General features: G+C 44.6%; 5 protein-coding genes across 6 annotated transcripts; 3 read left to right on the top strand and 2 right to left on the bottom strand.

The window, feature by feature from the left end:
* Nucleotides 1–105,252: 105,252 nt before the first annotated feature.
* On the top strand, nt 105,253–396,898 carry SSBP3 (single stranded DNA binding protein 3). 2 transcript variants are annotated; one of them, XM_030206353.1, is made up of 18 exons: nt 105,253–105,579; nt 106,237–106,309; nt 106,516–106,577; nt 115,922–116,006; nt 320,586–320,675; nt 345,966–346,046; nt 347,948–348,007; nt 361,925–361,991; nt 372,569–372,645; nt 378,276–378,340; nt 378,429–378,477; nt 381,748–381,787; nt 382,409–382,462; nt 384,258–384,346; nt 385,977–386,055; nt 389,531–389,559; nt 390,401–390,502; nt 396,386–396,898. In XM_030206353.1, the coding sequence occupies exons 1-18, from the start codon at nt 105,524–105,526 to the stop codon at nt 396,413–396,415; spliced, it is 1,188 nt and encodes a 395-aa protein (XP_030062213.1). In that variant the 5' UTR covers nt 105,253–105,523; the 3' UTR covers nt 396,416–396,898. The 2 variants fall into 2 exon arrangements, with proteins under 2 accessions (XP_030062213.1, XP_030062211.1); XM_030206351.1 differs by having other exon boundaries at nt 378,252–378,340; nt 381,748–381,808.
* A 32,017-nt stretch (nt 396,899–428,915) lies between these two features.
* Nucleotides 428,916–452,883, bottom strand: MRPL37 (mitochondrial ribosomal protein L37). Its single transcript, XM_030205625.1, has 7 exons — nt 452,435–452,883; nt 448,596–448,779; nt 442,596–442,711; nt 436,623–436,808; nt 435,980–436,134; nt 433,857–434,060; nt 428,916–431,046 (listed from the first exon to the last, which is right to left on the bottom strand). Exons 1-7 carry the CDS (start codon nt 452,754–452,756, stop codon nt 430,969–430,971), a joined length of 1,245 nt encoding a protein of 414 aa, XP_030061485.1. The 5' UTR covers nt 452,757–452,883; the 3' UTR covers nt 428,916–430,968.
* Nucleotides 452,884–453,044: 161 nt separating this feature from the next.
* Nucleotides 453,045–483,197, top strand: LOC115471792 (NADH-cytochrome b5 reductase-like). The gene is given in 8 exon segments (XM_030205626.1): nt 453,045–453,320; nt 454,838–455,022; nt 465,313–465,400; nt 472,622–472,726; nt 477,416–477,542; nt 477,545–477,618; nt 481,437–481,642; nt 482,378–483,197. Coding segments are annotated over 5 exon segments (594 nt in total). The 5' UTR covers nt 453,045–453,320; nt 454,838–455,022; nt 465,313–465,316; the 3' UTR covers nt 481,641–481,642; nt 482,378–483,197.
* A 3,495-nt stretch (nt 483,198–486,692) lies between these two features.
* On the bottom strand, nt 486,693–525,040 carry LOC115472420. Its single transcript, XM_030206700.1, has 5 exons — nt 524,930–525,040; nt 518,682–518,910; nt 514,226–514,390; nt 507,235–507,309; nt 486,693–487,993 (listed from the first exon to the last, which is right to left on the bottom strand). The coding sequence occupies exons 2-5, from the start codon at nt 518,796–518,798 to the stop codon at nt 487,646–487,648; spliced, it is 705 nt and encodes a 234-aa protein (XP_030062560.1). The 5' UTR covers nt 518,799–518,910; nt 524,930–525,040; the 3' UTR covers nt 486,693–487,645.
* Nucleotides 525,041–534,101: 9,061 nt separating this feature from the next.
* Nucleotides 534,102–569,883, top strand: CDCP2 (CUB domain containing protein 2). The gene is made up of 6 exons (XM_030205633.1): nt 534,102–534,108; nt 541,271–541,618; nt 553,683–554,024; nt 560,199–560,552; nt 562,618–562,796; nt 569,563–569,883. The coding sequence occupies exons 1-6, from the start codon at nt 534,102–534,104 to the stop codon at nt 569,881–569,883; spliced, it is 1,551 nt and encodes a 516-aa protein (XP_030061493.1).
* Nucleotides 569,884–576,716: the final 6,833 nt, after the last annotated feature.

Raw genomic sequence — 576,716 nt, 5'->3', positions numbered from 1 at the left:
CTCATGGTTTCCAGTATCATCTTTATGCTGATGACACTCAGCTATACCTCTCCACACCTGACATCACCGCGGTGACCCAGGCCAAGGTATCGGCCTGTTTATCCGACATCGCGGCATGGATGTCCAACCGCCACCTGAAGCTGAACATGTCCAAGACCGAGCTCCTCGTCTTTCCTCCCAAACCCACTTCTCCTCTTCCTCCACTCTCTATCTCTGTTGATAACACCCTCATCCTCCCCGTCCCATCTGCCCGCAACCTCGGAGTCATCTTCGACTCCTCCCTCTCCTTCTCTGCGCATATCCAACAGACTGCCAAGACCTGTCGCTTCTTCCTCTTCAACATCAGCAAAATTCGCCCTTTCCTCTCTGAGCACACCACCAGAACTCTCGTCCACGCTCTCATTACCACTCGCCTTGATTACTGCAACTTACTCCTCACCGGCCTCCCACTCAGCCATCTATTCCCCCTTCAATCAGTTCAGTACGCTGCTGCACGTCTTATATTCCGCCAAAACCGATATACTCATATCACCCCTCTCCTCAAATCACTTCATTGGCTTCCAATCAGATATCGCATACAATTCAAGCTCCTCCTCCTCACCTACAAGTGCACTCAGTCTGCGGCTCCTCACTACCTCTCCACCCTCATCTCCCCCTATGTTCCCGCCCGTAACCTCCGCTCACAGGACAAAGCCCTTCTCTCAGTACCCTTCTCCACCACAGCCAACTCCAGGCTCCGCTCATTCTGCCTTGCTTCACCCTATGCCTGGAACAATCTTCCTTTACCCATACGCCATGCCCCCTCCCTACCCATCTTCAAATCTCTGCTTAAAACTCACCTCTTCTATGCTGCCTTCGGCGCCTAACCGCTCTAGATAGACAGAATGCCCCAATCTATCCCCTCTATTAGATTAACTGCTCACTCGTCCTCTAGATTGTTCACTTGTCTTTAGATTGTTCTCTTGTCTTTTAGATTGTAAGCTCTTTGAGCAGGGACCGTCCTTCTATGTTTAAATTGTACAGCGCTGCGTAACCCTAGTAGCGCTTTAGAAATGCTAGTTAGTAGTAGTAGTAGTAGTAGTAGACTAGTAAAAAAGGCCCGTTTCTGATGCAAATGAAACGGGGGGCTAGCAATGTTTTCTTCTGTGTGCATGTGGGAGTGTGTGTGTCCCTGCCCTCTGGCCTCTCTCCCCTCCCCCCTCTGAGTCCTTCACTGTTACAGAGCCAGCGATTTGATTTCGTGCTCTGCTGTTTTCCTTCACTGACTGTGTTACAGAGAGGGCGGGGCAGACACTCATAGGGAAACCGGATATCTTGCCCCCTTCACACTTCCGGCTGGAGGCTTCATAGAACGTTGGTGTTGCTTTTTATATAGAGAGATAGGCTAAGATAAGGATTAAAGCAAAGAGAGGTACCTATCTACCCCCCCTCCCCTCCAAGAAACTCAGGCTGAATTCACACAGAAAAATACAGGTGGATAAAGTATTCAGCATACTTAGGCTAGAGGTTACTAGAAAGACCTTCAATAGAAATCAAACAAAATAAAACATGGAAAAGAAAATAAGATGATCACCCCACCCCTCACCTATCCACACCTATCCTGTTAGAATATCAATGATATGCTTTGATGTCCCCATGCATACTTCCTACCCACCCCCCTCCTCCCACCCTGTCAGACTGTCATAGTAATGCTTGAATGTTTTCACTTATATACACTGTCAGCTAGCACATTTGCTTATTTCCGATCTGACGAAGAAGGGCAACCTTCGAAAGCTAATCAAGAAATGTATTAAGTTATGTCCAATAAAAAAGGTATCATCTTATTTTCTTTTCCATGTTTTATTTTGTTTGATTTCTATTGATAATAGAAAGACCTTTAAACTCCTTTCTCACCAAAGCCCGTCCACCTGTGGAAAGATCTTGGTAAGGGGGGGGGGGGGGGGGTAGAAGAATAGTGAAAAGTTTGGCTAGGGCTCAAGAAGGGGAAAAGAATTAGCAGAGAAAGAAAAAGAGATGACAAGCCCTGGAGACTGATCCCTGCCAGGCTGTCTGTGTGGGCACTGCTGCTTCTCCTCCCTAACACTGTAACGTGTCCCCCCCCCCAGCCTCCTCCAGATGGCAATGTTGATCTTGTCATTCCCAGAGCAATGATACTTTCGCTTTATGAATACAAAAGTTAGCAAGCTGTCTCAGCAGAACGTGGAGTCCTCTTTTCGTGCCAAGTTTAAATCGGAAGGCTGCAGCAAGAAGCCCAAGCCAGACTGGAGAACGGGGAGGGCAAGGGGGGAGGGGGAGGAGGAAAGCAGCCTCACTGCTTCCTTCTGCAAGGACCACATTACATTCACTCTGCTTTTGTTTTCAAGAATTTCACCACCTGCAGTTCCTCGTCTGGATCTGTGAAGAAATCCCATCAATACAACCGACATACTGTAAAGTGTCAGGCGCGTTGCAAATTATTAAGGAGGCCTTTTTTTTTTCACTTTTCATTTGGAGAAAGCTGGGGAAATAGTTTTAGCACATGACTAGACATATCATAAGGTCAGTCACCTGGGTATCTTTAGGGCGACTTAAAAAAAAATCACTAATCACTTGTAAACATCGACTGCAAAGCCTTGTCCCATGGTGGACTATGAAGTCATAAGAGTGATATGCAAGCTCAAAAAAAAGAAAAAGAGAATGCAGGGGGAATAAATCCAGCAGCCTCCTCAACTTTGATACTGTGGCTACGCGATCCCACCAAAAAAATACTGAGCGGTGACAGTAACAATAGGAGCGGCGGCGCGGCAGCAGCGGCTGGGTAAATTCCTTCCGGGATGGACAGAACGGAGGGGGGCGGTCCGTGCCTGGAATGCTGAAAGTCGGGCCCCAGCCAATAAGAAGGCAGCGGCGGCCGGTTTCAAGCTGCCCCTTTCTCCTGCTCCTACACAGGAATTGCTGAGACGTTTAGATATACACACACGCGCGTCTGAGTAACCCTTACGGTGCCGGGCTGCCCTGCTTTTGCTACATTTTAAGCACCGCTGCCGGTTTAAAGCCGATTTGTTTGTTTTGCAGTTTCAAGGAGCATTGTTGTATTTTTTTTCCCAGTTCTGTCTGTCTACCTCAGGCTGTTTAATGACGCTGTAGCAAGCCCTTTGCAAGGTGTTGCCCGATATTGTTTACCGGAGTTAATAGATCCCAGATGAAGTATATCATACTCAAGTATATTTTAGGTGGTCCCCCGTCCCCCCCCCCCCCCCCGGTGAGAAAAAAAAACATGCAGATACGCCTCAGAACGTGAAATAGATCTAAGGTCTGTGAAATATTCGATTCAGTCAAATTAGTCTGCTCTTCTGAATCAGGCACCTATGAGTGGGCACAACGTTGATGAATCATATAACCTTCAACTGGGCAGGCTTCCTGACTTACATAATGTCAAAATAGCTGGAGACGTTTTTGCCTCGCTGTAATGTATTTTTCTCATGCTGTTCAGTAGTTCACTCAACCCGGACTAGGGATATTCCACAGTGTCCTGTGGAAATTTACTCTTGGTATTAGTCCAATGAAAGGATCACGAACATGTCTGTGTACCTTAACTTGCACATATTTTCTACATTTTGCAGAATAAAGAGTACTGCAGGCTAAAAGCAATGGTGTTAATTTTTCCTAAATAGCCTGTGCTGTGCAGGAGAACCCAAGGAAGGGGGATCACTTGCAGTCACTCTGGCATCTTCTGAACTGGACCTTCACTTCTAGGAGCCCTTATCTTCAACTTCTGCCACGGGTTGAAATACCATTGAACCAACAAGATTACAGGGAAATGGGACTTAATATACCGCCTTTCTGAGGTTTTTGCAACTACATTCAAAGCAGTTTACATATATTCAGGTATTATTTTGTACCAGGGGCAATGGAGGGTTTAGTGACTTGCCCAGAGTCACAAGGAGCTGCAGTGGGAATTGAACTCAGTCTCCCAGGATCAAAGTCCACAGGCACTAACCACTAGGCTACTGCTCCACAGACAGAGACAATGGGAAAACTGGGTTGAATTCCCAGACCAGCTCCTGATTCTCGACTTGGTAAGGGACCAAGTCGAGAATCAGGAGCTGGTCTGGGAATTCAACCCAATTTTCCCATTGTCTCTGTCTGCGGTAGGGCAGTGATGGTGAACCTATGGCACGCGTGCCAGAGAGGGCATGCAGAGCCCTCTCTGTTGGCACATGCGCCGTCGCCATGGGCTTTACCACGGACGGGCCTGGATGGGCCCAGGCCCAGCCACTTTCCCTCCAGGCCCGCCCACCCAACATCCCCTCGCATGTCCTCCCCACTGGCGCCGATTACCTCTGTCGTAGCGACCGCGTCTTTGAAAGCCCTGCCCGTCTCTAGCCTTCCCTTCTTGAGTTCGTTCCCTTAGAGTCAGTCCCGCCTTCTGACATCATTTCCGCGAGGGCGGGACTGACTCTGAGGGAACGAACTCACGAAGGGAGGGCTAGAGACAGGCAGGGCTTTCAAAGACGCAGCCGCTTCGACGGAGGTAATAAAAAAGATTTACATGCAGGGCATGGATGGGAGCGGGAGCAGGAGGAGAGGGCAGGGGAGAGAAGAGAATTGCTGGGTATGGATGGATGGATGGAGGGCAGGGGAGAGGAGAGGAGAGTTGCTGGACATAGGTGGATGGAGGGCAGGGGAGACAGGAGGGTTGCTGGACATGAGGGGATGGAGGGGAGGGCAGGGGAGAGAGGAGAGTTGCTGGACATGGGTGGATGGAGGGGAGGGGAGAGGAGGGTTGCTGGACATAGGTGGATGGAGAGGAGGGTTGCTGGACATGGATGGATGGAGGGGAGGGGAGGGAAGACAGGAAGGAGATGCACATGGATGGAGGGGAAGGGAGTTATCAGCATGCATGCAACAGCAAAAATCACATTAATTATTCAAAAACATGCCAAATGCTTTTAAAGTTCTGTTATTCAGGTTGAATTGCCCTGTTGGCACTTTGTGATAAATAATGAGATTTTGGGTTGCTGTTTGGGCACTCAGTCTCTGAAAGGTTTGCCATCACTGGCCTAGGGGTTAGTGCAGTGGACTTTGATCCTGAGTTCAATTCCCACTGCAGTTCCTTGTGACTCTGGGCAAGTCACTTAACCCTCCACTGCCCATTGTACAAATAAGTACCTGAATATATGTAAACTGCTTTGAATGTAGTTGCAAAAACCTCAGAAAGGCAGTATATCAAGTCCCAAAGACAGAGTTCACAGTCTTTTAAGGGGGGTGGGAAGGAAAAGAAACTAGTCCCAGCCAAAGCAGATTTACCCATTGGTGGGCCTCCATCACAATGTAAATACATTTTAAAACTCCCACACAAATCATGTAACCCCAAATGAATCTGACTGCAAATGAAGCAGCAGGTGAAATGAACTGATGGCCAGTTCCTCCCAGACAGCCCTCTGCAGTGGTGATGGCTCTGGTCCCCTCCCCCCCCCCCCTCCTGTTAGCACCTGACTTACTGTGACACAGCTGAAAGAAGCCCAGGCACATGCCTAGTTTACCCCAGTCTTGATTTTACCCTGGTCCCGGCTTCTCACGCACCAAGCAGAAGGTGCACACCTAGCAGGTTCTGGACCCCCACACACACACACACCCCTCTTGTCCCTGGCTAAGGGATAAAACTGCAATGACTGCTCCAGATGGCAGAGTTAACAGGCAGGAAGGGGAGCAATCCAAGCAGTTTATTTAAATGAGGGAAAAACGATGGCACTGATTGAGTTGGAAGTCCAAAGAAGCAAAAGGAAACTGTGAGGAAAATAGATGGAGGAAATTCAAAGACTGAGGAGAAGCGGGACAAGGAACTTGCTGAAGAAATTAGGCAACTGGAGGGGGAGGGGATCACATCCCTGACTCTTCTCAGTCTACCCAGCTGAGGTACACTGCCAGTTTTATGCTCACATTGTTCTCCCTCTCAGCAGGACAGATGACATTTCAAGAGCAAAACATATTATATAACCCTATGCAGATTACAGGCAGCATTTACACTCCGTGTGGAATCCTGTTAAACCACTGGCAAGCCAAGCTGCAAAATCTTGTATCTTCACAAGACATTCAGGAAATTATAGCACTAAATGCATGTTTATTTGTCAGAGAACTTTGTTTCATTGCAAGTCCCACCAGTATTCTAGAGTATTCTATTCATCCTTCCTTCTAGTTGATTCCTTAGCTATATCCAGTTGTGACCGCTAGTTTTAGAAAGCTTTCATTTTCATTCACCCATCAGAAACCATGTGTTAGTTTATTTATTCTTTAATTCAAAATATAATTAATAATATGTGGAGGAGTGGCCTGGTGGTTAGGGTGGTGGACTTTGGTCCTGGGGAACTGAGTTCGATTCCCACTTCAGGCACAGGCAGCTCCTTGTGACTCTGGGCAAGTCACTTAACCCTCCATTGCCCCATGTAAGCCGCATTGAGCCTGCCATGAGTGGGAAAGCGCGGGGTACAAATGTAATAAAAATAAAATAGATACTACTGGAGATTCTACATGGAATGTTGCTACACTAGCAACATTCCATGTAGAAGGCTGCGCAGGCTTCTGTTTCTGTGAGTCTGACGTCCTGCACGTATGTGCAGGACGTCAGACTCACAGAAGCAGAAGCCTGCGCGGCCACATTGGTGATCTGCAAGGGCCGACTTCTAGTGGAATAGCAACATTCCATGTAGAATCTCAAATAGTAGCAACAGTGGAGGAGTGGCCTAGTGGTTAGGATGGTGGACTTTGGTCCTGGGGAACTGAGTTCGATTCCCACTTCAGGCACAGGCAGCTCCTTGTGACTCTGGGCAAGTCACTTAACCCTCCATTGCCCCATGTAAGCTGCATTGAGCCTGCCATGAGTGGGAAAGCGCAGGGTACAAATGTAACAAAAATAAAATAGATACTATTGGAGATTCTACATGGAATGTTGCTATTCCACTAGCAACATTCCATGTAGAAGGCTGCGCAGGCTTCTGTTTCTGTGAGTCTGACGTCCTGCACATATAGGACGTCAGACTCACAGAAGCCTGCACGGCTGCATTGCTGATCTGCAAGGGCAGGCTTCTAGATGGAATGTTGCTAGTGGAGGAGTAGCCTATTTATTGCATTTGTATCCCACATTTTCCCACCTCGTTGCAGGCTCAATGTGGCTTACAATGTGTCGTTATTGGTAGATAGTAGATTAATAGATAACAGTTAATATTACATACAGAATAGCATAATCGAAATTTAAACAAGTAAATATAAGTAGAAACCCCCTAGTGGTTAGTGCAGTGGAACATCGAACGTTGCTACTATTTGAGATTCCGTTGCTACTATTTGAGATTCTACATGGAATGTTGCTATCATTGGTGATTCTAGATGGAATGTTGCCGAGTGGAGGAGTGGCCTAGTGGTTAGAGCATCAGTCGTGCTATCCAGAGGTGGCCGGTTTAAATCCCGCTGCTGCTCCTTGTGATCTTGGGCAAGTCACTTAACACCCTCCATTGCCTCAGGTACAAACTTAGATTGTGAGCCCTCCTGGGACAGAGAAATATCCAGTGTACCTGAATGTAACTCACCTTGAGCTACTACTGAAAAAGGTGTGAGCAAAAATCTAAAATAAAAAAAATGATAATAATAAAATACATTACTTGTTAGTGCATACAAGTAATACTGATTAGTAACATAACTCTTGTTAACTGCCCCTCACTAAGGAGTGACGCCCTTTAGCACTACCTATTTTGGTAGAAGATGCATAAAATGATACAGTCCAGACATACATATTTAGCAAAACGTCAGTCAAGAGGTAGCTTGAAGAGGTCAATGTCTGACCTCTCTCATGTCTTCATACACCTTTGAGGAAAACAAATTCTGCCCAAAGCTAGTTTGTACCTGTATGATAGGGCTATACTGTGTGTCAGGTATATTACATGAGACACATCCACGTTATTTACATAACTTGTACATGCTCATTTCATTTCTGAGTAGACCCCTCCCCCCTTCTGTATACTTGCCACAACCTTCAGCGTATATCACTGAATACTTGCTACCGAACTCCCCCGCATTCTTTCACTGACTGACTGTACAATTCATAATAGCAGAAAACATAAGCGAATGATTTCCATCAGTATTCACCGGCTTTCTGAATTCAAGACAACACACTTTTTGCAGAAAAATAATAGTTTTCAGCTCTTCCCTACCACCAGGACAGGATTAAGGCATAGGTAAATTAGGCATGTGCCTAGGGCAGAAAAGTTTAGGATGGACTATAAGATTGTTTTCAGGATTCTACAAATCTTTACATTAGCTGTCTTGAAGCCAGAAGGATGGCTAAAGCATCTGGATATTTTACAAGTTTAGTCCTCTATAAGTAACTCTACCAGAGATACCAAGTTATCCAATTTCAGGCTACAGATTTTGGGATAATCCTGGATTTCTGACCTGGGAGCAGCTCTGAAAAGAGCAGCTTGAAAAGGTAAGGGCCTCAGAGTGGCTCTGAGAAAAGCTTTTGGGGGCAGGCCAGACCAGGTCATAGCCTGGGAGTAGCTCTGAAAAGAGCTCTTGGAGGCAGGCCTGACTAGGTTAGGGCCTGGTAGTAGCCGGAGGCCCAGCTGGAAGCAGGGCGGGAAACAAGGCTGGATGCAGGGCAGGAGGAAGCAAGGCTGGAAGCAGGACAGGAGCGTGGCAAGAAGCAAGGTAGGAACAGGCTGGGCAAGACTGTAGGCAAGGCTGGAACAGGCTGGTTAAGGCAGTAGGCAAGGCTGGAGACAACCATTGTGAAGGCAGTGGGAGAAAGAGCGCAGGCTCCTTAAAAAGGCCGCAGATGCTGGGATGAACAGAGGGAGCCCCATAGCCCTTCCCCTGACGTGCACATGCGCCTAGGAGACCCTGTTCCAGCAGGGTTCAGGCGAGCACAGACTGCACCAATAACATGGTGTCCCGGAGCACCGAAGGCAGTGGCGCAGACAGCCCGCCACCCAAAGGAGAACACCTGAAACCTTGGAGAACACCACGGACCCAAACCCTGATGCCTCCCCACACCTCCGAAGTCAGTGCACAAACTGGGGCCCAGGGCACAGCCACAGCCGTGACACCCTCTCTGTGATTTTGATAATTAAACTCAGCAATTATGATCAGCTCAATAGCCTAAAAATATCCTGTAAAAATGCAAAAAAAAGTGTGCACGGAGTGTGCTTTCAGCTCTCTAGCTGTCAGAACCTATAGTTCTGCTTCTACTGCCTTACAACAGCTGCTGTCCTAGGCAATTGTCTGATTTATGTATTTATTTACATCATTTATTAACCCACACAATCCAAAATGTTCTTAGTGGCTTACAAAAATAACATACAGAATTTTAAAATGTACACCATACATTAAAACACATAGTTCTAGCAAAAGACTGGACCAAATCAAATCCAAGATGTATGAAGAGAGGCTTGCTGACCTGAACATGTACACCCTGGAGGAAAGGAGGAACAGGGGTGATATGATACAGACGTTCAAATATTTGAAAGGTATTAATCCGCAAACAAACCTTTTCCGGAGATGGGAAGGCGGTAGAACGAGAGGACATGAAATGAGATTGAAGGGGGGCAGACTCAGGAAAGATGTCAGGAAGTATTTTTTCACGGAGAGGGTGGTGGACGCTTGGAATGCCCTCCCGCGGGAGGTGGTGGAGATGAAAACGGTAACGGAGTTCAAACATGCATGGGATATGCATAGAGGAATCCTGTGCAGAAGGAATGGATCCTCAGAAGCTTAGCTGAAATTGGGTGGCGGAGCAGGTGGGGGGAAGAGGGGGTGGTGATTGGGAGGAGAGGATAGGGGAGGGCAGACTTATACGGTCTGTACCAGAGCCGGTGATGGGAGACGGGACTGGTGGTTGGGAGGCGGGAAATACTGCTGGGTAGACTTATATGGTCTGTGCCCTGAAAAGGACAGGTACAAATTCAAGGTAAGGTATACACATATGAGTTTGTCTTGGGCAGACTGGATGGACCATGCAGGTCTTTTTCTGCCGTCATCTACTATGTTACTATGTTAATGCATATCAGGCAATCTCCCCTTCAAAGAAGAAGCAATAAACAGTGACTAAAATAGGAATGTCTGTACTGCTATGGATTTACAGCCTGTCTCACTGACACAGACTACTCAGTAATTACTGTGGATTCTTTTGGATTCGTATTAGGTAAATGAGACCTTTATTAGAGGTTCTAAAATCTACATTGATTAAGATATATACAATGATTAAATCATCTAACTAAAAGAAAGCTATAAGACAGATATATACATATTATACATACAACATCACTGGTCAGGAATTTCAGGCCCTTCTCTCATCAGCCGGGAGGCCAGTTGCAGCGAAAGCCCGAAGTCTCCTTATGACCAGGAACAAGTCTCTTCTGCACGATGCATCCATCCACAGATGAGCCTCAAAGCTCTGCTGCAACAAGCCCCCCTTTTTATTAAGCTAAAGCTTATTTTCATAGCTAAGGAAAATTACAGAATGCTTGAGAATAGGTAAACAAGCCATACTGTGGGAATGTGGTCACATGTTTCCAAGTCCAGGTGGCCAGTCTGAACTTCGAAAACAAGCACCATCCTCCTCTTCACATACCAAATTAATTAGAGCTGTGTCTTATCTTCTGCATTCCAACTTATTTTCACACAAAGTTAAACAATCATTTTTAAACAGAATTACTTCTAATCAACAATACAGACCCCAAGTGCACTTGTTAGTCAAGGCAGATAGAGTTGAAAAGCAATCTCTAGAATCCTTTTTATTACAATGTCTTAAGTCCTTTCTTTAATAAAAAAAACAGTGCTCTGAACCAACGTTAAGGAGCAGACAGGGAGTTCCACCAAATTAGACCCATTACTCAAAGAGTTCTTTTGCAAAATTCGTCCAACCTTATCTTATTTCATATACAGTGGTAACATCCAATAAAAGTTGGGAGGAAGATCTTAAACTCCTCATCGGATTATGAATTTGCCTAATGGTTAGGCCAGCTCGCTATTGAAGTAGGGTTGCTTTGCTACTAGTATCTGTTTCATAGCTAGGTTTGGTCACCCTGCTTGCATCTTAGAACATCATACCTGGCAACCCACCCATATTCAGTGGATGACTCCCAATTTCACAAGTCATCTCCCACACTCTGACTGAAGGATCATAAATTCCCACCCGGTGGGTCTGATATAGCACAGCAGCCTCACTCTCCATTGGCAGCAGGAGACACATTAGTACTACTACTACTACTTGACATTTCTAAAGCACTACTAGGGTTACGCAGCGCTGTACAATTTAACATAGAAGGACAGTCCCTGCTCAAAGGAGCTTACAATCTAAAGGACAAATGTACAGTCAGTCAAATAGGGGCAGTCTAGATTTCCTGAAAGGTATAAAGGTTAGGTGCCGAAAGCGACATTGAAGAGGTGGGCTTTGAGCAAGGATTTGAAGATGGGTAGGGAGGGGGCTTGGCGTAAGGGCTCAGGAAGTTGATTCCAAGCATAGGGTGAGGCGAGGCAGAATGAGCGGAGCCTGGAGTTGGCGGTGGTGGAGAAGGGTACTGAGAGGAGGGATTTGTCCTGTGAGCGGAGTAAGACTTCATCCCTTGCTGCCACAAGACCATTCTCATAATATGAGCTGTAATTCTTACAGCTCTTATCACAAGACTGGTCCCACAGGAGGTGATGTCTTTATTTTTTTGCAACTCTCTTTATTAGCAAATAAAACACATCATAGTAGTATACAATACAATAGCATAACATTATTATTATTATTATTACATTTGTACCCCGCGCTTTCCCACTCAAAGCAGGTTCAATGCGGCTTACATAGTAATAGGGATTACAGGATATTGATGAGAAAATAAAGTTAAATATAACAGAATAACAAAAGTGAAAGGTAGGTAAAGAGGGAGAGGGGTGAAGGAGTAGGAGAGGTGTGAGCACGGGTTGAAGAGGCAGGAGGGGGATGCGTACAGGATAAGCAAATGGAATCCAAACAGCAGTCTAATAACCCAAACACCTCTTACATATGGATTCTATTCATTTTGCATGTGTCACACCCGAGGTAGGTGAGCCCTTAGGCCGCAGTCGCTACCCACCCAACCCGGAGGCTAAGCAGGTCCCAACCGGCAGCAGGCGAGTCTCACCCCAGCAGAGATGAGACCAGAGGGTGGCCCTTAGAAGAGCCCTGCGTAGGCTGGCCAGACAGAGCCAGGTCCAGAAGATAGCTGGAACGGAGCTGAGCAAAGTCTGGAACAAGACTGGAGCAGCATATGGAACGGGAATAGGGTGAAATTGCAGGTGAATACTGAAGCTAAAGTCTGGCACGTGCTGGAACTGAAGGCAGAAGGATATGTTGGAACTGAAGGCTGGAAGATGTACTGGAACTGAAGGCTGGAAGCAGGGCCAGTCTTAGGCCGAGGTGGCCGCATAGGGCCTCGCGCTTAAGGGGGCCCCGTGCGGCGCACCTCAACTCTGCCTCCTCCGCTCCATCCCGCTCCCACACCGGTGCTCACAGTCCGCTGCCAACCACCCGCAACTCAGACCCAGCCAGACTGCTGCGCGTGAGCCGGCTGCCTGCCAGAGACTTGCAGCAGCAAGGCTGCAGCGCTCCCTGGCCCTGATCGCCCAGTTGCTGCTCCGGACCGTACCTCTCCTCCTGAGTGAGTCCGCACCTCTGACCCCCCGGGCCGCGTGGCGTGATGGTCACGACACGTGCTGCGTGTGTGAGTGCCACAGACTGTCTACAGCAGAGCAGTGGATCCGTCTTGATCGGTCCTCCTGAGTCACAGACAGTCCTGGTCTGCCACTGATGATGTGGCCCACCCCCGCGACAACTTCCTTCTTCAAGGGCGGGCCACGCGGGACGGGCAGAGAGAGTTGAGTGAGTTCCAGCTCCAGCTTGAGCTTCCAGCCACAGCCAGTCAGAGACAGAGTGACAGACAGAGTCGGAGTCCTCTTGAGTCAGAGAGTTTAATGCCTTGGTGGTCTATATGTTTTTATATTGTACATTATATTTTACACATCACTTTATTTTATTGTATATCATTTCATTTTTATTTTATTGCATATATCTATATTATCTTTGCTTAGCCATGGGGTGGAGCTAGGGTGGGGGCGGGGCTAGGGCAGAGACAGGGCTAGGATGGGGCCCCACCAAATTGGTCTGCACAGGGCCCCGCACTTGCTAAGAACGGCCCTGACTGGAAGGTATGATGGAGCTGAAGACAGGAGGATGGGCTGGAACTGAAGAATGGAAGGAACTCAAGGACATCGGAGCTCAGGAACTGAACAAGGAGGAACACCAAAGTAATGTGCACCAAGCAAGGGAAAGAGACCCGTTGTGAAGGCACTGGTAGGGAAGCAAGAACTTCCTAAAATACTTAGACAGGAAGTGATGTTCTCCAAGGCGTCCCAGCATACTGCTACTGGCCCTTTAAGAATCTCTCTGTGTGCACGTGCACATAGAGGGACCTGCGCTGGCCAGCTTCAGTAACCCCAGTGTAGGCGTGGCCTGTATCTTTGGCAGGGCTCCTGGGGCATTGGGAAGTGCAGTGCGGGCAACCCGCCACTACTGAGGGGCAGTCCAGGAAATCCAGAGGAGCTGTGGAGACCGACTCCGACCTTCCCCCAGGGAACAGGAGCTGAGTCGAGGTATGGGGGTACATCTGTGGCAGCCGTGACTGTACCCCTTCTCCAAATGCCCCCTCCTTTCAGTTCAGGTTTGGGTCTATGGGGAAATATTCGATGAAACTCTGGTTCCCAGGTGTACTTTTCAGGACTATAGTCCTCCCATGCAATCAGGTAGTGGAGTCTGCCTCACACTCTCTTAGGCTCCCCGAAGATCCAACTTAATAAAGATGCAGGCCCTTTGAAGATGGTCGAACAGCTCAGCTATCAAAGGAAGCGGGTATTTATTCTTAACAGTAATGGCATTGAATCCTCGGTAACCAATGCAGGGTGATAAGAGTACCATCTCTTTTTCCCCACAAAGAAAAAAATGGCCCCTGCCTGATGTAAATTTTTGACCTTTACAGCTGCTCCTCTAAGTTTTTTTTACACTGTTCTTCTCATTTTATCATAGTCTCCTTTTTGAAAGTTAAATGCTAACGTATTAAATTTCCTGTGTGCACTTACTCCAGAGCCGATATTAAATCTGATCATATTATGATCACTGTTATCAAACAGCACCAGCACCATTACCTCCTGTAGCAGATCATGTGCTCCACTAAAGACTAGGTCTCGAATTTTTCCTCCTTTTGTTGGCTCCTGTACCAGCTGCTCCGTAAAGCAGTCCTTGATTTCGTCAAGGAATTTTACCTCCCTGGCATGCACTGATGTTACATTTACCCAGTCAATACTGGGGTAATTTCAATCACCTATTATTATTGTGTTCCCCAGTTTGTTAGTACTACTACTACTTAACATTTCTAGAGCGCTACAAGGGTTACGCAGCGCTGTACAAGTTAACGAATAAGGACGGTCCCTGCTCAGAAGAGCTGACACTCTAAAAGACGAAATGTCAAGTTGTGGTAGATGAGATTTCCTGAGAAGAGATGAAGTGATTAGGTGCCGAAGGCGACATTGAAGAGGTGGGCTTTGAGCAATGATTTGAAGATGGGTATGGAGGGGGCCCGGCGTATGGGCTCAGGGAGTTTGTTCCAAGCATGGGGTGAGGCGAGGCAGAAAGGGCGAAGCCTAGAGTTGGCGGTGGTGGAGAAGGGTACTGAAAGGAGGGATTTGTCTTGAGAGCGGAGGTTACGGGTAGGAATGTAAGGGGAGATGAGGGTAGAGAGGTAAGGAGGGGCTGCAGATCGAGTGCATTTGTAGGTGAGTAGGAGAAGCTTGAACTGTATTCGGTATCTGATCGGAAGCCAGTGAAGTGACTTGAGGAGAGGGGTGATATGAGTATATTGGTTAAGGCGGAAGATAAGACGTGCAGCAGAGTTCTGAATGGACTGAAGAGGGGATAGATGGCTAAGTGGGAGGCCGGTGAGGAGTAGGTTGCAGTAGTCAAGGCGAGAGGTAATGAGAGAGTGGATGAGAGTTCGGGTGGTGTGCTCGGAGAGGAAGGGGTGAATTTTGCTAATGTTATAGAGGAAGAAGCGACAGGTCTTGGCTATCTGCTGGATATGCGCAGAGAAGGAGAGGGAGGAGTCGAAGATGACACCGAGGTTGCGGGCAGATGAGACGGGGACGATGAGGGTGTTATCAACTGAGATAGAGAATGAAGGGAGAGGAGAAGTGGGTTTGGGTGGGAAAACAATAAGTTCAGTCTTGGCCATGTTCAGTTTCAGGTGGCGGTTGGACATCCAGGCAGCAATGTCGGATAAGCAGGCTGATACCTTGGCCTGGGTTTCCTTTCTTCACTTAGAAAATTGACCAGTTATCCCAATTCTCTGGCTTCTATCTTCAACCAGCTTCCATTTCACAATAAAACAGTGCCTCCTATCCCTAACATTTTTTTATTTCCTCAGGAGCCTCTAAGAACATAATCATTGCCATCCTGGAACAAACCAAAAGTCCATCAACCCCAGTATCCAGTGGCCAATCCACATCACAAGATCCCAAAATAGTTAAAACAGATTTTATGCTACTTATCACAGGAATAATCAGTGGTTTTCCCATCCATCTTAATAATGACTTGTGGACTTTTCTTGTAAGAACTTGTCCAAACCTTTTTAGAATCCTGCAGAGCTAATTGTTTTTGCCATATTCTCTGCCAACTAGTTCCAGGGTTTAATTACACGTTGAGTGAAGAAATATTTTCTCTGATTTGTTTTAAATTTACTACTTTGAAGCTTCACTGCGAGCCCCCTAGTCCTGTATTTTTGGAAAGAGTAAACAAGCAATTTATGTCTATCTTTCCACTTCACTCAGTATTTTATACATCTCTATCATATCCCCACTCAGCCGTCTCTTCTCTAACCTGAAGAGCCCTAGCCGCTTCAGCCTTTCCCCATAGGGAAGTCATCCCATCCCCTTTATCATTTTTGCCACCCTTCTCTGTACCTTTTCAAATTCCACTATATCTTTTTTTTTTTTTTTTGAGATGCGGTGACCAGACTTGCACACAGTATTCAAGGTGATCAATGCCAGAACTGCTTTTCCCCACTTAATCAGTTTTTTTCTACAGTGGGCATTTCCCCAACTCTCCAGTTCCACTCGTATATTAATAATTAATGCTGTTTAATTAATTATCCATGTGCAGAATCTGCAGACAGATTGTTCCTTGCTTGTGGTATCTCTGGTTGCTTCATGAAACCGCAGGCTGTAAAGTGCTCTTCTGCAAGCCTTGAACCATCCAGGACCATGTGTCTCTCTACAAGGATAATTAGCGCAAGGAGCTGCAGGTCTACCAAAATGTTCAAAGAGATGAAAGCACTCGGATCTGAATTCATTTTGAGATGATGTTTAGGAGGCAAAAAAAAGATTTCCCTTTGCTTCCTGAGACTGCCAACTAATGGGCCGATGATCAGAAGCAAACTCAGATGTTAGAGGCTGTTAGCGCCATACTATCATCTGCGTTTGCTAATGCCCCATGATCAGAGCCCCCAAGCGCGTGAAACAACATGCTCGCAGGCTCTAAAACAGGGTTCTTAGCACAAGTAGAATGTAAATACATGCTAAACCTATTCCTCCCCAATGATCAGTGACCAGCACGCCAATCACTGACGCACTGTCCGCTGCAAACCCTACACCAGCTCGGAGCTAGCGTTAGGGTATGCAGACCATTGGAGAGGAATGGTGAGCTCTGTCCAGCATGCATTTGCATGCTAACAGGCCCCCCATTCCCCCACAATGCAGCAGCCCATGTCCCCCCCCCCCAGGAGCAGGAACCCTGATTTGACCCCCCCCCCCCCCAGCAACACATGGCTTGGGGTGGAGGTACTTGGGGTCTGGTGGTCCCATGGACCTCCAACCCCTGTGTTTGACAGGTTTGGGCACTTTTATGCTATGATCATGCTATTATCTCTGACCATATGGGGCGGTAAAGCCCTGCGCTGTTCCAGCGCTATTTTTAGAATGCTGTTTGGAACAGCAAGGGGCTTTCGATCATCTGCCCATAGATGAGAGCTAGCTTCTGTTTCTGCATCCCTCTTCCATCTTAGTCCTGTGGTGATGGTCTTCTGCCAGGGGCCATGGGTGGTAATTTATGTATTCATTCATTCTTACATCCCAAAATTATCCCAAAACAGGTTTCGGTTCCTTGTGGCTTACAATTTTCATTTACTAGATGTTACATTCTTTTGTATTTAGCATTGCATTATAGTCATTGTAATTAACATCATTACATTACATTCAGTGTCAGACATTTGTTTCATAAGTGGTTAACCATAATAGTTCTTGAAGAGGTAGGTTTTGAGGCCTTTCCTGAACTGAAGGTACTCAGTGATGCTTCTTAACATCTTGGGAATCGAGTTCTACCAGTTGTGTAGATGGATTTGTAGGTTATGTTTCTACGGTTGGGCAGATAATAAAAGATGGAATAATAGATGATATTTAATAGATATATGCACGTAAAACCGAAGTTGAACAGCCTACTGGAGTCAAACCACACACAAAAGAAAAATGTCTCCTCAATCCACCAGGACTGAGCCTTCTGGTGCTGGCGGCCATCGGGACCTCTGCGTACCTCTGAGGCCTGGGGTGAGGAGCACAATCTGATCCGAGTTTGGTCGGTAGATGTCTCTCTCAAGCAATTACTGGAACTCCTTTCTTCCCTTGCCCTAAGGCTGTATGTTTAACTATTGTTTTTTTTTTTAATGCTCTTTTTAAATTTTGTTAGAATTTCTGCCCTGACGCAGGCACATTCTGTGCCAAAACATCTAAACATCTGTGAGGACCGCCCCTGGACAGGAGTGTAGGTAGACCAGCTAGGCCCAAGGTAGGGTGTTGCAGTACAGGTATGGTTGCAGGAACTAGGTGTGGAGCAAAAACCAGGTGTGAAGCAGGAACTGGGGGTGGGGTCTAGCCCCGTCTTTGGCCATTTTCAAATCCAGGCTTTAATTCTGCTTTTGACTCCTAACCACTACTCACTTGCCCTGTACCCTTTTATCCCCACCTCTTTTAAATTCCATTACCTTAGTTGTTCTATCTGTGTGTTTGTCCTATTTAGATTGTGAGCTCTTTGAGCAGGGACTGTCTTTTCGTGTATGATGTACAGCGCTGCGTATGCCTTGTAGTGTTATAGAAGTGATAAGTAGTAGTAGTAATGTAGAAGCCTGCCCTTGCAGAACAGCAATGCGGCTGTGCAGGACTTGCAGGACGTACGTGCAGGACTTCAGACTCACAGAAACAGAAGCCTGCACAGCCGCATTGCTGATCTGCAAGGGCAGACTTCTACATGGAATGTTGCTAGAGGAGGAGTAGCCTAGTGGTTAGTGCAGTGGAACATGGAATGTTGTTACTATTTGAGATTCTGGAATGTTGCTATTACTTGAGATTCTACATGGAATGTTGCTACTATTTGAGATTCTACATGGAATGTTGCTATTCCACTAGCAACATTCCATATTAAGATTGTGAGCTCTTTGAGCAGGGACTGTCTTTTCATGTATGGTGTACAGTGCTGCGTATGCCTTGTAGTGCTATAGAAGTGATAAGTAGTAGTCAGTGGCGTAGCGAGGGGGGCTGCCACCCGGGGCGGGGCGGGGCGGTTCGCCGTTGCACCCCCCCCCCCGGGTGCAGCACGATAACATACCCCCCCCCCCCGGCGCATCGACACCCCCCCAAACCAGTGCCCACCCTCTTCCGTCCAACCAGCTCCCTACCTTTAAAAAAATATCGGAATCCGAAGCGAGGCGCAGCGCCTCGCGCCTGCACGTAAAAGAAATGTGCACCGTCTCATCGGGCCTTCCCTCGCTCTGTTTGTCCCGCCCTCCGCTGACGCAACTTCCTATTTCCGCAAGGGCGGGACAGACAGAGCGAGAGAAGGCCTGATGAGACGGTGCACATTTCTTTTACGTACAGGCGCGAGACGCTGCGCCTCGCTTCGGAGTCAATATTTTTTTAAAGGTAGGGAGCTGGTTGGACGGAGGAGGGTGGGCACTGGGGGGGGTGTCGATGCGCCGAGGGGGGAGGAGCTGGCAGGGAGCACCCCCCCCCCCCGAGCTGACACCCGGGGCAGACTGCACCTCCCCCCCCCCTTGCTACGCCACTGGTAGTAGTAGTAGTAGAGTACAGCAAGGTAGAATGCTCTACTAAGCATTAAAGAGGAGCTGGGTAGCAATAGATTCAGGGCAAACCTGCTAAGAACTGATGTGCCAGCAAGGAGGTGATCGCTGATTAGACACACCTCTTACGGGCCAATGGGCTCCTGGTGTGGGGGGGGGCAATTTTTTTCTACCCCTAGAGCTCATGTTTCCTTTGAATCCCAGAAAGCCTCACAATATTGGGTGTTTGTGTAAGCAAAGATATATATATATTTTTAATTTACTTTAATTTTGCTCACACCCTTTTTCAGTAGTAGCTCCAAGTGATGGAAGAGGATCGTTGTCTGTAAAGCAGCATGAATTATGCTTAACAGCGGACACTTGATAAATGCAATACGATTTGTCAAGTGAGATTTGCATTCTGGCTGCAGTATCAGCGTGTCCTTTGTACGCCTGTTGGGGGACGAAATGATGAATGTACTATTTTGGTTATTGTTATTTCACTTTATGATGTTTTGAATCATTGTTACACAAATGCGTATGAAGGTTTATGATTATAAGATTACTGCTGCCAGAGCGTTGGTTCACTGGAAGAGTGGCCTAATGATTTGTGCAGTGGGCTGAGTTTAATACCCACTGCAGCTCTTTGTGACTCTGGGCAAATCATTTAACCCTCCAGGTACAAAATTTAGATTGTGAGCCCACTAGGGACAAAGAAAGTAAACTGCTTTGGTTATACCACAGAAAAGCAGGTCAAATCCATGACTTTACATCAGGGGCGTAGCCAGACACCCAATTTTGGGTGGGCCTGGGCCCAAGATGGGTGGGCAGAAGAACCTCGCCCCGTCCCACAGGTGATTTGGTCTCTCCTTCTCTCACCTGCATGCCATATGGTCTCTCAAACATCCCCCCTCTTCCGTATACCTTTTAAATAGCATATTTTCACCAGCAGCGAGCAGCAACTAATACACATTGCTCACGTTGGCCCCACAGCCTTCCCTCTGATGCAACTTCCTGTTTCTGCCTGGCAGAAATACATCAGAGGGAAGGCTGTGGGGCCGTTGCAAGCAGTATGTATGTCACTGCTCACTGCAGGCGAAGATCTGCTACTTACAAGGTATGCAGGAGGGAGTTTTCGGCTGGTGGGGCTTGGGGATCCCTGCCAGCCACATCATAGGTGTGCTGCTACTGGGTGGGCCTGAACCCAAAGTGGGTAGGCCTGGGCCCACCCAAGCCCACCCTTGGCTACGCCACTGCTTTACATTAACCTCATCGAGATCATTTTGAGTGCTAGAACAGCCTCAAAAATAGTAAAAAAGTCGTTTTTGTTTAATAGTGCTCTCCTTTTTAAAAGCCCTCGTGATTTGCTCCCTTTATCTTTCAATTATCTAGTTTTCTAACATTCGTGAACTTGTAATTTGAATTTATAATTGTAATTTGAGATTATCGTATTTGCAATTAAAACTTTGGAAGATGAAAGAAAGAAAGAAAGAAAGAAAGAAAGAAAGAAAGATGTATGCAGGGGTGTGCTGGTAAATTTTTAACAACAGGCTCTTTCTCCGGACGTAGCCAGCTCTGCAGTAGGAAGGGCCAGGGGCGGCCGGGGGGGGGGGGGGGGGGGAGCAACACTTGCCTCTCTCTCCTCCCTCCCTTCGTACGGGTACGCTAGGCATACCTTTGCTGGCAGCCAATAAATGGACTGCCACCACTCCCAACGTCTTGCTCTGAGCAGCATGCTGGAACTTCTCTCACATGCTCGAGAAGTCCCAGCCTGCTGCTCAGAGCTGGAAACAAGGAGCTGGGAGCAGCAGCAGTCTATTTACTTGGCTGGCAGGGCTCAGCATCCCCACCAGCAAAGTAAAAGATAATTCAGCAGGGGGCCCAAGCCCACATTTTGGGAGCCAGCTGTTAAAGTAGCCATGGAGGGCCCTACTTTAACAACCGGCTCCCAAAATTCTTAAAAACTTAACAACCGGCTCTTGCGAGCCTTTGAGAGCCTGCTTCAGCACACCACTGCATGTATGTACCTTTTATTAATGGGATCTTTTTACATTTTGAAGGGGAGGGTGTGAAAAGTTAACTTGAGATCTCCAGACCAGGAAAAATGGGGGAGAGAGGGTGTTACAAACTCTCGATGTCTAGGTGACTGAAGATTACATTTTTCCCTCTACCTGTTGAGAGACAGCAGGGAAAAATAAGGGGGGTGTTTGTTTTAGGGGAGGGGATTTGCAATTTTTAAAAAAATTATAGTAGAACCAGTGATTTGCTTTCTGCAGGCCTGAGAAATCCCCAGTAATCTCAGAACAAATCTGAAAGTTTAGTTTAAGATAGGGAGAGCTATAGTACGGTGAGGGCTGCAGGAGACTGTGCTAACCTAAATTTACTGAGAGTGACTGTATAATGAGGTGATCTGAAGAGCTGTGTAGAGAGAAGGGGAGGGTCAACAGGAGGCTGTAAGGATCCCTGAGGGAGATCCAAGAAAACAGCTGAGAGCCCCTGAATGGACAAAGCCAGAACAGGACAGAGGAAGTGATGTCATCAGAGGGTGATGGCAGCCTAGGCTTAGAGCTCCGTAGGGGCTCTTCTTATATTGCCATTTTCTACCCTCCTATAACAGTGGGAGTTTTTTGTCTTCCTGTGGGACAGACCACTATGAGTACCCAGAAAAAGTCAGAGAAGTTCCAATTCACTCCAGCTTGGGAAGAAACAGCTCAACCTTCTCAGGTACTCAAGCAGCAGGATGATCTAAGATGGCACTGGACCCCGCGGACTCAGAGGATGACGACTCGGTTTTCAGCATCTCAGGTGATGGTGAAATCACTAACGAGGATCTTCAGCACTTGTTCAAACCTTTTAAGAGTGAGCTGCATGCAGTTCGAGAGGACGTTCAGTTGGCGGTGGCAAAGCTCCAACGGGATGTAAAAGATATTGGGAGCCGTAGGGAGCAGGTGGATGAGCTGGATGGAGAAGTGTGAGCTTTGCAGGCGCCACATACCCTTATACAACGACAGCGACAGGAAGCTCTTGAATTAATGGAAGATTGCAATTTGCGGTTTAAGGTTGTTCCCGAGGGTGATGCAGCTATGAATTGTAAGCAAGTTGTGATTATATAATCTTTTAAAGGGGAAAGGGAAATGGGACTTGATATACCGCCTTTCTGAGGTTTTTGCAACTACATTCAAAGCGGTTTATATATATTCAGGTACTTATTTTGTACCAGGGGCAATGGAGGGTTAAGTGACTCGCCCAGAGTCACAAGGAGCTGCAGTGGGAATCAAACTCAGTTCCGCAGGATCAAAGTCCACTGCACTAACCACTAAGCTACTCCTCCACTCATTCCACCAATAAGAACCAACCTCATCAGTGATGTCACAATGGCTTGATTGCCCGATACTTGGCTCTGATATTGTGATGTCATAAGGGAAACAGGGAAAGGGAAATGGGACTTGATATACCGCCTTTCTGAGGTTTTTGCAACTACATTCAAAGTGGTTTACATATATTCAGGTACTTATTTTGTACCAGGGGCAATGGAGGGTTAAGTGACTCGCCCAGAGTCACAAGGAGCTGAAGTGGGAATCAAACTCAGTTCCGCAGGATCAAAGTCCACTGCACTAACCACTAGGCTACTCCTACACTCTTTTGTTATAAGAGCCTAATGTTGTGACAAATACAGAGCCGGGGGGACTGAGTTAAGCTAGAGAGGGCCCATCACAGCCTTGGGCCGCGAAGGGATATAGTCCCTCAGGAGATAATATTTATTTATTTATTATTTATTTATTGCATTTGTATCCCACCTCTTTGCAGGCTCAATGTGGCTTACAATATATCATGGATACTGGAAATGAGAGAAGAATTGACATTAGTGTTACAGAAGTATTTTGGTTGCATGGTAATGGAATACATGGTAGTGAAATGACAATGACATAAGGCATTCTTAACATTACTAGATATATGTGGGGATTTCACATGGTTTGGTCTTTGTGGTATATCTTGTCGAAGAGATGGGTCTTCAGCAGTTTGCGGAAGTTGGTCAGTTCATAGGTCGCTTTTAGGTTACATGGCAGTGCGTTCCAGAATTGCGTGCTCATGTAGGAAAAGGTTGATGCGTGCATTAGTTTATATTTTAGGCCTTTGCAATTGGGGAAATGAAGATTAAGGAGTGTGCGAGATGATCTTTTAGCATTCCTGGGTGGTAGGTCTATCAGGTCTGACATGTAGGCTGGGGCCTCACCGTGGATGATTTTATGTACTAGGGTACATACTTTAAACGTGATGCGTTCTTTGAGTGGTAACCAGTGTAGTTTTTCTCGTAGGGGCTTTGCACTTTCGTATTTTGGTTTTCCAAATATGAGTCTGGCTGCTGTGTTCTGGGCTGTCTGGAGTTTTTTGCGTATTTGCTCTTTGCAGCCAGCGTAGAGCGAGTTGCAATAGTCTAGGTGACTGAGTACTAATGATTGTACCAGATTCCGGAAAACAGTTCTTGGGAAGAATGGTTTTACTCTTTTTAATTTCCACATTGAGTGGAACATCTTTTTGGTTGTGATTTTCGCGTGATTCTCAAGTGCTTCCACAACTTTGTAGTCGAAGAAGTTTCAAGTTTATTAAGAATTTACTATCCTGCCCATCATACCATGATTTCTGGGCAGCATACATTCTAAGTGATGCGAAGAAAAAGAAGAAAGGAGGGGAAGACAAGACTGAACATATATGGGTAAGAAGAGGATGAACTATCGCCTTTGATAATAACAATGTCGCCTTCGGCACCTAATCACTACACCTTTTCTCAGGAAATCTAAACTACCTCAACTTGACATTTCGTCCTTTAGATTGTAAGCTCTTCTGAGCAGGGACTGTCCTTATTTGTTAATTTGTACAGCGCTGCGTAACCCTAGTAGCGCTCTAGAAATGTTAAGTAGTAGTAGTAACTACAATGATGATAGGACAGAATAGGATTGTACATAAGGAAGGGATAAATTGTTCATTTGTTCAGGCTCATCTCAGGATTGAACAGCTCTCAGGTGTTAAAGACATAAGCATCTATAAACAAGAAAGTTTTGAGTTCTTCTTTAAAGTTCCCTAACAATGTCTGGTGCATAGTGACTGAGGTAATTTATTGCAATGAAGTGGACCTTGGACAGAGAAGATTGCATGCCTAGTGTATTTGTGGAAGATGGCTCGGAATGAAGGTAAACTGATTTTTGAGTTTCTATGGAACTTTGGAAGGCTAAGTGCTTTGAAAATGAGCCCCATAGTAACATAGCAGATGACGGCAGAAAAAAGATCTGCACAGTCCATCCAGTCTGCCCAACAAGATGAACTCATGTGTATACCTTACCTTGATTTGTACCTGTCTTTTTCAGGGCACAGACCGTATAAGTCTGCCCAGCACTATTCCCTGCCTCCCAACCACCAACCCCTCTTCATAATCCCTCACCTGAAGAAATGCAAAAAAACTGGGAATTCGGGACATTCCATGTGCGCCTGACTTGTTCAAATGAGGGGAACCGTTCTCTGCCCAGCTGCCTGAAACAACCTATATACCTACACCCGTTTCCTCTCCACCTTCTGAAAGCGGATGCCCCCATTCCCGCCGGGAAGTCTATATTACCTGTCAGGGTTAAGAAGGGCCCTGCCCCCTTTTGAACGCCACCTAACTCTCTCCGCCATCTCCAGGCCCTCCTCAGCGCCATCAGGTAGGGGTTCAAAAGTACAAAGACCAGGAGATGCTCAATGAAATGCAAGGAAATAATTTTAAAACAAATAGGAGGTTTAGGCGGTTGGCAGGCCTGGAGAGCACAGTGACCGAGAGGAGCCGATTACATCACTTCCAGGAGGTTTGGGCAGTCAGCAAGCCTGCATAGTACTGTGACCGAGAGGAGCCTGAAAGACAGCAGCATAACAGCAATCAGTAACAAACAGCAGCGTCGGGCACGCCTCCAGAAAGACCATACTTGAAATAATACTCGCATTTCAGTGTTTCAGGATCTGGCTGTTACTACACTACATAAGCGTAACGATCTGCAGAACGTCACCAAGTATTTGCAGGACTCAGGTCTCAGCTGTAGACGGTTGTTCCCATTTGGGTATCTTCTTATCATAGGTGGAAAAAGCAAAAAAGTGAAAACAGGTGAAGAGGCCTGGAGAGCATTGTTGGAGTTGGGCTGTACTAACTTGCCACAGGTGGCTGAGTCTTCTGGGTCCTTGCAGGCAGCGCCCGTAAGTGACAGATGGCAGATTTCCAGAACGCAGGCCAAAGGGGTTACCACCACTTCTTTTGTGTCGTCGTCCCCCCCTCCCCACTTTTGTGTGTGTGTGGGGGGGGGGTTAAGTTTTTTTTCTTCTTCCTCTGTTTTCTCTCGATGTTTAGTTTTGGTTGGTTCTTAATTTTACTTTCTGTTTTTATTTTAGAGGTGGAGGTGATTAATGTTGCAGTGGAGGGTAAGAAAATATTTGGGGTCATCGCCCTTCTGGTGAGCGCTTTTCTCACAACACTGAGCTGGCGCGGGTGTAGAGGTTATGCATTTTATAACCTCTCACAACTGGCTGCAAGAGGATCCTGAGGAATTGGGAAAATCTTGAAAATTTGAGGATAGCTCTGGGCAAGGTGAAGGGGCCAATTTCATTGTTATATAGATTTCTGATGGGCAAAGGGTTTGAAAAATATAAATTTATGTTGGACTGGAAGAGGGGTTTTTTTTTTGGAGGTTAAAAAAAGCTTCTATTTGTGTTTTGTTAAAGGAAAATGCTTATAAGACACGTTGGTATTATACACCTGACTGTTTGAAAAATCGTTTCCTGCCATTGTTATGGATATATGTTGGTGCTGTGGGAGTGAGTGGGGTACTTTTTGTTTTCCATATTTGGTAGACTTGTACACTCTTGCAGCCTTTTTGGAGGGATGTGACACATCTGCTTGTGCAGGCGTTGGGTACTTCCTTTTCTTGTACCCCCAAGTTTTGCCTGCTGGGGCTGGGCAATTTGAGAGGTTGCATGTGGCAGGCTCATCATGTCAAGTGTATCTGTCTTTTACAGCAGCGAAGTGTGAATTGCATCACATTGGAAGCATCCATTAGTTCTACGCTGGCGGATTGGATGAGCCCGTCTTCAAGTCTTTGCTTAAAGCCCACCTCTTCAATGCTGCGTTCGGCACCTAACCCTTATCGTTCAGTGAATCCAGACTGCCCCAATTTGACTGCCCCTATCGGATCGACCGTTCACTTGTCTATTAGATTGTAAGCTCTTTGAGCAGGGACTGTCTCTCTTTGTTAAATTGTACAGCGCTGCGTAACCCTAGTAGCGCTCTAGAAATGTTAAGTAGTAGTAGTAGATTGTGATTTGCTGCTTTCTTCTGTTTCAGACGGTTTCGTTTTAGGTGCCGAAACAGGGGGTGGGAGGGTTCTTTTTTTGTGTGCATAGTTTCCACTGAGGAGTTCCTGCAGGGGACATTGGGAGGGGGGAGGGGATATGGAAGGTCCTGCCCCCCCCTGAACTTCCTATTTAGAGGGGGCAGAAACTGGCAGGGCTTAAGCATGTGCAGATGCTCATGGCCCTGCACAAACCATAATGAGTCTTTTGTAGACATTGCAACCATGACATCGGTGCTAACCCCCCCCCCCCCCCCAAAAAAAAAAAAACTGTTCCTCCCTTGGTAGAGGCCTAGGGCTAAATGCACTAAAGTCCTCGGAAGAGACGTTCCCTTACCGATTCCATAGCGAACTGGTAGGGAACGGCCATGCATCAAGGAAATGGAATGCAAATGAGCTGCTCGTTGTAGCTCACTTGCATTCTCTATTTCCTCGGAAAACAGTCAGCCAGTTGGCCGGTCGAGCATGCGCAGAGCAGCCAAGCGTTACGCTGGCTGCTCTGCGCATGCCAAAGACATCCAAAAAGGACGTCCCTGACGAGCACTCGTTAGAGCCACGGGCCGGAGCGCAAGCTGCAGCCGCCGGTACAGCCGGTGATCCCTGCTGCTCCACTCTCGGAAGAAGGGGGTGGATTGCGGCTGACTGTGCAGACCCTCCTCCCCAGGAACGCGCAGCTCTGGGGGCGATGGGGGGTGAGAGTTGCACCAAAATACCACCGCCAGCATCGGGACGTACGAGGACGCCTAACATGGACGTCTTTCACTGAAACATTAAAAAAAAAAGGACGGCCCTGACGAGCAATTGGACGTTTTCCCCAGATTTTATTTGATAGGTGTTCTTCTGCGAGGACGTCCAAATAAAAAAACTATTTGGACATCCCTTTCGATTATGCCCCCCTCCAGGTCTCTCTCCGCCAATCACAGCGCGTTTAGCTGACACTGGTGACAGCTAAACGTGCTGTGATTGGTGGAGAGAGACCTGGAGGGGGGCATAATCGAAAGGGACGTCCAAATAGTTTTTTTATTTGGACGTCCTTGCAGAAGAACACCCATCACAAAAAAATCTGGGGAAAAACGTCCAATTGCTCGTCAGGGCCGTCCTTTTTTTTTTTTTTTAATGTTTCAGTGAAGGACGTCCATGTTAGGCGCTTTAGAAGGACAGCCCTGACGAGCACTTGGACATTTTTTTTCCCCAATTTTTTTTTTTTTTTATACATTTACAGAAGTTTTTAGAGTCTGCGCAGCCCCAACGTGAGGTACAGACCTCCCATTAGATTTTCCACGGTTAGGTAATCGGGAAAACGGTAGTGCATCTCATTACAATACGATTTATACACGTTGGGGTACTAATTTGCTCATCTGCACTCCGTTTTCTTTAGCTGCTACCGTGATTGGAAAATGGCTCGGAGAAGCATTTAGTGCATGCCACGGTTTACTACTTGCTCGTTAATGGCTTGTTAAGTTTAGTGCATCTGGCCCCTAGTCCGCCTAGGGGTCGGGCTAGCGCCAGCCCTGAACTCACTTCACGCACAAGCCATAGGATGAAACTGTAGCCATGTGAGACAGCAGAGTAGAAGGATCTAACCAAAGCTTGGTTTAAAAAGCTAGTTGGCTAAGAAGTATTAGACTGATAATGACCAGTAAGCTGTTTAAACGGCACTTTATTAATCTTTTAAAGACCTTTTCCTGCTTTCTAACAGAGCTGTTGGTGAATCCCACTGAAAGGTCTGCAAATAAACACAGGTACTGAGAGCTAGAAGTAACTTTTAAAATTCAGGTTTTTAAAGGAAGAATAAGAAAAGTTACATATATATTTTTAGCAATTATAGCCACTGTACTTGTCTTTTGTTTGGTTTTTTTTGGCAAGAAATGATTAAATTGGAGGTTTAGTGAGTAGCAGTGGCAGGCTGTCACATTAACTCATTGCTGAAATACAGCCCGTAATGAGTCGGCCTTTTTTTTTTTCCACTAAAAATTTTGTTCTGTTTGTTAAAATTGGTTCTATTTGTCCTATTGATAGTTTTGTTCAGTCTGGGCTATTTATTATTGAGTTACGTTTAAGGAATAAAAATGGCTTTTGTCCACATTACAAGCAATTTAACAGATCAAAGAACGTCAATGTTACTAAATGAACAGATGAGTTGTTCCGACCCCCTTATTGTCAGGTGGTTGGCAAAAGGCCAGTATGAGCAGAGCAAGGAATATCTCTTTTAGTAATTCATCCTTCCGGAGTAGTGACTTTAGGTCTTTTATGCTTTTTCTCACTTTTCCCAGCTCTGGTTTCTTTGTACTATACAAGGCTTTCCCTGGGTGTTTTAAGTGGAGAAGCAGGCAGGGCCAGTTCAACCATTAGGCCAGGGGCGTAGCTATGTGGGGCCACGGGGGTGTAGCTACGTGGGGCCACGGGGGCATGGGCCCCCACAGATTACGCCCTGGCCCCCTCTACATTTGACCTCCCCCACCGTCGCCGCCTACCCCCCCGCCGCAGCATCAGGTAGCCACATGCAGGACGTAAGGCGTCAGAAACAGATGATTCCACAATGAAGGCGCCGGAGTCGACCAGCGCTGAAGAAGACTCTTCGGCTGGCGGGGATTGGGGACCCCCGCCAGCAAACAAGTTACCTGATGCGGTGGCGGGGTGGGGGTGGGTTTGTGGTTGCGGCGGCGGTCCAAAGTGGCGGCGGGGGGTCCAAGGTGGCGGGGAGGGTCGGCGGCAGGGGGAGGTGGCTAAACAGTGCCCCCCCACCTCGGGCTCTGGCCCCCCCTCCCGCCGAGGTTTGGCTACGCCCCTGCATTAGACATGACTAGATAATCACCTAGAGGGCCTTTTACTTAGGCGAGCTGGTGTTTTTAGGGCCTTTGAACTGTAAAGTGTTACTAAGAACATCAGAATAGCCATACTAGATCAGACCAATTGTTCATCTGGCCCAATATCCTGCTTCCAACAGTGACCAATCCAGGTCACAAGGATCCGGCAGAAACCAAATTAGTAGCAACATTTCATGCTACCAATCCCGGGGCAAGCAGTGGCTTCCTCCATGTCCATCTCAATAACAGACTGTAGACTTTTCCTCCAGGAACTTGTCCAAACCTTTTTAAACCCAAATACGCTGACTGCTGTTATCACATCCTCTGGCAGCAAGTTCCAGAGCTTAATTATCCTTTGAGTGAAAAAAATATTGCCTCCTATTTGTTTTAGAAGTATTTCCATGTAATTTCATTGAGTATCCCCTGGTCTTTGTGTCACGACTCACCATCTGCTGGCCAGGGCTGGGGTCCAGTTTGGTGGCATGGACAGCCGCCGCGGTGCATGGCTCCTCCCCCCTCATGACAGCATCCATGTCCCAGGGTCCCATGCGGCGGAGCTGACGGCCACCGGGGCTTTATTGTCGCCAGCTCCTCCGTCTGCTTCTTCCAGGTGAGGTCGTTCCTCTGACGTCAGACACCCTCACCTTTTAAGGAGGAGCCAGACTGGGACTTGGGGTCTCAGCTACTGATTGCTCTCAGAGCTGGTGCAGTTCTTCTTTGTTTTTCCTGCCCTTCTATTAGCTGCCTTGACCAGAAGCCTTGGACCTGACGCCACCTGCCTCGACCAGAAGCCTTGGACCTGACGCTGCCTGCCTTGACCAGAAACCTTGGACCTGACACTGCCTGCCTGCTAGCCGCCCACCTTGACCAGAAGTCTTGGACCTGACACCACCTGCCTTGACCAGAAGCTTTGGACCTGACGCTGCCTGCCTGCTAGCCACCCACCTTGACCAGAAGCCTTGGATCTGACGCGGCCTGCCTGCTACTCGCCTACCTTGACCAGAAGCCTTGGACCTGACACCGCCTGCCTGCTAGCCACCCACCTTGACCAGAAGCCTTGGACCTGACACCGCCTGCCTGCTAGCCGCCCACCTTGACCAGAAACCTTCGATCTGACGCCACCGGCCTGCTACTCACCTGCGTTGACCAGAAGCCTTGGACCTGATGCCGCCTGCCTGCTGGCTGCCCACCTTGACCAGAAGCCTTGGACCTGACGTCACTTGCCTGCCAGCAGCCTGAATCTGTGCCAGTTAAGCAAAGTCTGTTCTTGGGATCTGCTTCTTTCGAGCTAGTCTGTTCCTGGTGTCTGGGTCTGCCTAACTGCTCTGCTCCTGTTCCCTGTCATCACTACCGGACCTCCTCCAGCTTTCTGCCCTGGATATCCCAAGTCCTGTCGGTCGCCTGCACCCAGGGCCTCAACCGCTGGGGAACGGCGGTCATCAGAGGTGAAGACCTGGGCTGGCTGACTGCCTCTCCTGGAACAGAGACCCACATCTGCTCCTGGAACGGCAAAACAGTTCACCACACTTGAGTCCATGACAGACCGTGACACTTTGTACTTTTTGAAAGAGTGAAAAATTGTTTCACTTTTACCTGTTCTACGCCACTCAGGATTTTATAGACCTCAATCATTTATTTGTTTATTATTGATTGATTGCATTTGTGCCCCATATTTTCCTACCTAATGGTAGGTTCAATGTGGCTTACAGTTTACTGAAGGAAAGAGATTATATGTTCTAGGGGGGAAAGGTTATATGTCCAGAGTCCACAAAAGGAATGGGAACCAAGTATTCATTATTGCCAGCATCAATTATATGACCCGGCATAGCTGTGTTTCAACATAGACATATGTCTGCATCAGGGGTCTGAAGACAATCTTCAAAACAGATGCCAGAAATCTGCAAACAGCTCCTGGTTCACAAATACTGATCGCTCCAGTCTTCTTTTCCAAACATACACAGATAGTGGAGTTATACATTCACTGGCTGCTCTAGCATACCAAGGGTGGGGCGGTCCTCCCCAGGTGCAGCCATCAAGGGGGTGCACTGAGCAGTCGTGTGGCTGTCAGCTTTGCCGGTTCCCTGTCCCCTCTGATGTCAATTTCCTAGTCCAGAGCCAACAGCCGCACGATTGCTCAGCACACCCCCTTGCTCAGGACAGGGTGCTCCGCCCCGGGTAGCAACCAAGGTAGGTGCGCCACTGAACGGCTGTTCATGAGCGCGTTCATAAGACGGCTGTGGCCCTGTTATGCTGCCTAATAAAAAGTGTGCCTTGTAGTGTTTGAAAGGAGAAAAGGGAGAGAGATGGGGAAGCGTCGGCTGCTTGAGTTAGCGTCATTCCCTTAGGTGAAAAAGGCTTTGGCAGAGACTGTCTGCAGGGAGAAAGCAGAGTATGTTTGTCAGAGGCACCTGAGGGAAGGTGTGATTCTCTGCAAATGCTCTGTAAAATGGGAGGGTTACTAAATCATGTTCCTCTAAAAAGCATTAAAAAGGTACTTTATTACTTTGCTTTCGAGATGGATAGAAATGCAGTATTAGAACTTTCCTTGAGACGTTTAGACTCTATATTTTTGGGATCTTAAAATAAGAATTTATCCGGACTTATCTAGAGAAACGCAGAAAAGACATAAAGCTTTTTTTTAGCTTTGCGCCCGAGGACTTTGGCAATAGGTGCAAGTCTTGTACTAAAATTTCCATGCATTTGTCGCTTAGTATTTCAATCTAAGCAGTTTCAATTCTTTGATCCCAAACGATTAAAAGAATTCTTATTCCGTAAGAAAGAGGTGAATGTGATAGTCTAGTCACAGATGAAACACTGTAAGACTGCTTGGAGTAAGTTACTGGGATCAGCTGTGTCATTAATATTAGTTAATTTTAAGATGTATAAGGATGGGGAGGAAGTGACGTCACCGCTAAAGATGGCTGCCTAGAGCTCTAACTCCCACTCCTCGATAATAAAAATAAGCAATAAGAAGCAATCACCAGCCCTTTTGGAGCTGCCTGCACTGTTCCACATTGTTCCTCATCGCCAGCAGGATGAGCAAAGCGTCCTCGGCGCGAGCTAAAGACTCAGAGAAGTCCGCCGGCGGCGGGACGAGCAAAACCGCGAAACGCCACGAGGTAATGGCGCCGGTTTCCCCTTCGGACTCTGATTCTGCGCTGTCGTTGGCGGAATCGCGAAAACCGCCTGCAAAAAAAGGAATCTCAGGCGAACTTCGCCAGATACTGTCCGGTATACAAGCGGATATCAAAAAGTCGAAGGACGAGATTCTGGACCGGATGGAGACCCTAAGCTCTGACCTCCGCGAGTTGGGGAACAGAGTAGAAGAAGCGGAAACAAAGCTGGAAGAACAATCTGAATCCTTGCTAACGCACGAGACCCACCTTCAAGCGTTAGACCAAAAGAATATAGAACTTACATATAAACTTGATGACCTAGAAAATAGGGGGAGGAGGAATAATCTCAGATTTCGTGGAGTCCCCGAGGGAGGTGAGACCGAGGATGTCCTGATGATTGTACAAACACTGTGTACCACCCTGCTGGGGACTGAGGCCGCAGCGGCGAAGATCGAGATAGACAGAGCACATAGAACTCTGGGCCAGCGGCAGGACAATAGAATACGGGACATCATCACCCGGTTCCACCGATATGAAGTGAAGGAACAATTGCTTAACTGTGCCAGGAAAAAGCCCAATTTGGAATATGGCGGGGCCAAAATAACAGTGTACCAGGATCTCTCGCAGTTCACCTTACAACAGAGACGCCTCATGAAACCGGCTCTGGACATCCTAACTAAGGAGCAGATAACATACAGATGGGGCTTTCCTTTCTCCCTGAATTATACATTGCAGGGTGCTAAAATGAGAGTTACATCGCTGACCGAAGCCTGGACATCCCTGCTTGAAGCGGGAATGGTGCAAAAGAGCAAACCTCCAGGTGAATTAGCGTCAGCTACAAAGGCCAGGCTTCAAAAATGGCAACGGGTCCCTGCAACACCTAAAAGGAATAACACAAAAAGAAAAGCGGCCGTGGAAGAAACCTGATCGGATAGAGCAGCCCGGACATTATATTTTATTCAAGGTTCTCTCTAAGGAGCAGGCCAGAGGGTCACTGGCTGATATTGACCTCAGGATTGGTAAATATGCAGACAGTACCTAAAATCAAGCTCTGTTTCAGGTTTAATTGTTATCTTCTTTTTTTTTACAAAGGAACTTATGTCTCTTAATTAACAGAGGATATGATATCTACAGCAGTGTGGAATATTGTTTATGATGTTATAAAGTTATATGCGATGTATGAAGGGGTAGTTTAAGGAGATGGAGGGTGGGGGGGGCTAAGTTATTAGTTGTGCAAATGTGGAAAGTTTATTAGGGAAAAGGCTCCTGGTGATGCTGTGAAGCAATCCGGGGGTGGGGGGGTGGGGCGGGCTGGGCTGCCTACGTGCTAGTGTGTTACTTTCTCACATCCCACTACTGGGACATGTGCCCGGTGGTTGGTGTTAGACAGGGGGGGCTGCAGTGGGTAAGAGAGAGAGGGGGGGGGTTAACAATAGGGGGGAGGGGGGAATGTGTGGGTTGGGGGCACCTCTGGTATAGGGGAGCACAAATATGTGTATTAGATGGACCCTGTATAATGGGGGAGAGAGCTGTTATATTGTCCCAGGCATGACTACAGACTTAAAAATTTTATCATATAATGTGAAGGGCCTGAACATGCCTCAAAAGCGGCAGAAGTTGTTCAGGGAGTTACAACAGATAAGGCCGCATATTGTCCTCCTACAGGAGACCCATCTCCGCAGGGTACATGAGCGACTCCTCTCCCATCCAGATTACCCTAGTGCTTTTTTTGCCTCTTCCGCTGATGGCTCCAAAAAGCGTGGTGTGGCAGTGCTGTTCCATAAGTCTATAACAGCCCAAATATTGAGTGTCAAACGGGACCCGGGAGGGCGGTTTTTGTTCCTGCAAATTGTCCTAGACCACACAGAACTCACTCTTGCAACTTTATATGCACCTAATGAACAACAGGGGGCATTCTACACTAAAGTGAAGAACATACTAGCTACATTTACCCGGGGCTCCCTGATCATGGGGGGTGATTTTAATGAAGTTATGGATCATGTGATGGATAGGTCCGGGAGACCTCAACATCCGATCTCTAAGGATTCTTTGGCACTGAACTCCCTGGTCAACTCACTGGGGACTTTGGACGTCTGGAGGCTGGGTCATACGACAACTAGAGATTATACTTTTTTTTCTCCTGTACATAAGTCGTACTCACGCATCGACTATCTTTTTCTTGACGTTACACTAGTTGAGAGAGGCCCGACAGCAGGAATCGGTAGTGCCACAATCTCTGATCATGCCCCAGTTTGGGTCACTTTGCCGACCATTAGAGCAGAGGTCAAAGATAAAAAATGGATGCTTAACACAGAATTATTACAGGAGAAGGAGGTGGTGGAGGGTTGTAGGAGGGTCCTGAAGGAATACCTGGAGCTTAATATAGAATCGGGCCCACCCCTCAGTGTAGTATGGGATGCCATGAAGGCTGTCTCTAGAGGTTACTTTATACAGATAGCTAGTAGGCGTGCGAGGGTTCGTAGGGCCCAGCTGGCGCAGTGCATGGAAAAGATTCGGATTTTGGAGGCGCAGCACAAATCAGGCGGCTCCTCTGCAATTTTGGAGGAGCTGCGCGGGCAGAGGCTCCAGCTGGACTCTATCTACTCCGAACAATTAACCTGGTTACAATCTAGAAATAAAGTTCGAACATACGAATTTACCAATAAAGCAGGACGCCTCCTGGCCATAAAGTTACGCAGGCGAAAAGTAGATCGAACAGTCACCCACATTAGGGACACGAGGGGCAACCTGCTGAATACCTCTGAGTCCATACGGAGGCGTTTTAGCGAATTTTACCAGGAGCTCTATGCACAGGAGATTAATCCTTCTGAGGACACTATATTAGACTACTTAGCTGAGAGTGACTTAGCATCCCTAACCCAACAGAGGACTGCCCTTGATGCACCAGTTACCCCAATTGAGATACAAAAAGCTATACAACACTTGCCCTCATGTAAATCACCAGGGTTAGATGGCTTACCTAATGAATTCTATAAGAAATTCGCCCCCGAACTGGCCCCGTTGTTCGCGGATTTGTTTAACATGATTGGGAAGGGGGAGTCGTTGCCTAGTTCCATGTTGGAAGCCTGGATTGCGGTATTGCCTAAACCGAATAAAGATCATACAGAATGTGGGTCCTTCCGTCCAATATCCGTCTTGAACGCCGATGTTAAAATCTTAGCTAAAGTTCTGGCCAATCGTCTGGCACCGTTGCTCCCAGCTGTTATCCACCCAGACCAAGTGGGTTTTGTTCCATATAGAAAAGCAACAGACAATACCAGGCGAGTGGTCGATTTAATATATTTGGCCAAAAAAATGAAGAGGCCTCTCTGTCTCCTTAGTCTGGACGCTGAAAAGGCCTTCGACAGGGTTCACTGGCCCTTTATGTATAAAGTGATGGAGGCCTTTGGGATAGGACCGCAGTTTAGTGGGTGGATCCAGGCGTTCTACAGCTCTCCTAAAGCCTGTGTTCGAGTAAATGGGGGTAACTCAGCAATGATCCCTTTACACAGGGGCACTAGACAGGGCTGCCCCTTGTCCCCCCTGCTCTTTGCCATGGTTATGGAGCCCTTTGCAACCAGGCTTAGAACCAATCCAGGTATCTCAGGACTTTCTATTGGTGGGAGAAATCATAAACTATCCCTTTTTGCGGATGATGTATTATTGTTTGTCACTAATCCCTTGACCACCTTCCCTGGGCTTTTGAAAGAGATAGAGGAATACTCTAATGTGTCGGGATTTAAAGTCAACATGTCCAAATCTGAAGTTCTGAACGTGACCCTTCCAGAGGAGCTCGTGGGAACGCTGGGGTCCTCCTATGCCTTTAGGTGGACCAGTGGGAGTCTTCGCTACCTGGGAGTAAACTTGTCGGCAGACCTCTCAAATCTTTTCTCAATTAATTATAGGGGCTTGGCAGGGGCGCTCATCGAGGACTTGGGAAAATGGGGTGATCTTGATCTTTCCTGGTTCGGCCGAATAGCGGCAGTAAAGATGAATGTTCTGCCGCGCCTGCTCTACCTCTTTCAGGCTCTCCCAATCAAAATGCCCCGTAAATTCTTATCATCATTACAGGACCGTATCATGCGTTTTATTTGGGCGGGAAAACGACCGCGTCTGGCACGCTCGGTCCTATACCAGGACAGAACGAGAGGAGGGTTGGGAGTACCCAACCTGGCTTGGTACTATAGAGCGGTTCAGGCACGCGCGGCAGTGGAATGGTTTCAGGACTATCCGGATCGGCAATGGGTGCAGCTTGAACAATACACCCTGGGTGAGAGGCCGCTGGAGGCCCTTATGTGGATCCCTGGCTCGCATAGATCTTTGGAGGCAGGACTTTGTCCTTCTATATATGTCACTCTCTTAAATTGGGACAGTCTGTTTCCCCATCGACGTACTACATTATCTCGTCTGTCTCCCATAGCTTACAACCCATTGTTTTACCCCGGAATGATAAAAGGAGTGTTCACAAGATGGTACACTGGAGGCTTACGAACATGGGGTCAACTGTTTGATGGGGAGCATTTACTGTCGTACACTGAGGCCCTTGAGAAGTTCCCGATAGTGGGGTCAGACCAATATGCCTATCTTCAATTAGCCTCTTTTCTTAAGACAAGGGCAGTTCGGGAGGTAGTGGCCAGGGAACAAATAGCACTAGAAACCATCTGTGAAGGCCCACCTAAGACAAGTGGGTTGGTATCGCGCCTCTACCACATTATAAATAGGCAATCCCCGACATATATACTTCACAGGAAGAGTTGGCAGAGGGAACTGGGCATGGAGTTGGAGGAGGCAGGGTGGGAAAAATTGGAGCGGGCTGTGATGGGGGTGTCGTCTCATGTGCCCTTTAAGGAGAATGCGGTAAAGGTATTGTACCGTTGGTACCTGACGCCCGAACGTCTTCAGCGTATTTACCCCACATTGACGGGGCTGTGCTGGAGGGGATGTGGGGTGCGGGGCACAGCGGGACACATTTGGTGGACATGCAGGAAGGTTAAGGCCTACTGGAGAGCGGTTCGTAGCAGGTTGCAGAGGTGGACGGGGAGCCTAATACCTTGGAGCCCGACTCTTTTCCTATTTTCTGCCCTAGCTGCAGGTCTCTCCCGTACCCAGCAAACTTTCTTGAGACAGGCCATAAGTGCAGCGAGAGTTACAATTGCTGCTCATTGGAAGCAGCCCATAGCTCCACCGATTAATAGGTGGATTCAAAAATTGAGGCACATCTGCGAGATGGAGAGACTCCTAGCGGAACGGCACAATCAAATGGGTAGATGGCACTTGACCTGGGATCCCTTTCTCCTTCATGTATAATTTGTCTGATGACCTATGTTACGGTGGTGCCCGAAGGGGGGGAGGGGGGAGGGAGGGGTGGGGTGGGTTGGGGTTCTGAGTGACAAGAGTGATATGGAAGTGGGATTTCATTAAAAAAAAAAAAAAATTTATTTAAAAAGTTGAAGTTCTGAAATGGTTATTCTGAATAATTTTCTAGGTATTTTACCACAGTTAAAAGTTTTCTTTTGGTATAGCATGAGACTCTTACTACTCTTTGTATTACTTATGTGCTATGCTTCTGGAGACCTATGTTCTGCACAAGTGACATGTAATACTATACTCATGTTGTAATATGTTTCAGATTTTATGTACTAATAATCAATAAAGACTTCATGGAAATTAAAAATAAAAAAAGATGTATAAGGATATATATCTAGTTTTCTTTGTTAATTCCATCTTGGATCATTTACCTAAATAATATTTTTTTAATTTTTGTTACATTTGTACCCCGCGCTTTCCCACTCATGGCAAGCTCAATGCGGCTTACATGGGGCAATGGAGGGTTAAGTGATTTGCCCAGAGTCACAAGGAGCTGCCTGTGCCTGAAGTGGGAATCAAACTCAGTTCCTCAGGACCAAAGTCCACCACCCTAACCACTAGGCCACTCCTCCACTGTTGCTACTATTTGAGATTCTACATGGAATGTTGCTATTCCACTAGCAACATTCCATGTAGAAGTTGGCCCTTGCAGATCACCAATGTGGCTGCGCAGGCTTCTGCGAGTCTGACGTCCTGCACATACCCAGACTCGCAGAAACAGAAGCCTGCGCAGCCTTCTAAATGGAATGTTGTTAGTGGAATATACCAGCATTTCATGTAGAATCTCCAATAGTAGCAACATTCCAAGTAGAATCTCCAATAGTATCTATTTTATTTTTGTTACATTTGTACCCTGCGCTTTCCCACTCATGGCAGGCTCAATGCGGCTTACATGGGGGCAATGGAGGGTTAAGTGACTTTGCCCAGAGTCACAAGGAGCTGCCTGTGCCTGAAGTGGGAATTGAACTCAGTTCCCCAGGACCAAAGTCCACCACCCTAACCACTAGGCCACTCCTCCACTTGTGGTCAATATTAACAAAATCTCAGATAATTGATTATTATTTCTTCAGGCTATTTCTAAATTTCTGTATTTTCATTCATAAGACGTATATTATGATTGTTAAAAAATTAATAAATAAAAGATTTTTTCTTTTAAAGGTACTTTATGTTTAGATCAAAGAAAGAATTACTATTTTATAACATGAAGAATGCTCCCTCAGCTTCACTAAATTCATTGGGTGCTGCTTACAATTTTCAAACTAAAAATAACTGAAGTGAACTAGTTTAGGGGAAAACTCATAAACAAAATACCTCGGACCAAAAGAAAAGGAACACGAAAGCCAAGAAACAGGCAAGCTGCTGTTTTGAAATACTTCTGCTCTGAGCTGAGGCCTTTCCGTAGGAGTTTGGCTTCTCTTGGCTCATGACTTCTGCCCTTAAAACACATCTACAGCCCAGAAAAGCTTATTCATCCGAAACCTTTAGAAATTCCACAAAATTTCCCTTCTGCATAACAATCCATGTGAACTGCCTCACAGCCAGATGCACTAACTCCACGGAAAGAGCCCTTCCCTTACCGATCCCTTAGCGAATTGGTAAAAAACGGGCCTGCATGAAGGAAATCGCATGCAAACGAGCTGCTCGCTGTTAGCTCATTTGCATGCGATTTCCTTCCTAAGGAGGGGAAGCCAGTCGGCCAGCCGAGCATGCGCAGAGCAGCCAATCGTTATGCTGGCTGCTCTCCGTATGCCAAAGACGGCTTCATACACGTCACTCTCAAAAAAAAAAAAAAAAAAAAGGACGTCCCTGACAAGCACTTGGACATTTTTTTTCTTCAGATTTTGTGATGGGCGTCATTTTTGGACGTGTTTTTCTTACGTGTCCGAAATGACCACCAGTGACAGCTAAGCACGCTGTGATTGGCTGAGAGAGACCTGGAGGGGCATAATCGAAAGGGACATCCAAGTAGTTTTGATTTGGACGTCCTCGCACGTCCCGATCCCCTCTCTCCGGCGGTGGTCATTTTGGGCACATAGGAAAAACACGTCCAAAAGGACGCCCATCACAAAATCTGAAGAAAAAAAACGTCCAAGTGTTCGTCAGGGACGTCCTTTTTTTTTTTGAGTGAAGTACGCCCAAGTGTTAGCACTTGAAAGGACGTCCCTGATGAGCACTTGGATGTTTTTTTTTTTCTTCCAAGTTTTGCGATGGGCGTCCTCCTCTGCACGGGTCCCGCTCACAGCAGCCCCGAGAGGTGCAGACCTCCCATTAGGTTTTCCATGGTGCATGGGGTCGTAAACAATAGTGCATCGCATTCATATTATAATAGTAATTAGCTCATTTGCATTCCGTTTTCGTTAGCTGCTACCGTGACAGGAAAATGGCTCGGAGAACCCTTTTGTGCATGTCCTGGTTTACTACTTGCACGCTAAATTGGCAAGAACCAGTTTAAAAACCACGTTTCTAGCTCATTAAGTTTAGTGCATCTGGCCCTCAGTCATTGAAGTTTTGTGGTAAACGCAGCTCTTGTGCATTTGCCCAGGCAAGACCGGAAGTGCAAGCACAGATCAGCGCCATTCTTCTGCGCCTTTAAATATAAGCTTTCCAAATATTGTTTTCACTTGAAAGGCTCATATTTAAGCACAAAAAAAGAGGCACCGATGCGTGCTTGAAACTTCTGATTAGCTCGGACTCATTGTCCCTCTAGCAAGTTAACATCCGGAAGCTGCTAAGCACGAGTTATGAGCGTAGGCAGAAGACATCTTGATTCTTCATTAACACCTTGAGACAGGGTAGATCTGCAGGGTCTGTAGTGGTGAGGAAAGGAAATACATCTGAGAACTGACATTTGGTAGAACTTTACCTACTGCCAGAGGAAGCTGCTGGATGTGTCTGTCCACACACTTTACCTGCACTTTCGGTACACATGCAGAGACCATAGCAACCTACTCCTCACTGGCCTTCCACTTTGCCATCTATCCCCCCTTCAGTCCATTCAGAACTCTGCTGCACGTCTTATCTTCCGCCTGGACCGATATACTTATATCACCCCTCTCCTCAAGGCACTTCACTGGCTTCCGATCAGGTACCGCATACAGTTCAAGCTTCTCCTATTAACCTACAAATGCACTCGATCTGCAGCCCCTCCTTACCTCTCTACCCTCATCTCCCCCTACGTTCCTACCCGTAACCTCCACTCTCAAGACAGATCCCTCCTTTCAGTACCCTTCTCCACCACCGCCAACTCCAGGCTCCGCCCTTTCTGCCTCGCCTCACCCCATGCCTGGAATAAACTCCCTGAGCCCATACGTCAGGCCCCCTCCCTGCCCATCTTCAAAGCCCTGCTCAAAGCCCACCTCTTCAATGTCACCTTCAGCACCTAACCACCATACCTCTATTCAGAAATCTAGACTGCCCCCACTTGACACTTGACATTTCGCATTTTAGATTGTAAGCTCTTTTGAGCAGGGACTGTCCTTTGTTAAACTGTACAGCGCTGCGTAACCCGAGTAGCGCTCTAGAAATGTTAAGTAGTAGTAGTAGTAACCCACGTCAATCTTTTATTGTCATCTAAAACACAAAGGCAGGGTCCCTCATCACAAGCCACTTCCTAAGGTCGTTCCTAACATCAGGGTAGCAAGAGAAGTAATCAAATGGTCTACCTACATTCTTCGACAAGTCTGGAACATACAGATGTGAGTTAGCAAACCATCATTTTTGCTGCGTGCGTTTGGACAACTGTTCCAGAAGTCCACTGCCAGGGCACCACCATTTGTGAAAGAAAGGAAAGGCTACAGGTAGTAGACCAGGCAAAGACTCAAGGATTATTATCTAACTCAATGATTCCCAAACCCGTCAGGTTTTCAGGATATCTGCAATGAATAGTCACCCGTTAGATTTGCGTACAATGGAGGCAGCGCTAGCAGATCTAACTCATGAATATTTATTGCAGATATCCTGAAATTCTGACTGGTGTGGGTCCCTCCAGGACAGGCTTGGGAGCCATTGGCTAAGAAGGAGACAGTGAGAAATCTAACCTGAGTGACCTCCAGATTACTTGAGGCCCAAAGAAGTTTGGGTGAGTTAAGCAATAAGTGACTGAGGTGAACACTATACAATGATTTTAGAGCCTGAAAAGTAGACTATATCTGTTCTGTTGAGATGGACAGTGAGTACATGGTAGAATTATTATAAGGTGGAATTACAATACTCGGCTGGGCATGGATAGAATTGTCAAACCTGAGGGGAAAAGAACTGGCCATGTGCTCATTTTCCCACATCACCCCACCCCAGCTTGCAACCCTTCCTCACTTCCCCCAGCCAGCATTCCCTTCCTCATACTTCCCTCCCTCAAGAGTTCCCCCTCTTCTTCACATTGCCCCAGCTAGTATTTATCCCTCCTCACCATTCCCTAGAATTTACCCGCTCATCACCTCCCTCTCTCCCCTTCCCCAGCATTCAGACGTTCCTCATACTCCCCCAAAGGTATGCCATAGTACAATGGCATTCACTTCCAGTCCTTGAGGACCACAACAGGTCAGGTTTACAGGATATCATTCATCAATATGCAGATAGATTTGCATACAAGAGAGGTAATATGAATGCAAACATGTCTGATGCATATTTATTTCCTGTCTGACCTAAATCTCTTCTGGGATTGGGGATAGAACACAAAATATTTGAACACCTTAGAAACGGGTTCTGGTTGGCAGGGGAAAGCCCCAATCTCAAGGCCTTGGCTGCCTGATCACACCGGGAAACTTTACACTGCATCCAGACTTCAAAGAAACTTGCCCAGTCCAGGGGAGCATCAGAAAGGAAAATCAGAAGAATCAAGCTGACAGAGTTCAACAAGATGGTTTATCAGGTATTTTCATACCTGTTACATGTGCTGAGCTGTTCTGCCCTGGGCATCTTATAGAAAGTACAAAAAGGCTTTCTCAAAAAGGGGAAAGTCTGAACCAGGGAAAAGTGCGTCCCTCTCCCTAAAGGCAAAAACATACAAAAAGCTCAAAACTCACAGTGGGGATGAAATGGGGTTTGTGTGGGATGTACTTTCCAGGTCCCTCCAACTTTCTGAGATACACAAAAATCACTCAGCTGTAATCCTTAAGGAAAATTAGTTTAGTCTCTTCAGACCTTGGCTGCTTTCAGTAGCTGCTCACAGCTGGCACCCCAGATCTCATTAGAGCTGTACTCCTCTCCAATCTTTTCATCTATACAGGGGCGGACTGACAGTGATCTGGGCCCCCGGGCACTAAGGGTCATTGAGTCCCCTGGCCGCTGCATGCCGTGCTGCCGCCACCCCCTCCCACACATTACAGCCTCCCCTTCTGCCGCAGCTTCCGCCCCCTCCCACACACTACAGTCTCTCTGAGCCTCCGTGGGCCCTGGTGGTTTCTTCAGGGGCAGGAAAGAACCCCAACTCATTCCTGCCCACTACCGCTATTCTGCCCAGCACAGTCATATTTTCAAAATGGGTGCATAGTCTTCCCGCTGTAGTCTCATGAGACTGCTGCAGGGAATATGCATGAGATAAATTTGCATACCATGGAGGTAGGGCATGCAAATCTATCTCATGCATATTCATGCATGAGATAGATTTGCTCTGTCCTTTCCTGGTTCTCTTCCTACCTCTCCCTCCGCACCTTTAGTGTTCACTCTGGTGGATCCTCTTCTACTTCTATCCCTCTGCCTGTCGGCGTACCCCAGGGTTCTGTTCTTGGTCCCCTCCTCTTTTCTATCTACACTTCTTCCCTTGGTTCATTAATCTCATCCCATGGCTTTTCCTACCACCTCTATGCTGATGACTCCCAAATCTACCTTTCTACCCCTGATATCTCACCTTGCATCCAAACCAAAGTTTCAGCGTGCTTGTCTGACATTGCTGCCTGGATGTCTCAACGCCACCTGAAATTAAATATGACCAAAACCGAGCTTCTCATTTTCCCCCCCAAACCCACCTCCCCGCTCCCCCCATTTTCTATTTCTGTTGATGGCTCTCTCATTCTCCCTGTCTCCTCAGCTCGAAACCTTGGGGTCATCTTTGACTCTTCTCTCTCCTTCTCTGCTCATATCCAGCAGACCGCCCTAACCTGTCGTTTCTTTCTTTACAACATCCGTAAAATCCGCCCCTTTCTTTCCGAGCACTCTACCAAAACCCTCATCCACACCCTTGTCACCTCTCGTTTAGACTACTGCAATCTGCTTCTTGCTGGCCTCCCACTTAGTCACCTCTCCCCTCTCCAGTCAGTTCAAAACTCTGCTGCCCGTCTCATCTTCCGCCAGGGTCGCTTTACTCATACTACCCCTCTCCTCAAGACCCTTCACTGGCTCCCTATCCGTTTTCGCATCCTGTTCAAACTTCTTCTACTAACCTATAAATGTACTCACTCTGCTGCTCCCCAGTATCTCTCCACACTCGTCCTTCCCTACACCCCTTCCCGTGCACTCCGCTCCATGGATAAATCCTTCTTATCTGTTCCCTTCTCCACTACTGCCAACTCCAGACTTCGCGCCTTCTGTCTCGCTGCACCCTACGCCTGGAATAAACTTCCTGAGCCCCTACGTCTTGCCCCATCCTTGGCCACCTTTAAATCTAGACTGAAAACCCACCTCTTTGACATTGCTTTTGACTCGTAACCACTTGTAACCACTCGCCTCCACCTACCCCCTCCTCTCTTCCTTCCCGTTCACATTAATTGATTTGATTTGCTTACTTTATTTATTTTTTGTATATTAGATTGTAAGCTCTTTGAGCAGGGACTGTCTTTCTTCTATGTTTGTACAGCGCTGCGTATGCCTTGTAGCGCTATAGAAATGCTAAATAGTAGTAGTAGTAGTAGTAGTCATTGTGGGTATCCTGAAAACCTGTCCGGCTAGGTGTGTCCCGAGGACCGAGTTGAGAATCCCTGGTCTAAAACAATCAGTGGAAGAAATTAGCATGTAATTTGGAAAACTAGTTGCCAAACTTGATTCTTCAAAATAGGTTCTTCTATTCCTATAAGATCCTGGGCAGCAAGAATGCAAGAAAACGGACTGTGAACTCCAATGTGGAGGAGTGGCCTAGTGGTTAGAGTGGTGGACTTTGGTCCTGGGGAACTGGGTTCGATTCCCACTACAGGCACAGGCAGCTCCTTGTGACTCTGGGCAAGTCACTTAACCCTCCATTGCCCCCATGTAAGCCGCATTGAGCCTGCCATGAGTGGGAAAGCGCGGGATACAAATGTAACAAAAATAAAATAGATACTATTGGAGATTCTACATGGAATGTTGCTACTATTGGAGATTCTACATGGAATGTTGCTATTCCACTAGCAACATTCCATGTAGAAGGCTGCGCAGGCTTCTGTTTCTGTCAGTCTGACGTGCAGGACGTCAGACTCACAGAAGCAGAAGCCTGCGCGGCCACATTGGTGATCTGCAAGGGCCGACTTCTACATGGAATGTTGCTAGTGGAATAGCAGCAACATTCCATGTAGAATCTCAAATAGTAGCAACAGTGGAGGAGTGACCTAGTGGTTAGGGTGGTGGACTTTGGTCCTGAGGAACTGAGTTTGATTCCCACTGCAGCTCCTTGTGACTCTGGGCAAGTCACTTAACCCTCCATTGCCCCAGGTACAAATAAGTACCTGTATATAATATGTAAGCCGCATTGAACCTTCTATGAGTGGGAAAGCGCGGGGTACAAATGTAAGAAAAATAAAATAAATGTCTATACATGTCCCCCAATCAAAAGAGTGGACTTTGCTGCAAAAGAATTGAGCAAAACTAAATACTTCAGTGGAAAATCTACAGAGGAGGTATAAGAAGAATCACGACATTCTCATGTCAGGTGATATGTGCGCAGCATTTTCAGGGGAACATCAGGTGACTGCAGGTGGTCAAGAACAAACTGGACCAGTCTTGGTTTTGCCCTTTTATATGCATGAACTTGTGCTGATGCTTTCCTTAAGAAAACTTCATATAAAAGCAGGACCGTCTCAGTTTGCGCCCGATGAACTAAAATCACCTGGTAGCTCTGTATCAGAGATGAATGCACTTCCATTTCTGTGCAATCCCCAGTTATCGTATCGTTCAGTGCAATTTATTTTTGCAGCTATTATTTTGAAAGTACACGAAATGATCAGAGGTTAGAAACAGTCTTATTGTTCTAGCCAGAAGACTACAGGGACTTGGGCACTGCAGTTGTGTCTGAGTAATGAAATGTGATATCTCAGGAGCTGTTATGCATTCTCCTACCCAAGGGATGGTGAACTCTGATCTGCCAGGGCAGTAGACGAGTCTGCTTGGCAGCGTACACATAATGAATATTTATGAGCAATATATATTTTTGGCTCTGTGTCATGGTTAATCTACATATTTCCCCCTCAGAAAACTAAGACTATTTGATATTTGGATATATTTTTTTCTAATTATTTTCGATTTATTTTGTAATACTTCAGCAGTGGAGTTTGCCTTCCCTGCCCTGTTCCCCCCTCCAGGCTCCTTAACCAACAGAATAACTTCACTGTGTTTTTAGCTGAACAAAATTAAGACACTTTTATTACCCAGGGATCATAAGAGGATGTTTACATCTATGAGCTTTTCTTCAACAAAGATACACAAATACATGGTCTCTGCACAGGGCTGGCTTAAATATTAGGACTAACTAGGCAGGTTCCCAGATCAGCGGCGTCTGGAAGTGTAGCAAAGGCAGCTACGCTCACAGGCTGATGCTCAGAACCAAGCGCAGGTGCTAGAGGCAATTAGACACCTGTATTAGCGAGCGCAGAATGCTCAAAGGCTTCAACGCGGGAGACAACAAACGTGCCAAAGATTAGCACATGTACTCCCCGGTTTACTAAGCTGCGCTAGCAGCTACCGGTGTGCTAATGCTGACAAAGCCCATTCAGTTAGAATGGGCTGTGTTGGCATTGCCGCACGGCTTAGTAAACAGGGGGGGTTAGCATGCTAATAGAAACATAGAAACATGACGGCAGATAAAGGCCACATGACCCATCCAGTCTACCCATCCTCTGTAACCCCTAATTCTTCCTGTTCCTAAGCGATCCCACATGCTTATCCCATGCCTTTTTAAATTCTGGAACAGTCCTCGACTCCACCACCTCCACCGGGAGGCCATTCCACGCCTCCACCACCCTTTCTGAGAAATAGTACTTCCTTAGGTTACTCCTAAGCCTATTCCCTCTTAACTTTGTCATATGCCCCCTCATTCCAGAGCTCTCCTTCATTTGAAAAAGGCTCTCTTCCTGTACATAAATGCCCTTGAGGTATTTAAACGTTTCTATCATGTCTCCTCTCTCCCTCCTCTCTTCCAGCGTATACATGTTGAGGTTCATAAGCCTGTCCCTATAATTTTTGCATTCAAAACCGCTTACTAATTTCGTAGCCACCCTCTGGACCGACTCCATCCTGTTTATGTCTTTCCGTAGGTGCGGTCTCCAGAACTGCACGCAGAACTCCAAATGGGGCCTCATCAGAGACTTATACAACGGCACTATCACCTCCTTTTTCCTGCTGGCCATGCCTCTCTTTATGCACCCAAGCATCATTCTGGCTTTGGCCATCGCTTTTTCTACCTGTTTGAAAGCTTTAATGTCGTCCGACACAATCACCCCCAAGTCCCGCTCTTCCTTCGCACACTGAAGCTCTACACCCCCTATACTGTACCGTTCCCTCAGATTTTTGCGACCCAAGTGCACGACCCTGCGTTTTATGGGATTAAACCTTAGTTGCTAATGCAGTCAAATGGAAGTTAATGAGGTCATTTTCCTATTCCCTCCCTCAGAGAACAGCGCACAAGACAACCTTACTGCTGAAAAAAATAACATCAGCTCAGAGCAAGTGTTAGATTGAATTTCTCATGATTGTTTAAAATCCAGTGGCGTAGCAAGGGCGGGGCGGTGGTGGCGGTCCACCCCGGGTGTCAACGGGTGGGGGGGGTGCTCCGTCCACCCCTCCCCCCCCGGCGCAGCGCCTCTCACTCCCCCCGACAGTCCCCACCTGCCTACCAGCTGAGCTCCGGCCGGCACCTCCAATCTGCAGCGCTGCTGACTTTAAATGAATAAAACTTGTCTCGTCGTTGGCCCTTCACTCACTGAGTCCCGCCCTCGAGGAAATAGGAAGTTATATCAGAGGGCGGGACTCAGTAGTGAAGGGCCAACGACGAGGTGCCGGCCGGAGCTCAGCTGGTAGGCAGGTGGGGACTGTCGGGGGGAGTGAGAGGCGCTGCGCTGGGGGGGGGGTGTCCACGCCGGGGGGGCACCATGTTGAACTGCACCCGGGGGGGTGCGCACAGCCGCGATCTGCCCCGGGTGTCAGCCAAGCACAGAACGCCACTGTTAAAATCTGCTGCTTTTTTTAATATAATTTGGAAGCAGAAGGAAGCCCGTACAAGCCCCTAAGTACTGGTAGTGACAGACAAATATGTGCGACTCAGAGTAAATCCAAAAGTGAAAGCACACATTGGCACCAGTTTCCTCCATTTAAATATAAGCTTTCCAAGTTAAAAATAAATAAATAAATTGAAACACTTATATTTAAAGGCAGAGAAAACAGACACCAATGTGAGCTTCACTTTCGAGTTTGCCTGGTGCACGCACACAGGAGCTGAGCTTACCGCGAAACTCTTCTGAGCGTGCACCAAGCACGTCCTCCCCCTTGCTTTCACTTTTACAGCATGCGTATAACTTGAATATCATTTCCTTTGAGCACTGGCGAGCTAGGTTTCAGCACTGTACCAGCGGTATGGTTTTCTACGCGGTTGGCTTATCGTGGCAGTTCTGAGCATCGTCCTCTCAAAACAAAGCCGCACACACTCCAAGAATCATGAGAGCCCATTTCCATCCACAGAGAGAGCTGATAATTTGCAAAGAACTCATGTAAATGGCTTTTTTGAATTTTACTCTCATTGTGGGTAATTTTGTAAGTGACTTGAGTGCATAGGACAGCATTTTGCATGCTCAAACTGGCACCTGGGTAATTACACCCTTGTAGAGATATAAAAATAGGTGTTCAGAGAGGAGTAGCCTAATGGTTAGAACACCAAGCTGATAACCAGAAAAATCAGGGTACAAGTTCCACTGCTGTTACATGTAATCTTGGGTAAGTCACTTAGGGGTCCTTTTACTAAGGTATGCTAACAGATAGCATGTGCTAAATTTATTTATTTATTGGTATTTATTAACCGCCTTTTTGAAGAGATTCACCCAAGGTGGTGTACAGCGGGTACTGTTTAACATAAAACTTACAATTTGTTAACAGCATAACAATTGTAAAATAACCAAGAATAAACTAAATACAATAACAGAAAGATAATCAAAAGCCCCGCACTGTTCCAAACAGCGCTCTAAAATAGCCCTGGAACAGCGCGGGGCTTTACTGCACCGATGATCAGAGATAATTGCATGCAAATTTAAGCACGCAATTATCTCTGATCAAGGGGTAGAAGTGCGGGAGAATGGTACCTGAGCATACGCTCAGCACAATCCTCCTGCACTTGTTTGACAGGTCTGGGTTGTCAAAAGCCCAAACCTGTCAAACACAGGGGCTGGAGGTCCAAGGGACCACCAGACCCCAACTACCTCTGCCCCGAGCAACGAGGTCTGGAGGTCCGGCGGACCTCTGGTCCCCCTGACGATCCCCCCCCCCCCCCCAGGTTCAGGGAGGGCTGGAGATCTGGTGGGTCTCTAGCCCCCCCCCCAACTCCCCTCAACATGTGCACCCAGTCCCTGGTGGCCCAGTGGGCAACCAAGCCCCCCCCACAACGACAGGGGGGCTGGAGGTCCCCCCCCCCATCGATTCCCTCCCCCCAGGTTCAGGGAGGGCTGAAGATCCGGTGGGTCTCCAGCCCCCCCAACCCCCCAGCAAAGGGTCTCTGGTGGTCCAGTGATCGATCTGCCCCCCCTCCCTAGGTCAGAGCTGGCGTAGGGTTTGCAGCAGCCAGTGACCCAATCTTTGGCGCGCTGGTTGCTGATCATTGGGGATGAATATGTTTAGCCCTGTTTGCATGCTAGTTGCGTTCAGAGCCCTCGAGCGCATTGTTTCACACGCTCGAGGGCTCTGATCATGGAGCGGTAGCAAACGCTGGTGCTAGTATTGCACTAAAAGCCTCTAGCGCCGGTGTTTGCTTCTGATCATCCCCTTGTAAATGAGGTAAACTTGAAAACAGTAAATTGAAACCTAATAATACAACTACCATGAAACAGTATCAAAAATATACACATTTAACAGCACTGGAATTCAAATACCAGAGATATAATACTAACAAAACACCTAATAAGCATGCATTAGAACATTCAACTAACATAGATATGATGCTAAAGATTTTCTATTATCTAGTGTAGCATGTAGCTGAGGGGTCAAGTGCAGATATATAGATGCGGATTAAAAATGGCTTGCCACCCCAGTTTCATGGGGTATGCAGTTTGGCATCTTCTACCTGTCTTCCCCCTGAAGTCCGGCATACCTCTCTGTTCCCCTGGCACAGACCAGAACCTGATCTCGATCCACTTCCCCCACTGTAATCTGGTATCTCAAGTTCCTTCCTCCTCCTTTCCCTCCCCCCCCCCCCCCCCCCCCCAGTCTTCCAAGCTTCGCTGACAACAGTGCCAGTGATTAAGACAGAGCCTCACCGACTGGCTCCAGCAGCTCTCGTGCTAGTGCGTCCCGCCTCATCTGATGTAACTTCCTGTTCCTGCATAGGCAGGACGCACTAGCAAGAGAGCTGCTGGAGCCCTGCCTCATCTGATGTAACTTCCTGCATAGGCAGAACACACTAGCATCACTGCTGCTCCTTGTGATCTTGGGCAAGTCACTTAACCCTCCATTGCCTCAGGTACAAACTTAGATTGTGAGCCCTCCAGGGACATGGACATACTCAGTGTACCTGAATGTAAATCACATTGAGCTACTACTGAAAAGGTGTAAGCAAAATCTAAAATAAATAAATAAGGAATGAGAGGCATTGAAAGAGGGTGGAAATGGGCTTAAAAGATGGTGAGAGGCAGTAGGAGCTGGGGTAGAAGGTAAGAGATAGAAGAATGGCCTGGAGGCAAAGGAAGGAAAGAGAGAGAGGAATGGAGCTCGGGTTGGTGAGGGGATGAGAGGCAGTGGAGGGTAGGTGAAGACTGAGAGGATGAGTACAGAGGATGGAAATGAAGGACTAGGGAGTGGGTGAAAATGGGATTGGGACTAGGAGATTGGGAAGGAGAGAGACAGAGAGGGCAATGGGAGAACTGGAGAGGGGATGAGAAGAAGATGGGAAAAAGCCTGTAGATAGTCTCTTCATTTTCACCTCTCATCTAAAAAGAGGGTGGGATAAAGACAGAATTAGGGTAAAATCAAATGGGTAGGTAGAAACGCAGAGAATAGAAAAATGGAGAGAAAAAACCCCCATAAAGCGACAGATACAGAGAAGATACAGACTAGATGGACCATGCAGGTCTTTTTCTGCCGTCATCTACTATGTTACTATGTTACTATGTAGACAAGAGGAGAGAGAAGAAATTGAAAGACTAACCTGGAAAATAATTTAGGAGGATGACACAAAAAGCAGAACAGACAGATTGACACAATTAGAAAAATAAAATGCCCAGACAACAAAGGCAGAAAAGAAAAATATTATTTAATACTTTTTAAAGATTGGGAAGTGTCTGCTTTAGGAAATGTACATTTTTTTCTAATTTTATGTTTTGCAGAGTACAGGAGACAATGAATTTCAGTTTCTCTTTCACCAGTATTATTGCACTGCTTATAGAGTCTGGTTTTCGTGGACAGAGGAGGAGGGGCTTGTCCACTTCAGTTTTTGTGGTCCTCTATTTTACATCAGGTGAAAGCAGGGACGGACTCACAGTGATCTGATCACTGTAAGTTAACAATAAGATTTAATGTATTTCTTGAATGCATTTAAGTTGTCACCAATTAAGTGGTATAAAATCAGCCCAGATTAATCTTCACTTTTAATTAATATTCCTTCACCTGCAGGTTTCACCGGTTCTAACAAGGTCACTGGGCAGTGGAGGTTCATGCAGGAAGCCTGTATTACCCTTCTCTGCTCTTGACAGCCAGCATACTCCCTCCTCCTGCTATCCCTTAGGAGTTCCAGGTCCAGGGGAACCATTGCACTTCCTGTAGCCATCGAGCATTCACCCATAGTAACATCCAGTGGGCTTACCATCATAGATGTGTTCTCTCCCTGGTGAGGAGGTAGTTCCTAGCTATTGGGCCTTAATGTTGCCTTAAGATGAGAATGTAAGAGCATAAGAGTAGCCATACTGGGTCACACCAGTGGTCCATTTAGCCCAATATCCTGTTCTCCAAACAGTGGCCAAGCAGGTCACAAGTACCTAGTAGAAACCCAAATTGTGGCAACACTCCATACTACAAATCCCAGGGCAAGCAGTTGCTTCCCATAGCTGTCTCAATAACAGACTATGGACTTTTCCTCCAGGAATTTGTCCAAACCATTTTTTAAACCCAGATAAACTAACCACTGTTACCACATCCTCCGGCAAAGAGTTTCAGAGCTTAACTATTTGTTGAGTGAAAAAATATTTCCTCCTATTTGTTTTAAACGTATTCCCATGTAACTTCCTTGAGTGTCCCCTAACAGACCTAGGGATTACATTAGACAGAAACCTGTCATTCGAGCAATAGAATTTAAATGTTGTAACAAAAATGTTCTGAACAATGTGGAAACTAAGGCAAATAAACTGCATCCTAGTGCAAACACTAACCTTAGCACACCAACCAGCTTATAATCGAAAGAGAAAAACGCCTATATTGTGACCCAAATCGGGAGATGGGCATCTTTCTCCCGTGGGCGCCCAAATTGGTTTAATCGAAAGCCGATTTTGGGCATTTCCAACTGCAATCCGTCGCAGAAACGGGTAAAGTTGACAGGGGCGTGTTGGAGGTGTGGTGAAGGTGGAACTGGGGCGTGGTTATCGGCCGAGGAGAGATGGGTGTCTTTAGCTGATAATCGAAAAAAAAAGGCGTTTTTACCGCGATTTTGGGTCACGTTTTTTGGACCCTTTTTTTTCACGAACAGGTCCCAAAAAAGTGCCCCAACAGACCAGATGACCACTGGAGGGAATTGGGGATGACCTCCCCAGACTCCCCCAGTGGTCACTAACCCCCTCCCACCAAAAAACCCCACTTTAATAACTTTTTTTCCAGCCTGTATGCCAGCCTCAAATGCCGTACCCACCTCCATGACAGCAGAATGTGTTCTATCCTGTGACATCCTTTCCCTGGTTCTGATGTGGCTCTTGGGTGAGTGGGACACCTTTTCTGTTATGCGCACTGCAGAGTCACATCAGCAATGCAATGTGGTGGGTGTAGGGTATTGTGCTCCGTGATTCCACTAGCTTGTGGCAAATGCTCATGATGTTGGTAGTTGGTAGGCTCTTATCCCATGGTGCTTTCCCCCCTGCTTACTGGGTCAGAGTATGCCCTGTTTTGTTTCCAGTAGTCCATGAGGTAGTGGCCATTTTTGTAAGCCAGTTTTAGATCCCTTTCACGTGTTAGCCACGTTACAGAACTTAGTTCTTACCTTGAATGTGGCTGAAAGAGGGCATTGTACAGCATTCTGCCAGCTCTGACCTACTGCTCATCTCAGTACCAAGGAGACTCGTTGCCAGTGGGGCACAACCTCTGATCTGCAGTTAACTGTGAGTAAGCGTGCTTATTCCAATAAAGGACGTTTTCGGAGAGATTAGTCTTCAGGTGTCAACTGGTGTGCCAATGTTATATAGCAGCAACAAGTCCTAGAGGCCTGCGTGTATGCAGGTCCCTGGAGCACTTTTAGTGGGTACCGCAGTGCACTCTAGCCAGGTGGACCCAGGCCCATCCCCCCCCTCCTACCTGTAACACTTGTGCTGGTAAATGGGAGGTCTGCAAAACCCACTGTACCCACATGTAGGTGCCCCCTTCACCCCTAAGAGCTATGGTAGTGTTGTACATTTGTGGGTAGTGGGTTTTAGGGGAGGGGGGTTGGGGGCTCAGCACCCGTGGTAAGGGAGCTATGCATGTGGGAGCGTTGTCTGAAGTCCACCGCACTGACCTCTAGGGTGCCCAGTTGGTGTCCTGGCATGTCAGAGGGGCGAGTGTACTATGAATCATGGCCCCTCCCACTACCAAATGGCTCGGATTAGGATGTTTTTGAGCTGGACGTTTTTAGTTTCCATTATCGCTAAAAAAAAACAAACGCCCAGCTGAAAAACGTCCATTTTTTCAAAAATACGGTCTGTCCCACCTCTTCACGTACCCGTTTTTGGACATAGACGCCCATGGAGATAGGCGTTCGCGTTCGATTATGCCCCTCCAAGCCTACTATAATGGGATATATGCAGTGTGCAAAGATCAAGTCCAAAAAAAATTACAAACAGCATAAAACACCACAGCAAGTCCAATTCACGGAAAATCACGCTACGACAGAGTCACACCAATATCCAGGCTTTACACTGGCTCCCTGTCAAGGCGAGAATGGCCTTCAAACTATGCACACTAGCATACAAAATCATATTTGGTCTAGCTCCAAGCTACATGGCAGACCTAATAACCCTACTGATAACGCAACATAAGCACAAAATCAAGAAACTCTCACACTCCCTTCCCCAACTGCAAGGGACTACAATACATGTCAATTTACTCATTGAGTTCCACGTACCTATGCACTATGAATTGGAACGCACTACCGAAATCCTTAAGAAGCATAATTACTTGATATTCCGAAAACAACTTAAAAGCTTTCTTCTTCAAGAAGTTCTTCTATGGCGAAACAGAGGAACATCTTAGCGAAGATTGGGTGGCAACACCAGTAATTGGGAAGCAAAACCAGTGCTGGGCAGACTTCTACAGTCTACGCCCCATCATGACTGAATAGATAGGGATGGGCTTGAGTGTAAATTTTAAAGGGCTTCGACGTTAGCTTCAGAACTTTTAGTACAAGAAGAGTGCTGGGCAGACTTCTACGGTCTGTGCCCTGAGAATGACAAGAACAAATCAAACTCGGGTATACATATAAGAGTATCACATACCATGTAAAATGAGTTTATCTTGTTGGGCAGACTGGATGGACCGTACAGGTCTTTATCTGCTGTCATTTACTATGTTACTATATAATGATGATGTCATTCAAAACATCCTTCACAAAAAATACAATTCATTCATAAAGTCACAAAAAAACCAAAAACTATAAGGTCTTCAAACATATAGGATAACAACCCGGACTTAATTAAAAAAAAAAGGTGTTGTCCAAAACGGACCCAATTGGAGACCATACAAAATGGACATCTAAATGCCAGTTTATGAACGTCAAAGACATGACTAGTGTGCTTATAAAATAAGTACCTAATTAACAAGGCCTATTTTGTAAAATCTTTAAGGGGCCCTTTTACTAAGCTATGTTAGGCGCATGTTAGGGGTGGAGAATGGGTGTGGCTATGTTAATGAGCTACTGCCTCACTTCCTGGTTAGCATGTCCATAACACAGGAACCCTTGGCGCCTTCTAAATATGAGGCAGTAAATGTTACCGCAGTAATTTTTTTAAAATAGCCACATGCTAATACTAATGTTAGCACACAGAAAAGGCCATTTTTGATAGCCACGCTAAAAATGGAATTAGTTATTGATTATATTTTTCAGCCTTCCAGAAACTGCGTTTACAATTTATAATGTTTATTATTGTTGTATTTTGGATCTGCTGCATTATTAATGTTCTGATCATTATGACAATAAATACAAATTATTTGAAAAAAAATGGACTTAGCATGCCAGAAAGTCCTACATAAGAATGCACTAAGCCCATTTCCTAGCAGCTTAGTAAAAGGGCCCCTAAATTATTTGTAAGCTGCCTAGAATTGGAGATAGTGCAGGGTATAAGATTTGTAAATAAATAAAATAAGCTGTTTTACCAAAGTATAAATCTGCTTTTACAAAAAAATTCTCAACAATATATTTTTAACACATATTTGTTTCCTTTTGCAGATATCTGCCACAAAACTCAGGAACAGATTTTTTAATTTTGCAAGAATTGTATTAAAATCTGTTTTTCTAAAAAAAAAAAAAAAAGTTAGACTCTTCCAACAGGATTTGCCCAAGAATTGTATTAATTTTTTTTTTTTTTTTTTTTAGAAAAACAGATTTTAATAAATTCTTGGGCAAATCCTGTTGGAAGAGTCTAACTTTTTTTTTTTTTTTTAGAAAAACAGAAGTTTGACTCTTCCAACAAGATTTGCCCCTGAAGACAATCACAAAGACAATAGATTTAAGCAGGCAAGCATGAATGAACTTTCTTTCAGTATTTTGTGGAGCTAGCATGGGCAGGAGTGATTTGGATCACTCCTGCCTATGATGGCTCCAATCTCAAAATGGCTGCTGCAGGAAGTCACAGCGGCCATATTGACTGCAGAGCTGTCATGGGCAGGAGCAACTGGGGATCACTCCTGCCCTGATGAGGTCACTAGACCACCAGGGTTTGTAAGGTACGCCAAGGGAAACCAATGGGTGGGGGCCCATTTATATTTGGGAGGTCACACTGGGGCCCATTTTTGGTTGGAGGAGCAGAGTGTGGCCTGTTTTTTGAGTTCCTGAAGAAGTCTACACGAAACCCTGCAGAGTCGGACTCTTTCTGATACATTGAGAATGTTGGAGCGCTTCAGCGCAAGGACATAATAAGGGCAGCTTGTGGATTTGATTTCTTATCATCAGCACTGTAGAGAACGTTTAAGTGCTATTGTGGAGGTTTGAAATATTCCAGAAGAGAAGCTGTGGAATTAAAATGTTAAGGTGATAAGTTCCCTGAACGGCGGAAGATATTGAACAATGATGGGGGAATTAATCTATCACATCACGATAAGTGTCCTGTGATTTACATTGTTTTATTTTTGAGGATAAAGGAACAATGTATGGGACTGATTAAATCAGACACTTTATTATGTTAGAATTGTTTGTTATATCACTTATTATTTGATTAAAAGCACAGGTGTTATGATTGGGGTCAGAACCCCTCTCAAACTTACCTCTTTCCTGGGGGTCAGCTTCTTAGCTGGCTTCTGTTTCTTTTGTCTGTCCTTTCTGAGCTGGCTCTGTCTCTCTGTGCTGGCAGCTTCCAGCAGCATGGGGTTAATTGTTTCACTTTACTACAGCTGTGTGGGTGGACTGAATTAGCTCTAACTCTCTTTGAGTGTACTGGCTTCAAGTGCTTCACGGTGTTGCATTGGTGTGGGTTGGGCCTCTCTGGGTCAGTGTGCTTTTGCCTAGGTCTAGGGAGTGTGACATCATCAGGGAGGGCCTTGATAAGGAAGTGGTGTTGTTTCCTTCAGAGGTGGTGTTGGCTTTAGGTAGGGTGGTGCAGTGTGCACTTCTGACTTTGTGTCTAGTTTCCCTGCTTGCTTTTGCTAAGGGCCAGGTTAGTGTTAGAGCAGTGTGCACTGGTGACTGTGTTTAGCTTTCCTGCTTTTCCCTTATGGTTCCCCTGCTTTTCCCTCTTGGTTTTGGAAGCATTGCTGTGTGTAGGGCTTTGGAAGCTCTGTTGCTGATAGAAGTACTTCAGAGTTTGCTGTTAGAAGTACTTCTGGTGTTTGTGCTATTGGGAGCATTGCAGTCTTTGCTGTTGGTGTTTGGTGCTTTAGAAGCACTTTTGGCTTATGTGTTAGCTTCCCTGCTTTTTCCTTGTGGCTCCCCTGTCTTCCCTTTTAGTGCTAGGAGCTCTTCTGGTTGCTTGCCAGAGTAGTGCTTAGGAAGCACCTTGTTAGTTTTGTATCTAGCTTGCTAGAGCAGTGCTTAGGTAGCTTGTTAGTTTTGTGTTTAGCTTGTTAGTGTAGAGCTCTGCTTGTAGCTTGGTGCTTAGTAGCACCTGTGTTAGCTTTGTGTTTAGTTCCCTGCTCTGTTAGTTTAGGGCTTAGGAAGTCCCTTTCTTGAGCAGGGCTTAGGAGCTCCTGTTTAGTATAGGGCTTAGGAAGTCCTTTTTGTCAGTTTACTGTTAGGAACACTCCTGCTGGTTTAGGGCTTGGGAGCACGTAGATCAGTTTAGGTTTAGGAGCACTTCTGTTTCCAGTCCTGGTCTTTGTGTCATCCGGTATCCGGTAAGTCCTGCCGGCCACTTGAACCCAAGGGCTCAACCCTTGGGGGGGGGGGGATAGTGGCCAAGTGCAGGTGAAGCTGTACAGACAAGTCCAGTGTGCTCCAGTCCAGTGTGTTCTTGTCCAGTGTGTGTTCCAGTCCTGTGTCCTTCAGTCCGGGGGATTGCAGTCCAGTGTTCCAGTCCTGTGTCCTCCAGTCCAGGGAATTCCAGTCCAGTGTTCCAGTCCATGTGTTCCGGCTCGCTGGGCGGTGCCTGCAGTCCCTGCCGGTGTCGGTGTGCTTGCCCAGCGTTGGTGGGTGGGCTTTGCCTGCTGCTGTCGCTCCTCGTCAGCAGCCCAAGGGCTCACGTTTGCTCCAGAGCCCAGCCCCACGAGCTCTGAACCTGAGAACCTGACAACAGGGGTGCAGTTGATACACACAATAATAAGCACGGAGAAGTTCTATGATTGAGAAGCTTATCCACCCTTAGAGACATAAATCACTTCGGTGTTGTCTCACTTGGGTGAGTTTATACTCTGAGAATCCTCCATTATCACAAAGAATTTTTCTTTTACAAAGATTTCAGTGTCTGATATATCTCTCCCATATATTTGGTATCCTTTGTTGTGCTCTGGTTATTGGATACTTGGCTGTTTTTGGGGGGGGGGAGGGGGCATGCTGGTACCATTTTTTGGTTTAGGTTTTGGCCAAAACTACGTGCTGAATTTTGCCCACAGATTTGGTTTCGGACAAAACTGAAAAGAAAAAATAAAAACAGTTTTGATCGCCCTCTAACTCTCATTCTTCTTTCTCTTCTTGCTCGACTGCCTGCTTTACCGCCATGATGTCCAACCTAGCTTGACAATTGTGCCAGAGCAAGTTGTGGACTTACTACTACTACTACTTAACATTTCTAGAGCGCAACTAGGGTTACGCAGCGCTGTACAATTTAACAAAGAGAGACAGTCCCTGCTCAAAGAGCTTACAATCTAATACTGTTTAGACATGTGTGGCACCCACTCCTGTGCTCCTCTCTACCTGATCTTTCCCACCTATACAATTGCTCCTCTCTCTCCCTGCCTGCCATGATAGTCTGACCTGGCTTGAAGTACTTTGTAGTCTTTCTCTGTCTCTGCCAAGTTTCCTTCACGACTTGATATAATGCCCTGGAGAGACCTTTTAGAGCAGTTTATATACAAAACAACTTTAATGAGTTAAGTGTGAAACAAAATACAGTCATGATAAGACAGGGCAAAAATAGTCCTCAGTAGAATGCTCCCCTGAGAACCCCCCCCCCCCCCCCCCACCACCACCACCACCTCCAGAACACAAAAAATGGCAACAGGAGATCAGTAACTAAAGGCATATTGAAACAGAAATATCATAAGAGCAGATTTAAATCTATCCAGGGAGTTTTCAAGACGCAGGTGAGAAGGGAGAGCATTCCAACGAGAGGGACTGACCAAAGTGAAGATTCTCAATTGAACAAAATTGAAGGAAGGGACCTACATCATGGTAGTTCTGCCAAGAAGATCACAAGGCTCTAGGTGGGGATATGGTATTAAGGAATAGTGGGTTTTGTGGACCTGGGAGAGGATTTCGTATGTGATCCGATGGGTGACTGGGAGCCAGTGTTTCTCGAAGAGTAGGGGGTGACTGCTGTGCTTTGCACTATCTGAAGTCGTCAAATATCGCTAACTCTGATGCCACGTAGAACAGAGTTACAATAGTCTATACTGCAAATAATAATTGAATGGGTGAAGATGCAGAGGGCAATCTTTAAAAAAAAAAAATTTTTCCCAACATTATAGAATTCTGGCTGAAAAGTGAAGGATTAATGAATAGAGGTACTCTGAGAACCGAAATGGAGTTTGAGCTTAATTTGCCTGCCCTCAGAAGGAGAGGACTGATTGGTAATGACAATGCTTGCTTCTGCCATTTGTAACTTGTTACATTCTTTCACCTCTAAATTACAGGATTCTGCTGCCAGCTTCATTGTACTGGTTTGTCTATGATTTTCCTCTCAGTGTCTCTGATCTGCCAATCTGCCTGCGTGTTCCTGTTAACCTTTATGTTGGCCATAGCTGTTGCCATCGTTTGCTACCATCTGCCCGAGTTTCTGTAGTAGCTCTGTTGGTACAGTCTCAGCTCCAGAATAAAAGGACTTTGCTTCTAGTTTCAGCTCCCTAATTCTACTGAGCTCTACTGTCGTACACACCCTGGAGAAACTTCTGTATGGTCAGTGGTTGCAGAGAATGTCACAACATGCTGTCAGAGGTAAAAACAAAGGTACAGTGCAATAGCCTTCAACCTATGTGGGTCTAATCCAGACTGCTCCTCTGCCAGGCCGGTGTTAGCAGGGTGCAAGCAAAGCAGTTGCCCTGGGCATCATGCTACAGGGGGACATCAAACCTGCCTACGTCTGGAGACTTATTTTTTTTCACACAGACCACTCAATCTGCGGTTTGCCTACCTCCCCATTGGTCACAACTTATTCATTGTAACATAGTAACATAGTAGATGACGGCAGAAAAAGACCTGCACGGTCCATCCAGTCTGCCCAACAAGATAACTCATATTTGCTGCTTTTTGTGTATACCCTACTTTGATTTGTACCTGTGCTCTTCAGGGCACAGACCGTATAAGTCTGCCCAGCACTATCCCCGCCTCCCAACCACCAGCTCTGGCACAGACCGTATAAGTCTGCCCAGCACTATCTCCGCCTCCCAACCACCAGCCCCTCCTCCCAACCACCGGCTCCGGCACAGACCGCACAAGTCTGCCCAGCACCATCCCCACCTCCCAACCACCAGCCCCGCCTCCCAACCCCGGCTCCGGCACAGACCGTACAAGTCTGTCCAGCACTATCCCGCCTCCCAACCAAATTACATTTGTACCCCGCGCTTTCCCACACATAGCAGGTTCAGTGCGGCTTACATAGTAAATAGAATTACAAAGTCTTGAAGGAGAATGTTACAAGTTGTAGTAAACATAGTAGTAGTGGGGTTTTGAGGATATGTAAATTGAGCATGGAGAGGTAAACAAAGATAGGATGAGCAAAAGGAGGGGTAAGGAGTAGGAAGGATGGAGAGGAAGAGATTGAGGAATGAGCATAAGGAGATTGTGAGACATGGTCAAAAGTATAATAATCGTCGGGGCCAGGAATCATGTGGGTGGGCTTAAAAAGTTAAGTTGGGTCATTAGGGTAAGCTTTCTTGAACATTATAACCCCTTCATTATCAATATCAAATCTTCGTTTTATACCAAAAACAAATTTGAGAGATTTGATATTAATAATGAAGGGGTTAAACCATGGAGTGAGTGGTCTGTGTGAAAAAAAAGATTGCCACTGAGGTCTAAAAAAGTAGTATACAATATGTTGATTTGATCATTTTTGATTAGTGTTGGGTGCTATATGGTACATGTATGAATGACCCCCCACTACTGAATGTATTTAAAGCTGGACTGGTGCATTGATAAATCTGAAGGAGATACAGTTTGTGGTGGACTTTGGAGCCCTCTTCTAAATTTCTGCCCAGGGCCCCGTTGTGTTTAACACTGGCCTTGCTCCTCTGATATATTATCATCATGCATGAGCAATATGCAAACTACTGTTTTTCAGAGACGGGGAAGTGGTAGAACTGGAGGTCATTGGGTGAGGATGCAGGGTAGGAGACTTAGGAGCAATGTCAGGATGACTGGAATGCTCTCCCACAGGAGCAGGGCCACCGAGGGAGGGGGGCGGGGGGCAAGAGTCCCCGGGCCCAGCCTCCAAGGAGGGCCTGGCGCTGGTGATCAAAAGAGACTGCTTTGTCGGCCACAGGTCCTTCTTCCTGCTGCATCCTGCCTATGCGGAAACAGGATGTTACTTCACAGGAGGCGGGACACGACAGGAAGAAGGACCTATAGCCGGCAGAGCACTCTCTCGTTCACTGCTGAAGGAGGGGGGCAGTGGTGTGGCGGTGGTGGGACACAGAAAATTGTTTGCCCTGGGCCTAGCTTTGTCTCTCGGAGGCCCTGCGCAGGAGGCTGTGACGACAAAAACGGTGATGGAATTCAAGAATGTGTGGGACAAACACAGAGGAACACTATATGGAAAAAGGATGGATGGAATCCAATTAATCAAAACTTTGACAGCAGCTTCAGAGATCAGTAAGACAGACCAATTCCAGGCAGACTTCTATAGTCTGGGTCCCGTAAATGGCAAAAACAGATCAGGACCAAAGCTGGAATGGGCTTTGCTAACAACCCCAGTTGTTAGGAATTAGGACTGGTGCCAGGCAGACTTCTATGGTCTGTGCCCCAAAATTGGCAAGGAGAGACAGAGATTAGTAATGATGGGGAACCTGAGCAGAGTGCCAGATTGAACTCTGGTCACCTTGTTGGACAGACTGGATGGACTGTACCGGTCTTTCATCTGCTGACTTTTACAATGTGGCCAATATTCAGACTGCGGGAGAGGCAGCCTGACTAATTCCCACAGTCGACAGCGAACACTGAAATTCAATGCCGGGCCGTATACAGCAACCAGCATTGAATTTCCAGGGTTTTTTTTTTTTAATTATTATTATTTTTATTTTGGCTGCTATGAACATAGCTGGTTAAGCTGATATTCATCAGCTGACCAGCTAAGTTATGGCAGCTAAAGATAAACCTGCTAGTTATGCCGATCTATCTAGCCAATAAACGTAACCAGTCAGCCAATGAATATTGGTGCTAACCACCTATGTCACACGACATAGCTGGGGACCGGGCTAGCCACTAACACTAATATTCAACCAAGATAGCCAGCTATCTCACACTGAATATTAGTGCTTAAGGAACTGGCTAGGAGCTCTGATTGTCAGGGGGTGGGGGGGGGAGGAGGATGTTATTATTTATTTATTGTCAGGGGGTGGGGGGGAGGAGGATGTTATTATTTATTTATTGTCAGGGGGTGGGGGGGGGGAGGAGGATGTTATTATTTATTTATTTATTTGTAAAATTTGTATCCCACATTTTCCCACCCATTAGCAGGCTCAATGTGGCTTACATTATACCGTAAAGGCGATCGCCAAGTCCGGTAGGTGTTAAACAAATACAGTTTAAAATAAGGGTCAGGTAAGGTTAGAGTAAACAGGTACAAAAAGGGACAAGGAAATAAAGGAATATATAATGTCCTATGCGATGTAAGGTATTGATGCATTGCAGAGTTGAGGCATTTAAGTAGGGCCGGTAGGGTAGGCCTTGCAAAACAGATAGGTCTTTAATGATCGCCTGAAATTTTGATGGTCGTGAATCGTTTTCACACTCTTTGGTACTGCATTCCACATTTGTGTACTTAAGTAAGAAAAATTTGATGCATATGTTGATTTGTATCTGAGTCCAATGCAGCTTGGATAGTGGAGGTTCAAATAGGTACATGACGCTCTGGTTCTGGTTGGAAGATCTATCGAGTCAATCATATATCCTGGGGCATCACCGTAGACAATCTTGTGGGCCAAAGGGCAGATTTTGAAGGTAATGCGATCCTTGATTGGGAGCCAGTGCAATTTTAATCGGAGAGGTTTAGCGCTATCGAATCGTGTTTTATCGAATATCAAAGTATTATGGGATTCCAGTGGCGTAGCAGGGGGGGCTGCCACCCAGGGCGGGGCGGTTTGCCATTGCACCCCCCCCCCCGGTGCAGCACGATGACATCCCCCCCCCTCGGCGCATCGACACCCCCGACCAGCTCCCGCACCCTACCTTTAAAAAGAATGTCGGAATCTGAGGCGAGGCGCAGCCCCTCGCGCCTGCCCTGCACGTAAAAGAAATGTGGACCGTCGGGCCTTCTCTCGCTCTGTCTGTCCCGCCCTTACAGAAATAGGAAGTTGCGTCAGCGGAGGGCGGGACAGATAGAGCAAGGGAAGGCCCGACGGTCCACATTTCTTTTACGTGCAGGGCAGGCGCGAGGCGCTGCGCCTCGCCTCAGATTCCGATATTCTTTTTAAAGGTAGGGTGCGGGAGCTGGTCGGGGGTGTCGATGCACCGAGGGGGGGAGCTGGCAGGGAGCACCCCCCCCCAGAGCTGACACCCGGGGCGGACCACCCCTCCCGCCCCCCCCCCCCCCTTGCTACGCCACTGTGGGATTCCTTGTAGCATGGAATAGTTTTTGGTACAAGTAGAGAGTGTGGCTAGCAAGATGAACTTTGATGTCATGGATAGTTCCTTAATTTTGAATTTGTAATTACAACCACTGCTGTACTGGACTGTTTTCATCTGTCAACACTGAATTGTTTAAGCTACTAGGGCTTCGTATTGGTGTCTAACTCACCTGCTATAGAGTTCCTCTTCCTGTGTACGTTCACGTTGCCTGCAACTTTCTTTATCTTGTAAATAAAACCAGCATTACTTTACAGTTCTTACAAAAATGAACAATTCCTAGCTTGTTTGTTTGTCTTCAGAGGGCATTTCCTTATCTGAATAAAACTTGCGTGTTCCAGGTCTCTAATAATAGGCTATGAGCTCAAGCAGTTCAAAAGAAGAAACCAGAAAAAAAAAAAAAAAAAACAGGGAGCTGAGTGAGATAAATCCCCAAACAAGAAAAGGAAAAACAAAAAGTGATAAAGCCAGGAAAGAACCTTACAGAAGGAAATTTAGACAGAAAACTTTGCAAGCCAGTAGGTTACTGCTGCAGTGTTACACATTTATTTATTAGGAAGTATTTACCGCCTTTTTGAAGGAATTCACTCAAGGCGCTGTACAGTAAGAATAGATCAAACATGAGCAGGAGGCAATTAGAGCAGTAAAAACATTCAAATAACAATACAAAGTATGGCGTGGAGGGGCATAATCGAACGTCGCCGGTGATCTATTTTGGCGGCGGCGCTACAGCTGGCCGGAACCGTATTATCAAAAAAGATGGCCGGCCATGTTTTTTTTTTCGATAATACGGTTTAGCCCGGCCAAATGCCAGAGTTCGCCGGGTTTGAGATGGCCGGTTTTCTTTTTCAGCGATAATGGAAAAAAAATGCCAGCCATCTCAAACCCGGCGAAATCCAAGGCATTTGCTCGTGGGAGGAGCCAGCATTTGTAGTGCACTGGTCCCCCTGACATGCCAGGACAGCAACCGGGCACCCTAGGGGGCACTTCTAAAAATGTTTAAAAAATACACAAAGATCTCCCAGGTGCATAGCTCCCTTCCCTTGGTTGTTTAGCCCCCCAAATCCCACTCCCCACACCTCTACACCATTACCATAGCCCTACGGGGTGAAGAGGGGCACCTACTTGTGGATACAGTGGGTTTTGGTTGGGATTTGGAGGGCTCCCATTTATCAGCACAAGTGTAACAGGTAGGGGGGGGATGGGCCTGGGTCTGCCTGCCTGAAGTGCACTGCACCCATTAAAAACTGTTCCACGGACTTGCATACTGCTGTCAGGGAGCTGGGTATGACATTTGAGGCTGGACTACGGGGAGGTCATCCCCCATTCCCTCCGGTGGTCATCTGGTCAGTTGGGGCACCTTTTTGAGGCTTGGTCGTGAAAATAAAAGGACCAAGTAAACCCGGCAAAATACTGATTAACGCCGCTTTTTTTTTTCCATTATCTGCGAATGCCGGCCATCTGGTAGCCACGCCCATGCCCCGCCTTCACTACGCTGCCGACACGCCCCCTTGAACTTTCGCCGGCGTGGCAACAGGAAAGCAGCGATGGTGTCAAAAAAGTCGCTTTCAATTAACGGATTTCGCCGCTTTTGAGAGATCGCCGGCCATCTCCCGATTTATGTCAGAAGATCGCCAGCGATCACTTTCGAAAATAAGCCTGATAGTATACTACTTACAATGTCAACACATTTTAATTGACAGTGAAGGGTATAAGCAAAGATGGAACATATAGACAGGGCCACCAAGAGACTGAACCGGGCCCAGGGCAGGGTCGCTGCCCCCCCCCCCAATCGCTGCCACTGCTGAAATACCTTGGCTGGCAGGGATCCGAGTTCCAAGCCAGCAGAAGACATCTTCTTCCTCCAGCGCTGACTGGCTGGCCCTGTGGCTGCTTTTCCTCGTAGGGCATGCTCGGTTTCAAAACCGAACATGCGCGCCTGAGAGGAAAAGCAGCACTGAAGGAAGCTCTGGGTCCTTCCCAGCCTCCAAGGGGGAGCCCGGAGCTGTAGTTTTCTCTCTCCTGCTCCTGTCGGGACGTGATCACTCAGGTCCCATCAGGAGCAGGAGAGAGAGAGAGACTCCTGCCAAGCCCCCCTTGGATGCCAGGAGCCCTGGGAATTTTGCCCCCCTGCCCCCCCCCCCTCAGCGGCCCTGCATATAGATGCGTAAGAGTGTAAGAGGAGTTAGAAAGTAAGGCGACCAACTTAAAGAAAGGTGCACATGAGATCAGAGAAATGGTTAAATATTATCTCAGCTAGGGTAGGAGTGGATAAACATGTCCAGCTGCAGAATGTGGAGCCCAAGTCACTGCTTATGTGTGTGAGTGAGACTAACAAGTTAGTTACTTCTTCCATTAAAGGCCTGGTTGAAGTGCCAAGCCATTCTTCTCACTCCATACTAAGCATCATGGAAGATGCCGCTGCTAAAATAGCAAACAGCTGTTAGCAGTGATTGGCTGATTAGATAAACATAATAATTATAGGCTGAAACCAGACAGCCCCAGCCAATCAGGTTAGCAAATAGCTGATAGACAGACACAGCAGCCATAGGCTGAAATAGCAGCCAGCTGATTAGGCAAACACAGCAGTGATTGGCTGGAACCAAACAGCCTCAGCCCAATCAAATGAGCATCTCTAGCATTTAGTGTGCACTAATCATTAGTGCACACAAAAAAGACTATCGTGCCTTTGTAAAAGACTCCCTAAGTTACATGAGTAAATGTGAGTCCCACCCATGTGGAAGCCTGGCTTTTTTATACACATATATATCATTATTCTAATCATTTATGCATGTAATTGGCGCATGATCGGCATGTCAATTTTAGTGTCTACTTTCTAGAATTATCTCTTCGCCCAACTGGGATTCTCAGACGGGCAAGGGGCTCAGGAAAACCATAAACCCACCTCTTACTGTGATGGTTTTTGACTCGGCTCTTTGCTCCTGCTGCTTTGTAGTTTCAGTTCAGCTGGAAGCAGGAATTGGATTGTGATATCAAGAGCCTTCATTGGCAGCCACCTGGGGATTTTGTTGTTCATCAGCTTCCTTATAATATGCTGTTACTTTCCTGTTCTGGCCAACATCTGGAACTGAGCAAAGAAAGTGCATGAGCATGCTCAAACCAAGAACAGCAAGCAAAAAATGCTTATGCCCTCATTTAAGTACGCTATTTATTTATTAGGATTTATTTACCGCCTTTTTGAAGGAATTCACTCAAGGCGGTGTACAGTAAGAATAGATCAAACATGAACAATAGGCAATTACAGCAGTAAAAATATTCAAATAACAATACAAAGTATGGCATGGTATACTACTTACAATATCAACCCAATACGTACCTCCTACCAACTTTCTTATCCTCCATTGGGTGGCGGAGCAGGTGGGGGAAGAGAGGTTGGTGGTTGGGAGGCGAGGATAGTGGAGGGCAGACTTATACGGTCTGTGCCAGAGCCGGTGATGGGAGGCGGGACAGGTGGTTGGGAGGCGGGAAGTACTGCTGGGCAGACTTGTACGGTCTGTGCCCTGATAAAGGCAGGTACATATCAAGGTAAGGTATACACATATGAGTTTATCTTGTTGGGCAGACTGGATGGACCATGCAGGTCTTTTTCTGCCGTCATCTACTATGTTACTATGCTCTTCCCTTACCTCTTCTTTCTCGCTCCACTTCCTTACCTATCCCTATCCTTTCTCTCATACCTCTTTCATCCCATTTACCCCTTGTTCATTTGTCCTACCACATACCTCCTTTGTTGATTTTGATACTACATATTGTATTCTCTTGTTACTATGTAAGCCGCATTGAGCCTGCGATGAGCGGGAAAGCGCGGGGTACAAATGTGATAAATAATAAATAAATAGTGACGGGTAAAGTAAAGATGGAACATATAGATAGGTAGGAGAGTAAGAAGAGTTAGAAAGTAAGTTGACTGATTTATAGTAAATTGTACAAGAGGTCAGAGAGATGGTTAAATATTATCTCAGCTAGGGTAGGAGTGGATAAACATGTCCTGCTGCAGTATGTGGAGCCAATCTCACTCCTGGCGTGCATGAGTGAGTGAGACTAACAAGTTAGTTACTTCTTCCATTAAAGGCCTGGTTGAAGAGCCAAACTTTCACCTGCTTCCTGAAGACTTAACTATGGGCCTAGTGGTTATTGTACTAGGTTTGACATCTAGGGGAACCTAGTTCAAATCCCACTGTTGTTTCTTGTGATCTTGGGCAAGTCAATCAACCCTCAATTGACTCAGGTCCAAACTGAGGTCAGGGAAATACCTAGGTGTTCATTTTCAAAGCAGATGGACATCTCAAAATACCTTCAAAAAACCCCAGTCTAAATCCTGACGTTGTAAGATCAGAATTTGGATGTTTCACACTGAAGTTCATCCAGATAGCAAGGGGGTGGGGGGGGGGGGGGGGGTTGGGTGGGACTAGAGAGGGCCTAAAAGTAAGACTTTCAAACAGGAAGAAATGTCCATGTCTAATATATATATATATATATATATAACTTTTTATCTAGACCTGTTTCAGTTACAAAAAAGTGCTGGGATTGAGCACCTGACCACTGGAGGGATTAAGGCATGACCCCCCCCCCCCCTAATCCCCCAGTGGTTGCTGTCTCCCTCCCCTGAACCAAAAACAGAAAAACAGGCTCTGTGTATTATGACCATTCTGAACAAAGTAGAAAGCAGGACAGAGGACTAGGTTAGTGGTTAGTGCAGTGAAGGGCCACCCAGAGACTCAACCGGGCCCAGGGCAGAGCCTCCACTGGGCTTGGGGCAGAGCCCCCCCACCCCCACACACAATCCAATTACCTTTGCTGGCGGGAATCCCGAGGTCTCACCAGTAGACCATGTGTTCCTCCAGCACTGCTCTTCCACCAATTGCCTGCCCCTGTGGCTGCTTCTCCTCTCAGGCACATGCACGCCCGAGAGGAACAGCAGCCACTCAGCTAGGCAGAAGAGCAGCGCTGGAGGTGCTCCTCCGGGTCCTCCCCAGCCTCCAAGGGGGGCTTGGCCGTAGCGCTGGAGTTTTCTCTCTCCTGCTCCTGTCGGGACGCAATCACTCGGGTCCGGTCAGGAGCAGAAGAGAGAGAGACCCCTGCGCCCTTGGAGGTCCGGGGAATTTTGCCCCACCCCTCTCGGCGTCTGTGGTGCAGTGGACTGTAAATCAAGGGACACAGATTCAAATCCCACTGTATCTGTAGTAACAGGAACAGAAAAATACTTACTGTACCTAGAGATTTAGGACACCTGCAAGCCTGAAAGCTACTGAAGTGGTGCACATCCAGGTATGGTAGGCATTTTTTTTGTTCAAGGGAGGAATCACATTTATAAGCTACAGTGGAACTTGAACTCTGTGTCCCTTGGTTTACAGTTCACTGCAAGAACATCTGTGAGGCCATTTTCATAAGAATGATGCCAGACAGATGTCCTTGTGCCTTGTTTCCCCCTGTTAATAGCTTAACCGTTTCAGTATGTAACGTGATTGTCCTTCTCGCTCACGTATTTTCAAACAGGAAACCCCAATGTTTTTCCTGTTCAATAATAGCTGTGAGATGGATGGGGTTTTTTTGGACATTTAGGGGGTCCTTTTACTAAGCCATGTAGGCGCCTATGTGCGCCCAACATGCGTCAGTTTTAAGTTACAGCCTGGCTACCGCCTGGCCCTTGTGGTAAATTCATTTTTTACGCACATCCACTACGTGCGCTGGAAAATACAGTGCAATCCGCTTAAGTGCAAGGGTCTGGGCCAAAAAAATACATGCAGTTAACCTTGAGAATTGTGTTCAATTCTGGTCGCCGCATCTCAAGAAAGATATAGTGGAACTGGAAAAGGTGCAGCGAAGGGCGACTAAAATGATAGCGGGGATGGGACGACTTCCCTATGAAGAAAGACTAAGGAGGCTAGGGCTTTTCAGCTTGGAGAAGAGACGACTGAGGGGAGACATGATAGAGGTATATAAAATATTGAGTGGAGTGGAACAGGTGGACATGAAGCGTCTGTTCACGCTTTCCAAAAATACTAGGACTAGGGGGCATGCGATGAAACTACAGTGTAGTAAATTTAAAACAAATCGGAGAAAATGTTTCTTCACCCAACGCATAATTAAACTCTGGAATTCGTTGCCGGAGAACGTGGTGAAGGCAGTTAGCTTGGCAGAGTTTGAAAAGGGGTTAGACAGTTTCCTAAAGGACAAGTCCATAAACCACTACTAAATGGACTTGGGAAAAATCAAAAATTCCAGGAATAACATGTACAGAATGTTTGTACATTTGGGAAGCTTGCCAGGTGTCCTTAGCCTGGATTGGCCGCTGTCGTGGAAAGGATGCTGGGCTCGATGGACCCTTGGTCTTTTCCCAGTGTGGCATTACTTATGTACTTATGTACTAACCAGAGTGTGCACTTAACCGTTGTGACCCAAAGAAGCTTGACATCTGATAAACATATGTACAGTACTGTTTATTATACATACAGTATACAGTCTCCATTAACTGACATTAAGCTTACTTGAAGTAATCAGTCATAGTCCTCTGTGCACTCTTGTGTCTGTGAGTTCTACAGACTATGTCTGCCAGACGGTAAAAACTGTCATAGCACTGACATCCAGTGGCCTCCAGATAGGCCCACACGGTGTTGAGACTCTCCAGCGCTCTTGCAAAAGTGACAGGAGGTTGTTGAATTTTGTCAACATGTGCCTCGCTGCTCATTTCATCATCTGTTTCATCATCAGCTGTTGCCTGCGTGTAGGCACATATCTGGACATCAGTGCTGTCGTCAGCTGTTTATAGATCGTAATCAACAGCTACGTAGTGATGAAACTCCTCTTCAGTAACACCGGCTGGGATGTCAATAGCCTGTTCATCTGACGCGTTTGCAACAGCTGCATCTGTTTCGTCCCTCTCCACATCCTTAACGAAGCTTGCCCGCTTGTAGCAGTTCACAATGGTTGCCTGTGTAACATGATTCCAGGCTTCTTTCTGCATATGTAGGAAATCCAGCAGTGATAGATTATGAGCCAGTTCAACAGCACGTTTATCCTTGCCAGTCTGGTCATCCATAACGCTCATCAGACAACGTAGCACAAGAGCCCGATAATGTTGTTTGAAATTGGTTATTAGGCCCTGATCCATAGGTTGGATCAGAGAGGTAGTGTTTGGTGGCAGGAAGACCACCTTGACGTTAGACAGCCTGACATCATCACTGTGTGCAGCACAATTATCACAAAGCAACAAAATCTGACGCTTTTGTGCCCACATTCTAGTGTCTAACTTCTTTAGCCACTGCTTCCAAATTTCCCCAATCATCCATGAATTTGCGTTAGCCTCGTATGACACAGGAAGTCGCTGAACATTTTTGAAGCAACGGGGCTGTTTGCGCTTTCCAATGACGAGTGGTTCCAACTTCTCACTCCCATCCATATTGCAGCAAAGGAGGATCATCAGTCGGTCCTTCGACATTTTATTTTCTGTAGTTTCAGCTTGTTTGAATGTAAGTGTTCCATCAGGAATTGCTCGCCAGTAGAGACTGTTTTCATCAGCATTGAAAATGTCACAAGGTGCAAACTCGTTCAAGATGCTAGGAAGAACTGAAACAATGCCATTTTCAGCACCAAAGTCATCAGCGTCTTGTTTTTCACCATGCTGTTTCTTGAATTTTATGTTGTTCCTCTCTTTCCATCTTTCCGACCATCCAACAGTGGCTTTGAATTCAGTTAGTCCAAGACTTTCAACTAGCTGATTAGCTTTCTCCATAAGCAGTGGACCACTGACAGGAAACTGTCTGCTCCTGACTTGAGAAAACTACCGAAGAAGAGCATCTTCTACCTCCTCAGCTTTTCCCGCCCGTTTTTGTTTCTGGTGTGGATTTGTATTGTTTTGCCAGTCTTCCAGAAGCTGGTCTTTCTGCTTCAAGATACGTGAAATTTGACTGGGATTGACACCATATTTTTTATCAATAGATGCTTGACTTTGTTTGTTTTCTAATTTTTTAAGAGCTTCTATTCATTCAGCCAGTGTTAAAGTCTTACAATTGCGTGACGACGACGACACCAGTGTACACTCTAACAACATTCTTTTGCTTCTTCTGCCTGTGGCAGTTAACCAACGAGATTTCAAATTTACCGCCCCTTTGTCACGCGCCAATCGGCTTCCATATTCTGCACGTGCGCTTATGCAGAGTCTTTCCTGCAGAGGAGCGGTCTTAAACCGTGCATATAAGCGAATCTTGCACTTATCAGTGGTGCACTAAACCAAAGTTTGTCCCCATAGAAATTGATGGCGCCAAAAACGGGACCGAAGTACAGCATGCAGTTAAACAGAGCATGCGCTTATCCGATGTACACTTAAATGGAGTGCACTGTATTTTTATTTTCTGGCGTGTGGGCGGTAATCAGTATTTTACGCACATAGATCATTACTGCCTGGACACTCAGCAATTTTCATTTTGCTGCACATCCATTTTCGGCAAAAATTTTTAAAAAGCATTTTTTGCAGGTGCTCTGAAAAATTATTCTGCGCATGCCCAAAACACACATCTACACTACTGCAGGCCATTTTTCAGCATGCCTTTGTAAAAGGGCCCCCTTGTGCTGGGTTTGTTTGGGGGGGGGGGGGGGGGGTTGGCATTTAGACATGCTTTTGAAAATACTCCTCCATGTGTACCTGAATGCAACTCACCTCAAGCTACTGCTGAAAAAGTCATGAGTAAAATTTAATTTTTTGTTACATTTGTACCCCGCGCTTTCCCACTCATGGCAGGCTCAATGCAGCTTACATATTGTATACAGGTACATATTTGTACCTGGGGCAATGGAGGGTTAAGTGACTTACCCAGAGTCACAAGGAGCTGCCTGTGCCTGAAGTGGGAATTGAATTCAGTTCCTCAGGACCAAAGTCCACCACCCTAACCACTAGGCCACTCCTCCACTGTTGCTACTATTTGAGATTCTACATGGAATGTTGCTATTCCACTAGCAACATTCCATGTAGAAGTCGGCCCTTGTGGATCACCAATGTGGCCGCGCAGGCTTCTACATGGAATGTTGCTAGTGGAATAGCAACATTCCATGTAGAATCTCCAATAGTAGCAACATTCCATGTAGAATCTCCAATAGTATCTATTTTATTTTAGTTACATTTGTACCCCGCACTTTCCCACTCATGACAGACTCAATGCGGCTTACATGGGGCAATGGAGGGTTAAGTGACTTGCCCAGAGTCACAAGGAGCTGCCTGTGCCTGCAGTGGGAATTGAACCCAGTTCCCCAGGACCAAAGTCCACCACCCTAACCACTAGGCCACTCCTCCACTCCAAATAAATATACCAAATACCAGTCATACGTTTAAATACAAAGCTTTCAGGGGGTCTGGGGACCAGTGGTGATATGGATGGATAAATACCTTTACCTCCAGGACCCTGAAAACTGCAAAAATAAATATTCCTCAGACATATTATTAAGTGGTCAGAAATTTTGATGTGTGCAACATGTTTCAACTAACTAAAAAAAAAAGTCTATCATAGATTACTACAAGAAGAATAGGATTTGCCATACACTGAATCAAAACATAGTGCCTGCAGAATCTGGAGGAACTTCAGAGAAAATGACAGAAAGAAAATAAAATGGTATCATTACCACATTTCTCAATGGATTGCTATTTTGCCCCTAAGGGAAATAAAATTCCTCAAAAAAAATGCAAAAGGGACCAAATAATTTTGAACAATAAAAGGAAGCAACTGAACCTGTGGCTCCCAAACCTGGTCTTGGAGGCGCGCCAGCCCAGGGGCGTAGCCAGACACTCAATTTTGGGTGGGCCTGGGCCCTAAATGGGAGGGCAGCACTCCGCCTTGTCCCACCAGCGATATGGTCTCTCCCTCTCTCACCTGCATACCATATGGTCTCTCAAACATTCCCCCCTCCCTTGCATACCTTTTTAATAGCAGATTTTCACCGGCAGTGAGCAGCAACTTATGCACACTGCTCATGTGGGCCCCACAACCTTCCCTCTGATGCAACTTCCTGTTTCCGCATAGGCGGGAATACATCAGCAGGGCCGTGCCAAGGGTCTCTGGCGCCCCCCTGCAGACTACCAGTTGGCGGCACCCTCCTCCCCCCTCCCCCCCACCCCCGCACCTGCCTGGCTCCAAGGCAGCGATTCCCCTCTCTCCCCTGCCCTCCCGCTCCCATGTAGGAACTGCCCGCCCTCTTCTCCCCCCCAAGATCCCGTTCCTTTTTTTTTTTCTTTTAAATTTACCTTCCTCCGGCAGCGCAGCGTCATTGAAGGAGGCGGCGCTCCCAGTCCCGACGTCTCTAGCCTTCCCTTGTTCGCTGCTCACTGCCACTCCTCCACTCCAAATAAATATACCAAATACCAGTGAGCAGCGAACAAGGGAAGGCTAGAGACGTCGGGACTGGGAGCGCCGCCTCCTTCAATGACGCTGCGCTGCCGGAGGAAGGTAAATTTAAAAGAAAAAAAAAAGGAACGGGATCTTGGGGGGGAGAAGAGGGCGGGCAGTTCCTACATGGGAGCGGGAGGGCAGGGTAAGCACGCAGTGGCGGCGCCCCACAGAGGATAGCGCCCCCCTGCGGCGCTTACCCCGCTTACCGCATCGGCACGGCCCTGTACATCAGAAGGAAGGCTGTGGGGCCGGTTCAAGCAGTATGTATCAGTCGCTGCTCGCTGCAGATGAAGATCTGCTATTTAAAAGGTATGCAGGAAGCAGTGGCATACCAAGGGGGGGGGGCGGTGGAGGCGGTCCGCCCCGGGTGCACGCCGCTGGGGGGTGCTGCGGCGCGCGCCTGTCAGCTGAGTTCGCTAACTTCGCTGCAGCTCCCTCTGCCCCAGAACAGGTTACTTCTTGTTCCGGCCGGGGCAGAGGGAGCTGCAGCGAAGTTAGCGAAGTCTGCGAACTCAGCTGACAGGCGCGCGCCGCGGCACCCCCCCCAGCGGCGTGCACCCAGGGGGGGTGTCATTTCACCACGGGGGGCCGCGCTGCACCCAGGGGGAGGGTCGCATTGGCGATCCACCCCGGGTGTCATGCAGGCTAGGATCGCCACTGGCAGGAGGGACAGTTGTTGGGAGTTTTCGGCTGGTGGGGCTTGGGGATCCCTGCCAGCCACATCATAGATGTGCTGCTATTGGGTGGGCCTGAGCCCAAAGAGGGTGGACGTGGGCCAACCCTTGGCTACACCACTGCGCCAGCCAGTCAGGGTTTCAGGATATCCACAATGAATATTTACAAGAGAGATTTGCATGCACTGCCTCCGCTGCATGCAAATCTCTCTCATGAATATTCATTGTGGATATCCTGAAACCCTGACTGGCTGGGCTGCCTCCAGGACCAGGTTTGGGAACCACTGAACTAAACAATAAATCAGAGAGCAAAAAACAGGAAGAGTCATGATGAGAATGACACTGGAATCACCAAGTTCTACCTGTTCCATGTGAATACAAGTAATATAGATCAAGGGGCAATTGAGATCCTAAAAATAAATAAATACATGCCTCAAGCCATGAAATACTTGACAACTATGCTATGATATAGGACAGTAAGGAAACAATGGCAGATGGCCCATGCACGAAGGTACCGAGAGTAGGAAGTATTCAATTCAAGCCATATGGAGACAGCAGCTATGAAAGTCTGACAGCTGAAGCTGTACTGCATGTACCCGGATTAGCCGACAGCCTCCTATCACTTTCAAAATTAGCAGACGCTGGATTGAAAGTCACTTTCCACAAAGACAGTTGCAAAGTAAAGAAGGGCAAGGCAGTTTTGTTTACCGCATTTACTGGATGAACACCAAGGGTCTGGGAGTGAATATGATCACGCAGACTTTGCAGGACTGACTGATGCACAAGCACCTTGAATGTTTAACGTAGGACAAGAAAATCTGAGTGAAGGTAGGAAAATCCAAGGGATTCAGGGCCGGTACAAGGACATTAAGCACCCTAGGGGTGAACCTTCAGCTTTGCCCCCATTCCATTGCCTTTCAGGCTTCTACCCCACCCCCCAAACACACACACACACAAACCTGATTTTAGTTTGGTTTATTTGAACACATTAGACCACTTTATATCCTTTGTTAGAGTAAAACAAAGCAGTTGACAATCATTTATTAATAAAAAACAAAGAATGTTAAGTTACAAAATATCCAGAAAAAAAATCCAGAAGAAAGAGGAGATAAAAATAAAATAGTAACCTGGTAACATAGTAGATGACAGCAGAAAAAGACCTGCATGGTCCATCCAGTCTGCCCAACAAGATAAACTCATATGTGCTACTTTTTGTGTATACCTTACCTTGATTTGTATCTGCCATGGTTAAGATACACAATAAATACTACAAACAGCAAAACAAACTAAAATAGACAAAATGTAACTACAATAAACACAAAAACAGCTTATAAAGAAAAAAAAATCATTTGCACAGAATTAAAACACACCACAAGCCAAAATAATGCCTAACTGCAATAAACCAAACTAAATAATAATTTTCTAAAACGTAAAACAGAATCAATGCTATGAAGCTCAAACAGCAGCAAATTCCATAAACAGGCTCCTTCAACACGGACCATAGTGGACCACAAAATACTGTATGTTTATTTGAAGTCTGAACACAGAACCTGAACAAAAAGTAAGTATAAAATAATACATTTAATAATAATAAATAAATAATAATACATTTATCATATATTATCATGTTTTATTTTCATTTTGAAGCTGGTGTCTGAGTCAGAACATTTTTACAGACTCCAGCTCCACCCAACGTTGCTTACATAGTAACATAGTAGATGACGGCAGAAAAAGACCTGCATGGTCCATCCAGTCTGCCCAAGACAAACTCATATGTGTATACCTTACCTTGAATTTGTACCTGTCCTTTTCAGGGCACAGACCATATAAGTCTGCCCAGCAGTATTTCCCGCCTCCCAACCACCAGTCCCGCCTCCCATCACCGGCTCTGGTACAGACCGTATAAGTCTGCCCTCCCCTATCCTCGCCTCCCAACCACCACCCCCTCTTCCCCCCAACTGCTCCGCCACCCAATTTCAGCTTCTGACTTCACAGCCCTGTTCACTGCAACATACAATGCCAGTGAGAAACCATCCTGCCACTGTCTGCTGGCTCTGTTTTTCCTCCAGTCCAGCATTGTTGGTGTGGCTCAGTCACTCAAGCCCACACTCCTGCGCATGCTCATGTCGGCACAGAGGTGCGGGCTATGCAAAATACTTTGCCTGGTTCCTTCCTTTTCTGTGGGATATACGTGGGTGTAGGTTAAATACGCAAATGGCATGGGAAACGTCAATTTCCCATGTCGTTCTATATCATTAATGAATGAAAACAAGAAAAATAAAATAAAAATAAAAATCTATTCTAACCAATGCTGGTTATAAAATATCTCTTATTTTCCCCAAAACAGCAGAACAGGCTGCTTTGAATGGACTCGGTTTCCATCTGCAGAGAGTGGGGCTAGTGAGTTTTTTTCCGCTGGGCCCAAACAGGAGACGGTTGATTGTCTCACTGTATCGAAGCATTATCATCCCTCCCCGAATGACCCAGTGAAAACACATAGGGGATCTTTTACTAAAGTGCTTTAAGCTCTTAGGGCTACATTCTGTCTATAGTATTTGAAAATTCTGCGCAGAAAATCTATGCCTAGGTGTACTCTCTAAAGTACGCCTATATTTTATAGAATAGGCTTATATTTCCACACGGTATTTAGGATATGTCGAGCGCCTCTCCACACAACCAAATTTAGTCATGGCCAGTTACGCCACGTTTTACTTGGCATAAATCCTGACACCTACATTAGACACACAGAGAAAGATGTTCTTTATATGGCGCTTAAAAAAAATTTGGCGCTGAAATCACTGCCGACTAAGCGTATTCTATAATCGGCACCTAGATTTAGGTGCCGATTATAGAATGTGTTTACTTGATATTTCAGCGCCGATATCTTTGCGCATCCATTTACACCAATGAAAACCTGGTATAAATCTCAACACATAGATATACAACAAAATATCAGCTATTGTTGAATATCCTACAATATAAATGAACAGTGACCGACGTGCCGCACATGCATAGACATAGACATTTTATTTTATCGGTGTTAAGTTTTAATTTATGAGCAAGCATCCATTTATCTATCAGATCAATGCAAAGTTGAATTTGAATGAGGTCAATATTAGATAATGATAATGGAATTAATCCAGAGGTGTCATATATAGTGAATAAAACCATTTCTATCCAACAATGAACCAAGTGATTGAAGGAAGACATTAAAAAATATTGTAGACATGGATAGGGGAGAACCTTGTGGGACACCACATGAATTATGCCATTGGGAAGATAAATCAGAGTGTAATTTAACCCCTCTCCTATGTAAAAAAAAAAAAAAATTCTCCACAGCTGCAAACACTCCACGTCCTGCTTTGCTCCTTAGTGTCTTTCCAACCTCTTTCAAAACACACTAGTGATGATAACTCCCAGCAGAGTATGGGAAATAGATCTCTTTAATAGAAATCCCATATAGATTCTTACCTAGAGCCCCTCGTGGCTACACCAGCTACATTCCCTCTCTTGAGAGCCAGGGGTCTGTGATCTTAAGCCCTGCCAATGCCAGCTTAACTGTTACGCATTCTAGGTGTCACCTAAGGGGGCAGCAAAGAGCTGCTGCTGCCAAAGCAAAACAATAGGAGAGCTATTGTGTATTCTTTTACCCAAAAGGAGAGTGGGTGATTTTCAAAAAGCCCATTTACCTGGATAAATGATTTTTGGCCATTTTTCTTATTATTTATTTACTAGTAAAAAAAGGCCCGTTTCTTAACGCAATGTAATGAGTTCCTGCCATTAATGTTTCCACGGTTGTATTCTGAATATAATTGTTGTTTACATGTGTAAGATTTCTTTATATACAATAGTTTTTGTGTAAACTGTGTTACAATGTGGTAAAAGTTTTCCTTGTTCAGGCCCTTCAATCAGTTTAACAATCACATACTCGTGAGAATGCAACATTCAGTTGCCCATGTGAGAGACTGAGAGTGACAGTGTGTTTTACAGACAGTGTAAGAGAGAGATACACAGAGTGATTGTCTGTGTGTGTGTGTGTGTGATTTGTGTGAGGGACTAAGTGATTAAATGTTTGTCTTCCCTTCCGTTCTGTGCACTTGCCTCCACTGATGTTCGTACCTCCCTGTATATGATTGTTTGTTAGAGATTCAATTCACTCCACTTCCCTCCTCCAAGTTCCGTTCTGTCTGATTGGTGAGGGCGGGGACAGTGAGAGCCAATGAAACGCTGAACTACAGACTTACGAACCCTACACTGCCACAGTGCCACGGAGCCAGCTTCAGAATGTTGGAGGTGCTTTTTATTATATAGGATTCTGGACTTGCTATACCACTTCAACTGTCAGGCAGGGCAAAGCGGTTTACAAACTAATAAAAAGAAAAGGAAAGTTACTACAATAAATTATAGAAAATAAATCCACACAAACAAGAACAAACATACATAGGTTATATGCTCGCATTCAGACACCACAGTCACATCATGCCAACCATCACTCACTATTATAGGCCTGTTGAAAAACCAGGCCTTCAGCACAGATTTAAAATTTCTTTAAGGCAGGTTCGCTGCATAAAGTTAAAGGCATAGAATTCCACAGGTATGGAGCAGCAAGGAAAAAGGCACCATGACAGGTGTACATATTTTAAAAGATAAAAGTATGCATACAGTATTATTCTTGGAGAGATTATATTGGAATCATGATAATTGCTGAATTAATTATCTAACTTCCAGGACAGCTATAGGGGCCTGAAAATGAATTGGGAGAGTACAAAGCTGAAGATTTTACCTAGGATATCTAATGTACTTACACTAGCTTTGAGCCCTGCATCTATTGCAGAGAAGATCCAGAATGTTCTGTGCTCTTGCTTTATAACTACACCACAACCCAGACTCTATTAATTGAATTTGTCTGTATTACATTACTCTGCGCCTACACCTCAGTCAAATGACCTCCTTGGTAGAGACATATGATTCTTACTAAAAATGAGAGAGAGAAATAAAATGTTCTTCAAATGTGCCAAAGGGTTGCTAGGCCTAGATGCACCCTGGAGCCTATATCAAAGACCTACACCTTTACTATAGTGGTAGTTTTGGGGAGGGAACATTACTCTCTTGTGTCTTCAAATATTTGTGGTCTACTGCTTGCTTGCTCCCTCCCCCCCCCCCCCCCCACAATAGACAGCCCCTGTTGCAGCTCCCTAATCAATCCGAACAGTGATTCCCAAACAGGGACCCCCCCCCCCCAAAAAAAAAGTGTGTCCTCCCTATCTGGATGCCCCACCTCCAAGTGTAGACTGGCACCCCAAGTCCCCCCACTCTCCTTAAGGCCCCCCTTACCTTAAATTTTGCCTGGTATCTAGTGGGCAGAGAGGAACAATCCCCAGTTGCTCTTACCCTCGCTGGTGCCAGGATCCAAAATGGCGCCGGTGACCCTCAGTCTCGAAGGGTGGGGATGAGGCCTTGTGAGGGGCCTGGTTCTGGAGTTCACTGTTGGGAGGACCGAAACTGGGATTTTCTGTTGGGGGTGTGGGAGAGACTACTAAGTTTTTAAGTTGCTGGCCCTTTACGAGACAGCCCAGAAGCATTGGCAGACTGATACTCCCAGGTCAATGGACTAACGCTGCTTGCAATGTGGCTCACAAGCGGCATCAGTCCTTTGGGTCATTCCATGCCAAGTGGTCTAAAATTAAAAAAAGTTCCCACCATCATGTTCTCCAATTTTGTTCAAATGTTATCTGTTGCGCGAGTCAGGTGTTAAATGAAGTTTCCCAAAATTTGAGGTCTCTAACTGCAATAGTTGCAGATCTAGACCTCCTTTTCTGAGAGGTTGTCAGTCTATGAGTGCGCGACATTTACCAAAATGCCATTTTTGGGGTCTAATAAAATCCAAACACATTTATAAGAATGGCTAAAAAATTCAAATCCTGTACAGTTTTTGATGCTAATTCCGATGAAATACATTTTAACATTATGGATGCAAAATCCAGTCAAACAAGTTGACTCAAAGTGTGCATCAAAATTGGTCACGACTCATCGAAACATATTTGGACCAATATTCAGACCGCAACAACTTCCATGCAAACAAAGATACGCGCTTGAAATTTTGAACAAGCATTATGCTTGTGCTGGACATAATACTGCCAGATTTGCAGCTAACCAGCATCTATAACCGCCCTGCAGGATCTCTTCAAAGTTGGCACTGTCAGCGCAAATGGTAAAATGTACCAAAGTTCAAAGCCAATTATTAAAAAAGAGTCTGCCTGAATCAGCTTGTGAACAGTATCTTCTGAAAGAGAAAATTGTGCTCTACAACACTGATATGTTTTTGTTTTGCAATTCCACCATTAAGTAGCCATTTACTCAGGTCAAAGTATGTTATATTTAGTACGCTTGATGTGCTAATTTTTCTTCATTTCTAGGAAATTGAGTCTTAATAGTCACTTAAAAGTATTGATATAATTATTTATTCATTCGTATTTTATTCGTTGATTGTCCAATCGTTTATTGTGCGCTGTTATGGTGGATTGGAAACGTTTGTGAAACGTCAGTTGAACAGAAAGATCTATATATATAAAACTCACCCTCAACGTTCTATTGTCTGACATCACTGAAGCCAAGGTTCGTAAGTTCAAAGCACTGAAGCCACGAAAATCACAGTCTCGTGGCCCCGCCCTCACGTCAAACGTTATGACGTTGAGGGCGGAGCAATTCACTCACATCGACGAGGGCCAGGGCGGCACAATGGCGTCACTGATGACGTAGGTGCGTTGGGTGGTGGGGCCAGTCACACATCGATGGCAGCCACGGCGGCGCAATGGCGTCACTAACAAAGAAGGTGCATTGGGTGGGGGGGCCAGAGGAAAGCCTTGCTAGCGCCTGTTTCATTGGCTCCAGAAACGGGCCTTTTTTTACTAGTGCTTTCATAAGCTTTATGTATCCTGATGGTCCCGGCTACTTCATTTTATTGGCCGGTAAGACGCGATACTTGCTGGATCCCAGAACAACTTATCATTGCTGTTATTCCAGCTCCATCAGTGACATCATCTGGTCGGCAATATAGTTTCCCTGAAACCGTTCTCTTGCAGATCAATGATGCTTTCAGAATGATGAAGTAACTGAAGAAGGCAGGCTTGGGAACCTGCAGTAAAGAAACACACAATCAGGTTTGGATCCTGCAGTAACGATACCCACCCAAATAATCAGCACCTAGTACAGGACAGAGAAGATTAAATTAGACTCCTTCAGATCTTTTAGAGGATATGAATGATGACAAATGTGAAGGGTCCATGAAAACATATTTAAATGAATTGTATCGTATGATACACTTACAAGGAAACCTTAAATAAAATACTCCTCCAAGCTGGAGGACGGCAGGTTTTAACAATAAGAATTGCTTGCGCCTTTTCTGGGTCTCTTTCGAAATATCAGGAAACAAATTTATTTTTAGGCCCAGGAATAATTTATCCCGGTTCCTAAAAAAAAACAAGCGAAAAAGCCATTGCTTATCAGGAATTAGAGCTACAGTAGCTACCAAAGTAGCCGCCTGGGTTTGCTCGGTTTCGGATGTTTCCAGAAAGGCAGGTGCGCTAGCGTTTTTAGCGCGCGCACAAAATTAGCGTGTGCTGTGTAGGCGCCCATAGGAATATTGTGGGCGCCTACACAGTGCACACTAAAAGCACTAATGCGCCTCTAGCTCGGCTTCGTCAACGGGGTCCTAAATGGCGAATGCCCAATTTATGTAATGGATCATATGGAATTTATTTCCAATAATAGGGATCGAAGATCATTTCACAATTCACTTTTTGTCCTTCCATCTATTAAGAGAGTAAAGAGATTTAAAATGTTTGATAGATTTCTTGCAGTTCAAACATCAAGGTCCTGGAGTGATTTTGATATTTGTTTTACTGCTCAGTTATCTTTTTTTTCTTATTCAGGAAAAATGTAAAATTAGTTCTCGAATAAGATTCTCCGGGGGGGGGGGGGGGGGGGTTTCTTCCCAAAAGACTCTTTTGGTTTTTTAATTATTCTAATGTAATGTCGCTGGGGTTTAATTCTCAGTGTTCATGTTTATGATAATATATGATAAATGTATTATTTATTTATTATTTTATACTTATTTTTTGTTCAGGTTCTGTGTTCAGACTTCAAATAAACATACAGTATTTTGTGGTCCACTATGGTCCGTGTTGAAGGACCCTGTTTATAGAATGTGCTGCAGTTTGAGCTTCATAGCATTGATTCTGTTTTACGTTTTAGAAAATTATTATTTAGTGTGGTTTGTTGTAGTTAGGCATTATTTTGGCTTGTGGTGTGTTTTAAATTCTGAGCAAATGATTTTTTTTTTCTTTATAAGCTGTTTTTGTGTTTATTGTAGTTGAATTTTGTCTATTTTAGTTTGTTTTGATGTTTGTAGTATTTATTGTGTTTCTTAACCATGGCAGGTACAAACCAAGGTAAGGTAAGGCCTGGATTGGCCGCTGTCGTGGACAGGATGCTGGGCTCCATGGACCCTTTTGTCTTTTCCCAGTGTGGCATTACTTATGTACTTACCTACTTATGTATACACAAAAAGTAGCACATATGAGTTTATCTTGTTGGGCAGACTGGATGGACCATGCAGGTCTTTTTCTGCCGTCATCTACTATGTTACTATGTGCAGTTTGTTTATGCGATTTATTAGTAAGTGGCAGTCTTTTTGATAGTTGCTTTTTTTCACTATGTATTGTTAACAAAAATAAAGATTTACAAAAAAAAAAAAAAGTATACTGTCATTGCACTAGCTGTATGGGAAGATACTGGACATGCCCCCAACAGTTAAATATAAGGTTTTGCCATTACTACATGTTGATTTCAGCTGCTAAGGTACAAAGTTTTAACACATTTTAGTAAAAGGCCCCCTCAGTTTTGGTGCATACATGTGTTTGTTCATCCACTCTCTAATGTGTATTTTTTTCCCTCTTGTTTGCTAATGCTGTGGAGTGCTCACACGATGGCAAAGCTGTCCTGGTTTCCTGTCTCAGAAATGTTAGAAAAATAAAACCTCTTTTCAGAGTTGCTTACACAGATGCCACTGGAGATATTTTCCTAAATCCGTAGGAGTATTACAAAAGAAAAAAAAATGTTACAGTGCTATCTCCATCTCTCACCGCATCCTACAGGTGTGCAGACTAACACCAATGCACAACCCGCAGGGACCACACTGCTGCGGGGAAATGTCAGCCTTTCAGCTTACTTGCAAGTGGGTGAGAATTAGAAGTGGGTTTGAAAACTGCACACAAGTCCCACTTTCCAGCAGTGCTAATAATGTTGGGGGATCTCTGTAATTCACCTGGTGGGCAGAACAAATACACGGAAGGTTTTGTTAATACATACTTTTTTCCCAAGTGCACAGAATGGGTAAAAATCCTTTTTTGAATAGGCCGGAATGCCATGACTCTACTTCTGCCTTGTTATTCTGTCCTCGAAATTAATACATTTTCCAAAATTAACAGAATCACTGCTAAAGCAAACATTAGTGCAATTTATTTATTTTTTGTTACATTTGTATTCCACATTTCCCCACCTATTTGCAGGCTCAATGTGGCTTACATAGTACCGTAGGGGCGTTCACCAATTCCGGTATGAATACAGTAACGTTGTAGTAGAATAAGGTTCGTGTGTACAAACACATTAGGGAATCGTAGAGAGGAAGAGTTATTATATGTCCATTACGAGCTTTGGTTTCGTTGTGTTGCAGGGTTCAGGCATTTAATTTGGGTCGGTAGGGTATGCCTTTTTGAACAGGTTAGTTTTTAATGATTTCCAGAAGTTTAGGCGATCATAAGTTGTTTTCATAGCTCTTGGTAATGCGTTCCATAGTTGTGTGCTTATGTAGGAAAAGCTGGACGCATAGGTTGATTTGAATTTGAGTCCCTTGCAGCTTGGGTAGTGCAGATTTAGGTATGATCATGTTGATCCTGTTGTGTTTCTGGTTGGTAGGTCTATGAGGTCTGTCATGTATCCCAGGGCTTCGCCGTAGATAATTTTATAAACCAGGGTGCAAATTTTGAAAGCAATACGTTCTTTGATTGGGAGCCAGTGCAGTTTTTCTCAGAGGGGGTTGGCATTTTCGAATCGCGTTTTTCCAAATATAAGCCTGGCTACCGTGTTTTGAGCAGTCTGAAGTTTCTTTATAATTTGTTCTTTGCATCCCGCATAAATTCCGTTGCAGTAGTCTACATGGCTTACTACCATTGATTGTATCAGATTGTGAAATGTTTCCCTCGGGAAGAATGGTTTCACGCGTTTGAGTTTCCACATTGAATGGAACATTTTCTTTTTTTGTAGATTTCACTTGGTTCTCTAGTGTGAGATTACGGTCGATTGTAACACCAAGAATTTTCAGGCTGTCAGAGATAGGGAGGGTATAATCTGGGGTGTTTATATTTGTGGGTTTGTTCATGTTGTATTGGGAGAGGATGAGACAGTGTGTTTTTTTCTGTGTTGAGTTTTAGTTGAAATGTGTTTGCCCATGAGTCCATGATATTCAAGCTGAGCTTGATTTATTTGGTGATTTCTGTCAGATCACGTTTGTAAGAAATGTAAATTGTGGCATCGTCTGCATAGATGAAAGGGTTAAGGCCTTACCTGGATAAGGATTTGGCTAATGGGGTCATCATCTGGACTCCAGTTGATTACAGGATTCAAGGTAGTACGGTTTCACTGGGGATAGGTCTCGTCAGACCAATGCGATCAGTTCCTTTGACTGGGTGACCAGAGAGTTGGATTAGAGGAAGCACTAAGGGGTCCTTTTACCAAGACACAGTAAAAGGTGGCCCATGCTACCTGTAAGAGTGTGCGTTTCCCATATGCTGCGGCCACCCTTAGCACGCCAGTATAATGGCTGCATTTGTTTTTTGTAATGGCCACGGGCTAATTTCTCCAAAAGTGCATGACCATTACCGCTCATGGCCATCACCACAGGAGCCCTTACAGCCACCTATTTAGGAAGCAGTACGGGCTCCTGCAGTACTCCCATACTAACTGGATTACTGCAAGCACACCTACTCTCAAGCCCATGGGCACGCCTCCGACACTAAAAATACATATTTTTTTTCAGTGCGAGATTAGCGAGTGCTACTGCAGGATGCCACAGTGAATCCTGTCGCAGTACTCTTTTAGCGCGCAGTAGGCCCCTGTTAGGCCTACTGTGTCTTAGAATTTATTTTCAGTACTTGATATACTGCAAGTGATCCCTGAGGTGAATATCCAGCTTATTTTCGAAGGAGATCGCGGGCCATCTTCCGACACAAATCGGGAGATGGCTGGCGATCTCCTGAACCCGGCCATATCGGTATAATCAAAAGCCGATTTTGGCCGGCACCAACTGCTTTCGGTCACGGAGCCGGCCAAACTTCAAGGGGGCGTGTCGGTAGGGTAGTGAAGGCGGGATGGGGGTGTGGTTTGAGATGAACGGCGTCGCCCGATAATGGAAAAAAGAAAGCCGGCCCTGATGAGCATTTCGCCGGCTTCACTTGGTCCCTTTTTTTTCAGGACCAAGCTTCAAAAAGGTGCCACAACTGACCAAATGACCACCGGAGGGAATTGGGGATGACCTCCCCTTACTCCCCCAGTGGTCACCAACCCCCTCCCACCCTAAAAAAAAAATATACATTTTTTGCCAGCCTCTATGCCAGCCTGAAATGTCATACCAAGCTCCCTGACAGTAGTATGCAGGTCCATGGAGCAGTTTTTTGTGGGTGCAGTGCACTTCAGGCAGATGGACCCAGGCCCATCCCCCCCTACCTGTTACACTTGTGGTGGTAAATGTTAAGCCCTCCAAATCCCACTGTACTCACATGTAGGTGCTCCCCTTCATCCCTAAGGGCTATGGTAGTGGTGTACAGTTGTGGGGAGTGGGTTTTGGGGGGGGGGGTATTTGGGAGGCTCAGCACCCAAGGTAAGGGAGCTATGCACCTGGGAGCTATTTTTGAAGTCCACTGCAGTGACCCCTAGGGTGCCCGGATGGTGTCCTGGCATGTCAGGGGGACCAGTGCACTACAAATGCTGACCCCTCCCACGACCAAATGCCTTGGATTTGGCCGGGTTTGAGGTGGCCGGCATCGGTTTCCATTATCGACAAAAACCGATGCCGGGCATCTCTGACATTTGGCCGGCCCCAACCATATTATCAAAACGAAAGATGGCCGGCCATCTTTTTCGATAATACGGTTCGGAACTGCTCTTTGTGGCGCCAGCCAAATAGATGGCCGGCGCCGTTCGATTATGCCCCTCTATGCGGTTTACAATTTCTATTACAGGTACTTAGCACTGTCCCTAAGGGGCTCACAATCTAAATTATATATTGTACCTGGGACAATATATAACTTGCCCAGGGTCACACAGAGCTGCAGAAGGAACTGAACCTGGTTCCCCAGGATCTCAACCCACCGCCAACTGTCAGGCAGCAGCAGGAATTGAACCCTGTTCCCCAGGTCCGCAACCTGGTGCGCTAACCATGCTCCTCCGTTCCAATAAAAAGGCCCCTATATGCAGTGTACTAAAATTTCAGCAAAGCAACTGATAAAGGTTCAGCATTGGCAAAGGAACTGACTGGGTTAAGCACTAGATGAGTGGAAGGCAACAAACGGTAGTGGTAGATGGAGTTTGAGGGCCTTACCGGTGGTGTGCCACAAGGACTGGTCTTCAGTCCACTACTTTTCAATTTTTGTAAGCAATATTGTAGAAGGGAAAAGGAAATAGGACTTGATATACTGCCTTTCTGTGGTATTTTGCAACTACATTCAAAGTTGTTTACATATATACAGGTACTTATCTTGTATCTGGGGCAATGGAGGGTTAAGTGACTTGCCCAGAGTCACAAGGAACCCAGTTGCCCAGAATCAAAGTCTGCTGCACTAACCACTAGGCTACTCCTCCACTAGCAACATTCCATGTAGAATCCTGCCCTTGCCGCGCAGGCTTCTGTTTCTGTGAGTCTGACGTCCTGCACATACAGTGGGGGAAATAAGTATTTGATCCCTTGCTGATTTTGTAAGTTTGCCCACTGACAAAGACATGAGCAGCCCATAATTGAAGGGTAGGTTATTGGTAACAGTGAGAGATAGCACATCACAAATTAAATCCGGAAAATCACATTGTGGAAAGTATATGAATTTATTTGCATTCTGCAGAGGGAAATAAGTATTTAATCCCTCTGGCAAACAAGACCTAATACTTGGTGGCAAAACCCTTGTTGGCAAGCACAGCGGTCAGACGTCTTCTGTAGTTGATGATGAGGTTTGCACACATGTCAGGAGGAATTTTGGTCCACTCCTCTTTGCAGATCATCTCTAAATCAGAGTTCTGGGCTGTCGCTTGGCAACTCGCATCTTCAGCTCCCTCCATAAGTTTTCAATGGGATTAAGGTCTGGTGACTGGCTAGGCCACTCCATGACCCTAATGTGCTTCTTCCTGAGCCACTCCTTTGTTGCCTTGGCTGTATGTTTTGGGTCATTGTCGTGCTGGAAGACCCAGCCACGACCCATTTTTAAGGCCCTGGCGGAGGGAAGGAGGTTGTCACTCAGAATTGTACGGTACATGGCCCCATCCATTCTCCCATTGATGCGGTGAAGTAGTCCTGTGCCCTTAGCAGAGAAACACCCCCAAAACATAACATTTCCACCTCCATGCTTGACAGTGGGGACGGTGTTCTTTGGGTCATAGGCAGCATTTCTCTTCCTCCAAACACGGCGAGTTGAGTTCATGCCAAAGAGCTCAATTTTTGTCTCATCTGACCACAGCACCTTCTCCCAATCACTCTCGGCATCATCCAGGTGTTCACTGGCAAACTTCAGACGGGCCGTCACATGTGCCTTCCGGAGCAGGGGGACCTTGCGGGCACTGCAGGATTGCAATCCGTTATGTCGTAATGTGTTACCAATGGTTTTCGTGGTGACAGTGGTCCCAGCTGCCTTGAGATCATTGACAAGTTCCCCCCTTGTAGTTGTAGGCTGATTTCTAACCTTCCTCATGATCAAGGATACCCCACGAGGTGAGATTTTGCGTGGAGCCCCAGATCTTTGTCGATTGACAGTCATTTTGTACTTCTTCCATTTTCTTACTATGGCACCAACAGTTGTCTCCTTCTCGCCCAGCGTCTTACTGATGGTTTTGTAGCCCATTCCAGCCTTGTGCAGGTGTATGATCTTGTCCCTGACATCCTTAGACAGCTCCTTGCTCTTGGCCATTTTGTAGAGGTTAGAGTCTGACTGATTCACTGAGTCTGTGGACAGGTGTCTTTCATACAGGTGACCATTGCCGACAGCTGTCTGTCATGCAGGTAACGAGTTGATTTGGAGCATCTACCTGGTCTGTAGGGGCCAGATCTCTTACTGGTTGGTGGGGGATCAAATACTTATTTCCCTCTGCAGAATGCAAATAAATTCATATACTTTCCACAATGTGATTTTCCGGATTTAATTTGTGATGTGCTATCTCTCACTGTTACCAATAACCTACCCTTCAATTATGGGCTGCTCATGTCTTTGTCAGTGGGCAAACTTACAAAATCAGCAAGGGATCAAATACTTATTTCCCCCACTGTACGTGCAGGACGTCAGACTCACAGAAACAGAAGCCTGCGCAGCCGCGTTGCTGATCTGCAAGGGCAGGCTTCTACATGGAATGTTGCTAGTGGAATAGCAACATTAACATTCCATGTACAATCTCAAATAGGAGCAACAGAATCTCAATAGTAGCAACATTCCATCTAGAATCTCCAATAGTAGCAACATTCCATGTAGAATCTCAAATAGGGAAAGGGAAATGGGACTTGATGTACTGCCTTTCTGTGGTATTTTGCAACTACATTCAAAGTGGTTTACATATATACAGGTACTTATCTTGTACCTGGGGCAATGGAGGGTTAAGAGACTTGCCCCCAGTCACAAGGAGCTGCAGTGGGAATTGAACCCAGTTCCCTAGGATCAAAGTCCAATGCACTACTAACCACTAGGCTACTCCTCCGCTATCAGGAAAGGTTTGCCTTTTTGCTGATGATGCTGAAATTGGGTAGCACCCCTGAAAGGAAAGCGAAACACGAGGAAAGATCTGGTGCACTTGAAGAATTGTCTAGAGCAGCTAAGATTTAATGCTACAAAATGTAGGGTCATGCATATTATTTATTATTTTTATTTATTGCATTTGTATCCCACATTTTCCCACCTCTTTGCAGGCTCAATGTGGCTTACAATACAGCATGGATAGTGGAACCATAATAGAGAATAGACATTTAGTATTACAGAAGTATCTTGGGTAACATGATAATGATAAAGCATGATAGTAGTATAACAATCAAATATTAAAGACAATTCTGGATGTAAGTGGAGGAGATCACATTTGTTGATCTTCGTGGTATGCCTTGCTAAAGAGATGGGTCTTCAGTAGTTTGCGGAAGTTAAGTTAGTTGACTAGGGGGTAGGATTTAAGTGTCAAAATTCTATGCGCGAAAGAAGAGCAGGATCTGAGGGTGATGATATCTGGTGATGCTCCGGACTCCGTTCCTTCTACTGTGCTGTGCTATATGTCTGAAATAAATGTCCCAAGTTGACACATCAAGTTCCATCTCAGGCCCTATTCAAATCCAGGCTCACAGGCCAACTTTTTTTAGGCTGCTTTTAAATCTTAATCTGGCCAAAGAGGTAAATAAGACAAAGGCAATAGGGAGAGGACTGGCCAGCAGGAAAAAGGAGGCGATACTGTCTCTGTATAATTGATGAGAAGGGTTCCTGCTAAGCAGCTTTGAGCTGTGTGGGTGTCCTCTCCCAGCGTGCCTGCCGGTGGGGGGAGGTAGGATGATATCATGGACAAGCAAGGAATCTGCCTATCCCTTGTGATTGAAAGCATATCATCTCACCTCCCCTCACCAGCAGGAATGCCAGCGGAGGACTCCCACGGAGCTCAAAGCTGCTTAGCAGGAACCCTGGAGATGAGACCTAAGTTGGCATAGCTGGAGACTGCATCTTTTATAAGATATAAAAAAAGATGGAGTAGGTCCAGAGAGCGACTACTAAAATGATCAGTGGTCTGTCTTTCTTTATTGCATTTGTATCCCACATTTTCCCACCTATTGGTAGGTACAATGTGGCGTACATAGAACAAAGGGGGTGGTTACAAGGTATCACGCGAGGTTAACAGGCCAGTAGAGACAGTGAGAGTCTGTAGAGCTTTTCTCATTGATAGAAGTGAGCCAGGAGCTTCTAAGAGTATGACATCATGTAAAATGAGTTTATCTTGTTGGACAGACTGGATGGACAGGTCTTTATCTGCGTCACTTACTATGTTACATGACCATAAATTAGAAAATTATTTAAAAAAAATAAAAGAGTTGAAAAAGAACACTGTAAAGTCGAAAAGAGTTGCATATTATATGACTATAGTTAGGAAGTTATGGTTCAGTAATTTTATTGATGAACAGCAGAGTAAACAAAACTAACATCATTGATACATCCATTTTCTCATCTTTCACTTTATACACTTCAGTAAATCTCTTCTACTGTATCACCAAAATTTTTAATTTTTTCCCTCCCACCCCCCCATCCCTCAACTTCAACAGGTGTTTGTGATTCACTGTCTTGTCACTATGAATAGTAAGCTAGCTATACAGATAGCTAGAGAGACCGGTTTACCGAGCATATAAATATTTGACATCATTAAAGAATCAGAGCTCTATACTCTAATCAGCAAAATGAAGATACATTATAGCTCAATCAAGTAACCCCCAACCCAGGCTACCACTCCCTCAGTCAATGTGCATTCCAACATCGCATCTCCATGACATATATGTGTTATCTTAATAGACCTGAGCCTACCCCCCATCCCATCCCCTTCTCTCCTCTCCCTCCCACCTCCCTTAATTGTTCCCTATGATTCCCAGAGTCAAGAGGAGCCTCATCTCATGTAGTTTTATGCAATAACAATGAAATTTATCTATGCGTCCCGTAGACCCTAATTCTGTGTCATAGCTGGTCACTTCTCAATCTGCTTCCCCCCTTACAGCCTGTGTCCTATCGAAGCAACAGTGCCCAATCTCTACATTTTTTTTTTTTTTAGAAATTCAACAGGAGACTTCTCCTTCTGGGGTTCAGAATACCCCATAAAGGTTCCCATTGGGCCTGGAACTTCCTGCCCGGCAAACTATCAAGATCATGAATCCTACACCTGTCCACTCGCATTTGCTTTATCATCTGAGATCTCCAGACCTGCTGAGGCGGTTCTTCATTCTTTCTCCAATATTGTAAAATAGTTTGATTCCAAAATAAATTGCTAGCCTAGTAAAGGCTTTAAAGCTTTCCGGGGGATCCCGCGATAGTTAGGAAGTTATATATATATATTTTATTTTTATTTTGTTACATTTGTATCCCGCGCATTTAAAAAAAAGAGAGTCAAAAAACAATGTTATATATTTGGGTAGGGATGCATCATTGGTCAAGCAGGTTCCAGAACTGGTGGGTAGTGGGAGTGGGTACATGTATGTTGATAGTATGGGTTGAGAGTCTTGGACGGGTGCATTAGATGTTTGGCTCAGGTTGATCTTTGTAAGCTTGTGTCTTTTCCATATGGACTGTCGATTTTATGGGTGGGATTTTATTGGTCCACTGGATGTTTAGGTTGATTGTAAAGCTTATGGGGATAGACTTAAAGATCTCAATATGTATGATAGGGAATGTATGATGGAGACATTTAGCTATCTTAATGATATAAATAGACAGAAGGTAGGCCTCTTTCAATTTGGAAGGTAAACTCTGGAATGAGGGGTTATAGGATGGGGGTGGAAGGGGGAAGAGTTGGAATAACCTACGGAAATAAGTTTTTACAGAAAGGATGGTTGATGTGGGTCAGCCTTCCAGTGGAGGTGGTGGAGATGAGGACAGTATAAGAGGGAAGCTTTAGAGGTTGCCCAAAGTTAGGTGCTCAATTTTGAGCACAGATCTCACAAAGTAATTGGTGATAATCATTGGCAAGCACGTAATTAGCAGACATTAGGAGTCATGTGAGGATTTGCCCTATAACATACACACCTAATTTTCATAGCACAGGGAGTGTAGCCATGGAAGGGGCATAGGTGGGTCAGGGGCAGTCTCAGAATTTCAGTGCAGTATTTGTGCACCTAACGACAAGCCCAAAGTTAGGTGTAAATGGTGCATTAAGCTGCTATTCTGTAAAGCTTCCAAGCGGAACAGTCTTTATAGAATTTGTGCTTTGCGCAGAACACCCAACCCCTAACTTTGGCCAACCAACAGAGAATTCCCATAAATATGAATTCAAGAAAGCAAGGGACCAGACCGGAGGATGTCAGAGAGGAAGGGTCTTTAGAGCTTAATAGTTGGGGCGGATGTGCAGCTTGGAGGTCCCTACAGTCTTTAGCCACTGCCATTTCTCTTTGTATTCCAAAACGTTTCTGAATTTACTGCCCTTACCATTAGAAAGAAGAATATGAGGGAAAATTTAATGATACATAGTTTTATTCTTTGGCACAGAAAGACATTACACTATGTGATACCCACAAGCGAGCCTTCTCCGGAGTAACCCCGCACTGTGGAATGCACCGACTGCAAGGCTTCGCTTAACACAAGACTACCTCCACTTCAGGATGCAGGTGAAAGTTTGGCTCTTCAACCAGGCCTTTAATGGAAGTAGTAACTAACGTGTTAATCTCACTCACACACAAGGAATGAGACAGGCTACGCATACTGCAGCAGGACATATTTATTCACTCCTACCCTAGCTGACATAACATTTAATCATCTCTCTGACCTGATATGCAACTTCCTTTAAATTAGTCACCTTATTTTCTAAATCCTCTTACCTATTTATATGTTCCGTCTTTGCTTATACCCTATGCTGTCTATTAAAATGTTCTATTACGTATTGTGTTGACACTGAAGGTAGTATACTATGCCATATTTTGTATTGTTATTTGAATATTTTTTACTGACGTCTATTGCTTATGTTTCATTTATTCGTACTGTGCAGTAAACAGGCAGTAAATAACCCCCCCCCCCCCAAAAAAAAATATATAGTTATGACTATTGTCACAGCTGCTTCCTCCAGCGTAGCTTTCTGGATTAGGACTCAGCACTATTTTCTCTGTTCAATACAGGAGGCACTATTTACAAATTTTCTTTAGGAATTTCCAGTGATGTCACGAGTGTAACCCAGATCTCATCACCCTTTTTTGCTCAGCTCAGTTCCTTCTCTCAGTCCTGATCCGGGTTACAGGGATACTATTACTGTTACCACACCATTCTCTCGCTCACTCTGCACTCTGCATTCAACATAGACCTTCTAGTTTGAGCTTGGGAGTGGGTACATGGTCCGGAACAGCGATCCGGGGGATTGGGAATTTAAGTGGGGCTTCTTTACAGTACTTCACCAATCCTGGGAACAAGTGTCCTCACTCCCGCTTCCAAGAAATCACACCTTACTCCAATAGGGTCTTCTTGATGCAAACTCAACTTTACTGAACTTTCTGCAAACGGCGGTCAAATCAATTTTTATAACTTCACCTGTACAGCAGAACTCCTCCTGCTCATTCAAGATTGTGTATTACAACCTCAACCCTCTTTTCCAAACTTGATCTTCTTGGTAGTTTCAGTATTTGCACATTTACATCCCAGAAGCTAATAATAATCCAAGGCTGCTCCTGAATTTCTCTGATCACAATACCCTTCCTTCAGGCACAGACAATTTGGGCTGTCCTTCTTCCAGCGATGCACTTCTGGAACTGCAACCTGGCCTTGGACAGGCTTCCCCTGTTCTGGTTCCTGCCAGGGGCGGCCTGACCATTAGGCCACCTGAGGCGGGGGCCTCAGGTGGTACTCATCAGGAGTGGCATCTCAGGGAGCGGCTTTGCGGCATTTTACCTTCTCACAGTGACGTTCCAAACCCGGCAGCGATTCCCATATGCTGCCCTGTTGCCACTGGAACCCGCCTCTTCCCCTTACTGCGGCCGCCTCTCTGAAGTAACTTCCTGTTTCATCAGAGGCTCAGGAAGCAGTAAAAGGAAGAGGCGGGTGCCAGCAGCGTATGGGAATTACTGCCAAGTTTGGAATGACACCATGACAGGGTAAAACGCCCTGGGGGGCATTTTGCTTTGGACCAGCCATGGTTCCTGCTTTCGGGCCAGGTTCCCCTTAAACACCCTAAGCTCTCACACCACCAGAGTTGCCACTGTTAAGGGCAGCAACTAACTCCTCCTCACTTCAGCCTGAGTTTATTTAGCCACTTTGGGATAACCTTCTTCCTCAAGGGTCTCAGTAGGGGTACAGGCAACCAAAAGACCACTTTTGCCCACAAATCAGAACCTTAATTACCTCCAGCTCCACCTCCCGCTCCCTCAACAATCCAAATAACAAACCCACTTTTTGTCTGTAGTTTATTCCAGCAACACACCCCTTGGGCTGGGATTCCCTCCCACCTAGAGCAATCCCACGCTCTCCCCCCAGTGACTCCAGGGAAAGCTGTCATCATTCAGTAATCCCCATATAACGGGGGATTACACAAGGATAAAATAACACACATCACATACAATGTATGGAATCCACGTGAACATTCATGTTCACAAACAATTAACATAAAAACAACATACTATCTGCAAAGAAGTTTCATACAATCAATTCAAATCATAAGAACTAAATACAACTTAAGACAACAAGAGGGGTATTTTCAAAGCATTTAGGGCTCCTCTTACCAAGCTGTGGTAAAAGGGTCCATTTGGTAGTGTCGGCGAGTGGATTTGCCAAGAACCAAGGTCCCTTTTACCGCAGCAGGTAAAAGGCAAAAAAACCCAAATGGCTATGCAGTACGTACATACTTGGCACATGGCCATTACCGGGGGGGGGGGGGGGGCTTACTGCTATCTATTTAGGAGGCGGTACTGGCTCCTGCGCTAACCCAGTAGTAACTGGGAAGTGCACGGTGCTGCCCGATTACTGCCAGCTAAGCCCCTGGTGAAAAAATAAATAAATACATAATTCCATCATGCTGGAAACGGCACGCGGTGGGGACGTCACTACAACTGGCTCCCATGGTGGGCCGGCGGTAGTCACAGATTGGCATTGTAAAAGGGTCCCTTAGACTTACAAAGGTACATTTTCAAAGAACTTAGACTTAGAAAGTTCCATAGGTTACTATGGGGCTCATTTTTGAAAGAGAAAAATGTCTAAAAGGTGGTATAGACTTGTAATAGACCTGAAATAGACTTCCTGAGCCAGTACGTCAAGTTCCACTCTGGCCGTCTTCAAATCTAAGCTAAAAGCCCACCTTTTTGATGCTGCTTTTAACTCCTAACCCTTATTCACTTGTTCAGAACCCTTATTTTATCATCCTCACTTTAATATTCCCGTATGTCTTGTTTGTCCTGTTTGTCTGTCCTAATTAGATTGTAAGTTCTGTGGAGCAGGGACTGTCTGTTCATGTTCAAGTGTACTGTGCTGCTTACGTCTAGTAGCACTTTAGAAATGATAAGTAGTAGAAGCGTTTGGGATTCCGGAATCTTGCTACTCTTTCTGCACAGAATCTTGCTACACTTTGGGATTCCGGAATCTTGTTATTCTTTGTCATCCCTTATTTGTCCTGTTTGTCTGTCCTAATTAGATTGTAAGCTCTGTCGAGCAGGGACTGTCTCTTTATGTTCGAGTGTACAGCGCTGCGTACATCTAGTAGCGCTATAGAAATGATAAGTAGTAGTCTTGGGATTCCGGAATCTTGCTACTCTTTAGGATTCTGCACAGAATCTTGCTACTATGGGATTCCGGAATCTTGCTACTCTTTAGGATTCTGCACGGAATCTTGCTACTCTTTGTCCTTATCCCTTATTTGTTCTGTTTGTCTGTCCTAATTAGATTGTAAGCTCTGTCGAGCAGGGACTGTCTCTTCATGTTCAAGTGTACAGCGCTGCATACATCTAGTAGCACTTTAGAAATGATAAATAGTAGTAGTAGGTATAAAGCAGCATTTGGACATTTTTCTTACCAAAATGTCTAAATTGGTATTTTCAAAACTCATTTTCCAGATGTTTTTCTATGCAATTCATCTGCAGTGCATCCAGATCTCAAGGGGGCATGTCAGGGGCATGTTAAAGGTGGGATTTTGGGCACTCCTAAGACCTGGACATTTTTCAGCCATAATGGAAAAAAATTAAAACGTCCAGAACTAAAACTAAGACATTTTGAGCTAGACCTGTTTCAACAACTACTAAGCCACAAGAGTGCCCTAAATGACCACTGGAGAAATAAAGGAATGACCCCCTCCCCATTAGTCCCCCAGTGGTCACCGACCCCTCTCGCCCCCCCCCCCAAAGATGTAAAAGAAACAGTACATACTAGCCTCTACGACAACTTCATATCTTATAGCCAGTCCTATTAGAGCAGCAAGCAGGTCCCTGGAGTAGCCTAGTGGGCGGTTCAGTGCACTATGGAAAAGGGAACCCAGGCCCATATCCCACTCTACCTGTGGAAAACGTGAGCCCTCCCACACTCCCCCAAAACCTACTGGGCTTCTTGAGACGCTTGGGTCCATTTCTTCATACGAAGACACAGACTACAAGCGGCTGGGCTATGGTAGGCCCAAGGCACTGCATACACCAGACGTGGGTATCGGTACCTGAGATGGTCCGGTTGCACCGAGTACAACGTTTGAAGCTGCTGGGAGTCTTCAATGACATGGAAGGAAAACCAGCTACGGCGAAATCAAAAGACGAGATTGTGCCTGTTAAAAGAAAAAGGCAAAAAAAATAAGGGAAAAAAGCCGGCCGCGTCGAAAAAGGAAACTTTAAAAGGGAGAAAAAACTAACAAAAGTAAAAAGGTACTCTCTCTTTTTTTTTTTAAACAATAATAAAAGAAGAAAAAAAAAATCGAAGAAAACAAAGACTCTCTCCTGGGCCTGAGAGGAGCAGCGAAAGCAAACACCACAACTCACTGCGGAGAAAAAACAACTGAGGAAACGTACTCACGCGACGGGCGAGAAATCAGTCTGCACACGTGCCAGAAGACTCTGGCAAAACTTCTGTATATTTTGCTTGCAAAATGCCGATTTCTGGGCCGACGTGGACGTCGACCCACATGCGAGAACAAGCAGCCTGCTTGTCCTCGGAGAAAGCCATCTACAACACTGGAGTTGCCGAAGCTTCACCTGTCTTTTGCCATTTGCGAGACATGGACTGTAGAAGTCTGTCCAGAATTGGCCTTGGGTCCCTCATGCTGGATTTGACAAATCTTCTTTAGCCTTTGCTATTTGCAGGACACAAGACCGTAGAAATCTGACTGGCATTGGCCTCAGTTCCTCCAATGCTGGAGTTGTTGAATCTTTTTCTGTCTTTTGCCATTTGCGAGACACAGACCGTAGAAGTCTGTCTGGCATTGGCCTTAGTTCCCCCAATGATGGAGTTGTCAAATCTTCTTCTGTCTTTTGCCATTTGCGAGACACGGACCGTAGAAGTCTGTCTGGCATTGGCCTTAGTTCCCCCAATGATGGAGTTGTTGAATATTCTTCTGTCTTTTGCCATTTGCGAGACACGGACCATAGAAGTCTGTCTGGCATTGGCCTTAGTTCCCCCAATGATGGAGTTGTTGAATCTTCTTCAGTCTTTTGCCATTTGTGGGACACAGACTGCAGAAGTCTATCCAGCATTGGCCTCGGGTCCCTCATGCTGGATTTGACAAATCTTCTTTAGCCTTTGCTATTTGTGGGACACAAGACCGCAGAAGTCTGACTGGCTTTGACCTGTTTCCACTACTCCTGCCCAACATAATACCTCAATACTTATGTTGTGTTTCCATTCTCTTCCTATTTAGGCATCCCCCGTGTCTATGCAAACATTTACCATTTTTGACTCTACCACCGCATCTGGATGGAACTCTATGGACTGTTTCGTAAAGTGTTAAAATCCTATTTCGGAAATTTCTGACTTTATGATATTGTGATTTTGTCGACTTATAATAATTCTTGTGTTATATTTTGTTCTTTAGTTTGATTCCCTTATGATTTGTAAGATACATTGAATTTTACAGTTAATTGGAATTATAAAACGCCTTGATATTAACATTTATCTAATGCGGTATATTAAGTTTAATAAAACCTGTTAAAAAATGTGAGATAGAAATGGCAGATAATGTAATGTTCCAGGTGTCCACTACTCTGATGTTACTCTTACGTCTACCTTCCTGCAACTTCAATTCATGTCCTCTAGTTCTACTGCCCCTATATCTCTGGAAGAGATTTGTTTGCATAATAGTACCTTTCAAGTACTTAAATAACTGTATAACATCACCGCTCTCTCTCTCTCCTTTTCTCTAGCATATACATGTAATACCCCATGATTTAGGTATTACTAGAAAATGCAGTCTTCTGAGGGCCCTGGGGGGAGGGAAGTCCCTGCCAGTGGGTTGGAGAGTTGAGATGCCCCTGGGTGGGAGGAAGCCCAGCCCAAGGGGAGTGATATTGGAATAAGTTGCAGAAAGAAAATGTTTCCCTGTGGATAATGACTACAGGGATGGAGTTTTGAGTTTAATAAAAGAGTCTGGAGTGAGCTACACGAGGTCTTTGGTTGCCCGTACCCCCGCCAGGATCCTTGGAAGATCCATCATCAGCACTCTTCATGGCTGAGGAACGTGGTATGGTCGCTCCATGGTCAAATTGGATCCAATCGTCCACCACTGAAGAGAGTTCCGAAATAAATACAGGCTGGATATAAAAGAGTTGTTACTGCCCCAATAAGTGGCAACGGAGGAGGAGATTGGGTTTCAGATGGACAAGGAGAGTCTAGCCTGGAAGCGGGATTAGGACAGGGGGAGCCTGTCTATGGCTGAAGTGTAGCCCTGCGAGTTGCACAACTGGAAGAAGGACAGCCGGAAGGGTCTGTGCTTGAAAGAGTTTGATGTCAAGAGCAACACAAGAGAAATAAGCTTTCCCTGTGATCCAGGTCGGACTGCAGCTAGCCTAAAAGGGGGCGAGACCCGGGTTACATACATATTCAAGTCCTCCAGTCTCTACTCATATTTCTTATGACACAAACCCTGTACCACTTTTGTCACCTTCACCTAACCCTCCTCAAGTCTTATGTCCTTTGAAGAGATACAGACTCCAAAACTGGACACAATACTCCAAGTGGGACCTCACTACTACTACTACTTAACGTTTCTAGAGTGCTACTAGGGTTACGCAGCGCTGTACAGTTTAACAAAGAAGGACAGTCCCTGCTCAAAGGAGCTTACAATCTAAAGGACGAAATGTCAAGTTGGGGCAGTCTAGGTTTCCTGAATAGAGGTATAGTGGTTAGGCGACATTGAAGAGGTGGGCTTTGAGCAAGGATTTGAAGATGGGTAGGGAGGGGGCCTGGCGTATGGGCTCAGGGAGTTTATTCCAAACATGGGGTGAGGCGAGGCAGAAAGGGCGGAGCCTGGAGTTGGCGGTGGTGGAGAAGGGTACTGAGAGGAGGGATTTGTCTTGAGAGTGGAGGTTACGGGTAGGAACGTAAGGGGAGATGAGGGTAGAGAGGTAAGGAGGGGCTGCAGAACGAGTGCATTTGAAGGTTAGTAGGAGAAACTTGAACTGTATGCGGTACCTGATCGGGAGCCAGTGAAGTGACTTGTGCAACTTGTACAGGGGCATGAGCACCTCCTTTCTTCTGCTGGTTATATCTCTGTCTATGCAGCCTAGCATTCTTTGGGCAACAGCGCATGGCCCTTAAAAAAAAAAATGACTGACACCTATTTCATAGATGGCATGGTCTCACGTACTAATCCTGCACTGCTTGGGTACATAAAGAGAGGTATGACCAGCAGGAAAAAGGAGGTGATAGTGCTGTTGTAAAGCTCCATTTGGAGTACTGCATGCAGTTCTGGAGACCGCACCTATGGAAAGATATAAACAGGATGGAGTCGGTCCAGAGGGCGGCTACGAAATTAGTAAGTGGTCTTGAATGCAAAAGTTATAGGGACAGGCTTATGAACCTCAACATGTATACGCTGGGAGAGAGGAGACATGATAGAAACGTTTAAATACCTCAAGGGCATTTATGTACAGGAAGAGAGCCTTTTTCAAATGAAGGACAGCTCTGGAATCAGGGGGCATATGACAAAGTTAAGAGGGAACAGGCTTAGGAGTAACCTAACGAAGTACTATTTCACAGAAAGGGAATGGCCTCCTGGTGGAGGTGGTGGAGTCGAGGACTGTTCCAGAATTTAAAAAGGCATGGGATAAGCATGTGGGATCGCTTAGGAACAGGATGAATTAGGGTTTACAGAGGATGGACAGACTGGATGGGTCATATGGCCTGCCGTCATGTTTCTATGTTTCTAACTGGTTAACACAGGAATGCCCAATCTGTGCACCGGCACTCCTCCTCAAATGAAAAATGATAATTTTGCAGCTAGCGTGTGCATATTTTTGAGTTACCGCAGGACGCTTGAGCACGCCCATTGGTACTCTGGTTTAAGTTATGGCAACTGCATACTAGTGCTTACCGCAGATTAGTCACAGGACCCCAAAGTTAGGAGTATGTTCTCTACTTCTACATGGAATGTTGCTAGTAGAATAGCAACATTCCATGTAGAATCTCAAATAGTAGCAACAGTGGAGGAGTGGCCTAGTGGTTAGGGTGGTGGACTTTGATCCTGGGGAACTGAGGAACTGAGTTCGATTCCAACTTCAGGCATGGGCAGCTCCTTGTGACTCTGGGCAAGTCACTTAACCCTCCATTGCCCCATGTAAGCCGCATTGAGCCTGCCATGAGTGGGAAAGCGCGGGGTACAAATGTAACAAAAAAGAAACCCAAGATACTAGGGGCTAGATGCACTAAAATAAACAAGCCAGCAACGTGGTTTTTAAACTGGTTCTAGACATTTTAACACGCAAGCAGTAAACCAGGACATGCACAAAAGGGCATTGTCCTGTCACGGTAGCAGCTAACAAAAATGGAATGCGGATGAGCGAGACTGGGAGATTGGGCGTGCAAGTGGCAGATGAAGTTCAATGTTGACAAGTGCAAAGTGATGCATGTGGGTAAGAGGAACCCGAATTATAGCTACGTCTTGCAAGGTTCCGCGTTAGGAGTTACGGATCAAGAAAGGGATCTGGGTGTCGTCGTCGATGATACGCTGAAACCTTCTGCTCAGTGTGCTGCTGCGGCTAGGAAAGCGAATAGAATGTTGGGTGTTATTAGGAAGGGTATGGAGTCCAGGTGTGCGGATGTTATAATGCCGTTGTATCGCTCCATGGTGCGACCGCACCTGGAGTATTGTGTTCAGTACTGGTCTCCGTATCTCAAAAAAGATATAGTAGAATTAGAAAAGGTACAGCGAAGGGCGACGAAAATGATAGTGGGGATGGGACGACTTTCCTATGAAGAGAGGCTGAGAAGGCTAGGGCTTTTCAGCTTGGAGAAGAGACGGCTGAGGGGAGATATGATAGAAGTGTATAAAATAATGAGTGGAATGGATCGGGTGGATGTGAAGCGACTGTTCACGCTATCCAAAAATACTAGGACTAGAGGGCATGAGTTGAAGCTACAGTGTGGTAAATTTAAAACGAATCGGAGAAAATTTTTCTTCACCCAACGTGTAATTAGACTCTGGAATTCGTTGCCGGAGAACGTGGTACGGGCGGTTAGCTTGACGGAGTTTAAAAAGGGGTTAGATAGATTCCTAAAGGACAAGTCCATAGACCGCTATTAAATGGACTTGGAAAAATTCCGCATTTTTAGGTATAACTTGTCTGGAATGTTTTTACGTTTGGGGAGCGTGCCAGGTGCCCTTGACCTGGATTGGCCACTGTCGGTGACAGGATGCTGGGCTAGATGGACCTTTGGTCTTTCCCAGTATGGCACTACTTATGTACTTATGTTATGTAGTATTATAGTGTGTATAATTCGTATCACAATGAGATGCACTACCGTTTTCCGATCCCCTCACCGTGGAAAACCTAATGGGAGGTCTGCACCTCTCGTTGGGGCTGCTGTGAGGGAATCGGAAGGGGGGGGGGAACGTCCAAGTGCTCATCAGGGACATCCTTCTAAAGTGCCTAACATGGACGTCCTTCACTCAAAACCAAATAAGGACATCCCTTATGAGCACGTGGATGTTTTTTTCCCCCAGATTTTATTTTGTGATGGGTGTCCTTCTCAGTGCCCGAAATGACCACCGCCAGAGAGAATCGGGACGTGCGAGGACGTTCAAATCAAAAAAACTATTTGGACGTCCCTTTCAATTACGCCCCTCCTCCAGGTCTCTCTCAATCACAGCGCGTTTAGCTGTCAGCGGTGTCAGCTAAACGCGCTGTGATTGGCCGACAAATGCAATAAAATAAAAAATATATTTGTGCCATTAAATAAACGCTTCATTAAGTGAAAATAGGTAATAAAAAAAAACGACTTTCAAGGGGAGGCGCAAAATAAACTAAAATACTTTCAAGACATTATGTAGTTGCAACAAAGTCCGGGACTGTAACACCGATCACTCTGCCACTTCCCCCACCCCAGGAAAGATAGACAATTTAACGACTTGTTTGACATTTTGTTGCGTTTTGAATCACTACGTGGAGATATTTTCTAACAAGCACGCTTAAGAGAAGGAACATAAAATATAGATACATTTAAATCAACATGTTTACAATCCTTCAAGAATCGAGTTGTAGCCAGAGACATAAACAGTACCAAAGTAACAAGTGTTCCAAACCTCTGTTTCCCTCGCATATTCTCAACATCTCCCCCCCCCCCCCCGTGCCTTTCTGCAGTCTACCTTTAACCCTAATACACAGCCTTGTGCTCCATAAAAGCCAAAAGTAACGTTTACTTTCATAATTTCAATTCCTACAGGTCTGTTAAATATATTTGCCTTTCTGCTTAAAACAGCAGGCGCTACAGAGCACAGTTTACCTACTTAAGACGTTTTTTTTTCTATCACAGAACCCTGACCTCTTCCTTAATTGTTTAGCTATCGGCATGTAGAAGAGGGAGGCACACTTGTTTATTGGAACAGCGAAGCTACAGGAAAAAAAAAAAAGGCAACCCAGGCTAACCGTTTCAAGGTGCCCCTAAACTGTAGCCAAAGGAGCAACCAATCAGCACTTACAGCGCATTTTCTGTTTGTCTCTTTTAAAGGAGCAAGAACCAGTTTGGTAGAGTCACTTTTAAAGGGGAAGGAACTTGTAATGGGAACGTTTGCAAAGAAATGAATTTCTGATCTGTCATAGTGTAGGATATCGTTTCTGTAGAAAGCATATTAGTTTGCCTCAGTTGCGGTGCTTTTATTTCTAAGATAGATGTATGTTTCCATATTTTTTAGCAGCTAAAATCCGATTATTTTCCTTTATTCATGCGGGTTTTTTTTTTTACTTGTATAAATCAGTCTGTTACTTTATACGCAGATATTTTTTTTAAGTCAGACAATTAAAATATTTCGGAACTTCTGTATATTGCTACACTTGATATTGTTACTCCGGATCCATTGATGATCTGTAGTCTTATCCTGATTTCATGCTGCGTGTTATTACAAATAAACATTTTAAAGAAGCCTAAAAAAGGATCAAGCTCCTGCGGATGTCATATGTCAATACAATGTCATAAAATTGGTAGTATTTCTAGGGAATGAGATCTTCCAGAGTTAAGCCCCTAGAAATGTTCTTGTTTTGCCTATGGAGGGTTGGACTTTAATTTGTATGAATTGTAACCCAGAAAGATACTGTACCAGTCCCCTGTAGCTTAGTGTTGAACGTACCGATAACACTATTGAGCCTGCAAAGAGGTGGGAAAATGTGGGATACAAATGCAATAAATAATAATAATAATTACAAACTGGCTGGGGACATTTTTGACTGACAATACTCTGTGCACATGCTCTCAATCGCAATACAGAAGGTGACTAAAAAAAAAGTATTTAAAAATGTTTCCTATGTCAGGCCACTTACACAGGAACTCAGGTTCGCTCTTATCTAGTTCTTCCTTTAAAAAAAAAAAGAAAATAAAAAAAACCCCTGCAAGCTCACCTTAACTTGCTATTAAAAAAAAAAAAAAAAAGGTTGCTAGCGGCGCGGCCGCCGGTGATTGACAGGCAGTTTCCGCGTGCTCGCGAGCGCTCCTCCGCCAGCCCATTGGCCGAAGGGTTGTATCCCACTTAGAACGTTGCCGCCCCGTTCTTTCCGCGCTAGCCACGTTCGGTTGAGAGGAGCCCAGCAGCAGCAGAGTGTACGCCGTGCGATGGGGTCGCGGCCGGGGCTGACGGCGCCTTGACAGCTGTGCACAGAGACAGACAGAAAGACGGGCGGACGCACGTAGGGAGAAGGAAGGCAGAGCGCGCGCGCGTGCGCGCGAAAACGAACGGACGGACGGAAAGTAGCGCGAGCGGCCGCGCCGAGAGCCAGGCGGGAAGGACCCCCGGGCCAGCCGGCCAGCGAGCGGCGGGCTTCCCACCGCCACCACCACCACCATGTTCGCCAAAGGCAAAGGCTCGGCGGTGCCCTCGGATGGACAGGCTCGCGAGAAGTAAGTGCCGGCGCGTGTGTCCGCTGCTCTCCCAGGCTGTGAATGGAGGCTCCGCAGCCTTCCAGTCGTCCCATTGTCTGGCCCAAGGAGGAGGTTTGATAATGCTGCTGCTTCTTCCTCCTTTTTCTCCGGGGGGCTTTGTTCCCGGTAGTAGCGCATCAGGTCTGAGCGTGAATAAACCCTCCCCCCCCGGCTTCCCTGCTGTTAGTGCGCGCTGGATCATGGCTATGCCTGCCTTGCGCTTTGTAAGGCATCCGGTGCCCGGAAGTCTCGAGCGCTGCTGATCGAGAGCAATTACAAATCTTTATTTTTTTTTAGTCGTCTATCTTGAGCACCTCTGGATTTTGTACGTGCAAAGTTAACTGATAACGCCGTATGAGCTTAAGGTTTCTTTTGTGTGCCGAGAACGGATTTTCTGAAATAAGTTCTGAAGCAGTCACCTTCCTTCCAGGGCGATCCTAGCTCCTCGGTTCCTGCATTAGGCAGAGGAGGAAACAGGGCCTAGAATTTAAAATTCAAGATTTGACCCCCCCCCCCCCAAAAAAAAAACCCCTTTTCCACCACATTGTGGAAGTCATATGTTTGGGGACTGCATGACTAGTTGGAAACGTGTGGGTTACACACAAGGTGTTAATTTCTCCTATTTTTCTGTTACAGATTAGCTTTATACGTCTATGAGTACTTACTTCACGTAGGAGCACAGAAATCAGCACAGACTTTTTTATCAGAGGTGAGTCGTCCCAGCTCCTGCATCCATCCCCAATTGCCTTTTTATTACATTGGTAGCCTTTGTTTTCAGAGGCAAGTACCATGGCCTCCATTTTGAATTGTTATCACCTTTTGCCATTTATTGCTGTTTGGTCTGAGAAGCTCTAAGCTGCTTTGGTGAAGCCTTATTTTCTGGCCTAATTCTTTGCCTTCTTATTTTCCTTGTAGATCCGATGGGAAAAGAATATAACATTAGGGGAGCCTCCTGGGTTTTTACATTCTTGGTGGTGGTAAGTGGTTATATTCCTTTTGAACTCTTTTCTGGCCCTCTTATGTTTGTGTAAAACAGGTCAGTTTACCAAAGTGGAGGACTTTGTCATTAGCCTCAGCAGAACTTTCCATGATTGTGGAGTTTTTGGATGTTCAAGTTTTCAGCTGACAATACAGTTTTCATGTGCCCAAGTGTATAGGAAACAAAAAAAAAAAACAAATTGAAAAAAATGATATGGTAAAACAGCTGCTAAATTTTCCACTTGAGAAATTGGTCTTTTCTGCCCATCTTCTGAAGATAGAACTTCATTGTCTGGTTGATCTGTGCTGGTAAAATAGTCAGAAGGTTTTACTTTTGTTGGAACTGGCTTCCACAAGCTCTTGTTTTGCAACTACCTAAACTTTTCACCATGTAAGAAGTGTTGCTCCACAGTAGGGTATGGGCTTGTCTAGTGTTGGCTATTCTGCAGTGCCACTGTAACTTCTCATTGAGCTAGGACCCTGGGCGATTTCCCTGCTTATCCTTGTCTCTCAACCCAGCTATTGCACCAACAGCTCTTGGGCAGGTACGGCACGCAAGTGGTTCATTCGCTTGCCCCCTGAGGTGCTGATGCAGCAAGCTTGGGTTAGAGCCATGTGCTGATGGCTTAGTGCACAGCTTCATAACACAAGCATAATGCCAAATTTCTGTGTCCTGATGTAGTAAACAATTGTGTGTAAATAAGATTAAAAAAAAATTGTGTGCAAATCGGAGCGCACACTGGATGCTTACACAGTTGTGTGCTGAGGGCAGCTAGTGCTGTGTACATGTCTTTAGCAGAGAATTATTTGTGTGTGTGTTGGAATGTTATACTGCACATAAAATGTTTGCAAAGTTGATTTATATGCTGGTACAGTTTTTTTTTTTTTTTTTTGGTTTCTGCTCAAATCTGCGCGTAGCTATTGATGCTTTGAGTACAGAACCAGCTCTTCTCCTGTTCAGTCTTTTTACCCAGTGCGCTAGAAAAAAGTTGCAGATGCGGTTATGCTCACAATAACAAGAAGAAACAGACATTGAGGGTCCCCGATGCTCAAAACTCTAGCACTGTACTGAAAAATGCCGGAGAAATGGCACAGGAACAGCGGGTCGGAACAACTCCCTAATGCTCAAGGCTAATGAGACACAGATATGGGTGCGCTCTTAGCCTTCAGCATTATGGAGTTTGGCTGGAGGATAGTGCCTGCGCATGCGCTCAAGAGTTGCGCGTCCCCAATCAAACTGTCCTTTCTTTCACCGGTCGCTGGAGCTGCCTTTCCTTCTCCTATACAGACCCTTCTCCTCTGGTGCCTTTCAGCCACCTCCCTGGGGCTCCGTACAGAACTCTACAAATGGGGTCAGTAGGTGCTATTTCAGATGACGGTGTGTCGGAATTGTATTAAATAAAATTGAAGCAACCATACTTTTAAGAAGTGCAGCATAAAGTGGCGAAAGAGGAGATTTAGGGCAGACGGGGAAGCTGCAGTATGGGTTCTGGTGTTTACAGTAGGTCTGCGGAACTAACTTCTTGACTGCTCAACACCACTGCCTCTCTGCTTCTTCAGAAACCCTAAGGCCAGCTCCGAGTTGCCGTAGGGTTTCCCAGGTTAGGGTGCCCTAGTTAACTTTGCCGTTCTCGGAGCATGGGGAGCATAGGAAATGACCTTCTCTACATCTTATTAACATGTGATTTGTGCTAGTTCTTTGCAAGCTCACTGTTCCCCCCTCGCTAAGAGCCCTCTGAGCAATTCTGCGCTAGTCCAAAAGCTCTAAAGGCTTCTAGCGTCCGCATTTGTTTCCGAACATCGGGCCCTGAATCCTCAGGGATGCTTCCACAGACTTGGCGTTACAGCCTCTGCCTTTCAGTCTCTCACACTTTTCTGATGGCCTCATTGCCATTGGTTTTGATACGCTTTGTGCTGGTGTCTAATGCAAGGCTGTGCAGCAGAGATTTTGCACAGAAGCTAACTGTGTGCTCACAAAACTGTGCTCTGAAGCTGCGCTTGTCCCCTTATCCCAGTTCCACTTCTGGGATAAGGATAAGTGTACTGCATTGGCCCCTGAGTTTGACCACTAGGCACCAGTATTGTTGATGCCCTTCCATTCCTCTGCCAGCGCTCCATCTGCATTTGGCCATCCTGATGGCTGACATCTATTTTTTTTTTTTTACATTTTGACCAGCAAATTGTGCCACAAAATACATGTTGCCATACAAATGTATTCAGATAAAACTAAGACCAGCTGTACACTGTTGTCCCTTGATTCCTCCCTTCCTTCCCACTGAACTGGGGTCTTCAGGCTGTTCTTTTTATGTATGTCCAAACATAGTCACGTCTGCCCTTTGCTAATGTGGCCGGTCATCTTTTGCTTATATATATATACGTAAGTCTCTGGTGAGGCCCCATTTAGATTACTGTGTGCCGTTCTGGAGACCGCACCTACGAAAATGTATAAACAGGATGGAGTCGTTCCAGAGGGCGGCTACAAAGTTAGTAAGCAGTCTTGAACACAAAAAGTATAGGGACAGGCTTATGAACCTCAACATGTATACGCTGGGAGAGAGGAGACATGATAGAAACGTTTAAATACCTCAAGGGTATTAATGTACAGGAAGTGAGCCTTTTTCAACTGAAGGAAAACTTTGGAACGAGGGGGCATACGATGAAGTTAAGAGGGAATAGGTTTAGCAGTAATCTAAGAAAGTATTATTTCACAGAAAGGGTGGTGGAAGCGTGGAATGGCCTCACGGTGGAGGTCGTGGAGTCGAGGACGCTCAGAATTTAAAAAGGCATGGGATAAGCATGTGGGATCACTTAGGAAAAGGAGGAGTTAGGAATTACAGAGGATGGGCAGACTTGATGGGCCATTTGGCCTTTATCTGCCATCATGTTTCTGTATTTCTAGTGGCTACAAATTTTAGTGGATCTTAGGAAAAGGCTCTTCCGGTAAGGGAGATGTGGTAAAGGCAGTTAGCTTAGCGGTGTTTTAAAAAGGTTTGGACGGCTTCCTAAAGGAAAAGTCCATAGACCATTATTAAATGGACTTGGGGCAAAATCCACTATTTCTGGAATAAGCAGTATAGAATGTTTTGTACTTTTTGGGGATCTTGCCACCAGGTATTTGTGACCTGGATCGGCCACTGTTGGAAACAGGATGCTGGGCTTGATGGACCTTTGGCCTTTCCCAGTATGGCAATACTTATGTACTTTATTTGGATTTTAGTTTGCACTTGTTCAGTGATAGCAGGCATTATGAGCTGCTGGTTAAAGGAATCATTCTTGGTGGCAGCTGGAGTGGCTGTGGACTCCAGCACCCAAGAACAGCATAAGGCAGCAGCATCAGTGGAGGGCAGTTCTACAGGCAAACTGTTGCAATATACATTAGCACCTGTTAACTGTTAGTGCTTGAGTGTGGTAATTATCCCATTGGCATAACTACGTGCGCTAAGTTTTGGTATTAAGTGTGTGCTGTGTCGGGGTGGGAATTGGTGGAGAATGAGCATGGACCTGCATATTGCAGTTAGCACGTGGTACTTACTGAATGGCTCTTTCAGGAGGTGCTGCATGCATCTGCGGTAATTGCAGAGGACATGCTGGGCACACCCTCTCAAAAGTTAGTGTACAGCCTTTGTAATTAGTGTCTTAGTTTGCTGTTACAGTATGTGTAGCAAGAAATTTTCACAGTATAGTAAAAGGTGGTCCACTAGATGGGTGGTTAAATCTCCCTTCCCCCCCACCCCCCTCTTAACACGTTTGCAGTGTGTTAAGGTCTTGCCTGGGTCTGATTTTGTTTATAGGGTCCATCAGTGTGGAAGAATATTATGAGTAAGGCTGGAAGCTTGGTGGAGTGAATAATTGTTATGAGAGCGTGTTGCATGTTCTCAGTGTGATCGGTACAAAGTATCATTTAAACTGTCTATATTGGAATAAAATATTTGTTCATATGTTGTAGTTTCACTTGGGATTTTCCTTCATAACGAGGGCAGTGAAGTCCCCCCCTAACCTCGTGTGTGTCAATACTCTGGACTTATCTGCTGCATTTTCCCCCATTCAGGGATGTTAGGAAATAATCTGTGTTCTGTTCAGGGATGGTTTTAAACATCATTTAGGGCCAGTGGTGTCAGTCGTCGTCCCCCCCCCCCCCCCCCCCCGGTCAAATTTAGGGATTGTTTTTCTTGTTTATAATCCTATGTTTTTACAGATAATCGGCTCACTTGTGATTTGCTCTATATTTTGTCTAGTATAATCAAGGGCTTGGTTATTACTGAAATAGATTTCTCTCTGAATAGTTTGCTTTGACTGATTCATGGGTTAGACAGGTGGAGGTGTGGCCTAGTGGTTAGGGTGGTGGACTCTGGGCCTGGGGAACTGAGGAACTGAGTTCGATTCCCACTTCAGGAACAGGCAGCTCCTTGTGACTCTGGGCAAGTCACTTAACCCTCCATTGCCCCATGTAAGCCGCATTGAGCCTGCCATGAGTGGGAAAGCGCGGGGTACAAATGTAACAAAAATAAAATAGATACTATTTGGAGATTCTACATGGAATGTTGCTACTATTTGGAGATTCTACATGGAATGTTGCTACTATTGGAGATTCTACATGTAATGTTGCTACTATTTGGAGATTCTACATGGAATGTTGCTACTATTGGAGATTCTACATGGAATGTTGCTACTATTGGAGATTCTACATGGAATGTTGCTACTATTGGAGATTCTACATGGAATGTTGCTATTCCACTAGCAACATTCCATGTAGAAGGCTGTGCAGGCTTCTGTTTCTGTGAGTCTGACGTCCTGCACGCACGTGCAGGACGTCAGACTCGCAGAAGCAGAAGCCTGCGCGGCCACATTGGTGATCTGCAAGGGCCGACTTCTACATGGAATGTTGCTAATGGAATAGCAACATTCCATGTAGAATCTCAAATAGTAGCAACAGTGGAGGAGTGACCTAGTGGTTAGGGTGGGATTAGGGTGGTGGACTTTGGTCCTGAGGAACTGAGTTCGATTCCCACTTCAGGCACAGGCAGCTCCTTGTGACTCTGGGCAAGTCACTTAACCCTCCATTGCCCCATGTAAGCCGCATTGAGCCTGCCATGAGTGGGAAAGCGCGGGGTACAAATGTAACAAAAATAAAATAGATACTATTGGAGATTCTACATGGAATGTTGCTACTGTTGGAGATTCTACATGGAATGTTGCTATTCCACTAGCAACATTCCATGTAGAAGGCTGCGCAGGCTTCTGTTTCTGTGAGTCTGACGTCCTGCACGTACATGCAGGACGTCAGACTCACAGAAGCAGAAGCCTGCGCGGCCACATTGGTGATCTGCAAGGGCCGACTTCTACATGGAATGTTGCTAGTGGGACTCAGGGCAAGTCACTTAACCCTCCATTGCCCCATGTAAGCCGCATTGAGCCTGCCATGAGTGGGAAAGCGCAGGGTACAAATGTAACAAAAATAAAATAGATGCTATTGGAGATTCTACTGGAATGTTGCTACTATTGGAGATTCTACATGGAATGTTGCTACTATTGGAGGTTCTACATGGAATGTTGCTATTCCACTAGCAACATTCCATGTAGAAGGCTGCGCAGGCTTCTGTTTCTGTGAGTCTGACGTCCTGCACATACGTGCAGGACGTCAGACTCACAGAAGCAGAAGCCTGCGCAGCCACATTGGTGATCTGCAAGGGCCGACTTCTACATGGAATGTTGCTAGTGGAATAGCAACATTCCATGTAGAATCTCAAATAGTAGCAACAGTGGAGGAGTGGCCTAGTGGTTAGGGTGGTGGACTTTGGTCCTGGGGAACTGAGTTCGATTCCCACTTGAGGCACAGGCAGCTCCTTGTGACTCTGGGCAAGTCACTTAACCCTCCGTTGCCCCATGTAAGCCGCATTGAGCCTGCCATGAGTGGGAAAGCGCAGGGTACAAATGTAACAAAAAAATAAAAAATAAATTGCATGGATGACATTGTCCTGAATAGGACTTTTTTGTTTGTTTTCTTATTTGCTTGTGTCTTTAAAAACAAGCAATAAAATAGCAGAGTGTTTGATTTATCTTTTAATGTACAGAGCTGCTCATGGGTTGGGTCTTGCATGTATGTGATCTTTGGGCATTTGATTTTTTTTTTTTTCACTTAAAAAATTGTTCTTTCCCTCTACTTTCCATCCCACAAGTTTGGGTCACAAAACCAGGTGAAAGCTATTGGGGGATTAGTTTTTTTAGGTCCAAAGTTTGTGCCAGTTTTAAAAAAAATGGAACTTCTGGTTGAATGAGGTGCCGTGTGACTTGCTAAGCTCTGCTCTAGCACATTTGTAGAGATCATGAATGAATGAAAACTGTTTTCCATAGAAGGGGAACCGTGTTTCAGTAGAAGCAGAGCTAGGCAGTCAGCTTCTTTATGCTGTCTTTCCCTCCTCCCTTTGCCTGTTTGAGAAAGAATTGTTGGCCTTTGAGAATTTGAAGTTTGCTCCTTGACAGGTTTTGCAGCAGATGTAGGACTGTATGTGACGGTCTCTGGGAAAAGGCGACTAAAGTAACGGATCCAAAATTTTGAGATTGGCTGACTTTTTCACGTCATGGGTCTATTAAACAGTCTGAAAAAGTTATGTTTGAACTTCTGTAACTTTTTTTTTTCCACATAAAATGATGGAGTTTGGACTGCTTGCTGTAAAAAGAATTTATTATCGAGATCGAGTATTCATATGTAATATTGCATCATACTTTATACTATGAGTTCATCTTGTGGGGCAGACTGGATGGCCTGCACAGAAAGCAAATAGAATGTTGGGTATTATTAGAAAAGGAATGGAAAACAAAAATGAGGATGTTATAATGCATTTGAATTGCTCCATAGTGCGACCACATCTCGAATAGTGGGTTCAATTCTGGTCGCCGCATCTCAAAAAAGATATAGTGGAATTAGAAAAGGTGCAGAGAAGGGCCACGAAAATGATAAAAGGGATGGGACGACCTCCCTATGAGGAAAGACTGAAGCAGCTAGGGCTCTTCAGCTTGGAGAAAAGACGGCTGAAGGGAGATATGATAGAGATCTATTAAATAATGAGTGGAGTGGAAGGGGTAGACGTGAATTGTTTGTTTACTCTTTCCAAAAATACTAGGACTAGGGGGCATGCGATAAAGCTACAATGTAGTAAATTTAAAACAAAGCAGAGAAAGTGTTTCTTCACTCAACATGTAAATCTGGAAATCGTTGCCAGAGAATGCGGTAAAGGCAGTTAGCTTAGTACAGTTTAAAACAGGTTTGGATGGCTTCCTAAAGGAAATGTCCATAGACCATTATTAAATTGGACCTGGACAAAATCCACTATTTCTGGGATAAGCGGTATAAAATATTTGTATTTTTTTGGGGATTTTGCCAGGTATTTGTGACCTGGATTGGCCACTTTTGGAAACAGGATGCTGGGCTTGATGGACCTTTGGTCTTTCCCAGTATGGCAATGCTTATGTACTTATGTACTTGGATTCTGAATGGAATCTTGCTACTCTTTGAAAGTCTGCATGGAATCTTGTTATTCTTTAGAATTCTAGAATCTTGCTATTCTTTGCAGTTGTACATGGAATGTTGCTACTCTTTGGGTTTCTGCAAGGTACTTGTGATCTGGATTGGCCACTGTTGGAAACAGGATGCTGGGCTTGATGGACCTTTGGTCTTTCCCAGTATGGTAATACTTATGTACTTTATCTGCTGTTATTTATTTATTGCATTTGTATCCCGCATTTTCCTACATATTTGCCTGCTCAATGTGGCTTACATTTCTCCGTCATGGTATCATCATGACTGAATAAACATATACAATTAGTAATTACATAGGAAATAAGGGAAATATAGTGTATAAAAGTAACATGTATAGAGAGAACATTAATGGAATAGCAGATGAGACGGTGCTTTACTAAAGTTCAAATGATGGATCATTATGGTATGTTCTGCTAAAGAGGTGGGTCTTCAAGGATTTCCGAAAGTTGATTAGGTCATGTATTTTTTCATGGCAGTTGCATTCCATAGCTGCGTGCCTATATAAGAAAAACCGGATGCATGTGTCAGTTTATATTTCAGTCCTTTGCAGCTTGGGAAGTGGAGATTCAGGAGTGTGCGAGATGATTTTTTTTGGAGTTCCTGAGTGGTAGATCTATGAGGTCTGACATATAGACCGGAGCATCTCCATGAATGATTTTGTGACTCAAGGTACAAATCTTGAACATAATGTGTTCCTTGACTGGGAGCCAGTGCAGCTTCTCTCTGAGGGGTGTGGCACTTTCGTATTTTGCTTTACCAAATATGAGTCTGGCTGCAGTATTCTGGGCGGTCTGAAGTCTTTTGATGACATGGTCTTTACAGCCAGCGTATAGAGCATTGCAATAGTCCAAGTGACTTAATACCATTGACTGCACCAGGCTGCGAAATACATCTCTTGGGAATAAAGGTTTTACTCTCGTAAGTTTCCACATTGAGTGGAACATTTTCTTTGTGGTATTCTTCACATGACTTTCCAATGTGAGATTTCGGTCAATGGTAAAGGCTTATCTACTGTGTTTCATTAAAATCTCATTTTGTTTTTTTTTCTGATGGCTTGGTCACCTTTTCCCAGAGATGGTCACACATGATCCTGACCTAAAGGTTGCAGGATATGAAAATCTTGATAGGCTGTTTTCCTTCAGAGATCTGTAGGCTTCTTTTGCAGTGTTCTGCCATGGTATTTGTTTCTTTTTTACATTCTTAAGTCTTGCCTTTGGTCTTCCAGGCTTCTGAATTGTAATCTTGTGTTTATGTGGAATTCAGTTCTATTGTCACATGTCCAGTTGTGGTTAGTATGTAAGAATGGCCTCCCTTCCCTGTCACTGTCACACCCCATTCTGCAGTATAGAGGATTGATGGATTCTTAGCAGTTTGATAACCTTTCTTTCTTTATTTGTTTTTTTAATAAATTGGACAATCATAAGTCTACTCCAGACATGACATACTGGAGCAATATTGTGGTGGATCTTTTGAATGAACACATGTGCAGGTCTTGATTAAACTGACCAAGAATGGTAGAAATTGATCCTGAATGTTAAATATCAGTTACATCATTTTATTTTTTTGTAAATAATTAATGGTATGCAATGCTTTTTATTTCAGGGATGGAGCTGAATTCTGTTAATACCTTCTCTTACCTGACTTGATGTTGCTGTGGCCTTTTGAAACAGGATTTTTTTTGGGGGGGTTCTGGAGCAGCTGGATTAGTTGATTGAGTCTACTTGCATCATTGTAGGTTTTGCTGTTTGGCACCAAAGTAACAATTAGTAACCTGACCCTTCTTTTTCCTCTTTCTCTTTAATGCAGTGTGTTTTGGGATCTGTACTGTGCAGCCCCAGAAAGGCGAGATACCTGTGAGCATTCGAGTGAAGCTAAAGCCTTCCATGATTACGTGAGTAGCCAGTTTTTAATCCTTGCAGTAATTACAGGGTTGGTTAGCTCAGACTTGTTCTGAACATACACCAAATGCAAACAGCAAGCCAACTGGCAAACGGCGTTTCTTTCTAATTATTTTTGGCAGAAGGAGCATATAGAATGTGTTAATTTATGCTCCGACTTGGTGGAAGTGTGTATCTCTTTGTAAGTTTTCTATTTAGGTTTTACTCTGGATTCTTACCAGTGATTTAAAGCCTCTCTGATTTCAGATTGTTGGTGAAACCGTTACATTGTAATAAAGGTTTAGGGAAAGGCTGGTGATGGTAGTTTGTGGGGATCAGTGATAATCTTCTTAAAGAAGGAGAGGTCTTTGGCTTCCTTTGTATTTTCAGATGTGATTACAATAATAGTTTTAATATAAACATTACATATCAACATTACATCAGCTTTTATCTTTTGTCGTAAAGTAGAGTAAGGTCTTGATTATCTGACCTTTGCTCATGCAACCATTCAGCATATCTGACAGACCCCCCGGTGACGTTCAATGTGCTTCTCTTTACGTTTTCCGAGCCTGGGACACTACTTTTTACCACCGTTGTGAGCCGGGACCCTGTCTTGACTGTCTTTGTTTCTGCTTTGTTTGAGGGGTTACCTTTTGTTTTTCGTATTATTCGACTTTTCATCCGACAGCGGGTCGGTTCCGTTTAGGTTGGATGCCCGAGGCTTTACTGTAGTGTGTTTTTATCAAATACTCAGTGTTTCCCCTTGCAGCCTCTGGTTCTTTGAAACCTTGGTTCTCATCTATCCCTGTGTCATTCAGTATTTCACGGAACTGCCTCTGATCTGGTGCCAGTTAAAGTGCTGACAGCAGCCCCAGAGAGTGACTTTGTAGCTTCTGTGTGTGGAAGCTATTGATGTGATTAAGCCCATTCACCTGGGACAGAGAAGCAGTTCATTTGTGCCTAGGATGCCACTTGCCAATGAGCTGTTACTCTTTGCTAGTTGGCGGGCTTTAATTTTTTTTAAAAGCATCTTTGCAAAATTCTGTATCTTCCCCCCACCCCCTCTCCTGCCTTCCATAGTAATGTTTTATAAAGTCTGCCTGAAAATCACAGTAAGATTTAAGGCTTTTTTTTTGGGGGGGGGCAGGTATTTTCTGAGTTATATGCAGGTGGAATCAACTCTCGTTGCTCTTTATCCTCCGTCTCTATTAAGCCACTGACATGTATTTTGAATGCAAATAGGAATGTCAATAACACTGGGAGCCGTTGTCCGTCTAGCTTGTTCCTGTGTTGGGAATGTAGCTGTTGCTGTTTTATCTTAAGATTTCCTGGTTGAGGATAATATAAGGTTAACTGGGCTCCTGCACTCTGGATTCCTCTAGTGAAACTAGCTTCTGACACCTTTGCACTGCTCTGCTTGGCTTTCTCCCTCTCTGTGGGACGGGCAGGGGCACACCCTTGATTTCGATACTGACTCCCTTGAGAAGAAAGGTGATTTTGTTCAGCACTATGGATGGCGGTGATACTATAGAAATAAACCTTTCCTTTTTCTCCGATTTTTGGCGTGTGGACTGAGGAAGCCCAATGTGAAAGGTTGCTTACCTGTGCTTTCCTCTGTAGTTCAATTGTGATGCAATTCTTATTACCCGCCAACTCCCAACTAGTGGCTCAAAGCGGGATAGAAACTAATAAATGAAAAAAAAAAAAAAAAGAAACTAGAATAAAACTAATAAATGAAAATTGAATTAAACAAAATTAGCTGTAGAATTTCTGAAACAAGTTTTCAAATGTTTACAAAAGCTTAAATATGTTGCTGACATTCTAAGAGAAATGGTAAAGAACACCGAAACTTATAACCACCTGATAAAGAAAAGAAAGTTCTAATTTCAACTTATATTTAACATCAACTAACGAAGGAAAATAGAGAAGACAGGGTCATTCCAGATCTAGAGGAAAATGAAGCAGATGGAAAAGCAGATGGAGAATCAAAGAATCTTACTAAACAGTTGGGACTGCAGCCATCAAATATTTTATAGACCAGGCAAGCCGGCGTAAAAAATACTCTGGCCTTTACTGGAAGCTAATATAGTTGAACCTGGCAAGGAGTCACGTGATCGTTTGTCCATGGATGGCATCTTTGTGTTATAGTAACATAGTAGATGACGGCAGAAAAAGACCTGCACGGTCCATCCAGTCTGCCCAAGAAGATAAATTCATATGTGCTACTTTTTTATTTGTACTGTCCTCTTCAGTGCACAGACCGTATAAGTCTGGCCAGCCCTATCCCCGCCTCCCAACCACCAACCCCGCCTCCCAACCACCAGCTCTGGCACAGACCCTATAAGTCTGCCCAGCACTATCCCTGCCTCCCACCACCAGCTCTGGCACAGACCGTATAAGTCTGCCTAGCACTATCCCTGCCTCCCAACCACCAACCCCGCCTCCCAACCACCAGCTCTGGCACAGACCCTATAAGTCTACCCAGCACTATCCCCGCCTCCCAACCACCAACCCCGCCTCCCAACCACCAGCTCTGGCACAGACCCTATAAGTCTGCCCAGAACTATCCCTGCCTCCCACCACCAGCTGTGGCACAGACCGTATAAGTCTGCCCAGCACTATCCCCGCCTCCCAACCACCAACCCCGCCTCCCAACCACCAGCTCTGGCACAGACCCTATAAGTCTGACCAGCACTATCCCTGCCTCCCACCACCGGCTCTGGCACAGACCGTACAAGTCTGCCCAGCACTATCCCCGCCGCCCAACCACCAGCCCCGGCACAGACCGTATAAGTCTGCCCAGCACTAGTCCCGCCTCCCACCACCAGCCCTAGCACAGACCGTATAAGTCTGCCCAGCACTATCCCCGCCTCCCAACCACCAACCCCGCCTCCCAACCACCAGCTCTGGCACAGACCCTATAAGTCTGCCCAGAACTATCCCTGCCTCCCACCACCAGCTCTGGCACAGACCGTATAAGTCTGCCCAGCACTATCCCTGCCGCACAACCACCAGCCCCAGCACAGACCGTATATGTCTGCCCAGCACTAGCCCTGCCTCCCAACCACCAGCTCTGCCACCCATTCTAGGCTAAGCTCCTGAGGATCCCTTCCTTCTGCACAGGATTCCTTTATGTTTATCCCACGCATGTTTGAATTCCGTTACCGTTTTCATCTCCACCTTCTCCCGCGGGAGGGCATTCCAAGCATCCACCACCCTCTCCGTGAAAAAATACTTCCTGACATTTTTCTTGAGTCTGCCCCCCTTCAATCTCATTTCATGCCCTCTCGTTCTACCACCTTCACATCTCCGGAAAAGGTTTGTTTGCGGATTAATACCTTTCAAATATTTGAACGTCTGTATCATATCACCCCTATTCCTCCTTTCCTCCAGGGTATACATGTTCAGGTCCGCAAGTCTCTCCTCATACGTCTTGGAACGCAAATCCCATACCATCCCCGTAGCTTTTCTTTGCACCGCTTCAATTCTTTTTACATCCTTAGCAAGATACGGCCTCCAAAACTGAACACAATACTCCAGGTGGGGCCTCACCAACGACTTGTACAGGGGCATCAACACCTCTTTTCTTCTGCTGGTCACACCTATCTCTATACAGCCTAGTAACCTTCTAGCTACGGCCACCGCCTTGTCACACTGTTTCATCGCCTTCAGATCCTCAGATACTATCACCCCAAGATCCCTCTCCCCATTCGTACCTAGCAGACTCTCACCGCCTAACACATACGCCTCTCTTGGATTTCTACTCCCTAAGTGCATCACTTTGCATTTCTTCGCATTGAATTTTAATTGCCAAACCTTAGACCATTCTTCTAGCTTTTTCAGATCAAGTCCTTGGATAGCTGGCCGTATGGCTGGACAGGCTTCCAGCACAAATAGCAGTACTTGGGCCTTGCTTTCTTCAGTTTGGAGAAGGGGCGTGGAGCACCTCATTTAAATGTGATTTGTGACGACATTGCTGTCTCTTTTTAGTTTCAGTAGCTGATCCTGTGTTCAAAAGGAAGAACAGGGTAGGCACAGTGTATTTCCTGCTGCAGCTGTGAACAGCATTTTTAGCCGGTGTGGTGCGGTATGAGCAGCCTTGGGACTGACAGGGTAAATTGCTGTGTTGAAGCAGCACATGTATGTACAAGAGGGTTCTAGTGGACTGTACGGAGGAGGGGAAGATCTCTTCTGGTTTCTTTTGCTGATTGTAGGGGAGTAATGTAGCTTTGCATGGCCTGGTGTCCAGTTTGCCTGTGATCTTTTGGTTCCTATGGAGCTTCTATCCTTGAACAACAAGGAATGTCTGTGTTTACTGTTACTTGCAGTATGTGGGCTGTTTGTTTTTTTTGGGTGTGTGTATGTATATATAACCGTGAACCTTATTTGCACTAACTTTTAAGGTCATGTGGACTATGTGATAGAGGTCTATAAAATAATGAGTGGAGTGGAATGGGTGGACTTGAATCATTTGTTTACTCTTTCCAAAAATACTAGGACTAGGGGGCACACAATGAAACTACAGTGTAGTAAATTTTAAAACAAATCAAAGTATTTCTTCACTCAACATGTCATTAAACTCTGGAATTCATTGCCAAAGGATTTGGTAAAAGCAGTTAGCTTAGCAGGGTTTAAAAAAAAGGTTTGGATACCTTCCTAAAAGAAAAGTCCATAAGGCATTATTAAGATGGACTTGGGGAAAATCCACTTCTTATTTCTAGGATAAGCAGTATAAAATGTGGTGTTTTGGGATCTTGCCAGGTACTTGTAACCTGGATTGGCCACTGTTGGAAACAGGATGCTGGGCTTGATGGACCTTTGGTCTGTCCCAGTATGCCAACGCTTATGTTCTTATGTTAGGTGTCGGTGTTGGTGGTTAACTGCTAGAATTGCATGTTGGCCTCTCCCTTTGTTCTTGCCATCTCTGCTGGGGTTTTCAGTAACTCTAGCTTTTCGCTGTGTGAGTTGTCTCCCGTGTCCTTACTTCCTGCTTCCCAGAGGTTTGTGTCAAATAACATATTGAAAATGTAGGCATGCTTGGGATTGAAAAGGTTGGGAAATGCTGTCGTCGCTCCTCCTCCTCACCAGTTTACCACTAGTACTGTAAGTAGCACGTCTGATCTGTTGCTGCCCTGCTCAGAAATACTGCTAAGCTTAATTTTCTGATGGACTTGAGTATACTGGGGGATGTAAATAACTGATATTGCTCCTCTTCTCTTGTGCATACTTATTGTGGAAATCTGAAAACCCAACTGGGTTGGTTCCCTCAAAGACTGCGGTTGAGCAACCCTTGGTTTATATTCACCGTTGTCTCAAGTAGCATCAGGTTGCAGTAAGCAGTTGGATCTGTGTGTGTATGCACATACGTTTATAGTCTTCTGCCAAATCTGGCTTCTCCCGTGGTGTGGGGGAATTCCTCAGAAGCAGTTTAAAGCCATATGAGCAAAACAGCTTAGCAACAGGTCTTCTGGTTGATACTGGTACTACTGCACTTTTGAACGGGGACAGGATTCTTTTAAATGCAGTGTTTCAGATTTTTTTTTTTCCTCGCCATAGTTTTACTGCATCAGTGGATGTTTCATGGAATACCACACGCTTACCGCTATTCCCGTTCTTGGCAGTGGTAGATTAGTTTCAGGCTTCCTGATGCACAGTCAGTATTTGGGAGCGGTTGAAGGGGTTGACAAGAGTTTCAGCCCCTGCACTATCTCGGGATTGACTTCTGCTTGGCTGCATGTCAGCAAGATGAAAGCCAATACGATTTGAGTTAGCTGTGATGATTACCAGTTAAGTACCACAGAGAATTTCTGTCAAGATGTTTGATAACATGGAAAGGGGAATTACAGAGAACCGGGCCATGAGAACAACTTACTGTTTTCTATGAGCTGCTGAAAATTTAACTTGGCTGTTGATGTATAGGTTTCTGATATGACTTGGGTTTTTCAGGGGACATGGCTTTCTAACTAAGAGGTTAATCGGTAATGCTTTAACCAGCTTTGTGAGCATGCGAGGTAGCCAGGTCCTATAGCAGAAGGATTATTTAGGAAGTGTATATAAATTAAGCTGTATCTATACCACACCTGCACAAATGTGTGTGTGTGTGTGATCTGAGTGTATATTATGTAGGGTCCTCCCTTCCCCACCCTTTGCACATGAATTCCTGTGGCAGGATGGTTTCTCACTGGCATTGTATGTTGCAGTGAACAGGGCTGTGAAGTCAGAAGCAACTTTGGGTGGAGCTGGAGTCTGTAAAAATGTTCTGACTCAGACACCAGCTTCAAAATGAAAATAAAACATGATAATATATGATAAATGTATTATTATTTATTTATTATTATTAAATGTATTATTTTATACTTACTTTTTGTTCAGGTTCTGTGTTCAGACTTCAAATAAACATACAGTATTTTGTGGTCCACTATGGTCCGTGTTGAAGGAGCCTGTTTATGGAATTTGCTGCTGTTTGAGCTTCATAGCATTGATTCCATTTTACGTTTTAGAAAATTATTATTTAGTTTGGTTTATTGCAGTTAGGCATTATTTTGGCTTGTGGTGTGTTTTAATTCTGTGCAAATGATTTTTTTTCTTTATAAGCTGTTTTTGTGTTTATTGTAGTTACATTTTGTCTATTTTAGTTTGTTTTGCTGTTTGTAGTATTTATTGTGTATCTTAACCATGGCAGATACAAATCAAGGTAAGGTATACACAAAAAGTAGCACATGTGAGTTTATCTTGTTGGGCAGACTGGATGGACTGTGCAGATCTTTTTCTGCCATCATCTACTATGTTACTATGAGGCATATTTTCAAAGCACTTTGGGAGGCTAAGTTCCATAGGTTTCTATGGAACTTTGGGAGGCTAAGTGCTTTGAAAATATGCCTATGTGTATGTTACTGCCTAGACTGGGGATTGAGCAGTCAATAAATGTTTTAAATAAATATCATATGTTTCTGCAATTAGTCACATTTTTCTTAGATTTATATAGTAGGATTGAGTTGAAGATTTGGTGTACTGACGCCCCCCACAGCCCTGGCAGCGAAGCAGGACTTCTGGGTGCTGGCCATTTGGGCGCTTGAGTTTTGGGTACCCTTGAGGGCGGCATCTAAAAATCCTTTCTCTGCTTCTTACCCACCTTGACCTCTGGTACTTGTTGGCACAGGCTGCTCACTGCTTGGAGCAGAAGGGAAATGTGGACTGCCCTATACGATGACTGTGAGGGAGGATGGTTCTTCAGGAAGCCTGTTCTGTCCTTCCTCCCAGACTCCACCTGGGCAGCCCACATTTCTTTCCTGCTCCAAGGACCTCTGGCCAAAATATCGAGCAGCCACAGGCCCTGCTCTCTGCCGACCAGTACCAAAGGTCAGTGCAGGGGAGAAGTAGACAGAGGACTTTTGGATGCCCAAAAGTCACGGGTGCTCCACTGGTGGCTTCCATATGGTGGTGCCAAAATGACAGCTCCAAAACTCATGTACCCAAGTTGCAGAATTTGGAGGCATTCACATGTATAAATATCAGCAGGGTGCAGCTAGAATAACCCTCTGAACTGACCAAACGTTGGCCTTTAGGCATTCCCAGTTCTCGGAAATGTTACAGAATTGAGGTTGGACAGGAGGAGTCGGTGTATCTATGTGGCGTGAATGGAGAGGGTTCGAATATAGCGTCCATAAGGGGACATGGATAGCACTAAGAGGCCGATCGGTAACACTTTAAACTGAATTTGACGAGCAAGCAAGGTATCCAGGGCCTGTAGCGGAAGGAAGCACTCTGTTTTAGGTAGTGTGTATGAACAAAGGTTAACCCACTGGCTTCTACATTAGTGTTAGATATGGACATTTCTGCAAATCACAGAAAGTATTAACAGGAGTCATTCTAAAAATTACGCGTAGTCGTAGCCTCCCCTTGCTCTGCATTAACAGGATGTGAAAACCTTTGTGTTAAAACTTGAGTGTTCATCAGCTTGGGTCTTGAAAGTAGAAAGTTGCTTCTCGTCCCTCATTGTGAAGGTGAAATTGATGCTCTTAAGACAGGCTCATTCAAGTTCAGTCCTCAAAGGCTGCAAGCAAATCAGGTTTTCAGGAAATCCCTAATGAATATCTGCATACAATGGATGTAATGGGCGTGCAGGTCTTTTTCACGCATGTTCATTAGGGATACCTTGAAAACCTGGCCTGTGTGCAGCACTCAAGGACTGAACTTGGAGAAGCCTGCTCTGACAAGTGGACATACTTGAGGGTTCGGGTGACCCATTCACTGAGCTGAGATTTATAGAATTGGAGGTGTAAGATTTTTTTTTTCTTTGGGTGGGGGGGGGCAGGGAGGGAGGGAGGAGGAGGTGGTCAGCATATACATGATTCAGCATTGTGAGCCTTAAGTGTTTATCATATGCCATCCCTAATGAAAATAAATTGTCAACAGTTGTTCCGTAACTGGCTAAATTAAAATCTGTAATTAGTCAATTAGATTAGAGTTGGCACAACCTACTAACTGTGTCATGCTGGTTAGGTTATGAAGAGAGAGGGTGTGATTTTTAATTACCGAATGCTAATTCTGACAGTTTCAAATAGAAACATACGTTTTTCTAAATCTTTTTTTCTTTTTACGAGGGGGATGTTTTTTAAAATTAATTTGTTTGTCTAATTAGTGGGGGAGGGAGCTTGGCCAATTAATGCTTACACATTGCATTGGTTTATCATCATCTGAAATAAGTGTTTCCCAACTTTGCTGTTTTCATTCACCTATTGAGTGGTGGTCTGCCAAAATGACGCTCTGTAGAGATGGTATTTATTGAATTTCTTTGGTTGATAGTTCTGCAAACCGGTGTAAGTGCTGCATCCATTACGGAACTGAGCTAGGGCTCTCCAGAGGCAGATGAAAGCCTCTCTGCAAGCGAAAAGTGTACCCCATTTGAAAAGGCAAGGAGCGTTTCTGGTCAAGCAGTGGATGAACATCTGTTAGGAAGGGCAAAGGTCTTGCATTTGATATATACAGCCTTTCTGTGGTACAGTGGAGGGTTAAGTGACTTTCCCAGGGCTGTTGCCTCTGAAGCTTAGTTAAACTTGCAATCTAATTCCAACTTTTAGTTGTCTTCGTATAGCAAGGACTTGATTGCCTTACCCTGCTAGGGACTGAAAGCTGATTCCATAGCATGCTTAACCTTTATACCTTTCAGGAAATGTAGACTGCCCCTATTTGACTGACTGTACATTTGTCCTTTAGATTGTAAGCTCCTTTGAGCAGGGACTGTCCTTCTATGTTAAATTGTACAGCGCTGCGTAACCCTAGTAGCGCTTTAGAAATGTCAAGTAGTAGTAGTAACCCTGGTTGGCCTGGTGAATAGAAGCCAAGCCTAGGATTTCAACCTGAGCCTTCTATACTAATATGCTTACCCACCATGCTGGCTCTAGTGGTGAGCCCTCTGCAGGATCTACGCATAGGTTCTCAAAGAACATACAAGTTAGATCACACCTAGTAGCAGACACGAACAGGTGAGCTTTTTATCTTGACAGTAGGGAATCGGGTAAGTAGGCTCAGTCCAGCTGTAAGGCAAGTATGGTTGCAGGCAAAGCTCAAGCCTAGAGTGAGAAAGCAGGACTGGAAGTTTTGGCAAGAAGCTGGGCATCTCTCAAGTTGCTGGAATGCCTCAGTTTCCATTAACCAGTGCGATTCCTCAGGTGCATAGTTTTTAGTCTGCCGTATTATTATTATTACTTATTGCATTTGTATCCCACATTTTCCCACCTCTTTGCAGGCTCAATGTGGCTTACAATATATCATGAATAGTGGAAATATATAAGAAAATAGATATTTAGTATTGCAGAAATATCTTGGGTGACATGATAATGATAAAGCATGATAGTAATATAACAAGCAAAAATCATTAGGCAGTACTGGATATATGTGTAGGAGTTCACATTTGCATAGGCCAGTGCTTCTCGGGCCAGTCCTTGGAGCACATCCAGCCAGTCAGGTTTTCAGGATATCCACAGTGGATGTCTCAGGGGCATAGTTTTTAGTCTTCCCTGTAGGCCAGTGCTTCCTGAAAACCTGACTGGCTTGGTGTGTCCCAAGGACTGGCCTGAGGAACCCTGCTGTAGTCATCCTCTTGTGCTCAGAACATAAGAACAGCCATACTGGGTCAGACCAATGGTCCATCTAGCCCAATATCCTGTTCCCAATAGTAGCCAATCCAGGTCATAAGTACCTAGCAGAAACCCAATTAGTAGCAACATTTCAATGCTACCAGTCCCAGGGCAAGCAGAGTCTTCCTCAATGTCCATCTCAATATCAGACTATGGACTTTTCCTCCAGGAACTTGTCCAAACCTTTTTTAAACCCAGAAACACTAACCACCAGTGCCACATCTTCTGGCAGCGAGTTCCAGAGCTTAACTGTTTGTTGAGTGAAAAAGTATTTCCTCCATTTGTTTTAAAAGTATTTCCATATAATTTCAAGTTAGCCCATTGGTCAGTGTATCCATCTTTTGTTCTGACTCATCTAGTTCAAACTTTGCAATAATCAGGCCTCCCACCCAGTTGAGTTATGCTGGGCTTGGGGGGTGGGTGACAAGAAGGGCAGTTTTTTTTTTTTGTTACATTTGTACACCGCGCTTTCCCACTCATGGCAGGCTCAATGCGGCTTACATGGGGCAATGGAGGGTTAAGTGACTTGCCCAGAGTCACAAGGAGCTGCCTGTGCCGGGAATCAAACTCAGTTCCTCAGGACCAAAGTCCACCACCCTAACCACTAGGCCACTCTTCCACTGTTGCTACTATTTGAGATTCTACATGGAATGTTGCTATTCCACTAGCAACATTCCATGTAGAAGTCGGCCCTTGCAGATCACCAATGTGGCCGCGCAGGCTTCTGCTTCTGTGAGTCTGACGTCAGACTCACAGAAGCAGAAGCCTGCGCAGCCTTCTACATGGAATGTTGCTAGTGGAATAGCAACATTCCATGTAGAATCTCCAATAGTATCTATTTTATTTTTGTTACATTTGTACCCTGTGCTTTCCCACTCATGGCAGGCTCAATGCAGCTTACATGGGGCAATGGAGGGTTAAGTGACTTGCCCAGAGTCACAAGGAGCTGCCTGTGCCTAAAGTGGGAATTGAACTCAGTTCCCCAGGACCAAAGTCCACCACCCTCACCACTAGGCCAATCCTCCACTCCTAGGGTTGGAAAAGGCTTTTCAGCATAAAGAAGCCTAATTAGAGCAGATGAGGACCAGGTCAAGATTTTGCTGTTAGTTTTGTAGGTGAAGCCACAAACGTTCTTCTTTTCTTGACATTTTCTTTTTGAAAGAGCTCCTTTTTAATAATTAAAACATAGCAAAATAACCAGTAATATGATTTTTTTGTTTCCCCAGTCTGAGCAATGATGATCATTGGAACCAATATTTGCAAAAAAAAAAAAAAAATCTCAAGGAGAGAGACATTTTATGCAGCAGCTTAGCTAAACTAAATGCTTCAGGCTGGCATGAAATCCCATTGACTCTTTAAAAACATCACATGACAGTACAGAAGCCTCTGAAAAATCCAACATAGGTTTGCAAGGCATTGTGGAGCCCGAGGAAGAGCAAAATGTCAGATGCTCAAATTCATACCATCAGCTGGAGTCTTAAAGTACTGTATTGGTGTTGCCCTACAGCCAAGGTAACATGGCATAGAGCTCCTATCGGGTAGCTGGCTGGTGCATCTTTGGCTGCCCTGAGAATTGTGTGCGTTTTGAGATTTTATCTTTAGGTGGTGTGTATATGTAGTCGTGGAAGCCAAGAACTGTGGGCTGTAATCTTATAGAGAAAGGGAAATGGGACTTGATATACCGGCTTCTACATGGAATGTTGCTAGTGGAATAGCAACATTAACATTCCATGTAGAATCTCAAATAGTAGCAACAGAATCTCAATAGTAGCAGCATTCCATGTAGAATCTTCAAATAGCAACATTCCAGAATCTGAAATAGTAGCAACAGCAACATTCCATGTAGAATCTCAAATAGGGAAAGGGAAATGGGACTTGATATACCACCTTTCTGAGGTTTTTGCAACTACATTCAAAGCGGTTTACATAGTATATACAGGTACTTGTTTGTACCTGGGGCAATGGAGGGTTAAGTGACTTGCCCAGAGCAACCAGGAGCTACAGTGGGAATTGAACTCAGTTCCCCAAGATCAAAGTCCACTGCACTAACCACTAGGCTACTCCTCCACTCCTGAAATGTCTGGTGGCAGAACTAGCCCAGTACGTTGTAACTAGGTAAATATCAGAGCATGTAAACTCTCTTCTCCTTCCTGGGGAGTGCTGGCACCAAAAGTGGCTCACCAGGTTCTGGGTAAATTAAACTCAGAGTTAAGATTACCTCTGACAGGCTCTCATATCTGTCTGCTCGGCACTGGTGCTGCAGTTGGAAGTGGGCTGCCAATTCAGATCCAGAAACCCATCTCTCACTGGGCATTATTTGGTAGGAATGGGCAGCCAGAAAATGTTTGTTTTTGTGTCGTTTCTGGGAATGTTCGTTGGCCAAGTTTTGTGTCACAGAAGCAAATTTGTGGAGTAAAGGCTTTCTGAAGTGTATGTACTCTTTTTGGAAAATGGGTGCACTCTTTTGGAAGGAGAGTGCACATTTTTGGAAAGATTATGTTCTCTTTTTTCTTAGTAGTTGCGTGCATGTTTTGTGGTTCTTATGCGCGTGATAGTTCTTTCAAGTATAATGGCAGCAGTTTTAGGTAGGAAAGGGAAATGGTACTTGATATACCGCCTTTCTGAGTTTTTTTCAACTACATTCAAAGCAGTTTACATATATTCAGGTACGTATTTTGTACCAGGGGCAATGGAGGGCTAAGTGACTTGTCCAGAGTCACAAGGAGCTGCAGTGGGAGTTGAACTCAGTTCCCCAGGATCAAAGCCCACTGCACTAACCACTAGGCTACTCCTCCACACCTTGTTTCCAAATATTGCGCATACTTTTGAAAGAGTGCACAAATTATTGTGTTCTTTTCCCCACCTTGTTTTCATTCATTAATGATATGCAACGACATGGGAAATTATTGACGTTTCCTAGGCCATTTGCGTATTTAACATACACCCATGTATATCCCACAGAAAAGGAAGTATGTGTTAGGCGGTGAGAGTCTGATAGGTACGGACGGGGAGAGGGATCTTGGGGTGATAGTATCTGAGGACCTGAAGGCGACGAAACAGTGTGACAAGGCGGTGGCCGTAGCTAGAAGATTGCTGGGCTGTATAGAGAGAGGTGTGACCAGCAGAAGAAAAGAGGTTTTAATATCCCTGTATAAGACGTTGGTGAGGCCCCACCTGGAGTATTGTGTTCAGTTTTGGAGGCCGTATCTTGTGAAGGATGTGAAAAAAATGGAAGGGGTGCAAAGAAAAGCTACGAGAATGGTATGGGATTTGCGTTGCAAGACGTATGAGGAGAGACTTGCTGACCTGAACATGTATACCCTGGAGGAAAGGAGAAATGGGTGATATGATACAGACGTTCAAATATTTGAAAGGTATTAATCCGCAAACGAACCTTTTCCGGAGATGGGAAGGCGGTAGAACGAGAGGACATGAAAAGAGATTGCAGGGGGGGAAGACTCAAGAAAAAATGTCAGGAAGTATTTTTTCACGGAGAGAGTGGTGAATGCTTGGAATGCCCTCCCATGGGAGGTGATGGAGAGGAAAATGGTAACGGAATTCAAACATGCGTGGGATAAACATAATGGAATCCTGCTCAGAAGGAAGGGATCCCCAGAAGCTTAGCCGGTGGTGGGAGGCAGGGCTGGTGGTTGGGAGGCGGGGATAGTGCTGGGCAGACTTATACGGTCTGTGCCCTGAAAAAGACAGGTACAAATCAAGGTAAGGTATACACAAAAAATGGCACATGTGAGTTTATCTTGTTGGGCAGACTGGGTGGACTGTGCAGGTCTTTTTCTGCCGTCATCTATTATGTTACTATGTATGTTACTATTTTGCATAGCCCGCACCTCTGTGCCGACATGAGCATGCGCAGGAGTGTTTGCGTGGGTGACTGAGCTACACCAACAGTGCTGGACTGGAGGAAAAACAGAGCCAGCAGACAATGTCCATTTACAGTGCCAAAAAGAAAGTCGTATACGCTAAAGAACATGGGAATCATGAAACTGGGCATATGTTTTCCATCCATGAGTAGTACAAAGCTAAGAAAAAACTGAAAGAAATCCAGCCTAGAAAATCTGCATGGCATGGAAAATCTGCCAAATGGCCCAATCTGAAGGTAAATCTGTGGGTACTAGATAAATGGATGCATCAGGACACATGCTCATTTACCCCTTCAGGGAAACAGAAACATGCTACCTATACAGATGTCTGCTGCTGAATTGACACTGCATGGCAGGCATTGAAACCACATTCGATCATCAATGGATTTAAAAAAGCAGGTTTAATTGGAGAACAGATGTATGATTCTACTGATGAGGAGGAATACGAATTTAATGACGACGAAGCGGAGGCATTCGCTGCAGAACATTTTAACAACATTGATGATAGTTTGAAGGTTTTCCTTTTAGCGATGAACAAGATAATGTTTGAGAAACTGAAGTATTGATGCCATAAACTTCTATCTCTTAATAGGAACTGTTTTATGCAGACCATTTGGGAGGGTTTTTTTATTTATTTATTTATTTTTTGCTACAGATCTACATAAGTACATAAATATTGCCATACTGGGACAGACCAAAGGTCCATCAAGCCCAGCATCCTGTTTCCAACAGTGGCCAATCCAGATCACAAATACCTGGCAAGATCCCAAAAAAGTACAAGGAGGAGTGGCCTAGTGGTTAGGGTGGTGGACTTTGGTCCTGGGGAACTGAGGAACTGAGTTGGATTCCCACTTCAGGCACAGGCAGCTCCTTGTGACTCTGGGCAAGTCACTTAACCCTCTATTGCCCCATGTAAGCCGCATTGAGCCTGCCATGAGTGGGAAAGCGCGGGGTACAAATGTAACAAAATAAATACTGCTTATCCCAGAAATGGTGGATTTTCCCCAAGTTGGTTGTCTCCTTATATTACCAAAAGTACCTATGGGAACTTTACTAAATGTTTCTTGTAATAAAAGTATTTTATGCAAATACTAGTAAAAAAGGCCCGTTTCCGAAACCAATGAAACGGGCGCTAGCATGTGGTTTTTTTTATGCGTGTGTATGTGTCACAGAGTTATTTTGTGTGTGAGTGTGTGAGGGTGCGGTGTGTGTGCAGGTTATTGATGGCTGCAGGGGAATGCTGGAACATTTATGTGCTGCAGGAATCAGCGCCGTCTTTTTCCGGGTGCTCGGGGAATCCCCGAGGTGGGAGACAGCTTGCCTGAGGCTGGGGATGGTTGGGCACGTCCTTGGCCGCTTCGGCGGAAGAGGAAGGGGGTGGGGAGTTACCTGCAGCCGCCTGAGAAACCATGTATTCTTTGTTTGTTTTGTATTATTAGTTTGCATTTCTGTTGAAGAAAGAGTGGATGCCTTTCGAATGATGGAGGTGGTGCGTCGGTGTGTGGTTGTTTCGTTAGTTTGGCAGCCAGTCTCCAGCGATTCCTAGGCAGGGAAGGAGTACTCCTCCCCCTTCCTTGGTCGCTGTTTGCTGCTGGCTGGGTCGCGGGTAATCCTTCCAGCTGGGCCGCAGCTTGTCCTGTTCGCCCATGTTCCAGATGGTGATGGGCACGTTGTTTTCCGGCTCCTCTGACTCCATGTCAAGCGATCCCAAATATAGTCTGTGCTATAGGCCCTCTGGCACTCTTCAGTACTGGCATTAGGCATTTAAAAATTTCTCCCCCCCCCCCCCCCCCCCCCCCCCGGTCTATTTTTGCACATACCCACAGCAGGAATATTCTTCTCTCGTTCCAGCGGTGGTTCTGTGATCTCCGTGCTGCCCAGATAATGAGCCATTCTGCTGGGGAATGCTCCTCCCTTATTGTCACGTAGTTTCCTCTGATTGGTCCGTCTTACGTTGCCTAGTGTTGCCTGGGAACAGTGTTGTGATGGTCCTTTGTGTTTCAGAATGTTGTGTGTTTTTTCTGATTGGTCCGTCATGCGAGGGCGGGCAGAGAGACATGGTCAGTGTTGTGGCTTCACCACTATGAATCCATGAACCCTTCAGGGAGTGACTGAGTGACTTCAGATCGTTGTCTTCAGAACGTTGAGGGTGAGTTTTATTATAGTAGATTTTGGGAGTTGTGCTTTTTTGTTGGATTATTTGTAGTAAATAATTAGCAGATTTTAGTACACACAGCTTCAGCTTTAGAAATGTTAATTTCTTTCTTCATCTCTCTCTCATTCACCCCTGAATAAATCACTGCTGAGTCACTTTAAAGTTGAAGTAACAAAACATCTGTTTACTCACAGTTTGTAGTTAGATTATAATCAGACAGGCTTATATATACATATTACTATACATTTGTATTATCAGCTCCTTCCATGTGCTTAGATGGTAATGGATGCTCACACCATAGATCCTCTCAGGTTAGGAGAGATCATGAGCTCCATGTGCTCCATGTGCTGTGTCTAACCTCCAACAGGAAGTTGCATAGCTGTGTGACCTCTCTAAGTAATTCACATCAGAGGTCACAGAGTAATCACAGAGAAAAGATTGCTGACAGGCAATGCATGTTAAAATACAATACATTCCAACAAACCCCTTCTCATGCATAACTGTCATGCAATTATTTATTCATACAAAGTCCAAGCTTTATACGCAGATTCACAAAATGTTCTCTGGGTAACGGTTTGGTCATGATGTCAGCTGTCATCTCACTGGTGTGACAATAGTGTAGACTGATGACCCCTTCTTTCGCCAACTCTCGCACGTTGTGGTATTTCGTTGCGATGTGCTTGGTGCGTGACTGAACCTTGTCATTCTGTGACAGTCGGATGCAGCTCTGATTATCTTCCATTATCTGGATTGGTCTCTTTTCAGCTATTCCGAAATCCAGCATAAGTTTTTCAATCCACATCAGTTCTCTGCACGCTTCCGATACGGCCACGTATTCAGCTTCTGTAGAAGACAGACTCACAATACTTTGTTTATGACTGGCCCATGAAATTTGTACATTTCCATACATAAACACATATCCACTTGTGGATTTATAATTAGAATGATCCCCTGCCCAATCTGAATCACAGTAACATATTAGTTTTGGATTACTATTGGCTGAAATCTTTAATTTACAATCAATGGTACCCTTTAAATACCTTACCATCCTTTTAACTGCAGTCCAATCTGATTTGGTAGGTGAGCTGACCCTTCTGCTCAAAATTCCTACTGCATTTGCTATATCAGCCCTGTATGTGGTAGCTAGATATAAAAGCTTACCTATGGCTGATCTATATTGGATGTTATCTGGTAAAGGTTCTCTTACTGTTTCATCCTTCAGAAAATCAGTGATCATGGGAGTGCTTACAACTTGGGCATCTTGCATACCTAAACTTTCAATAAGCTCATTTATTTTCTGCTTCTGGCTTAGAAGATAAGAACCATCATTTTGTTTCTCAATTTCTATACCAAGATAGTATGACACATTACCCAGTTCTTTTATCTCAACATTGAGGTTTAAACACTTTACAATGTCCTTGTACTCTTGCTCACTTTTGCTTGCAATGAGCAGATCATCAACAAAAGCTAAAATGTATGCATATTGTCCATTTGTGCACCTAGTGTACAAGCATTTATCTGCTTCACCTTGCTTAAATCCTAAATTTGTCAATATTTCATGCAATTTTTCATTCCAACATTTTGCACTTTGCTTTAATCCATAAAGACCTTTGTTTAATTTACATACTAGCTGTCTTTGTTTTGTATTTATGAAACCTGTTGGTTGTTCCATGTACAAGTCTTCAGTTATATCTCCGTGAAGAAATGCTGTTTTCACATCAATGTGGTTGACTTGCATGCCTTTTGAGACTGCAATGCTCAGAAGTGTTCTGATTGTCGTGTGTTTCACTACAGGTGCAAACACTTCATCAAAATCTTCTCCATATTTTTGAAGATATCCCTTTGCCACTAATCTGGCTTTATACCTTTCCACTTTTCCTTGTGCATTCCTTTTTAACTTGAATACCCATTTGCATCCTATAGCTTTCTTGCCAGGAGGTAATTTTGTAAGAATCCAAGTATTATTTTTATCCAATGCATCAATTTCTTCTTGTGCAGCTTTATGCCATTCAGCAGCTTCTTCTGCTGGCATTTTCTCAATCTCATCCCATGTTAAGGGCTCTTGAGCTTCTGCTGACTTTGTTAGGTAAGACAGTCTTGGGGGTGGAACACCTTTGTTTTCCCTGGATGAGCGTCTGACAACAGGTTGGTCTGACCTTTCCGCATCCTCTAAATCTGAGAGTTCTTCTCCAATTGATTCCCCTTCTCCAACTGTACTGTCTTCTTCAATGATCCTTTCTGTGTCTGCTTCCTCTGCCTGTTCCTCGTTAGATACAGGTGAGTTGCTTTCAGACATCTGCCTTGGTATGGCATTTATATACACTGGCATGTCTATTATGGTTCTAGTTTCATATTCTGGATGATAAGGCTCATCTGGGATAATCCAGCCTTTATCAACCCTTTTGTTTTCATCAAAATATGTAACATGTCTTATGCCAACAATGCCAGTTTTCAGATTCAAAATTCTATATCCTTTGTGTCCTGGAGCATAGCCAACTAAAATGCCCCTTTCTGTTGTGGAATCCAGCTTATGCCTTCTTTGCTTTGGTATATGAGCATATGCTGTACTTCCAAATGTTCTTATGTGTGACAGGTTTGGCTTCCTACCATGCCATGTCTCATGTGGTGTGCGCTCAGCGCCTTTAGTTGGCATTCTGTTTTGTAGGTACACTGCTGTGAGAATGGCTTCCCCCCATAGTCTTTTAGGGAGATTGCTATCTGACAGCATACATCTGGTCATTTCCACAAGTGACCTAAATTTTCTCTCTGCTACAGAATTTTGCTCTGGTGTATAAGCTACTGTTGTGATATGCTGAATGCCTTCTTGTTCTAGAAATGTGCGCATGCTTTGTGAAGTGAACTCACCACCATTGTCGGTCTGAAGAACCTTTGGTTTTCTTTCAAATTTATTGCTCACCATGGCTACGTATTTCTTCAGCATGTCTGTGACTTGACTTTTTTCTTTCAGCAAATAGGCCACACAATATCTAGAGAAATCATCCAAGAATATTAGCACAAATCTGTTATTTCCCAATGATGGGATATTAAACGGTCCACATAAGTCACTGTGTATTAAGTCCAGCACTTTATTACTCCTATTTCCTGTGTATGCAGGAAATGAGGGTCTCACACCTTTTTGAGTAACACAGTCTATGCATTTCTCCATTTTACCAGCATCTGCACTTATCTGAATGCCGGTGGCCAGTTGCTTACTGTAAAGATCCTGGATCACCTTAGAATCACGATGTCCCAGGCGGCGGTGCCAGATTTCCAGACTACATTTACCATCATTCTTCCTTACTTGCGCCATATGTGAGGCTTCACCTGAAATGCTCAGTTTATAAACATCATTATGCATAAAAGCTTCAGCATACACTTCATCATTTTTAGAGATTGTGCACTTACTGTTTTCAAAATGAATCACAAATCCCTTCTTATCTAATGTAGATACACTAAGCATATTGCAAACTGCTTGGGGAATATACAAGACATCACTTACAGGAATTTCTTTAACTTCATTAGACACTTTGCATTTTAAGAATCCAATACCTTTTGCTTGGATCTTAGCAGTCCCTGCGTTTGCAGTTTTAAGAATACCTTCCTCTGGACACATTTCCTGAAAGAAATCCTTACAATTGGTTAAATGGCATGTGCTCCCTGAATCCAAAATCCAAGTACTTTCATTTGAATTATTATTTACCATAGTCAAAGATTTTTCTGCCATTAGAAAGCCCTTGTGTTTATCTTTGTCCTTCATACATTTCCTGGTTTGAAAATTCTTTAGTTCCATTGGCTTAGGTGAGCTAGAGGGAGTGTTTTGTGTTTCCTTACACCATTTAGATACATGTCCCTCCTTTCCACATGAGTAGCAAATCAGCTTGCCCTTGGGTGGAGTTTTCCCATAGCTCCGCCTTCCTCTGTTCTTTGCCAAGAAATTTGTTTCATTTCTCTCTGACTGACTTTGAGAACACATCTCCTCAGAATCATTTATTATGCATTCCTGCCTTAGTTTTGATGTTGCCTGTTCAAAAGATTGCCCTTCAATGGCCTCATTTACAGACCTAAAAACATCAAACTTCTTTGATAGTGAGGTAAAAAGAAATGCTCTTTTCAATGCATCACACATGGGAATTCCAGAAAGTTCTAGCTTTTGAAATGAAGACATAAGATGCATAATGTGATCATTACATTTACTTTTATCCCTTAATTTGGTTTCATTCAACTCTGCTAACCAAATTGGTTGCTGCTTTGCATATGTAGTTGCATACATAGTTCTCAGTTTATGTAAAATGTCCTTTGGTGTATCTTTTCCCTCCACTAATATGGCTTGTTTCTCTGAGAGAGCTTCCAAAAGCATGCACTTCACATAATAGTTTGCACTGTCCCATTCAGCCATATTTTCAGCTGTTCTGTCTTGGTCTAAGCATATATCTAATCTTTTTGCTCGAAGGAGACATATGAATCTTAGTTCCCACTGCTGATAATTAAACTCAGTTAATCTAGGCACCTTGAGAGAATAGAAAAATGGTGAATTTCTTCCCTCAGCCATTTTCTTAGCCTTCTGTCTGCTGTGTGGGGGGAGAGAGAGACAGACTGAATCTTTCCTTTAAAACTTAAGAGAAAAAATGTGGCCTTTTTTTCTGCCTGGTAATATTTCTCTTCTTTTTCAATTCCTGGCCCTGGGCCCATAACCCTTTTGTTGGATTATTTGTAGTAAATAATTAGCAGATTTTAGTACACACAGCTTCAGCTTTAGAAATGTTAATTTCTTTCTTCATCTCTCTCTCATTCACCCCTGAATAAATCACTGCTGAGTCACTTTAAAGTTGAAGTAACAAAACATCTGTTTACTCACAGTTTGTAGTTAGATTATAATCAGACAGGCTTATATATACATATTACTATACATTTGTATTATCAGCTCCTTCCATGTGCTTAGATGGTAATGGATGCTCACACCATAGATCCTCTCAGGTTAGGAGAGATCATGAGCTCCATGTGCTCCATGTGCTGTGTCTAACCTCCAACAGGAAGTTGCATAGCTGTGTGACCTCTCTAAGTAATTCACATCAGAGGTCACAGAGTAATCACAGAGAAAAGATTGCTGACAGGCAATGCATGTTAAAATACAATACATTCCAACATTTTTTTGCAAGAGTTTTGTGTTTTATGCAATATGACCTCAGAATGTTAAGATTTGTATAATCTGCACCCTTGTTTATTCCACAAAGGGTCAGTAAAAGCTTGTATACCCTATGGATGATGTTGGTATTTGGATGCTCATTTTTGCCTTCTTCCTCCCTTACTGAACTGGACTTTAGATTGTACATGAAGCCCTCAGAGTTTATGAATGTTGGTTGGGCTTCTCTCTGAGTTTGGTGGAATGGTGTTGGTCGGGGTGGCGGGTGAGAGATTCTTCATTCTGGTGGTTGTGAGCGGTGCAGGAGAAGTGTCTCCGTTCCACCTTGTTTGAACAAGGTGGTGCAGTTTTTAAGGTTTAATTGGCTTTTCCAGGATGCTTGGTCTGCAGGGCATGGTATGAGAGAGAACAGTGATCATAACATGATTAAATTTGAGCTGATATCTGGAGTCAAATCACTAAAGAAATCTACTGTAGCAAAATTTAATTTTCGAAAGGGTGACTGTGACAGAATGAGGAAAATGGTTAAAAAGAAGCTGAAAGGGTCGGCCGCAAAGGTTAGGACTTTAAATCAGGTGTGGGCATTGTTTAAAAATACCATCATGGAAGATCAGATGTATTCCATGTATTAACAAAGATGGAAAGAAGAGCAAACGACAGCCAGCATGGTTAAAATATGACGTGAAAGAGGCTATTAGAGCCCAAAAGAGCATCCATCAAAGAATGGAAAAAGGATCCAAATGAAGAAAATAAGAAGCAACATAAGCAGTGTCATGCTAGTGTTAAGTTAGGCCAATAAAAAAAGGTATCATCTTATTTTCCTTTCTATGTTTTATTTTATTCTGTTTCTATTGATTAGGAATTATTAGGAAAGGAATGGGCAACAAAAGTGAGAATGTTATGCCTTTTGATTGCTCTATGTATTACACTTCGAATACTGTATGCAATTCTGGTCACCACATCTCAAAAAAGATATACTGGAATAAAAAAAGGTACAGAAAAGGGCGACAAAAATGATAAAGGGGAAGGGATGACTTTCCAAGAGGAAAGGCTGAAGTGGCTAGAGCTCTTCAACATTAGAGAAGCGGTTGCTGAGAGGGAGATATGATAGAAGTCCGTGAAATATTGAGTGGACTGGGGGCACACGATGAAGCTACTAAATAGTACATTTAAAACTGGAGAAAATATTTATTCACTCAATGTGTTATTAAACTTTGGAATTGGTTGGCAGAGAATGTAGTAAAAGCAGTTGGCTTAGCAGGGTTTAAAAAAGGTTTGGACTATTTCCTAAAAGAAAAATCCATAAGCCATTATGGGAAAATTCACTGCCAGATACATGTGACTTGGATTGGCCACCTGTTGGAGACAGGATACTGGGCTTGATGGACCTTTTGGTCTGTCCCAATATGGCAATACTTGTGTACTCACTCATGTTCTTATGAGCTGAGGAAAAGGCTGAAAGGGGAGACCTATGTTGCATTTTCCTGGAATAGGGACAAGTTAAGGGATTGTAAGGCTGAATTGTCTGCAGAGTTTCATTGAAATGTGCAGTGTGAAAATGATTGTCCTTCTTCACCCTGGCTTTTACTCTGTGCTGTTGGCCTGAAACTTTTGCAGAGATTTTGAGAAGAAAATCTGATTAGCATTTCAATTTCAGTTTATTTTAATGGAGTGGAGGAGTAGCCTGCTGATTAGAGCACCAGTTCTTGACATCCAGAGGTTCCCGGTTCAAATCCCACTCAGCTTCTTGTGATTTTGGGCAAGTCGCTTAACCCTCCATTTCCTCAAGTACAAAATTAGATTGTGAGCCCTCCAGGGACAGGGAAATAGCCAGTGTACCTGAATGTAACTCACCTTGAGCTACTACTAAACAAGGTGTGAGCAAAATCCAAATAAATAAATAAATACTGATAGCATAAGATTCTACCTCTGTGAAAATCAGTGCAGAGAGATCAAAAGATTTTGTGAGGGGTTTTTGGACAGTATTTGTTGATAAAAGGGTTGGACTTCACATTGATGAAGGGTGTTCCCTCATTTTTGTGCAAGAGTTTAACTAAAGTTGACCAGGGATTGTGGTGGTTACTCACTGCCAAGAAACCTTTCCAGGTCCAGTGTGGTGGTGAAATCTCAAATTTTCCATGTGTGTGTTTGATTACTCTCACTGCTGTAATTTCTGCCTGTGGGTGTGATCTTGCCTCCTTTTCTAACCACAGGCATGTGGTAGGGGCCTGCTAGCTGGAAAAGCGAAGCATTCACAGAACTTTTTACAGTTGACCCTGTGTATTTTGCTTGTTGTACAGAAGGAAACAACAAGTCAAGCGGAAGATATTCAGAAGGACCAGACTGAAGTCACAGATGTTAACAGTCAAAAATGATGATTTATTAAGACCCTACACGGTCCGTGTTTCGACTTGTTGTACAGAAGCAGAATGTACATATCCCCAAACCATACTTTCCTTCCTTGCCCAATTGCATAACATTTTTTTAAAAAATGTATTTTAACTCTTCTTCCAGTATGGCAACGCTGATGTTCTTGTATCTTGAGTATATTGCAAGCTCCAAAGAGCAGAGACTGTGCATTACACGTGCTTGTAAAGTCTACATAATCCGGTTGACGAAACAGATTGTAACGCTGATGCTTGGGAGAGGCTAATAGGAAGCGTTGGAGGAAAACCTGCACAGAACTGTGTAGTGCACAGTGCTCAGGTTTACACAGGTGTAGTGGTGAATGGGATTATACAACTCTTCTTCCCAGAGTTGGAGGTCTAGGCAGCCTCTTTAGACTGACCCCTGTGGCTCAGGTGGCAAATGCTGTTCACTACTGTATAGAATTTTCCCTGGCCTACATTGTGCCTTCCACTTCTCTGACAGAAGACCATTTCACAGTTCCATGAAGGGACCTAACAGTTGCTTTGTCTCCCTGCTCTGGTACACTGCTGCTGGTGTAGTTTCTGCCCTGGCCTGTATCCAGTATATCTGATATTTCCTCCCTCACTCTTGTGACTCAGTATTTTGAGTTTATTGATTGTAACTTAGGACTGTGTTCTATCTTATTTGGCTTTGTTGTCTGTTCCCCCCCTCCACCTTGTCTTTTATTGACTGTTGTAAGCTGCCTCGGTTCTTTGGGATACGCAGTATATCAAATAAAAATGAAAAATGGAATGGATAGAAAGGGGTGGTGCAGGAACCAGAGGCCTAATTCAGGGCCTGTGATTTCAAGGTTCTAGAACGGGCTTGTCCAGGTTCAGTCCTCGAGGGCTACAAGCAGGCCAGGTTTTCAGGATATCCCTAATGAATATGCATAAGAGAAATTTGCATGCCTGCTAGATTCACTGTATTCCCTTGCATATCCCCTGAAAACCTGGCCTGTTTGCAGCTCTTGGTGACTGAACTTGGACGAGCTTGTCCAGCCCAGCACCATCACCACACAGTGATTATATTGGGTGGGGTTAAGGAATATGAAAAGAATCTATGGGTTAGTTGCAAATGAAGGCTCATATTGTCAGGTTCTAGCTCTAGTTTTATCTGAACTGGAAGTACAATGGAGCAGGAAGACTACTGGCAGGGCCTACCTAATCTTTAGGCAGACTAGGCAGCCACCTAGGGTGACAGCTTCTTGACGTGGCAAAGAGCATCTGGAGTCAAAGCAAAATAGTAGGTCTTAAGAGTCACATTAACTGAAATGGCAGAGCATACTTAAACCTGCATTATTTTCAAATAACTCACTTAACCAGGTAAATAACTTTTGTAAATTGCCTTCCTGATTTGTGTGTGTGTATATCTATATGTCTTATGTCTATAGTATATATATATTCTTTATGTATTTATATGTGTATGTCTGTGTTCATATACTTGTTCTTGGTGCGGTCACTTTGGGAGTGATCATCGTTATGTTTAATTATCAAAATTTTAGGGATCAGGGGAATGAAGGGCCAGAAAACTGCTTGAGAAAAGTACAAGGATGAAGGATTACATATGCACTAACAAGACAATAGAAATATCCAGTCTATTTGGGAAAAATACTTTTCCTCCCAAACTTATGCAGTTTTGGCTACATTTCCACCTGCCGCTCATGTACAGTTAGGTTTTTCTGTTAAAGAAAAATAGCACAGCTTTAACCAAATAAGGCACAGGTACTGGTTTTCATTCTTTGGATGCTGGAAATAACTGGGTGAAATTTTAAAAGTGGGATAAATTTATTTGCAAATAATAGCAAATCAATACAAATTCTTTTGATGTGAGATCTTCATTGGCATTTTCTTGATCTCTCAAGAACCAGCCATTCGTAGCTTGGTGACAAGCAGGGAATGTGTGTGAGATTTTAGTTAGGCGTGTTATGGAGATCATTAGTATGGTGCTAACATGTTGACAGAGAAGCTTTGGTAATATGAGTTTTGAGGGGGAAGGGGAGACAGTGCACAGCAGTGTGACTTCACGATATCAACTTTTATATTTTGTTCTGTTTAAGGGCCCTGGGAATTTACAGGTCCTTTTACAAAGGTGCAGGAAAAAGTGGCCTTATTTATTTGTTACATTTGTATCTCACATTTTCCCACCTATTTGTAGGCTCAATGTGGCTTACATAGTACCGGAGAGGCGTTTGCAGACTCTGGTGTAAACAAATACAAAGTGATATTGTGGTAAGATAAAGTTCATGTGGCACAGCCACATTAGGGAATCATACAACAGAAGAGTTGTGTTATGTCCATGATGTATTTTAGTTTTGTTGTGTTGCGGAGATCAGGCATTTATGTTGGATTGGTAGGGTATGCCTTTTTAAACAGGTTAGTTTTTAGTTTTTTTTCCGGAAGTTAAGTGGTCGTACGTAGTTTTCAAGGCTTTTGGTAATGCGTTCCACAGTTGTGTGCTTATGTAGGAGAAACTGGATGCGTAAGGTGATTTGTATCGTGTTGATTCGGATGTGTTTCTAGTTGGTTGGTCGATCAGGTCTGTCATGTATCCCGGGGCTTCACTGTAGATAATTTTGTGAACCAGAGTGCAGATTTTGAAAGCAATGTGTTCTTTGATTGGGAGCCAGTGTAGTCTTTCACGGAGGGATTTTGCACTTTCAAATTGCGTTTTTCCAAAGATAAGTCTAGCTGCTGTGTTTTGAGCAGTCTGAAGTTTCTTTAATGTTTGTTCTTTGCATCCCGCATAAATTCCATTGCAGTATGGAATTTATATGCCCTTGTTCCACATGCTAAGTTCTTCTCTTCCTACTGCAGCAGTAAAATGGCTGATTTTAATGGCCTCACATTATGTTGTCAGTGTGTACTTCAAGACCAAAGAGCAACACTGCACAAAACACATTGAAAAATCTTTCAAAAGACATATATTGTGGTTTAAGAACCCTGTTACAACTATTCAATATACAAAAAATGAAGAAAGAATGGCGGAAAAAGGCCTCTGTAAGTCTGCGGTACTCACTTTTTCATCAATAAACACAGTAGTAACCAGCAGAACCCCGTTTCCTTATTTCTTCCTTGTGTATTCTTTATTTCAAATATTGTAAATATATTTATCATTTTTGTAAAACATCCACTTCACAGACAATACAGCTGAGCGCAATCTGTAAAATGGATGTTTACAAAAATTATAAATTTATTTTCAGTATTTGAAGAAAATAAAGAAGAAAACAGTATACAAGAAAGACATATGAAGAGATGGTTTTTTTTTTGGTCAGTGATGAATTGAGGTTCTGCTGGTTACTACTGTGTTTACTGATGAAAGAGTGAGTACCGTAGACTTACAGAGGCCTTTATTCCTCCATTCTTTCTTCATTTTTTTGCATATTGAGTAGTTGTAACATAGGGTGTTTAAACCGTAATATGTCGTTAGTGTGCAGCCATTAAAACAAATTAGCATGTGAGCACTTACTGAAACCTATTTTGTAGGCAGTAAGGGCTCACTTGGTAGTCTTGTGCTAAGTGATCAGTGCTGGCTTGCCCACTCTCTGCCCCCTCCCTCCCCCAACATGCCACCTCTGCTGTTAAAATGAAATAAATAAATATATATGTATATGTGTACGTGGTGGAGATGAAAACTAACAGAATTCAAAAATGTGTGGGATAAACATAAAGGAATCCTGTTCAGAAGAAATGGATCCTCAGAAGCTTAGCAAAGATTGGGTTGTAGCACTGGTGCTTGGGAGGCGGGGCTAGTGCTGGACAGACTTCTACGGTTTGAAAATGGCAGATACAAATCAAGGTCAGGTATACCTATAAAGTAGCACATATGAGTTTATCTTGTTGGGCAGACTGGATGGACCGTACAGGTCTTTTTCTGCCATCACCTACTATGTTACTATGTATGTGTGTTTGTGTGTGTGTGTATATATATATATATATATATATATATATATATTTATTTTAGCATGTAGGTTGCATGCGCTAATCTCCACTTACCATCAGACCTCTCGTGTTAACCCTTTGAAGGTTAATCCAAGGACCCCTTAATGCTGAGATTGGGTAGGGAACGACCCATGTTAGCGCTTTTGACCTTGTGCACATCTAGGACCTTTCTGATTGGTGTGTCTTAACCTAGCTGTTCAGGGCACAGCCACAACTGTGCAGGGTTGGAAAAAAACTTTCTCTGGATTCTTCTTTAAAATACATGTAGTTCTTTTGCTATTTGTACATTGCTATTTTCTTAAAATTTAACACAGATCTCCTCCCAAACATGGTAAATGTAGCCATTAGTTCACTTTGAGCCCTTCACACTTGTGCGTATTGTGTTACATAGCCTTCGTCTGCAGGCAGAAAAAACATTTCCATTCTGGTAGTGTTTACTCAGAAGCGAAGAAGTCAACAAGCAGTTCAAATAGCAGAAAAACTTTCTTTGTTGTTGTTTAAGTAAAAATGATTATGGAAGATGAGATCTCATTGAAGTTTTAAGGAGACCTCATGTTTTGTGTTATATGACTTGTCTTTTTAGCAGTGTATTTATCCTGTACAACAACTTGGAACTGCTGCAGTTGCAAATGTGAAACACTGATGCAGTCTGTTAACATTTACTTTAATAAAATAGGTTGTCGTGATGGTTGTGTGTATGAGGTTTACCATTTCTGACATACTGTGGCAGCCCCTGCAAAATGATGGAAGTAGTAAGAGTTATGAAGTGTTTTCTAAATTAATAAAAAATCAAGTTAGCTAACTTCTGCTCAGTTTGTGTTGAGGCACCTTGGAATACAGTTAGATTCAACACTTACTCTGATTCCCCAAATCCAAGCAACCTTCAAGAGCTGCTTCTACTATTTGCTTGCCATGGTAACATCAAGACTGGATTACTGCAATGCACTATACAATGGTCTGACTACAAAGGGCCTTGCTCTAGCTCCAATTGATTCAGAATGCAGCAGCAAGACTCATAGAAGGTTGCAAGCAATGTGACCACATCACACCATTTTTGCAAAAACTTTATTGGCTACCAGTACAATACAGGGCTAAATTTAAAACTCTGATCTTCAAGGCCCTGAAAGGAAATGGCCCCGAGTATCTGAAGAATATGTCTGTGTTCGTGTACTTGTTCTTGGTGAGGTGACTTTGGGAGTGATCATCGTTATGTTTAATTATCAAAATTTCAGGGTTCAGGGGAATGAAGGCCCTAAAAACTACTTGAGAAAAGTACAAGGATGAAGGATTACATATGCACTAACAAGAATAGGATGATCCTCCACACACCGCCAAGGACACTAAAGTCCTCCCAAGGACTTTCACTAACTACACCCTCTCCAAAACACATTACACGATGTGATACCCACAAGCGAGCCTTCTCCAGAGTAGCCCCCACACTCTGGAATGCATTGCCTGAAAGGCTCCGCTTAACACAAGACTATCTCTACTTCAGGAAGCAGGTGAAAGTTTGGCTCTTCAACCAAGTATTTAATGGAAGAAGTAACTAACTTGTTAGTCTCACTCACACACACAAGGATTTACTTGGGCTGCACATACTGCAGCGGGACATGTTTATCCGTCTCTCTGACCTCATGTGCAACTTTCTTCAAATCAGTCACCTTACTTTCAAATTCTTCCTACTTTCTTGCTCATCTACAGTGGTGGAAATAAGTATTTGATCCCTTGCTGATTTTGTAAGTTTGCCCACTGACAAAGACATGAGCAGCCCATAATTGAAGGGTAGGTTATTGGTAACAGTGAGAGATAGCACATCACAAATTAAATCCGGAAAATCACATTGTGGAAAGTATATGAATTTATTTGCATTCTGCAGAGGGAAATAAGTATTTAATCCCTCTGGCAAACAAGACCTAATACTTGGTGGCAAAACCCTTGTTGGCAAGCACAGCGGTCAGACGTCTTCTGTAGTTGATGATGAGGTTTGCACACATGTCAGGAGGAATTTTGGTCCACTCCTCTTTGCAGATCATCTCTAAATCATTAAGAGTTCTGGGCTGCCGCTTGGCAACTCGCAGCTTCAGCTCCCTCCATAAGTTTTCAATGGGATTAAGGTCTGGTGACTGGCTAGGCCACTCCATGACCCTAATGTGCTTCTTCCTGAGCCACTCCTTTGTTGCCTTGGCTGTATGTTTTGGGTCATTGTCGTGCTGGAAGACCCAGCCACGACCCATTTTTAAGGCCCTGGCGGAGGGAAGGAGGTTGTCACTCAGAATTGTACGGTACATGGCCCCATCCATTCTCCCATTGATGCGGTGAAGTAGTCCTGTGCCCTTAGCAGAGAAACACCCCCAAAACATAACATTTCCACCTCCATGCTTGACAGTGGGGACGGTGTTCTTTGGGTCATAGGCAGCATTTCTCTTCCTCCAAACACGGCGAGTTGAGTTCATGCCAAAAAGCTCAATTTTTGTCTCATCTGACCACAGCACCTTCTCCCAATCACTCTCGGCATCATCCAGGTGTTCACTGGCAAACTTCAGACGGGCCGTCACATGTGCCTTCCGGAGCAGGGGGACCTTGCGGGCACTGCAGGATTGCAATCCGTTATGTCGTAATGTGTTACCAATGGTTTTCGTGGTGACAGTGGTCCCAGCTGCCTTGAGATCATTGACAAGTTCCCCCCTTGTAGTTGTAGGCTGATTTCTAACCTTCCTCATGATCAAGGATACCCCATGAGGTGAGATTTTGCGTGGAGCCCCAGATCTTTGTCGATTGACAGTCATTTTGTACTTCTTCCATTTTCTTACTATGGCACCAACAGTTGTCTCCTTCTCGCCCAGCGTCTTACTGATGGTTTTGTAGCCCATTCCAGCCTTGTGCAGGTGTATGATCTTGTCCCTGACATCCTTAGACAGCTCCTTGCTCTTGGCCATTTTGTAGAGGTTAGAGTCTGACTGATTCACTGAGTCTGTGGACAGGTGTCTTTCATACAGGTGACCATTGCCGACAGCTGTCTGTCATGCAGGTAACGAGTTGATTTGGAGCATCTACCTGGTCTGTAGGGGCCAGATCTCTTACTGGTTGGTGGGGGATCAAATACTTATTTCCCTCTGCAGAATGCAAATAAATTCATATACTTTCCACAATGTGATTTTCCGGATTTAATTTGTGATGTGCTATCTCTCACTGTTACCAATAACCTACCCTTCAATTATGGGCTGCTCATGTCTTTGTCAGTGGGCAAACTTACAAAATCAGCAAGGGATCAAATACTTATTTCCACCACTGTATATGTTACAACTTTGCCTCACCCTTCACTACCAATTATAATGTTCTATTACGTATTGTGTTGTCATTGCAAGTAGTATACCATGCCATATTTTGTGTTGTTACTTGAATATTTTCACTGCTCTAATTGCCTGTTGCTCATGTTTGTTCTATTCTTACTGTACACCGCCTTGAGTGAATTTCTTCAAAAAAGCGGTAAATAAATCCTAATAAATAAAATTAACTCTGACCCCCCTCTTCGCTCTTGCTGGATGTTTTAAACTGCCAATTGTAAATCATCATGTTCTGGTGATCAGATTTGCTTTGCTTGTTTTTAAGGAGTGTCAGTGAGAAATGTATTTAAATTTATCTTGGTGATTTATATCAAACCACACTTCATTTGGGAGTATAACAAGAAGGTTTTCTTACCTCTCTCGGATGATATGAGGGTGCTTGACTTTGTGCTTATAGTGAAATGTCTTGCTGAATGTTTGGGCGTTGCTTAGATGAAGCAGGTTATGTAAGCAGTTGCACTGAGGATGGACAGCCTGCAAAGAACTCTTTTCTCAATAATGCATATTTCCCCCACCCCCACCCCTTGTCCAAAGGCTGATGGCTCTATTTTCCTTCAGCACTGTGCAGCTCTCAGCGAGTTTGAGTTATATAACATACAGATTCTCGCACTGTTATTGTGAGAGAGACTGTGTGAATAGTGGAGGAGTTTGGACTCTGCAGATCAAGCTTACCGAGAACCATATGATGCTGGATAAAATCAGTACGAGCCAGCAGCGTTGTTTTTACACTGGTTCTAGCTGGTTTAGTGCGCACAGAGTACAGGAAGATATGCACAGAAGGGTTCACTGAGCTCTTTCCTTGTCATCGTAGCACCTAATGAAAATTGTATGCAAGGTTATTACAGTGAGCAAATTACTATACAAATGTGCATGCAAAGAGGTGCACAGCTGTTTCTCGAGCAATGCACACAAGTAGCCCCTGTCTTTACCATGGAAAATTTAAAAGGAGGTCTGGAGCTGTCGGTCCTGACAGTTTTTTTCATTGTCGTAAGTAGGGGAAGGGGAGAAACAATACACGCCAGAGCAGCTGACTGCGGCAGTGAAGTGTGGGCTGGAGCCCAGGCTTTCTCCTTCAACACTCCTCTTTCTTTGCGGTGAGAGGGGGGCCAGTGTCCAGCATAGCAACAAGCCAAGTGAAAGAGACCAATTGGCAAACATTTCCGCCCAAGACTAGGAGTAGCCTAGCGGTTAGTGCAGCGGACTCTGATCCTGGGGAACTAGGTTCGATTCCCACTTCAGCTCCTTGTGACTCTGGCAAGTCACTTAACCTTCCATTGCCTCAGGTACCAAAACTTAGATTGTGAGCCCTCTAGGGACAGAGAAAGTACCTGCATATAATGTGTACAGCGCTGCGTATGTCTAGTAGCGCTATAGAAATGATTAGTAGTAGTAGTAGTAGTAGTAATAATGCAATTAATGTATTAAATGTTTTAATGTGCGTTAACAATTTTAACGCACATTAAAGGGCAGCTCTCTTTCACTCACCCACAAACATCCAGCCTTACTCACCTGAGCTGCATGGCCTGATTTATTTTTAGGTATATTAAAAGCAGGAAGCCGGCAAAAGAATCTGTTGGACCGCTAGATGACTGAGGGGTAAAAGGGGCGATCAGGGAAGACAAAGCCATAGCAGAGAGAGTAAATGAATTCTTTGCTTCGGTCTTCACCAAGGAAGTTTTGGGAGAGATACCGGTGCCAGAAATGGTATTCAAAGCTGACGAGTTGGAGAAACTGAATGAAATCTCTATAGACCTAGAGGATGTCATGGGGCAACTTGACAAATTGAGCCGGATGGTATTCATCCCAGAATACTGATAGAACTGAAAAATGAACTTGCGGAACTATTGTTAGTAATATGTAATTTATCCTTAAAATCGAGCGTGATACTGGAAGATTGGAGGGTGGCCAATGTAATGCCGATTTTTTTTTTTTTAAAGTTTCCAGGGGAGATCCGGGAAATTATAGACTGGTGAGTCTTACGTTGGTGCCTGGAAAAATGGTAGAGACTATTATAAAGAATAAAATTACAGAGCATATTCAAAAGCATGGATTAATGAGACAAAGCCAACATGGATTTAGTGAAGGGAAATCTTGCCACACCAATCTATTACATTTCTTTGAAGGGGTGAACAAACATGTGGATAAAGGTGAGCCAGTTGATATTGTGTATCTGGATTTCCAGAAGGCGTTTGACAAAGTACATCATGGATTAGGAGGTAGTGTCCTATTGTGAATTAAAAACTGGTTAAAAGAAAACAGAGAATAGGGTTAAATGGTCAGTATTCTCAATGGAGAAAGGTAGTTAGTGGGGTTCTCCAGTGGTCTGTGTTGGGACCGCTGCTTTTTAACATATTTATAAATGACCTAGAGATGGGAGTAACTAGTGAGGTAATTAAATTTGCTGACCATACAAAGTTATTCAAAGCCGTTAAATCGCGGGAGGATTGTGAAAAACTACAAGTGGACTGTACGAGATTGGGAGAGTGGGTGTCTAAATGGCAGATGACGTTTAATGTGAGCAAGTGCAAAGTGATGCATGTGGGAAAGAGGAACCCGAATTATAGCTACGTCATGCAAGGTTCCACGTTGGGAGTCACGGACCAAGAAAGGGATCTAGGTGTCGTCGTTGATGATACGTTGAAACCGTCTGCTCAGTGTGTTGCGGCGGCTAAGAAAGCAAATAGAATGTTAGGTATTATTAGGAAAGGAATGGAAAAAAAAATGAGGACATTATAATGCCTTTGTATTGTTCCATGGTGCGACCGCACCTCGAATATTGTGTTCAGTTCTGGTTGCCGCATCTCAAAAAAGATATAGTGGAATAAGAAAAGGTGCAGAGAAGGGGCACAAAAATGATAAAGGGGATGGGACGACTTCCCTATGAGGAAAGGCTAAAGCGGCTGGGGCTCTTTAGTTTGGAGAAAAGAAAGCTGAAGGGAGATATGATAGAGGTCTATAAAATAATGAGTGGAGTGGAACGGGTAGATGTGAAGCGTCTGTTTATGCTTTCCAAAAATACTAGGACTAGGGGGCATGCAATGAAGCTACAAAGTAGTAAATTTAAAACGAATCAGAGAAATTTTTTCTTCGCTCAACGTGTAGTTAAACTCTGGAATTCGTTGCCAGAAAATTTGATAAAGTCGGTTAGCTTAGCAGAGTTTAAAAAACGTTTGGATGGCTTCCTAAAGGAAAAGTCCATAGACCATTATTAAATTGAACTTGGGGAAAATGCTATGGATGTGCACGTTGTTTGGTGAATCAAGCCTGTATTCTCTATCTGCTTTAATAAAGAGATTTAGAGCATAAGAGTTTTGATAATCTGTATTTGAAAGTTCAAATCCGCCTTGTTTTTATTACATTCAGTTTAAATGATAGTGTAGTTAGGACGATTCTCTGCAGGTTCAATTGAAATTGTGTTTTTATTAGGTCTGTGTGCATCAAACTGTACTGCCTTTTGTTGAAAGTCAGTCTGTTTGTCCATCTGTGCATGCAATTTGTATATGAATAGTTTAAACCTAGTGTATTGCAGTGGCATGAGGGTGTCAGAAGCTGGTGGTGCCAGAAGCAGCATGGTGGCAGTGAGCTTCCCACCTGCGTGTGCAAGGGTGATGGTGAAGGGCTAGGGGATGGCCGTCTTTTTACGCTTCAGTCTTCTTGAATCGGATCCATTGTTTATGGTTCCTTAGGACATGGAAGGCTCTGGGTTAACTCAGTGCAAATGTTGCTGGAGTAGTGCAGCAGTGCTATTTTATTTATTGCATTTGTATCCCACATTTTCCCACCTCTTTGCAGGCTCAATGTGGCTTACAATACATCATGAATAACATAGTAACATAGTAGATGATGGCAGAAAAAGACCTGCACGGTCCACCCAGTCTGCCCAACAAGATAAACTCACATGTGCCATTTTTTGTGTATACCTTACCTTGATTTGTACCTGTCCTTTTCAGGGCACAGACCGTATAAGTCTGCCCAGCACTATCCCCGCCTCCCAACCACCAGCCCCGCCTCCCACCACCGGCTCTGGCACAGACCGTATAAGTCTGCCCAGCACTATCCCCGCCTCCCAACCACCAGCCCTGCCTCCCACCACCGGCTAAGCTTCTGGGGATCCCTTCCTTCTGAGCAGGATTCCTTTATGTTTATCCCACGCATGTTTGAATTCCGTTACCATTTTCCTCTCCATCACCTCCCACGGGAGGGCATTCCAAGCATCCACCACTCTCTCCGTGAAAAAATACTTCCTGACATTTTTCTTGAGTCTTCCCCCCTTCAATATAATTTCATGTCCTCTAGTTCTACCGCCTTCCCATCTCCGGAAAAGGTTCGAATAGTAGAAACGTATAAGAAAATAGATATTTAGTATTACAGAAGGATTTTGGGTACATGATAATGATAAAGCATGATGATAGTATAACAAGCAAGTTTTATAAGTCAATTCTGGGTATATTTGTAGGAGTTCACATTTGTTGATCTTTGTGGTATACCTTGTTAAACAGATGGACCTTCGTAGTCTGCGGAAGTTAGTTCATATATCGTTTTCAAGTTGCATGGCAGTGCGTTCCAAAATTGTGTGCTCAAGTAGGAGAAGGTTGACGCATGCATTAGTTTGTATTTTAGACCTTTGCAGTTAGGGAAGTGAAGATTGAGGAATGTGCGGGATGATTTTTTAGCATTCCTGGGTGGTAGGTCTATCAGGTCTGACATGTAGGCTGGGGCATCTCCGTGAATGATTTTGTGAACTAGGGTACATATTTTGAACTATGACTTGTTTGGAATAGTTCCTTGATACACAGATCTGCCATCATACACAGCTCATAGCAAGTCTAAACTTAACTGCAGCGTTTCAGAGCTCACAACAAACCCAAGAGCTGCTGTTTTTTTTTTTTTTTTTTTTACTGCAGGACTTGGCCAGTTCTGCTTATTGCTGCCTTTTGCACCATGCAAGGTTGCAAGCGAATGGGATAGTGCCTTTCCCTCTCCAGCTGCTTGCTTACCAGTCCTCTGAGACTGGATAGACAGCTGCCACCACCTTGTAACCCACTGAATATGATGAAAGAAGCTGCCCTGCTCCCACGGGCTTTCTTCTTCCCTCCACAGTGATCCTGGTTCACACAGAGTCTTGATCCCAGTCTTGGGAAAGGAAGCCCTTTGGCTGCCTCAACTTTTTGTCTGTCCCAGGCAGAGAAGCATGTTGTGCCTTGTAGCAGGTGCTTTGCCATGCTTGGCTGCTTCAGCCTTTTTGGGAGGGGGTGGGGTCAGAAGAGACCAAGCTGGGGAAAAGGCTCAGAACTTGTGGGTCACCGGTTTTCATGTTGGTGTCTGATGTCTCAGGACGTCAGGTGCTTCTAGTCAGTATATTATCAGAGAGGATTTCTCCAACGCTTTGTTGGTTCTTCAGGGCTGATGCAAGGGTATTAAGTGCCCTAGGTGAAATTTAGCCTTAGCACTCCCACCCCAATTAACGTTTTGGTAATTTAAACTCCGCAGTTGTCATCCTGCTACCCTCTCCCCCTCCCCCGAACAGAACAGTCTTACAAAAATACACAAGTGGACATCATGCTTTTAAGTTTTAAATTTTGATTTTTATTGGAGGAGTTCTTTGCTGCCCTATGACTCCAAGAAGATGCCGCCCTAGGTATTTACTTAGTCTTCCTAATGATTAAGCTGACTCTGTGGTTCTCTGCTCATTCTACCGAAGATACAAGGTATTGACCTGGACACAAAAGTAGTTGGGTCAAAATCTGATTTCACAGGACATCTATAAATATGAAACTGCATGATCCCACCGCAGACTCTACTTGTGATAGCCAGGGGCTTCCCACTCTCACCAGCACAACAGGAAGAAGGCTACCTGGGTCCTGGTGAGGTGAGAGAAGATGGGAGGAAAATGGAAAGGGTTAGAGAGAGGGATAGGGCTGACTGAAATCCCTTAATACGCAAATCTTCTCTCTTGCCATTTCAAATTGCATCCCGCCACATTCAATTGCCCCTTTTCTCAGAGCTCATGTTGCTTTTCCTGCACTTGCTCATTTTCCTGATCTGCTCACACAAACACACACAAAAAATGTATATGTTAGTTGAATTAGACTATTTTTATGATTCCAAGATTTTTGCATTGTAGCTCAGGCAGTGACAATCTTGCATCTAGATTAATGCAACTCTTATTTTGGTTTGCAAATAAAATCTTCGGACATATTATCTAGAACACTGTGGGGCCCTTTTACTAAGCTGCGTAAGCGTCTACGTGCACCAAAAAAGGAGTTACCTCTCGGTTACCGCGTGGCTCTTGCAGTAATTTCATTTGTGGCGCGTGCCGAAAACGAGCAGCCGAAAAATAATTTTTATTTTCAGATGCGCGTATTGGATGCACGCCAAGTGGCGTTTGACACAAGTAGGTCATTATCGCCCGGTTACCATGTGAGTTTACCGTTAGGTCAATGGCTGGCGGTAAGGTCGTAGACCCAAAATGGACACGCGGCAATTTTGATTTTGCTGCACGTCCATTTTCAGCAAAAATTGTAAAAAAAAAAAAAAAAGGCCTTTTTTACAGGCATGCTGAAAAATAGATTGGCACGAGCCCAAAACCAGCGCCTACACTACCGCACACCTTAGTAAAAGGACCCTTGTATGTTGCCAGGATAATCGCATACAATGCTAGATGGGAAAGGGTTTGTCCACAGCTGAAGTCCTTCATGGGCCACTTTTAATAAAGCACATTTAGTTAATTTTTTGAGTAATTTAATAACCAAAAGCCAAAATATTTGTGGAGTAAAATTGTGGAATACAAACCGGATTGCCCTCTATGTTTTGAAGTCAAGATTGTAATCTCTTCTTTCCTTCTGCTTGTCAGTTTTGTTTTGTAAGCAAGAGAGAGAGAGAAAAAAGGAACAAAGGAATCATGCAGTGTCTCCAGATATACAAATAAAACACAGCAGGTAACAAGATAAACCTTTCAGTTAGCCACACTGGAGAGAAAGAGAGAGTATAAAACTTACACATGCACACCGAATTATAGTGGTAATGAGAAAATTTACTTTTAATAGCACAAGTGCAGACATCTTCTCTTACATATGAAATCAGGGATGAGGGGAGTCCCTCAGCCAGGAGTGTATGTGTGGCCCCTCGAACTGATAATCACTTTGGTTCCGACACTCTTGGCAAGTCTGAGGCGAAGATCAGCACCCCTGCGTGTGGACTCTGATTTTTAGATCTCTTCTTTTTGTTTTTCTGTGAACTATTAGTTTGTGAGATGCTTTCATCCTTAAAGAAAGTTAGCTCTGTAAGGGTCCCTTTTACTAAGCCACAGTAGGGCTACTGTATGTCAAATCGACCCTACCGCCGGGGTAGTACGGGCGCCCGGCGGTAGTTCCGAAGTTAGCACACGAAGTTTCCCACGGAAGAAAATAATTTTCTGTTTTCTACCATGGGTGTGTGGGGGTGGGGGGGGGGGCGTTCAAATAAGAGAAAATGTTTCTTCACCCAACACATAATTAAACTCTGGAATTCGTTGCTGGAGAACATGGTGAAGGCGGTTAGTTTGGCAGAGTTTAAAAAGGGTTTGGACGGTTTCCTAAAGGACAAGTCCATAGACCGCTACTAAATGGACTTGGGAAAAATCCACAATTTTGGGAATAATATGTATAGAATGTTTGTACGTTTGGGAAGCTTGCCAGGTGCCCTTGGCCTGGATTGGCTGCTGTCGTGGACAGGATGCTGGGCTTGATGGGCCTTTGGTCTTTTCCCAGTATGGCATTACTTATGTACTTATGTAAGTTTGCTGCCTGATTACTGCATGAGTAGCGCATGAGCCGTTACTGGCTTCTAAATAATTGGTGGTAAGGGCCCAGGCAGTAAATAGCCATGCACTAATTTTAATATTAGTTCTCGGCCATTTACTGCCTCATTTAAAACAAACAAACAAACAAAAAAAAAGGCCTTTTCCTGCTGCAGTAGAAAATGGCCCAGTGCACACGAATTTCACAAACCAAAATTAGTGTAGGCCACTTTTTACCACAGCTTAGTAAAACAGCCCCTAAATCATTACTTGATCCTTTCTGCAAATGTCTTTCCTTATATGTTTGATTTTTACTGCAAAAAAATAGTCTTTCCCAGGAATGGTTCCCAAATTAGGGGAACCTTCAGCATGAAGCTTTTTGTAAACAGCTTAAAACTTGGCTGTTTTGTGTGTAGATTTTCTCCCCTTTAAGCCTGCTAGATATGTTTTTTTTAGGATTTTATGGGAGGGATTTAATTTTGTTTTGTGAGAATGTGTTTTTTTTAGGATTTTATGGGAGGGATTTAATTTTGTTTTGTGAGAATGTGTTTATTGGGAGAGGACATTTTCTGTTTGCCATTTTATTTTGTTATTGATGTAAGATTTAGTTTTAGTTGGTTGCATTAGAACTGTATTTTCATATTTTGCTGAATATGAATAATGAAAAATGTTATTTGGCCGAATACAAATACCAAATATGAATAATGGGCATTCAGCTTTAACATAAATAATAATAAAAGAAGCGATTTGAGTTTGGAGATCAAATGTTTATTTCAGTACGATTTAGCACATTAGAGCCCCAAATTTTGAATTTAACTCTTCTTTTGGCCGAATACGAATAATGTATTCGGAAACTATTCTGGGCCGAATTAAATACGAATATTTGGTACAGTCCTAGTTTGTATTTCATCTTATACGGAAAAATATTGTAGTAAATTACAGCTGCAGAAACAATGACTGTACTATAATGTGGAAGTTTTTTGTTGTTTTTGTTTTTTCCAAATCCCACTGTAGAGCTATGGCTGGGGAAGATAGGTGGTCTTAAAAAAAAGTCATGAATCTAATGCTAACCTAATGCTCCTTCATGTTCAGACACGTTCCCTACATCTTCAAAGCAGAAGCAATTCTCATATTTTATTTGAGCAGTCATAAATAGGATTTCTTTGTTGCACTGTTGGCATTTTCCACATATACCTCAGAAACTTCATTCAGATATTCCCAAATAGCATCTCTTATGGCCTGCTTCCAAGATTTTCCCTTCTACAGTTTCTTCGGTAGATTCCACAAATCGGTGAAGGATACATTCAGAATAGGAAACGTATTCCTCAGGACTTAAGAAACATGTTTTTGCACACTTTGTTTTTTTTTTTTTGTTGTTTTTAAAAAATATATATTCTCCCCCCAACCCTCACATTTATACTTATACAACTCCTTAAACCAGAGCGTCTTTTCTGCAGATCCTCTGTTCATTAATATTCTCTTTGTGCTTTTACAGAGGGAGTAAGGGTTGAATCTTAGCCCTCTCCTTAAGTCACTTCACTGGCTCCCTATCCGTTTCCGCATTCAATTCAAACTTCTCTTACTGACCTATAAGTGCATTCACTCTACCGCTCCCCAGTACCTCTCCACTCTTGTCTCTCCCTACGCCCCCCCCCCCCTCAGGTACTCCGTTCTGTGGATAAATCTCTTTTGTCTGTCCCCTTCTCCTCTACTGCTAATTCCAGACTTCGTTCCTTTTATCTTGCTGCACCTCACGCCTGGAATAGACTACCCGAGCCTGTACGTCTAGCCCGTCTCTGGCTGTTTTCAAGTCCAAACTTAAAGCCCACTTCTTTACCACTGCTTTTGACTCCTAACCACTACTCACTTGCCCTGTCCTTTTATCCTCACCTCTTTATTACCTTACCCTTATTGTTCTGTCTGTTTACCTGTCTTATCTAGATTGTAAGCTCTTTGAGCAGGGACTGGATTTTTGTGTATGGTGTACAGTGCTGCGTATGCCTTGTAGTGCTATAGAAATAAGTAGCAGTAGTAGTAGAATCTACTTGCATATAGCACCTGCAAGGGCTGATGGGGTCTGTTATCCAAATATCCTGCTATGAACAAGCAAAGAAGTTTGCTACTGTTCCATTTCTTTTGAACTGCACCATTCACCGCACACACAAAAACAATGAAAACATATAATAACATAAATTAACATATACAAACACTGGTACCAATCTAAATTCACAACATTGACTACAGTCATACTAAATCAGACAATACACATTTCCCAGGGGTGCCCCATTATCTGCTCTGAGTTTGTATTCTAGTCACATGATCTGAGCTGCATCTTGAGTCCTGTTCTATTCTCTTCACTCAGTTACCTGTGACCATTACAATAATGCCTGATGAAACATCTGCACTTTTAATCTTTTTTCTAAAATCAGTGACACTCCAGTCTTCCTCGGTTAATGTTGCAGCATTTCTATTCTACTGGCCAGCTATCGAAAAGCACAAGTGTGCATTTTTTGCTATCTGACATAGCTTAATTGATGAGATATGCAGTTGATGATAACCTTCTGATCACTGGGGATTTACATTTTGTATTTGCTACCTCTGTTTTACTACTAGCCTGTATTATGCTTACATAGTCAATAAAATGTATTAAAAAAAAAAAAAAGGAACCTTCTGACCTTAATGATTGTGCTGGTTTATAAGTCTTCAGCACAGAGAATCCTTAACACTCAATACCTGATGTATCAAAACTTGATTTTAAATTTCACCCTCTAAATTATTGGGAGCCAATACAGCACGGTCATATGTGGAGAAATGCGATCATTTAGATGCCCCCAACAATAGACATGCCCACCGTGTTCTAAATTGTCTGTAGTGTATTCAACTTTGTTTTTGGTAGCCCTTAAGTATATGGAATTGCAGTAGTCTAACTGCAAAATAACCGAAGCTTGCAAAATGGTTCCAAAATCATCTATGGGCATTCAGTCCCATGTCTTCGAAACAAATGCAATTTGAAAAAGGGAGAGTGGACGACATCCTGTATTTTGGGGTTCACTGAAAGCAAGGAATTGAGGATCACCTGCAAGTTAAATACCTAAGATGCCATTGCAGTCTGATGTGTTCCGAGTAACAGTACATCTAAACTAGGGGCTCATAAACCAGACATTGGGACATACGAAGCCAGTCTGTTTTTTCAAGACCTCCACAGTGAAAATGCATGAGAAATTTACATTCACTGTCTTCATTGTGTACAAATCTATCTTCTACATATTCATTATGGGTATCTACTACTACTACTATTAAACATTTCTATAGCGCTACTAGACTTACGCAGCGCTGTACAAATCAACATGGAAAAGACAGTCCCTGCTCAACAGAGCTTACAATCTAAATTGGACAGACGAACAGACAGCTAGGGGTGGGGAAATTGCAGTGGTAGGGGTGACAAGTGAGGGTGTTGAGTAAGAGAGTCATGGTTAGGAATCGAAAGCAGTAGCAAAGAGGTGGGCTTTAAGCCTAGACTTGAAGACAGCCAGAGACTGAGCCTGACGTACTGGCTCAGGGAGTCTATTCCAGGCATAGGGAGCAGCGAGATAGAAAGAACGGAGCCGGGAGTTAGCAGTGGGGGAGAAGGGGGACGACAGGAGACATTTACCCAGCGAACGGAGTTCACGGGGAGGAGTGTAGAGAGAGATGAGAGCGGAAAGGTACTGAGGAGCTGCGGTGATTTAACCAGAGCTGACATTGTGATGTCATAATGCCTAAGAGCCAACCTCATCAGTGATGTCACAATGGCTTGACTGTCCTATACTTGGCTCATACTACTACTACTAAACATTTCTATAGCGCTACTAGACTTACGCAGCGCTGTACAAATTAACATGAAAAGACAGTCCCTGCTCAACAGAGCTTACAATCTAAATTGGACAGACGAACAGACAGCTAGGGGTGGGGAAATTGCAGTGGTAGGGGTGATAAGTGAGGGTGTTGAGTAAGAGAGTCATGGTTAGGAGTCGAAAGCAGTAGCAAAGAGGTGGGCTTTAGCCTAGACTTGAAGACAGCCAGAGACTGAGCCTGACGTACTGGCTCAGGGAGTCTATTCCAGGCATAGGGAGCAGCGAGATAGAAGGATCGGAGCCGGGAGTTAGCAGTGGGTATCCTAAAAACTTGACTGGCTGGGTGTGTCCTGAGGACATAAACCGTACAGTCCAGAGCTAGAAAAACTGAGAAGAATCGTAAAAGATCTACAACCACTACTCCAGGTGAATGAATTACTGAAAGAGATATTCCAAGCCCCACCTATGCTGGCCTTCCGACAACCACCCAATCTGAAACAAAAGTTAGTGAAGAAAAAACTCCCAGTACACACACACACATCACAGGACACAACAGTCACTCACATGAGAAAAACATTCAGCATACAGGGATCCTACACATTCTCTTCTTCAAATGTAGTGTATATTATTCAGTGCAAAAAGTGTCATAAAGGATGTTATGCTAGACAGACAGTCCAGGTGCCGAAGACAAGATTGAATCTATGTAGATACCACATCAGACACTATAGTGCTAACCAGGGTGACACTTCTGTAGAGACAGCATTTTGTCAGACCAGAGCACTGCATTAATGACTATGATGAGAATACTAAAAGGAAACCACTCAGGAACGTAAAACCTTTGAAGTTAAAATGATGACATATTTTGGCACCCACCGGACAGAACTTAACTAAATTTGGGTTTCCTATCACATTATAAACAGTAAAATTATACTGCTTTGTCACCCTCGGATCACCCATCCATCTCATCCCACCTCCTCACCCACCCCTACCTTCCCCATGACACTGTCATTGGAATGCTTTTATGTTTCACAGACACATTCTGATAGGTCGTCATTTGCTCATTTCTGATCTGAAGAAGGGTTACCTTTGAAAGCTCATCAAAAAATGTATTGTTAGTCCAATAAAAAAAAAAATGGTATCATCTTATTTTCTTCTCTTTGCTTTATTTCTATTTATTACCAGGACATAACCAAAATCTGGACACATTTTTAACAATTGCCCCAATGCTCAGTGTATATTTACAATCCAAACCCTCTCCTCTCACTAGAACAGCCAGAACATGCTTAAAATAATTTATTTTATTTTTATTTTTTGTTACATTTGTACCCCGCGCTTTCCCACTCATGGCAGGCTCAATGCGGCTTACATGGGGCAATGGAGGGTTAAGTGACTTGCCCAGAGTCACAAGGAGCTGCCTGTGCCGGGAATCGAACTCAGTTCCTCAGTTCCCCAGGACCAAAGTCCACCACCCTAACCACTAGGCCACTCCTCCATAATGTTCACTGCACTATATATTCTGTTCTTTAAAGACATTAAAATGTGCTCCCACGCCTTATTTGTTTACCCTGAATAGCTCCAGTTATTACAGATGTTTTCCTATCCTTAACCATGCATCTGGTTTCTCCACAGAACCAGGTATGGTTGATTTTTAGTTACCCCTTGGAACAATGTGCACTTTTTAACAACTTGACTGGACTTCCATATAAATTAAAAAAAAACCCCAGATGAGCCCATTGAAAACTCATCTTATCATATCCAGTAGGCATATGCTTCTTAACATTTTAAAATCCTTTCTGTCTAGTAGAGTGGACAAGTTTGCATGTACTTCCTCCCAGAATTGGGCAGTAAGAGGGCATCCCCATACTCACCGAAGAAAGACCTTTTCGTACTATCTCTCTATATAAAAGGCAAAACCAACGTTCTATGAAGCCTCCAGCCGGAAGTGTGAAGGGGGCGAGATATCCGGTTTCCCTATGAGTGTCTGCCCCGCCCTCTCTGTAACACAGTCAGTGAAGGAAAACAGCAGAGCACGAAATCAAATCGCTGGCTCTGTAACAGTGAAGGACTCAGAGGGGGGAGGGGAGAGAGGCCAGAGGGCAGGGACACACACACTCCCACATGCACACAAAAGAAAACATTGCTAGCCCCCCGTTTCATTTGCATCAGAAACGGGGCTTTTTTACTCTCTCTCTATATAAAAGGCAAAACCAACGTTCTATGAAGCCTCCAGCCGGAAGTGTGAAGGGGGCGAGATATCCGGTTTCCCTATGAGTGTCTGCCCCGCCCTCTCTGTAACACAGTCAGTGAAGGAAAACAGCAGAGCAGGAAATCAAATCGCTGGCTCTGTAACAGTGAAGGACTCAGAGGGGGGAGGGGAGAGAGGCCAGAGGGCAGGGACACACATACTCCCACATGCACACAGAAGAAAACATTGCTAGCCCCCGTTTCATTTGCATCAGAAACGGGGCTTTTTTACTAGTCTTTGTATATGGCACAAGTTTGATAGCAACCCTCCAGGTTTATTTTGAATGAGTACCAATCATAAACCTCTGCCTCAAGCTGTAGATTATTATTTGAAAAGATGGGTGACCCACTTCTGAACATTACCCCTGAAGAAGGACACTATATAAATCTTGTATAATACTTGCATAATATCTGGGACCAGATTTAATCAAATTTTAGTGACCTTAAAATCTGATTTAAATGAAATATCAATTTTTTGGCGGCTGTTTAAATAAAAGTCACAATTTTTATTCTTCTTGAAATTAAGTGAGGTTGGATGTGGGTGATGTGAAGAAGAAATATCCCTCAGTATTCCTGTGACAGCTATGTAGGACTTCAGTTGCTGGTTCTCCAGGAGCTTGGGAAGAAGCCTTCTCTTACTGAATGGAGTAGCAGCCTACTAGAGTAGTGGGATGAGAGCCAGGGTTCAAAGTCTCTTCATCCCACTGATGCTTCTTGTGATCTTGGACAAGTCTCTTCACCCGCTGTTGGAGGAGCACCCTGAGCTCTTCACCCTCTGTTGGAGGGTTCTTACTCCATCCACTGCATCGTGGCCAAGCAAAGGAGGCAACGGACAGGGTACAATTTTGGTACTGCCTCTTCCCTTGCACCCTGTGTGGCTGCACCAACTATGCATACCTTGCTACGACCCGCTCTGTTGGCCTCAGGTATAAACGTAGATTGCTAGCCCTCTGGGAACTGGAAAATATATTGACTCAGTACTTAACGCTCATTGTGCTACGAATGAAATGTTTTGAATCCTTCAAACAAAACATCTTCAGGAAGATCACTTCTCCAACACCCAAGGCAAACCTACTCATGTAAAAGAAAAGAAAACCTGAGCGGGGCCGTTGTCTGTGTGTTAAGGCTCTATGTGAAAGCTCAGCATAGTTACTGAATGTATGTATTAAAAAAATAATAATTAAAAAGTGCTTCCCAATGCAGTAAGCAAACTGTATGGTAATACGGTATGTGGAAAAGTGTGATTTAGTGTGGGGGAGCGTGCCAGATGCATGTGCACATGGGTCTGCTACTTGCAGCTATGTCTTGTGCACAAAAATTGTATCCACATCTGGATTTGCATTGCGTACATCCACACATGTGCTAGAATTGTCACGGTCGTGCCTTGGTTTCAGGCTGTCAGTCATCTCGCTCCCTGGTGGCTAGACCTGGTGGCTGCATTGGATTGTCAGTGTTCTGTTTCCCGTTCCAGACTTCAGCGCAGTCCAGTCCGGATCTTCCGGCCTGCCAGACTTGCTTGTCTTGTTTGAGCCTGCACAGCACCCGTAGCTGCCTGGTGATTGCTGCAGCTAAATCTCAGCTGCTGCTGAGCTTATTAGCCATTTGGAAACTCTATGCTGGGCCTTTGCATCGCCTAAGGCCCTGGTTTGTTGGTGCTTGTTGCACTTCTGCCTAGCTTGGTTTTTATTCTAGTTCCTTGTCTGATTTCTAGTTAGTCTGTGTGCAGTTTAGCTTAGGGTTATTGTTTGTTTCCTAGACTTGTTCCTTGTTTGTCTTTGTGTTTAGTTTCTGTTTGTCTGTGTTTCTTGTTCAGTGGCTGCCTGGCAGCTTTCAGTTCTGTCTCATGTTTGTCAGTGTTTGTTCCCTGTTTTAGTGGCTGCTTGCAGCTTCCAGTTCCTGCCCTGTCCTGTAAGTCCTGTCGGCTGCCTGCAGCCAGGGGCTCAACTCCTGGGGAAGGGCGGCTAGTGCAGGTGAAGTCTTGCTGTTCCTTTCTGAGTTCTGTCTTGTTCCTGGTATGGGGTGGTTTTGCCTGCCACTGCCGCTCCTCGGCAGTGGCCCAAGGGCTCACAAACCTAGTTCCTGCTTTTGGGAAAACGTGACAAATTTATGATTTTTGTAAAGTACTATTTAAGCACGGAATTGCGTTCCAGCATTTGCACAGATGTATGTTCATGCAGCTGCTAGTGCTAGTAACACAGTTTTTGCAATACAGATATTTGAGAACAATCCAGCATATCCTTTGTTCCAGTCCACCTTTCCCTTAGTTGCTCTTTTTCAAGGAAGCTAGAAAGTTGTGCATCCTGTATGTTTATGTTTAAAGTGTTATGTAACTCTCTATGACCTACTAAAGCCAAGTAGTATGGCAAGTTTTAGAATGTTTTAATAAGCATAAAGAGAAGAAAGTTGCCAAGGTTGTTATATATTTGATATACCGCCCATTGGTAAGAAACATCTAAGCAGTTTACATGCATATAAAATAGAATAAGCAGGGAATGGAACGACAATACTTAACAGGAAAGAGTCTCGAGTGCTGTGAGGTTGCAACAGCCTCCATTGCGGCAACCAGGATCAAGTGCAAAGATGGCAGAACTGTTACTTATCATAGCATTCAAAGGAAAAGTGTGTATTTAAATCTGCTTTAAATGTAGAAAAGGATTATTCAGTTCCTAGGCCGTGGAAAGAAAGATTATTCCACAAGGTTGGGACAACGACAGAGGATATATTATCAAAGTAGATTTGACAGAAGGATAGAACTGTTAATAGAGCTTGATGAGAGGACCAGAGTATGTGCGAGGGTATGAGCAATTGAAACAGGAACAGAGGTGCACCTGAAATGCATTTTTTTTGTACTGTCAAGATTTTATAGGGGATTTGTGCATATTTTGGCAACCAGTGGTGTCGTAACAACGGCGTAACAAGGTCCCAGTAATTGGCTCCTGTAATTAATTTGACAGTGGTGTTTTGTGTGAGTTGTAATTGTTTTATATCTTTCAGTTGAAAACTCATGAAAAGTGCATTACAGCAATCCAGGTGCCCTAGAATCAGAGCGGGAGTACCTTCCTCAAGGCTTCTTGGTCAAAAGACCAAACAGAACGAATATGCTTTCATTTGAAGGAGCATTTTAGGACAGTAGATGAGAAGTGTGACTGAATTTTAATTGGCTATTGATAACTACCCCAAGAATTCGTAGGGATCAAACAATGTCAATCTGGATCTTGTCCAAAATGAGGGGTGTGCAGGTAAAGAATATGAAAGGATAGTACTGAAGAGCAAAGCCTTTTCTTGTTCACGTTCAACTTTAGTTTATGTAAAGTTAACCATGCAGCAGTCAGATTTATTATTTAATTCTAAGCAGATGATAGAAACAAATCAGTCACACTTAATATTTGTATTTCATCTGCATACATGAGAGGTCAGATTTAGTGATTGAATCAGCATCAGTAACAGTGCCAAAAATATGTTGAATAATGTTGGCGATAATATGGAATGTTGTGGATTCCCGCAGAGAGTAGGGAGATGAAGTGAGTTTCTTCCATAGGACTATGTTAGAGCATAGAAGAAATAAGAACGAAACCGTGACAATGCAGTGTCTGCTAGTCCTATAGCTCAGTCCGTCTAGTAGGATCTTGTTATCCGCTACATTGAATGTACTGGATAGATCTAAGGAAATGAGGATTACTGTTTTGCCTTGATCTAGGTGGGTTTTGATAACAGTTGTAACTCTTGTAGTTTCGGTGGAGTAATCTGTATGGAATACAATCTGGTATGGGTGTAAAACAGGCACACAATCCTCACTAGTGCTGACCATAGAAGGAGCCTAACCCTTTACTCCTCAGTCTTTGCATGCAAGCCTGAGTATTAGAAAAAAAAATCCTATGCTCAGCCTTCTGGTCTTTTGCACGCTTTTCTGTATCCGTGCAGGATAGCTATGCACAAAACCTTGAGCAGATCAGCTCACATGCAAAACTAGGTTGTTTTTTTTGTGACCACAGAATTGTGCGCAAAACCTAGCACACTTTATTACATTGGCCCCAGAGAGCCCCTTGTAGTGACATACAGTCCAGAGCTGGAAAAACTGAGGAAAATTGCTGAAATTGTATGAAATTGCTGATCTGCTGTTAGTAATATGTAACCTCTCATTAAAATCGTCCATAGTACCTGAAGATTGGAGGGTGGCCAATGTGGTGCAGATTTTTTTTTTTTTGAAAGGGTTCCAATTACAGACCGGTAAGCCCGATGTTTGTGCCGGGCAAAATAGTAGAAATTATTATAAAGAATAAAATTATGGAATACATAGACAAACATGGTTTAATGGGACATAGTCAGCATGGGTTTGGCCTCACCAAGTTGCTTCATTTTATTTTTTAATTTATAAAGGTCTTTATTAAGCATTGAAGAAACAATACAACAGCCCATGGTACAAAACAATAAGGGCAAAATACACTACAGTGTACATCCAACCTTGATCCATAAGGCATATTATTTAAGAACGTATAAAGAAACAATGCTGCAATGAGTATCAATTAAACCTCAAAATTTTTTACTGTATTTTCAATCAAAACCCCCCACTGCCCTTTCAAACCTCCATCCTTAGCCAAACAAATAGACTTACAAACAACCCCAATCACACTGAACAAGCTGACACAAAAGGGTCCCCATCTCCCACTTATTTTATTTTTTTATTTTTGTTACATTTGTACCCCGCGCTTTCCCACTCATGGCAGGCGCAATGCGGCTTACATGGGGCAATGGAGGGTTAAGTGACTTGCCCAGAGTCACAAGGAGCTGCCTGTGCCTGAGGTGGGAATTGAACTCAGTTCCTCAGTTCCCTAGGACCAAAGTCCACCACCCTAACTACTAGGCCACTCCTCCACTAAGCTGCACTTAGACAATGTTTTCTTTTTCACTGCAGTCAAGCGCTCCATCTCAAATATATACCAAACGTCGATATCCAACTCACAACCGAAGGAACCTTAGACGATTTCCAACTCTTCGCCAGATTAATGCGGGCAGCATGTAAGGCTCCCCGTACCAACATAAATTGAATAGATGTAAGTCCCACAGGTCTCTGCCCAAGCAAAAAAACTGCAGGATGCCACTGCACCGATCTACCCACCCAGATTTGGATACGGAACTGCACCCCTTTCCAGTAAGCCCTTGCCTTAGGACACAGCCACCAAATATGGCCCATGGTTCCCAACTTCCCACATCCTCTCCAGCACCTATCCGATTCCGTGCCAAACATATGGTGTAATCTTACCGTAAGATACCACCTATAAAACACCTTAATGGCATTTTCCTTCAGAGCAACCGACAAAGAAGATTTCAAAAGGCCTTTTTCTAAGTGCATCCAAGAATCATCTGACAAAGTCTCAAGTCCAACCAACTCCTTTTCCCAATTCCTCCTATGCAAAAGACAAGGCTTGAGACGCAACCCCAAATACCCATATAAAGTAGTTATTATGCCCCTAGTGCTCCTATTTTCCACACACATCTCTTCCAAAAGAGTAACCTCTCGAGTCAGTGAAACTTTGTAACTTGGGAGCTTCAAAAAATGTTTCAGTTGTAAATAAGCATAGCGGTCACTCGGCCTAAGCCTGTAAGATGCCACTAAAGTCTCAAAGGAGACAAACGCCTCCCCCTCATAAAGCTGTCCCCACAAGTCCAATCCTAAGGACGCCCAACGCTGAAAAGCTGTATTCCCAATACCTGGCTCAAAGAAGGGATTATCTCCAATGGGCGCAAGCCTAGACTAAAAAGGCTGTCGAGCCGGAAACAAAAGATCCCAATAATAAAATGTGGCCTATACTGTAGGTGGAAACCTCTCAACCCGACCCCTATACTTACAAGGAAGCCACATCAAGTGCCCCCGTGGGCGAGTATCAATCAAATCCTGCTCAATATGTACCCACAATTTATGATCTTCCTTCCGAAACCACTCTATTGCCGATCTCAATCTCGACTGCGCCGCACAGTAGTACCAGAAAAAATTTGGTACCCCCCCATCTCGCTTACTCTTATACAAAAAGGTTCGCGGCAAACGCGGACGCTTTTGATTCCAGATAAAGGGAATTAAACTATCTTGCAAGCTGGAAAGAAAAGACCGCAACAAACGCAATGGAAGCACTTGAAACAAATACAATAAACATGTGGATAAAGGTGAGCCAGTTGACGAGTAGTGTATCAAGATTTTCAGAAAACTTTTGATAAAGTTCCTCATCAGAGACTTCTGAAAAAATTAAAGGGTCATGAGATAGGAGGTAAGGGTTAAATGGTCATTTCTCTCAATGGAGGAGGGTAAACAGTACTGGAACTGGTGCTATTTAACATATTTATAAATGATATTGAAGATTCAAGATGATCAAATGCTCTGAAACAAATACGAAAGAACTTCATCAGGACATCAGCTTTCTCAACCACTGTCGGATACAAGGGCCTCTTGAAATTGTTACCTGTGTCCCCCTTTACGCCTTCTCCTTACTGAACTTGTGATGTAAAGGGTCCTGCAGCTTTCTAAACATATGCAGGCAATCCTATACCTAACTTTGGTATACTTTTATTAGGCTGCGGTAAAAAGTGACCTTACTGTGTCCTTACGCAGGTTTTCCCCACGCACTATGGCCGTTTTTACCACATTGTAAAAGGCTGATTTTTCTGTTAATGGCCATTCTCTAATGTTGTCATTAGTGTATGGCCATGACAAAAAAAACCACCACCACGGGAACACTTACTGATACCTACTTTGTAGGCAGTAAGGGCTCACACAGTGATGGTATGCTAACCAGTTAGTGCATAGTAATGTGGACATGCTAATTTATTTAGCACAGGAATGCCTACTCTCCACCCCCTCAACTAAAAAAAAAATTAACGCCCCAATTAGCTCACTCAGATTTAGAACCTACTGTAGGATGCCTGAGTGCATCCCACAGCTTAGTAAAAGAGTCTCTTATTCTGTTCTGTTTGCAGTTCATTCAACAAGCTGCTTAATGTCTCTCTGAAGCTGGCAGATATAATCATGTTACCCCTTTGCTTGTTAAGGAGCACTGGCTACTAGTTTCTTTCAGGATACAGCTCAAAATACTTCTTTTAATATATAGAGCCCTTCACTCTGGTCTGCAACTCTGTTTAGTTTTTCTTAACACCACAAAGCTCATTACACTTGCTCAGGGTCTTGCAACTGAAACCAGCTGTTGGCTCACTTCCGCTGCCACCATCAGGTTTGGGGTGACCTGTCATTCTTCTGTCTGGTTATTTTCAAAGCACTTAGCCTTCCAAAGTTCCATAGAAACCTATGGAACTTTGGAAGGCTAAGTGTTTTGAAAATGAGCCCCTATATAGTAACATAGTAAATGACGGCAGATAAAAGACCTGTACAGTCCATCCAGTCTGCCCAACAAGATAAACTCATTTTACATGGTATGTGATACTTTATATGTATACCCAGGTCTGGGGTGACCTGTCATTCCTCCTTTATAATCTGTACTCGCTTTGCAAGAAACTCGCTTTGGACCTCAGAGGAGAGCTGTTATCCAAATTCAAAGCTGGATAGTTTGCTTGTCATTTTCTCCCTTTAACTAGACCTTTATCGCTGTTTTGAAGATGCCTGTCCTTTGTGAGGGGGTTTTGGGGTTGGTGTTTTTTGGTGTGTCCTCATCTCAGATTTTGCCACTTAGCTGCCTCTTTCAAGTCTCTTGCTCTTGGATGCGTCATTCTCTTCTGTGCCCCTTCCAATTACTCTCTGCCTCCCATTAGTCCTTAACTTTTCTTTATTATTACTAAATACTTGCCCTCCTGTTCCCCTGTGGACTAAGCTGCTCATTCTCTTATCTTTGAAGTGTTCTTGAGTTGATTATCACTTTTTTCCCCTCTGTTATTCTGTATTGTAAATTGATGAGCTGCCGATTAAGCTGTCCCTCAATGTGTCTTGCTACAGTACATAGTGCATTTGTTTCCTGATATAATTAAAAAAAAAAAAACAAAAGAAAACTTTTTGCACAGTGCTTTGCTGTGTCCTTGATAAGACATAAGTACATAAGTAATGCCATACTGGGAAAAGACCAAGGGTCCATCGAGCCCAGCATCCTGTCCACGACAGCGGCCAATCCAGGCGGTCAATCAAATCAATAAACATATTTAAATCCTCCAAAACTATGCTGTTTTCCCCACTGACCTGAAGAGAGCAGAGCTCCTAAAAGCTAATCACAGCTGTCTTGAATTAGCCATGGTATGGGATTTGATATACCGCTTTTCTGTGGTTACAATCAAAGTGGTTTATATACTATATACAGGTACTTATTTTGTTTCTGGGGCAATGGAGAGTTTGTAATTTGCCCAGAGTCACTAGGAGCTACAATATTGAGTTTAGCTGAGTTGACATGCCTTTTAAAATGTTTTAGGCAGGCTTCTGTTTTTTGGAGACGTAGTTGTACTTGCCTCATGTACCAAATAATAAGATAGGTGGCCTTTGGAACATTTTCTTGGTCAGAGGGCTAGTGAAGACAATTTTGGTGAGCAGTGGAAGGAAGAAAGCAGCCCGCATTATTTATATCAGTTTTAATATACTGCCTACATGTTAATGAAATCACCGTTCAAAACCTTTCCTGCCCTCCTTAATAAAACTTTTAATACTTCCTGCTTACAGGTTTCCCTAATTCCTCACCTAGCTCAACTTAACCCCTTATCACAATCAAACTGAATAAAAATCCATGTACCTACCCAGTATACCCACTGCTCTGACTTTATGGGTAAAGCCAAATTTTTAGTGCTTTGTGGAAAGACCTGTAGTCATCCAACAGGTGTCATTCAGGAGGCATTTTGTTCCACATCATGGGCACCACTGTTGAGAGTTCTCTAGACCTTCATTGAGTGCAGTGCAAAAGTTGCAATGATGGGACTTTCAGACCCCTTGGCTAGATCTAGTGCAGATTGTTTCAGAATGTATACCACTAACTTCTTCCTAACCAGGACATATCCTGTCTGTGTAGCTGCTTCCTTGTTGCCTCCTCTCCACCCTTGGCATCCATACTAGTGACATGATAATCATTACTGCGGTAATACCATGGCAGTGAGAGATTTTTTTAAATTATGCGGCATTAACGCAGTAACAGTAAGACGTTATGAGGTAGTGCCGCAGAAGCGGGGACTGCCGTTACTTGATCCCCACGGTAATGGGGATAAAGATTTGGCCATCCAGCTCCGCCCTGTCCTGCCCCCCCCCCCCAACCTACCTTAACTTGCACTGGTGGTCTAGTAACTTCTTTGGGGCAGGAAAGAAGCCCATTTTTTTCTGCCCACTGCCACTGCTCTGCCCAATATGGACCCCATCTTCAAAATGGCCGCCATATCGGGACGTTGACATTTCTTTAAAAACTTATAAAAAAGAATGCTATTTCCTGACCACTGATATTTTCCCTGGGATAGCCTTTTTTTCTGTGCTGCTATTTGTATGTGGTATTGGCTTTACTTTCAAGGCAGACTGAGGGCTTTTCTCCACTTTTTTTGTGCCTCTTTTATATGTACAGTGGTGGAAATAAGTATTTGATCCCTTGCTGATTTTGTAAGTTTGCCCACTGACAAAGACATGAGCAGCCCATAATTGAAGGGTAGGTTATTGGTAACAGTGAGAGATAGCACATCACAAATTAAATCCGGAAAATCACATTGTGGAAAGTATATGAATTTATTTGCATTCTGCAGAGGGAAATAAGTATTTAATCCCTCTGGCAAACAAGACCTAATACTTGGTGGCAAAACCCTTGTTGGCAAGCACAGCGGTCAGACGTCTTCTGTAGTTGATGATGAGGTTTGCACACATGTCAGGAGGAATTTTGGTCCACTCCTCTTTGCAGATCATCTCTAAATCATTAAGAGTTCTGGGCTGTCGCTTGGCAACTCGCAGCTTCAGCTCCCTCCATAAGTTTTCAATGGGATTAAGGTCTGGTGACTGGCTAGGCCACTCCATGACCCTAATGTGCTTCTTCCTGAGCCACTCCTTTGTTGCCTTGGCTGTATGTTTTGGGTCATTGTCGTGCTGGAAGACCCAGCCACGACCCATTTTTAAGGCCCTGGCGGAGGGAAGGAGGTTGTCACTCAGAATTGTACGGTACATGGCCCCATCCATTCTCCCATTGATGCGGTGAAGTAGTCCTGTGCCCTTAGCAGAGAAACACCCCCAAAACATAACATTTCCACCTCCATGCTTGACAGTGGGGACGGTGTTCTTTGGGTCATAGGCAGCATTTCTCTTCCTCCAAACACGGCGAGTTGAGTTCATGCCAAAGAGCTCAATTTTTGTCTCATCTGACCACAGCACCTTCTCCCAATCACTCTCGGCATCATCCAGGTGTTCACTGGCAAACTTCAGACGGGCCGTCACATGTGCCTTCCGGAGCAGGGGGACCTTGCGGGCACTGCAGGATTGCAATCCGTTATGTCGTAATGTGTTACCAATGGTTTTCGTGGTGACAGTGGTCCCAGCTGCCTTGAGATCATTGACAAGTTCCCCCCTTGTAGTTGTAGGCTGATTTCTAACCTTTCTCATGATCAAGGATACCCCACGAGGTGAGATTTTGCGTGGAGCCCCAGATCTTTGTCGATTGACAGTCATTTTGTACTTCTTCCATTTTCTTACTATGGCACCAACAGTTGTCTCCTTCTCGCCCAGCGTCTTACTGATGGTTTTGTAGCCCATTCCAGCCTTGTGCAGGTGTATGATCTTGTCCCTGACATCCTTAGACAGCTCCTTGCTCTTGGCCATTTTGTAGAGGTTAGAGTCTGACTGATTCACTGAGTCTGTGGACAGGTGTCTTTCATACAGGTGACCATTGCCGACAGCTGTCTGTCATGCAGGTAACGAGTTGATTTGGAGCATCTACCTGGTCTGTAGGGGCCAGATCTCTTACTGGTTGGTGGGGGATCAAATACTTATTTCCCTCTGCAGAATGCAAATAAATTCATATACTTTCCACAATGTGATTTTCCGGATTTAATTTGTGATGTGCTATCTCTCACTGTTACCAATAACCTACCCTTCAATTATGGGCTGCTCATGTCTTTGTCAGTGGGCAAACTTACAAAATCAGCAAGGGATCAAATACTTATTTCCACCACTGTATCTTTAGTAGAATAACTGAATGTATTTTTGGTGATTTTTATTTTAATTTTTTAAATTTTTTTATTTATAGATTTTAATTATACATTCACATAATAAACATAAATGCTCAGCAATTTCTGCATTACAAAAAGAAAGGAAAATAGAATTACCCATTTAGAAATTATCCTTCAACTTTGTCCACAAATATTTGGATCCAAGATACAAGGAAAAAGAAAAAAAAAATCAGGAAAACTACTTTAATCAATGAAGCAGTGGAGAACATCCAACACTCACAAACCAATATACAGCATTGTTTTAACTAATGGGGGCAACCAAGGGAACATCTTTTCCACCTTCTTTAGAATTAATAAATTCCTGTAATTTCTTTGGATCAAAGAAAACATAATTAATCATATTTAGACACTAAGCATCATGGTAACATAGTAACATAGCAGATGACGGCAGAAAAAGACCTGCACGGTCCATCCAGTTTGCCCAACAAGATAAACTCATATGTGCTACTCTTTGTGTGTACTTTACCTTGATTTGTACCTGTCCTTTTCAGGGCACAGACCGTATAAGTCTGCCCAGCACTAGCCCCGCCTCCCACCACCAGCTCTGGCACTGACTGTATAAGTCTGCCCAGCACTATCCCCGCCACCGGCTGTGCCACCCAATCTCGGCTAAGCTCCTTAGGATCCATTCCTTCTGAACCGGATTCCTTTATGTTTATCCCACGCGTGCTTGATTTCTGTTACCGTTTTCATTTCCACCACCTCCCATGGGGAGGGCATTCCAAGCATCCACTACTCTCTCCTGACATTTTTCATGAGTCTGCCCCCCTTCAATCTCATTTCATGTCCTCTCGTTCTACCTCCTTCGCATCTCCGGAAAAGGTTCGTTTGCGGATTAATACTTTTTTGGTCCATCTACAGGGAAATTTTAATACAAATAATCCACCTAGGTGTAGAGCTTTCGGTTTTAAAACCAAAAATTCTCTCCTCCTTTTTTGTGTGTCCCTTGCCAAGTCTGGAAAAACTTGAACTTTAGATCCTAGAAAAACAGCATTTATATGACGAAAATAAGAGCGAAAAATATTATTTCTGTCTGGCTCTAAGGCAAAAATCACCAGAAGGGTAGTCCGCTCCGTTATAACTTCTAAAGAACTTTCCAAAAATTCAGTCTGATTTAAATCAGGTTGAGGTTCCACAGAAGAAGGTTTTGAGAAGCCCGTTATGTACTGGGATCTGACTATGGGTGGATAGCAAGGCACACCAAAAAGATCAACAAATGTGAATATACACAACTCCTCCACATATATTCAGAACTATCTTATAATATCTGCTTGTTATACCACTACTATGTTTTTTTTCTTTTTCATTATCATGTTACCCAAGACCCTTCTGTAACACTAAATGTCTATTTTCTAATTCATTTCCACTATTCATGATGTATTGTAAGCCACATTGAGCCTGCAAAGAGGTGGGAAAATGTGGGATACAAATGCAATAAATAATAAAATAATAATTAATAATAATAGGCCTCAGCCGGAATGCCCAATATTTCACGAAAGTATTTTTTTCAGCATATCCATTGCTGAAATAAGCGGTGATCTAGGAAAATTTATAAATCTTAAACTGTTCCTTCTTCCATGGTTTTCTAAATATTCAAGCTTACGAGTTTGAATATCTCTATCCCTGTAGTTGTTTAATTTCACCTTCTAGAGAAGCAGTCTTATTTTCTTGCAATTCCAATTTACCCGATAGAAGCTGATAATGTTGTTTTAACTCCAAAACCTCGCCCCTAAAGGACTTGAAGGAGGGAAGAGTTCAAACCTTGGATTGCGTCCCATAGAGACTCCATTGTCACCACAGCTGGTCTCTTCAATCCACCATTCCCTCTGGAAGCAGGTCCCTGTTTGAAGAAAGAGGAAGGCTGAACGACTTGGCTATCCTCCAGTGTTCGAATCCCAGGAGACGACGTGGTGACGGGTCCTCCTCTTGCAGGGGAAACCTGTCCCACTTCGGGTGTTTCACCTTGCTGCATCTCCGTCAGCATGGAGCTGCTTCCGGGTCATGGGGGAGCTGCGACTGGGGGGAGGACTGAGTGAAACTCCCTCGATGCTGCAGTCCGCTTCAATACCCGCGGATCCCATTGAAGCGGGTATCGGATTCCGAAACTCTCAAGAGTGGCTTGATGTGAGGTAGGATTTTCTACCAGGCTCGAGGAGGAAAGAGCCTTAGTTTTCCCTTTTTCTTTTCCCCATTTTCAGCATGGGGAAAGGCTTAAAACGTTTGGCCCACTCGCGAAGGTTCAGGAGCTCACCGAACACCTGTCTGCTTCAGATGCCATCTTGGACCCATCCATGCTGACTCATGCTTTAGAACAGTCTTTCCGTATTTTTGGTGATTTATCTGTTGTTCAACATTCAATTCCTTATTGTATGGCATATTTATGCTTAGAGAAATCTAACTAAGATGGCTTAGCTCTGGAAAAATTATCTAAGACTTCCATCCTTTGCAAAATTTAAAAAACAGGCTCAAAACATTTTTCTTTCAGAAAGCTGTTGACCGATAGAATGAGTTTTAGGGTTTGGGTGTGGGACACTGGTCGATTCTGGAGCAACTGGCAGAGAGCACCTCCCGTTTCTCTCCTCTTTTATTTTTAGGATGATGTAACTTTTGTTTCTCTCTTCTTGGCTTCCTTATGAGTTATGGATATTGTGTAAATTGTTCAGATGTACTATAATGGTCAGTAGATCAAACTCAACTATTAAAAAAAAAACAAAACTAAAACTTACATTATGCTAAAATATTTGAGAAATGGGCTCTCTGCAGCCTGACTGTAGCCAAAGCCATACACAGCGGGAGCTAATTTAGTAAAGTGCACTAGGGCTTTGCTCACAGTTTTCTGTGCTAGTGTATAAGGAAAAATCCAAACGCTAAAAAGCATGGAGCTGAGGAGGTGGTGTGCTAGAATATAGTGCTGGACTATGTACTGCAAAAATTGTACTGGCAGTCGGAGTTGCATGCATTGGAATGCTGTTCTGCACATAGAATTCTGGTATTGCAAACACTGTATGCACAGAATAGCAATCCAAAAACTGAGTATTAGGGCAAATTAATAGTTTTTCAGCTGAATCCTCACTGGATCCTCACAACTATAGAATTTCAAATTCTTGATATCCAGTCCAAATTCAATTAACACTTAATAGAACTTCTTTTCACACCAGATCAGAATTTTCACGACTTTATATTCTCAGATCGTATCATGTAGATTTCCCAAGAACCTCAGTGATGTTGATCGCTACCAATTTCAATCTTTAGTGATACGTGTAACATCAGCATCTTCACAGGTTTATTATATATAGCCTCCTCTGTAATTGAAACAATATTTTAGACTTATCTTTTTCAAGCTTGTTTTGTCGGACCCAGGGGTTCAACTGCCCGACATGCATGTTTCACCCAAACACGGGCTGTCTCAAGGACATTCCCCTGCAATACATAAACCATATTATTACTAGCTTCCCCAGACTTCAGCATTAAATCTATGTCCAGGAAACAACCTACTTTAAACATATAAAAGACTGAAAAGACTACAGGGTGAGTTGGATAAATTTATATGTTTAAAGGTGTCCTGCTCAAGGCAATAGTGAGATGTGGATGTTTTACTGAAGACCATGTTGCAGCCTTGCAAATCTCTTCTATAGAGGCTGACCTCAAGTGGGCTACCGATGCAGCCATGGCTCTGACATTCAGCCTTGACATGACCCTCAAAAGTCCGCCCGGCTTGGGCGTAAGTGAAAGAAATGCAGTCTGCCAGCCAATTGGAGATTGTGTGTTTCCAGATGACGACCCCCATCCTGTTGTGATCAAAAGAAACAAAAAAGCTAAGTGGACTGCCTATAAGGCTTAGTCCGCTCCAAATAGAAAGGCAATGCTCACTTGCAGTCTGAGGTGTGCACTGCACTTTCGCCAGGATGGGCATGAGGTTTAGGAAAGGAAATGGGACTTGTATACCACCTTTCTGTGGTTTTTACAACTACATTCAAAGTGGTTTACATATTATATACAGGTACTTATTTGTACCTGGGACAATGGAGGGTTAAGTGGCTTGCCCAGAGTCACAAGGAGCTGCAGTGGGAATCAAACCCAGTTCCCCAGGATCAGAGTCCTCTCCACTAACCACTAGGTTAGGAAAGAATGTTGGAAGAACAATTGACTGGTTTAGATGGATCTCCGACACAATCTTAGGTAGGAACTTAGGGTGCATGTGGAGAACTACTCTGTTATGATGAAATTTAATGTCAGGGCCTGAACTCATCGACCCTGTGAGCCGAAGTAACAGCCACCAAAAACAAGACCACCTCGGTCAAGTACTTCAGATGACAGGAATCCAGTGGCTCAAAAGGAGCTTTCATCAGCTGGGTGAGGATGGTGTTAAGGTCCCACGATTCCGGCTGAGGTTTGACAGGGGGCTTTGTCAAAAGCAAAATTCTCATGAACAACTGGAGGCTGTCCAGGGATGCGCTTACTTTCTACATGGTGATGGTAAGCACTAATTGCACTGAGGTGACCCCTCACAGAGTTGGTTTTGAGTCCAGACTCAGAAAAGTGTAGAAGGTATTCAAGCAGGTTCTGTGTAGGGCAAGAAATAAGATCTAGGGCCCTGCTTTCATACTAGATGGCAAACCTCCTCCACTTGAAAGAGTAATGCCTCTTAGTGGAATCTTTTCTGGAAGTCAGGAAGATGAAGGAAGGAAATTCTATGCTTTCAACATCCAGGCTGTGAGGGCCAGGGACTGGAGGTTGGGATGCAGAAGAGATCCCTCGTTCTGCATAATGAGTTGGAAAACACTTCAATGTCCACGGTTCTTCGGGGGATAACTCCAGAAGAAGAGGGATCCAGATTTGCTTGGGCTAGTAAAGGGCGATCAGATTCATGGTTCCTTGGTCTTGAGTTTCAATAAAGTCTTCCTCATGAGAGGGATGGGAGAATATGCATAAAGAGGACCGTTCCTCCCCAATGGAGGAAGGAGGCATCCAGTGCCAATCTGTCATGTGCCCTGATCCTGGAACAGTACTGATGGACTTTGTGGTTGAATGGAGTGGCAAAGAGATCCACCAAGGGGAGGGGTGCCTTACTCTTGGAAGATCTTGTGGGTAACACTCATGCCAGGGTGTTGGATTTGCCTGCCTAGTATGTGGCCCTGAGAACTATCCCATTCTGGACAGTCCAGCACCACATCTGGATGGCCTCCTGACACAGAGGATATGATCCAGTACCCCCGTGCTTGTTGGTGTAATACATTGCAATCTGATTGTCCATTTAAATGAGTATAATTTGATTGAACATCTGATCTGTGAAAGCCTTTAGAACGTTCCAGATTGCCCACAGCTCCAGGAGGTTGATCTAAAGATCCATCTCCTGAACCGACCAAGCATCTTGAGTGTGAAGGCTATCCAGATGAGCCTCCCACCCTAGGCAAATGTATCCATTGTCAGTGTCATGACTGTGACTTTATTCCATGCCTACACTGACCTTGCCTCCAGGTGACCGGGTCCTGTGGTTGCTGTGGACTGCTTTTTCCTGTTTCCCAGATGTCTTCCAGGTTCTATTCCAGTCCTGATGTTCCAGCTTTCCAGACTTGCCCCAGTGGTTCTGCTGTCAAGCCTCACCGGTGACATCATCTGTAATTGCCTTATTAAGCACCTGGGAACTTTCAGGCTTTGCCTTTGCAACAGAGGTCTTCAGATGTGTTTTTGTCTGAGAGTGTTTGTTGCTGCTCTAGCTCTGCTAGTATGTGCTTTGTGTGTCCTTAGCTTTAGTTTCTTCTGTTTGTTTTTGCCTGGTGTGTCTTTAACTTTAGTTCCTTGCTGCTGTATCTGGTCTGCCTAGCTTCAGTTCCTTACTGTTTGTTGCTGTTTTGCTCATGGTCAGTTCTAGTTTCCCTCCTGCTGTTTCAGCCCTGTGTGTCTTTAACTTTAGTTCCCTGCTGCTGTATCTGCTCTGCCTAGCTCCAGTTCCTTATTGTTTCCCTGATCTGTCTGTTTTCTGCTATAGTTCCCTGCCTGCTTGTTCCACCCTGGTTGTCCTTAGCTTTAGCCCTTCCCCGTTCGTGTCTGCCTTGCCTGAGAACTCCAGCTTGTGGTTCCAGTCCAGTCAAGCCAAGTCCGCTCCAGCTTGTGGTTCCAGTCCAGCCAAGCCAAGTCCGCTTCAGCTTGTGGTTCCAGTCCAGCCAAGCCAAGTCCCAACCACCAGTAGGTCATCCAGAATGATCACTGGTATGGCAGCTATGCTCTGCTGGAGCCAGTCAAAAACTCACCCACTGATTTGACTGGGGAGCTGCTTGGGCCTTAGGTGCACATTGCTGATGAGAATGAATGCACTGGGGCTGAGCCTTTTGAGGCTGGCATGAAGAAGGAGCATACCTACTCCTCAGAGTAGTAGGGAGTTCTCTTCACCTTGCCTGAAAACCTTTTGGATGAGGAGGGTGCAGAAGGTGTCCAGCGGAAGAGATTTATCAGTGGTACCAGTGTATGTATGTATATATATATATATATATATATATATATATTTTTTTTTTTTAATGAGGTCAGGACCACCTCTACCTTCTCTCCAAAAAGCTTATTCCCCCCCCCCCCCCCCAGCATGTGGCATCCGCAAATCTCTGCTGAACCGCAGGGTCCAAGTCAGAGACATGCAGCCATGAGAGCCTATGCATCACTATACTCTGAGCAGAGATCCTGGATATCACATCAAAGGTATTGTTAAGTGCTCCCGGCCAAAACATGCCTTCTGCTGCTTGGCCAGCACACGAGAAGAGACTGCTGGTCCTACGGCTTGGCCAGCACATGAGAAGAGACTGTGGTCCTACGCTGTCGTAGAGGGTGGGAAGGCACGTTAGCACGGGACTCTTAGTTATACACTATTGTAACGTTCCGCACCAGGCAACCCACATGTGAGTATTAATTGCCTGCTTGTCTTCAGAGAACGTGTCTCCCTATTTGCCTAGGTGCAAATTCTACTCTCGGAGAGACGGCCATAGCAGCTCGCTGTTACTACACCATCCAGCATCCTGGGAGAATAAATACCTCAGATCAAATATTTGAAGGCTTATACAGAAAAAACAGTAAAATACAGATGTGTGTGTGCTTTAGCTTAAGCAAGAGCACCCGGGGGATCTTTCACTGGACTTTAATCCTGACCGAGTCACTGCCTTTACATTTAAAAAATAAAAAAAGAGAGAAAAAACCCACACACAACATTAATCCAGAGTTGTTTAGGTCTTGTACCTAGGGCATTTCCCTGTGTACCTCTTCCTGCCCTCCCAGGAAAAACAGAAGCCAGAAAGCAGCACTGTAGGGGGGAGGGGAGGGGGGAAGTAATGCTTGCATACACATCCTTAACAGTTGGTGAAAGCACACACTGGAGGCCACATCTTTCAGGAAAAGCAGCTCCCTACCCCCACCATTCTTGTTTCCCTCCCCCACTAAGGTAATAATCAGTTATGCAAACATTGCCTGACCCTCCCCCTCTCCAGCCTACATCTGCTCTCAGGGGCTGCCTGCAAAGGCCAGGCTGCATACATTTTTCTATTGTTAGCCAAGCAGCAGACTCCCTGCCACCTCCTCATCTTTTACAGACGTTTCCAGCTCCCAGTTTTCCAAAGTTGGGGATCCTTGTGCTTTGGGGGGTGGGGGGGGGGGGGGGTTTGGAACAACACCCACAGTTCTTAGTGCAAACCCATCACAAAGTGTATTTTGAAATATTAAGTATAGTGTGAACACCAACCAGTTCACTTTACTGTATGAACAAATACTCCATTCTTACTCAAAGGTTTCAAGTTGCAACAAGAGACTCTCATGGCTTCAGAAATACAGATACACCAGAAGGATTTAAACAAAGACAGAATAGCTTCCTCACTTTCTGGTTTCTGGGCTTCTCCCCTTTCTATTTGTTAACAGTAGACTTCAGGTCGCTATGAAATAGAGCTTTACCAAATAGCACATTTTTTTTTATTCGGCCTACAGCATCTTGCATCAACTGCCCTGTCTCTTTGCCTTTAACATAACATAAGAATAGCCATACTGGGTCAGGCCAATGGTCTGTTTAGCCCAGTATCCTGCTTCCAGCAGTGGCCACAAGTACCTGGCAGAAACTCAGTATCACCATTCCATGCTACCAATTCCAGGGCAAGCAGTGGCTTCCCCCATGTCCATCTCAATAACAGACTGTGGACTTTTCCTCCAGGAACTTGTCCAAACCTTTTTTTTAAAACTCAGATACGCTAACTGCTGTTACCATATCCTCCGGCAACGAGTTCCAGAACTTAACTGTCCTTTGAGTGAAAAATTATTTCCTCCTATTTATTTATTGGGATTTATTAACCACCTTTATGAAGAGATTCCCCCTTTTTGTTTCCCCCTTTTTGTTTTAAAAGTATTCCCATGCAGTTTCATTGAGTGTTCCCTGTGTACTTTTTTGAATGAGTGAAAAATCTATTCATCTCCGCCTGCTCCACACCACTCAGGATTTTGTAGACCTCAATCATATCCTCCCCCCCCTCCCCCAGCCATCTCTTTTCCAAGGTGAAGAACCCTAACCTCTTTAGCCTTTCCTGATACGGGAGCAGTTCCATCCCCTCTATCATTTTGGTCGCTCGTCATTTCTCTGTCTAGAAGATCTTTCTAGATCATATTTTGTCAGACACTTCTTAAAAAACGATTTGAACAAAGGAAGGGTTGTTCATTATGCTTGCTTGCTCCCCCTCCCCTTCCAAAAAAAATCTGTCTTCCTGGAGATCCCTGTTTTAACTAAGATTTGGTGAAAGTGTTGACATAAGCTCTTGACAAATGTAGCTGCACCCCAGTGTGTTACTTAGATAGTGTTTGAGGTGAGTGGCTAAGTAGGTGAAACTTTTACAGACTTTGAGGCAGATGCAGCAACCAAACGTAAAAAAATCTAAATCGTTAAAGTCCCTAACGATTTTAAAATAACGAAAAATGCACCAAAAAAAAAAGTCACACATGCTGGAATCGGTATTGAAACGTAGAATGTATCAAAGAATCACAATACACATCGTTAATCGGCCCCCAAATCATGCGCAGAGCAGCCAAGCGTTATGTTAGGTGCTCTGCGCATGCCACAAACAGTCAAATCACAAGCACATGGCAAATTGAATTGACACATAAAAAAATAAAACTAAAAAAAGGATCGGGAGGGGGCAAGGACGCTCATCAGGAGCGTCCTGTACGGACGGCCTTGCCCCCCCCCCCTGCTCCCCACTTTCCGCCGCTCCCCCCACCCCGAAAAAGCAAAATTGTAGCAGCCCCTGCCCCCCTCCCTTCCTCACTACTCTCAGCTCCGCCTCCCGACATCCTCCGTCTGTGCCCCGCCCCCTTTGGGGGTCGTCGCCGCCATTCCCCTTCTCCATCGGGCCCCCCTCCCTCTTACCGGGCCCGTGCAGCGCCTCTCTCCTCTGTCCGAAGGCGCTGCACGGGCAAGAAGAACGCTGAATCAGCTGATGCCTGCCTTCGCGATAGAGCGTCTTTCTCCTCCTGGGCCCGCCCCTGTCTGACGTCAGTAACCTACGTCAGACAGGGGCGGGCCCAGGAGGAGAAAGACGCTCTATCGCGAAGGCAGGCATCAGCTGATTCAGCGTTCTTCTTGCCCGTGCAGCGCCTTCGGACAGAGGAGAGAGGCGCTGCACGGGCCCGGTAAGAGGGAGGGGGGCCCGATGGAGAAGGGGAATGGCGGCGACGACCCCCAAAGGGGGCGGGGCACAGACGGAGGATGTCGGGAGGCGGAGCTGAGAGTAGTGAGGAAGGGAGGGGGGCAGGGGCTGCTACAATTTTGCTTTTTCGGGGTGGGGGGAGCGGCGGAAAGTGGGGAGCAGGGGGGGGGGGCAAGGCCGTCCGTACAGGACGCTCCTGATGAGCGCCCTTGCCCCCTCCCGATCCTTTTTTAGTTTTATTTTTTATGTGTTTTCTGAGGTCCTTTGGACCAATCACAGCGCTTTTAGCTCTGCTAATGCGCTGGGATTGGCTCAAAGTTTGTTTATTTTTTCACTTAACACTTTTTCCTGCCACGGAGCTGTCCTAACGAGAGGTCCAGACCTCTCGTTAGTTTTCCTGCCTTTTTCCTGCGTAAAGGCAATCGGAAAAGGTTAGTGCATGTCGTTTCAATGGGGTTTTCACACTAATTGCTCATCTCCATTCCGTTTTCGTTAGCTGCTACTGTCGTCGGAAAATAGGCTTAAGTGCATGGAAAGGATCGGAAATTCTTCCCCGAGGGCTCATTTAACGATGAAAAACGTTTAGTGCATCTGCCTCTAATTGATCTGTCTGCAGGGAGTGGGAGAATATTTAGAATGGGGCATAATTATACCACCATAAACCAGAGATATTTTATGGTGGGGCAGGTTACATCCTGAGAAATCGGATCCCTGAAAGGTAATAGAAGATGTAACAACTTCTCTAAGGGCATAAATATCCATTGCAGAGTTAGCAGGGTTTGAACCTAGACCTCTTGTCCCTGGTATGTTCAAACTGCTAGGATACCTCTCTCTCCTGTAATTGTATTATGCCAACAGTGTTTCCTTTTTAAAATGTTTGAAAATGCGAAGTAGAGAGAGGAGAGTTAACTGAGCTATTACAGGCAAAGATGATATGGCTTGGTGCAAAGCCTTTGTTTGCTCTTGAGTCTCAAATCAAATACTGCAAGTAAATAAGCTCCTGGAAACTGAAGTTCTGCTTGCAGCGCAGAGTTCATTCATGGTGTATATGTGTGGGGTTTGGTTTTTGTGTGTGTGTTCTTTAATGGGACCATATTATTATAGGTTAACTCAGTTTGTAGGGGCTTTTTTTTTGGTTCACTGAAGAGTTAGCGTTTCTGAGAGAGCGGAAGTGGGTAGTAATGGCCAGCAAATCAGTTTGCTTGCATATCTGTAAAATTGGCACAATCTCTGCAATATGATTCCACCTGGCACAGCTTGACGTTGAATCTGTGCAGAAAGGCATTCTTCCTCTTGTCTCCAGTTCTCTGTCTGGTGGCCCTTGTATGTTAGTGCCAGCTCCCACAAACTGCAGCCTACTAGAGCCCATTTCTTCTTCTGCCTGAACGTGTGAGCATATTTCAAATGATGGGTATTGTACCAAACAGGGTCAGCCCAGGGTATCTGATGCCCTAGGTGATCCTTCAGATGAAATAAATAAACTTATGCTCCCCCACCCCCATTCCGGGGGGCTGCTGAAGTCAGTCAACCTGAGGCAAGGAATTGTATACCGCCTTGGGTGAATTTCTTCAAAAAGGCAGTACATAAATCCTAATAAATAAATAAGTAGGTGCCCTGCTCAAGCCACCCAAAAGTGAGATTCCCCTCGCTCAGAACACTGGCCGGGAAGTTAATGCAAGAAAATGTATTCATCTTACATTCTCTGTAGAGGGTGACCACAACTGAATCATCAGCTGAAACTTGCTTCTTGGTTTTGGCCAAAAGCAAAACCAAAACTGAAAACGGTGCCCCCTCCCCCCAGCAGAGAGAGCGGGTCCCACTGGTCTGGCCCTCCCCAGGCTTACCGTGTTTCACCGAAAATAAGACAGTGTCTTATATTAATTTTTGCTCCCAAAGATGCGCTAGGTCTTATTTTAAGGGGATGTCTTATTCGAGAGTAGTAGAGGGACTGTGGCAGTCGGGAACAGTATTGAAGTGGGGGGCGGTATCCTGCAGGAGTAGGCCGTGGCTCGCCTATCTGCCCACAGTGACCGCAGGACTCGAGCGGAGCAGAGCCGCCCTGGCCGGGCTGGGAATGGAGGAGGGCTATGAACTAGGGAAGGTAATGGAATGTGGGGCCGGGCTGCTCTGGCTGGAGGTCTCAGGAGGTTGTGAGAGGGCTTAGGGCACAGGATCATCCCTACCGTATTACAAACGTTAAAAAAATACGGTAGCTCCGTTTCCCGTTGGTGGCGCTTTATGCGCTCCTCCTGTACATTCGCAACACTTTCCATCCTTCTAGTCTGACTTAGCCCTTGGGCGATGGAGCAGTGCCGAAAGGGCTCAGTTACTCATTTTCTTTTCTTTTATTATTTCTGCAAGGGGGATGTTTCTTTTCTTTCCGGGCTCACTTACCGGTAGTTGATCTTCACAAAAGCGTGAAGGAGGATGGTAGGAGTCCGCTGGACGATAGATTTTCCATCTCAGTCTTGTTTCTTGCATTTCTTTTATGTTATTTCGTCTTTGGGTTGCAGCGAAAAAAAATTAAGGTTTCTGTGTCCATGTCCCATCGGGGCCAAACAAAAACTTTGCTAGGTCTTACTTTCGGGGGAGGCCTTATATTTAGCAATTCAGCAAAACCTCTACTAGGTCTTATTTTCAGGGAAACAGGGTACCTTTAAATGCCCTGGTGGTCTAGTGGCCTCTTCTGGGCAGGAGGATCCCTAGTTGCTGCTGCCCTGCGAACTGCTGTAGGAAGTTCTGGCAGCCATTTTAAGATTGGAACCAACATGGGCAGGAGTAACGGGATTGCTCCTGCCCATGTTGTTTCCAATCTCAAAATGGCTGCCGGAACCTCCCACTGCTGTCTTGGCAACTTGGAAACCAGCAGGGGCAGGAGCGACTGGGGATCCTCCTTCTGGAAGAGGCCACTAGACCAGCAAGGCATATAAAGGTAGGCCCAGAGAGGTCCTTGAAGGGGTGTTTGGGTGAAGAAGTTGTGGTTAGGGTGGCCGGCCCAGCCCACCAGGACACGCTTTCTGGTGCTTATCGTGGTGGTCACAGAGGTAGGTTCGGTTTCAGCCAGAAATGTGCTGGCATTTTCAGCCAAAAACAAATAATGACAGAACCCGGATTTCAGGCTGGTTTCAGTACTGAAGTCAAAACAAACTGAAATATGGTTGTCCTCTAATTCTCAGGCTATATAATAAAGAAATGAAAAAAAGATTGTAATAACTGGTTATGCAACAATTGTAGTAATTAAATGTATGAAGCCTAGCAGTCTAATATAATAGATACTGGCCCCTGACCCTGCATGCAGGACTTGTTATGGTGTTAAATGTAAATATATCTTACATCCATAGAAGTGCCCCTGGACCCTTTCCCCTCAGTGGGTGCAGAGCAGAACTAAGGTATTTCCCTATAGAATACACCAGGGGTTCCTAAACCTTTTTGCTTCATGGTGCCCTTAGTGTCCAAGCAATTTTTCACAGCGTCCCCTAGGCCACACAGATCTCTCCCCCCCTCCCCCGGTCCACACAGTGTTACTCCTTCCACGACCACACATTTCCTCTCGGGTTCTCAGGTGTTACCTCCCTATCTAAGCCCTCAGCCACACATTTCCCCTCTCTCTCTCTTCCCCCCCCCCCCCTCCCCTGAAGCAGCATGGAGTCCTATCTTTTCTGGCTTCTTACTTGCCTGAGCTGGAGTCACCGAGAGCCAAAGATCCTGTGCTGGGGACAGAGCATCTCTCTTTCCCTGTGGCTTCCCTGACAGTCAAGTCTCCTTCAAGGAGTCTGGCCTTTAGCCTGGGCCAGGCCCCTCAGCTCCTCGCACACTCCTCAAGCCCTCCCCAAGTGGGGAGCCGCAGCTGCTCCGTTTGTGGCCTTCAGCGCCCCTCACCCTACTACAGCAGGGCCTGGGATTTGCTGCCACAAGAGGGGTTAGCGCTCACGGTCGACTCCTTCCCCTGCCAGAGACTGCATGTCAAGGACAGATAGGAAACATAGTGGTGGTGCGCGCAGGCCGTTAATGTGCATCTCCTTCTGCGGCACCCCTGTGAGTTCATCATGGTGCTTTAGGGTGCCGTGGCACACATTTTGGGAAACAGTGGAATACAACATTAAAAAAAAAAAAATCTGGTTTCATCTCATTAACAGCAAAATAATTATGATTTGTTTTAGTTGATATACCACCAATCATTAGTATGTCTGGGCGGTTTGCAAAGTTAAAATATAAAATTCATAAAAAACAATTTAGAAGGGGGATAAGTAGGGGTTAAGATACATTAGGAGGCCTAGGTTATATGATGTAATGTATAAATGGTGGGGAAAGAATTTAGGCTCAAGGAAGGGGGGCTGCTAAACAGGGGCGTAGCTACCTCAGGCCCACCCAGAAACACACATCCATTTCTTTCTCACCTTCTTCCCCCCCCTGCAGCGGCGCTTGCACTTTACTATCAGCGCTGGCAGCAACTCACAGACGCAGCGTCCTTCTCCGGGGCCTTCTCTCTGCCGTGTCTCTGTGTAAACAGGAAGTTGCATCAGTGCGGCGGCGGGAGGACTCTGGAGCAGGATGCTGCATCTACAAAGTACAAGGCAGGCGCTGCGGCAGGGGTGGGAGAGAGGATTGCTGCAAAAGGAAGGTATGTTGCTGCTCGAGGGCCCGCCACGGCAATGATGTAGTCCGTGGAACTGGAAGAAGGCAGCGCGGGACCTCCCAGCCACATCACGCTGATGGCTCTGTGGCGCCCAACACGAACTTCCTGTTTCTGAGAGGGCGGGAGCCCCACCCTCACAGAAACAGGAAATCTGTGTCTTAGGGGTGAGACACCGCAGAGTCATCAGCGTGATGTGGCTGGGAGGTCCCGCGCCGCCTTCCAAGGAAGGGCAGGACTGCTTCGTTACTTGGTTTAATAATCATGGGTAAGGACTGTTGGCACTTGGCGGTTTAAGGGGAGAGAGCTGCTTTGGGGGACAGGAAGACTTCAGAGTGCCAGAGAACAAGAAGGGGAAAATTGGGCATAAGGAAGGACACCGAGGAGGACTGAAAAATAGAAGACATGCTGGATAGGGGGGGGGGGGGGGGGGGGGGGGGGAAGGACACAGGGGAGGACAGAAAATAGAGGAGATGCTGAATTGGGGGTCGGGGATATAGGGAAGGAATGCTGCTCACAAGGGAAGGAATGGGGGGGGGGTGGACACAGGGAGAAACAGGACATAGAGAGGGCATGCTGGTTATGAAGGAAGAATGGTGGAAGATTTTGGATACCCAGCATGAATTTTCACAAGGGTTGCTGGATAAGTGAAGGAATGAGGGATGTTTTGTCCGATACTGAATATGAGCGCTCGTGGGAGGAAGAGGAGGATCCCAGGTACTTTTCTACTGACGAGTCCTATGGGATTCCCTCTGAACCTTCCCCTCTACCAGAAAGGAGACTTTTTCCTGTGGAGAGTCTATCCTTTACCTCCTTTGTCAGGGAAATGGCTGCGGCTATTCCCTTCCCCTGTGGAGGTTGAGGATGAACCTAGGGCTGAGATGCTCAAGGTCCTGGGTTATCCTTTTCCACCTAGAGAGGCTGCAACGGCTCCTTTGCATAATGTACTGAAGGAAGTCCTTATGCAAAACTGGTCGTTCCCTCTGTCTAATCCCGTGATCCCCAAAAAAGCTGAATCCCAATATCTGATCCACGGTGAATCTGGATTAATGAGATGTCAGCTACCTCACAATTCCATGGTGGTGAACTCCGCCCTCAAAAGAGCCAAGAGCACTAGGGACTATTCCTCGGCGCCCCCAGACAGAGAATCTAGAACCTTGGACTCTTTTTGGAGGAAGATGTATCAGGTCGCTATGCTCACTGCCAAGACAGACATACCAGCTCTTCACGAGCGTCCACTTGTGGAACTCGGTGAGGCAACTGTCCAGCTTGGTCGATGCACTCCCTCCGGAGCAGGCCAAGCCTTTTCGCCAGGTGGTCAGGCAGCAGAAGGCGTGTCAAAAATTCCTGGCCAGGGGTACATTAGACACTTTTGATTTAGCATCCAGGATCGCTGCCAAAGGTATAGTGATGCGCAGACTGTCATGGCTGCGTGTTTCTCACCTGGATCATTCAGTCCAGCAGCAGATGGTGGATATTCCTTGCCGGGGGGATAACCTTTTTGGTGAGAAAGTAGAGGATCTTGTTGACCACATCAAGAAGCACAATGATGCTATAGATTCTCTCTCCCACTGGACGTCTTCTGCTACTGCCTCATCTAGGAGGTTTTTTGGAGGAAAGAGGAGTGCTCCCTATTCCTAAGCTAGGCAGGTACACTCCTGCTTCTCGGCAGCCTGCCCAGGCTCAGTCCCAGTCCCAGTGCGCTCATTATCATCAACAGCGTGCTCATTATCATCAACAGCGTGCGCCTAAGGCTACTGCGGCTCCCAAGCAAAAGCAAGGGATTGGCTTTTGACTGGCTCCAGTTCAGCATAGCCTCAGTAAACGTGTCCGTACTGGACGACTTGCCGGTTGGGGGGAGGTTAATGTTTTTTCACCAAAGGTGTCCTCTTATAACCTCCAACCGGTGGGTTCTTCAAATTGTCCGGTTAGGATACACCCTCAGTCTGGAATCCAAGCCTCCAAATTGCCCACCGGGAGCTCAGTCCTACAGCTCCCAGCACAAGCAGGTACTTGCAGAGGAACTCTCCGCCCTTCAATTCAGGCCCAAGCAGTCAAATCCGTTCCACCAGGGGAAGAAGGGCTGGGATTCTATTCCAGGTACTTCCTTGTGCAAAAGAAAACAGGGGGGATGCGTCCCATCCTAGACCTAAGGGCCCTGCACAAATTTCTTATCCGAGAAAAGTTCAGGATGGTTTCTAAGCACCCTTCTTCCCATGATTCAGGAAAATGATTGGCTATGTTCTCTAGACTTAAAGGATGCTTACACACGCATCTCAATACTTCCAGCTCACAGGAAGTATCTTTGATTTCAGCTGGGAACACAGCACTTTCAGTACCGTGTACTGCCTTTTGGCCTGGCGTCTGTGCCCAGAGTGTTTACAAAATGCGTAGCTGTAGTCTCAGACTGGGAATGCATGTGTTTCCTTATCTCTACAATTGGCTGGTGAAGAGCACCTCGAAGGAAGGTGCTCCTGGAGTCCATGCGAATGACTATTCAGGTGCTGGAGCTACTGGGGTTCATCATAAATTATCCCAAGTCTCATCTCACCCCAGTCCAAAAATTGGAATTCATTGGAGCTCTGCTGAACACTCAGACAGCTTGAGCTTATCTCCCCGAGGCAAGGGCAGACAACCTTTTGTCCCTGGTGTCCATGGTTCGAGCTTCTCAGCAAGTCACAGCTCGGCAGATGTTGAGACTTCTGGGGCACATGGCCTCCACAGTTCATGTAACGCCCATGGTACGCCTACATATGAGATCAGCAATCTTCTCTGCAGCCAAAATGTGAAATACAAAAACATTTTGCATTTTTGTATTTTTCATTTTGGCTGCAGAGGAGCTTCATTTTGGATTACCAGTGCCTCATTTGCATTATATCATCTGGTTTGGTTCAAATTAGGAAAACCAGCATCATAAAGGATTGGACTCTTGACACAACCTGTATCGAATCATGCCTCCAGTTGAACTGCATGTTTGTTGAATTTTAATAAATTAATAATAGACTGTTAAGAAATATTCTCCTTGGATTCCTTCCCCCACCCCCCCCCACCCCCACTCCCCTCACTCATCGCTTGTTGTTGGCTTCTTACTTGTGAGGATTTTTTTTCTCCTTTTTCTTGTTGACCGTTAAATCATGCCAGTAGCTTGGTCTGTTCATCCTTATTAGGAATTTGATTTGACTTGAGGGTTACAACATTCTGTGCTGAAGTTTGGATCAAAGAGAAGTATAATAAGTAGAGAGATAATTAAGGAAGAAAATGTTTTGCAGGCAATACAGCTTCCTCAAGACAGTGAGATAGCTTGTCCTTAGAAGACTGGATGGAGTCTTAGAATTTAGCCTTAGCAGCAGCTCTTGTCTATTGGAGTCTATTAATTCCTTGTCATCAAGCAGATGAAGCCATTACGTCCATCAACCAGCAGGGGGAGATAGAGAGCACTCAACTTTTCACAGTGCCTCATGGCCAGCTAGCTCCACTGCCTCTTCAGTATTCTCTATCTCCCCAAGCAGGGTGGCTGTAGCTTCTTCGAGCTCCATCAAAAATCTGCCTGGGGGTGGCTCCTGGCTTGCCAGTTGTTAGCTGGGGTGTTAGAGGCTATAGCAGCTTCACTTTGAAGGCACATAGGGTCAGCCCTTTCTCTGCCTTGCCCATGCCCCCGTGGATGTGGACATATTAGCTTGCTTTTCCCTGTCCTTTCCCACTCAGTGGATGCAGGCATATTGGTTTGCCTTTCCCTGCCTTTCCCACTTATCTGAATATTGGAGTCTATTAAATAACTTTGGCTTAGTAAATATCTGAGGAATGTTGGAAAGGGTTTGGAGAAAGATGACGTCTATTGGGATACTTTGGAAGCAGCAGTTTAAAAGTTGTGAGATGGCGATTACTCAGTCTAAAGAATTGGTTTTTTTTTCAAAATGGATTCTGGATGGTGATAGTAGCTCTTGAGTTTCATTCCAGTTAGTTAAAGAACTGACAACTATTCTTTTACCTGCTTCAAACTCCACTACACTGCTTTCTGCTTAGGACTAGTCAGATTTTTTTCCAATCTAAAGTTATTGAGTGGTTTGATAAAACAATCTGGTGATTAGATTGAGAATGAGAAACGTAAGGATGTGAAGCACTTTTAACATACTGGTTGAGGAGATGAAGAATGATGGTTGTGGTGGAAGTGATACAGATAACGGAACAGTCTACAGTACAGACTGAGTAAACAGTGAGTTAGGTTTTGGTAACACTTGTTCAGATTGATGGGAAGGAGGAGGAGGATGGTAGCAGTGGAACAGTTAGTATTGCTTTCCTAATTCCTCCAGTTGCTTCAGGTCCGATCAGCATCATTGAACAACTTTTTGGAAGTTAAAATAAACTGTAAATAACTGATCAGGTTTGTAAAAAGGTTTTTGTGCTCTTGATCTTCTCCTTGCCTTACTTATCTTCTGAGAAATATTCCAGCTTATGTGGTGATCTGGTTGACTAAATTAATATGTTGGCAATGGGATGTTATCTTCTGCAGTTACGTTCAATAATTTTGAAGCCAATTTTGAAACACCCTTCTGGGTGATTCTTCATATTCTAATTTTAGGAATATTACAAATATGTTGTTAATAAAACAGCAATTAAGTGATTTGTTGGGAATCATCTGATTTGTCATGATTTCCAGAAAAGGTAGAGAAACTAAACTGTGCTGGTGCTTTGGTGGAACAGTTGGGATTATGGCTGGATAGAGGTTGGGGAAGTCTATTTGTACAATAGGCCTTAGCTGCTTTTAATTTGGTAGTTTACACCATTTTACTTTCAAACCTACAAGGGTTAGTATTTGCGGCCAGGTTCTGACTTGGTTTGTGCATTGTTAAAAAGGACCACAAAGGTTTATTTCAACAGTAAAGAATCACGGACATAGATATCTCAATCTGAAGACCTACATGGTTCTCCTTTCTCCCTTTTGCTGTTCATTGAGTTAAAGTCTCAGATACTCTCCCATATGTTTAGCTGAAGTACTTTCCCAAGCTTCAAAACAACTTGTGGAGTACAAAAAAATCCTGAAAGGGGAAAAAAAGCCTCAGTTCCCTCACCTCCACCCACTGCAAAAAGCTTACAGGGTGAAAAGGATTTTAACAAGGGTAAACACTCATTTTAGGCATAAAATCCCTTTCAATAGGATTATTTAAAACCCCACTTGTATGCAATTTCTGGATCAACAAACTTAAATATGACAAAAGGAAAACAGCCTAATGACTTAGCTTTCAAGGAACAGAGTGCTCTTCAACTTTAATTAATTACAGAGTTTCGCTGTAAAGCTGTCTCAAGGCATGACTAAACTTTTAAAAAGAAAAACATATAAATATATAAAGGGGTGAACATTGAAAAATCTCACATAGAATAAACCAGTGATTTAGTGAGAAAACATATCAATAGAAATCAAACAAAATAAAACATGGAAAAGAAAATAAGATGATACCTTTTTTTATTGGACATAACTTAATACATTTCTTGATTAGCTTTCGAAGGTTGCCCTTCTTCGTCAGATCGGAAATAAGCAAATGTGCTAGCTGACAGTGTACATAAGTTTCCAAAGGTTTGTTCATTTGCTTTTTCATGCGGCTGTTTGCGGTATCTTCCATCTTAAGTAGAGGAGTGTGGTAGCCGTGTTAGTCCACTCTTAAGGTTATCAATAGAAATCAAACAAAATAAAACATGGAAAAGAAAATAAGATGATACCTTTTTTATTGGACATAACTTAATACATTTCTTGATTAGCTTTCGAAGGTTGCCCTTCGTCAGATCGGAAATAAGCAAATGTGCTAGCTGACAGTGTATATAAGTGAAAACATTCAAGCATTACTATGACAGTCTGACAGGGTGGGAGGATGGGGGTGGGTCGGAGGTATGCATGGGGACATCAAAGCATATCATTGATATTCTAACAGGATGGGTGTGGATAGGTGAGGGGTGGGGTGATCAACAGAGACATACAGCTTTATGGTTTATAATGGGCTAGGAACCCCAGGTCCTTGTTAAGTCCTTTCTGTTGGGTGTTAAAATATTCAATCATTCTGACTTCAAAGGTCTTACGTTCTTGTATGGTTTTAAAGTTACCTTTCAGTATTCTCACTATGAAATCACTGGTACAGTGTCCTGGTTCTGTGAAGTGCTGTCCCACCGGGGTGGGGGCCCTACTGGCTGTATTGTTCATGTGATGTCTATGTAAATTGAATCTTGTCTTAAGCATCTGGCCTGTTTCTCCAATATAGCATCCTTCGTTACATTTTTTACACTGAATAATATATACCACATTGGAAGATGAGCAAGTGAAAGATCCCTTTATGCTGAATATCTTTCCTTTGTGAGTAACTGTGGGGTCCTGTGAAATATTTTGGCATAGTTTGCAACTGGATAAATTACAGGAATGTGTGCCCTTCTGTTCCTTTTAAGTCTGTGATGGAAGTTTACTTATGATTAGCTTGTGTTTTAAGTTGGGTGGTTGTCGGAAGGCCAGTACTGGTGGGGATGGGAATATCTCTTTCAGTAATTCATCCTCCTGGAGTATAGGTTGTAGATCTCTTATGATTTTCCTCAGTTTTTCCAGCTCTGGATTGTATGTCACTACAAGGGGAATTCTGTCTGTGGATTTTTTCTCCTTGTACTGTAGCAGATTCTCCCTGGGTGTTTTGAGGGAGGAGGCAATATTCTTGGAGATTATTTTGGGGTTGTAGCCTTTCTGTTTGAAGGATGCAGTCAGGCTTTTAAGGTGTCTGTCTCTGTCCCCTGGGTCAGAGCAGATACGGTGGTATCTTGTGGCTTGGCTGTAAATGATGGATCTTTTTGTATGTGAAGGATGGATAACCTTGAGTGGACTAACACGGCTACCACACTCCTCTACTTAAGATGGTGAGAAAACATGAGATCCAATAATTAAATTTAATATTTAAAAATAATGAATGTCTCCAAATCATAAACATATCCAGAGTTTTTATATAGTTCATTTTTCCTATGCTGATGATTTGTAACTAATCTCTTCAAATTATGAACCCCAAGGGAGAGAGATACCAATCGATGCCCAACAAACAAATCAATCCTGAACAAATATGTATATTACTATTATAAGTCACTTAACAGCTGTCTCAGAAATTGTCCAAACATCACAACGCTTATATTGAGGTGAAGGAATAATGAGGAACTTTCAGTATAGGCCGTTTCTTACAGCCGAGCCAAATTTTTAGTGAGAAAACTCCGAACTTCGGCTCACTTAAATGCTCTATACATCATAATGCTTCTCAATGTTTTCCAACAGCATTTGTTTTACTAAGTGACTTTTAAACACACAATACTTCAATGTTAATAAATGTTTCTTCAACTAAATCAGTTCCCAAGAAGCTGACCAAGTACATGCAATTTAGTCTGCTGATAAAAACTCTCCGATTAAAGAGCGAATTCCAAATCAATTGAAGTAAGTAGCACCATACTTTCAAAGCAGAAAGGCAAAACACTTATTCTAGGATTTCTGTACGTTTCATTGGACCGTCCAGAAAGCAGTGGCATGAAACATCTTCAGTGAAGACCAAAGCAAAGAATTCATTTAATCTCTTCACGATGGCCTTGTCTTCCCTTTTACCCCTCTGTCATCTAGTGGTCCAACTGATTCTTGTGCTGGCTTCTTGCTTCTAATATATCCCAAAGTCTTACTATGTATGTTTGCCTCCAACACAATCTTTTTTTTTTTTTTTTTTGTTACATTTGTACCTCACGCTTTCCCACTCATGGCAGGCTCAATGCGGCTTACATGGGGCAATGGAGGGTTAAGTGACTTGCCCAGAGTCACAAGGAGCTGCCTGTGCCTGAAGTGGGAATCCAACTCAGTTCCTCAGTCTAAAGTCCACCACCCTAACCACTAGGCCACTCCTTCACTGTTGCTACTATTTGAGATTCTACATGGAATGTTGCTATTCCACTAGCAACATTCCATGTAGAAGTTGGCCCTTGCAGATCACCAATGTGGCCGCACAGGCTTCTGCTTCTGTGAGTCTGACGTCCTGCACGTATGTGCAGGATGTCAGACTCACAGAAACAGAAGCCTTGCACGGCCTTCTACATGGAATGTTGCTAGTGGAATAGCAACATTTCATGTAGAATCTCAAATAGTGGCAACATTCCATGTAGAATCTCCAATAATAGCAACATTCCATGTAGAATCTCCAATAGTATCTATTTTATTTTTGTTACATTTGTACCCTGCGCTTTCCCACTCATGGCAGGCTCAATGCGGCTTACATGGGGCAATGGAGGGTTAAGTGACTTGCCCAGAGTCACAAGGAGCTGCCTGTGCCTGAAGTGGGAATCGAACTCAGTTCCTCAGTTCCCCAAGCAGCTAATCCCATTTAAATATTAGGATCTTCAGAGGAACTAGAGAGTGGACATGGGGGAAGTGACTGTTAACTGCATGGGAAAGGACCTGGATTTGATTTCCAGCTCAGAGTGTTCTAATCCCCTGTTTGGTGGGGAAGAGGGGAAAGTCCATTTGTGTGCAGTGCTGACACCTAGTTGCATGTTTTGCTGGCTTAGGTGAGTAGGGATGGGAGTAGAAATTCACCTTCCAGGTGGAGGTATGCTTACATTTACAGATCAAGTTCTCTGTGTTTAGGTTATTGTTTATTATAAAAACTCTTATAGCCCGCATATCTCATAAATTCTATGTGGATAACAAAAAAAAAACCATACATAATATTCAACAACATACAATAAACATATGCAAAATATAATCAATAAAATAACATATTATTGTGGGCCAGGAACTCAATTTGCATGCCCCTCAAATGGTCACTGGGTACCCCCTACTTTAAAACGTTTATGGCCTTGGGCTACAGGTATTTTTCTGGTGCTCCTGAAGCTAAGGCATGAAGAATTGGGTTTCAGGTGGGTGAGGGCAGCCCCTTTCCCCAGGCTAATCACAGTGAGCTCTGCAGTGGGTTTGACCCCTTGCTATTAACTGCTTCTTCTGTGTTAGCTGAAAGGACATCCTTGCTTCACCTCCTCTCTGTTACAAATTGCTTACACCCACTTCCTAACCACTTTAGGAAGTCACTTTCTGAACTTGTGGCTCCCTTATGTTTAAGGCTGATGTTCGGTAATTAAGATGCCAGTCTCTGCATGCACTGCATCACAAGATAAATGGAAACAGTGGTGTATTTGCCCCTGTACTATACAAAATGTAAGGATGGCAGATGTAAATGGCAAAAACTGGCTCATTCCAGTCACTAGGTTAAAAGAAAACATTTTTCTACCTTTGGACTTATTTTTCTTTTCTTTTTTTTTAACTTTATTTTATTGAGTTTTGAAAGTAATAATTCAAATATCCACTTGTACAGCAAAGTTAAAGTAAAAAGAGTTAAAAAGGCTATAAAGACTAATCCTTTGAGGAAACAAAAGTAGTATACTACAGTCCTCAGTGAACAGGGGATTGAAGTACTACATTTAAAGGCAATATTGTTAAACTAGTAAAAAAGCCCCGTTTCTGATGCAAATGAAACGGGGGCTAGCAATGTTTTCTTTTGTGTGCATGTGGGAGTGTGTGTGTCCCTGCCCTCTGGCCTCTCTCCCCTCCCCCCTCTGAGTCCTTCACTGTTACAGAGCCAGCGATTTGATTTCGTGCTCTGCTGTTTTCCTTCACTGACTGCGTTACAGAGAGGGCGGGGCAGACACTCATAGGGAAACCGGATATCTCGCCCCCTTCACACTTCCGGCTGGAGGCTTCATAGAACGTTGGTGTTGCCTTTTATATAGAGAGATTATCTTTATCAATCAAATAAAACAGAGTTTGTTTATTTATTTATTGCATTTGTATCCCACATTTTCCCCACCTATTTGCAGGCTCAATGTGGCTTACATAGTTTAATGGCATTGTCATTCCAGGATATCAGATACAATTAGTGATGTGCAGAGATTAAGTAAGGGGAAGAAAGAAGGGGGTGATTAGGGTTGAGTATAGAAGGTGGACTTTCAAACTGGGTGGGTTGGTGAAGTGGATCAGTGAGGTTATAGGTTCTCTTTGTAGGCCTTGTTGAAGAAATATGTCTTCAGAGATTTGCGAAAGTTAGTTATTTCGTTGATTGTTTTCAGGTCTGTAGGTAGTGCGTTCCTAAAGTGCATGCTCGTGTATGAGAAGGTAGTGGCATGCATCAGCTTGTATTTTAGTCCAGTTTAAAAAACAAATATGGAGATCTTCACTGGGGATCAATGTCCACTAGAATTGGCAAAGAGGCTCTTTGTTGCCCCTCTGTTTCCTCCTTAGTAGTTATAAAAGTAGACAGTTGTGTAGTATCAAAAAGTACATATTTTAAGGCTCTACACTATACATTTGCATGGAAATTTCAAAAAGAACAGAGCCCTCATTTGCAGAACAGCTGGTCTAAGCAAAATAAATTCTCTTCTTCCTTTGGGTTTCTCTTCATATTCAGAAAGAGCTGTTCTCGATTTTTAAAATAGAGCCACCTCACCCATTCTTTAGCAGAAACCAAAGGAAATGTAACCAACAAGGTAGCAGATTAGGCTACTTCTGAATCAGTTGTATTCAACAGAGTAAAATGATGTGGTTGGCTGTTTTACTCCACTTTTAAAGGTAATAAATAGAAATAAAACAAAAACATAGAAAATAAAATAAAATGATACCTTTTTTATTGGACTAACTTAATACATTTTTTGATTAGCTTTGGATGGTAGTCCTTAAGCAAATGTTGATATATAACAGTATATGTAAGTGAAACACCAATGCATTCCAATGACAGTTTCACAGGAAGAGGGTGGGGTGGGTTAGGTGAGAAACAGGGGTAGCTGGGTGGATGAGAGACAGGGAGAGATGAATTGTAGATAAGAGGGTGACAGAGCAGTAGAATTTTATGGTTTATAATGGACTTGGTGACCAGAATTTCACACAATACTTGGGGTTGCAGTCACACCACGGAACAATACAGAGGCATTATCTTCTTTGTAACATAGTAACATACATAGTAACATAGTAGATGACGGCAGAAAAAGACCTGCATGGTCCATCCAGTCTGCCCAAGACAAACTCATATGTGTATACCTTACCTTGAATTGAATTTGTACCTGTCCTTTTCAGGGCACAGACCATATAAGTCTGCCCAGCAGTATTTCCCGCCTCCCAACCACCAGTCCCGCCTCCCATCACCGGCTCTGGTACAGACCGTATAAGTCTGCCCTCCCCTATCCTCGCCTCCCAACCACCACCCCCTCTTTCCCCCAACTGCTCCGCCACCCAATTTCAGCTAAGCTTCTGAGGATCCATTCCTTCTGCACAGGATTCCTCTATGCATATCCCATGCATGTTTGAACTCCGTTACCGTTTTCATCTCCACCACCTCCCGTGGGAGGGCATTCCAAGCGTTCACCACCCTCTCCGTGAAAAAATACTTCCTGACATCTTTCCTGAGTCTGCCCCCCTTCAATCTCATTTCATGTCCTCTCATTCTACCGCCTTCCCATCTCCGGAAAAGATTCGTTTGCGGATTAATACCTTTCAAATATTTGAACGTCTGTATCATATCATCCCTGTTCCTCCTTTCCTCCAGGGTGTACATGTTCAGGTCAGCAAGCCTCTCTTAATACGTCTTGGAACGTAAATCCCATACCATCCTCGTAGCTTTTCTTTGCACCGCTTCCATTTTTTTAACATCCTTCGCAAGATACGGCCTCCAAAACTGAACACAATACTCCAGGTGGGGCCTCACCAATGTCTTATACAGGGGCATTAAAACCTCCTTTCTTCTGCTGGTCACTCCTCTCTCTATACAGCCTAGCAATCTTCTAGCTACGGCCACCGCCTTGTCGCACTGTTTTGTCGCCTTCAGGTCCTCAGATACTATCAGCCCAAGATCCCTCTCCCCGTCCGTGCCTATCAGACTCTCCCTGCCTAACACATACGTCTCCCTTGGATTTCTACTCCCTAAGTGCATCACTTTGCATTTCTTCGCATTGAATTTTAATTGCCAAACGTTAGACCATTCTTCTAGCTTCCTCAGATCTTTTTTCATGTTTTCCACTCCCTCTGGGGTGTCCACTCTGTTGGAAATCTTGGTGTCATCCGCAAAAAGGCAAACTTTACTTTGTAACCCTTCGGCTATGTCACTCACAAATATATTGAACAGAATCGGCCCCAGCACCAATCCCTGAGGCACTCCACTTTGTTTTAATCTCTCTTCATTGCCTTATAATTCTTACTGTGTTTTGATTTTTTCCACCACCACCACACACCAAGCAGAAGATTTCAAAGTATTGGTTATACTTTCACAAATTAAAACTCAGTCCAGAATGTCCAAAATCAAGCTTTTTCTGTTGTTCAGTTTTACCTACACTTGCAGGCCCCATCATGATGTCTGATGTACTGATTGACAGGGCTGATACACTCAAGGTTTTAGACAGCAAACCTTTTCACTACACGTCTCAAATGTTGTAAGGTCATGTTATAACCCACTCATCACTTAGAATTAATCATTCATTCGCTAGTTTATCTCTAGGTTAGATTATTGCAATGCCCTTCTTTAAGGAGTAACAGTCCAAGATTCTGCTCACCTTCAGCTTGTACAAAATTCCTCCGTATGTTTACTGACAAAATCATAGAAATTTGACCAAGTTATGCACCTTAGTAGGAATGGGTACTGGTTGCTAGTCACTCACTGTATCGAACTCTGGACAGTCGCCCCATTTATCAAGGTTAATAATACTGTGTACACAGACTAGAAGCCTTCGTTCTTCTGCTCATAATGTATTACTTGTTCCATCATTTAGGCAGATTTGTTTTGATACCACTCAATAAAAGCTATTTAGTATCAATGGCCCCAAACTTTGGAATTCGCTACTGCTTTATCTGATTAGAATGTAACCTTGACAGGTTTAAATTGGATTTAAAGATGTTCCTTTTAAAGGATGCCTGTGGCCCTGAGGCTGTATAATTTTACTTTCCCTCATACTCGGGCAATATTGGTGCATGCTTCAGCGTTCAGTTGCTGCAGGGCAGCAATCCTTCTCCCCTCCTACCTACCAAATTGAAATGTTACTTCTCTCTCTTTCGCTGTCTTGTCCATATTGTTCTTTTCCTTCTCCAGTTTGGTTGTATTGTGAACTGCTCAGATGGTATATGCCTATGGTGTGGTATATTAAGTGAAAATAAACTTGAAACATATTGTCTACAATGATGCCTGGATCCTTTTTTTTTTTTTTTTTTGAATACTACAACTACTGCTTATCATTTTTATAGCACTACTAGATGAATAGTGACTAATAATGTGGATGCTAGGCATTGTGATGCTTTGGTTTGGGTTATTCTTTCATAAGAACATAACATAAACGTTGCCATGCTGTGACAGTTCGAAGGTTCATCAAGCCCAGTATCCTGTTTCCAGTAATAGCCAATCCAGGTCACAAAAGAGTAAAACGGATTTTATGCTGCTTATCCTAGAAATAAGCATTTTCTTGTCCATCTTAGTAATGGTTTATGAACTTTTCTTTCGGGAAATTATCCAAACTTTTTAAAAACCCTGCTATGCTCTCTGATTTTTACCACGTTGTCTAGCGGTGAGTTCAGGAGTTTAATTACACATTGAGTGAAGAAATATTTTCTTCAGTTTGTTTTAAATTTACTACTTAGTAGCTTCATTGCTTGCCCCCTAATCCTAGTATTTTTGGAGAGAGAAAACAAGTGATTCACGTCTGCCCATTTCACTCCACTTTGCACTTGTCTATGTTAAATTTCATCTGCTATTTGAGTACTTAGGTTCTTGATCTCACAAGGTCATCTTGCAGTTTCTCACATTCTGCATGTGATTTAACAACTTTGAATAATTTTCTCTCACCTGAAAATTTTGATCACTCCACTCATTCTTGTTTCTAAATCATTTATACATATGCTGAATAGCACTGATCCTGGTGCAGATCCCTGGGATACTCCAACATTCACCTTTTTCCATTGAGAGAATTGACTTTACCCCTACTCTTGTTTTCTGTCTTTCAACTGGGTCCCACGCCTCAGTAGGGTGTTTCCTCCTATCTCATGACTCTTTAATTTCTTCAGGAGTTGTCATGCTTTCTGAAACTCCTGATAACACTGTATCAGCTGCCTCACCTTTATCCACATATTCATTCACACCTTCAGAAAAAAATGTAACAGATGGGTTAGAGAAGACTTCTCTTGGCTAAATCCATGTTGGCTTTGTTCATTTAAACCATAACCATCCACGTGTTCAGTAAATTGTCTTATAATTTCTCCACGTTGCCGAGCACTGACATTGGACTCACTGGTCTCTAGTTTTTCCTGGTTCACACCTGGAGCTCTTATTTAAGAACTGCCATTACATTAGTCATCTTCCAACCTTCAGGTACTGTAGACGATTTAAGGCCATGTCAAGGCCTTTGTGCATGCCATGGTTGACTGATGGAAATGCAGTATCCCTCTGCAGAGCTGGGGGGTGGGGGGGGGGGGGAAGAAGAGCTTTTCATTGCATAGTTTTCTCAGTGTGGGCATTGAATGTGTTGTGCAGGGTCCCATGATTGTGCCACCTGGGATATGTACAAAGATAACGCGCCCCCCTCCCCCCAGGTATGATGAACTTGGCATGCCTTTTATGGATTCCTGCAGGCCTGGTCCACTCTCTTATCCAGTCCATGCTTCTGATTCTAAAGTGGTAGGGGCAGATGCTTCCTCATTGCTCCTATCCCCTTGGTGATATGCTCAATATTTATTATGAGGTATCATGTGTGAGTTCATTGGGGGGGGGAATTAGTATTGAGTGTTTAGAGTAAGGGAAAGTTATATTGTTATTCTGAGGAAGCTGCCATTCTTTATACGGACACTGGAGCAGCTCAGTGGTGATGGAAAAGATAGGGAGGTTTTTCTTCTGGGAGTTTGGAATGCATACATTACGATTTTCATGCTGTGTACCACCTTGTCTGACTGACTGATAGGTCACCCTATGGCTGCTTTTATTCCTCATTGTTCCTACGGAACTGGGCCATATAAGGGTGTGAGAATCTCTCTATATAAAACGCACTTCCAACATTCTAATGAAGCCTCACTTTCCCAACATTCTAAAGTGAGGCGGCAGAGACCACTTTTCGTCCATGAGTGTTTGCCCCGCCCATGCGTCAAACGTGATGACGTTGAGAGCGGAGCAAAGACACACACCGACTGTGTCGCGCTCCTGATTGGCTGTGCCTCAGGTGATGCACACACAGTTTGGTTCCCACTCCCAAACACTCACACGGACTTCTAAACCACCTTGACTTTTAATCGGTGACGCAGAGGAGCAGGAGGGGGACAGCGAGGAAAATGCAGCGGCATTCAGGGGAAAAAAAAAAAGAGTCCCGCCCCTTCCTGAGGAGGGGGTAGCTACCAGCACGGGGACCAACCGCGAGGAAAACGCAGCCGAAGACCGCCACTAAACCACCTCTACATCGCGGCCCTTACTCCGCAAGCTCTTCATGCAGTGATTCTCCAAGCCGGCGTTATTGCGAAACAGGCAGGGGTAGGAGTAGGGAAACACGCAGAGTGTGTTTCCTTACTCCTCCCCCTGCCTACGAATCAGCTGTCAATGATTCCTGTGGACTTCAAAACCACCTTGCCTTAATCGGAACCGCAGAGGAGGAGGACAGCGAAGAAAGGGCAGCGGCGTTCACTTAAAAAAACAAACACACAAATCCCGCCCCTTCCTCAGGGGGTAGCTGTCTTTCTAAACAAGCTCCGCCCCTTTCCAGAAGTGGTGCCGTTCCGTGCCAAAAAACCACCACCCGCAGGGGGAACAAATGAACTCCTTAATCCACCAGTTCACAGACAAGACACATTTAGCATGCTATGCAGGAGTGACATAAGTCCCCTTCACTGGCAGGCAGGCAGGCAAGGAAGGAGGGGGGAGGGCCAACACCCAGGCACACACTCTCATTCACATACACACACACACACACACACTGGCACACAATCACTCTCTCTCAGTCACAAACACACACTTGCATCTGACAGGGAAGGAGGGGAGGGGGGCCACCCTGGCACACACTGCCACACACTCTCTCTCTGTCACAAACACACACTTGCACCTGGGAGGGAGGGGGCCCACCCTAGCACACACTCTCATTCTCACACACACTCTCATTCTCACACACACTCACATTCCCACAGAGACACTCGCACACAGTTTTACTCTCTCAACATCACAAACACACACTTCCACCTGGCGGGGGGGCCCATCCTGCAAAACACTCTCATTCCCACAAACACACACTCTCTCACAAACAAATTCACACACATTCACTCTCTCTGTCACAAACACACACTCGCACATGACAGGTTGGGGGGCCACTGGCAGCGATGGAGGGGGGGCCACAGAAACACACACATTTCCCGCAAACACCCTGACCACCACACCCTCTACACAAACGCTATCTGTGACACACACACAGATACACTCTCTGTGTCACACACACAGTGAAGCACAGTTACAGATCGCAAAACAAACCCCCTCCCCAACATTCTTACACAATAATCACCCCCGCACTACTACTTTGCCACACCCTCTTTCACTTCCAAACACACACTCACAATCTATCTTGGTGACACATCATCACTGTCTCTCACACTCACACACACAACCACCGCCCCCAACCCCCCCCCCCCAAAAAAAAAAAAAAACAACACAAACACTGATCCACAACATGGACAGATGGCCACTCACTCTCTCCCCCACTACACCCTCACACTTCAACAACCCCGCCATCCCCCACCCCCCACAAAACCAACATTTACAACAACAACAAAAAATAAAAGACAACACTACACTAATACAAGCCAACAACAACACGCCCAACCCCCCGTTACAAAATCATATTGCACATAATACTACAATGTCAATTATTCATTACTAACACAACAAAATTATCCACAAAATCCCTTTCAAAACATTCATTGCAGAAAACAAATACCTTGCTAGCGCCCGTTTCATTGCTCTCAGAAACGGGCCTTTTTTGCTAGTGTTTAAATGAGGCAGTAAGGCAAGTGGGTAAGTGATTTAGGCTTTTGCAGCAAGAATGGTCTGTTCTATCCTTGCCAAAGGTGATTTTTCAAATTTGAAAGGACTAGTGAACCTTATGGGTATATTGTATTGAATCTGGTAATGTAATACAGATCAGACGTAGCATGCCTAAAACCCATGAAGGGAGAGGGATTTTCCTAGCAACCTTGCTTCAAATAAAGTATAAGGAATATGTATGCCTTAGGCAAGGAACACTTTCTCTTTTTTCTTTAATGTTTTTTTTTCCTAATGCCTGAGGTGGCCTAGGAAGTAGGTTGTAAAGTCTCCTCCCCCAAGTGGGTTACATAAGGCTCTGGAAGTTAGTGACATATCCAAGGTCATGGTGGCAGAAATAAGGCTTGCATACACCATCTCTTATTTGTCAGTTCATTCCTGTGGAGACAGAAAAAAAAAAGCAGTAAGATAGCTGAATAGGCGCAAAGTTTTGTTTTTAAAATATCTCAAAATTAAAAAAGCAGTTCTGGGTGCATATAACTCCAGCTTTCAGTAGCTAAATTTCACATGGGTCGGTGGGGGTGTAGTGGAATCCTACTATTGAGGTATTCTAATTATAAACCTGCAGTCCTGTATGTATGCCTGTTGCATGTTCAGGTTTGCTACTGACAGGCCCAGCATAGGATGCCCTCTTTGTTCAGTCGGTCCTGCTTTCAAGTTTGCAGAGGATTGATGTTGGCAGTCAGCTGAGAAAAATCAGGAAAATTAATTGTGATCCTAAAAATCTGTTTGCTCAGGTGGATTACTTTCCCAAACAGCAGTTGTACTGTAATATATGAATCTGATAAAAGGTTAATTTTGTAACTGATCCCTGTAATAGCGCTGGCAGTTTGGCAAGTGAGTTGGGTGTAGGCTGATGATGCTTCCTAGCATGATCTGGTGTGCATTGTGTTAGCAGAGATGTCCCTTTAAGTCTCTGTGTTTTGATGTGCCACTGCTGGATTTTTAGCGTTTGTGTACTGGGATCTGCAGTTGAGGGATGTAGGGTAGCTCAGGCAAAGAGAACCTGTTGGCTTCTGTATTTGTCTCTGTTGATGTGATACATGCAAGGTTTTTGTAGTGTCTGACAGGGATATGCTGTGTAGTTTGCAGGATTTGGCAGGAGGGCTGCATGTGTTTCTGTTCAGACCAGTTGTAAACGAGGCAATATATTATCAGTTCAGTACTGCAGAGACACTGTTCTCCCGCCATGTGTGGCTTCCGGCTGCTTGTTTCTGAAAAACAATCAATCAGAATTTTATGTATGGCTTCTAAGCTGTTTAGAAAGAAAAGACAAGTTTTATTTATTTAAAAACTAGCCGTTGAGCCCGTAAAAACGGGCTGGTATTGGGGTTTTCCTTCCTGTGACGTAACGTCAGCAAGGGTGGGACACAGGCAGGGAAGGAAGGCCGACGGCAGCTCAGCTGATGTGCGTGCTGCGTTCCGGCGAATGGATGTGTAAGTTTAGTAGCGGAGAGAGGGCCCGGGCCGGGTGTGTGTGTGTGTGGGGTAACGGTAGCGGCGACCTCGGGTGGGGGGGAGCGGTATCAACCTCGGCGGCGCAGTTTCCCTCTCTGTCCCGCCCTCGTCATCACGTATTGACGCGGGGGCGGGACAGAGAGGGAAGTCTCTACTGCGCATTTGCGAGTGAGTCGGTCACTCGCTGTTTATATGTTTGATATCTATATTGCACATGATCTGAATAATTCTCGGCAGATTATGCTATCAATTTATACAATAAAAATCGAGATGAACAATACAAAATCAAAAATAATCATAATAAAACAAAATAATAGTAATCAATATAGGAAAACCTCTGCTGATTCTAACAAAATGATGATAAAAATTATTCTCAAACCTGGCTCACACTCAAGGGACTCTCTTATGGTTACACAAGAGGAAAAAAAAAAAACCAACTCTATTTTTATTTGATTTTCCTGCCTTTATTTAACCTTAAAGCTGGAATGCTTTTAAAATTTCACAATAAATCATTCATATATATGATTATTTAAAAAAATACATGTGCACCCCATGTGCATCTAGCCGAACACTGCCATGTAGCACTGGAACAGCCATATCTATGATGATACTTGCCCAAAACCCACAATATGCTGCTGTGCGATGATCGGAGTAATGCTTTGAGAGTTGTTGTGCAGCACCCAGTTGCACAGTAACTGGGAAATGGGCTTCTAATGTTGGGTGTGTTCTCTTGTGTAGTATAGTGTCTGACAAAAACTGGTCCTGGAATGTCCTCTAAAGTTCCCGTGTGCTCTAAGGCAGTGTTGCTCAAATCTTTTTCCAGCCACAACTCCATGTTCGTGACCACAGAGATGCCATGACCTCACCGAGGTGCATCATAATGATGCACCAACGTAGCATCTGCAGTTTGGGAAGTGCTACTCTAGGGCAACCTTCAGCTCACAGCTGCCGCAGCCAGTGGAAATATGCTGGTCTCCCTCTTTACCTGTCCCTTGTGTTTTCTCTGGCCAGCAGGGGGAGCCAGCAGGTAGTATGTCTTAACCTGCTGCTGATGGAACTAGGTGAGGCCAGTGGATCTCATGAGATTAAAGGATCCTTGTGGTTCTGATTTCTGAGAGACTAGCTGAGGAAATGGCAGCAAGGTACTGTTACTCACCTGATTAATTTTGATGGCTGCTGGTGATCCCCTGTCATTGCACTTCCACCTCAGGGACAGGGAGGCCAATGAAGGGAGGGGGGAGAAGGTAGGGAGAGGTGCTGTCTGATGGAGTGGGGGAGGACTGGTGGGATCGGAGGGGAAGGAAAGTGGGGATTCTAGAGAGAGAAGTGGAAAAGGGGAGATGGTGGTCTGCTGTGACCAAGTGAACCCAGTGCTAGGTATTCTGCTATGCATAATAAAGGTAAGAAACCACTGTGCAAGTCGATATATACAATGACACTACATGATAATTATATACACTGCCTCTTGTATGCAAATATCTTGTGCATCTTTACTGAAAACCAGACTGGCTAGGTGTGCTCCAGGTTTGGTTGCAGAAGCCCAGATATAGGGGTGCTGAGACATTCAGATGGCAAGAGTCAAAAGGCCTGTCCTAGGGAGACTCCATAGCATTTGAACAAGGCTCTTCTGGAAAAGAACTCTTACAGTCTAGCAACAGGAAATGTAAATAGGCAGACAACATGATTGCAAATCTCTGGCTGAGAGGGAGCTGGGATATTAGTTGAGAACTGGGATATTAGTGTAGCAAAAGGTGTGTGTGTGTGTGTTTTTAACATATTCCTTAAAACTGGGCACATGAATGCATACAAAATTGATTCCCCTTACCCAATACACTGGCATCTTTTTGAAAGCATCTCCTTTCTTGGCTGCCCCTATTACTTTGAATCTTAAGACATAAATGGGAACACTGCTATATTAAGCTACCTCGTGTAACCCCATGCAGGCATCATGCTGAGAGACAAAGGAGAAGCATAACCTTGGATCCTGAAGAGCAAACTCCAGGAAGGAGTCTGTTAAAAACACTGGCTATGGCCAGAAAATGATTCACACAGATTACTACTTGTTTCTATAATACTATCAGACTTATGTAGCGTTGTACAGAAATATATAAGAGATTACAATCTACTCAAGGTAGACAAATAGGACAAATAAGAAATTAGGGCGTTAGCTTTATTATGGGAATGATTACAGCAAGGGTATTAAACAGGCAAATAAGGGGTTAAGATGAAAAAGCAGCTTCAGAAAGGTGATATTTTTGCCTGGATTTGAATAGAGCAAGAGACAAAGCATGAAGTTACCAACCCAGGAAGTCTATTTCAGGTGTATGGCATGGCAAGATGGAAGGAACAAAGTCTGAAGTTGATGGAGGAGAAGGGCACATATCAGAGCACTTTGAATGGAGATTCCAAGGAGGGGTGTAGGGTGAGGGAATAGAGATACTGAAGAGCTGTAGAATGAATGAACTTGTAGATCAGTAACAGATATTTGAACTCTGGCGATCGATAGGGAGCCAGTTAAGTGGCTTGTAAAGACGGGTTATATAAGTACAGTGACACTGGTGGAAGATTTAAAAATATACAGCAGAATTTTGAACAGATTGAAGGGGAGAAAGATGGTTCATTGGAAGACCTGTGAGGATCCGATTACAGTAACCTAAGCAGTAGGTGATGATAGTGTGAATAAGGGTTTTGGTTTAAATTGTACAGTGCTGGGTAACCCTAGTAGCGCTTTAGAAATGTTTAGTAGTATTCAGAAAGGAAGGGACAAATTTGGTTGGTGGTTAGACAAAGAGGAATCGAAGACAAGCCAAGGTTATGAGCCGAGGATGACTGTCCTCCAGAGAATCAGATAATGGGAGGAGAGAGGGGTTTGGGGGAGAAATAGAAGCTCAGTCTGGGCATGTTTTAACATCAGATGGCAATGAGACATCTAAGCAGCAATGTCGAGACAAGCAGTCTGAAATATGGGTGTAGATTCCAGGTGATATTTTGGTGTAGAGAGATAGATCTGGGAGTGGTCTGTGTAAAGATGGAAGGAGCTCAGAGCACCAAGGGAACCAGTATAGAGAGAATGGAGAAGAGAGAAGAGGCCTTAATGGAGCCCTGAGGGTACAAGGACTGATAGTGGGATAACTGTGGAAGAGGATCCCCCAGAAGCATACACTAAAAGTGTGATGGGAGAGATAAGAAGGAAAACCAAGACAGAACAGAGTCCTAAAATCCAAATGAGTATGTGGTGATCCAACAGTGTATAAAGCAGCATAGAGGTGAAACTTAGAAACAGAGAAAAATGAAGGCAGATAAAGACAATATGGCCTATGCAGTCTGTCCGTCCATACCAACTGCTCTCTCTTGCACTCCCTTAGAGATCCTATTTACTTGTCCAAAGCTTTCTTGAATTCAGGTTTTCATCTCCACTACCTCCACCTGAAGGCTGTGCCACAAATTCACCACCATTTCCATGAAGTATTTCCTAAAACTACTTGAGGATGAGGATGGAATAAAGGCCCTCGGATCTGACCAGGAATGGAGACTTTGGCAGGGCCCGATTCTGTTGAATTTTGAGAGCAAAAGCCAGATTGGAATGGATCAAGGATAGCTTAAGATGAAAAAGTCAACTGTGTTTGAATACAGGTGATATTTTTATTTGGTTCCTGTTCAGAAATTTTCGATCAACAGTCAGTTTAGTAAATGATTGTATACATATTATTGAACAATGGGCTATTAAAAATTATTGGAAGTTGAATACTCACAAAAACTAAGATTATTTTGTTTAGTATTATTTCAGATGCAATACCTGAGCCAGTACGTCAAGCTCCATCTCTGGCCGCCTTCAAATTTAGGCTAAAAGCCCACCTTTTTGATGCTGCTTTTAACTCCTAACCCCTGTTCACTTGTTCAGTACCCATGTCTTTTTTATATTCCCACCATAATATTTCCTTTATCCCTTATTTGTCCTGTGTGTCTGTCCTGAGTAGATTGTAAGCTCTGTTGTACAGGGACTGTCTCTTTATGTTCAAGTGTACAGCACTACGTACGTCTAGTAGCTCTATAGAAATGATAAGTAGTAGTTGTAGTTTTTGGGATTCTGGAATCTTGCTACTCTTTAGGATTCTGCACGGAATCTTGCTACTCTTTGTCCTTATCCCTTATTTGTTCTGTTTGTCTGTCCTAATTAGATTGTAAGCTCTTGTCGAGCAGGGACTGTCTCTTCATGTTCAAGTGTACAGCACTACGTATAGTGCTATAAAAATAATTAGTATAGTAGTAATACCTGCTGAGTTCTCTTTCTCTCAAGAATAAGAATTGCAGTTGATAGAACATCTAGGGTTTTAGGAGTCATTTTAGACTCCGCTCTAAATTGACCAACGAGTGAAAAAAATATTTAGGACTGTATTTCTTAAACTGAGGTTTTTTTTGTTGTTACATTTGTACCCCGCGCTTTCCCACTCATGGCAGGCTCAGTGCGGCTTACATGGGGCAATGGAGGGTTAAGTGACTTGCCCAGAGTCACAAGGAGCTGCCTGTGCCTGAAGTGGGAATCGAACTCAGTTCCTCAGGACCAAAGTCCACCACCCTAACCACTAGGCCACTCCTCCACTTTTAGATCTTTTTTTCTTTGGAGGATCATTTCAGGCTATTGGTTTAATTACCGACTTTAGCTCACATTGATTACTGTAACACTTTGTACTTGGGAGTTTTTGTAAGGGTGATGCATTGGCTACATCTACTGTAGAATCCTACAGTTACATTGATTTTAAGAGCAAAGAAATATGATGGAATTACATAGTAACATAGTAACATAGTAGATGACGGCAGAAAAAGACCTGCACGGTCCATCTAGTCTGCCCACGATAAACTCATGTGTATACCTTACCTTGATTTGTACCTGTCTTTTTCAGGGCACAGACCATATAAGTCTGTGCAGCAGTATTTCCCGCCTCCCAACCACCAGTCCCGCCTCCCATCACCGGCTCCGGCACAGACCCCGTATAAGTCTGCCCTCCCCCATCCTAGCCTCTCAACCACCAACCCCTCTTCCCCCCGCCACCCAATTTCAGCTAAGCTTCTGTGGATCCATTCCTTCTGCACAGGATTCCTTTATGCCTGTCCCATGCATGCTTGAATTCCGTTACCGTTTTCATCTCCACCACCTCCCGCGGGAGGGCATTCCAAGCGTTCACCACCCTCTCCGTGAAGAAATACTTCCTGACATCTTTCCTGAGTCTGCCCCCCTTCAATCTCATTTCATGTCCTCTCGTACTACCGCCTTCCCCTCTCCGGAAAAGATTCGTTTGCGGATTAATACCTTTCAAATATTTGAACGTCTGTATCATATCACCCCTGTTCCTCCTTTCCTCCAGAGTATACATGTTCAGGTCAGCAAGTCTCTCTTCATACGTCTTGGAACGCAACTCCCATACCATCCTTGTAGCTTTTCTTTGTACCGCTTCCATTTTTTTAACATCCTTCGCAAGGTATGGCCTCCAAAACTGAACACAATACTCCAGGTGGGGCCTCACCAACGTCTTATACAGGGGCATTAAAACCTCCTTTTTTCTGCTGGTCACACCTCTCTCTATACAGCCTAGCAACTTTCTCGCTACGGCCACCGCCTTGTTGCACTGTTTCATAGGCTTTAGGTCCTCAGATACTATCACCCCAAGATCCCTCTCCCCGTCCATGACTATCAGGCTCTCCCCACCTAACACATACGCCTCCCTTGGATTTCTACTCCCTAAGTGCATCACTTTGCATTTCTTCGCATTTGCATTTCTTCGCATTGAATTTTAATTGCCAAACGTTAGACCATTGTTCCAGCTACTCCATTATTGACGAGTTTGCATTGGTTACTAATTTTGGTCCAGGTTGCTCCTGCTTCCTGGTTCCAGTCGCAGAATGGCTGCCGAGACCTGTGGTAGTCTGCAGCCATTTTGACAGAGCATTGGCATGAGGCAGGAACGAGCGGGAATATGTTCCTGCCCGTGAAGAGGCTGCTAGATTACCAGGGCTTGCTGCTTAAGGTAGCCCCATATGGGATGAGTGAGTGGACCTGCCAGCAGGGCTTGAGCTTGGGAAGGGGGCTTTTCGGTTGGGTGGGGGAGGGAGGGGAGACAGTTTTAGTTTCTACTGAAACCAAGCAGCCAATTTTGGCTGCAGATTTGATTTTGGCATAAACCAAAGATCCTGGTTTCGGTCAGGCTGTAATCCATACTGCTGCCTATTTTGTTTAATATCTACTTTAGGCATTTAGTTGAGCTTTTTTGGTTATAGACACAGAATTCTATTTCTGTGTCAGATGTGCAGCTACTCATACCCATTGAACCAGATCTAGCCACAGCTTTGAGTAAGGTGACTGCCTGTCTAACAGCAACGCAGGAAGTGGCAAAGCCAACAAAGTCTGCCTGAATCCAAGTAAAACAGATTCAGTTGGTTCTTAATCCTGGGATTTAGCTAGACCAGGGGGTCCCTCAACCCAATCCTCGAGATACAACCAACCAGTTGGGCCTTCAGGCCACCCACAGTGAATATGCATGAGATAGATTTTGCATACAGTAGAGGTAATGCTTTCCCAAAGTCTGCCTTAAAAGTTTTTCCTCCAGAGTTGCCAAAACGTTTTAAACCCAGCTCTGCTAACTGCTTTGACCACTTTCTCCAGCAATGAATTCTAGAGCTTAATTATGCATTGAGTGAAAATATTTTCTCCTATTTTTTTTTAAGTGCTATTTAGTAACTTATAGCATGTACCCTAGGGTTTGTACTTTCGACAGAGTAAACAACCAGTTCGTATATACAGTGGTGGAAATAAGTATTTGATCCCTTGCTGATTTTGTAAGTTTGCCCACTGACAAAGACATGAGCAGCCCATAATTGAAGGGTAGGTTATTGGTAACAGTGAGAGATAGCACATCACAAATTAAATCCGGAAAATCACATTGTGGAAAGTATATGAATTTATTTGCATTCTGCAGAGGGAAATAAGTATTTAATCCCTCTGGCAAACAAGACCTAATACTTGGTGGCAAAACCCTTGTTGGCAAGCACAGCGGTCAGACGTCTTCTGTAGTTGATGATGAGGTTTGCACACGTCAGGAGGAATTTTGGTCCACTCCTCTTTGCAGATCATCTCTAAATCATTAAGAGTTCTGGGCTGTCGCTTGGCAACTCGCATCTTCAGCTCCCTCCATAAGTTTTCAATGGGATTAAGGTCTGGTGACTGGCTAGGCCACTCCATGACCCTAATGTGCTTCTTCCTGAGCCACTCCTTTGTTGCCTTGGCTGTATGTTTTGGGTCATTGTCGTGCTGGAAGACCCAGCCACGACCCATTTTTAAGGCCCTGGCGGAGGGAAGGAGGTTGTCACTCAGAATTGTACGGTACATGGCCCCATCCATTCTCCCATTGATGCGGTGAAGTAGTCCTGTGCCCTTAGCAGAGAAACACCCCCAAAACATAACATTTCCACCTCCATGCTTGACAGTGGGGACGGTGTTCTTTGGGTCATAGGCAGCATTTCTCTTCCTCCAAACACGGCGAGTTGAGTTCATGCCAAAGAGCTCAATTTTTGTCTCATCTGACCACAGCACCTTCTCCCAATCACTCTCGGCATCATCCAGGTGTTCACTGGCAAACTTCAGACGGGCCGTCACATGTGCCTTCCGGAGCAGGGGGACCTTGCGGGCACTGCAGGATTGCAATCCGTTATGTCGTAATGTGTTACCAATGGTTTTCGTGGTGACAGTGGTCCCAGCTGCCTTGAGATCATTGACAAGTTCCCCCCTTGTAGTTGTAGGCTGATTTCTAACCTTCCTCATGATCAAGGATACCCCACGAGGTGAGATTTTGCGTGGAGCCCCAGATCTTTGTCGATTGACAGTCATTTTGTACTTCTTCCATTTTCTTACTATGGCACCAACAGTTGTCTCCTTCTCGCCCAGCGTCTTACTGATGGTTTTGTAGCCCATTCCAGCCTTGTGCAGGTGTATGATCTTGTCCCTGACATCCTTAGACAGCTCCTTGTTCTTGGCCATTTTGTAGAGGTTAGAGTCTGACTGATTCACTGAGTCTGTGGACAGGTGTCTTTCATACAGGTGACCATTGCCGACAGCTGTCTGTCATGCAGGTAACGAGTTGATTTGGAGCATCTACCTGGTCTGTAGGGGCCAGATCTCTTACTGGTTGGTGGGGGATCAAATACTTATTTCCCTCTGCAGAATGCAAATAAATTCATATACTTTCCACAATGTGATTTTCCGGATTTAATTTGTGGTGTGCTATCTCTCACTGTTACCAATAACCTACCCTTCAATTATGGGCTGCTCATGTCTTTGTCAGTGGGCAAATTTACAAAATCAGCAAGGGATCAAATACTTATTTCCACCACTGTACACATTCCACTCCACTCCTCTTGTAGCCCTCTGATATAATTCCTTTCAGTTGAAGAGCCCTAACCTCTCGTCTTTCTCCATGGGGAAGTCATTCTATCCCCCTATATGTTGGGTTAGCCTAGTGGTTGCAGCACCTGGCTGACAACCAAGGAAGCCCAGTTCTGATCCTACTGCTGCTCCTTGTGATCTTGGGCAAGTCGCTTAACCATCCATTGCCTCCGGTAGAAATTTAGATGGATAAGGCCTTTAGGGACACGAAAATACCTATTGTACCTGAATGTAACTCACTTTGAGCTACAATTGAGAAGGGACTTAAGCCAAATAAAATAATAAACCTTGTACCTTACTTGCATAGTCTAGACCAGTGGTTCCCAGACTCTTTCGGTTCACGGCACCCTTCATGTCCAAGCAGTTTTTTTGCAACACCTCCCTTCTGGCCACACCGATCTCTGCTCTCCACCCCCTCAGTCACACAGGTCTCTGGCCCCATCAGCTACACCGATCTCCGGTCCCCCTGGCCACACAAGTCTCCGTCTTTTTCTGTGCACAAATATTACAGTGCTAGGGTTGTCCCTATAACCAGCCCCTCCAAATGACACACTGATTACAATTTATAACAAGTTACTACTGTACCTATGAAAAGTTATTCCGTTATTATACTTACTCTGTGTACATCTGTATGCTACACAAGCTGGCATGTTTGAAACTACAAGTGAGATTAAATAAAAATCCTACCATCAGTAAAGAATGACAGCGTGGATGCAGCGGCTCACAGGTTGATTTGCTAGGTTTTCTTGCTTTGTTTTGAATGGAAAGGGGAAACAGATACTGATCTATTGCTTCAACTTTTTGATTTCATCCCATTTCTTGTTTTCATCCTTGGCAGCAAAAACGAGTCTCGAAGGCCGTCTGCTCTCTGTCCCCAGTGGCCGCGACAAAAAGCGCGGGGCCACAGCAGCCTATAGGCATGCGCTATTGACTCTGCTGGTCCTCTGCCCCCGCTGATGTCAACTTCCAGTTCCGGGGGCAGAGGACCGGCAGAACTTACTTCACATGTTTTAAGACTGCTGCAGCTCTGTGTTTGCTTTTTTGTTGTTGTTGTTTTGCCGCCACCGCCGCTGCTGTCTGCAGTAATAGTTCGGTTGGTGGCGACAAGGAGGTCGGGATTTGCCACGGCACCTCAGTGAGTTTGCTGCTGCGCACCAGGGTGCCGCCGCGCACAGTTTGGGAACTGCTGGTCTAGACCCAGCATTAAGTGAAGTTTCATTTTTCAAACCCGCCTTACGGAAAATCTTCAAGGCAGCGTACAATCTTAATGTAGAAATGGTAAAAGTAGTAAATTAGACAAACAGTGAGTGGAGTGGGAAGGGTGGAAGAACTTACAATCATGATAGGAGAGAGGGAGAAGGCAAACACAATGGGTAGGTTTTAAAATCTTCTCATTTGGAGATATTCTGTCTCCTCCAGATCTCTGAGCGAGCCCAGCACTAATAAGTCAACAGAAGACACCCTTAAGCAGAAATGTTTTTAAGTTCAGTTTTACATTGGTTAACAGTACTGAGTAAATGAAGAGAGGTCGGTACTGCATTCCACAGCTGGGGTCCTTGCACAGAAAAAAAATAGCAGCACGGTTATGTTCGTGAACTATGACCTTGTAGGAAGGGACATTTAGATGGTTCTGAGCGAGAAGCACCTATGGGGCTGTGAGGGCTGGTACTGTATTACATAACATGAGAGGTAAGATGGTTCTCTGGAAATTCGTATTTTGAATACTAAAAGAAGTTTGTAAGTAACACGGTGAGTAAAAGGGACCCAATGGGTGGCTTTCAGGAAGGGGCATCACTCATTGAGGAGTTGTCCCCCCAATTGTCCATGATGTGAGGATGAATGGTTTAGTGATAAGGGTGATTAATATTTTATGCAAATTAATTTTCATTGATATAATTTCATGCAGCAGTTTCTTCACCAGTCAAAACACTTGTATCGGACTAAGGCATATGTGTGTGTAGATTAGATAGAAAGCATGAAAAAATTATGCAGACGTCTTTCAAAGGAGGATTGGTAGCGCTATAGAAATGATTTGTAGTAGTAGTACCTAGTTTATTTTTACCTTGATAGGTAGTAAAAATCAGTTTATATTCTGAAAAAGGTGGGATTTTTTAGTCTCCTGAGGCCTGAGAAAGATCCCTTAATGCTTGCAGCCAGTAAGACAGTTGGTCTGAGAATTTTGTCTAAAACCTTTGTACTGCTCATCCCCTTTGCTGGATGGATTCCTTGTCAGCACGCCAGCTAATTAAATTGCACTTCTAATGCTGGTGCATCCTGTCCATGCTATCCATTTTAAGTATTTCCGAGCTTGTGTTTGGCATCTTATACTGGGTGGGATTTCTCTGCTTGATGGGGAAAGCAACTTGTTAACCAGGGGTGACCTCACTGGTGGGCATCTAACTAGCTTGGCAAAATTTTGGGGCAGCAGCATAGTTCTGGCATGAGGGGAGAGCTTGCCCCTGCATCCAGTATCTCCCCTTCCCCTACTGAGCATGCTGCTGCCACCTTACTACCGCCCTGTCCGAAGCTGTAAGAGGGCTGAGCACTGCCTTGGGGGGGGGGGGGGGGGGGGGGGAGACTGTTAAGCACAGGACCATAATTAAGCATTGTCATCTCTCATCCCCTTCCTTTCCCCTGGACGTAACTTCCTGATAAGGGTGGTGGGATGCAGCAGTACTTAAATGCAGGCTTGAGCAGGGCCAGCAGGGGGGAAGATGCTGAATGTAGATTTGGCGGTAAGGAAGGGTAGATGAAATGCTAGCCATCTGGTGAGATGGGTAGGGAGGGGAAGGGCAGTTGCAAGACTGTGGGGGGAAGGGCGGGTGTAACAGCTAGTTTGTCTAGGGTGTCAGTTGCCCTTCCCAACAGGTTATTCCACAGTGCTAGTTCCTCCCCTTAATATGCTGAACTGGTGCTTTTAGTAACTGATTTAAAAACACACAAAATCCCCGTAGACTGTAATGAAAGGTCTTTTATGGGACACTACCCTAATGATTGTTTGAAAAAACAAACCACTACAATGCCTTTTCCCAGACAAAATGCCATTGTCCGAATGCCTGGTGGATTTCTCTTACAAGAACTCCTTTCCCAGCCCTAGCATATGCTGCCTCTTAAAAGCAATTTTGGTTTCGAGAACCTTCTTCTGCTGTGCATTTTTTTAGCTGGTCCCATGAGGGGTTCATGAGAGGAAACCTCCACAATTATAACTAAGTTGAGGCTATTAATACATAGGAGAGAGGCTGTTCTTTATGCTTCTGTTGCGTTATATCTCTGAGTTTTGTGTACAGGTGAGAGAGAAGACAAAACTGTATATAGTGTTCTAGCTCAGTGGTTCCTAACTTTTATTGTATTGAATCCTATCCAACAGTAAATTCACTTTGTCATGCCAGGATCATCTTCAGTGGGCAAGGGGAATTGTGAGCAGGTACATTGCCACCTCTGCTGACTTCTGTCTCAAATTGGAACTGCGAGGGTCCAGTAGTCTTATGAGACACTGGCTGGTAGTGATTTTGGCTTGAGAAGAAAGCAGCAAGAGGCAGCAGGGTAAAATATGTTGCTAACTGACCCCTTTCCCAGTCAAGAGGGGATAGTGCGGTGGGTGGGGAAAGAGAGATCAGTGCTTTACCACTAGCAGCAGTGGTTGTGTGAATTATGCAGCACATAATTTCGAAAACTTTTGTCGTAGCATAAAGACAGGTAAGGAATCTCACGTCTGCGGTCACCTGTTTAAATAGCTGCTTCTGGTGCTGGGAAAATACCAAGGAAGGAAGGTCTAATTTTAAGAGTTCCCCCTCTGGCATTGCTGTTTGAGGGGAGAGGGGCGGTGCATGCAGAAAATGACGCGATGTATACGTGTAAAATGGTGCACAACAACCTGATGGCTTCTTTTGTGGTATATATGTGTAACATGGGCATTCTTATGTGAATGTACACACTCATGTGGAGCATATATAAATTTTTGTGAGATCATTTGTGACCATCTCTGGGAAAAGGTGACTAAAATAGAGAATCCAAAATGTTGAGTGTGGCTGATTTTTTTTTTTTGTGTGTGTCATGGATCCATAAGCAGTCTGCAAAAGTTACATGTCTGAACTTCCGTAACTTTTTTATTTTTTCACTTAAGAGGATAGGGTTGGACTGTTGTATTACAAATTATTTGCTCTACCAGAATTCATTAAAACCTCTTTTTTTTTTGTTTTGTTTTGTTTCTGGTGACTGTCACCTTTTCTGAGATAACGTCAACATTTGTTCACTACTGGGGATAGTTCTGGCAAATTTTTAGAGGCAGTCAGGTACCAACATTGCCTGCATAAAAAAAGGTTGTTATAGGAAGCTTTTAAAAGTGGCCTGTAATAAAATTGCCCTCGGTATGAACAGTATGTAGTCTCTCTGAATCGACCGGAGGTTGAGCAAAGCAAAATTTGTGTTCATATGTAATAACAGTATCTAGGCAGTATTTGTAACATACGGTGGTGCCTTGCACAAGTCTTCACACCTGTGTACATTTCTCACATTCTGCTATCTAAAAAAACATACATTTCAAAATGCAATTTATGGTATGAGTTTATTCTCTTTTGCCGAGATCAGTGAATCAATTATACCTGGTGGATGCTCCTTTTCAATTAGTCATGAGTCTTTTTTAAGGTGTCTGCCAACTTGGCACATCATGACAGTACAGTTTCCCCCCCACCCCCATTCTTCATGGCAAAATAGTTCAGGCTCTTTCAGATTGGCTGGGGATTTATGATTTAGTGATGCTTCATCACCTGACAAACTTTATCATATAATCAAGCTAAATGTATTAAAATAATGTGCATGGAAAACTTGTAGCAAATGGGGGGAGGGGGGAGGGGGGGGAAGCACCTAAATAAGTTATCCAGCATATGCAAACAATTCAGAACATTGCAATAAGATTGATTTTTTTTTTCTTTACAGAACTAGGAGAAAATCTCTATATACCTCGTGGAATTGCACTGGTTGTCTGTACAGGAGAGGATTAGGTTCAAATTCTTCTGGATTTTATACAAAATTCTGAATGGTGAATGTCCAAGCTAGATTGTGTAGATTTTATCTCTAAAACTAGAGACAGAAGAAAGTGCTTTTCCATCTATTAAGGGTGTAAAGAGATTTACAATATTTGATAGACTTTTAGCAGTTCAAACGTTTAGGCTTTGGAGCGATTTTTATATTTGTTTTACTGTACAGTCGACCACTCAGGTTAATTTTTAAAAAATGTGAAAACCCATCTTTTTAAGAGATTTGTTTAGAATTAGTTCAATGTCAGTTATTTGGGTTTGTATTATTCTTCCCAAGATATCGCCTTGGGTTTGTTTGTTTTTTTACTTATTGTAAACCGCTAAAGAAACTGGCGGTTTTAGCAGTATAGAAACACATTGTAATTGCCAGCACACGTCTGCTCCTGTTCTTTTGCACGTAAATATGAGCCTTGCTACAACTCTTACACACATACACTTTTTATGAGTCTCGTATTCGGGCACAGAAAGGTGCAGAAAGCTTATGTACGGAAAACTTGTGCGGTAAACTGAGCTAAAGATATTTACATTTAAATTAGCACATTACATAATACACATAAATATGTGTGGAAAACTTGCAGTCAACTGATGTAGACGAAAAAAGATATAGTGGAATTAAAAAAGGTACAGAGAAGGGCGATGAAAATCATAAAGGGAATGGGACAACTTCCCTATGAGGAAAGGCTGAAGCAGCTAGCGCTCTTCAGCTTGAAGAAAAGACGGTGAGGGGAGATATGATAGATGTCTATGAAATAATGAGTGGAGTGGAATGGATAGTCTTGAATCGCTTGTTTACTGTTTCCAAAAATACTAGGACTAGGGGGCACGCAATGAACCTAAAAACAATTAAAAAAAAAAACAAAAAAAAAACGGAGGAAATATTTTTTCACTCAACATGTATTTAAACTCTGGAATTCGTTGCCAGAGAATGTGGTAAAAGCAGTTAGCTTAGCGGGGTTTAAAAAAGGTTTGGATAACTTCCTAAAAGAAAATTATTAAGATGGACTTGGGGAAAATCCACTGCTTATTTCTAGGATAAGCAGCATAAAATGTATTGTACTGTTTTGAGATCTTGCCAGGTACTTGTAACCTGGATTGGCTACTGTTGGAAACAGGATGCTGTCCAAAGGAAACTGGAAGTGCCAGTACAAGGCACTAATTCTTTTGTGTCAAAATATGAGCCTTGCTAAACCCATGATGAAGCCAGGCACCCCAGATTCTCTGTTTTATCTACATAGGTATCCAAGATGCTTCCTTCTCACCTCATTCCCATCCTATCAAAACCAACCATGATATGTGCTACGTAATTGCCTAAAGAACAACAAAGAGAGTCCAATTCTCCCGCAAAAACACACAAAGAAACAACAAGTCAAGCGGAAGATATTCAGAAGGACCAGACTGAAGTCACAGATGTTGACAGTCAAAAATGATGGTTTATTAAGACCCTACACGGTCCGTGTTTCGGCCAAGAGGCCTTCTTCAGGGGTCTAAAACAAAAATATAAATACAAATAAAAATAAAAATGAAACACTTGTTCCATATATGGTGCGATGTGTAAAGTTAAAAAATGACATAAATGTAAAAGACAAAAGTTACATATGATAGCAAGCAGATTATGCAAATGAATAATAAACATATATGTATAACATCAATAGTTGCAAAATACATATTAAAGGCAAAGAACTTAAAAGCAACAACAATTTATTATAAACCAAACAAACATTAATTAAAATGAAAATAAAACATATATGTAATTGCCTGCCAGTGATGAACTGTTACAGTTTTGACCTTTACATAAGGACATAAGTGTTGCCATATTGGGACAGACTGAAGGTCCATCAAGCTATACGCACAAAGAAGCTGAGATTACTGGCAAACCCCCACATTTGCTTCAAGTTTTCCATGCTTATAATTTGAATACATTTAGCTTGAATTTGTGATGAACACAAATACATAGTAAATGACGGCAGATAAAGACCTGAATGGTCCATCCAGTCTACCCAACAGTCACACTCCTTATCAATTCATGATTAAATCAACAATGAATGTGATGATATATACTTTTTCACAAGTCTTTCTTTGGAAATTCTGGGACATACACCGTAGAAGTCCGCCTGGCTCTGTCCTTATGTTCCACCTACTGAAATTTCACGTGATGAAATGTTTGCAGTGAGGAATCACATGATGCTGTGACAAATTAAGGTGATGAAAACTCTGTTCTTCTTTATCTAAATACGAGCCTTGCAAAAATTGTGTAAGAAGGTTTAGCGAAGCTCATATTTAGGTGCTAAAGAACAGGCACAGATGTGTGCTGACATGCCCCCATTTCTTGCAAGTTTTCTGTGCATATGCTTTGAATACATGACGAATTGTCCATACACTGGGGATTACGTCTGGACTGCAGTCTTCAAGTCTTGCCACAGATTTACTGTCCAATTCGTGTCTGGGCTTTGGAGCTTCTTGGAAATTCATTGTCTTTTTCCTGGGCCACTCCATTGTTGTGCTTGCTTTTGAGCTTAGCATCGCTGTCCTGCTGAAAGATGTGCATCCTGTCCCCAGCCCTAGGTCTATAAGAACATAAGAATAGCCATACTGGGTCAGACCAATGGCTCATCTATCCCAGTATCCTGCTTCCAACAGTGGCCAAACTAGGTCACAAGTACCTGACAGAAACTCAAATAGCAGCAACATTCCATGCTACGAATTCCAGGGCAAGGAGTGGCTTCCCCCATGTCTGTCTCAAAAGCAGACTATGGACTTTGGACTTTACTTCCAGGAACTTGTCCAAACCTTTTTTTTTTTTTAAACCCAGATACGAGAACGCTGTTACCACATCCTCCTATTTGTTTTAAAAGTAATGCCATATAACTTCAATGAGTGCCCCCTAGTCTTTGTACTTTTTGAAAGAGTAAAAAAAAAATCTATTCACTTCTACTCATTCTACACCACTCAGGATTTTGTAGACCTCAATCATCTCTCCCCTCAGCCATCTCTTTTCCAAGCTGAAGAGCCCTAACCTCTTTAACCTTTCCTCATATGAGAGACGATCCATCCCCTTTATTATTTTGGTTGCTCTTCTTTGAACCTTTTCTAATTCTTCTGTATCTTTTTTTGAGATATAGTAACCGGAATTGAACGCAGTCCTCAAGGTGAGGTCGCACCATGGAGCGATACAGAGGCACTATTGTATTTTTGGTCTTATTTACCATCCCTTTCCTAATAATTCCTAGCATCCTGTTTACTTTTTTGGCCCCCCGCCGCTCACTGAGCAGAAGATTGCAGCATATTGTCTACAATGACACCTAGATCTTTTTCTTGGGTGCCGACTCCCAAGGTGGACCCTAGCATCAGGTAACTATGATTTGGATTATTCTTCCCAATGTGCATCACTTTACATTTGTCTACACTAAATTTCATCTGCCATTTGGAGACCCAGTCTTCTAATTTCCTAAGGTCTTCCTTCAGTTTTTCACAGTCCGCATGTGTTAGCAACCTTACGTAGTTTTGTGTCACCTAGAAATTTAATCATCTCACTTGTTGTTCCGATTTCCAGATCATTTATAAATATGTTGAATAACACCAGCCCAGTACAGATCCCTTTGGCACTCCACTAATCACCCTCCTCCATTGAGAGAAATGACTGTTTAGTGTTACCCACTTTTTTCTATCCATTAACCAGCTCCTAATCCACAAGAGAACATTGCCTCCTATCTCATGACTCTTTAATTTTCTCAGGAGTCTCTCATGAGGAACTTTGTCAGAAGCTTTCTGAAAATCTAGATACAGACCAGAACTGGGTTTTTTTTCTGGGATCTGCCTGTAATTTGCATTACTTTTCTTTCTCTTTTTAAAAGCCTTTGTCTTCACTGATGCAAAACATCCTCTTAACAGAGTCACCAAGATACTTTGCTGTACAGGTGATAGTACCAGGGTCGAATGTCTTTTTCTTTTTGTTAAAGCCACATATCATTTAACATTTAAGACAAAAAAAATTTCTACTTTGGTCTCATCAGACCACAAAATCTTCTCTCGCATGCATTCAGTGTCACCTGTGTTTCTTGCAAATTCAGGACTATATTCCTTCTTTTCCACCCTCCCATGCAACTGCTGTTTGTGGAGTAATCATGAAATTATTGATCAGTTTTAACGTTTTCCCCAGTCTGTCAGATCAGTCTTAGGCCTCACCCTGACTTTCCTAAAACTATGGCTTCTGATTGTGGAGGGACAGTCTGATCTGAGGCAGTATCTTGGTGGTGCCAAACTGTTTCCAGAGTTTACCCTGGTGGACATGTCAGTTCCATGAGGGGGTATTCAATACATTGGTGAAAGGCTGTAAGAACATGTCTATATGTATAGATAGAATACATTTATCCTGGAGTTTATCAGCAGCTCCATGTTTGGCATATTTTAGATCTTATTTTAAAATTCATGTTATACAACAGAAACAACCTGATCTTTTGATCTGGAGTATTTGAATCATTTCAATTACTGATTGAACACAGGTGGGCTTTGTTTAACTTGTGTGCCACAGCTTTGGAATGCTCTAGTGAATTGCAGCTGGAGCTTGATTTGCCTAAATTAAAAAAGGTCTGAAGACCTATTTGTTTCAGGTTGCTTTTAGTAATATGTAATTTATTTATTTTGTGCTGTATTTTATGACTTAGGGTTGGGATTTTGTTATGTATTGTATGTATTTCACCTTAAGGGAGTATTCCCAGATCTGAGGTATAAAAATATGAATGAATGCATTTAGGAAACAGCTAATTTAGGTTTGCTGTAGTAAAATGTTTGAAGACTTATGCAATCAAGACTTATTTTTTTGACTTAATCACTTTTTGAATATTTCTGTAGCTTTTCCATGTTGAAAGTGAAATAACTCCCAACATTTTTATGCATTTTGAATTGTAGATTTTAGACAGCAAAATGTCAAATTTACAAATGTGTGATTAAACTCTGGAATTTGTTGCCAGAGAATGTGGTAGATAAAGTTAGCTTAGCAGGGTTTAAAAAAAGGTTTGGCGGCTTCCTAAAGGAAAAGTCCATAGACCATTATTAAAATGGGCTTGGGGAAAATCCACTGCATATTTCTGGGATAAGCAGCATAAAATGTGTTGTACTTTTTGGGGATCTTGCCAGGTATTTGTGACCTGGATTGGCCATGATTGGAAACAGGATGCTGGTCTTGATGGACCTTTGGTCTGTCCCAGTGTAGCAATACGTAAGTAAATCTGTACCTAAAGGAACTTAAATTAGGGCAGTGGAGATGGTCAACGCTATAGTTTTGGGGTGAGGCAAAAGGAAATGTGTATTTGTATAACCTCTTGATCATGAACTTGGTTTAATATCTCGACATTTCTGGATTAACAAGACTTAATGGACATAGAATCCCTTTATCAGTTGTAAAAATTCATGCACTTCTCAAGTTCTGCAGAATCAGTGTGATTTTTCAAGCAAAAAAGATGCTGGTATTCAAAGGCTGGGCCATGCTTCAGGAGTGGGGTTATCACTGAGGGACCCCACCCCATAAGAGCCATGCCCCCTGCAACCAGTCACAGAATCTATGACAAGACAGAATTGGTACATAGAGTAAAACTTGGGTTCCATGGGTCAATTTTAGCAGACAATGGAAAAGGTGCCGGCACTCAGTACCTCCAAGTACTACTTACTACTACTACTACTTAACATTTCTAAAGCGCTACTAGGGTTACGCAGCGCTGTACAATTTAACATGGAAGGACAGTCCCTGCTCAAGGAGCTTACAATCTAAAAAGACAGGTGTACAATCTAAAGACAAGTGTAGAGTCCGTCTGGTAGGTAATACTATATTTCATGAGAGGTTAGGTGCCGAACGCGGTACCCCCTCAAAAAAAGCCCTGTGCAGAATCATCAGACGTTTCAGCTTTGCCTTGCAGCAAAATCTAATGCACAGACTGAGATATGATCAATCATCAGGAAATAAAGCCCCCCCCCCTCCCCGAGGGAAGTTTGTTTCCTGTTGCAGCTTGTGTTCACCTTAAAGAGTATAAGCTGTTCTGTGCACTTGCGCTTTATTAGACATTTATTGAACAATCTCTCTTCAGATTTAAAGTCAAGAGTAACATGAGTGGAGGAGTAGCCTAGTGGTTAGAGAAGCGGAATAAGAACCAGGAAAGTTATGGATAAAGGATTTGGATTAAGCTCATGCCTTTCTAAGTAACTGCTCAAAGCAAGTTACATTCATGGACGATAGGTCAGGGTTCAGGCCCCACTAATACGCCTTATGACCTTGGGCAGGTCACTTAATCCTCCATTGCCTCATGTAAAAACTTAGGTCATTGAGTCTTCTGGGGTCAGGGAAATACCTACTACTGAAAAGATGTGAGCTAAACCCAAATAAAGTAGATGTTCTTTACATTTTGGAGCATAAGACGCTGAACTCTCCCATCTCCAAAGGGTATTTTTATTTTATTTTTTTATTTTTATTACATTTGTACCCCGCGCTTCCCCACTCATGGCAGGCTCAATGCGGCGAGCAATAGAGGGTTAAGTGACTTGACCAGAGTCACAAGGAGCTGCCTGTGCCGGGAATCGAACTCAGTTCCTCAGTTCCCCAGGACCAAAGTCCACCACCCTAACCACTAGGCCACTCCTCCACTGTTGCTACTATTTGAGATTCTACATGGAATGTTGCTGCTATTCCACTAGCAACATTCCATGTAGAAGTCGGCCCTTGCAGATCACCAATGTGGCCGCGCAGGCTTCTGCTTCTGTGAGTGTACGTGCAGGACGTCAGACTCACAGAAGCCTGCGCAGCCTTCCACATGGAATGTTGCTAGTGGAATAGCAACATTCCATGTAGAATCTCAAAGAGTAGCAACATTCCATGTAGAATTTCCAATAGTATCTATTTTATTTTTGTTACATTTGTACCCTGCGCTTTCCCACTCATGGCAGGCTCAATGCGGCTTACATGGGGCAATGGAGGGTTAAGTGACTTGCCCAGAGTCACAAGGAGCTGCCTGTGCCTGAAGTGGGAATCAAACTCAGTTCCTCAGTTCCCCAGGACCAGAGTCCAGCACCCTAACCACTAGGCCACTCCTCCTAATTTTGACTCATCTATGAACATTTTGTTTTGCTCCCTTTTGTAAATCCAGTAGGATGGCAGGTTTTTCAAGAAGAAGGGAAAATGTGCAGACTAAAAGGCCTTTATCTGCCGTTGTTTTTCTTTCTGATTTTGGTTTAGCTTAACCACAGAGTTATATCCTTTTTTCATTGAGCTTCAGGGTCTTTTTTAGCATTTAATTCCTAAGAAAAGGGCTATTAATAATTGTGCAATGTGGAGCTGAAGACAAAATGGTTCTTATCTTTTTGAATAGAGTAGCAAATTAATCTCGCTCCATAATTTTTTATATATTAAAATGAAGGAAAAAGACCTCAAATGTCCTGACTATGGCAGCAAGTTAATAACCTTTGTGCCCACATTCATCAGACTCCTATTTTTCTCATCATTCTTAAAAAGACCTCCTTCCAGTTTTTATTATTTTTACTTCTTTAATGTGCACATGAAAAATATTTAGTAATTCTTCTCATAGATCATTTTTACTATTTCAAATTGGGCGCGTGAATTACTACTACTATTACTATTTAGCATTTCTATAGCGCTACAAGGCGTACGCAGCGCTGCACAAACATAGAAGAAAGACATTCCCTGCTCAAAGAGCTTACAATCTAATAGACAAAAAATAAATAAAGTAAGCAAAACAAATCAATTAATGTGAACGGGAAGGAAGAGAGGAGGGTAGGTGGAGGCGAGTGGTTACAAGTGGTTACGAGTCAAAAGCAATGTTAAAGAGGTGGGCTTTCAGTCTAGATTTAAAGGTGGCCAAGGATGGGGCAAGACGTAGGGGCTCAGGAAGTTTATTCCAGGTGTAGGGTGCAGCGAGACAGAAGGCGCGAAGTCTGGAGTTGGCAGTAGTGGAGAAGGGAACAGATAAGAAGGATTTATCCATGGAGCGGAGTGCACGGGAAGGGGTGTAGGGAAGGACGAGTGTGGAGAGATACTGGGGAGCAGCAGAGTGAGTACATTTATAGGTTAGTAGAAGAAGTTTGAACAGGATGCGAAAATGGATAGGGAGCCAGTGAAGCAACTTGAGGAGAGGGGTAGTATGAGTAAAGCGACCCAGGCAGAAGACGAGATGGGTAGCAGAGTTTTGAACCGATTGGAGAGGGGAGAGGTGACTAAGTGGGAGGCCAGCAAGAAGCAGATTGCAGTAGTCTAAACGAGAGGTGACAAGGGTGTGGATGAGGGTTTTGGTAGAGTGCTCGGAAAGAAAGGGGCGGATTTTACAGATGTTGTAAAGAAAGAAACGACAGGTCTTGGCGATCTGCTGGATATGAGCAGAGAAGGAGAGAGAAGAGTCAAAGATGACCCCAAGGTTTCGAGCTGAGGAGACAGGGAGAATGAGAGAGCCATCAACAGAAATAGAAAACGGGGGGGGGGGGGGGGGGGGGGGGGAGGGGGGAGGTGGGTTTGGGGGGAAAAATGAGAAGCTCGGTTTTAGTCATGGCACTCAGTGGCTACATAACGCTGTTACCTTTACTGACATTATGTAGCCTGAGCGCCATACTGGAAGTCTTGCGCCGAATTTGAAATAGTAAAAATCACCTATGGCAGTTAATCCCCTCAAGAAGCTTAAGTGAAGTGGAACAGAGTTTGAAAGCTAATTGCTTGCTATATGCTGTATTTCACATATTGGATCATTGATGACAAGAATTACTAAATATTTTTCATGTGCATATTAAAGAAGTAAAAATAATAAAAATTGGAAGGAGGATTTTTTTAAGACCGATGAGAAAAATGGGAGTCTGATGAACGTGGGCACAAAGATTATTAATTTGCTGCGACAGTTGGGACATTACATAAGCGCATAAGTATTGCCATACTGGGAGAGACTGAAGGTCCATCAAGCCCAGCATCCTGTTTCTAACAATGACCAATCCAGGTCACAAGTACTTGGCAAGATCCCAAAACAGTGCTTATTTTATTCTGCTTATTCTAGAAATAAGCAGTGGATTTTCCCCAAGTCCATTTTAATAATGGCCTTTGAACTTTTCATTTAGGAAGCCATCCAAACCTTTTTTAAACCCTGCAAAGCTAACTACTTTTACTACATTCTCTGGCAATGAATTCCAGAGTTTAATTACACATTGAGTGAAGAAATATTTTCTCTGATTCATTTTAAGTTTACTACTTTGTTGCTTCATTGCATGCCCCCCCTAGTCCAAATATTTTTGGAAAGAGTAACCAAGAGATTCATGTCTTCCCATTCCACTCCACTCATTATTTTATAGACCTCTATCATATACGTAGTAACATAGTAGATGATGGCAGAAAAGGACCTGCATGGTCCATCCAGTCTGCCCAACAAGACAACTCATATGTGCTACTTTTTGTGTATACTCTACTTTGATTTGTACCTAGGCTCTTCAGGGCACAGACTGTATAAGTCTGCCCAGCACTATCCCCGCCTCCCAACCACCAGCCCCGCCTTCCGATCTCGACTAAGCTCCTGAGGATCCATTCCTTCTGCACAGGATTCCTTTATGCTTATCCCACGCATGTTTGTTCGTTACCGTTTTCATTTCCACCACCTCCCGCAGGAGGGCATTCCAAGCATCCACTACTCCCTCCCTGAAAAAATACTTCCTGACATTTTTCTTGAGTCTGCCCCCCTTCAATCTCCCCTCAGCTGTCTTTTCTTCAAGCTCTAGCTGCTTTAGCCTTTCCTCATCCCATCCCCTTCTCTGTACCCTTTCTAATTCCACTATATCTTTTTTGAGATGCGGCGACCAGAGATTAGTTTGCTACTCTATTCAAAAAGATAAGATCAATTTTGTCCTGTATTCTAATAGCTGCTCCTAAAACATCTGGGCCCGGTATTCTGTCAAGGATGAAGTCTCTCTCGCTATGTTTCTGCTCAGAAGCATATTGTCTTGTGTGGGTTATGCAATGCAACATTGTTTCCAGCTGTCGTGTTAAAGACTGTGTGATGTTACTTCATGACACATCAATCCCACATCACATCTTGTGAAACCTGAGTTTGGGCACAAGACAACCCGAGGAAAGAGGAGTTCATGTTTGTAACATACAAGTTATTAGCCACTGTGATGGTTATACATTTTGCTGTGGTAGGAATTGGTGAAAGATCTTTTAAAGGCGCTCTTTGTAAACAAACAAACAAACATGTGGTTTGAACCTCTTAATTTAAAAATGAACACAAGTTTTAAAAAAAATCTTCAGCACAATCAGCCTAAAGCAGTGGCGTAGCTACGCGGGGGCCGGGGCCACCGTAGATTTGGCCCTGGACTCCCCTGCCGACGACCCTCTCGACCCCCCCCCTCCCGCTGTGGGCTACCTTTGCTGGCGGGGGCCCCAATTCCTGCCAGCTGAGGTCCTCCTGTTCCCGCGAAGGCTTCGTTCTGTTTTTGACGTCCAGGACATCAGACTCAAAGAAACAGAATGAAGCCTTCGCGGGAAGAAGAGGACCTCGGCTGGCAGGGATTGAGGTCCCCCACCAGCAAAAGTAGCCCACTGCGACGTTGGCGGTGTGAGGGGGAGGGTCAAGAGGGTCATTGGCAGGGGTCATCAAAGTTGGTGGCTGCAGCGTGGGGGGAGGTGTTGGCGGGGCTGAGGGGGATAAAATGTGCCCCCTCACCTCGGGCTCTGGACCCCCCCCTCCTACCAAAGTCTGGCTACGCCCCTGGCCTAAAGTCTGTCCCTTCTAGGTTATTTAACTCCTAACCCTTACTCACTTGTTCAGCACCCATTTTTATCATTCCCAACTTATTTGTAATTCCCGTATCCCTTATTTATCTTGTTTGTCCTAGTTAAATTGAAAGCTCTGTCGAGCAAGGACTGTCTCTTCATGTCCAGTGTACAGCGCTTCGTACGACTAGTAGCGCTTTAGAAATAAGTAGTAGTTATTCTCTGCTCATAGTGTTGAAGTGTACAATAAACCACCAATAAACATGCATAGTTTTATTGTACAGAGAATATTTAAATGTGTCCAACAGTTTGGAGGTCCATACGCAGGGATGGAATTTATATAACGCCTTATTTGTGGTTACAGTCGAAGCAGTTTACATATTATATACAGATACTTTGTACCTGTGGCAGTGGAGGATCAAGGAGCTGCAGTGGGCATTGAACCTGGTTCCCTTCGTTCTCAGGCCACTGCACTAACCATTAGGCGGCTACTCCACATTTTAAAAGGCTTTGGAGTGTCCATTGCAGTTTGTGAAAGACCAAAAATAGGATGAAATTACAGCATGGTATAAACCCTGGTTTACTAAAGTGTGTTTTCCTGTTCTGGGGGTAATTTTATAAGCCTTTCTGTTTGATAAAACTTGAACCTTAAAGACTCATCTGTTCTCCACTTCTTTCTCCAAGACTAACTAGGCCTCGTTCTGTTCCTTTCCTCTAGTTTATTTCAAATTTTGTAAACCGCTTTGGTGCCTATATGTAGGCCTTGGGCGGTATATCATATCTACTGAAATAAATCCCCAATTCTGTTTTGTACCTTTTGTGCATTCACAACTCAGTTACAGAAATGTATATATTTGATTCAACAGCCATGAAAATATTGATAAACACAGATTTTTAAAAATCCTTAGACACTAATTAGCTTGAAAAGAAACTCCCTAATTTACTACTAATACTTATCATTTCTATAGCACTACTAGACGTACGTAGCGCAGTACACTTGAACATGAAGAGACAGTCCCTGCTCGACAGAGCTTACAATCTAATTAGGACAGACAAACAGAACAAATAAGAGATAAGGACAAAGAGTAGCAAGATTCTGTGCAGAATCCTAAACAGTAGCAAGATTCCGGAATCCCAAGACGACTACTACTACTTAGCATTTCTATTGCACTACTGGACGTACGCAGCGCTGTACACTTGAATATGAAGAGACAGTCCCTACTCGACAGAGCTTACAATCTAATTAGGACAGACAGGACAAATAAGAGTGCAGACCCTTGGAGCAAACCACTACTGACCATTTTCCATTTGGAAAACTGATGCTCTTTCTTGTCTTTTACCAGTTTCCTCTTTACAATAGAACATTGCTTCTATACCATAATTCCTTAATTTCTTGAAATTTCGTGTAAAAGACTCAAAATCCAAATAACACTATATCAACCTGCTCACCTTCAGCCACATGTTTTCATCTTAGAAAAATTCTAGTACGTTGGTAAGGGAAGATTTTCCTTTGCTAAATCCACCCTGATTCATTCCCATTCAGCCATATATAGTGTATATGGTCACTAATTTCATTTTTGTTTTGTTTATATAATTTAATAGTGAATAGATGGTCTATAGTTTCCCTTATTACCATTAGAGCCCTTCCTAAAAACTGGTGTTCTGCTTACCACCCTTCAGGCCTTGGTTAGTAATAGCTGTTTAGGTTACATTGCCAGTAAAACATCTTTGGAGTCAGGAAAAAAATTATAAATTGAAGATCATTGATTATTATTGATTCATATTTGTCATTTGAATTACAATTAGAGTGGAGGAGTGGCCTAGTGTTTAGAGCACTAGTCTTGACATTCAGAGGTGACCGGTTCAGTTTCCACTGCTGCTGCTTGTGATCTTGCGCAAGTCACTTAACCCTCCATTGCCTCAGGTACAAACTTAGATTATGCCCCCCCCCCCCCAGGGACAGAGAAATACCCAGTGTACCTGAATGTAACTTTCCTTGAGCTACTACTGAAAAGGTGTGAGCAAACTTTAAATAAATACAATTAAAAGCATTAACAAAAAATTATTTTTACACTATGACCATTGACAGCAATACGCTCTGTTACATCTCTATAATTTTAGAAGTGTGGCACAAGCCATTTTTCTCTCTTGCTTGGATTATTGTAGTTCACGATTAAGTTAGAAGAATGCAGTTTTTACAGAATACAGTGGTGAGATTGATTTATAGGTTGGGTAGAAATGAGAGAGCTCCTCCTTAGTTGAATGATATTGCATTGGCTTCCTGTTGATTCTAGGATTTTTTTTAAATTGGCTTGTTTAATTCATAAATCTTTATATGGAGATAATTTCAGCCGTTTAGTCCGTTATGTTGATTTCTTCTCATCTTTTTGTTCAGCTTGTAAGGAACGTTGTTTGAAATTACATTATCTGTTAGAAAGATTTGGGAGAAATCTTATTTACATTTTCTTTTTATTAAATTTTACAACTATACAAAACAAACAAACATTTACATAAATGCATTATACTGCAATTAACACTGAGTCCTGTATACAACCAACACTATATAACTAAGCACTACAAGATAAATAAAAATCCAGAGTTTTCCACTTAAGACCAGCAAAATATGTCCCACTGAAGAATAAGAAACAGATTGTTCATATTTCTTGTTCAATAAAATCTTATTTAGTCATCCTTTTTTGTGCCAGGGAATGAAAACTTGGAACAACATACCTCTGAAGATCCGGAAAATACAGTGTTATTTTGTCTTCAAAGCTTTAGAGTCTTACCTGTTTTCTGAAAGTATGATTTTTTTTTTGCTTAATGAGATGATGAAGATATAATGTAATTCTCCTAATGCATGGGATCTCTTTCTGTGTTACCTGCTTTGAAACTAATTGGAATTTAGCAGCCAATAAGAACTGTATACATAGTGTATACCTTACCTTGATTTATACCTGCCTTTTTCAGGGCACAGACCCTAAAAGTCTGCCCAGCAGTATTTCCCGCCTCCCAACCAGCAGTCCCGCCTCCCATCACTGGCTCTGGCACATATAGCATAGAAGATAAGTAGTAACAAGTTCATGTTTATCTCTTTCAAGATTGGATAAATGAAATCTGGTCAATTTGATCTATAACATCTTCAGATTTATAGTGAGCTGTTCAATTTGATCTAAATTAATAACATTCACTTCTGGTGTGAGTATGACTCCCAAGTCCTTATCGGTAAAGACCAAAACAGAAAATACATTTTAGTTTTTCTGCTGTTAATTTTGTTCTTCTTAAGTGCTTATTTTACCCGTTGGTTGTCTAGTGTTTCCAACCAACTCCCTCATAGGCTTTGTTTCAAATGTACTTGAGTAGAGTGAAGGGCAACCTTCGAAAGCTAATCAAGAAATGTATTAAGTTATGTCCAATAAAAAAGGTATCATCTTATTTTCTTTTCCATGTTTTATTTTGTTTGATTTCTATTGATAACAAATGTACTTGAAAAAGCTGTTAGCCATAGTTACTGCCTCTTTGCCAAACTTTTTGTTAAAGTTGCCTTGGGCTTTTTATTACACATCCCTGTTTTCCTTATTAGGGTCTGCTTTCTATTTATTGAGAAATGCCCTTTTAGCTTTCATTGCCTTTGCCACTTCATCATCATTATTTTTTTTATGAATAGAAGATATTTTATCTGGGCTACTAAAATGATCTTTTTAAATACTGACTCTGCAAATTTTTGACTCTGGCAACAACTTACTTTTTTCCCCTTATTTTTCTCATTTTATTGTAGTTTTCCTTTATAAAGTTAAATGCTGTAATAGTAGTTTAGTGTCACCACCATTAACCCTCATATCAGGCTTTCCAACATGAACTGTATCTGAGGTAGTTTCCCCTGTTCTCAGTTTCAGCACCAGCTGCTCCATCATGCAGGTATTTAGAGCATCTAGAAACTACCTCCTTTGCAGGTCCCTGATGAGACGTTTACCCCAATTCTTAGGGTAATTGAAATCTCTTGTTGTATTACTGCATTTCGTTACCAATAGTAAATCCTCACCACTATACTCTTTTCCTTATACGGTCTGTGCCAGAGCCGGTGGTTGGGAGGCGGGGATAGTGCTGGGCAGACTTTTACGGTCTGTGCCAGAGCCGGTGGATGGGAGGCGGGGTTACTGCTGGGCAGACTTATACGGTCTGAGCCAGAGCCGGTGGTTGGGAGGCGGGGCTGGTGGTTGGGAGGCGGGGTTAGTGCTGGGCAGACTTATACGGTCTGTGCCAGAGCCGGTGGTGGGAGGCGGGGCTGGTGGTTGGGAGGCAGGGATAGTGCTGGGCAGACTTTTACGGTCTGTGCCAGAGCCGGTGGTTGGGAGGCGGGGATACTACTGGGCAGACTTTTACGGTCTGTGCCAGAGCCGGTGGTTGGGAGGCGGGGATAGTGCTGGGCAGACTTTTACGGTCTGTGCCAGAGCCGGTGGTTGGGAGGCGGGGATAGTGCTGGGCAGACTTTTACGGTCTGTGCCAGAGCCGGTGGTTGGGAGGCGGGGATAGTGCTGGGCAGACTTATACGGTCTGTACCCTGAAGAGCACAGGTACAAATCAAAGTAGGGTATACACAAAAAGTAGCACACATGAGTTGTCTTGTTGGGCAGACTGGATGGACCGTGCAGGTCTTTTTCTGCCGTCATCTACTATGTTACTATGTTCCTATTACATATAGAATTTCTTTCCATAAAGATTCTGCATTAGATTTTTGCTTCCTATAGAAAATCTATCCTGTTCGACTCTATTCCATTCTTAACACACAGCGCTATCCCTCCTCTGGTTTCAGTATGATTTGTACTGTGGTGTTTGTGTCCTGTTGGTTGCCCTCTTTCCACTAGGTCTTTGAGATGAATATTATGTCTTTCATTTAGTACCACAAATTCTCTAGTTGCATATCATTTAAAGTGTATTCACAACGTGGCTAGCAGTTGATGGGTGTAATTTGGAATCATTTCTCTCTGTCCTTTTATGTAAATGCACCTTGGCTATTTCAGCCTTCACCACAACCTCTCGATCAGGATGCTCCTTTAGCATTTTGCCAATATCTGTTTTTTGTTTTTTTTTTGAAGGTACCTTACTTTGAACCATGCACTCGTGAATGACTGCAGATTTAGGGTTTAAAGCCATTCTGTCTCCTTTTAAATATAATGTGAGTCACAATATCCTGGTTCCAGCCTGGGTAATGTTGAGCCTGTTCTTTCTGAAATGTTGGCCCAGTTCCTAACAAATCTCTCTCTCGCTCTCGCTCTCATGCATTGAGGCTCCAAATCTCTTCCTTCTTCTGGGCCCTGTGTGTCAATCAGGGGAACACTTCTGCGAATCCATCCCTAGAGGTTTTGGATTTCTCCTAAAGACTTGACTTTCAGCGCTTCCCTTTTGTGTGTTTCCTGGGTCATTGGTAGTCATGCTGGTATCTTTACATGGCATATGCTTAGTTGTTCAGTGAACAGAGGTCGTATGCAGCTGGGGCAGTGTGTGAAATAAATGTATGCACACAAGCTCAGGTGAAAAAGTTTATGCTTGCTTTGGACCTGGTATAACTTTAGTGTGGGATTTTTTTTCAAGGGGGTGGGTGGAGGAAACAATTCTATAAGGTCACATTGGTGCATTTGTTGCTTTTTTTTTTGTTTTATAGGTCATCAACATACTTCCCATTCATGTCTATAAAGAATTATGTATTATCGGACCATCGGTGATGTTATCCTGCTTAAACTAGTATCAGCAGTGGGCAGTTTACACCAGTCCTATATAACCTTTCCTTAAGAATTTCCAAAAACTTGTCAATCTGTCAAACTTACTCTGTGCAAAAATATTTTTAGAAATATATAAATACGTGTTCAAACCCTTAGCTTCCTTCTGCTGTGAAGCTGTGTAGTAACAATTATACGGAAGATAAAGCTTCTAATAAAGTAAGCACAACCTGTATGCCCAGGTTCCCTTTTAAAAAAGGTGCCTTCCTTTCCTCTGTTAGGGGTGGAGAAGCTTAGGCCGATAACTGCTTCTTTACTTGTTTTGGCAATTGACCTGTGCATCAGGAGTTGGAAGCCTGATAGGAGGTCTTTAAAGAAGCACGTTTTAGATTTCAACTTTTTTATTGATGGTAGAACTTAACAAACAGATACTTTTCCCAAGAGGAAAATGATACAGCATAAGAAAATACAGTATCGTTCCTCATCAACCAATTTTTAACATTGAACACCCCACCCTTATCTTCCCCCTACCCTTGAGAACCCTCCCCCCTTCAACCTTCTCTACCCCCTTCTCTCCAAGCCCCCCCCTTGTCCCCCTGGACCTGAGCTCTGATAGTCCAGGCGGGACCCACCCCCACCCAAGGAGCCCACTACTATGCAGAGAACACAAAGGAAAACCTGCCCGATCTCCTGGGGATCATAACAAGTTGAGGAGTGTGCCGCGTCCGTGAGGGCTCAATCCGTGAACAAACATTTGCTTCCTTTCCAAGGATCCCCTCGCCTCTCTGGCTTCCCACATCGCCAACACATGTATCTGATTTTTCCATTGCCAATAGGCTGCTGGCTCTGGGGCTATCCAGCTCTGTAATGTGTTTGTTCAAGCCACCAGACACAGCTTTCGGCACCACAGCCCTGCTCCCCTAGTCCGTGGGCGGGAAAAGAAGCACGTTTTATGTGAGCAGGTTCCTACCTCCTTCCAGGTACTGGGGTTTCCAGCGACTTTGCTAACTGAGAATTGGTGTCCAATGGCCAAGCCTCTATTTGGCTGTTAGTTGTGCATTGATTACTATAGGATGGGATCATACAGTCCATTCTGAGAGAGAAGCCCGGATTTTGCCCTAGGCAGCAAATACGTGGCTAAACAGTAGCCTTGCTGTGCTTTAGGACCATGCTCTAGGGCACTGTTTCCCAAGTCAGTCCTGAAGTACCTTCTTGCCATTCAGGTTTTCAGCATATCCAGAGTGAAAATGCATGAAAGAAATTTGCATGTAATGGAGGCAGTGTATGCAAATCAATTACATGCATATTCATTGTGGATATCCTGAAAACCTGACTGGCAAAGAGGTATTCTAGGATTCACTTGGGAAACACTGCTTTAGGGTTCCTCCCCTCCTTTTATTCTCCTGCTTTACATATGGGCACTAAAATCTTATACCCTGATAATATACATATAGGGTGTGTGTGGATGTGGCTGAAGCTAGTTGCCCCTGAAATTAGCTACCAAGGTGGAAATAGCGAGCGATTTCCAAAGGAAATCACATGTAAATGAGCTGCTCGCATAAACAGCGAGCAGCTCGGTAGGGAAATACCCACACGTGTGCAGGACATCCAATCGCTAAGTGTGGCTGCTCTGTGCATGCTCAGAACAGCATGTAGCTTTATTTATTTATTTTTTATTTTTTTTGCAAATTTCAGTACTATAGAAATGACAGTGTAACACAAGCATCACTGCAACCCACAGCAGCCAGAGAAGTGCTGAAGAGCAAAAGAAAATAATAATAAAAGAAAAAGCCATCAGGCTCACTATGGGAAATACCTCTGGCCTTTCCTGAGAGTCCCAGAGATCTTGTGCTGCTGTACTCACCAGCGGGCTGGAGATGTGCAGGGAAGCCACACGTCTCGATCAGCTGGTTGCACTGGGGCCACTGTGTTTATATATTTCTTTTGAACTGCGGATACAGTGGGCACATTTCTGAACGTGCTGCAGCCTATTTTTTTTTTTGTTCCATAGCTTGCTGTTGCGTGTGGGGCACACGCATAGCACATGCATTCAAACACTGCAGACTTCTCCGACGGCAAGCTACGGCTGCTCCAGACCTCCCGTAACATTTCTCTCCCTTAAAGGTAGATGGCTTTTCTCTGCATCGTTTGGAAGCAACTGTACATCCCTCAGAATGCACATTTACATACTATTGAACTCGTATGTTGGCTGGTACGGTGAACGGAAAAGGGCTCGCGGAACCCCTTTGTGCATTACTTGCTGACTACTGTGCAAACTAAACAGGCTAGAACCAGTCAAAATCGCACGTTGCCCTGGTCAGTTTTGTGCATCCAGACCTGAGAGTCAGATATTTCAGGTCTCATGCTGGGGGCGCTGCAGAGGTGGAAGGAGTCCTCATTGTACAATGGCGACACCTAGTTGCTGGATTTATTATTTACAAGTTGCAGAGTACTGGAAAGGGACACTAGTGCAAGGACTGTCACTGCAATGACTGGATTATAGGAGTGGGTGAGTGTCCTCATAAAAGTGGTTAATAAATCTAAATAATTTAAAATGGGGGAATGTTTTCCTGGATGTTGCTCTGGTTTCAAAGGAGCGGGAAGAAACTCTCCTATGTGTGCATCTCCTACCAAAGCTCTGCCCTCCCCACCCCACCCCCCAAAAATGCTAGACTTAAACTCTGAAAGCAAAGTAGGTTGAAATGTATCCACCCCTGACATCTTTCAGATGTTTCTCTGTCCTTCTAATTGGGGAGCATCAACAGGAAGGGTGTTTCTGCCACATATGGAGCCCAAATTGCAGAAGGGAGAAGGAAGTGTTCTGAGGCAAATGTGTGTTTTCAGATTGCTCTGTGCTATGTTTTAGCACTGTATTCACTTCTTAACCCTAGTACCGCTGTAAAACTTCTCTGTGGTTGGAAGAAGCACTATCATGTCACTTTTCTTCTTGCCACAGAGCAGCAGATTCAATCCTTAGGTCTTCCTTCCTTTTTTCTTAGTCTTTTAGGCCCTCATGATCAAAAGCAAACTCTGGCGCTAGAGGCTGTTAACGCCATACTAGCGCCAGAGTTTGCAGCCGATCCATGATCAGAGCCCTCGAGCGCCTGAAACAGCGCACTCGAGGGCTCTCAGCGCAAGTAGCATGCAAATGCATGCTAAACAGTGCTTCTAGCGCAATTAGCTTGCAAATGCATGCTAATTGGCGCTTAACGCATTCATCCCCAATGATCAGCGACCAGCACGCCAAAGATTGGATCGCTGGCCGCAGCAAAATCAACGCCAGCTCCGAGCTGGTGTTAGATTTTGCGGATCATTGGGGAGGAATGGTGAGCCCTGTCCAGCATGCAGTTGCATGCTGGCAGGCCCCCCTTCCCCCCCAAGGCAAATTCTCCCCCCCAGCGTTGTCCTTCGATTCCCTGGTAGTCCGTGGTGTGCTGTGACGTCATGCCGGCCCCCTCCCGGCCCCCCTACCTTTTGTTGGAGGAGGCACGCAGCCTGCCTGCCTCCCTCCTCTTCCAGTCAGTCGAGGCCCAAAATGGCGGCGCCCAGCACCGTCCACTGCATCCTGGGATGCACTGGGCGGGGCTACAGCGATGCCCTTACATGGTCTAGCCCCGCCCAGCGCATCCCAGGATGCAATTGTCGGGACTGGGCGCTGCCATTTTGGGCCTCGACTGACTAGAAGAGGAGGGAGGCAGGCAGGCTGTGTCCCTCCTCCAACAAAAGGTAGGGGGGCCGGGAGGGGGCCGGCACGACGTCACAGCACACCACAGACCACCAGGGAATCGAAGGACAATGCTGGGGGGAGGATTTGGGGTGGGCTGGAGGTCCACCGGACCTCCAGCCCCCACCCCCCCCCCTCGTCGATGGATCACAGTAGGAGATCCTTTGGCCGGAGGCAGCCAATCAACGATTTCTGGGGGTTTCGGGGGCTGGAGACCCACCGATCCTCCAGCCCCCCCCCCCCCCCCCCCCCGTCAGAGGGTGGGAGAAGGTTTGGCCGGCGGCGGCCATGACGGTTTGGGGGGAGGGGCCTCGTTCGGGCCTCGGAGCAGGCTGTTTGACAGGTTTGGGCTTTTGACAGCCCAGACCTGTCAAACAAGTGCGGGAGGATTCTCCCGCACTTTAAACATGATAATCAAAGATAATAGCGCTGCTTAGATTTGCATGCATTATCTTTGATCATCGATGCAGAAAAGCCCTGCGCTGTCCCGGCGCTATTTTTAGGGCGCTGTTTGGAACAGCGCAGGGCTTTTGATCATCTGCCCCTTAGTTCCTTTACCCCCCCCTGTCTGATCTCTTCGATGTGCTAAGCAGGGCCTCTTATCTATTACATCCTTTCACCAGGTTTTCCTAGACTTTTCCAGAAATTCCTGCAGTAGCATAGTAGCACCAACTTTATGGCATGCCCTTCCGTTGTATTTGTGATTGGAAGGCTTTTTTAAATAATTTTAAAACCAAGTTGAAAACTTATACTACTCACTAGTTTCCCCACCAGACGTCCTTTATTTTTGTGGCTGAGATAGTCTGAAGCTTCCTGATTTTATCTTCCTTTCTCTTGTTATCCTTTGTTTTAATTTATAAACTTTCTTTTCTCCATTATCCTTATGTGTTTTGTTCTGTTTTCCCTTCCCTGGTATATTTTGTAGATTGTAAACCTGCGTAGATTTCTCTTGGAACATTTTGACATATCAAATAAATTCAACCTTGAAACAACAGTGCAGCCATGGCTTACCTATACAAAAGCACATTTATTTATTAGGATTTATTTACCGCCTTTTTAAAGGAATTCACTTAAGGCAGCGTACAGCAAGATCCTTCTGTTTCCCTGTCTCTCCCCATAAGAGAGAGAATCTGTGTGACTGGCTTTTTTTGGATAAACACGCGCACATACGCTGCTGCCTGATGTGGGATGCAAAATAGAATTCAAGTGCGAGGTGACTTGTTAGCTGAGTGGTGGCTTTCCCCCCCCCCCCCCCCCCCCCTTGCTCCCAGTCTACAAAGGGTTAAAATTTGTGGGAAGTTCAAGCTAGCATTTGCAAGATGCAGTTGCTGTAGCAACCAGGCTTTGGAGTCTGGCAGGTGACCTACCAGACTGGAGAAGCTGCAGCAGTGGCTGGGATGGCATTTTGTTGCAGCAGGCTGCAGCTCTCTAGCTTGGATAGTCCTGCTGCCACCGCTGCTTCTGCTGTTTGGATGATTCATATTACAAAAGAAAAACAGCATAGACTAGCTGGGACAGTGGCGATGGCCTGCCCAGTGCTCCCCACACCACCCCTGCTCTTGTGGGTTAAGGCTCTGATGCCATGTTTACTGCTGTAATTGTCTATTGCTTATGTTTAATTTATTCTTGCTGTACACCGCCTTGAGAGAACTCCTTCAAAAAGGCGGCAAATAAATCCAAATAAATGAATAAAATAGACAATCTGCTGTCTGACCAAAGAGGAAGGATTGGTAGCCACTAGGGCTTGCTTAAAGAGTACAGTGGGGAGTACCAGATGCTTGGTTAAATGGCTGCCTTGATAGTAATTTGTGATAATATTTTTGGGAAGAATTGAAGGAACGTGTGAAGGGCAACCGCAGAAGAACTTGTTCATCAGTGCAGTTAGGTTCCTTGGTCACTGAAAAGCTAGTGCTATTTTGTCCGACTGGCACAAAAGTTACTGACAGGGAAAGTAGGATTAGCGAGTGAGCACACTCCCGCTGAATGGAAGGGGCTGAGGGTGTTACTGCTGTTCCCGCCGCAGACTCCCCGTGGGTGGCCTCCCCATTACAGCTAATACCAAGGGAGCAGGGGTTGTGTTGCGAAATTTTTTTTTTTTTTTTATATAAATCATCTTTGTTGAGGTTCTCATCGGTACAAATAAGAAAATAAGAGTAAACATCAACCACACCCCACTGGCGGCATAGACAGGCAACATATGATAGTATATACAGAAACACGCTTAGATGCAGCACAGTGTGTACATAGTTTGTTCGCATATTTGAGACCCTCAACCACAATTTTCAATTTTTGTCCCCTCCCAGCCCCCTTCCCTCCCCTTCATGAAACCCTCCTTGCCGGAACAACCTCTCCCTCTTCAACCTCCACTTTCCAGAACCTCAATTTCAATAACAGATCACGGCAGTGTGTCATTCTGATATCACTCTATAGCTCAGTAAGCATAATAATACAGTCAATCCCGTAGCCCAGCCTAGTCACTAAAGAGGATATCCCCAATTGTGAAAATTTTACCACTACTTTTGTGTCCCAGTGTAAAATGCCACATGTTCCCAAGGAGATCTGAAGGGAGGTCCCATTTCTGTGCGACAGCTCAGCAGGATGTCGCCAAAGGACAGTAGCCTACCAGGAATAAGGTACTGAAAAGATACAATGGCTATTGAAAGTCTACATCCTATTTTGCATCAACCCTGAATGCATATAAATGAGTCCCTTTGCACTCAACATTACCACATCCCACAACTGTCAAGGGAAAATACATTATGGGGGGATGGGATGGGACGGGACAACACCAGCAAATAAGACCCCATCATAGATATTGTTTTCCATAGTCTAGTGTATTTTATGTATCCTCACATTTAAAAAAAAAAAAGGGGGGGGGAGGGAGTTTTTTTTGGTGGGGTTATAGTATTTATTTATTTAATTGGATTTATTTACTGCCTTTTTGAAGGAATTCACTCAAGGCGGTATACAGTAAGAATAGATCAAACATGAGCAGTAGGCAATTACAGCAGTAAACATATTCAAGTAACAATATGTAACGCGTGAACCGATACTCTCATATCACCCCTCTCCTCAAGTCGCTTCACTGGCTCCCGATTCGCTACCGTATTCAGTTCAAGCTTCTCCTAATGACCTTCAAATGCACTCAATCTGCAGCCCCCCATTACCTCTCTACCCTCCTCTCCCCCTATGTGCCCACCCGTAACCTCCGCTCTCAGGACAAATCACTTCTATCTGTACCCTTCTCCACCACCGCTAACTCCAGACTCCGTCCCTTCTGCCTCGCATCACCTTATGCCTGGAACAGACTCCCCGAGCCCATACGCCATGCGCCCTCCCTGCCCATCTTTAAGTCCTTACTTAAAACCCATCTCTTCTCCCTTGCTTTTGGCGCCTAACCACCTTCCCCATTCATGATACACTGACTACATAGTTTGTTACCTTTAGATTGTAAGCTCTCTTGAGCAGGGACTGTCCTTCCCCTTGTTTTAACTTGTACAGTGCTGCGTAACCCTAGTAGCGCTATAGAAATGCTAAGTAGTAGTAGTAGTAGTAATACAAAATACGGCATGGTATACTACTTTGTGTTAAACCACAATATGCTCAAAATAGGGACCACTGGTTTTCTATTCTAATCCTTGTAATGTGTACCACGTGGTATTCAAAATATTCTGCTCCAAACATCCACAGCTGATTGTTGATCACAATTCTTAATTTTATTAAGCGGACCTCAAGACTTCCCAGCTTGATTGTTCTATTCAGAACAAATTTGCACAATATCTTCTGTTCTGAATAGAGCAATCAAGCTGGGAAGTCTTCAGGTCCGCTTAATAAAATTAAGAATTATGGTCAACAATCAGCTGTGGATGTTTGGAGCAGAATATTTTGAATACTACGTGGTACACATTACAAGGATTAGAATGGTATACTACTTGCAATGACAACACAATATGTAATAGAACATTATAATTGGTATTGTATGCTATTCCATACTTTGTACTGTTGTTTGAATATTTTTACTGCTATAATTGTCTATTGCTTATGTTTGATTTATTCTTACTGTACACCGCGTTCAGTGAATTCTGTCAAAAAGACGGTAAATAAATCCTAATAAATAAGTAGATAAGGAAGTGTGGTTATAGATGACAGTCACTTTCATGCCAAGATAGCCCATGGTCACCTGTGCAGTATCTTCCAAGTATTACTTTGCATACTCGAAATGGTATTCAAGGTAGACTTGAATAATCGGTGATTCTTGTTGGTCTCCTATGCTGAGCAGTACATTTGGAAGCGAAGACCCAACCATGAGTATCGAGGACCTGGTCAAAGTATTTCAGAATGAAAGTACTGAAAGATGCCTACATCAGGAGATGGCTTAAGAATTGCAAAGTCCTTTTCAACAGCCCTCAGAGCACTGTCAGAACCATTAAATGGAAGGTGTGTAGCATTACTGAGATTTCTGCCTAGATCAGGTCATACCTCCAATGTGAATATGAGGAGACTGATCACAGAAGCAGCCAAGACTGGGCTAGTGGAAATGTTGAAAGTTTTACAGGCTTCCATGGTCAGGAGTGGTCAAAGTATGCATGTGACAACAACTCCACAAATCAAGCCTTTATGGCAGGGTGACAAGCAGGAAACCAGTTGATCTGTTGTCATGCAAATTAGTCTAGTGTTACACAGGTGGGGGCAAGTTCACTTGATCTGTGCTTTGCAAGGTCAAACTGGAACTTCAAAGTGTTTAGGACTGCCATTTCAGTACAAAAGGAGAGTATACTTACCTAACCAAGCTATTCCATTATTATTTTTTTTCTTAGGATTTCAGGACTGTATATTTCACTTGGCAATTAAAGGGTAGGGTGTGTGGATGCATGGGACAAACATTTTTAATGGATTCTGAAGTAGAGGAGTGTGGTAGCCGTGTTAGTCCACTCTTAAGGTTATCAATAGAATTCAAACAAAATAAAACATGGAAAAGAAAATAAGATGATACCTTTTTTATTGGACATAACTTAATACATTTCTTGATTAGCTTTCGAAGGTTGCCCTTCTTCCTCAGATCGAAAGCTAATCAAGAAATGTATTAAGTTATGTCCAATAAAAAAGGTATCATCTTATTTTCTTTTCCATGTTTTATTTTGTTTGATTTCTATTGATAATGGATTCTGCAATTTCTTTCCAGGTGAAAAAGCAACAAAAGGTGAACATTTTTGGAAAGGTGTGTAGACCTTTTGTAAAGCTGCTGTATACACAGCTGAACTTGGCGCAGTTTGAAACTGCAGAGGAATGGGCGCGTGTAGGTGGATGAGTTGTCACAGTTCTCCTTTTAGGCAATGTACGCTTCTGTAGGTTCACGGAAAAGACTTGTTTTGACCTGGCAGTTTCCATATACTGCTCTGTACTTTCACCTGATTCAGAGCAGGGCTGGGATCTGGCCTTATGAACCTTTGTTAGCAACTGTACACCAATTTTTTTTCCTACTGTTTTTTTTATCCTCCCTGCTCCTGGTATATCCAATATGGTCATCTTGACAGTTTTTGACCAGGGCTCCTTCCAAAACTCTGCAAACATGGCCACAAAACTTTTGCCACCCTTAACTAATATCCATGTCTGTCTCCATCTTGCCCTCTACCCCGGCTATAACTGCCTTCACAACATCCCCAGTGACTTAAGGACCTCTGACAGGGCAGTACAGTGTGCAGTCACCTGATCCACTGGGCTAGTCTGCAGAGAATTTTTTTTTGACCTGTCTTAGCATAGCTTTGTCAATGCACAGGTTTGTTCTGTCTAAAGCAGCCTAGAAAGGTGAGGTGAAGCGTTAGGGGGGGGGGGGGGGGAAGAGTCCTCTGTATTTCACAGAGAACAGTGCTGGATGGTTGCATCTCATTCTGTGAGGCAGAGGCAGCATGCCTTCTACACAGTACAGTGTGTTAAAGATGAAGGGATAGCATCTTTGGAACCAGTAACCAAAGGACATGTCTTCATTTACATTTTTTGTAAGGGGGGGGAAGAGGTGGAAGGTGATGATTTTCTTGAAGAGGACTTTTGATATTTCCTTGTTAAATTACTTTATAGCATTTCATCACATGGATTGGAGGTGGTGAGAGCAACCTAGAAACTGGCACGATATTGTGTGGAATGTAGCAAAATCTGTAGGCAGCTGAGAGAGAATTTTTTTTCTTTTTTTGGGTTGTTTTTTTTTTATGCTGTGACAGATGAAATATGTTTCTTTTTTTTTCCATAGTAGGGGATTTGGATTTAGCTTATCTCTCTTAAATAGTAACTCAGGGTGACTTACATTCAGGTACAGTAGACTGTGTAAGAACAAAGCATCAACCGTTACTGGCCTTTGCTTATTTTCCCTACCCTTTTGTGGTGTTTTCACATAAAATATTCCCTATTTATTTACTGAAACTTGCCGAAAAGCATTAGTATCATAGCAATGTTATTTGAATGTTATAATTCTGTGCTTATTAGATATTCTATCTCTGTTATGCTGACATCCTATAATATAATTCTCACCTCCAACGTTCTGTGCCTGGGACCGTGGTTCCGTGGTCTGCGAGGCACCATCAGTGACGTTCCCCCTCACGCCCCTCCCACACTCCGCCCCTCTCCGCGTAACCTAACTGCCCTCACGCCCCTCCCACCCACTTCAACACTCCGCCCTAAAAAAAAACGCTGCCGCCCTCCCTCCCCAAGATTCGGACTGTTGGAGAGGACGAAGAGGGAGGGCGGCGAGACGTCGAGTGAATGGATGCGGCGACTGGCGAATCGGAATACAGGGGGGAGGGAAAAAGCAGTGGGTCCGACCGTCGGAGACGACGAAAAGGGAGGGCGGTGAGACGGCGAGCGGCGAGGTAAGCAGTGAAGCACATTGGTTGATCTCTGTTTCCACCCCCCTACGCAGCCGTCATTCCTATACACAAAAAAAAAAAAACAACCAAAACTAGGAGCTGCTGCTTCACACTGTCGTTTTTAAATTGAGGGAGGGAGGGACAGATGCGGGGAGGGGGAACCCTGCAGCTGGGACGGAGGGGGGACCCTGCAACTGGGAGACAGACCCGGGGGGAGGCCAGCTACTCTGGAACTGGGAGGGAGGGGGGACCCTGGCACATACTCTCATTCTCACACACACACACTTGCACCCAGTCTCACTCTCTCTCTGTCACACACACACTCGCACATTCACTCTCTCTCACACAGTCACTCTCACAACACTCTCTCAAACATACACACTCCGAGGAAAACCTTGCTAGTGCCCGTTTCCTTTAAAACAGAAACAGGCCTTTTTTACTAGTTGTATTATATCTCTGAATTTCAGTGCTGTTAAATGTGTTTTTTGTTAACAGCATAACAAACTAAAAATGTACAAGTATAAACATAAATACAATGAAAGAGAGAAACTTGAAAACAGCAAATTGACCCAAGGTGATGTACAGTAGGTACAGTTTAATATCAAACTTACAATATGTTTGATCCTGTTTCATGGTAGTCTTATTAGGTGTCAGTTTGCTGTTTTCAAATTTTCCTCTTTCATTGTACAGTTTCACTTTTATGGTGTTAACAAAATTGTAAGTTTGATGCTAAACTGTACCTACAGTACACCGTTTTGGGTGAATCTCTTTATAAAGGTGGTTAATAAATCCAAATAAATAAATATCCCATTTTTGTAGTTCGCTTTCTCCAGAATTTGTCAAGGTCTTAAAAAAAAAAGTTGAGGATTACTGCAGCCTTTGAGATCAAGTTCCAAGTTGCTGTAGGTAAATGTTTTTCATGGCCAGGTGAAAAGGAAAATAGAGCACACTGATGGGAATCATGAGACCTACATCATTGGGAAATGTGCAGTGTAAGAAGGTGTGAGGAAATATTTCATGACATGCATGGTTAATATTTAAATACAAATTATATATACCCTTGTTTCAGTCACAAAAGAAACTTCTTGGCACATCCAGTATTAGTTGTGCCTACTATTTTTACCTGCTTTCCTCATATATCATAGAGTGGAGGAGTGGCCTAGTGGTTAGGGTGGTGGACTGAGGAACTGAGTTCGATTCCCACTTCAGGCACAGGCAGCTCCTTGTGACTCTGGGCAAGTCACTTAACCCTCTATTGCCCCATGTAAGCCGCATTGAGCCTGCCATGAGTGGGAAAGCGCGGGATACAAATGTAACAAAAATAAAATAGATACTATTGGAGATTCTACATGGAATGTTGCTACTATTGGACATTCTACATGGAATGTTGCTATTCCACTAGCAACATTCCATGTAGAAGGCTGCGCAGGCTTCTGTTTCTTTGAGTCTGACGTCCTGCACGTACGTGCAGGACGTCATACTCGCAGAAGCCTGCGCGGCCGCATTGGTGATCTGCAAGGGCCGACTTCTACATGGAATGTTGGAATAGCAACATTCCATGTAGAATCTCCAATAGTAGCAACAGTGGAGAAGTGGCCTAGTGGTTAGGGTGGTGGACTTTGGTCCTGGGGAACTGAGGAACTGAGTTCGATTCCCACTTCAGGCACAGGCAGCTCCTTGTGACTCTGGGCAAGTCACTTAACCCTCCATTGCCCCATTTAAGCCGCATTGAGCCTGCCATGAGAGGGAAAGCGCGGGGTACAAATGTAACAAAAATAAAATAGATACTATTGGAGATTCTACATGGAATGTTGCTACTATTGGACATTCTACATGGAATGTTGCTATTCCACTAGCAACATTCCATGTAGAAGGCTGCGCAGGCTTCTGTTTCTTTGAGTCTGACGTCCTGCACGTACGTGCAGGACGTCATACTCGCAGAAGCCTGCGCGGCCGCATTGGTGATCTGCAAGGGCCGACTTCTACATGGAATGTTGGAATAGCAACATTCCATGTAGAATCTCCAATAGTAGCAACAGTGGAGAAGTGGCCTAGTGGTTAGGGTGGTGGACTTTGGTCCTGGGGAACTGAGGAACTGAGTTCGATTCCCACTTCAGGCACAGGCAGCTCCTTGTGACTCTGGGCAAGTCACTTAACCCTCCATTGCCCCATTTAAGCCGCATTGAGCCTGCCATGAGAGGGAAAGCGCGGGGTACAAATGTAACAAAAATAAAATAAAATATCTGATATTGGAAGCATTCTCTTGACTTTAAGCAACATTGGAAACTTTACCTACACCCCAGTATTTTGGAGTGGAGGAGTGGCCTAATGGTTAGAGCAGAGCTCTGACAAGCAAGGAAGCTAGATTTCACTGCCCTTCCTTCTAATCTTCCGGCAATTTGCTTAATCCTCCACTGCCTCGGGTACAAACTAGATTATAATCTCTCTGGTGCAGGGCAGTAATCTAGCGTACATCAATGTAACTTGCTGTGAGGTAAATCCAAAGAAATTGTAAAATCTCCCTTTCTGAGACTGAACCACTTTATACTCTTTTTAGGGAAAGTTGATAAAAGTGAAATAATTTTGTGCTTGGGCCAAAAGGACAAACCTGCAAGTCCTTCCATCAACAGAAAGCTTGATCAGTATCTTTAGAGCCATACTTGGTGGATAATTGTCAGCTCTCATGATCTCAGAAGGCTTGTTCTTGCTGCAGGGCAGTAGCTGTCCTGGTAGTTAATGTATTTATTTATTTATTTATTTATTTATTTTTACTCTTTAGCCTGTACACACAAAAACTTTGTAGGATGTGACTCTTTGGATGGATTGTTCTTTAGGTCATGGTCATCCCTTCCTAGACGGGAATTGACGTATTAGTGGGCATCTGGTACAGTCTGGGGTGAGACCCAATGGTGACTTCTGATCTGTACAGGGCTTTTTTTGAGGGGGTACTGAGTACTGGCACCTTTTCCATTGTCTGCTAAAATTGACCCATGGACCCCAGGTTTTAATGAAAGAGCTCAAGCCCTACACGACAATTCTGCCTTGTCATAGGTTCTGTGACTAGTTGCAGGGGGCCTGGCTATTGTGGGGTGGGTCCCTCAGTGATCACCCCACCACTGAAGGGTGGCCTGGCATTTGAGTACCGCACCTTTTTCACTAGAAAAAATGCACTGGATCTGTTTAACTTTATTGCAAAAGTTAATGAAAAACAACCCAAGGTGGGAAAAACAATACACAGTATAACAGCATGGAATCAATGAATTGTGGTTTTTGTATGATGGTCCTTTAAAAACAACAAAAAATTGCCCTGTGATTTGGATACATTTTTTAGTGGGTTGCTGTCAGCGCTATCTAACTTTTTTGCCTTTTTATTTTTTAAATAGTGGGTTAATACTGTAGATTTAGTTCTCCTGGACAGATGCTTTAGTTTAATGTTTAGAGCCCAAACAAAATGCAGTGGCCGCCGTATCTCAAAAAAGATATAGTGGAATTAGAAAAGGTTCACAGAAGAGTGACCAAAATGATAAAGGGGATGGACCTCCTCTCGTATGAGGAAAGGCTAAAGAGGTTAGGGCTGATGAGGGGAGGACGGATGAGGGGAGATATGATTGAGTTACAAAATCCTGATTGGGGTAGAACAAGTAGAAGTAAATCGATTTTTTACTTGTTCTAAAAGTACAAAGACTAGGGGACACTCGAGGAAGTTACACGGAAATACTTTTAAAATAAATGGGAGCAAATATTTTTTTACTCAACGAATAGTTAAAAGCTCTGGAACTCTTTGCCAGAGGATGTGGTAACAGCGGTTAGCGCCAAAGCCTGTCGCTTTTTTATCTTCAACATTAGCAAAATTCGCCCCTTCCTTTCTGAACACGCCACCAAAACCCTTATTCACACCCTTGTTACTTCTCGCTTGGACTACTGCAATTTACTTCTCACTGGTCTTCCGCTCAATCATCTTTCTCCTCTCCAATCTGTCCAGAATTCTGCAGCTCGACTTATTTTCCGCCAGAATCGTTATGCCCACACTAGCCCACTCTTCAAGTCACTTCACTGGCTCCCTGTCCGCTTCCGTATACAGTTCAAACTCCTCTTACTGACCTTTAAATGCATCCATTCTGCAGCCCCCTCATTACCTCTCCTCTCTCATATCTCCCTACATTCCTCCCCGTGAACTCCGCTCTCTGAACAAATCTCTCTTTTCGTCCCCCTTCTCCTCCACCGCTAACTCCAGTCTTCTTTCCGCAAAAGGCTTCCTTCTGTTTCTGAAGTCCTGAACGGTCCATCCAGTCTGCCAAACAAGGTAAACTCATTTTACATGGTATGTGATACTTTATATGTATACCTGAGTTTGATTTGTCCCTGCCTTTCTCAGGGCACAGACCGTAAAAGTCTGCCCAGCACTGTTCTTCTACTAAGTTCTGGAGCTAACGTCGAAGCCCTTTAAAATTTACACTCCAGCCCATCCATATCTATTCAGTTATGATCAGGGCATAGACAGTAAAATAGATTCAACTTATACTTTCTCAGTAATAGCTCAAGGTGAGTTACATTCAGGTACAGTAGGTATACTAATACAATTCTTATCTTGGGCCATATGGGTCAAATGTGTTAGAATTTCATGAAATCACATAAATTAAGAATCTTGTGGTTGATGAAAATCTTTCAATGCAGATTCTGAAATGTCAGTAAAATCAGCAGGTAACAATGTCTTAACTGTGTGGACTGGTGAGCATTATCTAATACCTAGTGTACCTGAGTGCAACTCACCTTGAGCCTACTACTGAAAAAGGTGTGAGCAAAATCCAAATATTTATAGGTTTCAATACAGCTGACATTACAAAGATCTTACTCTACTGTGTGGCAAAGCAAGTCCTGGATATTGTGGGAAGACCTCATGTTAGGTTGTGCCCTTATGTCAGGGGGAGGGAGATGTCAGCGGGCTAGAGGTCCGCTGGACCTCCTGCCCCCATGTCGCTGTCTTGGGGAAGGCGCTAGGCCACTAGGGCCTTGCTGTTGGAGGGAAGTCCAGGGATCCCACGGATCTCCAGCCCCTATGTTTGACAGGTCCAGGCTTTTCACAACCCGGATCTGTCAAACAAGTGTGGGAGGATTGTGCATAGTCGTCTCCCCCTCCCCCCCCCCCCCCCCCCCCCCGCACAGTACCCCTATGATCAGAGTTAATAGTGTGCTTAAATTTGCATCCTATTAGGTCTGATCATAGGGGCGGTATAGCTTCCTGCTGTTCCGGTGTGAATTTTAGAACGCTATTTGGAACAGTGCAGGGCTTCTGATCATCAGCACCCCTTGTTTCCAGCACTGGCACGAAATACGAAAGCGCCAAACCCCTAAGAGAAAAGCTACACTGGCTCCCACTAAGGGGTCCCACTAAAGGAACGAATTACGCTCAAAGTTTGCACCTTGGTCCATAAAATCGTTCATGGTGAAGCCCCGATCTATATGTCGGACCTCATAGACCTACCAACCCGGAACACAAAAAGGTCAGCACGCACATTCTTGAACCTACACTACCCCAGTTGCAAAGCACTTAAATGCAAATCAACATATGCATCCAGTTTCTCCTACATAAGCACGCAACTATGGAACGCACTACCTAATGTTATAAAAACAATGCATGACCTAACAATCTTCCGAAAACTACTGAAACCAACTTGTTCAAAAAAGCATCCCACAATGATCCATCCTAAATACTAGAAAACGAAACCTCACCAAAACTAGACAAAACGGAACTCTCTACACTTAACTGCTTCATCTGTTCAGCCACTAATGAACGTTTCGCATTACTCACTACCACTCTACTTCTCATGCAGGATATGAACTTTCTGTATTTGATTATCTAACTATAATTTACTCTATCATTTATGAACTTTAATGCAAAACTACTTTATAATCTATCTTATCATTTATGAACCCTATTGCAATATCACTTTGTATTTCTCAACTCCGGCACAATGTAAGCCACATTGAGCCTGCAAATAGGTGGGGAAAATGTGGGGTACAAATGCAACAAATAAATAAGTCCTGTTTTACATCCTTACACGCTTTTTCCCTTCAGGAATTTACATAAAAAATATGAAGGGAACCAGAATTTGTTTTCTAATTGACAGCTAAATCCTTAGAGGGAGAACCAAATGCTGACAATTGTTCCTTTTTTTTTTATATCCGTCTTCCTCCCTCCTCCAACTCACGAGTGTCATTTCTGGAAGGGAAGTAGGTTGTGTGGTAGGAGACAAATTAGTAGTAACTTGCGCTTGTCAGGTCAGCTCCTTCCCACCACCTTCTTTTCAGGCAGATACTAAGCCTTCACCAGTGGCGTTCCTGTCCTGGATGGCACCCGGGGCGGAGCGCCGATGCGCCCCCTCCCTCCCCGGGTGCAGCGTGCCCCCCCCCCTGCTAGATGACACCTCCCCCCCCTCCGGCGAAATGACACCCCCCTGGGTGCACGCCGCTGGGGGGGGGGGTGCCGCAGCACGCGCCTGCTCCTCCGAGTTCGCTAAACTTCGTTCGTTCGCTGCAGCTCCCTCTGCCCCGGAACAGGAAGTAACCTGTTCTGGGGCAGAGGGAGCTGCAGCGAACGAACGAAGTTTAGCGAACTCGGAGGAGCAGGCGCAAGCCGCGGCATCCCCCAGTGGCGTGCACCCGGGGTGGACCGCCCCCCCCCCCTTGGTACGCCACTGGCCTTCACTGGTTGTTCATTTGCATCCATTTGGTTCCTGGTAGGACAAGCAGATCCGCTAAAAGTAACCAGCTTGGCAGTCAGACTTACAGTAAACCCGTACTTGATTTAAGAGTTCTTTCTGTATGTCTAAGGTGTCAGCAGGATAAGCACACAGATGTGTTAATGCATTTGTTTGGTTTCACGTAGCCCAGCATTATTGATTGTTGATATTTCTTGACCCAAATGTACCATATTTCTGCAGGATTTGAGGCATCTGTGCAATTTATGGGAGCACTGAGAAGGCAGATACTGTGGTGCTGCTGCTCTGTAGATGTCTTCAATCTAACTGTAGCAGTTGGAGAGTTATGGGCTGGGAGATGGCATTGGTGGCTGTGCAGACTGCTAATTTGCTTTAATAAATGACGGGCGCACAGTTAGCTGAGTGCTTGTGTTTTCGCTAATTTAATGTGAGCCCTGCCATGGAAGGGGGGGGTTGGGATGGGTTGTTTTCTTCAGCGCTTTTATCATCCCAGATTCAGGGGCTGCTTGCACTCACCCTACCTATATTTGATGTTGCAACGGTGCTAAATTAGGAGGAGGGGGGAAGTTGTGCTTACCACTGACTGGCCTGTTAAAGAAAATGGCCAAGTTGCTTTGCTTTCTTTATGAAATTATTGCTGTGTTATCAGGTTCCCTCAAACAGTGTAGATGGTGGTGATTCTGACCCATGTGATGCAGATGATGATGATGATACCAAGAGCTTAGGAAGACGCCATCTGAAGTCAGCACAGTTTTGAAGCGTGAGTGGAGGGGGGGGGGGGGGGTGAGCACTGCAGAGTTATGAAAGGGAAATGGGACTTGATATACCGCCTTTCTGAGGTTTTTGCAACTACAGTCAAAGCGGTTTACATATATTCAGGTACTTATTTTGTACCAGGGGCAATGGAGGGTTAAGTGACTTGCCCAGAGTCACAAGGAACCCAGTTCCCCAGAATCAAAGTCTGCTGCACTAACCACTAGGCTACTCCTCCACTAGCAACATTCCATCTAAAAGCCTGCCCTTGCCGCGCAGGCTTCTGTTTCTGTGAGTCTGACGTCCTGCACGTACGTGCAGGACGTCAGACTCACAGAAACAGAAGCCTGCGCAGCCGCGTTGCTGATCTGCAAGGGCAGGCTTCTACATGGAATGTTGCTAGTGGAATAGCACCATTAACATTCCATGTAGAATCTCAAATAGGAGCAACAGAATCTCAATAGTAGCAACATTCCATCTAGAATCTCCAATAGTAGCAACATTCCATGTAGAATCTCAAATAGGGAAAGGGAAATGGGACTTGATGGTACTGCCTTTCTGTGGTATTTTGCAACTACATTCAAAGTGGTTTACATATATACAGGTATTTATCTTGTACCTGGGGCAATGGAGGGTTAAGTGACTTGCCCAGAGTCACAAGGAACCCAGTTCCCCAGAATCAAAGTCTGCTGCACTAACCACTAGGCTACTCCTCCACTAGCAACATTCCATGTAAAAGCCTGCCCTTGCCGCGCAGGCTTCTGTTTCTGTGAGTCTGACGTCCTGCACGTACGTGCAGGACGTCAGACTCACAGAAACAGAAGCCTGCGCAGCCGCGTTGCTGATCTGCAAGGGCAGGCTTCTACATGGAATGTTGCTAGTGGAATAGCACCATTAACATTCCATGTAGAATCTCAAATAGGAGCAACAGAATCTCAATAGTAGCAACATTCCATCTAGAATCTCCAATAGTAGCAACATTCCATGTAGAATCTCAAATAGGGAAAGGGCAATGGGACTTGATGGTACTGCCTTTCTGTGGTATTTTGCAACTACATTCAAAGTGGTTTACATATATACAGGTATTTATCTTGTACCTGGGGCAATGGAGGGTTAAGTGACTTGCCCAGAGTCACAAGGAACCCAGTTCCCCAGAATCAAAGTCTGCTGCACTAACCACTAGGCTACTCCTCCACTAGCAACATTCCATGTAAAAGCCTGCCCTTGCCGCGCAGGCTTCTGTTTCTGTGAGTCTGACGTCCTGCACGTACGTGCAGGACGTCAGACTCACAGAAACAGAAGCCTGCGCAGCCGCGTTGCTGATCTGCAAGGGCAGGCTTCTACATGGAATGTTGCTAGTGGAATAGCAACATTAACATTCCATGTAGAATCTCAAATAGGAGCAACAGAATCTCAATAGTAGCAACATTCCATCTAGAATCTCCAATAGTAGCAACATTCCATGTAGAATCTCAAATAGGGAAAGGGAAATGGGACTTGATGTACTGCCTTTCTGTGGTATTTTGCAACTACATTCAAAGCGGTTTACATATATTCAGGTACTTATTTTGTACCAGGGGCAATGGAGGGTTAAGTGACATGCCCAGAGTCACAAGGAGCTGCAGTGGGAATTGTACCCAGTTCCCCAGGATCAAAGTCCACTGCACTGAAAGGGTGAAATGTGTGTGAGAATTTCAAAATCAGGTTAGACCAGGGGTTTTCAACCCAGTTCTTGGGGAAACACTTAGCCAGCCAGGTTTTCAGGATACGTACAATCAATATGCATGAGAGGGATTTGCATACAATGGAGGTAGGGCCAACATATTTATGTCATGCATATTCGTTGTGGCTGAGTGATCACCTAAGACCCAGTCTACGAAGAGTATACTTGATAGATGTGTAACGATTTTGCTTTGTTGCACCAGTACACTGTGTGTAAGACTTTCCAAACTCATTGATATTGTGTTTCAAATCAGTCTGTAATTTATATGTGGGTATTCTGAAGTTTCCTGTCCATTATTCATTTGCTACTTTGTAAGACACAGCAACATAGTTAATAACTGAAGACTTGAAGCAACAATGTTTTAAAATGCTTTGAAAAAAATACTTTATTCAGGTTGCAAATTCCTGTAACATTCAAGTCCATATAATTATGGGAGGGGGAGTGGAGGGTACCATGTAAATCTTTAGTCAGCTTGGCTTCTACACTGGAAATCTGAGAGGATTTGTTTTTCCAGTGCTGAGAAAGAGGCAGAGGTTACTAGGAAAGGGTTGAAACCCAGTGATTTTACAATAAGTGTGTGTGTGAGGGGGGGGGGGGGGGGGGTTGGTGGTGGGGCTACAGAGACAGCATTGAGAACTCCAGGCTCCGCTCATTCTGCCTCACCTCGCCCTATGCTTGGAACAACCTTCCTGAACCCTTACGCCAAACCCCCTCCCTGCCCGTCTTCAAGTCTTTGCTTAAAGCCCACCTCTTCAATTCTGCGTTCGGCACCTAACCCTTACCGTTCGGTGAATCCAGACTGCCCCAATTTGACTGCCCCTATCGGACCGACCGTTCACTTGTCTATTAGATTGTAAGCTCTTTGAGCAGGGACTGTCTCTCTTTGTTAAATTGTACAGCGCTGCGTAACCCTAGTAGCGCTTTAGAAATGTTAAGTAGTAGTAGGGGGGAAAGGCCGAAGAGGTGAAGGTTGGTTGTATCTCTGGTAACCTGCATTTCTATCTTGTTATTCTCAGAGGTAGTAGCGGCAGAACAGAATTCCTGGAGCCTAAGCACTTCATAGAAACCACTATTTCTCTTTGTGCCATGATTGTTCTCATTTAGAAATTGCGCCACCAGCCCAATCTCCCGTTGCACATGAGTTCCTCGCAACAGCTATACTGTACAATGCTATGAGAAGGTGTTAGGGATGAGGGGACCATGCTCATTGATCAGCATATCTCTCTATATAAAGGCAGCACCAACGTTCTAATGAAGCCTCCAGCCAGAAGTGTGAAGGGGGAGAGATATCCGGTTTCCCCATGAGTGTCTGCCCCGCCCTCGCTCTCTCTGTAACACAGTGAAGGAAAACACAGCACAGCACGAAATCGCTCTCTTTGTAACAGTGAAGGACTGGAGGAGGGATGGGAGAGAGGGCAGATGCCTTCACTCTCTCTGTAACACAAACAAACACAGCACAGCAGGAAACTTAACACTGAAGGACTGGGGGGGGGGGGGGGACAGAGAGCAGAGGGGACAGAGAGCAGAGGGGAAGGGAGAAAGGGCAGAAGGCAGGGACACACACACTCCCACATGCACACTCTGAAGAAAACCTTGCTAGCCCCCGTTTCATTTGCATCAGAAACGGGGCTTTTTTACTAGTTACCATATGATAGCGTCAGGATACCAGGTTTTTATTTGACAGATTGTGCTGCATACAGGGGGAGCAGATGCTACTGGAAGTTTCAGGGTTTAGCTGATGAGGTGGGGAGCAGTAGAGTTGTGGTTAATCTGATTGTCCTCTTGCCTACTGAAGGATGGGTGTATAGTGATGCCATACCACAAGAGAGAGCACTCCATGTTGGCTGTAATTCTTTTTATTGAACCAACATATTAAATCGTGTAAAGATAGAGGTACTTCCTTTTAGACCGTTACTTATCAAGATTTGGGAGGCTCAGTTTGTGTACTTGTACCATTGCTCTCAGCCTGTTTTCATGAAAATGTATGTGAACTTAAAAAAAATATTTTGCTTTCTTAGGTGGTACTTATGAGGTTCTTCCTCAGTGACTCCCTTCTCCCCTCTGTGTACATAATGAAATCTGATTGTAGCTTAGAAAGAACAATTCCGGGTGGGTGGTGTAAAGGAGAAGGTCCAGCTATGGGAGGTCTGGGATTCACAGGTCAGCCAAATGATTCCAAAGTATTTCCTTTGTGATTTTAGATTTCCCCACCTCCAACCTTGCAAAGAAAACCTAATAACTAGGGGTGTGCAGATATCAAGGGAATTATCTAATGGTTAGAATGCACTGATGATTATCTCTTATTGCATGCTAATTAGTAGTATATTTTTTGTTACATTTGTACCCTGCGCTTTCCCACTCATTGCAGGCTCAATGTGGCTTACATGGGGCAATGGAGGGTTAAGTGGCTTGCCCAGAGTCACAAGGAGCTGCCTGTGCCTGAAGTGGGAATCGAACTCAGTTCCTCAGTTCCCCAGGACCAAAGTCCACCACCCTAACCACTAGGCCACTCCTCCACTGTTGCTACTATTTGAGATTCTACATGGAATGTTGCTATTCCACTAGCAACATTCCATGTAGAAGTCGGCCCTTGCAGATCACCAATGTGGCCGCGCAGGCTTCTGCTTCTGTGAGTCTGACGTCCTGCACGTACGTGCAGGACGTCAGACTCACAGAAACAGAAGCCTGCGCAGCCTTCTACATGGAATGTTGCTAGTGGAATAGCAACATTCCATGTAGAATCTCCAATAGTAGCAACATTCCATGTAGAATCTCCAATAGTAGCAACATTCCAGTAGAATCTCCAATAGTGTCTATTTTATTTTTGTTACATTTGTACCCTGCGCTTTCCCACTCATGGCAGGCTCAATGTGGCTTACATGGGGCAATGGAGGGTTAAGTGACTTGCCCAGAGTCACAAGGAGCTGCCTGTGCCTGAAGTGGGAATCGAACTCAGTTCCTCAGTTCCCCAGGACCAAAGTCTACCACCCTAACCACTAGGCCACTCCTCCACTCCATATATGGCCCCCTAAACTACTTACTCTTGGGTTTTTAACATGTATTTCCCCTACCCTTTCCCTTCTGAACTGCAACTTGCTAGATTTGCTTTTTGGGGGAATGGAAGTGGGGTGGAGGTTTAATGAGATGCCTCTGGGATTCAGAGCTAAGTTGTAAGGAGAAGCAATAGTGAAACAGTTTGAGGAGGGGGCAGCAAACAAAGTGCTTGTGTCAATCGAGGAAAAAAAAATCCGATTTTTACAAATGTCTTTTTGGTAAGGATGAAGGAGTAGGAAAGTGTGCGGGGGAAAGCATGATTACCAGGGAGCATCTGTCTTGTGCAGCATTGCTCAATGTCCATAAAGGACTTGGAAGTAAATTGAATCCTGCAAGTGTTTTACAAGGTCTTATGTATTTCACAGTGCAGAGGATCTATTGCAGCAAATGGTAACTTTCACATTTGGCTGCCATGTACTTTTAGTTCTGAACCTAGATGATCCCTTCACCCCAGGGAGCTGCCACGTTTTGAGCTGTCAGTCACTTGTCATGGAACCGGGTCTGATTGATTCATTCAGCATATCTGTGTGGTGTCATTTGTGACATCATAGCCAAAATGTGGAAGAGGGGGGTAAAGAGAAGCACACAACTCTGGAATACACTACCACGCAATCTGAAAACGAGCTATAAACTGACCGACTTCCGCAAACTACTGAAAACTTATCTCTTTGAGAAAATCTACGGCAAGGATCAAAACACATGAAGTCCATACAAACTAATAGATACGCACCAAAACACTCTATCCTGAAGTCTCTTCTCCCGTATCCTCACCACCCTTAAAACCCTACCCACAAATAAAAATATTAGACCTTTATGTTCCCTCGATATTGTTTGTCCCCCTCTCAACTCACCACTGTTATCTTCTGATGTTCTGTTCCCAAATGATATCCTGTATTTACTCTGTCTTCTATAACTCATCATAATGTAATCCATAATCGTACTGTAACCAATTGTACTTCCATCATTCTCAAAGTATTGTAAGCCACACTGAGCCCGCAAATAGGTGGGAAAATGTGGGATACAAACGCAAATAAATAAACAAACGAAGGCTAAAACCCAAATTGATTAAAATCTCCAGTGTTGTCAGTAGATGTTACTCTACATTAAGACAAATGCGCTCTGACCACTGTATCCTTGAACTCCCCTTCCTTTGCATTCTCCTTGCCCTGGATTACACAGCTGAGAAGACTGCAGCTAGTGCAAAATAAGGCTGGCAGATTACTTTTTGGCATGAAAAAATATGACCACATCTCTCCACTGTTTTTCTGCGTGATCGCTCCCTGGGGGCCTGTAGGGTTCCCTTCCAGGTCTGGTGGTTTCCCACCAGGTCCTCTCCACCCTGCTCACCCTTATTTCTTTCTAGTCTCCGCATCCCATATTCCCCACAGAGAACACTGCTCTGAGAGGAGCAAAATCTAGATCAGGAATTCTCAACCCAGCCCTTGGACCACACCCAGCCAGTCAGTTTTTCAGGATATCCACAATGAATATGCATGACAAATTTGCATAAAATAGAGGTAAGACATGCAATTGTATTCCCTTGGGTGAGTGAGATCTTCTGTAACAGGCTTCCCCAGGTTCAGTCCTCAAGGGCTGCAAACAGGATATGTCTAATGCAATGCTGCTGAAACCAAGTCCTTGTGTCACACCTAGACCCATCAGATTCTCAGGATGTCCACAGTGAATGTGCATATGAGAGATTTGCATGCACTGCCTCCATGGTATGTAAATCTATTTCATGTGGATATCCAGAAAACCTTATGGGAGTAGGTATGCTACAAGAACTGGGTTGAGAAGCTGTGCTCTAATGAATATGCATGAGAGAGATTTGCATGCCCACTGCGTCCACTGTATGCAGATCTCCCTCATCCATATTCATTAGGGATGATATGAAAACCTAGTCTGTTTGCAGCCCTCGAGGACTGAACTTGGACAACCTGCTCTGGAACCTTTCAGTCACAGGCTCTGAATCAGGCCCTGTAGTTCAGTGGTTCCCAAACCTGGTCCTGGAGACACCCCAGCCAGTCAGGTTTTTACGATATCCACAATGAATATTCATGAGAGATTTGCATATACTTCCTCCATTGCATGCAGATCTCTCTTATGAATATTCATTGTGGATATTCTGAAAACCTGACTGTCTGGGGTGCCTTCAAGACCAGGTTTGGGAACCACTGCTCTAGTTCCTGCACCATCCCCATCTATTGATACCCTGCATATCGCAAAGAACCTAGGCAGTTTACAATCTATATATATAAAAGGCAACCCCAACGTTCTGAAGCCTCCACGGAAGTTGAGGCGCCCGAGATATCCGGTGTGCCCTGGAGTGTGTGCACCGCCCTCGCATCAAAACGTCATGATGTCGAGGGCGGAGCTATTGACACTCGAGGGCCGGAACGGCCCACAGGCAGCGAACAAGGCAAGTAGCTTCGAGGGACGGAGGGAGGGGGGCCCCTTGCTAGCGCCCGTTTCATTCCGCTCAGAAACGGGCATTTTTTCCTAGTAGTTAATAAAATACAAGGTAGGTGGGGGAACAGACAATAACAAAGCCAAATGAGTAAAGATAGATCAAGGTCCTAAGTTATAGGGGTCACAGGAGTGAGGGAGGAAGCACTCGGATATATATAGGCCAGGGCACATCAAGCTATACCATAGCACCTTCACAAGGTGGCCCGAGTTGTGTTGCTGTACAGCCCATTAGCATCTGCTGCTGTTTGGCAGTAAAATGCCTGCCCTGTTCATTCTCAAGGCGTGCTCCATGTGGCAAACATTGCTAGATTATGTGCTGGTTTTGCAGTGATCCTATACTGGTGCGAATCTGACATACGGTTCTGCGATACGTGCAACAGATCTAGTTACGCTGTGGACTATGAGGTGAGATTTAGGAGCAGAGATGCAAGCCAGATATTCCGAGTGAGGGAATTGTCACAGTTGGTGGTGGAGCTCGTTTCTTTTTCTGCAGCGCTAGAAATGATTCATTGAGCTGGCAATCCTTCCCCCATTGCTCCAGTGGGCTGTAGTTTGATACAGCAAGACAGGGGGAGGGGGTTGGTGGGGGAGGGGGGGAAGCAGTTGTACATTACATATGTTTATTGTTTTCAGACAGGATTCGCAGGAATGATGCTTTTTAAAATTGTTCCAGATCTCAAAAACATTCAGATGCTCTAAATTGTGACTGGGGTTGAGGGGGACAGGGAGGGAGACACCATGCCCTTCATGCTGGTCATTAGATTTTACACCCATGTTCATGTGTGTGCTTGCTGAGACTGGACAGATCCATTTTATTTAATTCAATCAACCACTTTTCTGGAAAGGCTGGAGGTGGATTCAGGACTGGTGCTGTCTGTGGGCAGGTATCTTTGGTGCATGTGTGTGTTCCATCCCTGTGATTTTGCATTTGTAATTGTGATCCTGTTAGAACACAGCCTTGGCCCTCCCCTCTCTTCCTAAGTTTTGGCAGGCTCCTGATTAGGGTATGCACTACCATCATCCTGCTGAGTCTGTCTCTCTGGCTGTCAAAGCAAGATCATTTTCTCCAAATATTGCACTTGATGGCTGATATTAGCATTTTGTGTAAATGCTCTTTAAACCTCAGAAATGTATTTCTTCATTGAAAGGCTGCTGGATGTATGGGGGAGTAGCTTTCCCAGGGGGAACAGTAGGATGCATAAAACAGTTACAGAATTTAAGGAAACTTGGGGAATCCCTGTTGAAAAGAAGCGAGGGGAGATGGAACTAAAGAATGAAAATGGACGTACAAGGATGGCTCTCTCTTTCTGTTGCTAGGTGTGTTGATAAATGCCAGCATCCCTTTTTTTGGCTAGTGTATCTTCAGCTTTGTGCTTGTTTTTCCATGGAGCTGCAGTCAGATGCTCTGCCCTCCTCCCTCACCTGTGCAGCACTGCGGAGTGTCAGGACCAGCACAGGTTGGGGCAGTGTCTGGGCTGAGGCGGGTGCTGCTCAGTTGCTGGGTAAGCAGTTTCTGGTGCCTGCAAGTCTCCTGTTCTACCACCTCTTCTGTTGTGTATACAGACACACACACACACTCTTTGAAAAATAAAAAGTGATGTCATGTTCTGTTGCAAACACATTCTGTAGCTGTATAGAAAGTCCTCACACATGGGTGTCTGTGCCCTGGGGGTTTCTGGAGCTGGTGTTTCTCAGTGTCTGCAAATTTTTTTTTTTCTTCTTTGCACTTCCCACTGTATACATGTGCCATTGTGTGAATTTCTCACCTCTCTCCATCAGAGGTGCATGGGAAGGAAGAATATATTACACACTGCAGAATATTAATCCATTTTACAGTTGCTCTTGGAACTGTTGATGACTGCAGGTGAAGTGGACAGACACATGTTTCTGTTCTTATGGGAAGAGCTGGTGGGGTTGGGTGGCCAGGGCATATTGAATTCTTTCTGGAGCCCATCTTCATTAGCTTAAATGGGAAGTCACATTCAAGTTATGATGGCTCATCCATATCCATATGTAAAGAATAGCCATACTGGGTCAGACCGATGGTCCATCTAGCCCAGTATCCTGCTTCCAGCAGTGGCCAATCCAGGTCACAAATACCTGACATAAACCCAGTTAGTAGCAACATTCCATGCTACTAATCCCAGGGCAAGAAGGAGCGTTCCCATGGCTGTCTCAATAACAGACTTTGGACTTTTCCTCCAGTAACTTGTCCAAGCCTTTTTTTTTTTTTTTTTTTTTTTAACTCGGATACACTAACCACTGCTACCACATCCTCTGGCAATGAGTTCCAGAGCCTAACTATTCGCTTAGTGAAAAAAAAAATCAGCGCTCAGCGTTATTCTATAAAGAGTGCCCTGGGATGAGGTGCCTAAAGGGGGTTCCTGCACCCAACTTTGGGCACGACGACTTATGCCAGCTGAAACCTGAGGTTAAGTACTGGCACACAACTTGAGCGCGGATCCCTAGAATTCTATAACATTGCACGTATCTTTTGAGACCTCCCCTGACCCACCCATGCCCCTCTCATGACCATGCCCCCCCTTTCCTTTTGGGTTGCTTGCAGTTGTAGCTCAAGGCCAGTTACATTCAGCTACAGTAGGTATTCTTTTGTCCCCAGGGGGCTTTGTGCTTAAGGCAGTGGAGAGTGGCAGTGGACTTGAGACCATGACTCTTCTATTAAACATAGAACCACGCAGAACTGAAATGTGTACTGTAAAACTAAGGAGAATAGGGTTTAACCATCTTGCCTATGAAGAGGGATGAAATAATTCTGCCAGTGGAAACTGCCTTGGCTGCAGCACGAAGCCTTGGAGAAGGTTTTGAAGGGAAATGTAATCGGTGGGTGGTGATGTAGTTAGAGCCTTAGGGGAAAGTGCTGAGCCATGGATGTAAGCTGATAATCATTTCAGGTTGGAGAATGAATGTGTTTATGCTGTGTTTGAGTGGGCTTTCCTCTGGGTTGCCTCATAAGTATAGCTGTTTGGCGATTAGACTTGGATTGGACCAGGGGGGGCCTCTGATCTTTCCCACCTAAGCAACTATATACCACCGACTGTAGCACTTTGTGTGTAATTTACCATCTTCTCTGCCTTGTGAGTGGTACTAATAAGTACACCATGTGTTAGTGACAGGGCTCTTAAATACATGTGCTTCCCAGCATACCCAGCTCTTTGTTTTCCTCCGCAGTACGTGAGAAAGATCCTGTCTTTCTTATTTCTAACAGTTCGCCACCAAGTGCTCATTTGAAGTAATTTGATGTGCAGTAATTACTTGGTAGCAGTAAAAAGATCTTTCCCCCGTAAGGCAGATTTTAATAGAAAAACACCCACTTTAACCCCCCCCCCCCCAAGAAACAGCACACCGGGAAGTAGTCATAAGTACATGAGTACATAAGTAATGCCATACTGGGAAAAGACCAAGGGTCCATCGAGCCCAGCATCTTGTCCACGACAGCGGCCAATCCAGGCCAAGGGCACCTGGCAAGCTTCCCAAACGTACAAACATTCTATACATGTTATTCCTGGGATTTTGGATTTTTCCAAGTCCGTTTAGTAGCGGTTTATGGACTTGTCCTTTAGGAAACCGTCCAACCCTTTTTTAAACTCTACTAAGCTAACCGCCTTCACCACATTTTCCGGCAATGAATTCCAGAGTTTAATTACACGTTGGGTGAAGAAAGATTTTCTCCGATTTGTTTTAAATTTACTACACTGTAGTTTAATCGCATGCCCCCTAGTCCTAGTATTTTTGGAAAGCGTGAACAGACGCTTCACATCCACCTGTTCCACTCCACTCATTATTTTATATACCTCTATCATGTCTCCCCTCAGCCGTCTCTTCTCCAAGCTGAATAGCCCTAGCCTCCTTAGTCTTTCTTCATAGGGAAGTCGTCCCATCCCCGCTATCATTTTAGTCGCCCTTCGCTGCACCTTTTCCAATTCTACTATATCTTTCTTGAGATGCGGCGACCAGAATTGAACACTGCATTTGCTCTTGATGTTCACATAAAGTCTGCACGTGGGTCAGAATCAGAATGGATTCTACATCCTTTAAACATATGACTTTGACATTGTACACGTTTTGAATCTCAAAGAAAAATGTTGTGTTTTTGAAGGTCCAATTTCCTATTCGTCCTCAGGGGCGTAGCCAGACTTCGGCGGGAGGGGGGTCCAGAGCTCAAGGTGAGGGGCACATTTTAGCCCCCCAGGCGCCGCCAACCCGCCGCCACAACCACCAACAACTTTGACCCCCCCAGCCGACGACCCTTTTGACTCCCCCCTCCCGCCGCCAACCCGCCACCGCCGTTGGCTACCTTTGCTGGCTGGGGACCCCAACCCCCGCCAGCCGAGGTTCTCTTCTTCCGGCGCAAGGCTTCGTTCTGTTTCTGTGAGTCTGGCTGATCTGCAAGGCTTCGTTCTGGTTCTGTGAGTCTGACGTCCTGCGGACCAGAATGATTTCACATTGTTGCTTGGAAGGTATTGCCCATATTGTATGTGCCATTTGAAATGGGTATCTTTTCAGGGCTGGGCAGATGGTCACCTGCTTTTAGCCAGTTTTTTTTTTTTTTTTTTTAAATAGTCATTGGTGTTGCAGAATAATAACAGACAGCTGCTCACTGTGAAATAGGCTTAAGCAAATGTGATGTTTTGGCTTTCAGTTACTTGGCAACATCAAACTGGTGTATGAAACAAAAGGCCACAGAATTTGCATGCATTACTTTTTGTCCCTCTTTTAAATTAAAAAAAAAAAAGATTTGTAGTTTGTTTTCTTTTTGAGTTTTAACTGTTTTGGTTGAAATACCTGGGAATGGGGGGGGGGGGGGATTCACTTTACACTTTTGTTATTCTCCCTGATTGGCTTTCCCTGTGCAAGGTCTGGTACAGATGCAAATTGGAGTCTGCTGTCTCACATTGGACAGGTAGAACTGTAACTTAGAAACTTTCAAGTGCCCTCTGCTGTTTCCTGCCCATTGCAAGATTGCTTTTGGTCTGGGTTTGAAGGTTCCTTGCATAGTGTCCATCTGTGCTGTAGAAGACCAAATGACAAGGCTTAAGGAGAGTACTTAAAATTTTCTTGAACTACTGCTGAAAACGTGTGAGCTAATACAAAAATGGAACTTAGCCTCCCAAAGTGCTTTGAAAATATGCCTCTATATCTTGATATAATATGACCCTTATCCTTAGGGTCACCACGTGAGTCAATGAAATTCTGTATCTGCTAAATTAATATATTTAAATTGTAAACCTTTCATAAGTTAATAAGTATTGCCATACTGGGAAAGACCAAAGGTCCATCGAGCCCAGCATCCTGTTTCCAACAGTGGCCAATCCAGGTCACAGATACCCGGCAAGATCCCAAAAATGTACAAAATATTTTATACTGCTTATCCCAGAAATAGTGGATTTTCCCCAAGTCCATTTAATAACGGTCTCTGGACTTTTCCTTTAGGAAGCTGTCCAAACCTTTTTTTAAACTTCGCTAAGCTAACCACCTTTACCACATTCTCTGGCAAGGAATTCCAGAGTTTAATTACACGTTGAGTGAAGAAAAATTTTCTCTCGTTTTAAATTTACTACATTGTAGCTTTATCGCATGCCCCCTAGTCCTAGTATTTTTGGAAAGCGTGAACAGACGCTTCACATCTACCCGTTCAACTCCACTCATTATTTTATAGACCTCTATCATATCTCCCCTCAGCCGCCTTTTCTCCGAGGTGAAGAGTCCTAGCCGCTTTAGCCTTTCCTCATAGGGAAGTTGTCCCATCCCCTTTATCATTTTTGTGGCCCTTCTCTGCACCTTTTCTAATTCCACTATATCTTTTTTGAGATGCGGCGAACAGAATTGAACACAATATTCGAGGTGCGGTCTTGTATTTCCAAGCCTAGTGTCATGGTAAAATGCTCCTGTCAACCTTTTCAGGCGTAAGTGAGTAAACTCATATTTTGATGGGGCTGAGGGCTTTTTTCCATCACCTGATGTTGTGGAGAATGTCTTTGTACACAGAGGCTTGCTTGGATTGTAGGAGCCGTGATAAACTGTAAGAGCTTAAGCTGTGAGATTTTGTCTAAGAACTCTGGTGATGAGGCAGAATTCGCCTTGTATGCCGACCCTGGAGACTGTGACAATCCTCAATACAATACAAAGAGTTCAGGCTAAAGTTTGAGTTCAGGCTGTGCAATTTTGTGTGCTGCTGGTTTGGAGTATCATTGTTTACGCTGCCCTGTGCTTAGTGTTCAGTTTTGGGTTTCCAACTCTGTTTTGGATAACATTGTGAGTAAGGTGGCATAAAAAGTGAATGAAATGCATGCAATTAGGGTAGTAAATGGGTTCTGAAAGGCAGCCCATCTACCCTAATTGCACAACACCTAGATTCTTTTCTCTTATGCCACTTTTTTCCTTGTGTATGCATTTTTGCAGAGAATCCATTTCTACACCTTACAATACTTAGCCTTTCTACTAAAGGAGCTTCCATTACATTACTTCCCACTATTCCAGTACGTGTGTGGCAGTCATGTCCATCGACCAGCAGGTGGGGATAGAGAATACTGAACTGAGCACCACTGCATAACGTCTTGCTAGCAGCCCAGTTCCTCAGTATCTTCTATCTCCAGCAGGTGGATGGACAGACTTCCTCTGTCTCTGGTTCTGAGGCCGTGGCTTCTGATCCAGTTGGTCAACTGATTCCCAGTGAGCATAGTGAACAGTTGCACTGACATACTTAGTGGTACTGGGTCCGTGTTGTGCTTTCTGCCTGGGGTGTTCTGCGCTTTAGGGAGGTGGCCGTGGCCCTTGGAGCGTGGACCCAGCGCAGTGAGTCTTCCCTGGTGTTCGTTGGGCCTCTGGACGTCATTGGGAGCACTGCGCATCAGTGCTGCAAAAAAAAAAAAAAAAAAAAAAAGAGTTTAACTTTTCACTCTTTGTTGTTGCTACTGCTACTCTTTTAAATATTGTGTACTTGGCTTGGAACATCATTCCACAAACTTCTGACAGGAGGACCCACAACCAACATGAGTCATGTATCACCCACGGCTGCTTCAGGGTATGGCCCTCTGATTTTCAAACTTACTACATTTAGACATTCAATTTCTTTCCTGTTGAGCTGCAGCCTGGCAGTGATTAACTTGGTGTAGAATTCTTAACCTGCTGAAGGTTTGCTTGTGAGGCTTTTCAGAATTGTCCATTGAATTGCATTGCTGCTCCTTTCTTGCATTTTATACTTAAGCCAGGAAGGAGTTTGCCTGTGATGGAGATAGACTGGGGGATGGAATGGTTTAGTGATTTGTTTTTTTACTAGTTTGCCTTTTTTGTTTTTGTTTTGTTTGTTTATTTTGTGTGTGTGTGTGTTTTGTTGTTTGTTTTTAATATACTGCCTGCAAGCTCAAAAGCCACCTACTTTGAGAAGCTCAGATAGGGGAGGTTATCACTGTGTGCTCTTCAATACGGCTACAGGATGGCGCAGGACAGGAGCAACATTTTATTTTTAGACTGTTTTTTGGTTTACCTTTCTTTTATTGACTTAATTGTATCTGGAATACCTTGGTATAGTTGACTGTTTTACTGATGGTTGTAACTTGTCTTAACGGGAAGGCATGAAACACAAATTATTAATATCCTCTGTGAACTGATTCTACTTTTCCCAATTAAGGTATGGGTATATGTTAATGCCAGCAGTGCTGTGGATCGTAAAATACATAAGACAAGATAAGCTTTGTGGTATAGTAGGGATGTGCGTGTGTAGTCCTTCCTTTTTGTTTTGAAACCTTGTTCTTGAATGTGGTGGAGCAGTTTGGTGGGGTAGGAAGTGGGCTGAAGTTATTTGTGCAGCACTAGCCAGAAAAAGTGTATTTGGATTATTGTTCTTCTGGTTCACTTTCAATATTTGCTGTATTTCTGTCTTGCAATTGCATGGATATAAATTGTAGCGTCAGTAACCAGGGAAGGTAATTCTGCTGCCACCGGACAAGTGATATTAGTGGAAAGCTTACCCAGCAGCACAGTGAAAAAAAATTTCAGCAGGGACCATGATTGTGACACCAAAGAGGTTCCGAAAGGGAAATATGGAATGCTCTACCCACAGACCTGAAATCAGTTGTCGAAACAAATAACTTTCGCAAATCTCTGAAGACATATTCCTTCAACAAGGCCTACAACGAGAACCAACAGCTCCACTAATTCACTCTCCCAACCCAACCAGTTAGGAAAATCCACTTCTACTATCACCCGCCCAATCACTTCCTCTTTCTTCTCTACTTAATCTCTTCACACTACTAACTGTATCTGATATTCTGGAATGACAATGTCATAACAAAAGTATGTAAGCCACATTGAGCCTGCAAATAGGTGGGATAATGTGGGATACAAATGCAATAAATAATAATAATAATAATAACTGAGGCCAGTCATTGGATTTCATTATTACATCTTCATAGTGCATGGCAGAATGTGCATTTAGGACGAGCATGAGAAACTGGCCCATGCTTCCACGGGCCCTGTGCTGCTTCAGATGTTGAAACCTTCTGGTACATGAGAGGAGCACATCTCAGGACAGCAGCAGTTTGCCTTTGGGAAAGTCCTGGAAATTAAAACTCTGGTCAGGCCCAGTTATTCCACGTGGCTGGGTCGTGTAATCTCTCTGCACAAAATGCTATGGTATAGTCTACAGATAGGAACTAATTCTGATTTGTTTCAGGGGCCCTCCTCCAAGCATCTAATGCAGAGTCTTAAACATTTATCCGGTTAGGACGCTATTTTAACACTTGACGAGGCTGCACAGTGTCAGATAAAATAAAACAGATCCCTACTCCCCTTTCTCGCCTTCATTTGATTTCCATTTCCCCATCCAACTAGCTTGAACCAGGAAAGCAGCAGCTAAAAGGAAGGCAGTGGAAGTCACAACAGGAGAGAACAGCAGAGTCTGAAGGAAGAGGGCAAGCCTTTTTCTTTGGCACCTCCCATTAGAGAGTGACTGATCTAGCAGTACCTGGAGCATAGGCTCTCCACACTCTCTTTGGGAATCTCCCACCCAGTCAGATTTTCAGGATATCCACAATGAATATGCATGATGCAGATTGTATACAATGAAAGGAGTGCATTCAAATGTATCTCATGCATATTCATTGTGGGTGTTCTGAAAACCTCACTGGCTGAGTGTGTCCCAAAGACTGGGTTGAGAACCCTTACCTTGAAGGCAGGTGGAAGGTCCTTTTACTGTCTGAATGCTGATACCTGTTGGAAGGGGAGAGTTTATCTGTTTGTGGTGTGTGGTCTCCTTGGCTACCTCCCTTTGTTACAGATGTTTAAAGATATCCCTATTAAGAAAGCATAATACATTTGCATGTATTGTCTCCAATGTATGCATATTAGGGATATTTTGGGAACCTGCCTGACTGGGGAGGGTGGATGTACTGGAGGAGCAGTTTGAGGACCTCTGATGTAGCTGAAGGAATGTTGTACCTGTCACCCCTTGCCTTGGGTGTTTTGATTTGCAGTTGGTCAGGATCATTCCTTTTCCGAGCAGGGCTCTGTTACTGGTAAAGTTCCCATGTTTACTCCTGAGGAAATTCTGTGCAGTGCGGAGTTTGCATGGAACTTCCCACCTCTTCAGATTGCACAGAATTCGGCACAGTCTGTTTCCCCCTCTGCTGCCTTGGTCCCTGGTGGTTCCTTTAAGCTGTGCAGCTGTACAGAGGCCCAGGGCACAGGACAGCAGAGAAGGAGGAGGCAGCCCCATGTGTGGCTGGGCAGCTCCTCCTCCTTGTTGCGGTGGACTGGTAAGTGTGCTGGAAGGAAGGGAGGGAGCTGGAGTCCTGGAAAAACATGTAGATGGAGCAGGGGGAGGGGTGTTTAGTTGAAAAGATGTGGCGTGGGGCAGGCTTGATAAAGGTAGATGGTGTGTGTATGTGGGAGGAGGGTTGTGGATGGGGAGGGGTATGACATACGCCATGTGGAGGGGGGCTGGGGCTGGAGCAAGGTGGTTGGGGTGGTCTGGTGTGTGCCATGTGGGGGGCTGGAGCAAGGTGGGTGGGATGGTGTGTGCCATGGGGGGGGGGGGGGCTGGAGAAAAGTGGATAGAGTGTGTGTGCTATGGTGATTGGGTCAGAGAAAAGTAAAGTGGGGGTTTGCCTGAGAGAGGGGGAAGATACCTTGGGGATGGAAAGAACAGGGATCTTGCTGGGAGTTAGGAAGAAAGCATAGGGAAGGCAGTGAAGACTGAGGGATGGAGAGAGAGAACCCTAGAAGGCAGAGTTCTGCAAGAGGGTAGAGAATAGAAGAACAAAAAAGGGAGTGGAGGAGAGGGAGAAAACTTGGAGGTGGTATGCCACCAGAAAATACCCTGGAGAAAAGGCAGAGAAAGCTGGGGACTGAACTTATTAGGGGAAGGGATGCACGCTAAGAGAAATGGAGAAGATAGAACCTGAGGAGGGAAACAGCTTTTTATTTTGTGCAGGGGGGGGGGGGGGAGGGAGGGGGTATTTCATGCCTTAGGGGAGAAGCCAGCCCTTATAATGGGGGAATTCTGCACAAGTAAATTATAGTGTGCAAACTTTTCAATTTTTTTTGTGCAGAATTCCTCCAGGGGTGCATGTTAGTATATCAGAGCTGCCATTTGGCTCCAGTTTACCTTCCAAGATGATCTGCTCCTAGTTTTACACCACTGCCGGCCTGGAGTTTGGTCTTTTGTGGGGTATGGTAATGGTAGGTTTTTTTTTTTTTTTTTTAAATCCTTCTAATGTGTTGATTTGCATCTCCACTTGGTCCAGTCTTTACACTGGACCATTTGCGTTGACATATTTGTAGTTTGACAAACACACACATCCCATGTGTAACAGAAGCTGTTTCTTTAGCATTTTGATCTCAGTTCTGAAAATTGAAAAATATTAATTTAATTAAAGGTTTTAAAATCGTAGTTCTCTGAGAGTGATGTTCTTCCTGCCTTACATTTGGGTGGCCTCCTATTACATACACCTGGAAACTATTGCTGGCCAAACTTGTGGTACTGTTGGCTTCCTTTTGTAGAGAAGTTTTCTCCAGCCCTGTTAGAGCTAGTCTCTATTGAAATTATGGCACCATGAACTTTAATTTGCATCCACTATGTGGGGGTGGGGATTGAATGCAGAGGAAATACAGCCCTCAAATTTTAAATGCTTCTTCTTCTACATATTTAACTGAGCAATTGGAGTAATATCTTGGTCCTCGACCACAAGAAATCTTCCACTGGTAGTTAGTAAACATGTTAGTGGAATTAGAAAATGTACAGAGAAGGGTGACAAAAATGATGAAGGATGGGACGCCTTCCCTATGAGGAAAGGCTAAAGCGGCTAGGGCTCTTCAGCTTGGAGAAAAGACGGCTGAGGGGAGATATGATAGAGGTCTATAAAATTAGTGGAGTGCAGTGGGTAGATGTGAATCGCTTATTTACTCTTTCCAAAAATACTAGGACTAGGGGGCATGCAACGAAAATACAAAGTAGTAAATTTAAGACAATCGGAGAAAATATTCCTTCACTCAACTTGTAATTGAATGCTGGAATTTGTTGCCAAAGAATTTGGTAAAAGCAGTTAACTTAGTGGGGGTTTAAAAAAGGTTTGAGTCAGGGGCGTAGCCAGACAACAGATTTTAGGTGGGCCTAGGCAAGAATTGGGTGGGCACCAAGTGTTATCTCCCCCCCCCCCCCCAAAAAAAAAAAAAATCTCAGCTGGTGGGAAAACGCTTCTTTCCACCTTGGCAGCAGGCATGCACTGAAAACTGAGCATGCGCAGGTGCCGGTGTTGTGCAGAGTAGCACTTTTGTTACCATCAGTGGGAAATCTTCAGCTGGCAGAGCTCGGGATTCCCACCAGTTACCACTAAACATGTTCTACTGTTGGGTGAGCCTGAGCCACGTAGGTTACCGACGTCAGACAGGGGCGGGCCCAGGAGGAGAGAGACGCGCGACAGAAGCTGGGCGAAGGCAGGCATCAGCTTTCTTCTTGCCCGTGCAGCGCCTTCGGACAGAGGAGAGAGGCGCTGCACGGGCCCGGTAAGAGGGAGGGGGGCCCGATGGAGGAGGGGAATGGTGGCGAAGACACCAAGAGGGGGCGGGGCACAGGGCGGAGGATGTCGGGAGGCGGAGCTGAGGTGAGATAGAGTAGTGAGGAAGGGAGGGGGGCAGGGGCGGCTAGAATTTTGCTTTTTCGGGGTGGGGGGAGCGGCGGAAAGTGGGGAGCACCGGGGGGGGGGGCAAGGCCGTCCGTACAGGACGCTCCTGATGAGCGCCCTTGCCCCCTCCCGATCCTTTTTTTATTTTTGTTTTGATTTGGGAGCCATGTGCTTGTGATTTGACTGTGTTTTGACTGTTTGTGGCATGCGCAGAGCAGCTAACATAACGCTTGGCTGCTCTGCGCATGATTTGGGGGCCGATTAACGATGTGTATTGTGATTCTTTGATACATTGTACGTTTCAATACCGATCTCAGCATGTGTGACTTTTTTTTTTTGGTGCATTTTTCGTTATTTTAAAATCGTTAGGGACTTTAACGATTTAGATTTTTTTACGTTTGGTTGCTGCATCTGCCTCATGTTCTTATGTTTTTACTCTTAGTTTGGTTAGTAAGCATTACTGGAGCAGGGACATCAATACATAGGATTATGGCACTTGTCTGTGCAGCACTTCAGGTAGCCTTGCTTTTCATACAGAAACCAGTACTGCAGCTGACCGCCCCTGGATTTTTACTTTCATGTTCAGACTTCCACTGGGGTCCCCTCTTCCCCACCCCCACCTTTGGTTCCTCCACTGTCGTGCATAATCATTTTTTCTACATCAATCTAAGTAAATGGGGGTGCTATTGCGCTGGTCCCCATCAGAACTCTGAAATTAGGGGTGGGCAGCCAAAACTTTTTAATGCTTGTTTCCTGTTTTTATTTTGTTCTGGAATGAATGTTGTCTGTGCACACTGTGTGTAAAAAGGGTGTGCACTCTCTTGCTTTTCTTGATAGTATGCCCATATGCAAACCATCACATGTGTGTCCTGTCAGAAACAAGTGTGCTCCCTCTTGTTGGGAGGGGGTTGGCGGAACCAGCTGATAAGCCTTTACCATTGAACTGGGGCTGTCGGCAGCCTTGAATTCTGAAAGAGGCAAGAGGAAATATGTTGAACTGAATCCTAGTGTCCCAGCATGTCATCCTGGTTGTCTTCTCAGTATCTGACGTGTGTCATGAGACAGTGTCGGGTTGTTGACTGGTTAGGAAGCCAAAGTTTGTCACTGGGCCAATCATCGGTACCAAGCGTGCCTGTGCACCTAGCACACCAGAGACTGGGAAGACATGTTGCAGCGTGTTCACAGAAAAGCCTCACCCCCTTGGTACACAGGCTTATTAAAGTCCGTAATAGGTAAGGCGGTCTCCTAGGAATGCCTGAGGACAGCAGCAAAGCTCTACTGCAGAGAGAATAAATTTAGCACAATGCAGCTTTGATATTTAAAGTTTTATTGAAACTGTAAATTTAGCAGTTGGTGCTTTTTATGGCTATGGTTTATTGTTAATGGGACTTGATATACCGTTCTTCATGAAAGCACAATAGAGCGGTTTACATCATTAAAACTAGAAACATTTAGAAGGAAAGGAGAGCTATTTTGCTAAGAGAGAAGAGGAGTAAATAAAGGAGTAAGAATTACCATGCTGCTTCAAGCCGTCTTCCCCAGCTTTACTGGGCAATATAAACTTTCAGGACCCACAGATAGTCCCATCAAAACTCTTATCAGCTACTGAGGAGAACACTCCCTCCTCATCACCATGCGTAACCATCTGGGACTCATTCAACCAGGTCACGGAGGAAGCTGGTGAAAAAATTCTGAAAGGTTGTGCGGCTGACAACCTGCCCTTTTGACCCCCTATCCAGCCAAGATGGGGCAAGCGTAGGCCTCTTTGGGGGGGGGGGGGCGCAAAAATTAACTCCTCTCTTGTGGGAAGGGCAGCTGCCAACAACACTAAAAAGAGCTCCCTTGACCAGGACAAGCTTCTAATATTCCTTTCTTGGCAAAACTTGCAGAACAGACAGTCTACGTTCAACTCAACGATTAACTAAATGAAAGTAATTGGTTAGACCCATGTCAGTCTTGCTTGTCTCTGTACCCAGGTCTGTTCTTGTGTCCCTTCTCGATGATCTGCACAGAAACCGTGACATGGGATCTGCCTCGATAACTAGTGTTGCTGGATTTCTCAGCAGCCTTCAACGCTGTGGATCATAATATCATGCTTACGAGGCTGGCAGAAACAGGTATCAGTGGCACGGAATTTACACAATTCAAATCCTATTTGTCAGACAGCAATCGGTTCTCTTCAAAACCAGCACATCATTACCTTGGGTACTGAACTGTGGGGTGCCACAAGGATCCATACTGTCTTCCATTTTATTTAATCTCTACCTCAAGCCTCTGACTGACGTATTTCCGTCGATTGGCACAAAATTCTATATCTATACTGATGTGCAACTATTCATGCTCATTGAACCAGATCTGCACGGTAACCCTACTAATAATAGGAAAATCCGCGATCATATATTGCTAAATTTCCCAACAGTCCGTTCTATAAGATCCAAGAAGTTGTTCAATTCTCTTCACTAACAGACTGTTTCATTATGAAACTCTCCCCCTTTAGAGATGCGTATGCTTAAGAATTATCAAGTATCTCGTAGAGCCCTCAAAATGTTCTTGTTTCATGAACATCTGGGATAATTAAGTACATTTAAGACTCGTTTCTCATAATTGTTCATGATAGTATGTACTTTCTATGAGGTTTGTGTCTCAGTGTTTTTGATTTGTGATCTGCAATGAACTGAATATTGGTATTTGCAGACAGTAAGCTCTGCATAGTATAATATAACATCTACCCACATCTTTGAATAAACTGACTGCCTATCTAACCATAACTCAGGAATGGGCAAAACAAACAACAAACCCTGCCTGAACCCAAACAAAACAGATATTCTTTGGCTACCTAACACAAGTGGACATATATCTGATTTCAAAATACCTTTTGGGAAGTATGAACTTCCCCCTAAAATCATAGGTCATGAATCTCGGGATACTGCTGGACTCATCACTCGCTCTGATCCTGCAAATTCAAACAACTTTTAAAAAGTGTCTCTCTCACCTATGACAGCTATGAAATCTCTCTCCATATATTGAAAAGATGAGCCTGACCACAGTGGTCCATGCCATGATAATGTCACGACCGGACTACTGTAATGCCCTGTGCACTGGTCAAACCAGAAAAAGCTTGCATCAGCTCCAACTAATTCAGAATGCTGCAGCACGACTACTAGAAGGCTGCAAACGGTATGACCACATCACACTTCCTGCAAAAGCTACACTGGCTACCAGTACCTTACAGGGCTAAATTTAAAACTTGGATTTTCAAGGCCCTCAGACAAATTGAGCCAGAGTACTTAAAGAATGTTATATATATATATAACTCTGTCTCATTCATATCCATTGTGGTGATCCTAAAAACATGACTGGCAAGATTGCATCCAGGAGAGGATTGAGAAGCATTGTTGTAGGCAAAAAGTGCAAAAATGATGTTGAAGACCCATTTATATATTTTATTTATTGGGATTTATTAACCAAATTTATGAACAGATTTACAGTGTACAGCAAATGCAGATTAACATAAAACTTACAATTTTGTTACCATATTAGTAACAATGATCAAATAAATAAATTCAATAAATCAGGTAAACTTGGAAGTATGTCAGTACAGTAGAAATCCTAAAATCCTGACTGCTCGGGGATCTGGTCAGTCCACTGGCAGCCTTTCCGCATCAATCTCCCAGGCCCCCACCCCTTCCTTCCCCTCCCTGCACAATCCATCATCTTTCCCCCCTCTCCTGTCCCTGACTGCTTGCTCCCTCTCTAACCTCAAGTCCTGAAGTCTATATATATATATATATATATATATATATATATATATATATATATATATATATATATGCTATAGAAATATTTATCTTATGCATATTCATTTTTATAATCCTGAGCATTTAACTGGGAAGTCATTCCTCCAAGAGAGGGTTGAGAAGCAATTTATCCCATTGCTTCACCTTTTTTTTTTTTTTTTTTTTTTGGCGCCCACCCCATCCCAAACATGTCATCGGTGACCCAACTCATATCAGGTAGGGATAGGACCCCAGGTAGTGGGAGGTGAAGTAACCAGTCCAAGGTCATAGGCTGTGTTGATGGGAGAAAAGTAGGATTGGAACCCTGATCTCCTAGTTTTCAGCACATGACTAACCACTAGGGAATACTCCCTCCTTTTTATTGTTAAATTGCTATTTTAACATTTTCAAGACTGCGGATTGGCAGTTTCTTGTATTCCAGCTTTATTTGAGGACTGGAAAAGAGTGGAAGGTATTCACCCAAGGGAGGAGGTGGAAAGAAGGTAGGTCCTGGCAGGCATGTATGTATGTTTAGGGAGAGGACTGCAAATACAGCCGGACTTAACCCTGAGCGGTTGCCACTGTCTTGGATTACTTCAGTCTCTGAAGGGCAGGACCCTTAGTCCTGATTGGTATTCAAGGCTGTGGCAGAATAACAATCCATGATAAATGAATCATTGATTAATTGTTCTCAGCAATTGCATTTGTCTAATGAAGATTTATTTAATTTCATGTTGTTTTGGGGGGACTGGTTGCTCTCTTAATGGATGGTATTGATTGCTGGGCGAGAGCCTGGTATTTTTGTTGCTTGAATTATTAGATGAGAGATTGATAGCAATTAATTCTTAGGCTTTTATCTCATTTTCTTAAAAGTGCTAATTTTTGTATTTTTATAAATCATTTTTCTTGATAGCTTGGAAAGATTAGTTTCCTTAATGGTGATGTGTTACACTCCTCAGCAATGAGTATACTTTTTTGGGGGCGTGTAACTGAGATGTGAAGGTTCATACTGAGTGACATATACATAGTAACATAGTAGATGACGGCAGAAAAAGACCTGCACGGTCCATCCAGTCTGCCCAAGAAGATAAATTCATATGTGCTACTTTTTTATTTGTCCTGACCTCTTCAGGGCACAGACCGTATAAGTCTGGCCAGCCCTAACCCCGCCTCCCGCCTCCCAACCACCAACCCCGCCTCCCACCACCTGCTCTGGCACAGACTATATAAGTCTGCCCAGCACTATCCTCGCCTCCCAACTACTAGTCCCGCCTCCCACCGCCAGCTCTGGCACAGACCGTATAAGTCTGCCCAGCACTATCCCTGCCTCCCACCGCCGGCTCTGGCACAGACCGTATAAGTCTGGCCAGCCCTAACCCCGCCTCCCAACCACCAGCTCGGGCACAGACCCTATAAGTCTGCCCAGCACTATCCCTGCCTCCCATCCCTGCCTCCCACAGACCGTATAAGTCTGCCCAGCACTATCCCTGCCTCCCACCACCAGCGCTGGCACAGACCGTATAAGTCTGCCCAGCACTATCCCCGCCGCCCAACCACCAGCCCTGGCACAGACCGTATAAGTCTGCCCAGCACTAGCCCTGCCTCCCAACCACCAGCTCTGCCACCCATTCTAGGCTAAGCTCCTGAGGATCCCTTCCTTCTGAACAGGATTCCTTTATGTTTATCCCACGCATGTTTGAATTCCGTTACCGTTTTCCTCTCCACCACCTCCCGCGGGAGGGCATTCCAAGCATCCACCACCCTCTCCGTGAAAAAATACTTCCTGACATTTTTCTTGAGTCTGCCCCCCTTCAATCTCATTTCATGCCCTCTCGTTCTACCGCCTTCCCATCTCCGGAAAAGGTTCGTTTGCGGATTAATACCTTTCAAATATTTGAACATCTGTATCATATCACCCCTGTTCCTCCTTTCCTCCAGGGTATACATGTTTACATCCTAGCATTTCTCGCCTCAAGACACTTGTGGCAATCTTTCTTTCCCCGCCCAGGTTTTCACTGTTGTGTGAGGAAGGACTGTGGTGGCAGCAGCAGCTTCCAAAGGTCACTCTCTTCATGGGAGATTGGGGGGGGGGGAAGGGGTTGGATGGATTGCGTTGGGTATACTGTTTGTTTTCTGGGGAGAGGAGGAATAAGGGAGTTCTTGCCTTATTTTTTTATTTTTTATTTTTATTACATTTGTACCCCACGCTTTCCCACTCATGGCAGGCTCAATGCGGCTTACATGGGACAATGGAGGGTTAAGTGACTTGCCCAGAGTCACAAGGAGCTGCAATGGGAATCGAACTCAATTCCCCAGGATCAAAGTCCACTGCACTAACCACTAGGCTGCTCCTCCACTAGCGACATTCCATGTAGAAGCCTGCCCTTGCCGCTCAGGCTTCTGTTTCTGTGAGTCTGACGTCCTGCGTCAGACTCACAGAAACAGAAGCCTGCACGGCAAGGGCAGGTTTCTACATGGAATGTTGCTAGTGGAATAGCAACACTCCATGTAGAATCTCCAATAGTATCTATTTTATTTTTGTTACATTTGTACCCCACGCTTTCCCACTCATGGCAGGCTCAATGCGGCTTACATGGGGCAATGGAAGGTTAAGTGACTTGCCCAGAGTCACAAGGAGCTGCCTGTGCCTGAAGTGGGAATTGAACTCAGTTCCTCAGTTCCCTAGGACCAAAGTCCACCACCCTAACCACTAGGTCACTCCTCCACTGTTGCTATTTGAGATTCTACATGGAATGTTGCTATTCCACTAGCAACATTCCATGTAGAAGTCGGCCCTTGCAGATCACCAATGTGGCCGCGCAGGCTTCTACATGGAATGTTGCTAGTGGAATAGCAACATTCCATGTAGAATCTCCAATAGTAGCAACATTCCATCTAGAATGTCAAATAGTAGCAACAAAATCTCAGTAGTAGCAACCTTCCATCTAGAATCTCCAATATTTATTTTATTTTTGTTACATTTGTACCCCACACTTTCCCACTCATGGCAGGCTCAATGCGGCTTACATAATGTATACAGGTACTTATTCGTACCTGGGGCAATGGAGGGTTAAGTGACTTGCCCAGAGTCACAAGGAGCTGCCTGTGCCTGCAGTGGGAATTGAACCTAGTTCCCCAGGACCAAAGGCCACCACTCTAACCACTAGGCCACTCCTCCACGCTATGATTATCTATGATTAGGTCAGTAACAAACTGTCTTAGTCATACAATTGGCAATGGCAAAGCAAGGGGGGTGGGTGGGGGGAGGGTTTCCTCTTGCAGTACTCTGTGTACAGTTCTGGAGACCACACCTTCAAGAAGATATAAACAGGATGGAGTCAGTCTGGATAGTGGCTGTTAAAAGCAGTCGGTAGCCTTTCTCATAAAGCAAGTGGGACAGAGTTAATGATCTCAATATGTATATTTTGGAAGAAAGGCTAGAATCTTTCAAATACTTCCATGGAACCACTTCAGGCACAGGCAGCTCCTTGTGACTCTGGGCAAGTCACTTAACCCTCCATTGCCCCAGGTACAAATGAGTACCTATATACAATATGTAAGCCGCATTGAGCATGCCGTGAGTGGAAAAGCGTGGGGTACAAATGTGACAAAAAAAATGGCCTATACGAGATTAGGAAATATGGCCATTTTCAAAAAAACCCCACAAAACATCATTTTAAAAGTAGCACATATGAGTATCTTGTTGGGCAGACTGGATGGACCGTGCAGGTCTTTTTCTGCCGTCATCTACTATGTTACTATCCTGCTTATAATCGAACGAGAATAACGCCCAAGTTCCGACCTAAATCGGGAGATGGGCGTTCCTCTCACAAAAACAAATAAAGCGGCATAATCGAAAGCCGAACTTTGGACGCTTTCAACTGCACTCCGTCGCGGATGCGGACAAAGTTGACGGGGGAGTGTCGGAGGCGTGGTGAAGGCGGAACTGGGGCGTGGTTATCACCCGAACAGAGATGGGCGCCCTTCGCCGATAATGGATGCGTTTGTAGCTAGAATTTAGGGCACTTTTCCTGGACCCTGTTTTTTGATGAATAAGGCCCCAAAAAGTGCCCTAAATGACCAGATGACCCCCAGAGGGAGTCGGGGATGACCTCCCCTGACTCCCCCAGTGGTCACTAACCCCTCCCACCACAACAAATGATGTTTCACAACTTTTACTTTCACCCTCAAATGTCATACCCTCCTCCCAAGCAGCAGTATGCAGGTCCCTGGAACAGTTGTTAGGGGGTGCAGTGGACGTCAGGCAGGTGGACCCAGGCCCATCCCCCCCTACCTGTTACAATTGTGCTGCTTAATGCTACTAGTCGTCCAACCCCCCCCAAACCCCCTGTACCCACATGTAGGTGCCCCCCTTCACCGCTTAGGGCTATAGTACTGGTGTAGACTTGTGGGCAGTGGGTTTTGAGGGGGATTTGGGGGGCTCAACACCCAAGGGAAGGGTGCTATGCACCTGGGAGCTCTTTTACCTTTTTTTTTGTTTTTGTAAAAGTGCCCCCTAGGGTGCCCGGTTGGTGTCCTGGCATGTGAGGGGGACCAGTGCACTATGAATCCTGGCCCCTCCCACGAACAAATGCCTTGGATTTATTCGTTTTTGAGCTGGGCGCTTTCATTTTCCATTATCGGTGAAAAGCAAAAACGCCCAGCTCACACCTTGGCGAATAAAGCATGGGCGTCTATTTTTTTTAAAAAATACGGTTCACTCCGCCCCTTCACGGACCCGTTCTCGGAGATTAACGCCCATGGAGATAGGCGTTTCTGGTCGATTATGCCCCTCTATGTCTTTATCTATCATCATTTCTATGTTTCTAAGCTTTTAAATTCTTATTTTGCCTCTGGCATGAAATGAGAAGTAAAAATCCAGGAGGATTCCCAGTGCAAACTTCCAATCTTGTTGAGAGAAGTGGTGATGCCACTATCATGCTACAGGCTCTGTGGTGTGGATTCTGCCTGAAGGGGTAGAGGGGTTGGACCTGGTGAGATTCCCTTTGGCCCTAGTCAGAGTTTCCAGATCTCCACGGGTAAGATGCGTTGTACCTCTGGGAGTCTGATCTAGCCAGTGCATTTTTTCTAGCAAAAAAGGTGCTGGTACTCAAATGCCAGGCCACCCTTCAGGGGTGAGGTGATCACTGAGGGGACGCACCCCATAATAGCCAGGTCCCCTGCAAACAGTCACAGAATCTGACAAGGCAGAATTGGTGTGTAGAGCCTGAGCTCTTTCATTAAAACTTGGGGTCCATGGGTCAATTTAGCAGACAGTGAAAAAGGTGCTGATACTCAGTACCTCCAAGAAGCCTCTCAAAAAAAGCTCTGAATCTATTGCATTTTATTAATTTATTTATTTATTGCATTTGTATCCCACATTTTCCCACCTTATTTGCAGGCTCAATGTGGCTTACAGAGTTTTGTTATGACATTGTAATTCCAGGATATCAGATACAATGTTAAACTATTACCTGGCCTATTGGGGGGGAAACAAAAGTTAGCATGGCTGCTAATAAGTAGAAGCAAATTATTTTGATATATATAAAGATCAAAGAATATTTATTTAGAATAACCTTTCCTGACTCTTTATATTAGCATGTTACATTCTGAATTATTTATTTATTTATTTATTGCATTTGTATGTTAAACTGGTTACTCAGGATAAATGTATGTTTTGGATTTGTAGGAAATAACTGTTGAATAAATTGCCCGCATTTCATTACCTGTCCCTCTTCAATGAACCTCAACATGTATACGCTGGAAGAGAGGAGGGAGAGAGGAGACATGATAGAAACGTTTAAATATCTCAAGGGCATTTATATACAGGAAGAGAGCCTTTTTCAAATGAAGGAGAGCTCTGGAATGAGGGGGCATATGACAAAGATAAGAGGGAATAGGTTTAGGAGTAACATAAAGAAATATTATTTCACAGAAAGGGTGGTGGAGGCGTGGAATGGCCTCCTGTGGAGGTGGTGGAGTCGAGGACTGTTCCAGAATTTAAAAAGGCATGGGATAAGCATGTGGGATCACTTAGGAACAGGAAGAATTAGGGGTTACAGAGGATGGACAGACTGTATGGGTCACATGGCCTTTATCTGCCGTCATGTTTCTATGTTTCTATTCCACCAATGCCTAAGAGCCAACCTCATCAGTGATGTCACAATGGCTCTGTTGTCCCATTCTTGGCTTACTTTCCCCCCTTAGTGTGAAGAGTTTCAGTCTCTGGTAACCAGAGCTCATATTGTGATGTCATAATGGGAATAGGCTTAGGAGTAACCTAAGGAAGTATTATTTCACAGAAAGGGTGGTGGAGGCGTGGAATGGCCTCCCGGTGGAGGTGGTGGAGTCGAGGACTGTTCCAGAATTTAAAAAGGCGTGGGATCACTTAGGAACAGGTAGAATTGGGGGTTACAGAGGATGGGCAGACTGTATGGGTCACATGGCCTTTATCTGCCGTCATGTTTCTATCCTTGTAGGAGGTATGTGTTTGAATAATATCCGCAGTGTACACACAAGGCCTTAAAACTGGACTTTATACTGAATTTTCTTGTACCATTATCTGCACATGCTTTCCTTTTCATTTCCTCCCACCTCCTGCCATAGTTGCTGTGAAATTTACAGAGGTGCCAACTAACTTCCATGTGGTATGTCTAACTGCAGTAAGGATGGCACAGACTCAGACTAGTGTGTTTACATGAGGGGTGGGTAACCTTTATGCACAGAGAGCCACATGAATGTGGTGAGTGGAGGAGAAGCCTAGTGGTTAGTGCAGCGGACTTTGATCCTGGGGAACTGGGTTCAATTCCCTCTGTAGCTCCTTGTGACCTTGGGCAATTCACTTAATCCTCCATTGCCCCAGGTACAAATAAGTACCTGTATATATACTGTGTAAATTGCTTTGAATGTAGTTGCAAAAACCACAGAAAGGCGGTATATTAAGTCCCATACCCTTACCCTGGGCTACAACATTTATTTAATGCCAGAACTGGAAATACACAGAGCTCCTTAGACCATGTTATGATTGGGGTCTGAACCCCTCTCAAACTTACCTCTTTCCTTGGAGTCAGCTTCTTAGCTGGCTTCTGTTTCTTTCTCTGTCCTTTCTGAGCTGGCTCTGTCTCTCTGTGCTTGCAGCTTCCAGCAGCAGGGCTCTAATTGTTTCACTATACTGCACCTGTGTGGGTAGTCTGAGTTGCTCTAACTCTCTTTGGGTGTACTGGCTTCAAGTGTTTCACGGTTTTGCATTGGTGTGGGTTGGCCCTCTCTGGGTCAGTGTGCTTTTGCCTAGGTCTAGGGAGGGCCTTGATAAGGAAGTGGTGTTGTTTCCTTCAGGGCCTTTGCAACAGTGGTGTTTGCTTTAGGTAGGGTGGTGCAGTGTGCACTTCTGACTTTGTGTCTAGTTTCCCTGTTTGCTTTTGCTAAGGGCCAGGTTAGTGTTAGTGCAGTGTGCACTGGTGACTGTGTGTTTAGCTTTCCTGCTTTTCCCTCTTGGTTTTGGAAGCATTGCTGTGTGTAGGGCTTTGGAAGCTCTGTTGTTGATAGAAGTACTTCAGGGTTTGGTGTTGTTAGGAACACTGCAGAGTTTGCTGTTAGAAGTACTTCTGGGTTTGTGCTATTGGGAGCATTGCAGTCTTTGCTGTTGGTGTTTGGTGATTTAGAATCATTTTTGGCTTATGTGTTAGCTTCCCTTCTTTTTCCTTGTGGCTCCCCTGTCTTCCCTTTTAGTGCTAGGAGCTCTTCTGGTTGCTTGCCAGAGTAGTGCTTGGGAAGCACCTTGTTAGTTGTATCTAGCTTGCTATAGCAGTGCTTAGGTAGCTGGTTAGTTCTGTGTTTAGCTTATTAGTGTAAAGCTCTGCTTGTAGCTTGGTGCTTAGTAGCACCTGTGTTAGCTTTGTGTTTAGTTCCCTGCTCTGTTAGTTTAGGGCTTAGGAAGTCCCTTTCTTGAGCAGGGCTTAGGAGCTCCTGTTTAGTATAGGTCTTAGGAAGTCCTTTTGTCAGTTTACTGTTAGGAACACTCCTGCTGGTTTAGGGCTTGGGAGCACGTAGATCAGTTTAGGTTTAGGAGCACTTCTGTTTCCAGTCCTGGTCCCTATGTCATCCAGTATCCAGTAAGTCCTGTCGGCTACTCGAACCCAGGAGCTCAACTCCTGGGGGGCTTAGTAGCTCCAGTCCCGTGTTCCAGTCCTGTGTCCTCCAGTCCGGGGGACCAGTCCAGTGTGCTCCAGTCCAGTGTGTTCCGGTCCGGTGTGTGTCCAAGTCCGGAGGATTGCAGTCCAGTGTTCCAGTCCTGTGTCCTCCAGTCCGGGGGATTCCAGTCCATGTGTTCCGGTTCGCTGGGCAGTGCCTGCAGTCCCTGCCGGTGTGCTTACCCAGTGTTGGTTGGTGGGTTTTGCCTGCTGCTGTCGCTCCTCGTCAGCAGCCCAAGGGCTCACGTTTGCTCCAGAGCCCAGCCCCGCGGGCTCTGAACCTGAGAACCTGACAGACCACCTGTAATAAATAAATACAAATGTAACTAAAAACAATGAAAACAAACTCATTGAATGGCTATTCTGAAAATATTTGCTAAATACAGTATTTAAAATCAAAACTCTGGTTAATGATGATTTCTGTATATACTTCCCATGGTCTCGGGGGCCGCATAAAATTCAATAGCGTGCCGCAGGTTGCCCACCTCTAGTTTATAACAAAAATGCTTATGAATTTAACAGTTGAGCAGTCAGGACTGCTGAGCATATGGCCCCAAAGCACCATCGGTCTGTGTTTGCATACGTGGAGTGGAGGATTAGCCTAATGGTTAGTTTAGTGGCCTCAGAACCTGGGGAACTGGGTTCAGTTCTCACAGCAACTCCTTGTGATTCTGGGCAAGTCACTTAACCCACCACTGCCCCAGGTACAAAACAAGTACCTGTATATAATATGTAAATCGCTTTGACTGTAACCACAGAAAGTCAATAAATCAAATTCCATTCTCTTTCCCCTCACCTTTAAACCAAGTGACAGGAGGAAAGGATTCACTTTCTTGGTGTTAACACATGTTGGAATCCATAGCTAGATTGTAGTTACTTCCACAGGCTGTATTTGAAGTCCTGCAGAAGATGCAATGTTTGTCTGTTCTCTTTTTAAATAAAACAGGGTATAAGTTTTGGTATTATCCTTGTAATTTTTGTCCTGACTGCCAAGACACACTTTTTTGTTAGATGAGACAAAGTAGCTATGGTACTCCGGCCCTTGTCTGGGAGCAGAAATACACAGATGTGAGAGCAATATTGGAATGTAGAGAGCAGCGTTCTGCCCACAGAGAGCAGGCCCCTAAGCATGCAGACACATGCAGTTTCCTTCCTGGATGGTTTTCTGTTTTAAAAACAATAACAACAAAAAAAATACCAGTTTGCCTTGTGTGGCTGTGGTACTGCCCTCCGCAGTCACAGGGTGTGGCTGTTGTGTGCCCAATGGGAATGGTACACATCATTGGCATGTCCCTTGTATACACTACTGCTGCTGGCCAGGTAATGCACACAGATGGGAGGAGAGGAGGTGAAGAGATGTGTGCATATTCCCTGTTTTTTTAAAGACAGCAGCATGCTATTAATCCACTCAGATTCTCTTTTCAGGAGGCCATTTTTATTTTACCTACATCTTTGGGAGCCAGAAACCTTGAGGAGAGACTGTTCTTGGGGGAAATCCTGTATTCTGGGGGAAAAATGTATACTTAACCATTGGTTACTACCTCACCCTCAGTCCTTTTGGTAGTGGTGAAACAAGCTTCATGTATTAATGTTGTGGGAATCATACAAAGGCTCAGGTCTCCCTTAGATCGCAAAGATTCCTATCTACATGGGATGTATGTTTACAAAGGGTATCTCTCAAGACTTCTATTCATGTTCTGAATCATTTTCAGAACCAGTTTCTTCTGGTTGTATCAGCTCTACATGAGCTCTCGGGGAAGGAGGGAGGGACATAGGGGTTGGTGTTAACTAAATAAGCATTAGGGTTGGGGTCATAAAAACCATAGGCCCCAGACCATTGTTGTGCTTGTCTTTGTACTGGTTACTGTAATCTGATACTCAGAAATTATTTGTTGAGGGGGGGGATTGGGTTAGTATTTGATATTGTTGTTCAGCTTTCTGTAACCCAATAAAAAGATTTTCATAAATAGAGCACACTATATTATCTCTAAAGTGCTGTCAGTGGGCACAAGGCAGGTTTTTGCTCTGTATTTCAACTTTTTCCTCCTTTCCCTTTTCTTGTATCTCAAGACAGTTGATATGATTATATCTGTGCCGGGGCTGGTGGTTGGGTGGCGGGGATAGTGCTGGGCAGACTTATACGGTCTGTGCCAGAGCCGGTGGTGGGTGGCAGGGATAGTGCTGGCCAGACTTATACGGTCTGTGCCAGAGCTGGTGGTTGGGAGGCGGGGTTGGTGGTTGGGAGGCGGGGATAGGGCTGGCCAGACTTATACGGTCTGTGCCAGAGCTGGTGGTTGGGAGGCGGGGATAGGGCTGGCCAGACATACGGTCTGTGCTAGGGCTGGTGGTGGGAGGCGGGACTAGTGCTGGGCAGACTTATACGGTCTGTGCCGGGGCTGGTGGTTGGGCGGTGGGGATAGTGCTGGACAGACTTATACGGTCTGTGCCAGAGCCGGTGGTGGGTGGCAGGGATAGTGCTGGGCAGACTTATACAGTCTGTGCCAGAGCCGGTGGTGGGAGGCGGGGATAGTGCTGGGCAGACTTATACGGTCTGTGCCAGAGCTGGTGGTGGGAGGCGGGACTGGTAGTTGGGAGGCAAGGATAGTGCTGGGCAGACTTATACAGTCTGTGCCAGAGCCGGTGGTGGGTGGCAGGGATAGTGCTGGGCAGACTTATACGGTCTGTGCCAGAGCTGGTGGTGGGAGGCGGGACTGGTAGTTGGGAGGCAAGGATAGTGCTGGGCAGACTTATACAGTCTGTGCCAGAGCCGGTGGTGGGTGGCAGGGATAGTGCTGGGCAGACTTATACGGTCTGTGCCAGAGCTGGTGGTTGGGAGGCGGGGTTGGTGGTTGGGAGGCGGGGATAGGGCTGGCCAGACTTATACGGTCTGTGCACGGAAGAGGACAGTACAAATAAAAAAAAGTAGCACATATGAATTTATCTTCTTGGGCAGACTGGATGGACCGTGCAGGTCTTTTTCTGCCGTCATCTACTATGTCACTATGTTAACGAGTCTTTGAAGCAGCCTTGTCAAAGAAGATATGTAGTCTGCATGCTCCTTCCCAAGGACAGAGAGTCACATACCTTGCTGTACCTGTGCCTGATGAGCAAGCAGGTCTAAGTAGATACCCATCTATTTTTCCTGCGTACCATTATCCTGAAAACCTATTTCATGCATATTTTGTGGGTATCCTGAGAAGCTGAGTGGCTGGGGCTCCCCCAGGAGAAGTTTGAGAACCCCTGGTCTAAGCTAAAGAAAAACAGTCTTGTGCCTGGAGTGGGGACAGCTTTCACCAGTTGGAACCCGGTGAGGCTTTGGGTCCTTTCTGCAAACCTGCTTTGGGCATCCATGAGTCAGATACCATAAATATGCATGCAATCTGGGGGAGATATTCCATGGTATTGCTGCTCCCAAGCATAATCAGAATATGCAAATTAAGGTGGCTCTTAAATTTGCTTGGCTATCCTTGATTTTAGGCTTTATTCAGGAAACCCCAGGGAGAGTTGCAAAGCAGATATGCATGAATTTTAAAATTGTATTCCGATCTGGTGAAATTGATTCAGGCATTGATAGTTCCATGTATTACTCTATACTTTGAAGCCAGCGTTGGCCGGCACTTTTGGAGTAATGCTAATTTTAAGTTACTTTTGCTAGCTTTTAAGTCTATCTATGAGTTGAGTATAGAATATCTGCAGATGCTGTTGAGATCCTGTGTCCTGATCTGTCAGTTGCACTTGTTCCAAGAAGAGTTAAAGGTCATTCCTCCCAGTTTCCCACCTGCAACTTGCAATAACCTGTAACAGGGCATTTTGATAATATCCCTGATACTTTTGGATCTCGCTGTCTTCATTTGGATTCAGGTCGCATCTTTCAGCAATAGCTCAAAACAAGTTTAAATTCAGGCGCAGTAGGTATTTTCTTGTCCCCAGAGAGTTTACAAATCTGTATGTACCTGAGACAATGGAAAGTTAAATGACTTGAACAATGCCACAAGGTGAGTTGGCGAGTTTTGAATTGTGGTTCTCTGGCTCTTGGTCCACAGCTTTAACTGTTAGGTTACTCTGCAACTCCTTTGGAGTCCGGCTTAAGAGGTTTGAAGGTTGACTATTTTTGCAAGGCACTCAGCAGTAATTGTTGGGAAGGGAATTTTGCTTATCTTGCTGATTGCTTTGGCTAACGTTTAGTAGGCTACCATATTTTTATGTAGTATGATTGTATCATTTGTTCTGTATTTTGAGATGTGTGTTGTATGTTTCCTTATGCTGCTAGACCAGTCTAGACCTATGGTTATATCCCCCTATCAGCAGATAGAAACAGAGACATGAAGATTGTGATGACATTGGTATAAGAGGTGCTGCAGCCAGGAATATTTCAGTATTTCTCTGCCTCCAGTAGATGGTGTGGGTGGACTAATGCAGCAGTTTCTCTTTTGTTGTTTTTGGGCTAGAATCCCCGAGCCTCAGTCTGTGGCCTTTGGCTCTGTGGTTGGTTTCACGTATGGGACTCCCTCCCCAGATCTAAGGTAGAGGGAGAGCTGTTAGACCCTGCTCAGTGGCCTGGAGCCTCAACCTACAGGCGTTTGCTCCATGTGCTGGACTGTGTTGAGGCCTGCAGAAGCAAGTACACCCCTCCCTCCACCTGAGGCTCGGAAAATTTTAAAAAGGCATCTAGGGCTAATGCTGGTTTTTTCCCTGACAGAGAAATGAGATCAGAATGGCAAACTGAGGCACACCAGTGCTAGCAGACCTGTTGTAGTTGCACGTGAGGCTGCCGATTCTTTCATTTTAGGGACTGGAAGAGGGCTACTTGTCTGCAACTGGACAGGAGTGGTGCTGTGGGTCCTGTTGTTAAAACACTGCAGCTGTTCCTATTTGTTTAAAAGATACCTGCCGGAGATTTAGAAGGTCACTTCAGATAAAATGCCACCTGTTACTATGATACATTATTGCTCTGATATAGGGAATATGGTACCTGTTGCATGGATTGTGGCTTACTTTGGTTGCTGATTGTAACTGGCTGCTGTGGATGTATTTTAGACATTGTGAATTGATGATGTTTGAGTTGCATTGTTCAGATTTAACCGGTTGTTACTAAGGAGACTCAGAAGAGGAGGAAACAGTTTTTGTTCCTTAGGCTGCGATACCTCGGCTAGGGTCTTTATTTTATTTAAAGTTTCCTTGTAGATGTTAGTTTATTCTTTTTGTGGGGGCAACGCAACTAACTTCTTTTATTAACAGTAAAAGGTCGCTAGTTGTCTCTCCACATGTTCCTCAGGTATGAGTTGCAGCTCATCTTAATTGTATTCTTGTGACTAGGTGTGGATGCATGCTTTTCTATTGGTGTAAAATTGCATCGGTGGAGTCTGGCTTCATTGGTTGAAAGAGGCAGGAGGGTCATCAAATGAAGTGTGCTCCATTTGCTATTTGAACACACAGGCTCGGGAGATGAAGAAAGTCGTAAGGCCAGTCCAGAATCATTTGTAATTGGATTCAGCTGAAAGGTGGGCAAGAATGGGGGTTCTAGCGTTAAGGGGCAATGAAGAAAAACATAACGAAGAAAAACATGCAGGGGAAGCAGGAGGGAGATGTAAAACATTAACATGTCAACATTGTTGAAGAAGAAGTGGGATTAAATGACAGGTAAAATAGAAGTAGTAAGGTAGACTAGCCAAAAAAAAAAAAAAGAGAAAGTCTTGTGGTCTAAAAGTTGAATCTTTAACTCGGAGCAGAAGCCAGTGTCCTGGGAAGAGAAGGAGAGGGTTACTATGCACACTCTCCACAAAAACAGCTTGAGTACCTCCTGCATCTCTCTGAGTCTGATTTGAAAACCAGTTCTGTAAGGGTTAATATTACTGCAATTGGTGCTTATCAGTGTGTAGGAGGTGAGTCCATCTCTGATTCCAAACCAGTGACCTGGCAGCTCAATGACTGGCACACCAGCATCTTTTCCGAGGAGGGGGGAACACTCCTATCGATGCCAGCACATCTCGGGTATCAGGGAGAGCGATGCCCCAGTGCTCCTGGAACTGTGCATCGAGGAGGACCAAAGCTTATGCTTCCTGGGCTTTCCCCGATGCATAGAGCCTTGATCCCCTGGTGCAGACGAGAAGGTTGCCGAATCCGAGCTTCTCCCTGGTGTTGGGTCCAATGTTGCAAGGTTCCGCGTTAGGAGTTACGGATCAAGAAAGGGATCTGGGTGTCGTCGTCGATGATACGCTGAAACCTTCTGCTCAGTGTGCTGCTGCGGCTAGGAAAGCGAATAGAATGTTGGGTGTTATTAGGAAGGGTATGGAGTCCAGGTGTGCGGATGTTATAATGCCGTTGTATCGCTCCATGGTGCGACCGCACCTGGAGTATTGTGTTCAGTACTGGTCTCCGTATCTCAAAAAAGATATAGTAGAATTGGAAAAGGTACAGCGAAGGGCGACGAAAATGATAGTGGGGATGGGACGACTTTCCTATGAAGAGAGGCTGAGAAGGCTAGGGCTTTTCAGCTTGGAGAAGAGACGGCTGAGGGGAGATATGATAGAAGTGTATAAAATAATGAGTGGAATGGATCGGGTGGATGTGAAGCGACTGTTCACGCTATCCAAAAATACTAGGACTAGAGGGCATGAGTTGAAGCTACAGTGTGGTAAATTTAAAACGAATCGGAGAAAATTTTTCTTCACCCAACGTGTAATTAGACTCTGGAATTCGTTGCCGGAGAACGTGGTACGGGCGGTTAGCTTGACGGAGTTTAAAAAGGGGTTAGATAGATTCCTAAAGGACAAGTCCATAGACCGCTATTAAATGGACTTGGAAAAATTCCGCATTTTTAGGTATAACTTGTCTGGAATGTTTTTACGTTTGGGGAGCGTGCCAGGTGCCCTTGACCTGGATTGGCCACTGTCGGTGACAGGATGCTGGGCTAGATGGACCTTTGGTCTTTCCCAGTATGGCACTACTTATGTACTTATGTACTTATGTTGACCGGTCCTGGGGCTTGCTAATAGCTCACGATGTTGAGGCAGGTGGAGACCCACTTCATGCTGGTGTACTCCCAGTGGTTACCAGTGTCGGAGCAGCCGTGGAGGTTGATGCCGCCTGTGCCGAAGACAATGGTCTAGCCTTCAAAAAGTCATAAAGCTTCTCCTGTTGAGCCAATCATATTCTCTGTGTCCTGGCCTGCATATGAAGGCAAAGATCACAAACAGAGTTGTGTGGGTCCGTGAGTGAAATAATGCGGCTACATTTAGCACACCGCTTGAAGTCTTCTGGGACATCCAAAAAAAATAATTTTGGCTAAATTGAACGCCTCAATATTAAAATAATTTAAAAAGGGGAAGCGTTCAAATTGAGGGACTGTCCTTCTATGTTAAATTATACAGCACTGCGTAACCCTAGTAGCGCTTTAGAAATGTCAAGTAGTAGTAGTAGATTAGGGCTGCAGCCTAACCATGCAGCCACTCACGAAAAATAAAGGAAACAAACAAAAAAAAACCCTGAAAAACTAGAGAAAAGATACAAGGAAGGGAAAGCAGGAGAAATAAAAAAGATAGTTACTGACAGGGGAAGGCACTTGCGATAGCAAAAATTTTTTTGAAAAGTGCAATGTGAGGAGAACACTACATGAATGCGTTCTCTTAGCTCCACAGAAAAAGAGACTGACAGTCCCGTGCTCAAGTGTCAGGCGAGAAGCCACCAATACATGTGCAGTGGAGTGCTGCTAGAACTTTCTCTAGTGCTAGTGATTCAGTCTGCATTGGAGTTCCGTAGGATGATGTCACCCACATGTGAGAATAAGTGGCCTGCTGCCCTCTGAGAACACCAGTTACTATCTTTGCTATATCTGGGATTCAAAGATAAAAAAGGGGTTAAAATGACCTCTCAAGATCCAGAGCAAACTAACCAGAGCTACTGGAGTATTAGCATGAGTAGGAGAAGTGTTGGGTGAAAGAATGACCGGTTGATAATCTATATTGCCTGGGATTTGGAAGTGCTGAGCAGAAGTCTGTTGTGAGTGATGCATGCAGAAATGGTACTCAAGTGAGAACTGAGTAGGGAGAAGTATTATCTGTACAGAAAAAAGGAGCTGGATATCCTCTGCAAAATAATAAACATGGATGCCAAAACACTCTGTGAGCAGGGCACGAAGACTCAGGAAGGAATTGAAACCCTGAGGCATGCCACAATGAAGTAAAGATGGAAGAATTAAAGGAAACAGAGAAAGATCTGTCCTGAAGAAAGTGAACCAGTAAAGAACAGTGCCTTGAATATAAGGTGGTTCTTGGCTGCTGCTGTTGCTGCTCTTGGCCCTTCCCCCAACCCCCAGAGGTTGCACCAATCAGGCAGCAAAGGGAAAATCAGCAGAGTCATGGGAGGGGAGGAGGTGAGCTCTGGGATTAGGGGAGGGGCCAAGAGCAGCAGCAATGATAAGGCAGGGAAGAGGAAACTAGCAAAGCCAGGCAGAGACAAGAGCTGAAAAGAAACAGAGAGAGGTAAATTGAAAACCCGCAGAGCAACATGGAAAGGTCACTTTTTTTTTTTTTGTCTGGGTCACTGTAAGCAAACTTTTTTTTTGTGTATGTGCAAAATATTTCCAGGTACATTTCCCTGTGGGTGCTACTCAATGTTATGCAGTATTGATAATTCATAAAAGATGTATTCAAACATGTATTTCTTGAAATGCACAGAAATGGGAATGAATGAATAAATATTTCCATTTACAGATGTTATCTGCCACTTCATTAAACATGCAGCATACAGTTTTGGATCATATTCTTTGCTGTGTCTTAAGTTTATCTCAGTAGATGTTCAGGCAGGTGGTAATCCACCACCAGTGCTATGAGGGGCTGGATTTCAATTTGCAGAGATAGACGGTCAGTCACTGAAAAAACCTGTAAGATATACAGGGCTGCCAAGGGGGGCAGGGGGGGCAAAATTCCCAGGCCTCGGCCTCCAAGGGTGGTCTTGGCGCCAGCAAGCTTCTTCCTGCTTCCAGGTCTGTCTCCTGCTGCTCCTGTGTGCCAGGACCCGGATGATTGCATTAACGAGACAACCTAGGTGACCTGGGCTATCGTGTTAATACAGTCTTCCGGGTCCCAGCACACAGGAGCAGGAGACGACAGGCCAAGGAAGGTAAGGGGGTGGGGGTGGCAGTCTGAATGTGGGGGGCGGGTGGTCTTGCCCCAAGCCCGGCTGTGTGTCTCGGTGGCTCTGAAGACATATCAGTGATTTGATTGACAGTGTAGCTGAAAATATATACAGAAGAAACTGGGTACTTATAAATTACTGGGTGGAAGCTTTCTCTTCTTCCTTTCTGTTTTCTGCATTCTATAAACACTGACCAGATTAACACTGTTTCCAGTAATTATATTTTAATACTTATTAAATTGTCAGTGTTCAACCTCTAGCCACTTTCCCATCTTTGTGTAATGGCGTTCATCAAGCTGATTCTCCTTTTGTAGTCTGCATTTGAAGTTTGAAAAGAGCCACAAAGATCCAGTAGAAGCTATAGTTCAGCAAACTATCCCTACTGTTGTGTGAAAATTTAGTATTTCCTCAAATGTTTTTACTAGTCCACTTTTCATTTTCTCACCTATAAGTAACAAATTCTAAATATTGCGAGGTTTCATCTTTGTTTTAATAAAGTCCACTATGCTGTGCTATTAGAATCTTGTATCCCGCAAAACCCATGAAACTTGAAGTTCAGAGCTGATCACAATATAGTACAAAAGGACAATGAAAAGCGTACATGACATGTTTAACTGGCATAATCTAATTAAAAATATCTTTAAAAAAAAAACATCTTTTCAAACTCTTCCTGAAAACACCGTAAGATGGACTTTGACTAATGCACAAGGGTAAAGCATTCTATAGCGGGTCCGCAGAATAGTAATATGATCCTAAAGGAACTTTCTTCTATCGTATACCCTTGGCGAGCAGAAAAGACAGCAACGAGCGCTCATAACTACGAGTTCTGGACTGACCTCCCAACAAGCTAACAAAAAAAAGGAAAGTTATCAGGAATATCACCATTCAACATTTTTAAAATTAAGCAAGAAACTTTAAATTTAATCCGTGCCCCAACTGGCAGCCAGTTCAAATCCAGGAGCAGAGGAGACGTACGATCAAACCTAGATTTACAGCAAATTACTCTTGCTGCCGTATTCTGAACTAAACACAGCTTCCTCAGAAGCTTAGATAGTAGCCCGTTATACTGGGCATTGCAGTATTCCAACATTGATAAGATCATAGATTGAACTAATACTCTGAAATGTTCTTGATAAACATTTGATCGAATAAGCCATAACTGTTTCAGTTTGAAGAAAGATGTCTTAACTAGGTTAACTGTGGTTCAGAGGTCAAAGATGAATCCAAAAGAACACTCAGTACTCTAGAAATAGTCTCTATCTTGAAGTTAGTTCCATCTATTAATTGAATAGACCCTGCAATACTATCTGGCCTCATGAACCATAGAAACTTCGTATTTTCCGTATTTAATTTTGACCTGTATTTTACCGACTGTCATGGAATCTGTTCCAATATTTCTGGTACCCTCTTAACAAAATTATGTAAATCTACATGTAACCCGGGTCTCGGTCCTTACTAGCTTAGATCCACAGCAATCCAGACCTGGATTACAGGGAAAACTTATTTCCTGCGCTCTCTCAGCATTCATTCAGTCACAGGTTCCACCATTTGAGCTTCGGAGTGGGTCAGTGGTCCAGAACAGAGATGCGGGATGTTGGAAGGAGTTAGTGGGAATGTCAAGGATTGTTTCTCTCAATCCAAGCACCTTCTCACTGCTGTTCCAAGCACCACATGGTTCTCCAGAGGTGTAATTTTGGCAAACAGTTTGACAATGAATCAACTTTCAGATATTTACAGTTCCATGACATCCTTTTGGTGGGATGAAATAATCCAACTCGCTTCCCTTTTTCTTTAGATTCAGGCTGTACATATTTACAGAACCACCTGTACAATTACCCATCCCTTCGTGACAGGAAGAAATCCCAGGCTGTGACCTCTACTCCTTTTCGCTACATGATAGTTTGCAGGCACAGTCCCTTGTCGACTGTCCTCTCCACCAGTAGTGCACCTCTTCAGGGCTACACTCTGGCCACCCGGGCAAATTCTTTCCTGTCCCGCTTCAGCTTCCAGACCGGACTTCCTCTGTCCACCTGAAGCTTAACTCCTCTTTCCAGTTGTTACTTACAGGGGCAGCATCTACTCTTGTAGCCAGCCTGTATCTGTTTCCTTCACTCCAGGAATCCCTCCCCCCCCCCCCCCCCAATACTCCCAATGGTCCTGGTGGCGGTGCAGGCCACCAAAGACCTGCAGGCTTAACCAAAGACTTTGCGTCCCTCTTTATTTTATTAAACACAAACTCCACCCCTGTGGTCACTGTTCACACAGACACCACTGTCTCTCTGCATTTTATTCCAATACTACTACTATTACTACTACTATTTAGCATTTCTATAGCGCTACAAGGCATACGCAGCGCTACACAAACATAGAAGAAAGACAATCCCTGCTCAAAGAGCTTACAATCAGTACGCCTCCCTTAGGCTAGGCTTCCTCCCACTCGGGGACATCCCACACTCCAGCCAAGTGGCAGGGACCTCCCCCCTCCCCCCAGGGCTCTGGAAAACCCCCCACCAACTCTAGTAATAGCCATTTTGTGAGGTATTACCTACATGCACAGGAATTGATACCTTACCTGCTAGCTAATCTGGTAAAATGTTGATGTCCAAAAGTACAATCCAGATTGGATAGAGTAGCAAAGCAGTCTTTACCAAACACAGACCATTCTTGCAATTCATGATCAGGAAGTCTTTTAGAAGGCCCAAAGAGCAGAGATGGCCAAGAAATGAGATTTGAGCCCAGGTTAAAAACTCGGACCTTTATGGACAAACTGACCCGGCACAACCAAGTTTCAGCATTATGCCTGGATCAGAGGTCTGTTTCTTGGCCCTCTCCACTCTTTGGGTCGTCTTTGAATTTTTTTTGCAGGGATTTCCTCCTCTTGTTTTTGTTGCAGGAAATCTTTTATCTGTATGATCACATATCTGCTTAATAAACTGAAGAATGGAAGCTGTGTTAACAGGAGCACTGAAAGGTTTGAGAGCAATTCTAGGGCAGCTTCACTGAAATTATCCTTCTTATCCAAGGCAGCATCCTTAGCTTCATGGTTTCACTTTTGCAAACTGAAATGCTTCCACAGTTTGCAAAACTCTTAAAAGAAGTTCCTTGATAAGTTCTACTAGATCATTAGAACATCATTAGGGAGACGGGAAGCCGGTAGAATGAGAGGACATGAAATGAGATTGAAGGGAGGGCAGACTCAAGAAAAATGTCAGGAAGTATTTCTTCACAGGAGAGAGTAGTGGATGCTTGGAATGCCCTCCCGTGGGAGGTGGTGGAAACGAAAACTGGTAACGGAATTCAAACATGCGTGGGATAAACATAAAGGAATCCTGTGCAGAAAGAATGGATCCTAAGGAGCTTAGCCGAGATTGGGTGGCAGAGCCGGTGGCGGGGGGCGGGGATGGTGCTGGGCAGACTTATACGGTCTGTGCCAGAGCCGGTGGTGGGAGGCGGGACTGGTGGTTGGGAGGCAGGGATAGTGCTGGGCAGACTTATACGGTCTGTGCCAGAACCGGTGGTGGGAGACGGGGCAGACTTATACAAGTCTGTGCCCTGAAGAGCATAGGTACAAATCAAAGTAGAGTATACACAAAAAGTAGCACATATGAGTTGTCTTGTTGGGCAGACTGGATGGACCGCGCAGGTCTTCTTCTGCTGTCATCTACTATGTTACTATGTAACCAGTGTTATACAGTATTCTGCTTTATGTAATTTGTCAAGGCGATACTTACACACTGAATCATTGTCGTCGTCAATCTGTTCTTTGCAATATTCTACCAATAAGTCATAGCTCTTGACTAAAGCACTTACAGTAAAATTCCTAGATAGCCATCTGACCTCATTTAGAGGTTTAAAAGAATTAGCTTCGCACATTCTGCCGCCTTCACAGTTTCATCAGACTTCACCTTTCTCACACAAGATCTGGAATAATTGTACAGATGGTGTGTATAAACATTTCTATAGCTCATAAACAGAATTTGTTTCCCGCTATCATCAATACCTAAATCCTCACAGTGTGCAGAAGCGTTCCATGAGATGAGGAATGGATTGATGGAAAATTGCCACTCCATTTGTGTCTTCCAAGCATCGCTGATACAATACCTAATGTAACCATCATCAGTCACTTTACTTCATATCAAAATCATCGCATTAAAACTGCTTAATTGCTGAAACTATTGCAGTACTGACATAAACTACTAACTTAATTCAGCAAACACAGTGGTATATGTAGGATTGTCAGCTTTTCTACATTTAACGTGCAAAATCAACATTTTGGAAACATATATTTGTACGTCATCTGCTATGAGTGTGTGGAAAACTGATTGCCAGATTACGTTGAACAGATTTTAAAATTGCCACTTGTGCATTACTGCTGGAGGAATTCTGCGCAAAAAATGTTTAAAGTTCTGCAAAATTCTACGTAGTTTATTTGTAGAGTTTTTCCACAGAATTCTCCCATCATAAGGCTTGAAATCTTTTCTGCCTTTTTCCTTCTCAAGCTTCAGCCTCCCCTGTTCCCCCTCTCATTCCAACTGCAGTTCTCCTTCCCTCTAACTCCCAGCATGACCCTTAATTCTCTTCCCCCAAAGTCTTCTCCCACAGACAATACCCACCTCTCATTCCTCCCCCTCTCTCACTCTTTCTACTCCCCTCCCCCCCTATTACGCACCCTCAGACTTGATACTCCCAGTCGCACACTTACAGCTCCCTTCCCCATGGCATATTCACCTTGCTCTGCCCCCTCCTCCTCCCTACCATGGTACAATCACCTTGCTTTGCCCCTTCCTTACTCCCCCCCTTCCCCAAATCCCCATGGATTGGAGTGGAAGAGTAGCCTAGTGGTTATTGCAGTGGACTTTGATCCTGGAGAATTGAGTTCTGATTCCCACTGCAGCTCCTTGTAACTCTGGGCAAGTCACTTAACCCTCCATTGCCCCTGATACAAAATAAGTACCTGAATATATGTAAACCACTTTGAATGTAGTTGCAAAAACCTCAGAAAGGCAGTATATCAAGTCCCTTTAACAAGATTCCATGCACAAGCTCAAAGAGTAGCAACATTCCATGTAGAACCCCAAAGAATAGCAAGATTCCGGAATCCCAAGGAGTGGAAGAGTAGCCTAGTGGTTGCTACTATTTGAGGTTCTACATGGAATGTTGCTAGTGGAGGAGAGTAGCCTAGTGGTTAGTGCAGCAGACATTGATCCTGGGGAACTGAGTTTGATTCCCACTGCAGCTCCTTGTGACTCTGGGCAAGTCACTAAACCCTCCTTTGCCCCTGGTACATAATAAGTACCTGAATATATGTAAACCGCTTTGAATGTAGTTGCAAAAACCTCAGAAAGGCGGTATATCAAGTCCCATTTCCCTTTCCCCTGTCCCTTCCCCATGGCACACTCGCTTTGCTCTGGCCCCTTTTCATTCTCATTCACTCTGTATCTGTTCCCCTACTGAGCTTGCATAGCAAGAAGAATATAATTTTTATTTTTCCAGCTGTTCAGAAGTTTTTGTATATTTCTTTTAAGTGATCACGTATTTCCTGCCCAGACAACATGGACAAATTTAGCTAGCAAGACATTATCAGTTTAAACTTTTACCTTATCAGCGGTTGATTTCCTTTGTAGAACACCTTTTCTTGTTCAGATTTCAGATGGTTCAGTTGGTGGATTTTTCAGAAGTCCTTAATTCAGATTTCTCAACTTTGCCAGAGCTTCCTCTTGGGTTTTTTGGCTGACATGACATTTTAGATATGTTTCCATTCACTCCGTTTTTTTGCCCGAACTCCACTCCTGAATAATTCCTGCTTTCAAGCATATTCCACCCCTGTGGTCACTGTTCACACAGACACCACTGTCTCTCTGCATTTTATTCCAATACTACTAATAATATTTAGCATTTCTATAGCGCTACAAGGCATACGCAGCGCTGCACAAACATAGAAGAAAGACAATCCCTACTCAAAGAGCTTACAATCAGTACTCCTCCCTTAGGCTAGGCTTCCTCCCACTCGGGGACATCCCACACTCCAGCCAACTGGCAGGGACCTCCCCCCATCCCCCCTCCAGGGCTCTGGAAAACCCCCCACCAACTCTAGTAATAGCCATTTTGTGAGGTATTACCTACATGCACAGGTAGTTATAGCCATTCTGTGAGGTATTACCTACATGCACAGGAATTGATACTTTACCTGCTAGCTAATCTGGTAAAATGTTGATGTCCAAAAGTACAATCCAGATTGGATGGAGTAGCAAAGCAGTCTTTACCAAACACAGACCATTCTTGCAATTCATGATCAGGAAGTCTTTTAGAAGGCCCAAAGAGCAGAGATGGCCAAGAAATGAGATTTGAGCCCAGGTTAAACACTTGGACCTTTATGGACAAACTGACCCGACACAACCAAGTTTCAGCATTATGCCTGGATCAGAGGTCTGTTTCTTGGCCCTCTCCACTCTTTGGGTCGTCTTTGAATTTTTTTTGCAGGGATTTCCTCCTCTTGTTTTTGTTGCAGGAAATCTTTTATCTGTATGATCACATATCTGCTTAATAAACTGAAGAATGGAAGCTGTGTTAACAGGAGCACTGAAAGGTTTGAGAGCAATTCTAGGGCAGCTTCACTGAAATTATCCTTCTTATCCAAGGCAGCATCCTTAGCTTCATGGTTTCACTTTTGCAAACTGAAATGCTTCCACAGTTTGCAAAACTCTTAAAAGAAGTTCCTTGATAAGTTCTACTAGATCATTAGAACATCATTAGGGAGACGGGAAGCCGGTAGAACGAGAGGACATGAAATGAGATTGAAGGGGGGGGCAGACTCAAGAAAAATGTCAGGAAGTATTTCTTCACAGAGAGAGTAGTGGATGCTTGGAATGCCCTCCCGCGGGAGGTGGTGGAATCAAAAATGGTAACGGAATTCAAACATGCGTGGGATAAACATAAAGGAATCCTGTGCAGAAAGAATGGATCCTAAGGAGCTTAGCCGAGATTGGGTGGCAGAGCCGGTGGCGGGGGGCGGGGATGGTGCTGGGCAGACTTATACGGTCTGTGCCAGAGCCGGTGGTGGGAGGCGGGACTGGTGGTTGGGAGGCAGGGATAGTGCTGGGCAGACTTATACGGTCTGTGCCAGAACCGGTGGTGGGAGACGGGGCAGACTTATACAGTCTGTGCCCTGAAGAGCATAGGTACAAATCAAAGTAGAGTATACACAAAAAGTAGCACATATGAGTTGTCTTGTTGGGCAGACTGGATGGACCGCGCAGGTCTTCTTCTGCTGTCATCTACTATGTTACTATGTAACCAGTGTTATACAGTATTCTGCTTTATGTAATTTGTCAAGGCGATACTTACACACTGAATCATTGTCGTCGTCAATCTGTTCTTTGCAATATTCTACCAATAAGTCATAGCTCTTGACTAAAGCACTTACAGTAAAATTCCTAGATAGCCATCTGACCTCATTTAGAGGTTTAAAAGAATTAGCTTCGCACATTCTGCCGCCTTCACAGTTTCATCAGACTTCACCTTTCTCACACAAGATCTGGAATAATTGTACAGATGGTGTGTATAAACATTTCTATAGCTCATAAACAGAATTTGTTTCCCGCTATCATCAATACCTAAATCCTCACAGTGTGCAGAAGCGTTCCATGAGATGAGGAATGGATTGATGGAAAATTGCCACTCCATTTGTGTCTTCCAAGCATCGCTGATACAATACCTAATGTAACCATCATCAGTCACTTTACTTCATATCAAAATCATCGCATTAAACTGCTTAATTGCTGAAACTATTGCAGTACTGACATAAACTACTAACTTAATTCAGCAAACACAGTGGTATATGTAGGATTGTCAGCTTTTCTACATTTAACGTGCAAAATCAACATTTTGGAAACATATATTTGTACGTCATCTGCTATGAGTGTGTGGAAAACTGATTGCCAGATTACGTTGAACAGATTTTAAAATTGCCACTTGTGCATTACTGCTGGAGGAATTCTGCGCAAAAAATGTTTAAAGTTCTGCAAAATTCTACGTAGTTTATTTGTAGAGTTTTTCCACAGAATTCTCCCATCATAAGGCTTGAAATCTTTTCTGCCTTTTTCCTTCTCAAGCTTCAGCCTCCCCGTTCCCCCTCTCATTCCAACTGCAGTTCTCCTTCCCTCTAACTCCCAGCATGACCCTTAATTCTCTTCCCCCAAAGTCTTCTCCCACAGACAATACCCACCTCTCATTCCTCCCCCTCTCTCACTCTTTCTACTCCCCTCCCCTATTACGCACCCTCAGACTTGATACTCCCAGTCGCACACTTACAGCTCCCTTCCCCATGGCATATTCACCTTGCTCTGCCCCCTCCTCCTCCCTACCATGGTACAATCACCTTGCTTTGCCCCTTCCTTACTCCCCCCCTTCCCCAAATCCCCATGGATTGGAGTGGAAGAGTAGCCTAGTGGTTATTGCAGTGGACTTTGATCCTGGAGAATTGAGTTCTGATTCCCACTGCAGCTCCTTGTAACTCTGGGCAAGTCACTTAACCCTCCATTGCCCCTGATACAAAATAAGTACCTGAATATATGTAAACCACTTTGAATGTAGTTGCAAAAACCTCAGAAAGGCAGTATATCAAGTCCCTTTAACAAGATTCCATGCACAAGCTCAAAGAGTAGCAACATTCCATGTAGAACCCCAAAGAATAGCAAGATTCCGGAATCCCAAGGAGTGGAAGAGTAGCCTAGTGGTTGCTACTATTTGAGGTTCTACATGGAATGTTGCTAGTGGAGGAGAGTAGCCTAGTGGTTAGTGCAGCAGACATTGATCCTGGGGAACTGAGTTTGATTCCCACTGCAGCTCCTTGTGACTCTGGGCAAGTCACTTAACCCTCCTTTGCCCCTGGTACAAAATAAGTACCTGAATATATGTAAACCGCTTTGAATGTAGTTGCAAAAACCTCAGAAAGGCGGTATATCAAGTCCCATTTCCCTTTCCCCTGTCCCTTCCCCATGGCACACTCGCTTTGCTCTGGCCCCTTTTCATTCTCATTCACTCTGTATCTGTTCCCTACTGAGCTTGCATAGCAAGAAGAATATAATTTTTATTTTTCCAGCTGTTCAGAAGTTTTTGTATATTTCTTTTAAGTGATCACGTATTTCCTGCCCAGACAACATGGACAAATTTAGCTAGCAAGACATTATCAGTTTAAACTTTTACCTTATCAGCGGTTGATTTCCTTTGTAGAACACCTTTTCTTGTTCAGATTTCAGATGGTTCAGTTGGTGGATTTTTCAGAAGTCCTTAATTCAGATTTCTCAACTTTGCCAGAGCTTCCTCTTGGGTTTTTTGGCTGACATGACATTTTAGATATGTTTCCATTCACTCCGTTTTTTTGCCCGAACTCCACTCCTGAATAATTCCTGCTTTCAAGCATATTCCACAAATGACATCACCTATTTAAAGGTATTAGAAAAGGTACAGAGAAGGGCGACGAAAATGATAAAGGGGATGGGTCGACTTCCCTATGAGGAAAGGCTAAAGCGGCTAGGGCTCTTCAGCTTGGAGAAAAGGCGGCTGAGGGGAGATATGATAGAGGTCTATAAAATGAGTGGAGTTGGACGGGTAGATGTGAAATGTCTGTTTACACTTTCCAAAATTACTAGGACTAGGGGGCATGCGATGAAGCTACAATGTAGTAAATTTAAAACGAATCGGAGAAAAGTTCTCTTTACTCAATGTGTAATTAAACTCTGGAATTCGTTGCCATAGAATGTGGTAAAGGCGGTTAGCGGAGTTTTAAAAAAAGGTTTGGACGGCTTCCTAAAGGAAATGTCCATAGACCATTATTAAATAGACTTGGGGAAAATGCACTATTTCTGGGATAAGCAGTATAAAATGATTTGTACATTTTTGGGATCTTGCCGGATATCTGTGACCTGGATTGGCCACTGTTGGAAACAGGATGCTGGGCTCGATGGACCTTTGGTCTTTCCCAGTATGGCAATACTTATGTACTTATGTTTCTGACATTATAAAGACCTGCAGTTGGGTCTGGCAACCTTTCTAGAAGGCTAAACATTTTTTTTTCTTTTGTGAGAGTGCCAAATCTATCATCCTGTGGTTTGCATTTTAAAATTTATATTTGTGCCCAGTAGCAAGCCAAACATATGCTCCCAAAAGGATTCAGAGGTATACAGCAAGTTGCCACAGAACTGTCTGGACCTTTGGCGCAATGTGAATGGCCTCCCTTGTGTGATTTAACCTTGCAGCAAGCTAAACGTGTGTTGTCCACTTTGTTCTGGGCCTGATGATCACTCCTCTTTGTGCTGGTTCCAGTTTCAAAATGGCTGCCGTGACCTCCAGTGGCGGTCTCGCAAGACTGGCACTGGAAGTCCCAGAAGCCATTTTGAGGCAGGAGCAGGGTGGTCAGCAGCCAGCAGGGGTCATTCTTGCCACCACTAGCCACCGACAAGTCTGGCAAGGTAGGCCAAGGAGGGCGCTGCTGCTGGGGTAGGATTTGAGAGGGGAATACCACCAATGGGTGGGTTGGGGGGTGTCTTTTTGATCTGATGGAGGCTGTTCGGGGGGGGGCCAGTATTATTTTCGGGTTTGGTTTCTGCTGAAACCGAATAGCCAATTTCAGTAGTCGATTCGGTATCAGCAGAAACTGAAGATCCTGGTTTCAGTTGGGCTCTACTTTATAATGGTTTCTACCATTTTGCCCAACACTGATTCCAGGCTTACTGGTCTGTAGTTTCCTGGACCAACCTGGAATAGTTTTGAATGACTGGCATTACATTGGCCACCCTGTATTCTACAGGTACTGTAGACACATTTTTAATAATAGGTTACATGTTTCCAGTAGGCTTGAAACTGAGTTATTTCGGTACTTTGAGATATATAGTATCCTATATAGGTTATCTTGTTACTCCTTAGTTTGTTAAATATACCTTATTACATCTCCCAAGTTTGTTACAAAGTAAGTCTGCAGGACTGAGCTTGGGCATCTGTCAACTGTAGTAGCCTAGTGGTTAGTGCTGTGGACTTTGATCCTGGGGAACTGAGTTCGATTCCCACTGCAGCTCCTTGTGACTCTGGGCAAGTCACTTAACCCTCCATTGCCCCAGGTACAAAATAAGTACCTGAATATATGTAAACCGCTTTGAATGTAGTTGCAAAAACCTCAGAAAGGCGATATGTCAAGTCCCATTTCTCTTTCCCCTTTCCCTTATTACATCTCCCAAGTTTGTTACAAAGTAAATCTGCAGGACTGAGCTTGGGCATCTGTCAACTGTAAAGGTCCAAAAAGTTTTAGGTTTGGTCTTTACCTTAAAAGTTAGTAGAAACTCATCATATAACAGTGGAAAGACTGGGAACTGCTCCTGCCATTCACGGTCTATTCTCAAAATGGCTGCTACTACCTCCCATGGTAATCTCGCAAGCCTGCCGCAGGAAGCCGGGGTAGCCATTTTGACTGCGAAGCCAGCATGTACAGGAATGACTCAGGATCACTCCTGCCCCAAAAATTCCACCAGAACATCTAAAGGTAGGCCTGAGGATGGCTTTTGGGTGGTGGGAGGGTGGAGTTTGTGGTTGGGGAGGGGATGGGTGGCCTAGGGGACGGTTTGTTTTGACCAAAACCAAGCTGTGAAGTTCAGCCATAGATTCAGTTTCAATCGAAACAAAAACCCTGGGTTCAGTCCCTCTAAGGCCATTAGCTACTGCCAAGTTGAAAGTGGTGCTTCCTGCATATCTCTTGTTCTCTACAAGTTGTCCAGAGATGAATGAAGTCCAAACGTTTGCTCGTCTGGTTAGTGTTAGGTGAGCAAGTTGTTTAAGGTTGTTGTATTTATTATGAGTTTCTCTTTACTGCTTGTCTGCATAAATACTGAGGAGCTGGACTGGGTGCCAAGAAAGAGATGTCTTGGCTCGGTTTTCAGTTCTTACCACCTGCTTATTGATGGACACAACTATTCCACAGGTTCTGGAATAGTGTAAAGGACTAATGTCTCCTAATGTCTCCTTATACGGATCTTAAATTCCATGACATCAAATGCTCCAATTCATACAGTCAATCTTCTTCATTGGGCCAGCCGCTTTGACCACGTCATCCCCCTTCTACTAACTGAACGTTGGCTCCCTGTTTCCTTTCGCATCCGGTTCAGAATCCTTGTTCTTATCTTCAAGGGTTGTCTTCCCTCTGCTCTTACCTATATTCACAGTCTCCTTATTCCTTATGTCCCCACTCAGACGCACCACTCTTCCTGTGACAACCTCCTTGTGGTTATATAAGAACATAAGAATAGCCAAACTAGGTCAGATTAATGGTCCATCTAGCCCAGTATCCTGTTTCCGACAGTGGCCAATCAAGGTCACAAATACTGGCAGAAACCTAAATCGTAGCAACATTCTATGCTATCAGTCTTAGGGCAAGCAGCGGCTTCCCCATCTATCTCAATGGACTTTTCCTCCAGGAACCTGTCCAAACCTTTTTTAAAGCCAGTTATGCTAACCACTGGGCATATCCTCTGGCAACGAGTTTCAGAGCTTAACTATTCCTGGAGTGAAAAAATATTTCCTTCTATATTTATTTTAAAAGTATTTCCATGTAACTTCATTGAGTGTCCCGTAGTCTTTGTACTTTCTGAAAGATTTTTAAAAAATCAGTTCGCTTTTACCCATTCTACACCACTCAGGATTTTGTAGAGCACAGTTATATCCCTTCTCAGCCACCTGTCTTCCAAGTTGAAGAGCCCTAACCTCGTTAGCCTTTCTTCATATCAGAGAAGTTCCATCCCCTTTATCATTTTGTTTGCTCTTCTTTGAACCTTTTCTAATTCTCTATCTTTTTTGAGGTAAAGCAACCAGAAGTGAACGCAGTATTCAAGGTGAGGTTCCACCATGCAGTGATAGAGACTTTATGATATCCTTTGTCTTATTTACCATCCCTTTCCTAATAATTCCTAGCATCCTGTTTGCTTTTTTTGGCCGCCACCGCACACTGAGCAGAAGATTTCAGCTGCTGTCTTCAATGACACCTAGATCTTTTTCTTGAGTGCTGACTCCCAAGGTGGGCCCTAGCATCAGGTAACTGATTTGGATTATTCTTCCTAATGTGCATTACTTTGCATTTTTCCACATTAAATTTCATCTGCCATTGGGACTGCCCAAAGTGGCTTACATAATATTTTGTGGGATTACGTAATGCAAATTACACTTCAGATAAGTTTTTGCTTTTAAATGACGTTTTGCTTCTTAATGAAGGGATCACATGCTTTCACAAAGAAGGTTTTGTCTGAATTATTTATTCATATAGGGAGGTTATTCTCTTATCAGAGTTTAGATGGAGTGGAGGAGTGGCCTAGGGGTTAGGGTGGTGGACTTTGGTCCTGGGGAACTGAGGAGCTGACTTTGGTCCTGGGGAACTGAGGAGCTGAGCAGGACTTCAGGCACAGGCAGCTCCTTGTGACTCTGGGCAAAGTCACTTAACCCTCCATTGCCCCATGTAAGCCGTATTGAGCCTGCCATGAGTGGGAAAGCGCAGGGTACAAATGTAACAAAAATAAAATAGATACTATTGGAGATTCTACATGGAATGTTGCTACTATTGGAGATTCTACATGGAATGTTGCTACTATTGGAGATTCTACATGGAATGTTGCTACTATTGGAGATACTACATGGAATGTTGCTATTCCACTAGCAACATTCCATGTAGAAGGCTGCGCAGGCTTCTGTTTCTGTGAGTCTGACGTCCTGCACATACGTGCAGGACGTCAGACTAACAGAAGCAGAAGCCTGCGCGGCCACATTGGTCATCTGCAAGGGCCGACTTCTACATGGAATGTTGCTAGTGGATTAGCAACATTCCATGTAGAATCTCAAATAGTAGCAACAGTGGAGGAGTGGCCTAGTGGTTAGGGTGGTGGACTTTGGTCCTGAGGAACTGAGTTTGATTCCCACTTCAGGCACAGGCAGCTCCTTGTGACTCTGGGCAAGTCACTTAACCCTCCATTGCCCCATGTAAGCCGCATTGAGCCTGCCATGAGTGGGAAAGCGCGGGGTACAAATGTAACAAAAATAAAATAGATACTATTGGAGATTCTAGATGGAATGTTGCTACTATTGGAGATTCTACATGGAATGTTGCTATTCCACTAGCAACATTCCATGTAGAAGGCTGCGCAGGCTTCTGTTTCTGTGAGTCTGACGTCCTGCACGTACGTGCAGGACGTCAGACTCACAGAAGCAGAAGCCTGCGCGGCCACATTGGTGATCTGCAAGGGCCGACTTCTACAGTACATGGAATGTTGCTAGTGGAATAACAACATTCCATGTAGAATCTCAAATAGTAGCAACAGTGGAGGAGTGGCCTAGTGGTTAGGGTGGTGGACTTTGGTCCTGGGGAACTGAGGAACTGAGTTTGATTCCCACTTCAGGCACAGGCAGCTCCTTGTGACTCTGGGCAAGTTCACTTAACCCTCCATTGCCCCATGTAAGCCGCATTGAGCCTGCCATGAGTGGGAAAGCGCGGGGTACAAATGTAACTAAAATAAAATAGATTACAATCATATCATTTACTTCAGCGCTCATAAACGTCTTAGCATTGTATTCTGCAAGGTTGCTTCTTGGTGGGATAGCTTCTCCTGCTGCTGAACCGTGTTGCTGCATCAGGTGCATCATTTTTATCAGTCCTGAAGTATCGTGGAGCTTGCATGAGTGAACTCAACAAGTAATTTAAGTCTACAGCTCCAAGCTCTGCTATTTTGTCCCATTTCCATCGCATTTTGACCTACATCATTCCTGATTGGCAAAAGTCATCCTTAACAGGCAGTGGTAATAAATCAGTTAATGACTTTCATGAATCTGTTTAATAGCTGACAATATAACACAGAAGCCAGCAGCTTGGAGCTCTCCGCCCATGCACCAGAGGCTGCTGGTTGACTCTGGGTAGAGGGATGAAACAGAGGCTTAGCATAATTAATGCAATTAGTATGTGATTTAAAGGCTTAGCTAGCATCTGCCAGCTATTCAAGCCAGACTCGGGGAAAACTAAAACTTGTGTTTCTGGACCCAGCCTCCTGTTTGTGGCATTGAGAACATTTAAGGTTGTCAGATGACGAGTGTTCGGCCTGCTACGCTATCCTAACTCAAAGCTGCTCAGTCTGAGAGAATGAAACATTTGCCAGGCCATGACTTTCTTCTTGAATGCGCATACCAGCATAGGCACGGCTGTTCCGGATGATGGATGCACAGAGACGTACTGAGACCTTGAAACCACTTTTAGTTTTGTTTCTTGCTCTAGGAGTCTATTATTGCTAGTACTGTAACCCCAGAGTATTTGTGACCTGGATTGGCCACTGTTGGAAACAGGATGCTGGGCTCGATGGACCTTTGGTCTTTCACAGCACGGCAATACTTATGTACTTACTAGTAAAAAAGGCCCGTTTCTGTTTGAAAGGAAACGGGCGCTAGCAAGGTTTTCCTCTGAGTGTGTGTGTTTGAGAGAGTGACTGTGTGAGAGAGGCTTCTGTTCCTGCTGCTGTGCATTCCCCGTGTTGTGCTGATTCGCTGCTCCCTGTATCGTGGCTCCGCCCCTCTCCCTTCTACTGGCCAATCTGGTGTGGGTTGTGTGACATCACTATTGTCTACTCCAACATGATCCACGGTTCCAGGCAGCCTCAGAATGTTGGAGGTGAGAATTATTATATAGGATGAGTTACTAGGTGTATCTGAACTCAGGTGTAAAACTTGTGCTGAAGCTTATCTGATGAAAATAAAGACTGCATGTATTTATTGTATTATTTTTAAAAAATATTTCTTTGAAGTGATAAGAGCTCTGGAGCTGATGCTAGAACTGAAACGTTCCGGGAAGAAATGGGGGGAGGGTTTTTGTTCAGTACATGCAGCATAATACAAGGTGATTAGAGCTGTGCAATTTAATAGCATCTTGGGTATTTTCTTCAAAATACCCAAGAAGACCTCCTTGCCGGTAGCTTAGTGGTTAGAGCAGCAGCCCGAGAAATAGGGAAACCAAGTTCAAATCCCACTGCAGCTGCCTGTGATCTTGGGGATCTTAGGTACAAATGGAGACTGTGAGGCCACCAGGGACAGAGATACTTACTTTGTGCCTGTATATAATTCACCTTGAACTACTACTGGTGTTGTTGGGAGGCGGGGCTGGTGGTTGGGAAGCGGGGATACTGCTGGGCAGACTTATACGGTCTCTGCCCTGAAGAGCACAGGTACAAATCAAAGAAGGGTATACACAACAAGTAACACATATGAGTTGTCTTGTTGGGCAGACTGGATGGACCGTGCAGGTCTTTTTCTGCCGTTGTCTACTATGTTACTGCTAAAGGTGTGAGCTAAATCCAAAATCCTATCCTTTTCATTTTCCTTTCATTAGTTTTATTTGAGAATAGCTTTACCAATTTTTAAAATAAAGTTCATATTTCTTTTTACTGCTTTTGAGATGAAGCAAATTGTGAAACCCATTTGAATTGGATTGGGGAGAGATTGTATGGTCTTTAATCAAAACAGTGCTTGCTGACAGCTTTTATGCCTGGAGTGGACAGGGAGTTTATATGTCCATGAGCAGCATAATGGTGCCTCCAAGGTTGCGCAGAGACTTCTGCCGTAGGCGACAGAAGGAAGAGCGCCTCCTGCAGGTTCAGCTGCAGCACACAATTTTCCTGAGAGGCCTTCACTCACGTTTGACTGAACCTGACCCTGCCTTCATAGACCTCAGTGGGGGCTAAGAAGGAAAGGCAATACAATTACCAGTGGCATATCTTGGATGAGTCTTAGGTGCTGCAGTGAAAACACATTTCTGGTGGTAGAAAGCCTATTTCCTGCAGACCTGTTTTTAAAGAGAGAGGAACTCTGTTGCTTTAAAGCTTCTTGGTCTCTGCTTTGGATTTCAGGATCTCTACTGGGATATAGTTGCAGGAGCTGGGTATCTGTATGTAATGATATTGTACTGTCAAGAGACTTTGTGGTCGCCTGTAATTCCGGGCACAAACTCTTTCATTAGAGACAGACATAACTGTGTGAAACATCTGATTTCACTTTCTTTCTATTATCCAAGTTCCTCTACCATTTCAAAGTTGCCTCTGCTGCCTCCCAAGAAGTCATACAGTTGTGGTCATCTTGCTCTTGTCTGTTTCCGTGTATGAATATTTAGGCTTTGTTATTTAGAGGTGTTTGTTGCAGGGGTATTTTCGGGATCCTTTCAAAGCACCGTACCTGAGATGGGGAGACTACCGTTTGCTTGAGTCACCGTTGTTGGTGCAGGGCAAAGCAGTAATTTTGTTTTTGGGGGTGGAGGGGGAGACAGGCCTGGGTGTGTTGGGATTTCAGGGTGAGCAGGGTGGAAGGGAGAGTGTAATGAGAGGTGCCTGGGGCAATGTAGGGAATGTAATGAATAGCGTCTATGGGGAAGGATGTTAGTCAGTAGTGTCTGGAGGTTGAGGCAGTGTATATTGAATGGAGTCTCGGTGGATATTTGTTTTTAGTCTGGATCCATTGAGGCTTTAATGGAGCATAGAGCCTTTATAGTCTATAAAATTGTATATGTTTATGTTTATGGCCAAGCCAATATCTTAAAGCAGTAAACACTCTTTATTCAGAAAACATTTCTGGCTACTTGCCTTGACATAAGGTCATTTTTAATCAGTTTAATGTACAGTAGTACCTCGGTTTTCGTTGACGTCGGTTTTCATCGGTTTCAGATTTCGCCGATTGTTTTCGGACGGATTATCGACGAAAACCGAGGTTTCACTGTATCACCATATCCCAGTGCAGGATATCCCATTAAGTGCATGAAACTCTGTGCAGGAAGTCGTGTTACTGGAATGTGCTGCTTTCTGCTTTTATTTGTTTGCTACATTTGTATCCAATAATAGCTCGAAAATAGCGGAAAAAGAACACACAATAAATTGTGGGATATGAATATTAATCACGGAGGGGGAGAGGACCTCAGACTCGTGACAGTTTCTGATCAATAAGATCCTGTCAATATAGTCACGTTAATATAATCACTGGTCCTCTAACACCAACCTCCTCCTAGATGTTCCATTCACGCGCTTCTAACATCTAATATCTCTGAATGCCATATATCACAATTAAACAACAGAAACCACAGCTACTTAGCTTGTTTGCTGCTTTGAATTACGGGCCTCCCCAACGGTCCCATTTCGCCAACTGGGGCTTCATTTGTATCCCACATTTTCCCACCTATTTGTAGGCTCAATGTGGCTTACATAGTACCGGAGAGGCCTTTCCAGGCTCCGGTGTGAACAAATACACAGTGGTGATGTGGTAATAGCAGAAACTGTCTTTAAATGTAGGCTACTAGAGGGAGGAGCATTATCACTAGAAAAAGATTAGTTTTGCTGTGTGTAAATGATTGAACCAATTAAGGAGCACAGAGGTATAGAGAAAAACACATTTATTTTTATTTTTTTTTATTTTTTTGTGATATTTCTTTTGATATTAAACGCTATGGTTGTGACTTCTATTTTTTTTTTTGTTTACAGTTTTTGTCCATGTATGTGTGTGTGTATATAAATGAATATACATGTGTGTGTATAAAACACTTCTATCTTTCAAGATTGTTTTAGAAAACTTTTTTCCCCTGAAAGATTATAACTTTTCACAGATATCCCTGTGATGTCCATGGTTGCAGGTGGCTCTGATCCATGTTTTGAGGGTACCTTATGTAGACTCCTTTGACTTCAAACATACTTTATTAGGAATATAAATGGGGCGAACATGGATCATAAAATGTTCTCCACTCCTCTATAGAAACATAGAACAACAGAACAAAATGAAGGCAGATAAAGATAATATGGTCTAACTAGTCAACTCATCCATGTCATCAACAATCTCTCTCTCCCTTAGAGATTCTATGTACTTGTCCCAAGCTTTCTTGAATTCAGATAGTTTTCATCTCAACCACCTCCACTTGGACACTGTTCCACGATTTCACCACACTTTCCACAGGTTACTCCTTAGTCTATCACCTTTCACCTTCATCCTAAATTCATTCCAGAGCTTCTTTTCAATTGAAATAGACTCTCCTCCTGTGTATTTATGCCATAGAGGTATTTAAACATCTCTATCATATCTCCCCTCTCTTGTCCTTCTTCCAAAGTATACATATTGAGATCATTGTCTGTCCCCATACGCTTTATGATGACCACTTACCATTTTAGTAGCTGCCCTCTGGGCTGACTCCATCCTGTTTATATCCTTTTGAAGGTGTGGTCTCCAGAATTGTACACAATATTCTAAATGAGGTCTCACCAGAGTCTTATAGAGGGGTATCATCACCTCTTTCTTTTTTTTTTTGTACTGGCCATTCCTCTCCCTATGTACCCAGTGGCCTAGTATATGTAGGAGTGGCCTAGTGGTTAGGGTGGTGGACTTTGGTCCTGGGGAACTGAGGAACTGAGTTCGATTCCTGGCACAGGCAGCTCCTTGTGACTCTGGGCAAGTCACTTAACCCTCCATTGCCTGCCGCATTGAGCCTGCCATGAGTGGGAAAGCGCGGGGTACAAATGTAATAAAAAAAAATAAAATAAAATAAAAAAATAAGCATCCTTCTAACTCATGCCATCATCTTTTCTACTCGTCCCACTCCTCTTTCATGCACGAAAGTTCTTCATCGTTAAACTGTACCGCTCCCTCAGATTTTTGCAGTCCAAATGTATAACTGTGCATTTTTTAGCATTTTAAATCTTAGCTGCCAATTTCTGGACCATTTATTCACTAGGTCTGTCTTCTTGTTACCACATTATCACAAGTATCTACCCTATTGCAGAGTTTGGTATCATATACAAAAAAAACAAACCTTACCAGACAGCCCTTCAGCAATATCATTTACCAAAATGTTAAAAAGAACTGGCCCAAGAGCCAAACCTTGCAGCAGTCCACTGATAAATTCCTTTCCCCAGAGTGAGTTCCATTTGCCATTACCGTCTGTTGCCTTCCACTCAACCAGTTTCTACCCTAGTCAGTCACTTTAGAGCTCATAGTGAGGGCACGCAATTTATTTTGGAGGCTGGCTAAAACTTTTTTCCCCCCTAATTTTGGCCAAAACTGAACTACGACCGAAACTGAGTAGTACGCCCCTATTTTGATGAGGTGGTGTGGCATATTTTCCTACATTCGTTATTACCTCTAAACTGGATTATGGGAATGTTACCTATATTGGGGTGTCCCATCATGTACTGAGGTGGTTACGCACAGTTCAAAATGCAGGAATTAGATTACTTGGGGGACTGATGAAGAAGGGATCATGTGACCCTCTCATATATTAACTCCCGGTAGAGTTTAGACCCATATAATTTTATACAGGGAAGCCTGGTTATCTGGCCGATTTTGTTACATTCTTATGCCCCACCTAGAGTCCACAGATCCCAAGAAAAGGGTTTGTTTTTCCTCTTTTAGTTCAGGCACAGCTTTTCTCCACTAGAGAAGGAGGTTTTTTTTCTGGTTTGCCCCCTTATTTGTGGAACCAGCTTCCACAAAGTATTCGAGGAGAGCAGTCTTTTAAATTGTTTAAAATCAGATTGAAATCTTTAAGTTTGTTTCAGGCTGAGCTAGATTGTCTCTTGGCTAGGTGACCTGCAAGGATGGATATATGGTGATCTTTTTTTTTTTTTGTGTGAAGGTTGGGCTTTGAAAAGTGTGTATATTCTTGGGGTTTTTGCAGGATGATTGTGTTGTATATTGCGTTCCTATTTTAACCTGGCGTTCTGTTCTTTTTCTTTTTATAATTTTGTAGACCACTTTAACTTGTCTGACAAATAGGGCAGTATATCAAATGTTTTAAACTATTAAACTAGCATTTTAAAGGTATTTCCATGCAACCTCACTGAGCCGTCCCCTAGGCTTTGTACTTTTTGAAAGAGTGAAAAATCGATTCACTTTTACCCATTCTACACCACTCAGGATTTTGTAGACCTCAATCATATCTCCCCCTCAACCATCTCTTTTCCAAGCTGAGGAGCCCTAACCTTTTCATCCTTTCCTCGTATGAGAGGAGTGCCATCCCCTTTATCATTTTGGTCGCTCTTCTTTGAACCTTTTCTAATTCTTTTATATCTTTTTTGAGATGCAGTGATCAGAATTGAACGCAATACACAAGGTTAGGTTGCACCATGGATCAATACAGAGGCATAATGTTCTTGGTCTTATTTTGCATCACTTTCTAATAATTCCTAGCATCGTGTTTGCTTTTTTGGCTGCCACTACACACTGGACAGAAGATTTCAAGTGTGTTGTCTACAACAGCACCTAGATCATATTCTTTTGTGTGTGTGTGCGCGTGCTGACTCCCAAGGTGGACCCTAGCATCAGGTAACTTTGATATGGATTGTTCTTCCCAATGTTCATCACTTTGCATTTGTCCATATTAAATTTCATTTGCCAATTGGATGCTCAATCTTCCAGCTTCCTAAGGTCTTCCTGCAATTTATTTTACAGCCTGCATATGTTTTAACAAGTTTGAATAATTTTGTCATCTCCAAATGTAATCACCTCATGTGTTTTTATTTATTTATTTTTTAGGATTTATTTACTGCCTTTTTGAAGGAATTCACTCAAGGTGGTGTACAGTAAGAACAGATCAAACATGAGCAGTAGGCAATTGCAGCAGTAAAAAATATTCAAATTATACAGAGTATGGCATGGTACACTACTTAAAAATTCAAAAATCTGCTCAAGAGCAATTTGACAAGAAACTAATCACACTACTTGCTGTAAACCATCGATATTAGCCTCACACCTCTAAGGACAGTGTTTCACTATTTAAATTAAACAATTGAAGCCTCATAAGCCCAGGGTACCATATATTTGGACAACCCCTTAATAGGCTCTCATCACCGGCTCCAGCCTCCTCCGAAAACCCCCTGCAGGCCAAAACAACTCCCTTCGGAGAAAAAAGTTCTGCAGCAAAAAAACCCAGAGGATCCTAGAGGCATAGAGTTAATATCGCGAACACTCTAACTTTCAAAAATTGGACGAAATAATCCAAATATAAAACGTGTGCACAGCAAAAGAAATCAGGGTGGTAACGACTTCTCTCTCACATCCAGGGAGGGCACCCCTTAACTCTGCTCCAACAACCATGTCAGATGTATTTTCTCATTTCTTTCGACAAAGGAATCCTTCTGTTTCGCTACTTCATCAGGAGAAATAAAGATTAATAAAGTCTTTCAGGGATTTGCGTTGCAAGACGTATGAGGAGAGACTTGCTGACCTGAACATGTATACCCTGGAGGAAAGGAGAAACGGGTGATATGATACAGACGTTCAAATATTTGAAAGGTATTAATCCGCAAACTAACCTTTTCCGGAGATGGGAAGGCGGTAGAACGAGAGGACACGAAATGAGATTGAAGGGGGGGAAGACTCAAGAAAAAATGTCAGGAAGTATTTTTTCACGGAGAGAGTGGTGGATGCTTGGAATGCCCTCCTGTGGGAGGTGATGGAGAGGAAAATGGTAACGGAATTCAAACATGCGTGGGATAAACATAAAGGAATCCTGCTCAGAAGGAAGGGATCCCCAGAAGCTTAGCCGGTGGTGGGAGGCAGGGCTGGTGGTTGGGAGGCGGGGATAGTGCTGGGCAGACTTATACGGTCTGTGCCCTGAAAAAGATAGGTACAAATCAAGGTAAGGTAAACACAAAAAATGGCACATGTGAGTTTATCTTGTTGGGCAGACTGGGTGGACCGTGCAGGTCTTTTTCTGCCGTCATCTATTATGTTATTATGTATGTTACTTCAAAAAACAAAGATCAACACAATACGTAATAGAACTTGTTTGGGGGGGGGGGAGGCTGTGAATGGGAGCGATGGAGAGAGACTTTTGAGGGGATAGTGAGGATCTGGCATAATTTGTAAGAGTTGAGGGTATGTTGATGGGTTGGGAGAATTGAGTGAGTGTTTGAAATGAGAGGGGGGGGGGGGGGTAAGAGAGGGGATGAACTGTGGGGGGAAGGCTGAGATATAATGTAAATGAACTGGTAGACACTAGAGAGAACATGAGAGACATTGAAAAGAGATGGTGGTCCAGAGGAAGGGGATGATGGATCTCTGAATGGGTTGAGCAGGAGTAGAAAAGGGGTTAAAAAGCTGGTGAAAGAGAGGCAATATGAGTGGGGTAGAGAGTAAGAAATTAAAAGCATGGCGTGGAGGCACGAAAAAGGAGAGACAGGGATTGAGCTGGGACTGATGAGATCAGTGCAGGGTAGGTAGCGTTCTGAATCAGTCGGAGCTGGTGCAGACCCTTTGTAGTCAGACCAGTGTGGAGTGCATTACAGTAATCCACTCTTGATGTTGTTACGGTTATATCATAAGCTTCTGACCCCTCTTGTCCCCTTCATAACTATTTTTGAGATTTGGCATTCTGGTCATAAATACCATTTTTGTAACATTTCTTTCCCTTTTGCTCTGGCATTTGCTAAGTGGACCTTACGTAAAGAGGAGGAGGGAGTGTGCTGAATCTGCGAATGGCAGGTCCGAGCAGCAGTGGCAGATGGCTGCTCCTGAATTGCCTCCCAACTGTCACAAGCGATGTGCTGCACAACTGGAGTTTGTCACATCTGCCACCAGTCCATGGAAATGGAGGGAGGAGGGGTGAAAAGGAAATTGAGATACAGGGGGTAAAAACGAAACTGATAGTTTACATAGAACCAGGTGTTCAGTCACAGGTTTGCAAACCATGAACAGAGAGGTTTGTGAGATTCTTGGTGTGCGTTTAGCTGTACAGTCTTTTCTAGAAATGAACATGAATGAGAAGTACAGTTGCATCTGATCTTGTCTTGAGGTTGCCTTTTTGAGTGGCTTGTCCTCTTACATTTTTTTTGATTGTGAATTTTCAAGCAGGTTCAGCCTGCTTTTAAGTCCTGTGAAGTTTGCTATGCATTTGAATGTGGGCTTTGTAAGAAGTGGAAGGGGAGGGATTTGGGATTTAGCTCATTCCTTTTTCAGTTACAGCACAAGGTGAGTTACATTCGGGTGCAGCAGGTCTTTTCCTGTCCCAGGAGGACTTATGATCTAAGCTTGTATCTGAGGCAGTGGAAAAGGTTTAGGTGCCACAAGTGTAGCCAAACCAAAAACAACAAAGGGATCTGTCACACACCCTTCTGAAAAGAGAAAGTGATTATTGTAATGCTTAAGAGTAAATACACTACAAAGGGCCTGCACCAGGTCCAATTGATTCAGAAGGTTGCAAGGGACGTGACCACATAACACCATTTTTGCAAAAACAGTCATTGGCTTCCAGTACAATGCCCTTAAAAGAAATGGCCCAGAGTACCTGAACAATAGGATGATCCTGTGCACACCACCAAGGATGTCACTAGCCACACTCTCTCCAAAAGACCCTCTAAACACCGCCAAGGACACGGAGGCAGGGGCGTAGCCAGACACCCAAGTTTGGGTGGGCCTGGACCCAAGGTGGGTGGGCAGAACTCCGCCTTGTCCTACAAGTGATTTGGTTTCTCCCTCTCTCGCCTGCATGCCATATGGTCTCTCCCCCGTATACCTTTTAAATAGCAGATTTTCACTGGCAGCAAACAGTTGTCGGGAATTTTTGGCTGGTGGGGCTTGGGATCCCTGCCAGCCACATTATAGGTGTGCTGCTACTTGGTGGGCCTGAACCTAAAGTGGGTGGGCCTGGGCCCACCCCAGCCCACCCTTGGCTACGCCACTGCACGGAGGCACTATCAAGGAGTATCATTAACCAAACCCTCTCCAAAAGACATTTTGGAACTCGAAGGGGAGAGAGGGGGTCCTGGAACACGAAGGGGAGGGAGGGGGTGGGTGCCTGGAACTCGGAGGAGAGGGAGGTAGGGGCATGGAACTCGGAGGAGAGGGGGCGTGGAACTTGGAGGAGAGGGGGAGTGGAACTCGGAGGGGAGGGAAGGGCGTCCTGGAACTCAAAGGGGAGAGGGGTGCCTGGAACTCGGAGGAGAGGGAGGGAGGTAGGGGGGCATGGAACTCGGAGGGGAGGGAGGGAGGTAGGGAGGGGGGCATGGAACCTTGCTAGCGCCTGTTTAATTTCTTTCGGAAACGGGCCTCTTTTACTAGTATATATATGTGTATATATAAATGTGAGCACACTTTCATGGCATGGGTATATAGTAAGTTGCTGGTAAGGAGGGAGAGAGCGAGCTGGGATTTGGAGAAAGAGAAAAGAGTGCTGCTATCGGGCCTAGGGAGGGGGAGAGGGAAAATGCACTCTCATTTCAAATTCGTGTAACTGTGAGAGGAGGCATAATGAGAGAAATTTCTCTTGGTGCTGGTTCATTTCAGTTAAAGATATATCTTCACCGTTTTGATATACTGGCTTCATATTCAGTGTTTTATTCTAGTGTGTGTGTTTTGAATAACCATAATGAATATGTGTGTATGCAAATGAATATGCTAATGTGCCTAGCCCCACCTTGAATCAGTCAAGCTACGCCCATGCATAAAATAATTTAAAGAAAAGCCCACATACTTCATACTGCAATGTTCTTTTGAGGCAACAATACCTGATAAGGTCCTTTCTTAAGCAATGGTACTATCACTAGTACCTATTTTGCATCAGAAACCAGAGGAGGAGGGGTGTACAGAGTTAGTCTCACTTGCAGATCAGTTTGGAGCTAGTGGAGAGTCTACTGGTGGGACTGTGCCATGGGAATAGCATGTCCCCAGTGGTAAACAGGCAGTAGAATTTCACATCTTTTGCAACTGTGAAAGATGTGATTTGGGGCAGAATTATAGGAATGGAGTCTGTCCATAGCTAAGTCTCTCTTTTCTACCACAGAAGTGTAAATTGATGCAGTAATTTTAGGAGGGATAATAAATCTGAGTCCTTTTCAGCATGCATGCAGCCATTCTTTTATACCTGAAGTCTTCACCCCAGAGTGTGTATTTCCTGGGTTCAGAAAGAGCTGTAAAGGGCGTTGATGGATTTTTTTTTTCTTTTTTAACTTGGTTGCTGGCCTTTAGTCCTTCTCTGGTTCCAGCTGTCCTGTAGTGCTAGCCTGAATGATATCTGGGTGCTTAGTTGGACAGGAAGGCTCCCAAGGCTGAGCCTTTCAGGAACTTCTGCTAGTTCTACCAGTTGTCCCTCCCCCTTACCCCCCCCCCCCCAACACCACCATCATCAGGGCCGGCCCTAGGGTTTCTAGCGCCCTCCTGCAGTCTATTAGTCGGCGCCCCTACCCATCCAGAGGCGGGATCACTATGGCTCCGCCCCCACAGTAGACACACCCCTTTTACCAGCCATGGCATCATTGAAAATATTACACCAGTATAGAAGAAAAATAACTTAGCACACAGACCAGGAATTAGGAGAACAGACAGTCTTGCCAACTCTGAAAAACAATGTGTTATCAAAATTTCAGAATCTAACAAACAGATCCCTATTCAGACACTTGGCCTTGCAGTCACACGTGTAGAATAGAGATAGCCCCTCTTCAAATTCTTCAAAAATTAACCTGAAATCCTAAGAAGTTAGACTCTGCATGCAGCACAATAGCCTTCCCATCCAGCACAGCTTAGGATCTAGCTAGGACAGACTTAATCAGCATAAACTAACATATTCTACAGTCTGAGTTGGACAGACTAACAGGAGTTACTGAAGTGGGAATGAGAGATAGGTGATGGTTAGGAATTGAAAGCAGGTATCTAGCCCTCCTGTCCTGTGAGTTGCTGTGTTGGGGGTGGGGGTAGAAAAGGGTGGGTCAGGTGCAGCACTAAACAGCAGTCTCTGACAAAACAAGGCTCCAGGCTCTGCTGTGCTGTCTCTGTCAGAGCCCTCTCTGGGCAGAGGTTAGCTGAGCTCCAACAAGTTATTTCAGAGCCAGATTCAGCTGGAGCAGTGACATCCTCTGACAAACACAAGGAGGATATTTCTCTGCTTGGGAGGGGGGAGGGGACCGGACAGAGAGCTGACAGCTTTGGAGCTAGACTGAGATGAACAGCAGAGGTTAGATTGAAAAACAAAAGCCTCAGCAGAGCTTGATTGCTTGCAAAGTAAGTGAGGCCCCTGAAAAGCAAGCGCCCTCCTGCACTGCATAGCCTGCTTACTGCGTTTGACAGGCCCTGACCATCATTCATAGTAGCATACTCCAAACTTGCAAAAGTACAGCATCTGTAACATAATCAGGGTCCATGATCACTGCTGGGTCTTGATTTCTTGTGAAGGATGGTAACATTGCACATTGAATGTTTACAGGAAAGTAGCTAAGCCGCTGTGTTTTTCTTTTGTGTGTTTGCAGAGTGCAGCTGCTGCCCCGAGTCCTGTACTTGGAAACATTCCTGCCAGCGATGGGATGCCCGGAGGTCCCATTCCTCCCGGCTTCTTCCAGGTAAGTGTGGACTCCTGGGATCTTGGGTTTTAGCAGGATGTCTCATATGCCTTGCTGTATTGTGGGATGGTGCTGCAGGGGTAGAGGGGCTTGCTTGTGAATGTGGGGCTTTGAAGATCCTTTAGCACAGTGGTGCTGTAGGGAGCTGAAAATGCACCCTCTCTGGGTCTTGGAAGGTCGCTTAGCATTTTAGTAGAGACCTTTCTTTTCTTTGTTGATGATCTTTGTGTTTACATTTATCTAGTGATCTGGTTGTAGCCTCATATAGTTATTTTTTTGTTTTGTTTGTTTTTTGTAAAATTTGTACCCCACGCTTTCCCACTCATGGCAGGCTCAATGCGGCTTACGTACTGTATACAGGTACTTATTTGTACCTGGGGCAATGGAGGGTTAAATGACTTGCCCAGAGTCACAAGGAACTGCCTGTGCCTGAAGTGGGAATCGAACTCAGTTCCTCAGGACCAAAGTCCACCACCCTAACCACTAGGCCACTCCTCCACTGTTGCTACTATTGGAGATTCTACATGGAATGTTGCTATTCCACTAGCAACATTCCATGTAGAAGTCGGCCCTTGCAGATCACCAATGTGGCCGCGCAGGCTTCTGCTTCTGTGAGTCTGACGTCCTCCAATGTGGCCGCGCAGGCTTCTGCTTCTGTGAGTCTGACGTCCTGCATGTACGTGCAGGACGTCAGACTCACAGAAACAGAAGCCTGCTCAGCCTTCTACTTGGAATGTTGCTAGTGGAATAGCAACATTCCATGTAGAATCTCCAATAGTAGCAACATTCCATGTAGAATCTCCAATAGTATCTATTTTATTTTTGTTACATTTGTACCCCGCGCTTTCCCACTCATGGCAGGCTCAATGCGGCTTACACGGGGCAATGGAGGGTTAAGTGACTTGCCCAGAGTCACAAGGAGCTGCCTGTGCCTGAAGTGGGAATCGAACTCAGTTCCTCAGGACCAAAGTCCACCACCCTAACCACTAGGCCACTCCTCCACTGTTGCTACTATTGGAGATTCTACATGGAATGTTGCTATTCCACTAGCAACATTCCATGTAGAAGTCGGCCCTTGCAGATCACCAATGTGGCCGCGCAGGCTTCTGCTTCTGTGAGTCTGACGTCCTCCAATGTGGCCGCGCAGGCTTCTGCTTCTGTGAGTCTGACGTCCTGCATGTACGTGCAGGACGTCAGACTCACAGAAACAGAAGCCTGCTCAGCCTTCTACTTGGAATGTTGCTAGTGGAATAGCAACATTCCATGTAGAATCTCCAATAGTAGCAACATTCCATGTAGAATCTCCAATAGTATCTATTTTATTTTTGTTACATTTGTACCCCGCGCTTTCCCACTCATGGCAGGCTCAATGCGGCTTACATGGGGCAATGGAGGGTTAAGTGACTTGCCCACAGTCACAAGGAGCTGCCTGTGCCTGAAGTGGGAATCGAACTCAGTTCCTCAGGACCAAAGTCCACCACCCTAACCACTAGGCCACTCCTCCACTTATGACAGTAAGTTTTTTAGTACTATGATTTCCCGGTGTTTCATTGTGAAGCGGGCAGTGCATGATGTACATTGTATTTTGTCTTATCCCAAGCACTTTGCAGAGTGTGTGTTTTATGCTGCTCTTACTTGCAGTTGAGGTTCTCGTTTTCTGCTCTGGAGGGGTGGAAGGGCTGAGTTCACCACATTGATGTGGACTTTGGTATTTTAGTTATAGGCCCGTGGCAGAGTTCCCGTAAAGACCACGGCTTGTTCTCAGCCTGACCTTGTGGTTTCTGTGTTGGCTCTCCTCAGTGTTTTTGCTCTATGGGGCTACTGCTCTGTGGTTTGAGAATAGTGTTGGGGGTTCAGAACCTCTCCTGTCCTTTTTTTTTTTTTTTTCTTCTTCTTCTTCTTGAGGTTACTTGGGTAGAGAGTTGAAGTGGAGTTTAGTTTTACTGAAACACCATTTCACATAGTAATATCAAAATGATATATATATATATATGTACTTGCTGTGCAGGGTAGGCTGCTTTTCCTGTTATTTCTTAGAAGTGTAAAAGTCGTTACACAGGGGTTTTGAGGTGTTGTGCTCTATTATTGGTTTGTCACTTCTTGCCTTGTAGGGGGATCCACTGTACATATATCATTCCTTTTCGAACTATACCAACTCCTTTTGGAAGGGTATTCCAACAAGAGTGTAGCCAGAACATTTTTGCAGGGGGTGCGTCTCCCCTGCTCCCTGTGCCACCCCCTGTTTCCCGCATCACTATGCCACCCCCCCCCCCCCCCCCCAATACCTAAAATCCTCTCTGCAGCTTTCACCCGGGCAGCGGCACTCATGGGCTGCCTGCAGCCTGCACAGGAACTTCTTCCCGAAGGGGCAGGACAGTTCAGGGTGGAAGCCCCGGCGCAGGCCGCTGCCCAGATGAAGACTGCAGAGAGGATGAAGGTGGGGGCAGGGGGGGCCAGGACTGATGGGGTGTGTATGCCACTGACATACTTAGTTTAAATACGCCCTTGTATTCCAAGAATCCATTGCTGTTTCTGTGAGAAAAAATTTCCTGAGGTTATTTTTGACTGTGTCTCCCTGTAGCTTCAGATCATGTCCTCTCATTCTAAAGCTTCTCATTTGGAAAAGGTTAGTTTCTTTGCTAATTGTTTTCAAGTATCATGTCGTATCACTTCTGTTATTCTTCACCTCTAGCGTATATATTTAGGACTTCCAGTCTCCTATATTATCTAATGTCATCTTTCACAGAAAGGATGGTGGATGGGTGGCATGTCAGAATTTAAGAAAGCGTGGGACAGGCATGTGGCATCCTTAGGAAAGGAAGAGTTAGTGCTTACTGAAGATGGGCAGACTGGATGGGCCTTTTGGCTGTTATCTGCCGTCATGTTTCTAATGGAGGCATCTTACCATTTTGTTCACTTTCCTCTGTACTGACTCCAACTTCTTTATTAGAGGATGACCGAAACCATTTTTTTTCTCAGTTTCAGTCGAAACTGAACCTGCTTACAAATTTAGTTGCTCAAACCCAGCCTCTCCCATTATTGGTTTGACCTCTTCCCCCCCCCCCCACCCCCCCTCCACTCCAATCTCAAAATGGCTGCTGTCTCATGAGACTGCCGCTTAGAGTCACGGCAGCTATTTTGACAACAGAACAGGTAAGGGGCAAGAGCAAATGAGGATCGCTACTGCACCACTGGACCTCCAACACTTTTGTAAGAAAGGTCCGGGGTGGGGGCTATGAGTAGAGGTGGGGGCTGCTCTGGGGAGAGAGGGAGCAGGGGCTGCACCAATTTCAGGGTCACCACAAGGTTTCGGTTTCAGCAAAAAACATACTTGCATTTTCGACTGAAACAAAACAATTTGGATTTTGGGTCGGTTTGGGGAATTCAGTTGGCCTATTTATGGCCTCCAAAACTGAACCCAGAACTCCCAAATACAGCTTTTGTCATCATCCTGTATAGGGGCATTATGATTTCCCTTTCTGCTTATGCATCTTTCTGGTTTTGGCCAGTGCCTTCTTGCATTGTTTTGCTGTCTTGATATCCTCAAATACTACTATCCCCAAGGTCTCTCTTCTGGTCTATGCTCATCAATCTCTGGTCTCTATCACGTGTCCTTTGGGTCTTTGTACTGCAAATATATCACTCTGTACTTCTAGCATTAAAAAAAAACCTCTTAATCTTTATAGATCATTTCTCAATTTGCCTACTCCCTCTGTGGTGGTCCACTCTTGCACATCTTCATGTCATCTGTGAAAAGGCAAACTTTTCTCTTCTAATCCTTCAGATACATCACTCTCAAAGATGTTGAACAAAATTTGCCCCAGGACTGATCCTTGAGGCACTCTACTACTCACATTTTCTGAATGAATGTCATTTACCACCACTTTATTTTATTTATTTACTAGTAAAAAAAGACCCGTTTCTGGCTGAAATGAAACGGGTGCTAGCAAGGTTTTGCACGGAGTGTGTATGTTTGAGAGAGTGTCTGTGAGAGTGACTGTGTGAGAGTGAGAATGTGCAAGTGTGTGTGTGTGACAGAGAGTGGATGTATGTGAGAATGAGTGTGTGTGAGTGCGTATGTGAGACAGTGAGTGTCCTTCCCTGTCCCCCCTGTCAGGTGTCAGGACTGGGGGGACTGTGGACAGTCATGAAGGCAGCCCCTACCAAAATAATGAAAGCAAGACCATTTGTATAATAATCACTGCAATCCAGAGAACAAAATGGAGCAAGTTCCCACATGCTATCTTTTGCTTTCTGTATTCAGAAGCTGACAGGCTTGCTAGACTTACCTAAGTGGCTGCAGCTGCAATACACTGAAAAGAAAGCAAGGAAACCTATGAGACGTAGATACGGCCATCCCTTTGGCCTCTGACGCTCCTCCCTTCTTCTATTTGACTTCCCTCTGATAAGTCCGTCATTCGGTGTGACGCTCCTCCCTTTTCCTGTTTCAGTTCCCTTTGATAGGTCAGAGCGGTGCAGCTGTGACACTCCTCCCTTCTCTGATAGGTCAGGGCGGGGCAGAGATGTAGTGTGCTTAAAAATGGTTACAGAGCTTCAAACATACGAACTGTTGAAGCCTCAGTGTGCTTTACAACGTTGAGGGTGCTTTTTATGTGCAGATGGGGCGTGGCTGAGACTGAGGGTGAGTAGTCCGAATAGCCTAGCCTACCAGGAGGACAGGAGTTCAAGACAGATGGAGTGAGCTTCAGAACGTCTGAGGGGGGATTTTATTTATATAGATTTGTATTTTGCTCTCACCTTTTTCAGCAGTAGCTTAAGGTGAGTTACGTTCAGGTACGCTGGGTATTTCTGTGTCCCTGGAGGGGTCTCACAGTCCAATTTTGTACCTGAGGCAATGGAGGGTTAAGTGACTTGCCCAAGATCACAAGGAGTAGCAGGGGGATTTGACCGGCCACCTCTGGATATCAAGACAGGTGCTCTAACCACTAGGCCTCTCCTCCTCTTTATATGAATACTTGTTTTGCATGCTAGCTGACTTGAAGACATTCAAAAGAGCTTGATCCTGTAAACACAATCTACAAGCAAGACAATAGAAAGTAAAGAGTATTAAGCAGTGAAGGAACTGAAAGGTGGATTACCTTAAACACCAGTATCAAAATCTTAAGCCTGCAGCCAATTAAGCAAATGCAGATGATCCAATATTTTTCACCTCAGATACTAGTTTACAGACTTGAAAGAGGATGCTGAGAGCCTCAGATGTATAGAATTACAATAGTCTAATGACGAGCGTCAACTGCTGGCAAATAGTTCTACAATCATTCTGATTCAAAAGAATATAAAAGGCTTTAATCGGTGCAGGAGATGCAATTTGTAAAATGACTTTTGTACCAATCTTACAATCTGAGGTGTAAAACTCAGACCAGAATTTATAACTATGCCTAAATAGGGCACCTCAGATTTTTTATTTAATTTTATTATTATTTGCTCCTTATTTACTCTTCAGGCTGATTCAGTAGCAGATTTAATTTTGCTCTGTTCATATCCTGCAAGCTGTTAGTGTTTCTTCATGCTTATTTTGAATACCGTATTTTTCGGACTATAAGACGCACTTTTTTCCCCCAAAATTTGGGAGGAAAATGGGGGGTGCGTCTTATAGTCCGAAGGTAGTGTTTTTGGACCGCCGTCCCGTACTTACACGATTCCATGTTCCCTGGTGGTCTAGTGACGTCGGGGCAGGAAAGAGCCCCCTCTTTCCTGCCCATCGCGCTGCTCTCCGTGCTCCTCACTGCTTTCTGACGGTCTCGGCGGCCATTTTGAATCTCGCCGAGACCGTCAGAAAGCAGTGAGGAGCACGGAGAGCAGCGCGATGGGCAGGAAAGAGGGGGCTCTTTCCTGCCCCGACGTCACTAGACCACCAGGGAACATGGAATTGTGTAAGTACGGGACGGCGGTCCAAAACTCGGACAAGACGCACCGGAGCACCTAGGTTTTAGAGGAGGGAAAAAGGAAAATTTTTTTTTCCTATTTCCCTCCTCTAAAACCTAGGTGCGTCTTATGGTCCGGTGCGTGTTATAGTCCGAAAAATACGGTATATATTAAAATAGAAGTTCTTTCGATTACAGTTTTTATTGCTATTTCCAGATGTTGTGCATACATGTGAAGTGTCTCCTTGTCTTGGAAAGGAACAAGAGTTTGGAGCAGGCTATAGATTTTTACCATTGACACAAACCTTTTTCTTGTGGCATTTTGGGGTTCACTGGCCTCCCAGCAGAACTGGATCTGTCTTGCAAGTGCCTGGTGGCAGGGTCTGTGTCTTTATATCTTTAGCTAAGCACCAAAGCTGGTAGGCTGGTTTTCATGGATTTTTTTTTTTTTTTTTAATTGGATTGAAGTGAACATTGGTAGTAAAAATTAAAGCATCCCCAGCAAAGGGCGGTATTTTACAGGTAACTTACTTGACCAGCTGTTGAAAACAGATTTTAAAAACAAAGTATTTCCCTAAATGTGAGCTTGGTGTATAATTGTGAAGCTCTCTTTGAGATGAAATGGAAAGTTGGCCATAAATCAGTGTCCTCTGCTGCGTTAGCCATGCATCAGCAGTTAGTGTGAGAGCACCTTACTAACAAAGGCCCCTGACTGTGCCATGATCCCACGCTGCCCCCTAGTGTTCAGTTGCTTAATTTTACTGTTACTATTGTAAATCATTTCTTTGTCTTTTTAACTTAACCACTTTAATGCATGCTTTTCGGTAATACATGTAATGCCAATACAGTTATCCAGATTTGCTGCCTGGAGCTGGGTTGGCAGCCTGAGTCTTCCCAAGGATCCACCACTAGAGAGAATGAAGGGCTGGATAGAGTGTAAAACTGGTACCCATACTGGAGGAGTAGCCTAATGGTTAGTGCAGTGGACTTTGATCCTAGGGAACTGAGTTTGATTCCCACTGCAGCTCCTTGTGACTCTGGGCAAGTCACTTATCCCTCCATTGCCCCTGGTACAAAATAAGTACCTGAATATATGTAAACCGCTTTGAATGTAGTTGCAAAAACCTCAGAAAGGCGGTATATCAAGTCCCATTTCCCTTCCCCCCTTTCCCTTATGACATCACAATATCAGAGCCAAGTATCGGGCAATCAAGCCATTGTGACATCACTGATGAGGTTGGTTCTTATTGGTGGAATGAGTGGAGGAGTAGCCTAGTGGTTAGTGCAGTGGACTTTGATCCTAAGGAACTGAGTTTGATTCCCACTGCAGCTCCTTGTGACTCTGGGCAAGTCACTTAACTCTCCATTGCCCCAGGTACAAATAAGTGCCTGTGTATACTATGTAAACCACTTTGAATGTAGTTGCAAAAACCACAGAAAGGCGGTATATCAAGTCCCATTTCCCTTTCCCCTCACAGAGAAACCTAGGTTCTCTGTAGTATGCAATAATTTGTCTCCGTGTTATCCAAAGAAATATCCTACAGATGAGGTCCATTGGATTGCAGGACCAGGTCCCTCCGTGAGACAGAGGGCAAAGAGTATGAATGTCCTTGGAGATTCTCTGGAGAATGTCCCAGGTTCTTAAGAACAAGTCAGACCAAGGTCTGTAAAGCTCAGATCCTGTTTGACGGTGGACTGTCTGAATCACAAGTGTCTGGTAGATCCCAAAAAGTAGAACTGATTCTCATTGTTCATTTCCAAGACTAAACATTGGCTGTCCCAGGTCTACTTGACTTAATAATTTTTTTTTTATGGAACTTTCCTTTAGAAGCTTGTCCAAACCTCTTTGAAAATCCAGTATATTGCTCATTTAATAATATGCTACATGAAAAAAAAGTCTTCTCAATGATTTGGGGGTGGTTTTCATTTTTTTTTCTAAACTCCAAATTAGTGTTGGAAGGGAAACAGTTTTATATTGTAGGAATTATAAATTTGTGGGGTAGTTTTAGATTTTTGCCCCCCATTCTGTGTTGGATAGGGGAAGTTTGTATTGATTATCATGTATTGTTGATACTTACTAGGTTAGTGGCTCTGAGCCATTGTCAGACAATCAAGTTGAGACTTTTTTTCCAGCTGTTTGATTGTTTGACAATGGCAGCTTAATTTTTCTTCAGTTGTGAGAGCAACAGATTTTTCATCGTGTATGGGACCGAGCTTCACTCTGCTAATACAAGATTTTTATTTGGCGCGATTGGACAAGGAATTTATGTAATCTGAGATGCGCATTATAGAAAGAGAAGAATTTTCCAGCATATAAGTTCAAGATGAGTACTCATCTACCTTCTAGATTTAAGGAGAAAATAATGCTGTGAAAGTGGTAACATTCATCAGAATCAAACATATAAACGGCAAGTGACCGACTCGCCTGCAAATGCGCAGTACAGACTTCCCTCTCTGTCCCGCCCTCGCGTCAAGACGTCAGAGGGTGGAACACAGAGGGAAACGGACTGAGTCGGACTGCCGGACGCCTGAAAACGAACATAACACGAACCAACCCCCCCCATCCCCGCCGCTGCTCCCGCCCCCCCCCCCCCTCTGTGCTGGGCCCCCTGCACTGACCTGATAGCACCTCTCACCTCCGTGTGGAAGTGCTGCAGGCAGCAGCAGAGCAATCTGCTGCTGCCTGTAGCGCTTTCACACGGAGGTGAGAAGCGCTGTCAGGTTAGTGCAGGGGGCCCGCTACGGAGGGGGGAGGGAGTGGCGGCGAGGAGGGTAGCTGGACATGGGGGAGAGGGCATGGTTGTAGGACATGGGGGGGGGAGGATCGGTGGACGGGGTGAGGCCAGGGGAGAGAGGTGGGCTGCAATACTCGCCCATTTTTACGGGCTTAACAGCTAGTTACATTATAAAGTCCCAGGATGAATTTTGGGGATTTGCATTGTGTTTAATGGTTTCTGATATTCAGGGGGATATGTCGAGCAATTTATGATTGTGATAGTAAAATACATGTTTTTTAATATTCTATTCTTATGTTGACTGAGTTTGAAATAATTTTATAATGCATATTCATTAGGGATATCCTGAAAACCTGACTGACTGGGTATTCCCCGGAAGTCTGGGTTGAGAAGCAGTGCTTTAGAGAATCAATCTGCTGGTTTTTTTATAGCATGCCCTGGGACCTGCTGTGAAAGAGGGGGAGGGGACCTGGCTGATTTCCTGTCAAAAGTGTTGTCCACAGGATTACTCAGCCTTCTTGTACAGCTGTCCTGGGACTTTCTCTTATTTTATCACCCCCTTTCACCCCAAATCACTTAGCCTGGTCATTGCAGTGACAATGGCCTCAGGGTAGCAGACAGGAAACCCAGAACGTTCTCAAATACTTGTTACAGTCGTTGAAAAGCAGTTAACTCCTCCCAGGCTACACAGCAAGTGGCCAGGCAGGAAATGCAAACACCAGTGCCAAAGATGTTTACACAAATTTCACATCTGCAACTCTGGTAGCCAGACCTAGCTCTTAAGAGAAGCAGGGGAAGGGTTTGATTTACTACCGGCTGCTACTTGCCAACAAAATGCTTCACAAAGTCTTGAATTTCTTAGGAGCATGTTACAATTTCTCATATGCCTGCTGCTTGCAGCATGCTTGGAGGAGCTGGAATTACTTAGGTGGGGTTTCAGCAAGATTTGCCAGTCTTTGCACTGTGGTTTTGTGTGTGTGTTGGATGCAGGGCACTGTGCAGAGTTATAGTGAGCAGTGTCTTGGGGTGGGATAAGAATGAGAATTGGGAGTTGATTTGGAAAAAGGTATCCCAAATCATTTTGAGAGCACATGCCCATACCAGCAAGCCAGTTCTCAAAACCCACCATTGGCGGTAAGACCAGTTAGCGCAGGAATAGCGTGCATATAATATGCGCAGTACACTCAGATCGCTTTAGCTCGGGAAACAGCGTGTGCAGTAGAGATGGCCATGAATTGTATTTAAATGTAGTCAAACATATGCTAATGACATTTGCTATGACTTCCCAATGCTTAGAGAACAGCACACAAACAAACCCTGCTCGCAGTGCTAACACCAGCACAGAGCTGGCGGTAGAAGGTTTGAAGAGAGGATTTCTTTTGATTTCCAGTTTAAAATCTGCCAGTTTTGATTTCTTTTGGAAGTGGAAGAAAGGCCATTCAAGCCTATAAGTGCCAGTACTGAGAGAGAAATGTGCGCAAGTCCAAATCTGAAAGTGAAAGCACACATTGACCGTTGACACCTGTTTTCTGTGCTTCCAAATAAAAATTTAACAAATTTGAAAAGCTTATATTTAAGGGCGCAGAAGAGTGACGCTGATGTGTGCTGCACAGTTGGGCGAAACTTCTGCACAAGCGCCAAGCACATTCCTCCCCCTTGTTCTGCTTTTACAGTGCGCATATAATTTGAATATTTCCTTTCAGCATTGGAGAGCTATTTTTCTGTGCCGTTTCAGTGGTAAGGGGTATGTGCTGGTGGCTCTACCTTGGGAGTTCTGAGAATCGGCCTGCAGGAAGGGTGTGAGATGCGAATTTTGATCTGGTGCTGCATGTAATGAAAGCATGTACCCCCGTACTTCAGTTTGGAGTGTGCTAGAACACACCCTGTTTCCGCAGCTGTGCCCCAAACCTATTTCCAGGGTGCTGGTGAGGTGTTGCGCTAGAGATGACATAGGAATTCTTAGCCCAAGTTTGTGAATTATTATTATTTTTTTTTTATTACATTTGTACCCCGCGCATTCCCACTCTTGGCAGGCTCAATGCGGGGCAATGGAGGGTTAAGTGACTTGCCCAGAGTCACAAGGAGCTGCTTGTGCCGGGAATCGAACTCAGTTCCTCAGTTCCCCAGGACCAAAGTCCACCACCCTAACCACTAGGCCACTCTTCCACTCCCATAATAGTGGTCAGAGAAATCAGGCATGGAATCAACATACACCCTCTTCACTGTGGGTTCTGATGGAATTTTGGGTGCCCACACTGGGGCACATATCCATAAGGTTAGCACCGCTGCACCGCCCATTTACCCAGGAAAATAACAAGGGCAGTTTCTTAGTCATTTACTTGGGTGAAGCGGCTATTTGAAAATGACCCTCCCCCCCATTCTTGCAGGTATGCAGATGGTTCTTTGAGTTTTTGTGACTGTCACATCCCAGCAAAACAGGTTCTATCTGCCCAGTGCTGCCCCCTTAAGTGACTCTCTAGTCTTGCATAATGGTTAAGCTGACCCTGCTTTAGTGACCTATCGGAAGATGGGGCCAATATTGTCTTAGACACATACTACTACTTGGATCACACACTGGTCCATAAAAGGTATTAGAAACCACACAGGATCTGGAGCTTTATAATGAAGAGGCATGAAGATTGAAAGCACACACAGCTTTTTGAAAAGTATGATATCCAGTTTTACATTTTTGTAGGATTTATTTATTTTTATTTATTATTTAGATTTTGCTCACGCCTTTTTCAGTAGTAGCTCAAGGTGACTTACATTCAGGTACACTGGATATTTCTCTGTCCCAGGAGGGCTCACAATCTAAGTTTGTACCTGAAGCAATGGAGGGTTAAGTGACTTGCCCAAGATCACAAGGAGCAGTGGTGGGATTTGAACTGGCCACCTCTGGATTGCAAGACCGGTGCTCTAACCATTAGGCCACTCCTCCACTATTGTGGGGATAATCATGATGGCTGAGTTTATCAAAGTCTTGGGGGAGGGGGGTGTCTTTAATTGGGTGATTTTTTATAATGTAGTCTTTAATTGCTTGTAGAGAGCAATTCCTGTATCGCAATCGCATGCTCGTGTGTGTATGTATGTATCTGTGTATGTATAGAGGGAGAGAGAGAGAGAGATGTTGTCTGTATAAGGAGTCATTAGCAAAGAGCCCTGGAACAGACATTTATGGTTTCTCTTTCGGAGCATTGTTCCAGGAATAGCACACACATGTGTCTTCTGTATGAGATGTTTTGACCTTCCAGAGTTCATGCCCTGACCTCTCACCATTTTTTTTTCTCTAGGTTAAATCCATACGCTTCTGTCATTCTCAAAAGCCTTACACTCCATTCCAGTTTACCCTTCCTCAGAAAGGCGTTGCAGCCTCTTTTGATTTTTGTTTCCTTTCATATCCTTTACCCTTCATACGTTTGGAAATCCCTCCCTCTCTCTGTCGTTATTCTGGTCACCTTCAGACCACCTTCCACTTCTCTGGTGTTTCTTCTTCACTGCATGTCTTACAAGAGTGTGGGAGGAAAGGATGGGTGTCCGTTTATGCACTCTTGCTTTATTCACCTACTTGTAAGATAAGCTCTTTATGTTAAGAACCTAGAGTCTTGGTCTGCTCTGTTCATTCTGCTTTGTTTCTTCTTTGTGTCCTTTCTCCATGTGTTCATATGCTTGTGCAACCATTACATGCATACAGCTAAAAACTCTTGGTAAGCATTGCATATGTATGAAACGGACAGGCATGGGAGTGTTGCAAGTCCCATGAATGAAGCCATCCAGCTGCTGTAATAAATTTCCCTTACTGGGTGTATCTTGGATACAGATGCTAGCCTGTTGTCATGATTAGCAGGGATCTGCATCTCCCCTCCCCCCCCCCCCCCCCACTCCCTTCCCCTGCCCTGACTTTGCCTGCCTCCATCAGACTAGGGGTGAGGGGGGGGGATAGCATAAGGTAGTTTTCTGTCTTGCTGTCAACATTCTGTACTGTATAAAGTTTAACACCATCTTCTGACTACACAGACTAACCCCATCTTCCAGGAAAGCACTGTATTCTTCCTTCAAAGATCACACCTTGCTCTGTTTTCTCTCCCAGGGGGTCAGTATCTCCAAATGGGTTAGTATAGCGCACAAGACAACGAAGGTAGGGACGGACCAATAAAAATGGATAGTGGAACCTTGCAGTAAGAACTCATAAAACATAAAGTTTGTTATGATAAAACGAGACAGGTCTACATCAAACAAATCCCCAAAAGATGGTGGAAATTCCTACTTTCCTTGTCTTTTGGCATTCCTTTCATAAGGGATCTTTCTCCTTTTTTTTTTTTTTGTTTCCTCTTGACAGCAGTGAATTTCACTCCTAAACCAGATTATGTAGAGTATGATCTCAGTTTCTCAAATTTACTGCTAACGTTCACTTGCATCATACCAAAGGCTTCTGGAGCCCGTTTGGTATAATATGTATAGACAACCTATCTAGGTGTGCTTCAAAAATCTTCTTAAGCCCTTTGGCTCCCAATGCAGTGGAAAATATCTTTGTATCTTTCTGCCATACTTGGTTTCCAATTGCTTTTTTGGTTGTTTAAGAATCGTCTCCCTCACCACATGATTCACAGAATAATCATTTTATCATCAATGCTGTTACGATGTTTTTCTTTTTTTTACCACTATCTCTGTTTTTCATGCATCCAGCTTTTTGTTGGCCAGAATAGGAATGTTCCAGATGATTAGAACCTCTTCATTCTCCATAGTTCTCTTAGGATTGTCATCCCAGTGCTTTTTTATTTGCAAAGTCTTTAATGTACAAGACATGACTGGTTGGGGCAGGAGTGATCCCCAGTCACTTCCTGCCCATACTGTCTCTGCAGTAAAAATGTCTGCCATGACTTCCAGACTGGTTAGGTGCAAACTAAAAGGCAGTTAACAGATAAGAGAAATGTCTCTTTCCTGAGCTGTGCCATTAAGAGTAACATACATAGTAACAGAGTAGGTGACAGCAGAAAAAGACCTGTACGGCCCATCCCGTCTGGCTAACAAGATAAACTCATATGTGCTACTTTAATATCACAACAAATCTGACCGATGATTCGCAGGGCCAGCCCTACTATTGAGCAATTGCAATTGTTTTTAAGTTAACAACTTTTAATATTTTGTTACTTAATAGATAAAACAGCACAGCAACCTTCGCATGACAGTGCCATCTGGCACAACCCTCCCCCACCCCAAGTTGACCCAAACTTCACCTGTTTTACATACACAGTCCCACTTTTCGCCCTTACTTTTCATGTCCCCACATCCCTCTGCATCCTGATTAAAGTTGCAGCTGCAAGAGATCTTATGCAAAGGCTCTCTTGAAATAGGATGATTATTAAGTGTAGCCTTATAGCTGACCCTGTGGGTGTCCTGGTCGCCCATGTGTCCATGAGGCACTCCTGCAGCTTGTGTAAGAGTTCTGGCTGATCAGAGAATTCAATCCATCAGCAGGGTTGCCAGGTTTAAAAAATGTTCCCTGCCCAAAACCAGCCCCCAAACCACACAAAATCAAACCCCGGCCCCAACATCATTAACCCCGCCTCAGACGACGTCATTAACCCTCCGACGACGCCTCCGCGCCGATCATGGTGGACCTGCGTCAATTTAAATCTTCGGGTGGGTATTCTAGATCACATGGAGAACAGAAACACGGGTGCTGGGACACAAAGCGGTGGCAGGGGAACGGTGGGATGAGGCAGGCTGCCGGGATGGAAACAGGTTCTAGTGGCAATTGTGAGGGCAAGTGAGCCAGTCCAAGTGCTGCCCGCGCACAGCCTCCCACCCCCGTATCGTCAGTGCAATCGACAGCACTTCTGCCCAGTCCTACCGCCTTCCACTCCATGTCCTCCACCGCCCCATAGTTTTTGGCAGCTTTTTCCGTCTCCATGCTGGCCGAGAGGGATTTCTTTAGCTCCATGGCGCTCTCGGCTCCTGACCAGACTGGGGGAGCCATTCACTCCATCCCCCGCTGCGCACACCTTTCTCGGCTCAGCCTCAGACCAGGCCTTAGCTGCCAGCGCACCACCAAGGAAGAAGGGGCAGGAGAGACTCGAGAGGAGAGTGACTCGTGACGTTGTGGCTGCAGGCATTTAAGAGAAGCCTGCAGCCCGCCTCTGCGGGGCTTCTATTGGTCGAAATTGGACCAGTAGAAGCCCCGCAGAGGTGGGCTGCAGGCTGAAGAGAGGAGGAAAATTTAGGGAATGCATTGCTGGGCTTCTGGACCAATAAAAAACCCTGCTGCCCGGTGGCCGGGAAAAGTGCCCAAACCCGCACAGCAGCCGCAAAAATGCCGCCCAATTTCCCGCAACCCGCAGCCATCAAAAATTGCCCGCAACCGGTCGCAGGAAGCCGCCCAATTGTGCGTGAAACCCGCAGCCCTGGCAACACCGTCCATCAGTTGCCTTTGTGGGGCTTGGCAAATTTTAACCCTCTGTAGGCTTCGGGACAACTGGCTGCTGCTACCTACTCTTCCTGTTGGTAAATCTGGCCCTGCTGGAGCGGGGAGTTCAGACATGTTGTCGTTAAGTCCTTCGATTTGTAGCTAGCTAACTTGGTGCAATCCTGTAGTGCAGGTCAGAATAGAACGAAGGAACAGCCGGCGACTTACGTGAACCAGGGTTTGCAGGTATAACTAGTCTTGCAGTGCATTCCTTGTGAAAGAATCCTCTTAATCGAAAATGTGAGAGCCCATAGGTTGTGGATGAAAGTTCCTAATAAAACTTTGATGTTTTTAAAGGTGGAATCTGGTATATATCCAAACTAGAGCATGCATACTGTGTTTCCCCGGAAATAGGACATCCCCCGAAAATAAGACCTAGTAGAGGTCTTGCTGCAATTGGAAAATATAAGGCCTCCCCCGAAAATAAGACCTAGCAAAGTTTTTCTTTTAATGCAGGGCCGCCGAGAGCCGGAAAAGGCCGCCCTCGGGCCCCCCCCCACCCGAGATCGCCGGCCCCCCCTCCACCCGCCCTCCTTCGCTCCCGGAACTAACCTGAAGCGCCTCCTTTCACCTTCGCACTCGCAGCAAGCAGCAGCAGGGCAGACCTCTCCTTCCTTCCATGCCCCGCCCTTGCAGACGTTATGTCAGGTGAGGGAGGGACATGGAAGGAAGGAGTGGCTTGCCCTGCTGCTGCTTGCTGCTAGTGCGAAGGTGAAAGGAAGCGTTTAAGAGGTTAGTTCCAGGAGCGACTGAGGGCGGGTGGGGGGGGGGGGCAATCCTGATGTGAAAAATAAGACATCCCCTGAAAATAAGACCTAGTGCGTCTTGGGAAGTAAAAATTAATATAAGACAGTGTCTTATTTTCGGGGAAACACGGTATTTACTTACCCCTTTTAGCTTGGTTTACATGTACTAGGTATCAAATGATTATCCAGATTTGTTTTGTGTGTGAATATATATAAATTAGTGCACAGTTTGTTATTCTCCTTTAAATCTGTTTGCTGATATCTGTGCTTGTAAGCCTTGGTTTTATTTCTTCTCTTCCTTTGCAAGGGTATCCGAGTCTCAGCAGTACAAAAGAAATGCAGGTGCAAATGTGTCCTGCCTGCATTAGCCCTCTTCCCCCCTCCCCCCCATGTGATTTCAATTTTCCTTCCCTGTACTGTTAATTAGGGGACCCTCTAATCATTACCATTATCACACTGGTATTCATGTTTAGAAAAGCTGCTAAACAAATGCTTGCAAAATTGCTAAATGGCTAATTAATGCCTGTTAATTAAGAAAATTGCTTGTGGTAACAAACCATGCCTCCTCTGGCAGCAGTTAGAAGGCAAACACTTGTTGAAATTAGAAACGTGCCAGGTATGGAACATCTGCTCCTGTGCTTAACGTATACAATGTCTGCATGCTACACGTGGATGGGACTGGTTTTTAGTTATTTATTTATTTATTTATGGCATTTGTATCCCACGTTATCCCACCTCTTTGCAGGCTGAATGTGGCTTACAATTCATCATGGATACTGGGATTAGCAGTGAATATACATTTGGTTTACAGAGGGTTTTATGTTACATGGTGGTGAAGTACGTGAAGGCGTTAAAGCAGAAAGACATTATAAGACAGTCTGGAAGTTTTAAGATTATACAGTTACACATGTTGATCTCTGTGATATATCTTGTCGAGGAGATAGGTTTTCAATAGTTTGCGGAAATTGGTCAATTCATAGACCGTTTTCAGGTTACGTGGCAGCGCGTTCCAGAGTTGCGTGCTCGTATAGGAAAAGGTAGATGCATGCATTGATTTGTATTTCAGACCCTTGCACTTGGGAGGATGGAGATTAAGGAATGTGCGAGAGGATCTTTTTGCGTTCCTGGGTGGTAGATCAATCAGGTCTGACATGTAGGCTGGGGCATTACCATGGATGATTTTATGGACTAGGGTACAAAGTTTGAACGTGATGCGTTCCTTTAGTGGGAGCCAGTGTAGTTTTTCCCGCAGGGGTTTCGCGCTTTCGTAAATGGCTAATTAATGCCTGTTAATTAAGAAAATTGCTTGTGGTAACAAACCATGCCTCCTCTGGCAGCAGTTAGAAGGCAAACACTTGTTGAAATTAGAAACGTGCCAGGTATGGAACATCTGCTTCTGTGCTTAACGTATACAATGTCTGCATGCTACACGTGGATGGGTCTGGTTTTTTGCTGTAGTGGTACACTTTATTCTTCTCTCAGGCTATGGCATTGGCACCCATTTGTTTAAGAAAATAGGAATAGCCATACTGGGTCAGATCAGAGGCATTCTAGCCCAGTATCCTGCTTCCAACTGTGGCCAGTCTAGATCACAAGTACCTGGCAGAAATCCAGTTCGTAGCAACATTCCATGCTACCAATCCCAGCGACAGCAATGGCTTCCCCCTCAATAGCAGACTATGGATTTTTCCTCCAGGAACTTGCCAAACGTGTTTTAAACCCAGATACTCTAACCGCTGTTACCACATCCTCCTACAGCGAGTTCCAAAGCTTAACCATTGAGTGAAAAAATATTTTCTCCTGCTCATTTTATAAGTAGTACCATGTAACTTCCTTAAGGGTCCCCTAGTCTTTTGTAGTTTTTGAAAGAGTGAATAATCGATTTACTTTTACTCATTCTACTGCACTCAGGATTTTGTAGACCTTGATCATATCCCCCCTCAGCCATCTCACTTTCAAGCTGAAGAGCCCTAACCTCTTCAGCCTTTCCTCATATGGGAGGAGTTCCATCCCCTTTTGTCATTTTGGTCTCTCTTCTTTGAACCTTTTCTAATTCCACTATAACTTTTTTGAGATACATAAACCAGAATTGAACGCAGCACTCAAGGTGTGGTCGCACCACGGAGTGATATGGAGGCATTATAATAATCTTGCTCTTATTTTGCATCCCTTTCCTAATAATTCCTAGCATCCTGTTTGTTTTTTTGGCCACCACTTCACACTGTGCAGAAGATTTCAGCATATTGTCTACAATGACACTTAGGTCTTTTTCTTGAGTTCTGACTCCTAAGGTGGAACCCAGCATCAGGTAACTATGATTCAGATATTCTTCCCAATGTGCATCAGTTTGCAGACCCTCTGTGTCAGGGGTGCACGATTTGTGTTTGAGGGCTGAAACAGGATATCTCAAATTCATCTGCAGGATTTTGCATATGATATATCTACATGTATACTTCTTCTCTCTTATGCATATTTATTAATGATACCAACTTGAGCTGTTTGTGGTCCTCAGTGACTGAGCTTCTGCACCCTTAATCTGTGTGCTACCAAACAAATAGCAAGTGCCAGATTTCCTTCCCTGCCAGAAGACTACCTTTTAGATCTCTCTGACCGTGTTCCTTCTGTTGCTCATGCTTCTCTGAATCAGAGCTGCCAGGTCATTAAATCTCCAGATGGGAAACCTTAGGCCTATGTGGGTTTCTGACCCTCTCTTTTTGGTGTGTGTTTTGGTACCATATTGCCGATTTCAGATGGTAAACGTAAACTATAAACATTGCAGGACAGGAGAGGAGTAAAATGGCAGATTGCATCATGCGAGTGCTACATCTAAGCACAGATCTTACTGTTGCCAAATATGGGTAAAAGAGTGTTCAAGCCAAGGGGACAGAAGGCAGTCTGCAGCCTCTCCTCTTTCTGGTCCGATGGATCTGTATATGCAACGTCTGATTGAAGCAGCGCTGAGATCTGGGGCTCAGCTGCTGGGGAGAGCCGAAGGAACCAGAGATCATGGCATCTCCCTTGGTATCAGATATATCTTTGAGCCCAAATAACAGACAGCCCCTGCCAAACTCTGCTCTGGATAGAGCAAGTGGTGCCCAGGAGAGGTGTCCCTGAACTGATGACATCCAAGAGGCGGCCAACTCTGCATGTGTGAGTGGGACAGTGGTAGAGAGGATCCATCTCTGGAGAGATTCTTTGGTGGGCTATGAAGTTAGAATTCCCCCAAGCAATGGAATTTAAGTTGTAAAGTCTTTCGGCAATATCTTTGTTCTAAATTTAGACTGCAATTGAGAGCTTAGGTAAAATGCTGTCTGCTCAATTTACTATTTTTCAAGCACAATTACAAGGGTTCTCTATTGGAACAAAGAAGCAGGAATATGACTTAAAGTCCCTTGTAGGACACTTGAAAACAGTGGAAGCCAAAGCAGATTGTATTTTTCTGCATAATTCTGCTTTGATGAAAGATAAATTGCTCTCCATAATAAGGTTGAGAATATGGAAAAGGAATTTGCACCTGATAAATTTTCCTCAAGTCTTTAATATATCCCCAAAGGAAACGTTTAGGAAATACCTGTTGGATATTCTGAAAATTCCTGAATCATCAGTTCCACCAGTGTTTATCTTCCTACTACGAAAGTTGAATAAGCAGGAAACCTGATGTCTTTAGTGACTCGTTAGCACCTGTGTTTGAAGAAGAAGAAATGGGGCTTACTGTCTTTCTGGAACATCTTTGGAGTTACAAGCTGTTCCTTCATCCATAGTTGCCACTTTAGTTTTCGATACTGATAGAGATTGAATATTAAGATCGTTCTTCAAGTTCAAAGATTCCTTGTTCTTTGGACTTAAAATTTGTTTTTTGGTTTTTTTTTTTGTTTTTTTGGTGTGGCTGTACTACTCAAAAAGAAAGCAGTTTTTACTTTTCCAGTCGAGAGTTATAGATTGGGTCAACTTTTATCCTTAAATATCCTTGTAAATCCATGTGGAATATAAGGACTCTGTTTTCTTTGAAGCATCTCATTGTCCTTTTTTACTTAGTGATTTACTACCTCTTGGGGTTTCAACCCCTCTTCAGTCTCCACCAGTAGAATAGGAATATGTTCTCTAGAAGAATTAGGCTGTTTGACAGTGGCAATCTTTAACTTTCCTATATACATATGTAAATGATTATAGCTCCTTGTTTTCTAACACTCTTTACCCTTGTATTTGAAAGTTCTATAAAAGAAATATTGCAGTACAGTTAGATGTAACTTAAGAAACCAAGAATGGCCTAATAAATATTGAGGATTATTGGAACAGAGAAACATAATGGCAGATAAAGGCCAAATGGCCCATCCAGTCTGCCCATCCTCTGTAACCCCTAACTCTTCCTTTTCCTAAGGGATCCCATATGCTTATCCCACACTTCCTTAAATTCTGACACAATCCTCAACTCCACGACATCCACCGGGAGACCACTCTACACTGCCACCACCCTTTCCGTGAAATAATACTTTCTTAGATTCCTCCTAAACCTATTCCCTCATAACTTCATCGTATGCCCCCTCGTTACAGAGTTTTCCTTCAGAAGGAAAAGGCTCACTTCCTGTACATTAATGCCCTTGAAATATTTATACATCTCTATCATATCTTCTCTCTCCCTCCTCTCTTTCAGTGTATACATGTTGAGGTTCATAAGCCTGTCCCTATATTTCTTGTGTTCAATACTTACCAATTTTGTAGCCGCCCTCTGGACTGACTCCATCCTGTTTATATCTTTCTGTAGGTGCGGTCTCCAGAACTGCACACAGTACTCTAAATGGGGCCTCACCAGAGACTTATACAAGGGCACTATCACCTCTATTTTGTCCTGCTGGTCATCCCTCTCTTTATGCACCCAAGCATCCATCTGGCTTTGACCGTCACTTTTTCTACATGTTTGGAAGCTTTAAGATCATCGGATACAATCGCCCCCAAGTCCCTCTCTTCCTTCATAAACAGAAGCACTTCACCCCCTATATGGTACCATTCCCTTGGATGCTTGTGACCCAAGTGCATGAGCTATAAAGGTTCTCCATCCAGGTACTGGGTCACTTGGAATCTGTGGGCGGAGTAGGCCTTTCTGAGCTGTTACTTCATCCTTAAGGATACAGGAGGGAAACCTGTAAATGATAGGCCAGATTATCAGTGAGACCTTGAGGGCAGGAGGAGACCTTGGAGATAAAGTTCTCAGAACAGTCAATGTCACCTCTGCCCTAACTTCAGGTGGTGATGCACCACACTTCCCTAAAGACTCTAAAAGGGTGGAGGAAGCAGAGAATTTGTCTCCAACAATTGTGCTTCATGGGCTCTTTTAAAGGACAGTGACCTGGCTCTCTCAACAAAATGTCACTGTAAGGAGAGGCTTTTACCATGTGCATTTAAAGGAAGAAAAAACAAGGGACCCATTCCCTCTTCACCCCATTTGCTCACCATGTATCTGTCCTTTATGAAACTCCATTGTGCACCCATTTGAGATGGCTGATGCTCCTCCAGCCTGGCTGCTGTTCTTCTCCTTTCTTGTCATCTGTGTATTGCCCAGGAGCAAGCTTCTAATGAGTTATTTGACTTCTGTTGCTGGTTGGTCCACTTCCATTTCCAGGAAAGTGGTGGGGAACTGAACCTGTACTTGACTCACTATTCAGATGGAAAAGCACTTAGAATGGCAATTTTTTTTTTAAATATGGCATTTGCTTCCATGAAGAAAGGGAAAAGTGAAGCAGTAGCTTCTTTTATGAAGGAGGAGGGAGTACAGTAGCAGTAGTGAGAATGCATTTACCTATGTGCTAAAAATGCTTCTTTTTTTAAATTATTTATAATTTTTATTAGTTTTATAAACTTAACACAGACATAAACTGTTCAAGTGAAATACAGCCAGGTATAACAATAAAGTTATTACAGAAGTATTATCTTTTCATAACATAGTTTAAACATTGGCTTCATTAGACCTCAATTGTTAAGGAGAAAGAAGGGGGGGCAGGAATTAAGTGAAGATTATTTTAATGCAAACAATAATAAAGAAACTATGGCGTCGTTTTCTCATATTTTTGTCTCTAATGTTGTCTAACTTCTAGGAAGGTCTTAAGCTGGTCAGGTATATAGTAAACATATTTTATCTGATTTAACCTTATGACACATTTACACGGATATGCAAGAAGGAAAGAACCTCCTAAATCCAAAATTTTAGACCTCATAGAAAAACTTTTTCCTCTTTTCTTGAGTAGTCTTGGTCACATCAGGATATAGCCAGATTTTTTGGCCCCCAAACATATGGTTAGCTGATCTAAAATAAAGTCTCATTATTGAGTTTGTCTTGTTGGAAAACAAAGGAAACTATCAGCGTCCCCCTTTCTGACACATCTTCAAGTAATTGTTCCAATTGTTCCAATGTGGGTAAGAGGAACCCGAATTATAGCTACGTCTTGCAAGGTTCCGCGTTAGGAGTTACGGATCAAGAAAGGGATCTGGGTGTCGTCGTCGATGATACGCTGAAACCTTCTTCTCAGTGTGCTGCTGCGGCTAGGAAAGCGAATAGAATGTTGGGTGTTATTAGGAAGGGTATGGAGTCCAGGTGTGCGGATGTTATAATGCCGTTGTATCGCTCCATGGTGCGACTGCACCTGGAGTATTGTGTTCAGTACTGGTCTCCGTATCTCAAAAAAGATATAGTAGAATTGGAAAAGGTACAGCGAAGGGCGACGAAAATGATAGTGGGGATGGGACGACTTTCCTATGAAGAGAGGCTGAGAAGGCTAGGGCTTTTTAGCTTGGAGAAGAGACGGCTGAGGGGAGATATGATAGAAGTGTATAAAATAATGAGTGGAATGGATCGGGTGGATGTGAAGCGACTGTTCACGCTATCCAAAAATACTAGGACTAGAGGGCATGAGTTGAAGCTACAGTGTGGTAAATTTAAAACGAATCGGAGAAAATTTTTCTTCACCCAACGTGTAATTAGACTCTGGAATTCGTTGCCGGAGAACGTGGTACGGGCGGTTAGCTTGACGGAGTTTAAAAGGGGTTAGATAGATTCCTAAAGGACAAGTCCATAGACCGCTATTAAATGGACTTGGAAAAATTCCGCATTTTTAGGTATAACTTGTCTGGAATGTTTTTACGTTTGGGGAGCGTGCCAGGTGCCCTTGACCTGGATTGGCCACTGTCGGTGACAGGATGCTGGGCTAGATGGACCTTTGGTCTTTCCCAGTATGGCACTACTTATGTACTTATGTAATATGGCTGTAACATTTTGCAAATCAATAGATTTTTCTCCCTCTGTTTTTTTCATAGTAGTTGGAACATAATAAATTTTGTTCAATGGGGGAATAACTTCTTGAAAGAAAATTTGAACTTTCCTCAAAAATGCTTGTGCTTGTGAAAATTTCCTTGATGTCTTTTCCTTCCAAAAGGTTCCCCCTTTTGCCCTTAAGAGAAAGCAAAAGTGTGCTGGAATGTACTTTACAGCATTGAAAAAGTTTTATTTATGTTCTTTTTCTTATAATGTGGCCCTGTGGTTTTGAAAGAAACCCCTAAGTGTACTATGGTGCATAGCCCAGGGCCTTTTTACTGACCTACAGGAGGAAAAGGAAATGCATCACTTACTAACTTGTGATGTTCATTTATATCAACCAGAAAATTGTATCTGTAATTAGAAACATTTGAAATGCCCTGCCTTTTCTTCCTAAATACTCCAACTGTGGCTGAGGTTAGTCTGTATGGAAAATAAGTAGTGATGTCCAGTGCCTTCTGAAAGGAGATTTCCTTCTGCTACACATTTAAGGTACTATGAGCAGGTGTTTAGCCAGTAATAAAACTTTATTATATTTGACTGGATATTGATAAGACTGATTTAGTGGATGTTAGGTAGTAGTTATTATTACTTTCACATTTTGATGCTTTTTTTGTACTATTTGTATGTACAGTTGTACAATGTTTTATTTACTGATATTTATTTTTGTGTTTGGTGAGTTTTCATTTAAACTTTGAACATAAGAACATTACATTTGCTGTGCTGGGTCAGGCCAAAAGTCCATCTTTCTGTTTCCAAAGGTGCCAGTCCAGGTCACAAGTAGAATGCCAAAGAGTAGCAAGATTCCATGCTACTGACCTCCCCCCCCTCCCAGGGATAAGCAGTGGCTTTTCCCCAGGCCTACTACCTTAATGGTTTTAGACTAGAGAGTTGCACAGGGACAGAAATCTAACCCGTCCCCGCCTCAAGTAATATCCATCCAAGCCCCCGGCCCACCCTGCCCTTGCCATGCCGCAGTCACCTTGACCCCCTCCCAAGAAAGCCAGATTCTATAAGCAGTAAAAATACTAATAAAAGTAACATAAATCATTTTCTTCTGTACTCTGCTAAATACAGAATTAAGATACACATACCCATGAGCAGCATGTCCCCCTCTCTTCATCGCCTTCTATCCCATGTGCTCTATTTCCCACTTTTCCTTCCCCACTCCTCCATGTATGTCCCCCTTACCAATCTTTTTTCCCTCTTCCCTGTACCCATACTCTCTCCACCCTTTTTTAGCAAGGAGGTTATGTACAACAGGAGACAGGGTGAGCCTATCTAGCCCGTTACAAGGGCCGAAGCCAGTAGGCGGAGATTGCTGCCACACTGGTTCACCCAAAATAATAGCAAACATTATTGAAAACAATAGCAAAAAGATTATTAGAAATAAGGGCCTTTTTTTTTTTTTACATTTATATTGCACATTATCCCAAGCAAACTCGGATTCAATGCAGCTTACGTTTGAAAATACAGCGAGACACAATGATAGAATTCAGTTATATCATGGGAGCAAGTTGATGGATATGTCTGAAACATTTAACAAATTTGAGATTAGCATATGTACTCAACTGGGCATTTAAATTAAAAAAAGGCAAGTGTGTTTTTATAATATACCACTAAAATCCACAAAACAAAAGGAGCGAGTTCCCACATGCCATCTTTTTCTTTGGATGTAGGCACGAACATCTGCATGGCGGCAAGACTGAGGAGGATATTTCAAGCACACGAGTGGTCTCTCAACATGGGCTTAGCCCTGAAGATCTGAGAGTGGAAACAGGATACTGGGCTAGGTGGACCATTGGTCTGACCCAGTATGGCTACTCTTATGTTCTAAGTGTGTCTTCCCTGCATAATGGTACCACCTCAATAAGTTGTAGTTAAGAGTTCATGTGGCCAGGTTGGTCCTGGTGAAACCTGGATCCTTTTTTCTGGTTGTGATGCCTTATTAGAGCAACAGTCCTATTTTGAGATGGTGTTTAGATACCACCTCCGGGAGGGACCTATGGCACCTCAAATGCTTGTGTTTTGGAGTTATTTAGGCCTAGTTCATTCTTCGGTGCAGCTATGAGCCATAAAATCATTCAGCTTTTTCTTGGTTGACCGTGTTTTGTTCTGTTTTTCTTCCTGTCTTTTGTTATCTTTTCTGTTCTCTCAGGGACCACCTGGTTCTCAGCCCTCACCACATGCACAGCCTCCACCTCACAACCCTAGCAGCATGATGGGACCCCACAGTCAGGTAAGATTCACTGTGCCCATTGGGTGCTCCCGTATGCTGCCATGCTTGGCTGAAAGTGAATGTCAGATTACGTTTTAAGAATTATAGTTTGACTGCTCACATTAGCCTGGTTTCCCAAGGAAAAGGTGTATGAGATTGCTGTGTATGTATGTAGTTGTCAACCCCCCCCCCCTCGCATTTCCTAAATGATTTGTGTATCACATTGACAGCAATAGCAAATTTCTAAGACATGGTATATGAGGTGGGGGTGGGGCTGCTGACCTTGCGTTAAACAATAGTAGCTATTACATAGGATCTATTTTTTTGCCTGACAATGTATATGCACATGTGCAATCAAACCTTATAAGTAAACAATAATAGGAGAAGTAAGGAAGTGGCAAGGAAACTATGCGCCATTCTGAAGGTAAGTCAGGGCTGCAGCAGAAAAATTGGTGTCTCAGGGATCCCAAAGACCTCAGTACAAGAAAAGGATCTGGTTGGCTGTTGATAGATGAAAGTTTAAAAACTTTTGAGGGAGGGGGAGAAAAGAGGTATGCACAAACAAAACCAAAATTGGTTCATTTTGAGAAAATTTGGCCTTTTCCTCCGTTTTTTCCCCCTAGTTTGTAAGACATTTTAATAAAAATTCAATGCGGGTTTTTAAAGGGCACAAATCAGCTGTACATGTGTGTTTATTCACGGGTTAGTGTTTGTTAAATGTGTGCACTAAATTTAAAATGTGCTAATGGGGTGAGTGCAAGGGAGAATGGGGGTGAGAGAAAGTACAAGGGAACAGGGACAGATGCATCCCTTCACCAGTGTATACTTTTTTTCACTAGATTTGTCATCAAATTACCAACCAGAGTACTTACGTCATGTGGTTATCCATTCATAAAGAGGCTGAGTGTGCCTGGCCAATATATTTAGTATCTTATATTCTGCCTGCAAGCCCAAAAGCTGTCAAAGTGGTGTACATTCAAGTACTGTAGGCATTTTTCTGTTCCTGAAGTTGTCACAGTCTGAGTTTGTACCTGAGGCAATGCAGAGAATTAAGTAATATTTAGCCAAGGTCACAAGGAGCTGCAGTGAGATTTGAACCTTTGCTCCCCTAGATCTCAGCCAGGTGCTGTAACCAGTAGAGCCTCTTCCACACCAATGCATATTCAATACTTGCATCAAAGGTTGTAGTTGATCTAGTAGTGACCATTTAGTTGTGTTAGCTTTGCTCTTATTCATTCCGGCCGCCAACCAGTTAAATTGCTTGTTCGCGGCTAACTGGTCATTTTCAGGGGCACTTAACCGGTTACCTCCGCTGAAAATGACCTGGTTTTGCTACATTCAAAAGCAGCTAACTCGTGAGCATTCCAGGGGCAGAGACAGGTTAAGTGCTGATTTTCATTCCCTCAACGCATAAGTAAACTGCTTGAATCGGGCCGCGTAATTATCAGTCCTATCTTTAAGTGGTTTAGCTTAAGCAGTGAGGGGCTGAATATTGACTTAGTTGGCTTTAAAAATAATGGATATTTAATGCCGAAGCCCAGACAGGGCCCAGTATCGAATATCTGGGGAAAACGCTGGCAGCGGGCTGCAAAATGCTCACCACTGCCAGCTGAATATTGGGGGGGGGGGGGGGGGGGGGGGGGAGAGGGGAATGTGTCTTAGCTTTGCTTTTCTACGATTGCAAAGTGTTTGTTCTCAGCACTCTTTTGAATTGCCGTGTCCATCTGCTGTGTGCCGCCAGAGTGAATGGGGTGAAGAGTCTTGTGTAAAATGAATTTAAAAGCAATTGTGTGTTGTTTTGAATGCATGTACTTTGAAGGAGTATTGTGCGCAGGAGAGGTTTTACAGTCGAAGAAGGCTTGTTTTTTTTACTTTGTGGCATGCGCATGGGCTCGTCAATGAATTCATTCTTGTATTTACAGCCCTTTATGTCGCCGCGATATGCAGGAGGTCCCCGGCCCCCCATCAGAATGGGAACTCAGGTATTATTCTCTCTTGTTTCTGTTTTGCTGTTCTTCTGGCTGCACTCAGTTCTCTGTGAACTAAATCAGGGCAGGAGTGAAAAGAAAAACTACCAAGACAGCCTGAAATGTGCAAGATTTACTAGCCAGGCTTAATTGAATTTGTGGAGGAAGAGTGGGAAAGGCTCCATTAACAATATTAAAATAAGAACTTGCCCATATAAGCAAGAGGAGTAGTGTCACACTTATCTAATTGCTTGCATTTCCCCCACCTCACTCCCCTGTTGAGGTTTTAAGTCTCCTCTTGTGTGTGTGACTTTAAGTGCAATTTCAGCACTGTATTTTCTAATTATGTACAGGGAAGCAACCACCATTACAGTTTACAGAAATGTTATTTAGGAATAGTATTTGCTGAAGTGGTGATGAAGTACTGAAACCCTCCCTACGCCTCTAAAGAGAGCTTAAAAGAATGCACTACTGTATTTGGATCCCTAATATATGATGATTTGCCATGGGTTATCCTGAACAATTTAGCTGTCTTTCGTGCATGACATTTTTGGACAAAGCTGGGTTTACAGTGTAAACTTTTCTTGGAAGTTTTGTAGCTTGGGGAGCGGGAGGCAGAGAAAATGGAATGCTTGCAAGGGAGGTGTGGGGTCAACTGGAACAGGGCACGTCTGCATTTTCAGTTGTTCTACCTTCATTCTTCGCAAAACTTAAAAACAATAAGGGCTTGTTCACATCGTTCTGTGATGTGCGTAATGCTTCTAAAGATTCCGGCATTTGTGCCTAACCCCTGCCTGTAAGGTAAAATAATGGGTGGGCTGCAAAAATTAAATGAATGTCTGTTTAAACTTATTTTTCAGGGTAACCTTTTGAGGTAAAGGGTCCGTGGCATTCAGTAGTGTCTGTTTTCTTCAGGTCATCTGCGTTCTATCGGAGGTCAAGATAAGGCTGCAAAGGAAGGGTAGACGGGCAATATCAACAAACATGCCCACACACAAAGAGCAGGGAGGGCATGGAACAGCTTGCCAGGGGAGGCAAAAAGGGTAACATGATTTGAGAAAGTATGGGATGGGTGCTTGAAATCCTTAGCTGCAGGGAAGAGAAAGCTAGGATAACATAGCGGGAAGAAAGGATGGACCTTCTAGTCATCTAAATCGAAAAATAACAGGGTCTATGGAGTCAGTTACATACAAACCTCACTAATACCAGATATAGTGAGCATTTATTTTAGATAGTGACTAATCATTACGTATGGGAAGGAAAAAAACCTCAGAGACTGATCAGCAAACAGCTTCAAAAGTGCTACATAAGTACATAAGTAATGTCACACTGTGAAAAGACCAAGGGTTCATCGAGCCCAGCATCCAGTCCACGACAGCGGCCAAGGGCACCTGGCAAGCTTCCCAAACGTACAAACATTCTATACATGTTATTCCTAGAATTCTGGATTTTTCCCAAGTCCATTTAGTAGTGGTTTATGGATTTGTCCTTTAGGAAACAGTCTAACCCCTTTTTAAACTCTGCCAAGCTAACTGCCTTCACCACGTTCTCTGGCAACGAATTCCAGAGTTTAATTACACGTGGGGTGAAGAAAATTTGTTTTAAATTTACTACATTATAGTTTCATCACATGCCCCCCTAGTCCTAGTATTTTCGGAAAGTGTGAACAGACGCTTCACATCCACCTGTTCCACTCAACTCATTATTTTATATACCTCTATCCTGTCTCCCCTCAGCCGTCTCTTCTCCAAGCTGAAAAGCCCTAGCCTCCTTAATCTTTCTTCTGTTGTTAGATCCAGTCATCGGCTAGAAAAACCTGTATGAATATATCCAGTTTTTGCAATTGCAAAAAAGCAGCACATAGCTCTTTCAAAAATGTATCTGTGACTGCTGAATGTGATGGTTTGATTCCGATTATAGCCAGTATTTTGCTGAGCAGCTTCAGGGAATCTTTGCTCGTAAAGGTAACTGCAAACACGAAAAAAATGAAGAGCTTAAAGGCCCTTGTACGGAACTGCATTAAGCGCTATGCGCACTTAAGGAGGGGAAAATGGTCTAGCGCAGGACACAGTAAAGCGTTTTGCATTAGTTTTCCATTTGTGTGCGCTGTGTGGTATTTTTTCGGAGGGGGTGTGTTACATAAGTACATAAGTAATGCCATACTGGGAAAGACCAAGGGTCCATCAAGCCCAGCATCCTGTCCATGACAGCGGCCAATCCAGGCCAAGGGCACCTGGCGAGCTTCCCAAATGTACAAACATTCTATACATGTTATTCCTGGAATTGTGGATTTTTCCCAAGTCCATTTAGTAGTGGTTTATGGACTTGTTCTTTAGGAAACCGTCTAACCCCTTTTTAAACTCTGCTAAGCTAACCGTCTTCACCACGTTCTCTGGCAACGAATTCCAGAATTTAATTATGCGTTGGGTGAAGAAATATTTTCTCTGATTTGTTTTAAATTTACTACACTGTAGTTTCATCGCATGCCCCCTAGTCCTAGTATTTTTGGAAAGCGTGAACAGACGCTCCACATCGACCTGTTCCATTCCACTCATTATCTTATAGACCTCTATCATGTCTCCCCTCAGCCGTCTCTTCTCCAAGCTGAATAGCCCCAGCCTTCAGCTAGTTTACCGACATTAGTAAATGCTAATTGAATAACGCTGATATGGGAGTCTGTAGCTCAGTGGTTCCCAAACTTTATCAGTTCACGGCAACCTTCATGTCCGAGCAATTTTTCGTGTCACACACCCCCTCCCCCGGCCACACAGGTCTCTGTCTTTTTCTCTGCACAGATATAACAGTGCTAGGGTGTCCCTATCACCAGCCAAATGACACACTGATTATTATTTATAACAAATTACTACTCTACCTATGAAAAGTTATTCTGTTATTATACTACTACTTTGTACATCTGTATGCTGCTCAAGCCAGCATGTTTAAAAATATGTGAGATTAAATTTAAAAAATGCTACCGTCAAAGAATGACAACTTTGCAGCAGCTCATAGGTTTGCTTGCTTTGTTGTGAATGGGAAGGGGAAACAGAGAGTGACCTATTGGCTTCAACTTTTTGACTTCATCCCGTCTCCTGTTTTCATCCATCCTCCTCGGCAGTCTCTTCTGCAAGTCCCGAAAGCCGTCTGCTCCGTGTCCCCAGTGGCCGCGACAAAAAAAAAAAAGCAAGCGCGAGGCCGCAGCAGTCTTCAGGCATTGGCTGTTGGCTCTGGTCGTCCTCTGCCCCCTCTGACGTCAACTTCCAGTTCTGGGGGCAGAACTGACGGCGCGTTCTTGAAGACTGCTGCAGCCCTACACTTGCTTACATAAGTACATAAGCATCGCCATGCTGGGACAGACCAAGGGTCCATCGAGCCCAGCACCCTGTCACCGACAGCGGCCAAAAGAACAAGCAATTTGTCCCGCCCATCCTAGAAATGCTGTATTATTCCCTAGTCCATTCAGTAACATTTTATGGCTTTTTCCTCCAGGAAGCCGTCCAACCCTTTTTTGAAGTCCGCTAAGTTAACCGCCTTAACTACCTTTTCCGGCAGCGAATTCCAGAGTTTAACTACGCAGTGAGTGAAGAAAAGTTTCCTCCGATTTGTTTTAAATTTACCACACTGCAGCTTCATCGCATGCCCCCTTGTCCTAGTATTTTTGGAAAGCATAAACAGATGCTCCACATCGACCCGTTCCATTCCACTCATTATCTTATAGACCTCTATCATATCTCCCCTCAACCGCCTTTTCTCCAAGTGAAGAGCCCCAGCCTCTTCAGCCTACCCTGATAGGGAAGTCGTCCCATCCCCTGTATCATCTTTGTTGCCCTTCTCTGCATCTTTTCCAATTCCGCTATGTCTTTTTTTGAGGTGCGTCGACCAGAATTGAATACAATATTCGAAGTGCGGTCGCACCATGGAGCGATACAACAGCAGAATAATATCCTTATTTTTGTTTTCAATCCCTTTCCTAATGACACCCAACATTCTATTCGCTTTCCTAGCCGCAGCAGCACATTGCGCAGAAGTTTTCAACGTATCATCAACGATGACACCTAGATCCCTTTCTACATCATACCTTGCATGATGTAGTTATAGTTTGGGTTCCTCTTTCCCACATGCATCACTTTGCACTTGTTCACATTAAACGTCATCTGCCATTTAGACGCCCAGTCTCCAGTCTCGTAAGGTCCTCTTGTAGTTTTTCACAATCTTCCCGCGATTCGAGTACTTTGAATAACTTTCTGTCATCTGCAAATTTGATTACCTCACTAGTTACCCCCATTTCTAGGTCATTTATGAATATGTTAAAAAGCTTTTTTTATTGTTTTTTCTGCTGCTGCTGTCTGCAGTAGCGGTTTGGGTGGGAGGTTGGGATTTGCCGCGGCGCACAGTTTGGAAAACGCTGCCCTAGCTCCTCCTAAATAGGAGGCAGTAAGCGCACATGTGGTAAATTTAGTTTTTTTAGTGATTGCACAATAATAACATTAATGCAGAGCCAGAAAAAGATAAAATTGAAAAAGGCCAAATTTACAGCCATGCTAGAAATGGGGTTAGCACAGGAAAGACCCGTATTAGGACATTCTCAGCCCATTTACTAGCACAAATTAGTGAAAGAACCCCTTAATGTACATACTAAAGAGGCATTTAAAAAAAAACATTCATATACTCTCTACATTAATTATTTTGGTGCTCTACTCGTAGGCAACACCCAAAAAACATGTTCCCTCTATTATACATCCTTTCTTCTGTAGATAATAAAAATAGATATGTAGAAACAGAAGCACAAGAGTGTATAAATGTGTATATTTGCATGCATAATATATCAATGCACTCTAGAATAGCTTGTACATATGACCCATTTTTAAAAAATGTCCAGCATTTACTATCAGACCCAGCTGTAATTAACTAGGAACATCCCACAATTAATTCACTTTCCCTCTTTTCAATTAAACCTGAGAAACCACACAGGCTGCTGACAGGGAAAATAACATTCATCAGAGATACAGATGAGCATATTTCAGTGTCATTAGTTTTCCTCATGTTCACCCAAGTTGTTTTTTTTTTTTTCATCATCTTTAAAATCAAGAACTTTTACACAGGCTGTCTGCCACTGACTCCGAGAGCTCTACTGCGTTTGAACTTTTTAGACTTAACCTTCGCGTTCTCTTTTCCTGCTTTGTGATGGTGAATAAAGGGAGAAATCCAAAGTTTTGCGAAGGGCTCCTCCAGTCAACACAGCCAACAGTTCCACAGTTGGTGAGGTCTTCAAAGGCGACAGTAACTCTGTCGGGTACAGTCCCCCGTGCCGAGTCACTGGGAGAAGAGGTAACTCATCTTAAGGCAACATTAAGCCCCGATAGCTAGAACCTACCTCCTTAAGCGGAGAGACAATACATCTAGGAGGTAAGCCCACTGGATGTTACTATTGGTGAATGCTTGATGGCTACAAGGAATGCAATGGTTTCCCCGGACCTGGAACTGCTTCCAGTTCCCTGGTGATTGAGGGCTAGCAGGAGGAGGAAGTGTGCTTGCTGTCAGGAGCAGAGAGGGGTAATACAGGCTTCTTGCATGAACCTCCGCTGCCCAGTCCTTGTTAGAACCGGCAAAACCTGCAGTTGAAGGATTATTAATTAAAAGTGAAGCAATCCCAACAGATTAATCTGGTCTGATTTTATACCACTTAATTGGTGTCAACTTAATTGCATTCAAATTGTCTTGTTGTTAACTTGATCTTTGTCCATCTTATATGATTAAATCTGCATCTATAGAGTTTAGAAGTGGACTAATATGTGGTTACAATATTTTTCCTACTAATTTGGGTGATACTATAATAACTTCTATATTGAAGAACCAAAAATAATGCAGTTACTCTGTTTCAAATTACAGGGCTATGGTGTCAATACTCCTATTTGCTAAATTAATGGAGGGATTGGTTACACTTCAGCAAACATAATATACTACTCTCTTCCCAATCGGATTTTCTTTCTACACATAGTATTGAAACAGTATTAAGATCCTTAATATATACTGCTAGGTTAGCAATTAGTGAAAGGAGGAAAATGCTGTACTTCAGTTTGATCTCTCAAGTGCCTTTGACCTGATAGATCATGCTACCATACTACAGATTCTAGAAGAAATAAGGATATTGGGACGGGTTCTTACCTGATTCCATGGCTTTTTAGTTCAGAGATCTTATAAAGTTAAAATGCTGAGAAAACAGATTTTTTTTCTTTTGATTGAGAATAAACCATATCTCAACTTGACATCTTTCACAATCAATATAAGTATGAACCTATAATTATGATTTTGGGAATATTCTTAGATCAAAATTTATCTCTTGATCCCTAGGTTAACTGCTTGATTAATTACAATCTATTCCGAATACTGCTGTTCGATTCCCTCCCCCCCCCCCCTCTTCCTTTGAAGAAATATGATGGTTATTTCACAATTTTATGCAATACTGAACTGGCTTCCAGAAGCAAAAATAGTTTAAGTTCTTTTGTATTCTTTATAAAGTATTGTTTATTCTTTTAAACTCACTAGCTCTACTGGATCTCACAGAGAAAGTACTTTTAATCCATTTGGTTTCCCTTCTGTAAAAGGTTTAAAAAAAATGAATGAAAAGTTCTGAAATTTTATTCGCTCTTCAGGCTGCTAGATTGGGGAAAGATATAGTCAATACTTTATAGATTTCATTTAATTATACAGAGTTCAGGAGGAATATTAAGACTATTCTTTTTCAAAGCTACATTTTGAATAATAAACAGTATCAATGATTATCATAGTTTTATGTTTTCAATATCGTAGAAGATTATTGTATTTCCTGGTGGTTTTATCAAGTAAAACCTAGAGATTGTTCTGGTTTCTTTTAGTCTTTGATCTGCTTAGAACTGCTAAGGTGTTAGCAGAATTCAAATTTTGATATTTTGTGTTACCTTGGATGCTATATGATCTGCTCAGTGGCGTTCCTAGGGGGGCTGACACCCGGGGCGGATCGCCAATGCACCCCCCCCCCCCGGGTGCAACGCGACCCCCCCCTCCCCTTACTCTGCTATCCCAATCCCTGGTGGTCTAGAGGTACCTCTTCGGGGCAGGAAAGAGCCCCCTCTTTCCTGCCCGGAGCTGCTAGCTGCCCTGCATCCTCCTGTCCTGGTGAGTCCGGCTCTCGGCGTTTCAAAATGGCCGCTGAGAGTTGAAGTCTCGCAAGGCTGCTTCAGCTCTCAGTGGCCATTTTGAAACACTGAGAGCCGGACTCACCAGGACAGGAGGATGCAGGGCAGCTAGCAGCTCCGGGCAGGAAAGAGGGGGCTCTTTCCTGCCCCGAAGAGGTATCTCTAGACCACCAGGGAATGGGAGAGCAGAGTAAGGGGAGGAGAGATGACAGGGGGGAGGTGAGGGTGTGGAAGGGGCGGGACAGGGGACGAGAAAGGGGCAGCTCCCCCCCAGCGAAACAACACCCCTCCCCCGGTGCATCTTTACCTGCTGCTGGGGGGGGGGGGGGGTTGGCGGCGCGCACGTCTGCCAGCAACGCTCGTTCCTTGCTCCCTCTGCCCAGTTACAGGAAATAACCCGTTCCGGGGCCAGAGGGAGCAGAGAACGAGAGTTGCCGACAGACGCGCAGCACCCCCCCAGCGGCGTGCCCCCGGGGCGGGCCGCCCCCCCCCCCCCCTTAGTATGCCACTGGATCTGCTTTGAAAGACTGTAAGAGGCAAGTGACTAATATGGAGGTGGTCCTATGGTGGCTTGAAGACTACTTCAATACCCTAGAAGGAAATGTTACGAGCTACAATCATCATTTGAAGGAGATATAACAACAGTTAACATCTATTCAAGAGACTTAAAGGAGCAATAATTAAAAATGAGTTGCTGCGGAATAGGCTGGAAATTTTGGAGAATAAGACAAGGAATTTAAACTTAAGCGTTCTTAATTCTCCACGGATTCCCTCTATATCCCCTAAAGAACTTTTCAAGAGCTTCCTATGAAAAAACCTTGGATTGCTAAAAGGGACAATTCCTCCTTTTCAAAAAGTCTTTTATCTTCTTTATAAGTGGAAGACGGAAGACCAAGGAGCAAGAGAAGCCCAGGAAGGGACTTAAGCTGACAGTTTAAATCTGATAAACCTTTTGGAAACATCTATGGAAGATATTCAAGATTGAGCATCTTTGTTGGTATCATGTGTGTTTGAGACCAATAAGGACTCAGTATTACATCTTTACTTTTCACAACAATAAACTGTGTTTTTGAGTCATCGTGTTTGGCTTTTGCTTGATGTCTCAAAGCAGACTCAGGTCAAACGGAAATCATGAGTAACGGAAGTACTGTTCATGGATAGGCAGTTCTTTCTACGTTTTCCTGTCAAGTGTTTGTAAAAAAAAAAAAAAAAAGTGTTGGAGGTCATAATTATATTTTTTGGGACCCAATTTTGGATTTGAAGAAAAATGTTGCTCGGTAACTAAGTAGCTAATTATATCATCTAGGTTTAGCTTGGCTTTAATAAAACCTTTTATTTTTTAATTACATCTGTGGTTAATAGTCAACTCCTTTTCAGTTTCAAACCTGAGAACATATCTTTTTAGGAAATTCTTTAAGATTGAATTTTAAAATTAGAGAATTGTTTATTTGACTGATTCTTGTTAATTGTAACTTTATTCAGTATATTGTTAATGTAATTGATTTTCGTTAAATGTAAGCCACATTGAACCGAAATTAATTTTCAGATAATGTGGAATATAGGAACAAATAAATAAATAAATGACCTTCCTTACTATATTGGGGGCTTGAGTAGTGTCATGAATATTTAACTATTTTATTTTGATTTTCCCTTATTAAGGGTTTGTTTGTTTGTTTATATCACTTCCTATTGCTGGGCAAAGATATTTTCTTTGGTTTTGTAAAATCTGCTTAAATATATTTTTTTTAAATAAAGAACTTTTAAAATATCAAAGGATAAACTTTTCTCCTCACAACTCCTAAGGTGGCTTCGGAATGCAGTGAATAAAGCTGATTGCTTTTTCTTTCTAAAAGTGCTGAAAAGCAAGAGGCTGAGACCTTGTGCTAAAATAGCACAAATTGTAGTAAATAATCGATCTTTTGATGGTAGCCCACGTTGATAATCCCCCCCTTCATAAATTGTTTAGTTGTGATTTTCATTTGATAAGTTTAATAAATATTAAGTTGGAGAAAAAAAACCCTCAAGCCCAACCCAGTGTGAAATGGGAGTAAGTAACACAGATAAACAATTACCAGCTCTAAAATACTTTTTTACAGAAAGGGTGGGGTGGGTATCTGGAATGCACTCCCATGGGAGATTGTGAAGACAAAAATGGTGACAGAATTCAAGCGTGCGTAGCATAAACACAGAGCAACACTATATAGAAAAAGAATGATATCCAGTTAAAACAAAAATTAATGACCTCATAACTGGAGTGAGCTTTGTCAGCAGCTTAAGTACGTAGGTATTGCCAAGCTGGGACAGACCAAAGGTCCATCAAGCCCAGTATCCTGTTTCCAACTGTGGCCAATCCAGGTCACAGATACCTAACAAGATCCCAGAAAAGCTCAATACATTTTATGATGCTTATCCCAGAAGTAAGCAGTGGGTTTTCCCAAGTCAATTTAATAATGGTCTTTGGACTTTTCCTTTAGGAAGCCGTCCAGACCCGTTTTAAACCCCGCTAATCTAATCGCCTTTACCACATTCTCTGGCAACGGATTCCAGAGTTTAATTACATGTTGAGTGAAAAAAAAGTTTTTTCCAATTCGTATTACATTTACTACTTTGTAGCTTTACCGCATGCCCCCCTAATCCTAGTATTTTTGGAAAGAGTAAACAAACGATTCACATCTACCCATTCCACTCCACTCATTATTTTATAGACCTCTAGCATATCTCCCCTCAGCCGTCTCGTCTCCAAGCTGAAGAACCCTAGACGCTTCAGCCTTTCCTCATAGGGAAGTCATCCCATCCCCTTTATCATTTTCATTACCCTTCTCTGTACCTTTTCTAATTCCACTATATCTTTTTTTGAGATGCGGCAACCAGAATGGAACACAATATTCGAGGTGCGGTTGCACCATGGACCGATACAAAGGCATTATAACGTCCTCACTTTTGTTTTCCATTCCTTTCCTAATAATACCTAACATTCTATTTGCTTTCTTAGCTGCCGGAGCACACTGAGCAGAGCATTTCAACGTATCATCAGCAACGAGGCCAAGATCCCTTTCTTGGTCGGTGACTCCTAATGTTGAACCTTGCATTACGTAGCTGTAGTTCAGGTTCCTCTTTCCCACATGCATCACTTTGCACTTACTCACATTAAACATCATCTGCCATTTAGACGCCCAGTCTTGTAAGGTCCTCTTGTAATTTTTCACAATCCTCTCGCGATTTAACAACTTTGAATAAGGATGTGGGGAAGTATGACCAATACCGGGAAGACTTCTATGGTATGGATCATGCAAATGGCAAAAATAGATCAGGATCAAGGCTCGAATGTGCTTCGGCAAATCCAATATTTGGGAAGTTGGACCAGTGCCAGGCAGACTTTACGGTCTGTGACCGAAAATTGTCAGGGAGATACAAAGATTAAGTGTACTAGTGTTTAATCATGAAGACTGTACAGACCTTTATCTGCAAACATTTACTATGTTACTATGAAAGAACGTGCAATGATACCAGATAATCCCACTGCTGGATCCCAGTTGGGATAGATCTGTGTACAAGTGAAATCTAAAATCATCTTACACTCGGCATTGCACTTTGGAAGAGTAATTTGCTTTAATTTTGATTTACAGGCAAGGCAGTTTCTTTGCCTCCTTTGGAAAGAGGAAAAGAAAGCATGCCGTGGACACAAGTTAAGCCTTAAAATACATGTGGAGTTTCTCTTAGAGACCATTTTTATAATTGTTGGTATTTATTTATTTATTTCATTTATATCCCACATTATCCCAAAAGATCAGGTTCAATGTGGCTAACAACTTATTGTAATTAACAGTACAAAAAGTGATGATAGTATACATTATGTAGTAATAACTTGCTCATAACAATGCAAATTTTGGTGGTTTGTTGGCAGTCCTCTGGGCATGATCTTTAATTTGATTCCTGTGTAGGATCTTCATCTGTTTTTGCTACAGGTACTGTGAAGGGCATGTTCACAGGACCTGGATCCAGGGTGATAGTGACAGTCTACCTTCAAGCATTGGTGACAGCTAGTGATCAGTCAGCCTTTGACTGCAGGGTTTTGATAGCTCTGCTACATGGCCGTAACCAAGGGCTATGGCAGCAATAACTGGACTGAATGAATGGGGTATAAAATAATGGAAAAATCTTCTGGATAGTTGCAGTTCCTTTACCAATTGCAACAAAAATTAAAGTCTGAAGGAGCAGAAGAAAATTGCTAGGCCCTTCAAAAAAAGTAGAAATGTAGCAGAACAGGTAACTCGCCTACTCCTTTTTGGAGGTAGAATCTTCTTTCCTGTATCAGTTGAGTGATTCAGCATAGATAATGCTACGCAGTGGCGTTCCTAGGGGGGCTGACACCCGGGGCAGATCACCGATGCGCCCCGCCCCCCGGGTGCAGCGCAACCCCCCCCCCCCCTCCAGGTGCACGCCTGTCCGCTTCATTTCCATGCTCCCTCTGCCCTGGAACAGGAAGTAACCTGTTCCGGGGCAGAGGGAGCACAGAACGAACGTAGCGGACAGGCGCGCGGCGTGCACCCGGGGAGGACCGCACCCACCGCCCCCCCCCCCCTTGGTACGCCACTGATGCTACGTGTTGTTTTGTTGTTGTTTTTTTTTTTATTTCACATTTCAATAACACAATCATGGTAAATTCTCACTACAGAAAAACAATATAGCAATACAAGAAAAAAAAAAAAAAAGAAACAAAAAAGAAAAAAAATTCAATGTTCAAATACACATCAAGAAAAGGAAAGTACCAGTGTGTCAGCAAAGGTAATATTACAAGAATAATATTTTATACAGACCTGAGAAAGTTCCAATACAGGCCAATAAATCTAGAACCCTAAATTACTACCTCACCTATAGATAAATACTATGAGATAGGGAAAACTGTTGTATTTATTTAATACCTTCTTTAACTACTAAAATTTCTCCAGCTGATAAGGATCCCTAAAAGTATAATCATTCCCTCCAAACTAATTAAACACAGGGAAATTGAAGGAAGAAAGTTCCCCCCCTCCGGTTCCAACACTCGTGGCTTATACGGTAGGAAACTCCTCCTCCTCGGTAGGAAACTCCTCCTCCTCGGTAGGAAACTCCTCCTCCTCTTTTGTGTAACTTTAGCTACACCGCGGAGGATAGTAACAGGCAGCTCACAAAAAGGAGCATTCTTTTTAAGGAAATAAGACTTCATAATTTTTGATCTTCGGAATAAAAGGTAACTAACATTGTGGCTCTTTTACAAATTTCTTCTTCAGAAGTCTCCAAACACACTGATATATCAAAACTATCTGGAGACGCCACATTGTCAGTTTCTCCTTCCTCATTTGCTATTTTAATATTGTGTGGAAATAATACACATTATTAATAGTCAGATTCAATCTGTGGAAATCGCAACACAGGTACATTTTGGATAATCCATTGGCAATAAATAAATAATGAGTAACAGGAAAATTTAATATACACAAGTTCATAATTTTGGATCTGTTCTCCACAGCTTCTAATTGTCTATGCAAAGAAAGATTATCCTTAGAAGACACTGCTGCTAAAGAGTTCAAAGTGGTGACCTGAGTCTCTAACTTATTCTGTTCCACTGTTGTCAATCTAGTCTCCTGTTTTGCTACCTTCAACGAGGAAACCTCAGTAAAAGTGCAGAGCTGATTTAGAATACCATTTAAACATTGTTCTGTTCTATTGACAACAGCCATCACATCGCTTAAGGATGGCTCAGTGTCTATTTGTGTTAAAGGAGATGGGCCTTTAACCGTTTTTGTTGAGAAGGGAAAGAGCGTGAACTAGAGAGTTGGATAGGAATGGGGATTGTGGGATTCCCGTGGGTGTGGAAGAAGTTGCCATGGGATTCCCACAGGTATAGAAGAAGTTGCTATGGAATTCCCGCCGTTATGAGAGTGCCTTGGGATTCCCGTGGGAGTGTAGTCAGAATTTCTGGTGACTCTGGAACATCAGAATGAGGCTTGGAACATAGGAGAGAAGGCAGTTGGAGTGCCAGAGTGAGGCTTGGAACGTATGGAGCGAAGCAGCTGCCACACCAGACTGAGGCTTGGAACACTCACTGGTTGAATAGTAAATACCATCCAGAAAAACCACAGGATGATATTGGAGTTGGGAGGAAATAGAGGGCTGAGAGCAAGTAAATAATGTCAGCTCCTACAGGTGGAAATGGAATGACTCTTAGCAGGTATGGGTTAGATTCCACTGAGAATGGGCGGGAACGGGTGAAATTTCTGTCTCCGTGCAACTCTCTAGCATGAACTATGCAGCAGTTGGCAGGGGTCTGTTTAAATGAGGCATTTTCAATCCATTCCTTTAAATATCTCCATCCATCAGGGTTTTCAGGGTATCCACAATGAATATACTTAGAAGTTCTGCATGCACCATGTGCATTAGATACAGATCCATCTTGTGCATATTAATTATGGATATTGTAAAAATTTGACTAGGTGGAGGTGTCCTGAGTGTGTTAAGGTAGTCTGAAAATGGTACATACTGAGGCATATTTTCAAAGCACTTAGCCTTCCAAAGTTCCTTAGGTTTTTATGGAACTTTGGAAGGCTAAGTGCTTTGAAAATATGCATAACTGTGGACTAAATAATGTAAACAGAACTCTTTCACTGCCATTATGACATCTGAAGGAAAATTGCTAGTTTCTTGGGAAATATAGCTGATTTATGTTGCTCAAAATAGTATTCTTCCATGTGTACCACTTATTCCACCTTTTTCCTCTCAGCCCCCAGGTGCTGTTCCTGGCGCACAGCCATTACTATCCAACTCGCTGGACCCCACACGGCAGCAAGGTGAGAGACATCAGACCCTAGATGAAATTGCTTTTCCTTAACGCATGCAGCAGATGAATCCAGAAACTGGTGGGTTTTGTCTATCTACCAGCAGGTGGAGATACTGATACTGGATGACCTGCCCCTTTAGTAGCCAGTATATTTCTATCTGCAGCAGGTGGTAGATGACTTCTCCTGGATTCTTCGTCTGGGGTTTCTCCTGGGCTGTTGGCCAGTTGAAAGTTGGGGGTGTTTGACCACTTAAGGTCCTCTATGGAGGCTTCAGGTCCCTGTTTCATCCCATGAACCCTATCTCTCATTTTGTGTACTGGCTATTCCTCACAAAAAAAAAAAAAAAAAGACAGCCTGGGGGGGGGGGGGGGGGGGGGGGGGGAGAGACAACTGCTGACAGGATCTTAACTCCGGTGTCTTTCTGTGGCCTGTGGTGCCTCTTTGACTGCGAGCCTGCGCTGGGTAGTGCTACTTTGCTGTTGACCACGTTGCAGTGAGTACTTTGCTTCCCCCCCCCCCCCCCCGGTGGTTCTGCAACGCAGACGGCGGCAGCATGGCAGCAGAAGTTGTTAAGTGGTGCTCCCGCTTTGAGAAAAGGAGATCCGCAGTGGGTATCTGTTTGGTGGGCTGCTTGGAGCCCGTGGTAGAGGAGAGTTCATTTGCTTCGGGGCCACCCATTTCCTGCGCTGAGCCTTCGGGCATGCGCACCATTTGTCTGCTAGCGCTGATTCTGCTCCCACCGATCAGCTGATGGTAGTGTTGGAACCTTTGTGAAGTTCTGCATTTTGGCCTGTTCCTGTGCAGGAGTTCCCTCTTCATCTTTGGAGGCTGCTCCGGGTCCTTCTGGTGGGGCTGGGGAGAGATTTTCCACAGAATTTCTTCATCAACCATATTTATTGAAGAGGCCCTTCCTCAGTCTCAGCACTTTGTGGACCCCCCCCCCCCCCCCCCTTTTAGGGGTCCTCTTTGCAAGATTTGAGAATCCCCTCCCTGGAACCCATTAAGAATCCTCCTCAGAAGAGGAGATGGGTGGACTTGGTGTCTGAGGCGGGGTCTGTGCCCCCCCCCCTTTTCCCATCTGCCTTCTTGCTGCTCTGTGTGGGGAAAACTCTCTCATCTAGAGGAGCTGGAGGAGGGAGAATTGTTCCAGGAGGAACCAGATGATCCCTCTGCTGTTTGCGTTTTTCATAGACAAGTTACCTTCTCTGATCTCCAATGCTTTAGAGACCTTAAACGTGGCTGACCCTGAGGTGGCTACGGCCGCTGCTGTCAACCCTAAGATGGCCAGCACGAGGAAGCCTTCTAAAGCATTCCCAGTGCATGAAGCCATTCAAGAGTTCATTTTGGGTCAGTAGTCAGACCCAGATGGGGCTCTCGGGTTCTAAGGCTATGGCCCGTCTTTACCCAGTGGTCGCTGACCAGACAAACAAGTTTGGCTTCCCTACCGTGAATGTGCTGGTAACAGTGGTTACCAAGAAGTCTATTCTTCCCATGGAGGGTGGTGTCATGCTTAAGGACATGTAAGACAAGCAACTGGAAGCTTCCTTGAAGCGGATTTTTGAGGTATCTGCGTTAGCCCTTCAGGCCTCAATTTGTAGTTTGTACGCAGCCAGGCCGTGTCTCAGCTGGCACCAGCAAGCAATGGAGTAAAACTTGGAGGCAGCTTCGGCCTTGGGATCGTTTGGATCCCACTTAGAATCTGGACTGGTCTATTTGACTGATTCCCTGTATGATCTTGTCTGCACTTCAGCCAAACAGATGGCTCTGGCGGATTCCTGTCAACGGCAGTTGTGACTCTGCTACTGGGGGCAGACTTGGCCTCAAAACAGCTTCACACTAGGTTACCCTTTCAGGGGAAGCTTCTGTTTGGTGAGGACCTGGAGAAAATTGTGAAGGATCTGGGGGACTCCAAGAATCAATGTCTTTCGGAGGATAGATCCAGGTCCACTTCTTGGATCGGGGCCTCCTAACCTCATCTTCGGGAGGCTCGACAGTACCATCCAGGCTGATCCTCAGCAGCTTTTCAGTGCCCCAGATTTCAGCAGTGGTCTTTCTTTGGAGAGGACTGGAAACCTGTAGCTGCCGCGTCTTGTCCAGGAGCCCCTGGACGTTCCTCCCAATGATGGGGCACCAGTCCAGTCTTCGATACTAAGGATAGGGGGGTCAGCTGACCCTTTTTTACAAAGAGTGGGCCAAGATTCCGTTAGACCAATGGGTATGGGATATTGTCAGAGATGGTTACAAGCTTGAATTTGCTGTGCCCATAGGTGAGACATTTTTGGAGTCTCGGTGCGCAACAGTCACCAAATGTGCATTGGTCAAGGCCACTCCGTGATTGGATCTAGGGGTAGTGATTCCAGTTTCTTCTTCTGAGACCCGCATGGGGTGTTGTTTCATTTATTTCGTGGTGCCTCAAAAAGCGGGATCCTATCGGCCAATCCTCGAACTCCGCAAGGTCAATCAGTTCTTGAGGTTAGACATTTTTGCATGGAAATGCTACGATAGATGGCAGCGGCAGTGCAGCCAGGAGAATTTCTGACTGCTTTGGACGTCAAGGAAGTCTGTCTGCATATCCCCATTTGGGCTTCACACCAGCGTTTCCTCCATTTTGCTGTTCTGGGACACCATTTTCAATTCTGGGTCCTACCCTTTGGCCTAGCAATGGCTCCATGTACCTTCACAAAAGTCATGATGGTGGCGTTCTTCAGGAATCCAAGTTTATACCTACTTGGTCAACTGGTTCATTCGGCTGCTTTCTCACCAGGAGAGTCAGTGGACAACTGATCGAGTCATAGCACTGTTACGGTCCTTAGGTTGGGTTATCAACATTCCCAAGAGTCATCTGATCCCGTCTCAAACCTTGGACTATATCTGAGTTTGCTTCGACACAGCATAGGGCTGATTGTTCTTGCCGGAGGACAGGAGGGTCACAATATCCTATGGTCGTTGAGCCCTCGAGCCTGGAATAACATGCAGGTGTTGGGCTCCATGGTGGGCATGGGCTCACACGCAGCCTTTACAGATTTCACTCCTGAACAGGTCGCCTCCTAGATTGGCCAGAAGCCTGCCTTCAGTGTCTCTTGGTGGCTCACATTGCAGGGCAATGCAATGTGCAGGCGGATTTTCTCAGCTGTTATGTTCTGGATCCGGCAGAGTGGGAACTATCCGACGAGGCATTTTGCTTGATTTGCCAAAAATGGGGCACACCAGAGATGGATCTGATGATGGCGACCTGGGACAATGCCAAGGTGCCCATCTTCAGTAGAAGGAACGAATCCAGGTCCGCCATGCTTGACGTGCTGCTCCTGCCGTGACTCGAGTGAGCTCTGCTATACGTCTTCCCTCCATGGCCGTTGTTAGGCAGAGTCCTGTACAGGATCGGGCAACACTGAGGTAGAGTCCTGGTGGCTCTGGATTGGCCGTGGTGCCCTTGGTATGCGGACTTGGTTTGTCTCCTTGTAGAGCTGCCTCTCTAATTTCCAGTTAGCCCCAGTCTCCTACACCAGGGGCCAATTTAGATAGAGGATCCTTACCGCTGTGGTCTTACGGCCCTGGCTCTTGAGCAGTCACGTTTGAGGAAAAAGGGCTATTCGAATGAGATGAGAGCTACCTTATTGCAAGCTCTGAAAAGATCTACTTCAACGGCCTATGCCCGAGTGTGGCGTCTTTTTGTAGCGTGGTGTGAGGATCTCGCTTGGTCTCCTTTCAAGGTGTCTGTGGCTCAGCTTTTGGCCTTTTTGCAGAAGGAACTGGCTTATAATTTGCAGTGGGTGCAGGTGGTGGCTCTGGCCTATTTCCAAGGGTGAATGTCGGGTTCATCCCTGGTTGCTCACCTAGATGTAGTCCGCTTCTTACAGGGTGTTCTATGGCTTCATCCTCCACTGCGCCGGCCTTGTCCAACATGGAACTTGAATTTGGTCTTCAAAATATTACAAGAGGTGCCCTTTGAGTCCTTGCATAGGGCTTTTGACAAAATCTCACCTTAAAAGCAGTGTTTTTGGTGGCTATGGCATTGGCGCAGAAGATCTCGGAATTACAGGCACTGTCATGTCAAGATCCCTTTTTGCAATTTTCAGAGTCTGGCATCCTGCGAAATTACAGGCGTTGTCATGTGGAGGAGTGGCCTAGTGGTTAGGGTGGTGGACTTTGATCCTGGGGAACTGAGGAACTGAGTTCGATTCCCGGCACAGGCAGCTCCTTGTGACTCTGGGCAAGTCACTTAACCCTCCATTGCCTGCCGCATTGAGCCTGCCATGAGTGGGAAAGCGCGGGGTACAAATGTAACAAAAATAAAAAAATGTTGATATCTCTTTTTGTAATTTTTGATGTTTGGCATCACCCTGCGGACGGTGCCTTCCTTTTTACCGAAGATTGTCTCGGCGTTTCATATCAATCAGCCTTTGTTTCTTCATTTCGAGAAGAGGACTATCTTGCAGGTTTCCAGATGCTTCTGCACTTGGATGTTCGACAAATTCTTCGTTACCTGCAGATATTCAGTGAGTTTCAGCAGTCAGATCATTTGTTCTCCTATCTGATTCTTGATGGAGTGATGCCGCTTCCAAGGCTATCATCACCAGATGGATCAAGGACGTGGTTTCCTCTGTTTATATCTTGTCTAGCCAGGTGCCGTTGGAGGCATTGCGAGCTCACTCCACTAGGGTGCAGTCTGCTTCTTGGGCAGAAGCATCAGTGCTGTCCCTGGATGAAATCTGTCGGGCGGCTACTTGGGCGTCTGTACTCTTTTTCTCGGCACTATAGAGTGGATGTGACTGCTAGGTCTGATGCTGCCTTTGGAGCAGCTGTGTTAGCATGGGGGGATTGCTTTGGTACATCCCACCAGTTGCTGGATTCATCTGCATGCGCTAAGGAAGGTAAAATTATATCTTGATAATTTTCTTTCGTTTAGCTGCAGCAGATGAATTCAGGATCCCTCCCTTCTTTCTCCGTCGTGCAACCTGTCTACAGTGTTGTGTTCCTTTCCTGTCTAGGTTGTTCAAAAGGAAATTTAACAAAAAGAAAAAGGAGTGTAACAGACGGAAGTTACGGTGTGGCTGTTTGCCCAGCCTGCCATGAGTTGCAGTTTTTCTTGCGCCTGTTGTTGGTGCACAGTTGGTGAGGAAGGTTTTGGTTTTGTATTTGACTTCTGCTTTGTGATGAGTCATATATACTGGCTACTGAAGGGGCTGGTCTTCCAGTATCACTCACTCCAGTTTAAGTAATCTCTATCTCCACCTGCTGGTAGATGGACACAACCCACCAGTTGCTGGATTCATCTGCTGCAGCTAAAGGAAAGAAAATTATTTTGTTTCATTGTAAACCACTCTGATCTGGTGGAAGTGCTGTATAGCAATATAAATATAATAAATAGCCAGCAATATTTAGTTAGCTACTGCCAAAACATATAGCTGCCTAATTTTCCGAGGACAAGCAGGCCATATTCTCACATGTGGGTAACATCATCCATGTCGCCTGGTACGGAGCTTAAATGAGTTAATATATCTTTAAGAGCACATGCAGCGTACCCACTGCGCATGCACAAGTGCCTTCCCACCTGCTGCGAGAGCGTGGGACTGTCATTCTCTTCTCATCTTCAGTGAAGAGAGAACACAATTGTCCCACGCTCCTCACAGGGTCTAGTGCATGAGCATTGTTTTTTCAATTTTTGTGCCTTCCCTACTAGGTTTTTTAACCCAGCTTTTTAAATTTCTTTTCTTGAAAAGTTTTTCTCCCTTATAGAGTTTTAGGCTGATTTTATTTTTTTCCAATTTTTCCTTTATTTTTGGCATGCTCCGTAGGCCCTCTTAGGGTGTTTGGCTCTTGATTTTTTTTTTTCTGGCATTTGCCCCTTTTTTTAGGCACCATTGAGCCGCTTGATTTGACCATGTTTCAGAGAAGGCAACATTTGGCTGTCAATCTTGCACAGCTTTTTTTCTTTGAGCATTGTGCGATACAGTTTGGCGTTTTTTTATTTTCCTGCCAAAGGAGAGGGTTTCACATTGGGGCTACATTATACATGCTTTACAGTTTGGTATTATATTGACAGATACATGTTCTTTTTATAGACATCCTTGAGAGACTGCAAAGATTCCTGAGGCAGTCCAGTTGGCCGAAACACGGCCGTATCGCTTCTTTTAAGCTACACAATAAATTTGGACTATTTAAGCATTATCTAGAGACCGTATTTTTGTGTCATCTTCGCTGTGTCCTGTGTGATTTTGAGTGTTCAAAGACTAGTGTTCTTCTGTGTCTACATCGGTTGTTATTCTCATTCATTTGGAGATGGAGGGCGAGCCCAGGGCTGAGATGTTTATGGCCCTTGACTACGAATCTCCTCCTAGAGAGGCTGTGATGGTCCCCCTTCATTGGATCCTGAAAGATGTTCAGGTGAAGAATTGGGAGTCCCCTCTGTCGGTTCCTGTCATGCCCAAGAAGATACACCATGTATCGGTTCCAGAGTTCCCCAGGATATGACAGGCCTCAGTTGCCTCATCATTCTTTGGTAGTGGAATCCGCGCTCAAGAGCCAGGAGTTCTATGGACTATGCTTCAGTGCCCCCTGGCAGAGAAGTTAGAATCCTTCTATGCTCATCTCCCATATTCAATCTTGCCAGCTCTACACGAGCCTATACTTGTGGAACTTGATGTGCAGTATGTCCTATTTTGGTGGATTCTCTCTCACAGGAGCAGGCCAAATCTCTTCAATAGGTGGTCAAGCAGCAGAAGGCATGTAGAAAATTCTTGGCCAGGGCACCTATGACACCTTTGATTTGGCATCCAAGATCTCTGCCCAGAGTATAGCGATGCACAGACTCTCATGGCTGTGTGGCTCTGATTTGGACCTGGTGGATTACACTTGCCGGGAGATAACTTTTTTTGGAGATAAGGTGGAGGAGGTCCCTGACCTCACCAAGAAGCATACTGACACCATTGGTACTCTATACCGCTGGACGTCTTCTGCACCTTTCTCCCTTATCTAGGAGGTTTTTGGGCAAGTCGAAGAGGAGTCCCTACTACTCTGAGACATAGATATGCTCATCCTTCTCAGCAAGCTCAGTCCCAGCACATTCGCTGTCGTCAACAGTATGTGCCCAAGGCCCAGCCATCTCCCCAGTCAAAGCCGGGACGAGTTTTTGACTGGCTCCAGCAGAAAATAGCTGCAATGAAGGTAACCGTTGCAGATAATCTACCAGTCGGGGGGAGGCTGAATTTTTTCCAAGAAAGTGGCCCCTTGTAACCTCATACCAGTGGGTTCTCCAAATAGTCTGTCCTGGTTATGCCCTGCATTGGAATCAAAGACCACCAAATTGCCCACCGAAAGCATCTCACTTCAGCACTCAGCACAAGCAGAGGAACTCTCCACCCTTCTAAAGGCCCATGCAGTCGATTCAATTCCACCGGGGAAGATGGGCAGGGATTCTATTCCAGGTACTTCCTTGTGATGAAGAAAACGGGGGGGGAGGGGGGGTGGAATGCATCGCATCCTAGACCTAAGGACCCTGATCAAATTCCTGGTCAAAGAAAAGTTCAGGATGGCTTCCGTGGACGCGCTTCTCCATGATTCAGGAATACGATTGGTTATGCTCTCTGGACTTTAAGGATACTTACACTCACATCCCAATACTTCCAGGTCACAAGAAGTATCTTCGGTTTTGGCTGCAGTATTTCATGCAGCCTTTTAGCCTCGCGTTGGCTCCCAGGGTTTTCACTGTGTCTTGCAATAGTGGCAGCACCGCTACGCAGACTGGGAGTCCATGTGTTTCTTTACCTGGATGATTGGCTGGTGAAGAGCACTTAAGGACAGTGCTTAATAGTCCATGCAGAGAACTATTCGGGTGTTGGAGCTACTAGGGTTCATTTTAAACTACTCCAAGTCCCATCTCCATCCAGTTCAGCAATTGGAGTTCATCAGAACCCTGCTAGACACACAGCTGGCATGGGCTTTTCTCCGTGTGCCGAGGGCAGACACATTTGTCGCTCTTGCCACTCAGTTTTGAGCCAGCCAGCAGGTCACAGCTCGGAAGATTTTCAGATTGTTAGGCCAGGTGGCCTCCACTTTCTATGTCATACCCATTTCATGTCTTCACATAAGATCTGCCCAGTGGACCCTAGCTTCCCAGTGGTGCCAAGTCTCGGGGAACCTAGCAGATGTCATCCAAGTAACATCAGATTTGATTCCGTCTCTCCTTTGATGGACAATTCTGTCCAATTAGACTGTGGGACTTCCATTCCAAATTCCTTATCCTCAAAAGGAGTTGATGAAGGATGCATCCCACCTGGGGCGGGGGGCTCATGTAAATGGGCTTCATGCCAGGGTGCTTGGTCAACTCAGGAATCAGATCTTCAGATCAACCTCCTGGAGCTACGGGCAATCTGGAACACTAAAGGCTTTCAGAGATTGGCTGTCCAACCAAATTGTACTCATTTAGACAGACAATCAGGTGGCAGTGTAATACACCCAACAAGTGGGGATACCGGATCACACCCACTATGTCAGGAGGCCATCCGGTCGTGGCAGTTGCCAGCCCAGCATGTGATGCCTCTCAAGGCTGCTTATCTGGCCGGCAGACTGAGCAGAGTTGTGTAACCGCACGAGTGGTCACTCAACATGGGCATTGCCCATAAGATCTTCCGAGTGTGGGGCATCCCCTTGATGGATCTTTTTGCCACTCAATCACAAAGTCCCTCAATTCTGTTTTAGTTTCCAGGCCCACAGCAGACTAACTTTGGATGCTTTCCTCCATTGGGGGATGGGTCTTCTGTATTTGTATCCTCCTATCCCTCTTGTGGGAAGACTTTGCTGAAACTCAGGCAAGACTGAGGAACCATGATCCTGATTGCTCCATATTGGCCCAGGCAGATCTGTTTCCCTCTTCTGGCGTTGTCCTCCCAAGAACCTTGGAGATTGGTGTGTTTTCCAGACCTCATCGCGCAGAATGGAGGGATCTCTTCTGCATCCTAGTCTCTGGCCTTCACAGCCTGGATGTTGAGAGCTTAGAAATTTTCTTCTTACATCTTCCTGAGGGTGTCTCCTGGGTCTTGTTGGCTTCCAGGAAAGATTCCCCAAAGAGGTGTTACTCTTTCAAGTGGAAGAGGTTTGTCGTCTGGTGTGAGGACAAAGCCATAGATCCCTTTCTTGCCCTACACAGACCCTGCTTGAATACCTTCTACACCTTTCTGAATCTGGTCTTAAGACCAACTTAGTGCTGTTAGTGCTTACCATTGCCCTGTAGAGGGTAGATCTATCTTTGGACAGCCTCTAGTTATTTGCTTCATGAGAGGTTTGCTTTTGACAAAGCCTCTTGTCAAATCTCTGCCTGTGTCATGGGACCTCAAAGATGAACTCACCCAGCTGATGAAAGCTCCTTTCGAGCCGCTGGAGTTTTGTGTTCCTCAAGTACTTGACCTTGGAAGGTCCAGTTTTTGGTGGCTGTTACTTCAGCTCACAGGGTCAGTGAACTTCGAGCCCTAGTGGTGGATCCACTTTACATTAAATTTCATCATCATAACAGAGTCGTTCTCTGCATGCACCGTAATTTCCTAAGGTTGTGTCAGAGTTCCATCTGAACCAGTTGATCATTCTTCCAATGTTTTCCCAAACCTCACACCCATCCTGGTAAAAGCGCACTGCACAACTTGGACTGCAAGCGAGCATTTCCTTTCACTTGGTACACACTTGGCCCTACAGACAGTCCACCCAGCTTTTTGTTTCTTTTGATCCCAGCAGGATGGGGGATGCCATTGGGGAAACGCACAATCTGCAATTGGCTGGAAGATTGCATTTCATTCACTTATGCCCAGGCTGAGCTGACTGAGGATCATGTCAAGGCTCACAGTGTCAGAGCCATGGCTGCATTGGTAGCTCACTTGAGGTTAGCCTTCATTGAAGAAATTTGGAAGGCTGCAACATGGTCTTCAGTCTACACACTCGCATCACACTACTGCCTTGAGCAGGATACCCGATGCGATAGTCAATTTGAACAGAGAGTTCTTCAGAACTTGTGTGAGGTCTGGAATCCAGCTCCATCCTCCTAGGCCCGTTTTATTCCAGGCTGCACTCTCACAGTGTTGTATATAGTTTCAGGTAAATTACTATTTTGCCCTCGCCATTGCGAGGTCCAGTTATAACCAATGGTGGTGGTTTTCGGTGAGCCTGGTAGCTAGGAATTCCTACATGTGAGAATATGGCTGCTTGTCCTCAGGGAAAGTGAAGGTATTTACCTGTTGCAGGTATTCTCTGAGAACAACAGGCCATTCATTCTCTCTCCTCCCCTTGGAGTTGTTTTCCATGCTATTGGGAAGGCACTTGCACATACGCAGTGGGGACGCTGTGCATGTTCTTAAAGCTATTGTATCTTGTTTAAGTTCTACACCGAGTGATGTAGATGACATCACCCGCATGTGAGAATGAATGGTCTGCTGTCCTCGTAGAATACCTGCTACTGATAAGTATCTTCGCTATCCCCTTGCATAGCCTGCCAGACAGAACTGGTTACATAAGTGCCTGTGTTTGCACCAGAGCATAATAATCACATCTGTGTTTTACCCGAGCTGTTGCTCTAACAGCTGCTGTTTTTTTGTCTTACCCAGGACACCCTAACATGGGGGGACCGATGCAGAGAATGAATCCTCCACGAGGGATGGGCCCAATGGGTCCTGGGCCTCAGGTAAACCTTCTGCTACTGCTTATTCACAAAATATTTCAATAAGGTGTTACAGTTACTGCAGGTTAATGGTTAGATTTAATGGGTGGTAGCGACAAAACTTTAAGTTAACAACTGAAGATGTTCTTAGCATTTAGCCATCTGTGTATTAACTGCATATTACCTGCTATTCATTTAAAGTGCAGTAAAGATGTTTTTCTCTGTATTAAAAAACATCTTTACTGCACTTTAAATGAATAGCAGGTAATATGCAGTTAATACCTTCTGAATAGGTAACAGCTCACTGTTCCGTGTAATCTTCCACATGTCTGTGTCGTGGTAGTTACCATGCATTAACTGTAAGGCACATTCTATGCACTTTTTTGTCAACTGTTTAATGCAGGGATTGCCATGTACTGGCAAGGCGCGGTGTTTAGCGCTTGGGAATTCCTGCATGAAACAGCTGACAGTAAATAGGCTCCAAAATGTTTGTTTAAAAACAATATATATTTTTACACTGTGTTTCAAGTAAAGCTATGCAAGCTTGTTTTCTCCATATCTCTGTCAAAACTTGACCAAGTTCAATAAAATTTGGGATATATCATCCTGAATATATTTGCAATAAGCCTACATGATACACGCAGATGCCATTTAGTTAACATGGTTTTCCATCAGGAGGATCTGATCCTTATTAAAAATTGATATCTGGAGAAAGTTTATGGTTCTCATAGATTGAGAGAGTTTCTAGAAAAGAAGTAGGAGAGGGTAAGTATAGAATATGGTTTGAAGAAATAGCGAGATAGGAGCTCAACTGATCACCAGTCAGGATGCAGCTGGGTTACTTCGTACCGAAGAAAATATCACAACAGTTGGAGAACCAGGTAATGAAGTGATGTCGTTTAGGTGAGGTGGCAGACTTGAGTGTAGGCTTATTGCAAATTTATTCAGGATGATATGTCCCAAACATTATTAAAATTGGTCAGGTTTTGACAAAGTTATGCAGAAAACAAGCTTGTACAGTTTTATTTGAAACAGTGTAGAAATATATATTTTTAAATAAAAAAACAAAAATGCTGTATTTTAATTTTTGTGATAGTACACTACTTTGAAGGCCTTCACCTTCAGTGGTATATTAAATACTTAAATAAACTTTTGAAACTTGAAAACACGTTTTGTGTAGGTGGTGGGGTTTTTTTTAAACAAAATTTATAATATGCCCCTGTGGCATAGCCGGGGTGGGGGGGGGGGGGGCTTGGGGGCCTGGGCCCCCATAAATTGGATTTGGGCCCCCTGAGGTCTGCTGGTTTGGTTGGCAGGGGTCCCCAAGCCCCTCAAGCTCAATTTCATTAAAACCGAGCATACGCGCAGGGTGGGGGGGGGGGGCAGGTTGAGCAGCGCTGGAGGAAGACTTCTGCTGGCAGGACTTGGGAACCCCCGCCTGCCCAGGGGATAGTATTTCCTACACTGCGGCCTGTTCTAGGCAAACTTCACAGGGCATTATTCATTTGGAAAAGCAGTATGCTAAGGCTAAGCATGCTTATCTAGCACAGCCTTCATCGGCCACTAAAGACGTCCTCTTATCTACTCAGCCCTAAACTCTCTGCTCCATGAACGTATGCTGTTTTTCTATAAATATACATTTTTTAGATATGGAGATTGAGTGGGGAAATTACTACATTACTAGAACTTGGCAAGGACCCCGTTACGTCTCCACCCTCAAGACCGTGCAAAGCCTTCCAGTCCACTGTACACAAGACATAGCAAAAATCTTTTATGATTACTTCAGTCACATAGTAAACATTATTAACCTGGGAGAGGGTCCCAATCTTATTCACTACTTGGAGGATTCAGGGATGTCTAGATTTAATTCAGAGATAATTACACATCTTAACTCCCCTATACTGGCCAGTGATACTACTACTACTTAACATTTCTAGAGCGCTACTAGGGTTACGCAGCGCTGTACAAATTAACAATAAGGACGGTCCCTGCTCGGAAGAGCTTACAATCTAAATGATACCAAAAAGCTGTTAAAACCCTGAAGAATTGAACAGCTCCCAGACCGGATGGCTACACATCTGAATAACTCATGATGGCACTGTTACGCTCTGCTACACTTCTCCAGGATGGGTTGGTTTCTGTTTCCTAACCCGGCAGCCGTCATCTGGCTTGGAGCAAGGACAGCAGCCATCTTGGCTAGCTCAGGAGGGGGCAGCCATCTTGTATACAAGAACAGGAAGGAAGCCCATATTTGGGTGTTGTGCTACTCTGCTGATGGGGGCAGCCATCTTGGAACAGCTGCACATGGTTGAGCCTAATTCCTGCACTATTTAAAGCCCTTTTTCCAGTCCTTCCATGCTTCGGCTTCTATTCGCGTAGAGGTTGTGGTCTTCACCTGTTCCAGTGTTTTCCTGTGTTCCTGACCTTGGATTGCTTACTGACCACGCGTTGTGTTGCTGCCTGCCTTGACCTTGGACTGTTTACTGACTATTCTTTGCTCTGCCATTTACGGGCTCTGGACTGTGTTTGTTTGCCCTCCTGTCTGGTCAGTGGTCGTGCAACCCCGCTGGTTCCGGAAGTCCTGCCGGACACTCGAACCCAGGGGCTCAACTCCTGGGGGGCAGTGGCCAAGTGCAGGTGAAGCTAGGGGTTGTCTGGCTGCCTGACCGAGAGCGGTGTCACTCCATCTTCACCGTGCTCAGTCGGGGCACAAGGGCACACACATCTCCCGTCATAACAGGCACAAACCTGTGGTCCCTTGCTTTCGTATTATAATACCTCCATCTCAGTAGGTGCTCTACTGTTATATGCCAACACAGCATTTATAACATTGATACCCAAGCTTGGTAAACCCGATAATATTCCAGAATCCTATTATCCTATATCTCTAATGAATGTTGATATCAAAATATTGTCTCAGTTACTAGAGGATCACCTAGCCACTCGTCTTCCTAAGATTGTCTGCCCAGAATAGGTAGGATTTGTCTCGAGGTTTGTCCGCAGAACCTTATTGGCCATGCCCCGTAGTATATCTATACAAATCTTAACAGGTGTAGTGAGCTTAGATGTCGAAAAGGCCTTTGACAAGATCCACTGGCCCTAGGGAAGCTTCATTGGGACACATGTTCTGGCACTGCCTGAAAATACGCACATTTTGGAACCTGATGTTTACTCTTATCTCCACAACATCTGTGGCCCTGAAAGTCTATAAAGGACTTTTGCAAAGGGCTGTTCTTATGGCTTAAAGACAGTATTGTACTGCTGGTTGTCTGAGGAGTCTCCAACACTACCACATTGGCATTCTTATATGATATCTTTACTCGTGATGGAATGCTAGTCGATAGAATCGCTAGACTCTAAAAAAAAAAAAAAAAAAAAAAAAAGGGAAAGTCTTTCACTGCCTTTGGGAACCTTTTTGGACCTCATTACCATATGTGGCGTGTAGCCATCTACTTAATATCTGACCTTTGCATTGCAGGTCGGCAGAGACATCTCCATGCTGTGCTTTACTTATCCTGTGTTGGGGGAGGGTAGGGCGGATGGGGAGGGGTGTGGGACGTTTTTGAAAACTGTCATTTGTGTATTTCTATATGTGTGTGTGATGTATCTGTTTCTACTAATTTGACCAATAAACATAATTAAACATAGTTTGTGTTCCTGGAGCACTGCAGGATTTGCTAGTCCAGTGACTTCAATTTGCATATGTTTGCTACTGCTGCAGCAGTGAGGAGGTGATACAAGCACCAGAATTCCTACTGAGCTCTGGTGGAGACTCCCATCTTTTCAATTTGCAGATCCTCTCTGCTACTCGGTTTGCCAACCTTGACATTGGGCCTCTAATAATTACCATCAAGCAAGACATGTACACAGTGAATTTATCCAAACAGCACTGTGTTCTGTTGTGTATAGCCACCCCTGGGGGAGAGGGATGATCTGAGTATCATTGCTAACACGTTGCTGGTGCATGGATTGTGTAGTTTCAGAAGGGGAGAGAAATATAGTATGACCCAGATACAGTTGAGTAAACTAGTGGAAGAACTTAACCTGCCCATTTGTGCAACATGGTGGCGTGAGTTGATATCCTAGAATTCTGCTAATTTTCACTTGGGGTCCTCACACTTCCCACCCATTTTCTGTTACAAAGCTGGTTTCACAACCGGATATTAATAGAAAATACTTAGGTTTCTATCTGTATATAGAAATCAAACAAAATAAGACATGGAAAAGAAAATAAGATGATACCTTTTTTATTGGACATAACTTAATACGTTTCTTGATTAGCTTTCGAAGGTTGCCCTTCTTCGTCAGATCGGAAATAAGCAAATGTGCTAGCTGACAGTGTATATAAGTGAAAACATTCAAGCATTACTATGACAGTAAAATAGATACCATTGGAGATTCTACATGGAATGTTGCTACTATTGGAGATTCTACATGGAATGTTGCTATTCCACTAACAACATTCCATGTAGAAGGCTGCGCAGGCTTCTGTTTCTGTGAGTCTGACGTCCTGCACGTACGTGCAGGACGTCAGACTCACAGAAGCAGAAGCCTGCGCGGCCACATTGGTGATCCGCAAGGGCCGACTTCTACATGGAATAGCAACATTCCATGTAGAATCTATAGAAATCAAACAAAATAAAACATGGAAAAGAAAATAAGATGATACCTTTTTTATTGGACATAACTTAATACATTTCTTGATTAGCTTTCGAAGGTTGCCCTTCTTCGTCAGATCGGAAATAAGCAAATGTGCTAGCTGACAGTGTATATAAGTGAAAACATTCAAGCATTACTATGACAGTAAAATAGATACCATTGGAGATTCTACATGGAATGTTGCTACTATTGGAGATTCTACATGGAATGTTGCTATTCCACTAACAACATTCCATGTAGAAGGCTGCGCAGGCTTCTGTTTCTGTGTACGTGCAGGACGTCAGACTCACAGAAGCAGAAGCCTGCGCGGCCACATTGGTGATCCGCAAGGGCCGACTTCTACATGGAATAGCAACATTCCATGTAGAATCTATAGAAATCAAACAAAATAAAACATGGAAAAGAAAATATGATACCTTTTTTTATTGGACATAACTTAATACATTTCTTGATTAGCTTTCGAAGGTTGCCCTTCTTCCTCAGATCGGAAATAAGCAAATGTGGTAGCAGATAGTTTATATAAGAGAAACATCAAAGCATTACTTTGACAGTCTGACAGAGTGGGAGGGTGGGGGCATGCATGTTTTATTTTGTTTGATTTCTATTGATAACCTTTAAGAGTGGACTAACACGGCTACCACACCTCTCTACTTATCTGTATATAAGAAGTGCTTTCAGCCATTGAAAGGCAAAAAACAGCTTTCTGAGGCGCTGTAATCCAGTTGCCCACTGCTTGTGTGTGCTGAAAGATGGCGGGAGACGGTAGCAGAGCAGATTTATAGGTGTTTTGCTGTTGTAGTTGGTGGTGGTGGCTGTCCCCCATCATAACATAACGTTGTATGAACTCTGCTGTTTCATTGTTACTTAATTGCTGTGTGTTTTATCTTTTATTCTCAGATTACATTTTTTTTTTTCCTGCTACTAACCCTTTGGTGTTTTGTTTGTGTTTTTTTCCCTTCTCGTTATGGTAGACTGATCCTTGGTTATCATTGCAGAACTACGGCGGCGGAATGAGGCCCCCTCCAAACTCCTTAGGGCCTGGCATGCCTGGAATCAACATGTAAGACCAAGAATGGCCTCATGCTGTGAAATTGGCTTTATGGTAATGCAGGTTAAAAGACTGAGGTTGGGGTATTTGTATCTTGCAGGGGTCCAGGTGCTGGCAGACCGTGGCCCAACCCAAACAGTGGAAATTCAGTAAGTAATTTAGACTTGGTGCATTTCATACCCTCGCAGCTTGTGTTAATTTATTTACTACTACTACTACTATTTAGCATTTCTATAGCGCTACAAGGCGTACGCAGCGCTGCACAAACATAGAAGAAAGACAGTCCCTCCTCAAAGAGCTTACAATCTAATAGACAAAAAATAAATAAAGTAAGCAAATCAAATCAATTAATGTGAACGGGAAGGAAGAGAGGAGGGTAGGTGGAGGCAAGTGGTTACGAGTCAAAAGCAATGTTAAAGAGGTGGGTTTTCAGTCTAGATTTAAAGGTGGCCAAGGATGGGGCAAGACGTAGGGGCTCAGGAAGTTTATTCCAGGCGTAGGGTGCAGCGAGACAGAAGGCGCAAAGTCTGGAGTTGGCAGTAGTGGAGAAGGGAACAGATAAGAAGGATTTATCCATGGAGCGGAGTGCACGGGAAGGGGTGTAGGGAAGGACGAGTGTGGAGAGATACTGGGGAGCAGCAGAGTGAGTACATTTATAGGTTAGTAGAAGGGTTCTGTGGATTCTACTCCCTACCTGACGAATGCAGTTAAAGAAACTGGAAGAGACGGGCAGAGGTCAGGTGTCTTTGAATGAAGTGACCATTGGAATGTTGGATGGTTCATTCCAGGGGCGTATCTGAGGTTCGGCGGTAGGGGTCCCCCGCCAGCTGAAGCAATAGTTTAAAAAGCCGGCAGGAGGAAGCGGACCTCGGGGGGGGGGGGGGGGGGGGGGGGGGGTAGGTGACGGCGGTAGGGGGGTCCGGGGCGAAATCTGCGGGGGCCCAGGCCCCTGTGGCCCCAGGCCCCTGTGGCCCCATGCAGATACGCCCCTGGTTCATTCTCCATCATTCCAGTCAATATGGCAAAACAAATGGACCCACTGGTAGAACACAGGCTCCAGCAGTGTGTCATTCAGAGCAGAAGCGTCTACCTCCCAGCAGCTCTGGGAGTGCACTTGTCCTATTAAGACCTCTTGTTTTCTAAGCGCCCATGTTTATTTTCTTACATGGTAAGTACAACCAGAATCATTGGGCACTTAGTAGTCATCAGGCAACCCTTAATCAAACACTAGGGTTTCATTCCTCTGCAAAATGTGGCTTGACTTTTATTAGCATTGCTGTGTTAGCCATGAATATTTCTACCATGCCAGGAAACATGTGCTTAAAAAGACAGTTCTTTGGCGATCCTCAGTCTTGAATTTTTCAGTGGGTTTTAATATAAGTACAAGTACCAGTAGCAGATCAGTAGTTCTGAAATGTGTTCCCTGGGGAACACTATAAGAAGTTCAGCTTTTAAGATACCTGCAAGTCTTTTGCATCTGTTCTGAGAGCCAGTCTAATTTGTGTTGGTAGCCAGACTTGTATGGCGATATGAAGGACCAGATTGGGGAGCCGCTGTGGCAGAGTGCTCATGTTTAAACTATTTCAAGGAGCTTCCTTGACCCTCTGAACTTTGGTTTGTGATACCGCATAGATAATATACCCTGCTCAGTGGTATAGGTTTATTTTACAACTTATTTCAAAATATTTTTATTGTCAATGAAAAAAACATTATACAGTGTAAACTTCAACTAGATGCAGAATTTATACTAAAAGCCAATACAGTGTAACGGAGAAATTTTGTCATAGTATTTTAACCCCCACCACAACTCTTTGGTATCACTTGCAGAAATAAATAAATACATTTTTTATATAGGTAGATTAATTTCCTGCATGGGTGGTAGGTTTTTTTTATACCCTACAGGACTTTGAAAGCACAGGGAAGAAAAGGGTCTAGATCAGAGCTTCCCAAACTGTGAGTCAAGACCCCTGAGGTCATAAAACCTGCTTTTGGGGTCACGACCTAGGTGGGTACTCCATAGGTACATCATTATTCTGCACTGCCAGGGAGTCGCACAGTTTTATTTGGCCACATTCATGGGGGTCACAGGCCCAGAAAGATTGGGAAGCACTGGTCTAGACCTAACCTTCTCACCCCAACCTCCATTGGATGACCAGCTCCCCCATGACCCCTTCAATCTTCTATCCTTGCCTTTCTATTTACAAAAAAATATTTTGCAAGTTAAATTAGTTATCTGTTGTATTCTCAAATACAGGGAACCCCTTAAAGAAGCAGCCAGATTTGTGTGTAGTTAAGAAGGTAGCAGTATTGTGCAGTACTGGGATGACACTCAGAGGGTGTGTGTTTAGTCCTGCTCCCCTTCTCAGTCAGATAAGTTGAGCTGGCCTGGTATGTAGCATTTTTTGTTCTAAGCCATCACAATCAGATACCGCATTCAGTTCAAGCTCCTCCTTCTTACCTACAAATGCACTCAGTCTGCTGCCCCTCGCTACCTCTCTACCCTCATCTCCCCTTACGTTCCCACCCGAAACCTCCGCTCACAAGACAAATCCCTCCTCTCAGTGCCCTTCTCCACCACCGCCAACTCCAGGCTCCGCTCATTCTGCCTTGCCTCACCCTATGCTTGGAACAACCTTCCTGAGCCCTTACGCCAAGCCCCCTCCCTACCCATATTCAAGTCTTTGCTGAAAGCCCACCTCTTCAGTGCTGCTTTCAGCACCTAACTCTTACCTTTCAGGAAATCCAGACTGCCCAATTTGACGGCCCCTATCGGACTGACTGTTCATTTGTCCTTTAGATTGTAAGCTCTTTGAGCAGGGATTGTCTTTCTATGTTAAATTGTACAGCGCTGCGTAACCCTAGCAGCGCTTTAGAAATGTCAAGTAGTAGTAGTAGGAATGCATGGGAAGCCAGTATATTCATCTATCTGGAGAGTTCCTCACCAGTAGAGCACTCTTTAATTATATGGGTTGGCTCACAGACTGAGAAGAGCAGACCCTCATGTGGCCATCTGCATATGAAGAGAACAAAGGAGCATCTGCTGTCAAGCAGAGGCCCTGGCCTAACTGAAACAAATATTTCCCCCTTTCTTCTATCTATCTCTAAGTCCCATGGCAGTTATAGCCAAATTTTTGAATACACGTCTTTTATTGTAGTAAATATACAGGTATCATGTGTCGCACTGTTCAGTTGAGATGGGCTAATGTCAGCCGGGGTAGGTCATGCCATGGTTTTGTAACGGTGCTGGCCCATGTCCCAGGAGGCATTAACTTGTTGGGGGGGTTTTCTTTCTCCACCACCACCACCCCTCCCCCCTCTCCAAGGGTGCAACAGTGCCTTTAACAATTGAAGTGGCAACTAGTTAAGGCTGGGTATGTTGAAAGTGGTTCTCTAACTTTCTTGTAATGTTCTGTTCATAGATTCCGTACTCCTCTTCATCACCCGGCACATATGTGGTAAGTTGGGGGGGAGGGGTTTTGTGTGTGTGTGACGCTTATATCTTGCCATTTCAGTTCGAAGAATTGCCCAAAGCAGCTTACAACACAAAGCACAATACTTAGCCATTTTAAGTATGGTTAACTTTATACGTTTTTTTATAGTGTTTCAAAGATTTTAATTGTCTGGTGGTGGTGAATAGTGAAGTGGCTTTTACCTGGCTTTGAAACAGCAAGTTAAAAAAGGTCCCTCCCCCCCCCCCCCCCACCCCCCCCCCCCCCCCATTTATTTTTATTATAACCTAATGGAAAAGCATAATCCAATAAATTTTCTGACCTATATACAAACTGTGTGCAGGTCTGAAAATTGTTGGGTTTTTTTTTTTTTTTTTGCTCTTTTAACTTCCAGTTTAATTATAGAAGTAAACACAAAACCCTCTCTTTCCCTCCTACAGTACTTGCTAACAAAGATTGCCTTTGTCTTCCCCCAAGTTTGGCTAAAAGGGAGCATCCTAGGTTAGAGATTTAAGCCTGACTGAGTGCCATTCTGCTGACTGCAGCAAGATCTTGCTGACCTTTTGCAGGCTATGTTATCCTATGGGTTATGATGTATCCCTTCTTTATTTTTTTTTAATCTGATCTACAGGGGCCCCTGGTGGTGGAGGTCCTCCAGGAACACCAATCATGCCCAGTCCTGCAGGTAAAGAGGAATCAGCAATAATTTTGTACTGACTTTTCATTGTTCAAGAAATGTTTCTGAAGCCTTCATTGCTCAAGCAAATATGACTTTGACTTCTGATTTTTACAAAGTGAAGCAGAAACGCCACGTAGAGATCATGTCCATTGAATTATCAGCCCATTCTGTGTGGGAGTCTGAGATTACACTGAGATACAAAACTTAGTGTTAACATCGCAAAGTTCACTAGGAATGTTGTGGCTTTGCATTTTGCTGAGTTTTGCTGTGGTAGTGAGAAGATGTTCATGATAGCATCATATTGTGGAAACTTGGGCTCCCTGAACCCCCTCCTCCCTCCCCCCATCCAGTTGATTCCACAGGAGGCTGGATTTATTCAGAACGATTATGCATTAGATGTATTTGGATATACTGAAGACCCGGCATATGCAGATAAATGTCATGCAAATTAATTGTGATTATCTTGAGAACCTGAGTGGCTCCAGTCTCTGAGGCAGATTTGGGAAGCCCTGTTACATAAAGAGTTTGGAGCAGAGTGGAGGAATAGCTTAATGGTTAGTGCAGGGCCTGAGAACCAGGGGAACTAGGTTCAATTCCCACTGCAGCTCCTTCTGACCCAGGGCAAGTCACCCAATCCTTCAATGCCTAAGGTTAAAAAAAAAACCCTTAGATTGTGAGCCTACTAGGGAAAAAGAGTCCCTGCATGTAATAAATGTGAACCACTTTGGTTGTACCACAGAAAGGCAGCAGTATATCATATTCATGACCCTTTACTTTGACAAGGGAGTGGAGAATTGGGAAGCTAGGTGGCAGTGTTCAGCTGTTTTAAGGTTAGTTTCTTTTGATAGTCATGGAGAGAATCAGTGCTATAGAGCTGTACCTCTGTCCTGTTATAAAGGACTCTGCTTGCCGCTGGGTGAATCGTTGCCAGGGTTGCGGTCTTCCTGCAACACTGGGCGGGTTTTCTACCAGCAGCTGCGGGCAAATTCCGGCGGGATGCGGGTTTGGGCTTTTTTTTCCTGTGGTGCTGTGCTGCTTTTTTTCAGGGGCTTCTATGGTCCAATTTGGTCCAATAGAAGCTTTTACAGGGCTTCTATTGGTCCAATTTGGTCCAATAGAAGCTTTTCAGGGGCCGTGATTGACGTCAGGGGCGGGGTTAACGACGTCAGGCGTGATGTCAGGGGGCGGGGTTGGTGACGTGAGAGGCGGAGTCGGTGACGTGGGAGGCGGGGTTGGTGACGTAGGAGGCGGGGTTGGTGCAGTGGGAGGTTGGGGTCGGTGACGTGGGAGGCGGGGTTTGAATTTGGGCGTTTTTTTGGGCTGGGAAAATTTTTCCCATCTGGCAACCTTGGGCTGAATGGAGAACAGATCTGAGATTCTAAGCTTGTTTGTGGAATGGATTGCAGGCAAGACTGTTCTACATTAGCTGCATTTCTTACAGAAAGAGCCTGTGCTTTCTGACACACGCAGCTCGGTACATTTGCCGCTTCTGACACCACAGTTCTTGTACAGGAGAATTTTTTTGAGCCAGTAGATTGATCCTTTTACTTCCAGCCCAGCTGACAAGTCCCATTCGGGTGACTGAATTGTTTTCACACTTGAATTCCTGAGCTTATAAACCTTGTGAATCTTCATCAAGTGTAGAATGACCTCTGAAATGGCAGCACTCAGGGAGAATTTGGTGGTGACAAATAGAAACTGAAAGGATTGAAGTGGTGTGAGATTGCTATAATTAAGAAAAGGAGTTAATCAATTATCCATCTCCCCATCAGCAGCTTAATGTGTTTTACTGTTTTCACAGATTCAACAAATTCAAGTGAAAATATTTACACAATGATTAACCCCGTGCCGTCCGGAGGTAGTCGGCCCGAATGTGAGTCTTTTTTTTCTGTTTGCAGACGCTGTCACAAATCACAATTAACTTCAGCAGCTGCTGAGGGAATGCATGTTGATTGTTCTGAGCTACACCGTCATGGTACGATATTGGAAATGCAGAGGCAAAGGACAACGAACTTGTGTGCGTTTCTGAATGTTACAGGAATGGCCTGAGCACTTGTGTTTGCTGTGACCGGCTTAGTTTAGAAAATCTGTGTGGGTGGCACCAGTACCTAAAAGCCCAAGCCTTTGAATCTATGGATTGGGTTTTTGTCATTACCTGTATAAAAGAATGTGGTTTTCTTGGTATGAAAGGCTTGACTATACTTGCCTACTAGGAACGCAAAAAGATCAGCACGCACATTCCTTAATCTCCACTACCCTAACTGCAAAGGTTTTAAAATATAAATCCACATACGCGACCAGTTTCTCATACATCTGCACCCAGCTATGGAACGCACTACCGAAGGCCATAAAAACAATGCAAGACCTAACTATCTTCCGAAGACTACTGAAAACAGATCTGTTCAAGAAGGCGTACCATAAACATCCAACTTAAATACTATATAATAAGACTATACACAACCGAAACCTTATCACTTGACTGACTAACCTCTTTGCCATTAGTAAACAAATACTATCACTACAATCCTTCTATAAAATATGGTCTCTCCATAGTCGATGACCTAATAATGTATGTTATAATCCAATTATCACCCAGGAACCTTCATGCAATACCATAATGTGTTCTTCTTTACCATGTATGTATGCACAAGGTGTGTGCATATATATATATACCATGAACTGTTCCACGTATGTGATGTTCCATCTAGGTTACCATGTATGTATGCACCTTAACGCAACACCATTTGTAATTTTGTTACCCGGAAATGGCAACCACCACTACGGCAGATGTAAGCCACATTGAGCCTGCAAATTGGTGGGAAAATGTGGGATACAAATGCTACAAATAAATACTTAGTATTATAAAACTGGCAGCAAACATGGTGTATGGCAGACAATTTGAACAATCTGCACCCGTCTTGTATGTGATGCATGTGCTGTTACCTAGAGCTTCATGCCAGCAAGACTGAAGTGGTGCTCCCCCCCCCCAAAAAAAACAAAAACAAACCATGTACCCTGACTTGAAGTTGGTTAACTGCAAGCATAAAAGTATGGAATCTGAGAGCAGGTAGACTGTAAGTCCATCTCTTCATTTTAATTTCCTGTTGCAGTCCTTTCTACTCTGGCATCTTCTCTGCGTATTCCACGCTTTCTTGAGCTTTGTCACTTGTTTTTGCCACATCCACCATTTTTTTAAAGAAACATTTCCTCCTGAGTCCTGGCCCTGACCTCTCATTGTGGACCACCTTCCCTTTGGAATGACACACATCCCAAAGCCTCATTTTTTTCAGTGGGTGCCAACCCGACAGACAGATCCTAGAGCTAAAGCAGTGTGGTTAAATCTGAATCCGATCTATTTAAAGTTAAGTGGTGGGGGGAAGGGGGTTTGATTTACGGTATTTATTTATATACTTGGCCTGGAATAATGATCTTCCACTCCAGAGGTCAAGTACAGAGTACTGGGCATGGTGGAGCTGGCTGCCTTCTGGGGGTGACCTTCTTTTTATGCTTTTATCTGCAGTTCCCAATGGGACCTGGCTCGGATGGTCCTATGGGAAGCATGGGTGGAATGGAGCCCCATCACATGAATGGATCCCTAGGTAAGCCAAGTGAGGTCTATATCTTGCCAGCAGTGCATAGGCGGTAATCAGTAGCTTTCAAACCTAGCAGGGCTGTCGACTAGGCGACTGAGAGACTGAACCGGGCCTGGGGCAGGGCCGCTGCCCCTCCCCCCCCAAGCTGCCGATTGCTGCCGCTGCTGAAATACCTTGGCTGGCGGGGATCCCAGGCCCGCCAGCAGAAGATGTCTTTTTTTGTCCAGCACTGACTGCCTGCCCCTGTGGTTGCTTGTCCTCTCAGGGCATACTCGGTTTCCAAACTGAGCAAGTGTGCCTGAGAGGAAAAGCAGCTACTCAGCAATGGGCAGAAGAGCAGCACTGGAGGAAGCTCCGGGTCCTCCCCAGCCTCCAAGGGGGGCCTGGCGCCCGGAGTTTTCTGTCTCCTGCTCGGGTCCCATCAGGGGCAAGAGAGAGAGACCCTGGCGCCGGGCCCCCCTTGGAGGCCCTGGCCTGAGGAATTTTGCCCTCCTGCCCCCCCCTCCCGGCTTGGCTGTCGACTTTCTGCAGCAGGAGACCATATGATTTTCAGGGAAGTCCAGAGGCTGCTAGGGACAATGAACTGGTGACTAGTTATTTTCCTCTCAGTAGGTGACCAAATGACTGCCAGGTTCGGAAAAGTTTCTGCTGCTCTGGATGGTTATTGAAAACGGACACCAAGGACCTGATTAATTAAGGGCTTTCTTCTATTCTGTGCCTGAGGGAAAGACTTTGAGGAATCAGGCCCCAAATGATTAATTTGAAACTTAGTGCTTAGCCATTAAGCCCTGGAGGCAGGGTTGGGAGAGGTATTAATAGTATTATGAGGACTCTGTAGCTGAACTAAACCAACAGTTGGTGGTGTGGAGGACACAACAATATCTAAATGTTCAAACATCCACTCACGTCCAAATAACAATGTTAATGGGGAAAAGCCTCAAAGAGCTCCTAGATTATACATCATCTATCGGAGCTAAAACAGACCAACTGGTCTTTCTCTTCATCATAGGCAAAAACCCCAATAAGCAGTTCTAAATAATCTTAATAGACTGCAATCAAATACTCTATAGTTGCTAATTTGGTTTTGCTTTTTTTGGTAAATTAACTAAAATATTATTAAAGTTGCGTGATAATTAGTGGAACATGCCAAACTATCTAGTGTATTGCACTTAGCTTATTGCATGGCGTTCCCTTTAATGCTGCTCCACGCTGTGTTGTTCCCCTCTTTATTGCCCTGAGCCGACGATGGCCAGCATTTCGCTGCTTCTTCAGGGTCTCAGGCTGTAATGAGATTGCAGTCGATTAAGATTATTTAGAACTGCTTTATTGGGGTTTTTGCCTATGATGAAGAGACGACCAGTTGGTCTGTTTTAGCTCCGATAGATGAATGTATAATCTAGGAGCTCTTTGAGGCTTTTCCTCATTAACATTGTTATTTTGGACATGAGTGGATGTTTGAACATTTAGACTCTGTAGCTTAGCCAGTTGTTTCTGAGATACTGTGTGTGAAAAGATGTGCATGGTGAACATTTAAAAGAACAAAGATTGTGTTGCTATCAAAATGTTCCTGTGAATTTCACTCGTGGAGAATGTTTTAGTACAGTTTGGTCCTGTTGTGTCACCTCCTTTTTACCAAACTGGCTGAGGAGAAGAGTTAATATAATTGTCAACAAAGTGTGCATTAAAGAAAGGGATTCTAGATTTTGTTTAAGTTCAAGCAGTGAACCATTAACATTCTGAAAGTAATTTATAGCTCTTGTTCTGCACTGTTTGTGACATTGACTATCAAAGGAAGACTAGTTAAGGAAAGTGAGAGGTTTTGAAGTTAAATATACAAACACTGAAGGTTTTGGACATGCTTCAGGCTTATTTTGCAGCAATATAGCTCAGTTCTGGACAGCAGATTTTTTTTTTTTTCTTTTCTCCTTCAGTTTTTCTGCATCTTCAAAGTTCCATATCAGTCAGATTGGGCTTTGAGTGCAATGATGGTGCACGAACCTTTATTTGCAAGTACCTATATTTCCCTCCCCAAATCTAGCCCAGCCATTGCAGTGACAGTCCTTGGGCAGGGATGACAGACTACAGCTTTTTAAAAACGTTATTACATGTATACCGTGAACTTGGCCAGTAGGTGTCACTATTGAGTGATGAAAGATACTCCCTCTTCTTTGGGGCTGGGAACATTGCTTTCTGCAGCTAGAGGAATGGAGGACTGAACTTGAGCATACGGCACTGCCCTGGAGCCTGTTTCTCTTTTGCATCGTTTGTCATCCCTCTACTCAGGAACACTGTTTCTCTTTTGGTAGAATGTGAACTTCCATGATAATGCATTGAAGGTGCTACTAAAAGTTCTCATAGTAACAGAAACCCACTGGCAAAACAATAATTACAACCCAAAAACCCAAGTGGGTGGAAAAGTGGGAAAAACACATTCACCGTGGCTGCCACTGCAAATATATCAGTTGCTGAAAAAATTGGGAAAAGACCTCAGACGCCGTGCTTCATTCACGCTGAAATATCCTACAAGCATTTAATATAGCGCAGTGCTGGCTTCAATCATAGGTCAAAAACCCAACAATGCAATTTTTATTTATAATTACGCAGTGATGCAAAAAAAACATTTTTCAATTCTTCCCAAAGCATGAAAAAGTGAAAAGCAACTTATCTTGTAAGCGATGATCTGTGGCAGTAGCGAAACGTCCCTACGGGGACCCGTTCACCAGATGGCTTCCTCAGGGGACTCTATGCTGCCATGCTGTTTAAATGCTTCCTGTATGTGGCTATGCATGGCAGCATAGAGTCCCCTGAGGAAGCCATCTGGTGAAACGGGTCCCCGTAGGGACGTTTCGCTACTGCCACAGATCATCACTTATAAGATAAGTTGCTTTTCACTTTTTTCATTCTTTGGAAGAATTGAAAAAAAAAATTATTTTTTTTTGCATCACTGCATAATTATAAATAAAAATTGCATTGTTGGGTTTTTGACCTATGATTGAAGCCAGCACTGCGCTATAAATGCTGTACGCTATTTCAGCGTCAATGAAGCACGGGTGTCTGAGGTCTTTTCCCAATTTTTTCAGCAACTGATATTTGCAGTGGCAGCCACGGTGAATGTGTTTTTCCCACTTTTCCCCCCACTTGTGTTTTTGGGTTGGTATTAAAAGTTCTGCAATAAACACCCTCCTGACTCATTCTGCAGGGAACTGTGACATGTAAAGCCCTCAGAGACCTTGGGTTATGAAGTGCTCAAAATCAGTATGTGTTTTATTTCCAGTCAGATCAGTGGTTTCAAGGCACCTTGTTGATTGACATGCAGTGCCACCTGCCTCTTACGTATGTGACAGTGCCCTTATCCAGTGAGAGGCGTTGTAATAGAAAATGGTGGGTACAGCTGCAGAATAGAGAAGTTTGTGGCTGGATAGAGGAAAGTAAAAGGCAGCTGCAGGTTTGACTTTGATATTGACTCTCATTTCTCTTCCAGGGTCAGGAGATCTCGATGGACTATCTAAAGTAAGTAGGTGTGCCCCTGCCTGGGTGGTGCATGTGCGTAACATTAGGTGTACGCTGGGTGTTGGTATTGGCAGTGGGACTGTAATTATGTACCAGATAATGTCTGATTATTCATAACATGGCTCAGCAAGAGGGGAGAGGACCTGCTGCTTGCTCAATGCTGGTTTATTTTGTCCTCCATTTTGACCTGGAAATCATGGTTACCAGCATAGGTCCCAAACTACGGCCCATGGTGCTAATTTTTCCGCCTATGGTAGAATCCAGCCTACAGAGGAAGCTTTCCTTTTTAACGCACAATAGCGTCAAAGACAAGGCTGGTGGAGATCCTAGGCTCCATCAGCCAAAGAAAAAACCATGTTAGGATGGATGGTGACAAATTCCTGCCCCTACCCTCTCTCTCCCCCCCCCCCCCCCCCCCCAAAAAAAAATCACCTTTTGTGATTTGAAGTAGCCTAATCCTTCTTTTGAAAAGTTTGGGGACACCTTCTTTAAAGCCACCCATAGAATTCTCTGGTTTCTATTTGTGCCTTTTGTCCTCTGAGCACAAGATGGACCTTCCTACTGGGCCATATGATACCGAAGACTCTAGCCAGGTGCTCCACTGATGATTATTCCGCTCTCAGGTGTTCACCCTGATTGTGTGCTTTACACAGGCAACAGCAGGCTTCAGTTTGGCTGGAGAAAAGGAACCTACAGCCAGGACATAGAAATGCACATCAATACAGAGCAGCTGCTTTAGAGCTAAAACTCAACAGCCATGCCCAAATGTGAGACATGAATGTATAGACATGCATGCTTCCTGTCTGCTACGCACACTAACACCAACACTTTTCATTCATAGAATTCCCCAAGCAACATAAGTGGTATTAGCAATCCACCAGGCACTCCACGGGACGACGGTGAGCTGGCAGGCAGCTTCCTCCATTCATTCCAGAATGACAATGTGAGTCCTTTTTTTTTTTTGCCAGTCATTAGCAGATGACTCCTTATGAAAGAGCTGATGAAAAACCTGATGGTGCACACATCCTTGTGGAAGCTTATGAGGACTGGGGTGAAGATGAAATTGACTCTGAATTTCAATTGCAGAGAAAGTGTGTAGGAGAATTTTTCACACTTTTGTAATTTGGTTCCCTCTCTAATGAGAACATAGCATAAGATATGACTGGTCAGACCAAGGGTCCGTCCAGCCAGCATTCTGTCCTGACTGTGGCCAATACAGGATATAAATAATTAGGGAAAGCATTCAGAACATGGCTTATGATATTCTTTCCAATCCCTGTGTGTGCACTGCGTGTTTCTATGGGGTAGCTGAGGGTGGTGATACAGTTGGCAGGGGGCATTTTTGAAGGGTTTGAGTAGTTTGTGGAGTAGTGAGGCAATTGCAGGGACAATTTTGGGGGAGGGGACAGTTGCATGAAAGTATTTCTGGGAGGTGGGATAGTTTGGGGGACTAGTTTTTAGGGTGGGACAGTTTACATTGTAAGGCAAGGAGGGGAAGTTTTTTGAAGTGGGGGCAGTTGGAGGATAATTTTTCTGGTGGGGCAGTTTGCAAAATGATATAGTATTAGATGATTTTTAGGGGTGGAGCAGTTTACATGATATTGGTAAAGTTGCAGGCAGCAGTTTCCAGGTTTGGGGCAAGTTCCATGGGATAGGTTTTTTTTTTTTTTTTTTTTTTTTTAAGGGGGTGGGGTGTTTTTTATTTTATCTGTATTAGAACCACATACTGGCAAGAACAATAATATTCATAAAAGGAGATATAACAATACAGTATGGAATTTTTCAAGTTTCATTTCCCCCCCCCCCCCCCCCCCAATACATTCACTTCAAGAGATCAGACCGCACATGTTTTTATTTCATGGCAGTCTAATCCACAAATAGTAACAAAACAGAACCTTAGCATCCCCTCCCTTCCCAAAAGTCATACTTCAAGTTATAGATTCAATAGATAGCTACAAGCATGGTGTGGCAAACGATCCACACTGGGGACCAAATTTGTTGAAAAGAATTCCAGGCTCTCCATCTTCGTTAAACTGAAAGTTCATTCCTCCAAGCAGTAACCGATGGCATTGCAACCTGTCTCCAACACATCGTCTTTCTGGCTAAAAAAAAAAAAATCCTTATGCAGCAGATTAGGCCCCGATCTCAGACCCAAGGAAACAAAGTTCGAGAACAATTCAATGTCCACCTGGAGAGGCAGGCGTCTACCTCGTATTGCTGGAAGGTGGGTCTGCACCCGCATCCAGAAAGGTCTTAATGAACAGGTCCAGCATAAGACGCGTCAAGTGTTCCATGAGCAACCGTATCTGATCACTCATATCTCGTAAGTACATAAGTGTTGCCATACTGGGACAGACTGACAGTCAATCAAGCCCAAGTATCCTTTTTCCAACAGGGCCAATCCAGGTCACAAGTACCCGGCAAGATCCATCAATAAAGTCCTGTTGCAAACATCAGCCATAATCAAAGGCAGGAGCCAGGCTGCGTAAGCTGATATGATAAAGGAATAAACTTAAAGTTCAGGATAAGAGGCAAAGTTTCAGAAAGTAATTCTACAGCATCATTCAAGGTGGAAGCATCCAGTGAGCCAGTCTCCAGGTTGCAGACCCCCCCTCCCCCCCCTGAAGCTGCTCAAAGGACTTCATAGATCTGGCATCAGGTCGCGAACTTAAGTTAAACCTTGACGGTGACCACATTTTAAATATAACTTGGTCCCATCAGGATCCAAGTCTTCATACCCGAGGAGAGGGAGCAACACAGTGGAGGAAGAGCCTGCTTAGAAATCTATTTCCAACCTTGGCACATAGTTATTAGAATAGGGTGTGCTGCAGTAGTCCATCAGTCACGTAGGGTGTGCAGTATGAAGATAGTACAATAGGTGTGTTGGTGCAAGCAGCTGTTGTTCCAATTCAATTAGGGATAAGTGAGCTGTGCCTTTTATCCAGTCCACTAGTGTCTCACAATGCAAGCTACATTATAACGTCTCAAAATCAGGCAGTTTTCAAGCCCCCCTTCTCAAAAGGGAGAGAGAGTTGAGATAGATTCTCTAGCCTTTTATTTTGCCATCAAAATTTGTTAAGACTCTTCTGAAAGAGAGCCACATCACGGTTAGTGAGGTACATGGGAAAGGTCGTAAGACATAGAGCCATTGCGGAATAACACCATTTTATATAAGGCCTATTTGGCCCGTGAGGGACAGTGGCAATGGTGCCCATAGGGCAAAAACATCCAAAGTCTTTTTGAGCAATACAGTGTAGTTTTCCCGATAGGCCTCTCTCATCTTACTGGTCAATAAACTCCCAAATATTTCATCTTCTGCTGTACTTTCATCAATGTAAATTGGTCACCCCACTCAGTATATTGATACCCTCCCAAGGCCATGGCCTCAGATCTACTAAGATTGAGAGACAATCCAGACACCATGCCTTGAGAGTGTACCAGGTGCAAAAGCCACCTCAGTGATCGGGCTGGATGAGTAGGAACACACAGCACGTCATCCACAATTGCCATACACTTCACAACTTCCCTCCCTATAGTAAGGCTTCTGACCTCTGAGTCTGCCCACAGTGCAATCAACAGGTTCTCCAAAGCTAACACAAAGAGCAAAGGTGATAGAGGGCACCCCTGATGGGTACCCCGCATCAAAGTGAATTAATCCGAGAGTCCCTCATTGACTAGCACCACCAACAGGATTAGTATACAAAAGTTTTTATCATGTCAAAAAAAGGGACCCCCAAATCCATATTTATCCAATAAAAGACCAATTTACACAGTCAAATGCCTTTTGGTTGTCAAAGCTGATAAAGAGGAGCAGGTACATTTTCAGTAGCCACCATAACCTTACTGACATTCCAAACTCTTGTCAAGATTGTACAAAGCCCACCTGATCCTGATGGATAAGATCTAGCAGCAGGCCCAGCACCCGAATCGCTAAGATCTTAGACATCAGCTTCACCTCAAAATTGAGCAAAGAGATAGATCTATACGATTCCAACTGAGTAGAGGCGCGACCAGGCTTTGGAATACAACTATTATAGAATGATTTTCATGAGCCGGAAAAGCAGCGGTATCACAAACTCGTCCCAAGATATGACTCCAGTGGTAATGAAACATGATCCTGGAGAAGCTTATAAAATTTGGCACTTAGTCCATCAGGGCCTGGAGCTTTCGTCAATGGGGCCTGTTTTATGGCCTGAAGGATCTCCAAAGCTGAAATCGGCTCATGCAAACATCCAGCTACCAGTGGGTCAATCGTAGGCAAAGTCAGGATATATGACTGAACCATTTCAAGTGGGACAAAAGATTGCTGATAGAAGTGAGCAAAATATTGGGAAAACAAATATATCAGCTGGTCCTTATTAGACTCAGGTTTACCCTGATGACGTATACCTTTACAAAACCAGGGACCCTCCGAGCCTGATTTCCATGTCGATATAGCTTGTGCTTATAATATACAAGGGTCTTAATGGTCATAAACTAGAGAATTGAAGGCCACCCTAGCTGCTTGTAAATGTTTTTGGTTGTCGTAGAAAGACACAATAATACTCCCTCTTACATCAGTCAACCTGACGTTCCAAATACAAACAGTTCTTTGGCCTGTTTCCATCTCCTAGCAGCCACATAGGCAATGGTTTCCCCTCTCAAAACAGCCTTTCGTTGTTAACCAGAATAATATGGGATCGAAGCATGGCACTCATTATCAGCCAATAATGTTGCCACTTCTGGACAAGATAAGATCTAAAGGAAGATCCCAGTACAAATATGATGGAAAACGCCAAAGTCTGGGAACCCTGCAGATCAACTCGGATAAGGGAATGATCTGAGAGCGTAGGGAATCTATATTTGCTTCAGTAACCTTATGAATGTGAGACATGACCGAATGTGCCCTAGCAATATGGGTAAAATCTTTGTCTAAAAGACGAAAAAATCCACCAGGGATCCACCAAATGTAGGATTTGCAAAAACATTCAAGGCCCCAACCGGGTCTAAGGTCAGCATGCCCCTTCCACCCTTCCATGGGGTAGTTTTAAGGTTGGAGGTAGTTGGAGTGATCGCCGCAGTTGCACAGTATTTTTGGAGGGTGGGCAGTTAGGAGGGGTAATACTTGGGAGTGGGGCCAGTTTATGGAAGATTAGAACATTTATGGGGAGATAATTTAGGGGGTGGGACAGCTTGCTGGGTGGTACAGTAGTTGTGGTAGTTTGGGGGAATGGCAGCAGTTTCTGAAGTTGTGGGGCTGTTTCACTCTAAATTCTATGCTAGGGGCAGTTTTGGGGGGGGGGGGATGGGAGGAAGGCTTGTTTCTTTGGAATTCCTGGTCTAATTTTGCCCATGTTTAAACTTGTTTTTCTGAGGTACCCAGTCTACATTTTGGACTGGAATCGGTACACCAAACCTTTGACTCCAACTCCTCTATTTTCTTACTGTCTAACTCAGACTCTTACTATGAATAGTAAATGTACAGTAAGATAAAGTTGATTAATTACAGAAACATAGGATATTTCTTTATATACAAAATTAGGACTAACAGGCCAGACAATATATTTATTTGAAGTTTGTTTATTGTAAAAAAAATTGTTATAGCCCGCATATCTCATAAATTCTATACAGCTAACTAAAATTTGAACAAAGAGCCTGAATAAAAAGAAGTATAAGTATGAAATGATAAGTTTACCATATATTATAATGTTATAAATTTTTATTTTGTGAAACTGGAGTCATACTGGAGCTTTTTTACCAACTCCACCCAACAAACTTGCTTCTGACCCGACAGCCCTGGTTGCCACTTATAGATATTCTCAACCCTTTTTGTATAATTCTGACTTCCGGTTGGGTTGGAAAAAAAAAACAAAAAGATTTATATGGAACCCCCCCCCCCCCCCCCACAAAAAAAAAAAAAAATTCTGTTGAAATGAGCTTGCTAAGTCTTATCAGGTAGTGTTACTGAAAAAAAAAAAGCCAAAGTGACTAGAATCACTGAAAATAGGATTTTGCTTCCCCACGCAGTGGCGTAGCCACAGGTGGGCCTGGGTGGGCCGGGGCCCACCCACTTAGGGTTCAGGCCCACCCAACAGCAGCACACATTTAGCAGTGGTGGGGATCCCAAGCTCCGCCAGCTGATGACTTCCCCTGATGGTAACGAAAACGCTACTTCCACGATACCGGCACCTGCCACATGCTAGTTTTCAGCACATGCCTGCTGCAGACTGCCAAGATGGAAAAGAAGCATTTTCCCACCAGCTGAGATATTTTTTTTGGCAGTGGAGGGGGTGGGGGCAGAAGAACACTTGTGGCCCACCCACTTCTTGCCCGTGGCCCACCCAAAATCTGTTGTCTGGCTACGCCCCACCCCATGTGGCATTTATCCTAAACACAATGACGTCAAAAGTAGCTGTGTGCACCACACGTTCATGGTTTCCATTGTTACTTCTGGTCTGTGCTGTCTTGGGGGGGGGGGGGGGGGTGGGTTGGGGAGGGTGATGTGCATCAGTGGTGTAAATCATCTGGGTGTCATCCCAGACAGGACCAGAATTTCAGTTTAGACAGGAAGCCAGTTCTAGGGATGGATGCAGGAAAAGTTTTACAAGGCAAAGGAAGAGGTGAGTTCCAAAACTATAAAAAAAAAAAAAAATGAATTCATACCAGAAACAGACTGCCAGATAGCCATAGGATGTATACAGTTTGCACTAAAAGGCATTATCCATAAGTTATATGATATTCAGGTTTTGGAACTCACTCTTCAATTTTAAATCCTTTTAGTATGAGCCTTCATGTCCTGATTTTTGCCTTCTCCTCCTGATCACCTCTCCTCTGGCTCTCTTAACAGTATTCCCCCAGCATGACCATGAGCGTCTGATCCTCTGCACTCCCTCCTCCCCAGGACTACCCATAGCCCGCTGCTGCCTGCAAGACTAAAGACTTTATGCAAGGAGAAGCTGAGTGTACTGGCAAGGAAGCTGGGGGCAGCGCCCTAGGTTTTGTTTCATGCAATAGAAAGGCTGAACTTTTTATTTCATAAAACATGAAGAACAACAATGAAAGGATTTAATAAACAACAAACAATTTCAAGTCCCTGACAAGTCCTTCTTCTGGGAGGATTATAAATGTCGACATGACACTTTTTTCAATTTTCTTTTTTTTTTTTTTTTTTTTTTTTGCCTATTTGGAAAGACATGGAAGCCTCTAGCACCCAACTCCACCTCTCTGCTGTGCGTTTGTGCTGTGCTAAGCAAGGAACCTAGTCTGCATTTGAAATCTCATGTCTCCATTGTAGCCTTTTTTTTTTGTATTTTATTTAAATAAACTGGACCGTTTACATGTGAGTTTTTTTTTTCTTTTTAAAGGCTTTGTTTTTTTCTTCCCCCCCCCCCCCCCCCCCCCCCCCCCGCCCCATGGAACATGTCCTCCAGCTACAAGGCACCTGTTTGTACAGTGATCTGCAGCTTTCCTCGTCACCCCACTCCCCCACAGGGTCACATCGTGGAGATTACTCTTGAGCTGCTTAGCTGTGACTCTTGATATGCGCAGACTGGGCTTCTCCCATCCAGTGTACACAGAGATGATAGCACTGTCCAGTGACGCACTCCAAAACTGATGGTCCACCGCACCCCCTCAAAAAAAAAAAAATGGAAGAACAGGGTGGTTGGGCTAAATGATCTGTTGCTGTGATCTCACAATCCAGAATTTTTTTTTTTTAACTGAACATGTGATTGCATCGAAGGTAGCATGTTTTTGGAACTGGATACATTATGATCTTATTTTTAAGAGACCACATACTTGCTAACCTGTAGGTTGGCTATGAATTCCCCTTGGAGAGGGAGCCAAGGAGGCGTACAGGAGAGTGGAGGTTTACAGACAGGACTACATACGCCTTGTAGCTGGTATTTCATTTTTTGTTAAATTTCCATCATGTTATGTACCATAGTATCTGCCTGGACAAATGTTTGTGCGGATTCTTGAGAACATTGTAACCGTTTCTGTGTTTTCTTACCTTGTAGTCTGACTCTAAGAGGAAAACCAATGAGCAATTCTGTTGTAGTTTGTGTTCGATATTTGTGATAATGTTTTATTAAAGGGATGTCATTTTCTGCACCCCTTCATGAGATGTTTTGGGAACATAGGGATTTTTTATTTTTTTTTTTTTTTGTTTGGGTTTTGATTTTTAAGTACTGATTGCAAACCGTGAGAGGCTGATCATTTTTCCCTCTGAAAGGGTGTAATAGAAACTTTTAAATTATCATTTGCCATCTTTTCTTAGATATTTTTACTTGTGCTTATCTGTAGGGAGTTACGTGGGGGGGAGGGAGGGAAAGGAATTAGGGGAGAGCAGGGGGAAAAATGTCCATCTCAGAATTGCATTCATTTCAATATGTAAAAAGGTAACCTTGAAAAAATTTTAAAAAGGCAGGAAGCAAACCAAGATTTGTTGTATTGTTAATACAGGCCTGGTTTCCAGGACAGGCCATTAACATGAGAAACAAGAGGCTGGTTATGTATTTTTAAGATGGTAGCTAAGTTATTGTCTGTGTGGGGATGGTTTGGTATGAATTGTTCTTACCCCACCTCCCCCTTCATACTGTAATAAACATAAACCTGAATATTTTGTTGCTGGTGTCCTTGTTTATTCCTGTTGGACAGGGGTGGGAACTGGTCAAGTATGCATGGTGAGTGCAGGAAGTATTGGGTGGGGGGAGGGGTGGCTGATCTAGAAACCTGAGGGTGCAAGTTTGGTTCTTCTCTTGCTCCAGACTCTGCAGCTTGCCCATTGCTTTACCTTCACTTGTCTGTCGGTAATCATTGTGACGCTGCTGCATATGGTTCATTTGGCAAGATGTTTTGCTGAGCCTTCAGCTATAGAGGCCTCTGTCTGCAAGTTGCCATTAAGCATCGGCATCCTTTTTGGAGAAGACTTTGCATAAGTCTGAAGGCCTACTCCTGTGTTATGCAGTATTTCAGAACTACTCGCGACAAATGTGGATCCTCCAATATCAGCTACAATTTATTTATTTGCAGGATTGTCACAGACGATCACTATTGCTTAGCAAAGATATCAGGTCATTAGTAACTTTCCCTGTTTACTCGTTCTACCCCACTTATGATTTTATAGACCTCTGCCGTATCTCCACTCAGCTGTCTCTTCTCCCCAGCTGAAGAACCCTAATCTGTTTAGCCTTTCTTTATAGGAAAGTTGTTCCATCCTCTTTATCATTTTGTTCCTTTTCTCTATACCTGTTGAGTTCTGCTACGTATTTTGAGATGGAACAACCTAAACTTGCACACAGCTGAAGGTGCGGTTTCACCAGGGATTGATACAAATATCTGTAAGGTCAGTTTTTCTATATCCCCTTTCTCTGTCAACAAACAAGGACATGCAGGCCTACTTGCTGATGTGCTCCCGACTGCTGTACGTGTGGTGCTGTCCCTAGCTCGGGGAACCTTTTTGCTTAGAGCTCCCTGAGCATGCATGGGGCTTCTCACCTTCCTCATAGCTGTCTCCCCCCCCCCCCCCCCCCCGCCCTGCGGTTTGTACAAATGCTCCTGCTGTCGGCGGTACAAATTTTGGGAAAAAACAGACAGAAATAGAACTTTACCACAGATTTTGATGATGTTGGCACTGAGTTCAAGTTCTAACACCGGTGGCTTGATTTGTTGTCTGTGAGCAAATGTTCCCCTTTGGGGCAGGTGAAAACGTCTTTGTAAGGCACTTCTCGTAAGCAGCAGAAATTGCTTATTCATTCAGGTGCTAACACACACACCAGTGGGCTACCTAGACAAAGGGAGCCGTTGGCTTATCTGTAAAAAAAAAAAAAAAAAATCGTGCTTCCACTCCATCTCCTCGATGGCAGAGATGCACTGGTAGAGTGAATACTTCACAGGAAGAACACATACCCATGTAATTCTGTTCTGAAAACTCAGACTGAGTCGCACTCGGCACAGCAGGCAGCTGTCCTGTTAAAAAGCATTCTTCTCTGTGCCTAAATTGCATAACTCGGTCTCTAAGTCATTAGGTAAGAGACAAGCTTCCTGCGTGAAATCTGCCCCCCATTTAAGCTGTCTGTTTTTGGCAAGCCTTTTTCTGTCCCAGAAATTCCTGAATTGCCTAATATCTGCTGCTCCACAGCATAATGTGGAAAACCAGAATACAGCTATTCTCCTAATATTAGACATTTCTTAAGAATAGCTCAACTTTGCTTATGTTCTCTTGAGCGAGCAAGGGTATTCCTCACACTACTAACTCACATCAGCAGGATGAATGTTCAATTAATTGTTCATCTGTCTGTACAAAAGGATCAACCAGATTTAGTTAGCGCATTGAGAGACTAGACGATAAGGACCCCATAGATAATTTTTTTTATTGCTGCTGCCCAGCTTTATGCATGGCCTCCATGAACACCATATATAGAGAAGCAATCCCTTAAAAATCAAAAATAGGGGAATATAAAAATTATGGGCTATATAATATGAAACTGCCAGTGTCGGCTATTCATATAAACTCCATTGCCATCATTTATCCTCGCCTTAAAATGTGTGTACTGAGAAATTTGTGTTTACTGTTTATTATTAGCTCCCCTATACATAGGTAATAGTGTCCAAAACTTATTGTGAGAGGAAGACCCAATAAATAAATCTACCAAACAAAATGTCAGTCGGTTTTAAACCAGCAAGGTCACTTATTTGCTTAAATCGGCCATTGTGGGTTGTCTGACCAAGAATACCTTGTTTTGGTATTTCCTTCTTCAGGGACAGCGAAACCCGTCAGTAACCAAGAAAGATTCCTCTAGTTTTTCCAAACTGATGGTGTCTTCTCAATCCTTGTTGGACATGGAGAACTTGCTGGAATGGATGCCCAGCTTCTCAGAGATTTTCCATCTGCTTCCAGCAAAAATCCTTGTAACCAGACAAAACAGGAATATTGGGGGGGGGGGGGGGTTGGGGGTAGTTTGAAGCAAAGTTCCTGCACTACCTTTTCCATAAGGTTCAGCTTCTTTTCCAGGCTGCCTGCTGAGCCTCTCTCTCACATCCTGTTTCCATCTACCTCCCCCAAGTTTCCAAGTTTTATTAATATTTACTACCCCATTCTATGGAGGCCTTCTGGTCGGTTTACAATCTAATACAGATTTAAAAGAGGAGGTACAACTAATAGGACAAGCCATGACATAGAGGGATAAAGGGTGAACTACAATAATGATAGTAAAGTGGGTAGGGTAAATCAAATAGGAAAGGTTCTGCAAAATCAGGCTTGCTCTGGACTGTACACTTGAAAATGAACAATATTAATTGAAACTATCGGCAAATAGGTAAGTTTTAAGTTCAGCCTTCAATTTAGATAGGGAAGATCGTAGTCTAAGCGAGCTTGGAAGGGCATTCCATAGCTGGGGTCCTTCTATAAAAATAGATGGTGTGTCTTGTATGCTCATGGGAGTATACGATAACTAGGGACATTAAGCTGATTCTGTTGAGCAGATCTAAGTGATCTAGTTGGGCAGTACAGAATTAAACGGCTGAAGGGATTTTTTTGCTGGAAGCAGATGGAACATCTCTGAGATGGTAGGCGCCTTTATTGGGTTAGAGTGTGTCCCTGAAGAAGGAAATAAAGAAAAGGTATTCTGTCAGACAACCCCCAACAACTGATTTAAGCAGATAAGTGATCTTGCTGGTTTAAAGCTAACTGTAACGTTTTGTTTGGCAGACTTATTTGTCAGGTCTTATTCTCAAGAATACATTTTGGACATTTACCTACATGGGAGCTGTTTATAAATGGTAAACACATTGAATTTCATGCTGCACACATATTTTAAGGAGAAGATAAATAATGACAATGGAACTTATATGAGTAGCCAACCACATCATTTGATATACAGTCCATAGGTTCACGGTGGTGGCCTAGATCACTGAATATCCTCTCCTTCACATTTAATAATTTACATACTCCACTATGTTTTATTTTTGTTAAGCGATTGATTCTCTGTGTGTGATATTTAATTATACCTTCCCAGGTTTTGGGTTCTTTTGTATTTGGTCCCCATGAACAGCATTCTGCTTTTCAGCAACCATCAAAGGACCCCTCTTCACGGGAGGATCAACTGTTACAAGTTCTTTCTTTGGGTCCTGCTCAAAGTCAAAAGCCCAGTGGAGCTATGAGAGAGCCTAAAGAATCTCTTCTGTTCCCCAGTCCATCAAGTTCTTCAAGAATTGCAGTTGGATATTTGGAAAATGCCTCTGTCTATTAAAACACTTTCCAAGAGGCTAAAGATGAAAATAAGTTTGACCCTGCACAGGGCAGGACCAAGCACAAGTCCGTCATCAGTCTGTGGTTTCTGAAGCCAAGCTGAATACCAGTGCGTCACCTGGTAAAAATCATAAAATTCTAGATTATATAGGGCATAAGATTTATCAGAACTCAATATTAACGTAAGATTCTTGCTCATCAGTTCCCAATGTTTACATTACAATCGCTGAAGCATCAAAAACCATAGAGGACTTTCTCCAGAAACACTTCTCTTAACTCTTCTTGAAACGAGTAGTTTTTTTCACTTAATTAAAATTACCTATAATGCATTCAATATAAGATTGGGGATGATAGTTATAGCTATAAGAGCTAGGAGAACAGTGTAGCTACATACATCATGTCTTTGAGAGGATCTGCATGATCATCTGATGATGCTCCATGTCTTGGAGACAATTTGGTGACAAGTTCAAAGATAGTATCTCAAATTAAGGATAATTTCTCTAAAGTCAGATTTGCCTTCTTCTGACTCTTCCACCTTGTACCGTAGAGTTTTACAACCTCTTTACAGAACATCTTATCTACAACAGTTCTTTTTGAAAATGGCTACAAGACAACGCTGTTCACATTTCTACAGACAATCGGGTTGCCATGATTAAAACAATAGAGAAGCACAAGTTCCTTTCACTTTTGCCAAAGAGATTGGAATCTAGCTCTTTCCCGTCAGACATCTTGTCTTCTATGGCAGAAAAACATTCTAGTGGACTCCCTCAGTCATGCCCTAGAACCTCACAAACGGTTCCTCAATCACAGAGTGATGATCATTCTTTTTTACATTGATGGGGTTTCCAAAGATAGATCTTTGTCTTGCAGGACTAAAGAAATGACATGTTTTTTTTTGTTTTTTTTTTTTTTTGGGGGGGGGGGGGTTCCATAAGGCCAGCCAAAGATTGTATTGCTCACAATGTTATTTTAACATTACATCTTCTGGGTGTTTTCCTCTCTTGAGTTCTACCGAAGATGGTCAGAGACAGGACCATGATCATCCTCATTGCTCCAAACTGGCCAAGGCTAACCTGGTTCCCTCTTCTGCTGTCATTAATGGTACAACTTCAAGATACCTGAGAACACAGTCATCTCTTTTAACAGAAATTTTAATGTTTATATGTTTATACTAATGTTTATATACCAATATGCAATCCCCCCATCTAAACATGGCTGTTGAAAGCCAGTTGATGTCTTGCATCTCATCTCAAAGGTAGTAGAAGAGATCATTTTAGCTGTATGTAAGCCTTCAACAAAGAAATCTTACAATGCTAAATGGAAACACTTTTCTTACTGATCTACGAATATGGAATTAACCTGATTTTCTGCCCAATTTCTGCTATTCTCACCTTTTACATCTATTCAATTTTGGGCCTTAAGACTACTTCAGTCAGATTCCATCCTCACTGTACTTTGATTACCATAACAAAGCTGTGGATAATAGACAATTCACAACATCCACATGTCTGGTTTCATGAAGGGCCTTTTTAACCTGTCAGATCCTCCCAGGGCCATCTTGGGATCTCAATATTAGTTTTGCTAAGCATGTTCAAGGCACCGTTTAAGTCATTATCAGAAGCTACACTCAAGCATCTTATGTGGAAAACTGTTTCTTGTTGCCATATCTTCAGCAAGAGAGTGAGCAAGCTAAGGTTCCAGTTCACATATTCTCTAGTCACTCAAGTTATTCTGTGTACACATCCCAGATTCCTTCACAAAGTAATTTTTAATCTGAATCAATCCATTGTACTTCCTACATTCTTCCCAAGCCTGCGTTCTACTAAAGAGAGCAAATTGCTGCATGGACTGGACCGTCAAAGATCTCCTGCTATACCTACCTACTGTGAACAACGGCGTTCTGTCAAAGTCTCTCTACTTTGTTGCATTTACCCCAAATCTAGGCGTCTTAGTTTCATCACATACACCTTCTTTCCAGATTTCAGATTGTATCCTGTTCTGTACTTGGAGGCTGAGCTGCAACATCCTGACAGAATAAAGGCTCATTCCTTTCGGGCCAAGGCAGCCACTATAGCATATCTCTGGTCTGTCCCCATTGGCTGAACAGCAGTTGGTCTTCAGTGCATACATTCACAAATATTGTTAAGACTGGGCATCTCAACCAGACTTGGCATTTGGTCAGTCTCATCCCCTCTTTGTAGACTGCTTGGATTGCAACTTAAATTTACTTAATATTGTCTTGTGATTCTTAGTTTTGGAGGTCACTAGTAAGCTGCCTGCATATCTCCTGCTGGTTGACAGAGAAAGCATACTTGCTTACATGTAACAGGTATTTTTCATGGGCAGCAGAAGAATGCCATATTTTCCCCACCCACCTTCCATCTTTCAGTTTACACCTATGATGAGAGAGGGAGGGGCCAACAAGGAAGGGTGAGATGCCTCAGTCATGCTCAGGGGACTCTAACCAAACTGTTTCTGTGAGCTGGGGGAGAGCACCAGGTATGGAGCTGTCATGAGGTCCATCTTAATAATGGCTTATGGACTTTTCTTTTAGAAAGTGGTCCAAACCTTTCTTAAACCCTGCTAAGCTAACTGCTTTTACCCACATTATCTGGCAACAAATTCCAGAGTTAATTACATATTTTGTGAAGAAATATTTTCTCATATTTGTTTTAAATTTACTACTAATAGCTTCGCTGCCGTCCCCATGGAATGTTACTACTATTTTGGGGGTTTCTGACAACCAAAAAGCAGCAGCGATCCAAGGAAACACAGCAAGAATATATTCAAATGTCAACTTAATGGAAACAGGAACCCAACCTGGCCAAGTTTGGAAAAATCTTCGTCGGGGGTCACATAGGTTTCCACAATACATTCATAGATTCAAAACACGTTACTGCAATGCCTGCATAGAAAAAGCTCAGGTTCAAGTTTCCCAAGTCAGTAACCTCTTGGTGGTTACTGACTTTTGGAACTGGACCAGAGCATGTACCTGTTTTGAACCTAATGACTTTATTGTGGAACCCTAGTGACCCCTGACAAAGGTTTTTCTGAAACTTGGCCAGGTTGGGTCCTGTTTCCAATAAGCTGGACATTTGGATAAACTCTTGCTGTGTTTGTCCTTCCTTGGATCACTGCTACTGTACCACTGGGGGAGACGAGACAGCTCAGGAACCTGATCTATAAGTACCAGGACCTCTTTTGGTGTTGACTCGTATGATTGTGGGCTAACAGACTTTCACGTTACTCATGTTCCAACAGACCCCAACAGCAAGCCCATTTTCTTACGGATAGTAGAAGATTCTGTTGGCATCTTATGAATCTGTACAAGAAATTCTGAACACCTTGGAAGCCCGAGGCATCATCCAACAGTGTAATAGTATATATATAATTTGCCCCTGTGGCCAATTCCAAAAAGAACACTTGGAGAATTGCCTTGAACTATCATCAACTGAATAAGAGGATACCCCCTGTCCCGGTGGCCAATGGCCGCATTAGACCAAAATTTGGCAACCATTACAGGCACAATGTACTTCACCAGCCTGACTTAGCTTCAGGTTTCTGGACTGTGCCAGTACATCCTCAGGATCAGCATAAACTGACCTTCACCCTTCAGCAATATGCAATAAACCTGGAATAGGATGCCTTTGGATATCTCAGTTCTCCGGTGGAATTTAACATCTTTCTACACAAGGTTCTTCCTGATGCAGAGGCCTCAGGGTACTCTAGTATATGTGGATGACATCCTGGTAAAGAGTACCACTCTTTCAAAACACCTTACAGAGATAGAACACATCTTCCAACAATTAAAGACCAGGTGCCAAATTATCTTTGGCTAAGGAACAGTGGTGGTGCATTTCACTAAACTACTTGGCACATGAAGTTTCTGCTGAAGGACTCCGTCCACAGAAGAGAAGGTACTAGTGTTGCAACAGTTAAGAACACCCACAAATATCTCAGAATTGTGGTGCTTCCTGGGAATCTGCACCTACTCCTGGTAATTCATGGATCATTATGTAGAGATCACTCAACCTCTAGTCAAGCTGTTAAAAAAAAAAAACCTTGGGAATGGGGTTCGGAGCAAGACCTCTGCCATGAAGGAGCTAAAGGACATCTTGGGTTGGGCTCTATGGCTAGCTTATCCCCAAAGGGGTAAGGAATTCTTCCTGGAAATGGGATTCACTCAGGACTGGCATGAGTGCAGTTTTGTATCAAAAATATGACACAGACTGTCGGGTGGTGGCTTAAGCCAGCAAAGCCTTATCTGAGGTGGAAAGGAATACAATTGTAAAAAGCTCTGTTGACAGCTGTTTGGGACCCTACAACACTTTTGTAGTTATGTCCAAGGGGACAGCCTGGTCATGGAAACCAGTCATCAACTCTTAAATTTTCTGGGAAGTGAACGGGTTAAGTCAGGTCAAGTTAATAATAGATCATCTCCTGACATTAGCATTGCAGAGGTGGTCCATGAAAGTAAGGTATTCTCAAAAAAAAGAAGGGTGAGGTAGCACAAGGTATGGCCAACCTGCATGATTGCACCATAGGAGGGTCCAGATTAAAGGAACCTGGAAAACTAATGGCATGCTCAACTCAAAGGGGAAGCCTGTCATGAATGGGGATCTCATATTGGTTCTGGAGTTTTTGGTCTGGGAGTGTTTGGACAAAGAAGGGGCTTATTTCAGGTGACCCATGTTCATGTGAGCAGCTGGAATCCACTCATGTTAAAAGTCGTCACCAGACTGCAAATTAAATATCCTGCAGGCAACCCTGTGTGCAGGTGGCACTCTAATGAACCCTCATTTAATCTACTAACCTCACAGAAGGAGGACCCCAATCATTGGGAAATTCTACATACACATTGCAGACCCTGAAAAATACCCTGGCAGGTGATAAGGAACTAAGAATATTATATTCCTCAAGAAGGATGTTTCAAATATACAAAGGACTGCTGGTATGGAAAAGCCAGTGAAGGAATCAGCCAATGGGTGGTGCCTTAGTCTTACTGTGGGTTTATGGTGCAACGTACCCATGATGAGCCTTGTGCTGTACATCGTGGAGATCGGGTTACATACAAAGCCTTAAAACAGGTGGCCTATAGGCTCCAAATTTATCAGGATGTAAAAATGTATACTCGAGGCTGTTTAACCTGTTGCAGGTTTCAACCTTCTACATCATCCCACTGGGGTCCCCTTAGAAATAAAGGCATTAACATGCCCTGATCTGATAACACAATTTGACTGAATAGAGCCGGTAGTTCAATGCGCCTGTGGATACCAATACATGCTCACTGTTTGTACATTCACCAAATGGCTCGATTATTTACCAACTCCCAATTGCATGGCAGAAACTACAGCCATTCTTCTCATAAATCATGTGTTTAGCAGATGGGGGTCTACCAATGTGGGTGGATTTTAACCAGGGACCCCATTTTACAGGTAAGGTAATACACCTTGTGTAGAAAACCCTAGGTGTTGCTGGGGGTGATAAGCGATATGATACCACAGACCAGGTAGAGTGAATAAGACAATTATTAGTGCATTAAAGTATGTGTCCACCTCCGATAGAGACTGCAATGTAAATTTACCATTGGTATTAATGGCCATTAGGGCAACACCTCATTGCTCTACAGGGTTGTCGCCATTTGAAATGATGATGGGTAGGGAAATGTCTCTACCCATCCATCTGCTGTACTGGACACAGGACGTAAATCTCACTAGCGCCACTAACTGTGCATGAGCCCCAAATTGACTGCCCCCATCGTATCGTCTACTCACTTGTCCTTTAGATTGTAAGCTCTTTGAACAGGGCCTGTCCTTTTATGTTAAAATTGTACAGCGCTGCGTAACCCTAGTAGCGCTTTAGAAATGTTAAGTAGTAGTAGTATGAGTTTCTCCGAGGACAAGCAGGCTGCTTGTTCTCACGACTGGGTGACGTCCGCGGCAGCCCCCACCAACCGGAAAGAAGCTTCGCGGGACGGTCGGCACGCAGGGCACGCCCACCGCGCATGCGCGGCCCGTCTTCCCCGCCCGTGCGCGACCGCTCCCGCCAGTTCTTTTTTTTCCGCGCCTGGAGAGCTAGTCGTGCTTTGCCGCTCTCTTACTTCAGCCGCGGATTCTTGCGATCACGTATACGCAGATCGCGCTTGTTTCATTAATTCCTTTTAGTATTTCTCTGTTAAAAAAAAAAAAAAAGAAAAAAGATCTGAGCGTGTGGAGCACGCGCTCCCCTTTTCCCTCGCTTCCAGCGGGGACGCCTCGTTGCGGCCTAGTGGCCGCCTCGGGTCGGCTAGTTTTTTCGTGGTGTGATTTTAGCCACCATTGCCGACTTTGACTTCGCCGAGCGATTTTTTCCGTCGAGTGTCCTCGAAGGTCCCGAGTGGATATTAAAAGTGTGGTCGCTGCGGCGGCCGATCTCGCAGGACCGACACCCACGCTTGGTGCCTCCAGTGCCTCGGGCCGGGAGCACAATATCAAGTCGTGTGCGCTGTGTCTCGGTCTCCGGAAACGGACTCAGGTTGCGAGGCAAGTTCTGCGGGACCGTCTTTTTGGAACTTGCGCCGGCCCCTCGACGTCGACCTCGACGGCATCGGTATCGAAGGCCGGATCTTCGGTACCGGTATCGATGCCCGAGACATCGGCACCGATGGCAGCGACCCCAGGAGAACAGGTCCCGTCGGCCCGCCGGTCCGCCGGTGAGAGTGGGGTTGAGAGGCCGCGTGGGCTGTCGGCCCCGGTCACTCCCTCAGCTCGTGAGCCACGGGACCGAACCCTGTCGGACCCGGTACCTCGAGACCGAGGGGGATCGACCTCCTCCTCCTCCATGCCCTCCGGCGCCGGTGACGTGCACCGGAAAAAGGACAAGAAGCGCCGTCACCGGGAGCCCTCGGTGCAATCCTGAAGGGAGTCGACGCCGAAGCGTCATCGTAGAGAGGAGAGATCTCCGTCGGTGGTGGATGGTACCGACGCGTCGGGGTTCCGGCACCTCGGTGCCGTCTCCTGGCCCCCAGCAGCTTCTGGCACCGACACCCTTACCGGCCCCACCGCCTTTCCCGGCAGCGGGCCTGGACGAGTGCCTCAGAGCCATCCTTCCGGGGATCCTGGAAGGGCTGATGCGCCAGGCTGTGCCGGCGTCGGGGGTGCTTGCGCCCCCGGCGCCGATGACTGTGGCGCCGGCGAGCTCTAGCCCGGCGCCGGGGCTGTCGACACCGCCGCCGCTTGCGGTGCCGGTCTCGACCGCCACGCAGGTGGAGTCCCCGTCGACGTCGATGGAGGGAGCTCCGTCCCCGCCGGCGCGGGAGTCCACCGCTCGACGACACCGAGGCCTCGGTGCCCTCGACGTCGAGCCGGGCCCGGTACCGGACTCAGCTACATGAGCTAATGTCCGATACCGAGGATGAGGACTCGTGGGGGGAAGAGGAAGACCCGAGATATTTCTCCTCAGAGGAGTCTACGGGCCTTCCCTCGGACCCCACGCCATCACCGGAGAGGAAGCTCTCACCTCCTGAGAGTCTCTCCTTTGCCTCCTTTGTGCGGGATATGTCCATAAGCATTCCCTTTCCCGTGGTCTCTGTGGAAGAGCCGAGGGCCGAGATGCTCGAGGTCCTCGACTATCCATCACCACCTAGAGAGTCCTCCACGGTACCGCTGCACAATGTCCTGAAGGAGACGCTGCTTCGGAACTGGGTGCGACCACTAACTAACCCCACCATTCCCAAGAAAGCAGAGTCCCAGTACAGGATCCACTCTGACCCAGAGCTCATGCGGCCCCAGTTGCCCCATGACTCAGCGGTCGTGGATTCTGCTCTCAAGAGGGCACGGAGTTCGAGGGATACCGCCTCGGCGCCCCCCGGGGCGGGAGTCTCGCACTCTGGACTCATTTGGGAGGAAGGCCTACCAATCCTCCATGCTCGTGACCCGCATCCAATCTTACCTGCTCTATATGAGCATCCACATGCGGACCAATGTGCAACAGCTGGCGGACCTGGTCGATAAGCTCCCGCCGGAGCAGTCCAGGCCTTATCAGGAGGTGGTCAGGCAGCTGAAGGCGTGCAGAAAGTTCCTGTCCAGGGGGATTTTTGACACCTGTGACGTGGCATCTCGTGCTGCGGCCCAAGGTATAGTGATGCGCAGGCTCTCATGGCTGCGTGCCTCTGACCTGGACAACCGCACCCAGCAGAGACTGGCTGACGTCCCTTGCCGGGGGGATAATATTTTTGGCGAGAAGGTCGAGCAGATGGTTGACCAACTGCATCAGCGGGAAACCGCTCTCGACAAGCTCTCCCACCGGGCGCCTTCAGCACCCGCCCCCGCGGGCGGGCGTTTTTTCCCGGGCCCGGCAGGCTGCACCCTATTCTTTTGCGAAGCGTAGGTACAACCAGCCGGCCCGAAGGCCTCGTCAGGCACAGGGACAGCCCCAGCGCGCTCGTTCCCGTCAACAGCGTGCGCCTAAGCAGCCCCCTGCGCCTCCACAGCAAAAGCCGGGGACGGGCTTTTGACTGGATCCATGGGAACATAGCCGCCCTACAAGTGTCCGTACCGGACGACCTGCCGGTCGGAGGGAGGTTAAAATCTTTTCACCAAAGGTGGCCTCTCATAACCTCCGACCAGTGGGTTCTCCAAATAGTGCGGTGCGGATACGCCCTGAATTTGGCCTCCCTGCCTCCAAATTGTCCTCCGGGAGCTCAGTCTTTCAGCTCCCATCACAAGCAGGTACTTGCAGAGGAACTCTCCGCCCTTCTCAGCGCCAATGCGGTCGAGCCCATACCACCCGGGCAGGAAGGGCAGGGATTCTATTCCAGGTACTTCCTTGTGGAAAAGAAAACAGGGGGGATGCGTCCCATCCTAGACCTGAGAGGCCTGAACAAATTCCTGGTCAAAGAAAAGTTCAGGATGCTTTCCTTGGGCACCCTTCTGCCAATGATTCAGAAAAACGATTGGCTATGTTCCCTGGATTTAAAGGACGCATACACTCACATCCCGATACTGCCAGCTCACAGACAGTATCTCAGATTCCGCCTGGGCGCACGGCACTTTCAGTATTGTGTGCTGCCCTTTGGGCTCGCCTCTGCCCCACGAGTGTTTACAAAGTGCCTCGTGGTGGTAGCGGCCTACCTACGCAAGCTGGGAGTGCACGTGTTCCCTTATCTCGACGATTGGCTGGTCAAGAACACCTCGGAGGCAGGAGCCCTCCGGTCCATGCAGTGCACTATTCAACTTCTGGAGCTGCTGGGGTTTGTGATAAATTACCCAAAGTCCCATCTCCAGCCAACTCAGTCTCTGGAATTCATAGGAGCGCTGCTGAATTCCCAGATGGCTCAGGCCTACCTTCCCGAAGCGAGGGCCACCAATCTCTTGGCCCTGGCTTCGCGGACCAGAGCGTCTCAGCAGATCACAGCTCGGCAGATGTTGAGACTTCTGGGTCATATGGCCTCCACAGTTCATGTGACTCCCATGGCTCGTCTTCATATGAGATCTGCTCAATGGACCCTAGCTTCCCAGTGGTTCCAAGCCACCGGGAATCTAGAGGATGTCATCCGCCTCTCCACCAGTTGCCGCACTTCACTGCTCTGGTGGACCATATGGACCAATTTGACCCTGGGACGTCCATTCCAAATTCCGCAGCCCACGAAAGTGCTGACGACGGATGCATCTCGCCTGGGGTGGGGAGCCCATGTCGATGGGCTTCACACCCAGGGTCTGTGGTCCCTCCAGGAAAAGGATCTGCAGATCAACCTCCTGGAGCTCCGAGCGATCTGGAACGCACTGAAGGCTTTCAGAGATCGGCTGTCCTGCCAAATTATCCAAATTCGGACAGACAATCAGGTTGCAATGTATTACGTCAACAAGCAGGGGGGCACCGGATCTCGCCCCCTGTGTCAGGAAGCCGTCGGTATGTGGCGTTGGGCGTGTCGGTTCGGCATGCTTCTCCAAGCCACGTACCTGGCAGGCGTAAACAACAGTCTGGCCGACAGACTGAGCAGAGTCATGCAACCGCACGAGTGGTCGCTCCATTCCAGAGTGGTACGCAAGATCTTCCGAGAGTGGGGCACCCCCTCGGTGGATCTTTTCGCCTCTCAGACCAACCACAAGCTGCCTCTGTTCTGTTCCAGACTTCAGACACACGGCAGGCTAGCGTCAGATGCCTTTCTCCTTCATTGGGGGACCGGCCTCCTGTATGCTTATCCTCCCATACCTTTGGTGGGGAAGACCTTACTGAAGCTCAAGCAAGACCGCGGCACCATGATTCTGATAGCGCCCTTTTGGCCCCGTCAGATCTGGTTCCCTCTTCTTCTGGAGTTGTCCTCAGAAGAACCGTGGAGATTGGAGTGTTTTCCGACTCTCATTTCGCAGAACGACGGAGCGTTGCTGCACCCCAACCTTCAATCCCTGGCTCTCACGGCCTGGATGTTGAGGGCGTAGACTTCGCTGCGTTGGGTCTGTCTGAGGGTGTCTCCCGGGTCTTGCTTGCCTCTAGGAAGGATTCCACTAAAAAGAGTTACTTTTTCAAGTGGAGGAGGTTTGTCGTGTGGTGTGAGAGCAAGGCCCTAGAACCTCGTTCTTGCCCTGCACAGAACCTGCTTGAATACCTTCTGCACTTATCAGAGTCTGGCCTCAAGACCAACTCAGTAAGGAATCACCTTAGTGCGATTAGTGCTTACCATTATCGTGTGGAAGGTAAAGCCATCTCTGGAGAGCCTTTAGTCGTTCGATTCATGAGAGGCTTGCTTTTGTCAAAGCCCCCTATCAAGCCTCCTACTGTGTCATGGGATCTCAACGTCGTCCTCACCCAGCTGATGAAACCTCCTTTTGAGCCACTGAATTCCTGCCATCTGAAGTACTTGACCTGGAAGGTCATTTTCTTGGTGGCAGTTACTTCAGCTCGTAGGGTCAGTGAGCTTCAAGCCCTAGTAGCTCATGCTCCATATACTAAATTTCATCACAACAGAGTAGTGCTCCGCACTCACCCAAAGTTCCTGCCGAAGGTGGTGTCGGAGTTCCATCTTAACCAGTCAATTGTCTTGCCAACATTCTTCCCCAGGCCGCATACCCGCCCTGCTGAACGTCAGTTGCACACATTGGACTGCAAGAGAGCATTGGCCTTCTACTTGGAGCGGACACAGCCCAACAGACAGTCCGCCCAATTGTTTATTTCTTTCGACCCTAACAGGCTAGGGGTCGCTGTCGGGAAACGCACCATCTCCAATTGGCTAGCAGGTTGCATTTCCTTCACTTACGCCCAGGCTGGGCTGACTCTTGAGGGTCATGTCACGGCTCATAGTGTCAGAGCCATGGCAGCGTCAGTGGCCCACTTGAAGTCAGCCACTATTGAAGAGATTTGCAAGGCTGCGACGTGGTCATCTGTCCACACATTCACATCACATTACTGCCTCCAGCAGGATACCCGACGCGACAGTCGGTTCGGGCAGTCGGTGCTGCAGAATCTGTTTGGGGTGTAAATCCAACTCCACCCTCCAGGACCCGAATTTATTCTGGTCAGGCTGCACTCTCAGTTAGTTGTTCTTCGTAGGTCAATTCCTGTTGTTTCCTCGCCGTTGCGAGGTTCCATTGACCTGGGTTCTTGTTTTGAGTGAGCCTGAGAGCTAGGGATACCCCAGTCGTGAGAACAAGCAGCCTGCTTGTCCTCGGAGAAAGGGTATGATACATACCTGTAGCAGTTGTTCTCCGAGGACAGCAGGCTGATTGTTCTCACCTACCCTCCCTCCTCCCCTTTGGAGTTGTGTGTTTCATCTTTTGCTAGTCATTTAACTGGCGGGAACGGTCGCGCACGGGCGGGAAGACGGCCGCGCATGCGCGGTGGGCGTGCCCTGCGTGCCGACCGTCCCGCGAAGCTTCTTTCCGGTTGGTGGGGGCTGCCGCGGACGTCACCCAGTCGTGAGAACAATCAGCCTGCTGTCCTCGGAGAACAACTGCTACAGGTATGTATCATACCCTATATCATCCATCTACGTCAGCATTTACAGAAAGCATTTTCCTTTGCCCAAAGGAAACTTGATAGTGTAGCTAGGGGATGGCTTATTATGATCTAAAGCAGCTGCAAAGGAATATCAAATTGGTGACGAGGCCCTTTATTACAATTTTGGGGAAAAAAAGGCCAAGACCTATATGTTTTTACCCAGTTGGAATGGCCCCTACCTAATTGTTTGATAAAGTGTCGCCTATAGGCTATCAAATTCGCATTACAAAGGAGGGGGATGAAGAGGGGGTGCTAAAATGGGTTTCATATTAATCAACTAAGGCCGTGCCATCCCAGGACGTTTGCTACAATACAAATGGAAGATGACAATGATGAGAACTCCTCTAATGCTGGTTAGGTTCTTTGTGTTCATGTTTTTTAGGTAGAACCTTGGAAGAAAAAACAAACCTGTTGTTGACTTGTTAGCACTATTAAGGATTTTCCTGAGTCTTTCAAGTGGAGATTAATCATTTTTATGCCTTGTTTGAGGGGGAATAACCTCATCCCAGTTGTTGTGTCTGCTGAACTCATGGTTTTGCCTTTACAGGTTGAGAGGAGGCACCAATTGGGGGTGGGGGGAGGGGAGGGGATGAGGTGTCTAACCCACTAACAAGTTTAATCCCAAGGGAAATACAGGTGTACATTAACCTAGTGCCATTGAGGTGCTATTGTGTGTGGGGGGAGGGTTAATTCCTATACTGTCCAGTCAGTTGTAAAACAGTTTTTAAGCAACATTTGAAGCCATTAAAAAAAAAAAAAAAGATGGTAAATATGTCAAGGATCCATGACCCAACCACAGAAATCATCTGTGCCTATGGGCACCCTTTTTTTTTTTTACCATATGTAGTGGTCACTGGTTTTATTTATGCTATAGCAAAGAAATAAACCATGTCTGTGGCCATAGTTTCCTTTTGCCTTGTGCCTTTTTCTTTGACGTCATGATTTTGCTAGCAAATGAATTAAGTCATGACTCATTATTAATACTTAAGGTTCCATTTCAGTTCGACCTCAAGTGAAAATTTAAAAATCCAAATTCTTATGCATGCATTTCAAATTTGATTTCATCAGCAGCACATACCCTCTTAACAAAGGATGGCATAAGATGTACTGAGTTTGCTTTCTACACTAATTATAACAGGTCTAGGTTAGTAAAAAATTTCTGTTAGGTCACATATGTGTAGACACTGCCAGTTATAAGGCTTAATTTACTTTCATGTCTCAACCATCTCCATATATATATATATATATATATATATATATATATATATATATATATATATATATATATATTCTGTACTCTGTTAGTGCAAGATTGCTACTCTACTGGAATCGCATTTGATATTATCTGTATATGGTTTTACATACACTATTATGTATGATTAGCTTATAATGTATATGTTAGACTTTTATAAAATATATACACTGAGTGGTTTACATAATGATCCATATTCATTTTCACATAAAAACACACAAGATGCAAATAAAACCATTATGTTAACTAAATATACAACCATTATACAGTAGCCTGAACTTGCTGAAATAAAAATGCCTTTAACTACTTCCTCAAAAGGAAAATCAATTGTATTTTACATACAACACATTATACAGTAGCAAAGGCTTATATTGCTTTTTTTTTTTATTTTGTGTTTTCACAACATAATTGGTCGTGTGGTATATGTGGTGTTCATCATTGATGTTTATCTACAACTACCATCCTTTTACCTGGACTTTAAGTGCTATATGGTCAAGGACTGTACTTTGATGGACTGTTTCCTAAGCCGTAAACAGCCAGCAGCCCACGCCATGGACATTTGAAGTGGTGTGTTAAGCACTACTTCCAATGCTGTTCACCACGTATTTGCTATATTACGTTATCACAATGTGCCTTTTCTTCCTTGAACTTACAAGACATTGGTTGTGCAAGTATGTGACTTACAGAGACAGATATTTGACTTCAATGAGCATTCACCTACGCATTTTAAGTCACTTGACTACTGTATCTTCAGTGATATTATTGTATGTAATTTAATTTACCTTATTACATAATCATGCGTTTTGCATGCTTATATATCTACCGTTGTTTTAAAGTTATTTGAGCTTAGTCATATTGTATGTTCAGTCACTTGTGAAGTTCATTTGCAGAATATAGTCTTATCATTATTGACTCTATGCTTTGACTTATTGAACAGTTATATTTATTATGAGTAAATGCACACCCTTCTCTTTTTAGCTAGTATTTCAAGCTGCCAAGCACTTGTTTGCCAGCCATCTTGAAATAAGGGGGTAGAATGTAGGCATAACCCCCCCCCCCCCAGCCTATATAATTCTGAGAGCTTGGTAACAACCATACCACTAGAAACTTTGAGCCATGCATATAGCATGAACTGTGCCCTGATTCTACCAAGGTCCTGTATCAACAAAAACAGGATTTTCTAATGTGATGACCTGACAACATTCTTACTTAGTGACATACACCCTAAGTCATGATGGATTAGCTGCTTTGAAGCCTGGGCCTAGGGAAACTAGACCACAGTACTGGATTGGGTGGAGACTGAAACCTTGAAGTTGCAATTTGCTGATACATGACTTTTTCCAATAATCCCCTGTGTCAGAAGATCCAGAACTTGGGGAGGAGCTTGTCAGTTTCAAGGACTTCTGCCTCCACCAGAACTGTGTAAAGGGAGCCTGCCACTCTGCCAGCACTGCTGAGACCTACCAGGGCAAAGCTGTTCACCTGCTACTCTTGTCTACATCCAGGTTGTATACCAGCTCTGTTATTACTAAAAGGTAATGAGAGGCTGGGTTCCACTCCTGACTTAGGGTTTAATGTGTGTTCGCTCTGACAACTCAGAAAAATGAATGACAAATGTTCTTATCCAAAACAATCCACAAAAAATGACAAATGACTCTGTGTGCAGGGAAAAAGCCTCAAAGAGCTCGAGATCAAACATCAATCCCACAGAGCTTAAGCAGACACAATGGTCTTCTCGTCATCGTAGGCAAAAAAAACCCCCTGGTGTAACAGATCTGAAAAAACTTTATTCTCTGTGGTCAAAAGACAAATTTAAGAAAAATTTGTACTGTTTTAAAGAAATATGTCTTCTGTACATAGCTCACCAGTGGAGCATACCAAGCTATCCAATATACATTTATTACACTTATCTTTATTAAGTAGTGTGCATTGGATGCTACTCTGCTCTCTTCACTTGCTGCCCTGAGCCGACGGTGGCCAGCGTTTCGCTGCTTCTTGAGGGTCTCAGGCTGCAAATAGGACACTAGCACAGCTCTCCAGGTAGTACGCTGCCGTGGAGAGCTGTGCTAGTGTCCTATTTGCAGCCTGAGACCCTCAAGAAGCAGCGAAACGCTGGCCACCGTCTGCTCAGGGCAGCAAGTGGATTGTTTGATTGTTTTGGATATTATAGAGCTTCCACACCACATGCTTAGTTCAAATGTTCTTATCCTACATTTGCACCTAATTGCATATATGATCAGCACTGAGGACTTTATTTTCAGGAGCAGCTCTACCTCATAACAGAACCAGAAGCAATGCAATTTCCAGGTCTTCAGGAACATCCGGCTGCAGTTACAGTAGTCTTCCTGTGATTAGGCTCTAGATAGGTGTCATGCCTCTTGTATTATACTGGGCCCTTTTTTTTTTTTTGCCACAAATAAAACAGACCTTGAAGTCTGATTTGAGGACCTATGTCATGGCCCCATGTTGTGGAAGTATCCAGAGATGTGAAATTAAAATTAAAAAAAAAATCTCTTTAATTAAAAATACTTTTAATGGAAACAGTATTTAAGAAATGATACAAGACCATTTCTGGGCAAGCTTAGTTTTTTTTTTGTCTGTTCTTCAAAGTGACAAAAAATAAAACATAGGCGACTGATGTGTATGCTCAGGACTTTATAATTGTTATGAGCTCTGGGAGATTGTTTGGGGTGTTATCCTGTACAATCTCGGGTTCAATGTGGCTTACAAGTGGAATTTAAGTCAAGCTTATACAGTAGTTTGTAGCACATATTCAGTATCAGAAATAAAAAGCAATATCAAAAAAATTAACGAGCTACACTAGAATGTATGTAAAAATCATTTTACTAGTTGGATGACAATTGTGTGACCAATTAACTCCTGCTTGTCAATAGCAACTACACTTTATTTTCCTATGGTGAAATGAAGTAAACCTAAGCTGAACAGTCAAGTGTTAGATGGGGGGGGGGGGGGGTCTAGTGTTAGATGGGGGGGGGGGGGGGGTCTAATGTTAGATGGAGGAGTAGCCTAGTGGTTAGTGCAGCAGACTTTGATCCTAGGGAACTGGGTTCAATTCCCACTGCAGCTCCTTGTGACTCTGGGCAAGTCACTTAACTCTCCATTGTCCTAGGTATAAATAAGTACCTCTAATATGTAAACTGCTTTGAATGTCTTTGGAAAAACCACAGAAAGGCGGTGTATAAGTCCCTTTCCCTTGAGTTTTGTTTTGCTAGGCTGCAACTTCAGGTTTCAAATTACTTAAAATTGTGCATGGTAGGCTGGCTGCCAGGGCTGTGCAAAAGGTTAAATCCCAAAAACAGATCATTCAGACCCTGGAGATCTGCAGAAGCAGTGTCCACAGCCATGCTGTAATTCTAAGAAAATCTCAGGTTTGTTTTGAATAAAAGCTCATATCACCAGAATCCCAACACGAATTCTGATAGAGTGGAAAGAAAAAGAAGAGGATGGACCATCTCCCCTCCCTCTTCTTCTCAAATGTCTAAGTTTTGCAGTAGTTACAGTGTAGATAGAGTCTATGATACTGGGCTATATGGTGCACCCACCACCCCCAGCTTCCTGTCTCCACAGCTACATTCAAGATGCCTTTCTGCTGCTGTTTATCCTGAATTGGGGGGGGGGGGGGGGGGGGGGAAAGCTCCCACTTTTGTTTTGAAACACCATACTGTATATATTTGAGCTTGATGATTTGAGTCTAAAGAAGTCCATAAAAAAGTGGGTGTAGCTAGAACTCTATTCTGGGCGAGGTGGTGGTGGTGGAGGCATTTCCTCTCAATGCTTTCTCTATTGACACCGCCCCTGCTGAATCATACTGTTGCTGACAGGGATGCTCAAGCCTGACCAGCTGAAGAGATTTTTTTTGCCGGAGCCCCCACCCATACTGCCTGAGCAATGAGAAAGGTGGCAGGGTGCTCCAGCTTCTGACACCAGCACTTCCATGCACGAGCAGTTCAGTGCACAAACTGAGCATGTTCAGAAGTGCCCGCATCAGCACCCTGCCAGCTTCCTACTGCTCAGGCAGCACAGGTGGGATCTTTGGCAGAGAATCTCTTCAGCTGGTGGCACTTAAACATCCCCCCACCAGCTGTGTATCTGGTGCCACAATTTTGAAAGGGGCCCGAGCCATGCCCCTGATAAGATTTTACATCTCTAGCATGGGGAAAGACCAGAGAAAAGGCAACCAATTTCATGATGCTAGTAGTGATAGGTTTTGCAGAACAGAGATGTGGAGAAAGAATATTTGTCTCAAATCAAGTGTAGTAAGCTTTTTAACACCTGATGAAAGCTAGCTGAGAACTTTAAACAGATAGGCGTGTGTGCTGGAGAAGTCAGTATTGACTGGACTGAGATAAGGAAGGGATGTTGTAGTAGCCAGGCCCTGCAATTGAAGACAAGCCTAATACAGAAATAACAAGGATCGATAATACACAGGAGAATCTGCCTTTCTAACCTGGAAAGTAAGATTTCAAAATGTTTTGTATTGCATTGCGCACTTACCCTCACTACTGTATACTTAACAAACGTGCTGCTTTTTACAGAGTTTATCCTGTAGTCCCTTCACACAGGATACACATTTAGCATTGATTTTGTTCGGTTGAATGCTGGTTTAATCACCTCAAAAGCAGCAAGCAATCCAGCATTGCATTCAATAAATTTGCTGTGGTGGGAAAGAATAAAAAGCAGCTCAATAGCGCTTTAACGGTATTTCTGCTAACAAGTTTTAATTTTGTTTGTTTCTTCTACTAAAGCTGAGCCTAATACTAGTACTATATATAGGCAGAATGACAGTCAGTTTGTTAAAGAATGGGACTTTAGTATAAAAAAAAAAAGTGTGGATGTATGTGAGAAACAGCACAGATTTCAAATCTTTCCATGCTACCCAGGGCAGGTGTAATGTAAGAGAGGTAAAGATCTTTTAAACACATGGACATAAAGTATAGCTCTTATGAATATAATTATAATCTTAGATCTGATCATCCACACATTGTGTATGGCTTGTTATTCATGGTGCGGTCAAGGTAGAAATAGATGCATACTATAATCACAAGATAAGTGGATCCCAAGCAGCTATCATAGAGCTATGATACTTCTTCCCTTGCATCATATGCTGAATAAAAAAAAGCAGTATTCAAAGCCTGAGATGTATAGTGTGCTGTAATTTTCTAAGATTTGTGGATTGCTTTAGGCAACTATGGAATCCAAAGTTCACTCTCATTTTGATTAATGCATATCCTTTCTGATATATGAAGCACTATGAGCTGGATTTCAGTCGGTACCAGGAACAAAATTGCAATCAGCGCTTCACGTTGGGTGTTCCTTATAGGCTAGTGCTTAGCGTGTATTCCAGCGCCCATCTTTGGGCTTGAGGACTTACACAGTCTGAAACCTGGTGTAAATCCTGGCACACAACTTGGGTGCATAGCCCCTAAATTGTATAACACTGCATGTAATTCTTTGGCATGCTGAACCTGCCCATATCACTCCCATTGCCACATTTTTAAATTTATTTTTGTTATATTTGTACCCCGCGCTTTCCCACTCATGGCAGGCTCAATGCGGCTTACATATTGTATGCAGGTACTTATCTGTACCTGAGGCACTTTTGGGCTGCATGTAAGAGGATTTGGGTATATGAATTGTGTGCAGCCAGATCCAAATTAAGAGCCAACACTAAATGATTAACAGCTCATTCATTTATATGCAAATCTCAGGATCATGCACCATTTATAGAAGCAGGGGGGCTATATGATAAGATAAAAAAAAAAAAAAAAAGCTACTCCAGCATCGGTGAGCTGGTATTCTAAACATGGCACCTCTTGTGTGCTGTCAGAAGTATGCTCTTTGAAATATTACGTGGAGGGTAATTGTCAAACTACTTTGCAGCATATAATATAGGACTGCATAGGATAAATACTGGAAAATCAAACCTTATGGTTTGTCTTGTATTTAAGGAAGACGTGCATCTCTGTCACAGACTGCAGGTTAGGGTCAGCCTGTTGTCATTAGACTGTTCCATTTATTAAAACAAAACCACTTTGCTTCTTTAGTTCAGTGGTGTCTCTTGACAGAGATATTTGGGGTGACAAGAGGGGATGCAAGTTGGTTGGTGGGGGGGGGGGGGTTGACAAGCCAAAGCAACATTTCCGCACATCATGCCTCTCCTCCCCCCCCCTTTAAAATTAGTAATATAAGATCACAGCTGCTTATGATAAAGAAACTCTCCCCCCCCCCCACCTCCAGCCAGTTTTAGCTACCCCGTAAATCTGCTATTACAACTGATAGCATCATTCAACAAACTCTTGTAAGCAGGAATCTGGTTTCTCTACAGCATTAGTCAGCATCTCCTTTTCTATATCACACACACGACGGATCTATTTTCTCCTACAAACTGTGCTCAACACAAAAAGGTGTGGCTGTGCTGATCTCTTATTCTGAAGTAAACCATGTAATCAGCGTCTTTTATTTATGCATGGATTACTTCAGACTGGCACGTCTGCACCTTCTTGTGTTAAACATATTAGCTTTATCATCTTTCAGTTTCTTCCCTGATGCAGCAGTAGTGAAACATAATACATGTCGGTATGCAGGCTCAAAACCTTTCTGGAGAACATTTCTGTTCTTTTACAATCTTACAGCATTGTACTTATCAGTACCCATTTTTTTTGCTAAGTTCAGCCTTGTGCTGGAGGGGTTATGATGAACAGGACAGCTACTTTCACGTGTAGTGGTCCTGCCCACTTATGTTCACCTGTTGGGATCAAGTGCCTGCAATACTAAGGTAGATTGTTGGCCATAGGATACAACTGTCACTGCACCTTTGTAAGGATGTTGCTATACACAAAATGCTAACTTGATATTGGAAGCAGGTTCCTTTGACAGAAGCTTGGAAGAGCCGATCTTCAACACCGTGGAGCAGTTACCCACGTACTGCATAACAAGCTGGAGGCTTCTTCTGAAGTTTGAAACCTATTACAGAGACTGTGTCAGAAGTGATGGGAGTCCTAAATGAAATCAACAGCACAGTTCCTGCTGTTCTTTTTCTGACCATGTATTATGAATGGTTCTTGACAGTGTGCCTCCTCGTTGTTAAATAAAAAGTTAAAAACACCTTGCTGAGCTCAGTAATGCATAACTAGGCCTTGCTTTTGCAAATCAACTTAAAATCTACCACAGCAGATTCATGTTAGGTTAGTAGCAGCAAGAAAGCCTTCCACCAGACTTACAGATATGCATTTAAATGGAAGAGGCTTTCAGGGGGCCTTTTACAAAGGCACACTAGCGTTTTTAGCTCACGGTAAAACTCAGCTGGTGAACTCATGTTATGGGAACTGCGGGATGCTAGGTACACACCGAAGAGAAGGCAAAGACTTGTAAGGATGTGGGGGGCCTACTTGAATAGAATATCTCCACGATCACGTTCTGAATGTATTGGGTTAAATTCTGTAAGCGGTCCCACAGATGAAGTGAAGGAGATAGTGTCTGCTCCTGGGTTGGGAGAGCAAAGATAGAAGTGGGGAGGGGGTTGGGGGTGGGCATTTTAGGTATTGGCATGAATGATATGGCGGAACCAAGGTTAAAAAGTTGTTGATCTCTTTGGGAAAGTGGGTTAGAGGGGAGTCACAATTGGGTAAGAGAAGTAAATTGAACAGATTGGGGAGTGCTCTGGGGAGTAAGAAAAAGTTTGATATTGTATGGAGTTTATTTGCTTTCTGTGGTTGTTTACTTACATTAATGGAAACGCAATCCTTTGTAACACAGTTTGCTGTTAATAAAAAGTTTAAAACAAAAACTCAGCTGGCAGTAAACACTGAGACCCCCATAGGAATGGGATTCTCAGTGTTTACTGCAGCTTTGTAAAAGACCCCCTCACTTTGGTGTTCCACTAATGACAGGACCCATTTTGGTGTCCACTAGCTATTATTCTACAATATCTGTACCATTTATAACCTATGGTAATACTGTTGAGTGTCAATCTATCATATCCTCAGCTTGCCAATGTCCAATTATTTTTCTCCCTTCCTGAAAAGGCTTCGATATGACCATACTATAATGATGTTCTTTCCTCTCTCATGAAACCACTTTCTGAGCCCATGAAATCCTCATCAATCGAGTACATAACTGGGGAAAATAGTTTATCTAGTAGCAGTTATTTCAACTAAATGAAATCACTGAATTTCAAACCTTACATTATAGTACTATGTATTCACCTAAATTCCTACCTTTTCCTGTAAATGAAGAAAGAGTGCTGCCTGCATTTTGTCTTAAACCACACAAACATCTATGTGAGAAGTCCCATATTTTGGACTGCAACTGGGTTCTCAGAATGCGACAAAGTCTACGCAGTTGTTTATGTCCTTTGACCCCTACACTTGGCCCTTCGGTGGCATGACAGACTCTAGTCAAGTGACATAGCTCCTGTATACATTTCTGTTATGAACAGACTGGTGGCTTTTGGACCAATATAGTTAAACCTCAAACTGGAGCCACAGCGATTACTAGAGCTTTTTTAAAGTCTGTGTGGCTGAGCAGTGTTTGCAAAGCAGCTACTTGGTTGTCTTTTTTTTTTTTATATATATTTTCTTATCATACTATTCCTTGGGCCAGTTCTTTCCATCAGCTACCCTGCTTTTGGTGAAGCAGTACTGATGGTAAAGTGAGAGATTTCAGTCAAGGTCATCTGAGCAACAACTGACATGTTATCGATAAAACTGAGCACCATTGAACTGAGTCAAGTTGTTGTTGTTACATTTGTACCCTGCGCTTTCCCACTCATGGCAGGCTCAATTCAGCTTACATGGGGCAATGGAGGGTTAAGTGACTTGCCCAGAGTCACAAGGAGCTGAAGTGGGAATCAAACTCAGTTCCCCAGGACCAAAGTCCACCACTAGGCCACTCCTCCACTGTTGCTACTATTTGAGATTCTACATGGAATGTTGCTATTCCACTAACAACATTCCATGTAGAAGTCGGCCCTTGCAGATCACCAATGTGGCCGCGCAGGCTTCTGTTTCTGTGAGTCTGACGTCCTGGTCAGACTCACAGAAACAGAAGCCTGCGCAGCCTTCTACATGGAATATTGCTAGTGGAATAGCAACATTCCATGTAGAATCTCCAATAGTATCTATTTTATTTTTGTTACATTTGTACCCTGCGCTTTCCCACTCATGGCAGGTTCAATGCGGCTTACATGGGGCAATGGAGGGTTAAATGACTTGCCCAGAGTCACAAGGAGCTGCCTGTGCCTGAAGTGGGAATCGAACTCAGTTCCTCAGGACCAAAGTCCTACTTGTCAACAACAAAAAAGTAAAGATGGTACCTTGTAACAAGTGTTGTTCTTAGAGACGGGGCTGGCCACATGCCATAGTGCCTGGGCACTGTTGAGATCTCACCCAACAAAATATTGTGGCTTTCTTGCTCTTTGCCTTATCTTCTTAATCCAGGCTGTACCTGCTTGCACCTAGCCTGACGGAGGAGAAGGGAGGACAGGAATGGGGGGGGGGGGGGGGGTCTATGTCGCTACAGAAGCGATGCTCACACCCAGGACCAAAACACTAACCCCACACAGAGCCCCCAGTTTTGCTCCTACACTAAGGACTATTACATCCAGACCACGTCTTGACAGCCTGCAACCTGACAACACCAATGATCAGCTTACTTCACAGGCTGCTTTGCTGGAAACTGAGGAATACTGGTCTTGCGAGGCGTTGCCAGTTGTTATATGTTATGATGTCAGCAAACAAGTGATTCTCTGTCTGCACTTGCTGGTAAGAATGGAAACATTTTAAGATACGTTGAACAGCATCATTCCGGCCTTTGACTATGGACTGTGCGGAAGACCTGCTACATGCCGAAGAACAGACTTTATATCCAAGTAAAACAGAGGAGAGAAATAACTGAACACCCTCCTTTGGTTCGCTGTGTGGAGGTGTTACTTTAAACTTGGCTGCTGCTACTCCCATCTTACAACTGTGTGTTTCTGGAATATGTTTCTATATGAAATGTAGCCAAGTCCATGTCCTTGAACAACTAGCATCATACATTCAACACCTCCCTCGCCCCCCAACAAGAACCAGTACAGAATGTTTCTAGATGTTTATTTTCATAGTTGTAGCAGAAGAAACTTTACAAAAAAGATGCTTTAGTGAGCCTGCACACCCCACAAAATAAATTATAAATATATAGTTATAGGTTAGATCAGAGAGCCCCAGACTTCAAGAAAAGACCCAATTATGACAATTCAGTTCAAGAAGCGAGGGCTCACTAAGCCATATTGCTCAGGTGGTGGAACCAGTGCAGCACATGTGGTAAACAGCCCAGGGGCAGATCATAACCATTATTCTGCAGACTGAATTGTAACAAAAGAGATACCTTAACAGTGAATCAAAGCCCAACAGTCAGTTTTCCTTTAAAATAGTGGTTTCCAAACCTGGTCCTGGAGGCACCCCAGCAAGGCAGGTGTTCAGGATAATCCACTATGAATATTCATGAGAGAGAACTGCATGTAAATCACTCTCATGAATATTCACTGTGGATATCCTGAAAACCTTTCTGGGTGGGATGCCTCCAGGACCAGGTTTGGGAACCACTGCCTTAAAAGACAGAGGAACTGCAGGAAGGGGGTTGGAGCAAATAGGGCATTAGGCAGGACTACATCTCCCACAAGCGGAGTGGAGTAGCCGCCTAATGGTTAGAGCAGTAGGCTGAAAACTGGGGAAGCCAGGGTTCAAATCCCACTGTGGCTCCTTGTGACTCAAGGAAAGTCACATAACCCTCCACTGTCTCAGGAACAAGCTTAGACTGTAAGCCCTCCAGGGGCAGGGAAATACCAAACAGCTGGATGTAACTTGCCTTGAATTACAACTGAAAAAGGTGTGAGCCACAGCCAAATCCAAATCAATGAGTCGATGGGGTGAGTCTAGCGAGTAAGGTGGTGAGCAGAGCTGGAAGAGCAGGTGAGCTCATTAAGACCAACAGCTCCAAGCGAAAAGGGCAGATTTTCCCTGGGAAAGCTAGCAAGGAGAAAAAATGTTTTCCTCCGTTCTCAGGAAGGACTTTGCACACATCTAGAGGAGGAAGATATGCAGAGAAACTTATCCCTTGTGATGAGCAGAGTTTGCAGGTCTGTGAAGCTTATTTTTCTCTGGAAACTAAGCAGCTTGCCTACATGCCAGTGAATGATTGATAGTACTTTTGGTTTCTGTTGGGCTACTGATGATAGCGGCATTAACAATCTTTTTGTCAAAAGAAGAATAGTTTTCACTGGCTGCTACAGCTTATGTTATTTAGTTTAAAGGAAACCCTGGACTGGATTATTGGGCTAGAAAACCAAAGTTACTCACCTGTAGCAGATGCTCTTCGAGAACAGCAGACCAAATATTCTTAGAGCTGGGTGACATCATCCAACAGAGCCCAGTAAGGATGCTGACTAGCAAGGTCAAGAACTTTTTAGCAGCATCCCACCGCTCAACACACAGGTCCTTCAGTCCTTTTGATTAGCTAAAGAAGATAACTCCAAGGGGAGGTGGGTGGGTATGTGAGAATACTTGGAGGCATATTTTCAAAGCACTTAGTATTCCAAAGTTCCAAAGGTTTCTGTGGAACTTTGGAAGGCTAAGTGCTTTGAAAATATGCCTCTTGGCCTGCTGTTGTTGGAAAACACCTGCTACAGGTGAGTAGCTTTGATTACTCCAAGGACAAGTAGGCCATTGTACTCCCTAGCTACCAGGCTCACCGAAAACAACAATGCTAGAACAACAGAGACTCGAAACATTGAGGCTTGTTAGTCAATCAACCAGAAACAATTTGTGTACTAGTTGTGGACGTACAGCCTGGAACAGAAGAAAACTGGGCCTAGGGAGGTGGAGTTCGATTCTAGACACACAAAAAAACCTCTACAGGACTGCTTGCACGAACCAGTTGTCACATCGGGTATCCTGTTCAGTAATGACATGTGAATGTGTTGACTGATGACCAAGTCACAGCTTTGCAAATCTCCTCTACGGAGGCTGACCTCAAGTGGGCTACCAAAACAGATATGGCTTTGACATTACAAGCCCTGACATGTCCCTCTACAGTCAGTCCAGCCTGAGCATAAGTAAAGGAGATGCAATCTGCTAGCCAACTGGAAATTGTGTGTTTGCCAATGGCTATCCTCAACCTGTTTGGGTCAAAAGAAACAAAAAGCTGGGTCTATGGGCTTTAGTCCACTCCAGATAGAAGGCTAAGGCTCGCTTGCAATTCAAGGTATGCAGTACACTCTTGCCAGGATGAGCATGTGGTTTTGGGAAAATGTTGGTAGAACGACTGATGGATTAAGATGGAACTCAGACACTACCTTAGGAAGGAACTTGGGGTGCGTGCGGAGAACTACTCTGGTGAAACTTAAAGTGGATCAGTAACTGGGGCCTGAAGCTCACTGACCCTATGAGTTGAAGTGACCACCACCAGAAACACAACTTTCCAGGTCAAATACTTCAGATGACAGGAATCAAGCAGCCCAAAAAGAGCTCTCATCAGCTGGCTGAGATCCCGTGACACAGTTGGAAGTTTGATAGGGACTTCTGTCAATAACAAACCTTGCATGAAGCGAACAACTACAGCTGTAGAGAGATGGGGCTTACCTCCTACATGGAGATTAGAAATAACTGCACAAAGATGAACCCTTACAGAGTTGGTTTTCAAAACAGACGCACAGAAGTTAAGGAGATATTCAAACAAGAAACAGGACAATGGGTAGCAGAAGATCATTTATTCAAAATCAAAACGACCCACACAAACCGTGTTTCAGCTCTACGGCCCGAGTCAGGGGTGTATTCACAATATGTGTGGCTTGTTCAGCATAAACAATATATTCCACTCTATCAACGCTGAAACATCACTAAGCGGGAGAATAGCGTAGTGATTTTCCAGCTTTGATACAGTGGAATTTACTGTTTTTTGCTGAACAAGTCACACATTGTATCGTTTCAACATCAGATGTGAATAGACCCCCGACGCAGGCCTCAGAGACGAAACACGGTCCTTGTGCTTTGTTTTGAATAAAGGATCTTGTGCCACCCATTGTCCACTTTGCTGTTTCTAGCTTGTGTCTCAGTATCTTGTGGAGCAAGTCCTCCTTGGTCCTGTGCTGTGTGCACGAGATATTCTAGCAGTTTTTGTGTAGGACTAGCGAGAGGATCTAAGGCATTGTCCTCTCACCAGACAACAAACCTCCTCTACTTAAATGATAACACCTCTTAATAGAGTCTTTCCTGAAAGCCAGCAAGATGGAGGAGACACTCTCCTGCAAATCTAAGGTTTTAAATTCTATGCTTTTAGTATCTAAGCTGTGAGGGCCAGGGATTGGAGGTTGAGATGTAGAAGAGGCCCTCGTTCTACATGGTGAGGGTCATAAAACAGTCTAATCTCTACGGATCTTCGGAGGATAATTCCAGAAGAACAGGGAACCAATCTGCCTCAGCCAGTAAGTCATGATTAAGATCACAGTTCCCAGGTCTTGCTTGAGTTTCAGCACAGTCTTCTCCATGAGAGGTACTAGAGCATATGTATATAGAAGACCCTCCCCCCAATATAGGAGGAAGGCAACTGACACTAGTCTGCTGTGCATTCTGAGCTTGTAGCAGAACTGGGGGACCCTGTTGTTGAGATGAGTGGCAAAAAGATCCACCAAAGGGGTGCCCTACTCTTGGAAGAACTTGCAGGCTATGCCCATATTGACAGACAACTCATGTGATTGCAAGACCCTGTTCAGTCTGTCCGCTAGGCAGCTATCCTTTCCTGGGAGGTATGTGGCTTAAGAGGTCTATCCCCTGAAGAGCCCGTCACATCCCCACTGCTTCCTGACACAAGGGGTAGGATTCTGTACCCTCCCCCCCCCCCCTTGTTTACATAAAACATTGCAACCTGGTTGTCCATTTGGTTGAGAATAATTTGATTTTGCAGATGATCTCTGAAAGCCTTTAGAGCATTCCAAATGGCCCTGAACGTGAGGAGATTGATATGGAGATCTGTTTCCTGAGCAGACCAAGTCCCCTAGGTGTGAAGCCCATCTACATTAGCTCCCCATTGTGAGCACCTTCTGAGGAGGTAGAATTTGGAATGGTAGTCCCACAGTCCAATTTGTCTGAATTGTCCACCAGAAAAGGGCATGCGTCAACTCTGGAGGAATATGAATGACATCCACTAGATTCCCAGCCACCTGAGACCACTGGGAAGCTAGGGTCTACTGGGCTTCTTTCAAGTGCAGTTGTGCCTTGGGAGTGACATTTACTATGGAGGCCATGTACTTAACTATACTCAGGTTGTACTGAATGAGTCTGTGCCTGCCTCGATTCAGTGGATCCATGTCCATGCTGCGAAGAGCGCTAAGGTACAGCCTCCTCCCCCAATATCAAGAGCGGGACTGTATGCGTCAAGGTCGACACCCTTTGAGGTGCTGACATTGAGGATCTCTGCAACGGCATGGAAGGAGCCTCAGAAAGAATCTGGAGCTGATCTGGCAGTTAGCACAAGCATCCTTAGGCCTAAGCAGTTTGCAACTGCAGCATCTGCGCCAGCTCCTCTCTGAGAATGGCTTGGAATGGCACATCAAAGGAAGGCACCGGCAAAAGCGGGGGAGCTGGAAGAGAAGCCGCAGCAGGTGTCAGACCGGTAGTGGGGACCTGTTTGCTGAGAGAGTTGCGCATTGGCACCTCTTCCAAGGATGGGGCGCACTTCTTCCAGTGCCTGCACTTCTCGAGTACTGGCGATGCCGATGCCCAGGCATTCCCAGCACCGTACGTCGAGGAGGACCAATGCTTATCGTCCAAAGTCAAGAGAGGTGGAGACCTCCTTGTGTATACCTAGTGGCTGCTGAAGTCTTGGCAGTCATAGAGGTTGATGTTCCAGTGCTGATGTTGATATATCGGCCTTCAAGGAGCCAAAAAGCTTCTCCTGTTGAACCTGCCATGCCCTCTGTGTTTTCAACTGCATTTGCAAACAGAGAGAACAAGAGTTAGGCTCATGGTCAGGTCTAGGCACACCTTTTGAAGCCACTGAAGGACTTCTTGGACATCAAAAAAAGAATTGCAGCCAAATTAAACTCCTCAATTTTGAACTGGAAAAAGGGGCAGTGTTCAAATTAAGGTCAGGATTCCAGGCTAATACTCAACACGTAAAGAAAACTTCAAGGGCTGAAAATCTAAAAGAAATTAAAGGGAAACTGAAGAAAAAGAAGAAAAAAAGGAAAAATTACCCAAACGGAAAAAATACCTGCATGGGAAGGCACTATCAGAAAGCACGAAACGTACTGGGACGAGAACACGATGACATGTCCTCCGTGCTCTGCAGAAAAACAAAGACTGAAGGACCTGCACTCACATGAGAAGGCACCAGGGTACGAGTGGTGGGACGTACCTAGAAAGTTCTTGATCTCACTAGTCAGCGTCTGCACTGGGCTCCGTCAGATGACATCTCCCAGCTATGAGAATACAATGGCCTGATGAACTCGGAGAATGTCTACATGACCTACCAAGGCATTCTAAATTAAGAATCTATTCTGGCTGCCTAGAATCAAGAGTGGGACCAGGCTTGCAGAAGCTGAGCTGGACCAGAATTTCAGACATGGGTCAAGTAGGAGCTTGAAATAGGCCTAGGAAAGGTGGTGTAACTCTGCTGGGAAGATACTGGGGATAAATGTGTCTACTTTTGTGTCACTGAACTGTTAAGAATATTAACAGCACCTGTCTCCAGTGTTTGGATCCATTCCCCAGAGTATGGTTAGAAGTGTTCGGGATTTAAAGAAACCCAGGTGACCGAGACACTACCAACATTTACCAGAGGGAGGCAATTCCATGACACAAGAAAAAAAAAAAAGAGAATGGACTCTGCAGATAGCAGTTTGGGGATCCCTGGGCTACAGAACAAAGGACCAGGCCCACTTTAATAAAATGGACAGAAATCACACAGCTCCATGCAAGTACAAAGCCAGAAACTTCTTGAAGGTCCCAGGCTGATAACCAGACAATCCCGCAGGAACCTGTGGAGAGAGCAGAGTTTATTTCAGACAAATAGTCACCAGTTCACAGTTGCGCCTCTTCAACCAGTTATTAATATTAGTAAGGACTATCAATTGCCTTATCTACGGCTTTAATCCACTAAATCCAAGCACATCTCACACGCATGATTTTCTACCACTCCCGAGTTTTACGGGTTGGCCACACATTTAAGGAACTCAAGACATTTGTAATCAGGATATTCCTTTGTACAATATTTTTCTAACATTTATTTTAGAGCAGGGGAAGTAAATGTAGCATCATAACTCTAATCAGAGTAGTAGTCTTTTAAGTAACATAGTAGATGATGGCAGAAAAAGACCTGCACGGTCCATCCAGTCTGCCCAACAAGATAACTCATATGTGCTACTTTTTGTGTATACCCTTCTTTGATTTGTACCTGTGCTCTTCAGGGCACAGACCGTATAAGTCTGCCCAGCACTATCCCCACCTCCCAACCACCAGTCCCGCTGTCCCGCTGCCCACCACCGGCTCTGGCACAGACCATATAAGTCTGCCCAGCACTATCCCCGCCTCCCAACCACCGGCTCTGGCACAGACCGTATAAGTCTGCCCAGCACTATCCCCGCCTAAAGAGAGACACGGTGATTGGCAAAAAGTAACAACAGTCCTATACTCAAGTTAGCAGTACAATGATTTGTAATTTTGAAATCTCACATGCAGCCATCAAATACCAAGTTACAAAATGGAATAGTGGTAAAAATAAAAAAAGCAATTTCCGCACAGCTACGGCCCACTTTATATCTGCAATCTGAAGCGGCAGTAGGAAACCTATTGTCGAGGATGAAGCGGTCGCTCCATAAGTCACTAATCAGAAAATGAAGTGACCAGTATAGTTTTACAGTAATCTGTGATGCGCTGCACTTAAAGCCCTGTTTACTAAGGTGTGCTAGCGTTTTCAGCACATGCTAAAAGCTGGAGACACCCATATATTCCTATGGGTGTCTCTATCGTTAAGTGTGCGCTAAAATCTCTAGAGCGCCCTTTAGTGCAGCTGGTATGGGATTTGCGTTACAAGACGTACGAGAGACTTGCACACCTGAACATGTATACCCTGGAGGAGAGGAGAAACAGGGGTGATATGATACCGATGTTCAAATATTTGAAAGGTATTAATCCACAAACAAACCTTTTCTGGAGACGGGAAGGTGGTATAACTAGAGGACATGATATGACAGTGAAGGGGGGCAGACTCAAGAAAAATGTCAGGAAGTATTTTTTCACGGAGAGAGTGGTGGATACTTGGAATGCCCTCCCGCAGGAGGTGGTGGAGATGAAAATGGTAACGGAATTTTAAAAATGCGTGGGATAAACAAAGGAATTCTGTTCGGAAGGAATGGATCCTCAGAAGCTTAGCCAAGATTGGGTGGCAGAGCCGGTGGGGGGAGGTGGGCCTTGTTCTGGGCAGACTTCTACAGTCTGTGCCCTGAAAATGGCAGAAACAAATTAAGCAAACAAACAAAGCAAACACTGGGCCTTCAGGATTGAGAAAAATGTAGTTCTTTATTTATAATGGAGACCCGACACGGTCCGTGTTTCGGCGTACGAACGCCTGCATCAGGGGTCAAGGGACTCCTATAGGTCAGATGTGGAATAAACAATCAGGTTACATTACTTGTCATTGGTGAGGTAAAAGAAACGCTTGCTCACACAGCCAATGTAGAGAAGAGACAGAGCATCCAAATGAGTAAAGATCTTTATCAATATTTCTGATGGCAAACTCTCTAACGATGCACTTTGTATTGAGGAAGGTTTCGTCATGTGCTTATGAATGCCAAATGTTTTGCACTCCGCAGTGTGACCAGTAGTGACTTCAGAACTGAGTTTATGCTGACAGTATGACTTGGTGGCTGTGAGCCGCTGCTTCGCCTTGCCGGCGTTTTCCAGTCCGGCTCTGTACTGCTGCTGCTCCCATCCACGACTAGCGGCCTGGGATGGGAGCAGCAGCAGTACAGAGCCGGACTGGAAAACGCCGGCAAGGCGAAGCAGCGGCTCACAGCCACCAAGTCATACTGTCAGCATAAACTCAGTGCTGAAGTCACTACTGGTCACACTGCGGAGTGCAAAACATTTGGCATTCATAAGCACATGAAGAAACCTTCCTCAATACAAAGTGCATCGTTAGAGAGTTTGCCATCAGAAATATTGATAAAGATCTTTACTCATTTGGATGCTCTGTCTCTTCTCTACATTGGCTGTGTGAGCAAGCGTTTCTTTTACCTCACCAATGACAAGTAATGTAACCTGATTGTTTATTCCACATCTGACCTATAGGAGTCCCTTGACCCCTGATGCAGGCGTTCGTACGCCGAAACACGGACCGTGTCGGGTCTCCATTATAAATAAAGAACTACATTTTTCTCAATCCTGAAGGCTCAGTGTTTGCTTTGTTTGTTTGTTTGGTTGCTTTTGTATGCTGTATTCCCTCTCTTTTGTGACCAGAAACAAATCAAGGTCAGGTATACACATAAAGTAGCACATACGAGTTTAAATTGTTGGGCAGACTAGATGGACCGCACAGGTCTTTTTCTGCCGTCATCTACTATGTTACTATGTTACTAAACAGGGCCCTAAATGTTTGTGAACTCTACCAAGCTGAAAGCAGCCAATGAAGTACCCACCACCACCAATTGTGTAAGTTTATCCTTCAAGGAATGTCAACCAAAGCATTCAAATCCTTGGCACGGGATATAAAACACTCACACGGCTCAGCAATGGGTAGCTGGTGACTGTCAATGAATTTTAGGTTTTCGATTCAACTCTCGGTACTTACCACAATTTCTCTTTTTCTTTTTTTTGGCAGGCACTTGGCATACTCATACAGAGGCTGGTTAGAATCCATCCAGATTAAGTTTTTGACTCCGTCACTGGCGTCCAAGTCCATTGTATTTAACTGAAACACCACGAATTGGAAGGTCCTGCCATCTGTACCCACGCTCTGCACTACCACTGGATGCTCCAAAATCTTGCTGTCATCCTAGCACAAAAAAAAAAAAAAGCCAAAATATTCAATTTACAAAGTCCAGCAATTGAAACAATAGTATTCCTAAAGGCAGTACACCAACAACATAGGTTTAACTTCATGCTGTGATGCAGACTCTCTACTTGTCTCGGTTTATGTGTAAGGAATGATTTATCCCGATACAGCAAATGGCAGAGGAAAAAACATTACGGCATTAGCCAATCTTGTTGCTTCAATCTACAAGTCTTTGCTGCTGCACCTGGGAGAAAAGGCAGTGCAAAAGCTCCGCAATGCAACTATTGCACACTCTGAACTACAAATGAAATGTTACACACTTTTCTGTGCAAAAAAAAAAAAAAAGAAACTCACTATTGTGTGCCTCTGTTTAAATTAACTGGTTTATTTTGTTTTCTCTGTGCAGCCTGTAGCAGTGAAACATGCAACTTGAAACAAAGCAGTAAGGTTGATCTAGACTGCAGCAGCCCAGTACCAAAAAACTTATGTTCCAGCAGTGCCTCTTTAAATGCTCTCAAATGCCCTGCAGAAATTTGGCTAAATAGATTTGAATACTCAAGATGCGGTGTTCTGTTTTCACTGACAGTCCTCCTGGGTTTTAAAGGATGGTTTTGAGATAACTGTAAAAATTGCTGGCACTTTACACAGACTCTCTTAATGGGGTAACAGTAATGAAGAGAAACCATAAACACCCATCTTGCACTGCCCAGAATCTCTTACTATAGCCATAAAACTGCCACTTTGCTGGTGCAAAGACTGATCAACTTCTCTAAGCCTCTCATTACTTTATAACCAATGCTAATCACTAAAAGCATTTATACGACATAATGGGGACCCTTTAAATCATTAATAATGGACTGCAAAAGAAGACTGAAAACTTACCTATTGTACACTACTGCACAACAGACTACAATTAGGCACATTTGAAATGGTTTTAATGATGAACTATACTTTCCAAATATGTATTTAAAATGTGTTTCTCAATCACAAATGTACGTTGTAAGAACTGATACTGGGGAATGTTGGATCTACCAGTCTTCACGTAGGCTGCCATGGTCCCTACACTTTGAGATACTCTACCAAAGTGCCTCTCTTCTGAATGCAGGAGAGGTCCTGGGGGAGGGAGTGAAAACACACAAATTCAGTCAATTCAGAAATGGCAGCTACTACTACTAATCATTTCTATAGCACTACGAGATATACGCAGCACTGTACACATTATATGCAGGTACTTTCTCTGTCCTTAGAGGGTTCACAATCTAAGCTTTTTGTGCCTGGGACAATGGAGGGTTCATGACTTGCCCAAGGTCACACAGAGCTGCAGTGGGAATCAAACCCAGGTTGCCAGGATCAAAGTCCGCTGTACTAACCATTAGCAGGGCCGCCGAGAGGTGGGGACAGGGGGGACAAAATTCCCCGGGCCCAGGCCTCCGGGGGGGGGGGGGGGGCACCCTCCATCGCTCCCTGGCATTGAACTTAAGCGCCTCACCTTCGAAAGCGCAGCAAGCAGCAGCAGACCACTCTTTCCTTCCGTGTCCCGCCCTCACCTGACGTAACTTCCATGAGGGCAGGACACGGAAGGAAGGAGTGGTCTGCCGCTGCACCTTCGAAGGTGAGGCGCTTAAGGTCAGTGCAGAGGGCCCGGGGGTGGAGAGAGGGCCTGGCCCGGTGGCAGGTGGGGTCCCGGGGGCGGCCTTGTCCCGGGCCTGGCCCAGTCTCTCGGCGGCCCTGACCATTGGGCCTACTCCTCCTGCTATTGTGAGCTATTGTGTACAGCAATCCCACTTTTACTAGGCAGGTTATAAATTTACACAAGGCCCATCAGACAGCGACCTGTCAGTTCACTTGCACATGTAGAAAGTCTCTGCACACACTCACTTGCAATCCATTAAAAACAAACAAAAAAAGTTTCTACTTACTCCATACAGAGCTTTCGCCTTGGCCAGAGCATTCCCGAAAGCAAACATTATCATCTTGCTTTGCAGATGTGCTTCTTTATATCGCTTGCCTTTGATGTCGCTATTGGAGAAATATACTGTATGTGGATGAGGATAGGGGTATCCAGCCTGAAAACCTGAACATTAGACAACAAGCTTATCATGTCAGCTAGGAAGCTTTCGCTTTCATTAGTTAGTCTAGTGAAAGCAAGTCTGACGATATTAAGTAATACGAAATCCAAGTTCCCTGAGCAGCTGCCGGCTCCCTGCTTTTTGTCCGTTTTCTGTATCAGTAGCCCAGACATCTGAATTCCTAAACCTAATTATGCAGCTACAGCAGAGCTCAAGTTTTCCATCCTGTATATTCATACTAATTTCCCAGGACTGTATTTTGTAATTTTTCAAAGCATGAAGGCTGGAGAGAAAATGAGTAAAAACCCTTTTTAAAACTTTGCAAGAAACCATCAGTCAAAACTTATAGCTTGCTACAGCCAAGTCCACCATGTTCCCAACAAACCACTGGCAGATGTGAGGGACAATGCAGAGAAAGTAAGAAGCAACATCTATGGTTCTTTTAAAGGCAATGCATCTCTCTATCTTTAGCCCAAGGCCAGATGAGTGCTACCTGAATCATTCTTCTCCAAATAAACTTGAACTGCTTGAAGATCAATGATAGGAGCAATGGGATAGAAGGTCTCCAGAACATGGTTCTCAGTGGCCAGGATTTCATCCCTGGAGGCCAGAGGTGCCAGCGGTCTCTTGGCACTCAGCAACCAACCGTTTATGCCGCGTACCTGTAAAAGATGTGATTCTGTAAAAGAAGAAAAAGAAAGAACGGGTAAATTTTTCAAGTAAGAAATAAGATTTGTATAAAGTCCATCCTGAGTAGAAGCTATTTACACCAGGAAATGTGGCACAATTGTGTGGAACAGTGAAGCAACATCATTTCTTACTCTGCTCCGATTGTGTTTAGCACGCTGCCTCGAGAAGCTGGTTTGAGTGGAAATCACCAAGTTTTGAAAAGTCTTTGAAACTGTGGCCCTTCAAACAAACTTCTATTCTATAACCACGTCCAACTCGTGTTAGTTGGCAACAAAAAAGCAGACCTATGAAGCGGAAGTAAATTGGTCAAACCTTTTATTTGTTGAAAGTCTCGTATTGCTATAAAAGTTACTCGACGTGCTGTAACACTATGTGTGATGTGACGTTATCATTACTAGAACATTTGTTTACCTAAAGGAAGCATAATTCTTTTTCTCCTTTCGGTAAAAGACCTGCCGTAGCCCTTAGGAGGGTGAAATGTGGCTAAGTTGGGTAACTAGTTTATAGATCTCCAAAGATACTTTTGTTAGAGACTATGATACAGATTCCTCATAAGTCTGAAAAAACCTCCATAGTAACATCACAGAGCTATTTCTTAGTATTTTCATGCTCTATTGTCACAAAGCTTTAACAGGAATACACCTGTCTGAGCAATGGCGTTATCCAGAGGGAGTGCTCAACAAAAAGCTTCTGTTTCTTCACGTCGCTTCGTCGGGAGCTGAGCCCTCAATCGCCAGTAAAGCCCTTCATGTGGCTGTCAGCAATTTTCACCGCCATTGCTCAGACAGGTGTATTCCTGTTAATGCTTTGTGACAATAGAGCATGAAAATACTAAGAAATAGCTCTGTGATGTTACTATGGAGGTTTTTTCAGACTTATGAGGAATCTGTATCATAGTCTCTAACAAAAGTATCTTTGGAGATCTATGGCAGTCTGTGATTCACAAAGTTGGTATAAGTGATTACGGAATTTCTGAAGTCTTTTTCCTCCATTATTATATCGTTTAGCAAATTCTATCTTGCTTAAAAGTTTGTGTTTAGTATATTACTGAGGAGCAAGAATCAGCAGCTTGTTTAAATATTGCAATCTGAGAGTTGCAGCAAATAAAGATTTGACCAATTTACTTCTGCTTCACAGGTCTGCTTTTTTGCTTCGACTAACATGAGTATGGATGCGGTTACAGAATAAAAGTTTGTCTGAAGGGCCACTGCTTTATTGTTTCCAACCTATGGTTTTGCAGACTTTGGCCTCTGCTTTGTTTGTTTATACTCGTTAGTTCCATATGAACTTTTATCCTATTCATATTTTAAAATGAACACGGTGGTTTGTAGAAATGCGTTACTGTTAGTTATGTTCTGATTTAACTTTTAACCATTTATGTTTATACTAGCCGTTGAGCCCGTAAAAACGGGCTGGTAATGGGGTTTTCCTTCCTTCCTTCCCCCTCCCCCCCGTGAGGTCGCCACCGCTACCGTTCCCCCCCCCCCCCCCCGGAGTCGCCGCCGCCATCCCTCCACCCGGCCCGGGCCCTCTCTCTCTCCGCTACTAAAACTTACACATCGGCCCTTCCTTCTCTGCCTGTGTCCCGCCCTCGTGTGTCGTAACGTCAGCGAGGGCGGGACACAGGCAGGGAAGGAAGGCCGACGGCAGCTCAGCTGATGTGCGTGCTGCGTTCCGGTGAATGGATGTGTAAGTTTAGTAGCGGAGAGAGGGCCCGGGCTGGGTGTGGGTGTGTGTGTGTGTGTGTGTGGGGGGGTAACGGTAGCGGCGACCTCGGGTGGGCGGGGAGCGGTATCAACCTCGGCGGCGCAGTTTCCCTCTCTGTCCCGCCCTCGTCATCACGTATTGACGCGGGGGCGGGACAGGGAGGGAAGTCTCTACTGCGCATTTGCGAGTGAGTCGGTCACTCGCCGTTTATATGTTTGATTTTTTATATTTATATTCTGCTTTAAGCTACAGCAGATTACAATAAAACACACAAATTACAATTACATGAAACATACATAGACAATAATCAAATCTGTGCTGAACAGACAATAAAAATCAAACCAGCTTTATGCTATAAAGGCTTGTATAAAATGCCTTCAAATATTTTTTTGAATTGAAGCACATTAGCAGAAAACCTCAAAGTACTACGGAGCTTGTTCGACATCATGGGTCCTACAAAAGAGAAAACCCAAGCACGAGTCTAAATAACAATTTCAATATTAACCTCTTTTGCCAATTACTATTTTATTTATTCATTGCATTTGTACCCCACATTTTCCCACCTATTTGCAGGTTCAATGTGGCTTACATAGTACCATCAAAGGCGCTTGCCCAGTTGATTGATAACAGATACAAGGTTGTATAGTGATCGCATAAGTTAAAACTGGAGGGTTGGAAGGGATGAAGATTGCGTGTTATCCAGTACGATTATAGTCTTGTTGTGCTGCTGGGTGGGAGGTTTACGTGGGGTCGTTGGGGTAGGCCGTTTTGAAGAGGTTGCTTTTTAGTGATTTCCTGAAGTTCAGGTGGTTGTGTATTGTTTTCACAGCTTTTGGGAGGCCATTCCATAGTTTTGCGCTTATGTAGGAGAAGCCGGAAGCGTAAGTTGTTTTGTATTTCAGTTGTTTTTTTAGGACTGTTTGTTATTTGAATTATCCACTTGGACCACAACTGTGTAAAAGTGGATTATAAATACTTATTCAATTCAGGTCTTATATACCATTAATATCCCCTGTTTAGGGTTCAGTGAAGTTTACATCATCAGTGGGTCAGAGATTGGCACAATATTATGATTAGGACATTGGGTGAATACAGTCTTGTTGGTTAGACACAGTTGGAACAATATTGTAAAATATCTGTTTGAGAGAATGAGATTTTGCCTAGGAACATTGCCCAGCTACCGAGTGCCCCGGGCGGTAATTCTGAATTTGGCACATGGCAAAAACACGCGGTACAAAATATTTTCTATTTTCTACCATGTGGTGCTTACCCAGAGGTAAACAGCACTTGATGTGCGCTGCATGCCTACTGCCCGGGTCAATGGGTAGCGGTAAGGTCTCAGGCTGAAAATGGACGTGCACTGGTTTTGATTTTGCTGCACGTCCATTTTCTGGCCCCTTAAAAAAAAGGCCCTTTTTCCAGGACGTGGCAAAAACTGACCCAGCGTGCATCCAAAAGACGCACTCGCACTGACGCAGGCCACTTTTTGCCGCAGCTTAGTAAAATGGCCCCTTAGTGTCTTCATTTTAGGATTTTAGGTATAGGACAACCTCCATAAATAAATGGCTTCCACGGATGTCTGCGTTTTATAACATGTTTGGGATACATATAAAAGGGCAGTGGTAGAAACAATGCTGAAAGGTTTGTTTGTTTTGGTTTTTTTTTTGGGGGGGGGGGTAGAGTTTTGTTTATGACATTTTTACCCCACGTTAGCCCAAGGGTGACTCAGATTCAATGTGGCTTACATAACAATTAAACGAATAATACAAATTAAAAATTAAATAAACAGATTATAAAGAACAATAAATAATGCTATAACATTGGCTTTGTAAAACAAATATAACATATGTGGTGAATTAACCTGGATGCAAGTGTTCTTAAGGGCAGATGGATAGTGAAGAATAAATATGGGTATAATTAGGGCTAGACAGGATTAGGGAGGAAAGAAGTGAAATTAATTGTATGAATGGATAATGTTCAAACAGAATTCTTTGTTTTCTGAAAGGCTAAATTGAAAAACATGAGTTATCAATAGGTTTATAAAAAGGACAGGTAATCGTCCGTGCATTTAATTATTTTCGGTAGAGAATTCCAAAGTTTAGTACCTTGATATGAGAAACTGGCATTGTGGATTGCATTCCTACAAATAGGGAAATGCAGAATGAGATATTCTCTGGATGATGATACGGCATTACGTGGAGGTAATTCAATGAGATTGTTCATATATGATGGAGCAGAACCATATAGAATTTGGTGACTAAAAACACAGAATTTGAAAGATATTCTATCTTTTATTGGTAACCAGTGTAGGTTATATAGGAGTTGCTTTGGCGAAGTGAGGTGATCTGCATATTCAGCGTGCAGCGATATTTTGAGCAGTTTGTAATTTTTTGATAAGGCGGCCTTTAATTCCTGCATAAATGGAGTTGCAGTAGTCGAATTTTATTAGTACTAGGGAGTAAACCAAAATACGAAAGACTGATTTAGTGAAAAAAAGGTTCTCTCTTTAGTTTCTGAAGTGAATTAAAGGTACTTGAGACCACCTTAGAAACTTGACTTTCAAGGGTAAGGAACTGATCAATCGTGATTCCTAATATTTTTATTGCTGAGTCAAGGGGATAAGTGATGTTCTCTAATGTAAAATTTTTATGCTTTATAGGGTGGTGAGGGTTAGTTACTACTAGAAACTTAGAGGGTGCACTTGATAAGACAGTGAGCGAGACAAAAGTGGGTGTGCTGGATGAGCAAGTTGGCTATTATAAAGAGTTGCCGATATACGTGTTTACAGTAATCCTTTCTCCCTTTAGACAGCACCAGTACCAGAGATAAAGTGAATTGATTATCCAACACAGGTGTTTCCAAACTTTTTGCGTGAAGAACCACATAAAGCATTTCAAGAGCTGGACAGAGGTTGGAGCCCTCTCAGGGAACAATTTGCTGAGGGAAGGAGGGGGATGGACAATAACGTTTGGTCCTTTCAGTGATTTAAAATGCTGAAGAGAAAGGCATCTGTCATGCCCAAATAGGCAATCCAAAAAGATACCGCACTAGGTGTGGAGGCACCACACAGAGCGTGGAGGTGCACTTAATCCCCACGAAACTAAGTAAGGGAGAACAAAGGGAGGGTGGGGAAGATAGGCTCTTTCCAAACAATGGAGAAGACGTATGATTGCAAATAAAAAGTAAAGTTTATTACAACAACTTGACTCAACACAGCCATGTTTCGGCGCCGTAGCGCCTTCTTCAGGAGTCTTCCACAGGTTTTAACCGGTGCTTAAATAGTTAACACATCTAAGGTATAAACGGTGCTTGAACAGTTAACACTTCAAAACAAAAAATGTGAACAGTGCACTGAAGAGTACACAGTTCCTTCTCTCCAAGGACTATAGCAGTACAAGATATGAGTGAACGCTGATGGAAAAGAAAGGAGTGCTTGTGACTGAAGAGCACGGTGCAGGTGTCATTCCGCCGCTGCATCTGTCAACCAGGCCCGTGCCAAGGGTCTGTGCCGCCCCCCTGCAAACGAACAGTTGGCGCCCCCCCCCACACAGATGAACAGTTGGCGCGCGCGCCCCCCCCCCCCCCGTGAAGATGATCGCGGCGCGCCCTGGGGGCCTTTAAGTCTTTTACTTGCAGTCGCAGCAGCGTCTGTGAAAGCGGAGCGCTGCCGACGTCTCCCTTCCCTTCGCGCTGTTGGTTCCCTCAGTGTCCCACCTTCTTTTGATGTCAGAAGAAGGCGGGACACTGAGGGAACCAACAGCGCGAAGGGAAGGGAGACGTCGGCAGCGCTCCGCTTTCACAGACGCTGCTGCGACTGCAAGTAAAAGATTTAAAGGCCTCGGCGGCGCGGGGCGAGGGTAAGCACCGCGGCGGCGCCCTCCAGAGGTGGGCGCCCTCCTGCGGTGCTTACCCCGCTTACCGCATCGGCACGGCCCTGCTGTCAACAAGATTCTGATTTACTATTATCAGCACAAGCATCTGCAGGGCAGTGGCTTATTCCCGGTGCTGCATTCCTACGGGGATGACAGTCGAACAACACTCTAGCAGACAGCTGGCCTACGTTACCAACCTCTGTGCCAGGTAGCTGCTGGCTGGTAGTTTTCTGCCAACATCCTCTGGAACAGTGATGGGTAACAGCTAGTCAGGGAGCTGCACAAATGCAACAAGTCCTGCAAAAGGGTAGGGCTTGAAAGAAAAAAAAAACAAAAGACTGTTTACAGTACTATACTTTAATATGTATTGACTGGGGCAAATACAAACAACGACCTAAGCCCCTCTTTTCTGATTTTCATTTTACTTCCAAATTATCAATAGAAATCAAACAAAATAAAACATGGAAAAGAAAATAAGATGATACCTTTTTTATTGGACATAACTTAATACATTTCTTGATTAGCTTTCGAAGGTTGCCCTTCTTCCTCAGATTGGAAATAAGCAAATGTGCTAGCTGACAGTGTATATAAGTGAAAACATTCAAGCATTACTATGACAGTAAAATAGATACTATTGGAGAATCTACATGGAATGTTGCTACTATTGGAGATTCTACATGGAATGTTGCTATTCCACTAGCAACATTCCATGTAGAAGGCTGCGCAGGCTTCTGTTTCTGTGAGTCTGACGTCCTGCACATACGTGCAGGACGTCAGACTCACAGAAGCAGAAGCCTGCGTGGCCACATTGGTGATCCGCAAGGGCCGACTTCTACATGGAATGTTGCTAGTGGAATAGCAACATTCCATGTAGAATCTATAGAAATCAAACAAAATAAAACATGGAAAAGAAAATAAGATGATACCTTTTTTATTGGACATAACTTACATTTTTTACACTGAATGATATATACCACATTGGAAGATGAGCAAGTGAAAGATCCCTTTATGTTGAATATCTTTCCTTTGTGGATGACTTTGGGGTCCTGTGAAATATTTTGGCATAGTTTGCAACTGGATAAATTACAGGGAAGTGTGCCCTTCTGTTCCTTTTCAGTCTGTGAAGGAAGTTTACTTCTGATTAGCTTGTGTTTTAAATTGGGTGGCTGTCGGAAGGCCAGTACTGGTGGGGATGGGAATATCTCTTTCAGTAATTCATCCTCCTGGAGTATAGGTTGTAGATCTCTTATGAGGAAACTGAGGAAAATCATAAGAGATCTACAACCTATACTCCAGGAGGATGAATTAGTGAAAGAGATATTCCCATCCCCACCAGTACTGGCCTTCCGACAGCCACCCAACTTAAAACACAAGCTAATCAGAAGTAAACTTCCATCACAGACTGAAAAGGAACAGAAGGGCACACATCTCTGTAATTTATATATCATTCAGTGTAAAAAATGTAATGAAGGATGCTATATTGGAGAAACAGGCCAGATGCTTAAGACAAGATTCAATTTACATAGACATCATATGAACAATACTGGTGCCAGCAGGGTTCCCACACCTGTTGGTCAACATTTTACAGGACCAGGACACTGTACCAGTGATTTCACAGTGAGAATCCTCAAAGGTAACTTTAAAACCATACAAGAACGTAAGACCTTTGAAGTCAGAATGATTGAATATTTTAACACCCAACAGAAAGGACTTAACAAGGATCTGGGGTTCCTAGCCCATTATAAACCATAAAGCTGTATGTCTCTGTTGATCACCCCACCCCTCACCTATCCACACCCATCCTGTTAGAATATCAATGATATGCTTTGATGTCCCCATGCATACCTCCTACCCACCCCCATCCTCCCACCCTGTCAGACTGTCATAGTAATGCTTGAATGTTTTCACTTATATACACTGTCAGCTAGCACATTTGCTTATTTCCGATATGACGAAGAAGGGCAACCTTCGAAAGCTAATCAAGAAATGTATTAAGTTATGTCCAATAAAAAAGGTATCATCTTATTTTCTTTTCCATGTTTTATTTTGTTTGATTTCTATTGATAACCTTAAGAGTGGACTAACACGGCTACCACACTCCTCTACTTCCAAATTGAAATTAAGAGTAAAAAGAAGGCCAACAGAGAAGTTGGGTAGAGATGATACTGCTAGGCAAAGGAATATACAAATTATTACTCCTGACCTTCAAAGCTGTTCACAATTTATTTATTTGTTACATTTGTACCCTGCGCTTTCCCACTCATGGCAGGCTCAATAATTCTCCCATTTACCTTCCTTAACTGTTCCATATGTTCCCTCTTGTGTACTGTTGTCTCTTAATGATTATCGTCTGATCCTTCCTTCTCACTGGACAGCATGGCTTGAAGTGACATGTCAGAGTGCCTTTTACTTTTTGGCACCGTACTTGTGGAATAATCTTCCTAGGTTTCTACGTGCAGAGGAATCCTTTACCAAATTTCGGGGCCCTTTTACCAAACAGCAGTAAAAAATGGCCTTAGTGCACCCTTAAGAGGGTCATTCCTGTACACTAAGGTTATTTTCACTGCTGAGTAAAATGGCTAAATTTCCTACTTTTTGTATTAAAGGCCATGCGCTAATTTTGCCATTGAAACGGATTAGCACGTGAGTCCTTACCGCCACCCATTCTGTAAGTGGTAAGGGCTCATGTGGTAAGCACATGCCAACTGGAGGAGGAGGAGTGGCCTAGTGGTTAGGGTGGTGGACTTTGGCCCTGGGGAACTGAGGAACTGAGTTCGATTCCCAGCCCAGGCAGCTCCTTGTGACTTTGGGCAAGTCACTTAACCCTCCATTGCCTGCCGCATTGAGCCTGCCATGAGTGGGAAAAAGTGCGGGGTACAAATTAAAATAAATAAATAAATAATAAATAACTGGTTAGCGTGGCAATGTAGCTCCGATAATCGATTAGTGCAGAACATGTCCACTGTCCCTAGAGATGCCCCTACCAGAAAAAAAAATGTATTTTTTAGTGCATGGATAGCACACGCACATCCAGAAATTACCATGGTACGTCATTTTTTGCTGCAATAAGCAAGCGTTCGTGCTTACTGCTGCTTTGTTAAAGGGCCCCCTTAAATATTTGTTAAAAACTCATTTTTTTTGGCTTATGTGGATTAGGGGATGAGTTTCTAGGGGTTTTTTGTTATTGCGTAGTTGATTACTTTCCTAGCAAACACTGTAGTTCCTTTCCTAACTACTAGTTCTAACATTTGAGTTGTAAACTGTTTTGATCTGTGATGCAGTAATGGCGGTATATCAAGAATAAATAACCTAATATTTACAACACAAGTTACAATACCCTTGGTCAAAGCATCCATCTCCACATATGCAATAGCCTAAAAAGGACCATCTCTACCCATCTCTATACACTACTTTTTTTTTTTATTTAACCAAGGATTTTTTTTTACAAGTTTTGTGCCAGATAAACCATCATGGATCAAAGTGCAGCAAAGTCAAATTCCATGAAGGATGTACAGCACAGTCTCGATTATCCAACCTTTGCTAATCTGACCATCCAACATATCTGAGAGACCCCCACCCCCACTGATGACAGCTTCACATGCTGAAAGGAAGCCATGTTTGACCTGAGAATATGATAAAGGTCTATAAAATATTGAGTGGAGTGAAATGTATAGATGTGAATTTATTGTTTACTCATTCCAAAAATACAAGGACTAGGGGGGTTAAAAAAGGTTTGGACAAGTTCCTGGAGGAAAAGTCCATAGTCTGCTATCGAGAAAGATATGAAGAAGCAACTGCTTGCCCTGGGACTGATAGCATGGAATGTTGCCACAATTTGGGTTTCTGCCAGGTACTTATGACCTGGATTGGCCACTGTTGGAAAATTGCCACAATTTGGGTTTCTGCCAGGTACTTATGACCTGGATTGGCCACTGCTGGAAAAAGGATACTGGGCTAGATGGACCATTGGTCTGACCCAGTATGGCTACTCTTAGGCGACCATGAGGCATATTTTCAAAGCACGTAGCTTTCCAAAGTTCCATAGAAACCTACGGAACTTTGGAAGGCTAAGTGCTTTGAAAATATGCCTCTATGCTTCTCTGCAAGGGAAGCATGATTTGCACCCGATACTCTTTCATGCACACTTCAATGGTGCTAAGGAGCGCACGGCTTCTCTTCCAGTTTCTGATTTGAGACCATGCTTCTATGCAGTAATTTCTGGACCTGGGATGCCGTTGTTACAGCAAGGAAACCATTAAAGATGTTTTGAGCTGCACTACAGTATTTGACCCGAGAGTCTGCTTTTCCTACCAGGGAACCACTTTTGACCTGATACCATGCTTTTGCAGCAAGTGAACCATGCTTGTTTGAACACTGGATGATGGTTAAGGAAATGCTAAAGAAAGTGAACATTCAAAATGTTTCGAGCTGAGACTTGCTTTTAAAGCATGGGAGCAATTTTTGGACCCGACACTATGTGACCCAAGAGCCTGCTTTTCCTGTCAGGGAACCACTTTTGCAGCAAGCGAACCATGGTAAGATTCTTGTGCACAATGAGCTTTAAGCGGTACTGGCCAAATTGCGTGCACAACTTAATTAAGCCAATCAGCACTGATAATTGGTACTTAACCAATTAGCAGCACTAACTGGCTTTAATTAGAATTTACACGCGCATCTTTTGAGGTGTATTCTATAATGCGGAGCGTGTAAATTCTAATGCACTCAGTCGAAAAGGGGGCGTGGAATGGGCAGGTCGTGGGTGTTTCAAAAAACAACTATGCACACTATTATACAATACACCCGATCTATGCTTAACTTAGGAGCAGGTATTTAGGCCTGGTTTTAGGTGGCCTATATTTTAGTCGCAAGAACGGCGCATGAGCGTATTCTATAAATTGCCACCTAACTAAAGGCGTAGTTTAAAGATCACGCTAACCCTGTGGTTTTATGGCGCTGACTTTTAAAGCGCCATATATAGAATTTCCCCCCGTTATGTACACCTATTCCTGTTTGTTCATTTACACTTACAGCACTTTCTTCATTCTTATGCTCATTCTTAGATCTGGAGAGTTTCCAGTTTCAGTTCTGCTGTATTGATTTCTGCTTCAAACTGTTACAGATTGGAAAAGACAAAGCAATGAACTCTACTCAGTTCACATTGCCTGCTGTCGAAGACTGGTTCCCTTGCTCAGTTCTGTATTGCCTCTGTACAATTGTGAAATACCGTATACTGCTCTTATATTTGTGCTCAAATTGCGTGCTGTACAAGACGCACAATCATTCCCTCTAGACTGCACAATATTTTTCTTTCATTTGTTGCTGATTAGTGTTAAACAATATTTTTAAATACAGATACCCTATATGCCTGTTCTTTACCAGGTAAGATGCTTTCTTTTACTATGTAAGCCGCACTGGACCTGCTGTATGTGGGAAAGAGCGGGGTACAAATGTAATAAATAATAAAAATAATAATAATAAAGTATATTTTCAGTGCATTTTTTAAGGGGTTGCTATTGTTTTCCATTTTATCCAACTTTTCACTTATCCGACAACGGGCCGGTACCATTTACGTCGGATAATCGAGACTGTACTGCATTAGCACGATCTGCTTTACTTGTGGCATTTGTGTTTGAGCAAGATTTGAATTCCTTTCTTTGGTTGTATTTCAGAAAATCTCAGTAAAGAGGTGTGTTAGCCGTGGTAAGGTATCATCTTAAAAAAAAAAATCTCAGGAACTGTTTTTTTGGCCAGAAAGTTTGGATATTTCCAGACATTGCAAAGACAACACGAGAAAGAAAGAAGGCCTTTTTTTTAGCATCAGAACAAGTTAGAGAATTAGGAGCGTCTTTTTTTTTTTTTTTTTACTGAGTTACACTTGTAAATGTGTAGTACACTATATAGGAGTCAAGTATTTTATTTTTGCTCCTGAACAGCTAAAGTCTTTTGCAGACGTGAAAGGTTATCTGTGCTTACTACTTGAGTTGCGGTAACTGGGATGAGTCTAGAGCTTGTTAATAACCTTTCCTTAATATTTCACGTTTGTGAGACTCCTATAGTTTTTGTGTCTATAGTCCAAGTGTTGGATTTATGCCTTATTTTTATATGCTCTGTTTTATGGTTTCTGTAAACAAGTTTATGCTTGCGAAATTTGTTTCAAAAGAATTTTTTTAAAAAGTGCAGCAAAGTCACAAACTTACCAAAAAGTCTCCCTAGTTGGTCGTACTTCAGTGGAGCTCCAGAAGCGCGCACGGCGAATAATGTTCTGAACTCTCTCATCCTGATCGGTTATTTGGTGAGCTGGATCTTCAGTAATATCAAGGATTTTCGAAGGTAAACCCTCTATTAACTTTGACTTGCTCAGCCAAAGTGCTTGCTTTACTCCTTCAGCAAAGACAAAGTCAGTCAATAAAATTGCTTAATCCTTTTGTTGCTAAGTACAATTTCTGATTTTTTTTTTAATTAATTACACAGCTGTTTGGTTAAGAACTTACCAAATCCAAAAGATGAATCATTCAGTATAAGCTAAGGGCAACACATTATGATCTTTCAAAAACTCAGATTCAAAATCCATCTCTCATATTAATAACACTATGTCAATTTAAAAGGCGTTTGATATGGAGGGGCATCCTCCTATATAATAATTCTCACCTCCAACGTTTGAATGTGCCTGGGACCGTGCCTCCCTCGGAGGTGGTCTGCTAGGCAGGCACGCACTGACGTCAGTGACAGCTGATACCAAGGTAAGGGGAGGAGTAGGGAAACATGCGGAGCGTGTTTCCCTACTCCTCCCCCTGTGTTACGGCCCACTGGACCCCACTTCCGCGACACTGTCGACCCCCCTTCTCGTCGAAAACCGTCCCCCGCCGCCGTCCAGTACCTGTGCTGACGGGGGACCCCAACCCCCGTCAGCCGAAGACCTGTGCTGGCCTTCGCAGCATTGCTTCGGTTCAAGTTCCTCTGCGTGCCTCTGATGTCAGTCGCATGCAGAGGAACTTGAACACAAAATCATTGAAGAAGCAACGCCGCGAAGGCCAGCACAGGACTTCGGCTGACGGGGGTTGGGGTCCCCTGTCAGCACAGGTACTGGAGGGCGGCGGGGGACGGTTTTCGCCGAGAAGGGGAGGGGGTCGATTGGGTCGTGGAAGGGGGGGGGGGGAAAACGGAGGAACAGCAGAGTCTGGAACAGCGAGGGAGGATGGGGGATAGCCTTGCAAGCGCCCATTTCCTTCCCTTTTGAAACTGGCATTTTTTACTAGTTTTGATATAATGTCTAAGTAGGACTTTAGACGTTTTGCACTAAATGTCCCAAATCTGAAAACATGACCATTTTCAAAACCACAAAACAGCTTATCTTTTTTTTTTTTTCAAAATACCGTAACAAGTTTTTATGCCCTGTGTATCTTTTCAGGCCATTTTTGAAAAAAAAAAAATGTACAGGTGAAAAATGTAGAAAACCAAAGCATTGGGATATAGGAAGACCATCATTTTTAGTAGCCTGGTCCCCCAGACATCCCAATGGGGCACTGCTGTGCACTTCACAAACACTCCCAGGTACACATCTCACCGATGTTCCCTTATCTTATTTGCTGAGCCCTCCAAAACCCATCCAAAGCACACTGTACCCCACTGAACACCATTACAATAGACCTTATGGGTGAAGGGGGACCCTTATTTGGGTACAGTGGGTTTCTGGTGAGTTCTGGAGGACTCACAGTTTCTACCACAATTGTAACAGGTAGGGAGAGAACTGGACCTGGGTTCACCTGTCTACAGTGTACTGCATCCACCACTCCAGGGACCTGCATGATGCTCTAATAAACCTGGCTTTAATATCTGAGTCCGTCATTGAGGCTGATTAGTGCTACTTTTATTCACATTTTTTGGATTAGGAGGGGGTTAGTGACCACTGGGGGAGTAAGGAGGGTCATCCCTGATTCCAAGTGATCATCTGGTCATTTAGGGCACCTTTTTGTGCCTTATTCGTTCTAAAAACAGGTCTAGACTAAAACATTAAAGTTTCAGCCCTAGACATTTTCATTTTGTTTCATTATGGCTATAAAACATCCAAATGTTAGGAACACCCTAAGCTCGCCCATGAAATGCCCCCTTGCTATCTACATAAGAACATAAGTGTTGCCATACTAGGACAGAGAGAAGGCCCATCAAGTCCAGCATCCTGTTTCCAACAGTGGCCAATCCAGGTTACAAGTACCTGGCAAGATACCACAACAGTACATTTTATGCTGCTTATCCTAGAAATAAGAAGTGGATTTTCGTCAAGTCCATCATAATAATGGCTTATGGACTTTTTCTTTTAGGAAGGTATCCAAACCTTTTCTTTTAAACCGCTAACTGCTTGCCCTGGGATTTGTAGTATGGAGTGTTGCCATGAATTGGATTTCTGCCAGGTACTTGTGACCTGGCTTGGCCACTGTTTGGAAAACAGGATAGTGGACTAGATGGACCATTGGTCTGACCCAGTATGGCTACTCTTATTTTATGTTCTTATGCTTTTACCACATGCTCTGGCAATGAATTCCAGAGTAATTACATGTTGAGTGAAGAAATATTTTCTCTGATTTGTTTTAAATGTACTACTTTGTAGCTTCATTGCATGCCTTCTAGTCCTAGTATTTTTGGAAAGAGTAAAGAAGCAATTCACGTCTACCTGTTCCATTCCACTCATTATTTTATACACCTCTATCATATCTCCCCTCAGCAATCTTTTCTGTAAGCTGAACAGCCCTAACCGCTTTAGCCTTTCCTCATAGGGAAGTCGTCCAATCCCCTTTATCATTTTTGTCACTCTTCTCTGTACCTTTTCTAATTCTATTATATCTTTTTTGAGATGCGGTGACCACAATTACATACAGTATTGAAGATGCAGTCGCACCATGGAGAGATACAAAGACATTATAATATACTCATTTTTGTTTTCCATTCTTTTCCTAATACCTAATACTGTACTTGCTTTCTTAACCGCTACTGCACACTGAGCAGAGGGTTTCAACGTATCATCAACAATGACATCTAGATCCCTTTTCTGGTCGGTGACTCCTAATGTGGAACCTTGCATTATGTAGCTATAGTTCGGGTTCCTCTTTCCCACATGCATAACTTTGCACTTGCTCACATTAAACATAATCTGCCATTTGGATGCCCAGTCTCCCAATCTCATAAGGACCTCTTGTAATTTTTCACAATCTTCTTGCAACACTTACCTAGCCGCTAGTTTAAAGGTTAATAAAAACAAACACAAAAACAGAACCCAAGGTTATAACCTTTTTATTGAACTAATTTTGTTATCCACCCTGTAGAGAGAGAGGAAAAGACACACACAAAAATTCAACCCAAGTAACTGTTACCTCTATTGAATCAACGTTATTCTTTAATAATGCGGAAAATAGGAGAAATGAATGAGGTGCATACTAAATCTGAATACAATACCTCAAGCTCAATTCAATAAATCAATAAAACCCAATGCCCTGCGTCTTAAATGCACGTCTGGTGCCTTGATTCTCAAAGCTCCAGACACCTCCCATCATACGTGTCAGGCAACGGGCAAACCATAGAGCTATATTGGGCTAAAATACAAACTAATGCACGCGTCAACCTTTTCCTACTTGAGCACACAATTCTGGAACGCGCTGCCGCGCAACCTGAAATCGATCCATGAACTAACCAACTTCCGCAAACTATTGAAGACCCATCTCTTTAACAAGATATACCACAAAGACCAACAAATATGAACTCCTACACATACATCCAGTGTTGCCTTATAGTATATGCTTCCATATCACGCTTTTCATTATCATGTTAACCAAATCCTTCCATAATACTAAATGTATATTTCATTGTATATTCCACTATTCATGTTATATTGTAAGCCACATTGCGCCTGCAAAGAGGTGGGAAAATGTGGGATACAAATGCAATAAATAAAGACATAAAATATTGGCCTCCTAGCTGTTCTCTTCAACCAACCAATGTTTTCTATCCCTCAGAGAGTGCGGGGTGCCCGGAAGAGCGGCCATACCTTCCAGCAGCTTGGTCCTTTGGTGGAACACGTAGCAGGGCTTCTCTTTGTAATGTATCTGCTCCTTGGGGGCAGCGCCTAAACTATGGAAGGGATCGTGCCAGTCCTTAATCCACGGGTCGAATTTGGGTTTTGCCAGACCAGGCACATAATACATTCGGTCTGCATAAGTGATGGGCTCTAGCCCGGGAATGTCATACACTTTACGTTTCGGCGGAGGCGGGACATATTGACCTGACAGGGCCGCTGATACGGACAGGAACCGGTGGCCCACAGACAGGGGACTGGTGCAACGACAGTGCCAGAGGCCGGCTACGGCCATTATCCGATGTACCAGCAAGACAGGCCGAAAACAAACCACGAATTAAAGCGAACACGACATAGAATACTCAACACTCAGCCTAACCACACGTGCGCAGCCATGTTGGAAGCGCAAAGGTCCATGGGTAATCACCGTGGAGGGGGCGGAGCGTGCACCGTTTCCAAGTTGGATTAAAGAGGCGCGACTCTTGCTGGACGCTCCTTTGCACTGGATTGGTTAGGGATATCGGAGGGGGCGGAGCGTGCGCCGTTTCCAAGTTGGAAACGGCGCGCGCTCCGCCCCCTCCGATATCCCTAACCAATCCAGTGCAAAGGAGCGTCCAGCAAGAGTCGCGCCTCTTTAATCACTCCTATTTCGTTTCTTCTTTCGTCTTGACTTGTCCCGGTCCGTCTGGGCCCTGGACTGGTTGAGCAACTGTAGAAGAGCCCCGGAGCGAGCGGGCTGGAGGAAAGCGGCGTTGCTTGATGGAGTTCTCGGCTACCTAGGCCGTCCGTCATCTTTAGATCTCAGGAAGGTGAAGAAAAACAGGAGGCAGGATGACGTCAAAAGGTTGAAGCCACTTAGGTTTGTATGTGTTTCCTCTTCCCAGTGCATCCGTCATCTAGTACACTCAAAACAAAGCAAGGAAACCTATGAGCTGCTGCATCCTCGGTAGCATAGGAGCCAACTTTTCAAAATTATTGGGAGTGCTAAGCCCAATGGAAATAACCCCTCCCTGGACACATACAAGCAATTTTCTCAATATTAGGGGTGCTCAAGCACCCACAGAGTCGGCTCCTATGCTCGGTAGCATTTTAATTTAATCTCACTTATATTTTCAAATATGCTATCTTGTGCAGCATACGGATGCACACAGAGGAACTGTGACTTGGGGAAAATCCACTGCTTATTTCTGGGATAAGCAGCATAAAATGTATTGAGCTTTTTTGGGATCTTGCCAGGTATTTGTGACCTGGATTGGCCACTGTTGGAAACAGGATGCTGGGCTTGATGGACCTTTGGTGTGTTCCAGTGTGGCAATGCTTATGTACTTATTGGTTTCATCCGTTAGAGTACTAATTTGTTCTACATTTTAAATAATTGTGTCGTTTGTAGGGGCTGTCTATAGGGACTCCCTGTATTCGTGATGTTTTCACCTAGTAAAGGGCCAACAAAACAGGCATCATGTTATGAGAATCAGGTACTTAACAATCAGACTTACTATTTATCAATACAATTTTAAAAATATATATTAATTGGGTTGAAATTGGGAGCATTTCTAAAACACCAATCCATTCAAGTCAAATGGCAACAATCTGTAAACCATGGCCCATGAGACATGGTGTTCCACAAGGCTCCCCATTCTCCCCCGTTCTCTTCAACTTCTACCTCAGAGACATAGGAAAAATTTCAACTCCTTACAAAATCAAATATGACAAGTCTTATGTACAGTCAGATTAGAGGGACAAAGAATCTGTTCAACATGGAAAAGGAAAAGGTTGTGCACAGGCTCTTGGTACTTGTCATGGTACACATGGTGGGGGATGTGGCAGGGGTCATGGTCAGCGCAAATATGGTTCTGTAAATTGTACCTTGACAGGAACCAACACCAGATGTACTCGTTAGATGAAATGGCACAGTTTGGCATTAAAATGTGTCAAAATATTGATAGATGCAAGATTCAAGACACCATTTAGCCAACAACCTGCAAGCACAATTTATTTGCAGAGTCAGTTTTTTATGAATTATAGTAACAATGACAAAAATTAGTCAGAAGTAATGATAATTAATGAAATAAGAAAAAGTGAGCCCTTATCACTAAGTCAATGGGTGGCATTAAGGGCTCAGGTCATAGATAGATGTATGCTGGTTTTCATTTTGCCGCACGTCCAGTAAGGGCCATGCCACAATTTTTTTATTACCAGCCAGCCATTTACTGCCTCCATGTGAAAAAGCCACTTTTTACCGGCGTACAGTAAAAAGTGGCCTTGGCGCAAAGCAATCCATGCGCCGACACTACCCGCAGGCCTCTTTTAACCGCCATTTGGTAAAAGGGCCCATTTGTGAATATAGTCTGATTGATCCTCTATGACATTGTATAGGTGATGAGTGGGAGTGATGAAGACTGGCTGTCTCTCAACGCTGTTGAAGACCATTACCCAGCCAATGCTGTGGCAGCGGGTGCAAGCCTTGCGTGTTTGATGTGTATCAGAAGGAGCTGGCACTATGGGAAGAGGCGAAAGAAAAGAATGATAGGAGTCTCCTGACTAAAAAGAAAGAAGAAGCGGTAAGTTCCATGCATTTCTTTCTTCGTTACATATGTGACTCCAGTCATCTGAACAGGATTTCGAGAGATCCTCAATCTCTGTGTTAGTGTGCTGGATAGAAAAGTATTAAATCTAGGAGTTTTTGTAAAGATAAGGCCATAATTTTTAAATGATTAGAATTAGTGATATAAGCTTTACTTGTCATTTTTGTAGCCACTGGAAATTTCTTCTAGTATTTTATTTGCCTTTCAGGCTCGTTTTCGAAAGAGAAGGACGCCCATCTTTCGACACAAATCGGAAGATGGCCGTCCTTCTCACAGGGTCGTCCAAATCGGTATAATTGAAAGCCGATTTTGGGCATCCCCAACTGCATTCCGTCGCAGGGACGGCCAAAGTTCAAGGGGCGTGTCAGAGTCCGTAGCGAAGGCGGGACTTGGGCGTGCCCTACACATGGACGTCCTCGACCCATAATGGAAAAAAAAAGGGCGTCCCTGACGAGCACTTGGATGACTTTACCTGGTCCTGTTTTTCTTACAACCAAGACACAAAAAGGTGGCCTAAATGACTAGATGACCACCAGAGAGAATCGGGGATGACCTCCCCTTACTCCCCCAGTGGTCACTAACCCCCTTCCACCCTCAAAAAACGTCTTTAAAATATTTTTTGCCAGCCTCAGTATGTCAAACTCAGCTCCATCACCAGCAGTATGCAGGTCCCTGGAGCAGTTTTAGTGGTACCGCAGTGCACTTCAGGCAGGCGGACCCCGGCCGATCCCCCTCCCTACCTTTTAGGTTTGTGGAGGAAACAGAAAAGCCCTCCAAAACCCACCAGAAACCCCTGTACCCACATCTAGGTGCCCCCCTTCACCCGTAAGGGTTTTGGTAGTGATGTACAGTTGTGGGTAGTGGGTTGTAGGGGAGAGGGTTTGGGGGGCTCAGCAGACAAGGTAAGGGAGCTATGTTCCTGGGAGCATTTTATGAAGTCCACTGCAGTGCCCCCTATGGTGCCCGGTTAGTGTCCTGTCATGTCAGGGGGACCAGTGCACTACAAATGCTGGCTCCTCCCACGACCAAAGGGCTTGGATTTGCTCGTTTCTGAGATGGGCGTCCTTGGTTTCCATTATTGCCGAAAATCAGAAACAACCAAGTCTAAGGATGGCCATCATTTCAAGATTTGGGCGTCCCCAACAGTATTATTGAAACGAAAGATGGACGTCCATCTTGTTTTGATAATACGGGTTTCCCCGCCCCTCCATCGTGACGTTTTGCGAGGACGTCCTCAACAAAACTTGGACGCCCCTTTTGATTATGCACCTCTTTGTGTTTTAAAGTTCTCAGACCTGCTGCAGAGTTTAGGCTTCATCATCAACTTCAGGAAATAAACCTTGTGCCCCAAAAATGGAGAGGCTATAAAACTAGATGACATGAAGATGGAATAAAAATATAGAGCATTTGCATTCACAATAACATTTAAATAACTTCCACACTTTAAAGAAAAAAAAAGACACGGCGGGGGTAGACTGCACTGGGTGTTAGTTACAGCGCTAAAGACTTTTAAGGTGGGTAACCTACGTGGAGGGGCATAATTGAACGAAAACGTCTATCTCCATGGGTGTTTATCTCCGAGAACGGGTCCGTGAAGGGGTGGACCGAACCGTATTTTCGAAAAAAATAGACGTCCATGTTTTATTCGACAATTTGTGAGCTGGGCGTTTTTTGTTTTTCAGTGATAATGGAAAATGAAAGCGCCCAGCTCAAAAACGAATAAATCCAAGCATTTGTTTGTGGGAGGGGCCAGGATTCGTAGTGCACTGGTCCCCCTCACATGCCAGGACACCAACCGGGCACCCTAGGGGGCACTTTTACAAAACAAAAAAAGGTAAAAATAGCTCCCAGGTGCATAGCACCCTTCCCTTGTGTGTTGAGCCCCCCAAATCCCCCTCAAAACCCACTGCCCACAAGTCTACACCATTACTATAGCCCTAAGGGGTGAAGGGGGGGGCACCTACATGTGGGTACAGTGGGTTTGGGGGGGTTGGACGACTAAGCATTAAGCAGCACAATTGTAACAGGTAGGGGGGGGATGGGCCTGGGTCCACCTGCCTGAAGTCCACTGCACCCCCTAACAACTGCTCCAGGGACCTGCATACTGCTGCCAGGGAGGTGGGTATGACATTTGAGGGTGAAAATAAAAAGTTGTGAAACATCATTTTTTGTGGTGGGAGGGGGTTAGTGACCACTGGGGGAGTCAGGGGAGGTCATCCCCGATTCCTTCTGGGGGTAATCTGGTCATTTAGGGCACTTTTTGGGGCCTTATTCGTGGAAAAAACAGGGTCCAGGAAAAGTGCCCTAAATTCTAGCTACAAACGCATACTTTTTTTCCATTATCAGCGAAAGGCGTCCATCTCTCCTTGGCCGATAACCACGCCCCAGTTCCACCTTCGCCACGCCTCCGACATGCCCCCGTCAACTTTGTACGCTTCCGCGATGGAGTGCAGTTGAAAACGTCCAAAATCGGCTTTCCATTATACCGATTTATTCGTTTTATGAGATAAACGTCTATCTCCCGATTTGGGTCGAAATCTAGGCGTTTTTCTCTTTCAATTATAAGGTGGATAATCACAGGTACAACAACCCTGGTCTCCTTTTTGGGCAGACTGGATGGGCCATGATTGTCTTTAGCTGCCATTTACTTTGTAACATCTAAGATTTCCTTGATTGAGGCTATTCTGTACATGGTACAAGCAAAAGCTTTAGCGCCAACAGACAGACATGTTCACACAATTCAGACTTCTGCCCTTTCATAGATAAAGCCTTTTCACAGATGTACTGCTATAGCCATATGCTCTAAAAATGAGAAGGCCTCAATGAGATCTCAAGTTTGAATGGGACCAACGTACCCAACCTCTTTCTCCTATAATTCATCCATCAGCTGAGTCATGCATTATTATGCAGTGGTGGATATCTAAGCTAAATCTTAGCTCAAGTGTCCCATTTGTTCTGCTGGAGCATCACTTGGCCTAACAACAGATGCCTTCAACACTGGGTGAGGAGCCTCCTTGGACTTAGTTTACTCAGGAATCTGATTACAATTCCAAAAAAATGCTCCACATCAATCATGAAGAACTTCAAACAATATTTTACTCTTTCTAAGTATTCATCTATCTTCTTTAGAATTGATCAGTTTTAGTTCAGAAAGACAGCTTCCTGGAGGAAAAGTCCATCATCTGTTATTGAAATGGACATGGGGGAAGCCAGTGCTTGCCCTGGGATTGGTAGCATGGAATGTTGCTACTAATTGGGTTTCTGTCAGGTACTTGTGACCTGGTTTGGCCACTGCTGGAAGCAGGATACTGGGCTAGATGGACCATTAGTCTGACCCGGTATAGCTATTCTTATGTTCTTATGACAACCAAGCTGCTTTCTTTTATATCAACAAGCAGGGAGGGATGGGATCACTTTGCCTGTGATGGCAAGTAACAAGGATATAGGACTTTGCCATTACTAGTTGCATCCAAATTCAAGCTACTTATCTCCCCAGTGTTCAGAACCAGATAGCTGACAGATTCATCAGACTTTTTATCCTCACAATCGGTCCCTGGACCAGTACACTCTAAATAACTTCTTATTGGCCTTTGATATTCCTCAAATAGACCTCTTCACCAGCAGCAAAAATACAAAGTTTACCCCTCTTTTGCTCAGTATTCCCATTCTTGCACTGTCTGACAAGAGATTCCCTAGCCCATAAATTGCATTTCTTCCCTCTTGTACCCTTTTCTTCCCATGACCCCACAGAAATTCAACAGAGGCCCAGTACCATGGTACTCATAGCCCTCTACTGGCCTCATGAGAACTGGTTTCTACTCTTCAAAATACTCTCACTTTAACCTCCATACAGGCTCCAGCTGTTTCTGTCACTGGCCTCTCAGCCCACTTTCACTCACTATCCCTCACAGCATGGAAACTGAGCAGCATTTAATCTCAAGCTTGGGATTAAAATGGCTATTTATGACATCTTAGTGGCTGCAAGAAAGCCATCTACCAGATGTAGATGCCTTCAAGTGGAAGACGTTTGCCATCTGGTGTTTCACAAATGTGACTACGTCTGGGAAAAGGTGATCAAAGTTGCAGATCCAAAATGTTGAGAATGGCCAGTTTTGAATGTCATAGGTCTATAAGCAGTCTGAAAAAGTTACATGTTTGAACTTCCGTAACTTTTTAATTTTTTTTTCACATAAAAGGATGGGGTTTGGACTGTTGTATTAGGTTATCAATAGAAATCAAACAAAATAAAACATGGAAAAGAAAATAAGATGATACCTTTTTTATTGGACATAACTTAATACATTTCTTGATTAGCTTTCAAAGGTTGCCCTTCTTCGTCAGATTGGAGATAAGCAAATGTGTTAGTTGATAGTATATATAAGTGAAGCTTCAAAGCATTTCGATGACAGTCTAGCAAGGTGGGGGTGGGTAGGAGGTATGCATGGGTACATCAAAGCATTTAATTTCATTGATAGTCTAACAGGATGGGTGTGGGTAGGTGAGAGGAGAGTGATAAACAGAGAAATACAACTTTATGGTTTATAATGGGCTAGAAAACCCAGATCCTTGTTAAGTCCTGTCTGTTGGGTGTCAAAATATTCAATCATTCTGACTTCAAAGGTCTTACATTCCTGTATTGTTTTAAAGTTACCCTTCAGGATTCTTACTGTGAAATCACTGGTGCAGTGTCCTGGTCCTGTAAAGTGTTGGCCCACAGGGGTGGGAATCTGACTGGCACCAGCTTTCTTCATGTTGTGTCTATGTAAATTGAATCTTGTCTTAAACATCTGGCCTGTTTCTCCAATATAGCATCCTTCGTTACATTTTTTACACTGAGTGATATATTCCACATTGGAAGATGAGCATGTGAAAGATTCCTTTATGTTGAATGTTTTTCCTTTGTATTACAAATTGTTTGCTCTAACAATTCATTAAAACCTCATTTTTGGTTCCTGGTAATTTTCAATCACCTTTTCCCAGATATAGTCACGACCCTTTTCGCTGTTCTAATTTCATATTGCATTGTTTGTTCCATCTCTATTGTCTAGGATTCCTGATATCCTCCATATAAGTGCATATCAGTATTCTTTTGGCCTGCCTTGTCCCAGTAGATAGGCTTCCAGTTGACCACTGTGTTATAATTGCAAGATTGATGAAGAGGCTTCTTCATGCCAAACCACCATTACAGAAGCTTCTTGTGACCTTAACATCAACCTAACATCCACCAGAGTGGAGAAACTGGATCCGCTGCGGGGGGGGGGGGGGGGGGGGGGGGAAGATGGCTGTTTAATAGTGAGACTTGGACAATGACTGCTGACACAGTGATATTCCTGTTGGGCACTCATTGTACTCAACTTTCCTCACAGTTTTGTTGGTTCTTTTAGCTACGTGCCTGGAACACTTACCAATCACTAGTCTTTTTAAAGGCTTGGTTTGGTTTCCTCTTCAGTTCCACTTACTGGCATTTACAACATACAGATTCCTGAGGCAGGTGTTGCTCGTCGAAACATGGTCCCGTGTCGAGTCTCACTGTTAAAGAACCATCTCTTATCATTCGTCTCCTTGGTTTTTTTGGAAATGTCGTGTTGATCACGTTACTTTTTGACAGGGCTGCTGAAGAGGGGGCGGGGGGGGGGGGGGGCAAAATTCCCCGGGCCTCCAAGGGGGACCCAGCGCCGGGGTTTCTCTCTCTCTCCTGCTCCTGACGGAACCCAGGTGATCGCGTCCCGACAGGAGCAAGAGAGAGAAAACTCCGGCGCCGGACCCCCCCCCCCCCTTGCATTGCCTGCCTAGCAGCTGCTGGGCCCTCAGGCCATGCATGCTCATGTGCGACCTGAGGATAGCAGCCACAGGGGCAGGCAATGCTGAGCAGAGGAAGGAGCTGCGCCTCTAGCAGCTGGCAGGGCCAGCCAAGGTATTTTGGGTGGGTGGCGGCGTTGGCGGAGGTGATCCGGGGGGAGGCGGTGGCCCTGCCCTGGGCCCGGCGGCAGCAGCAGCCCTGCCCTGGGCCCGGCTCACTTGGCGGCCCTGCTTCTTGGTTTCTACTTAACCTGTCTGTATAACGTTAACAAGATGAGCAGCCTTGAGCTCGGGAGTCACCTCCTTATGTGCCTGACTCAATCCTGCATGTCAGTGGAAAAAGCATTGTTTCTCACCTATAACAGCTGTTTTAGGTAGACAGTAGGATTGCTCGGGCACACAATCCCTCCCACCTCCCTGAGAGTTGCATTACTATGAAACTAATTGCTTTTGACGCCTAACCCTCACTTGCCCTGTCCTTTTATCCTCACCTCTTTATTCCCTTACCCTTAATTGTTCTGTCTGCCTATCTAGATTGTAAGCTCTTTGAGCAGGGACTGTCTTTTTTTGTGTATGGTGTACAGCACTGCGTATGCCTTGTAGCACTATAGAAATGATAAGTAGTAGTAGAGTTACCAAGGGGAATGGTGCGAACAAGAAGGGCCAATGAAATTGGATGGCGGAGCAGGTGGGGGAAGAGGGGTTGGTGGTTGGGAGGTGAGGATAGTGGAGGGCAGACTTATATGGTCTGTGCCAGAGCCGGTGATGGGAGGCGGGACTGGTGGTTGGGAGGCGGGAAATACTGCTGGGCAGACTTGTACGGTCCTGTGCCCTGAAAAAGGCAGGTACAAATCAAGGTAAGGTATACACATATGAGTTTTATCTTGTTGGGCAGACTTGGATGGAACCATGCAGGTCTTTTTCTGCTGTCATCTACTATGTTACTATGTTCAAACTCTGCTCTGGATCAGGCCTTTTCTACAGAAAAACATCTGTTGCAGGTGAGAAACAATGCTTTTTTCAAGCAAGTCTTACTGTAGCATTGCTTCCTGGGTTGGTGTTTATTTTCTTTACCAGCTTTACTTTCATGTCTTTCACTAATGGTAAGTGTGTGTTACACCTAAGGTGACAGCTTGGGATGTGTGCCAAACAGTTAGCTAACCATAAGGTAAGTCCTTTTGGGGAATAAATGAAGATTGCCTTAAGCAGTGAACATCCTTCACTCCTGTTCATCCTTCCTTTTTTTACCCCCCCCCCCCCCCCCCCCCCCGTCTGATTTCTTTTGTTACAGAAGAGTGATTTGGTACTTCTCAGTTCAGAGACCTTCACTGCCTTCAAGTTAAATGTGTGCAGCGGCTGACAGCTGACACCAACCTTTATCGCTTTTAGCTGCCCAGAGGTAGTAGCCTGCTGCTGAGTTTAGGACAGCATATTGTGCTAAGGTAGTATTTCCTCAGGACAGCTACAGCTTGTGTGTGATGATTATGATACTCACTGCTTAGACTTGGTTAGTCTCATTCCTATGTTGTAAAATTCCTTGAAGCTATAGTGGTAAACAGGGGCGTAGCCAGACAACAGATTTTGGGTGGGGCCTAGGCAAGAATTGGGTGGGCACCAAGTGTTCTCCCCCCCCCAAAAAAAAAATAATCTCTGCTGGTGGGAAAACGCTTCTTTCCACCTTGGCAGCAGGTATGCACTGAAAATGGAGTATGCGCAAGTGCCAGTGTTGTGGAGAGTAGTATTTTCGTTACCATCAGGGGGAAATCTTCAGCTGGCAGAGCTTGGGATTCCCACCAGCTACCACTAAACATGTGCTACTGTTGGGTGGGCCTGAGCCATAAATGGGTGGGCCCTGGCCCACCCAAGCCCACATTTGGCTACACCACTGGTGGTAAAGATTTATTCCCTAACTTTGTTCAAGAGATGCGCACTGATTACTGATTATTCAGTCTGGAGGTAGCTGTTTGTTGTAGGCCTAGTGACAAAACAGCAGCAGCTAATCTGAAATCTTCATAGAGTAGCAGCAGTCTGTGTAGCAATAGTCTCATCCCCCATGAGCTTAGCCTCTCAAATCAGGCTGCAAGAACTGCTCTTTGTCGCTGCTTCTTTAAGAGTACCGTCTGGCGCTGTTAGACGCTTCCTTTAGGCTATGTGCCTTTCCAATTAGGTAATTAAGAACTGTATGCGCACAAGTTATGGAAAATATTGTCACACGAAGCTGCAGTGGGAATCGAACCCAGATCGCCAGGATCAAAGCCTACCACACTAACCATTAGGCTACTCTTGACTACATAGATCACTCACACACACAAGGATTGACTCGGGCTGCACATACTGCAGCGGGACATGTTTATCCACTCCTACCCTAGCTGAGATAATATTTAACCATCTCTCTGACCTCATGTGCAACTTTCTTCAAATCAGTCACCTTACTTTCTAACTCTTCCTTCTTTCTTACCCATCTGTAGGTTACAACTTTGCCTCACCCTTCACTATCAATTATAATGTTCTATTACGTATTGTGTTGTCATTGCAAGTAGTATACAATGCCATACTTTGTATTGTTACCTGAATATTTTTACTGCTGTAATTGCCTATTGCTCATGTTTGATCTATTCTTACTGTACACTGCCTGAGTGAATTCCTTCAAAAAGGTGGTAAATAAATCCTAATAATAAATAAAACATAGTTAAGATTCTGAACGTTGGTAGTGTAGCCTAGTGGTTAGTACAGCAGACTTTGATCCTGGGGAACTGGATTCAATTCCCACTGCAGCTCCTTGTGACTCTGGGCAAGTCACTTAACCCTCCATTGCCCCAGGTACAAATAAAGTACCTGTATATACTTTGTAAACCACTTTGAATGTAGTTGCAAAAACCACACAGAGGCAGTATATCCAGTCCCATTTCCCTTTCCCTATTTGAGATTCTACATGGAATGTTGCTATTCCACTAGCAACATTCCATGTAGAAGCCTGTCCATGCAGATCAGCAACGCGGCCGCGCAGGCTTCTGTTTCTGTGAGTCTGACGTCCTGCACGTACGTGCAGGACGTCAGACTCACAGAAACAGAAGCCTGGGCACCCACATTGCTGATCTGCAAGGGCAGGTTTCTACATGGAATATTGCTAGTGGAGGAGTAGCTTAGTGGTTAGTGCAGTGGACTTTGATCCTGGGGAACTGGGTTCAATTCCCACTGCAGCTCCTTGTGACTCTGGGCAAGTTACTTAACCCTCCATTGCCCCAGGTACAAATAAAGTACCTGTATATACTTTGTAAACCACTTTGAATGTAGTTGCAAAAACCACATAGAGGCAGTATATTCAGTCCAGTTTCCCTTTCCCTAATTTGAGATTCTACATGGAATGTTGCTACTGTTTGCCTTACCCTTCACTACCAATTATAATGTTCTAGTACGTATTGTGTTGTCATTGCAAGTAGTATACAATGCCATACTTTGTATTGTTACCTGAATATTTTTACTGCTGTAATTGCCTATTGCTCATGTTTGATCTATTCTTACTGTACACCACCGCCTTGAGTGAATTCCTTCAAAAAGGCGGTAAATAAATCCTAATAAATAAATAAAACAGACTTCCTGAGCATACATGCAGTGTCAGAGCTGCAAAGTTACCCATTCCAGGAGGGAGACTGTTTGGCCAGTCCTGGATTTCTGCCAACCTCATCCTGGTGCATTATGGGACCTGCAGCACTGATTTCAATGAATAGAATCATGGACTACAAATACTACACTGCTTTGGGATGTAAGTTTAAAACCAGGACCAGCCAAAAAGGCTCCCTCTTGGAATGGGTAACTTGGCAGCTCTGCAGTGTACAGATTGCATTTGTGCATGTCTGATCCTAATAACACATCTTTCAGTCTTGTGCTCATGAGTGAGTAGATGTTGATGTAGACTTATTTCCACAGCAGAATACTGAAGAGCACAGTGGCTGGCTGCTAGGCCTGTTACATGGCCCTGTAACTGGGTACAGTGGCGTTCCTGGCCTGGATGGCACCCGCGCCGATGCGTCCCCCCCCCCCCCCCCCGGGTGCAGCGCCCCCCCCCCCCCCCCCCCCCCCCGCTAGATGACCCCCCCCCCCCTCCGGCGAAATGACCCCCCCCCCGGGTGCACGCCGCTGGGGGGGGGGGGTGCCGCGGCGCGCGCCTGCTCCTCTGAGTTCGCTAAACTTCGTTCGTTCGCTGCAGCTCCCTCTGCCTCGGAACAGGAAGTAACCTGTTCCGGGGCAGAGGGAGCTGCAGCGAACGAACGAAGTTTAGCGAACTCGGAGGAGCAGGTGCGCGCCGCGGCACCCCCCAGCGGCGTGCACCCAGGGCGGACTGCCCCCCCCCCCTTGGTACACCACTGACTGAGTAGCAAGCTTTGTACTGCTAATGCAACAGAGACCTTTGCTTGAAAGGCGTCATTATCATATCCTTGTTTGCTGTGCTTCTGTTTGTTTTCTTAGAGGGATGGTAAATGGTCTTGAAGTTCAGCGTGCCTATACACCGATTAACCCTGTGGATGCCGAAAACTATTTTGAAGTTCTAATAAAGGTAGTAAACAATTTCCATTTTTACACTTTCTACTAGGTAGCATTTCATCTGGAGAAACAGTTGGTGGTCATATTTCTTTTGTTCCAAATCAAAATTTAAACAGAAAGCTCCATTTTTATGAACTGTAGCTGCATTTGAGCCTGACAGAGGCATTTTGAGTTCAGTGGAGGAAGAAGACACTAAAGTGGGTCTGTTTCCTTTTTCTTTCTGGAGGTCCCCTGAGGTTGGGATTCTGGGGACCAGCAAAGCTGATGCTGTTAAAGAGCTGTTTCTCTGTTTAGTGTTTCAATGACAAAATAATTTGGAATGGAAGTAGAGAGCCTGCCACAGGAACAGGGTTTGCGGGAATCCCGCAGGGATGGAAGCAGTTCTGTGGGGTTCCCGCGGGGGCGGAAGCAGTTCTGCGGGGCTCCTGTGGAAGTGTAAGCTACACCTGCACCAGCCTCTCATCTACCGAGTACCAAGTTCTTTGAGTGCTGTCTCCTCTTCCTCCTCTTCCTCCTTGCTTTAACAGCACAAATGTGGAACATTTTCCATTAAGGAGGTGGTAGAGACACAAATGATGATGGAATTCAAACAGGCGTGGGATGAACACAGAGGATCCTAATTAGAAAATGGAAGTTATAAAAACCTAACCTTAAATGGCTGCATTGTGTGGATGTATGAAATAATGCTTAGATGGCGACTCTAGCTGTGATTAACTAGGGCCAATACCGGGCAGACTTGTATGGTCTGTGTCTAATATATGGAAGTCTGGTTTAGGATGAGCTGGAAAGGGCTTAGACAGCAACTTCAGTGGCTGGAACATAAGGACAGTTCTGGACAGATTTTTACTATCTGTGCCCCACAAATGAGAAGATGCATAGACTGGAGTGGGCTTCAACGACAACTCCAGCAGTTGGAATATAAGGATAGGGCCAGATAGACTTCTATGGTCTATGTTCCAGAAACACAAAAGAAAGACCATAATCAAGTATATAGTATCAACTCATTGATTTAATCATGAATTGATAATGAGTGTGACTATTGTGCAGGCTGGATGGACCATTCAGGTCTTTATTTGCTGTCACTTACTATGTTACAATTAATCCTCTTTGCTCCTGGGCTGATGCGCAGACCTCAGCTCTGATACAGGCATCGGATGTCACCTGACCTACTGACGCATGCATGTGGTGACCTCTCAGCACACAGTGCCAGTAAATCAGAGACAAATCTTACATGTGCACACCAGATTGTTCCAGGTTTCAGCTTCCATTCCTTCCTTGCCTACAGTGCTGTGGCTCAATCCAGAGAGAGACTGAGGGAGCTGACTGGAATTTTCTTTTATGTACCATGAAATTCTTACAGTGATGGCTGGGGATGGGTTAAATTCTTGCGGGAAGGGTGGATGGGTTAAATTCTTACGGGATGGGTGGGGACGGGTTGGGATGGGTTACCCATCCCCATCCATCCCTGCAAAAATGTAATTCCAGCAGGGACGGGCGGGGATGGGTAAGATTTCTGTCCCCGTGCAACTCTCTAAATGGAAGAAAATCTTTCAGTGAAGGATAAAATAGAATACAACAATAGTTAGTGATAGTATTTTATGAAGCCACATACTGGCACCTGCGTCTGTGCTGAGCAACTTTGTGAGAGAGCAATTTTTACAGGAAAATACAGATCGAAGTCAATGCAGCTGAAATATATTTTGTCCCACATCTATGTTGTCATTTGTTTATGGAATTGTTGATTAATTGGGACTCTTTTAACAGGCCTGGACATGGTGGTACAGTGACTCCTTTGCTCTGCCACCTAGGAGGTCTGAGTTCAGATTTGAGGCTGGTTTCTAATCCTTGTTCTAACTATGGCCAGGGCTACTGTGGAGGAAATGTTCACAGCCGTTAGGCGGGAAGCTCTAATCGTTGCACGATAGCGACACCTGTTGTCCATTCTGGAGGGAACTGTAGGGCTCTGGTCCCTGGCTGAGACAGGAAGGAGTGAGGATTAAAATGGAGAACATTTCCCAGGTAGTTGTGAATGAAGGGTCATGATTCTGCGGTCATATTAGGAAGCCAAAAGGAGCAGGAAGAAACTACTGGAAGAAACAAAATTGAGATGAAGAAATCCCCCCCCCCCCCTTTTCACTAAAACACATTCAGCATATTAGGAGGTGGTCTTCTCTGGCGCTGGACATACAAAAGCATTTAAAGGTTATCAATAGAAATCAAACAAAATAAAACATGGAAAAGAAATAAGATGATACCTTTTTTATTGGACATAACTTAATACATTTCTTGATTAGCTTTCGAAGGTTGCCCTTCTCCTCAGATGGAAATAAGCAAATGTGCTAGCTGACAGTGTATATAAGTGAAAACATTCAAGCATTACTATGACAGTAAAATAGATACCATTGGAGATTCTACATGGAATGTTGCTACTATTGGAGATTCTACATGGAATGTTGCTATTCCACTAGCAACATTCCATGTAGAAGGCTGCGCAGGCTTCTGTTTCTGTGAGTCTGACGTCACAGAAGCAGAAGCCTGCGCGGCCACATTGGTGATCTACAAGGGCCGACTTCTACGTGGAATGTTGCTAGTGGAATAGCAACATTCCATGTAGAATCTATAGAAATCAAACAAAATAAAAATGGAAAAGAAAATAAGATGATACCTTTTTTATTGGACATAACTTAATACATTTCTTGATTAGCTTTCGAAGGTTGCCCTTCTTCCTCAGATCGGAAATAAGCAAATGTGCTAGCTGACAGTGTATGTAAGTGAAAACATTCAAGCATTACTATGACAGTAAAATAGATACCATTGGAGATTCTACATGGAATGTTGCTACTATTGGAGATTCTACATGGAATGTTGCTATTCCACTAGCAACATTCCATGTAGAAGGCTGCGCAGGCTTCTGTTTCTGTGAGTCTGACGTCCTGCACGTACTGCAGAACGTCAGACTCACAGAAGCAGAAGCCTGCGCGGCCACATTGGTGATCTGCAAGGGCCGACTTCTACATGGAATGTTGCTAGTGGAATAGCAACATTCCATGTAGAATCTATAGAAATCAAACAAAATAAAACATGGAAAAGAAAATAAGATGATACCTTTTTTATTGGACATAACTTAATACATTTCTTGATTAGCTTTCGAAGGTTGCGCTTCTTCCTCAGATCGGAAAAAAGCATTTAGTAAGCCTCTTACTGTAGCTTCAAGAGCGCAGAAGGGCAAGACCAAGACCTGGTAGACCATTATCTTCTTCTTTTTTTTATTATTTATTTATTCATTTCTTTCAATAACTTTCAAGCAATAATACTTGCACAGAAAAGAGAATTAATACAAGAAATTAAATAAAGAACATATAAAAGTAAATATTAATTATTCTTAATTCTCATAAGTCCTCAACTGGGATCCCAAGGTGACATTATGGAGAGTTTGCGGATAGAGATCTTAAAAAATCCCTTTGAATAATATTACACAGCTGGACATGTGACGGTTTAATTTATATTTGTGCTTCTAAGTGTCTTTAGTTCCATCTTGTCTTGCTGTAACAAATGATAACAACTGAGAAGGTTCGTAGAAGACAAATCTCTGTGACCGGTAGCCGACCAAACATTTACACGGTACTTGAGGAAAAATGTACCACCTACTTGAAGTGTCTGTTGTCGAAGTTGAAGAAATTGCTGACGCCGTCTCTGTGTGTCTCTCGACACGTCGGGGAACATTCGGACTTTTAATCCTTTAAACAAGTTATCTTTCTTTTGGAAAAAAAGTCTCAAAATCCAAAGTTTATCATGTAGCTACCAAGGTAGCTGTTGTTAACTGTTCCAAGTCTGTCATCTCGAGTAAAGCAGAGACATCTATTGGTTGTTATCCTGAGGTGTTTTCTTATTATCTCCTTTAGGGGAGATAATATACTTGTTCAAAGGGGGGGATATTTTCTTCCCCAATCCCTAGATCTCTTTAAGTATTTTTTAGCATTCTCGAGGTGATTAAATTTTTGAACAGGAAAATTAATAAAGCGCAATTTTTGCTTCTTGAATAATTTTCAAAATTTTCAGATTTTCTTCTTAATACACAAATCTTTAATCATGGTATTTTGGATTTGGACTGTTTTGTAGGTCTTTTTCTTGCTTCTTCACTTGTTTATCCAATTTCCAATTTATTCTCAGTTTCTCTCAAATTCTTTTCAAGTCAGTTATTTCTTCCGAAATTACTTTAATTTGAGGACAATATTCTTTGCAAATCGCAACTAAAATCCATAAACTATCTAAAGTCACTTCACTCGGTTTTACTAAAGAAGGAAATAGTTTGGTCGGTACCTGAGTTGGTTGATGTCTGTCCTTCTCCTGATCCGTCAGCAAAACTTCCCCCGACTTTGTTCCTTCAGATGGTCCCGGAGGAATTAATATTCTCTCCGCTTCGCTTTCCACATCAATCTGGGCCTCCCGACCTCGAGCTTCGGTTCTCCGAGCTCGAGGACGCCGCAATGGGAGAGCTAGCGCCAAGTGGCTGCGGGGGCGGGGCTCGGGTGTCGGGGAGAGAGACTTCCAGCCCATAGCTCCTCTCCGAATCTCCCCTTGTATCGGGTGAAGCAAGCAGGCCGCCTTCCGACATCGATATTTCCGTGGCCCGCTGCAAAAAAGGTAAAATGGATTCTGGGCGACGCTGGGGGGTAGCGGCAGCGGCCCGACCTCTACGTTTAGGCATTATTTCCCTGCGGAGTAAGAGCGGGCTCACACACGTCCATTCCTAGCGGTGGCCATCTTGGAATCGACCGTTATCTTTCTTCATAGTGAATGAAAGAAATATTAGGATACTACTGGACTAAAAGCTCCAGAGATTGTAAGGGCATGCCTCTGATGAATGGCAAATTCAATGTTTTCCATGAGTAAGAAGTGCTACTACCTTACATTTTAATAAGATCATTCTCAGGAATTTGGCATCCGTGTATTTTCTGGGATGCAGACAGGACTGTTAACATTTGTACATGTAAGATTCATTTTGGAAATGGAGGGGGGGGGTAGATACTTAAAATGATTTAACCAAGCATGAGAGTCTGCTGCCTGGTTAAATCGCCACTGATATTCAGCAGCCTTTAACCAGTTATTGGCATTGAATATTGTAAAGGCTGTCCTCCACGGAAGGCTTCTTTCCACCTGCACTCTTGCACGAGCTCTGATCCTCCACAGGCTCACCTTGGTCCCTTACTGCAACCCACCATGGCCAGGTTGTAATCCTCGCTCCCCCAGGGAGGGCCAATACCACTGCCTCAGAATCGGGTAGTTCAAAAATGGAGACAAAAGAAAAGAAGAAAAAAAAAATAGAACAACTATTCTCCACAGCACGATAGTTTAATGCGTATCAGTTTTCAGGCACTACAGTTTTAAAACCTCCCCCTGTTCAAGCATCACCGTTCAAAACTTAGCCGTTCCCTAGCACAGCACTTTGGAATATTTCAACACAAAGCATTGCAGATTAACTGACAGCCACCCAAACATGGCATGGCAAAAAGCAACGCAGTTTAGAGCACAGCATTTCAAAACATAAGAAATGCCCCCCCAAGGAGAGTTCTAGGGTCCCACCCTTTCCCCGTCAGTTTCCACGCTTGACCACCACCCTCCTGGACCTAGTGAAAGCAAAAAAACTCTACAATAACCATCGCTTTCCTTTTCTCACCAAACCTTCAAACCATGCATTACTTCCCTTCCAAATTCCTTCCCCGTGATTTTGCCAGGGCTGCAATCTCCATCGGCTCCTCTGATTCCCTTTTCTCCGCCCCTTGCCACTCCATGGGCTTCCCCCCACCTGTTACCCAGCTGGTCTCCATTCCTGATTTATCTCGGTTTCCCTCCCCGTTTCGGGCTGATGTTGCGAGCTACCTTCAGTTGCCTTTCCTAGAGCTCCCTCCGGGAGCTTGGGAAGGGAAGTCCCTAACCCTGTGAGGGGCCCCCTTCAGGTTTCACTGAGAATCGCGGTCGGAGTTCTACTGTATGTCTCCCTCAAGAGCTGATGAGAGGGGTCGTTTTTGCCCCGACTCCTGTACCTCGGGGACAGAACTTCCCTATCCTCCCAGTCTGGCTGGTCCCTTTCAGTGAGGAAACGGGTTCTCCCTTGCCTGTAGGCGGGCTCCCCTTCTCGTCGTGCCTTATACCTTGCCCACCTGACCTCTTCTCCTTCCCTGTCCCCGTATTCCTCACAATATCAACTGTGAATACCGGTCACTCTCCGGTTAGTGTAGGGACAGAATCAGGGCAGAGCAAGGATTTACCCGGTTAACGGTGATTTTCAGTCTGCTAACTGGGTAAGTGACCAGATAAAATTAGGACTGCAAAGAGGCTGTCCTAAGTTTATCCATTTAGTTATCTGGTCACTAGTAATAATATTGGCCAGTAGCCGCACATGACCCAAATAGTCAATTCTAATGCCCCGATTAGGCCTGGCCTTGAATGTCCAGGTAGAATTCAGTCCGTAGCTGTTATCAGCTTTAAAACCGCTGACCACCGCATGGTGACTATCGGGAGGAATTGACTTACACATGATAGGCTAGATTCTTTATATCGCACCTAAAATATTGGCACCGAAAAAAAATACACCTAGGCGTATTCTGTAACTACACCTAAAATTAAGCATGGTTTATAGAATACACGTAACGCCGCCCTGCGACTAAATCTAGTCGCAGCCATTTGTGTTAAGTAAAACTTGGTGTAAACGTCCCTGCCTAAGTTAGTCTTGGAGCGGGTGTATTCTATAACACTGTGTGTAAATTTAAGGAACGCCCATGACCCGCCTAGGCTCCTCCCATGGCCACGCCCCTTTTGAGATCCACAAGGTAGAATTTATGTACACCACTTTATAGAATAAACCTAGTAAGTAGTATGCGTAAAGTCTAACTATTGCCAATCAGTGCCATTAATTGCTTGTTAGGGTCCAGCTATCGGCACTGATTAGCTCATTAATTAGTTTACACTCGCAATTTGGCAGCGTGGTCAGAATTGCGCATGTAACTTTAGTCGCCCTATATATACTTTTCTGAGATTCGCCCAGTACAATAATTTGACCTGCCTCAGTGAAATGCCCTGCCAGCAAATAGAAGTTTAGGAAAGGTGCCTAGTGCAAGAAATCATTGTGGCAGAGTGGGGCAGACTCCTCGGCAGGAAGCCAGTAACTAACATTTGAAGGAGTAGTGTTGGACTTTCCAGAAATATATATTTCTGTTCCATTTCATCTTTCTAGTGCTACGAAGATGGGCTGATGTCGCAGTATATAAAATCTTGGCGAGAAGGTGACATGCTCTTTTGGAGAGGACCGTTTGGAGGCTTCCCATATGGACCTAATCAAGTTAGTTATATGGAATAACAATGTGATATACTGGATGGCTTGTTATTGATTATATGGTAATTCACAGCCACAGCTCAAGAGAATAGACAAACAGCTCTGAAAGGAAGTGAGTTCATAGCAATTCTGGAAGCTGTAGTTCTTGAGTCCTAAACTGGTAGGAAATGAGGTCATAATGAAGAAGGGCAATCTGGGAGGTGTAGTGAGAAAGCAGCCAGGGTTCAGAACACAGACGAAGGTAATTGAGCACCTGGAACTCATTGGAAGGCTGCTTGCGAATGCAACAAAAGGTAGGCTGCTTGTAGAAGCAGCGTGATGGATCAGGAAGAACAAATAGAAGTGAATGCTTGAACTTAGTTGTTGGATCCTGAAGTGAGACAGAAGCTGGATGGAAAGAAAGATTCCTGTTACAGATTTATTATAGTATTAAGGAAATGTCAATGTTTTCAGGAACTGACATGAAGGCAGAGTGCTTGCTGTGAAAGGTCCTGAATAGAAGCCATAGGGGGTATTCACCTGTCTGTTTACTTGTCTTATCTAGATTGTAAGCTCTTGAGCAGGGACTGTCTTTTTGTGTATGGCGTACAGCGCTGCGTATGCCTTGTAGCGCTATAGAAGTGATAAGTAGTAGTAATGTAGAAGCCTGCCCTTGCAGATCAGCAACGCGGCTGCGCAGGCTTCTGTTTCTGTGAGTCTGACAGCGCATTGCTGATCTGCAAGGGCAGGCTTCTACATGGAATGTTGCTAGTGAGGAGTAGCCTAGTAGTTAGTGCAGTGGAACATGGAATGTTGTTACTATTTGAGATTCTGGAATGTTGCTATTACTGAGATTCTACATGGAATGTTGCTACTATTTGATATTCTACATGGAATGTTGCTATTCCACTAGCAACATTCCATATTTAGATTGTGAGCTCTTTGAGCAGGGACTGTCTTTTCATGTATGGTGTACAGCGCTGCGTATGCCTTGTAGCACTATAGAAATGATAAGTAGTAGTAGATTAAAATACCTGGGCAAGAAGTCTGTGCTGGGGAAAGATGAACGAACTGGATAAGGTAACCTCATTTTCATTAGAGATATATCTTGAAGCAAGGGCATAGCCAGACCTCACTTGTTGGGGGGGAGAGGCTGTGCCCAAAGTGGTGTGTGTGGGGGGCATTTTGCCCTGCCTCCCCGCAGCTCTCTGCCCCCACAACCCCACTGGCGGAGGTTCCCAAACCCCGCCTGCAGAAGACTTCCTGCAGCGATATTCACTGCTGCGCTGCCTGCCTGATTTCCTGCTCCGGCGTGCATGCTGGGTTTTAAATGAAATCGAGCATGTACGAAGCTCACATATGCTCAATTTCATTAAAAACCAGCATGTGCACAGGAGAGGGGAAGCAGGGCTGGCAGCACAGAAGTGAATATCACTGCAGGAAAGCTGCTGCTGGTGGGCCTTGGGGACCCCCGCCAGCCAAACCAGCAGACTTCGGGGGCCCCAAACTCAATTTGGGGTGGCCCAGGCTCCCACGGCCCCTTATGGCTGCGCCACTGTCTTGGTTTGTGGTAGAGGGTTCTGTGCTGGCTTGGAAAATTACTGACCAGGAGCCCATAGAGTTTCATTCTTATAGATTAATGTTCTGAAGCTAAGGTCTGTGCTAAGTGGAAGCATTCCCGCCAAAGAACTGCAGTCAGTAATTCAGAAGCTGATGGGGGAGGTTAGATGGCACAGTAAAGCCTCTCACCTATAGTCTGTACTGTGGAAAGTCAGAACAGCTGTGGAAAGTCAGAACAGCTAAAAAGCAGCAGTGAAAAGGTGGGTTTTCAGCATAGATTTGAAAACAGGTAGAGATGGAGCTAGACGTATAGGTCAATTGTCAATTCTAATTCTAATTGTCAATTCTAATGCCCCGATTAGGCCTGGCCTTGATTGTCCAGGTAGAATTCAGTCCATAGCTGTTATCAGCTTTAAAACCGCTGACCACCTTTTTGGCTGGATGTAATTGTAATTTGGATTAAGTTGTGCAAGGCAGGGGCATAGCTAGGTGGGGCCACGGGGGCATGGGCCCCCACAGATTTAGCCCTGGTCCCCTCTACTTTCGACCCCCCCCTCCTCTGCTGCCACTGCCAGGTACCTTTGCTGGCGGGGGTTCCCCAACCCCCGCCAGCCGAAGTCCTCTTCAGCGCCGGTCTCTGGCGCGTTCGCTGATCTGTTCTGTGAGTCCTGACTTCTGACATCCTGCGTGCACACATGCAGGATGTCAGGAGTCAGGACTCACAGAAACAGATCAGCGAACGCGACGGAGACAGGCGCTGAAGATGACTTCGGCTGGCGGGGGTTGGGGACCCTCGCCAGCAAAGGCACCTGGTGTGGCGATAGGGGAGGGGCGGCAGCAGAAGGGGGAGGGGCGGCGGCGGACTAAACTGTGCTCCCCCCACACACCTCTAGCTCTGGACCCCCCTCCTGCCGAGATCTGGCTATGCCCCTGGTGCAAGGTGTTTGTTAGATTTGAAAGTTGCTAATTGGAAGCCCACGGATAAGCATCCAGCTAAAGCTGTAAGTAAAGCATGCAAATAGTAGACCAGTGTCCTAACTCATCTAGAGAAAAGGGAAGATATTGCTGAGTTGGTGACCTAGAAGGACTGGCTTGCGATAAACTTAATAAATTCTTTATAGCAGTGTTTATCACACTTTTGTGGCAGCACACCTGGAGGCCTGCCAATTCATCTATGCTACTGTTCCCAGCCCTCCTGCGGCATAACAGCCATCATTCCCTGCCTTCCGTGAAACCCACGCAGGCCTAATGTTAGTGCAGACTTGTCTGGAGTTGCAGGCCGATGAAGAGGTATTGATTTGCCTCACCCAGGTCATGACCCCACATGCTGATTTGGAAAACCCTGCTTTACAGAGATGGACAGAATTGTTACAGTTTTGGATGGTATGTTCTGCTGAGTGGAGTCTAGTGATTTCCATCCGAGATCATAAAAATAAAAACCAATCCAATGCTGAGGGGGGAAAATAAAGTCCCTGGTTGTATTCTTAGTTGAATGTAGCGGTACGTCAGAGACATTTGCGTGCTACGGAGATTTTTCTCGACATAGATATTGGATGATAGCCATATCTGATACAACAATCATCACAGAATTGATGATCGAATATACACTATCGATTGGATCTTATAAGACTCCTGATGAAGGTGCGTTTTTGTGCCGAAACACAGCTGTGTCGAGTCAGAGTCAAGTGTGTCACAGTTTTTTCAATTGAATAAAGATTTGATTTTCTACATATGCTGTCTCCGGTTGTTTTGGAAGAGCCTACCTTTCCTACTCCCTGCTTTGTGCATCTCTTCGCGTAGGATTTTAGTGTACCTCCACCCTTGTGGTGGTTTTTCCCCATATTGTTGCTGTGTGACTTTAAGCAAATCCTTTCCTCTCTTTTCCCTCTGGACTTCACTGAAATCTTTGCCCATGCTTAATTGTTGTCTCATCACATTCTAGGGGAGTAGGGGAACTGAAATTCATTCCAACTGAACACTGAAAAAACACACTGCCTCACCATCTCATCTCAACATAACAAGTACAAACCCACCAAACCATAAACACTCCAGGACACACCCTCCATATCTCAGACAGCCTAAAAATACTCGGAGTCACAATCGCCCGTAACCTTACCCTTGAGAGCCAAGTAAACTCCGTAATAAAGAAAATGTTCTATTCAACGTGGAAACTTAAACGATTAAAACCTTTCTTCCCGAGAGAAATCTTTCGAAACCTAATACAATCAATGGTCCTAAGCATGCAGATTACTGCAACGCAATCTCTGCGGGATGTAAAGAACAACTCGCAAAAAAAACTCCAGACCGCCCAAAACACAGCAGCCAGGTTGAAATTTTGTAAAACACATTTCGGAAGTGCTAAACCCCTCCGAGAAAAGCTGCACTGGCTCCCAATCAAAGAACGTATCATCTTCAAAATCTGCACCTTTGTCCACAAAATTATCTACGGCATAGTCCCAGGATACATGATAGATCTCATAGATCTACCAACCAGAAACAGAATCGGATCATCACGATCATACCTAAACCTACATTACCCAACCTATATTACCCACACTGCAAAGGACTTAAATACAAAGCAACCTACGCATCCTGCTTCTCATATATAAGCACACAACTATGGAATGGACTCCCAAAAGCTGTGAAAACAATCCAAGACCATCCAGGAAATCACTAAAAACCAACCTCTTCAAAAAAGGCCTACCCCCACCGATCCACCATAAATCCCCACACCCAGCAACACAGCATAACCAGTGATCGTACTGGACAATATACAATCATCACTCCCTTCGACCCTCATGTTGCCTGATACACACTTACCTCTTGCAACCACAATACAACCTTGTATTTGTTATCAACCGACTTGGCGAACGCCATTACGGTACTGTGTAAGCCACATCGAGCCTGCAAATAGGTGGGAAAATGGGGTACAAATGTAACAAATAAAAATATTATGTTGAAATTCTCTTACATCATGCATTAAGTTCAGTCTCGCAATTGTTACTAATAATTTTGAGGTGTTGCATTCCCTGCTTTGTTTCTGCAAATGCCAAAGGAACATGAAGACCACATCACTGTATATAAATGCACTATAACATAAAGAGGTGTCTATTGTTGCAGTAGATATGTTTGCAAACTTTTTTTTTTCCTTTCTAGTACGGCCAGCTTCTCATGCTCGCCTCGGGGACTGGCTTAGCACCGATGCTTCCCATCCTGCACTGCATTACTGAAAATGAACACGATGAAACATTTGTAACTTTGGTCGGATGCTTCAGCACCGTTGAAACATTTACATGAAATCTCTTCTCCAAGATCTGGCTCGATTCTGGAATATCAACGTATTTTATGTACTAAGCAAGGTAAGGGTCTGATTTGGCTTTGTTCTTGTTCAGCCCCATTTCAGACAGGGACTGAGATGTGCAGGGCAGTGCATATCAAGTTTCACCAGTACTTTAGAACAGAATCTGCAGACATAGAGCCGTTTATACACCGGGTATGTGCAGCATAAACATCCTTTTTAGAAAAATTAATATTTTAAAAAATCGCTAAATGCAGTGTGATTGGCTGAGAGAGACCCTGTCTGTGATTGGCTGAGAGAGACCTGAAGTGGCATAATCAAAAGGGAGGGACATCCAAGTAAGTGGAGCTGTGGCCAAGTGGTTAGAGCACTGGTCTTGTAATCCAGAGGTGGCCGGTTCAAATCCCACTGGTACTACTGAAAAAGCCAAGCAAAAATACTTTTGATTTAGGACGTCCCTGACGAGCACTTCGATTTTTTTTTTTGGGTGGGAGCAGATTGGTGACCACTGGGGGAGTAAGGGGAGGTCATCCCCAATTCCCTCCGGTGGTCATTTGGTCAGTTGGGGCTTTTTGAAGCTTGGTCATGAAAAAAAAGGGACCAAGTAAGGCCGGCAAAATGCTCGTCAAGCCTGGCTTTTTTTTTCCATTATCGGGCGAAGCCGGCCATCTCGTGAGCATGCCCCGTCCCGTCCCGCCTTCACTACCCTACCGACACGCCCTCTCTTTCGAAAATAAGCCTAACACTTACCCAGTATTCTGTAACTACACATATAGTTTTCGGAATGCCTCTAACACGCCCATGCCTCTCCCATTGCACACCCCCTTTTGGGATATGCGCTATGAGTTAGGCACCCTACTTTATAGAATAACATGCAGCCAATAACATAGTAACATACATAGTAGAACGGCAAAAAAGACCTGCACGGTCCACCCAGTCTGCCCAACAAGAGAAACTCACTGTGCCATTTTTTGTGTATACCTTACCTTGATTTGTACCTGTCTTTTTCAGGGCACAGACCGTATAAGTCTGCCCAGCACTATCCCCGCTCCCAACCACCAGCCAATGTGCACAAATTTTAATGAGTGCCAATTAATGTCTATAATTGGTTGTTGGCACTCAATGATGGTTATGAGCTCGTTAATCAATTAATTTGCACTCACATCTTGGCAGTGCACCCAAATTTGGGCACCAAATGTAGAATCCGAGGGTTAATTCCCTTCTGAAATGGGGAATAAAGCTTGTCTCACATGACCTCTGATTTTCTTCTTGGTTACTTAAGTCAATTCTATTACTGGTCTCCCTATTCTTCTATTTCGCTTTCCTGTTTAGTTTTGTAGTTCCTTTCATTTCTTTGTTGATATTGTAAATCTGTGAACCGCCCAGATGGCATGGACTGTTGGTGTGGTATATTAATTAAATATAAACTTGAAACTTGAACTTCTGCTCTTAAATGTAGAGCAGATACATCAGCAACAAGTCAGCCTTCTCCATGAATCAGTGTAGCTCAGTCACATCTCTCACAGAGAGTGGAGTACCAAGGGGAGGGGCAGGGGGGCAGTCCGCCCCGGGTGCACGCTGCTGGGGGGTGCGCGTACCTTTGGCTCCCTGCTCTCTCTGCCCCAGAACAGGTTACTTCCTGTTCCGGGGCAGAGGGAGCAGGGAGCCAGCGGAGCCGACAGGCGCACAGCTGCTCCAGCAACCAAGAAGGCACCCGGGGGGGGGGTGTTTGATGCGCCATGGGGGGGTGTCGTGCTGCACCCTGGGGGATGGACACCATTGCACCTGGAGGGGGGGGATGCGCAGCGGCGATCCGCCCCGGGTGGCAGCCAACCTAGGATCGCCACTGCTCACCGACCATCCCCCAGAGAATTCAGTCTTCTCTGTCCATTTCAGTCCTTGACCCTCTGGACTGGAGCTGTCATGACAAGTGGCAGATAGTTGCTGGTTATGTGCATGAAACTAATGTGATAACAAAATACTACTTTTCCTTACACTAGAATGATACAAAAAAATCAGTATACAATTATGGAATTATAATCTGGAGGAAAAAAGAGCCTCACAGAGCTCCTAGACAATGTGTCCGTCTATTGGAGCTAAAACGGATCTTAAACTGATCCTCAGTTCATCATTGGCTCTAAAAAAACCTCCAAGAAAGCATATTAATCATTGCTCACTAACAGATTTAAGAAAATGACTATAGTGACAAATTTAACGGTTCCATCCAATTGTTACTTCACAAGATATTGGAACTTAGTGCAAAATAAGCACTTATCTTTAATGCTAGAAGACTTCAGACACACTTCTTAAGACGCTCCAAGCCAATGTGGCCAGCGTTTCGTAAAAAACTGCTTCAGGGCTTAGGTAGCGCTAGTTCTGTTGATGAAAAAGAAATTCAAGTTATTCATCACTATAATTATAAAACAATATTATACTGATTTTAACAAACTCGCCCACTCACATAAAAACCGCTGTAGCGATAGTCTCCTGCACTTACACTGCGGTTCCTTCAAAATGGCTCAGATTTTTTAAATCTGTTGTATTATTTTTTGTAAGTAAATTTTTCCATACCTTATTGGTTGCTTTGTCATGAAACTAATGTGGTCATGGCAGGTAAGGGGCACCCAGTGCAGACCCTTAAAGCCCAATCTCTGTTAGAGGACGCTCAGTAATAGGAACCTAACCCAGCTAAAGTTATTAAAAGTGTTTTTTTTTTAATTGCAGTTTTACAATATAATCCAAGGAAACGCTTATACAGAAATTAGAAATCCAAAAAGGAAAATACTGGAAGATAGACATTATATCAATTTTGAAAGAAAATAATACAACAATTAAAGCCCACAAAATAGTGGGGGAGAACATCAATAGAAAATCAATGGAAACAAAATAATAAAAACCATTATCACATCGGCAATTATGGAGGTTAAATGGTGAGAGTCCAACAATAACCTACTTCTATGCTTCCACTCAGACTGGTGAACTGGAAACAGTCCTCTTACTGCTAATGAGAGACGAAAGTTGAGAGGGCTCAAAGAATATATATTTAACAGATCTATACTTTACAATACATTTACATGGATATTTAAGGCAAAACAAGACCCCTAATTGAGGACCCCTTGTTTAAGCCGCTGAACTGCAGGAGGAGAGTAAAGTGTGTGTGGGGGGGGGGGGGGGGGATTCCGGGTTTTGTAAATTAATGCACCATTAGTTAAATCAACCCAGAACTATCTAAAGTTCAGAAAATTATTAAAATCCATCCTATTCCAAAAGGTCTACTCTCCAGAAAGAACATAATCAGATCAGTTTCTTTGGTTTCAGATCATCCAGAAACACTTAAACTTATTTTCTTTACTATTCTGCTGTTTAATGTAATGCCAAACTTTAAGTTACTGTCTGTACTGTTTTAATACTGATACAGCTGATGTAAGCCACATTGAGCCTACAACCAGTGGGAAAATGTGGGGTATAAATGCTTTAAATAAATAAATTAATTAATTGCTCCTGTAGTAACTGTTTCTAATTGAGCTGAGATGCCAAAGAAGCAGCAGGAATATTCTGACCCCCAAAAGATGGAGCCCCAGGAGCAAAGGGTGAAGATTAACGGACTGTATGGCTTCATGGCTGGTGTATCAGATTGAGTAAAATATTTTCAACCAAAATTACTCTGTTTCCTTTGTAACTTTTTGTTGATCAACTTTATCTAAGTTCTTGTTGAAATGTTAGTCTTTGAGGCCCAAATAGAAGTAGATTTGTATTTTAGGAATTGCTGTGTGCTGGGGCGGCTTTAGTGCAACTTACCTAGTCCTTAAAGTGAAGGCAAAGGACTTGGTTTAATGTCAACATTGTTTATATAAAGCTTTCTTCTTTTTGGCTTTCTAGGAAGCATCTGTGGAAAACATGCCATGGAGTTATCGGGACATCACCCACATTGGGCGTGTAAACAGAGATATCCTCCGCAATGTGATAGACTCGTGCAGAAGAAAACCGTTTGTACTGATCTGTGGCTCAGTAGCATTTAATACCGATATGCTCAGCTTTCTTGACAGCCTAGGGCTCCATGAAGACTCGTGCTTTGTGTTTTAGCCATAGCGCATATCCAGCAGATAGCCAAGACCTGTCGCTTCTTCCTCTATAACATTAGCAAAATCCGCCCTTTCCTTTCTGAGCACACCACCCGAACTCTCATCCACTCTCTCGTACCTCTCGCCTTGACTACTGCAACCTACTCCTCACTGGTCTCCCACTTAGCCACCCCACTTAGCCACCTATCCCCCTTCAGTCCGTTCAGAACTCTGCTGCACGTCTTATCTTCCGCCTGAACCGATACACTCATATCACCCCTCTCCTCAAGTCACTTCACTGACTTCCAATCAGTTACCACATTCAATTCAAGCTTCTGCTACTAACCTACAAATGTACTCGATCTGCAGCCCCTCCTTACCTCTCAACCCTCATCTCCCCTTACGTTCCTACCCGTAACCTCCGCTCTCAAGACAAATCCCTCCTTTCAGTACCCTTCTCCACCACCGCCAACTCCAGGCTCCGCCCTTTCTGCCTCACCTCACCCCACGCATGGAACAAACTCCCAAGCCCGTACGCCAGGCCCCCTCCCTGCCCATCTTCAAATCTCTGCTTAAAGCCCACCTCTTCAAGGTCGCCTTCGGCACCTAACCTCTACACCTCTACCCAAGAAATCTAGACTGCCCCAATTTCGTTCTTTAGATTGTAAGCTCCTTTGAGCAGGGACCGTCCTTCTTTGTTTATTTTGTACAGCGCTGCGTAACCCTAGTAGCGCTCTAGAAATGTTAAGTAGTTAAGTAGTAGCGTGCAACCGTAGTTCAAAAGCTGCAGGATCTCAAGCTCCTTCAGTTCTGGTCGTGTCTGCAGCATTTGATTGGGACTGTGCCCGAATGACTCTAAATTCATCATCCTCCCATTGTATTTTGCTCAGAATAGTTGCGTGGCGTCAACAACTTTTGTTCAGACCTGAACTGCGTTGGTGTCATTTTTTTTCTGATGTCTTAATCTGATATGACTTTGCCGTTCGGCAGTAATGGCGTAGAGCAGCACAGACAGATGAGGCTGGCTAACAGAGCCAAATGAATTCTTGTAAGTATTGTCGTATCTCATGGGTGCCGTATGGAGTAGCTGTTTGGCAGGCGACAGTATGCAGAACGATGTGGGGAAAAGCAAAGTTAAAGCCAGAAGTCGAGCAGAGTCTGTGGTATTATAGGAAAAAGGATCTGGGCCACTTTAATGAGCTTTGCAGTGTTTATCTTCCAACATATTTACTGAAGCACTCTCCTGGGCCTCTAGAAAATACAGCCCTACAGCTGTGAATCTGTACTGATTCCAAACATTTCTTATAGCGTGTTTCTTGAAATGCAAACAAGTCTAATTAAAATGTTAAAGCACAAAATAATTCATATTGTCAATACAGAAAGGAAGAAGTAATCTAGATAGTGTCTGATGGCTGTGATCTCATCCAGAACTCAAGCGCCAGCAGAGAGAATGCCTTTACCGATCGCGGTGACGTCAGCGGAGATCGCACGACCAAACTGGTCTTATTGTTATGTACTGTAGGTGTTTAAGAACTGAGGAACTGAGTTCAATTCCCACTTCAGGCACAGGCAGCTCCTTGTGACTCTGGGCAAGTCACTTAACCCTCCATTGCCCCATGTAAGCCGCATTGAGCCTGCCATGAGTGGGAAAGAGCAGGGTACAAATGTAACAAAATAAAATAGATACTAATGGAGATTCTACATGGATGTTGCTACTATTTGGAGATTCTACATGGAATGTTGCTACTATTGGAGATTCTACATGGAATGTTGCCACTATTGGAGATTCTACATGGAATGTTGCTATTCCACTAGCAACATTCCATGTAGAAGGCTGCGCAGGCTTCTGTTTCTGTGAGTCTGAAGTCCTGCACGTACGTGCAGGACGTCAGACTCACAGAAGCAGAAGCCTGCGCGGCCCACATTGGTGATCTGCAAGGGCCGACCTCTACATGGAATGTTGCTAGTGGAATAGCAACATTCCATGTAGAATCTCAAATAGTAGCAACAGTGGAGGAGTGGCCTAGTGGTTAGGGTGGTGGACTTTGGTCCTGGGGAACTGAGGAACTGAGTTCGATTCCACTTCAGGCACAGGCAGCTCCTTGTGATCTGGGCAAGTCACTTAACCCTCCATTGCAACATGTAAGCCGCATTGAGCCTGCCATGAGTGGGAAAGCGCGGGATACAAATGTAACAAAAATAAAATAGATACTATTGGAGATTCTACATGGAATGTTGCTACTATTGGAGATTCTACATGGAGTGTTGCTATTCCTCTAGCAACATTCCATGTAGAAGCCTGCCCTTGCAGATCAGCAACGCGGCTGCGCAGGCTTCTGTTCTGTGAGTCTGATGTCCTGCACATAAGTGCAGGACATCAGACTCACAGAAACAGAAGCCTGCGTGGCAAGGGCAGGCTTCTACATGGAATGTCGCTAGTGGAGGAGTAGCCTAGTGGTTAGTGCAGTGGACTTTGATCCTGGGGAACTGAGTTCAATTCCCACTGCAGCTCCTTGTGACTCTGGACAAGTCACTTAACCCTCCATTGCCCCTGGTACAACTAAGTACCTGTATGCAATATGTAAGCCGCATTGAGCCTGCCATGAGTGGGAAAGCGCGGGTACAAATGTAACAAAAAAAAATAACATGAAAGAGGTCAGTTCTACTCCCTGTCCCCTCAGAAAGGAAACTTTAGCACACAATGCCACGTTCATAACATCCAGTTGGTTGATTTTTGCACCATGTAACTTGCCTCCATGTGGCTGATGCATCACTGTGGTAAATGTACTTCTAAAAGGTCACTTTTGGCTTAGCAAATAATGTGAGCACATTTACTGTGAAGTCATAGGAGTAATAGGACTTTTTGATCTCACACTGATGGTAGCTAAGCAGAAAACTCTTCAGAGTCCCATCTGAAATATTCCACTAATACTTGCAGCTCCAGGAGGAAACACCAAATCGAGATTCTGTTCTTTTCTGTCTTATTCTGATATAATACGGACAGTGTTTTCAGTGCTGTGCAAAGGGCCACAATAAAGGATTAAGACCAAAGAGCTCGATATTGGGAGCCGATATACAGCTGTGTATCTTGGTGGCGTTTGTCAGAAACTGCTGATTTTAGCCAATTACATTAGCCAGTTCACTTGTATCCAGCAAATTAATCTAAATTAACCCAGCTCCAAGAAGCCGCTTGACCATTCTGCCTTTCAGAATATCCACAGTGATTATGTGTGAGACATGGAGGGCATAATCGAAACAAGATGGCCGCCATCTTTCATTTCGATAATACGGTCGGGGCTGGCCAAATCTCAACATTTGGGCCGGCGTTAGAGATGGCGCCATTGGTTTTTGCCGATAATGGAAACTAATGGCGGCCATCTGAAACCCGGCCAAATCCAATGCATTTGGTCGTGGGAGGAGCCAGCATTTATAGTGCACTGGTCCCCCTCACATGTCAGGACACCAACCGGGCACCCTAGGGGGCACTGCAGTGGACTTAAAAAATAGCTCCCAGATGCATACCTCCCTTACCTTGTGTGCTGAGCCCCCCCAAAACCCACTCTCCACAACTGTACACCACTACCATAGCCCTTAGGGGTGAAGGGGGGCTCCTACATGTGGGTACAGTGGGGGGGGGGGGGGGGGAGGGGGGTTTGGAGGGCTCACATTTACCACCACAGTGTAACAGGTAGGAGGGGGATGGGCCTGGGTCCACCTGCCTGAAGTGCACTGCACCCACTAAAAACTGCTCCAGGGACCTGCATAGTGCTGTCATGGAGCTGGGTATGACATTTCAGGCTGGCTTAGAGACTGGCAAAAAAATTTTAATTTTTTTTGGGTGGGAGGGGGTTGGTGACCACGGGGGGAGGAAGGGGAGGTCATCCCCGATTCCCTCCGGTGGTCATCTGGTCATTTGGGGCACTTTTTGGAGGCTTGGTCTTGAAAATAAATGGACCAAGTGAAGCGGCCAAGTGCTCGTCAGAGCCGGCCTTTTTTCCATTATCGTCTGAAGCCGGCCATCTTGTAACCACGCCCCCCCGCCTTCCATACCCTGCTGAAACGCCCCCTTGAAGTTTGGCGGCCCTGCGACGAAAGCAGTTGAAGCTGGCCAAAATTGGCTTTCGATTAACCGATTTGGCCGGCTTCAGGAGAAGGCCGGCCGTCTCCCGATTTGTGTCGGAAGATGGCCGTTTCTCGTTCGAAAATAAGCAGGATAGTGGCTTGTACTGTTTCCATAATACATAGTCTGTCGTGCATACTTATTATTGATATCCTGAAAACCTGACTGGCTGGATGGTCCTTGTGGAGTAGGATGAGAACCACTGATCTGCTTCACTCCATTTTTTCCAGGCAGTAGTTCCTTTGTGTGGAAGCTAGAAATAGGCAACATATCTATACATATTTGCAGATTCCTCATTAAAGCCTTGAGTTGTCACTGGTGATGGGGTATTTTTACCCCACATTGGAGCACATAACCAAGAAGGAAGACTGGCAGAGGCAACAGAAAAAAGATTGGGCAGCTGTCACGAAATGCCTAGCCACCGCTCTAAGGCTACCTGTGGCCACTTAGAGGGTATATCTCCAACGCAGCTCAGGTCCACCTGCACCTGCTGCTTGTGCTCAACACTAGCACCCTCCCACCCGACTGTGTCCCAACCACCTCTGGGCGAGTCTCCCGCTCTCAAATTATCCCAGTGATTTCTAGGCTACTGAGGCCACACTCCCAGTGGTCCCATGGTTCCTGGAAAGCACTTACAGACCCAACACACAAACCAACAGGATTCTTAGTCAGTTCAGACAAACAGAGGCAATAAATTCAAAATGTTTATTGTCATGAAGAATTAGAACAATGAACAGAAAAGGTGCAATCAGCAAAACAATAACAGGTAACTGAAATATGGATCAGTTATAACACCATCTAAACATTTGTTTACTATCTAAATAGTACCTGGGGAGTTCAGGACATATAGCTGCTACAAGTTATCAAATATAACTGTTCAAAGGGCCTCAGCAAAGAGATCTTTCTCTCTCTCTCTTTCTTCTCCCTGACTAAGACTGGAGAAAAAGCCAGTACATCCTGGCTGAATTTGAGTTTCTGGGCCAATCAGAGCCCAGAACAGCAAATTTTAAAAGTATGGCCATCATTGCAGGTTAATTTCTTCTTTGTGTGCTAACTGAAGAAGGAACAGTCATTTCTCTGTAACAGCTGTAAACATAAATATGCACCACCTGCTGGCCAAACTAGAGAAATACACTTCAAGAAATCATTAATACACTTTACAGATTTACAACCCACTGTTTTGTCAGAGCAGCTAAATGAAAAACCTGAAAGCAGGTAGAGAGAGTCCATAACCAGAAACCCAGGAGAGCGGCACTGACCCCACCCAAGGGATATATTAAAAATAGGCCACCAGAATGAAGTGGGACCAGCCAGTCTAGGAGTGGAGGGATGGACGTCCTCCCAAGATTTGAGAAGTTAACAGATAGGAACACCTGGGCATGCAAGTTATAGCAGATAAAAGAATGATCGAGAGGGATCCAAGTTCAATGGAATACTTGCCAGGGTACTGAGAAGATAGGGGTTTGATCTGAGAGAAAGAAGGTGTCTAACTAATCAGTAACAAAAAGGGAAGGTTATTGAGTTGGCTCACAGTTTCAGTGAAGCGGATCTGAGCGAGTCTAACTAATCAGCCCAGAAGTTAGACTGCAGCTAAGTTAGATTATTCCTCTGATCGATTTAGGTTTTTGTTTCTGCTTATGCATTGGAAGTAGTAAGGTATGAATAAAGAGGGACCCTATTATTCTCGGGACTGAAAGTTCTGTAGATTTGCAGAGAGAGAGAGATTGAGAGAGAAAGAAAGAGAAAGGGGCAGGCAGCATCTCCGATCAAGTAACAGTCACCTGTAAATATAGAGCAGGTAGAACAAGTGAGGTCCTACACTCAAACCCGGCATCTTGCTTTGATACTACAAGAACAGTAGAATGAATGATATTGCTTTGGGAAGCGATGTTGTTTTATTCCTGGGGTTACTCTAAGTAAACAGCATATACTGAGACAACGCAGAACAGTGTGTGATTCTTGTAACTGCAGGATGTAAAGTTGTCTGAATAGGGATCCCACAGGCACTGACTGGTCACCACGATATCATCGTTGTTGTTGCTTCCAATGGTGACATTGCAAATCAACTTGTAGCGAGCAGGGGTGACTTTCTTGATCATGCTCTTTATTTCTTCACACAACACTGTTGTTAAGCTGGCACATCCAATAGGATCATAGGAAATGTGTGCAAGCTTGGCTGGCAAATATCCCTTAATTAGTTTTTCTGCTTTGGAGCAAGAGAACTTCTCCTTTGGCTTTGCAGAACTGTCAGGAGCCTGAAAGAGATATGGAAAGGAAATCTAAAAAAGTTGAGTTGATTTACTAATAGGAATCCATTTGATTGATTAAACGTTTTTCTTCAGTGCTGTATACTTTATTTACAGCACTGAAGTGAGAAAAGTTTGTCAGCTTTAGAAGATGGTCTGTATTTTAGCACAATTTATACTCAGAACATCATTAGATCCTAATCTAAACCCTGATAAGGGAAAATACAACTCCATTGAATAAATAACAGGGACAAAAGGAGAAATTAGGTCTTACCTGCTAATTTTCTTTCTTTAGTCGTTCCAGACCATTCCCCATGAGATGGGGAGACTGAGAACTAACTGAGATCTCAACATACATAACCCTGTGCAGACCCAAGGTCCCTCAGTATTTACTATTGACAAAGCAAAGATGGGAAGGAAAAAGGCCAATGGAACCAGGAACAACAGCCCCCTGACAACACACCACAGAGGAGAAGGGAACAACCAGAAGAACAGGAATGGCATGCCTGTTTTCATCAGCAGAGTGTGTGTACTTTGGTTTGACTTGTCTCTTTTTTTTTTTTCTAAGCAAGTTCATTTGACTGACTCAACACCTGAACCTCTCCAGCTCAAGCCCCATGGATGTGGGAGCCAATGACGGATTCAGAGTACACAGATTTGACCAATCGGGGGGGGGGGAATTGAGAATGGTCTGGAGCGACTAAAGGAAAGAAAATTAGCAGGTAAGGCCTAATTTCTCCTTCCTCATCATCTGCTCCAGAGCATTTCCCACAAGTACTAAAGCAGTCTTTAATGAGGGTGGGACCCAGCGGACAGCACCAACTCCCCAAACGCTGTCTCCTGCCTGTCAAAAACAGACGGTAATGTTTCACAACGGAATGCACTGACACCCGTCACCACTCTGCAGATATCCGTAATGGGAACCAATGAATGTTCTGCCCACAAAGATAAAACGAAACAAAAAGGAGGAAAGAACCTCACGAAACCGTGAGAAATACAAAGAAAACAGTGAGGTAAATCCAGGAGGATAACAATAAAGTCTTTTTAGGGTGTCTAAAAATACGGCCCGACACAGCCGTGTTTCGGCCCAGTCTCAGGGGTCTTGATAGATCTACATGAAAAAAAAAACATAGATATACATTGTCTGTTGACAAAATATTGCATAAAGAACATCTCAGCAACGAACATTCAAAAGAACATTTAAAAGAAATAATATCAAAGAAATATATGAAATCATGTGACACTCAAAATAACAATCACAAAAAACTCTAATGCATAAAGGAAATATGGGCAAATTAAAATACGATGAAAATACAATTAAAACACATTAAATTAGTCCTTAAAATTTGTGTGGAATTTTGAATTACAGAAGGAGCATCAACTTGTGATATAAAAATATAGAATTATTTCTTTAAAATATATTTTTTTAAATTTTTTATGAAATGTTTTAAAAGAGCATTGAGTTGGGTACCTCTGATGTTGTTATGTTTCACTTAAAGATGACTGAGTTCGGGTGGAATGCGCCTGCAGCACTGGGGAAAGCCTACTGACAAGCAGGTATTCTGAAGCAATGGCTCTTTTATCCAGTGGGCAAGAGTAGCCTTGGACACTGCATTACCCCTTCGAGGACCAGAAAAGGCATCAGACAATCCAAGTTGTGAAACTCCGCAGTCCTGCACAAATAGCAACAAAGATCTATGGACATCGAAAAGAGTCAGGGTATCCTAATCCTGTCGGCAGAACATCGGCAAGGAGATGGACTGTTTCAAATGGAATGGAGACAGAACCTTAGGCAGGAAGGTAGGAACCACGCTTCTCTGGGAAGAACAGAAAAGGTTCTCGACAAAAAGAGTGGAGGAGTGGCCCGTGGTTAGGGTGGTGGACTTTGGTCCTGGGGAACTGAGGAACTGAGTTCGATTCCCACTTCAGGCACAGGCAGCTCCTTGTGACTCTGGGTAAGTCACTTAACCCTCCATTGCCCCATGTAAGCCGCATTGAGCCTGCCATGAGTGGGAAAGCGCGGGGTACAAATATAACAAAAACAAAACACCTTAAGAGAAAGGTCTTTAACGTCGCTGACTGTAAAGGCTCGAAGGGAGCCTGCACCAGATCCAACAACACAAAATTCAAATTCAAAAGGAGATGGGGACACAAGTGCTTGATGCCCTCCAAGAAATGAGCCATGCCTGGATGAAGTGACAGGAACTTCCCCAGAAGAGGACCCCAAAAAGAGCTGCAACTTGCACTTTCTGAGAAGAAAGGGATGAACCTTTCTGCAAACCATCTTGCAAAAACTGCAAGATGTCTGGAATAGGTGAGCACACCAATCTTCAAAAATATGCCACACCCAAACATAGGTCAGCGAGGTGGAATGGCTCCTGGAGCTCAGCAAGGTGGAAATGACAGCAGGAGAATATCCTTTCTTCAAAAGACGTGCCCTCTCAAGAACCAAGTTCAAGTGAGACTCGAGCCACGTCGGGCATGATGATTGGACCCTTTAGGAGAATTGGAGATGTCAGAGGAAACCAGAGGGGCTCTTCGACCAGCAGCTGAACCAGATTGCGTTCCGTGGCTGCCAAGTCCAATGGCGTCACTAAGATGACCGGTCCTCTGTGAGCGTCCATCTTCTGAACAACAAGACCAATGAAGGGCCACAGAGGAAAGACATAGAAATCCTCTGACATGGCCACCACTGAGAGAGGGCATCAAGTCACCCTCCAGTGACTGAAAACACCTCTGTGCCTTTACGTTCTTGGCTGTTACCGGTCCATTACTGCAAGCCCCAATGAACAACTGTCACCTGAAAGTCCAAGTCTAAGAGGTCCACTCCCCCGGATCCAGGAAATTCCACCTGAGGAAATCTGCGGTTACATTAGACACACCCACCACATGAGACGTGGATAGGTGGACTAAATTCTGCTCTACCCAAGCCATGAGCTCCGCTGTCTCCAGATCTACCAGGTGACTCCTGGTCCCCCCCCCCCCCCCGACAGTTGACATATGCTACCATTGTGGCATTGTCAGAGAACATCTGAACAGCCTTGTGCTGGAGAACTGGCTTGAAATGCAGGAATGCCAATCCAATTGCACTGGTCTCCAGATGATTGATGGACCACTAAGTCTCCTCCTTGGACCAACGCTCCTGCATCACCTGAGCTGCCCAACCAGAGAGACTAGCATCCATTGTGACCACTGTCCAGTCTGGAGGATCCAAAGGCATGCCTGCCACCAAATTGATGGTGGCCAGCCACCACTGGAGACTGTTCTGTACTGTGCATGGCAGGGAAGGCGCTCTTGAAGACTGCCCATCAGCGAAGACCACTGGGACAATGGAAAGAGCTGAAGAGGGTTCATGTGTGTCCACTCCCATTGGACTACCTCGATGGTGGTGGCCATGGACCTGAGCACCTGCAGAATAACCCAAGCGACTGGCAGGTGTCGGTGAAACAGCCACCGGACCTGCAAGTGTATCTTCTGTATCCGGTACTGAGGAAGGCACACCTGACAAATGAAGGTATCGAACCACACCCCCAAATACTCCAGGCACTGAGAGGTCCAGAGCTTGCTCTTGGTTTCGTTGACCACCCAACCGAGATGTTGCAAGAGCTGAACTACTCGTGAAATGGCCTTCTGACTGTCCCAGAGGGACTTGGCCTGGATCAAACAGTCGTCCAGATACAGGTACACCAGGAAGCTTTCCTTGCAGAGATGAGCTGCCACCACAACCATGACCTTGAAAAAGGTCCGGGGAGCCATAACCAACCCGAATGGGAGGACCCGGAACAGAAAATGTTCACTGAGGATGGTGAACTGCAGGAATTTGCGAAGTTCAGATGAATGGGGATGTGCAGATAGGCTTCTGAGAGGTCCAGAGCCATCAGAAACTCCCCTGCTGAATGGTCACGATGACCTAATGAAGGGTCTCCATATGAAATGGAGAAACCTGAAGCATCCTGTTGAATCCCTTGAAGTCCAAGATGGGGCGACTGGACCCTTTTTCTTGGGCATGACAAAGTAGATGGAATACCTGCCAGAACCCCTCTTGGTCAGAGGCATCAGAATAATCAGGTGCAAGGACAGCAACCTGTCCAAGGTTTGGCACACACAGACCTCCTTCAGCGGCTTTCATGGGAGAGAACAAAGAGATCTGGTAGCTGATGCCGAAGTGCCAAAAGATAACTGTACTGAACCATGTCCAAGACTCAGTGGTTAGAGGTGATATGGGCCCATCTCCGGAAGAAGAGCTCCAGAGTGTGGGCCCCCACACCTTCATTGGGTAGAGCGAGCAGGGCCAGATAAGCCCAGAACTCCATCCAGATCCCCCTTTGACCTCCCCGAAAGGGCAAAACAGAGGGCAACTGGGACCAAAATCGACTGTGGAAAGACCCTGCAAAGCAACCCTGCCAAAAACAGCAAGAGTCACGAGCACGGCCCTGAAAGGATCCTCATGTCCCTGAATGTGCCTTGTTCTCCAGCAACCACAAGACATTGGACTTGCTCAAGTCCTTGACCAACTTCTCCAGGTCGTCCCCAAACAAGGTGGTGCCTCAGAAAGGTAATTGGCTAAGGCGCAACTTAGAGGCCAGATCCACCGACCATTGCTGCAACTACAGACCACAACGCTCGGTGAATTACAATTCCAAGGACTTTGCCAAAGCCCTAACCAAATTATATAGAGTATCTGCCAAAAATGCGGTCCCCATCTCCAAATTGGCCAGATCATCACCCGTTTCTCCAGGAATATCCGGAAGGTTCTCTGCCCAGTGAAAACAAGCACAGGCAATATAGCCACCACAGATGGCTGCCTGTAAGGCCAGGGCGGAGACCTCAAACAACTGCTTGAGTAATGATTCAATGCGCTTATCCTGAGGAACCTTGAGAGCAGCTCTGCCCTCCACTGGGACAGCAGTCTTTTTGGTGACTGCCATGACCAAGGCATCCACCTTAGGCAACCAAAGCTGCTGTAGCTCCTCCAGCAGCAACTAGTAGAGGCGAGCCATAGCCCTCACCGTCCGCAGAGGCATGTCTGGACGCTGCCACTGCACATTCACTAGTTCCTGAGGCCCTCAGTCAGTGGAAAGACCCATAGGAGCTGATGAGTCCCCTTCAAAAGTGGATCCCCTTTACACAGAGCTGCAGTCAGCTCTTCTTCCAGACCCAAGCGCTGGAGAACCTGTGAGGTGAGCCATGGCAACTCTAATGGTGAAAAAGCTGAACCACAGAGGGATCCTTCCCCAGAGGAAACTCCGGATCTGCCTCTGGACCCTCCAGAAGCCAATCATCCTTGTCCAGAAGTTTGTCATCCAAGAGAGGCAGAGCGGGCTCTGTGGTCAGATCCTGAACCCCCAGCATAGAAAGTCTAGGACGTTTGGACCCCACTGGGGGCTCCCAGTCCCTGAGGACCCTGGTAACCAGAACCAAGGTGTCAGGTTGGCTGTGCTTCAAACAGTATATCTGGTGGAGGAGCAAGACAAATTCAGGGGAGAAGGCAGGTACTCCCATGACATCTGACCGGGAAAGAAGGGGAGGGGTCCCCCCTACTGCCGCCTTCCCTAAGCCACATGTCTCCAACTCCTCTGACCCCCCCCCCCCCGGTGGCAGCCTCAAAATTAGAGGTCCCTTAAGCGACTTCTGGCTGCTCCCCGTGCCGCACCCCTGAAGGATCAGCAATGCCTGAAGATCTAGCACCGTCTGGGGCCTCCCCCAAAGAGGGGCACAAACCGGAAGAAACCGACAGCATGTGGTGCGCCTGACAGGCCACACATCAGCACACTTTGCTGACCATTGCAGTCATGTGGTTGCGCATGGGAAATCAAATCCCAAAGCTTCCCCTCTCCCAAAAGTGCCCTGAACCAAGAAACAGGCCGCAACCATGAGCAGGAGAGGAACAGAAAACAAGGAGTGCCTTTGCAGTTTTTAAAACAATTTTTTTTTGTTAGCGTTTTTTCATTTGCTCTGTTCCTGTCCCGGGACGCCTGAAGGAACCCCTCTCTGGTAGAAGGGAGAGGGGGCCCAGGCATACCACGACCAAGCAGTTAGGGAGGGGGAAAGAGGGCGGAGGGACCCGCACCAAGGAGTGTGCACCCCTGGGGTTGAAAAATCCCAAAAGGAGCCCCCAACAGACGGGCAGCCTACCAGTAGTACCCAGAAGCTGTCAGAGCACCAAAAATGTGCAGCAGTGCTAGGGGGCTTCTTTTCTTTATTTATTTTTTTGTCAGTATAAGCCTGGGAACTCAGAAACAAATGTGAAAGGACTGCTTCAAAATCTGTTGTTCTCCAACATCTTTGAAAGATCAATTTAGTTAATTATTTCTTTCCTTTTCGTTTTTTTTTTTTTTTAAATCACGGAAAAGAAGAACCGAGTCTGCACAAGCACCTACCTACCATCTGCTGAGGAGACTGAGATCTCACTTAGTTCTCAGTCTCCCCATCTGCTGGTAGGAGGGCATATACCCACTCATAGGGAATGGTCTGGAGCGGATGCTGTGGAAAGATATATTTTGATTATTATTCAAGAAAAAGATTTACAATAAGTATCCTTGTGCAAAAAAAAAATATGTGAACACTTTATTCAGTAAAGGGTGGCACCTCCTTGAGCAACAGTAACTTCACCTAAATGTTTCCTGTTGCTGTTGATCAGTCTCTCACGTTACCCTTGAGGAGTTATGGCCCATTCTTCTATTCAGAACTGCTCATCTCTGTGACACTTGAGGGCTTCCTTGAATAACATTTCGGTACGGTTTAGGTCGGGACTTTGACTTCGTCAAGCCATAACATGAAATCTCTTCTTCAGCTATTATGTAGTAGGTTTACTTAAATGTTTAGGGTCACTTTCTTGCTTTCTTGACCCACTTTCGGCCTAGCTTCAGTTCAAGGATGGATGGCCTGACATTCCTTTCTAGCATTTTCTGATATAAAGCAGAATTCATGGCTCCATTAATGATGGCACGTCCTTCAGAGTCTGATGCAGAAAAGCAGACCCACACCATGATACCTGTATGCAGTACTTCTTTAACTGACTTCCACAGAGAATTAAAATGGCGGATGTCAGTTAAAGCACTCCATCCCTGATGAAGCCTGAGAGTGAAATGGGCCCCCCTTAGGAAAAGATAAGTGCGCTACATGTTACATCCGCCGCTTTGACACTGTGAATCATGACTTACTTCTTGCCACACTGTCCTCATTTGGGTTCCAGGGCTCTGTCCTCTCCTGGTTCTCCTCCTATCTCTCCCACCGCACCTTCAGAGTTCACTCTCATGGATCTTCCTCCACCCCTATCCCCCTATCTGTTGGTTTTTTCCCAGGGATCGGTCCTTGGACCCCTTCTCTTCTCAATCTACACCTCTTCCCTGGGCGCCCTGATCTCATCTCATGGTTTCCAGTATCATCTCTATGCTGATGATACCCAGCTATATCTGTCCACACCAGACATCACCGCAGAGACCCAGGCAAAGGTATCAGCCTGCCTATCCAACATTGCTGCCTGGATGTCCAACCGCCACCTGAAACTGAACATGTCCAAGACCGAGCTCATTGTCTTTCCACCAAAACCCACGTCTCCTCTTCCTCCACTTTCTATCTCAGTTGATAACACCCTCATCCTCCCCGTCTCATCTGCCCGCAACCTCGGAGTCATCTTTGACTCCTCCCTCTCCTTCTCTGCGCATATCCAGCAGACTGCCAAGACCTGCGCTTCTTCCTCTTTAACATCAGCAAAATTCGCCCTTTCCTCTCTGAACACACCACCCAAACTCTCGTCCATGCTCTCATTACCTCTCGCCTTGACTACTGCAACTTACTCCTCACTGGCCTTCCACTTAGCCATCTATCCCCCCTTCAATCTGTTCAGAACTCTGCGCACGTCTCATTTTCCGCCAAAACCAATTTACTCATATCACCCCTCTCCTCAGGTCACTTCACTGGCTTCCAATCAGATACCGCATTCAATTCAAGCTTCTCCTTCTTACCTACAAATGCATTCAGTCTGCTGCCCCTCACTACCTCTCCTCCCTCATCTCCCCCTATGTCCCCGCCCATAACCTCCGTTCACAGGACAAATCCCTCCTTCTCCACCACCGCCAACTCCAGGCTCCGCTCATTCTGCCTCGCCTCACCCGATGCTTGGAACAACCGTCCTGAGCCCTTACGCCAAGCCCCCTCCCTGCCCATCTTCAAGTCTTTGCTTAAAACCCACCTCTTCAATGCTGCATTCGGCACCTAACTCTTACCGTTCACTAAATCCAGACTGCCCCAATTTGACCGCCCCTATCGGACTGTCCATTCACTTCTCTCTTAGATTGTAAGCTCCTTGAGCAGGGACCGTCCCTCTATGTCAAATTGTACAGCGCTGCGTAACCCTAGTAGCGCTTTAGAAATGTTAAGTAGTAGTAGTAGTAGTAGTACATCAAATTTCATGTTGCTGATTATAAATGTGTTCAGTTATTCACAGGAAAAGTTAATAAAATGATAGATTGGGGTCTAGTGAGTATAGCTATAATTGAGCACTCTACAGACAGGTCCGGAGGGTGCTGTATTACCACGGACTTCTGAGGCCTTTTCCCTTTATATTATTATTATTCAAGTAGGTGATTTGTTATCAGTAGTTATATCCACTTTGGTTTGGGGGCTAGTATTCTATAAGATGCGGGCATAGCTCCTCGGCATGCCCCTGACCCGCCCATTCCTCCTAGAAGTTGTACATGACAGAAAATGAGTGTGCAGCTTCTAAAATAGCGACTAAGGTCAGTTGCACATGTAACTGACAACTGGTGCCAAGTAACACCAATTTAACTCCAATTAACAGCCAATTAATAAAGTTGTGTGCACAACTGATGCTATTCTATACATTGGGTGCCCAAATTTATAGAATTATGAGGCAAGCGCATAGATTGTGTTTGTAAATCTAACACACCAAGGGCCCTGATTACTAAGGTGTGCTAGTGTTTTTTAGTGCATTCTAAAATTAGTGCTCACTAACTGTGTAGGTGCCCATAGGAATATTATGGGCATCTACATTATTATTATTTATTTAGATTTTGCTAACAGCCCTGGAACAGGAAGTAACAAGGGGGCAGGGAACCAACCAAGCTGACAGCCATGCGACTGCTCCATGCACCCCAAGGTGGTGAGGATGATACGCTTCTGAGGAGGGGAAGGTGGGTGATGTGCCTGGGGAGGGGGGGAGCATAGCAGCGACCTGCCCTGGGTGGCAGCCAACCTAGGTACACCACTTTGGCCCTGTGTGTTTCTGACTAGAAATAGAATCTGTGAGAAGAGGAAGCAACTGCTAAGAATGTATTTATATTTTGCTCATACCTTTTTCAGTAGTAGCTCAAGGTGAGTTACATTCAGGTACTCTGGATATTTCTCTGTCCCAGGAGGGCTCACAATCTAAGCTTGTACCCCAGGCAACGGAGGGTTAAGTGACTTGGCCAAGATCACAAGGAGCAGCAGTGGGATTTGAACCGGCCACCTCTGGATTGCAAGACCGGGCTCTAACCACTAGGCCACTCCTCCAGTAGCAACATTCCATGTAGAATCTCCAATAGTAGCAACATTCCATGTTGCACTGCACTAACCACTGGGCTGGGCTACTCCTCCACTAGCAACATGTAGAAGCCTGCCTTGCCGCGCAGGCTTCTGTTTCTGTGAGTCTGACGTCCTGCACTTATGTGCAGGACGTCAGACTCACAGAAACAGAAGCCTGCGCAGCTGTGTTGCTGATCTGCAAGGGCAGGCTTCTACATGGAATGTTGCTAGTGGAATAGCAACATTAACATTCCATGTATAATCTCAAATAGTAGCAACATTCATCTAGAATCTCCAACATTCCGTTTATTTTATTTAGATTTTGCTCACACCTTTTTCAGTAGTAGCTCAAGGTGAGTTACATTCAGGTACTTGGGATATTTCTCTGTCCCCGGAGGGCTCACAATCTAGGTTTGTACCTGAGGCAATGGAGGGTTTAAGTGACTTGCCCAAGATCACAAGAAAGCAGGATATGAACTGGCCACCTCTGGATTGCAAGACCGTGCTTTAACCACTAGGCCCTCCATGGTTAGCACATGCTAAAAATGCTAGCACACTCTAGTGTGCTTAGTTAGCAGGGCCCTGGTTCTACAGAATATTCTACCTGTGGAAAAGGCACAACTGTGAATGTGGCTTCTCCTAATAATGCAGCATCAGGCTGGTTTGGTTGAAAGTTTGCATCATCGGGCTGGTACAGATTTGAATAATTCTAGCTGTGTGACATTCTCCCTTTATGTCTTGCCTTTGTTTTATTCTGAGTATGCTCCTCTATACACAGTACTTTAACAGAATCTCAGAACTGCATTTAGAGTGATTATACCTCTCCATGAAGAATCCCCAGTATTCAGAAAGTATAAGTATCAAGTACTTATGCCAATATCAAGCCCTTAAAGAGAAAGCTTCTCCGTAAGAGCAGTCTCTGTGTTTTCATGCTTCTGACTAACTAGCAGTCATGCTTGTAGGGTTAACAGTGGTAAACAAATAACAGTAGAGCACTTCCAGCCCATACTTCAGTCCTCTGAAGTGCTTTTTAATGAGGCTTTAAATGCTTTTCTAGCATACTCCATCTCATTTCTTTCCTCTCTGCTGTCCCTTCTGGTTTGATTTGCAGGTTCTCATGCATCTAACATAGTATTGAGTACCAGATGAGCCGAGACAACCTAAGGGTGAGCATGTATACCTGAATTTTCTTCAGCAAGTCCTCATATAACTGAAGCCAAAATCATGGGCTAGTTTAAGGAGGGGAGAGACAAGAGGGGGAATTCCTCCTCTATCCCTGCAGGATGGAGTGCTTTCCCTCTCCCCTCACCAATATGGTCCAGGAATCTTCCCCCCTCTCTCCTCTCCTCCTGTCCAGCTTCTCCCCTCATGGTCTGCCCCCTCCACCCCTATGGCTTCTTCCTGTTTCTGTGACTGTCAGCACCGAAAAGAATGAAAGAGCAATTGGCACAGAGCCTCATGCTCAACCACTCAGGAGGCTGTGCTGTTATCACTCCCATCGAAACAGGAGCTGTGCTTCAGAAAGGGTGGGACAGGCAGAGTGCTTGAATATGAGGCTGGGTACTTGTTGCTCTTTGCTGGCAATCCTGAGATGAGGGGAGTAGGCAAACCCTGGAGACGGGCAAGAAAGGGTGATGCTGAACAGAGAGGGAGATGTGGATCATGGCGTAGGGTTACCATATGGCTCCCAGAAAAAGGAGGACGGATTGAGCCAGCCGGGTTTTACTTCCATTGCTTTAAACCCAGCTGGCTCAATTACTTCCATTGAAAGCATGGAAGTAAAACCCGGCTGGCTCAATCCGTCCCTCCTTTTCTGGAGCCATATGGTAACCCTTGGGGGAAGGGAGTGAAGAAGGATGCTAGGACCATTTTAGAAACCCTACCTCTCCCACCCCAAAATGGTGTTTTATCTCTCATCCAGGACCCCATGGCTCAGCACAGCAGTCCAAGTGGTTATTGATGCCAGCATCACTGGCTCACATGTGAACAGTCAGACCCTCTGCCCCCCACAGGTGGATCTGGCTGTTGGCTGGCAGGCAGCAGTGATTAAGACAGGCTGCCTTCTCCAGTGTGCCATGATCCTTCATTCTGCCATGTCCCTCCTCCTGTAATGCAACTTCCTGTTTCCATGGCCCACTGAAGAGGCAACCTGTCTTAATTACTGCTGGCCAATGCACCCGACTGATGGGCACCACCACCCCTGAAGCAAGTTGGACCTTAGAGAGAATTTTGACCCTGGTGGGAGCAAGACTACAACAGGTGTTGTTAAGGGCTAGACATTAGAGAAACAGAGGAACTTGGGCTGGGGAGGGGGCAGCAAGAGATTGAAAGAGACAGCTTGGAGGGAAGAGAGGGAAAGACCCAATGGACCCATGGGGGGCATCTAGAGATGCCGGACCATGTAGGGGGGGGGCAGGGGAGAGACAGGTAGAGAATGGTAGTCTGGTCTGGGGATGGGGGCTGGGAGAGAATGCTGGAAGAAGAGAGGGGATAGACAGGGACAGAGAGAATAGATGCTGGACAGGGGAGCATAAGGGACAGAGGGGCAAACTAGAAAAAGGTGTGAGAATGAGATAGGGGCAATGCTGGACACTGAGGGAGGATAGGGATATAATTAGGCAGTGTTGGACATAGGGGAAGGATAGGGACAAGGATACAGAGGGGAAATGGTGGACAGGATGGATAAGGTTGCAGAGGGAAGATGGACAGTGGACATTGGGAGAGAAGAAATAGCAAATGAACAGGACAGGAAAAACAAAAACAGAGAAAAGGACCAAAGTGAATGGAAAAACAAAATGTTGAGACAATAAAGGTAGAAAAAAAGTGTTTTATTTTGAATTTATTAACTGGAATATGTCAGCTTTTAGAAATGCACATTTTGATATATTGCATTTATTTCTGTTTCTCTGGTATTGGTGTATATGTAGAATCTGACTTCTTGAGGTTTCCAGTTCAGTTTTTTGCATTCATATCTCTATGACTGATCTGTATCTGTTATGTAAAGTTTGGGAAATAATTGGAGAACGTACATGTGGCAGTTTTTTCTTCTGAGATGGCAACCCTAGTGCAGATGGTTCTAGAGTGATAGGGTGGGGAAAGAGTGCAACAGCTGGTGTGGCAAGGGAATTGGGGCGGAGCATGGGAAGACAATGGAGGGGGATGGAACAGAGCAGGTGCTGGGTTTTCCTCTGAAAAAGTTGGCAACCCTAGAGAGGGGAGATACTGGAGAGAATAGTAACATAGTAAATGACGGCATGTAAAGACCTGAATGGTCCATCCAAACTGCCCAACAGTAGGGAAATAAATGCTATATTTGAGTGGGGACGGGGGAGAGACAAGGAAGCTGATACTGGCAAATGATAAGATGGGAGAAGAAGGCTGACGGGCAGTTCCTGGGGCTGGGTGAGTTGGGAGAAGGGTCTTATAATGGGGCTGGAAGAAGGGGGCTGAGGTCTGACACAGGAACTGGGGATTGAACTGAGAGAAGAAAAGTTTAGAAGGGTCTGATTCTGGGGCTAGGAGAAGGGGAAGATACTGATGGGTGGCAGTGAGAGAAGGGGGTTGATGCTGGAGGATTCTGCCAGACAGTGGCATAGCCAGGGATGGGCATAGGGCCCCCCCCCCACACTTTAACACTTTGGGCTCAGGCCCCCTCCAGAGCTGCAGCACCCCTTTACCTTTGCTAGTGGAGATGCCAAAGCCCCCATCAGCCAAATAAATGCGTGCGTGAGAAGTTGAAGGCACTCTCCAATTTCTGCCTTAAAGAAGCATTGAGAGGAGGAGGGGAGCAGTGGCATTGTATTTGTTTGGCTGGCGGGGCCTCAGCATCCCTGCCAACAAAGGTATATTTAGTGCACAGGGGAAGGGAAGCAATGCGTTGCCCCTCCCCATTTCACTCTGTTTGTCCCAGGAAGGCTAGCGCTACACCACTGCTGCCAGGTAATTGTGACCTGGCTTGGCCTCTGTTGGCAGCAGGAAACTGGGCTAAGTGGACCTTCGGTCTGACCAGGTATGGAATTCTTATTTTTTTATGAGAAAGGAGGGCAGACAATGTGCTGAGAACAAAGCAAGGGCCCAAGGAGCAGAAAGATGGATGCTGGGGGCAAGTAGGAAAGGCAGGGGGAAGAGGAGGTAGGTGGGCAGATGCTGGGGAAGGGGTTACGGTGGAAGAGAGGAAGGAATGTATGCTAGGGATGGGGAAGGTCAGGGCAATGGATGCTGAGGAAAGGTGAGAAAGAGGCAGAAAGCTAGGTAGAGGGTGAGAGATGAAGGGGACAAGTCTTGGAAGGAGGTGAGGGACAGTAGAAATGGAAGTAAAAGGTGAATGGGAGCTTGGATAAAGGGGGGTAAGAGGTAAGAAAGGGTCTGAGGTGGAGTGGGATCCTATTCAGCATACATCGCTTTCCTTTTGTATATTTTTCCAGTGATGCTCTTTTGCCTTTATCCTGTCTTAAACATTCAGAACCTGCTTCTCTTCCCGCCCCCCCCCCCCCCCCCCCCCCCGCACAGGTGAAGAGTCTGGAAGAAGATGCTTAGTGATCATTGACTCTGTATACAGAGCCCTTCACACCAGAAGGTGATTAATATATTTGCATAAATAAAGCCTCATGGTATGAGCTCAAGAATCTTAGACGTGGCCCTGTGGCAGCAGTAGATGAGGCACTTTGGGTTTCTCCTGGATCAGAAGCAGCACAGAGCGCTGCTAGAGGTAAGAACAGTGTCATTGTCCCTGACCCTCTTCCAAGAGGCTCAGACAGAAAGGCTTGATCTGCTGCTGGAGGACCAGAAGAGGGAAGCATTTCCTCTGAGACTAACTGCACTGCTGAAACCTTCCTAGACCAGACCTTTCCCACCCTTGCTGTGCAACTCACATCCCTCTTCTTGACTCTGAACACTTCCATCCTGCCTTAGACACCCTTGATGCTTCACTTCTTTAGACACCCCCCCCCCACAGCCATAGCCACCGAGAGGGGGGGGCAGGGGGACAAAATTCCCCGGGCCCTCCGGCGCCGCAGTCCCACCCGCCCTCCATCGTGACTATTTGCCCCCTGCATTGAAATCACTGTGTCACCTCCATGAAAGCAGCACTGCAGGCAGCAGAATGCCTCCCTTCGGCCCTCCTTCCCTCCCTGTGTCCCGCCCTCGTCTGACATAACTTCCGCGAGGGTGGGACACAAGGAGGGGAAGGAGGGCCGAAGGGAGGTGCTGTGCTGCCTGCAGCGCTGCTTTCACAGAGGTGAGACTGCGATTTCAATGCAAGGGGCCCGGCCTGGTGGCGTACAGAGGGGGGGAGCGGCGGCGACCTGGGGGGGGGTGGAGGGGGGAGCGTCAGCAGCGGCGACCTCAGGGGGGGTGAAGGGGGAGCAGTGGCTGCGGCAATCTCGGGGGGGGGGAGCGGTGGTGACCTTGGGGGGAGGTGGAGGGGGGAGTGGCAGTGGCGACCTCGGGGGGTGGGGCGGCGAGGGCAGCAGGGGCGGGCACAGCCCAGTCTCTTGGCGGCCCTGCCCACAGCTGACACCCCCCCATGTAAACACACTGTAACACATCACACCCTAGCTGTGTCCCTGACATATACAAGCTCCCAGTCTCTCACCTCAGTCTCATCCCCCACATACCCTTACTGGTACAGTTACTCTCTTACACACCCCACATACCTCTTGCCCCTACACCATACCTTCTACCTCCAACATACATGCTCCTGCACCAGACGCACACCTACACGCTACCCCTGCCCTCGATATCCTACACCTACACCTACACACACACACATACTCTGCACCAGATACCCCTCAAATTGCAAACATATCCCCACACTCCATTTCCCTTTCTGTGCTGTGAGGGGGACCCTTCCTGCTCCCACTGTCTTAAGCAACAAGATGTTATAGGGGACCATCTTAATTTCTTCATCAAGAGCCTATTCAGTTCTAGGTCTATTACTGGCACTAGATCAATATGATGAACCTTTCCGGAAAGTTTAAAGTACTAGTAGTAATAGTAATATGTAAACCTAGAGAATAGTCACTCCGTTGGCAGGACACAACCTTAGCTTTATATAGTGAGTAAAGTCAATTCATCTGCCTGGCTGGCAAATTCAGGAACAGCAAAGAAGTTTGATGAAAAAAACAAAACAAAACACTTTCTTTTCCCATTGATGGCTAGGAGTGAATCAATGATTGTAATCCCTCTCCCTCCAAGCAGTGCTAAATAGCGGACTCTGAAGTGCACAGAGGGATAGCTCTGATTCTTACAGGTGTCATTCAGAATGTAAAAGTTGTCTCTTTGTACAGCAGTGACCTCTGCTGGCCAGCAGAGTGATAGAGGAACAGAAAACATGACGGGTGATAGGAACCAGCAGGTCTTTTGGGATGCAATATCACGTTTCAGACTTTGTTGTGCCCACATCCAGGCTTTTAAAAATTATGTTGGTATGAGATTTGCGTTACAAGACGTATGAGGAGAGACTTTTTGACCTGAACATGTATACCCTGGAGGAAAGGAGAAACAGGAGTGATATGATGCAGACGTTCAAATATTTGAAAGGTATTAATCCGCAAACGAACCTTTTTCCGGAGATGGGAAGGCGGTAGAACTAGAGGACACCAAATGAGATTGAAGGGGGGCAGACTCAAGAAAAATGTCAGGAAGTATTTTTTCACAGAGAGAGTAGTGGATACTTGGAATGCCCTCCCACGGGAGGTGGTGGAGATGAAAATGGTAACGGAATTCAAAAATATGTGGAACAAACATAAAGGAATCCTGTTCAGAAGGAATGGATCCTCAGAAGCTTAGCGGAGATTGGGTGGCAGTACTGGTGGTGGGAGGCGGGGCTAGTGCTGGGCAGACTTCTACGGTCTGTGCCCTGAAAATGGCAAATACAAATCAAGGTCAGGTATACATATAAAGTAGCACATATGAGTTTATCTTGTTGGGCAGACTGGATGGACCATGCAGGTCTTTTTCTGCCGTCATCTACTATGTTACTATGTTTGGCATCCATTCTCTTCACTGGGAGGCTGGTATATACACCTGTTTTGCAAAGAAATATGCAACCACCTCTGTGAAAAAGTGACTAAAAGTCTCCAGAAACAAAAAAAAATGCAGTTTTAATGAATTAAGTTAGAGCAAACAATTTGTAATACAATGGTCCAAACTCAATCCTTTTATGTGAAAAAAATTTTTTTTAAGTTACAGAAGTTCAAACATTCGACATTTGCAGACTGCTTATGGAACCATGTCATGAAAAATCAGCCATTCTTCACATTTTGAATCCGCTACTTTAGTCAGTCACTTTTTCCCAGAGATTGTCACATATATTACTCGTGAATCTACCTCCTTTCCACCTCTTGGTCTAGTAGAACTTTCGTTCCTCTACAAATGCTCATTTCCTGTGCCTTTCAGGTATTTGTATCTATCATATCCCTCCTCTTCTAGAATGTATATATAGTTGGTACTTAATACCGACAAACTATCGCATGTTGGTTTTCCGGTGCACCTCTGTCCCCAGTTACTCTTTTTGACACATCAATCATTCCAGTATCTGACTTTCGATATTTAGGCATAGGCCTTGACTCCTCTCTTTCTTTCCTGCCACAGATTTCACATTTAACTAAGGTTAGCTTTCTGATTTTCCGTCAACTTAGGGCAATTCGATTTCACATTTAACTAAGGTTAGCTTTCTGGTTTTCCGTCAACTTAGGGCAATTCGACATCTCTTTGATGGCTCAAATTCTCATGCTCTGATCATTTCTTTTTTTACTTCCTGTTTTGATTACTGCAATATTATCTATGCAGGTTTACCACATTCCACTTTGCAGAAGTTACAAACTCTTCAGAATACAGCTAGGTTATTATGCCATTCTCATTGATCAGATTACATCTCACCTCTGTTGAAAAAAATATCATTGGCTTCCCATTGAAAAATGGATAATATATAAAGTTGCTAAATGGCAGATGACGTTTAATGTGAGCAAGAGCAAGGTGATGCATGTGGGGAAAAAAGAACCCGAATTATAGCTACGTCATTCAAGGCTCCATGTTAGGAGTTACGGACCAAGAAAGGGATCTGGGTGTCGTCATCGATAATACACTGAAACCTTCTGCTCAGTGTGCTGCTGCGGCTAGGAAAGCGAATAGAATGTTGGGTATTATTAGGAAAGGTATGGAAAACAGGTGTGAGGATGTTATAATGCCGTTGTATCACTCCATGATGCGACCGCACCTTGAGTATTATGTTCAATTCTGGTCGCCGCATCTCAAGAAAGATATAGTAGAATTGGAAAAGGTGCAACGAAGGGCGACTAAAATGATAGCGGGGATGGGACGACTTCCCTATGAAGAAAGACTAAGGAGGCTAGGGCTTTTCAGCTTGGAGAAGAGACGGCTGAGGGGAGATATGATAGAGGTATATAAAATATTGAGTGGAGTGGAACAGGTGGATGTGAAGCGTCTGTTCACGCTTTCCAAAAATACTAGGACTAGGGGGGCATGCGATGAAACTACAGTGTAGTAAATTTAAAACAAATCAGAGAAAAGTTTTCTTCAACCAACGCATAATTAAACTCTGGAATTCGTTGCCGGAGAACGTGGTGAAGGCGGTTAACTTAGCAGAGTTTAAAAAGGGGTTAGACGGTTTCCTAAAGAACAAATCCATAAACCACTACTAAATGGACTTGGGAAAAATCCACAATTCCAGGAATAACATGTATAGAATGTTTGTACATTTGGGAAGCTCGCCAGGTGCCCTTGGCCTGGATTGGCCACTGTCGTGGGCAGGATGCTGGGCTCGATGGACCCTTGGTCTTTTCCCAGTATGGCATTACTTATGTACTTACCTTTAAGGTTGGCGTTCCTGATTACCTTTCCTGCTTGACTATTCCTTACTGCCCCTCTAGGACCCTTTGGTCTATTAGTCTTTTTTTTGTGTGTGTATGGTGTGCAGCGCTGTGCATGCCTTGTAGCGCTATAGAAATGATAAGTAGTAGTAGTAGTAATCATCGACTAGTTTTACTTAGTCCGAGGTGAGCCTATCTGCAATCTACATGATGCAGTGCTTTCTCCCCACATACTTGGAATAATCTCCCCCTTTCTCTCCGTAGCAATACTTCCTTTAAGAATTTTAAGGTCAAACTAAAAACTCGACTTTTTAAACAGGCGTTTGTGAGACTGACTGACTGTTAGCACCAGCTAAATACTCCTATATAATCCTGCCTTTTACCTACTTTTCATTAATAAATCTACTCTACCCACCCCTACCTGTTTTAATCCCTATTTTACCTTTCCATTGAAATATTCTGCTCAGTGTGCCATGGTGAGCAAAAAAGCAAACAGAATGTTAGAAATTATTAGGAAAAGAATAGAAAATAAAACGGAGAATATCATAATGCCTCAGTATTACTCCATGGTGTAACTGCCTCAGTATTACTCCATGGTGTAACTACATCTTGAGTATTGTGTGCAGTTCTGGTCACTGCATCTCAAATAAGATATACCAGGATTGGAAAAGGCACAGAGAAGAGCAACAATCATGCCGCCAGCTGCACAAAGCCTAAGAGAATAATCTAGAACCATATCCATGGAATGCCCTAGCACCTCCTTTAGATAACCAGACATATTTTGTCTGACCAATGGGGGAGGGGGAGGGGAGGGGCTATAAAACTAAGATTTGTCAACTCCCAAAGCTTCTCTGTTTCTATATAGATTTTTATTTGTTGATTTTTGTTTACCTGGTCATTGATGATTGTGACAGGTGGGTGACGACTGATTCGGAGACTGGGCCTCTTTCTCAAAGTCGCTCGGTTCTGCAAATCAAATGGTGATATTTTAAGTACAGGCAAAAAAAATAGTTTAAACCTTTGGAGCATGTTTTCCTCAGAAATATTTCCTCAATTATGACTTTAAAAGGAGTGAAGCCTGTGAAGACTGGGATTACTTTAATCAGTGGGATCTGAATTAGAGACTTAAGTACATGTATTGTTAAATAACGTCTGGTTTTTTAAAGAGAGAGAATGTAATTAGATGTATTATTTCTAACTAATATTGGACAATACGTAAGTTTTCAATGAAATGATTTGACCATATACCGTGTTGGCCTTGAAGAAGCCAACCAGATGATCAATGTGGAATAATGAATTAGATGAGTAATATCTGGGGATAAACAGGTTAATACCACGGCTTTTTTTTCCTGTTTACAGTTTAATTGATCTCCTTATCTTGTTTCACTCTCCCTATTTAGTGGTCTAAGGAAGAGAATAGAATTACCTGACTGAAATAATTCCTATATATTACTTTCTCTCAGTGCCGTAGCAAGGGTGCCTGACACCCAGGGCGGGTCGCCGCTGTGCACCCCCCCCCCCGGGTGCAGGGCACGGCGCCCCCCCTCTGGAGCGCCCCCCCCCCCCCCGAAACGCACCCTACCTTTCAGCGGGGAGCAGGCGGGAGGGCCGATCCGCCCCCAGTGCACGTCACTGGGAGCTGCGTCGGCTCTGCTGCTTCCCTGCTTTCTCTGCCCTGGAACAGGAAGTAACCTGTTCCGGGGCAGAAAGAGCAGGGAACCAGCGAGCCGACACCCCCCCCCCAGCGCGTGCACCCGGTGCGGACCGCCCCACCGCCCCCCCCCCTCTTCCTATGCCACTGCTTTCTCTGTATTTCCGTAGAGGAGTGTGTTAGTCCACTCTTAAGGTTATCAATAGAAATCAAACAAAATAAAACATGGAAAGAAAATAAGATGATACCTTTTTTATTGGACATAACTTAATACATTTCTTAATAATTTCTGTATTTCCGGCAAGTTGTTTTATCACTTGTAAAAATTTAAATGGTTATAAATAAAAATTAAAAAAAAAAAACCTTTGGAGCATTAGTGTGAAAAGCACATACTTTTGATTTTGCTAGTAATGGCACTTGTGCACTGATTTCTCTAATATTGGCATTATAACAACTGTCCATTTCTACTCTTATAACTACTTGGCTTATTTTGGACATAATTCCTGAAATTCTATAAATGGTGCTTAAAATTGCATGCTAGACACCCAATTGGCGCAAGCAATTTAATAGAATAACGAGCTAATTAGCACGTAATGCACTTTAATGCAGGAAATTAGCACACACCAAATGCAAAACTAACACAGTACTTAGTGGGGGGCGTGCCCAGTATGCAACCAGCAGTTACCACATTAAAATGCCCATTAGCAGTCATTACTCAGCTCGTTGTAGCTTACTTGCATTCTCTATTCCCTCGGAAGCCAGTCGGCTGGTCGAGCTTTCGCAGAGCAGCCAAGCGTTATGCTGGCTGCTCTGCGCATGCCAAGGACATCCTTTATGGACGTCCTTCACTCAAAAAAAAAAAAAAAGGACATTAGGAAGGACTTCTCTGAAGAAAAAAAAAGCAAGGCGCAGTGCCCCCCCCCCCCCCCCGGGTGCATGGAGCCACCACTAACTTGGCGCCGTGCCCCAAGGGGGTATGCGCGAAGATCCTAGCGGGGTGCGAGCAGGGTGCAGCGGGCCACCCGCTGGGGTGGGTGGGGAAAAGAAAGGGTATATAACCCTGAAACGGAGCCCAGACGTCCTCTTCCAGCGTCTGGGCATCAGCCTGCACCCAACCCTCCCCCCTCCCCGAAAAGAAAGTTGATGCGATCACATATGTACTATGTCGCAGCTTTGGCGGGGTACTCAAGCCTGAAGGAGTAAGCTAGGCAGCCGGGATAGCTGCGCTTACGGCTGAGCTCCCTTGCTGTGTGGCGGGGAGCTCTGTATTTAGTTGGTCAGTCTTGCTAATAGCGGCGGACTGGGTTGGCTAGTAAGCCGGAAGGCTGATTGGCTTGGGTATACCCAGGGTTATGATGTTTGTAATTAAAATAAAGCTGCGGCCAAGTTATGCCATTTCAAGAAATACCATGATTCCTGTTGTTATTTAATGTCACGAATACCATTAGACCCGAGGGGTCTCGGCTGCCTATGTAAAAAAAAAATCCAAGTGCTCGTCAGTGTGGAAGAACTTAGCAAGACAGTAAGTGGTCCTCTGCTGTGCATTAGTCAGCTAGTGGTCAGTAAATGCAGTGTGTTTAGTGTCAAATTCTCCACCCATGTCCTGCCCAGTTCCACCCCTTCCAAAACATGGCTTTAACACACTACTTACCACGTGCTAAATGTAAATATACTGTGTTGGCTGTCAATGTATTTGTGTATTAGCTGTTCAATAGAAATCAAACAAAATAAAACATGGAAAAGAAAATAAGATGATACCTTTTTTATTGGACATAACTTAATACATTTCTTGATTAGCTTTCGAAGGTCGCCCTTCTTCGTCAGATCGGAAATAAGCAAATGTGCTAGCTGACAGTGTATATAAGTGAAAACATTCAAGCATTACTATGACAGTCTGACAGGGTGGGAGGTTGGGGGTGGGTAGGAGGTATGCATGGGGACATCAAAGCATATCATTGATATTCTAACAGGATGGGTGTGGGTAGGTGAGGGGTGGGGTGATCAACAGAGACATACAGCTTTATGGTTTATAATGGGCTAGGAACCCCAGATCCTTGTTAAGTCCTTTCTGTTGGGTGTTAAAATAGTCAATCATTCTGACTTCAAAGGTCTTACGTTCTTGTATGGTTTTAAAGTTACCTTTCAGAATTCTCACTGTGAAATCACTGGTACAGTGTCCTGGTTCTGTGAAGTGCTGTCCCACCGGGGTGGGGGCCCTAATGGCTGTATTGTTCATGTGATGTCTATGCAAATTGAATCTTGTCTTAAGCATCTGGCCTGTTTCTCCAATATAGCATCCTTCCTTACATTTTTTACACTGAATGATATATACCACATTGGAAGATGAGCAAGTGAAAGATCCCTTTATGTTGAATATCTTTCCTTTGTGGGTAACTGTGGGGTCCTGTGAAATATTTTGGCATAGTTTGCAACTGGATAAATTACAGGGACGTGTGCCCTTCTGTTCCTTTTCAGTCTGTGATGGAAGTTTACTTCTGATTAGCTTGTGTTTTAAGTTGGGTGGTTGTCGGAAGGCCAGTACTGGTGGGGATGGGAATATCTCTTTCAGTAATTCATCCTCCTGGAGTATAGGTTGTAGATCTCTTATGATTTTCCTCTTATGATTAGCTGTTAATGCATGCCAAACCACGCATTAGCTTAATACGTTTTAGTAAAAGGACCCCAAAGTGTCAGCTAAATGTTTGTTTGTACCCGGTGTTTGGAGACTTGATGGAGAAGAAACAATTGTGTTTATGTGTCTCTAGCATTAAAAGCCACTTGAAAGATGCAAAACATAGTATTTTGCAATTTTGTTCTTTAATCAGCTCCTCTTGAGTGTCTAGCACTGTTCCCTCTAAGCTGAGCGGAACTCCTCCACCTATAGTCCTGCCAGCAGGTGGCGCTGTTTCACTAGCACATTTTCAATAGTGAGGCCAGGGAGGGACAGGCAGGCTCTGTAGGATTCCAGGCAACATGTCTGTCCCTAGTTGTTGAAAACACAATATTGAAGCACCACCCTCACTGGCAGCAATGCAATCAGAGGACTCTCATTCAACTTAGAAGGAACAGTGGCATCCAGTTTTACAAAATCTTGCATTTGTTTATTTAAATGGTGGTACTTAAAGTAAGAAGTTCAGAGTAGAGGTTATGGGAGGGGGGTTGTTGAGGGGGAGTTAATGGAATAAAATTGATGATACAGTTAAGATGTATATAAATGCATAAGATGTATTACTATGATTATAGAATGTTTGTCTTTTATAACTCTGTTCCAAATGTTTGATCATCAATTAAAATTTGTTTAAATATAAATGGTGGTACTTACATGCACAGGTTGCAAAATCATTGCTCACACACAGGGTCACCGAGAGACAGAGCCGCCGTCGCCCCCCCCCCCCCCCCCCACCTCAGGACACAGCTTTCGGGCCCCCTCCACCCACACTCAAGATGCAGCCACCGGGCCCAACCCTGAACGCAGCTGTTGCTGCTGCCTCTCACTCTCGGGCTGCCACCAGATTCCGGCGCTGGGCCCCCCTTGCAGGCCAGGGAGGAGCAGATGCACTGACGCACTGATGTGGGGGGCCCGGCCCCCTACATCAGTGCATCTGCTCCTCCCCAGCCTCCAAAGGGGCCCGGCACCGTGGTCTATCTCTCACCTGCTCCAGTGGGCTGGGACCAGTTGCTGATAAGAGCAAGAGAGAGAGAGAGACCCCGGGACCAGTGGTGTACCAAGGGGGGGGGGCGGTGGGGGCGGTCCGCCCTGGGTGCACGCCGCTGGGGGGGTGCCGCAGCGCGCGCCTGTCAGCTGAGTTCGCTGACTTCACTAACTTCGCTGCAGCTCCCTCTGCCCTGGAACAGGTTACTTCCTGTTCCGGCCGGGGCAAAGGGAGCTGCAGCGAAGTCAGCGAACTCAGCTGACAGGCGTGCACCGCGGCACCCCCCCCTCCAGCGGCGTGCACCCGGGGGGGTGTCATTTCGCCGGGGGAGCGCGCTGCACCCGGGGGGGGCGCATCGGCGCTCCGCCCCGGGTGTCATGCCGGCTAGGATCGCCACTGCCCGGGACTCAGTGTCAGGCCCCACCTTGGAGGCCAGGCCAAGGGAATTTTGCACACACCCCCTTCCCTCCCTCTCGGCGGCCATGCTCACACATATAGGTACCAGTGCTTCCATGTTCAGAAGTCCAAGTGATACCTCTCGTAAATCATATTCCTTTCCTAAATGCCTGTGGCTGCTGGATGTGCTACGAACTAGATGTATTTTTCCTGCAACCTTAGAGGTCTTTTACAAAAGATTCCAACCAAGAGTTTAGAATGGGTTCCTCAGGAGTGGCCTAGTGGTTAGGGTGGTGGACTTTGGTCCTGAGGAACTGAGTTCGATTCCCACCTCAGCCACAGGCAGCTCCTTGTGACTCTGGGCAAGTCACTTAACCCTCCGTTGCCCCATGTAAGCCGCATTGAGCCTGCCATGAGTGGGAAAGCGCGGGGTACAAATGTAACAAAAATAAAATAAATCTTCTATGGGTGAACTACTCTGGAACTTGCTTCTGAAGGAGCTTTGATTAAAAATAGATTTTATGAGGTTCAGGAGGCTAATGTTCAAGATGTACGTGCAGGACGTCAGACTCAAAAACAGAATGAAGCCTTGCGCCGGAAGAAGAGGACCTCGGCTGGCGGGGTTGGGGTCCCCCACCAGCAAAGGTAGGCGATGGCGGGTTGGTGGCAGGAGGGGAGGTCAAAGTTGTTGTTGGTGGTGGTAGTGGCAGCGGCAGCGGGGGGTCGGCAATGGCAGGGGGGGTTGGCAGCACCAGGGGAGGCTAAAATGTGCCCCCCTCACCTCAGGCTCTGGACTCCCTTCCAGCCGAAGTCTGGCTACGCCCCTGCCATGCGCTAACTGGTTAAAGCTGAGTTAAAAGGAGTAAGGAAGGACCAATGGGCTACCAACAATACAAAAGGAAAAAAAACCCTCCAAATTAAAAATGTAAAAGTTTGAGAGGCCATTACCGGAATGAAAATACAAAGTGGCACTGCAATAAAGTTCAAAGGTGACATTGTAAATTAAGCAATCAAGTACAGAGAGATCATTTACAGAATAAAAATAAAACTGGTATTGCATTAAAGTTCATTAGTGATAAAGTACATGAAGCAGTCCAATAAAAAGAGTTCGGTTTTGTCCGGTTCTGGTATAAATTTCGTTGTCTGGTCTTTAGGGTGGATCATTGTATGCCTTATTAAACAGGTTGGTTTTTAGTGATTTTCAGAAGTTTGTTAGGTCATACATCTTGCAGCGAATATCTGATGCGAATCCTGGCTGATATACAGCCGGGACCCACATAAGCTCCAACGGCTAGAGCAATGTGAATTAGCCCTGGATAGTCAGAGCCCTTGCCCAGACATAGCCAGGCCCTGAATATCCAGAGCTAATTTAGCCAGTGACAGTCGGTGTTTAAAAAACCACTGACTACTGCCTCCAGCTGACTACGAGTCGGCAAGAATTTAAGTAAAGGAAATGGAGACTTTACACTAAGGGGTGAATTCCATAATTCAGCACCTGTCTGGGCACCTGGAAGCAGCGCAGGGTGAGCACATTCCATTATGACATCTGTGCGCACAGATTCCATTATAGAATACTAGCATAAGTTGGTACAAACATGCGTAAATTAAGATGCGCCCATTTACACTAGGTCTATGGAAGGCGTAAACGGGCACACCTAAGTGCGGCACTTATATGCTTAACTTACAGTATTCTGCAAGTGGTATGCATGACAGACATGCCTATGTCCCGCTCATCCTTTGTCCATGAATATGCCCCCCTTTCATTTACACACTAAGGCAACTCTGCACATATGTTATAGAATACCACTGTGCGCAGTTTGCACTTCCATACGTATAGCCACAGGATTTGCGTATATGTGGTAGTATTTACACACATATGCACTCAAATTATGCACCATTTCAAGTGCCCTGATACACAATGAGGGAGTACATTATAAAGATAGGTGATAACTCCCGAACGTTAGTCACAAAATGAATCGTTAATCCATTAAAAAGTTTATCACTTTTTTTTTACTTTATTTCCACACATTCAAATATTAGTACATGAGGTGTCCAGATGCAATCAGAAAGAGAAATCGAGATACCAAGCCACTGAGAACTTTGCTGGACATTTTTATGGCTCCCAGTTAATTTAGCAAAAACCCAATTTCCCTGAAAGCTGGAGAAGAGAATTCACTTTTACCTTGAGTTCTCTCGTGAACTTCTGAGCTGCCAGGAGCCCTGTCAGACTGAAGGCTGCAGGTGTATCTATAATGGATGCATTTCTGTTTTCTGCTCTTCTAGGCCCCTTGTCTGCCTGTGGTTTTACAGTGGAGCTGCTATCGTTGGTATTGGCAGCAGACGATTTCTGTAAAATAAACAGGGTAATGTATTGCAGATCCTGATTCTTCCATGCATGGCTGCATCGTTAAAGAAGACTAGCCTCCCCTTCCAGGACTCCTGCAGCAAAAGACTTGTAATGAGGCTTTGCAGACATGCCTGCATTCACAACTGATACCTCTAGGATGGAGCTATTAAAGAGTAGGGTTGGGCATTCGTTTGAAACGAATGCCATTCAATGTCAAGAATGCGCATTATATGCAAATAGCATGGACTCCAAGGAGAGTGTGCACTATCCTCCAGATTCTATAAAAGTCACCGATATTTGCACACCAAATTTTTGACTCAATCCTGAGATGTGCATGCACAATAATTACTTAAGTCATTTGACTCCAATTATTGGCGTTAATTGGTAATTATTTGGATTTTCGTTTGCTTCTACCAGCAACTCTGTTCTATAAAGTTGCATGCTGACATTCCAGCTTATTTTCGAAAGAGAAAGACGCCCATATTTCGACCCAAATTGGGAGATGGGCGTCTTTCTCCCGTGGGCGCCCAAATCGGTATAATCGAAAGCCGATTCTGGGTGTCTTCAACTGCAATCTGTCACGGAAACGGCCAAAGTTGACGGGGGCGTGTCGGAGGCATGGTGAAGGCGGGACTGGGGCATGTTTATCGGCCGAGGAGAGATGGGCGTCCTCGGCCGATAATCGAAAAAAGAAAGGCGTTTTTAGCGTGAATTTGGGTCACTTTTTTTGGACCCTTTTTTTTCACGAACAAGTCCCAAAAAAGTGCCCTAAATGACCACATGACCACCAGAGGGAATCGGGGATGACCACCCTGACTCCCTCAGTAGTCACTAACCCCCTCCCACTCCAAAAAAACAACTTTAAAAACTTTTTTTCCAGCCTGTATGCCAGCCTCAAATGTCATACCCAGCTCCATCACAGCAGTATGCAGGTCCCTGGAGCAGTTGTTAGTGGGTGCAGTGGACTTCAGGCAGGTGAACCCAGGCCCATCCCCCCCCTACCTGTTACACTTGTGGTGGTAAATGGGAGCGCTCCAAACTGCCCCCAAAACCCACTGTACCCACATCTAGGTGCCCCCCTTCAGCCATAAGTGCTATGGTAATGGTGTAGAGTTGTGGGGAGTGGGTTTTGGGGGGGATTTGGGAGGCTCAGCACCCAAGGGAAGGGAGCTATGGACTTCAGAGGTAGTTAACTTTTTTTTAAATTGTTACAAGTGCCCCCTAGGGTGTCCGGTTGGTGTCCTGGCATGTGAGGGGGGACCAGTGCACTACGAATCCTGGCCCTTCCCATGACCCAATGCCTTGGATTTTTTCATTTTTGAGCTGGGCGCCTTCGGTTTCCATTATCGCTGAAAAACGATACCGCCCAGCTCCAATCCGCGCAAATCCGATGCATTTGGCTGGCACAAACCGTATTATCGGAAAAAAGATGGACGCCCATTTTTTTTTGACAATACGGTTTGTCCCACCCCTTCACGTACCCGTTCTCGGAGATAGATGCCCATGGAGATGGGCGTTCGCGTTTGATTAGGCCCCTCATTGTCTCCTGCACAACTCAAAAGAGGAGGGACATGGACGGGTCAGGGGCATTCCCATAATTTAGTCATGACATTTTTGAATCTCTGGTTTGCACACTGAACTTGCACACCAGGATTTACACCAGTCTGCGTGCCCAAAGTTGATCATGGGAATTGACACTAAGGGTCAGTGATAAATTCTTAAGCAATTCTGGTTGAAAAAGATCCGAAGCACAATGCAGATTCCTCCTCACATGATGCAAACTGAGTGGAGTCTCCTACTCCTCATCGTTGGATGCAAAATAGTCCTTCCTGATCCAGAAATGAAACAAGAATTTATGACTGACTCCTGACGCAGGTGCTCTGCGCCGTAACACAGCCCGTGTTGGGTCATTAACACAAGATCGATACTCAAGTTATATGATTAAAAAGATTTGTGTTTCCTGTTTTGAAGGCTCTTAGTGCTTTCTTTTTGCTTAAAAAAATCCATGCAGAAAACATGTCCATCTAAGCGTATTCTATAAGCGATAGGATGAGAGTTGTGGTACTTAAGGGACTAGGAGCAGGGTTGCAGATTCATGAAAATATTTCTGTTACTAACTCCCTAATGTGTTTTAGAGCTGCACATTTTGCCACCTCCATTCAGCGCCTAGCTGGACTCCCTGTGTTGAGATTCTGTATTATGTACTTGCTTGGAATGCTCTCCCACGGGAGGTGGTGGAGAGGAAAACGGTAACGGACTTCAAAAATGACTGGGATAAACATAAAGGAATCCTGTTCAGAAGGAATGGATCCTCAGAAGCTTAGCAGAGATTGGGTGGCGGAGCCGGTGGTGGGAGGGGGGGGCTGGTTGGGAGGCGGGGATAGTGCTGGGCAGACATATACGGTCTGTGCCCTGAAAATGACAGATACAAATCAAGGTAAGGTATACACAAAAAGCAGCACATATGAATTTATCTTGTTGGGCAGACTGGATGGACCATGCAGGTCTTTTTCTGCCATCATCTACTATGTTACTATGTAAGATGTAACCCCCAGGTCTCAAATACTGCAGCATCACAGAGCCTGAGCCCACAGCCCCGGAGATAAGTCTTCTCACTGGGGACGAGTTCTTTATGTGAAATTATTTGTACAAGTATATTGGTTTGTGTTGCCTTTTTACTGAGCAACAGTTAAGAGTTTGCAACCTTGACTGGGAGCCAATGTATCTCCTGGGACTGGAGACTTTTTGCATAACACAGCCTGGGTCTGGTAGTGTGTGATTATTACTAATACATATCTCTCCTTCACAAGCCTCTGTATACTGGGGAGAGCTGAGACTCCTCCCTCTCCTTCTTTGCACATATTCAGCAGACTGCTAAAACCTGTCGTTTCTTTCTCTACAGTATCACCAAAATTCGCCCTTTCCTTTCTGAGCACACTACCAGAACCCTCATCCACGCTCTTATCACCTCTCGCTTAGACTATTGCAACTTGCTTCTCACAGGTCTCCCACTTAGCCATCTCTCTCCTCTTCAATCTGTTCAAAATTCTGCTGCACGACTAATATTCCGCCAGGGTCGTTACGCTCATATTAGCCCTCTCCTCAAGTCACTTCACTGGCTTCCTATCTGTTTCCGCATACAGTTCAAATTCTTCTTATTGACCTATAAGTGCATTCACTCTGCAGCTCCTCAGTACCTCTCCACTCTCATCTCTCCCTACACTCCTCCCCGGGAACTCCGTTCACTGGGTAAATCTCTCTTATCTGCACCCTTCTCCTCCACCGCTAACTCCAGACTCCGTTCCTTTTATCTTGCTGCACCATATGCCTGGAATAGACTTCCTGAGCCGGTACGTCAAGCTCCATCTCTGACCGTCTTCAAATCTAAGCTAAAAGCCCACCTTTTTGATGCTGCTTTTAACTCCTAACCCTTATTCACTTGTTCAGAGCCCTTATTTTATCATCCTCACTTTAATATTCCCTTATCTCTTGTTTGTCCTGTTTGTCTGACCTAATTAGATTGTAAGCTCTGTCAAGCTGGGACTGTCTCTTCATGTTCAAGTGTACAGCGCTGCGTACGTCTAGTAGTGCTATAGAAATGATAAGTAGTAGTAGAAGTCTTGGGATTCCGGAATCTTGCTACTCTTTAGGATTCTGCACGGAATCTTGCTACTCTTTGTCCTTATCCCTTATTTGTTCTGTTTTTCTGTTCTAATTAGATTGTAAGCTCTGTCGAGCAGGGACTGTCTCTTCATATTCAAGTGTACAGCGCTGCGTACGTCTAGTAGTGCTATAGAAATGACAAGTAGTAGTAGTAGTCTTGGGATTCCGGAATCTTGCTACTCTTTAGGATTCTGCACAGAATCTTGCTACTATGGGATTCCGGAATCTTGCTACTCTTTAGGATTCTGAACGGAATCTTGCTACTCTTTGTCCTTATCCCTTATTTGTTCTGTTTGTCTGTCCTAATTAGATTGTAAGCTCTGTCGAGCAGGGACTGTCTCTTCATGTTCAAGTGTACAGCGCTGTGTATGTCTAGTAGCGCTATAGAAATGATAAATAGTAGTAGTAGACTAAGCTATTTGTACATAGGTATCTACTTTTGAAACTGTAGCATTGTAGGGTGCTTTGGCTTCCCATTTGCCGGAAAAGTGCTGTATAAACACCAGTTCTTGTTGCATGGGCTTCAGTTCCTTACAGAGAAGCAGCATTGCCCTAGCCTGTGTATAAGAATGCAGGCACAGTGAATGGGTTCCTTCAGCAAGTAGTTATTAAATCAAGCGCATCTTACCTCCCTGAAAGCTTTAGTGTTGACACGTCCCTCTGCGACTGGTGCCTTGAAGGTCACTTTGCCATTTGAAACCTTTTCTCCCAACATCTTTGCTTCCTTTCCTTTTCTGCTGTTCATGCTTACCCCTGGAGGATTCTATATGGCGCACCTAGCGTTCCGTGCCAAAATCTAAGTGTATTCTATAACAACGCATGAAGAACGTGTGAAGAACAGTGCGGTTCAGAAGTCTCTGCAAAAGATGAGCATAAAATAAGTCTCCCCACCTACTTGTGCTACAGTTATACTTTCCTGCCCATAGCAGGTGAAACTACTCTTGAAAATAAATCCACGCATGCCCCCATTAATAGAAAACAATACCATTTATGCAAAACACAGGACGGTAGGTTAACAGTCAATCAAGTAAAGATGAAGGGAGAAGGGTAGTTAGTGGGGTTCCTCAGGGGTCCGTGCTAGGACCGCTGCTTTTTAATATATTTATAAATGATTTAGAGATGGGAGTAACTAGCGAGGTAATTAAATTTGCTGATGACACAAAGTTATTCAAAGTCGTTAAATCGCGACAGGATTGTGAAAAATTACAAGAGGACCTTACGAGACTGGGAGACTGGGCGGCTAAATGGCAGATGATGTTTAATGTGAGCAAGTGCAAGGTGATGCATGTGGGAAAAAAGAACCCGAATTATAGCTACGTCATGCAAGGTTCCACGTTAGGAGTTACGGACCAAGAAAGGGATCTGGGTGTCGTCGTCGATAACACACTGAAACCTTCTGCTCAGTGTGCTGCTGCGGCTAAGAAAGCGAATAGAATGTTGGGTATTATTAGGAAAGGTATGGAAAACAGGTGTGAGGATGTTATAACGCCGTTGTATCGCTCCATGGTGCGACCGCACCTTGAGTATTGTGTTCAATTCTGGTCGCCGCATCTCAAGAAAGATATAGTAGAATTGGAAAAGGTGCAGCGAAGGGCGACTAAAATGATAGCGGGGATGGGACGACTTCCCTATGAAGAAAGACTAAGGAGGCTAGGGCTATACAGCTTGGAGAAGAGATGGCTGAGGGGAGACATGATAGAGGTATATAAAATAATGAGTGGAGTGGAACAGGTGGATGTGAAGCGTCTGTTCACGCTTTCCAAAAATACTAGGACTAGGGGGCATGCCATGAAACTACAGTATAGTAAATTTAAAACAAATCGGAGAAAATTTTTCTTCACCCAACGTGTAATTAAACTCTGGAATTCGTTGCCGGAGAAAGTGGTGAAGGCGGTTAGCTTAGCAGAGTTTAAAAAGGGGTTGGACGGATTCCTAAAGGACAAGTCCATAAACCGCTACTAAACGGACTTGGAAAACTCCAAAATTCCAGGAATAACATGTATAGAATGTTTGTACGTTTGGGAAGCTTGCCAGGTGCCCTTGGCCTGGATTGGCCGCTGTCGTGGACAGGATGCTGGGCTCGATGGACCCTTGGTCTTTTCCCAGTATGGCATTACTTATGTACTTATGTACTTATGAAGCCGCTGAGAGGATCCTTCTGAAATTTCATCTAATCCCAGTTAGCCTTCAGGGATGCTGGCCCCTTTCTATCCTGTCTGGTGGACTTGCTTGTTGATTTCAATGCTTTGTCGTTGTTGTATTGTGGATATATAAATATATGGATTTTCTTTTTCCGTATGATCCAGTAATATTGTGACTAGGTTTGCCCATTCTTTTTCCCAAAGGAAAGGATCTATTCTTTTGCTGCTATACCTACTTGTGACTGCTAAAGTAGGTATTTGTGCTGGAAACTGTAAGACAAACCATCTTTCGAGAGTTGGAAGGTGTTTTAAATGGAATTTATTACCATCAGGATGTAATGTGGAAACTGTTCCTAAAATGTGTGGAGAAAGAAAGTACACTCAAGTCTTACAATCCCCACTTCTACCCTTCAGGGGGAGTAACTGTTTCTGGTGACTGTTTTAATCAATTACGTTTTTTAAAATGTTGCTGGTTGTGCAAATCCATTAATCAGTATTACGTTAATGTAACTCCGTGTTTGTAAGTACCTATTTTATTTCATAAGTACATAAGTATTGCCATACTGGGAAAGACCAAAGGTCCATCGAGCCCAGCATCCTGTTTCCAACAGTGGCCAATCCAGGTCACAAATACCCGGCAAGATCCCCAAAATGTTCAAAACATTTTATACTGCTTATCCCAGAAATAGTGGATTTTCCCCAAGTTCATTTAATAACAGTCTATGAACTTTTCCTTTAGAAAAACGTCCAAACCTTTTTTAAACTCCGCTAAGCTAACTGCCTTTACCACATTCTCTGGTAACGAACTCCAGAGTTTAATTACATGTTGAGTGAAGAAACATTTTCTCCAATTCGTTTTAAATTTACTACATTGTAGCTTCATCACATACCCCCTAGTCCTAGTATTTTTGGAAAGCGTGAACAGACACTTCACATCTACCCGTTCAATTCCACTCATTATTTTATAGACCTCTATCATATCTCCCCTCAACCGCCTTTCCTCCAAGCTGAAGTGCCTCCTTTTTTCAGATATATCAGTTAAATAAAGATTTTTAAATGCCCATATAGCGATATCTTTTTACTGGATTAAGGACCCCTTTTACAAAGCTGCGCTAGTGATTCTGGTGTGACAAATGCAGCAAAGCCCATAGGAATTGAATGTGCTTTGCAGTGATGATCCTAGGTTGGCTGCCACCCTGGGCGGATCGCCGATGCGCACCCCCCCCCCGGCGCAATGACACCCCCCAGTTCATCAAACCCCCCCCCCCCCCGGGTGCATTCTTAGCTGCTGGGAGCAGCCGTGCGGCTGTCAGCTCCGCTGGCTCCCTACTCCCTCTGCCCCAGAACAGGAAGTAACCTGTTCCGGATCAGAGGGAGCAGGGAACCAGCAGAGCCAACAGGCACGCGGCTGCTTTCTTCATCCCTCCAGCAGCGTGCACCCGGGGCGGACCACCCCCACTGCCCTGCCCTTGGTACGTCACTGGTGCTTCGTTGCATTTGCTGTCTAGGATTCATTAGCACAGTTTTTTTTTAAAGGAGCCCTAAATGCACTTCTTGACTAGATTTTGGGGAGCTAATATTCAGGTCAGAGGACAGTAAACAAAACTTGATTTGTCCAAGACCCGTGTAAGGATGGTGGGCATCCTAGGCAAACCTCCAGCCTTACATCCCCCCTCAATTAACTTTTTCCCCACATAGATGGGGTGTAGACCCCCTATACTCTACCGTTCCCTCAGATTTTTGTGACCCAAGTGCATGACCCTGCATTTTTTGGGATTAAACCTTAGTTGCCAAATATCAGTCCATTCCTCTAGCTTCGCTAGGTCCTTCCTCATGTCATTCACACCCTCCAGGGTGTCCACCCTGTTGCAGAGTTTAGTATAATCTGCAAAGAGACAAACCTTACCAGACAGCCTTTCCTCAATATCGCTCACAAAGACGTTAAAAAGAGCCGGCCCTAGGACCGATCCCTGCGGTACTCCACTGACGACATCCTTTTCTTCAGAGCAAGCTCCATTTACCACTACCCTCTGTCTTCTAATATTCAACCAATTTTTAACCCAATCAGTTACTCTAGGTCCCATACCGAGGGCACTCAATTTATTTATCAGTCGCCTGTGCGGAACCGTGTCAAAGGCTTTGCTGAAATCCAAGTATACCACATCAAGCGCCCCTCCAAAAAGTGCAAATCAGTATTTTTGAAACCTATTTTTAGATGTTTTTCTCTGAAGTCCATCAGAAGTGCATCCAAATCTCAAGGGGGCATACCAGGGGCGTGTTCAGGGCAGAACTTTGGCGTTCCTAAGACTTAGACGTTTTTCACCCACAATGGAACAAAACCAAACCGTCCAGGACTAAAACTTAGATGTTTTGAGCTAGACCTGTTTTTATAACAAATAAGGCACAGAAAGGTGTCCTAAATAACCAGATGACCACTGGAGGGAATCAGGAATGATCTTCCCTTATTCCCCCAGTGGTCACTAACCCCTCGCAGGAACAGGAAATACATCATCAGAGGAAGGCGGGACACTGAGAGGGAAGGGAAAGGCTGGAGGCGAGCCCACTGTACTGTTTTCAGTGCTGTCGCTACGACTTAAAATAAAAGGTTTAAACGCAGGGCGGCAGGAACAGAGAGGAGGGCTGTCGGGGAGCTGAGGGTGGGAGGGAGGGACCTAGCGCTGCCTGGGTTGAGCCGGTCTTGTGTTTGGGGGGCACTCAATCCCCCCAAACTACGCCCATGCTAGAACAGAATCTAAATGTCTATATATTTAATTAAATTAAACTAAAATCAAAGCCTTGGGGTGGGGAGGAGGCCACCACCACCAGCCTCTGTGCAGTTCCAACTTTAGATACCGGTTGACAAAGGAGGAAGCAGCCGCACTTCATTTGGTTTTATTTCGGTGAGACGTGCTGCTCACTGAACTCCCTTGCCAGCTGGAGGGAACAGCAAAGAGGACAATGGACAGGACTTTGTCACCAGCAGCAGTGACCTGCCCCATCTTCTCCCCGCATGGCAAAACTTTTAAAACAGCACAGCAGTGTGGAACCTCTGATCTAAAAGCATTACTCATGCATTCAAACACCATCTGAAAAATAGCTATGATGAAGCAGTACTGATCCCACACATCTTGCTCTCCCAAAATACCTCAGACCTTCTTTAATTTGGTCCCATAAAAAAAACCATCATGGTCTGCGAAAAAATCCAGTTTTTCCCAGGACCATTAGAACTTGGCACCAGTCTAATGCCTGCTAAACAGCGAAAGGCAAAACAAACTATAGTAGGCATATTGTGAAACCTGAGAGATGACATCTAAATCAATTACATCCAGTAAATGCAGTCAGCTTCGGTTAAGGCACTTGAGTACAGTTTCATGTTACGCTGCAATACATTTCCATCATTACTTACCAGCATGCCCATCGTACGTGTGAAATTCTGAACTATTAGACTATCACCTGACGTCAATCCAGATCAGACATTGATGGGGTGTTAGTGAACACCTGAAGCGAGGAGGGGAATCCTAACGTACAACAAAAGCAATGGATACAAAGAGTGAGGAAAAGTTGAAGAGGAAATCAAGACGTCTTTGTTAATAGCAAAATAACAACCTGACACGGCTGTGTTTCAGCATCAAAGCCTGCATCAGGGGTCAAGTTGTGGCTGGAGGATAAACCAAGAGACATATGGCTATGTGGCTTTCTTAAATTTGAAGAACAAAAAGCTCAACTGTAAAACGCCGTGCTGACAATGCTTGTCTCCAGCCACAACACAAGAGATTTACTTGACCCCTGATGCAGGCTTTGATGCCGAAACACGGTCGTGTTGGGTCGTTATTTTGCTATTAATAAGGCTTCCTGATTTCCTCTTCAACTTGTATCCATTGTTAGTGAAGACCTGCCAGGTTTCATGCTATTTCATCCTAATAACGTGAATATACAGCTTCAGATAGTCTTTCAGAATTCTAACTTTGGGCACCATGTTTGGTTGTAGGTTTCAGGAATACTTTGACATAGAGATGGTGCTCACTCTTTATGGCAACCGCGCTGCGCATTTTTTGACTTCTTGCGCTGTTGGTTCAAGCACAGTGTCCATAATTCTGATACTCATCAGACCTGCTCCTAATTCTATTTCACTGGAAAGGTTAGAAGACTCTTGACGCAGGCACTTGTTGCCGAAATGTGGCCATGTGGAGTCCTCTCAACGCATGACATTGAGGCTTTCCAATAAAAACTCGCTGGACTTTTAATTATTTGAATCCTTGCCTTTTGTGCCTCACTGTTTTTATCCTGACATACTTTAAACACTCATCAATCGTAGTTATGCTCAGCTCCTCAAATATTTCTCAACCTTATAACACAGCTGCCAGTAGAATAATAGGGCTATGATAGGATCTGTCAGATACACATACCCACCTCCTCATTGGCTGAATAATTTAATGAGCCGAGCATACAATAGGGGGGGGGGGGTAACGTAATTCTCATAAATCCTTATCTATGATGTTTAACAATAGTCCATGTTTTATTCTCAACATATTTCTCAACAGTTTTTTTATTGCTTTTTAAAAAATTTTTTTTAGAAAGATTCTAATCTTTTCTTTCTTCCTTGCATTTATAGCATAATGTATCTTTCAATCAAAAAAGTACTTAGCTTTTAGCTCGAATCAAGGTATACACAGTAAAGATCAGTTGTCATACTTTAACCACTGGCATCCTACAGGAAGTTGCTCTTCATACCTACCTTTTGGCTGTTCTAATAGTGGCCACATAAGGTCTTCTCCAGCTTTTGTGGCAGAAGGTTCAATATTAACCAGTGTAAGACTTCAGGTTAAAGAAAGATGCAGCCTCTTACTGCTCTATAGCATTTCACTTTCCAGTGTGTACCAATGAGTTGCCAACATACCGTCTGTATTTATTATACCCATTTGTTTGCACAGGCCAACCTCTATAAACACTGTGGACAAATGCCATATCTCTGACATGTTTTCCCAAGAAATGTTATTTAAATTACACAGAGTTCTTGTCTTTGCAAAGGATGAATTGTTTGAATGTACTTTGGCTTGTCTCAGCCAGGAGGGAGGAGGCTGGAAGGATTGTTCTGAGTGCTGGTATGCAGATTATTGGATGCCTTATTGATTTTATATCCCAGGGCAGAGGCGGACTGAAGAGGCTGTCAACAGGGCAGAGCTTGAGATCCTACAGCAGTAGGGTGCCCACTCTTCCCTAACAAATGACAACCTGTAATATATGTAGGATGTGTGGTTAAGTGCCCATGACCCTTATTGCCCAGGGAGCATTCTGTCCCTGACACAAGGTCATTGCCTTTGCAGGAGGCTAGAGGAAGGGAAAGACAAAAGAAGAAGAAATACCCTAAGTCTGGACAAGTTTTCAAAAAATCTAGGAATTGGCTCAAAAACAGAAGCCAGCAACGAACACTTCTCTTGCTTCTCCCTCCCCATCCTTCCAAAAATTGTTTTCCATCAGTTGCTTTATTTATTGGTTACATTTGTACCCCACATTTTCCCACCTATTTGCAGGCTCAATGTGGCTTACATAGTACCGTAAAGGTGTTAGCCAGTCGGTTGATAACAAATACAAGGTTGGTCGAATGAGGTAGGTGTGTGTCAGGCAATCGTGACGGTCAAAGGGAATGAAGATTGTATATTGTCCTGTACGATCATTAGTTGTGCTGTGTTGCTGGGTGTGGGGATTTACGTTGGATCGGTGGGGTAAGCCTTTTTGAAGAGGTTGGTTTTTAGTGATTTTCTGAAGTTTAGATGGTCATGGATTGTTTTTACAGCTTTTGGGAGCCCATTCCATAGTTGTGTGCTTACGTAGAAGGAGCTGGATGCGTAAGTTGTTTTGTATTTAAGTCCTTTGCAATTTGGGTAATGTAAGTTTAGGTATGATCGTGGTGATCCGATTCTGTTTCTGGTTGGTAGATCTATGAGGTCTGTCATGTATCCTGGGACTACACCGTAGATAATTGTGTGGACAAAGGTGCAGATTTTGAATATGATACGTTCTTTGATTGGGAGCCAGTGCAGCTTTTCTCGGAGGGGTTTAGCACTTTTGAAGCGTGATTTACCAAATATCAGCCTGGCAGCTGTGTTTTGGGCGGTCTGGAGTTTTTTTGCGAGTTGTTCTTTACATCCCGCATAGATTGCGTTGCAGTAATCTGCATGGCTTAGGACCATTGATTGTATTAGGTTTTGAAAGATTTCCCTCGGGAAGAAAGGTTTTATTTGTTTAAGTTTCCACATTGAATAGAACATTTTCTTTATTACGGAGTTTACATGGCTCTCAAGGGTAAGGTTGCGGTCAATTGTGACGCCGAGTATTGATTTTGTGGGTAGAGTACGGTGTTTGGATGATCATCAGTATGGTTTTAGGGAGGGACATAGTGTTGAGACCCTGCTGTTGTCTACCTTAGATGTAATGAGACGGGATTGATGGGGGTCATACATTTTGTATTGTCTCTTTGGATGTGTCTTTGGTGTTTGAAACAGTAGATATTGATCTCCTGTTGTCTAAACTTCAAGGAGTAGGAATTGGTGGAGTTGTCTGGAAATGGTTTGCATATTTCTTGAAAGGACGTCAGATGCAGGTCATTAGTAGGGGGGAGGTATCTAGAGTGCAGCCAGTTTCTAAGGGGGTGCCGAAGGGCTCTGCCCCTTCTGCCTTGCTATTTAACATCTATATGGCTTCTTTGGGGAACATTTTTGATCCTGGGGAACTGGGTTCGATTCCCACTGCAGCTCCCTGTGACTCTGGGCAAGTCACTTAACCCTCCATTGTCCCAGGTACAAATAAGTACCTGTATATACTAAGTAAACTGCTTTGAATGTAGTTGCAAAAACCACATAGAGGCAGTATATCCAGTCCCGTTTCCCTTTCCCTAATTTGAGATTCTACATGGAATGTTGCTACTGTTTGCCTTACCCTTCACTACCAATTATAATGTTCTATTACGTATTGTGTTGTCATTGCAAGTAGTATACAATGCCATACTTTGTATTGTTACCTGAATATTTTTACTGCTGTAATTGCCTATTGCTCATGTTTGATCTATTCTTACTGTACACTGCCTTGAGTAAATTCCTTCAAAAAGGCGGTAAATAAATCCTAATAAATAAATAAAACATAGTTAAGATTCTACATAGAACGTTGGTAGTGTAGCCTAGTGGTTAGTACAGCAGACTTTGATCCTGGGGAACTGGATTCAATTCCCACTGCAGCTCCTTGTGACTCTGGGCAAGTCACTTAACCCTCTATTGCCCCAGGTACAAATAAATAGCTGTCTATACTATGTAAACTGCTTTGAATGTAATTGCAAAAACCACAGAAAGAAAGTATATCAAGTCCTATTTCCCTTTCCCTATTTGAGATTCTACATGGAATGTTGCTACTATTTGAGATTCTATAGGGACTGTTGCTAGTGGAGGAGCAGCCTAGTGGTTAGTGCAGTAGAACATGGAATGTTGCTACTATTTGAGATTCCACATAGAATGTTGCTAGTGTAGCCTAGTGGTTAGTGTAGCAGACTTTGATCCTGGGGAACTGGGTTCAATTCCTACTGCAGCTCCTTGTGACTCCAGGCAAGTTACTTAACCCTATATTGTCCCCGGTAAATAAGTATCTGTATATTCTATGTAAACTGCTTTGAATGTAGTTGTAAAAACCACAGAAAAACATTATATCAAAGTCCCGTTCCTTTTCCCTTTAAGGATTTAAAGGTTGAGTATAGGATCTATGCTGATGATGTGCAATTCTTTTTTTCCAGTGCAGGGTGGGTTGAGTGGATTGACTGAAATTTTGAATAATTGTATGATAGCTGTTAAGAGATGGATGAGTTTGAACAGATTAGTTTTAAATTTGAATAAAACTGAATTAATGTTTTTTGGGAAGGATGAAGATTTACTATGTTGTCAGACTGTGACATTGAGTGAGATTGTGTTGCCAGTGCAAGAACATATGCGTGTCTTGGGTGTGATTTTAGATTTTATGCAGGATCAGGTATTGCATATGGTTAAGCCTGCTTTTTTCCGACTTCATTTATTGACAAAGTTACGACCAATGTTGCCAAGAAGTGATTTTCAATTTGTGATACGGAGTTTAGTGATCTCTCGTATTGATTTCTGTAATGCGTTGTACTTAGGTTTGTCAAAATCTAGGATACAGGCATTGCAGGTGATACAGAATGCAGCAGCTCGATTGTTGGCAGGGGTGTCTCAGTTTGTACATATATCTCCCATTCTTCGCTCATTGCATTGGTTACCGGTGCAAGCTTGAGTGCAGCATAAGGTGGTACGTTTGACCCACCACGTATTGTACTCAAACTGTGTTCCATGGTACCTTCCAGATGTGATTCAGGACTACCAGCCAACTCGATCTTTGCGGTCTGAAAATTTTAAGTTATTGGTGAATGATAAAATGCAATTTGTATGATATGCTGACACTCGGAATACCGCTTTTTCAACTGCAGATACACAAACTTGGAACAAACTGCTAGGTTACCAATACCTGATATTATGTAGGAACACAGAGCAATTTGGAAAACCGTTGAAGACATTTTTGTTTGAACATGCATGGAAATGATGCCTGAGTTTTCACCTTGAGTATTAGTCTGTTAAGATTCATTCATTTTTTAAAAAATTGTGTATATAGTCTCATACTCCACCTAGTTGTAGGTGGAATAGAAATCTTTTAAATAAATAAAATAAAATAAATTGTCCCCAGTGAAGCTGGGGGTGCGGAGGGGGAAGATCCCTTTCCAGATCAGCAATAGTTCTTTTAGAAACTGGCTTATTAAGGACTCTTTTCCTAGTTTGTGTCTGTGGGCAAAGAAACTTTAGCTAATTAGTTTCTTACAGTGCCTCTGCAAATCACTAGCAAAAGCCAGTAGTCTCCCTTTCCAAAGCATGCTATCATCTGTGTGAGGGCACCCTCTAGATAGGTGAAACAAAGAGGCAATTGCCTTTGTTCCACATGTCACCAAAACCTGGGTCCCCATCAGTCTCTGTCTCACTCACACGTACCCACCTCCCCACGGACTTCCCCCAGTCTCACTCACTCATACCCATGCCCAGCCTTCACCCAGTCTCTCTCAACCCCCTAGCCTTCACCCTGTCTCCCACTTGCTCATACCTGCCCCCAGCCTTCACCCAGTCTCTTGCTCACTCGCACATATCTGCCCCCCCCCCAGCCTTCATCCAGTCTCTCTTAACCCCCCTCAGCCTTCACCCATTCTCTCAACCCCCGAGCCTTCACCCACTCTCTCTCTTTCTCAACCCCACCCCCCAGCCTTCACCCCCCCCAGTTTTGAACCCAGTTCCCCAGGCTCAAACTCTGCTGCACCGACTAACTAGGCTACTTCTCCATTCACCCACCCACATCTGGGTCAATATTCAGCTGGCAGTTGTGAGCATTTTTTAAGTGCTGACCACTGGTGGTTAATTAGACTGGATGTGCAATGCTGGACCATGTCCAGGTACCTGAAGTTATGCGGATGTTGCTGATACTCAACGCCATCTCCATGTACTTCACCGGGTAAATTTAGGACTGTTTTCTACATAAGAACATAAGAATAGCCATGCTGGGTCAGACCAATGGTTCATCTGGCCCAGTATCTTGTTTGCAACAGTGGCCAATCTAGGTCACAAGTACCTGGCAAGATCACAAATAGCAAGATTCATGTTACTGATCCCAGGGCAAACAGTGGCTATCTCAATAGCAGGCTATGGACCTTTTCTCCAGGAACTTGTCCTAACCTTTTTAAATCCCAGATATGCTAACCGCTGATACCACATCCTCTGGCAACAAATTCCATGTTCAATGAAAAAATATTTCCTCCTGTTCGTTTCAAAAGTATTTTCATGTAATTTCATTGAGTGTCCCCTAGTCTTTGTACTTTATGAAAAAGTAAAAAAAATCTATGCACATTCGCGTTCTAAACCACCCAAGATTTTGTAGATCTCAATCATATCTCCCCTCTCCCCCCCCCCCCCCCCCCACTTTCTCTTTTCTAAACTGAAGTGCCCTAACCTCTTTAGTCTTTCCTCATATGAGAGGTGTCCCATCCCATTTATCATTGTGGTCACTCTTCTTTGAACCGAGATTTCTTTCTCTGTAGCATCACCCTTGAAAGCCGTCTAAACCTTTTTTTAAACTTTTGTCTCATTTTCCATCCCTTTCCTGATAATTCCCAGCATCCTGTTTGCTTTTTTGGCTGCCGCTGCACACTGGGCAGAAGATTTCAGCGTATTGTCTACAATGACACCTAGATCTTTTTCTTGGGTTCTGACATCAGGTAACTACGATTCAGATTATTCTTCCCAATGTGCATCACTTTGCATTCGTCCACATTAACTCTCATCTGCCATTTGGTTGCCCAGTCTTCCAGTTTCCCAAGGTCTTCCTGCAGTTTTTCACAGTCCGCATGTGCTTTAATAACTTTGAATAGTTTTCAGTCGTCTGCAAATTTAATCACCTCACTTGTGGTTCCGATATCCAGATTATTTATAAAGATGTTAAAAAGCACTGGTGCCAGTACAAATCCCTGCAGCAGTCCCTCTATTCACTCTCCTCCACTGAGTAAAATGGCCATTTAATCCTATTCTGTGCTTTCTATCCCTTAACCAGTTCCTAATCCACAACAGAACATTGCCTCCTATCTCATGGCTTTTTAATTTTCTTAGGAGTCTCTCATGAGGGACTTTGCTAAAAGCTTTCTGAAAATCTAGATACACTATCAGGCTTATTTTCGAAAGTGATCGCCGGCCATTTCCCGACATAAATCGGGAGATGGCCGGCAATCTTTCAAAAGCGGCGAAATCGGTATAATCGAAAGCGGCGTTTTTGACAGCATCGCCGCTTTCCAGTCGCCTCGCCGGAGAAAGTTCAAGGGGGCGTGTCAGCAGCTTAGCGAAGGTGGGACATGGGCGTGGCTACCAGATGGCCGGCTTTCGCCGATAATGGAGCAAAAAAAAAGCAGCGTTAAGCAGTATTTTGCTGGGTTTACTTGGTCCTTTTATTTTCACGACCAAGCCTCAAAAAGGTGCCCCAACTGACCAGATGACCAATGGAGGGCATGACTGGATGAAGGCTGGGGGGGGGGCAAATATGTGCGAGCGAGCAAGAGACTGGGTGAAGGCTGGGGGCAGGTATGAGCAAGTGGGAGACAGGGTGAAGGCTAGGGGGTTGAGAGAGACTGGGTGAAGGCTGGGCATGGGTATGAGTGAGTGAGAGACTGGGGGAAGTCCGTGGGGAGGTGGGTACGTGTGACCGAGACAGAGACTGATGGAGACCCAGGTTTTGGTGACATGTGGAACAAAGGCAATTGTCTCTTTGTTTCACCTATCTAGAGGGTGCCCTCACACAGATGACAGCATGCTTTGGAAAGGGAGACTACTGGTTTTTGTTAGTGATTTGCAGAGGCACTGTAAGAAACTGATTTACTAAAGTTTCTTTGCCGGGTTTGAGATGGCCGGCATTTTTTTCCATTATCGCTGAAAAACAAAACCGGCGAACTCTGGCATTTTGTCGGGCTAAACCGTATTATCGAAAGAAAAGATGGCCGGCCATCTTTTTTGAAAATACAGTTCTGGCCAGCTGTAGCGCCGCCGCCACAATAGATCGCCGGCGAACTATTTTGCCGGAAACGTTCGATTATGTCCCTCCACATCAACCGGCCCACCTTTATCCACATGTTTATTTAAGCCTTCAAAGAAATGAAGCAAATTAGTGAGGCATGACTTCCCTTGGCTGAATCCATGCTGACTCTGTCCCATTAAACCATATTTGTCTATGTGTTCACTAATTTTATTTTTTTATAATAGTTTCCACTATGATGCCCGACACTGACGTCAGACATACCAGTCTATAATTTCCCAGATCACCCCAGAGCCCTTTAAAAATATTGATGTTACATTTTCCCACTTTCCAATCTTCAAGTACTACGGATGATTTCAACGACAGGTTATAGATCACTAACTGCAGATCAGCAATTTCATGTTTGAGTTTTTTCAGTACCCTGGGGCACAAACCATCTGGTCCAAGAGATTTACTATTCTTTAGTTTTCGATTTGGCTCAGTACATCTTCCAGGCTCACCGAGATTTCTTTCTCTGTAGCATCACCCTTGAAAGCCATTTCTGGTACAGGTAGATCTCTTACATCTTCTCCAGTAAAGACCTAAGCAAAGAATTCATTCAGTCTCTCCACTATGGCCTTGTCCTCCCTGAGTGCTCATTTTGGTCCTTGATGATCTAACAGCCCCACAGATTTCCTCACAGGCTTTCTGCTTCTGATGTACCTGAAAAAGCTATTTCTATGAGTTTTTGGTTCTATGGCAAGTTTCTCTTCATATTTTTTTTTTGTTACATTTGTACCCCGCACTTTCCGACTCATGGCAGGCTCAGTGTGGCTTACATATTATATAGAGGTACTTATTTGTACCTGGGGCAATGGAGGGTTAAGTGACTTGCCCAGAGTCACAAGGAGCTGCCTGAAGTGGGAATCAAACTCAGTTCCTCAGGACCAAAGTCCACCACCCTAACCACTAGGCCACTCCTCCACTGTTGCTACTATTTGAGATTCTACATGGAATGTTGCTATTCCACTAGCAACATTCCATGTAGAAGTCGGCCCTTGCAGATCACCAATGTGGCCGCGCAGGCTTCTGCGAGTCTGACGTCCTGCACAGAAGCCTGCGCAGCCTTCTACATGGAATGTTGCTAGTGGAATAGCAACATTCCGTGTAGAATCTCCAATAGTAGCAACATTCCATGTAGAATCTCCAATAGTATCTATTTTATTTTTGTTACATTTGTATCCCGCGCTTTCCCACTCATGGCAGGCTCAATGCGGCTTACATGGGGCAATGGAGGGTTAAGTGACTTGCCCAGAGTCACAAGGAGCTGCCTGTGCCTGAAGTGGGAATCAAACTCAGTTCCTCAGGACCAGAGTCCACCACCCTAACCACTAGGCCAAGCCTCCACTCTTTTAGCCTTCTTTATCAGTGCTTTGCCTCTAATTTGCCATTGCTTATATTGCTTCGTATTTTCTTCATTTGAATCCTTTTTCCATTTTTTGAAATATTTTCTTTTGGTTCTAATGGCCTCTTTCGCTTCATTTTTTAGCTATGCTGTCTGTCATTTGCTCATCTCTCCACCTTTATTCATACGTGAAATACATCTGTTCTGAGTTTCCAAGATGATGTTTTTAAACAATGTCCATGCTTGATTTAAAATTCTAACCTTTGAGGCTGATTCTTTTAACTTCTTTTTGACCATTTTCCTCATTTTATCATAGTCACCCTTTCAACAATTAAATGCTGCTACAGTAGATTTCCTTAGGGGTCCTTTTACTGAGGCTCGCTAACAGGTTTAACATGCGCTAAATGATAAGACACCCATTAAATTCCTATGGGTGTCTTATCATTTAGCGGATGCTAATCATTAGCGCACGCTAAATCTGTTAGTGCACTTTAGTAAAGGGACCCCTTAGTCACTTCACTCCAGTATTAGCTCAGATTTGGTCACTGCTAACAGACCTAAAACCGTTACCTCTCGTACTAAGTCCTGCATTCCAGTAAGCACTAGATCTAAAATAGCTTCCCCTCTTGTCGGTTCCTGGACCAGTTGCTCTAAGAAGCAGTGGTTTATTATACCTAGGAATTTTACCTCCCTTGCACTTCCTGATGTCCAGTCAATATTGGGGTAATTGATATCACTGTAAAACCAGGGGCGTATCTGGACTTTGGTGGGAGGGGGGGCCAGAGTGAGGGGGCACATTTTATCCTCTCCCAGCGCTGCCCCCCCTGCCATTGCCAGACCCCCCCCCCCCCCACTGCCAACTTCTATGCCCCGCTTCTACAGTCAAATTCAAGGTCTGAAGCAACAGAGTGATTGGGTAATGGCAGGTTTGTGCAGGTTCTCTGCGGAACTCTCGTTTTTCCTGCTTCTCAGGTGGCAGGCATCACGTGACCCCCCTGCGTTTCCATGGTTATATAGGTCTTAGCCAATATTCAACCAGGGCCTGCATAACTGTCTTATGTGGGCCCCAACTGAATATCAGCCGGGACCCACATAAGCTCCGGCACCTATCATCAGACAAATTGGCCCTGGATATTCTTTAACATTGCTTTTGACTCGTAACCTCCTCTCCTCCTTCCTGTACACATTAATTGATCTGATTTGCTTACTTTATTTTTTGTCTATTAGATTGTAAGCTCTTTGAGCAGGGACTGTCTTTCTTCTATGTTTGTGCAGCGCTGCATACGCCTTGTAGCACTATAGAAATGCTAAATAGTAGTAGTAGTAGGTTCCCACATGGCCCAGCACCTGAATATCCTGGGCTAGCTTAGCCGGCCACGGTCAGCGTTTAAAATAAACTTTGACCCCCACCAGCTGAATAACAGGCAGAATTGTTGTGGGTAAAATTCACTTCCAGTCCACATCTACCCATAAGTCTAATGTTCCTACTTTAGTTCACCATCTTGCTCTGTGAACAGTTGTTTCCACGACCCTCTCAAACAGTCCAGATGCTGATAGGTCTTTGGAGTCTGCTGTATTGACTAAAGCATCTGGGCTGATAGAAATCAAGGGACATTTGATACAGGTCATTAAAACAGAGGGAAGGCAGATCAGATTGCTAATTCAGACAAGGGATGAATTATTCATACAGTTCATGCTGCTGTAGTCTTGTCTGTTTGCTCATCAGAGAGGCGGCTTCGGAAATTTTTCACTTTGCTTGTGATTGGGGCATCTGTTGCATTATCACCGCTGTGTCTGGGGATGCAAAGTCTAACAGTCAAGCATGTCATGATGCTAACTTTTCTATGTGCCACCGGCCGGATCAGCGCAAAGAAAGGTAGGAGGGGTCACTATCTGCCCCCAGATGTATTTTGCATGGCAGACTGGGTGAGCCAGGACTCTGAGTAGTTTTCAACAGCCGGATACCAAAGCAGTCCAGCTCTGACATAGCTGCAAATGAAGAAAAAGGTTGTCCTCAGCTCTTCTGGAATGTAATCCCCCATACAGATCTTTCATTTCAGAATTCATTTCTCAGCTTTTTTTTATGTCTAAGAACCAGATATCAGGTCTGCACTATGAGCTGAGGGCAGTCCCTTCCCAATTTTTGGGCTGAGACTGAATGAGAACCGGTGCTATGGGAGATTAATGTCCTTTCGCCACCCCCATTGGACTGCTGCTTTTATTGGGACCATTGCCGACAAGGGGGGATTAAACCTGCTCAAAAATGTTTCAAATAGAAAGGTAATCTGAACTAAGATTTATCTCATTACGGCAGGAGCAAGTGAGAGCTCAGAGGGAATCTAGAAGCTGGATATGGGACCGATATTCATTTTTTAAAACCGTTTTACAAAAGTGTTTAGTTTAGTAAAAGAAAATGCGTTCCAACATCCGTAACTGATTCCCAGAATAATTCTGACATGCAGACTTTGGCAGTGCTTCCTATAATGAAGAAATGATGTGCAGAGTGAGGCAAAAAAAAAAAAAAGTAACCCCCTGGAGTTTTTTGCTGTTTTCTCAGCAAGCGCTTGAAATTTCAAAGTGAAATTATACAGCTTTATTTGTTGTTACTTTCTACATTTATGTGCTGAGTGGAATGAAATTCTCTTTAAACATTGCGAAGTTACAGACTTTTTAGTGTGACCAGCCTGCAATTTTTGCGCGTTCAAAAATGTTTGCAATGTAAAACTACCCTTATTTGAAAAAAAGAAAATGGGGTACCAGATTACTGTTAATGACGTCACAGTGACCTGGACTTTTGTAAACAATAATTTTGAAACGGAATAATTTGGATTTGATGACATGATGATTTATGGATAATTTCTTTTAAAAGTATTTTGGATCGGAACGGCAAGGCGGACAAAATGAGAATCCAGACACTGTTAGTGGCTGCGTATCATCTCAAGAACCGGAAGCTCAGCACTGTGAAGAAAATTTGTCAGCGTGACTGCAAAATTCTGACACGTTGTTTAATTGTATCATTTGAATGACGTTATTTTACTGTGTTTTAGCTCAAACATTGTTAACATGCAAAAATCACTAGTTAGTAACACTAAAAGGTCAGTAACATCAACATAGCTTATGATAATTAAAGGTTGTTTAAAAGTAATATGTAAGTATGATGACTATATAAGTACATAAAATTTCTCATTGAAATTCAAAGTGGTTGCTGAGAAAACTGCAAAAAAACTGTAGGGGATTACTTTTTTTTTTTTTTTAATATACCTCACCCTGATGAGGTTAGGAGGAGCTGGATAGTATGAAAAATAAATGAAAAATTCAGTGGCTGTTTTTCAAATAGCCCATCCAGGCACAAAGTGCCCCTTTACCAAGCTGTGGCCAAAGGGGGTCTGAACTGGCTTTGGCGTGCGTTTTTGATGTGCTCCGAGGCCCCCTTTTACTGCAGTGGGTAAAAGGTAGGTCTTTCTTTTCTGTGGGAAATGGCCGTGCGGCAATTAAAGCACTCGCCGCGCGGCCATTTCAGAGGGGAGCCCTTACCGCCACCCACTGAGGTGGCGGTAAGAGCTCCTGCGCTAACCCCCAGTAACCAGGCAGCATGTGGCACTGCCCAATTTCTGCCGGGTACACACCGGCGTAACAAAAATAAATATATTTTTGTAGCGACAGATATGACAGCGTGCTAGGGGTGGGAAGTACCCCTGGGCTGCTGTGGTAGCCGGCGGTTCTTTCTTTTTAGCAAGTGGTAAGCCCGTGTTAGTCTTACCGCCTCTTTGTAAAAGGGGCCCCTAGTCTGTGGATACCTTGCACCTCTGGTCCTTCTACCAAAGTTTCAAAGAGAACCCACGTGTCATCAGGGCCGCCGAGAGACTAAGCCGGGCCCGGGGCAAGGCCACCACCGCCCTCGCCCCCCCCCCCCCCCCCCGCCGCCGTTGCAGTCCCCGATCTCACTTGCCTTCCCTCGGCTCCGTTCGCCACCGGGCCCCCTGCATTAAAATCAGCAGCTTCTCAGCTCCGTTTGGAAAGGCAGATCGCCTCCCTTTGGGCCTTCCCTCACTGTGTCCCGCCCTCGTCTGATGTAACTTCTGGTTTCCGCGAGGGCGGGACACAGGGAGGGGCCCGAAGGGAGATGATCTGCCTTTCCAAATGGAGCTGAAGCGCTGCCGATTTTAATGCAGGGGGCCCGGTGGCGGACGGAGCCGAGGGCAGGCAGGTGAGACCCGGGACTGCAGCGCCAGCGGCCTGACCCCGGCGCCGGGCCCTCCTTTGAAGCCCAGGCCCGGGGAATTTTGTCCCCCTGCTCCCCCTCTCTGCGGCCCTGCGTGTCACTTCCTCTTTGAAAATTAAACTGCATTCGATTCAGCTGCAGACAGAATGGAAAACGTGTAGATTTGAAAATACATTCTACTTGTGTTATTTTCTCACCCTGCCCTAAACATACTCCTAGGAACTTCTCCCCTCTGTTCAGTTAACAGTAAGCATGTGCGGGAACTCTACATGTACTTGTTTTATCCATATCCAGGGAGGGGCATTTTCAGGCAATCCCTTCTACTAATGCTTGAAACAGTGGCTCATGGAATCACAATTTGAAAGTAAAGCAAGCCATTTTTTTTTTGGCCTTTCTGCTTTTAAAGAGGGCTGACAGAGCTACAGAAAAGAAAAAAAAGTGCTATTCTTTAAGCCAGTGGTTCCTCAACCTGGTCCTGGAGGCACCACAGCCAATCAGGTTTTCAGGGTACCCAAAATGAATATTCATGAGAGCAGTGGTGTAGGAAAGGGGGGGGCAGTCCGCCCCGGGTGCACGCCACTGGGGGGGTGTCGGCTCCGCTGGTTCCCTGCTCCCTCTGCCCCGGAACAGAGAGAGCAGGGAACCAGCGGAGCCGACGCAGCTCCCAGCAACGTGCACTCGGGGGCAGATCGGCCCTCTCGCCTGCCCCTCGCTTCCTAATTCACGTAAGAATGCGCTCTGAGGGGGAGGGTGCGCCGCGCTGCACACGGGGGGGGGGTGCGCAGCGGCGACCCGCCCCAGGTGTCAGCCGCCCTTGCTACGGCACTGCATGAGAGAGATTTGCATGCAGTGCTTCCACTGCATGCAAATCTATCTGATGAATATTCATTGTGGATATACTGAAAACCTGGCTGGGGTGCCTCCAGGACCGGGTTTGGGAACCACTGGCTTAAGCAGTAAATCTTATTAGCACAAAGCCACCTCATGTTTGGTTATGCTTTGTAACCATTTGGCTGCAGTGTTTTATTTTGGAGAAAAACTTAGTAGTGGAATTTAAGAAGGGCTGGGATAAGCACAGAGGATCCCTAGGTGTGAAAAAGGAAAGCAGACATCAGCTGGGTTCCCACCAGGAAATGAAGTGGGCAGAAGACAAAGTTGCCAGGGCTGCGGGTTTCTCGCCCAATTGGGATCCTTTCTGCGACCCGCTGCGGCTTTTTCACGCCACGTGCGGGTTGCAGGATTTTGAGCGGGTCTTTTTGCCCCGCCGCGAATTTTTCGCCGGCCACGGTTTTTTTTGCACGGCCGCGGGTTGGCTGGATTTCCCGCGGCCGCGGCCAATGGAAGCCCCACGGAGGCGGGCATAATGATGTAATTTGTATGCAAACGGCCTCATTAATATTTATTAATGATGTCATTCATATGCAAATTAAAATCATTAACATTTATTAATGATGCCATTCATATGCAAATGACTTTGTGCGGTTTGGGGGCTGGTTTGGGCGTGGAAATTCCTGCGTCTAAATTAAGCATGGATTCCCATTATTCTATAATGAAGGGGCATAGCTACGTGGGGCTATGGGGGCATGGGCCCCCGTAGATTTGGCCCTGGCCCCTCCGCTGCAAACCCCTTCGACCCCCCTCCCATCGCCAACCCTCCCCCGCTGCTGCCGCTGTCGGGTACTCTTGCTAGCGTGGGTCCCCAACCCCCGCCAGCCGAAGTCTTCTGATCTGCAAGGGCAGGCTTCTGTTTTTGTGAGTCTGACATCCTGCACGTACGTGCAGGACGTTAGACTCACAGAAACAGAAATCTGCCCTTGCAGATTAGCAACGCGGCCGCGCAGGCTTCTGTTTCTGTGACTCTGACGTCAGACTCACAGAAACAGAAGCCTGCCCTTGCAGATCAGCAACATGGCCGCGCCAGAGAAGAGGACTTCGGCTGGCAGGGTTTGGGGACCCCCGCCAGCAAAGGTACCCAACGGCGGCGGTGGGGGATGGTTGGCGGCGATGGCAGGAAGAGGGGGTCGAAAGGGTTGGTGCTGGGGGGGGGGGGTCAAAGGTGGTGGTGGCAGCGGGGAGGTCAAAAATGGCGGGGGGGGGTCTGCGGCACCAGGGGGGGCCTAAAATGTGCCGCCTCACCTCAGGCTCTGGGCCCCCATCCTGCCAAAGTCTGGCTACGCCCCTGCTATAACGGTGTGCGTAAATCATGGGAACGCCCTCGATCCACCCATGACCCTCCCATGGCTGTGCCCCCTTTTTGGATCTGCATATAAAATTTATGCCCATGTCCTGCACCTAGATGTACACACGAAAGTTTTAATTTAATCCAACTAGCACTAATAATTGCATGTCGAAAAGCCAGTTATTGGTGCTAATAGGCTCATTATTCAATTAAACTGGGCTCACAAATTGGGCACATGATCAAATATGTGCACACAATTTTTAGTGACTTTTATAAAATTTGGGAATAAACATTGTACTTTTTTCATATCTTATCAGTATATTTATACAATACAGATAGATAGATGGGGTGAGTAGATAGTTTAATATCTAATGTTTAAAACTATATGGCAATTTTCAGAATGATTGGATACTCAATGATTGGGCTCATTTATCCACGGACTTTATTCGTAAACAACGAATTATTACCTGAATTGGTTATTATTCTATTTACCATTAACCTTCTCTTTGCGACATGTACAATTTCTCATTCATAATAGATCTTCTAAATGTTAAACATCCATAGCTATCCCAGTATGTTTATGATATTGTATTGTAAAATTGGATTCTTACAACAAATTACGTTCTTATGCATTATTCTTTGTTATGTATCCTATACTGTTTACTGTAAGCCACATTGAACTCAAACTTGTTTGGGATAATGTGGGATATAAATGTCACAAATAAATAAATAGTTCTGAAAGATATAGTACAAGCACACTGTTCCTTGAAGGCAGGGCCGGAATTAGCAGGGGGAGGGCAAACAGGGCATCTCTTTCCCTTCCCCCCACCACGGTCCGTCTCCTTCTCCCTTCCCAATCTTCTTTAAAAATTGTTCCATTCTTATATTGACTCCAGCATGGCAGTCATTCTCACAAGCTACCTGAGGCTACCCTGAAGCTTTCCTTCCCTCTCTGCCGCAATCCGCCCCACTCTGACGTAATTTCCTGTTTCCACCTGGGCGGATCACAGTACAGAAGGAAAGCTTCAGGACAGCTGGGAGGCAGCTTTTGAGAATGGCTGCTGCGCTGGGGCCCCTCTGAGAAGGGAAATAAAAAAATTTAAAGGAGACCGCAAGGTGAGGGAAAGGGAAGGAGACGGACTGTGGTGGGGAGAAGGGAAAGAGTCGCATGGATTGTGTAGTAGTAATGCAGGTGGGGAGATTGGGGGGAGGGAGGGTATTGGACTCCCTCCTTAATTCCTGCCCTGTGCCCCACGATGTGAAAAAATGCATCCCAGCTCTAGATGGTGAGTAATGACGCAGGAGGCTTAGGAGTAGCCTAAGGAAGTATTATTTCACAGAAAGGGCGTGGAATGGCCTCCCGGTGGAGGTGGTGGAGTCGAGGACTGTTCCAGAATTTAAAAAGGCATGGGATAAGCATGTGGGATCGCTTAGGAACAGGTAGAATTGGGGGTTACAGAGGATGGGCAGACTGGATGGGTCATATGGCCTTTATCTGCCATCATGTTTCTATGTGCTGAATTGCCTGGAGACTGGAACAGGAGAGCAAGCATATGCAAACGCTTTTATTTACATACTCGTGGTTATTCAATAAGACATTAATTTCAATTGCTAAGTAGACTGTGGAGTTTAATGACTCGTTGCTGGGTAAACATCCCATTATTGTAATTGATTTTGCTTTCCACAGGTGTTAAGTGCGGTGGGGTCCTGTCGGCACCATCTGGCAACTTCTCCAGCCCAAATTTCCCAGGATTATACCCCTACAACACAGACTGTACATGGCTCCTAGTTGTAGCTGAGGGATCATCCGTGTTGCTCACTTTCCACCATTTTGACCTGGAGTATCATGACGTCTGTGACTATGACTACGTCAAAATCTACAACGGAGTTTCTGAGGACAAGGGAAACCTCTTGGGGAAATTCTGTGGCACGGACTTACCCCCGCAGTTCACATCCTCCTGGCACGTCATGGTCATCATCTTCCATTCCGATAAGCACGTGTCAAGCAAAGGCTTCTCCGCTACATATAAAAAAGGTAAGACCTGCTCTGTGCCATAAGGAATCCCGATTCCCAGTGCTGTTAATGAAGAATTAAATGGCTCTAGAACACTTTCTCAGCTCAGGGAAATCAGTGGTGGAAGGATACTGCCAGGGGTGTTACCTGGAGGAGTTGAGCGTGGTATGGGTATTCCTTCCAAAGAACCGCTGACTGTTATAGTCTCTGTTGGACCATTATACTAACTCTCCCTCATCTCAGAATATAGATTTTGAAACGGGAGTTGCTACAGACTCCTTTCATGCAATACATGGCTGAAAAACAATTACCGCAGCAGAGAAGGACACCCACAAATTTTTATTTATTTATTTGTGACACTTGTATCCCACATTTTCCCACCTATTTGCAGGCTCAGTGTGGCTTACATAGTACCGTAGAGGCGATCGCCAATATCGGTATGAACAAATACAGAGTGAAGTTGTGGTAAAGTTCGTGCGTGACAGACAGATTTAGGAATGATTTATTTTGTTTGTACCCCGCGCTTTCCCACTCATGGCAGGCTCAATGCGGCTTACATGGGGCAATGGAGAGTTAAGTGACTTGCCCAGAGTCACAAGGAGCTGCCTGTGCCTGAAGTGGGAATCAAGCTCAGTTCCTCAGTTCCCCAGGACCAAAGTCCACCACCCTAACCACTAGGCCACTCCTCCACTGTTGCTACTATTTGAGATTCTACATGGAATGTTGCTATTCCACTAGCAACATTCCATGTAGAAGTCGGCCCTTGCAGATCACCAATGTGGCCGTGCAGGCTTCTGCTTCTGTGAGTCTGACATACGTGCAGGACGTCAGACTCACAGAAACAGAAGCCTGCGCAGCCTTCTACATGTAATGTTGCTAGTGGAATAGCAACATTCCATGTAGAATCTCCAATAGTAGTAACATTCCATGTAGAATCTCCAATAGTATCTATTTTATTTTTGTTACATTTGTACCCCGCGCTTTCCCACTCATGGCAGGCTCAATGCAGCTTACATGGGGCAATGGAGGGTTAAGTGACTTGCCCAGAGTCACAAGGAGCTGCCTGTGCCTGAAGTGGGAATCGAACTCAGTTCCTCAGGACCAAAGTGCACCACCCTAACCACTAGGCCACTCCTCAAGGAGGAAGAGGTAATTTATGTCCAAACGAGCTTTGGTTTTGTTGTGTCGCAGAGTTGAGGCATTTAAGTTGGGTCGTTCAGGTATGCCTTTTTGAACAGGTAAGTTTTTAGTAGTTTCCGGAAGTTTAGGTGGTCACATGTTGTTTTCACAGCGTTTGGTAGTGCGTTCCATAGTTGTGTGCTTATATAGGAGAAGCCGGATGCGTAGGTTGATTTGTATTTGAGTCCTTTGCAGCTTGGGTAGTGGAGATTTAGGTATGATCATGTTGATCTTGATGTGTTTCTGATTGGGAGGTCTATGAGGTCTGACATGTATCCCGGGGCAAACAAAAAAGTGTAGGAATGACCAAAAAAAAAGAATCAGGTGATCCAAATAAAACAGACTGTTTCCATTGGTTAGGTGACTTTTTTTTGGTTGCTCCGATTTGCTCTTCTAATTTCTCCCCCTTGGCCTTTCTCGGCCTCTCTCCCCAGCATAGCTCCCTTTTTCATGTTTTCAGCTTTGAATATTATGCTGCATTTGGGGGTGAATTCTATATATGGGGGTGAATTCTATATGTGGTGCTGAAAAAAGCGCTATTCTATAAGCCATGCTTAAAGTTAGGTGCGGTTTACAGAATACCGCTTACGCTCAGGAATTGCTCCTAACCTTTGGCGCGGGTGCATGCACCAGCTAAAACATGGCAGAAATGTACGCGCTTAAATTAGATGCGTATCAGCCTTATTCCATAACAACGTGCGTAAATGCTAGGAACGCCCCTGTTCCACCATGATCCTCCCATTTCCGTGCCCCCCTTTTTTTTAACTTGGGCATAAATTCCATTTAAATCTAATTAGTGCCAATAATTGATTGTTAAAAAGCCAATTATAAGTACTAATTAGCTCATTATTCAATTAAATTGCTCACACAAATTTGCATGCATAATTTTTGGCCACGTTTATAGAATTAGGGGGGGGGTCCCATTTAGGTAACGGCATATTTTCAAAGCACTTAGAATTCCAAAGTTCCATAGGTTTCTATGGAACTTTGGAAGGCTAAGTGCTTTGAAAATATGGCTTTTTGTAGCCCTGTGATACGTATTAGTGCAATTTCTAGCCTGGTCAATATGCCATTCTCTTCTTTTTGAGCTTCTGTTGGGAATTTGCTTTTCATTCATTTTTGCTTCAGATTAGTTGGTTGTCGGAAGGCCAGCATTGGGACATCTGTTTCAGTAATTCATCTGTAGATCAAGCGACCCTCAGGGGGAGGAATGCTGGCTTCGGCCTAACCCCTGGTAAGCCTTTCCTCAGCTGAGAGGTACCCAACTCTACCACCGGCTGCCTTTCAGGTGCTGTGGAGGACTTGCAGCTCATCTGCATATCCTTACAGCCTTCTCCGGGGTGACACCCAGGTCCACTCCGATCCACTCAGGGCCTCCGCTCTAGGTGCCCAGCGCTCCCACCAGGTGCTGTGGTGGACTTGCAGCCCTTCTGCATTTCCTCACAGCTGTATCCGGGGTGACTCCAGTTCCACCCCGATCTTCCCAGGGCCTTCTCTCCAAGTGCACAGAGTTTCCAGGTGCTTTTTGGCTAGGATCAGGCGACCCTCAGGGGGAGGAATGCTGGCTTCGGCCTAACCCCTGGTAAGCCTTTCCTCAGCTGAGAGGTGCCCAGCTCTACCACCGGCTGCCTTTCAGGTGCTGTGGAGGACTTGCAGCTCATCTGCATATCCTTACAGCCTTCTCCGGGGTGACACCCAGGTCCACTCCGATCCACTCAGGGCCTCCGCTCTAGGTGCCCAGTGCTCCCACCAGGTGCTGTGGAGGACTTGCAGCTCATCTGCATATCCTTACAGCCTTCTCCGGGGTGACACCCAGGTCCACTCCGATCCACTCAGGGCCTCCGCTCTAGGTGCCGCGCGCTATTAGGCATTTTTCTCTTTATATCTAATCTTTTTCCAGTTGCTAAAGTACCTCAATCGTTTATGGCCCCTATTCACATTCTCTTCCTAGCTCTGTCCCTTCCTAATCTTTTCCCTCACCCCCTACCTCTCTCCGCTACAGGAACTCACTTCCCATCCATTGACTTCATCACCTCACCTTCTCTCCTACCCTCTTCCTCCCTCTTGGCTTTTAATCTCCGTCTCTTTCTTCCCTCCATTTTGCCTTCCCCATTCCACCTAAATACCTCTCGCCTTCGTCGCCTTCGTGGCCACACCTCTCCTACTCTCCTCCGCTCTCTTTTACTCCTTCTCTTACTCTCAGCTGGTGACATCAATCCCAATCCTGGCCCTCCTCACCAACTATTATCCAAACTCTACAGATCTCACCGTGACCTCTCTAACCTCATCTCTATTCCTCTACTCCCCTCCTCTTCTCTGCCCTTCTCTTGCGCCCTATGGAATGCCCGCTCTATCTGTAACAAACTCCCCTATATCCAGGACCTCTTTATCTCACGTCACCTCCATCTGCTCGCCATAACAGAAACCTGGCTCTGCCCTGATGACTCTGCTTCAGTCGCAGCCCTGTGCCATGGCGGTTATCTATTTTCACATACTCCTCGCCCTGCTGGCCGTGGGGGTGGTGTTGGACTACTTCTCTCTCCCTCTTCCAGATTTCAACCCCTTCTTCCACCTCAATCTCACTGTTTTTCCTCCTTTGAAGTCCTCTCTATCCGCCTTTTCTCTCCTCTGCCTCTTCGAATAGCGGTCATTTATCGTCCCCCTCATAAGTCCCTTTCATCCTTTCTCAGTGACTTTGACGCCTGGCTTGCCTTCTTCCATGATCCTTCCTCCCCCTCTCTCATCCTTGGTGACTTTAATATTCCTGCTAATGATCCTTCCAACTCTTATATTTCCAAGTTACTCACTTTAACGTCCTCCTTTAATCTCCAACTATGCTCCACCTCCTCCACTCATCAAAATGGTCACTGTCTTGATCTCATCTTCTCCTCCAACTGTTCACCTTCTAGTTTCCTTGCCTCTGATCTTCCCTCCTCTGATCACCATCTTATAACTTTCACACTTAAATCTCCTCCCTCACAGTCCCGTCCTATCATCTAATTTATCTAGGAATCTTCACGATATTGACCCTTCATCTCTATCCTCCCATGTTTCAAACCTCCTCTCTACTGTGGCACCATCCACGTCTGTCAATGAGGCTGTTTCTTCTTACAACAATACTCTATCCTCTGCCTTAGACACTCTTGCACCTTTGATGACCCGCCCTGTAAGGCGTACAAAACCCCAACCTTGGCTGACTTCTAATATCCGCTACCTACGTTCCTGTACCCGCTCCGCTGAACGCCTCTGGCGGAAATCTCGGGCCCTTGGTGATTTCTTACACTTTAAGTTCATGCTGACCTCCTTCCAATCTGCTCTTTTACGTGCCAAACAGGATTATTATATCCAACTGACCAACTCTCTTGGCTCTAATCCTCGACTTCTCTTCACCACATTGAACTCTCTCCTCAAGGTGCCCCCTCCCCCAACTCCCCCTTCATTATCTCCTCAGACCCTTGCTGAATTCTTTCACAACAAGGTTCAAAAGATAAACCTTGCTTTCTCTACCTCACCACCTCTCCCTCCACTAGTCCGTTCCCCTCTCTCTCCTTCCCCTCATTCCCTTTCCTCCTTTCCTGAAGTTACTATTGAGGAAACTACACTTCTCCTTTCTTCCTCAAAATGTACCACCTGTTCCTCAGATCCCATTCCCACCCACCTTCTTAATGCCATCTCTCCTGCTCTTATTCCTTTTATCTGTCACATTCTCAACCTCTCACTTTCCACTGCGACTGTCCCTGCTGCCTTTAAACATGCTGTGGTCACACCTCTCCTTAAGAAGCCTTCACTCGACCCTACTTGTCCCTCTAATTACCGACCCATCTCCCTCCTTCCTTTTCTCTCCAAATTACTTGAGCGTGCTGTTCACCGCCGCTGCCTTGATTTTCTTTCCTCACATGCTATTCTTGACCCACTACAATCTGGTTTTCGCCCTCTCCACTCAACCGAAACTGCGCTTACTAAAGTCTCCAATGACCTATTACTGGCTAAATCCAGAGGTCAATATTCCATCCTCATTCTTCTTGATCTTTCCGCTGCTTTTGACACTGTCGATCACAGCATACTTCTCGATACCCTGTCCTCACTTGGATTCCAGGGCTCAGTCCTTTCCTGGTTCTCTTCCTACCTCTCCCTCCGCACCTTTAGTGTTCACTCTGGTGGATCCTCTTCTACTTCTATCCCTCTGCCTGTCGGCGTACCTCAGGATTCTGTTCTTGGTCCCCTCCTCTTTTCTATCTACACTTCTTCCCTTGGTTCATTAATCTCATCCCATGGCTTTTCCTACCATCTCTATGCTGATGACTCCCAAATCTACCTTTCTACCCCTGATATCTCACCTTGCATCCAAACCAAAGTTTCAGCGTGCTTGTCTGACATTGCTGTCTGGATGTCTCAACGCCACCTGAAATTAAATATGACCAAAACTGAGCTTCTCATTTTCCCCCCCAAACCCACCTCCCCGCTCCCCCCGTTTTCTATTTCTGTTGATGGCTCTCTCATTCTCCCTGTCTCCTCAGCTCGAAACCTTGGGGTCATCTTTGACTCTTCTCTCTCCTTCTCTGCTCATATCCAGCAGATTGCCAAGACCTGTCGTTTCTTTCTTTACAACATCCGTAAAATCCGCCCCTTTCTTTCCGAGCACTCTACCAAAACCCTCATCCACACCCTTGTCACCTCTCGTTTAGACTACTGCAATCTGCTTCTTGCTGGCCTCCCACTTAGTCATCTCTCCCCTCTCCAGTCGGTTCAAAACTCTGCTGCCCGTCTCATCTTCCGCCAGGGTCGCTTTACTCATACTACCCCTCTCCTCAAGACCCTTTACTGGCTCCCTATCCGTTTTCGCATCCTGTTCAAACTTCTTCTACTAACCTATAAATGTACTCACTCTGCTGCTCTCCAGTATCTCTCCACACTCGTCCATCCCTACACCCCTTCCCGTGCACTCCGCTCCATGGATAAATCCTTCTTATCTGTTCCCTTCTCCACTACTGCCAACTCCAGACTTCACGCCTTTTGTCTCGCTGCACCCTATGCCTGGAATAAACTTCCTGAGCCCCTACGTCTTGCCCCATCCTTGGCCACCTTTAAATCTAGACTGAAAGCCCACCTCTTTAACATTGCTTTTGACTCGTAACCACTTGTAACCACTCGCCTCCACCTACCCTCCTCTCTTCCTTCCCGTTCACATTAATTGATTTGATTTGCTTACTTTATTTATTTTTTGTCTATTAGATTGTAAGCTCTTTGAGCAGGGACTGTCTTTCTTCTATGTTTGTGCAGCGCTGCGTATGCTTTGTAGCGCTATAGAAATGCTAAATAGTAGTAGTAGTAGTAGTAGTAGTAGTTTTGTGATTTCTCTCACTTTTTCCAGTTCTGGATTGTATGTCACTACAAGGGGGTCACTCTCTGTGGCTTCCTTTTCTTTGCACTGCAGTAGGTTTCCCCTGGGTGTTTTAAGAAAAAAGGGAGAGTCTTTGTGGAGATTTCGGTGTCGTAGCCTTTTTGTTCAAAGGACTGAGGGGCCCTTTTATGAAGCTCTTCATTTAGTGCTATACAGTGGCGTAGCCAGTATGGGGCCACGGGGGCCTGGGCCCCCATAGATTTGCCCCTGGACCCCCTGCCGATGACCCTCTCGACCCCCCCCCTCCCGCCGCCAACCCGCCGTCGCCTACCTTTGCTGGCGGGGGACCCCAGCCCCCGCCAGCTGAGCCGAGGTCCTCTTCTTCCCAATCCCGCGTAAGGCTTCCTTCTAGTCTGACATCCTGCACGTTGTACGAAGCCTTGCGCGGGATTGGGAAGAAGAGGACCTCGGCGAGGGCTGGGGTCCCCCGCCAGCAAAGGTAGGCGACGGCGGGTTGGCGGCAGGAGGGGGGATCGAGAGGGTCGTCGGCAGGGGGGGGGTCAAAGTTGGTGGCAGGGGGGTTCGGCAATGGGAGGGGGTCAAAGTTGGTGGTGGGGAGGGTTCAGCAATGGTGTGGGGGGTCAGCAGCGCCAGGGGGGGGCTCTGGACCCCCCTCCCGCCGAAGTCTGGCTACGCCCCTGGTGCTATATACTCTAACTTGCCTGTCTTACCCCTGTTTATTAAGCCGCTCACTAATGGCGACACAACTCCTTCACTTTTCATGGGCTATATCGGCATTGCTGCGCGGCGGCCGCTAGCATGGCTTAGGAAACAAAGAGGTTATTTTTTAGGCTTCTAGAATCAGTATACAGCAGTGGTGTAGCTACGTGGGGCCACGGGGGCCTGGGCCTCTGTAGATTTGGCCCTGGACGAGAAGTTTGTCCCATATAAATCAGTTTACAACTACGATATATTAAGTATATCACATAAGTATATAAAAAACCGACCTGTAGAAGTATGAAATTCAGAGTCTTTCTGCAAAATGCTACATACAGAATAATGTCCACAACTTTGATATCTGCCGGTTCTTGTGTCCTTACATCAGAATGGCCAATTCACCAAAACATGGATCATATCAGGTCTCTCGGTCAATGGACATAACTCAGCTCCTCCGCTGTACGATTCCCTAATGTGGCTATGCCACATGAACTCTATCCTACCACAACATCACTTTGTATTTGTTCACACCGGAGCCTACAAACGCCTCTCCGGTACTATGTAAGCCACATTGAGCCTGCAAATAGGTGGGAAAATGTGGGATACAAATGTATCAAATAAATAAATAAATAGTGGAGGAGTGGCCTAGTGGTTAGGGTGGTGGACTTTGGTCCTGGGGAACTGAGTTGGATTCCCACTTCAGACACAGGCAGCTCCTTGTGACTCTGAGCAAGTCACTTAACCCTCCATTGCCCCATGTAAGCCACATTGAGCCTGCCATGAGTGGGAAAGCGCGGGGTACAAATGTAATAAAAATAAATCATTATTATTTATTGCATTTGTAAATAGATATTGCTTCCTTGTATTACAAGTTTCTCCAGCTTATTGTCTCTTTTGTCCCATTTGTGGCCAGCTATACTTCTTTATGCAGCTTCTCCTCTGTGTCGCTGTTTTCCCTCTGCTTTGCTTCATTGGTTTTCAGAGGAACCAAAATATCCAAACTAACTTGATCCTTGGACCAAGTGTATGAAAGTATAGCTGATGAATATTCATTATGCACATCCTGAAATCTAGGCTTGCTTCTGGTCCTTGAAAACTGGAGTTGAGAACCATTTCTTCATCCAGTGGCAATCCTAGGTCGGCTGCCACCCGGGGCGGATCGCCGCTGCGCACCCCCTCCCCCCGGGTGCAGCAGCATCCATTCCCCCAGGGTGCAGCACGACACCCCCCCCCCCCCCCGGCGCATCAACACCCCCTCGGCGCATCAACACCCCCTCGGCGCATCAAACACCCCCCCTCCGGCGCATCAATACCCCCCCTCCGGTGCATCAACCCCCCCCCCCCCCCCGAGTGCCTTCTTGGCTGCTGGGAGCAGCCGCGCGCCTGTCGGCTCTGCGGGCTCCCTGCTCCCTCTGCCCCGGAACAGGAACCTGTTCCAGGGCAGAGAGAGCAGGGAACCAGCGGAGCCAACAGGCATGCGGCACCCCCCCCCCCCCCAGCAGCGTGCACCCGGGGCGGACAGCCCCCCCTTGATACGCCACTGGCTTCATCTGCAAGTAACCAACCACAGTGAGTGCTGGCACTGGGTTAAGTAGTTTTGCAGTAGACTTGGGCAACTGGCTAATGGATAAATGTTACTGCAGACATGATGCAAGAAATGGATGCTTAGTCAGCACATGCATTCAGGGCTCATTAGGGGGTCCTTTTACTAAGGTGCGCTGAAAAATGGCTTGCAGTGGTGTCAGGGCCGCCAAGAGACTGGGCCAGGCTCGGGTCAAGGCTGCCCCCGGGGCTCCCCCACCCAAGGTCACCGGCCCCCCCTCCACCCGCAACCGGGCCCTCTGCACTGACCTTAAGTGCCTCACCTTCGAAAGCGCAGCAAGCAGCAGCAGACCACTCCTTCCTTCTGTGTCCCGCCCTCGCGAAAGTTATGTCAGGCGAGGGCGGGACACGGAAGGAAGGAGTGGTCTGACGCTGCTTGCTGCGCTTTCGAAGGTGAGGCGCTTAAATTCAATGCCAGGGAACAACGGAGGGCGGGCGGGCCAGACTGCGGAGGCAGCGCCTGGTTCCCCCCCCGGAGGCCCGGGCCCGGGGAATCTTGTCCCCCCTGTCTCCCCCTCTCGGTGGCCCTGGGTGGTGTAGGCGTGGGTTTTGGGCATGCGCCGATCCATTTTTTAGTACACCTGTAAAAAAAAAAAAGCCTTTTTTTTTGTTTGCTGAAAATGGACGCGGTGGCAAAATCATAATTGCCTTGCGTCCATTTTGGGTCTGAGACCTTACCGCCAGCCATTGACCTAGCGGTAAAGAACGGGGCGGTAATGACCTAAGCGTGTCAAGTGCCACTTGGCGTGCGTCCGTTACGCGCCACCAAAAATAAAAAAATATTTTTCAGACGTGCGTATTGGACGCACGCCAAAAATGAAATTACCACGAAAGCCACGTGGTAGTCAATCGGTAACTCCATTTTGGCGTGTGTTGGGCGTGCGTAGACGCTTACGCGGCTTAGTCAAAGGACCCCTAGGTTTGCTCAGGCCCTACATACAGGCACAGACAGGCAACTGGGGAGGAGGCAGAGGGATGTGTCTTCCCCCAATTGCCTCACCCAGGCAAGGATGGGGCATGGAGGAGGCAGCGACACTCTGACACCTATCAAAATCTGCTGCTGAACGCAATTACCTACACTTCTTGTGCCTAAATCCAGGCTTATGATCAAGGCTTACTTGCTACAAATCTATTTTTACACATTTTGGTATGTTAAAAAAGCATTATTAATTTTGATGTGGGAGTCTGTCCATCTGTGTGTCTGTTTGCCTGTTTGCAAACAGCAGAAGATTAACAATTGTCAGTGTTACAATGGACTTTCACTACCCAAGAAACCGACGTGAATAAACCACGAAGTTTATTGATCTCACTCGTTAAGTGTTCATGAGTTTGGCTGCCATAGGGAATAGACGGAGACTGCTTCCTTTGCAATCAAAATGGGCTGAGCCTCAAAGAATGTAAATCACCTCTGTTGGTTCTTGTAATCATCCATCCAGTGACTTCAGCTTTTCAAATCAAAGAAACATGGTCGGCTGCTTAAAAACTGCTGCTTAAGAGACATGAGAAAGGAGATAAACGTTCAGGTGTTCATTTTACAAGCGCCATTTGCACTTTAAATGTCTCAATCCTGGCACTTATATGTATAACTATATCTATGTAGGGTTACTATCTATCACCAGAGTACAAATTACACTAATGTATACACTTATAAAGTACTCCTTACATCATTAATCGTTTTTTAAATTTGTTTATTAAATCACCTATTTGCCCATAAATACTGCATTGCTCGGAACTCACAATCGCTCGCACCATTCTCTCATAGCATACCGAACTCTTCTCACAATAATGACAGAATTATAAAATTGTCTCGTACACTGAATTAATGCAAAGTAATTTTTTATACACAATGAGCGCTTATTCTGGACTCAGCTTTCTATAGTTCATTCCATACTATCCACAGAACACTCGTGGTAGTATATTTGAGTGTATAACATTTTAGTCCAATGTCTTCTGGCTCAAATTCTAGTCTTTGAACACAAATTTATGTATCTCGTAGAAGCGTCTCTAGCTCACCACTCCCATAAGCAGTGTTCTATGAGGAAAACCAACGTGCTCGATGAAGGCTACCGAGGTGCCGTATACAAAACCAATCACTTCAGCTGAAAAGCTCTTATAAGTCCTCTAAATGGAGTGGAGGAGTGGTCTAGTGGTTAGAGTGGTGGACTTTGGTCCTGGGGAGCTGAGGAACTGAGTTTGATTCCCACTTCAGGCACAGGCAGCTCCTTGTGACTCTGGGCAAGTCACTTAACCCTCCATTGCCCCATGTAAGCCGCATTGAGCCTGCCATGAGTGGGAAAGCGCGGGGTACAAATGTAACAAAAATAAAATAGATACTATTGGAGATTCTACTTGGAATGTTGCTACTATTGAAGATTCTACATGGAATGTTGCTATTCCACTAGCAACATTCCATGTAGAAGCCTGCGCGGCCACATGGGTGATCTGCAAGGGCCGACTTCTACATGGAATGTTGCTAGTGGAATAGCTGCAACATTCCATGTAGAATCGCAAATAGTAGCAACAGTGGAGGAGTGGCCTAGTGGTTAGGGTGGTGGACTTTGGTCCTGGGGAACTGAGGAACTGAGTTGGATTCCCACTTCAGGCACAGGCAGCTCCTTGTGACTCTGGGCAAGTCACTTAACCCTCCATTGCCCCATGTAAGCCGCATTGAGCCTGCCATGAGTGGGAAAGCACGGGGTACAAATGTAACAAAAATAAAATATATAAATCCTCAATGTATCATCCTGGTCCTCTATGCGAGACCGCATTTCGAAATTTTCCTTCATCAGGAGGAACCAATACATCGGAATCTGAAATATATGTGCATACATATATACATAGATGTACAACCACATACCTGGGCTTTAACATATTAATAATCTAAATACTATCAACTCAGCTTGAATCAAACTTGGCTGCTTACCAACTGGACATCATTCCAAGTCAGGGGTGTGTCACCCGCTCATAGACGCTATACCTTGAAGAGCAATACAAGGCATTTAAATATGTGTTGCACTCCTCCCCTACTATGACGTGTACCAATTATAGCCACTCTACCTCCAGATTGAGGCCTTGCGGGGCCACCGTAGCCCACTCAAAAACATGGCTCCGGTGACATTTATCGTTAGCACACAGAAAAGTTTGTGATTTCCCATAGACCATTACTACTATTTCTTTAGCTTGCTTCCCTGAATTTTATGCTCCTGGATGTTTGATGTTGTGTATTGTGGATGGATTCTTTTGCAGATGTTTGCGGTGGTGTGCTCACAGGTCTTTCTGGAGTGATCATGAGTCCTGATTACCCTGAAAACTACCCCAACAATGCAGAATGTCACTGGACTATTCGGGTGGCCTCTCCTTCTATAGTGAAATTGGTGTTCACCGACTTTCAGATGGAGAACAATGAAGAATGCAGTTTTGATTATGTTGCCATCTTTGATGGATCCAGTATGAGTGACAAACACACCAGCCGCTACTGTGGCAGTTCAAAACCCCCAGATGTTGTCTCTGCTACCAGTGAGCTTCTATTTGTATTCAAGTCGGACTTCAACATAGGAGGCAGAGGCTTCAAAGCTTATTTCTACTCTGGTATGTAAAACATTCATATTCCAACTTGCCAAGAAATATTTGCAGAGTACTGGGAACCTGGGGCCAACTCAGTGGTTAGTTCTTTCTGATGTCATGCAGGAGACCATGCTTTGATAGATAGAAACGTAGATATGATGACAGTTGAGACCGTTAAAATCATACTCTGCTCATTATCAAGAGAAGGGATTTTGGGTGTAGTTCAATCATGTCTTTTTTTCAGTTGTAGTTCAAGGTGAGTTGCATTAAGTTACAGTAGGTATTTTCTTTCTTTTAGCAGTGTCATAGCCCGGGGGTCCTAAATCTGGTTTTTAAGGTCTGGTTTTCAGGATTTCTAAAATGAACATGCATGAAATATATTTGCATTCTGCGGTCCATTGTATGGAAATGTATCTCACACCTATACATTGTGAAAGTTCTGAAAGCTAGACTGGTATGTAGACCTCCAGCAGTGTAGGATTAATCCTTTGGTTGGTCTTAGGCAACAAGCACATTGGGAACCCGTATCACAATATAAATACATGCTAAAACTCCCACAATTGGCCCATCAAGTGTACCAAGGGCGGGGCAGTGGAGGCAGTCCTCCCTGGCAACAGGCAGCAAGGGGGTGCATAGAGCAGTTGCGCGGCTGTTTGCTCCACTGGTCCCCTGCCCCGGAACAGGAAGTAATGTCAGAGGGGGCAGGGAACCGGTGGAGCTAACAGCCCCGGAACAGGAAGTAACAAGGGGGCAGGGAACCAGCAAAGCTAACAGCCGTGCGACTGCTCTGTGCACCCCAAGGTGGTGAGGATGATGCGTTTCTGAGGAAGAGGAGGTGGGTGATGTGCCTGGGGCGGGGGTGGGGAGCATAGCAGCGAACTGCCCTGGGTGGCAGCCAACCTAGGTACACCACTTTGGCCCTGTGTGTTTCTGACTAGAAATAGAAAACTGTGAGAAGAGGAAGCAACTGCTAAGAATTTATTTATATTTTGATCACACCTTTTTCACTAGTAGCTCAAGGTAAGTTACATTCGGCTACACTGGGTATTTCTCTGTCCCTGGAATGCTCACAGTCTAATTTTGTACCTGAAGCCTATAGTGATTTTCAAAGGAGCTTTTCCATTGGTCATTTGTTTATTACCCACCTGTCTGAAATGTAACAGGCTCTAATGAGTAGTTAGAGTGGATGGGCAGACTGCATAGGATATATCAGTGGAGTAGGCAGACCTTGATGTGGAGGGGTCCAGAGCCCAAAGTGGGGGGAGGGGGCACATTTTGACCTGCCTCCCCGCGAATCCCCCACTCCTGCAGCCGCTATCTCACATACCTTGGCTGGCGGGGAGGCAGGTCAAAATGTTCCCCCTCCCCCCACTTTGAGCTCTGGACCCCTCCACATCAAGGTCTGCCTACTCCACTGATATATCCTATGCAGTCTGCCCATCCACTCTGACTACTCACTAGAGCCTGTTACATTTCAGTTATGCTAGTTTTACTTATTTATGGCTTTTAAGTTAATGCATTATTATTTTAGATGTTAATCTTTTATTTATCTGTTTATTGTGTTTCATGTGTTCAATTTATATTTTTGTTTTTGAATGTTCCTTGCCTTTGAGCACTTATAAGTTTATTTATTGAAGCATTTGTCCAGCACTGGTCTCTGCCGCATTGCGTGCATACTCATTTGTGTGCATGCTCATTTTAGTAAACTGAGCACGCGCATGCTCAGTTTCACTAAAATGAGCGTGCATGTAATGTGAGGGGAAGAGCAGGGCAGGCAATGCAGCAGAGAGCCGTAGACCAGCGCTAGACAAAAGCTGCAGCTGGCATAAATCGGGGACCCCCATCAGCCAAACCAGGGCACCCAGAGCCAACTTGAGGAGCCCAGACCCCTGTGGCCCCCCATACCTACACCACTGGCCAATCTATGGTCTTTATCTGCCATCATTTTCTCTGTTTCTGTGCTTCTGTGTCTGAAAGCCAAGCAGTCTTCAGTCAAACAGACCTCACATGGCAATGAGTTTCAAAGCCGAGATGTGTTGCAGGGAAAGGATCATTCTTTTCCCTTGCTTGTTAGGTTCCAGGCAGTTGTCCAGCAAATGGAGAGGGAATTTGCAGAAAAGCATCACTGGGTGAACCAGTGGCGTAGCCAAGGGTGGGCTTGGGTGGGCCCAGGCCCACCCACTTTGGGTTCAGGCCCACCCAGTAGCAGCATACCTATGATGTGGCTGGCAGGGATCATCAAGCCCCACCAGCCGAAAACTCCCAACAAGTGTCCCTCCTGCATACCTTGTAAGTAGCAGATCTTTGCCTGCAGTGAGCAGTGACATACATACTGCTCGCACTGGCCCACAGCCTAGGCAGAAACAGGAAGTTGCATCAGAGGGAAGGGTATGGGGCCAACGTGAGCAGTGTGTATTAGTTGCTGCTCGCTGCTGGTGAAAATCTGCTATTTAAAAGGTATGCGGGAGAGGGGGGATGTTTGAGAGACCATATGGCATGCAGGCGAGAGGAGAGACCAAATCACCTGTGGGATGGGGCGAGGTTCTTCTGCCCACCCATCTTGGGCCCAGGCCCACCCAAAATTGGGTGTCTGGCTACGCCCCTGGAACACAAAGATCTTGTAGGTGAATATGTAACAAGAGAAAATAAGCTGCTTTCAGTAGATGCTGCATTCTCAAATGGAAACTATATTGGTGAATATTTATATAGGTATACAGTACATGTATTCTTCTTTACCATGTATGTATGCACCTCAATGCAATACCATTTGTAATTCTGTACTCGGAAATGGCAATCGCCATGACGGCATAATGTAAGCTAGAGAGAATCCACAAACAGTGGAGAACTCAAAAGATCCCACGAGGCGTGAAGCAAAAAATAAAAAAGGTGGGAGATTAAGCCAGGCTATCCAAAGTTAGGAACCAAATTTTAAGAAAAACAAAGTTTATTAATCTTTGAACAAATGATGATAAAACAATAATGCATTAAAATCGACTCGACACAACGTTGTGTTTCGGCCAAAAGGCCTACATCAGGAGTCTATAAACATAAACAAAAAATGATGAATAGATAATGATAAACAAACAATAAATAAATATATCAAAAAATAAATCAAACAATAATAAAAGAATAATGATGCTAAAAGAGGAACATATATAATAAAAAAATATATATATACATGTATTTGTATGTGTGATAATAATGATATTGTACAAACAAAATACTACTAAAAGAGGGACATATATAAATTATCTTAAAGACATATTGATGCGAAAAATAGAGTCCTATAGATATAAACTCTATTGAAAAAAATGTTATATATATAAATATATGATATAATAGCATAACATACATGGGAAAAAGAAATTAAATAGAAAGAACTAACCTTAATTGTCAAATTGAGATTAATATGACAAATCCAAATAATCTCAAGGTGTAGATAAAAAATCAAAAGATCTGCAATAAGATCTTAAAAATGGTCTATAAGAGATAAAAAAGATATTGATAAAAATATATATATATGTATATATATGTATACACTAAAGAAAATGAGACGTATGAACGCTATATGATCAACATTTGTGAGGAAAAATTATATGTATAATCGTTTAATTGAATATATAAACAAAGCCTAAAAAGTAAAGAATCATATGTATAATCGTTTAATTAAATATATAAACACAAAGCCTAAAAAGTAAAGAATCATATCAACTGCCTGCCGATCATGTGCGCCATACTAGTGCAAGATTAAAATGCCGAAGGAGCTCAAAAACTATATATATACGGCAAAAAAAGGGGGGGGGGGGGGGTTGTGGGGGGGTTGCGGTTAAAAAGATTGTGATCTACCTACTAAACATGTTATACAGCACCAGTGCGAGGTTTAAACGCCAGAATGGTCCAAGGCTGATTGTTAGCTGTAAAAGAACTACGTTTTGCATATAAAAAAAGTTGCGTTCAATTAGTACAAAAATAATAAAAGAGAGGTAGCGTACAGTTAATACTAAAAACCGCGGTTTTTAGTATTAACTGTACGCTACCTCTCTTTTATTATTTTTGTACTAATTGAACGCAACTTTTTTTATATGCAAAACGTAGTTCTTTTACAGCTAACAATCAGCCTTGGACCATTCTGGCGTTTAAACCTCGCACTGGTGCTGTATAACATGTTTAGTAGGTAGATCACAATCTTTTTAACCGCAACCCCCCCACAACCCCCCCCCCCCCCCCCCTTTTTTTGCCGTATATATATAGTTTTTGAGCTCCTTCGGCATTTTAATCTTGCACTAGTATGGCGCACATGATCGGCAGGCAGTTGATATGATTCTTTACTTTTTAGGCTTTGTGTTTATATATTTAATTAAACGATTATACATATGATTCTTTACTTTTTAGGCTTTGTTTATATATTCAATTAAACGATTATACATATAATTTTTCCTCACAAATGTTGATCATATAGCGTTCATACGTCTCATTTTCTTTAGTGTATACATATATACATATATATATATTTTTATCAATATCTTTTTTATCTCTTATAGACCATTTTTAAGATCTTATTGCAGATCTTTTGATTTTTTATCTACACCTTGAGATTATTTGGATTTGTCATATTAATCTCAATTTGACAATTAAGGTTAGTTCTTTCTATTTAATTTCTTTTTCCCATGTATGTTATGCTATTATATCATATATTTATATATATAACATTTTTTTCAATAGAGTTTATATCTATAGGACTCTATTTTTCGCATCAATATGTCTTTAAGATAATTTATATATGTCCCTCTTTTAGTAGTATTTTGTTTGTACAATATCATTATTATCACACATACAAATACATGTATATATATATTTTTTTATTATATATGTTCCTCTTTTAGCATCATTATTCTTTTATTATTGTTTGATTTATTTTTTGATATATTTATTTATTGTTTGTTTATCATTATCTATTCATCATTTTTTGTTTATGTTTATAGACTCCTGATGTAGGCCTTTTGGCCGAAACACAACGTTGTGTCGAGTCGATTTTAATGCATTATTGTTTTATCATCATTTGTTCAAAGATTAATAAACTTTGTTTTTCTTAAAATTTGGTTCCTAACTTTGGATAGCCTGGCTTAATCTCCCACCTTTTTATTTTTTGGCATAATGTAAGCCACATTGAGCCTGCAAATTGGTGGGAAAATGTGGGATACAAATGCTAAAAATAAATAAATAAATAAATACTTTATATGTCAGTGGCGTAGGAAGGGGGGGCGGTGGGGCGGTCCGCCCCGGGTGCACGCCGCTGGGGGGGGTGTCGGTTCCGTAGGTTCCCTGCTCCCTCTGCCCCGGAACAGGTTACTTCCTGTTCCAGGGCAGAGAGAGCAGGGAACCAGCGGAGCCGACGCAGCTCCCAGCGACATGCAGTCGGGGCGGATTGGTCCTCCCGCCCACTCCCCTATGCTAGTAAGAATGTCCGCCGGGGGAGGGGGATGCGTGCCGAGGGGGGGGGCGCACCGTGCTGCACCCTGGGGGGTGCGCAGCGGCGACCCGCCCTGGGTGTCAGCCGCCCTCGCTACGGCACTGTGTATACATAGCTATGTGGAGTGGAGGAGTGGCCTAGTGGTTAGAGCAAACTAAGACACCAAAGGGCACTGATGAGTTCCACACAAACCAAAACCAAAAAAGTGGAAAAAGCCAACCAAAATGTCCAAGATGACTGTATTGGCATTTCCAATATGACACTGTTTGCTGATTTGATAGATTTCCCTGACGAAGACTGTGTTTGTCGAAACACGGCCCATGTTGGGTTGTTTTATCAGCATTTTTTTTGAAGAATAAACTTTGGTCATCCTGGACATTTTGGTTGGCTTTTTCCACTTGTTTGGTTTTGACTAGTGGTTTGAGCACCAGGCCTCACATCCAGAGATGCCTGGTTCAAATCCCACTGCTGCTCCTCATGTTCTTGGGCAAGTCACTTAACCCTCCTTTGCTTCAGGTACCAACTTAGATTGTGAGCCCAACAGGAAAATACCCACTGTCGCTGAACGTAACTCACCATGAGCAACTACTGAAAAGGTGTGAACAAAATCCAAATAAATAAATATGCATATTTTTTTATTTAAACATTTCTATTCCGCCTACAACTAAGCGGATTTCAAGTCAACATAAATAATAAAAAAACAAATATATATATATTCTTCAACCTAGGTGAATGCCAGGAGGTGTACACGGCTATAAAGGGAAATTTCTCCAGTCCTCAGTATCCAGATGTTTACCCAAATAACATCAATTGCCATTGGACCGTGGAGCTGCCTCAGGGATTTCGTATTCAAATGGTCTTCCTGGATCTGGATCTGGAGGACAGGAACAGTCTGACAAATGCCTGTGACTACGACTATGTCTCGCTCTACGATGGAGGGCAGGAGAATGCCCCTTTATTGGGACGCTGGTGTGGCAGAGAGGTGGTTCCTCCCGTCACATCCAGGGGAAACAAACTTTTACTAGTTCTAAGTACAGACAGAAACGTGGCCAGTAAGGGCTTTTCTGTGGCATACATTGGAGGTAAGCCAGCTATTTTGCTAATTTCAATATCACCAGCTATGATTAATTTTCTACAATGCTTCTAGATGTAGACAGCACTGTGCAGATATAGATAAGAGGGCGTCCTTTCTCCTTGGAGCTTACATTTAGTTAAGACAAACATACATGACAAACGAGATTATGGGGCCCTTGTACTAAGCTGCATAGGTGCATACGCGCGTCCTACGTGTGTCGATTTTGAACTGCCGCCCGGCTACCCCGTGGCCCGGATGGTAATTTAATTTTCTAAGTGCATCCACTAGGCACGCCAGAAAATATTTTTATTTTCCGATGCATGGCACTATGCGCGTAGACCATTACCGCCCAGTTAACGCATGAGACCTTACCACTAGGCGGTAAGGTCTCAGGCCCAAATGGACGCGTGCCGATTTTCATTTTGCTGCACGTCCATTTTCGCCCCCCAAAAGGCCTTTTTTTACAGGCATGCTGAAAATTGGACCTGCGTGCATCTAATACACGTGTCTACAGCAGCGCTGGCCGTTTTTCAGCGCACCTTAGTAAAAGGACTCCTGTGGCCTTGGTCTTTACTCCCAGTCCTGAGTGCTACCAACAATTCAGATTTTCAAGATATCCCTAATGAACATGTATTGTAATTTATAAATCAAGCAACTGCGTGTTCAATTTTACTACACTTTTATTTCTGCTTATGATTAACACATTTTCTTTATAGCATCTCTAACACTGTGCTCTCTGCTATTACTCTCTCTCACACCACATACATACCACTCACTTCAACTATAAGTTCAGGTGTTCACATGATACTAGACTATAGCACCCCTTATGCTCATTGACAACATAAAAGACGATTCTCATCAAATCGCTACAACACCAGCGAAATACAGTGTCACTTTCCTTCTCAAGGCTGCTAAGGCGCTGGTATCATTACGGAAAGAAAACTTCAAAGTCACATAACGCTTATTTGAAAACCAGAGTTGTTAATGCTGTTATTGTCTCCGTCCACTTGAGCAACAATCCTTGTAGCCTCGCAATGGGTAACTATAGATACTTCTATCACGGTTCCTTCTTAGAAATTCTCTGATTGGCTCATTACAACATCTTCAGTAATGGTCACAGTAAAACATTCAGCCCCAAGTATATTTCAACTCGTCGAACTCAACGCTTGCAATGTGCTGGCGTTCCAGCTACTTTCGGCGCCATTTTCTCCAGGACCCCTGTGTGAGGCCGATCCTGTGTAAGCAGCTGGTTAAGTGATAAAAGGTGTGGGAGTGAATATCATTTTAGTAGTAGTGAGTTACCGGCACCGCCGCTTGGAGGTTTTTTAAAATGCTGGGTCGTGTCAGGTGAGGTGCGGGCGGCAGAAGAGGGTCGTTTGGCGGGTCGGGGAGGGGGGGCTCAGACGGGAGGGGTCTCAGGTGGCTGGAGGGAGGGGGAGCAGCAGGGGAACGAGGAGACTCGCGTCGCGGGACATGGGTGGAGGGCAGGCGAGCGTGGTCGGAGAGGCGAAGCGAGGCGCGCTGCGTGGGGCCCCCTTAGGCGCGGGGCCCTATGCAGCCGCCTCAGTCGCCTCTGCCTAAGACTGGCCCTGAGTGAGTAACTAAAGTAATATAAGGTGAAATAGTATCTTAGCGGGATGCTGTATCAGTTTACTTTGTGTTTCAGTGTTGAAGATGCCAGTTGGTGAAAAGCATTGGAACTACACAGCTTGGAGTGCCATTTATAGAATAGCGCTCCGCGCTGATTTTTGTCCGACAACAAAATCTTGACCCCATTCTCAGAATGCCCTTCTGTATGTATTAATTTTAAACACCATTAGAACCCCAAATGCTCATTGGATCCCTCTCAAATGAACCACTGGTCACCATTTGGGAGCTTTGCAGGAGATGATAGGTGTGTCGCGTATTTTTCCCCTCTCCATGTGTGTAAGATGAATGTTTGTAAGAAAACTGTAATTAATGAGACCCAAGGTTAGAAGACTGTGTCCACCTGTTTTGAGCAGTTCTGGGAAACTTGTAGCACAGGAGAAAAGGTCTCACCACACTGAACCTCTTGCACTTCTCTTCCACAGTGGTGCCGATGAACGTGAGTTGCACACGGACGGACTTTCATATCCAGATCGCAACAACCTCGCTCCCTCGGCTGCACAGGCAGAATATATACCTGGGGAACCCAGGCTGTGCTGCACAGGTGGCTGGACTGAACTATAAAATCTATGCGAGGTTTGACACCTGCGGTATGGAGCCCCAGGTAACTGATCAGCTCCATGAAGCCTTACTCTAGAAATGCAGTGTGTAGATGAACGGATTTAGACCTGCTACTTATATGGTACACAAGTACATAAGTAATGCCACACTGGGAAAAGACCAAGGGTCCATCGAGCCCAGCATCCTGTCCATGACAGCAGCAAATCCAGGCCAAGGGCACCTGGCAAGCTTCCCAAATGTACAAACATTCTATACATGTTATTCCTGGAATTGTGGATTTTTCCCAAGTCCATTTAGTAGTGGTTTATGGACTTGTTCTTTAGGAAACCGTCTAAACCCTTTTAAAACTCTGCTAAGCTAACCGTCTTCACCACGTTCTCTGGCAACAAATTCCAGAGTTTAATTATGCGTTGGGTAAAGAAAAAGTTTCTCCGATTTGTTTTAAATTTACTACACTGTAGTTTCATCGCATGCCCCCTAGTCCTAGTATTTTTGGAAAGCGTGAACAGACGCTTCACATCCACCTGTTCCACTCCACTCATTATTTTATATACCTCTATCATGTCTCCCCTCAGCCGTCTCTTCTCCAAACTGAAAAGCCCTAGCCTCCTTAGTCTTTCTTCATAGGGAAGTCATCCCATCCCCACTATCATTTTAGTCGCCCTTCGCTGCACCTTTTCCAATTCCACTATATCTTTCTTGAGATGCGGCGACCAGAATTGAACACAATACTCAAGGTGCGTTCGCACCATGGAGCAATACAACGGCATTATGACATCCTCACACCTGTTTTCCATACCTTTCCTAATAATACCCAACATTCTAATCGCCTTCCTAGCCGCAGCAGCACACTGAGCAGAAGGTTTCAGTGTATTATCGACGACGACACCCAGATCCCTTTCTTGGTCCGTAACTCCTAACGTGGAACCTTACATGACGTAGCTATAATTCGGATTCTTTTTTCCCACATGCATCACCTTGCACTTGCTCACATTAAACGTCATCTGCCATTTAGACGCCCAGTGTCCCAGTCTCGTAAGGTCCTTCTGTAATTTTTCACAATCCTGTGGTGCTATTAATGAGGACAGTACTTCAGCGAAACAGTCATTTCAGCCATATTGGGCCTGATATTTAAAGAGGTTAAATCCCACTGAGTTGACTGTCTGTCAGTATTCAGTGGCACTTAACCGTGTAGTGACTAGGCTAAGTTAGGGGGTGGAGTTTGGGCACAGCCACAACTTAGCTGGTTAATAGCAATATTCGATCCTTAAATCAGCTAAGTAAGCACATAAAGTTAGGACAGCAAAAAGGCTACCGTAACTTTATGCATCGAGTTAACCAGGCAGCAGTCTGATTATCGGCCGATGACTGGTTAACTCCTGGCTCAGCGAACATTCCTGGACATTCAGTGCTGGGAGCCACACATCACTGTTCCCTCAAAGCTGAGCGGGATTCCTCCAACTGCATTGCTGCCACTAGGGGGTAGTGCTTCAATACTGTGCTTTCAATTGCTAGGAACAGGCAGGTATCCTAAAATCTTGCAGAACTTGCCTGTCCCTCACTATTGAAAATGTGATAGTGAAACAGCACTCCCCCCACTGGCAGGACTGTAGGTGGAGGACTCCCACTCAGCTTAGAGAGAATAGTGCTGAACATACCCTGGTTTTGAATATCTGGGATTAGTCCAGCTCATGGCTGTGAGTGACTTATCGCTGTTGTCCGAACATTACCACTATTAACACTAAACAGCACAAGTAGTGTATCTCACCAGCATTTGTCAAACTGATTGATTTTGACAGGCAACACCCACTTCTAGGTTCTCAGCCAATCAGAAGCAAGGAAACGTCCAAGCCACACCTACACCACCCAAGCCATGTCCATGCCCTGCCCACTTTGATGACATCACTAGATGTAATGTCATAGCCCTGCCTAAGCCCCACCCCCTTTGCATAACCACCCCCCCTTGCCCCACCTTATTTGCATATGCCTATCCAAACTCCAGGTCACAGCTAATGCCAGTGGTGGGGCAGGATTTGAACTCCCATCTTCTGGTCCACAAAAATCAATGGTGGTAAAATGAAGCACTTACTGAATATGCCATCTCTATGTTAGCAGAGCGTAGCCTGTCTTTGATACACTATAGAAGTAATATCCAACTGCTCTCTGCACACTGGTGCTGGTGATTGGTGGTAGGGCACCAGATATGCAGAGATGTAAGCACAGGATGGGTTTATTTGGATCTTAGGTCAAATAACTAGTTGGCTCCAGGTCATTGAGGAGCAACTAAGTCAGTTCTGAGTAGGGTTACCATATGTCCGGATTTACCCAGACATGTCCTCTTTTTGAGGACATGTCCGGGCAACCGGGCAGGTTTTGCCAATCTGCCTGTTTGTCCAGATTTCTGGACAAACGGGCAGATTGCTAGCCTCCCCTCCCCTTACTTACTGCTGCCCTGGTGGTCTAGTGACCTCTTCCGCCTTCGGGGCAGGAAAGAGACCCCTCTTTCCTGCCCGGAGCACTGCCCTGCATGCATCCTTCCTGTTCCTCATCTCGGCACCGATTCAAAATGGCTGCCGAGAGTTGAAGTGACCTCGTGAGACTTCAACTCTCGGCGGCCATTTTGAATCCACGCCAAGACGAGGAACAGGAAGGATGCACGCAGGGCAGCGCTCCGGGCAGGAAAGAGGGGGCTCTTTCCTGCCCCGAAGAGGTCACTAAACCACCAGGGCAGTAGTAAGGTAAGGGGAGGGGTTAATGGGGAGGGGGAGTGACGGGGTGTGTGAAAGGGGCAGAGCGAGGGCATGAAAGGGGGCAGGACGGAGTGTGTGGTGCGGGCGGGGCATGTGTCCTCCTTTTGTGGGGAGAAAATATGGTAACCCTAGGCTTGAGTGTGTCTGGCGGCTTGTCTGGACATTTGCTTGTCTGCGAGAAACTGTAGTTATATGTTCACAGAGTAAAGAAGCGATGCACGTCTACCCTTTAAACTCCACTCATTATTTTATAGACCTCTATCATATCTCTTCTCAGCTGTCTCTTCTCCAAGCTGAAGAGCCCTAGCCGCTTTAGCCTTTCCTCACAGAGAAGTCATCCCATCTAAGGTCTGTAACCTTAGTGTGGAAATCCTTTAGCATGTAGCTGCAAGGGGGGAGGGAATATGGGAGAGGCATGGGTGGGTCAGGGGTGAGTCCAGCCCTTATGTACTCAACTTAAGTTGTAGAATACTGACAGTTACACACAAAACTCCAACATTTAGTGGTGGACATTTACACCGGTCATTGAATTCCATAATAGCAATTACTGTATTTTACTACTACTACTACTACTACTACTACTATTTAGCATTTCTATAGAGCTATAAGGCATACGCAGCGCTGCACAAACATAGAAGAAAGACAGTCCCTGCTCAAAGAGCTTACAATCTAATAGACAAAAAATAAATAAAGTAAGCAAATCAAATCAATTAATGTGAACGGGAAGGAAGAGAGGAGGGTAGGTGGAGGCGAGTGGTTACAAGTGGTTACAAGTCAAAAGCAATGTTAAAGAGGTGGGCTTTCAGTCTAGATTTAAAGGTGGCCAAGCATGGGGCAAGACGTAGGGGCTCAGGAAGTTTATTCCAGGCGTAGGGTGCAGCGAGACAGAAGGCGCGAAGTCTGGAGTTGGCAGTAGTGGAGAAGGGAACAGATAAGAAGGATTTATCCATGGAGCGGAGTGCACGGGAAGGGGTGTAGGGAAGGACGAGTGTGGAGAGATACTGGGGAGCAGCAGAGTGAATACATTTATAGGTCAGTAGAAGAAGTTTGAACAGGATGCGAAAACGGATAGGGAGCCAGTGAAGCAACTTGAGGAGAGGGGTAGTATGAGTAAAGCGACCCTGGCGGAAGATGAGACGGGCAGCAGAGTTTTGAACCGACTGGAGAGGGGAGAGGTGACTAAGTGGGAGGCCAGCAAGAAGCAGATTGCAGTAGTCTAAACGAGAGGTGACAAGGGTGTGGACGAGGGTTTTGGTAGAGTGCTCGGAAAGAAAGGGGCGGATTTTGCGGATGTTGTAAAGAAAGAAACGACAGGTCTTGGCGGTCTGCTGGATATGAGCAGAGAAGGAGAGAGAAGAGTCAAAGATGACCCCAAGGTTTCGAGCTGAGGAGACAGGGAGAATGAGAGAGCCATCAACAGAAATAGAAAACGGGGGGAGCGGGGAGGTGGGTTTGGGGGGGAAAATGAGAAGCTCGGTTTTGGTCATATTTAATTTCAGGTGGCGTTGAGACATCCAGGCAGCAATGTCAGACAAGCACGCTGAAACTTTGGTTTGGATGCAAGGTGAGATATCAGGGGTAGAAAGGTAGATTTGGGAGTCATCAGCATAGAGATGGTAGGAAAAGCCATGGGATGAGATAGACCAAATTCTATATATGGCACTGAAAAATCGGCCCAAAAGAAAAGAGCGCTAAGCTCCAAGTTGGGTGGCATTTATAGAATAGCGCCTAGCACTGGGATCTGCACCAAACATGTAGGTGCGAGGATTTACACCAACTGAAACCTGGAGTAAATCTACACACCTAAATTAAATGCAGATCTGGTGTATTCTGTTAGCACACCCACGACCCCCCATTGGTCGCACCCCTTTTTGGATGCGCACACAAGAATGTATGTGCACAAATAGCATGTTGCAAGATGTGAGTGTAAATTCTAATTATTGCTAATTAGCTCTGATAGTTAGTGCCCAATTATTAGCACTAATAGGTTTGTCACTCAAATTGTGTGCCGTATATAGAATCCGTGGGATAATCCATGTGTGCTATATACATGGGTATGTTATATTAGTTTATTTTTCTAAGACGTGCTAATTGCCAAATTGTTGCATATCTTCTTAAGCTTTTTTCTTTTCCTTTTTTTTTTTAGATTTTTGCAGGTTTTATGCAGTAATAATAAAAAGAAAAGCCCTAAAAAAAAACCCCCCAAATGCGTTAGTTTGGCGACTACAGTGCCTTCGAAAAATAAACTGGTATAGCACACGGTATGTGCGTTGGCACATTATACCAGTTTATTTTTATATAGACTCACAATTGTGCGTGTTATAAGCGTGGGTGCGTTATGAGCTACATTAAGTAAATTGAGCCCAAATATAGGTGTAGAAAAAAAATGAGTGCCCAGTGCTACAGGGCACTTCAGGATGAGCGCTCTTTATAGAATCGCATTGGGCACTGAATTCCACACCCAACTTTGGGTGCAAGGACTTACACCAGCTGTAAATCTTGGTGTGCCAGGTGAATATGCCTCCGCAGTATTCTGTAGTACTGCTTGCAGTTTTCCAGAATGCCTCTGACCCCACCTTGCCCCTCCCGTGGTAACACCTCTTTTGCACTTGCATGCGGATACATTTAGGCTGGGTACGTAAGTGTAGTTCCGCACTTTGCACCCATTGGAACGCATTTCCGCTCTGAAATTTGGGTGCAGAATTAGTGTCATGGTCTTACTCTGATCCTGGAGCCGTGCCCTTCTGTTTGCGGACCCCAGGTGGAGCCATTTGCCGCTGTTCTGGGGCACGCCGGGACCACGCAGGCAAGCCTCCGGTGTGCCAGCTGCAGTGGCATCAGGCACCGAACCCAGAGGTGTTGCGGCTGGGCATTTAACCCCGCTGGACTCGGGCTTTGGCGTTCTTGCATGGTTAGTCGCCCAGCTGTGTGTGCGAATGGGTTCCAATACAGCTTGCTGCCTTGTTTGAGTGGTTCCAGTACAGCTTCCTGTTTCTGTGTCAGTGGCGTAGCCAAGGGTGGGCCTGGGTGGACTGCAGCACACCTCTGATGTGGCTGGCAGGGATCCCCAAGCCCCACCAGCCGAAAATTCCCAACAACTGTCCCTCCTGCATACCTTTTAAATAGCAGATCTTCGTCTGCAGTGAGTAGCAACTGATACTTACTGCTCGCACCGGTCCTACAGCCTTCCCTTGGATGTATTCCTGCCTATGCAGAAGCAGGAAGTTGCATCAGAGGGAAGGCTGCGGGGCCAACATAAGCAGTGTGTATTGGTTGCTGCTCGCTGCTGGTGAAAATCTGCTATTTAAAAGGTATGCCCGGGGGGGGGGGGGGGAATATTTGAGAGACCATATGGCATGCAAGTGAGAGCAGGAGAGACCAAATCACTTATGGGACAAGGCGGAGTTCTGCCCACCCATCTTGGACCTAGGCCCATCCAAAATTGGGTGTCTGGCTACGCCCCTGTTCTGTGTGCGAGTGGGTTCCTGAGAAGGCGCTAGCTTCTGTGAGTGATCGCGGCCTGACTGCTCTGACCCCTCGCTGCTCGACGCGTCATCTCTCCGCCTATCCCAGTTCCAGTATATTTACTGTACATGAGGACCGCCTGGGCCAGCCTCATGTCTGCTAGTTAGATATTGGTCTTTCATGGTTTCACACTCCAAAGCATAACAATTAGCCCCAAACTGTAGGAGCCATTTATACAAGTCCTCTGTATATGTGAAAAATACGATACATGTGTAATTGCTGATCTAGAATTTGTATTTGGTTTGCACCATCTCAGCCCCTAACTTTAGGCAGCCTGTACTGAAATACCTCCATTATGTTCCCTTTCCTTTTTTATTTTCTTCAGTCCTTTCCCTCCCTTTACCCATTCTCCAAGATGGCTGCCCAAGAAACAAAAGTTCTTCTTCCTGACCGAGAAGAGGAATGAAACCCTCCATGCTACTTTAATCAACAGGGGTTGTACCTGTAACAGCGGCTGTTCTCCCCACCCCAGTCTCAAACACCTCACCTCTAAAACTCACAATGTAACCGTTTGTTCCTTTGTTTGTCTTGTAGAAAAGGAATAACACAACAGTAATTGTCAACAGCCTATACATTGATTTTTCGATGGAAGGCCGGCAGGATATTCATGAGTACGAGATACAGTGCGAACCCAAAAAGAAGGAAGCATCCGTCCATCTCCTCTCAGGGTCCCATCCATCCAGGCTAAGCCGGGCTATGAATAATCTAGCAGAACCTCAGCACCAAGAAACCAAATCACTGGAGGGTCAAGAGAGCGGCAAAGGGCAGGACAGCAGCGACATTGTATTTATCAGCATCTGCATCCTGGCAGGATTGCTCATGCTCATTGCAATAGTTGGTCTAGTCCTGCTCTAGCAGGCGACATTTTCTGGACAAAGATAAGAAGAAGTCGGGTTCTCTCCAAAGCAACTTTTTTTTCCCTTTGGTCTTGTGAGTTCATCATACATTGTGTTCTGGTCTGCAGCTTGTAATGCAGCCAGTACAGAAGGGAACAGCCCTGCACCCTGCATCTCTTTTCTGTCACCTTTACAGCCAGCTCACCCGCTGCTCTGAAGTCAGAAGACACTGCCCAGGTTCAGTTTGCACACCTAGATCCCGAAAGCAACATCTGAGTGTCGGCAACGAATCGAAAGCCTTGGCTCTAATCAGGGGTTCTCAATCCAGTCCGTGGGACAAACCTAGTCAGTCAGGTTTTCAGGATATCCACAATGAATATGCATTAATATACCACCTGCTGAGTTCTCTCTATATATAGAAGTTACACTACATTTACATTATTTTGCCACAAAGTAACTGCTTCACATTATTAATTAACTGATATATTTTTTATTTTCTTGTTCTTGCAAGCCTCTGGCTCAATCATATTCTACTACAGGAGCTCAGGAGCTTAGTCAAGATCGGGAGGTGGGGCTGGTGGTTGGGAGGCGGGGATAGTGCTGGGCAGACTTATACGGTCTGTGCCAGAGCCGGTGGTTGGGAGGCGGGGCTGGTGGTTGGGAGGCGGGGATAGTGCTGGGCAGACTTATACGGTCTGTGCCAGAGCCAGTGGTTGGGAGGCGGGGCTGGTGGTTGGGAGGCGGGGATAGTGCTGGGCAGACTTATACGGTCTGTGCCAGAGCCGGTGGTTGGGAGGCGGGGCTGATGGTTGGGAGGCGGGGATAGTGCTGGGCAGACTTATACGGTCTGTGCTAGAGCCGGTGGTTGGGAGGCGGGGCTGATGGTTGGGAGGCGGGGATAGTGCTGGGCAGACTTATACGGTCTGTGCCAGAGCTGGTGGTTGGGAGGCGGGGCTGGTGGTTGGGAGGCGGGGATAGTGCTGGGCAGACTTATACGGTCTGTGCCCTGAAGAGCACAGGTAGAAATCAAAGTAGGGTATACACAAAAAGTAGCACATATGAGTTATCTTGTTGGGCAGACTGGATGGACCATGCAGGCCTTTTTCTGCCATCATCTACTATGTTACAGTTATCACCATGAATACCTATTTTCTCCTAATTATTTACACATTCCAATCATTCACTCAACCATTCTTCTTCCTTAACCTAACATTTCCCTTGATACAATGCATATACACATAATTACATAAGTCCAGGATCAGGTCCACATACAAGGCATGAAATATCAGACTCAGTCTCATCCTCAATGCACTCCAAAACAGTGCTCTACTCCTTTGATCAGTCTCAATTCCAGTTCAATCTTTGAGTCTTCTGAACCAACTGCTCTTCAGTTGTATCTTAACTCTAACTCCGATGGTTAAACAGCAGCTAGGCATAAACGTTCTTCAGCCATATGTATGTCTTAGTCTCTAATCATATGACGCATGTCATCCCGGTCTCATGTAATGCTTCAAATCAAAGGTTTGTAGTCCATACTTCACAAATACTGTGTAGTACCACCGCTTGTGGGTTAAATCACAGCCTTGAAACCATCATTCAATGCCGTCATGAATATGCATGAGATAAATTTGAATGCCCTACCTCATTTGTATGCAAATCTAACTCATACATGTTTATTTTATTTATTTAATACATTTATACCCCACATTTTCCCACTAGTTGTAGGCTCAATGTGGCTTAAACATAACCGTAGGGTAGGCTACGGTTCAGAAAGTATAATTAAACATAGTTGTAGTAGGTTATTAGCATATTGGTAACATTAAAAACAACAGATAACAAAAGATAGTAAAAAAGTCCGTGGATTATGTTGAAAAACAGGTGGAAGTACATTAGGTTGAGTCTGTAAGGTATGCCTTCTTGAACATGGCGGTCTTCAATAGTTTTCTGAAATTTAGATAGTTCTGGGTTGATTCTAGGGTTCTAGGCAGTGCATTCCACAGTTGTGTGCCTATGAAGGAGAAGTTGGATGCGTAGGTAGATTTGTACTTCAGGCCACTGCAATGTTCATTGTGAGTATCCTGCAAACCTGGCTGGCTGGGTGTGTCCTGAAGACTGGCTTGAGAACCTCTACTCACACAGACCAAGGATTTGAATTGTTGGTTTGAATATAGCTTACGCCTTTTCAGTAGCACGTTCAGGTACATCAGATATTCCCCCAGTCCATAGAGGGATTAAAGACTATCAATCAATGTCAGTAAAAGGTATTACCACATTAGTGCACGTTACTAGTAACTAGTCCCACTGCATAATGAGGCCTGTGGTCAAATAGCACACGTTAACAGTATTTATATATTAATGCATGGTAATAATTCTGCTTGCCAGCATTTTTTCCCATATTCTGAGCATTTGGGGGCTGGAATCTATAAATGGTGCTCAAAAATGGATGTGCTTGATGGAATCCCGCTTAGCTCTGATTCCTGGGCCCTAACTTTGGGTATCAGACTTACACCCAAGTGGAGCGCCTCTGACCCAGTATTCTATAACTACTTGCGCAACTTTCTGGAGCATCCCTGACATGCCCATGCCCCTCCTGTGGCCATGCCCCCTTTTGAAATACGCACTATGGGATGTAGATACTCAGCGATGTGGAATAGCGCGCATGCAAATCCTAATTTTTGGTGCCAAGTAACATCAATAATTGGTTGTTAGCACCCAGTTATTGACGGTTATAAGCTTACTAGCCAATTAAGTTGCACATGCATCCTGGGAGCATGGCCAAATTTGGCCACCCAAATCTATATAGAATCTGAGGGTTTACTTTCTGGTGATCTATAAGGAATGCACTGGGCCACTGTTTAAAAGCAGTGTTTCTGGTCTCTTAAAGCGTAGTATCTTCTTAAAGCAGATATGTACTTAAAAATAACCAGACAGTATAACTTCGGCACCAGAAGTCTCTTATCTTTTTCTGAAATTTACTTTTATTGAATGAATGTAGACAATTTACTCACAGTTAGTAGATTCTCAGAAGTTACTGCCCCGAGGCAAGAGACTTGAAGGGCCCTGGTAGTCTAGTGGCTTCTTCAGGGGCAGGAAAAAACCCCACTCTTTCCTGCCTACCTGCTGCCGCTACTCTGCCCGGCACCATCTTTTCAAAATGGCTGCCAAGATTTCTCGTGGTAATCTCGCAGTTCTCAACAGTCTGGCGAGACTGTTGCAGGGAGTCTTGGCAGCCATTTTTAAAACATGGCAGTGCTGGGAAGAATAGCAGCGGCAGTCACTAGACTACCAGGGCCACAGGGGGAGGGGGCTCTAGTATGTGGCGGCGGCAGCGACAGGCAACCAAGCAGAGCCTATGGGCCCCCTAGGGCCTCTGGGCCTTCAGGCACTGCCCGGTTGCCCAAATGGTCAGTCCACCCCTGAACTTGCACATGCAAATTTGCAACTAACCCCTTAATTGTGGCAGGATTAGCAGAACATGCCATGTCCTCTTCCAGCAGTTAATGCTACATGAGGACAAAGGAGCGTTTCTCCCCAAGAAACATTTCATTCCCCAAGAAAATGATATCTGGAGATCTGTGTGGTCTTCGGAGTGTCAGAACTAGTCCTATAAAAATAGGAGGAGCTGCAGCTTGGAGTTACTGCTATCTCAAGCAAGGAGTAAACATATCCAAATCTGAGGTTAGCAGAGGCTAGTAAAAGGTGCATTGAGATTTGAGAGTCTAAGATAGAGAGCTGCATGGGAACGGGGATTGAGGAAATCCTATGGGTATGGAAGAAGTTGCCATGGGATTCTCGTGGGGATGGAAGAAATTGCTGTTGGATTCCCACAGGAGTGTAGTCAAAATCTCTGGTGACTCCAGAATGAGGTTTGGAATGCCCAGAGAGGCAGCTGGAACACTAGACTGGGGCTTGGAACGTTCATTGGCTGAATAGTGAATACCATCCAAAAAACCATGGGAGGCTGTTGGGGTTGGGAGGAAATAGAGAGCTACGAGCAAGTAAATAATAGCATTCACTTCTGTGGGTATGGATGGGGATGGAGGAGATTAATTGTGGGGATAGATCTTAGCAGGTATGGTTGGGTATGGGTTAGATTCCATTGGAGATGGGTGGAGATGAGTGTCAGGCCTATACCACGATCTGTGAGCCCCTGTGCCAAACAACGTCTGGCAGCCAGACAGTTCTGATCTTACCTGGAGAATCAGGACAGGAACTTCCTAAGGAAGGCAGGACTGGACGCAGGGTGGACAGCAGACAGATGGCAAAAGGCAAGGTCCAGGTCCAAACAGAGGTTCAAGGCAGGCGGTCGGCAAAAGGCAGAGTCCAGGTCCAAACAGAGGTTCAAGGCGGGCGGCAGACAAAAGCAAAGTCCAGGTCCAAACAGAGGTTCAAGGCAGGCGGGAGGCAAAAGCAAAGTCCAGGTCCAAACAGAGGTTCAAGGCGGGCGGCAGGCAAAAGCAAAGTCCAGGTCCAAACAGAGGTTCAAGGCGGGCGGCAGGCAAAAGCAAAGTCCAGGTCCAAACAGAGGTTCAAAGCCGGTAAGCAATCCAAAAATACAGTACTCAGGAAAACACACAAGCAGAAGCCGAAGCAAAGAGTTCTGCCAGCGTCTGTACTTAAATAGCCCCCTCCATCAGAGAGACAACCATCAGCTGTCCGAGGGGTGGAGCCTACAACCAGCCCAAGGGCTCTGGATAGGCTGGTCACAGAGAGAGGGCGGAGTCCAGCCGCGACCAGCCAATCCGGACCCAGAAGGGGCGTTCTCCATGCTCCCGGGTCCTGCGCCCGGAAGAGGCTCTCCAGCTTGTGAGCGCCGGCGCTGCCAAAATGGCCGGCGCTCTCCAGCCGCCACGGATCCATAGCGGCGAACCGGCACCGTCCAGGAGGCAGGCAAGATTCCCCTAACACGCCGCCCGTAGCCAGCGATACCCCGCTCTCTCCTGCTCGCGGAGCGAGGCATCACTGCGGGTAGAGCGGCACAGGTAAGGGACGTGACAGTGAGTGAAGTTTCTGTCCATATGAATTTTTTTTTTTAGCAAGAATTAGATTCCTTAGAACACCTACAAATATTTGCATTGCACTAAATATTTGTAGGTGTTCTAAGGAATCTAATTCTTGCTAAAAAAAAAAAATTCATATGGATTGTTGTTACTCTTTGGATTTCTGCCAGGTACTTATGATCTGGATTGGCCATTGTTGAAAACAGGATACTGGGCTAGATGGTCCATCAGTCTAACTCTTGTTCTAACTGCACCAAGATGCTCCTGGAGATATAGTGTGGTGGAGCTGGGGGGGGGGGGGGGGGGGGGGGGAGTTACAATGTAGGTGTGCATTGTATAGAATGCACTTGCACATACGTCCAGCCCATGCACACATGGACACCTTTGGAACAGGTATAAATTTCTGCAAGAAAATGTATGCACTGCTGGAATCATTCCTGAGCCTCGGTCCTAAGGGCACGTGGAGGGGCATTTTCGAAAGAGACATCCAAGTTGCGATTTGGATGTCCTTGCAAAACAGCGAAATCCAGGGGTGGGGAAACCCGTATTTTCGAAACAAGATGGACGTCCATCTTTCGTTTTGAAAATACCGTCACAGACGTCCAAATCCTTAAATTTGGGCGTCCCTAGATTTCATTGTCCCTAGACATGGACGTTTCTGATTATCGGCGATTTTCGAAACCAAAGACGTCCGTGTCAAAAACAGCCAAATGCAAGCCATTTGGTCGTAGGAGAAGCCAGCGTTTGTAGTGCACTGGTCCCCCTGACATACCAGGACAGCAACCGGGCACCCTAGGGGGCACTGCAGTGGACCTCATAAATTGCTCCCAGGAACATAGCTCCCTTACCTTGTGTGCTGAGCCCCCCAACCCCCCCCCCAAAACCCACTACCCACAACTGTACACCACTACCATAGCCCTTACGGGTGAAGGGGGGCACCTATATATGGGTATAGTGGGTTTGTAGTGAGTTTTGGAGAGCTCGCTATTCCCTCCACAAATGTAACAGGTGTGGGGGGGGGGGGGGGGGTATGGGCCTGGGTCCGCCTGTCTGAAGTGCACTGCAATACCCACTAAAACTGCTCCTGGGACCTGCATGCGCTGTCATGGACCTTAGTATTACATCTGAGGCTGGCATAGAGGCTGACACAACATATTTTTAAATATGTTTTTTGAGGGTGGGAGGGGGTTAGTGACCACTGGGGGAGTAACAGGAGGTCATCCACGATTCTCTACGGTGGTCATCTGGTCATTTTAGGCACCTTTTTGTGCCTTAGTCGTAAGAAAAGCAGGTCCGGGTGAAAACGTCCAAGTGTTTGTCAGGGACGTCCTTGTTTTTTTCGATTATGGGTCAAAGATGTCCAAGTGTTAGGTACACCCAAGTCCCACCTTCGCTACACCTTCGACACACCCCCTTGAACTTTGGCCGTCCTTGCGACGGAGTTCAGTTGGAGACGTCCTAAATCGGGTTTCGATTATACCGATTTGGACATCCCTGGGAGAAGGACGTCAATCTTCCGATTTATGTCGAAAGATGGACATCCTTCTCTTTCGAAAATGAGCCCAATAGGCACCTGGGTTGCTCTGTTATAGCATTATTCCAGGAGGATAATTTTAAAAATGTTTTTCACACATAAAACAGGCTTCACGTTCAAGTTTGTTTGATATACTGCCTACCCATAGCTATATCTTAGCAGTTTACAGAATTAAAATTTACACAACAAGCATCAACAATTCAATATGGGCTACACTGTCCAACCTCGGTCCTCAAGGGCCGCAATCCACTCAGGTTTTCAGGATTTTTACCTCACCTAGAATGTAAACCACACTGAACCCTGTAAAGGGGATATTAG

This window comes from Microcaecilia unicolor, chromosome 6 (assembly GCF_901765095.1).
Source record: "Microcaecilia unicolor chromosome 6, aMicUni1.1, whole genome shotgun sequence".
NCBI classification, from domain to species: Eukaryota; Metazoa; Chordata; class Amphibia; order Gymnophiona; family Siphonopidae; genus Microcaecilia; species Microcaecilia unicolor.
This window is presented reverse-complemented; position numbering and strand designations above follow the sequence as displayed.

Coding starts and splice junctions, on each gene's coding strand:
- SSBP3 (XM_030206351.1), top strand. CDS start 105,524: ATGTTCGCCAAAGGCAAAGGCTCGGCGGTGCCCTCGGATGGACAGGCT. Junction 372,646..378,251: donor CAATGGGTCCTGGGCCTCAG/GTAAACCTTCTG, acceptor TCGTTATGGTAG/ACTGATCCTTGGTTATCATT. Junction 378,478..381,747: donor ACCCAAACAGTGGAAATTCA/GTAAGTAATTTA, acceptor TTCTGTTCATAG/ATTCCGTACTCCTCTTCATC.
- MRPL37 (XM_030205625.1), bottom strand. CDS start 452,756: ATGGCCGTAGCCGGCCTCTGGCACTGTCGTTGCACCAGTCCCCTGTCT. Junction 436,809..442,595: donor AGCAGCTACCTGGCACAGAG/GTTGGTAACGTA, acceptor CTTCTTTTACAG/AATCACATCTTTTACAGGTA. Junction 436,135..436,622: donor TTTGGAGAAGAATGATTCAG/GTAGCACTCATC, acceptor TCTAATGTTCAG/GTTTTCAGGCTGGATACCCC.
- LOC115472420 (XM_030206700.1), bottom strand. CDS start 518,798: ATGAACAGCAGAAAAGGAAAGGAAGCAAAGATGTTGGGAGAAAAGGTT. Junction 507,310..514,225: donor AGTTCACGAGAGAACTCAAG/GTAAAAGTGAAT, acceptor TTTGATTTGCAG/AACCGAGCGACTTTGAGAAA. Junction 487,994..507,234: donor TCACAATCATCAATGACCAG/GTAAACAAAAAT, acceptor TATCTCTTTCAG/GCTCCTGACAGTTCTGCAAA.
- CDCP2 (XM_030205633.1), top strand. Junction 541,619..553,682: donor CTCCGCTACATATAAAAAAG/GTAAGACCTGCT, acceptor ATTCTTTTGCAG/ATGTTTGCGGTGGTGTGCTC. Junction 562,797..569,562: donor CCTGCGGTATGGAGCCCCAG/GTAACTGATCAG, acceptor TTTGTCTTGTAG/AAAAGGAATAACACAACAGT.